The following is a 576,716-nucleotide window of genomic DNA, read 5'->3' on the forward strand; positions in this document are numbered from 1 at the left end:
TTGACCCTTACAAACCAGACTGTATTTTACGATTTGCTGTGAAGGCTTTTCCCATTGTCCCACCAGCCTCACCTTAGATATACAGTGTCAATATGCATACAAGACTAAAGCTCTTTACTGTCATCTTACAGCTATTTTCCATCTCAGGACTATTTTCCCTTACCTGTTTTGCCTACCTCATGTATTTTATTTTGATATATACACCAGTTCTAACTTTAATGAGTTTGTTAACCGCCCATTATGTCCTAGGATTGGACCTCCTAAAGGTTTGTGGATGATTGTTAATTTTTTAATGTTTTATAGTTATGCCCATGGTGGTGCAGTGTGTTAAAGCGTTGAGCTGCTGAACTTGCAGACTGAAAGGTCGCAGGTTCGAATGCGGGGAGTGGAGTGAGCGCCTGCTGTTAGCTCCAGCTTCTGCCAACCTAGCAGTTCAAAAACATGCAAATGTGAATAGATCAATAGGTATCTCTCCACCGGGAAGGTAACGGCACTCCATGCAGTCATGCCGGCCACATGCTCTTGGAAGTGTCTATGGACAACGCCGGCTCTTCGGCTTAGAAATGGAGATGAGCACCAACCCCCAGAGTCGGACACGACTGGACTTAACATCAGGGGAAACCTTTACCTTTATTTTACTATAGTTATGCTATTTTAACTATGATTTGTTTAATCTGTTTTTAGCTTGATGCTTGTGTTTTAATTGTATATTTTATGATGTAAATATGACTGATTGGGCTTGTCCCCGTGTAAGCCACTCCAAATCCCTTCGGGCAGATGGTGGTGGCATACAAAAATAAAGTTGTGGTTGTTGTTGTTGTTGTTGTTGTTACTGATTTACTTCTTGAACCTTCTAATGCACAGAGCTGTCATTATTTATTACCCAATTACAATGATTACATCGTTTCTTTTGAACGCGGTACAAGCACACACTATTGTTTCGTTACTGTTAAAAAATTTATAGTCACTAATTTTGTCAATTTTTCTAGTATTTTAGCTACAATATTGTAGTCTGATCTGGTATGGGATGAGGTCCATAGAGGTGACATAATGAGTTACGACGTTGGGCAACACCAACCCTATTAATCCCACTGTGTCTATAGAAGGTTCATCTCACCTAAATAAAACACTAAATCCTGATAATTGTTGTACTATGTGTATATAGGTTTTAATCCGATTTTATTTTTTTATTGTTTGATCTTGTTTTAACCTTTGTATTCTGTGAAGTTTAACTTGTTGTAAACTGCTTTGAGTCCCCAAGTGTGAAAAGATGAGATAGAAATAATAATAATAATAATAATAATAATAATAATAATAATAATAATAATAGTTTCATTGTCTCATATTCTTGCTTTATTTTATGGCTTATTCCAGCTTTCTAAAAATCAAAACCATAATTTTATGATATCAATTCATATATGTAGTTACTTACAATGTACTGGTTGTTTTAACTTTTTCACATCATATTTTCCATCTCAGTGTCTTGGTTAAATTCAGTATGGTAGAAAATATAGTATCCTATTTTCTCTGCTGTTTAATTTTATTAGTATTCTCCCAAGTATATAATTTAATCCTTTTTTATTTTTTGCAGGCTTACATCAGTGAGAAGCATGAATCAAACAAAGTTATTGCATTTGAGAGGGCAAACCTCTTGTTTATATTCAATTTCCATCCATCTAAAAGTTATGCAGATTATCGAGTAGGTACAGAAAAACCTGGAAAATATCCTTTTCTTTATTGTTTATGCCTACCACTAATGATAGTTTCAGATATGAGCAGAAACCATAATTTGGCAAGGTGAGACTTAAGTTCAACAGGTTCTTCCTTCTTTCACAACTGAAAATGTGAAGTTCTTAATTTGTTTAGCACTAACCACTGCCTGTTCGTTTCCTAGCAAACATCTGCAAATACAGAAAATAAGGATAAGCAAACCAATGGCAGTGTTGCTCCAGAGCCATGGCATCATATATCATTTTGCAACATCTATAGTGCAATTGTTCTGCCTTTCCACCAACCCTCTCATCAAAGCTACTTTTGGTTAACTCATTGTTCTCGTCTATTACACTAAGCCTTTGTTCTGATTTAGAACACTCTTTTTTTGTCTACCATGCTGGCTTTTGCAGTTCATCAGATTTGTATTCAACTGTTATGCTGGCCTTTTCCAATATCAATAGTCAAGATGTTGATGAACATTCCATGAAATCTCTTCCATGTGTTGGGTTGACATATTAGCTGGTGATGCCAATTTAACACCTATTTTGTATTCTTATATGGGGAGAATTCCATAACAATCTAGCATTGTCTGTATTTCAGAAAGCATGAAATCTCCCATTTTTACCATTTATGAATCTGATCAAAAGCAATAGAATTCAGCATGAATTACTTTTCACCATGAATTCTAGCATGCTGCTAAATAATGTACAATTTCAGAGTCAGGTTTTGATAGCTTCCATCTCCCTACTGATTTCTCATTACAACTGGAAGGTCTCAGTATTTTGCAGTAAATTTGGCTCAAGGGACTGAATCAGCATCAGCACTATGGACTGCACACAAATGTAGTGAAAGCAACACTGAATCCTTATCTAAACAAATGTTATTGCAAGGTTTGCATGAAACATGTAACCTAATGGAAGCATTTACTATGGATTCTTATGTACTTTCTACATTCATTTTGGCTCAGTGGAAGTCAGATTAGCATTTAATGTAGTCAAGGCATCAGGCAAGCTCAATACAAATAATTGCTTACAGAAAAAGTCTTTTTTTATCAAAAAGGGGAAAATAGATCTTCTAATGGAGAAACTAATGCATTACACAGATTTGAATGTGAGAATGTGTAGTTTGAGTTTTATTGCTGATATTGCCACAGTTCTTCACATTAGCATATTTTTGATTGACATGGGGTTAAGTCTCCAATATTGTAAACACTATCATAAAAACAGTCAGCAAAACTATGATTCTGTGTGAGAATTTCTTCTGGACACACATGATTGACCAGCTGCTACCAGGGAGTTAAGTGATGACAGGGAATACTTCTTTTGTATCTTACAAACACCAGCATGTAAAGCAGTTGTTATTTCTTTCTAGGCCATGGATCTCACCCATGGAAAGTTATATCTGCATAGTTACCTGCTTTTGGTGAATGTATGTCTAATGTGATGAGCAAGTTTTGAACACTGATAGGTACAAATAATCTGATAAGTACAACAAGTTTTCATTCCTTATGTATAATGAAGACATGAAAAATTCAGTGTAAGATAGAAAGTTGGTCCTGGCTAAGAAATACATGCAGGAATTAAAGATGCCAAGTCTGGTGTCCGTATTTTCCTAATGATCCAGAATAACTTTTGAGTGGTTAACATTTTTAGCCGACAGTCATATCAGTTGCTTGCCCAGAACCATATGACACATCTATTTTTATTTTTATTTTTTTACTATTGATGTATAAATATTATTAGCGCTAGAAAATGTTTAGTCTATGCTATTAGATGCACAGGTTCAGAGAAGATCCAGAAAGCACTTGCCAGGGAGTTAAGTATTTCCTAGCACCCAGACTTGCTCTGCTTTCACAGTTAACATCTGTGGTTTCTCAGAGCTCTATATTATACTGTGGAAGGAAGGTTTTCCATCTCCCTTTTTCCTATTTGTAAAGTCCAGCCCCTGGATTTAATATTGTATTGATGTATACACTCTGCCTCCCATCAACTAGTTGGGAACAAAAGCAATCCAGAAAACAGTAGTAAGAAGCAATAGAATGACTTTGTGCATTGATATAGACTCCTGGAATTGTTATGTAAACAGTTGCTATGTCAGAAGTTGGATAAAAATAGATGGTTTCTACTTTCCCAGTTGGCATAACCACTGAAGAACATCAGACAGGTTTTGTTTTTGTTTTTCATTTTATTACTGTTACAGACAGCTGTGGTAACTAACATTATCAAGGCTCTGGGATTACAAAACATTTTCAGAAATATTCCTTAAGTAGGGCTTGCTAAAGCAAATTAATTTTATATATTCAAGATGACTGAAGTTCTACATGATGACAAAACAATTCTACATCATGGCACTTTGGCAAACTTAGTGCAAGGGCTAGATAATTATTGGAGAAAGATACAAGATGGCTTGATGAATGTTAGCTTGTATGTTTATCTTTATCTAGTTACAGAATCCTTTGCTTGGTGATACATATTAAACTATGTGTAATCAAAAAGAAAGTTCTTAACTATATTATTCATGTATACATGAATAGAGATACAGTATTTTCAAGGATCTTAACACTAGGGAATGATACAGTTTTGTCTGTCCTGAACAATTTAGCCTGTTGCAATATATTGGAAAAGGCTATTTTTTTATTATGAATAATTGCTTAGTAGGGAAGGCAGAGATGGGCAGGCTCAGATCCTTTAAAAACAGATTGTGTATGCAAAATTTATGATTTATTTTAAAGCCCCCATTTCTGAATCAAAGAAGTCTTTTTGTTATCAGGAAATCTAGGATCTTTGCCGAGCCTGTATTCCTTCTGGCTAGATGGAGCTCTCTTTACTATCTTGCCCTTTAGTATATACATTTGGCATTTTTGCAACCTTGAGAACAGTGGAAATCCTAATTAACAAAGTATAGGTGGTCCCTGAATTACAAACATCTACTTACAAATGACTCATTTAAGAATGGGGATAACAGGAAGTGAGAGAAATCTGCCCCTAAGAAGAGAAATTCACTCCTGAAAGAAAAAAGGGAAAAAAAGTGTCTCTACTGAAGCTTTATCACCAATCCTTGTTTCCACAACAAGCCAAATTTTACAAAATGTAGTTATCACATAGATGGGAAGTGAGGTGAAGTCTTTTGAAGAGGGGCACAGACAACTACCAGAAAACACAACAGGGGTGTTAACTCTTCCCTATGCTATCCAATATGTATATACTGTATGTATATATGTATACACATACAGTAGAGTCTCGCTTATCCAACCTTCGCTTATCCAACACAGTCTGCCTCCTGCCTGGATCCATTGCTGTTTCTCTGGGCAGCAAGGATTGAACTTTTTATGGATTTAACTTCCGACAATGTTCTTACTGTGAGTTCATTTTATTTAATTCTATCTTTATTTGTAGTCAATTTATTAGTAGTCAGTGTTTTGGTAGTCAATGTTTTCAATACATTGCGATGTCTTGGTGCTAAATTCGTAAATACAGTAATTGCTACATAACGTTATCATGTATTGAACTGGTTTTTCTGTCAATTTGTTATCAAACATATTTTGGTGCTTAATTTGTAAAATCATAATGTAATTTATATTTAATAGGCTTTTCCTTAATCCCTCATTATCCAGCATTTTCGCTTATCCAACATTCTGCTGGCCTGTTTATGTTGGATAAGTGAGACTCTACTGTGTGTGTGTGTGTATATATGTGTGTGTGTGTGTGTGTGTGTGTGTGTGTGTGTGTGTGGCTGGACTTACACTTTAAAAAATTACCTGTTCCGACTTACAAAAAAAATCAACTTAAGAACAAACCTACAAAACCTATCTTGTTTGTAACATGGGGACTGCCTGTACTTCCAGACTTCCTATATAAGTGATTGCCCTTTGCAATAATGTGATGCTTAATCCTAGTGTACCAAGAAACATCTCAGCAAGCAGCATATCTTCTTTTTATCTACTGAAACTAGAATTCACATTTTAAAGGAGAAAAAAATAACAATCTCTTTGTCTTCACCTCCAGGTTATGTTACTCAAAACATACTTTTTGACCTTCATTGTATGTGATAATGGCATTGCAATTTTTCACTCAGGCCTGAAACATATGTTGACTTTCTTTTTGAAATTATATGAGGATTCTGAGCGAAATGGTTAGTTTTCTTATGAGCCTTCTACCTTTCCACACTACTCAAAGCATCAAATAGCTAGAACAAAAGTATATTATGCAATTTTTTTACCAGGCATAGGTAAATTTATTGTGCTGTCTACATTGTGCTGTAGATAGCGCAATGGAGTAAATAATGCCAAATATGGCCCGAGATCTAGGAAGTATTAGCATTAACATTCAGGTAACCATGCCTTTTAAGGATGTAAATTAAAGCTCCCTGACATTTGCAACCTACACCTAGAGCTTCTAATGAGCAAATAAGGTCATTTGAATGAGTCACTGGAGTGTGATTGCCCAAGGCAAAGATGTTTCTTTGTAGCTGCTTGGTTTGCTCTCTGCTTTGAAGTGCAGTTATGTAACTGTCCCTGGTTATTAGAATTCAAGCTTTATATAAAATGAAGACAAAGAATTTAATTTAGGATCAGCGAAATGCCAAGTTCCATCAAGGTGCTTCATCTGTTAAGGTTAATATCAGTAAATGGAGATGTTTCTTCCTGCTGTTGACATGGGCCTTTTTGTATTGTATTGTATTGTATTGTTTTGTATTGTATTGTATTGTGTTTAGTTGTTTTCTAGTGGAATTCAGATTTCTAGCAATGTGGCTAGCTCTGTGGCATGCAATATAAGGAACTGTTATGGTTTCTTCACTGTCCCACATATGTGATGTGTATACACTAGAATCTTCTTAAGCTACAAGATTTCAGTGCTCATGCTTTCCTCTTCTAGGTTTTGGTTTGGTTTGTTTCTTTAGCAAATCTCATATGCATTGCTCTTCAGAAGATCTGTAATATGTGACTATGGGTTAGTGGGAAAAATTATTTTCAGCAAAAGACGAAATTCAGTGCCAGTATATCAACATTGTTAATGCACTAAAATGATCTAGGACTTTTCTAGTAGCCAAATAGCTTATGACTTTTTCCATCTTAATACAAGCTAAAATGAGTAGTTTTGATTAGCTGTGAGATTAAAATTAGTATAATAATGCTGCTGTTACCATTGTTGAAATATTTTATTCTTTGGATTTAAGGATGAAGACAGATATTTCCTTATCTTGTATATTTGAAAGATAAAGTTAACTAATAATTGATAAATGAAGAAATGAAGATAAAAGCCTCCAATATTCAGACTGATTAAAAATATAATCACAAGGTAAACTACAAATGGCTTTTGTGTGGATTGTTACAGTCGAGTTCTCTCTGTTTCACCAGAATCTTCATGTCTATTCCAATCAATTAATGTCTATTCCAATCTATTTGGAACATTTGGAGATGTATATTAATTGGAACTGACTGGAATAGACATCTTCTGTACTTAAAACCTCTGTACTGAAGTCATGGTCTGAGGGCACATGCTACAGAAGCCATGTTGAAGGAAAAGTCTGTGTGAAGTAGTATCATGAAACTGGAAATCTCATGTAAACGTGAGAGCATCTAGAAAGAAAGAGCTCCACCTATGTTACCACCACTATTTGGGTGGTGGCACAGAGAGGAGGACTTCAGATAAAGATCTCAGAACCAAGATTGGCTCATCACATCTGTTGTCTTAGTGCACTACAACTCTGTCTACATAAAAGCTGGGTAAACTGTTTATCATCTCTCCATCCACCCAGGACTAGATTTCAAAAAGAATGAGCAAGCAACTTAAAGGACAAATTAGGCAGTGAATCCCCACCCACCCCTGCTCTACGCTTCTTTCACACTTGCACATCTGCTATTGATGCATAAGTGTGGCATTACGTAATTTGGGTGGATACTGTGATGGCTCCACAAGCACTGCACTTCTAGGAGACAAGATAGCCAACACTTTTCTTGTGTGTCAACAGGATGCTACATTTTGCATACAGTTAGCCACAAACCCTCCTCTTTATTGCATTTTCATGAACACCCTGTTTCATATATATATTTTATTATGACCTCTTGGTACATAAAATCATCAATCAGGAGATTTTCCAAAGAGAAGCTGAAGCCACTTAATTGTCACTAAGGCATACCTGAGTTCTTACGTTTAATACCAGATAGTAAATGGCTGCCTGTGTCATGATACTTTGGTAATCCGTATCAAAGTTTTTGGATATATCCTTGGGCCAAATATGATTTCACAGTATTGGGAGCAGCTTGACGAGAAAAATCTATCTTATGAAAATACTGCATTTGCTTTAACATGCCATTAAAATAGTTCCCTAGAAGACTCTTTTATCTATAATAGACAAGACTGGGTTCTTTTTTCTTTTTTTAATGACTCTGATGGATGTCTACATAAATGAAACCAGAAGGTATGGAAACTAATAATTCTTCCATGACTTCTTGATAAATACTGGCTTACAGCATTTTTCATCAGTTGGGCATAAATTTTCATCAGGCTCCTCTAAACAAAGGATCCTAATTATGCCATACCATAATCTTCATAAATAACAATTACTATTTCTGCTGTGAGAGAAGTTGATTATAAAATACTAATTTTGCTCTTTCTATCTGGTCTAAATTTACCTAATGATGCTTCATGTGTCATTAAGCCTCCATAAGATTAAAAATGAATGCTTCACTTTAAGAATTTGTTTAAAAACATCATAAAAGCATTGTAATTAAGTAAGTAATAGGGTAGATAATATTAGAATTCCTGTTTTAAGCTCACTCTATTCTGGGATTTATTTGGTCTCTTCCTTAGGAGGTGGCAAATGGTAAAGGATCATTTGGCTTTATTTTCAAGTAGATCACCATTAATATGTCTTGCCATAGGGAGAGCAAAAGATTAAAATAATTATGTTATACGAGTGATTAAAGTACTTAGCTCTCATTTCACGTTTTAATGAGGAAACATTCATAAAAGGAACTTGTCAGGATCTGAGGTATAATCGGAATAGAAACTAATGAAATGGTTCCAGAAGTACTATTAGAAATTAAAGTTAGTGCAGATTTTATGTAATTTGTACATCTGTGTTTATATGTTCGTGTATTAAACAGTTTTAACATATAAATGAAGAATGTAAAACTTGCAACTAGGAAAAAAGTAATTTCCCAAAGACAGACAGGCGTCTGTCTTCAACTCATCACATGGAATTTTTACCCTTTTCATGTAATTCATGTAATTAATGGCAATGCATCACTTTTGATTTGGAAGTATTAAAGACAATTTTTGAGAGGCAACTATGATAATCAGGTGCATTTAGATTCATGAGTGAACCTGATATCAAGTAATAATTCTTACACTTGAACCCACTTCCCTCTAGGTGTTTTCAGTTTTAACTTCTATTCCAGAAAACATAGCAGCAGCCAGGGAAGGTAAGAACTGTACTTTTAAATGTCTGGAGGAATTGAGATTGGTGGAGATAACTTTTATTATTTAGGAAAAATTGAAAGCTTATTTGTGCAAACCTTCAAGCTAGCATATCATCATTGGCTAAGAAGGTATCAACCAGTGTAGTGGCTGATATATCCCAAATTTCTAGATACATATGTATGTACTATGTGCAACTAAAAATAAAATAAAAATGAAACCAATTCTTATGGTTATAAGAATTGTGGAGGGTGTAGGTCCTGCCTAAAGTTTAGGGCTTTTTGTCATTACACAATTTATGGTATGATGATTTCTCTAAAACTGCTATGTCTGCATCCTGTGGAATCCTGGCCTTTGTGGTTTCATATAGCACTAAAGTTCTTTGACTGGGAATTTTAAATGTTCCTCTCTATAAACTGGAAATTTCAGAATTGCATAAAAACCATAGCAGTTAAAGTAGAACCATGGTGCTATAATTGTATAGTGTGAATGGGCCTTTATTTAGAAAAGGTTAGTCTGAACCCTTCCAGGAGAGGCAGTTTTTAGGTGTGAGAATAAGCATGTCCTCAGGGAATGGGGGACTGCAAAAATAGTCCTTGGGTGGCTGCATACAGCTCCATTTCCTGGCAGTTTTAAATACAGTAGAATCTCACTTATCCAAGCCTCGCATATCCAAGCCTCTGGATTATCCAAGCCATTTTTGTAGTCAATGTTTTCAATATATCGTGATATTTTGGTGCTAAATTCATAAATATAGTAATTACAACATAACATTACTACATATTGAACTACTTTTTCTGTCAAATTTGTTGTATAACATGATGTTTTGGTGCTTAATTTGTAAAATCATAACCTAATTTGATGTTTAATAGGCTTTTCCTTAATCCCTCCTTATTATCCAAGATATTCGCTTATCCATGCTTCTGCCGGCCCATTTAGCTTGGATAAGTGAGACTCTACTTTCAAATATGAAAGAAATTGGTCCTGAACTAGACATATTTCTCAGTGGTTTGGGTCTCTTTGAATGGATGAAAGAGAAGTCCTTTTTTTCTTTTCTCAGACTCTGACGTAGTAAATTCATAAAAATTCAATGAATACTTATTAATTTTGGGATCCATTTTTATTTTACATGCAAGACCATTATTAACATTCTTTTTACATTTTTGGTCTAGGATAGGTAATAATTTCTTCTTGTCCTTAAAAACAGTGAGCATGTTCATTTGGTGGTAAATAAATGTAAACCCAGCCATTAAAAATGCCAGAGCATTCAACAACAGTGATAAATGATTAAATCTAACATATACTTTGGATCACAGAAGCTAAACAAGAAATGCCAGTGGGAGACATTATCCCCACATTCATAAACTACAGTGACATTATAGATGCATTTCCTAGTACAAAGTTTTAAAAGGCACCAGAGAGAACAGTTAAACTTGTTCTTTATAGGATTAAGTGAGATGTGACAATAAAACAAAGGGCCATTTAGACATCTCTTTAAAAGCTACAAATGTCCCATGTGTAGACTGTGCAGCATTCTGGTCTTTTGGGCTTTGCTATTAAATCAAATAGATATAGCACTTAAAAACTATTAGTGAAACTGAACTGTCACCTACCAAAGGTATGTATATTATCTTGTTAATGTTAAATCAGGTGCTGGACCCAGAGAGCGTGCAACTCCTCTGCAACAGCACTTGCACTGGCTGCCAATATGTTTCCAAGCCCAGTCCAAGGTGCTGGTTTTGACCTTTAAAGCCCTAAATTGTTCCGGTCCAACTTATTTATCTGACTGCATCTCCTAATATCAACCAGCCCACTCTTTAAGATCTTCAGAAGAGGCTCTACTCTCACTTCCATCACCATCACAAATGCGGCTGATATTGCCAAGGGAGAGGGCATTCTTGGTGGCCACCCTGACCCTGTGGAACACCCTCCCAAAAGAAATTAAAACAACTCCCTCTCTTTCTTCTTTTAAGAACCAATTAAAAAAAACTTTCCTGTTTAGACAGCCTTTAGTGAAGTAAACTAATCTGGAGTGACAAGAAACACCATAATGCTATGGACTGGAGCAAAGTGCAATATAACTCGACATGATGTCACATGAATGTGAATGTCTGTTTATAGTTTTTTTTAATTGTTTATTTTATGTTTTTATATTTATTGATGTATTTGGACTGTTGTTTATATGATTTTAATATGTTGTAAGCCGCTTTGGGTCCCATGAGGGACAAAAGCGGGATATAATATATTATTATTATTATTATTATTATTATTATTATTATTATTATTATTATTATTATTATTACATTATTATTTCTATTGTTGTTATTATTATTATTTCATGCAAAAATAGAGTGGACCCTTGGTATCCATGAGGGTTTGCTCTCAGGACTCCCCACAGATACCAAAATTCATGTACCATTAAAATACAGTAGTGTAGAAAAGTGATGTCCCTTGTATGGACTGGCAAAATCAATGTTTGCTCTTTGGACATTTTTGTTTTTATTTCAGAATATTTTCAAGCTGGAGATAGTTGAACCATGGGCATAAAATCCATGAATTTGGATGAACAACTCACTCTCTCTGTGTGTATATATAGAGAGAGTGGGGGAGTAGGAGTTGGCTATCCACATAGAACATGGACTGCAGTGTGCCTCTTTCAGACTTAAGAGTTCAGTGGCACTTTGGAGACTGGTTGACATACTTTGATACCAGCATAGACAAGAGTCTATCTTGGCAAATACCTAAAAGCGAGTTTGTGTTTAGTATAGATATATGTTCCTCTGGGCAAAGTGCAAGGAGAAAAACAAGTTAACAAGCTAAGAACTAAAGAGAATGTAAAGAGCACATCTTGATTCGTTTGCTGTGAAAGACAAATGAATTATCTAAACATTTCTGTGTTTACCAGAGCATCCATGCATGAATATAACAATTGCTGAAAAACAAAGTTGATATATATATATATTTGGATGAGAGACCTAGCAAAAATCCATATACAAAGCCTATGAAATGGTGTCAAAACAAAACATTCATCTCTAGTAATTGTTATGTAACCAGTTGCTGTCAGTTACAGTCTGGATATAAATGTGTGATATTTTAGCACATAACTCTAAAGCATGCTCGCTGTAGTGCACTTTTGTTCCTGTTAGAAAGTATCAAAAAAGCTGAAGATTCTGTAATCATGCATGTGTCTGTTTTTCATTCTCACAGTGTTTGTATCTATTGGGTTTTTTTGCTTAGTCCGCTTAGACCCAACATTTCTTCCCAGCTCAGGATTCAAAGTGGTTTACAACATTAAAACAAAGAGCAACTAACCCATTGATATTTTTTAAAAGTTAAACAATGGTTCAGATTAAAAACACATATCAAAGGTTGTTTTAAAAGCACATTTAAAATATAATAAAAATATACAGATACCGGCTCAGAGTTCTTCCAGACATACATAAAACCCATGCTGAAATGGGTTAAAGTAACCCACTTCAGCACAGGTTCTAGTCCCCACGTAGGAGCCTCCGGTGGCCTAGGGGATAAAAGCCTCATGACTTGAAGGTTGGGTTGCTGACCTGAAAGCTGCCAGGTTCGAATCCCACCCAGGGAGAGTGTGGATGAGCTCCCTCTATCAGCTCCAGCTCCATGCGGAGACATGAGAGAAGCCTCCCACAAGGATGGTAAAACATCAAAACATCCGGGCGTCCCCTGGGCAACGTCCTTGCAGACGGCCAATTCTCTCCAGAAGCAACTCCGCTTGCTCCTGACACGAAAAAAAAGTCCCCACCTCCTCCCACAACCCCAAGATTTCCCTCTTGATGTGGCTACATGCTATCCCGATTGAAATCGGGATAACATGAAACTACTCCGAAGCCCCTGATTTACCCCCTTAAAACTTACTGCAAAGGGGTCCCTGGCCACCATGGAGCCTCTTCTTGTGTCATCCTGAGGTGAGTTATTTGTCAAACATTCTTGACCTTTTAGCATAGCAGTAAGTGTTTATGGAAAGAGATTCACCCCTATTGTGGGTGTCATTACATGTCACCATAAAGAACAGTGCCCACATTCCCACTTCCCTCTTACCAATAGACCCTTAAACAGGGATATTTCTTGGCATCTTGTTGTCTGCAACTTGGGTGAAGGGGAGAAAATTCTGGTCCTACTTTAAGAAACATGGAAATGGTCTTCAGTGGACATTTTCTTAACATGGATATAACTGTATAGAAGAGTAAAGCTGGAATAAACAGCTGGCCCAGTTCTAGTTAGGCCTATTTCAAAGCAACTCATAAAGGCCAACATGGTATAGGTCCAGGCCATCTGAAAAATTGTATCTCCCTAAATGAACCTGCCAGAATCTTGAGATCCATGACAGGAATTTCTTTTGGTCCCACTACCCTCAGATGCTGATTTGAGATAGACTTTTCAATCAAGCTTCTAACTTGTGGAGTTGGCTTTCACTGGAAGCTAGTCTGCCCTCCTCTCCACACACACAGCTTACACACAAACACATTTTGATTGCAGGCAAAGATTTTTTTTTTTATTTATACAGTTATTTAATGATAACTTGATTGCAGAGAGTTTTTAATGGGCTATGAGTTAGTGTGTTTTATGTGTTATGTTTTTTAAATGATTGTACTCTCCAAAATGTAATTATCTTTTAATATGATTAATTCTTTATTTATATTGTCAGGTTTTAGCTTATCTTCTTTTAGCCTTTTTGTAAACCACTCTGTGTTCCATTCTGGGAGAAGGCTGACATATGTGATAGATAATTATTAGATAGATAGATAGATAGATAGATAGATAGATAGATAGATAGATAGATAGGCTATCTCAAGCTTGGTTGGTGGGAACAAGACAGTGGGTCTTCTCAGTGGCTGCCACTCAACTCTTGAACTCTATACCCAGGAAAGCCAGGATGACTCCTTCCCTGCTGTCCTTCCGAAGGCAGGCCCAAACCTTTTTCATTCAAACAGGCATTAAAAAAGAAGGTTTTTATGATCATGTCAGGAAATGCTGTGGTTTTATATGCTTTTATGGATTTGACTTGAATTGTTTTTAATATTAATAATGTTTAATATTGTGTTTTAATATTTTTATATTGATATATTTTAAGTTGTGTTGTAGTGCTTTGAATTGTGAGCCGCTTTGAGTCTCCGTATGGAGAGAAAAAGTGGGATATAAATAAACATAAATGAATAAATAAATGAATAAGGAGGAAAGACTCAGGCATAGCAGGTCTGATCACAGATGTTCGTCGCAATAGGGAAAGCCATTGGAAGGTGATAATGGAGGACACCGGTGGGGTTTTTTTTTCTTCATTTTTTTGTGCCATCATTTCTGGCTGTTTCTTGGCATAATTTGCCTTGAGGGAGTTTGCTGAGAGAGTATTTATTTATTTACAGTATTTATATTCTGCCCTTCTCACCCCGAAGAGGACTCAGCGCGGATAACAATGTACATATATATGACAAACATTCAATGCCATTAGACAAACAACACAGAGACAGACACAGAGGCTATTTAACTTTTCAGCTTCTGGCTTTGTGAGGGTATGCTCGATTCTGGCCACAGGAGGAACTGCTGCTTCATCATCCACTGTGACAACGAGTTTTTTTAATGGAGTACTTCCTCATCCGGCACACACACTGCTGGATTTTTTTAATGGTGTGATTTGATCAAGGTCGCCCAATGAGTTTCCATGGCCAAGCAGAGATTTGAGCCCTGATCTTTCATTCTGACATTAAAATCACATGGGCGCATAAGCCTTTCTCCATGCTATTGTAGTGGATTTTTTACTACCTTGTAACTTCATTTGAAAAATCTGAGAAGACAACTCCTTTTGCACTTTTCTTTTATATTAAAACCACTTCACTGCACTGGCTCATAGGCCTTTTTCACTTCGTGCTGTTACAATCAGGTGGAAAAAAAGTGAAAAAGGTGATTGTGAGGTATTTGGTCCAGATATTTTTAATAACATTCCAAAGTAATAAAGAGATTACATTATGTTATTAATTGGAATAACAATTTTTAATATATGTGTTCATTCACAAAATGCATTACTTGTGTAATGGAAAAATGAACCCCTATTAATTGAAATGATTTTTTTTTAGTTATAATGCTATGCTATAAATCAGTCCATTCTCAAATCATTATTTAAAATAGGATAGAAATTGTGTAAGCAGCAATCTTACAGTTTAAAATTATATAGTTCAGCACAATTTGTAACTTTCTTAAAATGTCTTTCTTATTTATAATAAACTGCCTGAAAACAGGGATTTTATCACAAAGTAGCAGCAGTGAAAATGATGGCAGAAAAACCTGTTAATTTGATCCAAAAGCCTAGAATTTATATGTACAGTTTGGCATCACTTAAAACCAAATTGAATTAAAGAAATAAGAAAACGTAAGACAAGTATAATTCTTCAAATCAATCACTTGGTATTCTTTAACATTTGGATACAAATTTATGTTTGATTAAACAGCCAAATGTTTGTTTGTAATTTTTTAAAAATTGGCTCTGTTTAAGACTTCTCACTGACAGCTTGATGCATAAATAAAAGCAATTGCAGCTTTTCAATAAAGTTCAGTTTGGCTGAAAAACTATATTGTCAAAAGATATAAATGATAAGAATTCTGTTAGCATCACAATCCTCAAACTTGATCAAAAGAGCGAACAAACATTGGAGCCTTAGAGCCCTTTGAATCATCAAAAGAGCAAGCATGGCTTCATTCTGCTCTAATCCTATTAGCAGAGGTTCTATCAAAAGGTTTTTTCTCTGGTTCAAAATTAAGGTTCTGGAACATTGTTCTTAACATGTTACTGTTCTGTCTCAGACATAAGTTTTTTGGTTTTTTTCCCCCACTGTTTCCTTCTGTCAGTAAAACATTTTAAAAACAAGGTCAGTTCCCTGGTTAGCTTTAAATTGCTCTTGACTTTTAGGCTGAAAAGTCTCCCTTAAATTTTGTCAATGCTATATTTCATTAGGTTTTTAGAACTATCTAAGATGATAGTGTTGTTTGATATTTTTGAAAAAAACGTTCAGTGTGAGATTGTTAGCACTTATTAACTTCACAGAACAAAGAAAACAGATTGTTTTTCTGCACAATCATGAAAGAAATATTGATCAGCAAAAATGTGATACCTGCTCATTAATACTTGAGGCTAAATCCAGTTTTAATTCCAAATGCAGCAGGCCCACTGAAGACTTGAGTCTATGCTCCAATAAGTCGTGTTCATTTTAATGAGTCGACTTTAATTGGAACTAAAATTGGATTTAGCCTTCGTGTCAGGGTGGGAATTATGCAGGCTTCCAGCTGTTGTTGGACTACAGGTCCCAAGTTCACAAGTATTGACAGTCGCCCCAGTGGTCATTCACAAAGGCAATGATAGGTGAATGGGCTGTATTCCACTTGGGTTTCTGAGGCCTTATAACAGTGCTTACACCTTGCAGCTTGTATTCACTGGCAGAAAACACTAATAATTTTTGGTGCCAATTTTCAAAATACTTCTTCACAGGATAGCTTGAGGGCCCACAAACAAGAGATAGGGGGACATACACAGTCTACAAGCTACAAGCATTATAAGAGAAAGTATTACAACAGAAAAAGAAGGTGCCTTAAAGCAACATAAATGTTTCAAACTTCTGCAAATTCATGTGTTTGGAAGAATCCAGGAAATGACCCTTGATATTTTTGTACAGATATTTTTTTTTGTCTTATTGGTTGGATCCAGATGAAACCATGTTGTAGATCATTGAAATCAATGGATTACATTAGTCTCATTGATTCTAGGGAGACTTAGGCATGGTTGAATTAATATGGATCCAAGCCTGTGTAATCTTACATCACTGTGTTACGTAATTCTACTTTGTACTGGTAGTGTTGTGATAGTTTACTGACAGCATAACCCTTACCTACACTGAAGCAGTCATCATTGATTATAGGGTACAGAGTTAAATGGGCATATACTGAAGTAAACAAATAGATCATATATTTTACAGTAATTGAGCATTTAGCTATACAAGTACAGCTAATAGTGCCTTCTCTATGCAGCTTGGGAACTCGTATTAGAAGTATGGTGAATATAGTAGGAGTTGCTACATTTTAAATTACATGAAAAAATCCCTGTTATAATCTTGCTTCAATTCCATTTATTGGTATAAACATCCTTAACGGTTGCCTTAAGTTTAAAATTGTACTGGATTCTGATGCTCCAGAATATGGAGGGCATAACAGACTGGACCATAACACAGAATTCTTCACTCAAAATTACTCACATAACAATAGACCTAATTCTCTTCTGGTAAGTACATTTTTCCTACTCAATTTTTCAGTTATTATGAACATTCTATTCTCTGCATTTTGCTACTTCTGGCTCCCAATTTATGGTAACTGGTATTTGCATGGATATTTAAGAATAAGCTAAAGGTCTTTAGTGAATGTCCTATAACTCAAATAAAGCAATTGTGATAATATATTTCTAAATATCTGTAGATTTTAACCATATATTACTGATCTGCATATAATAACAAATCATGACATTATTTTAATTGCAGTTTTGTTGTCATTGTGTTTCATTTCATGTTTTATTTTCATTCTTCACTAACTTGCATGCCTACCAGGTTTATTTGACATATCAGCATGCACATCCTAACCTCTACATAGGTGACTTAGGGGTTCTCCTAGAGCCATAAGGACCAGTTTGACAATCGCAGGACAATAGATGGACATCCCCCCGCCGCCTTTGTACTTAGAAATCCTTACTCTCTTTAGCTCATATTGTCCATTGCCTAAACCAAGCTTTTTCTTCCTGACAATTTTAAATGTTATATTTCAGGTAGAATTATTTTCCTTGCATTATTTCTGTGGTAATATGTTATACTTGTAATCATATCCCAATGCCCTTGTATTCTTTTATTCAGGTAAGACACCTTGGTGCACAAAACATTCTACTTGATACATTTTCATGCTACAATCTAAATATATGAAGACACATTTTAAAATCTTATTTTTCTGTTAATATTAGGAGAGTGTCTACAAGATCCCTACCGGTATGCTCACATTGGATCTTGAGTATTCTGAATTTAAAGCTGTTTTATATTTATTAGTGACTTAATTAACAGTTTCAAAGACCAGATCAAACATATTAACATAATACGGTTGAGCAGAACCATTCTAGACTTAAACAGGCTCACAGTGAAAGGATTATTTATAGCAGTGGTTCTCAACCTGTGGGTCCCCAGGTGTTTTGGCCTACAACTTCCAGAAATCCCAGTCAGTTTACCAACTTTGAGGATTTCTGGGAGTTGAAGGCCATAACATCTGGGGACCCACAGGTTGAGAACCACTGATTTATAGCATTCCAATCTGTGATCATCTTAATTTTACTAAGTTGTCACAAACACTACTAAACAAAAAAATGGGGAAATTGCATATGTGTGGAGTGAGCTGTACAAACTGCACATCCAATTCCATTCCAAACCAGCTCAGAGCCATTCAGACCTTGATATGCCAGAAAGGCTATAGTGTTTAGTCATCCTAATATATTTCTGTGGTATTGCATATATTGCAGCGGAGCAGAAATCAAACAGTGATGTTAGAGTAGGTAGGATTAGTCACTTCATGGGCTTCTAAGGTTGTTGTTGTGATATGGCTTCAACTCAACTCTGACTTCTAATAACTATCCCTTTAACAGAGCCATAGTCCAGCACTCACACCATTATACCATGCTGAGTCTCCTCATTCAGTCTGAAGGATCATGGAATTCCAGACTACTTACTGCTACATGTTTGTGACATTTGTTTTAATGGCAAGGAAAGTTCCTCTCTTTTGCCATATCCCTATTGAAGTGAATGGGACAGTGTATGCTTAATTTTATGTAATTGTTTTAACAAGTGTTTTAACAAGTGGGTGAACACTATTAGTTTTAATGGAATTTCAGTAGGTAGGGACATTTTCATTTCATAAAATGATTTTAAAATAAATTACCATGTTAGTTGCAATTTCTTGTATGAGTTTATTGTATAATCTTTTCATCATTAAAATCTCCAATTTATTTCTAGCCTAGTCCCCCCCCCTTTCCTTTGATAAAATAGATAGTTTGTTTGGCAAACATTTTGTACTATTCCACTATTTAGTCTATCCATATGTTTCACTTTCAATGAGAGGCAAGTATCTACTTTCTACATACAGTAAATCCTAACCAACCAAATAGTTTGTCATGATTAAACAGGAAACTAAATTCCAGTATACATGGCACTACAACTCTAGAATCCCATTTCTCATGTTTCCCTTCACTACGCTATTGGGGAATATTAACATGCCATTAATAGATTAAGATAATTATTTGATGTCTTATTAATCATAGCATATTACCAGCATGACATAGTTGCCATTGCACACTAGGAAAAAATGTCCATAAGTTGAAACAATGGCTTTGAAAGACGTTGAAAAGTGCATGTGAAAGCATGAAAAAGCAAAGTAGTTGAGTGACTAATATATTTCTGAAACAGCTACAAACTGTGGCATGGTGACTGCATTACAATAATAGTTATTAGAACCCAAGAATGTGGGTCACACTTCTCCTTTATATCCCTCAGCAACCCAGATCACTGAATGAAAGTGATGGCCAACCCCGAGGACAGCTGCATACATACTTCCTGGAGGTAATGTTGCAGAAAAAAATGTATGCCAGGCAAAACAATAAGAGGCAAATAAGAGTCTAGTTCTCTTTTGCTGGAAGCCCATTCAAGTCTAAACCACCAATGTAATGACCGTATGCTATACAGATGAATGTACAAAAAAGGATTTCTGTATGTTACAATTAGGCATCTGACTTTTTTCTCCCATATCTGCAAGATGTATGATTAGCCCATAGAGCAATTCAAAAGATCTCATTGCACCATCTGGAGATACCTACCAAAATGAAAAGGAGGTCTCAATTTCCTACTTATTTTTCTCATCCACCTGAACTGCCTGTGTAATATTCAGGAAAATCCCCCCAGTTGGGAAAAAAAAATCCTGAAGGATGATTGCTAATGGAAGTAGCTGTGGTGTTAAGGACCCTCAAAATATAAGCAAAGTTCTTCTGGATCTCTGGAAGGTGCACATTCACTTCCTCTCTGTAAGATAGAGAGAGTAGAGCAGCAACTAAAAGAGGGCACATAACATTTTGAGACTATATGAAACCTCTTTGAAATCACTTAGAATGATAGAACTTATGATCTCAAATTGTTTTCAATTACTAGAATACCACATAAGTGAAGGTTGTTGCTAGCTCTCACTGAAAATCAGTCTGGTCTAAAATATGTTGCACCAGTAAAGATTAAAATTCAGGCAGTAAGATACCAAAAGAACAAAGAGCTCCTGACTTGAAACACAAAAGGAACCCAAAATACATACTGCTTTTGCAGAGCCATGGTCTAACCCATGGTGGCAGGAATTCATTTTGAAGATAGCAGAAATGGCATCATCTACGGAGCAAAAGCCATCAACCGCCTCCATTATAAAGATATTTACTGGAAATAATTCCTATTGTTATCATGTTCTTGTCTTCTCAAGAACTGCTCATGATGCCCTGGCAGGTGAAAGAATACTCAAATTATCCTTCAAAAAATATCTGCCTTAGCTAAAATAATTTTAAAATAGCCACACGCCTATGCACTTTAGTGAAATCCAATCCATTTGAAGCATTTTTATATTCTCAAACAACAGAACTGAAGCAAAATCAGCAAGTCCATTTAAAATTTTATCTCGAATTCACAAGTCTGTAGATATCTGTGATCCAGATAAGATATACCGGAAAACAATTGAAGAAAAAAAGGAAAAGAAAGGAAAAAGTTGGAAAAGTTTGTGAAATATTATGTGAGAAAGGAGAGTGATAAATTGAAGTTGTAAGGTCCATTACTCTGAGAAGTTGCTTACTGCCATTATGATAATGGCCAAATATATTCTGTTATTCAGGAACAGGTTTTTAAGGCTCTTAAAATCAAACAAAGCAAGCTAGAATCCAGATACCATATTAATTATCCAAACACCTCATTTCTCCACCCACCACTAATTTGAATAATATTTTTAACATTAGTTTTGTTTTCTTCCTGGCTCATCTATTTCAAGGTGACTCAAAATTACTTCAGTGCTTACTACCAAATGGTACTCATTTGCTAACTGTTTTTAATTAATGTAAACAAACCTTAAGCTTAGATTGTTCCTATTTGCTGGTTCTTTGATAACAGATAAATTTTATTTTTTAATCCATGTTTGATACCAATATAAATGGATGATAATTTTGGTGTGGTATTTTTTGTGTTCCAACTTCCATTGCAGTACTAAGAGTTTCTGCAAAGCTCTTTTCTGGCTTTAGGGTGCCATGTTCATAAAACTATTAACAAGGAGGGTCCTTTCCTCAGAAGCAAATAGTGTTCTTCCAGTAAAAGTTATTTGTCTTTGGATCCAATCCATCTCAAATTAGTAACTTTATCAACTACAGCAAGTCAGCAAATCGTGGCAAAGTCAGAGGTCCCCCTGGTCAGTCGCTGGGCTGATCGCAATATACTTGTGCTCGATGGGGGGTTACACTCCCCTGAGGACACAGGTCTGCAGGTTGGGGGTCCTCCTGGACTCAGCGTTGATGCTTGATACTCAGGTGTCAGTGGTGGCCGGGACGGCCTTTGCACAGTTAAAACTTGTAAAGGTCCGCAGCCAGGTTGTTAACATGAACTAGCTACAGGGAGTGCACAACGCCTTTCCTGCAGCATCTCCACTGGCTGCCTATAATTTTCCAGTCCCAATTCAAGGTGCAGGTTATGAACTACAAAGCCCTTAATGGTTCGGGTCCTGCTTGTCTTCGCAACATATCTCTCCCTATGAACCAGCATGGGCTCTTAGATTTGCCAGGGAGGGCCTTCTCTCAATCTCACCTCCGTCACAAACACAGTTGGTGGGGACGAGGGAGAGGGCCTTCTCGGCGATGGCCCCCCAGCTCTAGAACTCCAACTCTAGAGATCAGATTAGCCCCCACCCTGTCCACATTCCATAAAATCTTGAAGACATGGATGTTTCATTGTGCCTTTGAACAATAGGTCAGCTCGTAATTTATCACTGCCCAGTCCTAATTGTTTATTGTTCTGATTTCTAGAACTTTACCCTCACTCCTGATGCCCTGTCCCTACATTGCAAATTTTAATAGTCCCACTTTTCAGTTTTGGTGCTCGTTGATGTATTTTATGATGTTTTATTATTTTGTTTCATTGTTTTGATTATATTGTGTTTAATTTTTATATCTCTTACTTGATTTTCTGGGCTTGGTCCCCATGTAAGCCGCCCCGAGTCCCTTCATGGAGATGGAGGCGGGTTATAAGAATAAAGTTGTTGTTATTATTATTATTATTATTATTATTATTATTATTATTATTATTATTATCATTATTAATCTTGAGAAAGATTTCACAACCCATGCAGAAGAGCAAAGTAAGAAAGTCCCTGCACAGTAACATACATACATGCACTTTATTGAAAAAACATACTGTTATTTCATTCTACAAACACTTCATTCTGGAATTTGTATTGAATTGGATATAATACAAGTTGACATATTTGGGAACTATTAGTGGAAAGAGATAAAGCAGCTTGGCATCTCCAAACCCTATGAATCCTGGGACTATCATCAATCATTCTAGAGCCAATCCACGTTATATTATATGGATTAAAAATGTTAATAAGTATGCTCAGAATCTTATCACAGAATCTTTCATTGGCTCTGGATCATTACAAATTAGAGACTACATTTTTCAACATTACCTAATGAACATTGTGAGTAAAGGGTCTGTTGTGAGAAAAAATAATGTTCTGTTTGAACTATAAATTCTTAAATTCCATTGCTCTGCCAATGTTTTCTGTGCACATGTCAATCAACTGGCTGCAATAAAAGAGTCTGTTTCATGCCACAATTACAGTGCTATGGTTCCATTTTAACTGTCATGACTACGTTCCTTGGAATCCTGTAATCTGTAGTTTTCTGAAATACTGGAATTCTCTGGTTGAGAATTCTCAGTGTGAATCCTTACATAGAAAATCACATGTTTTCATAGGAGAAAACCCTGGCATTTAAAATGGAGTCATAGTGATATAATTGCACAATGTGAAACGGCCCAATGGACAAGCAGAAGCACTGGTGCTAGCAAAATGGGAATTGAGACAAATCTTCTGCCAACAAATATATGTAAGGAATTAATTCCTCTTTCATTTGACGTTGTATCAGCCTCTCAGGAGTTGTGCTGGGGTGAGGGGTTAATGTGATAGACATTTCTGAACACTTTGTTATTTATTTATTTATTTATTTTACGTTTTGGTTCTAGGTTAGTTGCCTCAAATCATCATCATCATTTTATATTTAATGCATACATCACAGCTTTTTATTATTAGTGATATATATGGTAGCACATTTCTTTGCAGGAAATAAACATGACTTATTGTCATCAACCTGCCCAAGGGAAAGAAGATCCTCTAAATATATTGTATGCCTCATCCTGATACATGCTCGTAATTTTCAAAACCCATCTCACCTTCAAAGTTCTACAGACCTTTACACATATATTTATGCGTTTAAAAAATAATAATCAAATTCTTCTGTGCACATGTTTAACTCTTAACTTTTCTTCATGGTTCTTGTGTTATAGAGCTAGGACTTGGCATGAAAACCATTACCATAAAGTTGCTTTGTATCTTGAGTGCGCAATGGTGCAGTGTCACTCCACCTCTTGCTGTGTTTTTTCCCCCTGCTGGAACTAGCTAGCATTAGTCTCTGTCATGTCTGTTCTCCCACTTAATTGGCTAGCCATGTAATAGGTAGGAAATTGCTTTTGAGGTATGTAACTTGTTCTGAGCTGTTTGGAGAAAGAGGCAGTTATAAAAAGGAGCCTGTTGTGTAGAATTGGTCTGCCTCTCTCTCTCTTCCTCTCTCTCTCTCTCTCTTCCTCTCTCTTCCTCTGATGCACACAGTGAACAAGAGAACAAGAGCTCATGCTGATGATTTCATATAACCATTTTCCCATGGATTATGGCAAGCATTGATTGTGTTTCTCTCTGCACAGTGTGACATGGCAGACTGGCATACTCTCAATTAGCTGTCATTTTATTGGCTATTATGCTGCAGTATTTGACATTTGTCTACAAAATATGTGTTACAGTTCTGACATGAATTAATGTGGACATTTAGGCATGTTGAGATTCAAATTACAGCATTTGTAGAATAAATGCAGGCAGATTTAGTTATTTTGACATTCCATTACATCCCCCATGGAAGGAACATTCCAATAAGTAGACATGGCAAGTTATACACCGGATCTGCTCTTATCAGCTGGAAATGCCTTCTCTCCAAGGGGATCACTGGCCAAGCTGGCTTGGCCAGCATCCTTTCTGGTGGATCTAATATGATGGCCCACCCTTACAGCTTAATGGAATCTTAGATTACTTGATTGACAGAAGAGCTACATGGGGTCAAAGGTCTTATCTATCTTTATTTACACACCACCTTATTCCTAGACTGGGACTCAAGGTAATTTATGAAATTTAGAAAATAACAATAAAGGGGTTGTAAATTAACAACATATAAAAGTTGTGCAGGGATTCTCAGTCTTTGATTTTTCAGATATCTTGATTTCAGACCCAGGAAGCTCCAGACAACCTGAGCAGTCATAGTGGAAGGTGAAGTCCTAATAACTGGAAAGCCAAAGGTTGAACACCATTAGTCTAGCTTCATTGTAAAATGCTCAGCTGACTCATCTGGATGATAACGTCCCTATATGTTCTGTTCCCAAGTGCATACCTTCTTGGCTGTATGGCCTACCACATGTTTAGAAGCAGGGCTAGAGCTTAGGAAGCAAACTGCCAGCAAATACAGTTAAATTTGAGTAAGAAGAATTTTGAAGCCTACAGCATTGCAGAGGCAGCATTGTCCTCTGACATTATATCCTGTGGTAGAACTGCGTAAATATCTTTTTACCAGGTGTGAATTAATCATATATGGCTGTATATTCACATTGATATCAATTTAGGAGAATTTTCATATTATTTTTATTTCTATTCTGCTTTTATCTCAAAAAGACCCAATGTGGCTAACAATATATACTTTTAAACTTAAAGAACATACAAATATTAAAATACAATTAAACATTATTAAAATAAACAGGTAAAACCAATTAACAACTTTGGAAGGCTTTGTAATTCATGATACGAAAATGAGTCTCTTCTGTAAAACTTCTTAACATTAAGTAACTGAGCTACATAAAGCTTCTATAGAAAGAAAGACAGAGTTTGGGTCAATATTTGGGCTTCACAAACATGGAGAATTTATAAAATTATGTGAGAAGTTCTTTAGAATCAATCTGTTATTTTTCTGACAAAGATTTTTTGTATTCACTTCGTGGTTTCTGATGTAATTTTAAATGGTTCATTTTTAAATCTAGATTTGCATGGGGAAAAACTTGTCTCTAAAAAATGTCTGATAAGGCAACAGACTGACAAAAGGATTACAGCCAAATACTTAACACACAGTTGTATTCTCCATTATTATAACTGTGATACTTCTCACAATTTTTTTCTCAATAGTTTGTCCCTAGAGGACTTCATTGCCCAGAAATTGGCAGGGAGAACAGAAGAAACTAAAAGTGGAAGAGATCAAATAAACAGATTTAAAAAAATAATATTTAAACCTTACTTATAGTGTTGACCTTACCAGAGACAAAAACGATTATTAGGGTAGTAACCTGTGAGGTACTTTTATTGGATCCTTCTATTTTGCCAAAATTGGTGATCCTGCTCTCCTTCCTTCAGCCTCCTGGACACCTTATAACCTGTTCCAGGATGCTGAGCAACCTGAAGTTGGGGTATTAACGCTTCTGTCACTGTAGAGAGTACTCGTATTTGGGAAGTCAAAATTCTTCTAGCACTAAATGCAGAAGTAAACCATTGGATTTTACCTATATGCTTTATTAAAACTTGCCATGCTAATGGCGGATGATGAAGGTTGTAGTCAAATCCTTCTGCACACCATCTTTGTATGTTTTCTGCTGACTTTATTTGGAACTTCATTAATGCAGAAGTCCAATTTCCCGTCTCCCAATATGCTATCCAGTAAAGCAGATGAATGAGCAACCAGTGAAAAGGAATGCCATTCCTTCAAGAGGAATATCATAGAAGTTTTGATTTCTACTTGTACAGTGAATGTAGACGAAATGCCAACAAATATCAATGTGATTGATAGAGGAAACCATATTAGAAAAGTAAATGGCAAGTGACACAAGGCAGTTAATCAGATTCTGTAAGAAGACAGGTGGTGCAGAAAACAGCAACTGTAAAAAAGACAGTTAAAGCTTTGGTACCTGACACTGCCATTTACAACCTTTCCATTAACAACTTAAAATAATAATAATAATAATAATAATAATAATAATAATAATAATAATAATAATATGCACAGTGTAGACAGGCATGTTTACAGTATTCTGTAGAAGTTGAAGATACAAATTAATAGAGTGATTGCACTGATTTGAAATATTTTACAGTTAGAATAATAGAAGAATAGAGTTGGAAGAGACTGGTTCAACCCCCTGCCATTCAGGAAAGCTGAAAGTATCCCATGAGAGGATTTAATACCTTAGCTTGATTCTTATGAACTCCTTAACTATGTTTTTTTTTTCATAATTCTGAGAGGCAAATTAAATTTATTAAATATATCTTTGCATTTGTAAAAGTGGATATAGATTAGGTTTATATCATAATTATCAGGAGAGCGGTAAGCTGAGACAATACATGTAATCTTTCCTTTCCTGTTGCAGAATTGATAACAATGTTACTCCTGGATGCATTAGGAGGATATCCTATTGAGGAGCAGAAGTAAAAAAAACAGTTCTATTGAACAAGCTTTTTTTTTGTATAAGCAGTTTTTTGAGTCTTGATCTAACTGGATAGGACTTTCCAAAAGAAGAGGCAGGCAGTAATTGTTTAGAATGATGTTTCTCCCTAAGTTGGAAATTAAGTCTCTCTGCTGGTAAAGTCATAAATATGTGCAGTCTGCCATAGTATCAATACAGGACCCATGGAGTCATAATTGTCTTGCTTGACCACCGGAGACAGCGGTTTTCCTTTTTAGCTGAGATGGTTACATAGCAAAGCAAGTTTTAATGTTTGCATTTTGGTTTAATTTACATGTTTTTAAAAAGAATATTTCAAAAAATTATATTACACAATCTCATATATATATATATATATATATATATATATATATATATATATACACACACACACACACACACACACACACACACACACACACACATACACGCCGTGTTTTCCTGAAAATAAGACAATGTCTTATATTACTTTTTGGTCCTAAAGACACGCTAGGTCTTACTTTCGGGGGATGTCTTATTTCGCTCTCTTCTCCTCCACCAAGGAAGACGCCTGCGGCGTGAAGAAAGAGCGAAAGGCGCACACTTTTCCCTTTTCTCTGTCTTTCTTGGTGAAAGAGAGAGCCGTCGCTGCCAGGAAAGGTGAAGGAGGGCTCCTCCTTTTCCTTCCGGGCGGCAAAGGGGGCCGCCGCCGCCAGGGAAGGCGAAGGAGTGCTCCTCCTTCCCGGGTGGGAAATGGGGCCGTCGCCGCTGGGGAAGGCGAAGGAGGGCTCCTCCTTTGCCTTCCCATCGCTGCTGGGGAAGGTGCGCCTCCCCTTCTATTTCGCCTTCTTCGGCTCCCTAGGTCTTACTTTTGGGGGGTGTCTTATATTAAGCAATTCTCCCAAATCTCTACTAGGTCTTATTTTATGGGGATGTCTTATTTTCAGGGAAACACGGTGTGTGTGTGTGTGTATTCATTTTGACTTATGAATTATTACTGTGTGGAGTGTCTTTAGATTAAAATTGTGTGAATTTAGACCAAGTATCCTTAAACTTTGTAAACTGAGTCCCTCAGACTATTGTGGGGCCAGACTATAGTTTGGAAAAAAAAGAATGAATTCCTATGCACACTGCACCTATCTTATTTGTAGTCCAAAAAAATCAAAGAATAATGTAATATTTAAAATGAAGAACAATTTTAACAAACGTAAACTTACCAGTATTTTAATGGGAAGTGTGAGCATGCTTTTGACGGATGAGATAGTTGAGTTAATTAGGATTGTTGTTGTGTGCTTTCAAGTCATTTAAACTTAGTGTGATCCTAAAGCTAAAGTTTAGGATGGGGGCAGGTAAATTATCTTGGAGGGCTGCAGGCCTTAGTTTGGGGCCCTCTGATTTAAATCAAGACAAGCTCTAATCATGATAAGTGCACACAATTCATGTGGGTGCAAAATATCATTCCCCTTTATAATAGAGGGTGTGTGTATTTTTTGTAAAAGTATTACCTGGAGTTACTGGGGGAAGGAATTCCTCTTCAGAAGAGCCTTTGGCCCTAAGGAGGGCTTGGTTTGAGCCATCCTTTTTGTGACCATTTGACTACTATTCAGTCTTCTAAATTTGTCTGGCTTGGAAAGACAGCTTTCAGTAGAGCTACATTGTACTAATTTGTGTTTGTTTGTTTGAAACTGCCAGCTACATAAAACAGCTTATATATTTAAAAAATGGGAACAAATCCTTCAGCATTTAAATCCATGGCAGTAAATAAGTATAAAGCCCCCACCCCTACAACTATCATTATTTTTCTTGATTCGTAAATTTGGAGGCGCATGATTCTAACCCAAGTGTGTGTCATATATCCTTTCCTGCTGAGCAGATTTGTTGGAGTTATTTATCACAGAAACCTTAGGGGGGAAACACTGTGTTCACTGATGAGAGCCTAGATGCATTGGACATGCTACAGTCTGGTTCGATGAAGATCAGCTGTTCTTTTCCCTTTTTTCCTAAAGCTGTTTGCTTTACACCTTTCATTCCGGTTGCCGACTATAAAAGCTTTTCATGCCGTCAGTCAGGCTCTGGTTCGGAGATAACATGGCTGAAAATAGCATTATATTAGGAATGCCAGGAGAAGGAGGGGAGTCTTAAAACACTGGCATTGTCAAAAAGGAAGCCTGCAATCTTCACTCATCTGCTGACTCTTTTCTAATTGCATTGTTATTGAGTTCAGTTTATGTGATCAATTGTATTCAGCAGTCTTTAAACTACCACATATCAAGGTAATTGGTAAACAGAATGTATCTGTCATGTTTTGAGTTGTGAGTCTAATCTGTACTTGGAAGAAGTATTGTGTTGAGAGAATGCCGTCGCTAGTTTCTTTTTGCCTTGTTCAGAAAAAAGAAAACTTTTGAAGAACAAAACAAAAGAGTTCAACCAGATAAACAGTTTGCAGATAAGATTAAAAGTATTAGTGGAAGAACTTAATCACAATTTGATAAGGCAAATGAATTTTTGGTTCAAGGTCAAGCTTATATTACTATTGTATGGACCTGTTGATCCTCAAATGCCTTGCTGTGCCATACTTTGTATTTACCTGTATAAAATGACATCACAGACCTGGGGCAGCTTTAATTCAGAATGCACTAGAGCTGAGGTACAGCAGTAAGCGTTTGTCATTTATCACTGTAGAGTGTATCGACCTGGATGTCCTCAAGTGTCTAAAATTGGCGATTGTAAATCACATGGAGCCCTCTAGTGGCAACTGCATTGAAACCTATCAGCAGATCTAGCTTTAGGAAGTGTCAAAGGTAAAGGGAAAAGCATCATTTTTATTACCCCATAGGCCTCAGGACAGAATGCCCAATTCCATTATTCTATTATACATTTAATGAATATTGATGGTACTCTTCATAAATATGAGTTGCTAATTGCTTATTTCATGCTCAAATGGTAAGTAGCTTATTTTACTCATTTAGATTTATTGCCTTCCTTAGTCTAAAGGCTTATTATGAAGAAATTGTTATCCTTTTTTTAGGTGTACATTCCCAGCAGAGTGGCCTTGGTGTTCCAAAATATGGATATCCAGAACTGAAAAATCCTCCTAGAACTAGATCCATGACTGCAAAGATCAAGCAGGGTTTTGATCTAATGGTACTGCTGTATTTACCAGTTTGGAAACATTTCAATATGAAGAGATGTTAATACTGTTTGAAACATATAGTAATTATTTATTTATAATTGCAAAGGTTTTCCATTGGGAAATGCACATTCAAAGCAAACATGTAAAAGGAGAAGAAAGAAAATAGCATTGTTAACAGCTGGATGTTCTGGAATTTGGTGCCAGGGCAGCTGCTATCCTCAAAGTAATGCTCGCAGTATTTTATCAGGAAATGCATGTTAGTTTCCAAAAAAATTCTACAATATCATTTATAATTTGCTGTTCAGAATGGTTTTTTAGACTACTTTTTGTATTAGAACAAGGAAAATTTGAAGATTATTTTGTTATCAATTTCTCTTAACACATACATAATTATATAACTCTAGATTCCAAAGTAGTGGGTTGTTCTGTGTTTTCTTATATTAACCCGTTTTAAAAGGCTTGTAAAGCTTCATTAAAATGTATGCAAAAATGATTTGTAGCAATCATAAGAGTGAAGATATTCTATTTGTAGAATGACACCAACCATCATTCTTGTAATAGCCCCATTGACAATACAGCATTGGTGGATTTAGTGCTTTCAAAATGTATGGAAGTGGCTCAGTTTTGAAATGAATGATTAAATATGTTTCGCTTCTTTTAAATGGTTGAAAAACTAAATGTTCAAATCAAACTTTTCTGGCTATAATGTTGAGAATCCTGTGATCTAAGGTAAAATTTAATAGGTAAATGAGACAATATCTGGATAAAAGTATTGTGAGGATTGTGTTTTCTGAATTTTGCAAACAAAGGCGGGAACCTTTGGCTTTCCTGAAGTTTTGGCCTACACTTCTCTTAGGGCACTTCCAGACAGTCCAGAAATCTGCACCAAAGTGGGTTTTAAAAACCCTCTTTGGTGTGAATTTCTGTCCCCACTCCCACCCAAAAACCTAGTCTTTCCTGGGGGGTTGGCTACATGCCATTCTGATTACAATCAGGATGGCATGCAGCCACCCCAAAGGCCTCCAAATTTCCACCTAAAAAGTAAAAAAACAAAACCAAAAACATTACCTTGCTGTTATAACATTCCTCCTCATGCCATGAGGGTGTGAGGAAATGCTGTGCCAGGAGATTTGGGGGAGGGGGGGGGGAGAGATTGAGAGATTGAGAGACCTCCCCCGGGTCTCCTGGCACAAGGAGGAACTTTATAGCAGCCAGGTAAGATTTTTTTTAACTTTTTAGGGGGAATGGGGGTGGGTTCCATTCCAGTCCTTTAAGCTCCAGGATAGCAAATGGAGACTCACCCCCAGGTATTCCTAGGACTACCAAGAAGGCCCAATATTCCATTAGACACAGGCCTTTCAGGAAGGTCCAGATCTAGCAGGGTTTCTAATTAATTCAGAATAATTTAGATTATTCCACATTCATTCAGTTTTGCTAGAGGCATTGTTTGGATACCTCCAGTTAAACCAAGACAGGTCCCGAGTTTTGGGCCAGTCTAGATGGGCCCTTATTGTTGTCCATCCTGGAAGTGCTTTTTGAGAGTTACAATGTCAAGAGCTACATATTCCCCTAATCTAGAAAGTTACAAAGGTTCCTCAACTTTGCTAATAAAAGTCACATCATTTTCAAGCATATTTAAAATGAAATTAATGCATAAATTCTTTACTTTTTAATGTTTCCTTTGTGTTAAATCAGGTTATAGCCATTAGCACGAACCTTACCCCTTGTGTCCAACTTTATTACATTGCTTCACATTTCAAATCCAACTGTTCTGTTCTCCATGAATGAAGATACAGAGGAAATTATTATTTCAATCCAGCCGGGTAATACATTTGAAATGACAGCTGGAAACATCTGATCCTTCTAAAAAAAGAACCATGTCATAGGTGTGGAAGATGTATTTTGAATTATTTAAAAATAAATATCACATCATAAAAAATCAGAAGGTAAAATGTTTACAGAAGAATTCTTGTGGACATGTATTTGACCAGCTCTTGTCTCACTTTGCAATATACAAAGCACTTGTGCCAGTATTCATTGTGCCTTCTTAACACTTCACAAAAGCAAGCATTCCGGATCAAAGTAGTCAGTGTCATTATGGTCCACTTGTTGTACATCTACAGTGTAGTTTACATGCTATAGAAGCAGAATGAATCGTGTGGATCATTCCCACGTTTACAAAAAATGTCTAGTAAACCAGGCCTATCAACACCTATATATAGCTATAGCTAGATATGTAGACCTGACAACACAAACCTTACCCCTCTGCCTACAAACAGAGGAATTTGTAAACAGTCACACCTACTGTAGTTAGTTAAATATGTTCGCAAATAATCTATATTGCTGCGCTGATTAATATCCCATTGGCCAAAGCAATATAATTGTCAATTGTTAAAAAATGAGTAAGTTCCTGTTCGAACAGTTAAAAACCACAGTCATTCTATAATTCTTTTGCATATGTTAAATCTGAAGGGGAAATAAATAACTCTATGAATATATGATATACTTTTGTTAAATTGATTTATTAATATATAATGAAGTTTTTTCTAGCCCTGTGTATGGAAATGTAAAGGATATTGTTTATGTCAAACTTATGCAAGAAAAGCAATAAATATGTAATGTGTTTAGAAACTAAAAATTACTTGTGATACTGCTTGTGGTTTTTTATTGTAATTTAACTCATGAAATTACTGATGAACATCTGAAGTTTTCAGCAAGAAGAAATATTGGTATTAACAGAAGAAATGTACAGGATGAATCTATATATCTTATCTATTCAGAATCACACCAGAAGTGAAATAGAACAGAGTGCTTCAATCTGATTCAGAAGCTTGCCAAATTACAGTCTTGGCTGTACTTAATGTCAAGTTGCTATATTGCTATAAGATTTTTTAAGTATATTTGTGTGTGTCTGTTTGTACACAAATACTTGAAAAGCATCTGATATTACTGTAAAAAATCAGAGCAGGGAATTGCAAGAAGAGCTAGATTGGTGTCCTAAATACATATTTCATGTCCAAATGTGCATTTTGCTGTAGGTAGTGTAAATTAAGACTGAAATTTGGAGTATAGTGAGTACTATTAAGACTGGCATATTGGGTCCCAGCTACAGAACTGACATTGTGAGTAAAGAGACAAATTTTAGAACATCCTTAGAGTCTGATAGTAAATTTTGCATTAGTTTCTACTTAAGTATCAACCTACCCTGGCAGAAACTTGGAATCATCAACAGGGTTTCAAGTGCCCCTTTAGAATCCTCTGTCCTTTTTTAAAAGCAGGAATGCTTGTTATGAGATTTCTTTCATGGAGAAAAGTGATGTCTCTCAAAATGCATAGCTATTACTACATTTTTGCTTATCTGCAGGCATAATTTATTCAGGAGCGGGACCTAGTTTTCTGAGCAGTCAAGTCATGGATAACGAATCCAGATCCTTTTTTTATCTAAATTCCTTATATTCACATGACTACACTCTTTGTTGGAACAGTTCTATAATTCTGTCCTGTAATAGGGCAGTTTTATGTGTAACCTATACATCATGACCAAACAAAGCGTAGTCCTGGAGTGAAATCCAGCCCTTCAGGCTATTTTTATGGCTCTCAGACTCCCTGGACTGCCTTTTTTGCCCCTGAAAAATGATTGGGGTTTTTTTTTTTGAAAGCATACAGATAGGCAATTTATTTTTTAAAAAGGTTGCAGTGATGCTTCCCTTCATCAGATTAGCCTTTTTCAGTCCTCTCCTTCTTTGACCATATGTGAGCCCCTAGAGAGGCCCAGAATAAAAAAGGTATTCCTGGACCCACTAAAATTTCTGATCCCTCCTAGTGATGCTTAGTATTTCATACTCCAAATTTCACAAAAGAGAAACACATATAGACATTCTAGGAATACTAGGTCAGGAAAATAAGTTTATCAGCTATTTAATGAAGTAGAAATTTGAAACTATATCCAAACTTAGCATGGTATCCAGCTGGCACAACTTCTTGTCAAGTTAATACGTTAAGTTAGACATAGCAAGGTGAGACACATGTAGAAGAGAGGTGAAGTATGATTTCAAGTTTTCACTCTAATTCTCACAAAATATAAGGGAACTCTGATGTACATCTTTTTGACAGTGCGGAATGCTAAGATGATCTACCTGAACTGCTAGTTACAGATATTTACAGGACGAGGGCTGGAGGCAAGAACCCAGTTTTTTTTTGGTGAGGAAATTGCGGGGTATATTACAGGCCAGCAGCCAGAAATTGGTGCATGGAGAAGCAGCAAAAGTAAGATTCCTTTCCAACAGTAAAATCACAGTCAATTTTATGTAATGCAGGTAGTCGGAAAACTCCATCCTCCAAATGAGAATGATTATACTTGTTAAGATAAGGCTGGGCTATGACCAAAATCTTCACACTGTGTTGCATGACACTATCACATTCAGGATGGATTGCTGCTGCAGTCTGTAACCTGTGCTTCATTTGGAATTAATTCAAAGTTGTGGCAGCCTATTTGCTTCAGGCCTTTCACCCAAGAAATGTATTAAACTCTTTGGCATGCAATATAAAATGTGACCAGATTTTTTTAAAAAAACTCCCTTTTTATGTTTTCTTCCCAGATTATGTCTCAAGAATTAGTGGCAGGGGAGAAATTAATAGATCTCACAGGTTTGGTAATCTTAGCCCTATAATTGATTTATAGTATTTATATTCTTTTAAGAATCAAATATATGTAAACACACTAAAATCAGGGGAAAATATAGTGTACAGCCCCAAGTTATCTAGAAGTCCTCAGTTCCGGGACCTTTTACTCTGAATGAAAAAAAATAGTAATGTTTAAGAATTACAGCACCAGAACGTAGACAACATACTCCAATCTTGTCAAATGAATACTATGGAATCCAACATGTGTTGAGTAAGAAAAAAATCATAGGTAGAAGGCAAAGCTGCAACCTATTACTTAAACGAATCTGGACTACCTAATTTGTCATTGCATTCATTCCAACAATGAATATTTACAAACGCTGTAGGGATTTTTTTTTCATTGCCTCCACAAGTCTTTCCAAATATAGAAGAGATTCCAAAGCACTCAAAGCTTTAAGGCCATATCTAGACACCAACATACATCATAATTGCCTTTCTGCAGAAATTGGCAGATCGTATCTCATCTGTAATCCTGTGAATGGGAGAAACATCATCGGAAGCAGTCACTAGATTCAGAATAAGAATGGCTCTATCAACCCAATCCTTTCATATAAAAGTCATCTTCTCAATTTTCAAATCTGGATTACCCCATAAAGTCAACTCAGCATGAGAAATAGGTCAAAGCACTGCTGTCTTGACACTGTACACCAAGGTTCCCTACTGCAGAGAAGGCAGGCAAGGCAAAACCCATTCTAAGTTCATCATCACTATCCTACACAATGAAGCCTCTAAAGCTTGATGAAGTGCCATATTTTCCTTTGGTGTTTCTAAGACCTGCCTGTTCTCAACCAGAGGATAGCCATGACAAAGGATAGCCATGTTCATCTATCCTTTTGTCAATGGTAGAATGAAGATAATGAACATCAATTCTCAGTCCCACACTTTTTGACAATTCACTTTTGGTTGGTCCAGTCTTTCAACCATTCTAAAGTATACCCTGATCAATATTTTGACTCCTTATCTGCTCTTCCAGCCATGTGCTATTTTTCCCTCTCTTAGAAAAATCCCCCCCCCCCTCACTTGGCTTGGTGTGCTGTTTAATTTTTCTCTTCAGTTGACTCAGTGCCATCTGGTCTTCAGCCTTGCATTTGCAAGATAAAAAAACGATTTCCATATGTTGGCAGTGCTGTAGTCCATAACCCATCAAATAAGTGATGAATACATGTATAGGAATACGCAAACTTTAAGATTAAGAACCCAATCCACTACCTTGAATTCAGATTGGAAATGGATGAGGACCTAGTACATAACTGACATGTTACTGCTTTTATATAGTATTCAAGACAACAATTTTTGCTATATTTTACATTTACTTTAATTTCCAGAGCCTTTTTCCAGAGCAGCCCCACTCAGCATACATTGCAATAGTCTTATCAATAAGGTACCCATGCATAGATTACTATGGCTAAATTATCCATATCTAAGAAATGTCATAGCTGTCATCCCAGTCGAAAGTGGCATGAGACAATTTGACTCACAGGGTCTACCATGCCCTAAAATGAGAGAGCAGGATCAAGGTATGCAGCTGTTTTCTTGGAGGAAGGGGATGCAACCCTATCCAGAGCAATGTCTCCAGGCCCAGGAAATACCAGCAATAAAAAACCTAATTTTTTTAAGATTCAGGTTCTGCTATTGTCCTCTTTCCAACTCATTGTAGCATCTAGGCAATACTCTGGCACTCACAGAGCCTCAGTGAAAACTGAAGACAAGAAGCAGAACCAAGTGTCATGAATATACTGATTCTCATTCCAATAGCTCCTTCACCTGAGCGAAGGACAATTTATAGGCCAGAATGGTAATATCAAGTGATGAAATTAATTTGCACCACATCAATTGAGTATCCTTTCCACCTGTCATGCAGCGAAATCTCTCTCTTCGGAGCAAATTTGTTGTTGCAATCCAGACTCTTATGATAGTAAATAATCCACATCTTCTCTAGTATTAAAGAGGTTTTTAAGGCATTAAAACTTCATTAATTTCAAAACAAACATGTGATATGAATGCATAAAGGCTCTGAGAAAGAGGAGGAAAGTGGCTATCAGAAATGACTGACCCTGCTGTCAGATACAGACAGTGCACTAGAGCAGTGGTTTGCAATCTTTGGTTCTCCAGGTGTTTTGAACTTCAGCTCCAACAATTCCTAACAGTTGGTAAGTTGACTGGGATTTCTGGGAGTTGAAGTCCAAAACACCTGGAGGATCAAAGGTTGGGAACCACTACAGTAAAGCATTTTACAAGGCCAGAACTCCAAAGGCATTTCCAAATTCAAATCTCTGCTGAACTAATGTTGGTGTGTCTGTATCCTTTATGAAACAAGAGTCAGTGTGTCTTATTTGTTGAGTATTGACCTAAGATATAGGAAAACCATGGTTCAAAGCCCAACTCGGTTACAGAAGGCCACTGGGTAACCTTGGGCAAATCCTATTCTCTCTATCTCAGAGAAATGCAAAAACAAACTCTTCTGAACAAATCCTGTGAAGGAAATCCAGTGCTTGGGTCACCATAAGTTGGAAATGGCTTGAATCCACACAACAACTGCATCTTTTAATTATAATTTAATGTGTTGTAAACCTGTTTTGATGTTTCTAAATAATATTGTTGTTTAATTGTCAATAGTTGTCTGATTATACTTTGTTAGAACTTCTTGCAAGCCACTTTGAATGCACAAGAGTGTTTAGAGAAAGTAGGGTTATAAATTAAATATAGCATAACATAACATAAATTTGGTCCACTCATGACTTACCCGAAGGATTCTTGTAAGAATTGCATTCAACATTGTAACAATATTTTCAACTGTTTGGAATTTCTCACATATATTACCAAGCTGACCAGAACAACATTGTCTGGTATCAGCTTGATTTTGCACCATAACTCAGATGCAGCAAATTAGTTCAAGAAAAAAATGCTTCTTAAGACCACCTAGTGAATACCCGGAAGAGGCAAAATTCAAACTAAAGACTTGCTGATTTGCAGCTTACCCTCTTAGCTATTATTTCACCTTCCTCAAGCCATTGCCCATCAGATGTTTCATTTTGATTCAATCCCAGTCTAGATTCTATCAGTCCTAGTCAGGATGTATAATGGTTAAGAATGCTAAGAATTGTAGCCCAAAGCATTGGGGGGGGGGGGGGGGGTGATGAGCAGGCTATATGACAGAACTATATGCATTAACCATAGACTCAGTGCAGGAAATTATATAATAATTGAATTAAAATACCCACCCACTCCCTTGAGTCAAGCCCTGTTTGGCATTCTCTAGTGCAGTGGTTCTCAACCTGAGGTTTCCAGATGTTTTTATCCTACAACTCCCAGAAATCCTGGCCAGTTTACCAGCTGTTAGGATTTCTGGGAGTTGAGGGCCCAAAACATCTGGGGACCCCAGGTTGAGAACCATTGCTCTAGTGTGTAGACTTAATAATAATAATAATAATAATAATAATAATAATAATAATAATAATAATACTTTATTTTTCTATCCCGCCTCCATCTCTCTGAAGGGATTCGTAGCGGCTAACACAGGGCCAAGCCCAAAAACAGGAACAAGGTATAACAAGTTAAAAACAAGTATAAACAACTAAATAAAGAGTAGCAACACAACAATAAAATAAAATAAACAGAATAAAACACAGTAGTACAATCAAATGTGTGTAAAAGAGGGTAACAATGGACCCCATAATGCTACATAATTACAGCAATATGATTTTTGTTTACTTCTTATGGGTACATCAGTTGTGATCCCTAGGTTTTTAATTTGGGGAAGCACAATAATTTTCTCCTTGAGAAATCCCTACCTTAACTTCAGCTTCCAGGATTCTATAGCATATTATCATAGCAGTAAAAGTGCACTGCAAAAAGTCCAGTGACTCACTATTAGTGTTATACTAATGTTGCACTGCCTATAATTATTTCTGAATTCATGGGCACAGAATTTGTGGATGTAGATGAAGGGGTTCTGGTGATAAAGATTTTAATCCTTCTATGTGTGTGTATGGGAAAACAGTGCTGGATGTTGGCATGGAGATCATGTCAGAATCATAGAATTGGGATAAACCACATGGGCTATCTAGTCCAACCCCCTGCCATGCAGAAAAAGCACAATCAAAGTATTTCTGACGGATGGCCATCCAGCCTGTGTTTAAAAGCTCCCAAGGAAGGAACTTCCACCACACTCCAAAGCAGAGAGTTCCACTGTTGAATAGGTCATACAGTCAGGAAGTTCTTCCTAATGTTCAGGTCGAATCTCTTTTCCTATAATTTGAACCAATTGCTCTGAGGCCTACTTTCCAGGGCAGCAGAAAACAAGCCTGCTCCCTCTTCCTTATGACACCCTTTCACATATTGATACATGGCTATCATGTCTCCTCTCAACCTTCTCTTCTGCAAACAAAACATACTCAGCTCTTTAAGACTCTCCTCATTGGGCATGGTCTCCAAACCTTTGATCATTTTAGTTGCCCTCCTCTGGACACCTTCCAGCTTGTGAGTATCTGTTTTAAACTGTGGGGCCCAGAATTAGACACGATATTCCAGGTGAGGTCTAACTAACACAGGATAGAGAGGCACAATGACTTCCCTCAATCTAAACACTGCACTCCTTTTGATGCATTCCAAAATCCCATTGACTTTTTAGCTGCTGTATCATTGGTTCATGTTCAACTTCTTGTCCACAAAGACTCCAATATCTTTTTCACATGGACTGTTGTCGAGCCAAGCATCACCCATTCTTTATCTTTGCATTTCATTTTTTCTACCTAAGTGTAGTATCTTACATTTCTCCTTGTTGAAATTCATTTGTCAGCAGCCTGATTTCTCTATTCATACTATATATTTATGTTCTGCATGTTGAATTTGTTATTATGTGTCTTCAAATTGATTCCAACTTCTGGTGACCTTTTCATTTTGTTTTCTTAGCAAAGCATCTTGGCCAATCACTTGCCAAAGCTCATCCAGTGCCTTTCCATGATTGAATGGGGTTTCAAACCTGGGTCTCCTAGAACACCTTAATAATACTAAAATTCTAGGTGCACATGAGCCAGGAGTGAAGCAACTAGACAGACAGAACAAACATATGACACAGACCTGCCACTGTGGTTATATCAATAAGATTAAACTCCGAGCCGCAAAGAAAAGAAAGAAAGAAAGAAAGAAAATAATTCTCATGAAATTTTGGGTTGCAAAAAACTTTCAGTGGCACTATACCAATCGAGATATCATCAACAAATTAAAGAAAGGGCAAGGGATAGATGGAGTTAAGAGTACAACTGTATGCAAAAGGAATTAGTCATATCAGAAGTTATTCTGTCCTTTTTAGGTTTGCAGTGCATTTTTTGTTTCTGAAGTACATTATCCCCAGCTGTGGGGAAAAAAACCCCAACAGGTAATTCAAGCCTATTTTCTCTGCCTTCATCCCCCCCCCCAAGCTTTTGTGAATTAAAGTGTTTGTCATGTTTTGCTATGACTTACTAAAATGTTTTTCAGCCTAGCAGATTGCCAAGTTAATTACAGAGCTCGTTTCTTTTGGATATGAGCCTGGGTTTGGTGCAACCTGGTTTACTTTAAAGCATTATGCAGAGGCCGTTATTTCTGCCAACCACAGTCAAAAGAGTGAGAGCAGACTCCTTCACAGCACTCCTGAAGTGCTGTGTTCCCCATGCTTTTTATTCATGCTTACACACATAACTTCGGATTCCTGTGGCTGTTTTAGACAATAGCCCTGATTTGGCCGTGTAAAAATATTGACAGCAGACAGTTAGTGAAATATAGTGACAGCAGGTCAAAATGGACGCTATGCTAAAACACAGTATGTATTGTGCATCTCTGTGGGTGCCCTTCCTTTTACCTGAACATAAATACATAGACACTAAGGCCAGAAACATATCAATGTGCTCCAGTGGTGTAACTACACCAATATAGGTAATGTCAGCAGAAGGAAAAATGTCATGAATGCAGTAGCCATGGAGGATACTGGAAAAATTGATTGTTTAGAGCCAGCAGATTTGTCTCTGGTGCAACATTGGAAAAAATGCAACATTATAATAGTGCCTCAACAGGATTCCACCTCTGACCAGAAACAGCGACTGTGAAAGCCCTCACAGAGTATTTAAATAGGATTTTGGGATCAAGTAGGTAGGTGGAGTTGGCAGTGGGATTACAGTGTCCCCAGAGCTAGCTGGGAATTAGTAATGCCCCCTCACTGCCCATCAGTTTCCATTTTAGCTTGTGAAGAAATGTAGCTTCAGCCAAGGATGCCACAAGTGGTCTGGAGAATGGATAAGCAGTGGCACAAGGAAATATCAGAAGCTTCCTGGATTAGAGTTTGAAAATTTACAGTACATCACTAAGTACAGCTAGTGTGCTGCTGCTGTTGGATTCTGGCTCCAAACTGAATCAGAACCATAGAAAGTGGAGAGGCAAAAAGTAATTCTCTCCTCCATGTAACCCCATGCGTCAATTATAGTTAGAAAAAAAGTTCCACTGCTGCCAGCAAAACATTTTTTCCTAATAAGGCTGAAGAGGGCTTTTTCTCAGGATTGCAAAAGTTAAAGAAATGAACACTTCACTGAAGATTCTACCACCTTTAGAAACGTGCACAGGGAGAGCTTCTTGTCACATATTTATGTAGCATACTTTTCTTCTGAAAGAATGGATTTGGCTTTAAGAAGTCCCTATAGACTCAATAACAGATACGGAATAGATTTCAGTGCTGATGATTGCATTTATGACTATGTCTGTAATCCTGTTGGTGAATTATGATGGCCTAAGCCAAGCATACACCATTGCAACTTGTATTTGTGTCACTGTACTCATCTTTAAGCGATAAAAATGCTGGGGTTTCCTGCTGATGCCATTCATATCTATATCCAGTCACAGGAAAATATCTGCAAGCATCTCTGCTGATTCTCCATTCTTCAACAATATGGCCTACATGGCAATTTTTGGAAGATAGCACCAGAAGATATTGTTATAGAAACACAGAATCATAAAGTTGGAAGAGACCACAAGGAGCATCCAATTCAACACACTGCCACGGAAGAACACAAAATCAAAGCACTCCCAGCAGATTGCCATCCAGCCCATTCTTAAAAACCTCATAGAAGGAGACTCCACCATGTTTTGAGGCAACATATTCCACTTCTAAGCAGTTCTTACCGAATTGGGTGGCCTGATACAGGATTCCAGCCAGCATTTTTCTCACTGCTTTAACAAGAGGTCTATAGATAGGTCAAGGTTTCAATACCATTTCAACTCCCCACATTCATCCTACACCAGACCACAATACTGTAACTAATGTACTAGAAAAATGTGACAAAATCTGGGCCACACCAAAAACCAACAGCAACAAAAACAACATTGTATGCTTGCAGTATGACTGGAAGTAGGAAACCATGCAAGTCAGATCATCATTCTCATGGAATCCTAATAACAGTTCTGGCTGGTGCACATGCTCATTAGAAAATTCAAAAGATAAATTAGCAGAGAATTTTGGCCTATATTGATACAGTACATATAAACTGGGCTCATGAAAAACATGCTTGTGGTAATATCTAACACGCTAATGATCTGAATTCAATGTGCTGGGGTTCCTCTTTAAATGGCATTGGGATGCTGGAGCAGCTCTCGCTGCTTTACAGTGATTTTACTTACATGCCACTGAAGATTGTATAATACAAGATAGAATATAAATATTTCAATGAATTTGCAGATAACAAGAGAAACGTTTCTTCTTCCAGTACAAGAAATACAGTCAAGGTGGAGAGGGATTTAGAATTTGTGGGAATTGAATGCCAAGCATAAAGAAAGAATTCAGCATAGGTATGACTGTATAAAAAAGATACATACATAAATGTATAGAAATGACTTGCATGAATTTAAAAAATGACTTAAATCCTAACATGGGAAGGAGCCCCATTGATTCCACTGCAAGAAAATGGTTCCATAAGAACATTTTGATGAAAGAGGCAACAGAGAATTTATTTGCTTCATTTCCACTACTCCTGTAAGCACAAGTATACTCCAGAGACAACCCTATACATTGTAGAGCAATCGTATCTTATTGGTCATGTTTAGAAACGCATATGCCAGAAAGTGTCTGCTTCATAAATAATATATCAAGTATTTCTTAAGCATAAACCAATGATTACAGGTAAGGACATCCAAGTTTCTCAAGGATCAGAAAGGATATTGAGCTGTTTGAGTAAAGTGTGGACTGTGAGGCTCAGATATGAATGATGTAATCTCCCAGTTAGCGTCTTCTTAAATATGCAAGGAAGAGTATGGAGTTTTATCTGTATGGACTCCCATTAATTTTAATTAGACTGGCACAGTTTAACTCCTTTGTAATTCTTTGGTAGTCTTTACAAATAAATACTCTCTACTGAGTGCAATTTTATCATTAAAAATTAATTTTCTGCTAACAGTTCTAAAACTGAGTGTACACACTAATTTACCCCAAAATCCTCTAGGACTTCTTAAAATTCTGCAATGAATTGATGAGAGTGGTAATGTACAGCGACCCTTTGAACTAATCAACATGTAAGACTCGGCTTCTGTTGTTTAATAATCCCAGAGGAATCATTTGTTAGTATAAATTAGGGGCTTTTAAACAAGTTAAGCATGCTGTGCCCATTTGGGAAGGGCTGGTGAGTTGTGATAACAAAGCATCAGATAATGCATGTTGGATTTTCTACAGTTTTGAAGCAGATATAGAAGCAGTGAGCTAACTCTGAAACTTCGTACAACTTTGTACGAAGTATATGCCAAACTATGGCCAAACACACACATATACAAAATACACACAGAAAGACTGAACAGAAGTAAATGACAAGCAAGAGACAATGCTGTGCGGCAATAATGTGCTAAAACAATCATTGTCAATGACAAAATGGCTATGGAAGTTCTAATTGTGTTAAATTAGTTCTAATAACATGAAACTTTTTATTTTTTTGGCGGCTTGGGGAGATTCATTACTTAACCAGGCGTTAATCCTGACAAGGATTTTCAGAAACGATGCTTATAACATCTCATGCGTTACTTAAAAAAAAACGGTCCAGAAATCAGTGATCTACTGTTCCATAAGAACTGTTCCAAAACCATTTTACAGAGCTTAGGACAGTGGCCATGCTGGTTGGGAGAGTTGTAGTCTACACATGTAAGTTATGTTTTAAACATGTTTTCACAATGTTTTTTTAAAAAATAATACTGTTATTTAATTTTTTAACATTTGTAAGTTAATTATTTGCAGTTTATTTTAGTCCATTGTAAGCTGCTTTGGATCTCCACACAGAAGAAAGGTATAGACTGTATATCCATTTTTTTAAAAAAAAATGATGTTATTTAATTCTTTTTAAAACTTTTGCAAATTAATTATTTTTAGTTTATTTTTTATCACTGTAAGACACTTGGATCTCCACACAGGAGAAAGGTAGAGTGTAAATCTAATAAACAAACAATAAATTTTAAAAATTGATTGAAGCTAGGCATTTATGGTTATAACTATATTCAGTTAATGGTTGACATCAGATATAAAAAAACAGGAAGCTGTCGTATTTCACAGCAGACCACTTGTCGATTTACTGTAATACGTTTACTGGCAACAACACAATGATTTCAGACAGCAAGAGACTTTACCCATCACTTTCTACATGAGCTTTTTATATTGAAGAGCCCAGTTACAGATGAAAAGACTTCTGTCATTGAGTTCAGAGTCTTTCTATATCATCCAAGAAAGGTTGGCTATGGATAAGTCCTGATTTGACCTAGTATGCCATGCCATCATACTGTAGTCCCTTGACAATTCCTTGTGAATGTCAGGTTATTTAAATATGGTGCATGTACTGAGGAAGCTGTGGGATGGCTGATTTCCAACTGTTTTTTATCCAAAAATACATTACACAGATGTTGCTTCTTTGCACAGAATTTTGTGTGTTCAGGCTGTATTTGGACATACCACTCTGATAAGATGAGCCAGGAATGGAAATGGATGGGCAGCAAAGTTGCTGGTCTTTGTATCTTAGAAGAAATTATCTGGACTTGGAAAAATTTGAGTTTTTCTCACATGCATTCTGTTACAGTAGACTCTCAATTAACTGGGTTTGTAGATGCCGGATAAATGTAGTCTCTGGTTGCTTGAGAATTACTAATAAAAACAAACTTTAATAATTTTATACCCCATATGTAAAGGACTGTTCACTAACAGGCAGGGGGGAAATCTTTTTTACCCACCGCTGCCACCATTTTATATGCAGCGAGGGAGCAATTAGGGAACTATTAAGAAACTTCTCACAAAAGCAAGGGGCGATCCTTATTTCAGGATCCCAACCACTGCCAACAATAAACAGATGAGTGTGTGCGTGTGCATATATGAGGCGATGTGGTACTGAGGGGAGAGTGAGGGACGAATCCTCACAGACTGTGTAGTGCCATTCACAACTCGAAGACACTATCTCTATTGAAAACAAAGAAATGTTTATTTATAAGTTCTTTGGCACATAAAGCGTATCTTGTTACAAAGGTTCTTTTTCTGCAGTTCCACTTGGTTGCTATAACATATATTGTCTTGCACTCCCTTGGTTACACAAAGCTGTTGATATATAACTTTCCAAACACTTAAACTTAGTCTTTTTGAGGCACTATCTTTCCTTTCAGAAATCTATATTTCTCCACAGCCTTTCCAACTGGGAACTTAAAACTCAAAGTTACTCTTCACTATAGTCAAACTGACTGAAACCTAGTCTTAACAGACTCCTTATTCCTCTCAGTTCTACCTAACTGAAACCAGACTTAAATTAGTCTCTTATTACTTCACTATAACATTGGAAGCCACAACCTGAACACACATATCTTCCTTCTAGCTCACCACATAGAAACTTAAATACAGACGTCTTCCTTCTAGCTCCTTAGCTAGAACCTCAACTGAGATAACTACTAAAATGTTCCCTCCTTTTTCCTTTCAGCTAGCTCCGCCCCTTTCTTGCTAGCCTCTCCAAATAGTTACATTTCTACAGCAGTAGCTACATTACCATGGCGACGCACGGCCAATCAGAAGTAGCTAACTCTTGCCTACCTTTACTATTAAACCAACATTAAATAACACAGACAAAAATCCCCATTAAAATAAGGTTTTCCATTACACCATGTTATAACCACACCATAAACTCTGTATTGACTTCATATTAATATTGAAATACAGTAATTATACCAAATTAGGACAAATAATAGGAGCTTAACTTAATGTAGCATAGTTTTCTTGTTTTATTATATAAAGGCAACTTATTTATTTATTTATTTTTGCCAGTTTCTTGAGTTCCATTTAACTGGGAATTTATTGTGTATCCTTTCAGATCCAGTTCAGAAACTCTAGGTTATAGTCACCTTGAAATTGACTTTTTCACTGATGGCTCACAGGGCTGCAGTATGATTTTATGCTGAAGTTCTGCTGGAGGACTCCTGATGTTGGACCACTGCAGACTGTTAGACAAATAGTTCCATTTAATCTCAGGATGCTATCTTATGCATATATACATGCAATACGGTTAAACAGTGTGACATATGAAGGTTTTCATTTTTTCAAAATAGAGTCACAACATGTAGAAATAAAATATGGAATTGTCCAAGATAAAAGTAGGAGAGATGCATGTCAATACATTTCCCTGCAAGTACCTGCCATATACTGTTGTTATCACCTGGAGTCCTCATCTTGAGGAAAAGATAGGATATAAATTAATATTCATTGGGACTTTATTTGTTCATTGCTGCATTGCTGCTCCAGTTACTTCTGACAGCACCAGGACTATATATAAAAAAGATTCAAAATTTTTCTGCCCTTCCTGCCTTGATAAGCCCAAATGTAATAGCCACAAAATCTGTCCCTAGGTCTCTCCTCTTGCTGCTGGCATTTTGATGCATCAATATTACACAATCACAACACATACACATACTAATCCAGAGGTGGGTGTCCAGGTGTCATAACCACCTCACATCCAGATTAGTCTACCAGCCTGGAGAATCACCGCCATTCTCCGAGGCATCAACCATCCCGTGAGATCTGAAAACCCTATGTGGACAATGTAAGAGCAGAGAAAGAAGGTTCCACCACACAAGCAGAGATCTTACAAACTATGGGATGGAACTCCACCTGTACAGAGTATTGATTTGGAGTAAAGGACTTCACTACACTTGCTGATTTAACACAGTACTTTGTAAATCAGAATTAATTAGTTTTCAATTTAAAATATATATACTCTTATCCTCAAAAGAAACGGGCTATATGTGTATCTTCATATGACTCTGTGTGTGTGTTTGTGTGTGTGAGAGAGAGAGAGGGAGGGAGAGAGAGATACACTAAGCAAGGATAAACCTGTTAATAAAAGGACCATAGGAATATTGACAGGGAAAAAATACATGCACACACATACACAAAGACCTCGCTCTGTGACAACCTGCATCTTGCCAGCAGTGGCGAAATGAATTCAGTACCAAAGCTGAATTCGCCATGCAATAGTTGCTGAAATTTTGTATCCCCCTTTGCATGTACTGCTAGCATTTGCATCACATAGTCAATCCTGATAACACACTGACGACTGATGGATAGGAACATAAAGGGAGAAGTCTTGAGCACTCAAGCCGTGCCTGTCAGAGCAGGAGATCTTGGTGTATTTTGCTTTCATACCCCTCTCTGGAAAGCCTGGTTTTGTAACAAGGCAGCATTTGAAATCCTTAACATATGCTCCCTGCATACAAAATCAGTCTGCCATTAGTATCAACATGTGTTCTACAGACACCCCCATGTGGCAGTTCCATGAACAGTGTTACCAGCACTATTATGATCTGAAGGTTTCTAGAAAATTAATCCAATATCTTGAATGACACTATTTTAGAAAAACAATACAAAAATATGTAAAGCTTGCTAGTGTCTTTAAGGTCTCCCTTATTCAGAAAGTACGTATTCAAGATTGTTCAGGTTGGATGTCTGCCTCTTAAATCAGATAGGGATAATCAATGAAGTCTAATTATTTAGGCTGAAGTCCTCATTCTCAGTTAAGTCTCACTTAATTGGGAATAAGACCCATTTAATTCAAGGAGGCTAATGTTTGCTTAACCACATACAGGCAGTCCCCGAGTTACAAACATCCAACTTACAAATGACATATAGTTAAGAACGGAGGGTGTGTGTGTGTGTGAAACAACAGGAAGTGAGAGAAAGCTGATCCTAGGAAGGGAAATTCAGTCCTGGAAGAGCTTTCATGAGGAAAAGGTGTCCCCACTGAAGCTTTATTGCAAATCCTTGTTTCCACAACAAGCCAATTTTTTTCAAAATCCAATTTTCATAGGGACAGAAAGTGAGGTGAAATTTTCTGAATAGGGGCAAAGACAGGAAAACAAACATGATAGGGATGTTAACCTTTCTCTATATGCTATTAAAAACTTAAAGATTTATATTTTTTGCCTGAGGTTACCCTGAGTGTACCTTTCCAACTTACATTACAAATTCAACTTGAAAATAAACCTACAGAACCTATCTTGTTCGTAACATGGGGACTGCCTATCCTGTAATGTCTAAAAAGAGTGTGCTTTGTACTTCCCTGGAGATGATACCCTTTGGCAGGCAAGCTCTGTACAATACATTGCCCTTACCTAAAGGGGATATATTTCTGAATTTACCATGAAAACACGAAGTTGTTGATACCAATGAACCCCTTTGAAATTTACTGCCACCAGAAGTTACCATAGAGTAGTAGAATCCCTTGGGCAAAAAAGGGTTGTGTGTAGAAAAGTTTAAGAAGCCCTATTCTAGACTTAATGAATTCACTGAAAATTAGGGACAGAGTCAGTGATCAGCCCTGAATACACATAGAATCATAGATCTGGAAGAGACCTCGTGGGCCATCCAGTCCAACCCCCTGCCAAGAAGCAGGAAAATCACATTCAAAGCACCCCCGAAAGATGACCATCCAGCCTCTGCTTAAAAGCTTCCAAAGAAAGAGCCTCCACCACACTCCGGGGCAGAGAGTGCCACTGCTGAACAGTTTTCACAGGAAGTTTTTCCTAATATTCAGGTGGAATCTCCTTTCCTGTAGTTTGAAGTCATTTTTCTATGTCCTAAGTTTCCAGGGCAGCAGAAAACAAGCTTGCTCCCTCCTCCCTATGACATCCCCTCACATATTTATGTGTGGCCATCATGTCTCCTTTCAGCCCTCTTTTCTGCAGGCTAAACATGTGCAGCTGTTTAAGCCACTCCAGATCTTTAAGCCACACACACACGCACACACACACACACACATGCCAAAACTCCTGCTCCAGGGCTCCTGTGCATGTCTAAATCCTAATAATTATTATTACTAGTTTTCTCAGTCATGTGTCACCCAAACGGCAACTAGAAAGCAATACTGAGTCATTTCTATTTACCATTTCGGCTGAGGAGGGTTCTGGGCATGGTTGTAGCCTGGAAGGGGGGGGGGGGCTTAAAAGTTCAAAAAACTCCTGAAATGTGTCAGGTTAAAGAAAACCTGGTTTACTCATAAATTGGTTAACCAGTTAAAATTCATGAGTAAACCAAGTTTTTTTAACCTGACACATTTGGGGGGGGGGGGGATGAACCCTTAACACACCCCCAGCTATGGCACTGGTTCTGGGGGTGGTGTTTTCCTCCCATTTTGTAGCATTTTGGTATTGATTTTAGGGGAAAATAATCCTAAAGCCAAGGGGAAAAAAATAAAAGATTTGAGAAGTTTCAGGGCCCCCAAAAGTAGACTTCAGGAGTTGCTTCCAGCCTGTGGGTTATGCTTTTCTGGACCCCATATGTATATAATAATGTGTTTGTGTATAACATTTTTTAAAAACTAGGTTGTTTGGGGAAATTTTTACTGGAAACTGGAAAAGCATTTACAATTAAGAGCTGCATCGGCTGTGTTGCATATGTTTATATTGGTGATCACAAGATAGTTAAAAGCAGTAAATAAAGACATTGCTATTATTTAACCCGAGACATCTCTCTAGGAAATTTTAGGTCTTCCAGGAAGACTTTGTGGTCAGCTTCTGCTGGAAGCTAACCATAGAATCACATTAAAGGACCTAGAGATTCCTAGAGATGTGTTCTCTCTAGATATCTCTAGGTCCTCCAGCATTAATGGAGGAAGTTGATCATAGGGTCACACTGCAAGACTTACAGATTCCTAGAGATAATATTTAAAATCAAAACTGTGAATGTGCAAAAGGCAAAACCACATATGTGGAGGGAGAACTGTATATCATTGTTTCACTATGCCCTGGTATTGTTGTTGTACTTCACCTTCAGTTCTAATGCAAACAAGCATGCAAGCAATCAAGCAAAAGCTAATAAATGGATACAGGATACAGAATTTAGTTTTGCTATAAAACCAACTTGGCTTGGTTTCACTTGTCTTCCTTGATTTAATCAGCATTCTCAACTATTGTCTTTTTCTCAGAGCTATGACATTGAAACTTGAGCTAAATCCATTGCAATGATGCTTAAAATGCTTATGTAAACTTGATGTGAATCTACAATGATTTTTGCAGTTTTGTTAATGACATTCTTTTTTAATAGTGGTGCTTACTCACTGCTCTTCTGCTTGCTAAGGCAAATAATGTGCTTATCTAATGTGATCAAAATTGCAGGCAGAGACAAAATCTATAATATCTAATTTGCTAACTCTAATTTTGCACTTTTTCACATTTTCATAACTCCAAGGCATAGATGGCATCAATTGCCCTAAGGTTTTGGTTGGGAACTAAGGATTCATATGCAAAATCCCATCTGCATTCTAATATAAATGAAAATGTGCACCTTCATCCATAACATGTAATGTAAATAAAGGGTTTCTGGTGTGAGTAGAACAGAGTGCTCAGAGCTAAAGTAAAGTATCACAAAGGATCACATAGAATTGTTTTCAATTGGATATCTTCCCAACAAACATATAAAGCACAACAGTCTTTATTTATTTATTTATTTATTTATTGGATGCATTTCTATACCACTTTTCTCACCCCTGGGGGGACTCAAAGCAGTTTACAACATAATAAATGGCAATATTCAATTCAATTCATATATATATATATATATATATATATATATATATATATATATATATATATATATCACATACCTAAATAAAAAACATATAACTGTTGATTAAACCATTAAAACTATAAAAACATCAAACATAGACATAAGCATGAAACATGTTATTGCAGCAATTAACGTAGTCCCCTTCTCCCCCCCCCCCACCACTTCCCATCTCCCTCTCTATAGAGTTTCAACCCTTCTTTGTATACCATTCCTGCTCCCCCAGCCCACAAGACACAAAAATCTTTAGGTACAGATTGAGTCCATAATGGGGAAGGTAAAAACATCCTGGGCCTTCTTGGGGGGGGGGGGGGGGAATGGTAAATGTAATATGTGGTTCTTGGGGAGGGCGGTGGGACAGTCTTATCTGATGATGGCAGTAGGTTACTTTTTATTATTTTTTATTATTTTAGAAATTATAACAGACATTCATGAAAGTGAAAAACAAGAAGTAAAATAAAATATGCACATATAAAAAAATAAAAAAATACAGAAAAATATAAAGATTTGCACTAGTGTACAGCCAGCGCTTGTTAAACTAATGGATATTCACAGAGTGGCTGTCCCGTTGTTATACCTTAACTTATCCTTGTCCCCCTAACCCCTCACCCGTGAACCCAACCCCCTAGACCTCCGACACCCCTCAGTAAGTATCACGTAACTAACCATCAACTACCCATGTATCTTCTTTCACTAAATCCCCTTTATGGCAGTCATCAAATCTACCTTTGTCTTCTTTTCCAGATACCCAAGTGCCAGCCTCCATTTGTTTACAAAATCCTCATTATTTCCTCCTCTGTTACTATTTGCCAGCTTAGCCATTTGGATATATTCCCCCAGTTTATCTCTCCAGTCTTTAATACCTAGCTCTTCTTCCCCCTTCCATGTTTTAGCTATTATTAGTCTTGCTGCAACAAAACAATATTGGCAAATTTCTTCGTCTCCTGCACAAATACACCTTCTAAATAAACCTAATAAGCACATTTCTGGGTTTTTCTTGTCCTTTTTGGTAATCATATTGTTCGTTTCTTTGACCACTTTTATCCAGAATTCTTGAACTGTATTACAGGTCCACCATATGTGGAAAAAGGTTCCTTTCGCTTTCTTGCATCTCCAACAGGCCCCTATTTCTGTTTTCTCTATTTTCGCCAGAAGCTCTGGAGTTATGTATGTTCTATAAAACATTTTAGACATATTTTCTCTAATTGAGCTGGTCAGAGAGAATTTAAACCCCTTTTTCCAAAGATGTTCCCACTCTTCCAGATCTACGTTTCTACCAAAGTCTTTGGCCCAAGAAATCATAACAGTTTGTATTTGATTGTCTGCTAAGTTGTAGTCTAAAATAAATTTATAGAGCCTTGAGAGTAAACCTTTGTTATCTCTGTCAAAGATACATTCTAACTCAGATTTTTTGGATGCAAATCCTACCACCACATCCTTTCTAAATCTATCATGCAGTTGGTAGAAACTGAACCAATCTTCTATCCCTAATTCTTCTCTGCCCTTAAGTGTCCATTGCCCTCTTTCTTTAACTAAATATTCCTCATATGTTCCAACTTCAGTGCATGTAGCTGGTCTCAAGACTGCTTCCAATGGGTGCAACCACAGAGGGGTTTTGGAAGTAGGTTACTGATCAGTTTGATAAAAGTCCAGAGGAACATAAATTCTATCAGTTGTGGTTTGTGGAAGTGGAAGAGCCAATGGCCCAAATCAGTTGTGAGCTTTATGGGCAGGCCAAGGTCACTGCCCAAGGACCAACCAGCGTGGGTGGGGCTGCCACCCATGGACAGTTGGTCTGCAGGCTGTACCTTCCACTCTGGAAAAGCCAAAGTCTCCTTCCCTCCTTTTCACCTCCTCGCAAGCCGTTGGTGGGGGGGGGGGGGGGGGCAGGGTGTGTGGCTGCCACCGAGGACAGTTGGTCTGCAGGCTGCACCTTCCACTCTGGAGAAGCCGAAGTCTCCTTCCCTCCTTTTCGCCTCCTCCTCGCAGGCTGTTGGTTGTGTGTGTGTGGGGGGGGGGGGTGCAAAAGCTTTATTTCTGAAAAACACAGCTCAGCTTCATGCCAAAGTTTTTATTCCTGCAAAACTAAGCTTGGTTCTATGAATGATATTTACATAAGTGTAAATGTCATTTAATTTTTTTATTGCTAATTGGAGATCAGCAGAAGATGCTGAATGAAAGGGTAACTTACTCCCTAGGCCACATCTGTCTATAAACCAGAGATGTCTCATGCCTGCTATAGTGGATCACTCACATCTAAATGTGTATAGTATTACAGATGTAGAAAAGGTATATGTTTGTAGCAACTCTATATATGCTGAATCTGAGAACTTGTCATTTGTGAAAAGTTGGAACAATCTATCCTCCTACACATTCTCATTTTCCCCTTTGGCCCTTGAAATTACTGTGGTCAGCATTTCCACTTTCCACCCTTTCCTTATTTCAGTAGGAGCTGACCTGTGAATGACACAGATTTACTGATCTACTTTTGGCATTTTGTGTACACATACCTGGGATTTTTCCTCATATCCAATGCACTGTAGGAATTTACTTCATTATTAAAGACACATGACACCTGCTGTACAGATTTTCCCTTGGGCAAAAGAGCTAATAAAAGAATAGCAGAAATTGTTTGTATAAATTAAAATCCATAATGATTTTTAAGGACTGGAAAGACTGCAGAAATAAATTACTATTTTTGTTGCTTTTGGGGAAGATAAATTTAATAGTGGAAACTGAACTCAACACCACCTGCCTAACATGTAACCATCAGCGACATTAATAAATCCCTTCTGGTGTTTCTATAAAATATTTGTCCAGTAATTTTAGGATGGTGTGTTTGGGGGTGCAGGGAACTTCCTTCTCAGAGCAATGTTGAAGAGACACCTTGCATGTTGAGAATGAGGACTTGATGGTGCATTCCTAATATCTGTTTATTTACAGATATTATTATTATTAAATTCATATGCCACTTCACTATAGGAAGTGTTTACCGAAACCAAATTACAATAGACAAATAAAAAGAGCAAAAATAGTAAAATATTTAAATAGCAATTTCCAATTTTATGGACAGAACCATTATCAACGTAATGTTAAACTACATTAGATGGGATTCTCTACACCAGTGCTTCTCAACCTGGGGTCCCCAGATGTTTTTGACCTACAATTCCCAGAAATCCCAACCAGTTTACCAGCTGTTAGGATTACTGGGAGTTGAAGGCCAAAAACACCTGGGGACCCCAGGTTGAGAATCATTGCTCTATACTCTACATTGCTACATAACCAGAGTAGCTAGCTACCCAATGGATCATGACAGGACCACCACATTCCCCACTTATGAGCCAGGAAGTATTGCAATTGACAGTGGTCTATTTTTCTGTCATTTGGGAAATGTCTTTAACATTCCCATATCATTGAGACAGGGAGAAACAGGGTTCCTATCACAATACTTCCTTGCAAAGGAGATTGCTTTTATGTGGAGGGAGGAGGCATCAGTCAGTTGCTTCCTGAACAACAGGGGAACAGCTCCCCATCAGTTGCAGTGGTTGCTGACTGATAAATGAGGATGGAGGGTCTTTCATGGTCCCTATATACCTCCTCAATGAGGATATATGTGGGGATCGTGAATATGAAGCATAACTCTTTATTGCAGATTTGTAATTACCCAATAGGATTCCAGTCATGATGATGGTGATTATGATGATTGCTACTATTATCATGGCCAGCAGGCCTTCACATCATTTGTACAAACAGTTTTACTAGGTTATACAGGGTGAATCCCCGGTGGTGCAATGAGTTAAATCACTGAGCTGCTGAACTTGCGGGCTGGAAGGTTGGCGGTTCGAATCTGGGGAGCAGGATGAGCTCCCACTGTTAACCCCAGATTCTGCCAACCTAGCAGTTCAAAAACATGTAAATGTGAGTAGATCAATAGTTACCACTCTGGCAGGAAGGTAACGGCACTCCATGCAGCCATGCCGGCCGCATGACCTAGGAGGCGTCTACAGACAACGCCGGCTCTTTGGCTTAGAAATGGAAATGAGCATCAACCCCCAGAGTTGGACATGACTAGACTTAATGTCAAGGGGAAACCTTTACCTTTACAATACAGGTTGAACATCTCTTATCCGGAATTCTAAAATCTTAAATAGTGACACCTGACATCTTTGCTTTCTGATAATTTGGTGTACATGAACATTGTTTCTTGCACAATGTTATTAAAATATTCTGTATCAGATTACCATCAGGATATGCATATAAATTCTATATGAAATGTGAGTACTGATGTGTTTAGACTTGGGTGCCCTCTCTAGGATATCTCATTATGTACATATATGCAAATACAGTTACTTCAAAATCTAATGAAATCCAAAACACTTTTCTTTCCAAGCATTTTGGTTAAGGGATACTCAACTTGCATAAGGAGACTTCCTTATACAAGCATTCTTCCAGGTGATTACAACAATCTGAGGCAAGCCCAGAATGACAGACAGGCACTGCTCCACTCCTTGTGTCAGTTCCCATGAGAATCTTACCACGTTACACTGGCACCAGTTATACTGGCTCTTAAAAGACGTTTTCTCATTCTTTCTTGTTCATTTTAAAGGCTTTTATAACAATTTTATGGCATCTATTCTGGGGACTAGACTACACTTCATTAGATGCACCAGGAAGCCTATGTATAATAAATTGATAGTCTTATGAAAATGCAACTAGAGTCTTAATAGATTTCCAGTTTTATGAATAACTTGGAAGTGAATAGGGCAACATCAGTTTAACTTTCAAACCATCTTCCAGCTATTTCCTACATTTTTCAAAAAAATATTTTTCTCAGGAAAAATGCAAACTGACTAGTATCTTGTCACAAACAGGAAATTATCATATGTTTTTTGACTCACCATGAGAATCCAAGTTGGGAATCCTTTATCAGAAAGCCTGGGGCCTGAAATGTTTTGGCTTTTGTTTTCATTTTTTACTTTGGAATGCCTGTATTTGCCTATTCTGTATGATCATACATAATGTTATCTTGGAGATGAAGCCCCACCATAGATGCATGTATGTTTTTTATACATAATATTTGTAATAATTTTGTTCATGAAACAGTGTTTGTGTACACTGAACCATCAGAAAAGAAAGCTGTCACTGTCTCAGCCACCCGTGTGGATATTGTCAGATTTTTGAAAATTTTGGATTTCAGATTTCTGGATAACAGAACAGATGCTCAAACTGTAGCAAGCCTAGCTTCATCAGACCAAGGGTCCATTCTGTTGTGGTCATGGTTATGAAGATGCCTTCTAACAGTACAAAAGCAGGTGAAGAAATCTTCCTTCTACAATCAAGTAGGTGACAAAGCCATGCAATGTACTCTGCCCTACTCTGTATAACTCTCTCAGTACATGTACACACAATACAGAAGTCTGCACAAATGAGGCCTATTCTAGTATAGGTATACAGAGTTTGCACTCCATACAGTTTAGAAGTATGTGTCACAGGGTTAAAAACTGCATGGAGACTTATACTCGCCCACTATCACCTTTGCCATTTTCCATACTGGATAATGATAGTGCTGTTATTCCCATTTGATATGGAGGGAAAACAAACTGATCTGATGGTTTTGTTCTCTACTGATGGCAGCAATTTCCTCTTCTGTTTGTTTGTTGGCTCTGCTGACATGTTTATTGCAAAAAGAGCATTTAACAACAAAAATGACTGCTGAGCAAGGTTTTTGTAAGTGTGTCATAGGAATTCAGTATTTTTGGTGCTTCTCAACTGTTCCTCAGATAACCAGTCATGGGGAGACTTGGCGAAGATATCACCACAGGGGGGAAACGTATTTAGCATGTTGTACTTCTAGCTGCTGAGAACATGCTGTGCCTATGAGTGTACACTTTGCCCAGCTGTCAGTTCTGTTACTGAGGAAGACTGAGAAAATTTCATCTAACAGACAGCCTTTTCTCTCTAGAGATCTGCCATGCAACTGTGCAAGAGGTACTCCTTCTATGGTGCATTCTTTCCATAAATAGGATTGTCAGATGTCCATACTTGACTGGATATTTGTAGGTATTTCATTCTTTGCCCATACTAGCTATTGTAGGATCCAGAAAACGTCCAGCACAAGATGGCAAATTCAGGCAACTGCTGAGCATCTAAAGTCTCCTCCTTACTATTTAGCCCTTCTTTCTTACCCAGACTTGAACAGCTTCCTCCATCTTCATGGAAACTTTAAAAAAAGTCTTCATCTTTTATTAACCTCCCCTTGCTGTGTTCAAGAAGGTCCTGCCCACAGAACCCAGAGGTGGGAAAACAAGAAAGAAGATTATTGGATTCTCATGTATTATATGATTGTTTCCTGTTGCATTTCTCCCTTATCCTGTTTCCTAAGTTGCTATTTGATTTCACCTCAGAATGCTACCTACAGCTGAGCCCTGTCCAGATTTTAGCTGTAATTCTGTACTCGTTTCTTTAGGAATGCTTTCCACGGGATTCCACAGGATTTACATAATGCATAGGGTTGTAGTGAATGTCATTGAAACACCTGGAAAAATGTTGGGATATATCGAACCTTTTATGGTAGGACAAATAAGCTTCTAGTATCTGGAAACAGCAATTTGTTTGTGTTTGCTTCTTCACAGGATAATACAATGACTTTGTAAAGCTGCTTTTAATGTTTGTTTGCCTTCTTCTTCAGACTACAATTGTTTGCTTTCTCTATGCAAGCAAGTGCATACAAAAGAGGTAGCATGTTTGCAAAATAAGCTTTAAAAAGCTGCATATAAACTTTCTTTAAGGAAAAGGGGGGTTTGAAATTCATATAATTTTGAGATCTCTATCCTGGGGGCTTTAAATTGCTGCTAGGTCTATTATGGTTACCAACAAAATTGACTGCACTAGTAATAGGTTGTCATCCCTGTACATCTACTTATTTTAAGGCTTTAATATAACCTTTTACAATTATTCTCAAACATAAATGTGTGTGACTGCATTTGCTCACATCTATCCGTTTCTATCCTTTTGTCTCTCACCTTCTGGTTTCTCATCCACCCTAGAACTATATAAAACATGCATTAAAAAAATCATAAAATACTGTAAGGCTGATATACATGGTGGGCCAAAAGTCATGTTTTAATAACTTTTTGAAAATGTCTTTTGAATTTTTTTTACATGCAATGTAATGTAATGTAATTAAATTTCCTATATATACTGTACTGTATATGATGCTATGATATTGACAATTTTTAAAAAAAAATGAAATATTGAAACCCCTTTGTGACTTTTGGTCCACCCTGTACATGGACGGTTAAGTATAAATCCTTAACATGACAATAAATTATTATGATATATTTTTATAAGAAAAGGCACATCGTTTACGTCATTAAACCCCAATAAAGTTGTCAGAAAAACTTCTCAAGAAGATGGAGAAAGTGGTTGTCCTTAGGCAGCAGCGCATAAGATGGATTGATAACTCAGCAAAGAGACAATCTCCTTAGAGATTGTCTACCATTCTATAACAGCAGTCTCTATATCCGTTTTCTCTGGATTGCCTCCAACTCTCATCATTGGGCATTAGCATGGATAAAAGTAAATGATAACTGTATGGACACTTTATGGACACTGTAGGGATAACTGGATGGACACTGAATGGACACTTCTCATATAGCACATGACTAACAGAATTCATTGCCACAAGATTTAATGAAAGCTTGAAACGGGAATTGGACAAAATAATAGATAACAAGTAAGCCAGTGCCAGACTCCAAGAGACTATGGATCAAATCACTGCTCAGCCATGGAAACCCATTGAGTGACCAAATAATAATCGCACAAGAAGACAATGGCAGATCTCCTCTGGAAAAATATTGCCACCATAAGTTGGACCTGCAGGTCTGTAAAAGCAAAAACAACATTGCAAGAAGGCAATCAACAGCTACTGATCATGTTTCCTTTATGTCACTTCCAGAATCTGAGTCACTAAGCTGACTGATACTATTGGGATGGTGCTACAGGGTACTATTTATTTATTAATTATTATTACAACATTTATATCCCGCCCTTCTCACCCGAGAGGGGACTCAGGGCGGCTTACAATAAACACACATATAAAAATTATACAATACTCTATAAATCAGATTAAAAATTATTAACTTACATCAAAATTCATAAAAACATTCTAAAATACAAATAGATATGTTCAAATGGACTACTTCACACAGGTCGTGTTTGAAGGGTTCCCATACACCACAAGGCAACCAATACGGGTGCAAAAATGCTGGACTACATAATATTGTGTTCTGATGCAGATTGGCGCTTTTTGTATTCTTATGACTGAAACTGGGAAAGGACTGGTGAACACTAACTGGGAACACATATTCAGAATTCATTAACTGGTAGTTCCACAGAACAAACCTGGGACCTTTTTGGCAAATGCATCTGACCTACAACTGATTTCATGACTGAAAAAAAATGTAGAAATAAAACAACCTAGTCAAATAAAACATATGTATACAATTCTTGTAAAAGATATTTTAATCATTTGCTTGCATTCTATGCTCAATTTATCTCAATGGCTCATATTATTTGTTATATACTGTATACTTAATTTCTTCTTCCTCCTGAGGTTTTCTGGCCTTTGTGATAGACATAACACAGAGAGATCTGATGAACTGCATATTTTAATCCTTCTGACCTAAGAGAGTAAGAACTTAAATACTTGAGCCATCAAGCCAGTCATCTCCCCCTTGACAAATTGGGATTCCAACTTTCTAGCAATTTTGATCACATCCTCCAAGTTAGAAATTGATTTATTAGTTCACTTGCTCTGTGGCAATGGCATGGCAGGATTGTCCCCAGAGAGCATTTTCCAGTGCTTTGCTTTATATATTTTTAAAGGGGATCAAATGCTAAGCTTCAATCACAGCACTGTACCACAATCCCTAAGGAAGTATGACATGAATATTAAGTACCCACCTTTCCTTTCTCTCTTAAAATACGACCATTTCTGCCAGCCTGTGCACAGTGTTTCTTGCCTCTTGTTACACAAACTAAAAGATGATTCATACATGGAACTTCCCTGCTCAAAGGACTGTTCAATTGAGTTCTTAAATAGTTCAGCTGGCAAAAAAAATCCTCCCCTGGCTGGAGGAGGATGGATCTTCATTTCTGTTGGAATAAAGGAATCATTGTAGTTAGTTATTTATGCACCCTCAAAAAATTAGAAATGGGGACATAGCTTACATTGACAATTTTATATTGTCTATGCTGTATACACACAAGTGTGTGTGTGTTTGTGTGCGTTAGATACAAATATGTAAATGATGACTGCAATTATAATGGATGGAATTCACTGTTGCAGTTATGGACAATTAATTTCAAGTTACATAGTTGTAACTCATTTGTATGCACTGTTTCTACATATTTACAACTGTGGCACAATTATAAAAGTGTTCAATCCAATTTTACAAGACTGTAGCCATTGAAAGCACTGTTCCCCTATTATTTGAGGATCATCATAATAACACCTTCAATCCCCCCCCCCCCCCCGGCACTTGTTATAGCCTGGTCAGATTCTAAGTGTTCAGATGAGGAGGAATGGGATGCTGGGAGAAATTCATAAGAGAGAGAAATGTTTTGGAATCTCATGGCAGTTCCCAAGAGAACTGTGAAGGCGATATCTGTTCCCATGGGATCCCTCAAAAGTTAATTTTCAAAGCCGCAATTGTATTGGTAACCAACAACTTATTAGAGCCTTGAAATGATAACTGTAACCAATTACTTTTAAAAGTAGCCTTCCACATTCTGACAATTACTTCCAATAGTTTTCTTTTTAAAAGAATCAGCATTAATTCCAGACATTGTTTTTGTTGTTGTTGTTGTCATTCACAGAAGAGTCCAAACAGTACCATAATATTACCTCTAAAAAGATATTACTGCAGAATTTAAACAGTAGTCGCCTTTATCTTCATGGTGTGGCTTGAAGTTCATCTCATGCTTTTGAATGCCAACACTGACCATGTTCAGAAACATTTTGTCAAAAAGCTATTTTCATGTTCCATTCTTGCTCACCTAATTCTAGCTCAGTGGGTCATTCTTTTGAAACTCCTTCATGCAACTTATCCCCCCAAACATTTACAAAATGTTAATGTCAGTTCACGTGCATTATCCCTCCATTACAGTCTCCAATACTGATTCATCTGAATAATACCAACTCCTTTTTTTGTTTCTTTTAACCTTTGTGTAAACTATTTTTATTTTCCCTTCAAATATCCCCCAGTCTCTCTGTGTGTATAACAAAACATGGAAATCTGAATAGGACAAAGCACTTTTGCAAGAAGTGCAAAGGAGTATATTTCACATAAATACATAAACAAGAGGAGGAAGAAAAACATTCAGCATTTGAATTCCAGCATCAAGAGTTCAAAACCTGGAGGAAAGGATGCATTTTAAAGTCTGCTATGGTGACTTTCACATTTTACCAGTCTCAGACACAAAGAAGGGACAGTAAAACCCAAAGGTTCAGGGCTATTCATGGAGAACACACTGCCAAAAATTCATTCTTTGCTAAAGTGAGTTGTTTTTGCTTGAGTGACTCCACTGATTGCACAGGGGACAAAGGTGGTCTCTCGGATATGCAGGTCAGACCACTAAGGGCTGTGTGCTCAGGTCATCCTCACACCTTTCTTTTTCAATTGGAAGCCTATTGAGTTTTGCTGTCTTACTCTTAAGCAGTAAAGTTTCATTCATCAAGGGAGCTACACTGTTTACCTCAGCTGAATGTTTTTGAGGATGCTAATTTGGAACGGCACAAGACCATAACTAAAAAACACAGAACTATTTCCCCTACTTAGTCAAATTGAAGTCTCAAAAACAGAAAGTTGTCTATTCTTCTGATTACTTCAAATTAACAGTGTAATAATTCAGCTCAATCCACCACATCAGCAATTCTCTGGCAATAAAATCTTTGATTTGTCTGATTCCTTTTCTTTTCCATTCTGCTGCTGCTACTCTTGTTGTTGCCTTTCCCACAGTTTAGAACTCCATGCAGTGTCAGGAGAGAATGCTTCTGGAACATGGCCATATGGCCTGGAAAATTCACAGCAACCCAGAAAAAACATAGCTAAAATTGCACAAATTATAAAAGATGAAAAATTTAATTACACAATCACAAAATTAAAACCTATAAAAATATAAACCATCAAAAGGAAAACAGAAAATAGAAAACCAGGTACATTTCCTCTTGTAAAATGAGTTTTCCAGTTCCTGTAAAATCAACTAAAAAGGTATATTTGCCTGCATAAAGAGAAGTACTTTGCCAGTCTAACCTCACTGGAAAGGGAAGTTCAGAGTCTGTGAGCAGTGACTAAGACCTCTCCTCTTTCTGCCAGATGTATCTATGGTGGGGCAGAGAGAAGGGTGTCTCCGTAAGAGCTCAAAACATAGACAATATTATATTGGAGAATATGAATAGGCAGGCATGCAGTAACTTCTCTTACTGTTTATTGTACAATACCATCTGAGAAATTTTGGGAAATTCAAATTTTGGGAAATTCAAAGAAATAAGATTTCTCTCTTTCAGTTTTACATGTGTGCACACACACAGAGGAAAATATCAGGAACAATCAGTGGCACATTTTTTTGAAAAGATGTTTACGTGATGGAATGAGCTGAATATCTTAATGGATGATGAATATGTGTACCTTCAAGTGAATTTATGGTGATCCCATAAATTCCATAGGGTTTTTTTTAGACAAGGATTACCCAGAGCTGGTTTTGCCAATTTCTTTCTCTGAAATATACCCTACTACGTTGGTCTTTTTTAGTGGTCTCCCATTGAAGTTCTAACCAGAGGTTGACCTCACTTGGCCTATAATATAGGATGGGTTTTGGTGTCCTTAAGGCATGTTAGATTGAATTGAATTCAAAATGAGTCAGTGAGAGAGAAGAAAGCCAGTCCTTTATTTGTGTAGAGTTTGTTCTGGTTAAATAGGAGAAATGCTTCTTGCAATGGCAGTATGTGCAGGTTTGGGAAATTCACATTTTTATAAACGTTAATATAAATTTTGTACTTATTGTTCCTAGTGACCAATCATATTAGTACGTTTACTAGCATCTACCCTATCCATATGGCAGAACTGTGCTTCACATTGCAGCATTTTTCAAAGTTATACCTCTAATGATTTAAATTTAGAGAGCTGAAGTAGAGGTAAAAAAAGATCAAGACTAGTCCACTCAAATGATATCATGCCCTGAGTCCCCTCAGGGAGATAGGGTTGAATATAAATAAGGCATCATCATCATCATCATCATCATCATCATCATCATCATCATCATCATCATCTTGAAACTAGAGCATGAAATATACAACTATCTTGTAGGCCATCTGTGTACTTTCATTGCGTTGGAACCAAAACAAATAAAAGTTTTAAGTAAGCACCATGTGTAATAGGAATTAGGAAAAATATCTGTATTGGCTCCATTAGTTTTCACACTTCATAAAGGCATGCAGAGTTAGATATACACTGGGTGTCTGCTGTGATTTAATGTTAGGATCCCCTGTGGATACCAGCATCTAGGGATGCTCAAATGCTTACACATCAACATAGTGCTCAGCACAAGAAAAATCAAGGTTTGCTTCTTAATATTTTTTGGGAAGGGATATGTTTCTGAGCTGTGGTAGGTGCAGAACCCATGGATATGAAGTTTTGACAGTATTGTATCATTTTTCATTAGCATTGTTATTGGAATGTCCTTTAAGGATGCAATCCTATTCAAGTGTCCCTGAAAACACCCACTGGGATTTAAGTCTGAGAAGACAAGTATAGGATTTCACTATTAATCTTTAAACTGGACACCAAGAACAAAATTTTCAATAGAGAAACATTAACAATGAACTCTTAAGTATCTTAAATATTATTGAGTAGTTCACTTGACAACACTGCAGAACCATAATGTGTATGTTTCTTTGGTTCTGGGATTTTATAGGAGGATTTGTATCACTTTCATATACCGCTCAAATTACTTATTTAAAAATGGTTTATCTGGGTGGAAGACAAAACTTTTCATAAGAGCTGAATGAGCCATTTTGTATTTGCATTGTGAAATTGAATACTGTATAATTTTCAGTGAAACCTCTTACTCACCTTTGTCTTTCCTAAATATTTCTTTGGCAAGCTCTGTTCTGGGATTCTTCCCTTGTCTATCAACTTACACACATACAGGTACACACACATCATTACAAAACTCCATCTTATAGACTCATACTTACTTACTTAAGCAATCCCTTGTAGGCCGAGGATGATGGTCCTCCAGTTATAGGGTGTTGGGGGTGTGTCCGCAGGTGACTGAAGAAACCTATTCTTGATCTGCATGTTCTCCCGCAATGAGGACATCGGTTTCCAGGTGGAAGGCGGTCTTGGTCAGGGTTGGCTTGACGCTCCTTCTTCTTGGCACGTTTCTCCTTTAAGCCCTCTGTAAAGAGGTTATGAGTTAAACAGAGATTATTGATATGATTTTATTTGTTTGTTAAAGAAAAAAAAGGAAGTTATATATTAGCAAGGAAAAGCCTAACATGGAAATAGTGTTAGTAGGTTGCCATGGTAACGCAGCTTCCCTTGGGAGAAGAAAGGGGCGTGGCTAAGTTGACAGTTGGAGCATATTCCCTTTTAAAAAATTCAGTTGCTGATAGGGTTTTGAGAGGATCAGTTTCTGTTAGGTTTTGAAAAGATTAGGAGCTGTGGGAATCAGCTAAGGACGGCAGCTTATTGTTCACTCAGGGGAAAGGCTGGTGATATAAGTTGACTGGGTGTTTTATTTACTGTTCGAAGAGAAGTTATTAAAGATATATCCATTCATGAAAGACTACATTGTAACTTAAGATCTGGAACGTTTACTGATTGAAACCACACGCTTATGTACAAAATAAACTTGAATTTTATTGTTCATAAAGATCAGTCTCCTTGCCTCTCTGTAAGCCTGAAGGAAGACCATTACCTCATGTTGGTGGCAGTTACCGTACCTATCTATATAAGTTACCGTACTTTTCTATATAAGTTACCATCTTTACTCATTTAAACCCATCAGTTCTGTTATCCTTCCTTATCCACTAAATCCTCCCTGTCATACATTCACACATCCTGTATCCCTCCCTCTCACACGCGCGCACATCTCCTCAATTGGAGGCAGCGGTGGGATTGAAAAAGGATTTCCCCTGCCTGAGTTGAGTTTCACAAATTGGGTCTCTCTTCACCCTCCATTCGTGCCTCTTCGAACTCCGCAGCACTGCTGGTTACAGCTGACCTCCTATTAGAGCGCTCAAGGGCCGGGGCTTCCCAGTTCTCAGTGTCTATGACACAGTTTTAAAGGTTGGCTTTAAGCCCATCTTTAAATCTCTTTTCCTGCCCACCAACATTCTGTTTCCCGTTCTTGAGTTCAGAGTAGAGTAGCTGCTTTGGGAGACGGTGATCAGGCATTCGGACAACATGGCCAGTCCAGCGGAGCTGATGGTGTAGGAGCATTGCTTCAATGCTGGTGGTCTTTGCTTCTTCCAGCACGCTGACATTTGTCCGCCTGTCTTCCCAAGAGATTTCCAGGATTTTCCTGAGGCGACGCTGATGGAAACGCTCCAGGAGTTTGGTGTGACGTCTGTAGACAGTCCACGTTTTGCAGGCGTAGAGCAGGGTTGGGAGGACAATGGCTTTGTAAACAAGCACCTTGGTCTCTCTACGGATGTCCCGGTCATCAAACACTCTCTGCTTCATTCGGGAAAATACTGCACTCGCAGAGCTCAGGCGGTGTTGTATTTCAGTGTCAATGTTGACTTTTGTGTAGAGGTGGCTGCCAAGGTAGCGGAAATGGTCAACGTTTTCTAATGTTACACCATTAAGCTGTATTCCTGGCATTGCAGAGGGATTAGCTGGTGCCTGTTGAAAGAGCACTTTGGTTTTCTTAATGTTCAATGAGAGGCCGAGCTTCTCGTATGCTTCTGCGAATATGTTTAGAGTAGCTTGTAGGTCTTCTTCTGAGTACGCACAGACTACGTTGTCATTGGCATACTGGAGTTCTATAACAGATGTTGTGGTGACCTTGGTTTTGGCTTGCAGTCTGCTGAGGTTAAATAGCTTGCCATCTGTCCGATAGATGATTTCCACACCGGTGGGAAGCTTCCCATCAACAAGGTGAAGTATCATAGTGATGAAGATGGAAAATAAGGTGGGGGCAATAACACATCCCTGCTTGACACCTGATTCCACCTTAAATGGGTCACTTTGGGAGCCGTTACTGTCCAAGATTGTTGCCATCATGTCATCATGGAGGAACCGCAGGATGTTCACAAATTAGTCAGGGCACCCAATTTTTTGGACGATGGTCCAGAGAGCGCTGCGATTCACTGTGTCGAATGCCTTTGCAAGGTCAATGAATGCCATGTACAGAGGTTGGTTTTGTTCCCTGCTTTTTTCTTGGAGCTGTCGTGCAGTGAAGATCATGTCCACTGTTCCTCTGGAGGGACGGAAGCCATTCTGGGATTCTGGGAGGGTGTCTTCTGAGACAGGGAGAAGGCGGTTTGCAAGGATTCTTGAGAGGATTTTCCCAGCGGAGGTTAGAAGGGAGATACCGCGATAGTTCCTGCAGTCTGTTCTGTCCCCTTTCTTGAAAAGGGTGATGATGGTGGCATCCTTGAAGTCTGCTGGGATTTTCTCGGTCACCCATACCTTTTCAATGAGCTGGTGGAGTTGTTGTATCAGCTCAGGTCCACCCGTTTTGAAGATTTCAGCAGGGATCCCATCAGGTCCGCTGGCTTTGTTGTTTTTTTGTTGGCTAATGGCATTGCTAACTTCTTCCAAACTAGGCAGTGCTGCAAGCTCATCCCTGGTTTGTTGTTGCGGGATTTGTGAGAGGGTCTCTTCGGCCACATTGGAGCTGCGATTCAGCAGGTTCTGGTAGTGCTTTTTCCAACATAGTGCAATTGATGTTTTGTCCTTCAGAAGTTTGGTTCCATCTGATGAGCGTAGGGGCTGTAGCCATGGTTTCTTGGTCCGTAAATGATCTTTGTGGCTTTGAAAAATCCCTGAGCATCATGGGTATCTGCAAAGTGTTGGATTTATTCAGCTTTCTTTGTCCACCAGATGTTCTTGAGTTCTCTGGTCCTTCTTTGGACCTCAGCTTTTGCACTGGCATAGATCTTTTTCTTGGCAGCACAGTTGGTGTCTCTCTGCCATGTTTGGAAGGCTTTCCTTTTGTTATCAATTAGCTGTTGGATCTCTTTGTCGTTGTCATCAAACCAGTCTTGATGTTTCTTAGTTTGGTATCCAATGGTTTCTTCGCAGGCTGTGATGATGGAGGTCTTCAGTTTGTTCCAATGTTCCTCAACATTTTCGGGGTGTTCTGTGGGTAGATGATCTTTGAATGTAGTTTGGAGAAGGGCTTGTTTGGAGGGCTCCTGAAGGGCTTGGGTGTTCATTTTGTGCCTTGTTTTTCTTCCTTGGAGTCTGCGTTTGGGGACGATCTTGATAGCCATCGTGGATCGGATTAACCTGTGGTCTGTCCAGCAGTCATCAGCACCTGTCATGGCTCTTGTGAGAAGCACATCGCGGCGGTCTCTGGCATGTGTAATTACATAGTCCAAGAGGTGCCAATGCTTTGACCGAGGGTGCTTCCATGATGTCTTGAGCTTTTTTTCTGGCAGAAGAGCATGTTGGTGATGACAAGGTTGTGCTCTCCGCATTTGGTGAGAAGCAAGATGCCATTCGAATTGCTGTTTCCGACCCCGTCTTTTCCTATGATCCCTGGCCACAGGTCGGAGTCCCGTCCAACTCTGGCATTAAAGTCCCCCAGGAGGATGATTTTGTCCTCCTTAGGTATCTCCGATATGATGGTGTCCAGCGGACAATAAAAAATTTTTCCTTGATGTCTTCGTCAGCATCTAGAGTTGGTGCATAGGCGCATATGATAGTTGCCTGTTGGTTTTTGGCAAGGTTAATTCAGAGGGTTGAGAGTCGTTCGTTGATGCCAGTGAGTGCTTCAGTCAGGTGCTTCACCAGGTCGTTTCTAATAGCAAAGCCAACTCTGTGTATAGCCTCATAGAATCATAGAGTTGGAAGAGACCTCATGGACCATCCAGTCCAACCCCCTGCCAAGAAGCAGGAAATCGCATTCAAAGCACCCCCGACAGATGGCCATTCAGCCTCTGCTTACAAGCCTCAAAAGAAGGAGCCTCCACTACACTCCAGGGCAGAGAGTTCCACTGCTGAACAGCTCTCACAGTGAGGAAGTTCTTCCTGATGTTCAGGTGAAATCTCCTTTCCTGTAGTTTAAAGCCATTGTTCCGCGTCCTAGCCTCCAGGGTAGCAGAAAACAAGCTTGCTCCCTCCTCCCTATGACTTCCCCTCACATAGTTATACATGGCTATCATGTCTCCTCTCAATCTTCTCTTCTGCAGGCTAAACATGCCCAGCTCTTTAAGCCGCTCCTCATAGGATTTGTTCTCCAGACCCTTAATCATTTTAGTTGCCCTCCTCTGGACACATTCCACTTGTCAACATCTCCCTTAAATTGCGGTGCCCACAACTGGACACAGTATTCCAGGTGTGGTATGACCAAGGCAGAATTAGAGGGGTAGCATGACTTCTCTGGATCTAGACGCTATGCTCCTATTGATGCATGCCAAAATCCCATTGGCTTTTTTAGCAGCTGCATCACATTGTTGGCTCATGTTTAACTTGTTGACCACTAGGACTCCAAGGTCTTTTTCACATGTACTGCTGTCGAGCCAGACATCCTCCATTCTGTTTCTCTGCATTCCATTTTTTCTGCCTACGTGGGTTATCTTGTTTTTGTCCCTGTTGAACTTAATTTGGTTAGTTTTAGCCCATCTCGCTAGTATGTTAAGATCATTTTGAATGCTGCTCCTGTCTTCTGGAGTATTAGCTATCCCTCCCAGTTTGGTGTTGTCTGTAAACTTGATGATCATGCCTTCTAACCCTTCGTCTAAGTTGTTAATAAACATGTTGAACAGAACCGGGCCTAGGATGGAACTCTGCGGCACTCCACTTGTCACTTCTTTCCAGGATGAAGAAGACGCATTGGTGAGCACCCTTTGGGTTCGTTCGCATAGCCAATTACAGATCCACCTAACTGTAGTTTTGTCTAGCCCACATTTAACTAGTTTCTTTGCCAGAAGATCATGGGGGATCTTGTTGATGGCCTTACTGAAATTCAGGTACGCTACATCCATGGCATTCCCTGTATCGACACAGCTTATAACTCTATCGAAAAAGAGATCATATTAGTCTGGCATGACTTGTTTTTGATCAATCCATGACCACATTTATTTCTAAGTGTTTGCAGACCACTTCCTTAATTATCTTTTCCAGAATCTTGCCTGGTATCAACGTGAGGCTGACCGGACGGTAATTGTTTGGGTCGTCCTTTTTTCCCTTCTTGAAGATAGGGACCACATTTGCCCTCCTCCAATCTAAAAGATGATTGCCAGTAGTTCTGACATTTTATTTATTTACAGTATTTATATTCCGCCCTTCTCACCCCGAAGGGGACTCAGGGCGGATTACAATGAACACATATATGGCAAACATTCAATGCCAACAGACAAACAACATATATAGACAGACACAGAGGCATTTAACATTTTTTTCCAGCTTCACGATTCCGGCCACAGGGGGAGCTGTTGCTTCACTGTCCACTAGTGGCTGTACCTCCTCATTCCTTTCCTCGTGTTTTGCTGGCAGTTTTATGATGTTGTAAATTAGTTAAATTAGCCTCCCGCATAAAGCGTACCTAAATTTCCCTACTTGACAGATGCAACTGTCTTTCGGGGCTGCATAGGTCAACAGCAAGCCGGGCTATTTAATGGTCGGGGGCTTAACCCGACCCGGGCTTTGAACTCATGACCTCTCGGTCAGTAGTGATTTATTGCAGCTGGTTACTAGCCAGCTGCGCCACAGCCCGGCCCATTTCATTTCTGCTAGTTCCTTGAAATGAATAGACTTTACATATCTGTTTACAAGTATGAGGATATAAAACCTCTGGAAAAGGGAGATATTAAAAGTCAACAAGAATAAAAATCTAATCCAGGGGTTCTCAAACTGTGCTCCGTGAAGCCCTTAGTGGGCTCTGCAGTTCCATGCTGCTTCCTGCCTTCTCTTTCCTCCTCTCCCTCCTCTCCCCTCTTCCTCCTGAGAAATGCAGAGAGCATGGAGCTGCCAAAACAGCAGCAGCATCCTCCTGGAGCCCAGACCCTCGCTGCCTGGACTATTTTTCTCACTGCCCAGACCCTTTCTCTCCCCCACCTTCTTTGCTTCCAGATTTTCTCCCACCACTCAGAGGATGCTTTGTACTTTTTCTGCATACCAGAAGGGAATTGAACTGGATGGTCCCTGAGGTTTCTGCTATTGTTGTTGTTGTTACAAAGGTTGGGTGGCCATCTGTTGGGGGTGCTTTGATTGTGTTTGTTGCACCCCTCGGCTACGTAGGTACCTCAAAACCACACTGGAGCCCAGAATATAAGCAAGCAAGCTGTTTATTGAAGGTTATATGCAAATAATAGCAAAATCAAAGTTCAGAGTCAGAGTTTTCTTTAGATTAATATTTAACTACAACTTGTCCCCAATTCATATCAGCACCCATCCTAGAGACAAGATACATGTATGTGTGTGTGTGAGAGAGAGGGGGGGGATGGGGAGAGTGAGCGCAAGCACTGCAGGGATAATTTCTATATAAAATAATGAGAAGGTAAAGAGTTAACTGGCCCCTTTTCTCCAACACTGGCTTTATCAATTGAATTTTAGATTCAGTGGTTGCAGTGTATGTGTGTGTCCCCCAAACTGAACAGGTAATTCTGTACAAGAGTGGATTTGCAAGGTGGTACACAGTCTGTAAAAAGTTACATTCTTGCTTTAGGCATATAATTTGTAACAGGATAAAGGTAAGACAATCTTCTTAGAAAAGGAGAGGTTAATGGACAAGGGAATGTAAATGCTTTTATGCATGCTCTGATACCTTTTCACCTACTTCTGTTTATCTGCTTCTCGTATTCATTATGAACTTTGGCTGATGATACTTGAAATGCTATATGAGAAAGTTAACTGGCAAAGGGGTCATTTATCTGAGAATTATGCTGCAATCTTAGTGAGCTTAATAAATTGTTTCCCAATGTGCATACTCAACACTCAATTAAGCCAAGCAATTAGAAGCTGTTGCACAGAGTTTTGACATACAAGTAAGCTACCTATGGTGCCATTTCTTCCTCTCCTAATGACAAAACTCCAGAAACATCTAAAAGGGATATAGTGCCCAAAAATAGCAAACTAACAAGAATTTCCATGAAATGCTCTCAGAAGTGAAATGTGCATTCTAAGACAAGTGGTGCTGTCTCACAGCACGAGAGCAGAGGACTTATTAAAAATAAGCAGTAGGAAGAAAGCCTCATAGCATTGTGGATAACTCTAACTGAGAGCTCTTCAGAACAGGAAAATAGGGACAAGACATTGTTTGCTTTTGTAGGGTTTTTTAAGGGACCTGTGAGGTGTGGCTCATCAGATATTGGTGACCCACATTTCTCCTCACCTCTTGGTAGTTTAATGAATGGTGAGGAATGCTGGTACTTCTACAACATATAGAGGCCACATTTTGCTCAGCCCTGTTTCTACCATCTGAAAATTTGACATTTTTTTACACTCAGTATGACAACTGGTGACTTCATTTTCATTAGCCTGAATCTGTTGTAATGCTTAGTCCAAAATTATCCACATCATTAGTCATCCTTATATATCCCTCAAATAAGTTCAAAACCTAGGATACCTCTTTTAAAACTCAGATTAAAACTGAGGGTGTATTCAGTTTCGAGTTACTATTGCTTGAATAGTAACCATTTTAAATGATTGAGAGGGTCAGTTGTACAAATATTTTTCCATACATTAAATCAACCTGTTTATTTATTTATTTTATTTATTTCAATTATTTATACCCCGCCCTTCTCACCCAAGGGGACTCAGGGCGGCTTACAAGTGGCAATTGATGCCATTACACGGATATACAATAAACTAAAATGATTAAAACAGTTAAAACAATCATAAAATAGTCATAAAATAGTCATAAAATACAATATACAAAGTTTAAAACAATGCAAAGTGCTTATGCCATTCATCCACCTGACGTTATACAAGAGCCGTAATTCAGACCGAGTCGAAGCCAACACATGCTTATTCTTCAAATGCCTGCATACATAGCCAGGTCTTCAGTTTTTTCTGAACCCCAAAAGGGATGGGGGCTGCCGAATGTCACTGGGGAGGGAGTTCCACAGCCGGGGAGCCACCACCGAGAAGGCCCTGTCTCTCGTCCCCACCCGCCGTGCCTGTGAGGTGGGTGAGACCGAGAGCAGGGCCTCTCCAGTAGATCTTAAGGTTCTTGTGGGCTCATAGGGGAAGATATGTTCGGACAGGTAAATTGGACCAGAACCGTTTAGGGCTGTTGCCAAAGGGAAAAACCTAAATATTTCCATAGAAAATTAATCTACACACCTTCTCTTTCATAGGCTAGTTTTACATCTGCAAGTATTTCTGGTGCATCATAAAAGGTCAACACACCTCACTGTATTGATCATATTCTCTAAGTGCTAATAGTCCCCAGAGAAATCAGATGTAGATTCTCTTTCAGTCCATTATGATGCAACACTAAGAACAAGGCAAGATACTGCATTTGTCAGTCCGAAAGCATATATGTGGAGGGCTTCAACTCACAATGCTCACAGGTGTGTTAAACCAGTTTTTTCCTAATCCAAGAAAACACCACCTCTATGTCCCCTCTACAAATAAATATTCAGAGTCCTAGTAATGTCATAACCTGACTAGTATTATTTGGCTAATATGTTAGAATGGAAAAATTGCTCATTTCTTAGGTTACAAAAATATGGGGGGAAACTGCTGAAACAACAAATTTGAACAGGGAATTTACTATTAGAATGACGTTAGCAAAGGTAGTAGTTCAGGGAGATATCTGTTCCATCTTGGAGCGCCAGAGGACAAAGGTAAAACTCACAATGTATTTGCAAAACTTGGTATGAGGAGGATAATACTCACCTAGCTTGGTCTAGAATGTCAGTACAAAGCATGTGATCCTCAAGTTGTTTTTGGACTATGGTTCCCATCAGTCCTTGTCAGCATACCAGTGGAGGAAACTGTGAGTTGCAATGTAACAGCATGTGGCAGGATAAATATTCCTGATCTTTGGTTTAGAGTCTACATTTTGTTTCTTCTGGGATTTACTATCTCAGTTAAAACTTTATAGGACGCAAGCATTAAACATTATTATTATCAAGCAGAAATTGATTTAAAACGAGAAGTTGCAACATTTAGGAATTTTCAATGTTTCTATCCCACTCACCAAGACTCCTTTTCCTTGTGTTCTGTCGCTTCCCATTTCTTTCTAGGTTTCCAGAAAAGGGTTCTTAAAGAGTACTTCAGATTTAATTGCAAGTCATCAATAAACGGGCTTCTCCTTGCTTTGGAGTCGGGGTGTATTTATGGCAAATAAATATTTCTAATAATGTTAAGTTTCTGATTAATAATTATTCTGTCTCATCATTTTAAATAGTTATTCCAATAGTTCACAACTTCCTCTTAATGACCATGAGGCTGGCAATAATTAACATTAAAATGATAGAAAACAAATTGCATTCTACATCATAGAAAAACTTGTGCTGTAAAACAAATATATATCTTCTATTGTGATTAAGAGCAAAGTCAAGCAGTTAAAATTAGGAAGAACAACAATTCCCAATGAAGACTATCAGAAGAATAGTTTAATTAATGCAGTACCATTTTTTTCACCCTCTAGCTCTTCTAAGAGGAGGCTTTACTTAACATTTGCTTCAGTATTAACCATTTGATTCCCCAGGTGGTGAGGATGTTCTTGAATTTTGCTCTAAACTATTAAAGTTTTATATTTCTTTGGGGAGTATAATTTCTCCTGGACACCCTGCATCAGTGTCAACTTAGTAAATTATAAAGAAACACAGTTTTGGTCATGGACTCTCTACGTTCGTACTTAGAATTATTAAGTCCAGGAAGTTATAGGACTTCCCAGATCTTTAGGAAGGTAAGATCAAGGACCTCTTCACATGCCATGCTGTTTTGCCAGCAGTTGCTGGCAAAACGTCAAGCATGCTTATAGCATCCTGCACACCCTCCCTCCTTCCCTCATCATATGGTGGTAATGGAACAAGATGTGTTGGCGCTTTGTCCCTGTCCCCATCAGATGGGCGAAAGGAGAGGAAAATGAGGGTAACTCCATTGGAGCTATCCAAAAAACACTTTCCTCTCCATCATGGCAGAGGAAGTATTTTGCAACACTTCCCCTCTACTTTGGGAGGAATGAGGTGTGGCCAAGCCAGTTTGTAAAACTACATCTCCCAAGATTCCATAGTATCGAGTTATAGCAGCTAGAGTGGTGTCAATTGATCCTACCCCTTAAACAAGCACAAAAGTGGGCACTTTGCTTGCAGTTGAAAGAATGGAGAATAAGGTATTTATTTGAGGTGAAGGTGATGACCTATGAAGCCCTAAACTGTTCGGGCCCTGCCTATCTTCATGATAGCATCTCCCCTTACGAACTGGTGCAGGCTGTAAAGTCTGTCAGGAAGGCCCTCCTCTCACTTCTGCCACCATCACAAGTGCAGTTGGTGGGGATGAGGGAGAGGGCCTTCTCGGTGGTGGCCCTTTGACTCTGGAACACCTTCCCTAGACAGATCAGGCAAGCCCCTACACAGTTCTCCCTCTATAAGGACCTGAAAACCTGGTGGTTCCTGCAGGTTTTTGAGCATGTTTAGTCCCTAGCTCCCCCACCTTCCAGTTGCCAACTAGAACCCTGCTCTGCACTTTATCCACTTCCTTGGCCCTATGATACTCTGTCGCACTAGCCTTTGCCTAGCCCTTCATAGTTGGCCATGACCATTCTGCAACTCTGGCCATTGGTGTTTTAAACCCGTCTGATGGAGCAGACTGAAACTGGATTTTAATTTTTGTGTTGTTTTAGCAAGATTGCATGCTTTTGTTTTATGATATTTAATTTTGTTGTATGGTTTCCTTTTGGCAATTGAATGTTTTGCCTTATGTTGGAAACCGCCCTGAGTCCACTTGGGGAGATAGGGCAGTATATAAATAAAGTTTTATTATTATTCATTATTTTATTATTATTTATGTGGGATGCCATGGGGGAAAATGCATGCCTCATTATTTCCCTGGAACACTGCCTCTGGTCAATAAAGTTCTGCAGGACTGTAAATCACCTATTAAATGAAATTTGGTTTTATCCTGTGTCGGAACCCTCCATTATGTCAAAAAGTCTCTTATCACATTGATCTTTGAACAATCTGTGTAGATTATACCAACACAACACTAAACAATCACAATTAACAGCACAACCAAATATATGATTTACATTATGAATAAAAGAGGTCCCGTGAGTTCAGTTGGACTCCCCCCCCCCCCCCCCGGCATTTATGTTTGTATATGATTGCAACCCAACTGTTTATATATTATGCTCAAAATAATCCCAAACTCAAAATAGTCTGTTTGTAGCTAAATCATATTTGTACAAATGACATCATTTGCTGCTAAAAATGATGCAAGAAGACTGAATATATAGTTCTCCTTTGAGCCTTTCTTTTTCTGCCACGCTGTGACATGTTGTCCCGAATTTCAGTTGTCTTGCCAACCATTTGTCACAATTAAATTCACAAATCTTTTAACCCTTTAAATTTGATCCTTATGATGGCTCCCAAGAGGTGGCCTCTGGAAACGAGAACAAAATCTGCTGGTTCTTAGTGCTAAGTACTCGGTGTTGCCCCCCCTAGACTCCCATAATCCTTTTAAATGGTTCATGTTCTTCACTAATTAGTTTTCCTGAGCCATTCTATATCCCAAGAGGTTTGAATCCTCGTCGCTTTAGGAATTGATTTCTCTTTTCTTTTCTTCTTTTTGGTAGACTGTGGTATTTAATCCAACTGTGGTAGGTAATAAGCGTAGACATTCTAGTCTAATTTATTCTGGATAAAAATGGCTACTTTTTACTGTACAGGGCATGGTGAAATCATTTGTAAAAAGATGTCAGAATGCTTAGATTTGAATTTAAAGGACTTTCTTTCAACTAGAACAATTTTCAGTGCCAAAATATAATCTTGGAACAGGTAGAGAACTCAAGGAAAGTGCTTTGAAGCAAAATCAACAAGATGTTTTCCCCCAGTGACAGCTGGGCTTGGCCTGAATCAAAAAAGTGAAGAATATAAAAACAAAACTCATCAACCCACCAACCTAAGAAGATGGAAATGTGCCTAGACAGTAGGAGGTGTATTTAGGATCAGCCTATGGCCTTATAGTACTTTGAAACTGAAAAGGTGGGACACAGAAAGCTATTTAAATCTAGCCCGTTCTTATGTTGATCCCTGAATTTCTGTTAATGAATTATCCTGGCAGGTAGATGATCTGTGAGACTAGCTAGGCTTATTATTTGAGTTATATGGACAGTGTGTTGCTGTCTAGCCACACTGTGCCATTGGTTTATCTGCAATATTTAAGGCTTGTGAGTTGTTCTGGGAACTGTCAGTAAACTGTGTGAGGAATTCAGGATCCAATAAGAACCTGGAGCTGGATCACTTGTCTTGGCAGCTCATTCTTTAATGTGATATATGCCATTCACTGTCAACAATGCCACTTTCTCTACATTTGGCAAACAGGGTAGTCTCTATGCCAGAAAAAAAAATGGGCATGAATTAGACATCACAAATGGAAACACACAAACACCAGTTGCAGAACATTCCAATCTTTCTGGACATTCCATCTCTGACAGCAGAACAGCTGTCCTTGAACAACAATAACAACAACAAAAACTACAAAGAACAATTGGAAAATGAAACTGTGTAATTGGAATATATCCACAAACTGCAGTCCATTGATAGTGAATTGAACAAAGATAATGCTTTACTGGCACACTATACAAATTAGAACACTAGTTAATACTCCCTAGGTCAGATTTTCATATTTCCTTTCTGGTTTCTAGCCAGCATCACACTAAATTCCAATAACTCCTTCCACTATTCATATACTTACTGATCATACCTTTAGGCTAAACCTTCCCTCCTGCCTTCGGCAGGCCTTCGGTGAGACAGTCATTAACTACTCAGCCCCAGATGTTTTTTTTAATAATCTATCCTGTATTTATTATGTCCACACCATTTATGTATTTTAAATGCAATTTTTATCCTTGTATTGTTGTTTCAATTGACTGGTTTTAACTGTTATAATACTCTTGTTTCATATTGTATTACTGTTTTATCTTTTTTATATTGTGATTTATATTATGTTGTCATTTATCTTGTCCTTATGTTGTTTGGTCTCTGCCCCATGTAAGCTGCCATGAGTTCCTGCAGGGAGATGGTGGTGGGGTATAAATAAATTATTATTATTATTTTATTATGACACAGCAAACAAGATAGATATGCTGGATTTCGTATCACAAAATCACAAGTTGAACACTTCCCAAGTGTCTAGGACTGTGATGTATTTTCGGATGATGCGTGCAGATCCCAGCAGGGTGGCCTTTTGCAGTTGACAGATTGTAATTTTGTCAATGTCTATTGTTTCCAAATGCCGGCTGAGATCTTTTGGCATGGCCCCCAGTGTGCCCATCACCATCAGGACCACCTGCACTGGTTTCTGCCAGAGTCTTTGAAGTTCAATCTTGAGGTTCTGATAGCGGAGTTTTTCCTGTTGTTTTTCGTCAATGCGACTGTCACCTGGGATGGCAACATCAATGATCCAAACCTTTTTCTTTTCCACAACTGTGATGTCTGGTGTGTTGTGTTCCAGAACATTGTCAATCTGGATTCGGAAGTCCCACAGTATCTTTGCGTGCTCATTTTCCAATACTTTTGCAGGTTTGTGATCCCACCAGTTCTTTGCTGCTGGGAGGTGGTACTTGAGGCATAAATTATTATTATTATTTAATAATAAATAATATTGGGACCGGGCTGTGGCGCAGGGTGTTGAGCAGCTGCAATAAATCACTCTAACCATGAGGTCATGAGTTCGAGGCCAGCCCCTGCTCGTTGCTGACCTAGCAACCCGAAAGATAGTTGCATCTATCAAGTAGGAAATAAGGTACCACCTATAAAGTGGGGAGGCAAGTTTAACTAATTTACGACTTGGAATGAGGAAGTGCCATCAGAGTGGATGATGAAGCAGCTGTAAATAAATTATTATTATTATTATTATTATTATTATTATTATTATTATTATTATTATTTGTTCCCCAAAAACAACTTGTCACTCCATCACCATACTCCCTAGTTTTGCATTTGCAATATGGCTATTATCTCACCCATAGTCTACTTATAAAAGTTGAGGAAATTACAAAAAGGCTGCATAGCTGTGGAGAAATTCTCAGGAATAAATATATTTGCCTACCTGATTCAGTGACAGCATATTGCTGATGCCAGTGTCTAGATCTAGCATTCAGTATGCAACAGACAAGACCCTGAAATAGAGGCGTCATCTGTGCTTAAAAAAACATTTCATTTAGAATTCTTAGATGTAATTGAATGCACAACCTGATTGTGAAATCAAATGTAGACTAAGAAATGGCTATAACTATGAGAAAGATTTCAAGGGAAACTGATAACATAGTTAAACCTATATTAATCTACATCTTGGATTCATCTCTGTGTTAACATCTGTCTCTGAATATATCTCAAAAACTAGTACAGATACATCATGAAGTACCAGGGCCGGCCCAAGGTAATTTTCAAGTGTAAGCGAACAGAATTTTGGCGCCCCCCCAAAACAATCGGATATCGAATTGTTGGCAGTTGTGAGGCTACCCTGAGTCCTCTTCAGGGTGAGAAGGGCGGGACACAAGTATGGGAAATAAATAAATAAATAAATAAAACCAGGACAGTAAAAAAAGAACACTCAAAAACAGGGGAATTCCAGACATGAAACAATCAGGGCCAGCTAACACCACCCAACAAAGATTCCCTCAGGCAGGAAGCAGCCAGCTATGAATATGTGAGGGACATTCAATGCTAATCAAGGTGGCCAACTGCAACATTCACACTTGCCTCAACCTCACAACCTCTGAGGATGCCTGCCATAGATGTGGGTGAAATGTCAGGAGAGAATGCTTCTGGAGCATGGCCAGACAGCCCAGAAAATGCACAGCAACTCAATAATGATAATGATAATTTTATTTCTTACCCGCTCAAGACGGTTGACAACATTGCTAGAACACATAATAATTTAAAAACACTCCGTAAAATATACATATGGAAACATATTTCCATAAAATACACAAAACAAAAAGGAGCCCCGGTAGCGAAGTGTGTTAAAGCACTGAGCTGCTGAACTTGCAGACCGAAAGGTCCCAGGTTCAAATCCCGGGAGCGAAATGAGCGCCCGCTGTTAGCGCCAGCTTTTGCCAACCTAGTAGTTCGAAAACATGCCAATGTGAGTAGATCAATAGGTACCACTTCCGGCGGGAAGGTAACGGTGCTCCATGCAGTCATGCTGGCCACATGACCTTGGAGGTGTCTACGGACAACACTGGCTCTTTGGCTTAGAAATGGAGATGAGCACCAACCCCCAGAGTCAGACATGACTGGACTTAACGTCAGGGGAAACCTTTACCTTTACCTTACACAAAACAAAAATTAGACATAGAGTGGAAGTTTAAACAATATCATGAAAAGGGCGAGAAATCTGCCCCTCTCCATATGGTATGAATCAGGGGTCCCCCGGATGCGGCCCATCGAAGCCATTTATCCAGCCCCACGGCACAAGGGCAGAAGGGGGTTGGGCTAAGTAACCCAAGGGGTCTCTTCTTCTCTTACAACCATTATTATTATTATTATTATTATTATTATTATTATTATTATTATTATTATTAATATTGAGGCTGGGTGGCCATCTATCAGGGATGCTTTGCTTGTGCTTTTGGTGCACAGAAACAGAAGGTAGTTGGACTAAATGGCCCAAGGGGTCTCTTCCAATCCTATTATTATTATTATTATTATTATTATTATTATTAAGGCTGGGTGGCCATCTATCAGGGATGCTTTGCTTGTGCTTTTGGTGCACACAGGCAGAAGGGGGTTGAACTAAATGGCCCAAGGGGTCTCTTCCAATCCTATTATTATTATTATTATTATTATTATTATTATTATTATTATTAAGGCTGGGTGGCCATCTATCAGGGATGCTTTGCTTGTGCTTTTGGTGCACACAGGCAGAAGGGGGTTGGACTAAATGGCCCAAGGGGTCTCTTCCAAACCTCTTTCTTCTTCTTCTTCTTCTTCTTCTTCTTCTTCTTCTTCTTCTTCTTCTTCACATTGACGCTGGGTGGTCATCTGTCAGGGGTGCTTTGTTTGTGCTTTCGATGCACAAAGCAGAAGGGGATTGGACTCAATGGCCCAAAGGGTGTCTTCCAACCCTCTTTTTTATTGTTATTGTTATTATTTATTTATTTATTTAGATATTTATTTATTATTGCTCGGTGGCCAACTATAGTCTGGCCCTCCAACGGTCCGAAGGATCGTGAACTGGCCTCCTGTTTAAAAAGTTTGGGGACCCCTGGTATGAATAAAGAAATCCACTGGACTTAACTGGCACTTGTATCTTTATTTCTCCATTGGAAGAAGTGAGGCACCGTGGAATTAACATAGTTTGACTCCACTTTCACTGCCACGGCTCAATGCTATGGAATCCTGGGAGTTATAGTTCGGTGAGGCATCTAAACTATTTGGCAGAGAAGGTTTAAAGACCTTATAAAACTACAATTCCCAGGGTTTCATAGCATTGAGCCATGGCAATGAAATTGGAGTCAAACTGCATTAATTCCAAAGTGCAGCTGCCCTTTGGTGAGATATATGCATCCCTCTGAAGTACACCACTACAATATACACTACAATATACCCTTGGGCCCTTTCTGTATTGCCATATAAAATGCAGGTTATCTGCTTTGAACTGGATTATATGGGAGTGTAGACTCAGATAACCCAGTTCAAGGCAGATAATGTGGATTATCTGCGTTGATAATCTGAATTATATGGTTATGTAGAAGAACCCATACCCTGCCATATAAGATCCAGACTATCTGCTCTGAACTGGATTATATGGCTGTGTAGATGCATATAATCCTGTTCAGTACATATGACCTGGATTATCTGCCTTCATAATCTCAATTATATGGTTATGTAGAAGAACCCATACCCTGCCATATAAAATCCAGACTATCTGCTCTGAACTGGATTATATGGCTGTATGGATGCATGTAATCCGGTTCAGTGCATATGACCTGGATTATCTGCCTTCATAATCTCAATTATATGGTTATGTAGAAGAACCCATACCCTGCCATATAAAATCCAGACTATCTGCTCTGAACTGGATTATATGGCTGTGTGGATGCATATAATCTGGTTCAAAGCAGAAAATGTGGATTATCTGCCTTGATAATCTGTCTTCTATGGCTGTGAAGAAGGGGCCTTAGGAAACTATAAATCCTAGGAGTAGGCCCACATGTTCCAGCTTCTGGAACATGGCCAGGCAGCTGAAAAACCTGCAGCAACCCAGCCTCAGGCCCCTCCATTTCCCCCCTCAGTTGCCAAGTTGGCCCAGGCCTGCCCTGGAGACATGCCTGGCGAAATTCTGGGAACAGGGACGGGTTCCTACCTGCCCCGTCTTCATGGCTGAGAGGGTCCCCAAGGAGGTGCATGGCAGGGGCACAGGCCTGCTCGACCTGCCAGAGCTCCTTCCAGCCTCGGAGGGCTGCCGAGCGTTGCGGGAGGAATCCAGGAAGGGTGCAGGTGGAGCAGCAGGCCCAGAGGCCTGGCCTCAGGTCTTGTTCAGGGGCAAGAGGGCTGCAAGGGCGAGAGGGCCGAGTGCGAGAGAGGCGTGAGTGGGCCGAGTGCGAGAGGGGCGTGAGTGGGCCGAGTGCGAGAGAGGCGTGAGTGGGCCGAGTGCGAGAGGGGCGTGAGTGGGCCGAGTGAGAGAGATGCGTGAGTGGGCCGAGTGCGAGAGGGGCGTGAGTGGGCCGAGTGAGAGAGATGCGTGAGTGGGCCGAGTGCAAGAGGGGTGTGAGTGGGCCGAGTGAGAGAGAGGCGCGAGTGGGCCGAGTGAGAGAGAGGTGCGAGTGGGCCGAGTGCAAGAGAGGCGTGAGTGGGCCGAGTGCGAGAGGGGCGTGAGTGGGCCGAGTGAGAGAGAGGCGCGAGTGGGCCGAGTGCGAGAGAGGCGCAAGTGGGCCAAGTGCGAGAGGGGCGTGAGTGGTCCGAGTGAGAGAGATGCGTGAATGGGCCGAGTGCGAGAGGGGCGTGAGTGGGCCGAGTGCGAGAGAGGCGTGAGTGGGCCGAGTGCGAGAGGGGCGTGAGTGGGCCGAGTGAGAGAGATGCATGAGTGGGCCGAGTGCGAGAGGGGAGTGAGTGGGCCGAGTGAGAGAGAGGCGCGAGTGGGCCAAGTGCGAGAGAGGCGTGAGTGGGCCGAGTGCGAGAGGGGCATGAGTGGGACGAGTGAGAGAGAGGCGTGAGTGGGCCGAGTGCAAGAGGGGTGTGAGTGGGCCGAGTGAGAGAGAGGCGCGAGTGGGCCGAGTGAGAGAGAGGTGCGAGTGGGCCGAGTGCGAGAGAGGCGTGAGTGGGCCAAGTGCGAGAGGGGCGTGAGTGGGCCGAGTGAGAGAGATGCGTGAGTGGGCCAAGTGCGAGAGGGGCGCAAGTGGGCCGAGTGAGAGAGATGCGTGAGTGGGCCGAGTGTGAGAGAGGCGTGAGTGGGCCGAGTGCGAGAGGGGCGCGATTGAGCAGAGTGCGAGAGGGCCGCGAGTGGGACGAGTGCGAGAGATGCGCGAGTGGGCCGAGGAGTGCGAGAGGGAGCCTCAACAGCGCCCCCCTTGACGTGCGCCCGAAGCGGCCGCTTAAACGGCCTCCATTGTTGGACCGGCCCTGTGAAGTACCTATAGCTCTTGCTTAATTAGAAAGTCAAAATTATTCCTAAACTGCCAAATTTATCCCATATGCATTATATAAATCTTGACAGTGTTAGATTGTGGAAGAACCTTAGAAATGTTGGAACAGTCAAATGTTGGAACTTTCTGGCAGGCCACCGAAAAGTGTACAATACATGTAAAAAGCTAATTTATTTTTAGATTTTTTTCTACAGTCATAGTTACATTCAGTTGCAGATCTAATTAACAGACCTGGGTACAGACATAAGATGAGGTTGCTCAGCAACTAATTAGAGTCTTCATATTTTTCGGCTGTTTTGAGCTCTGATATAAAGATTTAGTAACTCACTTTCTTCAATGCTGCATAGTTGTGTCTCTCTGGATTGAGCGCCAAGCAGGTTAGACCTGTTGAATCAATGCAATGTACCGAAACACTTGTGTTACTAAGTTCCCATTGATTCAGTGGTCAGATTTAAGCAGGACAACAAATGGATTTAGGCCTTTGTTAGTTATATCAGTCAAGTTCTGTTTGGACTCAACCAAAGAGAAGCTTTTTCTAGCAAGGAAGTCTAGCCCAGGAGACACCATATTGCTTGCAGAATAGAATCAGAGAATAATACAGTTGGAAGAGATTGCATGGGCCATCTCATCCAATCACCTGTCACGCAGGAAAACACAATCAAAGCACCTGTGACTGATGGCCATCCAAGCATAAGCTTGTGAACACTGATAACTTTATTTTATTTATTTCGTGTCAAAAGCATTGCTGATAGTCATGCAGTGGATGGCTTTCACAATGTTCAACCTTATTTCTCTCACCGTTAGCAGCAACTTCCCATCGCACGTCAGGAGGGGCAATGCCAGATAACTTGTAGAGTTTATCAACAGGTGTAGGTTTAAGGCATCCTGTGATGATTCTGCATGTTTTGTTCAGTGCTATGTCCACCTGCTTCGCATATGCAGACTTGTGATAACACTGATAACGTTGGTAATCTTTTAAAGAAGTGATACTTGTATGCTGTGCACAAAGTACAGGTATTTTAACCCTTACAAATGTTTCTCAGAGGCTCTGTCTCTTTTGCCAGTTCTAGTACTGTCTTGGGGCATCCTGTGGTTGGATTATCCATTCATTTCTACTTACTTTTGCTTGCCTCAGCTACATTTCCCCAAGAACAAGATAAGGGCAATGGTAATATTAGAACAGCTTTTTAAAGCAAGTTGATCTAGCTACGTTTTGCAGCAAGCAGCTTGCATTTAATTATCACCATCCTCTCTTCAGGGGGCATGATCTAAATTCAATGGGATTAATTCCAGACTGTTGGGGACAGGAAAAATAATTTGTGCACATAAAAGGGGGAAAATATATTTCATTAACATTTTGGCTAAACACACTTGCCTGGCAATCATTCTCAAATAACGTATTTGTTGAATTACTTACTCTTTCCTTCCTCCCCACATCCCAACCACATAATCGTAAGGAGAGAATGTTTATGTATTTAGGTATTTGTGACTTTGGAAATGCCATATTTGTGGCTATCATGGACTATTACACTTCTCAATGGCTAAATATATGGTTTCTCCAACATTAGAAGATGTTCATTAGATGTAGAAATATTGCTGTATGATATCTGATAGCAATGACTGTGCGATACTAAGCAACAGTGACAATAACAAAATTATTAAGATACAGTTATTAAGAACGCCTTAGAATTTTCTGTTTTGTGCTATAACCTAAGTTGTAGCTGATGGCTTCCATGACAATGAGATGGAAGAGCAACACGAAGTTCTGGTCCAGCTCTTAAAAGCAAAAGTGCCTCCAGTGTCTTGCAATGGTTAGAGATTTTCACCAGGAGTCTGGAAAGAACAAAATGTTAACTTTCTCTTCTTTTGTATTATGGTTGCACTGAGAATGAGGGAAGTATGCACACCATCTACTAATAAATAGTTCTCATGGGGCATTATGACCCATATTTGCTGAGAAATCCAGCCCAGCTGCCGGAGTCTTTCCATGGGGACTTGGCTTAGAATAGACAAAAAGGAGGATGATAATGAGACTCCATAAATATGTATGCAAAAAGGTCAACATGCCTATGCATAGAAATGCTGTAACTTTCTCAACTTTTGTTGTTTATTCATTCAGTCGCATCCGACTCTTCGTGACCTCATGAACCAGCCCACGCCAGAGTTCCCTGCCGGCTCTCGCTACCCCCAGCTCCTTCAAGGACAAGCCAGTCACTTCAAGGATGCCATCCATCCATCTTGCCCTTGGTTGGCCCCTCTTCCTTTTTCCTTCCATTTTCCCCAGCATTATTATCTTCTCCAAGCTTTCCTGTCTTATGTGACCAAAGTACTTAATCTTTGTCTCTAATATCCTTTTGTCCAGTGAGCAGTCAAGCTTTATTTCCTGGAGTATGGACCAGTTTTGATCTTTTTGAGGTCCAAGGCACTCTCAGAATTTCCCTCTAACACCACAGTTCAAAAGCATCTATCACACTTCGCTCAACCTTGCTTATGGTCCAGCCTTTGTATCCATAGGTTATTACGGGGAATACCATTGCTTTAACTATGTGGACCTTCGTTGCCAGTGTGATGTCTCTACTCTTCACTATTTTATCAAGATTGGTCATTTCTCTTCTCCCAAGAAGTAGACATCTTTTGATTTCCTGGCTTCAGTCTGTGTCTGCAGTAATCTTTGCGCCTAGAAATACAAATTCTGTCACTGCCTCCACATTTTCTCCTTCTATTTGCCTATTATTAGTCAGTTGCCATAATCGTGGTTTTCTTGATGTTAAACTGCAACCTAGCATTTGCACTTTCTTCTTTCACCTTGGTTAAAAGGCTCCTCAGCTCTTCCTTGCTTTCATCCATCAACGTTGTATCATCTGCATATTTAAGGTTGTTAATGTTTCTTCCAGCAATTTTAACTCCAGTCTTAGATTCATCAAGCCTCACACATCGCATGATGTCTTCTGCATACAAGTTGAATAGATAGGGTGAGAGTATACAGCCCTGCCATACTCCTTTCCCAATCTTGAACCAGTCTGTTATTCCGTTGTCTGTTCTTACTGTTGGTACTTGGTTGTTATACAGATTCCTCAGGAGACAGACATGTTGACTTGGTATCCCCATACCACCAAGAACTTGCCACAATTTATTATGACCCACACGGTCAAAGACTGAATAGTCAAAAAAACAAAAATAGATGTTTTTCTGAAACTCCCTACCTTCCTCCATTATCCAGCAGATATTGGCAATTTGGTCTCTTATTCCTCTACCTTTTTGAAACCCAGCTTGTACATCTGGCAAATCTCTTTGCATGTATTGCTGGAGTCTACCTTACAGGATTTTGAGCATTACCTTACTGACATGTGAAATAAGTGCCACTGTATGAAAGTTTGAGCATTCTTTAGCATTTCCCTTTTTTGGTATGGAGATACAAGTAGATTTTTTCCAACCTGATGGCCATTCTTGTGTTTTCCATATTTGCTGGCATATGGCATGTGCAACGCACAAGACACACTCCACAATCAGGAGGCAGGGGGAGTTTTGTTATCCCAATTCTGCCCCCAATAAATATGTAACAAAGAATCCCACTAAGGCAGGGGGTGATCTTTATTTCAAGATCCTAGCCACTACCAACTATAAACACATATGCGTGTACGTGTGTGTGTGTGAGGCAATGAGGTTTGAGGGATGAGTGATGGAATAATCCTAGCAGACTCTGTGCAGTGCAATACACAACTCGAAGACACTATCTTTGTTGAAACAAAGAAATGTTTATTCATGAATTCCTTGGCAAATAAGCGTATCTTGTTACAACGTTCATTATTTCAGTTCCACTTATATATAATTTCACTCTTTCACTCTTTAACATCAATAACCTGACTGAAACTTTGTCTCAAAAGATTCTCTCAGCTTTACTCAACTGAGAACTTAAAGTAATAATAGTCTCTTTTTACTTCAATACAACATTGGGAGTTACACCCTTAAATACATATCATCTTCCGTCTAGTTTACCAAACTAGAGACTCAAAAACAGACGTCTTCCTTCTAGCTCACTGGCTAGAAACAGAGCTTACTTTTAAAACATTCCCTCCTTTTTCTTCCAGCTAGCTCCACCCCTTTTTCCTAGCTTCTCAGAATAGATACATTTCTACAGCAGTAGCCATGTTACCATGGTGACACAATAACCAATCCGAAGTAGCTAACTCATAACAACATAAACAACTTTAAATAACATAGACAAAATTCCCTATTAAAATAAGGTTTTCAGTTACAGCATGCATCGCCTTGACAGCATCTTTCAAGATTTTAAACTCAGCTGGGATCCCGTCGGCTCCTGCTGCCTTGTTATATTAGCAATGCTTCTTAAGACCCATTCAACCTCACTCCTCAGGATATCTGGTTCTAATTCACTCACCATACCGTCAAAGCTATCCTCAATATTATTATCTTTCCTATACAGATCTTCTGTATAGTCTCTCCACCTTCTCTTGATCTCTTCAGGTTCTGTTTAAAAAGATAAAGGTTTTCCCCTGATGTTAAGTCCAGTCATGTCTGACTCTGGGGGTTGGTGCTCATCTCCAAGCCGTAGAGGTCATGTGGCGAGCCTGACTGCATGGAGCTTCTGTTAGGTCATTGCTATCTTTGTTTTGGATCATGCCCATTTTTGCCTGAAATTTACCTCCAATGTTTCTAATATTCTGGAAGAGATCTCATGTCCTTCCTTTTCTAATGTCCTCTTCCACTTCCATGCCTTGCTTGTTTAAAAATAGTTCCTTATCTCTTCTGGCTAACCCCTGGAATTGTACATTTAATTGGGCATATCTTCCCCTATCACTATTTCCTTTTGCTTTCCTTCTTTCTTGAGCTACTTCCAGTATCTCAAGCAAACAACCATTTTGCCTTCTTGGCTTTCTTTTTCTTTGGGATATACTTTGTTGCCACCTCCTGATGAATGTTGCAAACTTCTGTCCATAGTTCTTCTGGGACTCTATTTATTAAATCTAGTCTCTTAAATCTATTCCTCACCTCCATTGCATATTCACTAGGAATATTAGTGAGATCATATCTATCCCGTCTGTGTGTTTTCCCTAAACTTTTTAATCTGATTCTAAGTTGGCAAACAAACTAGTAAAATGTGGGCTAGACAAAACTACGGTTAGGTGGATCTGTAATTGGCTAAGCGAACGAACCCAAAGGGTGCTCACCAATGCGTCGTCTTCATCATGGAAAGAAGTGACAAGTGGAGTGCCGCAGGGCTCCGTCCTGGGCCCGGTTCTGTTCAACATCTTTATTAACGACTTAGACGAAGGGTTAGAAGGCACGATCATCAAGTTTGCAGACGACACAAAACTGGGAGGGATAGCTAACACTCCAGAAGACAGGAGCAGAATTCAAAACGATCTTGACAGACTAGAGAGATGGGCCAAAACTAACAAAATGAAGTTCAACAGGGACAAATGCAAGATACTTCACTTCGGCAGAAAAAATGGAAATCAAAGATACAGAATGGGGGACGCCTGGCTTGACAGCAGTGTGTGCGAAAAAGACCTTGGAGTCCTTGTGGACAACAAGTTAAACATGAGCCAACAATGTGATGCGGCTGCTAAAAAAGCCAATGGGATTCTGGCCTGCATCAATAGGGGAATAGCGTCTAGATCCAGGGAAGTTATGCTCCCCCTCTATTCTGCCTTGGTCAGACCACACCTGGAATACTGTGTCCAATTTTGGGCACCACAGTTGAAGGGAGATGTTGACAAGCTGGAAAGCGTCCAGAGGAGGGCGACTAAAATGATTAAGGGTCTGGAGAACAAGCCCTATGAGGAGCGGCTTAAAGAGCTGGGCATGTTTAGCCTGCAGAAGAGAAGGCTGAGAGGAGACATGATAGCCATGTACAAATATGTGAAGGGAACTCATAGGGAAGAGGGAGCAAGCTTGTTTTCTGCTGCCCTGCAGACTAGGACACGGAACAATGGCTTCAAAATACAGGAAAGGAGATTCCACCTGAACATCAGGAAGAACTTCCTCACTGTGAGAGCTGTTCGACAGTGGAACTCTCTCCCCGGGGCTGTGGTGGAGGCTCCTTCCTTGGAGGCTTTTAAGCAGAGGCTGGATGGCCATCTGTCGGGGGTGCTTTGAATGAGATTTCCTGCTTCTTAGCAGGGGGTTGGACTAGATGGCCCATGTGGTCTCTTCCAACTCTACTATTCTATGATTCTATGATTCTATGATTCTATGATTCTATGTGCAATAAGAAGTTTGTGATCTGAACTTTAGTGAGCTCCAGGTTTTGTTTTCTCCAACTGGATGGATGTTTGCCACCTTTGGCTGCAAAGGATGTACTCAATCTGATTTTGGTGTTAACCATCTGGTGAAGTCCATGTATAAAACCATCTTTTAGGTTTTTGGAAGAGAATGTTTGTTATACACAGTGAGGTTTCCTGGCAAAATTCTAGCAGCCTATATCCTGCTTCATTTTGTTGTCCCAAACCATGCTTGCCTGTGATCCCAGTTGTCATTTGACTACCCACCTTAGCATTCCAGTGCACTGTAATGAAAATAACGTCTCTTTTTGTTGTATTATCCAGTAGGTGCTACAAATCCTCATAGAACTGATCTACTTCTGCTTCTTCAGCAGCTGTGGTAAAGGCTTACCTTGAACTTGAATTGAGATCATTCTATCATTTTTTGGATTGTATACAAGCACTGCTTTAGTGACTTTATTATTGTTACACCCCAAGGCAGCGAGAGCACTGAAAACCAACACAGAGGCCAATAACAATATAATATATTTATTAAAGCAAATAAAGTTCTAAATGGAAATAAGCAGCAAAGTTGAATAAGCAGTTGACCTTTCAGAGAAGATCAAAATTAGTCCAATAAATGAAAGTCTTATGTCCACTATTAAAGTCCAAAGTCCAGAAACCGAAACACACTCAAACTCGGTTTGAATATTGAGTGGGGAAAAAGGATCAAGAGGCAATAAGAGTTCTCTGGAGTAAATGTCCAAAAGCAGGATTTAAAAGCAAGGCAGGAACTAGATGAACAGGAGCTGAAACGCAGTCCAAACTTGGGCAAGGAGGTAGACCGGCGCCCAGTCTACTCAAGAGTAGCGCACCTTCAGGCCGCTTGGATTCCAAGAACTAGAGACGATGATGCTTCCCAGTCAGAAGTAAAGTTGACACCGCAAAGGAAAGTTCTCAGTGCCATACTTTTATTGAAGTTCATAAGCTCCGCCAAAGCAGGTGCCTGACTCCCTAAAACTTCCCAAGAGAACTGAGCTGGTCACAGTCCCCGCGCCAGGTGTCTAACTCCCAAATTCTTCCCAAGAGAACAGGGCTTAGCCATAGTCACCATGCTCCGCTAATCTGGCGCTTCTCCACAAGCTTTGTCTTTGCAATCTCTCTGTTTGGACAAATGCCCTATGATCAAACACTAAACCTTCCGGAGAATCTGGGAGAGCCAGCACAGTTTCAAGCGCATCCTTAATTGGCTCTGGCTCGGAGATGTCAACATGAGGCATCTGGAAAGAAGTTGAATCTTGCTGACATGGGAGAAAACCAAAGTCTTCTTCATCCTGGACAGTAATGGCCACAGGGTCAGGGGCCAAAGGTGGTCTAGGCATCACAATTATTAATTATGAAGACTACTCCATTCTGTCAGTGTTCCTCTTGTCCATAGTAGTAGATCCAGTGGTCATCTGTTGTGAAGTGGTCCATTTCAGTCCATTTCAGTTCACTGACCCCCAAAATGTCTATCTTTAATCTTGACATCTCACTAATAACCACATCCAATTTGCCCTGGCTCATAGAGCTTACATTCCAGGTTCCTACAGTGTTTTGATCTTTAGAACATTGGATTCATCATTCACCTCCAACACCGTCAGCCGTTAGTCTTCCTTTCAGCTTTGAGCTAACTGCATCATCACATCTGGGGCTAGTTGAACTTATCCTCATTTCCTCCCCAGTAGCATTTTGACCAGGGATCGTATTTAGTCTGACCTCTCTGCTATGACCTTCTCATTTTGGGTGTCCCTTCACACTTGAAGCACTCAAGCTCCAGCAGCACAACAAGGTAATAATCCTTTGCAGGAGCTAAACATTTATCTCAAAACTACACAAATTCTCTTCCCACCTTTGAAAAAGATAAAGGTCCTGTGAAAGAAGTCAGACCTAATTCAGCATAACTATTACCTGATACCTAAAGTTCTAGAGGCAAACATCTATGATAAATCCTATTGAATCCTGAATCCTGCTGGTGGATCCAACCAGGGAAAAATAATTAAATCAAAGGGATCAGTGTTAGTGCTGATTCTCCATTCCACAATTGATTCTGTGGTTTACTCTAGTTAGGATTAAGCAATAAGATTAGGCCATGAAATGCCTTGGTTTTTTTTTAAAGCATCACTTTGTCCTGTAGCCTACTAAAGTGACTCGAATATTGCCAGTGGCAATAAATAACAGTGAAACATGACGAACATCGTAAAACAACAGTACTAAATAATGCATTGCTAAATATTGTAAAATCAATTTGTGTGGTTCATTTAGCAGTTCCTGTCTTCCAGGCAAAATTCCCTTGTGAATCCACAAAGTGATGAACTCTACCAGTCCCTGTGAACAGGTAGTGAATATAAAGCTGGGCAAATGCATAAGATATATATATTTGACATGGAAGTAACAAACATGCCAGAATAAGAAGTTAGACATTAGCAGTAGATGCTTCTCTGTGGTATAGGTGCACGAAGGGGAAACTTGGCAATTGTATAGGGAGAAACATGGCCTTGATATCCAGTAGCAGCTTTCCATATGGGGTGGAGGTAGTGGAGGCATGCTATTTTGCTTTGAAGTCCTTTTTCTGCTGCCCTAGCAATCCAATGTGTTAGAAGTGGTGCACTGTTCCATTGACATTCAACCTGCTTTTATTTTATGAAACGTTTTAATAAAGCTAGAGGATAATAAGGAGTAATTATAGCTATGTAGCAGCAGCTCCATAATTAAGGCTACATGGAGATTTGGTCTTAAATGGAACACATAAAGCTCCCCTGCTGTCTGATATCAATACCCTCCCCCATTTGGAATACTCTAACTATTAAAGCTGCATAAAAATCCTGTATAAAATCAGATCAACTGAATAAAAGGAACACAAATTGATTTGTTGTTGCAGGAAAATATACTTCTTATATGACAATGCCTACATCCATATGGCTCGTAGGTTCAAAAGTGCTTTTTCTGAAACCACTTAATTAGCATTGCAGTCTGCATCACCCACAGACCCCTTTTGTCAAATTGTAATATAACTGTGTACAATGAAGTGCCAAAGAAACATATATAATTTGGGCTTTGCTTTCCAAGCACAACAACACAGTGTGACAGAGAAGTCAAGAGCTGCCTTCCAGATGCTGCTATTCAATAATAGTCCCAGCACTGAAAACCCTAAGCCCCACCCTGACCTACTTCTCATATTACAGACATTTTGATAGGGATAGCAGAATCCATACCACAATTAAAAATCGTTTAACAGTCACATCCTCAGAATTGGCCATAGAGAAAGCAGCCATGTACCAATCCCAATCCAAAACTGATCTTAGAGGGAAAATGTGTACAGTGTGCCCTCACTTTTTGCGGGGGTTAGGTTCCAGGCCTGCCTGCAAAAAGTGAAAAACCGCAAAGTAGTGGCACTCTATTTATTTCAATAAATATAACCCCCCCTCCCTCCTTCCCTCTCTCTTTTCCTCTTTTAACGTACTGTACTGTATTTCTTGTTGTTCCTGAGGCGATGAGGTGCAGGCAGGGCCTACTGGCGCTGCCTGCAGACTGCTGAGGAAGAAGCGCGGGCCGGGTCCCATGCCTCAAACTGAGTCCTTTTGTGCCTGTGAGGGGAGGGTGGGCCGGATGGGAAAATCTGCAAAACAGCAAATCCACAGAACCCGAACTGCAAATTAGCGAGGGAGCACTGTACCTACCTACCTATCCCCTTGCCATAACATTTTTTAAAAAACACTGTAAAGGTGCTGGTTTCAAACAGCATCTTTGGCTGTCTGATTATCAGGAAGAGAATGGACTGGTTTTTTTAAAACAAAATTGAAGTGATATAGCCTGTTTTAAGTATGACAGCTGAAATGTGTGGCATGTATCATAGAGAACAGGAAGTGATGGAAAGAGATTGACCAGCTACTAACATATGTTCTGATACTAAATGTAGCACTAGACAATCTGACAGGCCAGTGGAGAGTAATCATATGCATGAAATTCATTTATCCCATTTAATTTGTTCTTTCATTTCTTTTGTTTCGGACTGGAGCACGAAATGGGAACCCCCCCCCCCCCCCCAAATGAAAATTAGCTCAAAATAAAAGAAAGCAGGAGCAGGTACTGTTTTCTTGCCTGCTTTTCATGAGCACAGTTTGAACTTTTTTATTACTCCCCCAGCAAATGAAAAGTAAACTCTCATTTACTCTCCTCTTCCAGGTGGTCATCACTCTTTTTTAACTGGAAGTGAGAAGCCTCCTTAAAATGCCCTGGAGAGTGCATGAGTGGCTCCTTCTCCCTGGCTCTTGGAGCTGTCGCCTTGGGTTCATTGATGCTGATGCTGCTACCTCCGTCTGTCATCCAAGGAAGGTGGCATCTCCAGTCCTCTCCTCTTTCTACTTCATGCCTCTTACTCTAATGTAAACCAGGCAGCAGCAGCAACGACTCAAGCTGGCTGTGGCAGCTCCAAGAGCCGACAAGGGAAGAGGAGAGGGTAAGAGGCATGAAGGAAGAAGAAGAGAGTTGCTGGAGGAGTTGTCTTCCTTGCATGAGAGATGGAGGAGGAAGGTACCCAGCACAGCAGCAGCAGTAGCAAGCAAGGTCCCGAGGTGGCTGCTCCAAGACAAACCAAACCATGCCATTGCACTGGACTGGACATCATTTGGCAGGAACAGATGGTGCCCTGTTTGCCTCCCTCCTGCTGCTGCTTCTGGGGAAGTTAGAGGGTTGGGCCAGTGAAGGGAAAGAGGGAATGTTATTAAGGAGATTCTATATATAGAAAGAAAAAGTCACGAGATCACAATGTACACATACATGGCAAACATTCAATGCCATATGAACATAGAGACAGAGACAGACACAGAGGCAATCTAACCTTCTCCAGCTTCCAGCTTCCTGAGGGTATGCTCGATTCCGGCCACAGGGGGAGCAGCTGCTTCATCATCCACTGTGACACCGACTTCCTCATTCCAAATGGCAGCTGGACTATTTTTATGGTGTCAGAAATTAGTTAAATTAGCCTCCCCACATATAAGTGGTACCTAAATTTCCTACTTGAAAGATGCAACTATCTTTTAGGTTGCTTAGGTCAACAACAAGCAGAGCTATTTTTTATTTTAATGCTCGGGTCCTCACTCCACCACGGGCTGGCCTCGAACTCATGACCTATTGGTCATAGTGATTTATTGCAGCTGGCTACTAACCAGCCTGTGCCACAGCCCGGCCCCCGTCAGCCACTGGAGAGCAGGCATCTGCATGGAAAGATGGGAACGCTCTCTGATTGTCTGGCAGAGGCCGTCGCCCGTGCACATAGAGCAACCCTCCTAACTGTTTGTAACGTCAAGGCCAGCTCTGTCAATCAGTGCGAAGCCGGCCCTTGCTATGCAGGCATGCAAAAAACAAAAGGCTGTACTGTATAAAAATGTGTTTTATGCTTGCAAAACATGTCAGCTTCCTTAAGTGGCTTACTGCTGGCTGTCATTCTTTCTGGTTGGATTGAATAAATTCCTCAGTGTCTTCTTCTTCAACTGGTGAGATTTCTTTGATTGGGGGAACATTGGGTTTTAGCTTCCAGTCTCACCAGGCATGGATTCTCAGCAGTTCACTATCAGATCTTGTTATCAGTGTATCAGGTCTTGCTATCTGTGGTCCGGATCTCACTATCTGCAAACCGTTCTAAATTGCTCGATTTCACATCTATTTTTGAATATTTGTAATCATTGCTGGCTTTAATTCATCCCTTAGAGAGAATTTTAATGCTGATTTTTTTCTTGTAATTTAATTGTTGTACACCACATTGAAATTTTGTTAATTAAGGGAAGTGTTTGGATCCATAGACTAGTAAGATCCAAAAAAGGGATTTCTACAGTTGTAATAATTATATAAATCATGGGATTATTTCACACAATTATTAAAGGTGTTGCAGCTGCCTTACTTGGTTTCTGGCCATCCTGTTTGTCCCTAACATTCTCAGTGTTAATCTTTGATAATTATTTTTGTAATCCTTTTCGCAGTTCATCTAAGTTTTCATCACTGGTCATTCCAAGTCTGCAATTTTCTCCAGGAAACATTGTGTTACTTGCATATTTTAAATTGTTGATATTCCTTCCTCAAATTTGCATACCGGCTTCCTCTAAATCTAATTCTGCTTTCTATATGATATGTTCTGCATTCAAATTGGTTAGGGTGATAAAATGCAGTCTTATCTGACCCTCTTGCCACAGGGCCATAGCTGTGATCTAATTTCATCACCCCTTCACAGTATCTTTCAAGTTAAGAAAAACATGTTGATCACTCACATGATGTTCCATTTTCATGTTTACTTATTAGGCGCTTTTCCAGCACAAAGTCTTCCATTTTGAAAATACCTTCCAGAAAACTGCATTACATTTACTTAACATAGCTTTATGTATACTTTCCTAAGTAGTAGAGATACTATACTACAAAATCTGATTCATGAATTGAGTATATATTTGTACACTGACAAGAGCACCCAATGTGTATCAAGACTGATGTACATCAGGGCACAACTTATATTAGAGCACAATACACATCAGCTTGGAATGCACACTGGTGCAAAATGCACTCTGGGCACTTGGCCTGCTCTGCTACATAGCAATGTAAGATAAGCCCACTATATGAATGTTGCAGAATATCAATTCTAATTCCTGCATACATAAGTCAAATTATGAAGGCTAACTCCCATACAGGTTTCCAAACATTGTTTATTTTTTCACCAAGACATCTGGAATGCAATTAACAGATTGAAAATCTATTTCATTCCAGAAAGACTTCTCATAAACACTATATTTTTACTTTATTTCTTTTACACTGCATGCCATAAAGGTATAAAGATCATTTAATAACTCATTAAACCTGCAGTCATTATTGCTGGTGATTTTTAGAAAAGCTAGAAGAAGATTAATTCCAAAATGCAATCCTATTTCTGAAGAGTTTACTACAAGTGTGCCATCTACAGGTCTCAGGATATTTTAGAAATAACTTTTCCATTCAAGGCAAGGACTCTAGTGTACTAGCACACTATATAAATTACATCTGCTTGTGTTTTTTAAAAAATAGCTGGAACAGGGACTGTTGAAGAAAAAGCGGGGAAGGGGAGATTGAGAGAGAGAGAGAAGGTTATGCTCATTTCTTAATCTAGGAAAGCTGCTTCATATTGAACTGTTGTCTTTTATCTTAGAATTTAATCTTCAATTTAAGACCCAGCTTTCAGTTTCTCTTTGCCTAATCTTTTTGGCACAACACATAAGGGGACACTTCAGGTACAGCATATAATACATTTCTATGCTATCTTTGTGGTGGTGAAATTAAATGACTCCAGAGTCATAGGTAAACATTTTCAGCCGCATACAGGTGATTAAAATTGGCCAAAGAGTAAAGTATGAAATACTTGATGGTGATTTGTATTCCCAGTATCTCTTGTGTTTCACTTGAGAGGATGCAAAGTTGAACATGCTAAATAAACTAAAAATCCGCTTTGAAAATAGGTGCTAAAATAGTCTGTGAACCAAGAATACTGTGTCCAGTTCTGGGCACCACAGTTTAAAAGAGATACTGTATTGAGAAGCTGGAAGGTGTCCAGAGGAGGGCAACTAAAATGATCAAAGGTTTGGAGACCATGCCCTATGAGGAGTAACTAAAGAACTAGGTATGTTCAGCCTGCAGAAGAGAAGGCTGAGAGATGACATGATACCTATGTAGAAATATGTGAAAAGATGTCTTAAGGATGAGGGAGCAGGCTAGTTTTCTGCTGCCCTGGAAACTAGGACTCAGAGCAATGGGTTCAAATTACAGGAAAGGAGATTCCACTTGAACATTAGGAAGAACTTCCTGACTGTGTGAGCTGTTCAACAGTGGAACTTTCTGGCTCAGAGTGTGGTGGAAGCTTCTCCCTTGGACACTTTTAAGTAGAGGCTGGATGCCATGTGTCAGGGATACTTCGATTGTGCTTTCCTGCATGGCAGGGGGTTAAACTAGATAGCCCATGTGGTCCAGGCATGTAGCAAGGTTTTTTTTTTTTTAGGGGTTCAACCCCCCCCCCCCCCCCGAAATTTTTCAGGTTATAAAAAAAACTGGTTTACTCATGAATTTTAACTGGCTAACCAAATCCCCATGCTATGTCTATGAGATGCAAAACATTAAGAGTCCCTCCAGGCACTATGTCAAGCAGATATTGACAGGTTTGTAGCAGGGGGTGTGGGTGCTAGGGGTTCAGCTCCCCCCCCCCCCCCAAAATTTTCAAAACCCCTCCCGAATTTTTTTTCTGGCTACGGCCCTGATGTGGTCTCTTCCAACTCTATTATTCTATGATTCTATGAAGATTAACTAGGCCTAGATACTGCTCTGGGTTTTAAAAAGTGATGTTCAAAGCTAACTTTTTAATACATCTTGGATGTGGGTATGACTATGGATGATTTTTATGCTGTTCTTAATACTTTTGTTGGTATTGTGGCATTTTAAAAAAATGTCTGTTCATTTGTCCATTGCAAATTTCAGTGTTTAAATAACAACGGTATTAAGCATAATTGTTCTACTTTTCACACCCTTAGCTTTTGACCATGAAGATCCATCTTTGCCCTTATTTTCTACCTGTTAGTGAATATATGCTTTCTTAACACTGCTATCTTCAGAAATGATGATTGATACTTAAACAATCCTTCTTAACCTCTCCCTGACAAATCTGGGAGGTCACATCTGTCTCCCTTCTACACCTTCATTAACCGTTTGGGGAATAGGGCTCCCAAAATGTTCTCATACATCTTGCTGTTGGTTTTAATCACACAGTTTCAATTTATTGGCCCCCATCCAGTCCGACACAGCGGCCAGACACTGGTTCAGGACCTGGACAGCCTCCTTAGTGACAGGTGGGAAGGAGTGACAGAGCTGGACATCATCTGCGTACAGATGACACCGGACCCCGAAACTCCGGATGATCTCTCCCAGCGGCTTCATGTAGATGTTAAACAACATGGGGGACAATATCGACCCCTGCGGGACCCCACAGGACAATGGCTGTGGAGCCGAGCAGGTGTCCCCCAGTGACACCATCTGGGATCGTCCCTCCAGGAAGGACCGGAGCCACTGCAGAACAGTGCCTCCAATACCCAACCCGGCAAGTCGTCCCAGAAGGATACCGTGGTCAATGGTATCGAAGGCCGCTGAGAGGTCCAGCAGAACCAGCAAGGACACACTCCCCTTGTCCAGTTCCCGGCGAAGATCATCGACTAAGGCGACCAAGGCTGTCTCGGTACCATGCCCCGGCCTGAAGCCAGGCTGTGCCAGATCTAGAATATCAGCATCTACCAAGAATGCCTGGAGTTGCGCTGCCACCACCCGTTCCACGACCTTGCCCAAAAAGGGGAGATTGGAAATCGGCCGATAGTTATCCAATTGAGTGGGGTCCAGTGATGGCTTTTTCAACAGCGGTTTTATCACAGCCAATTTGAAGCTCGCTGGAACAATGCCGTCCCTAAGGGAGGCATTCACCACCACCTTCACCCACTCGGCCAATCCCCCTCTGGCTTCTCTCACCAGCCAGGATGGGCAGGGGTCTAGGATGCAGGTAGTGGCCCTCGCCTCTCCAAGCACCTTGTCCTCATCCTCGAGCTCAATTAATTGAAATGAATCCATCAAAATAGGACAAGAAGGTGCTCGTGTTACATCCCCGGAGACTGCCGTTAATATGGCGTCGAAGCCAGAGCGGATTAGAGCGACTTTATCCGCGAAGAACCGAGCAAATGCTTCACAGCAAGCTGCCGAGCTGTCAGGGATCCCATCTTGAGTGGTGGAATTTAATAAACCTCTGACAACTCGAAACAGCTCCGCCGGACGGTTCTTCGCGGACGCAATATTAGCTGCAAAGAAGGCATTCTTTGCAGCATCTATTGTTGCGGCATACGCCTTCAGAAAGAGGTGCAGCCATGTTCGGTCTGATTCGTTCCACTTCGAGCGCCACACGCGCTCTAGACCCCTCTTCTTTCGTTTCATCGCTGCCAACTCCTCAGTGAACCAAGGAGATGGTTGAGCTCCGCTACTCGAGAGGGGGCGTTCTGGAGCGATCGTGTCAATTGCCCTGGTTAACTCCCTATTCCAGAGAGAAACCAAGGCATCGGCAGAATCGCCAGCCGAAGTGGCGGGAAACTCCCCGAGAGCCGTCAGGATTCCATCAGGATCCATAAACTTCCTGGGGCGGACCATTTTAGTAGGTCCTCCACCCCTGCAGAGGTTGGGAGTGCAGCCAGTCTAAACCTGAGCAGGAGATGGTCGGTCCATGGCAAGGGAGCGATGGTCAGCTCCTCCACACCTCCATCATTTTCCCATCCCTGACAGAAAACCAAGTCCAAAGTATGTCCTGCACTGTGTGTGGGGCCAGATACCACTTGGGACAGCCCCATGGCTGCCATGGTGGCCATGAAGTCCTGAGCCGCTCCTGAAAGGGTGGCCTCCGCATGGACATTGAAGTCACCCAGCACCAAAAGGCGCTGGGACTCCAACGCCAGGCCCGAGACCACCCCCGCTACTCAGGCAGGGAGACTGTAGTGCAACTAACAGAATCCCTAACCTGTCCCGGTCACCCACTCTCAGGTAGAGACATTCGAACGAGGTTGACTGTGGGATAGGGCACCTGGTCAGGGGGATGTAATCCTTATAGACCACTGCGACCCCGCCTCCCCGTCCTCCAGATCTTGGCTGGTGCTGCACGGAGTACCCGGGAGGACAGAGCTGGGTGAGATCAACACCCACTGTTTCGTCCAACCAGGTCTCCGTTATGCACGCCAGGTCTACTTTTTCATCCAGGATCAAATCCTGGATAATAGCTGATTTTCCGTTGATAGACCTGGCGTTCAGCAGCACCACCCTTAATCCAGAGGATCCGCCGACTTGGGCATCCAACTTTATCGTATCAGGAGACTGTTTTAATTCTACCAAAAATCTTGCTTTAGGCCGAATTAGTTCCCTAGTCCGAATTTGTTTTGGTCTCCCTTTCCTGTATCTCCCCCGCCCCAGAATTACTTCAATGGGGGCTCCTCAGCTGGACAACTCCCCCCCATCAGTCTGAACACCCTCCCTTCTAACCGACATCCGACTTAGGCTGGTCACCATAGCACTGGCTTCCTGTAGCAAGGTAGCCTTCCTCCACCTCCACGACTAGAATAACATAAATTTTAAATGGGATAGGAGGAAAACAAAAATGGAAAAAAGCCAAGTGGCAACAGCACCAAATAGTCTAATAAGGGACAGTTTTTTAGTCAAGAACAACAGTCTCCATAAACAAAGTCAACAAGAGTTTCCAATGGAGAACATCTGGTCGGACGAGGGTTTTCCAAATAGACCTTGTGGGTGGGAAAGGTGATAGCTCCAGTGGAAGCTGTCTCCTGGTCCGGCGGGGTGGCCACCAAAGGCAGCGGTTGCCCAGTTCAGTGAAGCTGTCGATGGCAAGGAGGATGGTAAAGGAGGCCGCCCAGTTCGACAAAAAAGCGACTTTAAATCGCTGAGAGAGCCGCAGGCCTCCTCTTCCACCCTCTTCCTTCCCTCCTTAAAGCAGCAGCAGGAGCAGGGCTGAGGATGGGCTGCAAACTCACTTCTTGTATGCTGGCAAGCAGCAGATGGAACAACAAGAAGCGTCCAGCAGATGTTATAAGGCCTCCTCTTCCACCCTCTTCCTTCCCTCCTTAAAGCAGCAGCAGGAGCAGGGCTGAGGATGGGCTGCAACTCACTTCTTGTATGCTGGCAAGCAGCAGATGGAACAACAAGAAGCGTCCAGCAGATGTTATAAGGCCTCCTCTTCCACCCTCTTCCTTCCCTCCTTAAAGCAGCAGCAGGAGCAGGGCTGAGGATGGGCTGCAAACTCACTTCTTGTATGCTGGCAAGCAGCAGATGGATTTGGGCTGGGAATCTCTGCACAGCTATATAACTGTGATGGTGGTTACAAATTTGTCATTGCCCAATAAGATCCTGTTCATTAAAAAAAAATTCAAGTGTTTTCTTCATGCTGGAGCTTTCATTCATTTCTCTTTTTTATTTTTTATTAGCATCTGGGGATATAATTTTTGCAAACATTCTCTTGCACTTCCTTTTTGCAAAAAGTGCAAAATCAAGGTTTTCCCAAAGAGGCGTTATAGTTTGCACAAAATACACTGCATTCGACTGAAAATCTTTATTTCTACTAACATAAAAAATTGGCTAAGTTTTTTCCCCCCAGATAAAGTTTTCTCAAAAAGATTCCAACAGAAAAATCTTGCACTATCTTAGCATGTCAAGACTTTCTTTCCCATTGAGGATAAGAAAATTGCAGGAGTGGTTAGAGGTATCTCGTACCACTAGCAAAGCATATGTATCCAAGTGAAAGCAAGAATGTTCTTTGCCATGTTCCCAGACATTTTTATATTCTAGCAGCACACTTCTATTTTCTTTCAAGGTTTTGGTCTCTCACTATAAGTCTGTTCTGTCCTCTTTTGATCTGTTTCTATTAGAACTTAATAAGTAACTAAGGAATGGGGACAGAGCTAGGGTTGAGAACTTGCCATTTCCTTCTATTATAACATAGACAAGTTAACTCACTAACAATCCACAGATAGCCTTTTCTGCTGGAGTGATCTGGAGTTAATGGAGAATATATTGCCCCTGTAGTGTACCCAAGCAAAGCCATGTCCACAGGCTTTCCTAGTGAAGTCACTCATTAGCACATCATTAACACACACCATGACCTAGCAGCAGATCCAGGGGGATTCTACTATTGTGCTGCACCTTCACAGTGACTTTGCAGTTACTGCTGAGTAGCTTATGCATTAATAAGGTACTAATGAGGCATTTTGCCTGGAGTTCAGGAAACTGCCCATTGCTCCTCCTCCCAGGAAAAAAACAGCACGTAAAAGCCATTACTACAGCAGGAGGGAATAATTTGAGTTGTCATTTTATTTAATTTATTGACTTAAAAGAGAGATAATAAATCCTTCTCAAATGTATAGTATTTTTAAACTTGATGTGATGTAATATCTTATGTCATGAATATTCAATAGTTCACAAATAGTAGTGCACCCCCGCCATGTTTAGAGCAGACATGGGCAAACTTCTGCCTTTCAGGTATTTTGGGCTTCAACTCCCAGAAATCCCAGCCAGCTTACCAGCTGTTGGGAATTGTGAGAGGGTCGAAGTTTGCCCATGCCTGTTTCAAAGGGTAACGTTAGATATTAAACACTTGAAAAATTTACTTCTGAAAATCAAATGAGCTCATGAGGATGGTAGACTAAAGAAGTATCATGAAAAATAAACTGATGTGCAATGTGGTAAAGAATGTCATGGCCTAGGTGCCATAGCTAATTAAACAGGGTAATCCAGAAGCACAGTACTCTTTACAGATCCACATCTATGATACATTCTCTGAACTACAATTCTAGGCCAAGACATGTAATAATCTTGGCATCCTTGTCTCCAAGCCAACATACCAAAAGCTAACATGCCAAAAGAAGTAAGATTTTTCTCTCAAGCACCTTTTCCCCATTTTGGTAATTAATGAATAATTTCTAATTTGTAGCTCCCTTCATTTGTGGTGAATGCCTTATTGGGTATAATGGGAAAGGGTCCCTCCTCTGTATGGAAAATTCTCTCTTGCCTGTTTCTAGGCACCAGGACATCAGGTAAATATCTCACTAGGCAGATACCCTTTATAAAAATGTTTAGCTTTAAATATATCTTAGGCTGCTTCTACACAGCCATGTAATTCAGGTCAGAATGTGGATTAAAGAGATCTGGTTTTCTTTGGAGTAACTACACAGGTAGCTTATGAAACAGCTGGAAGTTGTTTAATATAAAAACAGCTATAAAGCTCCCCTGATTATGGATCAATCTGATTCAAGGATTTTTTTTCCCTCTCCTCCAGCAAGATACACTGATAAAAATAGCTTCCCAATGCTTCACTGCAGCAAGGCAAAGCAAGAGATGACAATTGAAAATGCTGTAGGTTTTTTTTCCAAATAGAAGGTATTTGTTTACCTTCTGACTAAGCTGTGTACCTGGGTTTTTTGTCCAATTGCTGTAATATTAGTCCTGTCTACATACTACTAAGTGCATTCAATTTGGCATTCAGCCAAATGTAGTGCAATGTTTATATAAAGATCAGCTTCAGCAGATTTTATCACTTGATCCAGGATTTCCAGTAAGTTTTTTAAATGTGCTGTTTTCATCTGCATTTGTGTCATAGCTCACATTGGGGGTGTACATTTTGAGGCCTCAACCTTGAGCCAGCTTCAAGTTGGATTTGTAGTGTAGTGTCTGTGTAGTAAGGTCCATAGTGATCAAAGGTAATCTAAACCAAGATTGTAATGATTCCTAGCAATTAGCCAGATTATTATTTCTTTTTTCTTAAATGTAAAATTGGAAAAATTTCAAAATGTTTTCATTGCTAGGTGAAATTACAATACTTTCTGCACATTTTTGAGAAATTCAAATTTAAAGTATGTATTTTCCCCAAAAGCTGGGTTTTGCACATGTGAGGAACCGGAGTGTTTGTGTGAATATTTGGAAAGTAAAGAAGAAAACAGGCCTGGAAAGAAGAAAAAATGGAGTTCACACAATGCATTAATGAAGAAGGACTTGGCAGCCGAGACAAGGAAATCAGAGAAATGCAAATGTGGCAAAACGCATCCTTGAACAACAGGTTGTCCACTGAGTTATCTAGCCTGGCAAGTTTCAAGGTTACAGGACAACATGTTCATCAAACAAAGATAATGGGCAATAAGAAACCAGGGATTTACATCATTGCTTCACATCTCCTGAACCATGGCAACTGGAGCATCTGAGTCTCCTCAAAGACTGATCAACTTTAGAGGGCGGACCTGTTTGTGAGAATAGATGATTGAATATGTGTGTGGATGAGAGCTCTTAGGTATAGAAATAAATGTAAATGTTTTGTAAACTCAAATATTACATGAATAGTGTCTAAAGCCAAATTTGGTCTCTCTTTTCTCTTTGCTCATATCAGGAGGGAATTTCCTCCTTTTTCTCACTCATAGAATCATAGAATAGTAGAGTTGGAAGAGACCTCATGGGCCATCCAGTCCAACCCCCCGCTAAGAAGCAGGAAATTGTATTCAAAGCACCCCCGACAGATGGCCATCCAGCCTCTGCTTAAAAGCCTCCAAAGAAGGAGCCTCCACCACAGCCCGGGGAGAGAGTTCCACTGTCGAACAGCTCTCACAATGAGGAAGTTCTTCCTGATGTTCAGGTGGAATCTCCTTTCCTGGATCAAAAAGAACACCAGGTTTGTAAAACACAAACATATATTTTATAGAGAAGTCAGACAAGATTTCTGTGTAACATAATTTTTCACACACACAAAAGTTCTCAAATATTGCTTGACAGCTGATGACCTCAAAAGTTTGTTTTTATGTTTTGAGGGTATCAGATGCTTCCTCACTGCTAAAGAGAAGGAAAAAGAGCAGAATACTATAGGAACTGATTTTTATCAAGGTCATGAAAACTGGTAAGTAGTTATCTGATTCTTACTTTGAATGAAGTGTCACCAATATTCTGGTAACCCTCATTCTGTTGTTTTTTCGACTCTTGTCACCTAAAATCAAAGAAGTAATTGATAACCTTGAACACTATTTGAGTTCAATAATATGTTTTATGGAAATGCCCAAGGTAAATTAACCCCGATTTGACAAAGGTGCTATTAGAGTGTAGGCCCAAACCAGGAGACTAGGATTGAACTCATCCTGGGAGGATTGTATTCTCTCTTGGATTAGTTTATAGTCTAGGAAAACTCCTTGATTGTGGCTGTTCCTGAATTTCCAAGTGGCAACAGTGGTGAGTACTTCTTATGAAGTGATTTCAGCTAGGACTATGGTTAAAGGCTCCATGCCTGGTGAGTGTACGCTAAACCAGATCAGCCAGGACACAGAAACAAACTCACCAGGTTGAAGACAAGCCACAGAGGTTTATTATGAATCAGCCAAAAAGGATTCAAGTACAATCAATTCATTTCAAAAGGTACAAGCAGAAAAATATAGAGAAATGCAAGAATCTTACAGGTGGGGATTTCCCATGGTGGGACAGATAGTGGCTGGGGATTGGTCTATGTAAGAAGCCAATCAGCTGTAGTGTTGCCACTGGTAGGGTGCAACCCAAAAAGAAACAATGGTACAGATATGCTGATGAGTTTTTGATTAACTCAAACATCCAGTTCCATGTGAAACAAAGGTATAGAGCTCAAAAGACAAAGATGCTGATTTTAGACAATCAAGGACATGGCTGTAAATACAGAAAGTTAATGAATGCATATATACTAAGCTCCCTCTCCCGCAGGAGTGGCAGATTCTCAGTCTCAGGTCAAGTGGGAAAAAAAATCCTAAACCTACCTTGGTGACAAATAGGATAATCTATCTGCAGAGCTGGCCCTAGGTAATTTTCAACTGTAGGTGAACAGAATTTTGGCACACCCCCCCCCCCCAACCAATCACTGAAAAATAAAAGCGTTGGATAAGTGAAAATGTTGGATAATAAGGAGGGATTAAGGAAATGCCTATTAAACATCAAATTACATTATGAGTTTACAAATCAAGTACCAAAACATTATTTTTTACAACAAATCAACAGCAAAAGCAGTTCAATACATGGTAATGTTATGTAGGAATTACTATATTTGCAAATTTAGCACCAAACATTGAACTGGGATATAGGGCCATGTGGACTCAGATAACCCAGTTCAAAGCAGATATTGTGGGTTATTCTGCCTTGATATTCTGGGTTATATAGCTGTGTGGAAGAGCCCTGAGGGTCCTTCCACACAGCCATATAACCCAGAATATCAAGGCAGATAATCCACAAGTATTTTTCAGTCTACTTGGAATGCATGAAGCATGTTTAAGAACCGGTCCAAGAATCCAGAAGAGCCTTGACTCCCCATATGACCATCATCCCACTTTCTTTGCTAGTTAACTTGAACTCAGTATGCTTTATTATGCCAATTGTTTGCCTTAGATCAGGCATGAGGCAAACTTTGGCCCTCCGGGTGTTTTGGACTCCAACTTTCACAATTCCTTACAGCCTACCAGCTGTTAGGAATTGTGGGAGTTGCAGTCCAAACACTCGGGGGCCGAAGTTTGCCCCAAGCCTGCCATAGATAGTTGAGCAAATAGTTTTCATGGTTGCCCCTCGCTGTTAGGAATTGTGGGAGTTGGAGTCCAAAACAACCAGAGGGCAGACGTTTGCCTATGCCTGCTGTAAAGTAAACAAATGCAACTTGGCAGCACTTTTAACTGCCATGACTCAATGCTATAAAATCCTGGGAGTTTCAGAAAGTCTTCGGGCTGGTGACTCCCTCCCTCAAGCCCAGGTATCTGAAGCAACCAATCAGGAGGCAGATAATAATAATATTATTTGCAGATAATAATAATAATAATAATAATAATAATAATAATTGGATATAATAATATTTGCAAATAATAATATGAATAATAATATTTGTAGATAATAATAATATTATTTGCAGATAATAATATTTGCAGATAATAATAATATTAAAGATAAAAGGTAAAGGTTTCCCCCTGATGTTAAGTCCAGTCATGTCTGACTCTGGGGATTGGTGCTCATCTCCATTTCTAAGCCGAAGAGCCGGCGTTGTCCGTAGACACCTCCAAGGTCATGTGGCCAGCAAGACTGCATGGAGTGCTGTTACCTTCCTGCCAGAGCAGTACCTATTGATCTACTCACATTGGCATGTTTTCGAACTGCTAGGTTGGCAGAAGCTGGGGCTAACAGCAGGCGCTCACTCAGCTCCCGGGATTTGAACCTGCAACCTTTCGGTCTGCAAGTTCAGCAGCTCAGTGCTTTAACACACTTTGCCACCAGGGCTCCAAATAATAATAATATTTGCAGAGAATAACCCTAACCTCAGCCCTCCCTGGGAGCGCTCAGAGAGCTCCATCAACCCCCTCCCAAACCCCCTACCCACCCAGAATCCCGGCTTACGGCACTGAGGAGTTGGGCGAGGACTTGGGGCTGCTGCAGGAAGCACCACAGGTCAGAGGGGCTGCCCACCTTGGCCGCTCCATAGGCCCCCCCGTCGCCCTGGCCCCCGCTTTCCACCCCGCCGCCCTCCATTCCTCACTAGTGCTGGGAGCAAGCTGCGGCTGCCACACCCAAACTTGAGTGGCCTCCTCCTCAGGCCACGCCCCCAGGTGGGGACTTCAACTCCCAACAGCCTCACTGCTTTGGCTGATGCTCGGGGTTGGTGGGAACTGGAGTCGAAAACACCTGGGTCACCACCAAAGCTTGGGAAGCACTTGAAGGAAGTGACTCTGTGCCTCTGCTTTAAAATGAAGGCACCTCGGCACCACTTTTAACTGCCATGGTGGCTCGGCTGCTGCGGAGGCCAGGTCAGGCTGTGGAAGCAGGAAGGCCACACCTGGGCGGAGGTGCCTCAATGGTGCCCCCCAGGGGATGGAGTCTACAGCAACCACCTACTTCGCCTAATGATTGAACCACCTCTGTCTATCTGTATATGCACACAATGGTTCTGATAGTTATTTGGCTTGGGAAATAGCTGAAGGGATCTCCCCTTTCCTGGAAGATTATGCAGACAGGGGCATGAAGCGGTGTCTGTCTCCAAGTAATTTTTTGTGACATATAAGAAACAGTTTATATACTACATATAAGAAATTGATACAGTACACAGTAAGAAAGATACAAGTTATACAGAAATCATCAAATTGATGCAATATATTAAAGAGTTAGACAAAATAGTGTCTGAGGGATACAGCTGCTGCTAAGTCTATTCCTGATCCTCTAAATCTTCAGAATTTCGCAACTTTGGACCTCCAGAAAAGGTTTTTAATAAAAAGAAAAAAAACACATATTTCTTTGCAGTCTCTTAATGAGCTATAAATATTTCAGGGGGTGGGTTACCGTAGCTTGATAACACTTTTGTAAATCTTATTTTGGTATGGCAGATGTTCTTTCGTAAGTCAACTTGTCTTGGAAATCCATATTTTAATGACAGTATGTCAAGATTGGTTAAATACACTCTATAAAATGTTAGCCTTGAAGATCATTGGAAAACTAAACTAAAATCTCTAAACTAAACTAAAATCCAGCAGTAGGCTGCTACTGGTGCATAGTATCAAGATCATATTACCTTGGTGCTGGAAAACCAACACCAATTTCCATTTGTTGTTTAAGTCCAATTCAAATGCTGAATAATCAGCAAATTGTGTGTAAATGGTGTATAGACTGTGGAGATTTGTAAAAGGCACCATGATGTAATGGGTTAACTGGAAAGACATGCGTCAGCAGCTGATTGGCTAAGCATGCCAGGAGCCAACATTCTGATTGGCTACTGCCTCTGGCTTGCTGCTGAGAGAAATGGTTTGATCTGGCATTTTAATTCAGAGAGCGAAGAGGTAACAGCTAGGGGACTAATGGCTGCCGATTCTCTGAAGCCTGGTCATTTATAAGGCAATATTTTACATAGTTTGGTTTTTTGAACTGTTGGATTATTGTGACAATTTTCAATAATATTATTGTTTTAATTGTTTTAGTGATGTTCAGAGCCGGCCCTAGGTATTTTTCAAGTGTAGGCGAACAGAATTTTGGCACCCCCCCCCCCCAACCAATCACTGAAAAATAAAAGCGTTGGATAAGCGAAAATGTTTGATAATAAGGAGGGATTAAGGAAACGCCTATTAAACATCAAATTACATTAAGATTTTACAAATTAAGCACTAAAACATCATGTTTTACAACAAATCAACAGAAAAAGCAGTTCAATACCTTGTGGAGGTAGGCCGCAGGAGACAGGAGTTGCCTCGATGGCACCTCCAACAAGATGGCGCCACAGGCAACTGCCTAGTTGGCCTGGTGGTTGAACCGCCTCTGGTGATGTTTTCCCTGGATTTTTTTTTCAAATAAAAAGGCAGTCTGAAAATTTATGAAGGAAGGAAAGAAGGAAGGTGGAAACATGCAGTTACTTGCTTTTCATCCCTACTACTGCTCTATTAACATCCAAATTTTTAGGGGGGAAATAAGTATTATTGACAGAGCTCAGCTTTCAGGGATTAAGCAAAAGAAGGGGGGTAACAATAACCCAAATACTCTAATCTTTCAGTATTTTCTTCACAACCTGCATTTTTTCTCTTAGGTATTTCCAGTTTTACGATTTGTCCAATTTTTTATTTTATTTTCCTGTATCATTCCATCAGAGGCATCCATAGGTATTTTGCCTTAGTAGGCAAAATGAATTTTGGCTCCCCCCCCCCCCGCGCTGCGAAAGGCGTGACAATGCGATGCCTGACCCCGCCTCCCATGCTGTGCACCCTGGTCCCGCCTCCCGCGTCATGCGGCCATGCCTCCTGGTGGGGCCGGGGCGCATGGGCCGGGGGGGAGGTCCAGCCAGGCCCAAAGGAGAAGGAGGCGGGGGGTGGCGCCATCTTCCCGGGGGCTCAACTGCGTCCCTGGGAGGATGGCGCCACAGGCAAATGCCTCCCTCGCCTGGTGGTTGGACTGCCTCTGCATTCCATTTATTTTCACCCTGCTGGTCTTCCAGATCCAGGATTGTGTGCACTGATTTTCCCCTCTTGCAACATCCCACACTGAGTCTGTTTCTTTCCCTTGAGCACTTCCATTTCTCTCCTTCATAGCTCCCTCTCCCAAACCCCACTTGGGATTTTCAATTATCACTTCCTAGCAGCAGTCTCTGAACTTTACTACTCTCACAATGCTGTTACCTGCCACAGTAAGAGAAATATATTACCCAACTCATTTTAGAAATGATTTTACAGTACGTCAAGATAAAACAGGCCTGGGGATACAAACAAACTCTGAAATGCTCTAATATCAGGTAGGCATAATTAGAACACAGAATGTTGATTAGATTGTTTCATTTTGCAGTAATGTGAGTTTAATCATGTTAGAAATAGGTTGTATGACTTCTTATGGAGTTTGTTACTTCTATTAATTTTTTAATTTTTAGAATAAAACTTTTCACAGACTAATGCTAACTTTAGCTTTCCTTTCGTTTTCCCCCCAGTTTTTAATTTAAATTATTGAAAATTTTTGAATTTTACATATTCAGTACTAAAAACTTATACATTCTTTAACATATTTGCAATACAGAGTTATGTATATCATAGCTCCTATGGTATTTTCACTCTCTATATTACATACTCATATTATTTACCTTTTATTACCCTTCACCTAGTGCTATCCCTTCACCCCAGACCAGCCAATTACAATATTTATTTCCAAAATTCCATTGTTTCTTTTACAGGCTTCCCCCCCTTTCCTTCTACATATACAAACTCTATAAATTTTCCCCATATCTTCCCCAAATCATCCTTTTTTAATAACCCTCTTTTAATTTTAATATTACATGTCAATTTATCATTTATCGCAATATCCCAAACCTCCTTATACCATTCTTCCAATTGGCACTCCTCCCTTCCTTTCCATTTTTTGGCTATTAACAATCTTGCTGCTGTTACCAAGTTGGCGATTAGTTCCTTTAACTCTTTTGATATTTGAATATTATCCATAAATGACAACAGTGCTATTTCAGGTGTTCCTATTATTTCTGTTTTGGTGATTCCCTTTATTTCTTTAAAAACGTTCTCCCAAAAATTTTGAACATATTTACAGGACCACCACATATGCATATATGTACTGATTTCCTGATAGCCCCTCCAGCACTGCTTAGAGTATTTCTTATCAATTTGATTTAATCTAACTGGTGTGAGGTACCATCTCCAAACCACTTTATAATAATTCTCTTTTATTCTTATAGATATGTTTTTTAATATACGCTTATTCCACATTTCTTTCCAGATTTGAGGGTGTATTTCCTTATTGCAATCTAACTCTCAAATTTCTTTAAGGTGATCCTGCTCCTGCTCTTTATCTATTAGCAATTTGTAAATATCACTTGTTAGCTTTCCTTTCAAATAACAATAAGGATATTATTTTTTACTGAAATCAAACAAATATATTTTTAATTATTTTATGTGCAAGTTAATTTTTTTTGACAACTGTAGAAGGCTAGAGAGGCATATTAGCCTCTAAAGAGATTTGGAGAGCCACATTTCCTCCTATAAAGTAATAAAAATGCCTCCAAATGCTTCCAGTATGAAAGGGGCATTTTCACCATGTTTTCAATTGCAAAAAAAAAAAAAGTTTCTTCTGTGCCTAAACTGGCTCAAAGGATCCACAAAATGTAATGGAAATTCCTTTAAAACCATATTGTGTTGTTCTGGCACTTCTGTGTTTAAAGAAAGAAAACTGCTCCTATACCATATATTCATTTTAGTAGCCAGGCATTATCTAATGCAATATATGTTCTGGCATGTTTTGCTTGCTACATGTTGATGATAACTTTTCAATTTATTTTTAATTCTAGAGTTTACAAACTATGAGCAATACCTTTACTCAGCAGTGGGTAGGAATTTGCATGTCACCCAAGATGGGCAAGGAAGCATCAAAAACAGCACACCACAGGCTCACTGTTCTTAGTCATCTCTCTGCACCTTGTTTTAGGTCCCAATTTCCAATTTAAAAGTGCCCAAAACCTGAAAAAAGTTTATATTTGATGTTGTGTGGTTTCTGGGCTGTATGGCCATACTTTAGCAGCATTTTCCCCTGATGTTTCACATGAATCTGTGATTTGCATCGTCAAAGGATCCTCTGAAGATGCCAGGCACAGATGGAGGTGAAACATCAGGAGAAAATGTTGCTAGAACACAACCATGCAGCCCAGAAACCACACAACACTCCAATGATTCTGGCTATGAAATCCTTTGACAACTTATCCTTATTTCTAGGCCTAAATTAATTGCTAGTCATGTAAAAGTGGGTCTGCTGAATCAGTGGATTTTATGTAAATTTTGGCTCAATCATTCAGCAGTTGATTTCATAATTCTGTTCTATTTGGAACTACCAACTGCATTTAGCCATTTATTTTTGTTTCATCAAAACTAGACCTATGCTACCATAAGAGGTAGTAGACCCTCCATAGTCTGCCATGGTTTTAAAAGGGGTAGAAAAGGCTATTTGCTCCTTCTTGAGGAAGGATAGCTCAGTTGGATGGCGGAGAATTGAAGCCTGATCACACTCTAGAATAACAGAATGACAGACTATCCCTGTGCAACTGACACTTTAGCTGATGGTCAGACACACCTTCAAAAAGTTCATCGTGTGTGTGTATTCCCTGTGCAGTGAAACAGTTTGGAAAGGCCCCTTATCTGAAACTCTAAATCTCTTTTATCACAGTTTTTGGGAATAAAATAATCCAATTTGTACAAGCCTACCATTTTGCTTGCTTGCACCGACTAGACTTCACTGGCATTTTGAGACAGTGTGAAGCACAGATTTGTACGCAGTAGGTGCTATATCACCATTCATTTTTTACTTCTGAGGTATATATGCCAATGAGTAAATCCTCATATAACATATTACCTCAATCACTGTCTAACAAGCTCTCAATTTATCTCTTGATCTTCAAGTCATCACTGCTTAAAGCTTTTCCATTTCCTCACCTATTTCATAAGCCTTTTCTAAGCCCATTATGACTAAAGCAAATTTGATCTCTAGCCACCTACCAGACAGGCAAGGAAAAATGAATTTGCTTAACCCTAGGTATTGTGTTGTTGTTTTTTTAAATGTCAATAACTTTCATCACGGATCAACAGCAAATTGCCTAAAGACAAAGCCATGACTTTATGAAAATAAAATTTAGCTCATATAGGAAATAATATGATACGATCTGAGTACGTTAACACCTTTGGCAACAGCCCAGGCAGAACTGTATGAATGTTTTGTGCAGGAAAAGAAATGACAAGAGGATCCCTGTCTATTCATTTTACTGTTTTTATAGGAACACACCACTGTGTCAACAGAAATTGTGAAAGCAGGAGCACAAATGATCACTGAACTGACTCTAAACTGATGCGTACAAAAGCGAAGAACCATTACTTTTTTGGATTCAGGCCCCAGAATCCTCAACCATGACTTGGGTCACAGATCCAAAAAGCATTTTTTAAAAGTTGGGGCTATACAGAGGTATCTTGGGACATATAGGAATTCATCTGCAACCTCAGATAGCAGTTGCTTTAAGGATTGCAGTGAAAGCTTCCCAGGCATTCTCTCCCCTGGATTCCCTTTTCCTCTTGAGTTTGTGCCCCAACAAAAGTGATTCTGCTTGTCACTGCTTGACTGTTTTCCCACCAGCTTATCTTTTTCCAGGTTGTCATGAACAGCACTCTTGAAAAAGACCTACGAAGAAGCTAGCAAATAACCAGGGAGGCACAGAAATGACCTTGAACTTCAGAAGGAATTTAGCATGCACTTGTACTATTATTGTTACTGGTCAGATTATGGTGTACTGAAAGATTTCATAAGATATGAATCAACTACAAAGTTTAGGACTTTATCACACTAGCCTTTTGTCTTGATGCAAATGGAAACCTTTTAGAACATTCATTCTCACACTTCTCTGCATTAGCCCAACGGTGCTGCTTTGGCAATCTATGTTCCCTCATTTTGTCTCTTGCTCAGCCTCCATAATCCCACCTTCCTTCCCTATGCCCTATCTAGCATGCCTTTCAGGGGGTTTTTTAAACCGCAATTTCACAATTATATCAGTATGTTAAAAAGGAAGAAATGGAAAGAAATAGAAAAAAGGGAAAGATAGCTTACTCAGGAAAAGCAGGGGGCAGAGGAAGAAAATCACACCCACTGATGCCATGTGACTGCTAGCGTATTGGAAATGCAGTAGAAGTCAATAACAGGAAAGCAGTGATATTGAAAGTCATTGGTGGGTTTAGTCATCAATTAAAAGGTGTGCTACAGAACTGAATAAAAATATAGAACACCAAGAATTTGATGAATTGTTAATACTGGGAGACTTTAATGGAGTAGTGGATGATAGAATAGACAAAGCCAATAGTAATGGAAAGCATAAAAAAGTGTGTACTAAATCTAGTCAATTACCAAAATTTTTTTTAAAGCATCTGGAAGAATTAAACTTGATAGATATATGGAGACATCACAATGAAAAACAGAGAGATTACACATTTTATTCAGGGAGACACGAAATGTGGTCTCGAATCGATATGGCCTGGACGACAAACATACTAATAAGGAAAATAATAAAAATTAAAATACTACCCAGAATTCACTCTGATCATTGCGCTCTAGAGAAATAAATGATTTAACAGGGAAACTAAAAGAAAAAGAGGAGACCCTAAAAAGAAAACCCACAAACAAGAAAGTAGCAATGGATCTAGAAATACTAAGAAAACAGTTACAAATACTACAAACAGAAAAAATAGAGAAACAAAGTTTATAAAACAATATCAGTATGAGCATGCAAATAAAATAAGTAAATGGCTAGCAAAGAAAATAAAGGATAAAAGGCAAAAACAATTCATAACAAAAATCCATAAAGAAGGCAACATTTACGTAGAGGAAAAGAAGATAGCCGAGCAATTCATAAAGTTTTATAGGGAATTATATAGAAAAGAAGAAATATCTAAGGAACAAATAACGACATATTTATGTAATTTGAATCTACCAAAACTATCTGAAAGACAAAGAGAACTATTGAATGGCCCAATTACGGCCGCTGAAATCAATATGGCAATTGGCAAACTAAAAAATAACAAGGCACCGGGACCAGATGGGTTCACGGCTATCTTCTATAAGACATATAAACAAGAAGTAGGCCCATTATTGAAAGATATTATGAACAATATATTGGGAAAAAAAGAGATCCCGGCTTCATGGGAGGACGCTAATATATCTTTAATTCATAAAGAGAATACAGACTCAACGGAAATTAAAAACTACCGCCCCATATTGCTATTAAATCATGATTATAAGATTTTCTCAATAATTATGGCAGAGAGGCTTAAAAATTTCATGAAGGATTGGATATCTGAAGAACAAGCAGGCTTTCTGCCAAATAGACAAATAAAAGATAACATCAGAATTCTGATTAACACAATAGAATACTATGAGAAACATAATGAAAAGAAACTAGCGTTATTATTCATCGATGCGGAAAAGGCCTTCGATAAAGTTAACTGGGATTATCTAAAATTATTACTAAAAGAATTAGATATGGGTTTCAAATTTAAAAATGCGGTAGAAGCCATTTATACAAACCAAAAAGCGACACTAATAATAAATGGACAAGAAAATAAGAGACACATTCAAATTAACCGAGGAACGAGACAAGGGTGCCCTTTATCACCACTCTTATTTACCCTGATCATGGAAACATTGGTGAGAAGTATAAATAAAGATAAGTCACTGGAAGGACTAAAAATCAGGAATCAAAATTACAAAATGCGAGTGTATGCAGATGATGTAGTCTGCATAATTGAAAACCCAGTAAAAAGTACAATCAGATGGTTAGAGAAAATTGATTTGGGAAATTGGCAGGGTTTACTCTAAATAAACAAAAAACTAAGATTCTAACTAAAAATTTAGACGGGAAAGAAAAGGAAAGTTTACAACTAAATTCAGATATAAAAATAGAGAAAAAAGTGAAATATTTAGGAGTGATAATAACATCCAGCAACGCCAAGCTAGTGAAAAATAATTATGAAAACGTCGGGCCAATATTAAACAAGATATGGAGAAATGGAAATATCAAAATATCTCATTACTAGGCCGCATTGCAATTATAAAAATGTCCATTCTACCTAAATTATTGTTTCTCTTCCAAACATTGCCTATAATTAGAAATGATCATCTGTTCAAAAAGTGGAACAGTGACATAACAAAATTTATCTGGAAAAATAAAAAACCAAGAATAAAGTTAAGAACATTAATGGATGATAAGAAGAGAGGAGTTTTAGGGCTGCCAGATATCAAGATTTATTATGAGGCATGCAACCTGGCCTGGGTAAAGGAATGGGCCACTCTGAAAAATATTAAACTGTTAATACTAGAGGGACATGATCTACGGTCAGGGTGGCATGATTATCTCTGGTACAATAAAAGAAAATCAGAAAGGAACTTCGGTAATCATTACATCAGGGCAGCTTTAATTAGGACCTGGGAGAAATACAAAGTCAGATTTTGTGAAAAAAAACCCCTGTGGATATCACCAGTTGAAGCGAAGCACAAAAGGGAATTAGGCACAGAAAATTGGCTCACCTATCAACAAATTTTAAAAAAAATAAACCAAAATGAAATGATAATAAAGACACAAGAGGAGATCAAACAGGATCACCCAAAGACATCGTGGTTCCAATATTATCAAATAGCACAATGTTATAAAGAAGACGTTAAAGTAGGTTTTAAACAAACAGTAGGACCTTGGGAATTAATTATGCAAAGCGGAAAAAGAATTATTAAGATATTATATCAAATTTTGCTGCAATGGGCAACAGAGGAGGAACAGGTTAAGAATTGTCAAGTGAAGTGGGTCAGAGATTTAGGACACAGCATAAACTCAAACCAGTGGGAAGAGATATGGTGTAAAAAACTGAAATTCATCATAGCCTCCGAGATAAAGGAGAATTGGTATAAAATGTTTTTTAGGTGGTATTACACGCCAGATAAAATTGCAAAATTTAGCAACCAGGCCTGCAACAAATGCTGGAAATGCGGTCAAGAAACGGGGACTTTCTTCCATCAATGGTGGAGGTGTAAAAAAGCAAAAAAATACTGGAACGGGATACATGTTACAACTCAAAAAATATTACAAGCAAAATTTCCATTAAAACCTGAAACGTACCTTTTAGGACTTACAAATAGGAAAATGAATAAAAATCAGGAGAGAATGCTGTTTCTAATGGGTACTGCTGCAAGGATAGTCTTCGCGAAAGTGTGGAAACAAAATAAGATACCCTCTATAAATGAATGGATCCTGAAACTACTGGATTTGATACAAATGGACATTCTAACACAGAAACTGAGAGATGTAAAGACAAGAACAGACTGGACAAGCTTCAAAGAATTTATTAGTAAGAATGGAAATACTTTCACAATTGACTTAGACGAAGTGTGAAAGGTTTTTTTTTTCCTTGCGATAGGGTCATCTGGTCATCGAAATGGAGGAAAATAATGAAAAGATAGCTTCTCTGGAGGACTTTTTGGAAGTCTGACTTCTTTTTTGTGTGTGTGTGTGTGTTATGTCTTTTTTTATGATTGTGTCACCCTTTTTTCTCTATCTTTTTCTCCCCCCTATCGCTTCCTAACCTTACCCCCCCCCCCCCACGGAATTGTTTTCTTACTTTAGCTGTAAAATAACACTTGAAAAGCAATAAAAATAAATAAATAAAAAAAGGTGTGCTACACTAATGGAAAAAATACAAAGCAGCAGCAGGACAAGCATGGTGTTGTGTGATAGTGTGACCAAATATGCTATTATCCTGTTGAAATTTTGCTCTGTCAGCCTTGTATGATAAAGTCCTTAGTCTGATTATTAAAGGAACTATCCAACGTGCTGAACTTATTTGGGTAAGATCACTGTCTTCCTATTACTTTGGGATATCTCCACTGAAGTGTGCATTACAGCCTCAGCAGATTCACAGAATAGCACCTCCAGAGTTGCTGTGGTTCGCTACTACAGTAGAGTCTCACTTATCCAACACTCACTTATCCAACGTTCTGGATTATCCAACGCATTTTTGTAGTCAATGTTTTCAATACATCGTGATATTTTGGTGCTAAATTCGTAAATACAGTAATTACTACATAGCATTAATGTGTAATGAACTACTTTTTCTGTCAAATTTGTTGTATAACATGATGTTTTGGTGCTTAATTTGTAAAATCATAACCTATTTTGATGTTTAATAGGCTTTTTCTTAATCTGTCCTTATTATCCAACATATTCACTTATCCAACATTCTGCCGGCCAGTTTAGCTTGGATAAGTGAGACTCTACTGTACTTTGAAATATTGATTAAAATCTGGACAGATTCATAGACATTTACACACAGTGTGAGCAGACTCACACAGTAATATGGTGGCAAATATAAGAATTAAAGATTCAGTTGCATGCTGATCTGTTTTAGTGAGTCTGACAAGCTTCAACTTGACAATAGTTGACATCTCCACATGGTCTGTATTGCTTGCTGTGCTCTGTCACTTATGTGACAGAGATAGAAATGCTGCACCTGTGAATATGATGTGCCCTGGGCCAACAACCAGAAGTTATGGTTAAATACAGTGCCACACCCTGAGAACATCTTACCTCTTAAACAAGCTCTAGCTAGGTGCTGTGCTGGTCACATAGACTTCAGATAAGGATTACCACATGTGTATTAGAATTTGCTCATGCACATTTTGTCTTTCTTTGTGTAACTCTGAAATAAAATACTGATGCTTGAACTAATTTTACCTGTCTTGACCAGTGCTGTGATTAGGTTGGACTAAAAGCAAGAGTGAGCCCAGATGGATCCTTTGGCCAAAGTTATTGTTTGTTTGCCTTCTTGTTCAGTTTCAGGGCTCCCCCCCCCCCCCACAGATCCGAGTTTCACTTAGGGGATATAATTGGGCTAATATTTCAGCCCTACCCAACAGCACCATCCATGTTGCTGTATACAACTTGTTTGAGCAGGCAGCAAACTGGCATTTGGTGGAATTATGAGCAAGAGGTAACAAAATTGTGAAGCCAGGTGTACCGGTGCACAGGCAATCTAAAGCCCTCTAAATGGCTTTAGATTGTCTGCGTGTTACACACGCAGACAATGCCCTCGTGTATGATGGAGGGCAGCAAACAGTCCTATTACCGAATCTCCTGTCAGCCTGAATGGCTTCTTTAAATACACTTTTGGCAGCAAAATGTCTGAAGATGTTCCTTAGGGGACTATCCCTCTTGTCTAAACTAGCCCAGGATCTTCTGGGCCAGTTAGGAGTTGAAAAGAAGAATTCTTGACAGAATCCTTTAATTTTCTACATATGCATTTTTCAAAAAGAATGATCGAATCCAACACATGCTGTTCACAGAATTTGGAAATAACATCTTTTAAGAAATATTATCAGCAATACATTATTTTTGGATTTACAAGGGCACAATGATGTTACTTTTAAAAAAGATAGTATCATTATAAAATACTGTAATTAAAATTACAACAATAATGTGACAAAATAGTAACACAATGTCTTTATTTAAAGATTTTAAAAAGAAAAATATTGATTTATTTTAAAGAGAAATTTTGGCAAAAAGGCATTAAAATACACCACAGTTTAAATGACATCAATAAGTAATATCAGTAAAACAACAAGCAGGTTTTTTTTTTACTTTGACCATTCAAATATATAAGAAGGAATAGTTCTGCAACCTCTTCCAATGAATTTTAGGCAACAAGATGCCTTTTTTAAAATGTTTTATCAGCATGTGCATTTGTACCAGTAAAGCACAGAAAGAAATGATCCAGAATAACAGGGGGAAATGAAAGCTTTGTCAAGACATACATACGTAGCACACTGTAAGATTCCTAATGGAAGAATTCCACTTGAGGAATGTCTGCATTAGGAATTCTGCATCTTTTAATTCATTTTAAGTGTAAAATGGTAACATGAGATGCACTTGTGGAATGATTGTATAAGATCGGATCAATCCACTTTGGAGGGATTGGGTAATTTAGGATTTCAGTGCATGAAAATAAATTTAGGATAAAGAGAACTTCAGATTTTAATTCTAATTGCATTGTGAACTGGAACTGAAAACATCCGCATTAAGATGAAAGCAAAGCCATCTGAACCAGCCTTTCCCAAGACTAGGTTGCTAGATTGACATGGGTCTACATTTCATAACATCTTTAATCAGAGAGGATAGTGGTCTGGGGCAGCACTGATAGGAGGTAGAACCAACAATGTAAACTTTTTGTTTACTTTTTTAAACAATTACTCTTACAAAAACTAAGGCCCCACCACACTGCCCAGTATAGACTTGTATAATGCAGTTCAGTTATGTTAAACTGCATTATATGACAGTGTAGATGTTCCTATGTTTTGCTAAGGTCTAGCACAACTCGAATACACAATTCGAGTTGTGTAAAATCTACCTGCTGTATATATTTATTTATTGAGAACAGAAGGAAAATGTATTTTCCTCAAGCTTTCAGTAGGTTTTAGGGGAAAAAATCTTAAAGGTAATAACCTTTCTGGATGCTAGAAGCCTCCACAGGCATTTCAGCTCTAGGCAGGATTACCTGGGCAGTATTATATATCCTCCATCTCATTTTCAGCTCTAATGCACCAGTTATGCAGTCTGGTGGCTTATACAGGCTTATGTGAAGTTCCAGCTGGATGGAAAGAAGTAGTTTATTTTTTTTTCATTGATAAGAAGAGTCACTAATTACCAAATCTATAAACTGCTTAGTATCTTCTTTAACTTGATTTGAGGGTTACATTAAGTTATTCTAGGAATCAGCATTGAAAGAAGAAAACTGCTTGATCAGATAATATTCTGTAATTGTTTGAATAAAAAAAATGGAAAGATCTATAGGGAGAGGCTTAAGTTCTCCAGTATGAACTTTCCTTTTCAAAGTCTGCATTGCTTTCTTTCTGCAAAATTGATTAAAAAGACCCGAGTCCTACAACAATTTCACCAGTGTAATCAAATGTCTGCCTTAATCTGATAAACAACAAAATACTGTTCAAGTTGTTACAAATGTTTACAGGCAATATAAGAAGGTAGAGGATAAATAATTAAAAGAAGCTAAAGAATAGACTGTAGAATCAAAAAGCCCTGTTGTTTACACTCCTACCCCAACTTCCACATCTTTTGTTTCAATCATGAGAACATACACTTGAATCAGCCCCTCAAAATTTATACATGTTACCATGTCTGAAACTTTCATTTTAAAGTGAAAATTAGTATTGTTTAAATTATTTTATGGAGCAACAACCATGTGTAGTCGTTTGATGTTGAAGTATGATTCCAGAGAGAAGGGTTCAAATGCCTGTTTGGCCATGGAAACCACAGGGTGATCTTGGGCAAGTTGTGCTCTTTCAGTCTCAGAGAAAGGAAAATGCAACATTCCTCTGAATAGATCTTGAGAGGAAAACCCATGATAGTTTTGCTATAAGTAAGAAACATCTTGAAGGCACACAACTGAAAAAAAAAGTTCCAGAACTGACAGATCTCAAATAAGACAGGAAGGCCTTGCCTCATCCTTCAGCTGGCCACATAGGAATTTCCTCAGCAACAATATCACTAATGTGAACAGAGATATAGGATGATAGGTAGTGTAGTTTGAATCCCTCAAGGGTATCTTCCAAAGATTTCCTAGTCCTCAACTACATCCACAATCTAGGGAGGAGAGTTTTATGACAGTAAGCTTCCACTCTACTTTTGCATGGCTGAGAGATAAAGGAAGAGCAAATACCAGTTCCCTAGTCACTGCTTTGTATAAAACGGGTACAGCTTAATAATTCTTGCAAAAACAAAGGTATTAGGTTTTGGAACAGCGGTATTTATTTACTTGTAGTAGTGTGCTGTGATGAGGCACTGCTGTCTTTCTTGTGATAAGGGTTAGGTATCCCTTATCTGAAATGCTTTGGACCAAAAGTACTTTGGGTTTGAGGTTTGTTTTATTTTGGAATATATGTGTTTGCATATATTTTCACAACACCCTTCTTCACAGAGGTGATCTTCATGGTTTCACTTACCCACACTCACAAAAATATTCTCCCTGGAAGTGTTTGTGGGCCTCTTTAGATTCCCCAGTGTGATTCTATGGTGTGCTTCCAATCCAGGTGTAGCCGAAATATAGGATTTACTCTTCCCCATGGTTTTAGGTATCCATGGAGATCTTGGAATATATCTTCCAAAGGTATTACATGCATAGTGAAATACCTTGGACATGGGACCCAAGTTTAAACACAGTATTTATTTATGTTTCATACACAGAGCCATATGGTAGTTTTATAAACAATATTTTCAAAAAAATGTTTGTTTACATAGAATAAGGAGAAAGCAAAGGTGTCACTATTGCAGCACTCATGTGACCAATTTTAGATTTTCAAGTATTTTGGAATCTCAGATTAAAGATGCTAAATTTATATTGTGACACCAGTGGGGTTGTCATCAATTCCATTCCATCATAGCTGCTCTGAGGCATATGTAAAAAGTTTTGTGGAGACAGCCAGCAGTCCATTTGTGGCAAATATGGAGGCTTCAACTCATGTAAACAAGCCCCCTATTTCAGCTGATCCTTTATACTTTTTTTTCCCTGTCAGTGATGTCTGGTTTTGAAAAACAAAACAAAGAAAGACATCCCCAGGGCTTCAATCACAAGAAAATCCCCCCCCCCCCATCATTGGTTATTTTATTTCCCAAGGTATCCAGAGTACAATAGGCATCTTTTCCCTGTTTTTTCTTTTTCTTTTTCTTAACCCAGAGTTAGGAAATCATGGTGGGATGCGCCTCCAGATCTGGGAAGGTTGTCCACTGCTGCTGACAGCCTTTCTTCTGACATGAGCCAAGCACAGAATTGCTCCGTTAGTGACACTGTGATAAACACACACAAATAAATCTGACATTCTATAATTATAGACTCTCATTTGTTTGCTTTCCACATTACATATAAAATTATGACTCTAATGACTCTAATCTATGACACTTCTGATCTTATCTCTTACAGGTATCCTCTGTCTAGATCACTTGGGAGCTTGACAGTTATTTTAGCAGACTAATGTTATTGAAAAAGACAGAATGAAGCAAAGCTTATTAGAATTTTTCACACCTCTGTTTAATAATTTAATATTTCTTAATTTAAAAAAAAATGTAAATGAGATAATTTATTGGAATTCATAATCAGTAGATTTTTCAGCACTAATTCCCCTGCTTTCTTGCCAATTTACTGCAATAATGTAATTGTATCGTTTGCATTGTGGTGGGTGAAGAAGATTAAGAATTTAGCAGTCTATTGTTTTTGAGAGCTTGATGTACTGTAGCTTAAAACGCACAGAGCTTTCCATTCTAATTTTCCCCTGCTCATTAAAACTAAAACTTTTAAGAAAGGAAGAGAAACAGACTTTGGCTTCGGTGATTAGTCTCCTTGGTGGCCTTTAAAGAAGAGCAAGAATCAGGTGTTTACAAGTGGAGCAGATCTCTTTTCCAAGTTTAAATTGAATGTAATAAAATATAACAAATATTAAAATTCCATTGCCAAACCAGCTTAATATCAGCAGCCAAAAACCTATTTGTGCAGAAAGGTCTTATGGCACTACCAAGGTTTCAGAAAACACATATGCAAATGCAGTGGTTGCAACTGAAGTATATTATTTATATGTCAAAAATTATTTGAATAGATTCTGTTATGTATGTACACCATATGGTTTGGACCTTTAGTATAGATACTGAATGTGTAGTAGTGAGGTAAGGTACAGCCTTTTTGTTTGGAAGTGAATTTCTGCCAACCCAGCCACTGAATAAAATAAAGTTGGTCAACTTCTCTGCTCTCAGAACTCTGTTGGGACTGCACAGACTGCCAAAAATGCCCCACCTAAAAGGAAAATATAAACCACCAATAAGCTCCTCACTGTTGTGAGAGTAGTTGTCTCCATGTACTGCAAGGATTCATATAGCACAAATAATTTTGAATAAGGAAAACACAGACGAAAGATAAAAATATGGTAATTTTAAATCAGTGTTTAGTACATTCTGGGATTCAGGTGTCATGAAACTGATTAAGCAGAAAACTAATCATTTGGCTATGAATATTTTTGTTGTAGTTAATATTACCAAGTCAACTTTTACCTATTGTAATCCTATGAATGAGAGGCCTCCAAGTCTACAAACCTGTTCAGGGTTTGCAAACTCAGGGCTGTGACTTCCTTGAGTCTATCCACCTGTGACACTGTTCTCCTCTTTTTCCTACTGCCTTCTACTTTGCCAAGCATTATTGTCTTTATGAATGAATCATATTGCTTCATGATATGTCTAAACAACAATAGCCTCATGTTAATCATTATTACTACTACACATTCCTGACTTGTTTTATTGATCCATTAACTGAAACATTATGTTTTAAACTGATTATGGATCTTAACATGAAATACAGTAAATACAATTCTGTACTGAAATTGTGGCCTAACATGCAAAGACCAAAAGTGTAAAAACAGTCACAATTGATTAGGGAGGTGTGAACTGTAATGCAGAGGAATTGAAACAAGTTCCAGAGTGAAAGATAAATATTTCAATGAGTGAAAGTGATTGTTCTCAGTAAAAATTTAACACTAATGGGATGCTAGCCAAGCCAATGTTTTAGTTTTAATAGGACAAACTGTTGACTCCATGAGCATTACTCCAGATACAATTAATATCTGACTTTTAAAATCAAACATGGCATCTCCAGATAGTCTCAGATTACACAGTAGCTGTCGGATTTACTAAGTCAGAGGGAATCTCTTTTCTCACATATTTTATCAATACAGGACTGCAAGGCTGATGACTCACTGGCAAATTTTACGATTATACATTGATAGGAAAGCATTACAAACCTCTAACAGTGTAGGATTATAAGAATGACAATATATCATTGCTTTTGGAAAAATACAATTTAAAAAAACCAAACTTATTTACCAATGAATTCTCAGCACTAGAGAATTAAAAGAGACATTTGGAATAATGAAATAAAGCATGTGGGTTACAACAGAGCAGAAATGGTTGATTATTGAATGTTTGCCATATATATGTTGTGCTCTGCCCTGAGTTCCCTTTGGGGTGAGAAGGGTGGAATGTAAATGCTTCAAATAAATAAATAAATAAATAAATAAATAAATAAATAATAACTGTGCAGCCAAAGGTTAACTCAATATTAGGAGATAGAACAATATACCCGCAATATGTAGGAAGCTAAGGAGTGAACTTATATAAATTCGAACTTTTCTATTTCTTGTTCAGATTTGTATACTTCTTCAACAGCACTGCTAAAAGTGAGCCAGTGAAGCTACCCTAAGTTGTGGGGTGACAGCCAGTGGTATTCTATCATAAAGAACACCCCGGTGGCAGTACTATTCACTCTGCTGTCTTGGGTTTATGCTTAAAAAGACCCCAACAGCCTCCAGGTAATCATAGAATCATAGAGTTGGAAGAGACCTCATGGGTCATCCAGTCCAACCCCCTGCCATGGACCTCATGGGCAATCCAGTCCAACTCCCTTTTCCTAATTTATTAATTTGCCAGAAGGGCAGTGATTAAGGTTTATCTTTTTAAAAGCATGCAGACAATATTCTATATAAACTGTTGTGGACATCGTTGTTATTCAAATTCCTCTCTGACACTACCATGTGTTCTAGTTTTCTACCACATGATATAAGATGGTCCCCAGGGCCAGATCAGCTACATCCAAGAGTATTGAAGGAACTAGCGGAAGTTATTTCAGAACCACTGGCAATTATCTTCGAGAGTTCTTGGAGAACAGGAGACGTCCCAGCAGATTGGAGGAGGGCGCATGTGGTCCCTATCTTCAAGAAGGGAAAAAAGAACGACCCAAACAATTACCGTCCAGTCAGCCTCACATCAATACCAGGCAAGATTCTGGAAAAGATCATTAAGGAAGTGGTCTGCAAACACTTAGAAACAAATGCAGTCATTGCTAATAGTCAACACAGATTTACCAAAAACAAGTCATGTCAGACTAATCTGATCTCTTTTTTCGATAGAGTTACGAGTTGGGTCGATACAGGGAATGCTGTGGATGTAGCGTACCTGGATTTCAGTAAGGTCTTCGACAAAGTCCCCCACGACCTTCTGGCAAACAAACTAGTAAAATGTGGGCTAGACAAAACTACTGTTAGGTGGATCTGTAATTGGCTAAGCAAACGAACCCAAAGGGTGCTCACCAATGCATCGTCTTCATCATGGAAAGAAGTGACAAGTGGAGTGCCGCAGGGCTCCGTCCTGGGCCCGGTTCTGTTCAACATCTTTATTAACGACTTAGACGAAGGGTTAGAAGGCACGTTCATCAAGTTTGCAGACGACACAAAACTGGGAGGGATAGCTAACACCCCAGAAGACAGGAGCAGAATTCAAAACGATCTTGACAGACTAGAGAGATGGGCCGAAACTAACAAAATGAAGTTCAACAGGGACAAATGCAAGATACTTCACTTCGGCAGAAAAAATGGAATTCAAAGATACAGAATGGGGGACGCCTGGCTTGACAGCAGTGTGTGCGAAAAAGACCTTGGAGTCCTCGTGGACAACAAGTTAAACATGAGCCTACAATGTGATGCGGCAGCTAAAAAAGCCAATGGGATTTTGGCCTGCATCAATAGGGGAATAGCGTCTAGATCCAGGGAAGTCATGCTCCCCCTCTATTCTGCCTTGGTCAGACCACACCTGGAATACTGTGTCCAATTTTGGGCACCACAGTTGAAGGGAGATGTTGACAAGCTGGAAAGCATCCAGAGGAGGGCGACTAAAATGATTAAGGGTCTGGAGAACAAGCCCTATGAAGAGAGGCTTAAAGAGCTGGGCATGTTTAGCCTGCAGAAGAGAAGGCTGAGAGGAGACATGATAGCCATGTACAAATACGTGAGGGGAAGTCATAGGGAGGAGGGAGCAAGCTTATTTTCTGCTGCCCTGCAGACTAGGACACAGAACAATGGCTTCAAACTACAGGAAAGGAGATTCCACCTGAACATCACGAAGAACTTCCTCACTGTGAGGGCTGTTCGGCAGTGGAACTCACTCCCCCAGATTGTGGTGGAGGCTCCTTCTTTGGAAGCTTTTAAGCAGAGGCTGGATGGCCATCTGTTGGGGCTGCTTTGAATGCGATTTCCTGCTTCTTAGCGGGGGGTTGGACTAGATGGCCCATGAGGTCTCTTCCAACTCTACTATTCTATGATTCTATGATACATTGGAAAGTGATGGAATAATAATGGGAGGGGGAAGACTTACTTTCTTCCATGGTTTCACATCTTTAGCCTCTGTGTCGACAAGGGAAATCTAGATTCACCAGGATGTTAATTGTATTCCTTCCTTCCTTTCCTCTCTGATTTTTTTCTATACTTGTAACAGAAACTGTTAGGCACATTTGAGCATCACTGCACAAGACACACAGCATAAGAACCTTTATAAAATGTTTCACAGAAAGGGGGGAGGGAGAGAAGAAAAGGATGGGAAATCACATCTACCCATTTTCTTTCAGTTCACAAATAAATGATGTAGCAGGGAGCAAACAAATCAGGACAGCATATAGGAGAGTAAAGCTAAAGAGTAAAGCAGACAAAGCAAGGTGGGAGGAGAATATTTAACTAAGCAGTTCAAGTCTTTGATCCCATCTACACTGTTATATAATGCAGCATTGTATTACATAGCAGTGTAGATGGAGCCAGAGATTCCTCACATCTTTGCATGGAAATACCCACTTCAAAATGTTGTAGGTTTACTTTCACCTATGGGAACATCAAGTTCAGAATGGATGTTTTACTTTCTAGTAACAAAACCATTGTGAATTGTTGAATGTGATAGAGTGAACATGATTCAAAGGAAAACATCAGGATTCTTCAGGAGAAGAACCATAGCTAGGACACTTTCAGTCTCAGGTGACATATTATTGATTTTATTAAACTCTTTTAAAGGCCAGGATTAAAGTTGTCTCGTGTTACATCAAGCTGGGTAACTGAGGAAGCAAGTCAGCTAACAAAATCTCTCTCTCATACCAAATTTTTACAACAGTTATTTCTTTTGTGTCTAAATTGCTCACAAAAAACGGAAGACTAGCGCTGGTATTCTGTGGAATCAGAGGACAGCAAACAGAGTTTGATAACCAACATACTTTGGCAGAGAGGGTTAACGATTATGTACATCTAAAATTCCAAGGATTCCATAGCAGCTAAATTGGTGTCAAGTTGCATTAATTATACTGTGCAGGTGTACCTGTAGTCTCTGAAAGGTTATGATACCAAGTTCATTCTTTCAGTTAGGGCTTGTCTACACTGGCCAGTGAACAGAAATGCTCCTGACTGGCCTGAAGACCTCAGAAGTGTTTACACACACTGTTCCTAACCCATAGCCATTGTGGGGCAGAGTCTTCATGAATTGATTAGGCCCAGCTGGACTGTTTCCTTACTTTCCTTGTTGCAACATTCTGCCTGCTGCAGAATGCTGCAAGATTTCCATATCTTTGTGGGCACCTGGTACTGATATCAGCAGAAGGGCCTGTGTGACCCGGGAGAAGGAGTGGAATATTGCCCCCTCCTTCTCCTGGTCATGCTGGCTATCCCAGAGTTTTGCAGCCATCTGCAGTGGTGATAGCAACATGGACCTGACGAGCACAGGGAAAAGGTGGTGGTGGTGCCAGCTTATGTGGTCAACAGCCAGACTGCTATCCACATTCTGCCCAAAGTGCAGGGCTACTCAAGTGTCTTGATGAAACGTCAAAGCATTCCACAGCCTTCCTTACTGAGGAATAGAATAATTCAACCTGGTTTACTAATCATGTTAAGGACCAGAGGTCCCTGGATGTCATGAAGACAGACAGGAGCAACTTCTGGACTGCTTTGGGTTTTATGAGTGGTGTAGACAGTAGACATTTACAATCTACTGGGGAGGACATTCTCTCTGTCCCACCACCCACTCAAGTGTGTTGATGGGAACATGGGAGAGGGCCTTTTTGTTGGCTGCTTCCAGACTATGGAACTCCCTCCCAAGAGACTAGGATGGCCTTCCGCAGGCAGGTTAAGACCTTCTTCTGCAAGCAGGCATTTGGGGAAGAATAAAGGGCAGCCTTTGGGGAAGTTGTTGGTGGGATTGGGGGGGAATGAGTTTTAAAGGCCATTTTAGTATATTTACTGTATTTTAATTCAGTTTTTATCTCACAGTTATTTCATTGCTTTTCAACTTTATATTGCACCTTTTAAACTTGTTTAGTGTGGAGTGTTAGCTGCCTTGCATCCCCACGGGGAGAAAGGCAGGGTATAAATAAAGTTAATAGTAATAATATTAATAATAATAGACAGGCCATAAGGTACCAGTATGCAAAGGACCCTTTTGCATACTGAGTGAATGCATTGCTAGTTTGGTAGTAGCTGCTGGGAAGGGGACTGAGCCTCCTTCTGGAGTGTGGGATGGGGGTTGAACATTGTGGTGCCTTCAAGATTTTCCTTCCTAGATATAGCTGCATTGAGGCTTCTTATTACCCTCCACAATACATATGATCAATGCACATATTGCACTTACTTTTTGCTTTCTATATGATAGTGACCTGAACTAACCAATCACAATAGGCTAAGAAACAGAAATAAACATCTGAGAATGACCCCAGGATGGTTTACACCTGTGATTCTCAACCTGTGGATCCCCAGGTGTTTTGGCCTACAACTCACATAAATCCCAGCCAGTTTACCATCTGTTAGAATTTCTGGGAGTTGAAGGGCAAAACGTCTGGGGACTGACTGGTTAAGAACCACTGGTTTACACAATTGAAAAATCTTAACCTGTGAGAACTTATATTTTATCTTCATTCCACTGTGGCTTTACCTCAAGAAAAGCACAGATGCTATTTTCACAGATGACTATCAGATATTAGGCTACACAGCTACAAAGGTTCTAGGAAAAGAGCCCTGAAGTCATTACAAAAGGAAAATACCATAAAATCAATATCCAGATGTATTTTATGTTAGTTAACTCCAGCCAATTTACAGCTGGATCTAAAGTGCCATATAATGCAATTTGGAACTGTATTATATGGTCAGCGCACAATTATATAATGCAGTTCAACTGCACTGAACTACACTATACAAGTCTACATTAAGCAGGTGATGTAATTTCAAATTGTATTGCATGGCAGTGTAGACAGGGCCCTAGTGGTTCATTCAGTAGTATGCATGTTTCACATTTTCTCTTCTGTGTTCCAAAAGAAAGATCTATATACTTATTTTATTTTCTTCAAGAAAAATTAAACATCTTCAGGGTGATTAAAATACTTACCTTACATGTTCTATAGCCATAAACCAAGGTGTCACCATCTTCCACAGTCCTATCACCCTCAGAAAGGTCCAGTGCTATCCCCAATGAGACATAGTTATATGGGACTTACATTTTGAGAATAAATGAACTTTATAGCTAGACTGTGAGCTATCTTTTAATTTTAGAAAGTATAGGCACCTGTTCTCAAAAGGATATATCTGGAACAGGCATTTGCAATTTGAGAATGAACTGACTTCTTTTCCTTTAAACCAATTCTGAATTTGATGGTGTCAAACTCAGTAGTCTCAGCTTCATCACACACACACACACACACACACACACACACACACACACACACACACACACATATTCTTCCCCTCTTCACTGCCTTTTGCCAGCTTTGCTTCTGCATTCCCCAGCAACTTTAATTAAGATTTCCTTAGGCTTGTGACCTTGGCTAACTTTTAAAAATAAAGTGAGCTGCCATGCAAGGTGATTGTTTCCCAATTTCACATAGCCCTGCTAGAAATGTATTATGTCTGCTTTCCCCTTCCCATATAGTCTATTTGAGATCATTCTGAGTAGAATGTGCATTGAGTATCAATGAGACCAAGCAAGGCTATCAGCTTTCTTTACGCCCCCACATTTAACTTAGTATTTCATTCCTCGCAGAGCATACTTTGACATTCTTCTCCCGTAAAACAGGCCCAACAACTGTTGTATAAAAAAAACAGGCAGGATAAAAATCCCTATGATAGGGGAAAGAAGAGAGATGAAAGATTTAAGAATATCCCCTGGAGTGAATCTCACAACATTTTTGATCATCCTTAATATTTTCCCCAGTCATCATCATATAGCCAGATTGACTGGCAGAACTAGTAGATGCTTCCCAGTTCAGTTTATAATTGCATTGTGGGAACTTTTTTTTGTATGTCAGGGTTTAGCATCTCATTCTGGTTTCCAATACTATGGAATCTACATATAAATTGCTGCATATTACATTGTTTGGTATGGTCAAGTATATTACCAAAAGTTAATTTTATAGAGATTAAAAGGAACAAACAATATACAAAAGAATCAAGTAATGTATTTGCATTACCTAAAACTGTATAGGTTTAATTTATGTGGATTTATTTCTAGGATTTGGTTGGGTTATTTATTTGTCTTTGTTGGTTTATTACATGTTGTGAATGCACCTTCGGAGACTGTGAATGATAGTGGTGGGATCAGGAGAGGAACGAAAAACCCTTGCGAGGAGGGCTCGTTGGAGGATTTGTTTAGGAAAAGGGTCAGGGAGACTGATGGGGAGTCTTCTGAGGAGGATTCATGTGGGGATCCTGAGGTGGAAATGGATGCTGGGGAACAGGTGTTAATGGAGGAATTGGGCACGGACTGGGCATGGGCACCAGAGATGCTTGGGGAAGAATCAGGGCCCATGGATACTGCTGATGCTGGGGAAGCTTGGGTGTCTTCAGAAGCAGATCCCACTTGGTTTGCTTGGAGGAGTGAGAGGGGGTCCACAGGTGTGGATAGAGTTGGGCATGGGCAGGATGATTGGGACTCTGATGAGGAATTAGGAACGCCTGACCCAAGGGCATTGGCTGTGTGGAGTTCTGATTCAGATTAAGAAGTTGAGACACCTGCTCTTTGGGCGTGGATAGTTTGGAAGCCCAGGGAGACCTGGATATATTGGGGTTGTTTGGCCATTATACCTTGCGTGTGGCAAGGTGTTGCTGGGCGCCATTGGGTTTCCTGTGTGTGTTACTGAAGACTGGACTGGGACTTTGTAATGGATGTAAGTTTAATCTGGGTTATTCTGCAATGGAGGGCTGGAATTGTGTGGGTTTTCCTGGACTGCACTGTTATTACTATTTTGTATTAGTTGCTGTTCGCCCTTGTTGCTTTGGCTCTCTGTGCCATTCCGTGTTGTGACCTTCTTGGATGACTTCAACCTCTCGGACCTTGGACTGGAACTTGACTCGGCTTTGCTCTTTGCTCTCAAACCGTGGTTTGGCATCGTTCTCTACTCTGTGGCTGGCTGACTGCTCATCCCGACTCCGGACCAGTTTGACGATGCTTTCTCGCTCTGCCCCTTTAACTCCTGGCTTGGCGTTTGCTTCTACAATGGCTTGGTGCTGCTGGCTTATCCCGACTTCAGACCAACTTGACGACGCTTTCCTGCTCCACTCCTTTAACTCCTGGTTTGGTGTGTGTTCCTGCAGCGGTTGCTGTGGGCTTGCCAGCGTCTCGCTGTTCCGCTGGCTTGTTTGCTCTTAACTGAGAGTCCTTTAGGCCAGTTTGGGCGTTTGTTTGGTTTTGAACTCCTTTTGAACGTTTAAGTTTTGGGAAGGGTTTGTGGGCTTCAATACTGCTTGTCTTAGTTTTTTCCCTCGTTTTTCAGCCCATTGTGCACTCTTGAGTCAAGTTCTAGGACTCTAAATTTAATCCGGATTATAACTCTGATTAATCCGGATTATTTGCCAGTTTTTGTTTTTGGGGTTTTTTCTTGCTCATTCATTAACTGAAAGTTAAGTGTTTAAAGCCTTTTTGTGTTTGTTGAGCTATTTTTGTACATTTGCTTTAATAAACTCTGTTTTTGCTCTCTTATTGGCCTCTGACTTTTGACATTACAACTTTGGATGTTTGCCATTCTTTTTTTGGAAACTGCCCTGAGTCCCCTCAAGGAGATAGATGCAAGATATATATAAATTACTACTACTACTACTACTACTATTATTAATTTTACAGCCCCTCCCATTCATAAGCTTCTTCTATTCATGTCATATGGATCTACGGAGCCCCTGGTGGCGCAATGGATTAAACCAGTAGTAAAGTTTTGATTCTCTTGCTAAGTATGGTATCAGGTGATTTTAATGAACAAGAAGAAACACTAGCATTTTTCATATTGATCTTTTTTTTAAGATAATTGTAGCAAATACTAGTAATATTCATTCAATTTTATTGATCCATTTTTCTAAGGCATATTATACATATACTGTGTCCCACTTTAAAAGTAGTTGGGATTTTTTTGTAGACTACTCAATTTTTGTGAAATTCCGATAACTTTAATATAGCAGTGCATGGGTCTGACATAGCCTATTTACTATTCTGAATCATGTATCTGATGAGCTTAAAAATAGATCAGTGTAGTATAGGTTGTGGTTACTAAAAATCACATTTATGCTCCCAGTAAAGCATTTGGCATGTGAAAGTCAGCATTGTTCATTTTTAGAAACCTGATATCCCTGTGTAAAACTAGGTTCAAGAAAAATAATTCTAATGTGCTTAGGTAAAGGTAAAGGTTTTCCCCTGATGTTAAGTCTAGTCGTGTCCAACTCTGAAGGTTGGTGCTCATCTCCATTTCTAAGACGAAGAGCCAGCATTGTCCATAGACATCTCCAATGTCATGTGGCTGGCATGACTGCATGGAGCACCGTTATCTTCTTACTGGAGTGGTACCTAATGATCTACTCACATTTGCATGTTTTCAAATTGCTAGGTTGGCAGAAGCTGGGGCTAACAGCAGAAGCTCACCCCACTCCCCGGATTTGAATTGCCAGACTTTCTGTCAGCAAATTCAGCAACTCAGCAGTTTAATTTGCTGCACTACTGGAGGCTCCATGTGGTTAAAAACCATAATAATAGAGATCACATTATTTCCATGCCATATTTAAGATGCTGAAACGCTAATTATGCACATTTCTTGGAAGTGATGCAGATGTTATGCATGTTCCATCACTAACCCCCTTCCATTTATGTTGAGGAAAACTCTGGGAGATTGATGTCCTCTGTGAAGCAGACAGATTCTGTAAATGAAAGTGTTGGAAAACATAACATGCTGTCTTTTTTCTAGTAACTATGCTTCCTAGGCACATGAAGTAATGTGAGAGTATGACACTGCACCCATGGGAAGGGTATGTTGTGTATTTCAGGTTTTCTTTCCCCTTTGTATTGTTTTCTTGTTGTGCTCAAACTCTCTGATTCATAAGCTGGCACAGGGGAGAAAATGCTTCAGACACAAAGGGATAAAAGTCTATTTTCAACATTTGGAATAAGTAGTTCTTAGTTACTTTTAAAATCCATCTGAATAAACTGGCTGCATTTATCAATGGCTTCCAGCCATGAGCCTCTCTGTCAGGTTCCTCCATCAAGGATTACCATGTTTAGAACAGTCTTGGCTATCCAAATCATATTATACTGGGGGGAAGAGTGGGACAGGTGCTGTAGAATAAACTCTGTATGAAATTCAGGTGTTTGGAATAAGAATTGCATTGAAACCTCAACAGCTACACTTGAAGTGGATGTGCTTGATATTGCCTTGTTCTGTTCTATCAGAGGGAAAAAATGTGATTCTATTGCCGCTAGGTCTTAGTGTGCTGGCAGCTGTTGCTCACTAGATCCAACAAAGCTAGGCACACAGCTCCCAAGAAACAAAGCTGTGTCCTTCATCAAGCCTGTATTAATTCACAGTCATTGTTCTCAGATTAGCAGCCAGGGATATCTGTTCCCTTTGCAAAAGATGAACATTTCCCTAAGCTTCCCAGATGATGAATAGCTAGGCCCGATGAATTTCTAAACTCAGATCAGTGTTTTATTTTATAAAACCATGAGATAAGGCTGGAGAAAATATTCCTCATAACTTCAGTCAGAGTTTAGAAAAGATACTTTTTTGTTTACAGCTGTCCAAATCTGCTAGTATGGTCTGTTATTTTCACAAACTTGTAAGTAGCTATCTCATGGCATCTGTTCAATTCAATATCTTTTAAAGAATAAACACAAAACCTGTGGTTGATATCATTTTTAAGTGGACTTGCAAGAGGACATTTCACATGATTCATTTCCAGTTTAATCAATACCACATATACACTGCTTGCCTTGTATTAAACACATAGGCTCACAGTACTATAGAAAATCTATATAAAAGCTAAAATATCCATGAAATCAAAGAAAAATAATTCAGATATTACCACCACCTGGATCAATCTTACATTTTAATACAGCCAAGTATAAGACACCCATTTAGACTACATAATTAGAGGACAATTATTTCATTATAAGACCCTTTGCTCATGTTCTGTGGAATTCTATATTTTTCTAAAAGCCTAGAATTTTCTGATTGAGTATTCTAAATACCTCTCCATAAACTGTAAATTCCAGCATTCAATTTCTAAGCCGAAGAGCCGGCATTGTCTGTAGACACTTCCAAGGTCATGTGGCTGGCATGACAGTATGGAGCACGGTTACCTTTCTGCTGGAACAGTAATAATAACTTTAATAACTTTATTTTTATACCCCGCCTCCATCTCCCGAAGGGGACTCGGGGCGGCTTACATGGGGCCAAGCCCAGGTAATTACAATAATCAGAACAACAAAAACACATCACAAAAATACAATTATGCACATTAAACATTAAAAAAGGTAATATTAACTTAACATAATCTAAAAAACTGAGCGAAGATTATAAAAACGAACTGGGCCAAAGTGCACGGAGTGTGTAATGTATACAAGAGAATGAAGTAGGAAGCCAAAGTGCTGCAATTGATAGGAAACTTGGGATGAGGTAGACGTTAAAATTGTTTCTAACTGTTGAGATAAAATAAAGTGTATCAAATATAGTAATGGTCACTGGAACAGTAACCTGACATGGGGAGAGTATTCACTCTCCAAAAGCCTGCTGGAAAAGCCAGGTTTTTAAGCTTTTCATAAAGACTAAGAGGGTGGGTGTTTGCCTAATCTCCCTGGGGAGCGAGTTCCACAGCCGGGGGGCCACCACGGAGAAGGCCTTCTCGTCCCCACAAGCCGCGCTTGAGGCGGAGGCTGAAGTAGGGTCTCCCCCAAAGATCAAAGAGGTCAGTACCTATTAATCTACTCACATCTGCATGTTTTCAAACTGCTAGGTTGGCAGAAGCTGAGGCTAACAGTGGGAGCTCACCCCACTCTCTGGATTTGAACCACCAACCTTTCAGTCAGCAAGTTCAGCAGCTCAGCTGCACCCCTGGGGGCTCCTTTCTCACCTTTACCTGAGGATTTTTGCATATCCCATACTGTTTGTAAAGGACTTAAACAATTGGCTATGAATGTGTCTGTAAATAGGATTTCACTAGTGAAAGGAAACATGAGAGTTTTGGTGTACACCTTGACACTTGCTTGGTAAAGGGTATGACTCTGGAATTTCCTGTTTAAATCATTGGATCTGAGTGATGGGAAAAGAGCCTGCACTTGAGGCTGACCCATCAAGAAATGCAGATTTCTGGAAAACCAACTTTAGAGGGTGTGAATTGTCTAGAGTTGGATTGATAATGGTGGTACTGAAGCTGACTGACTGTGAAAGGTACCTACTTCCTAACAGGAAGTGGCATACACAGAAGATGAATTGCCATCATTCACTGTGACGAGAAATTTTATCTTTTCCAGAGGTTATTAAGTTGGAGATGCTGAGCAATTTAGTCACCTGTCTTTGGAGATAGCAGGTCATAGAATCTCCCAGCCACTCTTGGATAATGGTGAAAGATGTTTGACTGTTTAATATGCTGCCCTGGAGTGCAATGTAATCTCCTTCTCCCAATGGTTTTTAAGCAGAGATTGAATGCCCATCTTTTAAGAGTGTTTTGATGGACTTTTTGATGGCAAGGGATTGGACTGGATGGACTTTGTCATCTCTTCCAACTCTATAATTATATGATAGGATGGGGAGGGTTTTCTCTGGAATCTGGAGGGAGGGGAGTGACCTGAGTTTGCCTTCCAGAAGATGGCTGGCAAGGGAGCAGTTCTTGAGGTTCAAATGTTTTGCCCAAGAGATGGCTGAAGAGGTAAGCAACTGTGACACCTAACCCCAGCTAAATGTGCATCAGGTTTCTCCCTGCTCTTGCTCCACTCCAGGTTCATCTCAGATTAAATAAATTCTAGTTCAATAAAGTGTCCTCCCTTTTAATCCAATCCTGTGTTTTATCTTGTTATTCTCTACTATCCCAAAACACGGGAAGAGCCAAATCCTGAAGCAGGATTCAGACTTTCCCCCTGTGTTTTCTTTAATCTAGAGTCCAGTCGTATTAAGCATCTTACTACAGGTTAAATCACATTAGCCTGTGTCCATTCTGTAGATGTATGCAGGTTAGTGCCCCTACACTGCATTATTTGACAGTGTAGAAAACACCTTCAGTTGGGTGAAGGGCAGAAAACCTAGAATGCTCACTGGTCATTATGTAGACACTTATTGTTGGGTTCAATGTGAGTCCATATGTTTTTATCTGTGTAGATAAGCCCAGTTTAATTAAGCATACTGTGAGGGAAGGATTATTCTAAAACAGTTAGCAGGATAACTACAGTCTCCCTACCTGAGCTAGCTGGGGTGGCCTCGGGCATGGTATTGGAGTCCCAATGGCTCATTGTGCTGGGGGACTTCAATGTCCATGCGGAGGCCAACCTTTTAGGCACAGCTCAGGACTTCATGGCTTCCATGGCAACCATGGGGCTGTCCAAACTAGGAACAGGCCCCACCCACAGAGCTGGACACACACTGGATTTGGTTTTCTGCCAAGGATGGGCGGAAGGTGGCGGTGTGGGGGAGCTGACCATCGCTCCGTTGCCATGGACCAATCACCACCTGATCAGGTTTAGTCTCACTGCACCCCCTAACCTCTCTGGGGTGAAGGACCTATTAAAATGGTCTGCCCCAGGAGACATGGATCCTGAAGGATTCCTGATGGCTCTTGGGGAGTTTCCCGCCTCCTTGGTAGGTGATCCTGTCAATACTCTGGTCTCTTTCTGGAAAGGGGAGATGACTAGGGCAATAGACATGATTGCTCTGGAATGTCCCCTCTCGAGTAACCGAGTTAAACCAGCTCCTTGGTTCACTGAGGAGCTGGCAGCGATGAAGCGAAAGAAGAGGGGACTAGAGTGTGTGTGGCATTCGAAGCCGAGCGAGCAAAACCGAACACAGCTGTGTTCCTATCTTAGGGTATATGCCACAGCAATAGATGCTGCAAAGAATATTTTCCTTGCAGCTAATATTGCGCCCACAAAGAACCATCTGGCGGAGCTGTTCTGAGTTGTCAGAGATTTGTTATATCCCGTCCCTCAAGACGGGATCCCTGACAACTTAACAGCCCATTGTGAAGCATTTGCTCAGTTCTTTGCGGACAAATTTGCTCTAGCCCGCTTTGATTTTGATGCCATGTTAACGGCAGTCTCTGAGGATGTAGCACGAACATCTGCTTGTTCAGTTTTGATGGATTCATTTCATCAAAACTGGAGCTCGAGGATGTGGACAAGATCCTTGGAGAAGTGAGACCACCCACATGCATCCTAGACCCCTGCCCATCCTGGCTGGTGAGAGAAGCCAGAGAGGGTTTGGCTGAGTGGGTGAAGGTGGTAGTGAATGCCTCCCTTTGGGATGGCAAGTTTCCAGCGAGCCTAAAGACAGCTGTGATCAAACCACTGTTGAAAAAGCCATCACTGGACCCCACTCAATTCAGAAACTTTTGGCCCATTTCCAATCTTCCCTACTTGGGCAAGGTCATGGAGCATGTGGTTGCCTCACAACTCCAGAGATTCTTGGATGATACAGATTTTCTAGATCCAGCATAGTCTGGCTTCAGGCCAAGGCATGGTATCGAGACAGCCTTGGTCGCCTTAGTGGATGATCTATGCCGGGAACTGGACAGGGGGAGTGTGTCCCTACTGGTTCTGCTGGACCTCACAGTGGCCTTCGATACCGTTGACCACGGTATCCTTCTGGGATGCCTCGCGGGGATGGGGTTGGGAGGTACTGTTTTACAGTGGCTCCACTCATATCTGAAGGATCGGTCCCAGATGATGTCACTAGGGGACACCTGCTCAGCCCCACAACCATTGTTTTGTGGGGTCCTGCAGGGGTCTGCACTGTCCCCCTTGTTGTTTAACATCTACATGAAGCCACTGGGAGAGATCATCCAGAGTTTCGGGGTGAGGTGTCATCTGTACGCAGATGATGTCAAGCTCTGTCACTCCCTTCCACCTTTCACTAAGGAGGCTGTCCAGGTCCTGAACCGGTGCTTGGCCGCTGTGTCAGACTGGATGAGGGCCAACAAATTGAAACTGAATCCAGACAAGACAGAGGTCCTCCTGGTCAGTCGGAAGGCTGAACAGGGTATAGGGTTACAGCCTGTGCTGGACAGGGTCACACTCCTGAAGGTGCAGGTGCGCAGTCTGGGGGTGATCCTAGACTCATCGTTGAGCCTGGAACCCCAGGTCTCAGCAGTGGCTAGGGGAGTCTTCACACAATTAAAACTTATGTGCCAGCTGTGACCGTACCTTGGGAAGCCAGACTTGGCCATGGTGGCCCACGCTTTTGTTACATTCCGATTAGATTACTGCAATGCACTATACGTGGGGCTGCCTTTGAAGACTGTTCGGAAGCTTCAGCTAGTCCAACGGGAGGTAGCCAGGTTGATAACTGGAGCAACGTACAGAGAGTGTACTACCCTTCTGCTACGTCAGTTCCACTGGCTGCCGATTAGCTACCGAGCACCATTCAAAGTGCTGGCATTTGCCTGTAAAGTGCTAAATGGTTCCGGCCCAGCTTACCTGTCCGAACGTGTCTCCCTCTATGACCCATGGTGTAATCAAGGATCTTCTGGGGAGGCCCTGCTCTCGGTCCCGCCAGCCTCACAAGCACGACTGGTGGGGACGAGAGACAGGGCCTTTTCGGTGGTGGCCCCCCACCTATGGAACACTCTCCCTATTGAAATTAGACAGGCTCCCTCCCTCTTGTCTTTATGAAAAAGAACAAAAACGTGGTTATGGGACCAGGCTTTTGGGCAAGAGTAGCAGCAGAAATGAGATATGACAACTGTATGACTCAATGACAGACCCCATTTGGACTTGAAATGCGCCGTGAATGTATATTTATATGTATAATTATGCAAGTTTTTAATGTAGGTTCTTAATTGTAATGTAATCTTTTAATTTTCTAAATGCGATATAAACTGTTTTTATGTATGTTTTTATATTGTAAGCCGGTCTGAGTCCCCTGATGGGTGAGAAGGGCGGGGTAGAAGTGATGTAATAAATAAATAAATAAATAAGTTACAATTAGCACAGTATATATGATTGCAGTCACATACTTCCTTACAAGATGGCTGTCAAATATAGCTAAGGCAATTCAACAGATGATAAGCTGAAGAACACGCCAATGCATTAACGGCGAAGAAAACAGTATAATTTATATCATCATATCAGTGTGTACCTGTTGTAATTACAAGCAATTATCTGACAATAAATAACACAACCAGTTGGAGGTGGCAACTGAATACTACTTGTTAACAACTGGATAAATAATATGAGTCAAAGTCAGATCTGGTTGTGGAAGTATTTGGATTTCCACTTGTATGAAGAGTTTTACTTCTGCCTGACATTTTACTTATACATATTTCTAGTGAATAATCTGTATGCTTTGGCTTAAAGGATAACATCTTCAAGCCAAAGACTTCTCTAAATTCATTTTACATTTATCACTTGACTAAAGAGTAATTTAAGAAGCAGCATTTTTATTTTTCGCTATCAGGAGAATTCTTTCTTGGTACTTTGAAAAAAACAAACCCTCACATCAACAATGTATTTTCTTTTTTGCTTTTATCTTTAGAATTCTTCTTTCTTATCGATGTGTCTGTGGCTTGGGTTTAGATTCAAGCAATGCATAGTAAAGCTGAAATGTTTTAAATGGCCAGTACTGGAAGATAAAACCTACTATCCATGAGAAGTGAAGATTGTATTCAATCTTGTTTAATCAACTCTGTTTGACATGTACTGTGTCTATTTCAGGCTGGGGGCTCAGGGTGGACTGACGCATCCATCTCTACACAGTTCAGGGTTTTACAAATTGGTGCAGAACTTAGGCAAGACACAATAGAATGAAGTGTAAGTGTGTGAATACATATTTGATCCAGCAAATAATACTATGAATTTAAACATATACATGTAGCAAGTACACTGTCTTTAGTGTATGCCCTTTATTTCAGTTTTCTGTCCTTCAAAATCCCTATATTTCATCCCCTGTATCGTAGTACAATCATAATTGGAGATGTGGACATCCCATAATCCATGAATAACAATAGCATGACTGCCAGTGCAAATAGTAATGGGATGAGGAGGAGGAAAAATAATTGTCTATGAATCTCCCCATTAACTGTGAATATCACCTGAAATACTATCCCAGGTACACTCAAGCTGTGGATGGTTGACTCCATGATGCAGAATCCTTGGACACAGATGGCTGATTATATGTCCTTAGCTGGCCTGACCCCTCTCCAGTCAAGCCTAACAGTCAATCACTGCATTGGATGAGGAACTGCCAAAACGAATGCAAGGAGGAAGATGTTTCCTGTCCCCTTTATGTGCAAGGTGACAGTCCTTCTAGCTGGTGGATGAGAGTTGGAAACATCCCCTTCCTTGGGTCCTGATCAACAACTGAACAGACCTCCGTGATGCAGTTGCTGACTCTTAAGTTGAGCAAGGAAGTACAATTGCATTCGTTTAAGAGAACTAAGGATCCTTCTAGACAGTCTCTATATCCCAGGATCTGATTCCAGGTTTTCTGCTTATCCCAAATTATCGGGCAGTGTGGAATTATATAATTCAGTTTGAAGCAGAAAATTAAGGCTCAGATCCAGGGATATAGGGCCTGTCTAGAAGGGTCCATAGTCTCGCAGTAAGACTACAAAGTCTTATTGAATAGGGAACAGTTACGGAAATGAAACTGTAGGGAATAGTGATTGAAATGAAACTGTAGGTTGCAAATCCATCAATGTAATACAGAATTCCTGTTGATAAGTCTTTTCTTAATTCTAAGTATAGCTTACAGTAGGAATGAAGCAGCAAATGTCTTTTGAGAAGCATGCAGTCTCTACATTCATCTCAGTATCCTGTATCAAAACACAAAATAACTAATTTGTCTTGATTTACTAACGTGTTCCTCAGTGGGCAATGCTTCTCACAGTATGCAATATCAAATACTTTTCAGATTTTTTTGTATTTAGCTCATGACATTATTGAGATAAATTTAATTTGCTTAATACAAAGTAATATTTTACATGGCTCAGAGTGGGTGGGATTTATTTGAGAAATAATGAACTTGTCTGATTTGATTAACAGTCTAACAATATCTGTTGCAGTAATCTCACAATTCACCACTTTCAGACAAACAAGGCAAATTAAGTGCTTCGGTAGCATAACAAAGCCAATAGTCACACAGAAAAACCCATGACAACGTGGATAATTATTACCATAATACATTGAAAGCAATCAGGTTATGCAAGAATCCCATCTGCCTACAAATGGTAAAAAATTATATTCATTTCCAATTAAAAGAACTACTGTAGTGACTTTTTTCTCCCTAATCCCATGTTTATTTTTATTAGTAAATACTAGGCTTGAGCAAATTTTTCGTTATTTCGTTAAATTCATTAAAAATTCATTTTGTAAGCACTTTTGAATTGATATTGAACCATCTGCTCACTGCCCTTACAAATATTACGAATTTGAATAATAAAAGTACCTTTTTTCGTTTGTTTCTGATGTCTTCGGATGAAGCTGTAGCCCCTCTGAGAGGAGAAGCCATGTTGGCATGCCTCTCAGCCAATCAGAGCGGAAGAGGGAGGGAGGGAGAGGCATGGCCATCGATCTGCTAGCATTTTTTAAAAAAAATGTTGCTTCAAAAATCCCCAAAAATCAGTGGATGGGTCAAACATTATGAAACTTGATAGGCAAAGAGTACTTAATTTTTGCTTCCATTCTGGCAAATTTCATCATAATAGCTTTCATAATGCAGGAGAACGAAGCCTCTGAATATTGACCATTAATGAAGCAATTCGCCATAACGAGAGAAAAAACTCCATTTCCCAGAAGCCTTAGCAAGCCAATCAAAGTGGAAGGAAGAAGGACAGGGAGGCGTGGCCATCGATCTGCTAACATTTTAAAAAAATGTTGCTTCAGAAATCCCCAAAAATCAGTGGATGGGTCAAACATTATGAAACTTGATAGGCTAAGAGTACTTAATTTTTGCTTCCATTCTGGCAAATTTCATCATAATAGCTTTCATAATGCAGGAGAACGAAGCCTCTGAATATTGACCATTAATGAAGCAATTCGCCATAACGAGAGAAAAAACTCCATTTCCCAGAAGCCTTAGCAAGCCAATCAAAGTGGAAGGAAGAAGGACAGGGAGGCATGGCTATCGATCTGCTAACATTTTAAAAAAATGTTGCTTCAGAAATCCCCAAAAATCAGTGGATGGGTCAAACATTATGAAACTTGATAGGCTAAGAGTACTTAATTTTTGCTTCCATTCTGGCAAATTTCATCGTAATAGCTTTCATAATGCAGGAGAACGAAGCCTCTGAATATTGACCATTCTTTTAAGTGGAAATGAAGCAATTCGCCATAACGAGAGAAAAAACTCCATTTCCCAGAAGCCTTAGCAAGCCAATCAAAGTGGAAGGAAGAAGGACAGGGAGGCTTGGCCATCGATCTGCTAACATTTTAAAAAAATGTTGCTTCAGAAATCCCCAAAAATCAGTGGATGGGTCAAACATTATGAAACTTGATAGGCTAAGAGTACTTAATTTTTGCTTCCATTCTGGCAAATTTCATCATAATAGCTTTCAAAATGCAGGAGAACGAAGCCTCTGAATATTGACCATTTATAAAAGCATTGGGCTGAAGCAAACGTTTCTCCAATAGTACTATGCCCACTTGCAAACTACAATTCCCAGGTGTTCCAGGCCCTCTCTCCTCTTAACATTCCCCACCCCCTTTTGTCCTCACTTAGAATCATAGCGTCATTGAACAGTAGAGTTGGAAGAGACCTCGTGGGCCATCCAGCCCAACCCCTTCTGCCAGGCAGGAAGACACCATCCAATCCCTCCCAACAGATGGCCATCCAGCCTCTGCTTAAAAGCCTCCAAAGAAGAAACCTCCACCACAGCCCGGGGAGAGAGTTCCACAGCTGAACAGCTCACAGTGAGAAAGTTCTTCCTAATGTTCAGGTGAAATCTCCTTTCCTGTAGTTTAAAGCCATTGTTCAGTGTCCTAGTCTGCAGGGCAACAGAAAACAAGCTTGCTCCCTCCTCTCTATGACTTCCCCTCACATATTATACATCATGTCTCCTCTCAGCCTTCTTTTCTGCAGGCTAAACATGCCCAGTTCTTCAAGCCACTCCTCATAGGGCTTGTTCTCCAGACCCTAGATCATTTTAGTTGCCCTCCTCTGACCATCCTGACCAAACTTTCATACAGTATGTGAATTCTTGGAAGGTATGAGAAGTTTAGAGAGAAGGAGGGAGGAAGAGGTTTGAATTTTGGACTCCAATTGTGGCTTGATTCCCCACTCTGCCACCCACTTGGGCAAGTCACACACTCTCAGCCCAGAAAAGCCAATGAAACAGGAAATAGCACTTTCAAACCAGGAACTAATTTCCTTATTCAGAGGCTGATGGCCATCTGTCAGGAAGGATTTGATGGTGTACTATGATTTCTGTTCCTGGGTGATAAATGTCATTTCCTAATTGGTTCTGTCATAGAAACATGGCAAAATCTATGACACTGCCTGAACTTTGTGCAAGCGACATGGATGGAACATATTATGGTTTGGTCCACCAATTTAACAAAGTTTCAGCCACAAAAACAAAGTTTCTGAAGTAGAACAATGACTTTCACAGTAAAGACAACCCAATGAAACAGGAAATAAGACTTTCAAACCAGGAACAGATTTCTGCAATTATTAAAAAATGGTTTATTATAAAAGCTATGAAAATTCGCCAAAAATCAGAGGATAAGGGAAACGTTCCAAATTTTGGTGAGCTATCAGTGTTAAATGTGTTCTACCACTGTACCAAGCTTGAAGAAGATCACTCAAAAAATGAGGGCGGGAGAGTCCTGTAAAATCTCCCCTTGTGCTGTATTTTTTGGCCACTGCGCATGCGCGTCCGCCATTAACGAATTAATTTAGAAAATAACGAATTTTCGTTAATTTCGAATTTTTGGGGGGGCAAAATTCGGAAATGACATCAGAAACGAAACGCTGGCGCCCCCTACTTTTGAAACGAGTTTAGAATCAATTTTTTCATGGATCGCTCAAGCCTAGTAAATACAATTGACGTAGCTCTGGAGTTCACAAAATCTGTCATAGGAAATCTCCATAATCAAAGTAAAAGCTGCTGAATTAAAGCTCTTCCCAAAGTAAGAAAGCATGTTTCAACTGATTCTTCTTTTATCCACAGAAAGGAAATAAATCATTTCAAAAGAAAATATGAACAAAGATTAATGGGCCTGAAAAAACAGACTTTTAAAAACTATATTTTGACCCTTGTTATTGAACAAATTTGATCAAGGAGTAAAGACAGGTATGTTGCAGTGGTTGATGGAATTAAATGTTTTATTGTCATCTGTTAATAATATAAACAAATAGAAAAAGGAACATGTAAGCCTCTCTTGCTAATGGCAAGTTAACTAGATTTACAGAACGTATTTATTTTATCAGTTATACGAAGGTAGGACAGCAAGGGTAGCAACTTTGCTTTTGTTAAGGCATTTCAGGCTTGATTTTCAGTTTTAACCTGATTGCATCACATTGCTTAGTATGACCCCTTGCTGTTTCTTGTGTCTGCAGAATTTGCTTATCCCTGCTTTTGTGACTGGTTTTTGTGAGTTTGGATTTTAGTCTTCAGTTGTAATAGTACTTTGAGAGCCATTTGGTTTTATTTTCATGTAATGCGGAGCAGGGCATAATATAAACAAACAAGAAAATACATTAAATGTGGATGTTGTCCATGTAACAGAAGCAGGAAGAAAAAATTGAATATATTTACTAACTCAAGGTAAACACATACCCACACCCAACTACTCACTTTATCTATCTGTTTGAGCCAGATGTATTTACTCAAGTATAATGCACCACTGATTGTAATGTGCATCTCAATTTTGAAGGTGCAGATTGATATATATATAGTTGTCAAACGTAATGCACAGCTTCCCCTTACCTGTTGGAAGTTCTGCTATCTGCTTTGGAACAGCTAACAGGCAAGGGGAAACCATCCCCTTCCTTCAGGCTAAGGCTGGGGAAAGTAAGGGGGAGATTTTGAAGGTCTTGTGAATAACACCAGTTGGGAAGCTATGCCCCTCTGTCAGACTGAGGCTGACTAGTTCATCAGCCTTGACCTGATGGAGGGATGGAGGCAGGTTACGTGCACGATTCTAATGTACCATTGAATCTAATGCATACCTCGCTGGCCAAAAAAGTTGAGCATTAGGTTTGAGTAAATATGGTATATGGCAGGAAATCAACTGATATTTGTGATATTATTTTGTTTGATTTTAAAAAATAATCTGTGTGTATCTACTTTTTTACTTAGACAGTAGGCTTGCTCAAATAATTCGATTTCCCTGTTACCCGTTATTAATTCATTACTTTCGTTACTTTTGAAGCAATATACAACCTTGATTGTCCACACGTCTGGATATCGCGGTTTCGAACCGCGACAGGCCGTTTTTTCTTATGTCGTCGTTTTTTTTCGTTGGGAAAAAAAGCTTTTGCAAATCACCCAAACTTGTTTAAGTGCACTGGGGCAACCTAGCGTGTTGTTTGCACCTTGTGGCCAATCAGAGAGCACGTTTAACCCGGGGGAGGGGCTGGTAGTACGTCCTGAATGAAAAGACGGTGCACGGGAGCCTCGTGGCTCATTTCGGGATCTGCAGAGAGAGGGTGGGTTGGGAGCGAGATTCCAGGCACAGGCAGGCAAGATTGCTGCGTCACAGCTTACTTGGCTGAGCTAGAGCTAGGCTACAGATTAGAAGACAGGGAGAAAAGGTTGGGTGGGTGAGGTGGGGTGGGGTGGGGTTTGAAACTGTTGTTTTTTTTTTTCCAAAGGGCCTGTGGGTTTTTTTCCTCACAAGATTGGCGTTTGCCATTTTCCCACCCGGCCTGCAATTTTTCTGCTGCGCCATTTTGCCTGTTGCGGGCGGGGTGGGCTTTCGTTTAGATTAGGATACTTTTCTTTTTTCAACGCTAATAGCAAAGTCTGGCAAAAGGGTTTTGTGAAATAAGGGAGCCTGATTTTGCCTCCTTTCCTGCTAGGCTGCTCAAGCAGGGCTTTTTGTCTATGCCAGGGCCGCTGTGAATCAAAAGCCAAGTTTGGCAAAAGGGTTGCACGTCCCATAGTCCTTTGTAGAACTACACCTCCTTTTTGGGAAATAAGGGAGCCTGATTTTGCCTCCTTTCCTTCTAGGCTGCTCAAGCAGGGCTTTTTGTCTGTGCCAGGGCCGCTGTGAATCCAAAGCCAAGTTTGGCAAAAGGGTTGCACGTCCCATAGTCTTTGTAGAACAACACCTCCTTTTTGGGAAATAAGGGAGCCTGATTTTGCCTCCTTTCCTTCTAGGCTGCTCAAGCAGGGCTTTTTGTCTGTGCCAGGACCGCTGTGAATCAAAAGCCAAGTTTGGCAAAAGGGTTGCACGTCCCATCGTGCTTTGTAGAACTACACCTCCTTTTTGGAAAATAAGGGAGCCTGATTTTGCCTCCTTTCCTTCTTGGCTGCTCAAGCAGGGGTTTTTGTCTGTGCCAGGGCCGCTGTGAATCCAAAGCCAAGTTTGGCAAAAGGGTTGCACGTCCCATAGTCCTTTGTAGAACAACACCTCCTTTTTAGGAAATAAGGGAGCCTGATTTTGCCTCCTTTCCTTCTAGGCTGCTCAAGCAGGGCTTTTTGTCTGTGCCAGGGCCGCAGTGAATCCAAAGCTAAGTTTTCCAAAAGGGTTGCACATCCCATAGTCCTTTGTAGAACAACACCTCCTTTTTGGGAAATAAGGGAGCCTGATTTTGCCTCCTTTCCTTCTTGGCTGCTCAAGCAGGGCTTTTTGTCTGTGCCAGGGCCGCTTTGAATCAAAAGCCAAGTTTGGCAACAGGGTTGCACGTCCCATAGTCCTTTGTAGAACTACACCTCCTTTTTGGGAAATAAGGGAGCCTGATTTTGCCTCCTTTCCTTCTAGGCTGCTCAAGCAGGGCTTTTTGTCTGTGCCAGGGCCGCTGTGAATCAAAAGCCAAGTTTGGCAAAAGGGTTGCACGTCCCATAGTCCTTTGTAGAACTACACCTCCTTTTTGGGAAATAAGGGAGCCTGATTTTGCCTCCTTTCCTTCTTGGCTGCTCAAGCAGGGCGTTTTGTCTGTGCCAGGGCCGCTTTGAATCAAAAGCCAAGTTTGGCAAAAGGGTTGCACGTCCCATCGTCCTTTGTAGAACTACACCTCCTTTTTGGGAAATAAGGGAGCCTGATTTTGCTTCCCCCTCTTTCCTTTCCTTCTCGGCTGCTCAAGCAGGGCTGTTTGTCTGTGCTAGGGCCGCTGTGAATCAAAAGCCAAGTTTGGCAAAAGGGTTGCACGTCCCATAGTCCTTTGTAGAACTACACCTCCTTTTTGGGAAATAAGGGAGCCTGATTTTGCCTCCTTTCCTTCTAGGCTGCTCAAGCAGGGCTTTTTGTCTGTGCCAGGGCCGCTGTGAATCCAAAGCCAAGTTTGGCAAAAGGGTTGCACGTCCCATAGTCCTTTGTAGAACGACACTTCCTTTTTCGGAAATAAGGGAGCCTGATTTTGCCTCCTTTCCTTCTAGGCTGCTCAAGCAGGGCTTTTTTCTGTGCCAGGGCTGCTGAGAATCAAAAGCCAAGTTTGGCAAAAGGGTTGCACATCCCATCGTGCTTTGTAGAACTACACCTCCTTTTTGCGAAATAAGGGAGCCTGATTTTGCCTCCTTTCCTTCTTGGCTGCTCAAGCAGGGCTTTTTGTCTGTGCCAGGGCCGCTGTGAATCAAAAGCAAAGTTTCGCAAAAGGGTTGCACGTCCCATCGTCCTTTGTAGAACTACACCTCCTTTTTGGGAAATAAGGGAGCCTGATTTTGCCTCCTTTCCTTCTAGGCTGCTCAAGCAGGGCTTTTTTCTGTGCCAGGGCTGCTGAGAATCAAAAGCCAAGTTTGGCAAAAGGGTTGCACATCCCATCGTGCTTTGTAGAACTACACCTCCTTTTTGCGAAATAAGGGAGCCTGATTTTGCCTCCTTTCCTTCTCGGCTGCTCAAGCAGGGCTTTTTGTCTGTGCCAGGGCCGCTGTGAATCAAAAGCCAAGTTTCGCAAAAGGGTTGCACGTCCCATCGTCCTTTGTAGAACTACACCTCCTTTTTGGGAAATAAGGGAGCCTGATTTTGCCTCCTTTCCTTCTAGGCTGCTCAAGCAGGGCTTTTTGTCTGTGCCAGGGCCGCTGTGAATCCAATGCCAAGTTTGGCAAAAGGGTTGCACGTCCCATAGTCCTTTGTAGAACTACACCTCCTTTTTGGGAAATAAGGGAGCCTGATTTTGCCTCCTTTCCTTCTAGGCTGCTCAAGCAGGGCTTTTTGTCTGTGCCAGGGCCGCTGTGAATCCAATGCCAAGTTTGGCAAAAGGGTTGCACGTCCCATAGTCCTTTGTAGAACTACACCTCCTTTTTGGAAAATAAGGGAGCCTGATTTTGCCTCCTTTCCTTCAAGGCTGCTCAAGCAGGGCTTTTTGTCTGTGCCAGGGCCGCTTTGAATCCAAAGCCAAGTTTGGCAAAAGGGTTGCACGTCCCATAGTCCTTTGTAGAACGACACTTCCTTTTTCGGAAATAAGGGAGCCTGATTTTGCCTCCTTTCCTTCTAGGCTGCTCAAGCAGGGCTTTTTTCTGTGCCAGGGCTGCTGAGAATCAAAAGCCAAGCTTGGCAAAAGGGTTGCACGTCCCATCGTCCTTTGTAGAACTACACCTCCTTTTTGGGAAATAAGGGAGCCTGATTTTGCCTCCTTTCCTTCTACGCTGCTCAAGCAGGGCTTTTTTCTGTGCCAGGGCTGCTGAGAATCAAAAGCCAAGTTTGGCAAAAGGGTTGCACATCCCATCGTGCTTTGTAGAACTACACCTCCTTTTTGCGAAATAAGGGAGCCTGATTTTGCCTCCTTTCCTTCTCGGCTGCTCAAGCAGGGCTTTTTGTCTGTGCCAGGGCCGCTGTGAATCAAAAGCCAAGTTTCGCAAAAGGGTTGCACGTCCCATCGTCCTTTGTAGAACTACACCTCCTTTTTGGGAAATAAGGGAGCCTGATTTTGCCTCCTTTCCTTCTAGGCTGCTAAAGCAGGGCTTTTTGTCTGTGCCAGGGCCGCTGTGAATCCAATGCCAAGTTTGGCAAAAGGGTTGCACGTCCCATAGTCCTTTGTAGAACAACACCTCCTTTTTGGGAAATAAGGGAGCCTGATTTTGCCTCCTTTCCTTCTAGGCTGCTCAAGCAGGGCTTTTTGTCTGTGCCAGGGCCGCTGTGAATCCAATGCCAAGTTTGGCAAAAGGGTTGCACGTCCCATCGTCCTTTGTAGAACTACACCTCCTTTTTGGGAAATAAGGGAGCCTGATTTTGCCTCCTTTCCTTCAAGGCTGCTCAAGCAGGGCTTTTTGTCTGTGCCAGGGCCGCTGTGAATCCAATGCCAAGTTTGGCAAAAGGGTTGCACGTCCCATAGTCCTTTGTAGAACTACACCTCCTTTTTGGGAAATAAGGGAGCCTGATTTTGCCTCCTTTCCTTCTAGGCTGCTCAAGCAGGGCTTTTCGTCTGTGCTAGGGCCGCTGTGAATCCAAAGCCAAGTTTCGCAAAAGGGTTGCACGTCCCATCGTCCTTTGTAGAACTACACCTCCTTTTTGGGAAATAAGGGAGCCTGATTTTGCCTCCTTTCCTTCTTGGCTGCTCAAGCAGGGCTTTTTGTCTGTGCCAGGGCCGCTGAGAATCAAAAGCCAAGTTTGGGAAAAGGGTTGCATGTCCCATAGTCCTTTGTAGAACTACACCTCCTTTTTGGGAAATAAGGGAGCCTGATTTTGCCTCCTTTCCTTCTAGGCTGCTAAAGCAGGGCTTTTTGTCTGTGCCAGGGCCGCTGTGAATCCAATGCCAAGTTTGGCAAAAGGGTTGCACGTCCCATAGTCCTTTGTAGAACTACACCTCCTTTTTGGGAAATAAGGGAGCCTGATTTTGCCTCCTTTCCTTCTAGGCTGCTCAAGCAGGGCTTTTTGTCTGTGCCAGGGCCGCTGTGAATCCAATGCCAAGTTTGGCAAAAGGGTTGCACGTCCCATAGTCCTTTGTAGAACTACACCTCCTTTTTGGGAAATAAGGGAGCCTGATTTTGCTTCCCCCTCTTTCCTTTCCTTCTCGGCTGCTCAAGCAGGGCTGTTTGTCTGTGCCAGGGCCGCTGTGAATCAAAAGCCAAGTTTGGCAAAAGGGTTGCACGTCCCATAGTCCTTTGTAGAACTACACCTCCTTTTTGGAAAATAAGGGAGCCTGATTTTGCCTCCTTTCCTTCAAGGCTGCTCAAGCAGGGCTTTTTGTCTGTGCCAGGGCCGCTTTGAATCCAAAGCCAAGTTTGGCAAAAGGGTTGCACGTCCCATAGTCCTTTGTAGAACTACACCTCCTTTTTGGGAAATAAGGGAGCCTGATTTTGCCTCCTTTCCTTCTAGGCTGCTCAAGCAGGGCTTTTTGTCTGTGCCAGGGCCGCTGAGAATCAAAAGCCAAGTTTGGCAAAAGGGTTGCACGTCCCATAGTCCTTTGTAGAACAACACCTCCTTTTTGGGAAATAAGGGAGCCTGATTTTGCCTCCTTTCCTTCTTGGCTGCTCAAGCAGGGCTTTTTGTCTGTGCCAGGGCCGCTGTGAATCCAATGCCAAGTTTGGCAAAAGGGTTGCACGTCCCATAGTCCTTTGTAGAACTACACCTCCTTTTTGGGAAATAAGGGAGCCTGATTTTGCCTCCTTTCCTTCTAGGCTGCTCAAGCAGGGCTTTTTGTCTGTGCCAGGGCCGCTGAGAATCAAAAGCCAAGTTTGGCAAAAGGGTTGCACGTCCCATCGTGCTTTGTAGAACTACACCTCCTTTTTGGGAAATAAGGGAGCCTGATATTGCCTCCTTTCCTTCTTGGCTGCTCAAGCAGGGCTTTTTGTCTGTGCTAGGGCCGCTGTGAATCCAAAGCCAAGTTTCGCAAAAGGGTTGCACGTCCCATCGTCCTTTGTAGAACTACACCTCCTTTTTGGGAAATAAGGGAGCCTGATATTGCCTCCTTTCCTTCTTGGCTGCTCAAGCAGGGCTTTTTGTCTGTGCTAGGGCCGCTGTGAATCCAAAGCCAAGTTTCGCAAAAGGGTTGCACGTCCCATTGTCCTTTGTAGAACTACACCTCTTTTTTGGGAAATAAGGGAGCCTGATTTTGCCTCCTTTCCTTCAAGGCTGCTCAAGCAGGGCTTTTTGTCTGTGCCAGGGCCGCTGAGAATCAAAAGCCAAGTTTGGCAAAAGGATTGCATGTCCCATAGTCCTTTGTAGAACTACACCTCCTTTTTGGGAAATAAGGGAGCCTGATTTTGCCTCCTTTCCTTCTAGGCTGCTCAAGCAGGGCTTTTCGTCTGTGCTAGGGCCGCTGTGAATCCAAAGCCAAGTTTCGCAAAAGGGTTGCACGTCCCATCGTCCTTTGTAAAACTACACCTCCTTTTTGGGAAATAAGGGAGCCTGATTTTGCCTCCTTTCCTTCTTGGCTGCTCAAGCAGGGCTTTTTGTCTGTGCCAGGGCCGCTGAGAATCAAAAGCCAAGTTTGGGAAAAGGGTTGCATGTCCCATAGTCCTTTGTAGAACTACACCTCCTTTTTGGGAAATAAGGGAGCCTGATTTTGCCTCCTTTCCTTCTAGGCTGCTAAAGCAGGGCTTTTTGTCTGTGCCAGGGCCGCTGTGAATCCAATGCCAAGTTTGGCAAAAGGGTTGCACGTCCCATAGTCCTTTGTAGAACTACACCTCCTTTTTGGGAAATAAGGGAGCCTGATTTTGCCTCCTTTCCTTCTAGGCTGCTAAAGCAGGGCTTTTTGTCTGTGCCAGGGCCGCTGTGAATCCAATGCCAAGTTTGGCAAAAGGGTTGCACGTCCCATAGTCCTTTGTAGAACTACACCTCCTTTTTGGGAAATAAGGGAGCCTGATTTTGCCTCCTTTCCTTCTAGGCTGCTAAAGCAGGGCTTTTTGTCTGTGCCAGGGCCGCTGTGAATCCAATGCCAAGTTTGGCAAAAGGGTTGCACGTCCCATAGTCCTTTGTAGAACTACACCTCCTTTTTGGGAAATAAGGGAGCCTGATTTTGCTTCCCCCTCTTTCCTTTCCTTCTCGGCTGCTCAAGCAGGGCTGTTTGTCTGTGCTAGGGCCGCTGTGAATCAAAAGCCAAGTTTGGCAAAAGGGTTGCACGTCCCATAGTCCTTTGTAGAACTACACCTCCTTTTTGGAAAATAAGGGAGCCTGATTTTGCCTCCTTTCCTTCAAGGCTGCTCAAGCAGGGCTTTTTGTCTGTGCCAGGGCCGCTGAGAATCAAAAGCCAAGTTTGGCAAAAGGGTTGCACGTCCCATAGTCCTTTGTAGAACTACACCTCCTTTTTGGGAAATAAGGGAGCCTGATTTTGCCTCCTTTCCTTCTAGGCTGCTCAAGCAGGGCTTTTTGTCTGTGCCAGGGCCGCTGTGAATCCAAAGCCAAGTTTGGCAAAAGGGTTGCACGTCCCATAGTCCTTTGTAGAACAACACCTCCTTTTTGGGAAATAAGGGAGCCTGATTTTGCCTCCTTTCCTTCTAGGCTGCTCAAGCAGGGCTTTTTGTCTGTGCCAGGGCCGCTGTGAATCCAAAGCCAAGTTTGGCAAAAGGGTTGCACGTCCCATAGTCCTTTGTAGAACGACACTTCCTTTTTCGGAAATAAGGGAGCCTGATTTTGCCTCCTTTCCTTCTAGGCTGCTCAAGCAGGGCTTTTTTCTGTGCCAGGGCTGCTGAGAATCAAAAGCCAAGTTTGGCAAAAGGGTTGCACATCCCATCGTGCTTTGTAGAACTACACCTCCTTTTTGCGAAATAAGGGAGCCTGATTTTGCCTCCTTTCCTTCTTGGCTGCTCAAGCAGGGCTTTTTGTCTGTGCCAGGGCCGCTGTGAATCCAATGCCAAGTTTGGCAAAAGGGTTGCACGTCCCATAGTCCTTTGTAGAACTACACCTCCTTTTTGGGAAATAAGGGAGCCTGATTTTGCCTCCTTTCCTTCTTGGCTGCTCAAGCAGGGCTTTTTGTCTGTGCCAGGGCCGCTGAGAATCAAAAGCCAAGTTTGGGAAAAGGGTTGCATGTCCCATAGTCCTTTGTAGAACTACACCTCCTTTTTGGGAAATAAGGGAGCCTGATTTTGCCTCCTTTCCTTCTAGGCTGCTCAAGCAGGGCTTTTCGTCTGTGCTAGGGCCGCTGTGAATCCAAAGCCAAGTTTCGCAAAAGGGTTGCACGTCCCATCGTCCTTTGTAAAACTACACCTCCTTTTTGGGAAATAAGGGAGCCTGATTTTGCCTCCTTTCCTTCTTGGCTGCTCAAGCAGGGCTTTTTGTCTGTGCCAGGGCCGCTGAGAATCAAAAGCCAAGTTTGGGAAAAGGGTTGCATGTCCCATAGTCCTTTGTAGAACTACACCTCCTTTTTGGGAAATAAGGGAGCCTGATTTTGCCTCCTTTCCTTCTAGGCTGCTAAAGCAGGGCTTTTTGTCTGTGCCAGGGCCGCTGTGAATCCAATGCCAAGTTTGGCAAAAGGGTTGCACGTCCCATAGTCCTTTGTAGAACTACACCTCCTTTTTGGGAAATAAGGGAGCCTGATTTTGCCTCCTTTCCTTCTAGGCTGCTAAAGCAGGGCTTTTTGTCTGTGCCAGGGCCGCTGTGAATCCAATGCCAAGTTTGGCAAAAGGGTTGCACGTCCCATAGTCCTTTGTAGAACTACACCTCCTTTTTGGGAAATAAGGGAGCCTGATTTTGCCTCCTTTCCTTCTAGGCTGCTAAAGCAGGGCTTTTTGTCTGTGCCAGGGCCGCTGTGAATCCAATGCCAAGTTTGGCAAAAGGGTTGCACGTCCCATAGTCCTTTGTAGAACTACACCTCCTTTTTGGGAAATAAGGGAGCCTGATTTTGCTTCCCCCTCTTTCCTTTCCTTCTCGGCTGCTCAAGCAGGGCTGTTTGTCTGTGCTAGGGCCGCTGTGAATCAAAAGCCAAGTTTGGCAAAAGGGTTGCACGTCCCATAGTCCTTTGTAGAACTACACCTCCTTTTTGGAAAATAAGGGAGCCTGATTTTGCCTCCTTTCCTTCAAGGCTGCTCAAGCAGGGCTTTTTGTCTGTGCCAGGGCCGCTGAGAATCAAAAGCCAAGTTTGGCAAAAGGGTTGCACGTCCCATAGTCCTTTGTAGAACTACACCTCCTTTTTGGGAAATAAGGGAGCCTGATTTTGCCTCCTTTCCTTCTAGGCTGCTCAAGCAGGGCTTTTTGTCTGTGCCAGGGCCGCTGTGAATCCAAAGCCAAGTTTGGCAAAAGGGTTGCACGTCCCATAGTCCTTTGTAGAACAACACCTCCTTTTTGGGAAATAAGGGAGCCTGATTTTGCCTCCTTTCCTTCTAGGCTGCTCAAGCAGGGCTTTTTGTCTGTGCCAGGGCCGCTGAGAATCAAAAGCCAAGTTTGGCAAAAGGGTTGCACGTCCCATAGTCCTTTGTAGAACAACACCTCCTTTTTGGGAAATAAGGGAGCCTGATTTTGCCTCCTTTCCTTCAAGGCTGCTCAAGCAGGGCTTTTTGTCTGTGCCAGGGCCGCTGTGAATCCAAAGCCAAGTTTGGCAAAAGGGTTGCACGTCCCATAGTCCTTTGTAGAACGACACTTCCTTTTTCGGAAATAAGGGAGCCTGATTTTGCCTCCTTTCCTTCTAGGCTGCTCAAGCAGGGCTTTTTTCTGTGCCAGGGCTGCTGAGAATCAAAAGCCAAGTTTGGCAAAAGGGTTGCACATCCCATCGTGCTTTGTAGAACTACACCTCCTTTTTGCGAAATAAGGGAGCCTGATTTTGCCTCCTTTCCTTCTTGGCTGCTCAAGCAGGGCTTTTTGTCTGTGCCAGGGCCGCTGTGAATCCAATGCCAAGTTTGGCAAAAGGGTTGCACGTCCCATAGTCCTTTGTAGAACTACACCTCCTTTTTGGGAAATAAGGGAGCCTGATTTTGCCTCCTTTCCTTCTAGGCTGCTCAAGCAGGGCTTTTTGTCTGTGCCAGGGCCGCTGTGAATCCAAAGCCAAGTTTGGCAAAAGGGTTGCACGTCCCATAGTCCTTTGTAGAACGACACTTCCTTTTTGGGAAATAAGGGAGCCTGATTTTGCCTCCTTTCCTTCTTGGCTGCTCAAGCAGGGCTTTTTGTCTGTGCTAGGGCCGCTGTGAATCCAAAGCCAAGTTTCGCAAAAGGGTTGCACGTCCCATCGTCCTTTGTAGAACTACACCTCTTTTTTGGGAAATAAGGGAGCCTGATTTTGCCTCCTTTCCTTCTTGGCTGCTCAAGCAGGGCTTTTTGTCTGTGCCAGGGCCGCTGAGAATCAAAAGCCAAGTTTGGCAAAAGGGTTGCACGTCCCATCGTGCTTTGTAGAACTACACCTCCTTTTTGGGAAATAAGGGAGCCTGATTTTGCCTCCTTTCCTTCTTGGCTGCTCAAGCAGGGCTTTTTGTCTGTGCTAGGGCCGCTGTGAATCCAAAGCCAAGTTTCGCAAAAGGGTTGCACGTCCCATCGTCCTTTGTAGAACTACACCTCCTTTTTGGGAAATAAGGGAGCCTGATTTTGCCTCCTTTCCTTCTAGGCTGCTCAAGCAGGGCTTTTTGTCTGTGCCAGGGCCGCTGTGAATCCAAAGCCAAGTTTCGCAAAAGGGTTGCACGTCCCATCGTCCTTTGTAGAACTACACCTCCTTTTTGGGAAATAAGGGAGCCTGATTTTGCCTCCTTTCCTTCAAGGCTGCTCAAGCAGGGCTTTTTGTCTGTGCCAGGGCCGCTGAGAATCAAAAGCCAAGTTTGGCAAAAGGGTTGCATGTCCCATAGTCCTTTGTAGAACTACACCTCCTTTTTGGGAAATAAGGGAGCCTGATTTTGCCTCCTTTCCTTCTAGGCTGCTCAAGCAGGGCTTTTCGTCTGTGCCAGGGCCGCTGTGAATCCAAAGCCAAGTTTCGCAAAAGGGTTGCACGTCCCATCGTCCTTTGTAAAACTACACCTCCTTTTTGGGAAATAAGGGAGCCTGATTTTGCCTCCTTTCCTTCTTGGCTGCTCAAGCAGGGCTTTTTGTCTGTGCCAGGGCCGCTGAGAATCAAAAGCCAAGTTTGGGAAAAGGGTTGCATGTCCCATAGTCCTTTGTAGAACTACACCTCCTTTTTGGGAAATAAGGGAGCCTGATTTTGCCTCCTTTCCTTCTAGGCTGCTAAAGCAGGGCTTTTTGTCTGTGCCAGGGCCGCTGTGAATCCAATGCCAAGTTTGGCAAAAGGGTTGCACGTCCCATAGTCCTTTGTAGAACTACACCTCCTTTTTGGGAAATAAGGGAGCCTGATTTTGCCTCCTTTCCTTCTAGGCTGCTCAAGCAGGGCTTTTTGTCTGTGCCAGGGCCGCTGTGAATCCAATGCCAAGTTTGGCAAAAGGGTTGCACGTCCCATAGTCCTTTGTAGAACTACACCTCCTTTTTGGGAAATAAGGGAGCCTGATTTTGCTTCCCCCTCTTTCCTTTCCTTCTCGGCTGCTCAAGCAGGGCTGTTTGTCTGTGCCAGGGCCGCTGTGAATCCAAAGCCAAGTTTCGCAAAAGGGTTGCACGTCCCATCGTCCTTTGTAGAACTACACCTCCTTTTTGGGAAATAAGGGAGCCTGATTTTGCCTCCTTTCCTTCAAGGCTGCTCAAGCAGGGCTTTTTGTCTGTGCCAGGGCCGCTGAGAATCAAAAGCCAAGTTTGGCAAAAGGGTTGCATGTCCCATAGTCCTTTGTAGAACTACACCTCCTTTTTGGGAAATAAGGGAGCCTGATTTTGCCTCCTTTCCTTCTAGGCTGCTAAAGCAGGGCTTTTTGTCTGTGCCAGGGCCGCTGTGAATCCAATGCCAAGTTTGGCAAAAGGGTTGCACGTCCCATAGTCCTTTGTAGAACTACACCTCCTTTTTGGGAAATAAGGGAGCCTGATTTTGCTTCCCCCTCTTTCCTTTCCTTCTCGGCTGCTCAAGCAGGGCTGTCTGTCTGTGCCAGGGCCGCTGTGAATCAAAAGCCAAGTTTGGCAAAAGGGTTGCACGTCCCATAGTCCTTTGTAGAACTACACCTCCTTTTTGGAAAATAAGGGAGCCTGATTTTGCCTCCTTTCCTTCTAGGCTGCTCAAGCAGGGCTTTTTGTCTGTGCCAGGGCCGCTGTGAATCCAAAGCCAAGTTTGGCAAAAGGGTTGCACGTCCCATAGTCCTTTGTAGAACGACACTTCCTTTTTCGGAAATAAAGGAGCCTGATTTTGCCTCCTTTCCTTCTAGGCTGCTCAAGCAGGGCTTTTTTCTGTGCCAGGGCTGCTGAGAATCAAAAGCCAAGTTTGGCAAAAGGGTTGCACATCCCATCGTGCTTTGTAGAACTACACCTCCTTTTTGCGAAATAAGGGAGCCTGATTTTGCCTCCTTTCCTTCTTGGCTGCTCAAGCAGGGCTTTTTGTCTGTGCCAGGGCCGCTGTGAATCCAAAGCCAAGTTTCGCAAAAGGGTTGCACGTCCCATCGTCCCTTGTAGAACTACACCTCCTTTTTGGGAAATAAGGGAGCCTGATTTTGCCTCCTTTCCTTCTTGGCTGCTCAAGCAGGGCTTTTTGTCTGTGCTAGGGCCGCTGTGAATCCAAAGCCAAGTTTCGCAAAAGGGTTGCACGTCCCATCGTCCTTTGTAGAACTACACCTCCTTTTTGGGAAATAAGGGAGCCTGATTTTGCCTCCTTTCCTTCTTGGCTGCTCAAGCAGGGCTTTTTGTCTGTGCCAGGGCCGCTGAGAATCAAAAGCCAAGTTTGGGAAAAGGGTTGCATGTCCCATAGTCCTTTGTAGAACTACACCTCCTTTTTGGGAAATAAGGGAGCCTGATTTTGCCTCCTTTCCTTCTAGGCTGCTAAAGCAGGGCTTTTTGTCTGTGCCAGGGCCGCTGAGAATCAAAAGCCAAGTTTCGCAAAAGGGTTGCACGTCCCATCGTCCTTTGTAGAACTACACCTCCTTTTTGGGAAATAAGGGAGCCTGATTTTGCCTCCTTTCCTTCTTGGCTGCTCAAGCAGGGCTTTTTGTCTGTGCCAGGGCCGCTGAGAATCAAAAGCCAAGTTTGGGAAAAGGGTTGCATGTCCCATAGTCCTTTGTAGAACTACACCTCCTTTTTGGGAAATAAGGGAGCCTGATTTTGCCTCCTTTCCTTCTTGGCTGCTCAAGCAGGGCTTTTTGTCTGTGCTAGGGCCGCTGTGAATCCAAAGCCAAGTTTCGCAAAAGGGTTGCACGTCCCATCGTCCTTTGTAGAACTACACCTCCTTTTTGGGAAATAAGGGAGCCTGATTTTGCCTCCTTTCCTTCTAGGCTGCTCAAGCAGGGCTTTTTGTCTGTGCCAGGGCCGCTGAGAATCAAAAGCCAAGTTTGGCAAAAGGGTTGCACGTCCCATAGTCCTTTGTAGAACAACACCTCCTTTTTGGGAAATAAGGGAGCCTGATTTTGCCTCCTTTCCTTCTAGGCTGCTCAAGCAGGGCTTTTTATCTGTGCCAGGGCCGCTTTGAATCAAAAGCCAAGTTTGGCAAAAGGGTTGCACGTCCCATCATGCTTTGTAGAACTACACCTCCTTTTTGGGAAATAAGGGAGCCTGATTTTGCCTCCTTTCCTTCTTGGCTGCTCAAGCAGGGCTTTTTGTCTGTGCCAGGGCCGCTGTGAATCCAAAGCTAAGTTTTGCAAAAGGGTTGCACATCCCATAGTCCTTTGTAGAACAACACCTCCTTTTTGGGAAATAAGGGAGCCTGATTTTGCCTCCTTTCCTTCTTGGCTGCTCAAGCAGGGCTTTTTGTCTGTGCCAGGGCCGCTGTGAATCCAAAGCCAAGTTTGGCAAAAGGGTTGCACGTCCCATCGTCCTTTGTAGAACTACACCTCCTTTTTGGGAAATAAGGGAGCCTGATTTTACCTCCTTTCCTTCTAGGCTGCTCAAGCAGGGCTTTTTGTCTGTGCCAGGGCCGCTGTGAATCCAAAGCCAAGTTTGGCGAAAGGGTTGCACATCCCATCGTGCTTTGTAGAACTACACCTCCTTTTTGCGAAATAAGGGAGCCTGATTTTGCCTCCTTTCCTTCTTGGCTGCTCAAGCAGGGCTTTTTGTCTGTGCCAGGGCCGCTGTGAATCAAAAGCAAAGTTTCGCAAAAGGGTTGCACGTCCCATCGTCCTTTGTAGAACTACACCTCCTTTTTGGGAAATAAGGGAGCCTGATTTTGCCTCCTTTCCTTCTTGGCTGCTCAAGCAGGGCTTTTTGTCTGTGCCAGGGCCGCTGAGAATCAAAAGCCAAGTTTGGGAAAAGGGTTGCATGTCCCATAGTCCTTTGTAGAACTACACCTCCTTTTTGGGAAATAAGGGAGCCTGATTTTGCCTCCTTTCCTTCTTGGCTGCTCAAGCAGGGCTTTTTGTCTGTGCTAGGGCCGCTGTGAATCCAAAGCCAAGTTTCGCAAAAGGGTTGCACGTCCCATCGTCCTTTGTAGAACTACACCTCCTTTTTGGGAAATAAGGGAGCCTGATTTTGCCTCCTTTCCTTCTAGGCTGCTCAAGCAGGGCTTTTTGTCTGTGCCAGGGCCGCTGAGAATCAAAAGCCAAGTTTGGCAAAAGGGTTGCACGTCCCATAGTCCTTTGTAGAACAACACCTCCTTTTTGGGAAATAAGGGAGCCTGATTTTGCCTCCTTTCCTTCTAGGCTGCTCAAGCAGGGCTTTTTATCTGTGCCAGGGCCGCTTTGAATCAAAAGCCAAGTTTGGCAAAAGGGTTGCACGTCCCATCATGCTTTGTAGAACTACACCTCCTTTTTGGGAAATAAGGGAGCCTGATTTTGCCTCCTTTCCTTCTTGGCTGCTCAAGCAGGGCTTTTTGTCTGTGCCAGGGCCGCTGTGAATCCAAAGCTAAGTTTTGCAAAAGGGTTGCACATCCCATAGTCCTTTGTAGAACAACACCTCCTTTTTGGGAAATAAGGGAGCCTGATTTTGCCTCCTTTCCTTCTTGGCTGCTCAAGCAGGGCTTTTTGTCTGTGCCAGGGCCGCTGTGAATCCAAAGCCAAGTTTGGCAAAAGGGTTGCATGTCCCATCGTCCTTTGTAGAACTACACCTCCTTTTTGGGAAATAAGGGAGCCTGATTTTGCCTCCTTTCCTTCTAGGCTGCTCAAGCAGGGCTTTTTGTCTATGCCAGGGCCGCTGTGAATCCAAAGCCAAGTTTGGCAAAAGGGTTGCACGTCCCATCGTCCTTTGTAGAACTACACCTCCTTTTTGGGAAATAAGGGAGCCTGATTTTACCTCCTTTCCTTCTAGGCTGCTCAAGCAGGGCTTTTTGTCTGTGCCAGGGCCGCTGTGAATCCAAAGCCAAGTTTGGCGAAAGGGTTGCACGTCCCATAGTCCTTTGTAGAACAACACCTCCTTTTTAGGAAATAAGGGAGCCTGATTTTGCCTCCTTTCCTTCTTGGCTGCTCAAGCAGGGCTTTTTGTCTGTGCCAGGGCCGCTGAGAATCAAAAGCCAAGTTTGGCAAAAGGGTTGCACGTCCCATCGTCCTTTGTAGAACTACACCTCCTTTTTGGGAAATAAGGGAGCCTGATTTTGCCTCCTTTCCTTCTAGGCTGCTCAAGCAGGGCTTTTTGTCTGTGCCAGGGCCGCTTTGAATCAAAAGCCAAGTTTGGCAAAAGGGTTGCACGTCCCATAGTCCTTTGTAGAACTACACCTCCTTTTTGGGAAATAAGGGAGCCTGATTTTGCCTCCTTTCCTTCTTGGCTGCTCAAGCAGGGCTTTTTGTCTGTGCCAGGGCCGCTTTGAATCAAAAGCCAAGTTTGGCAAAAGGGTTGCACGTCCCATCGTCCTTTGTAGAACTACACCTCCTTTTTGGGAAATAAGGGAGCCTGATTTTGCCTCCTTTCCTTCTAGGCTGCTCAAGCAGGGCTTTTTGTCTGTGCCAGGGCCGCTGTGAATCAAAAGCCAAGTTTGGCAAAAGGGTTGCACGTCCCATAGTCCTTTGTAGAACTACACCTCCTTTTTGGGAAATAAGGGAGCCTGATTTTGCTTCCCCCTCTTTCCTTTCCTTCTCGGCTGCTCAAGCAGGGCTGTTTGTCTGTGCTAGGGCCGCTGTGAATCAAAAGCCAAGTTTGGCAAAAGGGTTGCACGTCCCATAGTCCTTTGTAGAACTACACCTCCTTTTTGGAAAATAAGGGAGCCTGATTTTGCCTCCTTTCCTTCAAGGCTGCTCAAGCAGGGCTTTTTGTCTGTGCCAGGGCCGCTTTGAATCCAAAGCCAAGTTTGGCAAAAGGGTTGCACGTCCCATAGTCCTTTGTAGAACTACACCTCCTTTTTGGAAAATAAGGGAGCCTGATTTTGCCTCCTTTCCTTCAAGGCTGCTCAAGCAGGGCTTTTTGTCTGTGCCAGGGCCGCTGTGAATCCAATGCCAAGTTTGGCAAAAGGGTTGCACGTCCCATAGTCCTTTGTAGAACTACACCTCCTTTTTGGGAAATAAGGGAGCCTGATTTTGCTTCCCCCTCTTTCCTTTCCTTCTCGGCTGCTCAAGCAGGGCTGTTTGTCTGTGCTAGGGCCGCTGTGAATCAAAAGCCAAGTTTGGCAAAAGGGTTGCACGTCCCATAGTCCTTTGTAGAACTACACCTCCTTTTTGGAAAATAAGGGAGCCTGATTTTGCCTCCTTTCCTTCAAGGCTGCTCAAGCAGGGCTTTTTGTCTGTGCCAGGGCCGCTTTGAATCCAAAGCCAAGTTTGGCAAAAGGGTTGCACGTCCCATAGTCCTTTGTAGAACTACACCTCCTTTTTGGGAAATAAGGGAGCCTGATTTTGCCTCCTTTCCTTCTAGGCTGCTCAAGCAGGGCTTTTTGTCTGTGCCAGGGCCGCTGTGAATCCAAAGCCAAGTTTGGCAAAAGGGTTGCACGTCCCATAGTCCTTTGTAGAACGACACTTCCTTTTTCGGAAATAAGGGAGCCTGATTTTGCCTCCTTTCCTTCTAGGCTGCTCAAGCAGGGCTTTTTTCTGTGCCAGGGCTGCTGAGAATCAAAAGCCAAGTTTGGCAAAAGGGTTGCACATCCCATCGTGCTTTGTAGAACTACACCTCCTTTTTGGGAAATAAGGGAGCCTGATTTTGCCTCCTTTCCTTCTTGGCTGCTCAAGCAGGGCTTTTTGTCTGTGCCAGGGCCGCTGTGAATCCAATGCCAAGTTTGGCAAAAGGGTTGCACGTCCCATAGTCCTTTGTAGAACTACACCTCCTTTTTGGGAAATAAGGGAGCCTGATTTTGCCTCCTTTCCTTCTTGGCTGCTCAAGCAGGGCTTTTTGTCTGTGCCAGGGCCGCTGAGAATCAAAAGCCAAGTTTGGCAAAAGGGTTGCACGTCCCATAGTCCTTTGTAGAACTACACCTCCTTTTTGGGAAATAAGGGAGCCTGATATTGCCTCCTTTCCTTCTTGGCTGCTCAAGCAGGGCTTTTTGTCTGTGCCAGGGCCGCTGAGAATCAAAAGCCAAGTTTGGCAAAAGGGTTGCATGTCCCATAGTCCTTTGTAGAACTACACCTCCTTTTTGGGAAATAAGGGAGCCTGATTTTGCCTCCTTTCCTTCTAGCCTGCTAAAGCAGGGCTTTTTGTCTGTGCCAGGGCCGCTGTGAATCCAATGCCAAGTTTGGCAAAAGGGTTGCACGTCCCATAGTCCTTTGTAGAACTACACCTCCTTTTTGGGAAATAAGGGAGCCTGATTTTGCCTCCTTTCCTTCTAGGCTGCTCAAGCAGGGCTTTTCGTCTGTGCTAGGGCCGCTGTGAATCCAAAGTCAAGTTTCGCAAAAGGGTTGCACGTCCCATCGTCCTTTGTAGAACTACACCTCCTTTTTGGGAAATAAGGGAGCCTGATTTTGCCTCCTTTCCTTCTTGGCTGCTCAAGCAGGGCTTTTTGTCTGTGCCAGGGCCGCTGAGAATCAAAAGCCAAGTTTGGGAAAAGGGTTGCACGTCCCATAGTCCTTTGTAGAACTACACCTCCTTTTTGGGAAATAAGGGAGCCTGATTTTGCTTCCCCCTCTTTCCTTTCCTTCTCGGCTGCTCAAGCAGGGCTGTTTGTCTGTGCTAGGGCCGCTGTGAATCAAAAGCCAAGTTTGGCAAAAGGGTTGCACGTCCCATAGTCCTTTGTAGAACTACACCTCCTTTTTGGAAAATAAGGGAGCCTGATTTTGCCTCCTTTCCTTCAAGGCTGCTCAAGCAGGGCTTTTTGTCTGTGCCAGGGCCGCTTTGAATCCAAAGCCAAGTTTGGCAAAAGGGTTGCACGTCCCATAGTCCTTTGTAGAACTACACCTCCTTTTTGGGAAATAAGGGAGCCTGATTTTGCCTCCTTTCCTTCTAGGCTGCTCAAGCAGGGCTTTTTGTCTGTGCCAGGGCCGCTGAGAATCAAAAGCCAAGTTTGGCAAAAGGGTTGCACGTCCCATAGTCCTTTGTAGAACAACACCTCCTTTTTGGGAAATAAGGGAGCCTGATTTTGCCTCCTTTCCTTCTAGGCTGCTCAAGCAGGGCTTTTTGTCTGTGCCAGGGCCGCTGTGAATCCAAAGCCAAGTTTGGCAAAAGGGTTGCACGTCCCATAGTCCTTTGTAGAACGACACTTCCTTTTTCGGAAATAAGGGAGCCTGATTTTGCCTCCTTTCCTTCTAGGCTGCTCAAGCAGGGCTTTTTTCTGTACCAGGGCTGCTGAGAATCAAAAGCCAAGTTTGGCAAAAGGGTTGCACATCCCATCGTGCTTTGTAGAACTACACCTCCTTTTTGCGAAATAAGGGAGCCTGATTTTGCCTCCTTTCCTTCTTGGCTGCTCAAGCAGGGCTTTTTGTCTGTGCCAGGGCCGCTGTGAATCCAATGCCAAGTTTGGCAAAAGGGTTGCACGTCCCATAGTCCTTTGTAGAACTACACCTCCTTTTTGGGAAATAAGGGAGCCTGATTTTGCCTCCTTTCCTTCTAGGCTGCTCAAGCTGGGCTTTTTGTCTGTGCCAGGGCCGCTGAGAATCAAAAGCCAAGTTTGGGAAAAGGGTTGCATGTCCCATAGTCCTTTGTAGAACTACACCTCCTTTTTGGGAAATAAGGGAGCCTGATTTTGCCTCCTTTCCTTCTAGGCTGCTAAAGCAGGGCTTTTTGTCTGTGCCAGGGCCGCTGTGAATCCAATGCCAAGTTTGGCAAAAGGGTTGCACGTCCCATAGTCCTTTGTAGAACTACACCTCCTTTTTGGGAAATAAGGGAGCCTGATTTTGCCTCCTTTCCTTCTTGGCTGCTCAAGCTGGGCTTTTTGTCTGTGCCAGGGCCGCTGAGAATCAAAAGCCAAGTTTGGCAAAAGGGTCGCACGTCCCATAGTCCTTTGTAGAACAACACCTCCTTTTTGGGAAATAAGGGAGCCTGATTTTGCCTCCTTTCCTTCTAGGCTGCTCAAGTAGGGCTTTTTATCTGTGCCAGGGCCGCTTTGAATCAAAAGCCAAGTTTTGCAAAAGGGTTGCATGTCCCATCATGCTTTGTAGAACTACACCTCCTTTTTGGGAAATAAGGGAGCCTGATTTTGCCTCCTTTCCTTCTAGGCTGCTCAAGCAGGGCTTTTTGTCTGTGCCAGGGCCGCTGTGAATCCAAAGCCAAGTTTGGCAAAAGGGTTGCATGTCCCATCGTCCTTTGTAGAACTACACCTCCTTTTTGGGAAATAAGGGAGCCTGATTTTGCCTCCTTTCCTTCTAGGCTGCTCAAGCAGGGCTTTTTGTCTGTGCCAGGGCCGCTGAGAATCCAAAGCCAAGTTTGGCAAAAGGGTTGCATGCCCCATAGTCCTTTGTAGAACTACACCTCCTTTTTGGGAAATAAGGGAGCCTGATTTTACCTCCTTTCCTTCTAGGCTGCTCAAGCAGGGCTTTTTGTCTATGCCAGGGCCGCTGTGAATCCAAAGCCAAGTTTGGCAAAAGGGTTGCACGTCCCATAGTCCTTTGTAGAACAACACCTCCTTTTTGGGAAATAAGGGAGCCTGATTTTGCCTCCTTTCCTTCTCGGCTGCTCAAGCAGGGCTTTTTGTCTGTGCCAGGGCCGCTGAGAATCAAAAGCCAAGTTTGGCAAAAGGGTTGCATGTCCCATAGTCCTTTGTAGAACTACACCTCCTTTTTGGGAAATAAGGGAGCCTGATTTTGCCTCCTTTCCTTCTAGGCTGCTAAAGCAGGGCTTTTTGTCTGTGCCAGGGCCGCTGTGAATCCAATGCCAAGTTTGGCAAATGGGTTGCACGTCCCATAGTCCTTTGTAGAACTACACCTCCTTTTTGGGAAATAAGGGAGCCTGATTTTGCCTCCTTTCCTTCTTGGCTGCTCAAGCAGGGCTTTTTGTCTGTGCCAGGGCCGCTGAGAATCAAAAGCCAAGTTTGGCAAAAGGGTTGCACGTCCCATAGTCCTTTGTAGAACAACACCTCCTTTTTGGGAAATAAGGGAGCCTGATTTTGCCTCCTTTCCTTCTAGGCTGCTCAAGCAGGGCTTTTTATCTGTGCCAGGGCCGCTTTGAATCAAAAGCCAAGTTTGGCAAAAGGGTTGCACGTCCCATCATGCTTTGTAGAACTACACCTCCTTTTTGGGAAATAGGGGAGCCTGATTTTGCCTCCTTTCCTTCTAGGCTGCTCAAGCAGGGCTTTTTGTCTGTGCCAGGGCCGCTGAGAATCAAAAGCCAAGTTTGGCAAAAGGGTTGCACGTCCCATAGTCCTTTGTAAAACAACACCTCCTTTTTGGGAAATAAGGGAGCCTGATTTTGCCTCCTTACCTTCTAGGCTGCTCAAGCAGGGCTTTCTTTTCTGTGCCAGGGCCGCTGTGAATCAAAAGCCAAGTTTGGCAAAAGGGTTTGCCGAAGTAGGGCTTGCATAAAATCTTTTTCTCCTATATTAACCCTATCAAGGTCTGGAAAATACAGGTATCCCCTTTGTAACGTATAACAATAAGAACAACAGTAATAGAAGGGTTTGCGGCAGTTAATAGACCCTGAACACATTGCCAATCAAGAAACAACACATCTTTCCCCCCAGTAACACAATACCTTCCTCCCTTCTGTTACCTGAAAACACTCCCGTTATCATGAAGCGTTCAGCTGAACGCGGGTCTGGTGGAGCAAGTCCTGCTAGTGGTCAAGCAACAGCCCGGACAATGTGGGGGGCCAAAAAAGTTAGGGTGGGTCCCATCCGTCTGGAACGCGGAACGATGGGAGTGGGTGGACTTGATGAAAAAGCTGGCTGTTCGACTGCTGAAAGTTCACAGCCCTCCACCCGGAGCCATTTGTCGGTTGGAGCCGAGACAACTGGACGATCAATGGAACATACAGGTGTTGCTGTCCTGGAACTACTGGTGGTGGATAGTGAGGATCTAGATAACCCCACCCCTCCACCCGCTACTGACAGTGAGGAGGAGGTAGAGGAGGTAGTACCATCAAATCATAGACTATCTCATGCTGCTGAAAGGGTGCCCACGACTCCTATCTCCGTGGGCGTCGGAACAGTGGCTGTGGGGAGGCCAAGGTCATATATTTGGGACCATTTCCATGTCCACACTCAGCGTGCCACTTTGGCAGTTTGTAGACACTGTGGGGCAAATATCAGCAGAGGCAGAGACCTGAGACATCTTGCAACCTCCATATCGGTAGGAGGGGGAGCTGCAAGCCCTTCCAGTGGCAGCATTAGCACACAAAGTTCTCCTGGTGAAGATGGTGGAAGGCAGACACAGTCCACCTTGGAGGATTGGGCCATTCCTTTAGCCAGAAAGAGAACGGGGGATACATTACCCACACCCCAGCAGATAACCCAAAGTGTGGGAGAGATGATTGCCCTTGATCACCATCCCTTCCGCCTGGTTGAACAAGAAGGCTTTGTACGCCTTATGAAACGCCTGTGCCCCCGCTACAAAATCCCCTCCCGTCACACCTTTTCCAGAAAAGTTATTCCCGGATTGTACGAGGGCTGCGAGGAACGCATTATCCAGATGTTGCGTAGCGCCATGGGAGGACAGATCCATTTTACCTCTGACATTTGGTCAAGCTTGGGAGGAGGCCATTCCTACCTCTCTCTCACGGCACATTGGTGGGAGAAGGAAGGCAGTATGGATACATCCCATCGTTGGGCACTCCTCACTTTGGAGGTAGTTGATCGTGATCACAAGGCAGAGACCATCTGCAGCTATCTGGAAAACAAGATGGGGGAGTGGATGCGGTGCAGGCCGGAAGAAATGAGGAGGGGCTTCATGGTGACTGACACTGGTAAAATTATGATCAAAGCGGTTGAAAGTGCAGGGTTTTTGAATGTCACCTGCATGGCCCACTTGCTTCACAATACCGTCAAGGAAGGTTTAAAGAGCCCGGAAGAGCAGCCGGCCAGCACCGCAAACATCTCCCTGCTGATCGAGCGCTGTAGAAAGATCGCGGGCTACTTCCACAGGAGCATCAAGGCAGCCCGGCAGCTGAGAGACAGACAGAGCCTTGAAGGCCTCCCGCAGCACAAGCTGCTCCAGGACGTCTCTACCCGGTGGAATTCGACCTATAAGATGCTCGAACGCATGGTCGAGCAGCAGAAGGCGGTACACGGCATCTCCCTTACATTGGTTGCGCCTGTTAGCAAGCTTGTTCCAAATAAGCAAGAGTGGGACACCATCTCCCAGCTGGTAGACGTACTAAAGCCATTCAAACATGCCACAGAGACCCTTTCGGAATCAAAAGCCCTTCTTAGCCAGGCAATGCCCATGGTCTTGAGGCTAAGGAGGCACCTAGAAAGGCTTGGGGCCAGTCGAACACTGGACTCCCTGGCTGGACCGCTGACACCGCCGGCCCAGGAGGTTGTGAGGAGGTTGTCCTTTGCTGTACGGAAACGCCTAGAGCCACTTCTTTCCAGCAAGGTCCATATGCTGGCGGCCTTGTGTGATCCACGGCTAAAGTACAACATCTGCCCAAAAGACTTTACCGTATGGAAGGCCCAACTAGTGAACCTTGTCTTTGCTGCCAGGGTGGAGGAAACGGGCACAGCGGCCCCTCTACCGGAAATGCCTGCCACCCCCAGCACTAGCGCTAGTGGCGAGACTGATAGTCCTGGGGAGCCGGAAGGGGGTTGCCGTAGGGATACGGATTTCAGCCGCGACCAGGAAACGCTTTCTTTGCAGAGACGGTGGCCATACTTGCCTGCTCGGAAGAATCCTCTTTGCTGGCTTCTGCTCAAAAGGTAGACTTGGCCGAATGCTCGGTCAACAGGTACTTTGAGGAGCCTCCTGAGATAATTTCTTGTGATCCATTGGCCTATTGGGCTTCACGTGATCACACGTGGCCGGATCTGTCGCACGTAGCGCGCCAGTTCCTCAACTGTCCTCCCACCAGCGTGCAGAGCGAAAGGGTCTTCAGCCTAGCGGGAGATGTAGTCACGCCCCACCGCAGCTTGCTGGACCCTCAAACTGTTGAGAAACTGGTCTTCCTGAAGGCCAACCTTCCCGTGTTGAATTTCCCCGATTTGGATTTTGACACCGACGCCTCCTAGAACAACAGTTCTCCTCCTTTAAGCAGCTCTGCTTCTGATTAACTTTGGCTATTTCTGTTGGGGGGGGGTTGCCCCTTTGGCCTCTGTCCAACAACTCTCTCCTCTATCCTCCCATGCTTTCCTTCCTCTCTTCCCTTCCTTTCTCGTCTTTATCATCACACACCGTTGCCCACTGTCGTTTTTGGGTAAATCAATCTCTAGGGGCCGTTCCCTGAGGTTCCAATAGGTTTTTTCTCCTGTAATAATGATCCTGGATAGGTAGAAGGATATTCTGGGGGAACTTAGTCCATAAAAGCCAAGGTAGGAAATGCTTCCGCTTTGGGTTCAGAACGGATTACATTCAAATCTCTATCCTTTTTTTGTCCAAATATATTTCGGGAATGAGCCATGACTGTTAGGTCTTCTCCAGATCCTCGCAGTTCCTGTACAGAAAGAACATTGTTATAATTGATGTGGATCCTTCGGTAAGACATATTTGGTGAAGGAATACGGCACAGTCTCACTTTACAGAGATAACGGTCCATCTGAACCTTTGAGGATGTGTCTTGCCGCATGAATTAGTACACCTCGTCCTTGGCCACCACTTCTCTAAATTTTCATCTTTCACTGTCCCATCGGCTTGAGCGGGTGTGGTCGACGCAGTGGCCGCGGGACGGCTGAATAATGGTCCCCGTGCCCTCTGTCCGCGCACGCGGACGGTGCCGTTTGCCCGTCAGGGCGTGTGCCTTTGCGGCTGCTTTTGATGTGTGGGCGCAGGTTACATGGCGTGGGAACTGCTTTTTGCTGGCTTGTTGGTATAACGATAGAAGAGGGTGGAATCACCAAAGACAGTGGGACACCTCCGCCTTTGCCAGCATTTCTCAAAATGGTTGTCTAGTGTCCCATCACCTTGAAAGGCTGTGGTTGACGCTGTGGCCGCGGAACGGCCGCCTTTGGGTCCCCTCGCCCTCTGGCCGTGCACGCGGACGGTGCCATTTGCCCGTCAGGGCGTGTGCCTTTGCGGCTGCTTTTGATGTGTGGGCGCAGGTTCCGTGGCGTGGGAACTGCTTTTTGCTGGCTTGTTGGTATAACGATAGAAGAGGGTGGAATCACCAAAGAAAGTGGGACACCTCGGCCTTCGCCACTTCTCAAAATTGTCTTCTTTCACTGTCCCATCGCCTTGAGCGGGTGTGGTCGACAGTATGTAATGCTAATCTTCCGCAGACTCATAAGTAGAGAAACAATCCACTCAGAAACTCTGTATTGCTATTAAAAACAATTAGTTATGTCTTCATGGTTCCTTTTGACTCAACATTTGTGCTATGTTTCTTCTTTGGATTCATTACTACTCCATTAAACACAATATCTTTCATAATTTTACTTCCTCAACTTTACTGAAACTGTATACCAACAGAAGTCATTTCCCTCTTTCCAGCTCATCTGCTAGAGAACTTTAATAACACCAGACACACACAAGTCTTCCCTCTAGTTCAACTCCATGGAAACATGAACCTAACATCAGAGCCTTAAAACCTTCCTCTTCCAAAAAGCCTTCGAGGACTATGTGGTGGATTGTTGCCTATTGAAGAATTGGTTGCCAGGCCAAGAGTATTTCGCACTTTATTGATTTTTAACTGTCAAACTACCTCATCTCTGTGAAGTATTCAGCCCTCGGACCAGAGCCGTGTTTTTACGCCACTGTTTTTTAAGCTGGTAATGCTGTATGCTGACTGTGACTTCAGTTTTATTTTATGTCTTATTGATGCAACATTTTCTGGAATACAGAAGAGTCTCACTGATCCAAGCTGAACGGGCCAACAAAAGCTTGAATAAGCGAATATTTTGGATTGTAAGGACTGGTCGAGGAAAAGCGTATTAAACATCAATTTAGGTCATGATTTTACAAATTAAGCACCAAAACTTCATGTTATACAACCAATTTGACAGAAAAAGTAGTTCAATATGCAGTAATGTTATGTTGTAATTGCTGAATTTATGAATTTAGCTCCAAAATATCACGATATATTGGAATCATTGACTACAAAAATGGCTTGAATTATCCAGAGGCTTGACGGTTTGCTGTCAGGGAGTGTGCCTTTGTGGCATGGGTTGTGTGGTGTGGCCGGGGGGCCGGCCAACGGTGGCCGGCCCCCCTGGTCTGAGGGGCTTGGGCCCACATTTCAAAAGCAGACGTAAAGATAACATGCCCTTCCCCATGGGTTGTGGGGTGTGGGCGTGGGGCCGGCCAACGGTGGCCGGCCCCCCTAGTCTGAGGGGCTTGGGCCCACATTTCAAAAGCAGACGTAAAGAAAACATGCCCTTCCACATGGGTTGTGGGGTGTGGGCGTGGGGCCGGCCAACGGTGGCCGGCCCCCCTGGTCTGAGGGGCTTGGGCCCACATTTCAAAAGCAGACGTAAAGAAAACATGCCCTTCCACATGGGTTGTGGGGTGTGGGCGTGGGGCCGGCCAACGGTGGCCGGCCCCCCTGGTCCGAGGGGCTTGGGCCCACATTTCAATAGCAGACGTTAAGAAAACACGCCCTTCCCCTTGGGTGGTGGGGTGTTGGCGTGGGTAGAGGCTAAGGTCGCAAAAGCAGAAAACTTTGTGGAGGGACGGGCCGATCTCTCAGGGATGCATGCCGGCCAACTGTGGCTGGCCCGGCTCAACGTGTGGGCTTTGTTGCCGGCGGCTTTTTTCTTTCTTTTGTTTTGTTTTCTTTTCTTTTTGCTGCCTCTCGGCCTACGTGGTCGAGTTTCCCTCGATGCACCGCATCTCTCTTTTCTCTCGGCTGTCCTTCCGTTCATATTTGGGCAATTATTCCCAGATCCTTCCTTTGGGGCGGGGTCCTCTGTTTTTTTTTTTTTCTCTCTCTCTAGGGGAGGCATGCCGGCCAACTGTGGCCGGCCCGGCTTAATGTGTGGGCCTTGCTGCCGCCGGCTTTTTTCTTTCTTTTCTTTTCTTTTGTTTCTGCTGCCTCTCGGCCTACGTGGTCGAGTTTCCCTCGATACACCGCATCTCTCTTCTCTCGCGGCTGTCCTTCCGTCCATATTTGGGCAATTATTCCCAGATCCTTCCTTTGGGGCGGGGTCCTCTGTTTTTCTCTCTCTCTCTCTCTCTGGGGGATGCATGCCGGCCAAATGTGGGCCTTGCTGCCGCCGGCTTTTTTCTTTCTTTTCTTTTCTTTTGTTTCTGCTGCCTCTCGGCCTACGTGGTCGAGTTTCCCTCGATGCACCGCATCTCTCTTCTCTCTCGGCTGTCCTTCCGTTCATATTTGGGCAATTATTCCCAGATCCTTCCTTTGGGGCGGGGTCCTCTGTTTTTTTCTCTCTCTCTCTCTAGGGGAGGCATGCCGGCCAACTGTGGCCGGCCCGGCTTAATGTGTGGGCCTTGCTGCCGCTGGCATTTTTCTTTCTTTTCTTTTCGTTTGTTTCTGCTGCCTCTCAGCCTACGTGGTCGAGTTTCCCTCGATGCACCGCATCTCTCTTCTCTCTCGGCTGTCCTTCCGTTCATATTTGGGCAATTATTCCCAGATCCTTCCTTTGGGGCGGGGTCCTCTGTTTTTTTTTCTCTCTCTCTCTAGGGGAGGCATGCCGGCCAACTGTGGCCGGCCCGGCTTAATGTATGGGCCTTGCTGCCGCCGGCTTTTTTCTTTCTTTTCTTTTCTTTTGTTTCTGCTGCCTCTTGGCCTACGTGGTCGAGTTTCCCTCGATACACCGCATCTCTCTTCTCTCGCGGCTGTCCTTCCGTCCATATTTGGGCAATTATTCCGAGATCCTTCCTTTGGGGCGGGGTCCTCTGTTTTTTTTTCTCTCTCTCTCTCTGGGGGATGCATGCCGGCCAACTGTGGCCGGCCCGGCTTAATGTGTGGGCCTTGCTGCCGCCGGTTTTTTTCTTTCTTTTCTTTTCTTTTGTTTCTGCTGCCTCTCGGCCTACGTGGTCGAGTTTCCCTCAATGCACCGCATCTCTCTTCTCTCTCGGCTGTCCTTCCGTTCATATTTGGGCAATTATTCCCAGATCCTTCCTTTGGGGCGGGGTCCTCTGTTTTTTTTCTCTCTCTCTCTAGGGGAGGCATTCCGGCCAACTGTGGCCGGCCCGGCTTAATGTGTGGGCCTTGCTGCCGCCGGCTTTTTTCTTTCTTTTCATTTCTTTTGTTTCTGCTGCCTCTCGGCCTACGTGGTCGAGTTTCCCTCGATGCACCGCATCTCTCTTCTCTCGCGGCTGTCCTTCCGTCCATATTTGGGCAATTATTCCCAGATCATTCCTTTGGGGCGGGGTCCTCTTTTTTTTTTCTCTCTCTCTCTCTCTGGGGGATGCATGCCGGCCAACTGTGGCCGGCCCGGCTTAATGTGTGGGCCTTCCTGCCGCCGGCTTTTTTCTTTATTTTCTTTTCTTTTGTTTCTGCTGCCTCTCGGCCTACGTGGTCGAGTTTCCCTCGATGCACCGCATCTCTCTTCTCTCTCGGCTGTCCTTCCGTTCATATTTGGGCAATTCTTCCCAGATCCTTCCTTTGGGGCGGGGTCCTCTGTTTTTTTCTCTCTCTCTCTCTCTAGGGGAGGCATGCCGGCCAACTGTGGCCGGCCCGGCTTAATGTGTGGGCCTTGCTGCCGCCGGCTTTTTTCTTTCTTTTCTTTTCTTTTGTTTCTGCTGCCTCTCGGCCTACGTGTTCGAGTTTCCCTCGATGCACCGCATCTCTCTTCTCTCGCGGCTGTCCTTCCGTCCATATTTGGGCAATTATTCCCAGATTCTTCCTTTGGGGCGGGGTCCTCTGTTTTTTTCTCTCTCTCTCTCTCTGGGGGATGCATGCCGGCCAACTGTGGCCGGCCCGGCTTAATGTGTGGGCCTTGCTGCCGCCGGCTTTTTTCTTTCTTTTCTTTTCTTTTGTTTCTGCTGCCTCTCGGCCTACGTGGTCGAGTTTCCCTCGATGCACCGCATCTCTCTTCTCTCGCGGCTGTCCTTCCGTCCATATTTGGGCAATTATTCCCAGATCCTTCCTTTGGGACGGGGTCCTCTGTTTTTTTTTTCTCTCTCTCTCTGGGGGAGGCATGCCGGCCAACTGTGGCCGGCCCGGCTTAATGTGTGGGCCTTGCTGCCGCCGGCTTTTTTCTTTCTTTTCTTTTCTTTTGTTTCTGCTGCCTCTCGGCCTACGTGTTCGAGTTTCCCTCGATGCACCGCATCTCTCTTCTCTCGCGGCTGTCCTTCCGTCCATATTTGGGCAATTATTCCCAGATTCTTCCTTTGGGGCGGGGTCCTCTGTTTTTTTCTCTCTCTCTCTCTCTGGGGGATGCATGCCGGCCAACTGTGGCCGGCCCGGCTTAATGTGTGGGCCTTGCTGCCGCCGGCTTTTTTCTTTCTTTTCTTTTCTTTTGTTTCTGCTGCCTCTCGGCCTACGTGGTCGAGTTTCCCTCGATGCACCGCATCTCTCTTCTCTCGCGGCTGTCCTTCCGTCCATATTTGGGCAATTATTCCCAGATCCTTCCTTTGGGACGGGGTCCTCTGTTTTTTTTTTCTCTCTCTCTCTGGGGGATGCATGCCGGCCAACTGTGGCCGGCCCGGCTTAATGTGTGGGCCTTGCTGCCGCTGGCTTTTTTCTTTCTTTTCTTTTCTTTTGTTTCTGCTGCCTCTCGGCCTACGTGGTCGAGTTTCCCTCGATGCACCGCATCTCTCTTCTCTCTCGGCTGTCCTTCCGTTCATATTTGGGCAATTATTCCAAGATGCTTCCTTTGGGGCGGGGTCCTCTGTTTTTTTCTTTCTCTCTCTCTAGGGGAGGCATGCCGGCCAACTGTGGCCGGCCCGGCTTAATGTGTGGGCTTGGCTGCCTGTGGCTTTTTTCTTTCTTTTCTTTTCTTTTGTTTCTGCTGCCTCTCAGCCTACGTGGTAGAGTTTCCCTCGATGCACCGCATCTCTCTTCTCTCTCGGCTGTCCTTCCGTTCATATTTGGGCAATTATTCCAAGATGCTTCCTTTGGGGCGGGGTCCTCTATTTTTTTCTTTCTCTCTCTCTAGGGGAGGCATGCCGGCCAACTGTGGCCGGCCCGGCTTAATGTGTGGGCTTGGCTGCCTGTGGCTTTTTTCTTTCTTTTCTTTTCTTTTTGCTGCCTCTCGTCCTACGTGGTCGAGTTTGCCACGATGCACCGCAGCTCTCTTCTCTCGCGGCTGTCCTTCCGTTCATATTTAGGCAATTCTTCCAAGATACTTCCTTTGGGACGGGGTCCTCTGTTTTTTTTTTCTCTCTCTCTCTCTAGGGGATGCATGCCGGCCAACTGTGGCCGGCCCAGCTTAATGTGTGGGCTTGGCTGCCTGTGGCTTTTTTCTTTCTTTTCTTTTTGCTGCCTCTCGGCCTACGTGGTCGAGTTTCCCACGACGCACTGCATCTCTCATCTCTCTCGGCTGTCCTTCTGTTCATATTTAGGCAATTCTTCCAAGATGCTTCCTTTGGGGCGGGGTCCTCTGTTTTTCTCTCTCTCTCTCTCTAGGGGATGCATGCCGGCCAACTGTGGCCGGCCCGGCTTAATGTGTGGGCTTTGCTGCCTGTGGCATTTTCCTTTCTTTTCTGTTCTTTTTGCTGCCTCTCGGCCTACGTGGTCGAGTTTCCCACGATGCACCGCATTTCTCATCTCTCTCGGCTGTCCTTCCTTCCGTTCATATTTGGGCAATTTTTCCTAGATCCTTCCTTTGGGGTGGGGTCCTCTGTTTTTTTCTATCTCTCTCTCTAGGGGATGCATGCCGGCCAACTGTGGACGGCGCAGGGTGGGGTCTTTGCTGCTGAGATAGACATTGGGGTTCGGATCCCCACGGGGATTTTTCTTTCTGCTTTTTTCTCCATCTTGGACATTGCAGTTCGGATCACCACGTTGATTTTTTCTTTGTTTTTGCTCCAATTTTTCCCACTCCCCCTGCCAGTGCTTTTAATGGATCCAAACCCTCATGTGTATCTCTGCAGCTAAGCCCCTGCCCTACTGCTTTAGGGAAAGGGTCAGGGGTGTGGGATCCATGCCCCCATGTCTATTTCCGCAGTTTAAGCCCACGCCCTGCTGCTTTGGGGAAAGGGGCGGGGGTGGGAGACGGCCCACGGTGGCCGGCTCCCCAGGGGAGTGGGATCCAAGCCCCCATTTTGCCATCAGGCAATAAATCAAACCAACGTCGCACAAATCTTACATTTCTTGGGAGGGGGAGGGGCTTGACCACTGTGGTATAATGGCCTCCAATATGGATGCCTGGGGAAAGTCATTGCGCATTGTGGCAGGCAGCAAAATGTGTCTCTTGGCCAATGGCCCCCAATGCCCTAACATTTTGACAGATTTACAGGCACTGAAACAATGTTACACAAGTAGAAGAACTACTTTCACAGTGAAGGAACCCCTATTGAACAGGAAATAACAATTCAAAAGCAGGAACAGATTTTTTGCAATTGGTAAATAAAGTTTTTTTATATGAACTATAAAATTGCGCAATAAATCTTAGGAAAGGGCAAACGCTCTGCAATTTAGCGAACAAGCAGGGTGGATTGTGTTCTCCCACTGTACCAAATTTGATCATTATAGCTGAAAAAATGAGTGCAGGAGAGCCCCCTAACTCCCCCCCTGGGCGGTTTTTGGGCCACTGCGCATGCGCGTCCGCCATTAACGAATTAATTTTGAAAATAACGAATTTTCGTTAATTTTGAAAAAATTTTGGGGCAAAATTCGGGAATGACTTCAGAAACGAATCGCCACCCCCTCTACTTTTGAAACGAGTTTAGAATCAAATTTTTCGTGGATCGCTCAAGCCTATTAGACAGGTGTGAGACAATACAAAACTCCTACTGAACTACAGCTAACATCTTTACAAGGCTCTCTTTTATATTTTACTGCATTCCTCAATGAACAAAAAACCCAAACATTTTTTTTTATTCTTTGGACATGTCACACACAAAAAAGTAGCAAATCTTTCTGTCTATCCAGATCTCTGAAGCAAGAGTAACAAGGGTGATTATTTGCATCACAGTTGGGCTGCCAGAACTGTTCAAGTAGAAAATTGTTGTATAGCATTTAAAAAGCCATATATAGGAAAGGGAATGAAAGAGAGAGTGAACTGTGGAAGATGCCAAACATGATAGCAATTGTGTTGCTTTGTGAAACAATAAGTGGTACTAGAAATCTTATAAATTAACTCTTTTAAAGGGATCAAAAGTATATAAAGGAATAAAAACAATGATTCAGTGGTAGGATTTATGGTCTTCCTTTAAGCCAATAAAATGAATTATGAATTCTAGGCTTGTGCATTTTGTCTGAACCTTAATCTGTTTCTGCTGGCCGAATTCTGGGAGACCTGTAAATCTGTTTTCATGTGCTGTAACGGAAAAGCTAATTATAATGGGGATTTTGTCTAAGTTTGGTAATGTTGATATTATGGCAAGGGAAGGCAGTAGTTGGCTACATCTGATTGGTCGATGCATCACCATGGTTACGCAGCCTTTGCAGTAGAAATTTATCCAGGGGCTAGAAAGAAAAAGGGGTGGAGCTAGCTCGCATTAAATAGAGGGAACAGTTTGAAATTAGCCAGTCTCTAGCCAGGGAGCTAGAGTGAAGAGGTTCTTTGTTTAAGATCGAGGCTTCAGTTGTAGTACTGAAGGAATAAAAGACTAATTTGAGTCTACATCTACAGCTATGTGAAGCTGAGAGAGTGTCCTATGGGACTAAGTTTTCATTCAGACTATCAATGGAAAAGAGAGACTATAAGATATAAGTTACTCAGCCGGAGTGCTGAGGAGAAATATACATTAGAAAGAGAAGAAAGTTACATAACCAAATTGAAATAAGTTAAACTGTCCTGAAAGTTATATAATAACAGTTTTATGTATCCAAAAAAGTGAAAGACATTAGCAATAATACCAAGTGGAACTGAAGTGAAGTACTTTGTAACAAATACGCTTTATGTACAAAAGATTTCATAAATAAATATTACTTTACTTTCAACTTATATATTAAATCCTCGTGTCAAGTTACACAACTGAAGTTACATATCTGAAAGTTGGCCGGAGATTATATTGATGTACCCTGTGAGGAGAAATTGGAAGCTACATATTGATTCCAGGATTAAGTTACTCATCAAAGAGATATATACAAACATATAAAAGTTGAATCCTGCAACAAACATATAAAATTAAAGGTGGCACAGAGACAGTGATTGAGTATTCAGGCATGAACTGTAAGCCCCAGAGTTTATGAGAATTCCCCCCTCTCCCTCTTTATCAGTCGCATCATGTTCCTTTACATATAATAGAATGGTGGCGGTGGGATATCAAAATAAAAATCCCCCCTGCCTAAAAGTTTCCTTCCTTCCTTCACGTTTACACGTGCCTCTTGAAAACAGGCAGATAGCTGAATAACCGTTTTCTGTCTGCAGCCGGAAAATACGGCTAGATCTGGCACATTTGTAGCAATGGGAGGGCTTCCTGGGCTCCCTTCCCAACATTTTTAGGGCTATTGGGATGAAAATGACCACACTTGGAGAACATGCCAGATGTCAAAGACGGAATTCAACATCACACTGCCCAGTGCCCTGCTATTACACTTTATTCTTTACTAATTAAAAAATAACAGCAAGCAATTTCTTCCAAAGCTTTTGCATTTTTTGTTCTCAAAAAACAATGATGCGTTCTGGCAAGGTTTCTCCACAGATTGAAGCCCAAAACTAAGTTTTTGTAGTTGTTCTTAGTACTAGTGGCAAGCAACAGCCAATACTATTTCTTCTTATTATTATTACTTGAAATTCAGAAGGCAAAGAGCACAAAGAGAAATATAAACAGAGAGAACTTGTTTGCAAAGGAATTGAATTATAGGTATTAGGCTTGCTCAAATAATTCGATTTTCCCGTTACCCGTTATTAATTCGTTATTTTCGTTTGTTTTGAAGCAATATAGAACCTTGGTTGTCCACACGTCTGGATATCGCGGTTTCGAATCGCGAGAGGCCGTTTTTTCTTATTTCTTCGTTTTTTTCGTTAAGAAAAAAAAGCTTTTGCAAATCACCCAAACTCCTTTCCTTTTGCCCCTCAGCCAATGGGAGGCTCAGCCAATGGGAGGGGGCGAGGGGGAAGGAGGCCGAGGAGGAGGAGGAAGACGGAGGGGGGAAATGGCCGCCGCCGCCGCCTCGCCTCAGCTCAGGCCTGGAGAGACCGAGAGGGGCCCGGCGGTGAGGAGGAAGAGGCCCGGGATGCGAGGGGGTGTGGGCCAGGCCCGTCCTCGGCTGCTCCCAGGGGCCCAGATTCGTACCCTCCCTCCCCCCAATACAGGTCTCCAGTCCATACCACGCTACATGAACTTGAATGGATACTGTGGTTGTGTTGTCGAAAGCTTTCATGGCCGGGATCACACTGTTGTGGTATGTATTCCGGGCTCTATGGCCATGTGCCAGAAGCATTCTCTCCTGACGTTTCACCCACATCTGTGGCAGACATAGAGGTTTTGACGTCTGTGCGAAGCTAGGCAAGTGGGGTTTATATATCTGTGGAAGGTCCAGGGTGGGAGAAAGAACTCTTGTCTGTGGGAGGCAAGTGTGAATGTTGCAATTGGTCACCTTGATTAGCATTGAATAGCCTTGCAGCTTCAAAGCCTGGCTGCTTCCTACCTGGGGGAATCCTTTGTTGGGAGGTATTAGCTGGCCCTGATTGTTTCCTGTCTGGAATTCCCATTTTCTGGGTGTTTCTGGGAAGGTAATGGCACTCCATGTAGTCATGCCGGCCACATGACCTTGGAGGTGTCTATGGACAACACTGGCTCTTGGGCTTAGAAATGGAGATGAGCACCAACCCCCAGAGTCAGACATGACTGAACTTAATGTCAAGGGATACCTTTACCTATACACACACACACACACACACACACACACACACACACACACACACACATAAGCAGGGACTATACACAGTATATATCACACACACACCAATTTAACAAAGTTTCAGCCACAAAAACAAAGTTTCTGAAGTAGAACAATGACTTTCACAGTAAAGACAACCCAATTTAACAGGAAATAAGACTTTCAAACCAGGAACAGATTTCTGCAATTATTAAAAAATGGTTTATTATAAAAGCTATGAAAATTTGCCAAAAATCAGAGGATAAGGGAAACGTTCCACATTTTGGTGAGCTATCAGTGTTAAATGTGTTCTACCACTGTACCAAGTTTGAAGAAGATCACTCAAAAAATGAGGGCGGGAGAGCCCCCTAAGTCCCCCCCCTTCGGGCTGTTTTTGGGCCACCGCGCATGCGCGTCCGCCATTAACGAATTAATTTAGAAAATAACGAATTTTCGTTAATTTCGAAAAATTTTGGGGGCCAAATTCGTTATTAGCAACAAAAACGAAAAACTGCCCCCTCTAGTTTTGAAACGAGTTTAGAATCAAATTTTTCATGGATCGATCAAGCCTAATAGGTATGTAGGTAACTGGTAGTAGTATTCTGAGAATAAGGATTTTCTTTTAGTTTTCTGGAATTATTATTATTGTTGTTGTTGTTATTATTATTATTATTATTATTATTATTATTATTATTATTATTATTATTATTATTATTATGAAAGTATTTTCCGAAGGAGAGGAGGGGAGATGATGGGTTCTGGCAAAGTTTCTCTACAGATTGAAGCCCAGCACTTGGTGGGTGGGGTGCATGCATGCTCCTTGTCCCTGTCTCCATCTTTGTCCTTATCTTTACTTTATCCTTACCTTATCCTTATCTTTACCTTGTCCTTGTCTTTTACCTTCAGCTTTTCTGTTTAATAAGCTGAAGACATAAATATATTTCCCTTTGCATATACGTATGTTCCTTACTTAGTGTGATAGAATAATGGGAGTTCCCCCCCCCCCCCAATAGTATGCAAAGGAGGTCAAGAAATATGGGATGTGTGTAAGAAGCACTTCACAGTCAGGTAGGGGGAAATCTCTGTTTCAAGATCCCAGCCATTGCCAACAGTAAACACGTATGCGTGTGTGCGCATGCGTATGAGGCAAAAGAGGCGCTGAGGGGAGAGCGATGGTAGAAACCTCACAAACTCTGTAGTAGTGCAGTTCACGACTTGAAGACACTATCTTTATTGAAACAAAGAAATGTTTATTTATGATTTTTTGGTACATATGCGTATCTTGTTACAAAGGTTCTCTTCTTTAGTTCCACTTGGTAATACAGAATCTTTTCTTTTAACTATATATATCTCTCCACAGCCTTTTTGATTGGGCACCTAAAACTCAAAGTTACTCTTCACTATAGTCAACCTGACCGAATCTTAGTCTCAAAAGGTTCTCTGTTTCTCTCAACTTTACTCAACTGAGGACTCAGACTTCAATCAGTCACTTTTTACCTCAATATACATTGGAAGCTACTAACATGAATACATACATTTTCCATCTAGCTCACCGGCTAGAAACTGAGCCACTTTTTAAAATGTTCCCCTTTTTCTTCTAGCTAGCTCCGCCCCTTTCTAACTAGGCACTCTCATATTGTTACATTTCTATGCAGTGGCTATGTTACCATGGTGATGAACAACCAATCAGAAGTAGCCATCTCCTGCCTACCTTTGCCATTAAACCAACATTAATAACATAAACAAAAATCCCCATTATAATTAGGTTTTCCATTACAGATGGCAACTTATTCAGTATTTGTAAAGTTGTAAGCTGACTATTTATAAGATTGTAAGTTACTCATCTCAATGTGCCCCATGATTAGAAATTTAGAGCAGTCATCATTCTCCAGTGTTCTGATCTGCAGTGCCTTGGAAATCCTTCAGTTATGTTACTGCCTGGATGAAGAGACAACATTGTAAGGGATGTGTTATGGGTAGAAGATGATACAGGATCTTAGCAGTTGCTATTTTGTTTCCTTCACTGCCACAAAATTTGTATCATGAATGCTATCTCATTTCGTTTAGCCATATTCATGAGAATATGTGTTGTATAACATTCATTTCCAACAGCTGCCAATAAATCAAATGGCAACCTAGATTCAACAGTTCTAAAGAAGACTTCAATAGATAGGGGGGGGGGGGTGACAAAACCTCTTTTAGTTGATATGATTGCTTCTCCTGTCCTACTGTCTAGGTTCCTCACTTACTGCAGATTTCTTCACTTATACAGTGTTAGCCTCTGTATCCCCTGCTGGACCAAAGGACCAAAGAGACAAGGTGTGAAAATTGTCTTAGGCAGATGTAATTATTGTGTCTACCCTACTGAAGAGTAAGTTTATTGAAGATTGATATAATGCATTGTATGTGTGTGTATTTAGAGTGTTGAATTAGATTAAAATGTGCAGTCAATTTCTAATATATTTTCCTCAATTATGCCTAGTACCTGAAAAGATTATTGGTGATGAGAAGCAAGACTAACTAATTTGAAATATATTTTCAGCATACAAGTGATGGTGAATTTGCTGAAGTAAAAATTATGCCCTTCTTTAATAATAGTGAGTAGTGAGGATTTGCTTTGCCTTCCTCTCAAAATCTGTTCGTTTGGCTTGTGGTTTAATATTTCTTTAACTAGCTGTGATCAGAGCCGGCCCTAGGTATTTTTCAAGGGTAGGAGAACAGAATTTTAGAGCCCCCCCCCAAACCAATCACTGAAAAATAAAAGCGTTGAATAAGCGAAAATGTGTGATAATAAGGAGGGATTAAGGAAAAGCCTGTTAAACATCAAATTACATTAAGATTTTACAAATTAAGCACTAAAACATCATGTTTTGCAACAAATCAATAGAAAAAGCAGTTCAGTACCTTGCGGAGGCAGGCTGCAAGAGACAGCCTGCTTGCCTCGATGGTGCCCCCAACAAGATGGTGCCACAGGCAACTGCCTAGTTGGCCTGGTGGTTGAACCGCCTCTGGCTGTGATTAAACGTTTTGAAGTATAATTACACCTTTTTTCATTTTCCCCTCAATCTTTGTCTTTTGCGCCCATTATATCCCACAAAAACAGAACCTTTTGTGCACAATGCACACTTATGGAGTGGCTTATCCATATAAATAAACAGATAACATCTTTTCAATTTAACATTGTGAGTATTAGTACTAAAGTTTGAGAATTGGTGTTGGAACGATGATTTTGTGGAAGGCTGAATGGCATGGTCATAGAATTGCCATTTGCTTTTTTTAAAAATGGATAAGATGACCAAGAGAGAAAACTGAGGTGCTACAAGGTATTAGGAAATGTTTCTGCTTTCCTCGATATCTACATGAGTTGCAAATGATGTAAAATCACAACTGAGAGTATTTTTTTCTTTACCATTTAGATCAAATTCTATTCTGGCCTTCTCGTTCTTAGAAACAAACAAATCAAAAACATGATTTCACAATGTCTTCTTATCTATTCAAAACCAACTTCAGGGACCCATACTAAATAGGACAAGACAGAACAGTAAAATAGAACAAGCCCCTTAGGCAAAAGAGAAAAAAGCCTACAGGTGTATTGCATGCCCAAGTGACCCAGTTACCTCTTGGTCAAACTCAATTATTCTGACACCTGGGAAGAAAAAAATGACAGGATTATTAGATTAGTTCAGACAAGATCAAAATGACTCAAAAATTATTTGAATGGTTTTATAGCTAGCTATGGCCTAGAGCAGAGATGACCCAGTTAACAATGATGTCCCAGCTATCTGTATTAGCACTCTGTATCGACTCCAGGAAAACATGCAGTTCCCATTTACTAATGATATTAAATTGTTGACAGACACTGCAGTACCTCCAGGATTTTTCAACTTTTCAGCAAAGCCAATGGGGATGCATGCAGGAACTCCCAGAAATGTCTGATACTGTATGAATTTGGCTTTCATGTGACATTTCAAATATAAGGTATACTTTTCTAACAATTTTCTCTTTCAACTTGCTCTTGACTTGTTCCTGCCTTTTCCCAATGCCTGTCCTCTGTTTTTGAGCATCTACGCCAGTAACTGATATATCTGTCAATGCTGGAAAATGTGCTTTGCAAAGCATTAGCTTATTTGGGTCACATACTGTATAATGTCAAATAAGATTTTCAGATGAGAAATTAGGTAACAAGCTACAATAACATGTGCTGACTTTTGGAAAAAGAACATTGTCTAAGAATAGTTAAATTAATTTCTTGGAAATGTAAATTACACTCAGGCCTGACTTCTGTTTGTAGAAAACACTGGGATATTAGCATTTGAGGGCATCAGAAAAAGAGATTGAAATTCTGACATAACTACAGAGAGGAAATGTGTTTTTCTTTTAGTACAATGCTGGTTTTTCTGGAAAAAAGGAAGATACAAGTAGAAAAATGTTATAAAAAGAGCTATATCTAGTGTGAACTGGATATAGTGTGAATAGGGAAAACATACTAATGTAACAATAATAGAAGTTTAGTCAAAATGACTCACTGAGAAAGGTGTTAATTCTTGGTGAAGTAGAAATCAGTCAAAAAAGAGAGTAAGACCACATTTACAGGTGGATTGTTCCAATAAAGGGGATTGTAGCCTTACATTTTCAGAACCCGTGAACTGCTGTTAATGATTAAGGCACTTGAAGGCTTCTTATTCATTGAATTGCCATAAAGTAAAGCTGACTTGATGGTAAATCACATGAACAATGGTCAAAAAGTTGGTGTATTTGGACAGGCACTCATACATAGTAAAAATATTGCTTTAAGGATTATGTTTAAAGCCTACAAGCATATGGTTCTTTAAAAAACAGTTGGACTTCATGCGATGCAATATGTAAAGCATTGGGAATCATAGGTTTTCCCTTAAGCTTCACAACAGCCTACTAGGAAATTAAACAAATGATTTTTCTATCCCCCATCTCATGTTTTTTTTGTTCAACTTTCTTTTAAAATTATCAATTTGCCTTCCCATCACACAGGAGACATTCCCAATGTCTCCTCCCGATTTTTCTTTACTTGAAAAAAATCATGTGTTTGTTCTTGCAGATGTACTTTTTAACACGAGATCATTAAACGGGATTCTTCTATTCTAGATTATTTTATATCATGACTTATAAATGCATATACCTTTCAATTCAAAAGGTAACTCTACTGAATTTACATTGTTTAAAAAGATATAAATTACTGTTCCTTCCTCCTTGGCTCTAAAGATTATGATGGAATAAAGGATTCTGCCCATCTCAGCTCCTCCCTCCAGAACAACATCACATGTTAAATTTCACATTTTTATATGTCTCTATATGGAGAATTAAAAGGAAGTAAATTGCTAATTGACTTAGGAAGCATAGGGAAAAACACACTTTAGAAACAGCGAAATACCTGGAACCCATGATATGAGCTTGCATCATGTAATGGGCTCCAGAGGTAGCCCTTTTTTAAATGTGTAGAAACACTTATTTTATTGCATGTAATGAAGTCCTTAGTGTCATATTGACTCTGCTTATCTTTGTACTGAATATCAAGTATCTTCTCAATACAAAAAATTGTTTCAGATTAATTGATCATCTCAAATAGCAGTGTCCAGAATTTTGGCTTCCATAGTTTTTTCCAAGGCTTGATGCTACCAGGGCTCTTTGAACCTATTAAGCCGAGGGTTGATTAATGATTCTTGAAACTGTTGGGATGCCAGACTATAGTTAGAAAAAAAATGAATGAATTCCTATGAACACTGCACATATTTTACGTGTAGTGCAAAAATATGAAAGAAAATATAATACTTAAAATGAAGAACAATTTTAACCAATAGATACTTACCAGTAATTCAATGGGAAGTGTGGGCCAACTTTGGGCTGAAGAGATAGTCAAGTTAGTTAGGATTGTTGATATGTGCTTTCAAGTCATTTCAGACTTAGGGTGACCCTAAGTCTAAAGTTTAGGGCAGGGGTTGGGTAAATGACTTTGGAGGGCTTCCTCTGGCCTGCAGGCCTTAGTTTGGGGACCCCTGCTGCACACTCATGAGGAGCAATAGGCCAATGTAAATCTTTAGCTTCCACATTTTGCTTTTCATTGTGTTTCTCTATTTCTGTACCCAGAATACATGCTTCATTTGTCTGTTCATGGACTACTGGATATGGTAAAAATACCTTCTGTGACCAGCAGCACAAATCACAGCTTGGAACATTATGTCTGAACATGGATCTAATACTGATAAACCTTAGGAAATGGAAAATGAATTTATTATCACCAACTCCAATAACTGAATTCATTTAATTAGTTCAGCTATCATAAATTAATTCACATTTTAAAAAGTTAATCTCCAAGTTTCACCAGGGGATTTGCAGAGAATGGCAAGGAGGTTGTCATTATTGATCCTAGGAGCATACTGTGTTCCTGGCATAATCAGAAATACCCCTTTTAAAGCTGCCTTTTCCCAACTGGGACTTTATAAATACAATTGTTGCCTTGGGATGATGATACCTTTCCACTTCTGGAAAATGTGAAGTTTAGAAAGCTAGTCCTGAACAATGGCATCTCATCTTAAAACCTGCTGAGTTTATTTATTTATTTATTTACTCTATTTCTATCCTGCTCTTCTCACTGTGAAGGGGACTCAGAGTAGCTTACATAATTAGGCACAATTCAAGTTAGATTCTTCTTCTTCTTCTTCTTCTTCTTCTTCTTTTTCTATCCCACTTTTCTCCCAAGATGGGACTCCAAGTGGCATACAGCATGTCAAATCAAGACAATTACAAACAAAAAATATGGACATGAATGAGAAATTAACAACTTAAGATATTAAAACATCATGTACTTTATTATCACTGACCTGAATCTCATCTCTTTCTTTTTTCCACTTCCCGCACTCACTGAATCAAAGATCAAGAATTCTTAATCAAAAATGTCTGTAGTTCCTTTGAGTAATTATTTTTCTGCACAAATGAACCATTGCATACTCTCTGACTCTACACTGCTGATTAATAAGTGTGGTATGTAAAGACCAGTGCCAGATAACATATTTTGCAGATTTAGTTCAATGGGACATTTCTGTCAGGGATGAGACGGTGTGAATTTCGCTTGCTGTGTTATTTGCCTTCAAATTCCATCCATAGAAAATCATGTGGTATTCACTGAAAAAAAAATAATTGAGGATTGATGCCCTGACAGATTTGTGAACATCCTGCAGCTTCTCCATGATGACATGATGGCAATGTTCTTAGACAGCAATGGCTCCCAAAGTGACCCATTTAAGGTGGAATCAGGTCTTCATCTCTATGATACTGCATTTTGTTGATAAGAAGCTTCCCACCAGTGTGAACATCATCTGTCCTACAGATGGGAAGCTATTTAACCTCATGAAAGCCAAAACCAAGGTGACAACAACTTTATAGTTGTTATAAAACTCCAATATGCTGATGATAATGCTGTGCTCATTAAGAAGAAGACCTACAAGCCCCTCTAAACACCTTTATAGAAGCATGCGAAAACCTTGGCCTTTCACTGAACATCAAGAAAACCAAAGAGCTCTTTCAGCAGGCACCAGCCAATACCTCTGCAATGCCAGAAATAAAGCTTAATGGTGTGACACTAGAAAACATTGACCATTTCCGCTACCTTGGCAGCCACCTCTATACAAAAGTCAACATCCGGGGGCCGGGCTGTGGCGCAAGGCTGTTGAGCAGCTGCAATAAATCACTCTGACCATGAGGTCATGAGTTCGAGGCCAGCCCATGGTGGGGTGAGCACCCGTCAATTTTTAAAAAAAATAGCCCCTGCTTGTTGCTGACCTAGCAACCCGAAAGATAGTTGCTTCTATCAAGTAGGAAATAAGGTACCACTTATATAAAAAAGTGGGGAGGCAAGGTTAACTAATTTACGACCTGGAATGAGGAAGTGCCGCCAGAGTGGATGATGAAGCAGCTGCTCCCCTTTGTGGCCAGAATCGAACATCCCCTCAGAAGAAGGTTAACTTGCCTCTGCGTCTGTCTATCTTGGTCTCTGTTTGATGTGTTTATGGGCACTGAATGTTTGCCCTATATGTGTATAATGTGATCCGCCCTGAGTCCCCTTCGGGGTGAGAAGGGCGGAATATAAATACTGTAAATAAAATAAATAAATAAAAACATCAGCACTGAAATACAAGACCATTTGGGCTTTGCAAGTGCAGCATTTTTTTTGAATTAAGCAGAAAGTGTTTGAGGATTTGGACAGTTGTAGAGAAACCAAGATATTTGTTTATAAAGCTATTGTTCTCCCAACCCTGTTATATGCCTGAAAAATATGGACTGTCTACAGACATCACACTTAACTTCTGAAATGATTCCATCAGCGTTTCTTCCGAAAAATCCTGCAAATCTCTTGGGAAGACAGGCAGACAAATGTCAGCATGCTGGAAGGAGCAAAGAGCACCAGCATTGAAGCGATAAACCTCTGTCATCAACTCTGCTGGACTGGCCACATTGTCTGAATGCCCGATCACACTCTCAGCCCCATCGTTTTGGTGTACCATGCTTTGGGTCTAGAATGAATAGTAGCAGATCCATTCTAGATACTTCAAAGGGCACTCATTATTCAGTTCCAGTACATATCATTTAGTTTTTTGCACTATGCAGCTTTCACAACCAAACACAGAAATTGTAAAGATGATGACAAGGACAATCCTAACTTTAGTATTCAGTGACATATTTTTACAGGCCAGGATCATGTCTTATTCGTTCATAGTTCATAGGATGACCTCCGCAGGGAGCTGGACAGGGGGAGTGTGACCCTGCTGGTTCTCTTGGACATCTCAGCGGCTTTCGATACCATCGACCATGGTATCCTTCTGGGGAGGCTCTCTGGGATGGGGCTCGGTGGCACGGTTCTGCTGTGGCTCCAGTCCTTCCTGGAGGGTCGTTCCCAGATGGTGAAGCTGGGGGACACCTGCTCGGACCCCTGGCCATTGACCTGTGGGGTCCCCTATCCTATCCCCCATGCTATTCAACATCTACATGAAACCACTGGGAGAGGTCATCCGGAGTTTTGGAGGGCGTTGCCATCTCTACGCAGATGACACGCAAATCCACTACTCGTTTCCATCTGAATCCAAGGAAGCCCCTCGGATGCTGAATCAGTGCCTGGCCGCTGTGGCGGACTGGATGAGGAGGAACAAACTGAGGATCAATCCTGACAAGACAGAGGCCCTCCTGGTCAGTCGCTCGTCGGATCGGAGTACTGGGTGGCAACCTGTGCTGGACGGGGTTGCACTCCCCCTGAAATCACAGGTCCGCAGTTTGGGGGTCCTCCTGGACTCAGCGCTGACGCTTGAGGCACAGGTATCGGCGGTGGCCGGGAGGGCCTTCGCACAACTCAAGCTTGTGCGCCAACTGCGACCATACCTCGTGAAGTCTGACTTGACCACGGTGGTGCATGCCTTAGTTACCTCTAGACTGGACTACTGTCATGCGCTCTATGTGGGGCTTCCCTTGAAGACGGCCCGGAAACTATAATTGGTCCAGCGCTCGGCTGCCAGGGGCGAGTTACAGGGAGAGATCTACTCCCCTGTTCAAGGAGCTCCACTGGCTGCCATTTATTTTCCGGTCCCAATTCAAGGTTTATACCATCACATATAAAGCCCTAAACGGTTTGGGACCCTCCTACCTTCGTGACCGTATCTCCTATCACAAGCCTACACGTTCCCTCCGTTCATCAGAGGAAGCTTTCCTGCCCCCACTCCCGATATCCCAGACCCGCCTTGTGGGAACAAGGGAGAGGGCCTTTTCTGCTGTGGCCCCCCGATTGTGGAATTCTCTGCCCACTGAGATTAGGCAAGCCCCCACACTAGCAGCCTTCAAGAAAGACTTGAAAACATGGCTCTTTCGCTGTGCTTTTGGAGAGTAACCATTTTATATTTCTTTTCCGTTGCTCCCTCTAATATCTATCCTCCAGAATACCCCACTCCCTTATGACCCTGTTCGCTATGGTTTTTATTTTTATGTCTCTCTCACCCCGAGTTTTAACTTAATGTTCATGTGGTCTGCCCTTGTTTTTATTGTCTCCTTGTTTTATTTTGTAATGGATATTATTTATTGTATTGCTTATTGTATTGTGATGTGCTGTTCTTTTATATGCTGTTTACATTGTATTGTTTTGGGCATGGCCCCATGTAAGCCGCCCCGAGTCCCCGTTGGGGAGATGGTGGCGGGGTATAAATAAAGTTTTATTATTATTATTATTATTATTATTATTATTATTATTATTATTATTATTATTATTATAGCTGCCTTTCCAAGTTTTAGGCTTCTTTTGATTTCTTGACTGCACTCTCAATTCTGGTGAATATATGAATGAAGATATAGAAAATCTTGAACTATATCAATGTCTTTATAATTAGCTTTGCAGTTATGTAAATCATGTATAGTCATATTTTTTTGCTTTCTTAATGTTCAACTGTAAACCTGCCTTCACACTTTCTTCTTTGACCTAAATAGTCATTCCAAGTCATTGCTATTTTCTGGTAGTAGCATAGTGTCACCTGCATATCTTGAATTGTTGATATTTTGCTTTTCATCTGTCCTTAACTGCTTGATATCTTTGAAAAGCAAATAGCAATCCATGTAGGGATTATTGGTGATATACACTGGCCAGTTCTCACCATTGACAGTCTTGAGATACTGAAAAGGGAATATTATGCTGATGTCTAAAAAACACTTCCAGTGGTTCTGGTGACAACTCAAATTAGCTAGAGAGAATATTTTCTGGCCTACATTTTCAAAGAAGCCATTCAATTTCCAGTTTTCAGATTACTCTAAATATTATATCACAGTTATCTTTTTCTTTTTTTATATAACACAGTTCTTGGATGAAATGTGTACAAAATGTATACAAAATTGTTACATTTAAATTTTTGTGTTTTGGGGGGGGGGGGAATTATCTGAAATGTGCACCAAATGAGTAATATGGAATGTGTATATAACATAAATATGAACTTCCATGCAGGTTTCTTTTTTAAAAAAGTAGAATGATGGAGCAAACTTTAAATTAAATAAATGTAAAATTGAAGAGAACTGAGTATAGACTGATTTATACTTTGCTAGTGGCATGCCCTCTATACACGTTACTATTTTGGGTTCAAGCAGAGCATCTGAACAGAGCACTGGTTTTGTTATTGAGTGAGCACCCTTGTATGCTAGAGCTCAGATATAGTATTATTGTCTTATTCGGCGATTTGCTGCAGATTGAGCATTCTGATACATTCCCAACTCTTTCAATAATGCTTCATGATTCTCTTTTACAACTTTATGTTGTAGCAATTCAAGTGAAAACACCTTCAAGCATTTTCACAAACAGTCTAAAGGTTCAGTTGTAAATGGAAAATGGTGTGGTTTAAATTCAAAACGACACATAACAGCAAAGGGAATGTCATTTTCTAGGTCTCTTAGGTCATCTGATTGCCTTGAAATGACAGATCACACATACTTTCTTATTTCTATTCTGCTGATTTTATTCAACCACAGGTATAAACTACTTACTGCATAGATCCTCCGGCTTTTAGTTAGAAATGTGTATTTTCCATAATGGCTGTGATGTGTCAAGTTTATTAATTTGAAATGGAGGGTGAGGCATCATTGCTCTGCAAAACATTCCACTTCTCCTTCTATACTGTTCTTTCACCACTTTCTGAATTACGTCCTAGGGTTATAACATTTAGAGCTTAATGGAGGATCATAATTTATTTTCAAATGTAATATCCATCAATCCAAATTATATCTTCCCAGCAGAATACCCTCGTAGATGTCACATAAGGACATTAATGTATGGGCTTTTATGATCTTTATAAAATACTACTTTTCATTATGAAATATTTTTTTATTAATTCTTTTTTGGGTAGGTATATGAGTGTAGGTCTATATGTGTTCTTGAAGCTCTCATAGTTTCTCTAGCTACTGAGTCAATATCTTATTATATAACAAGAAGTTCAGAGCTGGCTTTGTAGGCAGAGTGGGGCAACAGTTATCAGATGTCATGAGAAAGCAAAAAACCTTTATAATCTAATTTGTTATCATTGCATTTATACTTCTAGAAAGCAGGATGTTGCAAGCTGGATTTTCTGTTTCATGAGCAATAATAACTTTACATATACGGTGATATTTTGACATCACCATATATGGACCCTTTTTGATCTGCCATTTCAGGTAGTAAAATATCTTGGAAAGGTACTGGAGAAGTTCATGAAGCACTATACAGTGGACCCTTCGTATCCACTGGGGTCTGATTCCAGATCCATAGATCCTCATGTCCCATTATATACAATGGTGTGGTAAAATGGTGCCCCTCTCATAAAATGTCAAAATGAAGATTCATTTTTTTGGATGTTGGGTTTATTGGAATATTTTTCAGCCATAAATTGTTGAATTCATGGATTCAGAATCATTGGATATGGATTGCACACACTATGCAGAACACATGTACAGCAGAGACCTCTAAGCTTCAGGGGTTCTGCTGTTCTAAACTTGCCTTGAAGGATACAAATTGGTTGTATATCTCAAAGGTATGTTAAAAACAAAAGGTCTCAAATATATTTAGAACCTGCAAATAATGGGTTAGTTTTGCAGTTTTGCAGCCCTACAGATATTGTTGGTCATAAATGCCCATAATCTCTAGATGGCATCATTATAAGTCAAGTATGGGTACATTTCAACAACATCTGGCAGACCAGACATTGTAACTAGGGTTGTGCATTTGGAGTAAACGTTGACCTGTTTCACGTCCGAGCTTTTGAACTGTTTTTTTTTTGGTGCCTTGCGAAATCAGGAGGGCAGATCCATTTTCTATCAGACCATTATGGGGGGGGGGCTTCCCAGGCTCCCCTTCCCCCACACTTTAAGAAGGCTTCTTCTGACCTGCTATTTCTTTCTACTCTAGAGGAGGTGCTCGATTGCAGGCACTGGCAGGTGCACATGCTTTCTGGGCCTGCATACCACACATGCACTCTCTTTCCAAGGCAAGAAGGTAATTCTGTTTCTTATTCTAGAGGAGGCACTCAGCTGCAGGCAATGGCAGGCCCATGTGCTTTCTAGGCTTTCGCGCCACACAAATGCACTCTCTTTCCAAGGAGTGTGTGTGTGTGTGTGTGGCGTGTGGGCCCAGAAAGCACATATCTGCCAGTGCCTGCAGCTGAGCACTTCCCTCCTCTAGAGTAATAATTTCTTACTCTAGAGGAGACACTCAGCTGCAGGCACTGGCAGGTGCACACTTTCTGGGCCTGTACGCCACACACACACACACTCTTTCCAAAGCAAGGAGGCAAGCTCTGGGAGGCAGGCTTTCTCTCTCAGGCTACACCATGCCAGCCAGCCATGCACTCTTTCTTTTTTTTAAAAAATAAAATAAAAAATAATAATTTTATTTTTTAGTGATGCAAAAGTACAAACTTAAAAACAGGGGAAGATTACATAGGGGAAACAGTGAGGGTAACTTTGGGATCGGAAAGAGGAGGGGGAAGGAATAGGGATTAGGAGAGGAGGGGGAAGGGGATAGGGGTAAGTTTATACAAACAATTCTTCCTCTAAATAAATTGATTTAAGAAATTACTGTTGATGTCCCGGTCCTTCTTTTATTTTAGTTTCTTCTTTTATTTTAAAATACATGTCCACTTTTTCCCAATTAGTCTTCTTAACGGGTTTACCTCTTGATTCTTTCATATAAAAAGTTAGTTGATCCATGTCTCTGATTTCTTTCACCTTCTCTAACCAAAGTTCTAAATTAGGAATCTGTTCAAGTTTCCATTTTTAGCCAGCACTATTCTGACAGCTGTTGTTGTATATGTAAATAATTTATCATCATTTAAATCCCAATTTAATGAAGGGTCTAGGATACCTAATAAATAGGATTCTGGTTTCATAAGGAATTTTATATTTAATATTTTTTGAGTTTCTTCATGGATATTTTTCCAGAATTTCTGTATTCTCGGACACGACCACCAGAGATGGTAAAAAGATCCCTTCTGAGACTTGCATTTCCAGCAATTATTTGAGTAATTTTTATACATAGCTCCCAATTTTTTTGGAGTCATATACCATCTGTGGAAGATTTTTAACCAGTTTTCTTTTAGGTCCCAAGCATAGGTATAGTTGATTTTTTTTCTTCCAAACTAATTCCCATTCTGAAAAATTAATAGTTCGACCAATATTTCTAGCCCAGCTGGTCATGCATTGTTTCACTGTCTCCTCTTCTGTTGACCATCCCAATAATATATTATAGATTTTTGAAATCTCTTTTTTGTTAGATATTAATAATTTGTCCCATAGGCCTTCTAAATCACTAAAGCCAATTTTTGTGTCTCTTTTAAATTTTTCTTTTATTTGTACATATTGTAACCATGAAAATTTTTAAAAAGTGTCTTTTATCTCTTCTTGGGATTTTAAATAATAAGAGCCATTAGATTTCTTCAAAATATCTTTATATCTTGGCCATTTTTTCCAGTTTAAGATATGTCTTACGTCTGCTTCCAAGGGTGAAATCCATAATGGTGTCTTAGTATAAAAGAAGGTTTATATTTCTCCCATGTTTTAATTAGAGCCGCTCTTACAAAATGATTCCCAAATTTTTTTTCTACTAATCTTTTTCCATACCAGAGGTAGGCATGCCAGCCTCTGCGAAGGTCGAAACTTTCCAGCATTAATATATTTTCATCTGTGAGAGATGACCACTCCTTTACCCATTTCAGGGCACAAGCATCATAGTAAAGTCTCAAATTTGGAAGGCCAAATCCACCCCTTTCTTTTACATCTGTTAGTATTATATATTTTATTCTTGTTTTTTTGGATTTCCTATAAATTTAGAAAGTTCTTTATTCCAATTCCTGAACATTTTTTGATTTCTGATAATTGGTAGATTCTGGAATAAAAATAACAATTTAGGTAGGATTGATATTTTTTAAAAGATATTCGCCCCAGTAAAGATATATTTAAATGTTGCCATTGCTTTAAATCCTCTTGAATTTCCTTCCATTTTTTTATATAATTGTTCTCTAATAATTGCGAATTTCTTGCTGTTAGCCAGATCCCTAAATATTTTAATTTTTGGGTCACTTTTAGTCCAGATATTTCCTGTAAACTTATTTGGTTCTTTTTGGTAATATTTTTAGTAAGCATCTCTGTTTTTTCTTTATTCAGTTAAAAACCTGCCAATTTGCCAAATTGCACTATTTTTGTAATCCAGTTATTTATTTGTTGTCTCGGTTCCTCTATAATGCAAATGATGTCATCGGTGAATGCACGAATTTTGAATTCTTGTCCTTTTATTCTGGTCCCTCTTAAGTTTTTATCATTTCTAATACTCTTGATTAGAATTTCCATAGCAAAGATAAAGATGAGGGGTAAGAGAGGGCAGCCTTGTCTTACTCCTTTTTCAATGGGAAATTCCTTAGAATAATGACCGTTAATTATTAACTTTGCACTTTGATTGCTATAAATTGAATCTATAGCATTAAAAAATTTAAATCCAATATCTACCTCCCTTAATAATAGTTTGAAAAATGGCCAATTCAAATTATCAAAAGCCCTCTCCGCATCAACCACGAGTAAGGCTACTTCTTTTTCATGATGATGCTCATAATATTCTATGATATCCACCATACATCTAATATTCTCATTCGAACTTCTGCCTGGTAGAAAGCCTTTTTGCTCAAGTCCGATCCAATTTTTCAAAAATTCTTTAAATCTGTTTGATAAGATTGTTGTAAAAATCTTATAATCCAGATTCAATAGGGATATTGGTCTGAAATTTCTAATATCTGTATTGTCACCTTTACCTTTTGGGATCGTAATTATTTCTGCTTGTATCCATGATTCAGGATTTTTTTTCACACAATACCTCATTCATTACTTTCTGTAAATATTGTAAAGTTTCATCTTGAAATATTTTATAAAAGGCTATTGAGTAACCATCGGGGCCCGGTGCTTTATTTGTTTTCATCATATTTAATGCTTTTTTAATTTCCTCTATTGTTATTTCTTTATTCAATAGTTCTCTTTGTTGGTCCGATATTTTTTGTAATTGAAATTCCCCTAAATAAAGGGATATTTTGTCCATTTCAATTTCTTCTTTCTTATACAACTTAATATAGAATTCTCTGAAGACCTCTAGAATTGTTTCATCTTTTACATGTGGCTTTCTGTCTTTTACTATTTTTGTAATATATTGTTGTTGTTTCCTTTTCCTTATTTTCCTTGATAGCCATTGTCCTGGCTTGTTTGCATTTTCAAAATTATATTGCTTTATATATTTTAATTGTTTTGCCGTCTCTTCTAACTCCAGCTGATTTTTCTTCCTGTTCCATTTTTTCAGTTGTAGGGTAGCTTCAATATTTCGGGGATTTAATTTAAGACTGGTTTCTAACATCTCTATTTCTTTTTTAATTTGGTTCATTTCTTTATACCTTCTTTTATTCTTTTCCGCTTTTTGTTGTATTAAGTATCCTCTTGTGACAGCCTTAAAGGTGTCCCATAAAGTTTGCACTGTGATTTCTGCAGTATTATTTATCTCAACGAATTATTTAACCAATTTTTTTATTTTTCTTGATATCTTCTAATTTTAGCAAATTATTGTCCAATCTCCATTTAGAAAAAATTCTTTTTTTTATTCAAATTCATAGTAAGAGGGCAATTGCCTGATTTGTCGCAGGAGTGAATTTTAATTTATTGACTTTTAGTAATTAATGAACTTGAAATCCAGAACATATCAATTCTAGCCCAAGAATTGTGTCTCACACTGTAATATGTATAATCATGAAAATTTGGGTTATTACTCCGCCATGCATCATGAAGATCAAATTCTTTTTTAAAATTAAAAAATTCACTGGAAGCACTCTTGAGCTTGCATATTTTTTTTATTCTTTGTGATTTTACTAGAGTCTAGATTTGCATCTAACACCCCGTTAAAGTCCCCTACCAGTATTAAATGATTGAAATTTGAGCTTAAATTTTTTTCTTTTAATTCCTTTACAAATTGTCTTTTTGGTCCATTGGGAGCATACAAATTACAAATAAGAATATTTTGGCAGTCCATCTCCATCATCACTGCAATGTATCTACCTTTTAAATCTTTTAAGGAGGCATCCCACTTCCAGGCAAGGAAGATTGATGACCTCCTGGAAGAGGAGAATAGTTTTCAGGGAATGAAGGTTTACTTTTTGTTTGCTGGGAGGAGGGTACAGGGAGGAAGATTCTCATTATGTGCTCCCAAAATATCGAAAGAAATGAAAGAAATGAAGGAAATGGGAGAAACTAATTCCACACTCAACTCTAATTGTAACCCTGCTGTGCTAAATTTATAAAGGTTTCAGGATAGTAGAACTCTAAAATGGAATGAGAGGGAAGTTTTGGAGAAACTGTAAGAGATGGAAGAAGTAGAACAAACAGGGGAACGATGGCCCTTTCTTTCTATCTGCAACCTCTCCTGTTGTTTCATTAGAACTTTCTCATCTCTTCTACTTACTGCCCCAAGTGTGTGTGTTGTACTGTACAGACAGATTTGGGCTGGGTAATACCTCAACAGAGCAGGGGTGGACAATTACAAAGAGTTTGGAGTCCACACTGACTCCATTTTCTCTATCCCCGATCTTATTAAGACTTTTGGGGGTCACATGTAACCCTTGGTCAATTCCTGTACATCTGAAAAAGATGATAAAGAACACCTTGAGAGGAGCATCAACTAGACTATTGAAAATCAAATTCACTGGCCATCGCAGACTGGTCAACTGCTGTTCTTTGGATATACAGTGTTCCCTCGCTACTTCGTGGTTCACTTTTCACTCCCTCGCTCTTTTGCGGGTTTTTAATAAACACTAAAATATTAGTATAAATCATAAAATAATATTATAAATCCCTTATAAATCCCTCTTTTTACATCCTTCCTAAGGAGAAGCCTAAGGAAGGGAAAGAAAAGGAGGTTGAAGCAGCTTTATTTTCGCCTCACAAGGCGGCAGCAGCGGCGGGTGTGTGTATGTGCGTGCTTGAGAGATGAGGAGGGGACAGAGACTCTACTTGCAAACAACACAAATATAGCATCCCTACTTCGTGGATTTTCACTTTTCAGGAGTGGTCCTGGAACGTAATCCCCGTGATAAATGAGGCAACACTGTATCTGGATGTCTCATTATCTCTCACTATTGCCTATGTAGGATGTGTGTTTGTAGATCAAATTAAGGGAAACCTCATGAGTGGCAGGCACAGTTGCCTACCTTCCAGCAAAACACTATCTTCTGCAAACAAATTGTATTTTCTAATTCTATAACTGTTTTATTAGAACATCCATCTATTATAAAACCAAAGCATATTTAGTGCTAGGAAAGAGGATAATTATCCTGAGCAATAACAAAAAGGAAAAAACCTTGCATGCCACAAAGCGATTTGCACTTCGCAGAGACAATGAGATTAATCTTAATGGACTTAAGCATATACCCTTGTTAATAAAGATTGGAACCTTACAACCATTTAACAGGTGCAATCAAATAGTGGGTGGTATACAATTAAGCTTTGTTTTTACAGTGAAATTTAGTTCCGTCTCCTGAATTTCCTTACTGCAGAAAATAAAGACACATGAAAGCAAATATCGCCTAGGAGGCATCTTCAGGAAATAAACAGGAGTCACTTGTTTAGTCAGCATCTACATGTTTAATAAACAATATAAATTAATATGTTGTTACCAAAGTTGCTTTTAGCTTGATTAGTAAAATGCACTTTCTAAAGAGTTTCATTGAACTTTGGAGCAATAAAATATAATAGAATCTGCACTCGGAAGGGTTTCCAGATACTGTATAATTACAAGTCTTGTCATAGCAATTCTTTCGAAAGGCAGAATTCAAAGTATGTCACTTCAGGGTTTCTTTTTTATTTCCTTTTCCCTTTTTTGCTTTCTTTCTTCTTCTCTTTCTATTTTAAAGTGCTGGCATTTGAAACTGTATAATTTCCTTGACTGTTCGTGCAAGGTAGTAGACTTTTAAAGCATATATTGCTGTTTAAAAATGTAGTCCCACACTAATGAGCTGTGAATGGTAGCTGAAAATTATTATTCAGAAGTCATGTCTGTCAGGGAACATTGCTATCTCAATTGAAGGCTTTGCTTTTAGACAGAAAAGGGTCATTCTATATCCTCTTCCCCCAACCTCTGTCTTGGAAGGTAAAAGCATGAAAAGATGCATAGCCTGCTAATGGATCTTATATAGATAATGTTGTTTCTGGGTATTGTGTTGACAAGGCTGTCCTATGAATCAGTGGATGTATGTGTGGAGAAGGGAGCTTGGAGCAACAGTGAGGGACCAAGGATTTCTTATAGTCAAAAGAACGTCTTAGAGCACCTGGCTTACTTCTCTCTCTCTCTCCTTACAACGATAATTAGAAATCATACACATACTGATGAGATGGGGGAAATGCTACTTTACATTCTGCTTACCTTCCCTGCTCAAATCTTTCCACTGGGATTCAGCCTTTCCTATCTCTCCTGAACAATTGATACATGCAAATATTTAAACCACACAAAGCTAGTCTCTCTTAGCTTTAAAACACATCAATTTTTAAGGTAAGAACCAATCTTTATTGAATACTACAAAGTTTAGTAAGATTTTTTTCTTTGTAAATAGAAAACGATGAAAAGAAATGGCTTCTAGTAGTGTTAGCTAGGCTTGAGCAAATTTTTCGTTAGTTCGTTAAATTCATTAAAAATTTGTTTCGTAAGTACTTTTGAATTGACATTTGAACCATCTGTTCACTGCCTTACAAATATTACGAATTTGAATAATAAAAGTACCTTTTTTCGTTTGTTTCTGATGTCTTCGGATGTAGCTGTAGCCCCTCTGAGAGGAGAAGCCATGTTGGCATGCCTCTCAGCCAATCAGAGCGGAAGAGGGAGGGAGGGAGAGGCATGGCCATCGATCTGCTAGCATTTTTAAAATGCCATTGAGACGCCCCCCCTCCCCCCCCCCCCCCCCGCGGGGACCACCGGCTCATTAGAAGCCTTCCGCATTGCTCTCTCTTCCCTTCTCTCTCTCCCCTCCCTGCTTCTCTCTCTCTCTGAGAGGTCGCAGAGAGAGGGGGAAGCAGGGAGGGAGGGAAGAGAAGAGAGAAGCGAAGAGAGAAGAGAAGAAAGAGCCATGCCTTGGAGCCTTCTCGTTTGGTTTTGCTTCTTTAAGGCAGTTGGCTTAAAGGGGAAACCCCAGAGCCTGTGGAGCCAGCCTTCCTAAAGAGCCAGAGGATATCCCTTTAAGAGATATCTCCAGGAGGAGACGCCAAACCCAAAACAGCTCCTGCTCCCAGAAAGGAATCTGGCACCAGCTCACTTGTAACAGATTCAGTGCCATGTAATCATGTGAGTTGTAGTTTTACAAAGTCCCTACCTAGCCTTCCCTGCAGAAGAGAGCCAGTGCCATGCCAAACTACAGCTCCCAGTTTTTTGTCAGATTGTTTTGAATTTCAACTCCCACAATTCCTAACACCAGACATGGGCAAAGTTTGCCCTTGCCTGGTATAGAAGCGTTCTATTCTTCTTCTCCAGACATGCCAACAGTATTAAGTGATAAAATCTTGGGCATTTTTTCCTTTAATGCTAAAAGTTCATAGGTTGTTCAGCAACAGCCTACTGGCTGGGTTGCTATGAGTTTTCCGGGCTCTATGGCCATGTGCCAGAAGCATTCTCTCCTGACGTTTCACCCACATCTGTGGCAGACATACTCAGAGGTTTTGACGTCTGTGCGAAGTTAGGCAAGTGGGGTTTATATATCTGTGGAAGGTCCAGGGTGGGAGAAAGAACTCTTGTCTGTGGGAGGCAAGTGTGAATGTTGCAATTGGTCACCTTGATTAGCATTGAATAGCCTTGCAGCTTCAAAGCCTGGCTGCTTCCTACCTGGGGGAATCCTTTGTTGGGAGGTATTAGCTGGCCCTGATTGTTTCCTGTCTGGAATTCCCATTTTCTGGGTGTTGTTCTTTTACTGTCCTGATTTTAGCTTTTCTGTTGAAATTGTCCATGTGCTTCTTGTGGATTTCAGTGGCTTCTCTGTGTAGTCTGACACGGTGGTTTTTAGAGTGGTCCAGCATTTCTGTGTTCTCAAATACTGGCTGTTAGGAATTGTGGGAGTTGAAGTCCAAAACATCTGGAGGGCCAAGGTTTGCCCATGCCTGATTTAGATCCATCTCAAAAAAGGGTATATTTGCCAAGCCCTTTGAGTACGACCTTGGAAATATCTGGCTAATGGCTATAGTGCAAAATGTTCTCAAGTGTTGGGTTTTGGAAGCTGCACAAGATGGCTTTAAGGCCATTTCTGACCCTCAGACAAAACATATGCAGCCAACTTCAGTAAGCTGGAAATAATGTCTTGATCATGTATCCAGCTCAAAAGCAGATTGTGATGGGAAAGTTCTGGAAAGTGCAGTATAGAGCAGGCATGGGCAAACTTTAGTCCTCCAGATATTTAATAATAATAATAATAATAATAATAATTGTTATTAATCTATTTCTAACCTGCCCTCTCTCCACAAAAGGACTCAGGGCAGCTTCCAAATGCAAAGGCAAATATTCAATGCTTTATACAATAATAAAAACACAACACAATAAAATAGCAAATAAATTATAGCTAAAAATGCATATAAAATTGATTCTATAGGGAGGATAAATGATTGGATTTCAACTCCTACAGCTTAGCTTTCTCTGCCAATAATGGTACCATACCAAACTAAAGCTCCCAAGATTCTGTAGCAGTGAGCCATCTTGGATATTGTAAGGGATTTTTTATTATTATTATTATTATTATTATTATTATTATTATTATTATTATATTGTATGATACAGCAAACAAGATAGTCATGCTGGATTTCATATCACAAAATCACAAGTTGAACACTTCCCAAGTGTGATGTATTTTCGGATGATGCGTGCAGATCCCAGCAGGGTGGCCTTTTGCAGTTGGCAAAAGTGATTTTGTCAACGTCTATTGTTTCCAAATGCTGGCTGAGACCTTTTGGCACGGCACCCAGTGTGCCCATCACCACCGGGACCACCTGCACTGGTTTCTGCCAGAGTCTTTGCTGTTCAGTCTTGAGGTCCTGAGAGCGGCTGAGTTTTTCCTGTTGTTTTTCGTCAATGCGACTGTCACCTGGGATGGCAACATCAATTATCCAAACCTTGTTCTTTTCCACAACTGTGATGTCTGGTGTGTTGTGTTCCAGAACTTTGTCAGTCTGCATTCAGAAGTCCCACAGTATCTTTGCGTGTTCATTTTCCACGACCTTTGCTGGTTTGTGATCCCACCAGTTCTTTGCTGCTGGCAGGTGGTACTTGAGGCATAAGTTCCAAGGTGCCACCTTGACGTGGTGGGGGGGGGGGGCTTAACTGCTCCAATGATGACTGAGGGCTGTCCTGGCGGTAGTGTAACTACCGGCAGGTCCAACCAAGCCAGAGAGGCCTCAGCTGAGGAGCAGAACTAAGAGCACCTAACCCATTAGCATTATGGAGAATCAAACCCAAACGAAGTCTATTCTGGCTCGGTCGTCGCCCAGGATAAAAAGGACCGCGGTGGATGCCGCTGATTCTGGACATCCATCGACAAGTGGGCTACGGAATCATCAAAACCCAAATGAACAGTCACAGAAGCGGCAGAAATATACAATGCCAGAAAACCGCACTATTATTATTATTATTATTATTATTTTGCTCCCAGGAAGGTGCCTTCGCTGTGGCTCCCAACTTATCTACCTTTCCACATATTCTCCACATTGTGTGTATGTGTATGTATATTATATATACATGAGCCCCGGTGGCGAAGTGTGTTAAAGCACTGAGCTGCTGAACTTGCAGACTGAAAGGTCCCAGGTTCAAATCCCGGGAGCAGAGTGAGTGCCCGCTGTTAGCTCCAGCTTCTGCCAACCTAGCAGCTTGAAAACATGCCAATGTGAGTAGATCAATAGGTACCGCTCTGGCGGGAAGGTAATGGCACTCCATGTAGTCATGCCGGCCACATGACCTTGGAGGTGTCTATGGACAACACTGGCTCTTGGGCTTAGAAATGGAGATGAGCACCAACCCCCAGAGTCAGACATGACTGAACTTAACGTCAAGGGATACCTTTACCTTTACCTATACACACACACACACACACACACACACACACACACACACACACACATATGCAGGGACTATATATATATATATATATATATATATATATATATATATATATATAGTATATATCACACACACACATTTGTTAAATTGGTGGACCAAACCATAATATGTTATGTTATACAGTATATATCACACACACACCAATTTAACAAAGTTTCAGCCACAAAAACAAAGTTTCTGAAGTAGAACAATGACTTTCACAGTAAAGACAACCCAATGAAACAGGAAATAAGACTTTCAAACTAGGAACAGATTTCTGCAATTATTAAAAAATGGTTTATTATAAAAGCTATGAAAATTCGCCAAAAATCAGAGGATAAGGAAACGTTCCACATTTTGGTGAGCTATCAGTGTTAAATGTGTTCTACCACTGTACCAAGTTTGAAGAAGATCACTCAAAAAATGAGGGCGGGAGAGTCCTGTAAAATCTCCCCTCGTGCTGTTTTTTTTTGGCCACTGCGCATGCGCGTCCGCCATTAACGAATTACTTTTGAAACTAATGAATTTTCGTTAAATTTCGAAAAATTTTGAGGGCAAAATTCGGAAATGACATCAGAAACGAAACGCTGGCGCCCCCTACTTTTGAAACGAGTTTAGAATCAATTTTTTCATGGATCGCTCAAGCCTATTAGCCACTACTAGATCAATGAAATAAATGCTGATTGTTGAATTTTAACTAGAGTTGCATCAAATATTTTTCAGTCTTAACGTTGCTCCAAGTAACCTTGGTAGCTTTCATGTCAGCAGGTGGTGTATCTGAATTATATAGAGCTGGCCAAGGTACTGAAACCTATTCTCAAAATGCATTTATCACTTTGGATAGCTCCTTTAATGTTCAAGCTCAAGCTAGATGTATAACATGGAAGTCGTGGCCCATTCTAGGTAGAAAAAGAGCCATCTTTTCCAATGCAATCCACTTACATTGGATGACTATTAACTTTTCCTAGTTGTTTCCTCTAATAGTACAGATTCTTAATCTTATCTGGCTGTTGATTATTCCATCCAAGTACAGGGGATCCCAATATTTTCTTAAGTCCAGCACAATTCATCTCAGACAGTAACCCCCATCCCCCGTCACAGAGAATTTGAAAAAAAAAGAAGAGAAGGCTGGCTTAGGAAGGGAAAAGCAAAGAAAATAATTTCCCTCAACCTCTTTGTACAGGGCTATCTATCTATCATCTATATATCCATTATCTAGCTATCAGTCTTTATCCCAACATCCAAGGTAGTTAACACAAATTGTTACAATGACTGGTATACTGTTAGTCAGAACGTCATTAGGACATTGTTACCACCTTGTATTCTCATTTGTGATTGAAGCGCAATTGAAGTGAGACCCACCTTAAAAACCACTCAGCCATCCCAAGCAATAGAGATCTGTTTCTAAGCAGGTCTCTGCAGAATGGCATGACCACCTACCTCCCCCCAAGAAGTGACACTATGATGAAGAGTTGTGGCAATATCCCACAATGGTGTCTGTTGCATGTTATCACCCTGAAGCAACCTGCTCACAGGCAGCAGAAGCCTTCATTGCCCAACATGTCTGAGCAGCTTTTAAAGTTTGGGTTTGAGGTTGGATGGGGAGATGCGCAATAGCCACAACATTGTGGCTACATGTTTGATGCAGGTTCTCAGTCAATCAAATAAACATGTTATTAAAAGTACAAAGAAAGGATAAAATGATAGCACTTTCATGAAAAGACTCCTCTGCCACATAATAAAAAATGTTTATTTGTGGAAGCAGAGAACTGGCTCAGAGGGGACATTTTGAATTGCATTGCATTTTTTAAAGGTTGTGAGACATTTTGAGTCTCATTTAAAAGAGGGAAGTGGAGATGATGATGATGATGATGATGATGATGACATCTTGAAGAAACCATGGGGGGAAATGTAGCCATTGCCCAAGTATATACCACATTCCAAGACCCCTAAGAACATGTCTGTTCTTTAAGCTGGACACTAGAAAATGGTTTATGGCTATGGCTAAGTTGCCTCCTCATTTTGAATATTATTGTGCACTCTCTGCCCTCTTCCTATTTTTTCGCTGAATGTCTGTAGAAATAATGATGTATAGGTTATGTCTTTAATGTTAGTAAGTCAGAATTCTTGAAACATCATCCAAATCATTCATGAGTATTCTATGGTGGATATACACTGTAGAATTAATGCAATTAATGCTGTTTAAATGCTATGGCTCATTGATAAGGAATCACAGGAATTGTAGTTTTACATGACCTTCTTTGCTAAAGAGTAAAGCTGTCTCACAAAACTATAATTCCCCGGATTCCATAGCATCGAGCAAAGGCAGTTAAATGGTGTCAAACTGCATTAATTATACAATGTAGGTGCAACTGTAGTTTTTCAAACTGATATATCTTTCCTAAAAGACCAGACTAAATGGCTGACTAATGAAATTCACTATAGTACATTTTACATTTTTGTTTAGCTTTTGCTTCCTGGTAATAAACATTAGGAAAGTAAAGGGGTTGAGAAGTTGAAGATTTGAGCCAAACTAATTGTAGACCAAATGTGTTCCAAAGAGTTAAACTGTGTATTCTAGATCTCAATTCCAAACACCATCTCTGCCATGAAAGAATAATAGTAAAACCCTTGCACATCTCCTACTTTTTTCTTGTTATAGTTCTGCAGATTATGAATGTGCCCAACTTAAATTCTCACTTTTGTTGTTTGAAGTAATTTCAAAATATATAGGAAATTTTTGTTTAACTATGTTGAGTAGAGATGTTTCTTAGTACTTTCTTGTCTCCATGTTCTTGTGTTTTGGATTTTATATTTGCTTCTCAGGAAGTTATCTGGCTGAACCCCAACCCCCTGCACAAATCCCAGGTCCACTAAACTTGAATGAGCCAAGAGCTTCAGTCTGTGCTTCTTTAGGGACTTTACAAATCCCTGCATTGCATATCAAATTCCATCTTACTTTTTAAAAGGCCAAGAGGTCTTTTGACAAAATCTCTGAATTGTTTCATCTATTTAAGCTATCCTCTTTGAAGCAAACAGTTTTGATGCTCCTAGTGCCAGTATTTATAGTTAGTCCCCATGGACTCCAATTTCTTTGAACTGAGGGATCAATGGTATTACCTGGGTGGTTTATTTAAGGACAATTTGTTTGTTGCTCTGTAACCTCCATTCAGTGACACTCTCATTCTTCACTTCTTTCAGTGTGAATTTATGTTTGCTTTATACCTTCATATTTTACAAACCTTTTCGTTATATACAATTTTGAAGCTATTTCTTTTTAATGAAAATTCCAAGTATCTTTTCAGTGAGATAATTAGAGATGGTTAAAGACATCCCATTCTACTTCTCTACCTAGTTTTTAAAGGGATATTTGATTAATTCATTTGAGAGGCATGTATATCCAATAATAATTGAACTCACACAGCTCACAGTGTCCTATATTTGTGTAGAATTTTGCCATTGATTAAGTTAGGAACCCCTTTGGGTCCCCCTAGGAATGAAAAAAGCAGTATGCAAGTGCAATAAATAAATAACAAGAACTCAGTGAATTCAATTATTATTGGATATAGGTGTATGTGTGTATCACATGGTAATGTGATTTCTCTTATTTTATTTTATTTATATATTGTCTTTCTCTCAGAATGAAACTCAAGCTGTCTTTGAAAATCAACATAGTTAAAAAAATTACCACACAATCTAAAACATCTAGAACATCTGGGGAGTGCACATATTATACATATTCCCGCCCCCACCTCCTGGTGTGTCATTGGTATGCTCCAGGAGACCTCCAAAGAGGCCTAATGGTGACCTGGTAAGTTTTTATTTATTTTTAATGTCTTGGGTGGGAAGGGGATGCTCTCCTTGGTTCTCTGGTTTTTTGGAAGCCTGAAGAACTGAGGTGGGATGTGGGGACAGATCCCTGGGTAGTCCCAGGACTACTCGGGAGGGAATCCTCACAGGGCCTATTTCCCATTAGAACCAGGCCTTTCAGGAAGGCCTGGAGATAATGAGGTATCTAAATAACTTGGAACAAAGCAGAACCTGCTTAGTCTCAAATTATTTCACTTTTACCTGAGGCGTCATGTGGATGCCTCAGGTAAAAATCCGACAGGGCTCGGGATTTGGGCCCTGTCTGGAAGGGCGCTAAAAGAGTTAAACACAACTGAAGGCAGGTCTATCCAGTCAATTTTGAACAGTAAATTTTGAATTTGCATTCTATTGATATCATGTTTTAATTTTTGTAATATGTAATTTGGTATATGTTTTTTGGCTGTGTTGTACCCTGCCTTGAACCATGAAGAGAAGTGGGAAATAATAATAATAATAATAATAATAATAATAATAATAATAATAATAATAATAACAACAACAACAACAACAACCAAAAGCAAAATACATTTTAAAATCACTTAAAACATATCAAAGTTAAAAGATGTATAAAATATATTACCCTGCTATTACAATAAAAGCTTTCATAAATTAAAAGCATTTATTGTATAAGCCAATCTAGCTTTCTGCAGAAAGGTGTTCCAGAGGATGAGAGCAGCCACTAACAAGACTTTCAGCAGCCACATAACAAGGCATGCCTGTTATGATGGGAGTACCAAGAAGAAGCCTCACCCTGTAGATCTCACCTACACCCAGAATGCTATGAACCCAAACAATGATGGGTCTGGACCAAACTTGCCATGCATACCTGATATGCCCAGATTTGAATACTGGTGTGTTTGTAGGGGAATTGCCCTGGACATTTCGGAGTAGTAGGTACTGGGATTTATAATTCACCTACAATGAATGAGCACTTCAAACCCCACTGATGATGGACCAGGACCAAACTTGGCACACAGAGCCCCCATAACCAATACAACATATTGTACAAGTTGGGGGGAAAAGGGAGTTATAGTTCACCTGCATCCAGAAAAACAGTGACCCCCACCAACAATGGACCAGGACCATACTTCGCACAGAGAAGCCTCATGACCAACTGAACATACTGCACGTGTTTGTGGGAAGGGGCCTTGATTTTGGGAGTTGTAGTTCACCTGCATCCAAAGACCACTGAACCCAGCCAATGATGGATCTGGACCAAACTTGGCACACAAACTGAATATTGCCTGCTGTGGATACTGACAGATGTTTCAGGGCAATTGCCCCGGGACTCTGGGAGTTGTAGTCGTTCACCCCCACCAAGAGAGTACTGCAGCCAGCCGATGACCAGCCAACGACATATCTGAACCACACTTGGTACACAGGCCCAAAATGGCCAACTTTTCATACAGGCAGGGTTTGGGGAGGATTGAGCCATGATTCTGGGAATTGTAGTTCACCCACTCCAAACAGAATACATAACATTGAAAGACAAATACAGTAGAGTCTCGCTTATCCAACATTCTGGATTATCCAACGCATTTTTGTAGTCAATGTTTTCAATACATCATGATATTTTGGTGCCAAGTTTGTAAATACAGTAATTCCTACATAGCATTACTGTGTATTGAACTACTTTTCCTGCCAAATTTGTTGTATAACATGATGTTTCAGTAAGGCCTTCGACAAAGTCCCCCACGACCTTCTGGCAAACAAACTAGTAAAATGTGGGCTAGACAAAACTACGGTTAGGTGGATCTGTAATTGGCTAAGCGAGCGAACCCAAAGGGTGCTCACCAATGCGTCGTCTTCATCATGGAAAGAAGTGACAAGTGGAGTGCCGCAGGGCTCCGTCCTGGGCCCGGTTCTGTTCAACATCTTTATTAATGACTTAGAAGAAGGGTTAGAAGGCACGATCATCAAGTTTGCAGATGACACAAAACTGGGAGGGATAGCTAACACTCCAGAAGACAGGAGCAGAATTCAAAACGATCTTGACAGACTAGAGAGATGGGCCAAAACTAACAAAATGAAGTTCAACAGGGACAAATGCAAGATACTTCACTTCGGCAGAAAAAATGGAAATCAAAGATACAGAATGGGGAACGCCTGGCTTGACAGCAGTGTGTGCGAAAAAGACCTTGGAGTCCTCGTGGACAACAAGTTAAACATGAGCCAACAATGTGATGCGGCTGCTAAAAAAGCCAATGGGATTCTGGCCTGCATCAATAGGGGAATAGTGTCTAGATCCAGGGAAGTTATGCTCCCCCTCTATTCTGCCTTGGTCAGACCACACCTGGAATACTGTGTCCAATTTTGGGCACCACAGTTGAAGGGAGATGTTGACAAGCTGGAAAGCGTCCAGAGGAGGGCGACTAAAATGATTAAGGGTCTGGAGAACAAGCCCTATGAGGAGCGGCTTAAAGAGCTGGGCATGTTTAGCCTGCAGAAGAGAAGGCTGAGAGGAGACATGATAGCCATGTACAAATATGTGAAGGGAAGTCATAGGGAAGAGGGAGCAAGCTTGTTTTCTGCTGCCCTGCAGACTAGGACACGGAACAATGGCTTCAAACTACAGGAAAGGAGATTCCACTTGAACATCAGGAAGAACTTCCTCACTGTGAGAGCTATTCGACAGTGGAACTCTCTCCCCGGGGCCGTGGTGGAGGCTCCTTCCTTGGAGGCTTTTAAGCAGAGGCTGGATGGCCATCTGTCGGGGGTGCTTTGAATGCGATTTCCTGCTTCTTAGCAGGGGGTTGGACTAGATGGCCCATGTGGTCTCTTCCAACTCTACTATTCTATGATTCTATGATTCTATGATTCTATGTTTTGGTGCTTAATTTGTAAAAGCATAACCTAATTTGATGTTTAATAGGCTTTTCCTTAATCCCTCCTTATTATCCAACATATTCACTTATCCAACGTTCTGCCGGCCCGTTTATGTTGGATAAGTGAGACTCTACTGTAATACCATTCTCAAATGACCCGGGCATCGCCAGGTCCCCAAGCTAGTAAAGAAAGAAAGAAAGAAAGAAAGAAAGAAAGAAAGAAAGAAAGAAAGAAAGAAAGAAAGAAAGAAAGAAAGAGAGAAAGGTCTTTCAGATAATCTGGACCAGTACATAACGTAATGATCTATATGATGTGTACAAGATCCTGGGAGAGTTGCTCTGGCTCCCAGTTCATTTCCAGCTCTTCCAATATCTTGACTCCATCATATAGACCAGTAGGTTTCAGCCTTTGATCCTTCGAGTGTTTCTTACTTCAGCTTCCAAAATTCTTGATCATTTGCTAAGCTTGCTGAGCTTTTGGGGAATTGAAGTCTAAAACTCCTGGAGTGCCACTGATGTGAACCATTTAGTTATCATTCATATTTAAAGCTTAAGTGAAAAGGTATTTATGGAAGCTTTTGCTTTTCTCATCCTGAGATCAGACCAATATGGTGTTTCTACACACTGCGAGTTTATAATACTGCAATGGAAACACACACCTATTCTATTGCCTGGAGAATTGTCAACTACACTACATGTGTCCCTAGCAGAAAGGAAAGAAACCTTGTACAGTAGAGAACTGCTTATCCAACATAAATGGGTGGGCAGAATGTTGGATAATAAAGATAATAAAATGTTGGATAATAAGGAGGGATTAAGGAAAAGCCTATTAAACATCAAATTATGTTATGATTTTCCAAAATAATTACCAAAACATCATCTTTTAAAACAAATCGACAGAAAAAGCAGTTCAATATATGGTAGCATTATGTAGTAATTACTGTATTTATGAATTTAGCATCAAAACATTGTAATGTATTGAAAACATTGACTACAAAAAACATTGACTAGTAAAAATTGACTACAAATAAAGACAGAATTGCATAAGATGAACTTATAGTAACAACATTGTTGGAAGTTAAATCCATAATAAATTCAGTCCTTGCTGCCTAGAGAAACAGCTGTGGATCTGGGTGGGAGACAGACTAAGTTGGATAATCCAGAATGTTGGATAAGTGAATGTCGGATAAGTTACATGTTTACTCTAATTCTGTAGAAAAAGCCATAACCATGGTATACTATTGGAACAACAGCTCCCCCAACTCTTGTGTAGCCTACCAAGCTAGTGGAAAGAACAAAGTTTTCACCTCCTCCACTTCTACTGAAAGCAGTATTCAGGAAGATTTCAGGCATAGGATGGCTGTGCTCTTTGGAGAGAAACCGAAGGCCTAAGAGGTGACAGCCAAATCCTTTTCCAATTTCATACTCTTTCATCCGTTTATGGTGCTTTGCAAAGGCCTTCAGCATAAGGTGCTTTCGTTGGCCGATATTAAAAGTTGGATCGAGCATGGATTTACATCATTCAACTGCTTCTATGGTGCAGGGCCGCATAGTTTCTATGAGGCCATGGTAATAGGGTCTGGTTGTAGCAGTTTCATAGCAGCAACCTGGGTGTCCATGATGTCAGTAATAAGCCATGAAGAGCAAGCTGAACGAATATATCAGGATAAAGCGTCTGTTTCTTGATCAGAGCTTTGTCAAAGAAAGTAAAAGCATAATTCACCAATTCTACATCAGGTGTCTTCTTTTCATACTGCTCCTTAGCATGAGCAATGTCTTTTAGCACTTTCTGATCCAAACTGAACAAAAGCTCCTCTGGCCAAGGGATATCCCGCACTCTTTCTGATCCCTTCCATTTTCCCTCTAATTCGATGATTTTGGAGTCAATAAAAGAACAGAAGACAACCAAAACCATGGCATCAAAAGGAGAGTGATCACAATTTGAGCCAAATAATCCATTCAAAAACATAATCTTGTTATAGGATTTGTCTCCCGAACTTAATGTTGGATCGCCTGTTGGTGACAACTTGGTGACCTCTGAATAATCTTCAGAAGTGGCTTGGGGACTTGCTTCATCTAAGGAGATCACAAATAAGCTGTTCTGTATTTTTTCCAAATGGAGCAAATTCTTTGTATCTAGGTTGATAAGATATTCACGTGTCTTTGCCCATGGGGTTCTTTACTCAGAGGTTAATGCAGCCAGTCCAGGTCCCTTAGGTTCATTGTGACATATCTCTTGGATGTAGTAAAGCTGCCTACAAATCTCTGGTGGGGTTAATATATGGCCATCATGTACCCCATCAAATGCAAAAATTCGACCTCGGCACAGCACTACCAAATGAGATGGGCATTCACCTTCACTCTCTGTCCTGAAATAATTGGCAATTGAATCTTGCACAGTTCCTGGAATCATGCAAGTGCAAAACAGCATTCGGAACTGATTCATATCCAGAGGCATATTATTTGATTTGTGGACACGCAACTTTTCTGTTCTCAGTAGTTCCCAGAATTTCAAAGAAATCCATATAGTTATGGAGCCTCTTTCTATCTGAGTCCCTTCTTTCATTGGCCAGAAGTGTTCAAGGTAAGGACCTGGGCCTCCAAAATTATAATAGATTTGTGTTGATAAGTGGGCTTCGAGATAGGCTACATTGAGCCACCATTCCTCAAGCCAATTCCACTTCACTTTTGCTCTTTCAAATAATTTTTGATGCAGTTCCTTTCCAATTCCATTTTCAAATCTTTCTACTATGTCCTGAGTTTGCTGAAATTCTTCCTCCTTTAGGAAAGGTCTCACTGAATCGAGGTATTTCTGTAATGATTCATCAAGAGCAGGAACTGGCAATGAAGGAAGAGAACTCTGGTATTGAAATGTGCACTCTTCAGAATGGTCAGCCATAATGGTGATCTCATAGCCCGCCTGGGCCTGGCTTCTTCCTTCCTTCCTTCCTTCCTTCCTTGGGCCTGCAAACTCCAGTCACAATAACCACAATGGCAAGCAAAGATGGGAAAACAAGCAGGGAAGTCGGAGGCTGTTCTTCCTTCTTCTACATGTTTACTGAGGGTCCTTATGATTACTACTCCCTCAGGAATTGATAAGTTTGAAACTACAGTAGAGTCTCACTTATCCAACACTCGCTTATCCAACGTTCTGGATTATCCAACGCATTTTTGTAGTCAGTGTTTTCAATACATCGTGATATTTTGGTGCTAAATTCGTAAATACAGTAATTACTACATAGCATTACTGCGTATTGAACTACTTTTTCTGTCAAATTTGTTGTATAACATGATGTTTTGGTGCTTAATTTGTAAAATCATAACCTAATTTGATGTTTAATAGGCTTTTCTTTAATCTCTCCTTATTATCCAACATATTCGCTTATCCAACGTTCTGACGGCCCGTTTATGTTGGATAAGCGAGACTCTACTGTATGTAAATGAGGAGAAATCATACAAGAATGGCAGTTATTAGGAGGTGGCAGTGGGACTTGAAATATATGAGCTAATTAAATGCTTGAAAATCCTTAGTTGCACAAAGTGCTGTACTAGGTCCTTTCAGAAAGATCTAGGTCTAAATACTTTAAATACCTGGATAGGAAATTATCAACAAATTCTAAATGCTGTAGGATATATTTCAGAGGAAGGTACTGGCAAAACCACCTTTGAGGATTCATTGCCTAAGAAAACCCTGTTAATTTGTGTGGTGCCATAAATTCACAGGCAATTGAAAGGCACACACATCCATCTATGTAGTGCATGCAAAGTTCTGTCCTTGGTCCTGAATAGTCCTAGTGCTCTGCTTTAGTGAGTCCTTTGAGGGGCTAACTTTCACAGAAAAGCTCTATTTCTATGTATTATTTCATTAAATCAGACATATTACTTCAACAAAATGTGACACAATTTTTCCAGAATTGCTATGAATTTAAGGACTTGGCACTCCCTTGGCGTCGCTGCAAAATAGAGTTGTGTGCCTCCATAAGGAGAATACCCTAAAGGAATTTCTCCACTTTGGGAAATTCTGTCATTCAGTGGAACAGCACATGTTTCATATCTGTATTATCTCCCTGAAATATCCTTCCAGGTAGGAAATGACTTATGTATAAATATGTTTTGGAGACAATGTTTTTCATTGCTTCCTTGATTTGTATTGTAATGGATATTATTATTTATTGTATTGCTCTCTGTGTTGTGATGTGTTGTTCTTTTATATGCTGTTTATATTGTATTGTTTTGGGCATGGCCCCATGTAAGCCGCCCCGAGTCCCCGTTGGGGAGATGGTGGCGGGGTATAAATAAAGTATTATTATTATTATTATTATTATTATTATTATTATTATTATTATTATGGCAGTCTATGAAATTAATGTTGAACTGGATGGAATGGTCTGTGTCAAGACAGCTTCCTATGTTTCATATAATTGGGCTAGATTTGTATCTTGGGGAATATTCACAAAACTCCAACTATGCTGTAAAAAAGTATTTTATTCCCTACCATGCAAAGAATGTATATGAGAAGCATGTTACCATAGCAGCACAAACTGCTTTTTGCTGATGCAGCATTCAATAAATGCTATACCATAGAGATGTGCAGTATCTTGCTTTGTATGTGTGTCTATCTGAGGTATGCAGTGAGAAAAATAAAGCAGTTATGGTGATGAAACACACACAGACTTTAGTCTCTTAGGTCTGTATCTTTTGCAATTTTTTAAGTTCGTCAGCATATTTTTACCCAAACATTTTGAATCCATCAACAGAGCATTTTTAAAGCTGAGATGCAGATAAAGATCAAGAATGTCATCATATGTTGATTATTCTGTAGATGTATTCTCGTATCCGATTTGCCATCATACCTGGATCTGTCATGTGAATCCATATTTTAAGACTCCATTCAAAAGCAGAGCATTTTGGACTAATGGGTTATGTCAGAAATTCTGAGTAGATACAGAGGAGCATGTCAATGAATGTAAACACACTTTTAAATCCATAGATTATTCATTTGTCATGTGTGTGCACTAAGCCTCCCAGATCAAAATCCCCATGAAACTTTTAGTGAAAAGTTTGCTGCATTCCATACATTTTTCTAAAGCAGAAGAATTTACTCATCCATTTCCCTCTTCAAACACAAGAAAATCTGTCAAGGCTTCAAGCCTATTGTCAAAACAAGAATCCTCTTATGCAGTTGTGGAATTGGCATCACAATATACTCTGACTGATAGAATAAAGATTAGATGTATTACTTTTAATTACCTTAAATTGTTTTAAATTATTATGACATGTATTATTATGATTAGATATAATTGGCTTATGGTGCAGAGTCCAATACTGGTGCATGTTTCAAAAAGGAGTGAGCTCAGCACATGAAATCAACAGAAATAATAAAATAATATTAGACAGGAATTGCCTAGCTTATGTTGCCACATAGCTTTCTCCATATAGTGGATGGAAATCCTATTGTGAGATCTTACTCTTCTTATTGTGCTTCCCATTCAAAATTTAAATTAAATTATATCTACACTTTGATAATTTTACACATTTTAGCGAATCACAAAGAAGAATTCCATAACATAAAATAATTGAAATTATATTATTCATTTTATATTTTATATAGACTTAATTAAATCATATTTCTATTTTAGTTACAAAGATTCAAGTCTTAAAAGCCGTGAAAATGACTCTTAATTGGTAATTGGTAATTTAGGGGTTACCAATATCACTAATAGATAGGGTTCACCTTGTACGCAGAACACATCATGCAATGTGCGGGACTTGACGAATCCAAGGCTGGAGTTAAAATCGCTGGAAGAAACATTAACCACCTTAGATATGCAGATGATACCACTCTGATGGCTGAAAGTGAGGAGGAGCTGAGCAGCCTTATCACCAATTTGAAAGAAGAAAGTGCAAAAGCTGGGTTGCAGTTAAACATCAAGAAAACCAAGATCATGGCAACCAGATAGATTGATAACTGGCAAATAGTGTGGGCTGGTCCATGAGATCACAAAGAGTCAGAAGCAACTGAACGAATAAAGAAGAAGAAGACCACTAAAAGAATACCACAACACCCATTGAAAACATTTGAAAACTGTGTCAAGCCAGGCTCCATTGAAAAACTTTGTTGGACGCCCAAGAGTGCAAGTCCAGTTAGTCTTTCTTGTCCCATTGTGCTTCTTTTGTATGTTTTCAAACATTTCGGAGTTGAAAACAACCTTTCATTTGTAGCTGTTGACACTGGCAATGTTGCAGAAATCTGAAGAAATTTCTTTAAATTCAGAAAAAAAACCCTGTCTATTACAGACAAGATATGCTTCCAGTGCATTTTATGATTTTTCCGCAGGTGCAATCTTTTTCCATTTTCTACATCATAGGTCAAATTCTTCCATCAGTGTGTCAGCATCTTTAAGGCATTCATTGTAAAGTTCTGTGCACTTGTTCAAGTTGGATTTTAAATGGTCACAATTAATAGGGAGGGACATTTGTAGTTACTGAACTACTTCCCTGTGCCTTGTAAACCTTTCTTGAAGCTGACTGCAGAAAAAGTCCAGAAATGGAATGTGCACATTTAGCCTATAATATTCAATTGGTGAAGTTGTCTGGATGTTTTTTTTTACAAGTCTGCCTGTAAGGGGTGATTTGGGCGTCCCCCAGACATTTATACATTACCCGAGTTCGCCAAGCCGCTATGAGACCATTCAAGAGCCCAAAATAGTTGAGGACAAAACACCTTTATTAGGTAGCTACCGACAGACAGGGCAACACGGGCTGTTGCTGATCCAAACTGTCTGTCCAGAGCTAATCAGCCCCGGACAATATATACCCTACTTGTTTACTACATTTCTAGTTCCCCTTTCTGGACTAGATTTACTGGAAATCCCCCAGTTCAGTTTGTGGTTAGCTAGAACATCCTGCCTTGTCAACAACTCCAGGATGTGCTAACCACAAGCTTTATCGAAACTGATTCTTGCTAAACTTAGAACACACGCTGCAAAACAGCAAGTTGCAAACTTTTATCTTTAATTTAAAGGGGAGACTGATCCTCTAAGTTCAAAGCAGACAGGCAATTCTAAAATGGAGCATTTCTAAAATGGAGTCACTCTGGCTCAGTGACCCCTTCATTCCCCCGTTTTTTCATGTAACCAAGAAAGACAATTTCTTGGTTGCACAGGTGTCCAATTACAGTGGGGTATTCCAAGGTATTCAGCTGTATGTAACATGTTGAACTTTTCTGTGCTGAGTGAAAGTAGCAGAGATCAGTTTCGCCATCATGTTTCTCAAGCACGACATAATACATGGCAAAAGAAACAGAGCAAGAATCATGATTTGTAACATGGCAAATAATATTTTGATGAGGTCTCTCAGCCACCCAATCCACAAGGTAATCAGCGAACCTGTTCTAAATCCTTCTCCCTCAGTTAGATATCAGGATCATAGCCACGTTTTTCATCATAAGCTCTTTTAGGCCTGTTTCACCGGTCTGTTGCCCAATGCCTGCAGGAGCTGCTCTCACAGGTGTATTTCACTATTAGTGGGGGCTAGGGTACCAATGGTGCAAGTACCAACCCACAGCGGAGGCAAAACTTTACCTCTCCACTTCCCACATATCCAGAAATACCCCGGAGGCAATCCTCCCATGGCATGGTTATCAAGCAAAATACCGGGCCTTGGCCTACCAGGAATTTGATATTCCATTGGGAAGCTTCCTTGTGTCCGGACCAGATCTTGTCGTTGGTGGAGGCTTGCCTCCCGCCGCAGGTGGCTGAGTTGCTGCACGAGGCAGCTCCGACCCGGGCTTAACCACATACATCTTAGGGGGCGTATTTGCTTTCCCATTACGTGCCGGACGAGAGGGTGGTTTCTTGTCATCACCCTCTGGCGAGGAAGCTTGCCTTCTCAGTCTTTGTGGTTGTGGCTGTTCAACTCTATGGTGTATGTTGTCATAATATACACAGAGGGAGAGATTACAATGAGGATAATCTCCTACTTCTATGAGGGTGGCTTGGGGAGAGTTCTTATGATCAATTCCTGAGATCCCATCTTTGGATCTTGCCAAACAAGCTGATGCAGTTGGTGCAGAATCATCATGGGCCAACATAAATTGAGCCGAATCAGTCAACCCCTCTTGGTCAGCATATGTCCAAGGGGTGAACAATTTCCATCCAGATACATCCAGCAGTGGCCCTGCTTTCATGACCCAACCCTCATATTGAGAGTGAGGGCTATGGGCACAAATCCAGCAGTCTTTAACCTCTGCTTCTTTACTATATCTTTAATTAGTTGTTGGAACGTGTTTCTGTCCCAACCCATATGTGCCCGCACCAACGGCATCATGATCAATATTAAAAAGCATAATTGTGTCCTCATTTTCACACTTGTGTTTGTCCTCAATATTACAGCACAGAGCACAAAAACAGAATACAATACAACCCACGAATCCCCACACCCAAAACCCAGTGTCCATTCAGTCTTTTGGGACACTCTCGGAAGTGTACCCTCCTTCCTTCTTCAAGGCGGTTCTAGGTAACCTGACCTCTGGGGCTAGCTCTAGGTAGCTTCGGGCCCCTCCTCTTCAGGGCAGCTCTTGGTAGCTTGACCCTTAGGGTGTGTGAATTTGAGTGGATTGTCCTTATGCAGGTTTACCTTCCAGATGTCAGGGTCTTTGGTGGTGTAGTCCTTTTTGGTGCAAGTGTAATGTACCCCCGGCTTCACATCTCTTAACTTCACAGTAGTAAGAGCTATTTGGACCACCTCCAGTGGTCGAACACCTCCAGTGGTTCCTTCCACCTTGGTCGAGGGGATCATACTTCCAATCTTTCAAGCAAACCTAGTCTCCTGGTGAGAAAAACATGTAGCGCAGTAACAGGGAAAGGGATAACGCAGCATTTCAGTATGTTTATACAGTTTGTTTAACACCATATTCAGAATTTGGACCTCTTTTATCAATTCCTGTTTTCCCAATTCATGTATGTCTCATTGCAGAGGTCTAATTCTCAGAGGGGGTCTTCCATACAACAATTCATAAGGTTGGCAAAAACCTGGTACTTTCATACATGTTGGTTAACAACCTGTCCAAAGATTGGACTTTTTTTTTTCCAGAGCCCTGTTCATTCTTTTACCCGAAGATTAGGGTCAATTACAATGCAATTTCCAAGCGGTGCCTCCCACCTGGGCTAGGCACCCAAGGACCTGGTGAACAAAGGCCGCGGGCCTCTGCCACCTGGTGACCAAATGACTGAGCCATTGTCACCCCAATGTGTAGAGCATCCCGTGCCCAGGGATTGCATCCCTTGACAAGGCACGCCTGACCTCTATAACTCTTTCAGCGGTGGTTGGAATCCACCCTGAATACTCCAGACCCTTGGCATCTTCGGCGAAATCAACTACTAAGGACTCAAAAGATTTAAAGGGTGTTGTTTACAAATTTCACATCCTGGGGCAGCAGCTCCGGCCAAGGCCTGCAAGCCATCCACCCAGAGCTGCCCCTCCAAGAGTGAAGCTATTCCAATTGCACCTAAATGGGTTTATCTACGAATTTCTTTAATAATTTCCATCCCAAAGCTTTTGGGACATAAATTTTCTCATTGGGTAAGATAAAAACCTTACCCTTCCATTTTTCCCCTTCTGCTAGGGCCCACTCCTTCTCTTGTGCGGAGTAAGTCATGGACTCTACTACGGGCGTAACATCCAATTGTAAAATTGCTTCTTCTGATGTGCTTTCATCTGCCGCTTTCCTAGCTTGTTGGTCTGCCAGGCGATTCCCGTGTTACCTGATCCTCACCATACTGATGTCCTTTGCAATGCATGACTGCTATCTCTTTTTGGCTCCCATACTGCATTTAAAAGTTGCAAAATTTCTGTTGCATTTTTGATCTGCTGTCCTGCAGAGGTCAGCAGTCCCCTTTCCTTATAAATGGCACCGTGGGCATGCAAAGTGGTGAAGGCATATTTTGAGTCAGTATAAATGTTGACTCTTTTTCCTTTAGTCAATTGGGGGGGCTCTTATCAGAGCAATCTACTCGGCCCGCTGTGCGGAAGTCCCCGGAGGCAACCCCTTTGCCTCTAGGGTCTCCCCATTGCTATTCACCACTGCATACCCCGCTCTCCTTTCGGAACCAATCACACGACTTGACCCATCTGTGAAAAGCACCCATTCCGGAGTTTGTAGTGGCAGATCTTTGAGATCTGGCCTACTTGAATACACTTCATCCATCACTTCTAAACAATCATGCTGCATCAATTCTCCTTCTTCCACTGGCATCAAGGTAGCTGGGTTCAAAGTGGCACACACTGACAATTTAACCTGTGGATTGTCTACCAACATGCTCTCATACTTAAGCATTCGGCTATTGGTGAGCCAATGGTGTCCCCTTTGTTCCATTAAAGTCACTACCGCATGGGGACATTTTAAAATCACAGGCTGCCCTAACCGGGCGGAAACACCATACTTCTTCCACAAGAACCGCAGCAGCCGCTACAGCTCTCAAGCATGAAGGCCATCCACAGGCCACATTGTCTAATTGCTTAAACAAATAAGCCACCGGCTGAGTCAACACTCCTACAGCCACTCCTTTGCGTTCTCCTACATACATACATACATACATACATACAATGCTGGGGCAAACATCAAAGCTTTCTTCAATTGCTCAAACGCATCTTGCTGTTCAGTTCCCCACGCCAAGGGGTCTCCTGACTTCCCTTTGGTAGCCTCGTGGAGGGGTTTGGCATATAGTCCGAAGTTCGGAATCCATATACGACAAAACCCTGCCTCTCCCAGGAATTCTCTAACCTGTTTCCTAGTCCGGGGGTAGGGATGGAGCAAATGGCTTCTTTGCATTCCACCTCTAACCTCCGGAGACCTTTTTTTTTTTTTCAAACGAAATCCCATGCACTTACACTGGCTGAGCCTTTTTCCCAAAACCTTGTAACCTTTATCACAAAACAAAGCTATAACAAAGCCTTAGTTCCTCTCAAACATTCTTCTCTACTATCTGTTCAAAGAACACGCAACAAACAAAGCATCTTAGGTTATAATGACACAAAACCACACTGGTCCCACAAAACTCACAAAACACACCTTGAGTCTGGATAGGGGAGGTCTTGCCTTCCCCTTTTCCTTTCCATTAGGATGCCAATTTCCATTTGGGAACCACCTGTAACTATAACTCTATTCCTTCCAGTCATCTCATTGTTTTCTGCCATACACTAACATTCTTCCACCCATTCTGGATCCTTTCGCACAACCTCACACAGATACACAAACTCTTAAACTCTTAAAGTGTAAACAGGATCAAGTGAACCTTCGGAAAGTCACTGGGGAGTGAAGGGGAATGAGGGCCACTCTATCTCACGCGACACACGCAACTTGCATGCCTTTATTCCTTTCTATTATCCGCCTGCAAAGCTTCCAATAAGCTATAGTGTCATGCACTTTATGTTCTTCTCATACACACACAAATAACAGCCATATACATTTTCATACAATCATGCATTTTCACTCTTGTAGGACACAATGCCTCAGCTCCCATTTCTGTTCATTTTATATAGATATTCCTGGAAACTCAAATTCATCATCTTCTCTCAGAAAAACCAGCCCATGCTTCATCCAATGCAGGATCAACCAATCCAATTGCAACCGGACCCCTACTGGGCTGGTTAACAGCTCCACGGTTCTGTCTCCTTCCTTTCCAACTTCCACTTCCATTTTGCACTTTCCTATTCTGTCCTCCTCCAAGATCCACCTTACAATCCGCCGCCCAGTGCCTTTGCTTGTGGCACCGTGCGCATTTATTCTTTCCAAGCTCATGCCCTAACACAGCGGCTATAACCTTGGCCCTACAAGACACCGCTGCCTCTTCCCGTTTGGCTTGCACGGCCTCCCGGGACAAATAAACCTGATTTGCTATTTCCATTATCCTCTCCAAAGTCAAATGAGTCAATCTAGCATCCTTTTGTAACCTTCTCCGTATATCCGGCCAACATTGGCTGGCAAAAACACTCTTCAGCACTATCCTTCCTTCAGCTCGATCACTAGGATCATCCATATCATAAGGAGAAAACTCCTCAAATGCTTCCCTGAGCCTTTCTAGAAATGCTACTGGACTTTCATTCTGCTCCTGCTCCATCTGGTAGATCTTTTTCAAGTTTGGAACTCTTGGAGTCCCTTTTTCCAGGGCACAAACATTCAGGTTCTGATACAGCCTCAATGAGTTTCTACCATTTGCTGTACTCAGATCCCCTTGAGGGTCTACTCTCACTGGGAACACTTTCTCTTGGTATACATCCACAACATCCAAACTTCCAAACAGTGCACTGAGCACAAACACAAACCAAATACAGCATCCAAACCACCAAACACAAATCCAAACCAAACACAGCATCCAAACCTCCAAACAAGGCACCATTCCTGCCTCGGCTGTGTACTCCTTCAATTGCTCAAAGTTATTCAACATACATCGGAGGGGGGTCATTGGCCCTCCTGTCCCTTTCGATTCTTTCCCACCCATTGGGGTACGCGGATTTGACCCTGGCCCGCACAGCCGGAAGATCAACGGTCTTCCTCCGCTTTCCCACTGGACGTGAAAGATTATTTTCCTAGTGGAGTATGTCCCCAGACCGTGGTCGGACCATCCTTGCACGTCTTGCTACTAGGGCCTGCCTCCGGACCTGGTCGGATTCCCCTTGCAGGTCTTTCCCAGAGCTCTCTTCCCTTTGGGGTTCTCTTGGTTCCCAAGGGATTCCTACGGGACCCAGAACTGCTTCTACAATTTAAAACTCTCCCTCCCCGCAATGCTAAACAACAAGCGGTTTTTAAGAGGTATACTTGCCTAATTTTCGTTCCGTCCCGCGGCGGCCGGCCGACTTTCCCAGCGGTGGTTGTCTCACAACTTCTGTTTTGGAGGAGAGCACGCCTTTCCTTCGCTCGGGTGCCGCGAAGGGAACCACCGGTCTTTACCTCTATTGAGAGGCCGTGCGCACGTCTCGGCGCGGACCGTACGCAGCACCCCGGAAGGGGGAAACGGACACGCCTTGCTCCCAAGAGCAGCTCCGAGTGGGCTACAACGGAACCTTGGCAACTAAAAAACACTACAAAGCCCAAAATTTCATCACTACAAAGCCCATAATTTCATCCCGGACGAGCCCCCAGAAATGTAAGGGGTGATTTGGGCGTCCCCCAGACATTTATACATTACCCGAGTTCGCCAAGCCGCTATGAGACCATTCAAGAGCCCAAAATAGTTGAGGACAAAACACCTTTATTAGGTAGCTACCGACAGACAGGGCAACACGGGCTGTTGCTGATCCAAACTGTCTGTCCAGAGCTAATCAGCCCCGGACAATATATACCCTACTTGTTTACTACATTTCTAGTTCCCCTTTCTGGACTAGATTTACTGGAAATCCCCCAGTTCAGTTTGTGGTTAGCTAGAACATCCTGCCTTGTCAACAACTCCAGGATGTGCTAACCACAAGCTTTATCGAAACTGATTCTTGCTAAACTTAGAACACACGCTGCAAAACAGCAAGTTGCAAACTTTTATCTTTAATTTAAAGGGGAGACTGATCCTCTAAGTTCAAAGCAGACAGGCAATTCTAAAATGGAGCATTTCTAAAATGGAGTCACTCTGGCTCAGTGACCCCTTCATGCCTTGAACAGAAGCCTAACTTCTCCACCCATAGACTCCACCACTGGTCTTGCTGTGTCAAAGATCTCCTGAAATTCTTTCACAGATTCAGTGCATATCTCCCTGGTTTTTTTTTTTAAGACTATCAACATATTGCAGACTACTGAAAATATCCATGTCTACTCTTTGTTTTTTGCTAAGCTGAAGGGAAGATGACAGAAGTTTTCTTAGAATATGTATAGTTACTACAAATTCAGCATTCAGAACAGCTAAAAGAAGGTATCCACTAGCTTGGGAAGAAGTCTCAGTATAGGAAACTCTGTTTTAGTTCTTCAAGTGTTCTCACCACCACACTGTACAGTTCAACAAAATGTAAAACTGCATCATGTCACTCAACCCAGCAGGTTTCACAAAGTGGCAACAGGCAGTTTACTCTTGACTTTGCCTGTCAATTATAGGTGGGCTGACTTGATTGCTATCACTATATTGGCTATTGCGGCTATTGCAGGATATATTGGTGGAAAGGTAGGTAATGACAGTGTGAATAAATTGTCAAAATTTGATTGAGATAGAGCTTGCAGTTCTGGAGGGACTTTTAATTTTTGCTTCTCATGGACTTAGCATGGGGATTTTGTTAACTATTTAAAATTCACGAGTAAACCAGTTTGGTTTTTTTTTTAAAAAAAATGAAAATAATTATGGAGGGTTTAACCTCTAACCCCCCCCCCCCCCACACACACACACCCTTGGCTACAGGCCTGGAAGCCAATGGAGTGACATTAGGATAGGTGTAATGTGCTCTCTCCTAGATGTTCCTGTAACCAATCTGGTGGCCATATTTTGAATCAGCTGGAGTTTCTGAACTTGGTACAAAGGTAGCCCAATGTAAAGTGCATTGCAGAAGTCCAACCTTGAGTTTACCAGTGTGTGCACTACCCTCTTCAGGTCCTCCAAATCTAGGAAGGGGCACAGCATTCCTGACTGTTGCATTTACGTGGGTTGTCATTTGGAAAGGCATATCCAGGAGCACTCCCAAGCTGTGAACACAGTCTTTCAGGGGGAGTGTAACTCCATCCAGAACTGGTAGGACCCTTGATAGAGAGCATCTCTGTTTTGTCTTGATTCAGTTTCAATTTATCTTTCCTCATCAAATCCATTACCTCCTCTAGGCATTTCGTCAAAAGAGACATGTTATCCTTAACTGAAGCTGTTTTTTTAATAATAATAATAATAAACTTTATTTATACCCCGCCACCATCTCCCCAATGGGGACTCGGGGCAGCTTACATAGGGCCATGCCCAGAACAATACAATTTGACAGAATATAAAAAGAGCAACAAATCATAACACATTGAACAATACAATAAATGATAATATACATTACAACTCAAAATCAGAAGAACAATAAAAACAAGGGTGGGCTACATGAACACTAAGTTAAAACTCGGGGTGAGAAAAGGAATAAGAATAAAAACCACAAAGAACAGGATCATAAAATAGTGGTGCAATCTGGAGGATAGATATTGGAGGAGAGCAACAGGGAAGATGTATGTTGTAATTACTCTCCAAAAGCACAACGGAAGAGCCATGTTTTCAGGTCTTTCTTAAAGGCTACTAATGTGGGGGCCTGCCTAATCTCAACGGGCAGTGAGTTCCACAATCGGGGGGCAGGTTTTTTAAGGCAAGGATAAATATATTTGGGTGTCATCAGAATACTGATAGCACCCTGCCCCATACCTATGATCGATCTCTCCTCCTAGCATCTTCATGTAAATGTTAAAATTCCATTGGAAATAGAATAGCACCTTGTGGGATACCACATAACAGCTCCTTTATTGAGGAGCAGCTATCCCCAAGAACCACCATCTGAAACCTGCATGAAAGGTACGACTGGACCCATTGCAGCACAGTGCCTCTGATTCCTAGCCCCTCTAGGCATTCCAGAAGAAATGGAGATAATCCACTAAGCTGACCATAGCAATCTCAACTCTGTATCCTGCTCTGAAGTCAGTTTGAAATGGGTCAAGGAAGTATGTATCATCCTGAGTTGGAGGGCAACTGCCTTCTCAATCACCTTGCCCAAAAAAGGGAGGTTAAACACTGGTCTGGGAGGTTAAGGTCCAGAGGATCCAGGGAGGGCTTTTTCAGCAGTGGTCTAACTGCTGCTTCTTTTAAACTATGTGGAAAATTCCTCCCTGAGAGATGCGTTAATAATTTGTTGTATTTGAGAACAAATTGCATCTCCTCCCTGGACAACTAGCCAAGAGGGACAGAGATCAAGAAAGCAGGTTTTCTTCCTTACTTGCCTCAGCAGCTTGTCCACATCAACAGTACTCCTTGATTGAAACTGATCCAGTGTAATCCCACTCACAGAGTTGCTGGACACCTCATTGTTGATTTCTGCTCCATTTACAGTATCTAAGTCAGCTCTTATATGTGAGATTTTATCCGCAAAATAGTTGTTAAAAGCATCACAGTGAGCTACTGATGGTTCTAACAATAGGTTCAGAGGGGACGGCACCTGAATTAATCCTCTCACTACTCTGAACAACCAGATGTCAATCTGCAGATGCAATCCTTGCAGAGAGAAAAGCTTTCTTTGCTGCAAGTATTGCCACCTTATTGGAGCAAAGGTGCCCTCTATACCGTGTCTTGTTGCATAAAAGTCAAATTTTCTGCCATCTGCGCTCTAGTTGTCATCCTTCCCATTTCATTTCATATACATTTCCCTGAGGGTCTCTGTATACCAAGGGGCCTGTTTTGTCATGGGTTGGAGAGGACTTTCAACAGGATCGTTGGTGATGCCAACCATAGAAGTCTCTAGGTCTCCTGGAATCTCAAAGAATCCTTTAGCTTTTGAGGGAGGACCATTTTAATAGGTCCTCCACCCCTACAGGGGTATGTTGTAGCTGTGATACTATCCCTGACCAGAAAGTGGTATGTCCATGACAACTATTGATTACCTCCACCCAGAGATCCATATGTTCCGAACTGAATATCGCTTCAAAAGTGTGACCTGCCGAATGCATTGGTCCTTAAACCAATCGGATAGACCTATGCTTGTCACTGATACCATGAACTCCCAAGCTGCGCCTGACAAACTGGCATTCGGTGGTATGTTGAAGTCATGCAGAAGCAAAAGTCTGGGTGACTCCAACAACAATTCTGAGACCAGTTCTGTGAGGGAGTCAGGGAGTCTGTTAGGCAGCGAGGTGGACGATACACTAACAGAATACCTAATCGATCCTTGGATTTCAGACTCAATGTGATTCAGCTTCCTAATAGGTTTTCTGGTCAATCTAAAGTGGTCTTTATAGACTACAGCTACCCCCCCCCCCCCAGCCCACCTCCCCTCACTGCTCACAAACACCGTACCCGGCTGGGAGGGCCTGAGCCCAGGTTGGAGCGCTATCATCTCCCAGCCAAGTTTCAGTGAAGCATGCCAGGTCAGCTCCCTCATCCCTGAGGAGATGAGAGATGATATGTGTCTTATTCTTGACTGACCTGGCATTACTTAAGAGCAAGGTGAGGTTTTGTGGGTGGTCTGGCTCACTCTCCAAGTTCCCTAGGCTGGCAGGGTGACTGGAAGGTGGAATAGGTATTGAACACCTTTCTCTCCTCTATGATGATGTGTGACCCTGCCATCGCCATATCTCCTCTGCCCTGCAGAACTTCAATTGCCGCCCCAGTTTCCAATATACAAATATTTGTATATTTGAAAACATTCATATGTATGGTACAGCATACTAGTTTTACAGAGATTTGTATTGTACAGTGTATTACATTTTGCAATAGCTAAAGGTAAAACATATCCTCACATCTGTTGAACTATCTAGTATAAGATTTTTTTTATATATATAAATGCTTTTACTTCCTGCTGAGTGTGGCTATGGTTACTGGTAATGAGGACTGCAACAGTTCTTCATACACAACAGTAGCTGGGAGGAGGTCAAAAAAGGTGAAAGCTCAGAGGGAAGTGTGGCTACCATGGTGCTGCCTTTGAACTCACACTCAGAGAGCAAACAGCCATTCAGTCTCAATGGCTTTGCTTTATTTTTTTTAAAAACTGAGATCAACAAAACAAGGGGGAACAAACATGAAGTCTCTGAGAGATATCACAGTGTAACTCCCCGCATGTTAGAAATAAATTCTTAAGAACAAAATGGTGGAAAAATCCATCACAAAGAAAGATTGAGTCAACATATAAATGGGTTGCAAGACATAAATCACAATTGCAAAATGATAATTCCCATGAAAAGGGATTTACAAAAGGTTAGGACCCAAGGGGAATCAGTAGGAGTGTTTCATGGAATGGAGGACAAAAGTTGTATGTGTGTGTGTTTAAAAAAATCCCTTTGAATCAAGCTTCAAAGGCTTTCAATTATACAGGCTTGCACTGAAAACTATTTTTCAAGATTGTAGCTTGTTTTTAATACATTTTTGAGTGCTAAATTTAAAAAACACAATAAGAGTATTGTACCACACACAATTCTTTCACAAAATCAATATTTTTTTATCAATTCAGTTGTTATTCATTTTGATTAAGTGAGAACACAAATGTTCCACTGTGATTGCTTTTAGTGCTCTTGAATGGATTTTCGTGTTTTATAACAGTGAATTCAAGTGTTTTGAAAGTCTATTAGAAGACTTTAATCTCTTTCTTACTGTTTAGTCTTTTCCCCCCTATATGCGATGCAACAAATCTAAGGACATTTTTGGATTTAGAACACCAAATTTGTATAAAACCAGCATACATTTGAAAAGCCTGTGTTATTAATTCACTATGTTATTAATGCATGTTTTGCCTTTAGTGCAGGTTTAAAAGAATCATTCCTTTTCTTAGTCATAATCCTAAGGAATATTTTTGTGGAAAACTGTTTCCAGCAATGACGGCAAGAGTGATTTAGGCCACTTTGTTAAGCATGCACAAGCAGTTCAACATCTCAAATTCAAAAAAGTGAATGTATAATCCCTTTAAAAAAACAAAACAAAAACCTAAAATAGCCAAATCAACCAAAATAGCTATTGCTTTGCTGAAATAAAGGAAATTCATTGTTTCATGAGCAGAATCACCAGACATGTCTATTCCCACAAAATAGAAAGACAAGTTGACCCAAGGCCAATTACAGCATTTTGCTCCTTCGGTTACATATATGCTGTGTCCAGATAGACATCTTTCTTCAACACTATCCATGGGACAATGTTCTGTCTCATACCTGAAAATAGTAGGCATGCTTGGAGTTGTAGAACAGGCCAGTTGTGACACATATCTCTTATTTAAAACTTTGCTGCCACTTCCAAGCATGTGGTCTACATGTGGTGAGAGTCAGACCTAGATCTTCCCCCCTTTTCCATGAATTCCCTACCTACATTTAGATTGAGTATTTGCATTCTTTGTTTTTAGTTTCCAACATTTAAAAAAATCACTACTGCATTGCATTCTGGGAAATATTGATAAAATTGATGAAGCATTTGGATATATATGAGAAAAAGAGAAGGAAATAATAATAATAATAATAATAATAATAATAATAATAATAATAATAATAGAAGTTCACTTTAAAAGAATCTTTACCAGAATGTACAGCTTCATCTTTACTTTCATAGGAAAACTGTCTGTTTACTTTTCTCGGTCGAGGTTCCTGTTCGTTTTCAAAGTCGGCAGTAGCATCGATTTTTTCTGCAAGTTCCTTTGCATCTTTAATGATGCTATTTAGACCTTCTTCAGATCTCATCCTTTCTAGAAAAGTTTTTACACTCTTAATAAGATCCATAGAACTTTGAAGATCAATTGTCACTTTTTGCAACTGTTTACTAACCATATTTATCTTGTGCAGGATCTCATGCCATGTCACTATACTGCACAGAAATGTGAAGCTTTGCAGTCTTTTAAGAAGAGCTACAGCATGGCTCCTACAAAGTGCATCAAATTTCTGATCATGAGAAGCTTCATATAAGGCATCATATACTTCTTCAATATGGAACCTCAAAGGCAACAATGCTTCGATTCTACTTTCCCACCTAGTATTGCTAAGTGGTTTGAGTGTGAGAGTTGAAACATGCTTCAACAAAATACCCCATCTTACTGTGGAACCTGAAAAAATGTTATAGAGGTCTTGGACGGTGGCGAAACAGTCTGCTGCAATCTTGCAAGACATAGCTGCATCATTTACGACCAAGTTCAGGGAGTGGTTTCCACATGGTACATAAAAGGCTCTAGGATTTAAATCAAGGATCCTCCTCTGGACTCCAACATGTTTTCCCTTCATTGCAGAACCATTATCATATCCCTGGCCTCTCATGTTTTTTAACGGAATACGTCGTGCTTCCAACTCTTCGAGTAATATTTCTGTCATACCTTCACCTGAAGGATTGGCAACAGGAACAAAGCACATGTGCACAGACAGCTCAGATCGCCCAAATCGGCCTAAGTTGCTGGACACATGCGCAGATTGGCCAGCTGATCTGCGCGTGCATCCAGCAACTTAGGGCGACATGGCCGATCTGAGCTGTCTGTGCATGCGCACAGCTCAGATCGGCCATGTCACCCAAAATTGCTGGGTGCACACGCAGATCGGCCAGCCGATCTGCGCGTGCGCCCAGCAACTTAGGCCGATTTGGGCGATCTGAGCTGTCTGTGCGCATGCGCACAGCTCAGATCGCCCAAATCGGCCTAAGTTGCTGGACGCAGGTGCAGATCGGCCAGCCGATCTGCGCCTGCGTCCAGCAACTTCAGCGCTTTGAGTTTGGCGTGGAGCGGCGGCGCGGCGGCAGCGGCGGCGCTACGGGGCGCTGTCGAGGTGTTGACAGCGCCCCTAGCGGCGTGCGCCCGAGGCGGCCGCTTAACCGGCCTCTTAGGTTAAACTGGCCCTGCCTGTGAGGCAGGTAAGACCGAGAGCAGGGCCTCTCCAGATGATCTTAGTGATCTTACTGGTTCATAGGAGGAGATACGTTCGGACAAGTAGAAACAAGCAGTCAAAGAAGTAAAACAAACAGTCAAAGAAGAAGAACATGCCCTGGCAGAATATGTAAAGCAAAATGAAGAACCTGCTTTGATTGAAGTCAAAAATCAGAAACTCCTCAAAGCACAGCAGACAAAAAATCAGTACGGGAAAACCACACTACAAACTAGAGCTGACAGCTGGCACAACAAAACATTGCATGGAAAGTTCCTTGACAAAATTGAAGGAAAAACTGATAAGGAGAAGGCCTGGCTCTGGCTCACAAATGGGACACTGAAGGAGACAGAAGGCTTGATCCTTGCAGCCCGGGAGCAAGCCATCAGAACAAATTAAGGCCAAGATCAAAAAATCAGCTGATGACCCAAAATGCAGACTGTGCAAGGAAGCTGACGAAACCATTGATCATATCCTCAGCTGCTGTAAGAAAATCGCACAGACAGACTACAAACAGAGGCACAACCATGTGGCCCAAATGATTCATTGGAACTTATGCCTCAAGTACCACTTGCCAGCAGTAAAGAACTGGTGGGATCACAAACCTGCAAAAGTATTGGAAAATGAGCACGCAAAGATACTGTGGGACTTCCGAATCCAGACTGACAAAGTTCTGGAACACAACACACCAGACATCACAGTTGTGGAAAAGAAAAAGGTTTGGATCATTGATGTTGCCATCCCAGGTGACAGTTGCATTGATGAAAAACAACAGGAAAAACTCAGCCGCTATCAGGACCTCAAGATTGAACTTCAAAGACTTTGGCAGAAACCAGTGCAGGTGGTCCCGGTGGTGATCGGCACATTGGGTGCCATGCCAAAAGATCTCAGCTGGCATTTGAAAACAATAGACATTGACAAAATTACAATCTGCCAACTGCAAAAGGCCACCCTACTGGGATCTGCGCACATCATCCGAAAATACATCACACAGTCCTAGACACTTGGGAAGTGTTTGACTTGTGATTTTGTGATACGAAACCCAGCATATCAATCTTGCTTGCTGTGTTATACAATAAAATAATAATAATAACTTTATTTTTATATCCCGCTCCCATCTCCCTGAAGGGACTTGGGGCGGCTAACATGGGGACAAGCCCAGTATCAACATACATTTAAAAGACAGTCCATAATTAAAACAATATAAACAATAAAACAGCATAAAACAGCATTAAAACATAGAATATAATAGTCCTTTAGAACCTGGGCATGGTAAGGGGTGTGTAGGGTGAACTTGAACAGGACTCTGAGTGGGCTCGAGGATAATATAGGGGTGATCAGGGAAAGGCGAGGGACATCTCATTAAAATATTAACAGTCATCAACGATGAGGGACATTGATAAAGTGCAGTGAAAGTACAAATTGAGTATCTAACTGGTCTATTCATTCAAAGGTGCATTGAAATAGCCATGTTTTAAGGTCCTTACGAAAAGTGGACAGGGAGGGTGCCAGTCTGATCTCCTGATCTCATATGATGTTTTTAACCAATGCAATATAGTAACAATATAGTAGTATTCTACACTTACTTTAGATTTTGTATAAATCTATTTTGCATAAATACATGAAGTATATGAAACTGGTCAAACTAGATGTCAGAGTCTTGGTTGTTTTGTTATGAAATGTTCTTCTTATAAAAGAAAATGCCTCTTGTTCTCTCTTTCCCAACTTCTGATAAAGAATTTCCTAGGCCAACAGAAAGTTTCCATAGTTAAAAAACTACTGCCATAGTCAGTTGACCACATGGCTCTGGCTGTTACAGGGACTCACATGCTGATAAAATACAAAGAAGGAGCTGTTTCTTCTATTATAATCAAATCTTTAGTTTCTGTGAGACTGTGGTTTGAATAAGAAGATCTGGGATCAAAACAGGCAGTGGTGAGATCAAAAGACTTATCACACAGTATTTGCACAGAACATGCCAGCAACAAAATTGCCTTTAAATAAACCACCTAGGTAACATCATTGATTTCCCAGTTCAAAGAAATTCTGATCCTGAGAGACCAGGAGTGTTAGATATATAAGTGGTGATGTTCAGACCCTCAGAAGTGCTTGCTTCAGAGGAGGACAGCTTAAGCAGATGAAACTGAATTGTGAGTCCTTGACAGAAGACCTTTTGGCCTGTTATGAACCAGGATGGCATTTCACATGCAACACAGTGATGTGTAAAGGATCTGCCTTGCAGTAAAAGTGATAGGAGCTTTTAGCTGCCTTTCCTTTCTCACAGATCTTGCTCTTATGTGAAATCTTAGATCAGGAAATAGCTGGAAAGAAAAAAAATGTGACAAAATCCAGCATATCTGGAAACAATTCATATTCTATCTTCCCTAGTATTTACTGATATATACGAGTAGATGCATTGTAGACAGTCACTTAACTCCTGTTAAACATCCAAACAGACAAGTCTTGGTACATGATATCTTGTGGAAAACCAACACAATTCTCACAATGTGGAACATATCCTTTTCTGGAGGAGGTGAAGTGACAATTGTCTGCAAGAGGATCCTCACTGATCTAAAATTGTATTTCTATCCTATCCCCCTCCTGAGTAGATCTGGGAAGAAACGACATAGAGAACTGCAGCTCCCCCTACACATATTACTTTTTAGAATATTGTGTGTTGTAGAAGAGATGGGAGTGTTATTTCTTTTACTTCTCTTCTAATTCCAGTTTTGATCAGTCTATTGCTTTAGTCTAAACATTTCACTTGCAGCAGCAGCATACAAATATGGGTTCATGGGTGAACCTGTAAAAGATGCAGCATGCTTTCCTGTATAAGCTTCTTCCTACTAAGAAATATGGTCATCATGGGTGTTTGTGATAGATAAATCCAATTAGATTTGAGATTGTTTAATTTTTATTTTAAAAATTCAAATCATCATTATCATTATCAACAGCATTATCTTCATCAGTCTCATAGTCCACCTGATGTCAGTGACTGGAGTTCTGGCCCATTAATGATTCCAAAAATTTAGGAAGCCATGCAGTATTGCTGGATGATTATGAAGAAGGAAGAGGAGCTTGTTTTAAAGTCGAGTAACCATTAATCAACAAATGCTGAAATTTGTTTTGACTGATTGTTGGCCCTTTCTGAGCCAGAGGTTGAACTCAAGTGGCAGTCGGTTCACACAGAAGTGAGGAGGCAAGAAGTCAGCTTTGCTCCTTGCTTTAGGTAAGCCCTGTCTAAGACTGCATTAAAAAGCTGAGTTTGTGCTTGACTCTTTTCTTAGATTGCATTAGGAAGTGGTGTGCTTGACTCTTTTCTGAGACTGCATTAGGAAGCTGAGTGTGGGCTTGCCTCCTGTAATTAAGGCTAGCTGCTCTGCTATTGTTTTGAAAGTGCTATTGTTTTGACTGATTATTGGCTTCCTGTTGAAGCTTTCTCAGCCAGCGTCACGCATGCCTAAAGGCATGTGTGGAACCACCCCTACACTAAACCACATTGTTACAGTACATACAATAAACAAAACAATATTAAAACACACATATACAGAGGTGAATAGCGGTCTGCCCAAAAATGCACACTATAAGGCTCCTGCTTGGCAACTTCATTCACCAAGAGATGGAGCAAAAGCAAAAAACTTGCCATCGCATGCACAACATCTGCTTCTTTGCACAACAACTACTCAACAACATCTGCACCAAGTATAAACAGATGACTCTGATGGAGCAAAGGATCCAACAACTCGAGGACCATATTAAGACCCTTAAGGACATTGAGGAACTCAAGCTCTTCTTGAACACTGCACAACACGCTGTTCCAACACTACCATGATCAGGAACTTTATGGAGAGATCAACTCAAATGTAAACAACCCTCAGGCTTTGAAGGAGGTCACCCATAGAAAGAGACATAGGACCAGGGAGCCTCTGCAGAATTCTTCTGCTCAGCTTGACTTACACAAAAGATTCCAAATTCTTACACCACTAACATCTGATCAGGAAACACATACTGTGGAGGACCACAGTTACTTAGATACCATTCAGTGGGCCATACTTGATCAATGTGTTGGGGATAGCCCTGATGGGGACAATGCATCACCACATTCACACTTACACAATCATGTAGATGTTCTATCCCCAATCATAGACCAGGTGCAACAAGAACACCCTTGGGAGAGTGATGGGCTCTTGGACATATCTCAATGGATTGTCACTGATGAATGCACTGGGGATGTCGAGGAGGAGAACAACACTTTACACCTACATAAGTCACTTCAACAGCAACACTTTTCAGGGGACCTACACACTATCTTGCACAAAAGAGACCCTGTCAATCCTCAAAGGAAACAGGTCTTGGTAGTAGGCGACTCCCTCCTTAGAGGAATGAAAGCCATCATTTCCAGACAGGATGGGGTGGCTCGAGAAATATGCTGCCTCCCGGGGGCAAAAATACACCATGTCACTCAGAGGCTCACCAGGCTCCTAAAGCCCCATCACCCTCCCCCCCCTCATGTTGATGCATGTAGGAACCAATGATATGGCTAGGCATACCTTTCAAAAGATCACAGATGATTTTCGAGTTCTTGGAACAAAGCTAAAACAAAGTAATGTACATGTGGTCTTTTCATCCCTCCTCCCCGTTGTAGGACTCGGCTCTACAAGGGCCAGAAAAATAGTACAGGTCAATAATTGGATCAGAAAATGGTGTCAGGAGGAACACTCTGGCTTCCTTGACCATGGCCTGCTTTTCGAGGAGGAAGGGCTACTGGCAAGAGATGGGGTGCATCTCACACAAGTAGGAAAACACCTTTTTGCTCACAAACTAGCAAACTTCATCAGGCACACTTTAAACTAGGTCAGCCGGGGGAGGGGGACAATAGCCTTGCTATTGTCTTGCCCACGACCACAGGGAATTGCCATAAGGCTAAATGGAGGGTTGTACAAACACAACAAGGACCAATTACCAAGAACACAATAATCCCAAAGGAACAGCTCAGGGGAAGGTCCCAGGGGCTTACACGTCTTTACACTAATACATAGAGCATGGGGAATAAACAAGACGAACTCCAACATTTAGCAAAACACCACACTTACGATGTCATAGGCATCACTTAAATGTGTTGGGATGACTCCCATCACTGGAATGTACCCATTGAAAGCTATAACCTCTTTCACAGAAACAGTACAAAGGGGAGAGGATGGGGAGTAGCCCTATATGTGAAAAACATTTACGTTGCAGAAGAGATGCAAGACTGCAATCCGGGAAACCAGCTTGAAAGCATCTGGATAAGAATCAAGGGAAATGGGACTCAAAAAGATCTTGTTGTGGGTGTCTACTACAGACCTCCAAACCAGGAGGAAGAACTTGATGAAGCCTTCTGTCAGCAGCTGACCAAACAGGCACAAAGAAGAGATATAGTAGTCATGGGCGATTTCAACTATCCTGATATCTGCTGGAAAACAAACTCGGCCAAGAGTACAAAGTCCAACAAATTCCTCGCTTGCCTTGCAGACAATTTTATGGTCCAGAAGGTAGAAGAGGCAACAAGAGGATCGGCTACTCTTGATCTCATCCTAACAAAGGCAGAGGACCAGATCAATGCAGTTGAAGTGATCAGATCCTTACGGGCAAACGACCAGGTGCTCCTGCAGTTTGTGATACAAAGGAAGGCCAAAACGAAGACAAGTCAAACCCGCATTCTGGACTTTAGGAGAGCTGACTTCTAAAAAATGAAGGAAATACTGAGCGGCATTCCATGGATGCCAATAATAAAAGACAAGGGAGTTAAGGATGGATGGGAGTTTTTCAAAAGTGAAATACTCAAGGCACAAATGCAAACAGTGCCAACAAAGAATAAAAACAAGACAAATGCAAAGAAGCCAGAATGGATGTCCAAAGAACTTCTAACTGGTCCAAGACTCAAATAAGATATGCACAAGAAGTGGAAAAAGGGAGAAATCACCAAGGAAGAATTCAAATGACTAGCCAACTCCTGTAGGAAAAGGTGGATGAAGTGGATGAAGGATTAGGGGAAATCCAACCCCAAATAGAGAAACAAGTTGTCCAGGAACACCTGGCCACTCTAAATGAATTCAAGTCCCAGGGCCAGATCAACTACATCCAAGAGTGTTGAAGGAACTAGCAGAAGTTATTTCGGAATCCCTAGCAATCATTTTTTAGAATTCTTGGAGAACGGGAGAAATTCCAGCAGATTGGAGGAGGGTGAATGTGGTCCCTATCTTTAAGGGGGAAAAGGACAATCCAAACAATTACCGTCCGGTCAGCCTCACGTCGATACCAGGCAAGATTCTGGAAAAGATAATTAAGGAAGTGGTCTGCAAACACTTAGAAACAAATGTGGTCATTGCTAATAGTCAACACGGATTTACCAAAAACAAATCATGCCAGGCTAATCTGATCTCTTTTTTCGATAGAGTTACAAACTGGGTAGATGCGGGGAATACCGTGGATGTAGTCTATCTGGATTTCAGTAAGGCCTTCGACAAGATCCCACACCACCTTCTGACAAACAAGCTAGTCAAATGTGGGCTAGGCAAAGCTACAGTTAGGTGGATCTGTAATTGGTTAAGCGAACGAACCCAAAAGATGCTCACCAATGCTTCTTCTTCATCTTGGAAAGAAGTCATGAATGGAGTGCCACAGGGTTCCGTCCTGGGCCCAGTTCTGTTCAACATCTTTATTAACGACTTAGATGAAGAGTTAGAAGACATGATCATCAAGTTTGCAAACAACACCAAACTGGGAGGGATAGCTAATACTCCAGAAGACAGGAGCAGAATTCAAAACGATCTTAACAGATTAGAGAGATAGGCTGAAACTAACAAAATGAAGTTCAACAGGGACAGATGCAAGATACTTCACTTCGTCAGAAAAAATGAAATGCAAAGATACAGAATGGGTGACGCCTGGCTCGACAGCAGTACGTGTGAAAAAGGTCTTTGTGTCCTCGTGGACAACAAGTTACACATGAGCCTACAATGTGATGCAGTTGCGAAAAAAGCCAATGGGATTTTGGCCTGCATAAATAGGGGTATAGCGTCTAGATTCAGGGAAGTCATGCTATCCCTCTATTCTGCCTTGGTCAGTCCACACCTGGAATACTGTGTCCAATTCTGGGCACCGCAGTTATGAGGAGCAGCTTAAAGAGCTGAGTATGTTTAGCCTGCAAAAGAGAAGGCTGAGAGGAGACATGATAGCCATGTACAAATATGTGTGGGGAAGTCATAGGGAGGAGGGAGCAAGCTTGTTTGCTGCTGCCCTGCAGACTAGGATGCGGAACAATGGCTTCAAACTACAGGAAAGGGGATTATACCTGAACATTAGGAAGAACTTCCTCACTGTGAGAGCTGTTTGGCAGTGGAACTCTCTGCCCCAGAATGTGGTGGAGGCTCCTTCTTTTGAGGCTTTTAAGCAAGGCTGGATGGCCATCTGTCTGGGGTGCTTTGATTGAGATTTTCCTGCTTCTTGCAGGGGGTTGGACTGGATGGACCGTGAGGTCTCTCCAAAATCTACAATTCTACGATTCTATGATTCTATGAAATGCAATGCAATGTAGTGTCCTACATGAAAATTAAAACTTATGAAAGTTTCCCAGGCCCTTAAATAAAACAAACTGAAAAATCTATTGGCCAAGTACAAAGAATTCAATATTTCTCAAGCTCTTTAATGTGTACTTTCACCCTTTTCCAATGGATCTCTTATTCTTTTTAAATATACTTCAAAATTCATTTGTTTTTGTGTGTGTTTGTGTATGCTAAGATAGTTTCAAAGAACTCAGCTTTCTTTAAAATGGCATTATTGTAACCTCTGAAATTTTTGAGAAAATGCATACTTTGTCTCCTCCATTTGCATGTTTGTGAGACCGATATGGACTTGGACTTTCAGGTTTATTGCAGAAGACTTGCTGAGACACTACGGAGTATACAAGGCAGATATCTTCTCTCAAACTAGTGGTAGCTTTACCAGAGGCCTGTATATCAGTTTTCAGGCCTCCACAATTGTGACCTAACAGAAGGTTGGATTGTACTTTCAAGCATAGGGTGGGACAGGACAGGTCAGCTATTCAGACATATGAATGAGTAAAACTCTAGTCAGCTCTACCTGAAAAGGTTAAAAACATATTCTCTGGTTGGTGTCATATTTGGCCTCTTGCTCCCTTCCTTCTCTCTCTCTCTCTCTCTCTCTCTCTCTCTCTCTCTCTCTCTCTCTCTCTCTCTCTCTCCCCCCCCCCCCCCCCGGGTCATAATTCTTTCATGGTTTGATCTGTTTCATCCTTCATTTGTTTTGTTTCCGCTCCAATGTTGCTCCAATTCTGCATTTCAGTCTGAACCCTGCTACCAAATAAAGTTTACCTTGGAAAACTCCTTCAAAGTTTGGAATAAAACTCAGAATGTTTTTGTCAATCCACTGGATGGCTGTTTGTGTCACCAATCTCCTGTGAAATAGTTAGGTTTTGAAATATTTGATCAATATGTTTCCCAAATGGATTTGCAATATTTGACCAGACCCTTCCTTGAGGACCACCAACTCTTTATACAAATGCATGCACATCTTCTGTTCATCATATGTGTAGCCCTGTTACTGAATTTTCTAGCTAAGGACCTCATCAAACTAAGGTCCTGAAGCTGGGCGACAGCTGGGAGATTCGCCATGCAGGGTAGCAAATCCATGGGGGAAACTGTTGCTCTGCACCCCACATTGTCCACTGTGCCACTTTTACCAATTTTCAATGAGAACACAAGAAGTCTCCTGTGTCCTCTGAGCTTTATGACACTTTCTTCTCTTTTTTGAGCCCTTTGTTGCTTCTTTCCACTAGCTCACAATGGGCAAGGAGACAATAACGATAAAGAAAGATACCATGGAAAGACTCTATTATGCTATTATCAAATTTCATACACAACCCAGGGACAATATAGGCCCCATTACCCCCCCCCCCAAGCACTTAAGAATATTGGTAAGGATAATTACATTTCCCATAATGGAAGCCTTGGAGTTGCAGCAGTCCCCATATCCTCCTTAAACTTAAACTGTATAGTGAAAATACGGGCTAGGAGTGGCAATCAGCCCATTATGAACCAGTCTATAACATCAGTATAGTATTTCCCTTGAACCAGTGACTTCAGACTGGAGGAGTTTGTTTCCAATATCAGAAATTTGCTGCTATCATGAATTAGAACTCCATTTTGAATGTTAATGTGGACATTGTAGATAAAGCAGGAATAGAGGACTGATTACATAAAGGATTAATTTGTTATTCTCATTTCATATTCTTTGTTTTTTTAACCGAAAGAGGGCTTAAAACTGTTACCATGTTCAAAGAACACAAAAAGAAGCCGTCAAAATCTGCTTTAGTGGTTCACCCTATAAGCTGAATATAATTTATTTTCTCAAATCCTATGATCTAATTATTTAGTAAAATAATATCCCAGTGAAGCCATTGTTCATTTTCGACACATGGTCAGTATGGCAAACAAGCTGGTTTAATTTGCTTTAGATGACTGTTATAAGAGAACACGGAAGGAAATGGAAGCTGAAAAGAACTCTCACATTTGTGAATTTATTAAGCCTGGTTTCCTCAAGGGATCCTTGGCCTGTTAGATTAAAATTCAAGAGACCTTGTACTGTAGCAGTTCTGACAGTTATCCCCTTCGTGAAGTTTGCTGTTGTGATAATTACATTTCACCATCCAGTCTGGTTTACTAAATAAATAGTTTTTATAATTCTTTTAACCTTGACCAATTTTTGCATGCTAATTATCTGTGGCAACAATAATAAAAATCACAAATTGAATATGGGGTTCTTTTCACCTTTCCTAATTATTTTACATCTTCTTGTCCTCCACACATTTATTGTTACCAATTACACTGCTTTTTTAATTTTTCTTGCATCTATAAGAATATTTATCTTGGGTTATAAAAAATTACAAGTAAACTGCAGGATCAGAATTCTTTGATTTATTTTTGAAGAAAGTAATTTCCCAATAAGCAAAGGCTTTGTATTTTATGGGAATGTATGGTATACAAGGCATCCAGTACTTTGATAACCAATGCATTACCTGTTGATAACCTGTTGTAACATATGCATGGGAAATCTTGTTTGTACATTGTGTTCCCTTACAGTTTTTATTTTTACTTGGTCTTAACAAAATGATACATGATTGCTAGGTGGCTAATATACCATTGGATAGATCTCAATTGTGTTTCCTTCACAGTTAATTCAAGAAGTTCTTATAAACAAACAGGTCAGGAAATTGCCCTTTAGAACCATTTTCCTGTGTCTAGTCTCTTTATTTCATAGTGGGAATTCAATGAACTTTTAAGGAGTTAGGCAAGGTTTTCAACCATATTCCCAACTAGGTTCTGTACATTATATGACTTTTTAAAATTTGAGATTGAAAATCACAGTGGCTTCATTGCTCCAATGATATTGAATCACTAGCTACTTTATATTTGCTTAAAACCATTATAACATTATTGTTGTGCTCACATATTTACCTGAAAAAGCTTACAGACCCAGAATTTAGAATAAATTCATTAATTAGTGAAATTGATGTGAGCCTCCATCACTACTTCTTTAATCTGATGAATTGAATTTTTGTTAGCCAAGCTTTATCTGGTTGGAGATCATTGTCATCATCTTTGGTTAGCTCCCAATTTGTGATCCATGGTATAGTCCAAATAGATAGATATAACATCAATACCATATTAAATCACTCTTAAGTAATAGAACTTCAGCATAATTAACATGGAGGAAGGAGCAATAGTTTAGTATCGTTTATTCTATTTTATTAATGGAAAGAAAGTAGTACACAGTCAACACACCTTGAAGAAGATAGATTTCTATGTTTAGGATAATAACTTATTAACATTACTTGTAAGGCATGATAAATCTTATTTTTCATTTGGAGATATCACTAAGAGACACTTATAGAATTACATTTATAAATAATCAAATGTCTTAGTTCTATAACATAATATTCTGCTCAGGAATTCCACATCTCGAAACAGACATCCAAAAAAAAAAAACAACAAACCAAAAAAACAACTACGATACGTTATACCTTGATAACTGACAAATAATGCATGTGATAACAGGAAATATAATATTTAGAAAGGAAGTTATGTCTCCCTCTCGCTTATTAGCATTTTAAGAGCATTTACCAACCAGGAACTGTGTTGGCAGCAAAAGGCCATCTGGTGTGACCCTGTTGGTGACTATCATAAAAACGTAACTTCTGTATCTTGTGAGATAGATTTTGTATCAAACTGGACTCCACTAGTTGTCAACTAAGATTTCCCTATAAAATTGGAAATCCAATAATCTTATTGGCCATTTTAATTGGCTAACAATGTTCTGGATACCAATCATTTGATTATCTCATCATGTATAATAAAGAAGGCATCTAACCTGTGGAATACAGTTTGACACAATTTTAACTGTTATGGCTTCATGCTCTGAAATCATGGGAGTTGTATTTTGGTGAGGCATTCATTGGCAAAAAGCCTAAAGATCTTGAAAAACCACAACTCCGCCCTGAACTCTTAGGTACTTTGGGGGGTGGTTACTCCAACCAGCCAGAATCCGAATGGTGACTGTCACCCAGAGGATCTTTTCATCAGCCACCTAATTTACAGTAGCTTTGACAGCTAAATGAGCTGTCAGAATTTTAAAACCATTGAAAGACCTATCTCTTCTGGCAGGCCTACACAGACAGTTTTCAAACATGAATTTTAAACATGTGCTTTGTTTAATCTCTGTTGTGTGTATTTTAATATGTATATTATAGAAATACATTTTAATATGTGTATTTGGTTTTTTTTTTACAATGTTTATGTGTTTTAATTATTCTGTAACCTGTCTCAAGGCACAAGGATAGTCGGGTAAGAAAGAAAAGTATTATTATTACTACTTATAATCTGCTGTTATATTCTATGCAATTTTGTTGTCTATGGTATGTTTAAAATATTTTAATGTAAAAACCCTTTAAAACCTAATTATTAATGGTATTAACAATTCCATTTTGATTGCTCCATTTTCTATGGAAATATTTATTCATGTTGTATAGTTCAAGGTTATAGATGAACTGTATTGTCCATGTGATGGTTCTGCTATATTGTTTCCAAGGGGAAAAACTTAAAGTCCTGAACCCTAAGGAAAAGGCATGTTTCTATATCTCCATGTGTGCATTCAAGTTGCGTGTTGACTTATGCCAGTCTCTGAAACAGAGCCTACAGCACCTGGTATTCATTTGCAGTCTTCCACATAAATACCAGCCTAACCTGACCCTGCTTAGATTCCAGGATCAAATAGGATATGTTGCCTTGCTCATCTATATATATAAATGAGTGATGGCATCATAGCGACCAACAAAACAACAAAACTACAGGCCCCCCAACCTCGAAATTTGACAACACGACCCATCATCCATGCCTCTAGGTTGATACAACAAAAAGAAAAGAAAAATAAAGTCCTAATTAGAGGGAAAGGAATAATTGTTTTTATCCAATTGCTGCCAGTTAGAGGACTAATCTCTGCCCACTTGGTCTCCTAACAACCAACTCTGCCCAGGGGACAGGCAGACTTAGGCCTCAGGCCTCTTCCACAGATTATCTAATTTGCACTGGATTATATGGCAGTGTAGACTCAAAGCCCTTCCACACAGCTATATAACCCATTTATAATCTTCTATTATCTGCTTTGCACTGGATTATCTTGACTCCACACTACCATATAATCCACTTCAGTGTGCATTTTATACAGCTGTGAAGAAGGGGCCTCATATAATCCAGTTCTAAGCAGATAATATAAGATTATCAATATACAGTAGAGTCTCACTTATCCAACATAAACAGGCCAGCAGTATAAGTGAATATGTTGGATAATAAGAAGAGATTCAGGAAAAGCCGATTAAACATCAAATTAGGTAATCGTTATACAAATTAAGCACCAAAACATCATATTATACAACAAATTTGACAGAAAAAGTAGTTCCATGCGCAGTAATGCTATGTAGTAATTACAGTAGAGTCTCACTTATCCAACACTCGCTTAGCCAACGTTCTGGAATATCCAACGCATTTTTGTAGTCAATGTTTTCAATATATCGTGATATTTTGGTGCTAAATTCATAAATACAGTAATTACTACATAGCATTACTGCTTATTGAACTATTTTTTCTGCCAAATTTATTGTCTAACATGATGTTTTGGTGCTTCATTTGTAAAATCATAACCTAATTTGATGTTTAATAGGCTTTTCCTTAATGCCTCCTTATTATCCAACATATTCACTCATCCAACATTCTGCCGGCCCGTTTATGTTGGATAAGTGAGACTCTACTGTACTGTATTTACAAATTTACCACTAAAATATCACAATGAATTCAAAACACTGACTACAAAAACATTGCTTATGAAAAGGCAGACTGCCTTGGATAATCCAGAACATTGTATAAGCGAATGTTGGATAAGTGAGAATCTTTAATATGAAATAATTACTGGGATAGAATAATGCAGAACAATATAATCTCTAAAACCAGGACAGTAAATAAAGAGCAACACTCTGAAAGCAGGGAAATTGGAAATTCCACAAAGGAAACAATCAGGGCCAGCTAACACCTCCCAAGAAAGGATTCTTCCAGAAAGGAAGCTGAGAAGGCAGTGAAGCACTGTGTATTAGCAAAGTCATTATTATTACTATTATTATTATTATTATTATTATTATTATTATTATTATTATTATTGTGTTACGGTCAACCGTGAAAATGAATACAATCTGGCTCCAAGTATTCAAAAACACTAAAATCAGAATACATAAAAATTAATGTGGTATAATAAAACAGAACAATACAATCTCTAAAATCAGAACACTAAATAAAGAACAACACTCTGAAAACAGGGGAATTCCACACAGGAAACAATCAGGGCCAGCTAACACCTCCCAACAAAGTATTCCCATCATCAAAGTCTGGCAAATCCTCTGTTTTCTGAGGGCCACAGACAGTAGAAGCACATAAAATATCGCAAAGAACACCACTCTGAAAATAAGGGAATTCCAGACAGGAAACAATCAGGGCCAGCTAACACCTCCCAACAAAAAATTCACTCAGGGAGAAAACAGCCAGGCTTTAAAGCTGCAAGGCCATTACATCCTAATCATTTTCCGTAATTGCAGCATTCATACTTGCCTCCAAAAGACAAAAAAACCAATCAGAAATATTGTATATTCACAACTTTAGGAAATAATATCTCCTGATGGCGCAGCGTGTTAAAGCGCTGAGCTGCTGAACTTCTGGACCGAAAGGCTGCAGGTTTGAATTGGGGGACCAGAGTGAGCCTCACTGTTAGCCCCAGCTTCTGCCAACTCAGAAGTTTGAAAACATGCAAATGTGAGTGCATCAATAGGTACTGCTCTGGCGGGAAGGTAACGCCGCTCCATGCAGTCATCCCACATGACCTTGGAGGAGTCTACGGACAATGCCGGCTCTTTGGCTTAGAAATGGAGATGAGCACCAACCCCCAGAGTCAGACATGACTGGACTTAATGTCAGGGGAAAACGTTTACCCTTTACTTTAACTACCACCAATTCCTCAATACTTTATTTCCCATACCACCATACTTCGCCACAGCAACGCGTGGCCGGGCACAGCTAGTATTGTTATATTTGACTACAGGGAAGAAAGATGATGGTGTTGTGCAAATGCCTTAGTTACACAGAGGGTTGATATTAATTTATATGTCTCTTGTCTGCATTGGAGTACGTTGCTATCTGCAAAGATAATTCAGGTTAAGATTTACAGAGCCAGTTTAGGAAATCCTTGGGAATAATTGATGCTTTACCAGATAAACACCTTGTAGTTATTTTCCCCCTGCCATCATTGAAGCATCATCCCCTAAGTTCACTTGGGTGATTCAACTAGTATAACTGTGCCATCTAGGAATAATTTGAGGGGAGGGAGAAATAAACTTCAACAGTGATGAGGAAACTACATATGTAAGACTAAACTTTTATGTAAATTTTATACCAGGTTTGCCTTTTATGTTTAAAAGTAAGAGAACAATGGATCCAAAATTTAGGGGAGCTATTCCATCTATTTAACTAGAAACTATGCATATTGACCAAGATATGAAAAAAACACCCATTAAAATTGAATATAAAATCAACTTTCATTTTAGATCATTAGCCTAACTTAAATTGTGCACATCCATTTGAATTTTTTCTTCCCATCTTAATTTTTTTTGTAAACAGGCTAATAGAGTCTTGCTGCAATACACACTGACTTTGATGGAAAGTGTTGAACTCTTTTGGGCCTTTCATGGTTAATATGGCAAAAGGGAGAGAGAGGAAATGTAATGTAAAGTGTTTTAATCTGCCCCTAATGGAGTTCATGGTGATTTTCTTTCTATTTGCTCTACTTGTTTTTTTCTCCCCTTAATCACCTCTAGGCAGCTAAATTTGCGTCTCCTAATTGTTTTTACTTTTAAAAGTTTAGATTCACAGCTTGACATTGAAGTTCATAGTTTGGAAGAGTTTTGTTTCATTTTTGAAATTACAGGAACATGGTCTCATTCGGATTGTGGCTCAACAAACATGCACATAATGCATTTAAGACTCATTGCATAAAGATAACAAGTAGACTTGCAAACACATATTTGAAAGAAATAAAACTAATTGTTAAGGCTACAGGTTGTTTCTGGTTGTGTCTCTGAAATGATGGAAGGCTTTTGATACATGACATGCTTTGCAAATTCCCTGAAGTCCCCTGAACTTCCTGTACTGCTCCAACCATTTGCTCCAGAGGCTGGAGGAGGAAAGATATTAGTTGAAATTGCTTACCCCTGTTCTACTCATGGAAACCTTCTGGACTGAGGAACTTTCTGTCAACAGTTTAGGGAATGAGAAGGAACATTCATATATTCCTTCTGGGAATTATGTGAAACTGAGATGTCAGAGTGGAAATACTGTTCTGGAGATATTACATATTCCCTGTAGTCCAGGCCAGCATAACTTGGCAATAGTGAGAGGTCAAAATTAAATACCGTGTTTCCTCGAAAATAAGACAGTGTCTCATATTAATTTTTGCTCCCAAAGATGTACTAGGTCTTATTTTCAGGGGATGTCTTAGTTTTCCATGAAGAAGAATTCACATTTATTGTTGAACAAAAAAATGAACATTTATTATATACTGTACAGTAGTTGTCATCACAAACCAGCATAACCAGACAAACTGTGAATCCTATCAAGAATTTCTTGTTACTACCATTATTTCCATGTACAACACTCTATGATACGTACATTTACCAATCCTGCATGCTCTGGTGTTCTTACAAACAAAAACTTTGTTTACATTTACCAATCCTGCATGCGCAGGCACACTTACAAACAAAAACTTTGCTAGGTCTTACTTTCGGGGGAAGCCTTTTATTTAGCAATTCAGCAAAACCTCTACTAGGTATTATTTTCTGGGGATGTCTTATTTTAAGGGAAACAGGGTAGATTAAGCAACTTCAGTCTGCAGATATGTTTTTAATGCCTCACTCTGGGCTTGCGAGATAGCATCTTTTCCCCAGAGCAAGCAGCAAAGCAGAATAGTCTCAGTTTTCCTGCCTCCCCTCACCATGGTGGCAGGCTGTAGTCCTTTTCTGAGGGAAAGAAGAAGTGTCTCAACTCTTGCCTCCACTGTGCTTCCTGTCTCTTTGCTTCTGGGTTGCCTCTGTCATCTCCTTCTTCTACAGAGATAAAAACTGCCAACTCTGTGCCATTCATTTCCTTCATTTGTGAGGGAGAAACCTAGGCCCCTTCTACACTGCCATATAAAACCCAGATTATCTTCTTATGACTCTACACTTCAGGTAATCTGGATTTTATATGGCAGGTTAGATGGGGCCTTAGCTTCACTATGAACAACTACTCCATGGTGGGTGCTTTGAATGTGCTTCATGTCTAGGAGTTGGACTAAGGACCTCATCAAATGGGGCAATTTTAGCATCCTAGGATACTTCCACCCTGTTTTGAGAATGGAGCCCCATGACATTTTGTACTTCCAGTGGAGGCCCTGCCCCCAACCAGGGTAGAAGTGTCCTTGGATGTTTCTCTCTCAATACGCGAGCCTTCCTGTGCTGTGCTGGTTCCAGTGGAGCCAGCATGGGTCCTTGCTGGGAGGACGATGCTTCCTACATGTGATGGGAAAAGTGTCACCATGAGAATCACCCCGCTCCTTCCTTCCAACTCTATTATTCTTTGATTCTAAGAAAAGTGCCCAACAGAGTATCACGCAATGTGTTCTATATTCCAGATTAAATATATTTGTAATCTCCTCTCATTATATATCCATCCTTTCACCGATATCTATATCTCATCTGAAACCTATGCTTCACCTATAATAATAATAATAATAATAATAATAATAATAATAATAATAATAATAAAACTTTATTTATATACCGCCCTATCTCCCGGATGGGTCTCAGGGCAGTTTACAGTCATAAAAGCAAACAGAAATATTACATAACAACATAATACACATTATTAAACAAAGTAAAACAATACAATTATAACAATAAATCACACTTACATGACCAGATCAAGGGGACGGGAACCATAAAACCAATATATTAAAATGTATCATTTTAGGCTAGGGAAATCTTGTGCAATATATTCACCTATAGCAATACCTCACCAATATCTTTTTCATTTTCAAATTCCAGTTATTCCTTTTAAAAAACAACAACTGCCAGGCTGCCAAGTTAATTACGGGGGCGAGTTACAGGGAGAGATCTACTCCCCTGTTCAAGGAGCTCCACTGGCTGCCTTTTATTTTCCGGTCCCAATTCAAGGTGTATACCATCACATATAAAGCCCTAAACGGTTTGGGACCCACCTACCTTCGTGACCGTATCTCCTACCACAAGCCTACACGATCCCTTCGCTCATCAGGGGAGGTTTTCCTGTCCCCACTCCCGATATCCCAGACCCGCCTTGTGGGAACAAGGGAGAGGGCCTTTTCTGCTGTGGCCCCCCGATTGTGGAATTCTCTGCCTGCGGAGATTAGGCAAGCCCCCACACTAGCAGCCTTCCAGAAAGACTTGAAAACATGGCTCTTTCGCTGTGCTTTTGGAGAGTAACCATTTTATATTTCTTTTCCGTTGCTCCCCCTAATATCTATCCTCCAGAATACCCCACTCCCTTATGACCCTGTTCGCTGTGGTTTTTATTTTTATGTCTTTCTCACCCCAAGTTTTAACTTAATGTTCATGTGGTCTGCCCTTGTTTTTATTGTCTCTTTGTTTTATTTTGTAATGGATATTATTTACTGTATTGTTTATTGTATTGTGTTGTGCTGTTCTTTTATATGCTGTTTACATTGTATTGTTCTGGGCGTGGCCCCATGTAAGCCGCCCCGAGTCCCCATTGGGGAGATGGTGGCGGGGTATAAATAAAGTTTTATTATTATTATTATTATTATTAACAACAACTGCCACTATTCTCCCCTCTCAATGGCATGGTTAGTCTTGACTAGAGAAAAAAAGGTTCTATTAAAATAGTCTCATTTTCACACTGTTTAAAATAAGCATTGCAAGTGGAACAGACCAACGTGTCAATCTTTTTCTTTGTCTGTTAGTGACATTTCAGTGAGCCCATTTGTTTCCATTAGCATTCTTTCTGTGTGTTTGTTTAAACAAATGTTCTCTAAACACTCATAAATGCTTCTGACTAAAAACTGAGCAACATCTTCTTCTTAAAGATTATCTGTAGCTTGAGGATACTTTCCTTAATCCAAACATTGCTGGCATATAGGAAGGTGCAATCACTCTTTAAGTTCCACAGCAGGTAGGCAGTTTAGCCAAATGAATGCAGAAACGTGTCATGACAATTTAGGAAGCTCTTCCTTGTTCTGTTGAAGTCTAGACTAAAGACAGTAGGAAGCTAAATTTTTATGGCTGGGCTGAAATAGGAAAGCTGTCTTGTAAAATATTTGTATTCTTCCAACACTCTAATGGCTAAAGATTTTTTCAGACGTTTATTTGACTGTTGGCTGATTTGTTTGACTCATAGGCTCATATATTTATCCAGTTCTGTTGCTCGGTTATTTTTCTTTGTTCTTGCAAAGATACTAGGACTTACTTATTATACCAGGTGTGAACTTTTTCACCCAGCCCCCGTCCCCTACAGCAGGTCTGTTCTGTAGCCTCAAATGTCTCCATTTTACTCTATACATGTTCTCACAATGGCAACAGGAGATGGGGGTAGTATAAGGTTGTGGGGAGCGTATTGGGAATAAACACACATATATGCATTTGGTGGGCTTTTGTGTGGTTTCAAAGCAAAAAATAGTCTGAAAACTACACTGAATTTTTTTAAAAAATATTTGGGGGGAAGTTGAGGTGCTTCGGGGGCCAGAAAGGTGGAGTCTGCATTTGCTGGAAGGCCCAGCAAAGTATTACAAGGATTGTGAAAGTGTGTCCTTAAATACATCGACATCCCACATTATCCTACATCATTGCTTATATTTGCTAGGTCTAATGTAGCAACATCTAAGGGGGGGGGGGGTTTGATTTCCTTCCTCATAGCTTCCCTTCTCTCATTTATCACTGCAGTTTGCAGGATGCAATAGGTGGAATAAAGTTAGAATATTGTTAAGCATGTTGTAAAACAAATTGAATTAAGAATTTAATAAAGCACATTGGTTGTGTTGATAAAATGATGATGACAATAGCCGGCATCCTGTTGGGAGGTTCCATCATTGTAAAAAGACTTATGATGGTGTGAAGTTGAATTGCACTCTTGTGCAACCTTAATATCCCCAGGAGTGGTCTGAAGTTGCAGCTATGCTATCATTACCATTGAACAAGGGAGATCACAGCATAGACATTGTGAAATAGATCCCTATGAGTTCAATTATACTGTGTGTTCCATCACACAGCTGGCCCCCTCAACAACACCTTGCTTGGTGTGCCAATGTACATCATCGTAATTGACTAGAGAGATTGCATATCATGTCAGAAACACAGCTACACCATTGTAAAGGTATGCATCATAGCATCTGATGCAGGATATAGACTAATAATAATAGCAACAACAATATTAAGCACATATATTTAACAGTCACTCTAAACCCACACAAATAAGAGCTGTTGATATTGGTGAAAGGACAACAACAAAATACCCAGTTTCTTGAAAGAGAATTATTAAATGTGTGTTTGTGTGTGGTGAGAATATGAAAAGGACTTTTTTTTTTTTTTTTGCAAATCTCAAAGTCAAGACACACCTTTATGGAAGAATATGTTCTTTTAGTTAGCCCGGTCAAATTCCAAATGCTGGCTGAGATCTTTTGGCATGGCACCCAATGTGCCGATCACCACTGGGACCACCTGCACTGGTTTCTGCCAAAGTCTTTGAAGTTCAATCTTGAGGTCCTGATAGCGGCCGAGTTTTTCCTGTTGTTTTTCGTCAATGCGACTGTCACCTGGGATGGCAACATCAATGATCCAAACTTTTTTCTTTTCCACAACTGTGATGTCTGGTGTGTTGTGTTCCAGAACTTTGTCAGTCTGGATTCGGAAGTCCCACAGTATCTTTGCGTGCTCATTTTCCAGTACTTTTGCAGGTTTGTGATTCCACCAGTTCTTTACTGCTGGCAGGTGGTACTTAAGGCATAAGTTCCAATGAATCATTTGGGCCACATGGTTGTGCCTCTGTTTGTAGTCTGTCTGTGTGATTTTCTTACAGCAGCTGAGGATATGATCAATGGTTTCGTCAGCTTCCTTGCACAGTCTGCATTTTGGGTCATCAGTTGATTTTTCAATCTTGGTCTTAATTGCATTTGTTCTGATGGCTTGCTCCTGGGCTGCAAGGATCAGGCCTTCTGTCTCCTTCTTCAGGGTCCCATTCGTGAGCCATAGCCAAGTATTCTCCTTGTCAGCTTTTCCTTCAATTTTGTCAAGGAACTTTCCATGCAATGTTTTGTTGTGCCAGCTGTCAGCTCTAATTTGTAGTGCAGTTTTCTTGTACTGGTTTTTTTGTCTGCTGTGCTTTTAGGAGATTTTTATTTTTGACTTCAATCAAAGCAGGTTCTTCACTTTGCTTTACATATTCTGCCAGGGTATGTTCTTCTTCTTTGACTGCTTGTTTTACTTGAAAGATTCCTCTGCCCCCTGAACTTCTAGGCAGATATATCCGGTCAACATCACTGCGAGGGTGCAGTGAATGATGAATGGTCATGAGTTTTCTTGTTTTTCTGTCCAAATTGTCTAGTTCCACCTGTGTCTAATTTATAATGCCAGCAGTATATCTTATGACAGGTATGAGCTTGCTTTTGAGAATTTTTCTGCAGCAGTGATAGTAACAGAAGAGCTTGGGCTCCTACAACCAAGGCAGCCCCAAAGAAAATCAACTGGAAAACCAAAGTGGAAGGTCAGGCTAGAGTTGCAAATCAAGAAACTTAGATCAGATGCAAGTAACCTGAAAAATATGAAAGAGAAGAAACTGAAGAATGACAAAATCAAGCAATACCTGATCAGAAAGTACTGGCTGAACACCAGAAAAATGGAACAAGCTTTGGAGATCGTAAAAGAACAAATTACAGCAACAGCCAGAAAAAATGAAAGATATGAAGCCAGACTCATCCAGTACGGACAAAATCAACTGTTTCAATCAGACCAAAGACGGTTCTACCAGAGTCTGAACCAAACAACAGACACAGTAACCATAAAGCCAGAGAAAACTGCAACAACGAAGTTCTGGAAAGAACTTTGGGAAAATAATAAGAACTACAACAAAAACGCTGGGTGGATAAAGGAGTTTGAAGGAAAATTCTCACAGAACAAAATGGAACAGATGGAAATAACAACTGAAATGATCAGCAAACGAGTGCAAAAAGTCAAGGACATCGCCTGGTAGTGATCAACTTCATGGATTTTGGCTCAAACATCTGATTAGTTTACATGGAAAAATGGCCCAACAATTTAATGAGATGCTGCAGAAAGGAAGTATCAATGAATGGCTAACAACTGGAAGTACATACCTGATACAAAAGGATCCCGCAAAAGGATCACCACCACAACTACAGGCCAATAACGTGTCTGCCCACTATGTTTAAACTACTGACTGGTGTCATAGCTGACAGATTTCAAGACTAACTTGAAGATAAAACATCTTGCCAGATGAACAGAAAGGCAACAAATGGAAAAGCAGGGGCACAAAAGACTAGTTATTGACAAAATGATTCTGGAGAACTGTAAAAGCCGAAAAGCTAATCTTCGCATGACGTGGATTGACTACAAAAATGCTTTTGACTCACTCCCACACAGCTGGATCATCAAGTGCCTGGAGGCCATCAGGATCTGTAGAAACCTTGGCACCTTAGAATCATAGAATCATAGAATAGTAGAGTTGGAAGAGACCTCATGGGCCATCTAGTCCAACCCCCCGCTAAGAAGCAGGAAATCGTATTCAAAGCACCCCCGACAGATGGCCATCCAGCCTTTGCTTAAAAGCCTCCAAAGAAGGAGCCTCCACCACAGTCCGGGGGAGAGAGTTCCACTGTCGAACAGCCCTCACAGTGAGGAAGTTCTTCCTGATGTTCAGGTGGAATCTCCTTTCCTGCAGTTTGAAGCCATTGTTCCGTGTCCTAGTCTGCAGGGCAGCAGAAAATAAGCTTGCTCCCTCCTCCCTATGACTTCCCTTCACGTATTTGTACATGGCTATCATGTCTCCTCTCAGCCTTCTCTTCTGCAGGCTAAACATGCCCAGCTCTTTAAGCCGCTCCTCATAGGGCTTGTTCTCCAGACCCTTAATCATTTTAGTCGCCCTCCTCTGGACGCTTTCCAGCTTGTCAACATCTCCCTTCAACTGCGGTGCCCAAAATTGGACACAGTATTCCAGGTGTGGTCTGACCAAGGCAGAATAGAGGGGGAGCAGGATTTCCCTGGATCTTGACGCTATACCCCTATTGATGCAGGCCAGAATCCCATTGGCTTTTTTAGCTGCCGCATCACATTGTTGGCTCATGAAAATATGAAAACATGATGGAGCACTGGAAAACTGAACTGTTTGTTGGAAATGAAAGCTATGGACTTGTCAACATCAGAAGAGGAATTTTTCAGGGAGATTCATTGTCCCCTCTGCTTTTTATTATTGCCATGATCCCTCTGTCAACAATCTTACAAAAAACAAACCTCGGCTATCAAACATCTAAAAAATCTCACAAAATTTCGCATCTGATGTACATGGATGACCTGAAGCTATATGGGAAAACACAAACTGAAATCCAGACTCTGACTAACACTGTCCGAATTTTTAGCACTGATATCAGCATGGATTTTGGTTTGGACAAATGTTCAACAGTGGCATTGAAGAAATGAAAAATCATTGAAAGTGAGGGCATAAATATGCCTAATGGCCAAAAAATAAAGTGTCACCAGCCAGAGGCCTATAAATATCTGGGCATATTACAGCTGACAACATCAAGCATGAACATGTGAAAACTGTGGTCAGCAAAGAATACACTCAAAGGGTCAGAAAAATGTATTATTATTATTGTTAGACCTCACAGATTCAGGCTGTGACTTTCTTGATTGAGTCTAGTAATTTGTAAAGCGACCATCCTCTTTTCCTACTGCCTACTCTCTTACCAACAATTATCTTTATTTGTGAGCCATCTCTTTTCATGCAATTTCCAATGTACAACAGTCTCAATTTAGTCTTATTTCCTAGGCTTGATTTGCTCTAGGACCCATTGGTTTGTCTTTGTCTGTGGTATCTGTAGAGCTCTTCTTTAATGCCACATTTCAAATGGATTTATTTTCTTCTTATCTGTTTCCTTTAATATTGAGTTTTCACAATCATACATAGAAACAGATGCACATAGTATCTGTAAATGTTTACATAGGACCATAGTGCAGATTCTATGATTTTGTATTGTGCACATCAGGTAACTCTTTTCTGATGAATAAAAATAACATATTGCCAAATCTATTTGTTGAGCTGTTCAAAACAAATGGCTTTGAATGTGAATATAATCACACAGGAAGTGATTTTAAAGCAGATTAATGTAACAGCCATATAACTCCAGCTCTTTGTCCTAGTTAATACATTCTAATCTGAGATATGTTGTTCTCAACAATGAATCAATTACAGCATTTTTTTTTTAAAAAAAAACCCCACAGGAGACTGTGTTTGTCAATTTGTCTCAGAATATACTTTTTTACCTTGGTACTAAAGCTCATGAGTTCAACATCTTCCAGTTACCAAACTTCCTCGTTGAGAGGTTCAACATAGTTAAAATACATGGCATCTCTTATCATCCTCGTTACCTCTAAGCCATACTCCTTTGCTTTTTAGGAATAACCGCAACTATAGTGGCAACAAAATAGAGAAAAACTGTTCTTCGCACCTTCTCTTCTCTCTAAGCACCTTCATCATTATCAGAAATACTGAATACATTGGAGAAGAGTTTGTTAGACAAATTACTCGAGCTGAAAGTGTGATGCATTAAAGTCAATGCTAATTTTCCAGTTGTAAATTAAGCAAGACACACTTAAAGACTTCAAAGAGCAATATCTAAACAATTTTAGTAGTGCTATGGGAAATCTTAAACTTATCTTAATTAAAGGCTTGAACTCTCAGTGGATGGTGTAATTTTTGAATTCACTGCTGCTTGCAATAGAAATAAGATGGGAGTATTAGTACTGGTGTAGTATGAGTGAAGGAGTTTGCATACAGGTAGCACTTGTGTCAACTGAAGTATTCAATTAGATAGGGGGACATTTTTGCCCTCAGGCAAACCTGTCATAGATTTTCATGTGACCATTATTCAGAAAGTTTTGCATTTTCCTTTGAGGATGCGAGAGTGAAAGTGTCATCTTTAGGATTTCTATTGATAAACAGGATTTCAGACCCTGGCATCCCTGAGTCAAAGTTCAATACTCAAACAACACCATGCTCTCTAGGAAGCCCTTCCTTCTTCTTTCACAGCTGGAAATGTAAACTAGGTTTGCATCTCTCATTTATGTAGTTATGAATAGTATAAATCTCAGCAGATTTTAGCTAAATTCTTAATTCAGGAAGTGAATTTTAGTCATGCTTAGAATTTACTCATGCACTTATTGCTTATCCATTGATGCTTCTGGTTTTTTTTTAATCAGTGGACCTTCTCTTTCTATTAAGAAATCTAAGCTAGAACTGTCTTGTTGCTTTTACATTGCCCATAAGATAACATTTCAAATTTGTCCACATCTTGAATACTATATAAATATTTTCTAATGTTCTTAATCTAATTCATTTTAAACAACAAACTGTACATTTCTAGGTTTAATGATAAATTGGTTGTTCTAAATTAAAAATCACTCTTTAAATGACACTAGTTCAAGCAACCAACCAAATGAGAGGAGAAAACACTGCTATTGACAAATAGATTCTGCTGTGTTCCACCTGCTGTTTAAATGTTATGGAATGCTCTACTCTGATATTAACCTTGGGCCTCAAACTGCAGTTGGTCTGCCAAAGGGTAGACACTTCTCTATTATGTCCTGGAAGCAGCTCACACAGCACTTAAAAGTAGGTTTCGATTGTGGGTTATCCCAACAAAAATGGATTGAGGAAAAATAAAACAGTGGTTTGGTTTCATTTCTTCCCTAGTTCCAGCACAAGATATTTTGTTGGCTGATAGGGCATGATCTCAATCCCATATAAAAAGGTATAGCAAAGCCATCTATAAAATTATTAAACCCAGTTTAAAAAAATATTGATAAATTGCAAAATGGTATGATCTTGCTCATGCATTAAAAACAACATCTACAGTTGTGCTACATTTACAAGCAACAGCCCAAATGCCTCAACAATGAGCAAGCTTTTTCAGTTTTCAAGAATTCTTGATCAGACTAGGTTAGATCACCTATCTAATCCTAATAAATCTGAGAAGTAATTGTGTTCTGACTCAAGAGAAATTGTTCATACAGCATGTATCCAGAAGATAACCCAGAAGATCAGGGGAATCTATTTCATGCTAGGTCACACTATTTGTCCATCGTGTATTTTCTATTCTACAGATCTCAGGATCTCAAACTGAGATCTTTCATATTGTGTGTTCTCAGAAATATATGTAGCTCAACATAGTGCAGACTGATCCTGGTATTATATTGTACTGCTATGTATACCTCAAGTTATCACACCTGACCATATCAGTTAGATTGCCGGCAAATCTCTTTACCTCCTAGAAGTTGCAACTAACTGTATTTGAAAACTGCCAAAGAAAGCATCAGCATTCCACTAGCAACTCATGTTTCACCTGAAGATCAAGATAATAGATGGCACATTGGTGACAATCTTGCCAGCCATCATTGTCAGTTCGTACAGACTGAAGACATAGCTTTGAAGAGACATTGAATACCGCAGGGTCAAATGTTTAGATCAGACAACAGGGAAAACTCCTTGGCCAGTATGAGAACCTCAAGGCACTGAAGGTTATTTTAACATAACATTTTACACAAATGCTTTGCACAAATCATGTAGCTTATTTGATAAACTGGATCCAGTATATTACCTTTAACTCACAAAATCAAAGTTAGCAAGTTACGTGCACACTTCATTTTGACATAAAAAGTTCATTTTATTGGTACAGATTATTCCAGAAGTAGTCCTGTGGAAGTGAAAGATTGCATCAGAACTCAGTTGGAAATAGCCTGACTGCACCAAGGAAAGGGTCTTTATGTTATATATTACATTTTTTAAATGAAATGATATTTCTCACCTTTTTTTACAATAGCAACTTTCATTACATTGGCTATATAGCGAAAATAATAATATTTTTATAGTAGTCAAGCCTCCAGCATATGTCAGCAGTGGATCAAATATTAAAAGCAAATTTTAATAAGTGTGAATCAAAGAAGGATTTAAAAAGCTCAGAGGATTTAGAGATGAGAGTTCAGTTCAGGGAATTCCACAGCTCAGGGGCATAACAGGTGAATGCTCTGTTGCTCATGGATGAGAGACCTGACAAGGGGGTTGATGAATTTGAGATTTATTATTAGAAAGTAAGAACTGAGGGCATATATAAATGGAGACCAATTCTGATAGGTGTGAAAGGGAAGTTTCAGATAGGTAATGAAAAACTCTGAGTCAAATTTAAAAGTCAATGAAATGACTGATAGGAAGCCAGTGTAAATCTGCCAGAGCTGGAGTAATGTGATTGAATTTATTGCCGTGAGTAAATGCATGGGATGCAACCTGCTGAACAATGGGGTCATTTATGAATATTATTCTCTAAAGTGTTTTCCGATCAGCGTAATCTGGAAGCAATAAAGATACACATTAAGGCAGGTTGAGTAGCATAAATAGTGGCAATATCACCCCCTTAACATTGGGGAAATCTGAAAACATGTCACCTGAATTGACTGTGTTTGGGGAAAGGCTTTTAAAAGGTTAACAAGAAATAAATTTAGAAAGCAAAGAAGAATGCAGAGTTTAAAGTTTTGAAGCATCTGTCAGATCTATGCAACTGCCACAAGATGGGCAAACAGAGGTTATGACAAATGGGAGGTAAGCAGATAAAAAAAGGTAGGGAGGAATTTGGGGATTTCAGTTCATAGAAGGCTCCTGTGTATCTGTCAGAGATAATGCCTTACAGCTGTTTGCAGGATAAGGGTTTTCTTAAAGCACTGCCCCCCAGTTCATTGCAGTTAGCTTACAATCTACAGAAAATATCAGACCAGTGAATTACAATAGAATTGCTTATATGATGAAAACTACTCTCAGTTTGGATAACCCTGCTCAACATTTCTCCAAGATCAGAGTGAGAAACATTTAGATGTTGACAGATTATAAATCCAGAGGTCTTAGCCAAAACAGCCAATGACAAGGAATATTACAATTCTACTTGGAAAGCCAGAAAGAGCCCACGTCTACTCTCAGATGAATGGCAACATAGTCCGTCCTAATCTCTGATAGATTTTCTAGTGGTTCCTTTGGACAGGCAAAATTGACTTGGTCTTCTTATCATCATCATCATCATCATCATCATCATCATTTAATTACTTATTAATCGCCCTCCATCCACGATGCTCTAGGCCAGGGGTCCCCAAACTAAGGCCCGGGGGCCGGATGTGGCCCTCCGAGGTCATTTACCTGGCCCCTGCCCTCAGTTTTATAATATAATATATTGTATATAAATATAATATTGATAATAATATTATAATGTAATACAATATAACACTAATAATAATGCCATATAATAATATTAATTATATATTCTATATTACATATAATATTACTAATAATATTATAGTATAGTGGTATAGTTCAATAAAGTAATATATAATGCTGATATTGTGCTATGCTAATAATATAATATATTGTATGTACATATAATTTGTAAGCCACTCTGAGTCCCCTTTGGGGTGAGAAGGGTGTGATGCAAATGTAGTAAATAAATGCATTAAATAAATAAATACATACATTTTAGACTTAGGCTCGCCCAAAGTCTGAAATGACTTGAAGGCACACAACAACAACAACAACAACCCTAATTAACTTGACTATCTCATTGCCCAGAAGCAGAAGCACACCTCCCATTGAAATCCTGATAAATGTATGTTGGTGTCACGACCCAGGCTGCAGAGCACCAATAACCATACACAGAGGCCAGAATCTATCTAATATCTTTATTGTAGGAATATATAAAGTTAATAAAAACAAGTGTAGAAAATAGTCCAGAATTAGACCTTTCAGGAAAGGTCAGAATTAGTCCAAAAAAGCAATGTCCAATAAGAAATATTAAGGTCCAAAGTTGTAATCCAATAACCGAAACACTCACTTTGCCAAGCAAAGTGAGGGGAGATGACAAGGTCCTTTAGTCCATGAAACTTGAGCGAGGCTAGGAAATAACTTGATACTTGAAACAAGGCTTGAACGTGGAACAAGGTAACTAAGAACAAGAACAAGGTCCGTGGAATAACTTGATAAATCCGTGGAACAAGGCAAGGATTGATCCTGGGAAACAAGGCAAAGTCCGTAGATAAACAAAGGCTGGGAAGCAAGGCGAAGGCTGGATAGCAAGGCAAGGCTTGAGCAGGAGCGAGGCTTGAACCGGAGCGCGCTGTCCAGACACAACTCGCTCCGTAGGCTGACGAATTGACTCCGCGAAGTTACTACGCGGGTAAAACACCTAAATAGAGTCTAGCTTCCCGCCGAAGCAGTTCTCTGGGAATCAGAACCGAAAGCTAACTCTGAGACCAGATGTGAGACTCCCCAAAGATTCTCACGAGAAGCAGTCTTAATTGGCCACATTCTTAGCTGCAATCCTCGCACTCCTGCGCGAAGCTGAATCTAAACTTCTCTGTTGTTTACAAAACTCCCGGCGCAAGAATACGGGAGAAGTAGGCTCTGGGCTTGTTTGACATACTTCTGGGAGACAACTTTCTTGCAGGTGCAAGGTTCCCAGATCTGCCTGGGAAAGATCTGGCTGAGAGGAATCCAGTTCAGACTGGGAAGGTAAAAAACCCAAGTTTTCATCTTCATCAGGAATTACAATGTCCTGAGCAGGACTACAAGGCCCATGAGTCATCACACTATCCCCCTCCTCAAGGCCCCTCCCAAACTGGGGCCCTCTCCCCGAGGCGCGAGGTCGCGGCTTGGCGGGATAGGTCTGATGAAAGCGACGGGTTAGATCAGGAGCATGGACTGTGGAGGCGTCTTCCTAAGAGCGTTCCTCAGGGCCAAAACCCACCCAGTCAATGAGATATTGTAGGCGGCGGCGGTGAAAGCGAGAATCCAAAATGTCCTCAACCTCGAACTCCTCCTCCCCATTCATCAAAACAGGAGGGGGGGCCGGTTGGTCTGTATCAGGACGCACACCATCCGCCGGAAGGAGCAGGGAGCGGTGAAACACTGGGTGAATGCGCATTGAACGCGGAAGTTGGAGTTTGAAAGTCACGGGGTTTAATTGCGCCACCACTGGATAGGGGCCAATGAAACGGGCATCTAACTTCCGGCAAGGGCGGTGGGAGGGCAGAAAGCGAGTGGACAGGAAAACCCGATCTCCTACCTTGATTTCGGGACCCGGCTGGCGATGTTTGTCAGCGTGGCGTTTATAGTCCTCCTTGGCTTGGTCCAGTTGCTGGAGCAAAAGTTGTTGCACCGCTGTGAGTTCCTGCAGCCAATCCTCTGCTGCGGGAACCTCTGAAGTTTCAATGACAGGGGGAAAGAAACGTGGATGGAAGCCGTAGTTTGCAAAGAACGGCGTTTCTTTTGTAGAAGCTTGAACTCCATTGTTGTAGGCAAACTCAGACAGTGGTAACAGAGAAGCCCAATTGTCCTGTTGATAGTTTACATAACAGCGAAGATACTGCTCCAAAGTGGCATTGGTGCGCTCCGTTTGCCCATCTGTTTGGGGATGATGAGCTGAAGATAAGCGAGAGTCTATGCCCAATAGTTTTTGTAGTGCCTTCCAAAAACGAGAGGTGAATTGAGATCCACGGTCTGTGACTAAACTCTTGGGCAATCCATGTAGTCTGAAGACATGTTGAAGAAATAAATCCGCAGTTTCCTTGGCCGTGGGGAGGCCTTCGCAGGGAATGAAATGGGCTAACTTGGTGAATAGGTCCACCACCACTAAGATCGTGGTGAACCCACAGGAAGGTGGTAGGTCAGTGATGAAATCCGCGGAAATTATTTCCCATGGGCGAGATGGGGTAGGAAGGGGGTGTAAAAGCCCTGAGGGCTTCTCCCTTCGTATCTTGGAGCGCTGGCATACTGGGCAGGTGTTGACATATTTTTCCACATCCTTGCGGATCTTGGGCCACCAAAAATCCCTTAGGATCAGATGCATAGTTTTAAATAGTCCGAAGTGCCCTGCTGGTTTGCAGTCATGACACAGACGAAGCGCCTTTTCCCTGCCCGGTCCGGGTGGGATATAGACATGATTTCTATAGCAGAGCAGCCCATCTTTAAGCGAAAAGGGGAAATGCAGACCTTGGCGAAGTTGGTCCTGCGCCCAGGCATCTGCTTGCTGACTAGCCCTGATTTCTTGAGCACAGATGGGTCCTGGAGTAGGGGAAGTTGAACCAATGGGAATGGATTTGGTGTTCCCCACCGTGAGCGTGGCAAAGTTCTCAGGTTGTAGCAGTTGGGATTCAAAGGTCTCCTTGCGTCCTGCAGCGTATTCCGGTTTACGTGACAGGGCGTCTGCTTGCTTGGTTTGGGCTGGGGTCACATAATGGATCTGGAAGTTGAAACGTTCAAAGAATAAAGCCCAACGTTGCTGCCTCTGATTTAGTTTGCGGGCAGTTCTTAGATGTTCTAGATTACGATGATCAGTGTGGACTTCAATGGGAAATTTGGCCCCTTCTAGCCAATGTCTCCAAGTTTCAAAGGCTGCCTTTATGGCCAGTAGTTCTTTTTCCCAAATGGTGTAATTCCTCTCTGGTGTGGTTAGTTGACGAGAATAAAAGGCACAGGGGTGGAGGTGATCTCCCACCGGTTGTAAGAGTACAGCCCCAATTGCCACATCAGAGGCGTCCGCTTGCACCACAAAAGGGGTTCCAGGATTTGGGTGCTGTAGAATTGGCTGGGAGGTGAATAGTTTCTTTAGTTGCTGGAACCCTTTCTCTGCTTGATCAGTCCAGCGGAAAGGCTGCTTTCCACGGATGCAGCTAGTGATGGGGTCGGACCAGCGGGCAAAATCTGGAATGAACTTGCGGTAGTAGTTCGCGAACCCCAAGAAACGCTGCACCTCTTTCTTGTTAGTTGGCGCCCGCCATTCCAATACTGCTGAAACTTTGGCTGGATCCATGGAAAGCCCTAGAGGCGAGATGCGGTAACCAAGGAAATCTACCTCTTGTAGATCAAAAGCGCATTTTTCCAGCTTGGCATAAAGTCCATGATCCCGCAATCGTTGTAACACCATTTTGACGTGGTTCTCATGTTCTGATTGTGATCTGGAAAACACCAAAAAATCGTCCAGGTAGATTATCAAGAACCTGTCTAGATAGTCCTGAAAAATGTCATTGACAAAATGCTGGAACGTTGCGGGGGCTCCGCATAAACCGAAATTTATAACTCGGGACTCAAATAATCCGAATTTGGTCTGGAAGGCGGTCTTCCACTCGTCCCCTTCCCTGATGCGAATTAAGTTGTAAGCCCCCCGAAGATCCAGCTTGGTGTAAACCTTGGCTCCTCGAAGCCGATCCAGTAGATCCGAGATTAAAGGCAGGGGATAGCTGTTCCGCTTGGTGATATTGTTCAATGCTCTGTAGTCCACCACCAAGCGTAGTTCCCCTGACTTCTTCTTCACAAACATCACTGGGGAGGCGGCTGGGGATTGAGAGGGTCTGATGAATCCCTTGCGAAGGTTTGTCTCTAGGAATTCCCTGAGAGCTTCTTGCTCTGGTTCAGTCAGGGAGTAGAGATGCCCTCGCGGGATCGGGGCCCCCTCCACCAAGTCAATGGCACAGTCATAAGGTCTATGTGGGGGTAATTTTTCGGCTTCTTTCTCATTGAATACATCCCAATACTCGGAGTACTTCTTTGGCAAGGTGATGATGGGCTCGGTGTCTGTGGCATGGCATACCTTGGCTACGAGGCAATGGTTTTGGCAGTACGGTGAAGCAAACTGCAGTTCTCTGTTGGACCAGGAGATGTTAGGGTCGTGGAGAGTCAGCCATGGAATTCCCAAAATCACAGGGAAATGGGGAACCTCGGTAACAAAGAAGGAAATCTCTTCCATATGTTCCCTTATCCACATCCTGGTGGGTTCCGACCACTGACTTACGGGGCCCGTCTTGAGGGGACGGCCGTCTATGGCTTGCACCACACGGGCATTCTTGAAATCATGATATTGTAATCCCAGAGAGTCGGCATACTCTCTATCGATGAAATTGTTGGTAGCTCCAGAGTCTATCATGGCGTGGATCATGACGGGTCCCCTTTTTGCTGACCATAATGTGACCACGAGAAGGAACAGGACCCCGGTTGGCGGCTCTTGGATGGATTTTTTGACCGGGTTGGCGAGCCCCTCTACACCCGGTCGTTGGCTTCCCCCGCCGGCTGTGTGCCAGTCGGCTCAGACGCCTTCGTCTCCGTGGAGGACGCCGCCGCAAGACGGGCGGCAGGCTTCCCTTTGGCTGGGCACTCTCTGGCGAAGTGGCCCCCGTTCCCGCAGTACCAGCAGAGGTTTAAGCGTTGTCGACGGGCCTTCTCGGCGGCATCTAGTCTGGGACGCACATTGCCCAACTGCATCGGCACCTCCTCGCCTCCTCTGGGGTATGGGGTTGGCGGTGGGGGTCTCCACACCGGACGTGGCTGAACGCTGGCGGGAGCGGGGGGTTTTGCCCCGGCTCTACTGCCCTGGCCTCGAACCCACTGTTTCCTGTTGGCAATCATGACTTCAGCCCGTAAACATTGATCAATGAGTGCCTCGAGGGTCTGGGGAGGATCCACCTTGGAGATTTCTTCCAGCATTTCAATGTTGAGACCCTCCCGGAATTGTCCCCTGAGGGCTACATCGTTCCAGCCGGTGTTGTGGGCCAGCACTCGGAACTCGGCTATATACTGAGACATAGGTCTGTCTCCTTGGAAAAGGCGACGGAGTTTGTGACCGGCTGCCTCCAAATTGTCCTCGATTCCCCAAGTCTCCTTGAGGTGGTCCAAGAAGTGTTGCGCTGATCTTAGGTGTGGAGAGGCTTGGTCGAACAGTGCCGTCGCCCAGCTGGCCGCTGGCCCGTCTAGAAGACTGTAAACCCATGCCACTTTGATGTCTTCTTGGGGAAACTCGGCAGCACGGGCCTCCAGATAAGCTTGACATTGGCGACGGAAGACATGAACCTTAGAAGCTTCTCCAGTAAACTTGGTTGGCAACGCCATGGCCGGAAGACGAACTCCGCGTTCCTTCAAACCCCTTATTTCTCCATCCTGTGCATTGAGCTTATCACGGATTCGGTCCACCTCTTCCTTGTCGATGGTGTAGGTAATCGGCTGGCCGCTCGGCCCAGGTACGGTTCCGGTAGACATTCTGGCCGAGGTTAATTGGTGCTTAGGGTGGCGGAGTCAAACTGTCACGACCCAGGCTGCAGAGCACCAATAACCATACACAGAGGCCAGAATCTATCTAATATCTTTATTGTAGGAATATATAAAGTTAATAAAAACAAGTGTAGAAAATAGTCCAGAATTAGACCTTTCAGGAAAGGTCAGAATTAGTCCAAAAAAGCAATGTCCAATAAGAAATATTAAGGTCCAAAGTTGTAATCCAATAACCGAAACACTCACTTTGCCAAGCAAAGTGAGGGGAGATGACAAGGTCCTTTAGTCCATGAAACTTGAGCGAGGCTAGGAAATAACTTGATACTTGAAACAAGGCTTGAACGTGGAACAAGGTAACTAAGAACAAGAACAAGGTCCGTGGAATAACTTGATAAATCCGTGGAACAAGGCAAGGATTGATCCTGGGAAACAAGGCAAAGTCCGTAGATAAACAAAGGCTGGGAAGCAAGGCGAAGGCTGGATAGCAAGGCAAGGCTTGAGCAGGAGCGAGGCTTGAACCGGAGCGCGCTGTCCAGACACAACTCGCTCCGTAGGCTGACGAATTGACTCCGCGAAGTTACTACGCGGGTAAAACACCTAAATAGAGTCTAGCTTCCCGCCGAAGCAGTTCTCTGGGAATCAGAACCGAAAGCTAACTCTGAGACCAGATGTGAGACTCCCCAAAGATTCTCACGAGAAGCAGTCTTAATTGGCCACATTCTTAGCTGCAATCCTCGCACTCCTGCGCGAAGCTGAATCTAAACTTCTCTGTTGTTTACAAAACTCCCGGCGCAAGAATACGGGAGAAGTAGGCTCTGGGCTTGTTTGACATACTTCTGGGAGACAACTTTCTTGCAGGTGCAAGGTTCCCAGATCTGCCTGGGAAAGATCTGGCTGAGAGGAATCCAGTTCAGACTGGGAAGGTAAAAAACCCAAGTTTTCATCTTCATCAGGAATTACAATGTCCTGAGCAGGACTACAAGGCCCATGAGTCATCACACTATCCCCCTCCTCAAGGCCCCTCCCAAACTGGGGCCCTCTCCCCGAGGCGCGAGGTCGCGGCTTGGCGGGATAGGTCTGATGAAAGCGACGGGTTAGATCAGGAGCATGGACTGTGGAGGCGTCTTCCTAAGAGCGTTCCTCAGGGCCAAAACCCACCCAGTCAATGAGATATTGTAGGCGGCGGCGGTGAAAGCGAGAATCCAAAATGTCCTCAACCTCGAACTCCTCCTCCCCATTCATCAAAACAGGAGGGGGGGCCGGTTGGTCTGTATCAGGACGCACACCATCCGCCGGAAGGAGCAGGGAGCGGTGAAACACTGGGTGAATGCGCATTGAACGCGGAAGTTGGAGTTTGAAAGTCACGGGGTTTAATTGCGCCACCACTGGATAGGGGCCAATGAAACGGGCATCTAACTTCCGGCAAGGGCGGTGGGAGGGCAGAAAGCGAGTGGACAGGAAAACCCGATCTCCTACCTTGATTTCGGGACCCGGCTGGCGATGTTTGTCAGCGTGGCGTTTATAGTCCTCCTTGGCTTGGTCCAGTTGCTGGAGCAAAAGTTGTTGCACCGCTGTGAGTTCCTGCAGCCAATCCTCTGCTGCGGGAACCTCTGAAGTTTCAATGACAGGGGGAAAGAAACGTGGATGGAAGCCGTAGTTTGCAAAGAACGGCGTTTCTTTTGTAGAAGCTTGAACTCCATTGTTGTAGGCAAACTCAGACAGTGGTAACAGAGAAGCCCAATTGTCCTGTTGATAGTTTACATAACAGCGAAGATACTGCTCCAAAGTGGCATTGGTGCGCTCCGTTTGCCCATCTGTTTGGGGATGATGAGCTGAAGATAAGCGAGAGTCTATGCCCAATAGTTTTTGTAGTGCCTTCCAAAAACGAGAGGTGAATTGAGATCCACGGTCTGTGACTAAACTCTTGGGCAATCCATGTAGTCTGAAGACATGTTGAAGAAATAAATCCGCAGTTTCCTTGGCCGTGGGGAGGCCTTCGCAGGGAATGAAATGGGCTAACTTGGTGAATAGGTCCACCACCACTAAGATCGTGGTGAACCCACAGGAAGGTGGTAGGTCAGTGATGAAATCCGCGGAAATTATTTCCCATGGGCGAGATGGGGTAGGAAGGGGGTGTAAAAGCCCTGAGGGCTTCTCCCTTCGTATCTTGGAGCGCTGGCATACTGGGCAGGTGTTGACATATTTTTCCACATCCTTGCGGATCTTGGGCCACCAAAAATCCCTTAGGATCAGATGCATAGTTTTAAATAGTCCGAAGTGCCCTGCTGGTTTGCAGTCATGACACAGACGAAGCGCCTTTTCCCTGCCCGGTCCGGGTGGGATATAGACATGATTTCTATAGCAGAGCAGCCCATCTTTAAGCGAAAAGGGGAAATGCAGACCTTGGCGAAGTTGGTCCTGCGCCCAGGCATCTGCTTGCTGACTAGCCCTGATTTCTTGAGCACAGATGGGTCCTGGAGTAGGGGAAGTTGAACCAATGGGAATGGATTTGGTGTTCCCCACCGTGAGCGTGGCAAAGTTCTCAGGTTGTAGCAGTTGGGATTCAAAGGTCTCCTTGCGTCCTGCAGCGTATTCCGGTTTACGTGACAGGGCGTCTGCTTGCTTGGTTTGGGCTGGGGTCACATAATGGATCTGGAAGTTGAAACGTTCAAAGAATAAAGCCCAACGTTGCTGCCTCTGATTTAGTTTGCGGGCAGTTCTTAGATGTTCTAGATTACGATGATCAGTGTGGACTTCAATGGGAAATTTGGCCCCTTCTAGCCAATGTCTCCAAGTTTCAAAGGCTGCCTTTATGGCCAGTAGTTCTTTTTCCCAAATGGTGTAATTCCTCTCTGGTGTGGTTAGTTGACGAGAATAAAAGGCACAGGGGTGGAGGTGATCTCCCACCGGTTGTAAGAGTACAGCCCCAATTGCCACATCAGAGGCGTCCGCTTGCACCACAAAAGGGGTTCCAGGATTTGGGTGCTGTAGAATTGGCTGGGAGGTGAATAGTTTCTTTAGTTGCTGGAACCCTTTCTCTGCTTGATCAGTCCAGCGGAAAGGCTGCTTTCCACGGATGCAGCTAGTGATGGGGTCGGACCAGCGGGCAAAATCTGGAATGAACTTGCGGTAGTAGTTCGCGAACCCCAAGAAACGCTGCACCTCTTTCTTGTTAGTTGGCGCCCGCCATTCCAATACTGCTGAAACTTTGGCTGGATCCATGGAAAGCCCTAGAGGCGAGATGCGGTAACCAAGGAAATCTACCTCTTGTAGATCAAAAGCGCATTTTTCCAGCTTGGCATAAAGTCCATGATCCCGCAATCGTTGTAACACCATTTTGACGTGGTTCTCATGTTCTGATTGTGATCTGGAAAACACCAAAAAATCGTCCAGGTAGATTATCAAGAACCTGTCTAGATAGTCCTGAAAAATGTCATTGACAAAATGCTGGAACGTTGCGGGGGCTCCGCATAAACCGAAATTTATAACTCGGGACTCAAATAATCCGAATTTGGTCTGGAAGGCGGTCTTCCACTCGTCCCCTTCCCTGATGCGAATTAAGTTGTAAGCCCCCCGAAGATCCAGCTTGGTGTAAACCTTGGCTCCTCGAAGCCGATCCAGTAGATCCGAGATTAAAGGCAGGGGATAGCTGTTCCGCTTGGTGATATTGTTCAATGCTCTGTAGTCCACCACCAAGCGTAGTTCCCCTGACTTCTTCTTCACAAACATCACTGGGGAGGCGGCTGGGGATTGAGAGGGTCTGATGAATCCCTTGCGAAGGTTTGTCTCTAGGAATTCCCTGAGAGCTTCTTGCTCTGGTTCAGTCAGGGAGTAGAGATGCCCTCGCGGGATCGGGGCCCCCTCCACCAAGTCAATGGCACAGTCATAAGGTCTATGTGGGGGTAATTTTTCGGCTTCTTTCTCATTGAATACATCCCAATACTCGGAGTACTTCTTTGGCAAGGTGATGATGGGCTCGGTGTCTGTGGCATGGCATACCTTGGCTACGAGGCAATGGTTTTGGCAGTACGGTGAAGCAAACTGCAGTTCTCTGTTGGACCAGGAGATGTTAGGGTCGTGGAGAGTCAGCCATGGAATTCCCAAAATCACAGGGAAATGGGGAACCTCGGTAACAAAGAAGGAAATCTCTTCCATATGTTCCCTTATCCACATCCTGGTGGGTTCCGACCACTGACTTACGGGGCCCGTCTTGAGGGGACGGCCGTCTATGGCTTGCACCACACGGGCATTCTTGAAATCATGATATTGTAATCCCAGAGAGTCGGCATACTCTCTATCGATGAAATTGTTGGTAGCTCCAGAGTCTATCATGGCGTGGATCATGACGGGTCCCCTTTTTGCTGACCATAATGTGACCACGAGAAGGAACAGGACCCCGGTTGGTGGCTCTTGGATGGATTTTTTGACCGGGTTGGCGAGCCCCTCTACACCCGGTCGTTGGCTTCCCCCGCCGGCTGTGTGCCAGTCGGCTCAGACGCCTTCGTCTCCGTGGAGGACGCCGCCGCAAGACGGGCGGCAGGCTTCCCTTTGGCTGGGCACTCTCTGGCGAAGTGGCCCCCGTTCCCGCAGTACCAGCAGAGGTTTAAGCGTTGTCGACGGGCCTTCTCGGCGGCATCTAGTCTGGGACGCACATTGCCCAACTGCATCGGCACCTCCTCGCCTCCTCTGGGGTATGGGGTTGGCGGTGGGGGTCTCCACACCGGACGTGGCTGAACGCTGGCGGGAGCGGGGGGTTTTGCCCCGGCTCTACTGCCCTGGCCTCGAACCCACTGTTTCCTGTTGGCAATCATGACTTCAGCCCGTAAACATTGATCAATGAGTGCCTCGAGGGTCTGGGGAGGATCCACCTTGGAGATTTCTTCCAGCATTTCAATGTTGAGACCCTCCCGGAATTGTCCCCTGAGGGCTACATCGTTCCAGCCGGTGTTGTGGGCCAGCACTCGGAACTCGGCTATATACTGAGACATAGGTCTGTCTCCTTGGAAAAGGCGACGGAGTTTGTGACCGGCTGCCTCCAAATTGTCCTCGATTCCCCAAGTCTCCTTGAGGTGGTCCAAGAAGTGTTGCGCTGATCTTAGGTGTGGAGAGGCTTGGTCGAACAGTGCCGTCGCCCAGCTGGCCGCTGGCCCGTCTAGAAGACTGTAAACCCATGCCACTTTGATGTCTTCTTGGGGAAACTCGGCAGCACGGGCCTCCAGATAAGCTTGACATTGGCGACGGAAGACATGAACCTTAGAAGCTTCTCCAGTAAACTTGGTTGGCAACGCCATGGCCGGAAGACGAACTCCGCGTTCCTTCAAACCCCTTATTTCTCCATCCTGTGCATTGAGCTTATCACGGATTCGGTCCACCTCTTCCTTGTCGATGGTGTAGGTAATCGGCTGGCCGCTCGGCCCAGGTACGGTTCCGGTAGACATTCTGGCCGAGGTTAATTGGTGCTTAGGGTGGCGGAGTCAAACTGTCACGACCCAGGCTGCAGAGCACCAATAACCATACACAGAGGCCAGAATCTATCTAATATCTTTATTGTAGGAATATATAAAGTTAATAAAAACAAGTGTAGAAAATAGTCCAGAATTAGACCTTTCAGGAAAGGTCAGAATTAGTCCAAAAAAGCAATGTCCAATAAGAAATATTAAGGTCCAAAGTTGTAATCCAATAACCGAAACACTCACTTTGCCAAGCAAAGTGAGGGGAGATGACAAGGTCCTTTAGTCCATGAAACTTGAGCGAGGCTAGGAAATAACTTGATACTTGAAACAAGGCTTGAACGTGGAACAAGGTAACTAAGAACAAGAACAAGGTCCGTGGAATAACTTGATAAATCCGTGGAACAAGGCAAGGATTGATCCTGGGAAACAAGGCAAAGTCCGTAGATAAACAAAGGCTGGGAAGCAAGGCGAAGGCTGGATAGCAAGGCAAGGCTTGAGCAGGAGCGAGGCTTGAACCGGAGCGCGCTGTCCAGACACAACTCGCTCCGTAGGCTGACGAATTGACTCCGCGAAGTTACTACGCGGGTAAAACACCTAAATAGAGTCTAGCTTCCCGCCGAAGCAGTTCTCTGGGAATCAGAACCGAAAGCTAACTCTGAGACCAGATGTGAGACTCCCCAAAGATTCTCACGAGAAGCAGTCTTAATTGGCCACATTCTTAGCTGCAATCCTCGCACTCCTGCGCGAAGCTGAATCTAAACTTCTCTGTTGTTTACAAAACTCCCGGCGCAAGAATACGGGAGAAGTAGGCTCTGGGCTTGTTTGACATACTTCTGGGAGACAACTTTCTTGCAGGTGCAAGGTTCCCAGATCTGCCTGGGAAAGATCTGGCTGAGAGGAATCCAGTTCAGACTGGGAAGGTAAAAAACCCAAGTTTTCATCTTCATCAGGAATTACAATGTCCTGAGCAGGACTACAAGGCCCATGAGTCATCACAGTTGGTTAAAATTATTTTTATTTTAAAATATTGTATTGTTCTTTCATTGTTGCTGTTGTTGTTGTTGTTGTTGTTATTGTTGTTTTTGCACTACAAATAAGACAGGTGCAGTGTGCATCAGAATTTGTTTTTTTTTTTTTTCAAATGATAATCCGGCCCCTCAACAGTCTGAAGGATTGTGGACCGGCCCTCGGATTAAAAAGTTTGAGGACCCCTGCTCTAGGTGATTTACAAGATAAAATTGTAAAGGATAAAAATACATACATACAAATATTGATTAAATTAACATAGATTAAAAGCTCTAGTAAAGAGCCAGGTCTTGAGTGCTAGGGTAAAAGGCCCTAACTCACGCATGGCTCTCATATAGGGCGGCAAGGCATTCCATAAGGCAGGGGCAGAAATAGAAAAAGCTCTGCATCTGGTCCTTTCCAAGTACACTTCTCTAGGACCCGTTACATAAAGTAAGTCTCGTTGGGATGGTCGTTGCGACCTCCAATGATGGGAGAAGGAGAGACGGTCCCTAAGGTACGATGGGCCCTGGCTGTAAAGAGTTTTAAAGGTCAGAACTAGCATCTTATATAGACCACGGTAATCAGTTGGAAGCCAATGCAGATGCTGCAGCACTGGTGTTATATGGCATTTCATGGGTGTTCTTGTGAGTAGCCTGGCTGCCGCATTCTGAACAATACGGAGCTTTCGGGTCGTGGACATCAGAAGGCCAACATACAGGGCGTTGCAATAGTACAGCCTAGACGTGACCGTGGCATGGATGACTGTTGCCAGAGCCTCATCAGATAGATAGGGTGCCAGTTGCCTCGCTTGTTTTAGGTGGAAAAAGGCCTGTTTGCTGGCAGCAGCGACTTAATGATTTGTTTAAGTATTATGCCCATTAACATTATATAGATTGTTAAAACAGATTAACAAACTGTATCTTCCTATTCACTAAAGTGAACTTGCATAGAAATGAAAGCTGGCAGAGTTATTTGGGCACAAGTAAAAGATAATATTTGACAGGGGAAAGGCAATAATAGTAAACAATTAAAAATTGCTTAGCTTTCATGACACCCAAAACCTGTGGCTTGAGGTAGCCACTTTACTATACACATCATTATAGAGCTAGTCCTGATCCTTGTGACTATTTTTAATATAAAGCAGTATGATAGAGGGAGCTTTTAGTCCATTTAGTTAAGGCATGCCACCCCACGCCAGCTCACAGTTTTTGAAAAAAAATTTCAATTCAGAACTCAAATACATTCTCTGCTATAGATTACACTTCTGTACCATCATTTACCACAAAGAAAGCTTATCACAGTAAAGTATGTCAATTTTCAGGACTAAAGTCTTGGAAGATGTGGAGTTCCAACCAGTTCCAGCAATGTACTGTAGCATCTAACTGGGACAAACTGAATACATACAATTATTTGAATTAATGATTAAAAAAAAGATTTCCCAAGTGTCAGGACACCCCAATGAAGAGAAGTCCTGAGATAACAAGATTGGGATTTTATCTACTTGGAATTCCTCACATTTTTGATGCAGAGAAACAGGTTGAGTTTTGTTTTGTTTTGTTTTTTCCCCACTAGAAACTAACTTTGCATAAAGAATGGGCTAGGAGGTGCTGCTTTGTTTTAACTGAACCATATTAAGGGCAGTTTATCTTTTCAATTACATTTTAACTTTAACTGTGAATTGTTTTTATGAATAGTTTAATGTTACTGCAATGTTCACTTTTTTGTATGTTTTTAATGATGTTGTTCTTATAAATTGTAAGCCACTTTAAGTCCCAAATTTTGGGGAAAATGGAATATAAGTGTATGAACAACAACAATTTTTCTCTAGCACCTGGGATGTGCAGTGCAGTGCAAAAGAAAAGGGGGTGGAAGAGGAAAATATTAATTGGTTGCAAAGGGTTCTTTTTCCATTGTGCATTATCTTTATTACAAGTACTCATACTATTTCATGATTTGTATCAACTGCTCTCTACCCATGCGCTGTATCAATATGAACTTGGTAGAGCAAAACATATGTACATTCCATTGAGTCAATGGTTTTACTCTGACTAGGAATATCAATAGATTTTATGTCTACATCTTTAGGGTAATAGATGCTATGGGAAGATGATAGAATTAATCTGCTCAAAGACTAGAATACTAATAAAATAACATATAGTATCATATTTGGGTGATATTTATTATTCCTTGTAATGACTGAACAAATACAACTAAGGAAAATGTAAAGTCAAGGTAGAAGGACAGCATGTTTAGTTGTTTGAACATTGGACTATCACTCTGGTGACTAGGGTTAGAATTCCTATTCAAACATAGAACAGACTGATCTTGGGAAAGTTGTGCTCTCTCAGCCTTAGAAGGGGGCAATAGAAAACCAATTCTGAACAAGTCTTGTCAAGAAAACTTCATGATAGGGTTTTTATTTTGCATCGCCATAAGTTGAAAATGACTTGAAGTCACAGAAAAACAACAAGGATAAAAGAAAATGATATTATTATCATTAGACTCATACATTTATTTTTATTGAATTGCAAGGGAACTCTCAGTCCTGTGCTTCTTTTGCTCAATGAAAATGTCAAGCTGTTGTTGGTTTGATTAAAGAAAATGTAGAAATGGCTTCAAAATCACATATGCCCTTAATATTTTATCTTATTTCTGGTGTACATGCAAGTGGAAATAAGTGGAAAGTCACTGCTTGTAGTTTTTGTCTCTAAAATGTCGTTGGGCTTTCCCTTTGAATTTTATCATGTTTTCTATAGGTTTCTTTTCTGATTTTATTCCCTGGACACCCAGTCTTTTCTTGTATCACTTGACTTTATCTTGTAATAAACCAAGACATCACTTGCTGAATAACCCTTGTTGCTGTACCAAAATAAACTTCCTTATGTTTGCCTTTGTGATTGTGCTGGGTGACTAAATGATTTACCCAATGGTGATCAATGTTCATGAAAGTGTGAGAACATTTCTATCAGCACTGTGATCTGACTCACCAAGGATTCTGTTTTGTTTTTTGTTTTTTTTGTTTTTTTACATTAGGACAATATTTTTTCATAACAAAGAACTACATTTGGTCTGGATGTAGCTTGTAATACTAGTGGTTTTGCAGATTCCTAAAATTGCACACACACACACACACACACACAATTTTTGCTTCTGTATAATAGCCTCAAAATTATCTACATACATTATAATACAAACATTTGATTAACTCCTTAATATTTGTGATTACTAGTGAGATTTACTGCTATATAAATATTACTTGTCCTAGATATATGCTTGTTGACTTTGATACTAATTTTCTTGTGTTTGAACAGCAAGTGATCATGTCTAGTCTTTATTACACCACATGTGCTATCCCTTTATTTTTCTGTCTTACCAAATTAGAAAACTGTGCTCATCATAGAAGCACTATATACTCTTTTATCTGTTTCCATAGAATAATAAATTTGAAATTGGATCAGATTTAGTTGCACTTAGAGCAAATCAACTGAAATCAATGGGACCACCCATTACAGCTAACACAAATCTTATTGATTTTACTACTTTATCACATGGGGCAGCCCTCCCCCAATGCCGTTTCACCAACAGGCATGGCGAAACTGCAGATACAAGGGGTGACTCTGTCGCCTCACAGCTGCCCAACATGGTGGCGCTTTCCCCATAATTCATACTTTCCTTTTTAATTAAAAATTTATGTCACGTTTTGTGTGTGCTATTAAAGTGGAAGTTCTGCAATTGTATCATTTGAACCAATTATCTTCCAGTTAGTAGGTATGCATTCAGAGTGTGCAGAATTGAATCTGTAGTCTGGGGTCACAGAAATAAAAATGTTGGCAGAGGGATTAATGATGGCTGATGATTTGAAACAAGAAATTTTCATGTCAAACAGCAAGCCAAAATGAACAAGACTCAATATGTAAGCTAAGGATTCTATGGTTTACTTTGCACAACTGATATCTTGAAAATGTGTATCAGAAGAACGTTCTGAAATACAACATGATTAATGCATGGAGATCATGAAGAAAGCTAACTGAAAGTGCTGATAATTTCCAGTGCTGCCATATATTCCAGTCCAAAGCAGATAATGTGGGATTTTATTCAGCTGTGTAGAAGGGGCCTCGGTTCTCCATTTTTTCTCTTCCTCATCACAAATACCTGTCTGTCAGTCTTTCCTGTCACTGGGGCTTCTTCCACGCAGCTGAATAAAATCCCACATTGTCTACTTTGATCTGTAGCATATTTATTTATTCACAGTATGGCAGTGTTGACTCAGATAACCCAGTTCAAAGCCCATACTGTGGGATTTTCTGTTTGATATTCTGGGTTATATGGCTGTGTGGAAGGGCTCTGGGTATGGCAACTCAATCCCCATTATCCAAGATGGTAATATGTAAAGCTAATGTTGTTTGGCATGCTCCTCTATGGGATCTTGAACTTTGCAGACATATGTCACTTGAGCTTACTGGGTCTAAAGAGTGCTGAGTATCTTATTGTTACTATCATTCTTTAAGAATCCCAGAATAAATATGGAAACCTTCCACTTAATTCTTAGTACATTCTGCTTGTCCAGAATGATTTTTCTCAGTAACTTCCTAGTTACTAGTGCTACTAAATCACTGCAGTCAGCAAGGCCGTGTGTATAATTTGTAAGTATGTAATTTCTTTTTGTTCTATTTCCATTGTTTCTTGCATCTGGAAAGATTGAAGTCATTCATTTTCTGCAGCTTGTGAGAGTAACTTTCTTTGGGGGTAATTTTTATCACCTTGTATACATCATTCATATTAATTAAGTATCAGGGTGCAAAGGGATGCAGCTGGGACATTTCATTTCAGCTGCATTGTAACCAGCATTTATTGAACGTAGTGATCAGTAAGGACATCTTCTTGGTCCAGTATATGAATAAGTTGCCATTTTCCAGATGTTGGTATAATTCTGTAATCAGCTGAAGGCTGGGCATGCCAATAAGGTTAGCCATCAAGCTCACATGAGGAAAAGATAACAGGAATTCTTGGTTCTGTATCCTATGTGCTGCTTGTAGAATGTTGCTGCCATCTTGAGGACAGTATCTGCACTATCAGCCTTCAAATGGCTACATTGATTGATTATATAGAGATATGGGATTAGAGATGGGAATGATAAGGAACAGTAACAAGGGCAGATAAAGAAATGGAAAAATCCTGCCTGAATTCACTTGAACTGAAATACACCAACATGGTAGATTGTCAGAATGCAAGAATAAATATGATTTTACTAAAAAAAAAATCAGTAAATTTCATATTTTCTTACTAGTTCCAATTTCAGTTTCTACATGTTTTGATTGATACACTGAATCATTTTTCTATGTAACATGAAATAGATCTAGAATAGTAGATACCCCATAAACATGTATCATATTCTCATGTAATTCCTTCCATAATATTATGTAATAATCCTATGATGAGTGCCAGAATGGTGTAGTTTGATAATTGTACTCTACACCATTGATCATTGATGTAGTTGGATCATTGGAGATCAGAGTTTGGAACCCCATTCTTCATGGAATCCCACTGAATGGCCCTATGGAAATTACAAGTTTTCAGGGAAAGAGAAAGACAGTCCTCCTCTGAACAAATCTAGCCAAGAAAAGCCCAAGATAGGATTACCTTAGGGTTACCATAAGTCAAAAATGACTTGGAGACACACAACAATTATTGTTGATCTTATCAATAACAAAATGTACTATTGGGCCATTACAATTAAGTTGTCTGAATAAATCAATTACATTCCATGGTTGTAGTTTTTTTTCTTTGGTTAATGCCATAAATCATTCTGCAAAAAAAAAAAGGCAAAGCAAAGTATCTTATAATCTTACTTTAAAGTGCTATAATATAAAAGGCTTTTATCTGTCGGATTTGGAGGACTGCTGCAGCCTACTTCATCAACTGCTTGCAGTGCAGCATCAATTTGCAAAAACGTATACACATGCTGGGGAGATGGAAATACAGAAAAATAGAAATGCAAAAGGTACCAGCAGGTGGTACTCTTGAGAGCAGGCCTTTAAAAATCATTGAAATGGGTATCTTGGTATAGATAAATGAATTAACATGTGTATGGCGATGAATAGGTTTTGTTCAATCAATGTAAAAGAGATTATTCAAAGACCCAGTATGACCGGAAGGATTAGAATACAAAATATACAATTAGGGGGAAAACTGACTAAGCAATTATTAAAATCAAAACATAACAAGATTGTGATGACAATACAATTGAACAAGCAAAGGTGAGCTGGTTATCACTTATAAAGCTATAAAACCATACTCCCTATTCAGGACACAACTGACATAGTTGAACCTCTCAATGAATGATTCTGTATCTTAAGATGTTGTGTTAATGAATTGTAATTTTAAGGTCAAACATGGAATGTATTCACAGAGAGTGAAGTGTTCCCCCACTAGCTTCTGAATATTCTGGTGACACATTTCTGTTAATTCGTCTCTTTAGAAACCTGGCTATTTGGTCCTCTTTAAAATGCAGTAGCACCCTGTTGGCAGATGATGGCTCATATTGGAAAGTATGCTCTCAGAGTGCATGTATGAATGATTGCAAGGTTTTAAGGGGTCATTTTACTTTGGTATTAGTATACTGTAGAGTCTTGAACCAATTACCCACATCCAACTTTCTAATGGAGATGTTTACTGAATGCATTGGGGAATATTCTGGAATAATTCATAAATGGCAAACACTAAATGGATAGCGAAAGTAAGAAGTCAATGGCGCATTCTTAAATAATTCAGATTATCAAACTGAGAAAACAAATAAAAAAACTAAAGTATCAACTCAAATAAGCAAGCTAACAAGGCAGAGAGTTTTAAGGCAGTACCACAGAATGCTGATGATGGATTTCAGAAAGGGATTTTATTTATTTATTTACAGTATTTATATTCAGACCTTCTCACTTCGAAGGGGACTCAGGGCGGATCACAATATACACATAATTGGCAAACATTCAATGCCATATACACATAGAACAGAGACAGAAACAGACATAGAGGCAATTTAAACTTCTCCAGCTTCCAGATTCCAGAGGGTATGCTCAATTCCAGCCACAGGGGGAGCAGCTGCTTCATCATCCACTGTGATGGCAACTTCCTCATTCCACACGCTTGCTGGATGATTTTTTAGGGTGTCATAGTTAAATTAGCCTCCCCACATATAAGTGGTACCTAAATTTCCTACTTGATAGATGCAACTATCTTTCAGGTTGCTTAGGTCAGCAATGAGCAGGGGCTATTTATTTTATTTTAATGGTCGGGTGCTCATTCCGCCACGGGCTGGCCTCAAACTCAGGACCTCTTAGTCCGAGTGATTTATTGTAGCTGGCTACTAACCAGCCTGCACCACAGAACAGCCCCATTTTAGGTTAAACAACTTGGCTTTAGATGATACTAAGAGGAGAAGGGGAAAAAGAGGCATATTGAGGTTCAAAACTTAGACTACTACATTGGAAAAGCTCTAAATAAATCCACAAACCATATATATATATATATATATATATATATATATATATATATATATATTAGATTAATAACAATTTTAGGTAAAACTTTATGTATCTTCTCTTTTCCCACCTCCAATCATCTAAATCTTCCTCCCTCATAACATTTATTGAATCAGTGAGAACTCAATAATTCAACATTTACAGTACAACCCCAATATCAGTGGGGGAGATGTTCCAGGATTTTGTGTAGCTACATGAAGCTGAAGTTAAAGCAGACCTCTATTTTTTTAATGGACAAAAGTACCGAAAAGAGAGCCTAATTTGTACAGTATCCCTAAGTGAATAAATGGAACTGTGGATGAGTGAAACTGTGTTCTGCAGCAGTGGGGGTTGTACTGACTATAAGTTCTGTTGATTTCATGTATCTACTCTAGTTAAGACTTGTATGTGCTAGTTCCATTCAGGTTTTTTTAATGCAGAAAAACTGCATGTTTTTTGCATGTTTTCTAAAAATGATGCATTAAATGATACGTGTCCAATTGACTAAAGACTACATAGGTTTCTAAATTTTGCAGCTATGTCTTAGTGACTAAAATATTTTTATCCATAGATGCAGTTGTTCATATTACAGTTGTGTGCACATTTTCATACGTGTTTTGTTTTTCTTGCATAGAATGTACTACAGTAGGCCTGCCATTTCCCCAAGTATTAAAGGCTGTCTTCCTACTTCAGTCCTTGCAGCCTGATCAAACTTCATTTTCCTTTTTTCTCTCTTAAAGACTACTTACCCTTCTTAAATCCTCATTATTATTCTCTCAACTTTATCTTCTAATAAGCAAAGTTAGAAAGAGAAATGTAAGAGTGCAGGCAGATCATTGCTCCAACAGTCTGATTTTTAGGCCATCAGAGGCAGATTCCAATTACTGTTCCATGTTTTTCATATGAGTTCCCTCTTTAAATAAGCTTTAGTTCTCCGGAGGCATAAACCTTTCTACCCCTTTCCTATTAGGCTTCCACTATAATGTATTCTAGCATATTATATTAATCAGTTTGGTAGAAAAAGAAGTTACTAAGAAATCTTCCATTATTTCAGGAGTAATGGGAAATTCATTCCTACAGATGTCATTCCAGCATGACTTCATTTTGTGATAGTATGTGCACATATGATATCTTTACACATATAATTTACACTCATATAAATGCTGCCTTCATAATATTTTTAACATGCACATAATTGCATGGCAAGTCTAAATTAAAATTTAATCTATATTCTGCCATGTATGCAATTATTAGATGAATAAAAATAATCTATTCCGGGGGTGAGAGCCATGTAGACTTCCATGGCTGCACTTTCCAGCAGTCATACCAGTATAGACAAGAATGGGGAATGCTGGGAAATGTTGTCCACTTGTATCTTCAGGGTTGTAGAATATGGTTCTTACCCTTTATCTTTACATTCCATTTTGTTCCTAAATATTCTTTCATTGCCCCAAATATATAGAAACCACACCAAGAGAAATGTTGAGATATTTGTGGACATCCATGAACTTTAGGTAGAATGGCACAATTTGAAATATGGATACAGTGCTCAGGGTAGGCAGGGACTTTACGACCTAGAGAAACTAGTGAGAGACAAATAAATGAAAAGAACTTTCCTTATCCTGATAAAAGGACAGAAGCGTCCCATCAAAGAGGGAAGATTTGAAATGATTTAGATGTCCATACCAGGTAAAGGTGTTCATCTGTGAATCCAGCATGAAGGGAACAACAAAGCCCTTACCAGTCTTTTTATGCTAATATTTATAATCTCTAGATGTACCAAACTTTATATTTATAATCTCTAGATGTACCAATACATATACATTTTAAAAATATGTATTTTCCAGGTTTTCCCACACAATTGTATGGCAAACATTACATTTTTAGATTGGATAAAATACATTCCAGTAACACCAATGTTTTCATCCCTCCCCTTTCCCCCTCAGCCGTTCCCATTGACTTCTCATTCCTTGGGTAGGAGACCTTTCTACTCTAGACATATACAGTGTATATCTTCCAAGATTATATCTCCAGCTGAGACTGTCTAGTTAACTGTTGTAACTATACACATTTGAAATGAGATTTCTTCCTATTTTAAATTTACTAAAAACTCTCAGTCCACAGCCTAAAGTTGTTTTTCTCTCAGTTTCAGGATCATACTAATTGAACTCCCAAATCATGTGAAAATATGGGAACATTGCCTGGCCAGTTGTATAAACAAATGCAGAATTTTTGGGGAACAGGCACAGATGGGGAGTTGGGATTGTCAATCTTGATTTCCCAACAGGAGTCAGAACAGATCAAAAGGAAATACAGTCTGCCAATTCACATGGCTGTGCCAAAGATATAAATATTTCTTAGCTGATTGCCCACCCATAGATTGGGGTTAAGGATAATTTAAATTCACTATAGTCTGATTGAAATGCCAATGCATAGACAAAGGTAGAGATGTTCTCTGAAACATTGATTTTAACTATGCAGAATAAATACACTATATTGAAAATGCAGAAATTCTGCCATGTGTAAGCATGTGCATGCTCTACAAACAATGTGTCTAGACTGAAAATATCTATGTGATATGATGTACCCCCTAGAATAAATATAAAGATACCTAAACTAATTATCTTCTTTATACATGTGCTTGTGTTTGTGTACACTCTACATATAATATAAGGTAAAGGTAAAGGTTTCCCTGATGTTAAGTCCAGTCGTTGGTGCTCATCTCCATTTCTAAGCTGAAGAGCCAGCATTGTCCAAGGTCATGTGGCCAGCATGACTGCATGGAGCACTGTTACCTTCCCACCGGAGCGGTACCTATTGATCTACTCACATTTGCATGCTTTTGAACTGCTAGGTTGGCAGAAGCTGAAGCTGACAGCGGGAGCTCACTCCGCTCCCCCGATTTGAACCTGCAACCTTTCAATCTGCAAGTTCAGCAGCTCAGTGCTTTAGCACACTGTGCCACCAGGGGCTCCCCACATATAATATACATTTCATGAAAATGTTGTTTTTTAAATATGTTTTTATTGTAAACACGGGTAGAATAATAACAAAATCCATCACCATTTCAATATACATATCACATGATATATATTTTAGTAACATTATCCTTTCTAATTCCACCTTTATCTCTCACTCGTGTCTATCGGTTTGTTGTTGCTTTTGTTGTTGTTATATAGCTCAGTATGAAATATTTATATATAAGGGATGCTTTCTAAGAACAGAATGCTTAGAGTATTGTTAATACACATTTCCCCCCTCCTTTATTACCTTTGGAAGGGAAGGATCAGGAAAATAGCACACTTTAACTATCTTTCTGATTGACATGTGCCTGGTCTTAACTGGAATCTCCAATAGTTCCTATCCAAATACCTTGGGGAGAGAAAGGGGAGGTGACGGAGAGAGAGAGGATAGGAAATAAAATGATCCATTTCATTGTCTACATTTTTAAAAAGCCAAAAATGCAATTACATATCAAAAAGATAGAAGTACAGACATCTATTTCTCTTCTTATTTTTTCCTAATTTGGTCCTGGCGATGAAAACAAAATACGCTGTTTTCCATGATGGCTATTAAAGTACAGGATTATGCTACATGGTGACTAGTTTTTCAGTTCATCTCACTATGACTGGACTCCATCATGATGATTAAAATATTACTCATACAATTCTTTTTTCTGGGTTTAAATTAATATGCCATAATGTTTGAATATGAATTTAGAACTATGCTGGTTGGTTGAGAGATGTATATGGTCAAAATGATTAATCTTTTAGAGGAGTGTCATTTAGATAGATTGTGGAAAACCCACTACAAATGACCACATAGCCATATAGTTTTTTAGTAACTCACTCTCTGCCAGCCTCATCTTAGCTTAGATGTTTTGTGAAAATAAAAATGATCAGGGAGCCATGTATAGTATATGTACGAGAGTATGATAACAAGGCCCTTCTATTTGAACTTGGGTAGAGATGTACCTGTACCCGAACGCTACAGTGACCTTAATGGGTAACAATAAACCATGAGTGCATGGCTTGATCCTGGATCCATAGCTATCAACAGATGCACTGATATGCTATGTGTCTTAAAGTGCCCAGAGCCATTTTTGACTGATCTGGCAGCTTTGGTCTTTCCTGGACATGGATAACCTAGCCATAGTAGTTCAGTCAAAGCTGCAATTAATTCTATTTGAAACTGCTCTTGATGTCAACACAGAATTTTGAGTAGAAAGATAGCTGATTGGAACCTTGTATAGAAACCACATTGCATTTGTTTTGAAGGACAGGCTGACAATACACTTTAGGACTCAATTCAAGGCAGGCCTAAATGTTTTGTGGCCTCAATATGTGTATATATGAGTGTTCCTCAATATATATACCTGCCTAAATATTGAGGTCTGCTGGATGATCCCTCTTCTCTGTCCTTCCAATGAGAATAATACACTGAGGAGTATGATTGCCATTTATTTCCAAAAGGATATTTGCGCAGGTACTGGGTGCAGTTATTTATAATAGAACTTGAACATTAGAGGAAAATTCACTTGAAATAGAAGTATAATCTTGCTTATGTCTACTCAAAAGAAGGCTCCATTGCATTACTTACTCCCAGGTATGTGGAAACACAGCTTAAGTGACTACTAATAATTTCTATTTTCTCTTTTCATTTTGATGGTTTATGTTTTTAAAAGGTTATTATTTTTTCTGTTTTAATTACATTTTTAAAATTCTATACTTGCCTGATTTTTTTAGCTGTATTTGTTTTTATTGTTCTAATTCACCTTGAACCCTGAAGTAGGAAAAAGGTAGGCTAACAACAAAGTTTCTGTAAATAAATGAATTCAGTTCCAGTTCCATTCTCTTTCCAATCACATGCATAAGTAATACTTCATGGCGTCTTCTTTGAATTAAAAGCATGTAATATATAAAGCACATCTCACCATAGACGATGACCATAGTGAAAATTTCCTTTGGCTTAGAAGAAAATCCATAATGAAAAAATGCACTGGAGAATGGAACCCTAGTTGAAAAAACTCCCAAAGTATTCAACGAGATAATCCCTGTGATACTTCATGGTTGAACAAGATACTGCTCCTATGTCTGAACAAAAGCCATGGTTGAAGGGGTTTTCCATTCATTTGATTTCTGTTTCAAAAGCCAATCCCTATGATTTTTCTTCTTCATCCTTAATGCCTATAAAACTGCTAAGGAAACAGGATTTCTGCAGCACTATGGATTTTATGGAATTTTTGTACAGCATCTTATAAAATACATAGCAACTATAAGTTTGAATTTTTAACAAAGGAATTTATCTATTCACGATTCTCATGTAAACCATTTTTAGATTCAGGACTACTTTTGTATAATATGTTTTTCTATGTTATGTCTCTAGCATACTGTGTGTAGTAATAAAGCAACATAGCACAATTTATTGCAGCTGTATTGGTGAATATATTTTTTAAACTAGAAACATGATGTGTTTTGGATTGAACTGCTCTGTCCTTAATCTTCCCCTTGACCTTTTCTGATTTTATCTGCACTTGCTGGAACACAAAATTATTTGATACTCAACAGGTTGATCCAGATGCACAAATGGATGATATTTGAATGGTGGTTCTGTTGCATGAATGTTTGCTAGCATAAACAAGAACTAGCAGGATTTCAGGTAATGCAGATATAAGTCAAGTATGCGTGCTGAGAAATTGTAGAAAACTATGAAATAAGCTCACTGCTATATTTAACTACTTATTTCTTGCACAAATTAAAGTACTTGCTGCACAAACCAAATTCATCAAGATGCCATGTTACAATGCCTGTTAATAACACATAACAGATGCCTCTGAGGAAAGACATTGTTATGCCAACAAATGATAGTGTCTAAGATGAACTGTCCCTCCTTTCTTAAGTCTTTATGGAAAATTTGATAAAAGCCTACCTAGACAAACATGCTTATATTGTTGCATTTTTCCTCTCAATGGGCAGTGTATTAGTAAGATACACAATAGAAAGGTTAATCTTAATAAATGCTGAAAATACATATAACAATTATTATTACTTTTGTTTGTATCTTCTAGTGAACTAGGGATAGCCTCATAAGAAGGAACCTGCAAATCCCTCATATAAAGAAACAGGGGTGAAGAATCACATTTCAAAAAAGCACCCATTATGACTTTCGGATTCTGGGTTAGTCATCCAAAAAATAATGTGTTCAGTCTCTGGTAGATATAGATATATCTCTAAGTATACTATTTTGTTTTTAAAACCAATTTTTAACTAGGCAAGAACATAACTTCACTGAAATCTATAGAATGTCTAATTTTTGCCATAAATTGCTAAGAAAGAGCATTTCAATCACTATCATATGTCAATCAATATATTACCGCTTTTTGTTATTCTGCCTAAGTATGGTTTCTCCATTGAAAAAAATAGTTTCACTTTTTTTGGAAGAAGTGAATCAAAGTGAAACTGTATCTTCTTATTGTACAACTTGTTGAGTCCTAAGACTGTGATCCAAAATAATAGCAACACTTCATGTTTAACAGGATAATGACTTGTTTATTTCTAGGGGTTGAAGTCTATAGTTCATGGAAGATTTTATGCATCCACTATTTTTCCATTTCCAATTGCCTTGCACACGAGTTTGGCAACTGTGGATATCTATGCAGGTACTGATGACATCTATTGGGATAGCCATGTACTGCTTCTTAAACTGTAGGTCCCAACCTCAGTTGGGATCCCCTTAGCTCAATGCTGGGATCATGAAAAATTTTACAACAATAAAAGATTTCTGAATCACACCCATTAACACAAATGTAGTAGGAACAATGTGCAGTGTCTACAGAGGACTTTGCAGAAAATTCTTCATTTATATTCCACAAAAAAGTAAAATTTGCCTATTTAGCAAGCCATGCAAATGTTGTTTTCAGTAATTGTTTGATTTTTATACATATTTTATATACCTATATAGCTCGGGTCATATAAAAATTTATTTGGCAGAAAGGGGTTGTGAGTATAAAAAGTATAAAAAGTCTTACTCTAGAGCAGGGGTCCTCAAACTTTTAAGCAAAGGGCTGGTCCACAATCCTTCAGACTGTTGAGGGGCCGAATTATCATTTTTTGAAAATACAAACAAATTCCTTTGCACACGGCACATGTCTTATTTGTAGTGCAAAAAAAAAAGAACAACAACAATGAAATAACAATACAATCTTTAATGATAAAAACAATTTTAATCAAAATAAACCTATCAGATTTCAATGGGAAGTGTGGGTCTTCTTCTGGCCAATGAGATAGTCAAGTTAATTAGGATTGTTGTTGTTGTGTGCCTTCAAGTCATTTCAGACTTTGGGCATGCCTAAATCTAAAACTGAGGGTGGGGGCCAGGTAAATGACCTTGGAGGGCCGCATCCACCCCCTGGGCCTTAGTTTGGGGACCCCTGCTCTAAAGGGCTGCAATGCATCATCATAATTACTATTTTGGAAGACAAGAATTGATTATGCCATTTTTCCAGATGGTAGAGAGATAGACAAAATATCCTGGGAGAGTGGTTTCCCAGATATTGTTTTGGCTTCTGTCCTCTAGCCAAAAAAACCAATTGTGATCAATGCTGGAAGCTGCATTGGGAGAACAACCTTTTGTCTAACTCTTGAGTGGGATTCAGATATATAGAGGGTTAATATAATAGCCAGGTCAGTGAATAACAATATAGAATTTGTAGAAGTGGAACGTGTCAAAATACTACAAAATTTCTGTCCTAGATGCTTTTGTATTTCCTTGTAGGAAAAGCGTTTGAATAACATCATGAACTTTGGCCCCAAAGTCATCATAAGCAGTAACTCTTGAGTAGACATCCGATTATGCAGTTTGAGGTCATTTTATTTTTCTTCTAGATCTATGCAGGAGTAATGGCTGCATTTTTCAAGATGATAGTCCCCTCTTCAAATAAGTCTGATTTCAGTTTGAATAACATCCTTCTTGCTCAAAATGCATGAAATGAAATTATCCCTTCCACCTAATTTTGAAACTGTAGTTCAGTCAGTACACTCCAGATGGCACACAGTGATGATGAAATTATGTTCTTTTGAAGGATTGGCTATGCAAATAAAAGAGCCTTGTTTTCTAACACTTTAGAATTTAGAATAGAATTTTTCTATTACTTGTAAATATTTAAGAAAAATGCATGCTGATTTTGATTAAGTGAAACATCTGGTATACTATTGTAAATATGATCATAAGGGGCAATACAAGAAATGGAAATGGTCATATGAGCTGTATATTTCTCCGTGTAAAATCCAAAGCAAAGGTTCTATTGTGCTATGTATTCATTAATTTAGAAACATTATTATACATTTCAGTATAAGAAGAATGCCAATAGATGACACAGACAAAATACAATAAAACATCCAGCAAACAAATTACTCTATAATAAAACAATAAAAAACATAAAATATCACACACAATTAAGGAGCAAAACACAATTTGAACCAAAAGCTTGAGTGAAGGCATGAGTCTCCAGTCAACACTGACAGCTTATCAGATTCATCACCAATCAATCCTATTTGAGGTGAAAGAGAGAGGAGAAAGAGATATGAGAGAAGCCTCCACGCAGGATCGTGACACATCCAGGCATCCCCTGGGCAACGTCTTTGTAGATGGAAGATTGTCTCACAACCAGAAGCGACATGCAACTTGCAACATGCAAGCAAACAAACAAACCAACCAATTGACCTTTTCAAGACCAACTATGACAATAATCTCAATCAAAATCGAAGGCATGTCAGCTGCCAAAGAACAGCTGCTTTATGAACTATGCCGAGATAAGAAATGTGACGTGTTGTGTGTCCAAGAAACACACAGGAAAAACAACAGAAACAACCAAAAGTTCCAGGAATGAATTTAGTGGCAGAAAGACCACATGTGCAGTATAGAAGCGCTGTCTTTGTCAAACCAAGCCTCCAAGTCAGCAGTGTCCACAACACCGAAGAAAACAATATAGAGTTTATAACATTAGAGCTTAATAACATCACAATTACCTCTGTCTACAAACCCCCAAATGAAGAGTTTTGTTTCTCCTCTCCAGTGAACTTTGATAGTTACCAAAGGACTGTAGTAATTAGTGACTTTAACAGCCATAGCCACGTATGAGGCTATGCTCAAGAGGATAAAAATGGAAAGGCTGTGCTTTCTTGGGCTGAACTGCGTAAACTATCACTTATTCACGGTAGTAAGCTCCCACCATCCTACAACAGTGAGAGATGGCACTGAGGATATAACCCAGACCTCCTATTTGTGAACGGCAGCATTGTGCAGCAATGCTCTAAATCAGTGGGACCACCAATACCAAACACATAGCATCAGCCAATAGTATGCCAATTATTCCCAACCATAAGGCCTCTGGAAGTTCGATTCAAATGGAGATTCGACTTCAGAAAGGCAAATTGGTCCAAATTCTCAGACATGCTAGATGACAAGATCATATCGGTCACCCCAATCCCTGAGGAATACGAGCACTTTATCAAAATAGTAAAAACTTGCTCGTGGGCATCTATACTGAGAGGCTGCAGAACACACTACCTTAAGGGCATTACTCCTGATACAGCTGCCTTGCTGGAAGACTACTACAGACTCCACAATGAAGACCCATTTAGTGAGCAAACTCTCCAGATAGCACAGAGCATTCTGTTCTCCATCTCTGAAGCCATGAAAGAACAGTGGACAAAGCTGATAACAGAAGTCGACATGGGCAGGAGCAGTCAGAAGACATGGAGGCTGTTAAGACAGCTGAGCAATGATCCCTCACAAACTAACACCCATGCCAACATAAAGAATGGGACTCTCCACAAAAGTAGGAAGGAAACCAATAGTCAGACAACCAGATAATGAGAACAAACACCTTCAGGAACCTTTTACATCTACTGAATTGGACATGACCCTCAATAAATGTAAAAATGGCAAAAAGCTGGCCTCGATGATCTACTGATGGAACAAATTAAGAACTTTGGCTGAAAAGCAAGGTGATGGCTGCTGAAGATGAACAACTACATTGCATCCTGTCAGATTCCCAAAATCTGGAGGAAAGCAAGAGTCATAGCCATCTTGAAACCAGGTAAAGACCGTAATTACTCAAAAAGCTATAGACCAATCTCCTTGTGTCATTTTTACAAAGTTCTGGAGAGACTTATTTTGAATAGAATTGTGGAAAAAATAGACCCATGTCTGATTCTGTAGTGTCCTGTTTTGCCTTTCAAGAAAAGCCTTAAAACAACAGCCTCATTCCAACTCAAGTCTTAGGTCAGCAGGCAAAAAGCAGAGTTTTAAAGAGCCCCGGTGGCGAAGTGCGTTAAAGCACTGAGCTGGAGACCGAAAGGTCCCAGGTTCAAACCCCAGGAGCAACCAAATTTGATGACCAGAAGTTATGCTATTATACCCGCCTGAACTGGAACTTTGATTCTCAGTGCTATGCTGAGAGAGAAGGCAGAGCTCCAACAAAGGGAAGTGTCCACATTTTTGTCTTTATCCTATTTTTGCACAAGAAAGGAAAACCTTTCTTGTGCAAAAGCAAAGATGAAAACAATAATTTCCTTCTCTCTGTCCAATGAAACTTGGCTTGATTCAGAAAAATCCAAAGAATCAACAGTGATTGATTACCCTTTTCATATGCAAGCAGTTTTTTTGGTGTCAGGATTGACTTGAGAAACTGCAAGTCGCTTCTGGTGTAAAAGAATTGGCTGTCTGCAAGGATGTTGTCCAGAGATCGCCTGGATGTTTGATGCTTTACCATTCCCGTGGAAGGCTTCTCTCATGTCCCTGCATTGAGCTGGAGCTGAAAGAGGGAGCTCATCTGCACTCTCCCTGGATTTGAACTGTCAACCTTCACGTCAGCAACCCAAACTTAAGTCAGCAGTCCTGACGGCACAAGGGTTTAACCCATTTCACCACCAGGGGCTCCTGCAAGCAATTAATAATAACTCTTTTCATGTTTCTGTGATTCCCTGTTTGAGAGTGGACAAATTCTATCTGAGAAAGGGAGAGTAGTTGTCTTTGTTGAATGGGGCTTCTTCCCCTGGACAAAGAGAGGGTCAAGACAAATATGCCAATTTCTTTTTCATCCCTTTTATGGAATGTTGACATTTCTTTCAGCATAGCAATGAGAATCAAACAGCTCATCAAATCTGTTACTTGATGCTGTGCCCAGAGAAGTCATTGAAGTCATTTTCATTTAAAAGCATAATCTTTTATTTGCTCTCTCTCCATGTGTGTGTGCATGTGTTGTAGTCTTTGTTACCTAAATGAGATCTTAACATTAATTAACAGTAGCAATTTTTTGTGGGAGATTCACCTTTCCAGAGTTTGGGAGGGGATACTGTGGCCCCCTAATGGCAGTTCCCCATCCTGATTTAGGTTATATAAGATTAACTATCTCAGATGATTTGAAAACCTCCATTAAATATCCACCTGAAGGATAATGTTGGGAGGAGAAGGAGCTTACCTTTGGGGCAGACACGGGGGTTGGATCACTCTTTTTGTGTTCAGTGGCTTGCAGAGGGAGGGGAGAATTCTCCAGGTCTGTTCATAAAATAAGACAGTCTGTGGTGAGCAATACAAAAATAATGGATTTCCCCTGGGGGTGTTTTGCCCAAGGAGAGACTTGTCATGCCCCACAGTTGATGGTGGTTGGTATAGTGGCATGCCTAGCCTTTGGTGGTGATAAGTATATATAATGCCTGGTGATGTTTAAAACAGGATCATGCTTAGCAGGTTGGTGATGCTGAGAAAGGTATGGAAGGGGTTAATCTCACTCCTGATTCTAAAGGTCAGGATGGTCTGTCTGTAAGAACTCACAGGCAGGCATGATCAGGGAAGAGGCCTGTGGAGATAGACTGCAGATGTTATCAGCTGCATATAAAGAGTCTAGCTAGAGACTGCTCTTTGGGAGAAAAATGTCTGTCATGCTTGGCCCTGATTGCTGATGGCTTTCCCCCCAGGTTGTGTTGATTGTAGTATCCAGACCTGTATCCTCAGCTCTTCTGATGCACCTTGCTGAACCTTGAACTGTGGCGATAATCTTGTTGTGTACTCTGTTGCTCTTGTATTTTGTTATGGACCTTGATGTACTTTGTATCCTTGGACTGACTTTTGACTGTTGGATTTTTGATTTGCCAATAGGCTTGTCCGATCGATGGAAAAAATGTTTCAATTCTCGTTTCTAAAGTAGGGGGTGCCGGCTCTTCGATATAGAAATTATTTCTTAATGTTTCACCCAAAATTTTCAGATATTTCCAAAAATTCGTAATGTTTCTAAAATGTTTCTAAAATGTCGGACGCGCATGCGCAATCGCCAAAAACCAGGAAACCGGGGGGACTTTTCTGGGGGTCTCCCGCCCTCATTTCTTGAGCTATTCTCATCAAATTTGGTACAGTGGGAGAACACATTCCACACTCTTTGCTCAACAAATTGCAGAATGTTTCCTGTCTCCTATGATTTTTGGCAAATTTTCATACCTTTTTTATTTTAATACTTTTTATTGAGAAGTTTCTTAACAAACATGTCGATTAAGACAAGGGAGGGGGGGATAGGCTTGGAAAGGAAAGGGCAAATATAGGGAAGGGTAGTGTGAGGGGGGTAGGTTAGAGGGGGGTGGAAAGGAGACTTTTAGGGCAAGGAGGTTAGGTAGTGTTGGACAAAAGGGCCGGGGGGGGGGGGGTAGAGTTGACTTCCGGATAGCTTCATCATAGTTCTTCTTATAGCCTTTAATTCTCATTTTCCTTTCTTCAAGTAATCCTCGAAACATGACCAGTCTGTTGCTTTTGACGCTTTTCCATTGCTTCTTCTAATCAGAAAGGTTAAATAATCCATGTCTTTTATTTCCAACACCTTATCTATCCAGGATTCTTTAGTAGGAGCTTTTTCGGATTTCCAATGTTTCGCTAACACCATTCTTGCTGCCATGATAAAAAAAAGTAAACAGTTTGTCTGTATTATTATTAATTTTAATTTGAGGGTCATAAAGCCCTAGCAGGAGAAGCTCAGGTTTAAATTCAAAATTAGTTTTTAGAATTTTATTACATTCCTCTAAAATATTTGCCCAATATTTTTGTACTTTCCTACAGCTCCACCACATATGGTGGTAAGAGCCTGTTTGATCTCTGCATCTCCAACATTTGTTATTGACGTTTCTGTACATAAAACCTAGCTTTTTGGGGGTCAGATACCATTTGTGTATAACTTTTTATAATACACTATTTTTCAATATTTGAAGAAACCTGTTCCTGGTTTGAAAGTCTTATTTCCTGTTCAATTGGGTTCTTATCACTGTAAAAGTCCCTCTTCTACTTGTGTAGACTTTGGATTAGAAATGCAGCACACGCCAAGCAATGCCTTGACAGGATTGGCAATGTCCTTTGGAAACTATAAATTGCTGTGGACCCTCTATTGAATCAAATCAATGTCTGACTTTGTGATTGCAGAAATAAAACTCAGCCCAAGGTTTGGGAATAGAAATGGAACGTGAGGGAAGCAATGCCTTGGCGGGTGCCCCACGTCCTTTGGAAACTATTTCTTCCAATGTACCCTTTAGGTTTGAAAACAATGTGTGTCTTTGTGATTGCTGCAATAACACTCAGCCCGAGGGCTTGGGATTACAAATGGAGCGGGAGGGAAGCAATGCACTTGCAGGAACGCAGATGTCCTTTGGAAAAAAAAAGTTCCCTAAAGCCAGCCACAGCAAGGACTCTGCCCCAAGCCCCCAGCCAATTCCCCCCCCCAAAAAAACACAATATCGAACCAGCAACAACAGAAACACTCTACCCCCAGTTAGCCCTCTCTCCCCCAAACAAGCAAGCAGCAGCTTCCCAGCGTGCGCCAAACACCCTCTCTCCTCAGTATCCCAACCCAGAATGGCTTGGGTCGGCTGCGGTTGGGGATTTTCATAGAGATCCTCCACGTGGACATGGAGGACGCTAGCCCCCACCTTTGGCAGCCATCGTGGAAGACTCTGATTGGCCAGGGAGCGGCCAAGTTAGGCTGCGCTAGGCTCCCATTCATGTTAGGTTGCAGAAACAAAAAAATAAATAAAAAATAATTTTTAAAAAATATTTAAAAAAAAATTTGGAAGGAAAAAAATTAACAAAAATTTTAAGAAACAATTAGAGAATGGGCCAATGATGGTTTGAATTACATTGCCAGTTGCACCCAGGGAAAATGTTTCAATACTCGTTTCAAAAAACGAGAACAATCCGAAATAATTACGAAACGAGAAACATAACGAATATTTGGACAACCCTATTTGCCAAATGTTTAAATTATTTGCTGTAAGTAAAACAGTTTTGACACAAGCCTGATATTTTGGTTAACCTCTGCCTGCATACCAGCAAAGTCCTGGTTCCTGACAAGACTGGGGAAATTTTGTCTCAAGTAGACACCTGCCTGAGTTCCCAACCATGTTGTGCCTTCTCTCTAACAAGTTTTCCCACTTTAAATCTTTAATTGTTAATAGATCAAAGAAAGTGGTACTTATTTAATCCAATCTCATGTATTTTGCTCTAGTTATTTCAAGGCTGGTAATCAAAAGATATTAGCTTAAACTGTATTGTTAGTTCTTAAAACAATAGACTCATTGGCTCATTGGCCTTGCAGCGTTTTAATTTTTATATACTTTTTATCACGTTTTTATCATGTTTTTATCATGTTTTAAATGTTTTGTTTTATAGTATATTTGTCGCTGGCCCTCGTGGCAGAATGTAAGCCGCTCTGAGTCCCCTCGGGGAGAAGGGCGGGGTATAAATGCATGTAATAAATAAATAAATAATAAATAAACTATTAAACCATTAAGATTAACCAACTGAATTCAAACCAATATGTCTTTAGTCATAGTGGCAACAACATCAAGTAAAATTCTCAAATACATGTGACATTCTCCAACACATACCCTCCTTTAAATCTTGGCTGCAAGCAATTCTTGCAGTGCCTAATAATCTTTTTACTTCTGTGTCACAAAGAAAACTACCTTTGAATGTTGAGGAATTTCCAATATAATTTGCAATTTAAAGATGTTAAGGTTGCATGCTAATTGTTGTATATGTTTAAAATATTCCTCTAAAATAGAACAGAAAGTAGATGTCTAAAACAAGACAAAATCATATAATACTTAAAAAACACACAGAAGATCTAAGATGCACCTTCCTTTAAAAAGTTAAAAAGATCACTTTCTATAAAACCTATTCTGTTAAGTAGTGTGTGTGGTAATATTTTCAGAATATCTGCATGCAGATTTACAAATGTGTGAGTGTATATGTATTTTCATGCACAAACATAACCACATCGTAACTCCAATCTGATTTAGATTTAAATGACAGAAGTCCAATCAGCATCTGTGGAACTTACTTTGAAATAAGTGCATTTAGGACTTAGGCAGTCATGCAAAATGCTGAGAGCATTTTTCCCGGTCTTCAGAGCCACCGGATTATACTGTGTCATCCAAATGAAATGTTGAAGTGTGGGAAGATGAGTGTCAGAGTTGGTTTCATGGTGAATAATGTTACTAGAACATGAAACAAAATATCTTTGGGGTGTCTTCAATAGTAAAATCATTATTGCTGATGCAGTTCTGTTATGAAGATGCCTTTAAAGAATGACAAATTAATGTCTCTGCTAACAAAAAGATTACCTCCTGTCCCCATGGCAACAACTCCGTCAAAGTATAGAAGCCTCAAGACAAATGGAGGTCCATTTAGTCACAGGAAAAAACACATGCCCCAAATGGAGCTAGCAGGGGTTCTTAGCCTATGACAGCCATCACACTCCACTATATTTATTTTAGGCGGTTAGCTTTCTCGACTCAGGGATTTTTCTGAACTGTTCTTTTGTAAATGTAGGAGTCTAGTTAAAGAATTGTATTGTGTGAAAAGGAAAAAGGTTTACTTTCTTGTAGTTTCACACATTGATTCTGATGAACATTTCATGCAAAAAAGAGTGTCTGAAATAGAGCATTTTGGAATTCATGAATAGTAATTGAGCCCTTTAGTGCTGCACTAAACTTAAATCCATTATTCTCCATTTAAAGCAGACACATCATGTTGCTCTACAGAACACTGCTCTGTCACTTCAGCGCTTCATTTTTATCCTTCCTTTGGTGAGCTGGGTTAGAATATTAAGCATTCTTTGCTCTCAGTATTCTTGCTGTGCTTGGCGTGTTTGGATTCTATTTGAAATAGGCAAATAGCAATTGTGTTGTTCATAAAGAATGGCTTGTGTGTGTGCATATACCTTGCTTCTGGAGGTAAGGGCACACTATGTGTCACCTCTCAAATCACTGGGAAACAGCTTGCTTTAGCTCTATCCTGGATGTGTGCATTAAAATGTAAAACATAATAAAACTCACTGTCAGATTTCTGCATTCCCTACCAAATAAATGGGCTTGCTTCAGTGTCTGGGGCATATGGAATCTATCTGTCAGAAGGTAATTTAAAATGCCATGTAAAAACAAAGCCTAAAAGGAAGATTAACATTTTTAAAGGACGCATTTAATATTTATCATTGGGCTTTAGCATTTGATTAAATGTAGCTATTACAGCCCTTCAGTCAGTGCAGATGGCTGCAACCACACTGACATTCTAGCAAGGGTGCAATTCATAGACCATGGTGGCTGCTTTCTAATTCTTGTTCTCAAGATGCTCGTGATTAAATCATGAAAATTTTTCTTTTTTACTTTTCCACACTTCGAAGGTTTTATGCTCATCTTGACCAACAAATCATAGTTTCCTAAGTGAATTATCAGGTTTTGAAAAGCACTCTGAACAACTAAGTGTAATGTATAACAACAGTCTGGAAATTCCAAAGTCCATTGTTTCTTTGTTAGTAACTGTCTCTTTATATTTCAAAATATGTTTTCCTAATGGACAGCAGGAGGAATCAAAGTAGACAGTCTTTTAAAAGCTCATATTCTTGGATCTTTTATTCTTCTTTGCAAATCTATATTTTTTCACTGTGGATCTATTTTGAAATGCTACACAATCAGCAAAGGTTGTAAACATTTCAGAAGATGTTTCAGAAGAATTATAAATTACAGCAGGAATTAAGTAGGAATTAAGAGGTACCCAACAAATGAATAAAGGAATTAATTTTGTGAGCAGATCAAGTCCCAGGACAAATACAAGTGTGGAGTGTTGTCATACAATACACAGAAGGACAACATACCATCAAGGAGAAGGTGACATAAAACATGTGGCTCCCCCTGATGGCAGTAATATTTTTCATCATCCCAAATTGTATTGTAGTTTTATCATACTAGTACAATATCAAATTAAATCAAGACATTGGTCATTTATGGGCAGACAGTTTTCCAATGAAGCCCAACATCAGTACTCTTTCTGGCCCTGTGTGTGAAGGTCATGCATTTAACACCATTTCCAAAAGCTGGAACATGTATTTTTATTAAGACAAAGAGATACTGGGAATCAGGTGACAAGGCTCTGAGGAAAGAGGGAGAGGAGGAAGCAACCTCCTCTCCCCCTTCCTTCCCAGTGCTTCCTGTCACCCTGGCCAAAATTATGGCAAGAGATAACGAACAGGTAGAACCTGTGTCACAGCAGCTGGAGACCTCTGTGACATGTGTGATGAGAGGGAGAAGGTGATTGCCATCTCATGTCCGGGTGGCTGCTCAAGCTAAGAAAACGCAAGATCACAGTGGGAACAGTTGCAGCAATTTCCATTTGGAAACTGGTCCAACTATCCCCACAGGACTTAAGTTGGGAAAAATTCAGACTTAACCTTGACGTTGGGTAATCTGGAGGAGTTATTGCAAATCAACCTCATGTGTCATTAAGCTGCTGAAGTCTGATCATCATCGACACCAACCTAAGAGGTCAGTGTGGATGTGGCCTAGGTTATTAATCCCACATCTCTCAAATCAAGAAATACAAAATCTAATTATGCTATTTGGAAATCATAGATAGATAAAACTTGGAAAATGAAACATAATAATTGATAAGTTCGAGGCCCACTCGGAGCTATGTTTGTTGTTTGTCTTTGTCCTATGTTAAAAAGGCATTGAATGTTTGCCTGATGTGTGTAATGTGATCCGCCCTGAGTCCCCTTCGGGGTGAGAAGGGCGGAATATAAATGCTGTAAATAAATAAATAAGAAAACTAATTGTAATTTTCAGTCAACTTCTAAACAAACAATATATAAAGCAACAGTTCGAATTAAAATAAATGCCAAATGATTGGCTCACAGAATTTAAGACACTACATTTTCAAATAATGTATAAATAAACTCTTAACCGTAACATCAAGATTTGGAAGCATTTTTGTATGTTTCAGAAAGCTGAATCAGAACATTATAGTCTGGATTTTGTTCCCTGCAGAGGTCAAATCAAGGCTTGCTTGTAAAATTCATGATTCAAAAAAAGGGTAATTTTTAATGAATATTTATGAGATTTCTTTTCTTATCAGAGCTATGCAAGTTTCCTAAAGCTTGACACAAAGGTGGGCTTCTTAGTTTTTTTAAAAAAAAATACAGCAAAACGCATACAAAGCACTGTGCTCATTTTAGTCCACCTTGGCCCTATTGCCTCACAATGGTAATTAACTACATGGCTACAGGATTGACTTTGGAATTGTACCCATTCAATTACTGAATTTTAAAGAAGGCTGTCTGAATTAAAGCCTCGGGCTTATATTGCACTCCAAATGGATCTTCAAGGAAAGCTGGAATCTTCTCCCATCCCATGACCATCCCTATGACCTGTCAATTGCTTACAGTGCCCTGCACCAGTGTTTCTCACATTCTCCATCTCCAGGTGTTTTGGACTTCAGTTCCTAAAATTTCTAACAGCTGGTAAACTGGCTAGGATTTCTGGGAGCTGAAATTCAAAACACCTGAAGGAGTAGAGTTTGAGAAAGATTGCCCTAGACAAAGAAGAGAGCTAAATGCATATTGGGGATATAATGCAATGGCCATAATGACCAAGCAAGCCAGTGAATCAGTGAGAATGGTAATAAGTTTCATATCTTAAATGACCCAACACTAGAGTCTGCCTGGGATAGGCCTAGCTGAGCCACCTATTTCTTGGATATAAAAAAAGAGATAATAATTCATGTGGCACGATTGATTACCCTTTGAAATGGTTACTTGATTGTTTATTATAAAACACCAGTGTGGAGCATACGGCAGCTCATATTAGAGATTTTAAAAGAATAAATCTAAACTTATTCTTAAAGCACTTAAAACACAAGTAACATAGCACCCATCTACATTAAAGATTCTTCTGCAACAACCAACGGATACTTCAAAAGTCTCTCTAAGTGAAAAGGTATTTCCTTGCCAGAAGTAAAAGATCGGAGAGGGCAGAAGTCTAGCTTTTTGTGGAGAGGAATTCATAGCTTCGCAGCAGTCACCATAAAACTCCCTCTCACAACCTCACAAAATATGCTTATAACTGTGATGGGAACCAGAAAAAAAGATTCCTCTAAATCTTACTACCTCATCAAATAGCCCTTTGTAAAGCGGGGACAGCAGGGGAAATCATGGGGCAGCGCAGGGAACCATCATGCAGTATTACCTACTGACAGAGTCCGTGGTATCCTTTCCCATGACATTTCCCTGTTGCCCCCCACTTCCTCAGTGTTTTTACTATGAGGAGTCAGATGTACACCCGACTCCTCTGGGGTCCAATTCTCTATGCTATCACAATGCTGCCAGCATGGAGCCCCACAGAGTCCTGCCAAAAGTAACTGCATCTTGTGATGGACTCCATGCAGGCAGCATAGAGAAGTGGGGAGAAGATGCTTCTCTTCCTTCATCTGAGGAGGTCGTCTGACTATTTAAACTCAGGCAGGCTTTTATAGGAAGAATATGGTGGTTCAGCCTTAAATAGGCACTAGATCAACCCCTTAGCATGTGACAGGGGACTTCAACCACTCTCTCTCTCTCCCCCCCCCCCCTCCCCGTGTTTCATGGGTTTGCCCTTTGGCTGAGGATATGCCTTAAGCAGGCTTTTATAGGAAGGTGAAGGTTTTTCAGATAATCCTGATTTAAGCTGTATAGGACTTATACAAACATAATTTTTCCTTGTTATCTAACCATGATGGCTAAACATGGGCAACATTCAGCTTGTCGATGCTGTAGCTTTATGAAAGTCAGGATATGCCTTTTTTATGGATATGCCTGTTTTCAAATCATTTTTTTCTCCATTACATGTGTATTTCAGATATAGATCAGCTCAGTTAGTAAATTGACCTTTCACACCAAATGTAATCCACAAATCTCTATCATTTTTATTTTGTAAGCCAGGAATAAGCAATTCCAGAGATTTGGATATCCAAGATCTTCCAGAGGGCAAAAATGAAACAAGAAATGACTTTATGTTCCACCAAACATGTGAGGATATATGAAGTTATGATTTGCATTATGGACAAATAGAAAATAAATAAAGTTTTACCTCCATATCTTGTGGTTCATGGTTATTAATGGTTACCCTTTTTAAAAAAGAAGTTAAAATATACTTTTATTTTAGTTGCTGAGCACTCATTTCAAACTAAAATTTGAAGCAAATAGGAGCACATATATACTGTACAATTAATTCAGTGTGATACTACTTTACCAGGAATGGCTCAATATTATCTGTTGATGAGAGGTGTAGGTTTACAGGTTTTTAGTTTTCTCCAATAAAGTGTGCTCATGTCTCTATAGCACTGAACCATGACCAAGAGGTGTCCAACTGCATTAATTCTGAACCACGTTATCGATTTACATATGATGTGAATTAGAACTACATCTGCAGATACTTTAAAAAAAAACACACACACACACCCCTCTGCAGAATTAATGGAAGCCAGAACTTTTCCAACATGTCAATAAAGGGAAAAGGACAGGAAAGCATTCCATTCTCATGCAATGAATCTTTGTTTTATTACAAATTAGACCTAACAAGAATCCTTTAGGATTTCATTCATAACAAATATAAATTCCTTTCTATTTTAATTGAAAGTGAGACTGACTAGTCTTATTTAGGAAATGATTGCTCGAATGATGAAGCAAAGGCCCCAGTGTGCATGAGTTTCCATTTCTTCTGTGTTGTGTGAAGTGCAGTGGAAGTATTATTCGCATTCTGTAGTGAAGCTTATGCTGATAGGGCAATCCAAATTGAAAGCACTCTGTAGGTTCAATAAAAACTTTTTTATTTTTTTAAATTTACATATGTTAACAACTTACAGTGAAACAGAACACAAAACAATTATCTTTTTGCAAACACATAACCCCACCACCAAGGCCTGAACAAGTATCATTTCCTTTACCATAAAATTTATGTCAACCATTAAACAAATGTCATATCCAAATTCCTGACCAACAAGGATGTATTGTTTTCCTTTTTCACTCTCTAGAACGTATTTCCCCATACCATGCTTCCAGTGTGAGATTGGTTACTATCTTCCAATTCCTTGCAATTATAAGACTTGCCACTGTGAGTAAAATAATCACCAATTATTTCTTTTCCAGTTCTAAATTCAACTTTGTGGCATCCATTAATAATGCTAACCTAGCATCTGGGGTGATGTTTAATCCTATAATGTTATTGATTTCTATAAATACGTTGTTCCAAAAACTCTTCAACTGGGGGCATTCTCACCCGTTCAATAAAAATTTAACTAAGTTTAGGTCATTTTCACTAAGACTGAAAATAATTTCATGATAAAGATTTAGACATTTGAGGATAGGTTTGATTTAGTTTGGATAAACAGAATTTCATGGTTATTATTGGGCTATTTTCTTCTTTTTAAATTTTTACACACCCTTGCATCGATTTACTATGAAGTAAACCCCACTGAATTCAGAAGAATTTGCTATTAAATGGATACATAGATAACTGCATTGTGAAGTGGTGACTATACAAGAATGAATATATTTACTTCAGTATTTTTCTGTCACTTCATGTACTTCCAGTTTATTTGCAGACATAAGTCAAGCACTTTTTTTTAAACTTATTAGGGTCCAAAGATATTTCAGAAGTCTAAAGTTATTTATCTTTTCCATTTAATTTAGTTTAGGTTTCTTTTTCTATGGGAAGCTAGGTTGGTTTTCCACTTTCAGTTTTCCTTCTTATTGTTTAAAGAACTTTTGAAAAAAATGCATATGCAATATGCAGTAAGCCCTCTTCTGTAAGCCAATGGCAACACCATGAATCAGGGAAAACAAGTAAAGCATGCAAAGTAAAACAAGAAACGGAACCTGGAAACATTGCAATTCTTGGGCTGAGCAAACAAAAGTGAACAGGAATAAGACACATAGAGTCAGATAATTACACTTTGAGTCAAATAATTAATTTAATCAGAAAAACACATTCAGGATATATTGCAAAGTCTGACCAAATGATGTCAGTAGGACTTTAGGAAAAAACCGTCAGTACAATAGGAAACAGATCAAGACTAGAAACCATAGGAAAAACTAGCCTGGGATCAAGAAATGAAGAAGGAAACCTACTGATTGAATTTTGCAGATTAACAGTTTGTTCATTGCAAACCCATTCTTCAAGCAACCCAAAAAGCAATTGTATATAGGAATATAACCTGATGATCAATACTGAAATCAAATAGACTACATATTGGAAGTAGAAAATGAGAATATTTGTCCTCTCTGCAAAAACTAGACCAGGAGCAGACAATGAACTACTAATATTAAAAATTAAAGCAAAGAAAAAAACACTAAACCAATCATAAGTTTGTTTCATTGATTAGCATATCAATCATATCAAAACACCTGAAAAACACACTTGACACATACTCATACAGCATACAACCCACATTACATTCAAAGTTAAAATAAACAAGCTGTCAAAATCCAAATCCAGGTCAAATATCTGCATCACCCTTACAATTTACCCCAGTTCACTCCAAATATTCAATTCTCAGTTGAGTTGCTATATATATATATATATATATATATATATATATATATATATATACACACACACACACACACACACACACACACACACACACACACACTGTGTGTGTGTGTGTGTGTGTGTGTGTGTGTGTGTGTGTGTATGTATGTGGTCATTTTGTATGTTATTTTAGCATTCTGGTCGGCCAATGAAAATGTACTTTTAATCTAAGGATCCCAGTGTGTCTTTTGTATAATGTCTGATCCGAGGTATTGGTTTCTTTTTTCTTATATAAGTTACAGCTAAACAATCATCATCTTTATTTGTATCCCACCCCATGTCCCTATGGGGGCTCAATGCAGTTTCCAACAGAACAGCCAAATATTATGTGATGTTGTGTTTCCAACACAACAGGCAATACATGTGTGATGTCTTCTACCTCTGACACTCCACAGATACTAAACCCAATCATCATGACCAGGCATGTAGTTGGGGGCGGGGGGGGGGCTTGAGGGGCTTCACCCCCCCCCCCCAATTCTCAGGGTAGTCCGTGAGAAGGCCTCATATTTATTATTTAAACTGTTATGTTTATTCATATCATGATCTGATCACCATGCTCAATATATCCCATATGCATGGGGGTATTGAGATAACAATACAAAAGATTTGCTAGTGTAGATCCTCTCTCACCCAGACTCAGCCCCCCCCCCCCCCCGAATCAAAATCCTTGCTATGGGCCTGATCATGACAGAATACAATCTGAAGTACATCTCTGTAGAATTTAAAGATAATTTCAATAACAGAATATCACTATTAACCCCACTCAATCACCAATCAATCAAAACTTTATTTGCATCCTGCCCATCTTCCTGTGGTGATTCAGGGCAGCTAACAACATTAAATAATAAACAAAGCAAATAGACATTATAAAAAAATCAATCACAAAATAAATATCATAAAAAGTCAATAAAACAATCACACACACAACATTAAAACAATAAAAAAGTTAAAAGCCATGTCCAAAGTTAAAAGCCACATCCAGAATTAAAAGCCATATCTGGTAAAAGCTACTCCTCACCCAGTTGATGCCATGGTCTACACTGGCATTTGGTATTCTCCCCCAAAACCCCGAGGTCAATTTCCCAGTGACCCAGAAACAGTGCAGGATAGGCAAAATAAAATTTAAAAAACCTCAAAGAGGGGAAACAATTCCTATCTGGCTCCAGTAGGCAACCAGACAAACTTGTACTGCATTGAGGATGGGAAAGTGGATTGTGCAAATTCATAGAAGGCCCATGTGAGCCCTGTCATAGTTTAAATAGCCTCTGGCCCTGCCCTCCACTCCACATGTGCCCAGCCCCATCATGCTAGTAATGGACTGTGTCTGAAAATCCTGGTTACCAGGAGACAAAGAGGGCTCACCCACTGTGATGTCTCATGGGCCTTGTAGTCCCGCTCCTAGTGTCACTGTGGCAGATGAGGATGAAAACATGGGGTTTTCTCCGGATCAACAACAGCCGGAATCTTTCCAGATGCCTGATGTTGATGTTCTCGCCCCAGAACCAATTAAGACAGACCTTGAGCAGCTCTCACCTCCCTTCGCTAGGAGACAGTCCTTTGCTGCAGACAGGGGAGTGAAAGAGCGGGTTCGCAGGAGCTTGAGAATTGCAGCCAAACAAGACACTGATTAGCCATGTTTCCCCTGGGAAAATCCAGGGAGTCTCACATCTGGAGAAAGCTGGGTTTCGTTTCCCGTTCTCTAGGGAAAGAGAACGCTGGACACCTGCTTGGCGGGAAAACGAGACCCAGATATAGGTGCCTGGCACGGTTGGTCCGGTGCGGAGTCAACAGAGCAGCTTCAGGAGTGAAATCGTGTTCCAGCCTTGTGTGGACTTCGCAAAGTCCGCAAATCCAGTTTCCTGGCCTTGCTCATTCAAGTATTTCAAGAATTGCCTTGCCTCGTTCTTAGTCACGGACCTTGTTCCTAGAATCAAGTTTTTATTCCAGCTTGTTGTGAATCATACCTTGGACCTTGAAAGACCCTGGACAATTCCCCACACTATTGCTTGGCAATAGTGTGTGTTTCGGTTTATTGGATTTTATCTTTGGACTCTAATATCATTTATTGGACAAACTATTTCTGGACTATATTTGACCTCATTTGAAAGGTCTGCCTCTGGACTATATTTCCTACTTGCTTTTATTATTCTTATATATTTCCTTAATAAAGATATTAGATAGTTTATTGGCCTCCGTGTATGGTTCTTGGTGCTCCGCTGCCTTGAGTGTGACACCCACAAAACATCCAAACCTATATAATGTATGTGTCAGCCAGATCAGAATTTTTTTCAGAGTTATTTTTTATATTCTTAAATATAAACTAACCTCAAAATTGTTTAAAAATTAAAATAGCAATACAATGTACATTTTAGTTGCATACAGTAATAATATAGTAGTATTTTCCAGCTACTCAAATGCCATTAATATTTCTAACATGTTTAAAGGGGCTCACTTGCCATTGGGCAAGCTGACACTCTGGCCAGTCTGCCACTATTGTGTGCTGAGTCAATTTTAATCTGCCTGTATCCAGAGAAGCCATCAAAATCATCCCTTGCCTTCAGTACCCATGGCTTCATGTTCTTGGGTTCAAAAAAAGCAAAGAAAGAGAAGCCTTGGTAGATGACAGGTGCAATAAGAACAGACAAAAAGCAGCAGTAAAAGGTGATAAAAATATATTCAGAACCCTGAATGCAACTGTTCAATAGCTGCATCTGAAGGTCTGATGGTCTACTTGTTCAAAAACATTTCTTGCCCCCAAAAGTCTCTTTAGGAGATGAGAAGACCAATCTAGACATCAGAGAATGTCTTTTTTGAAACAGTTATTTCCAATCACTTCCAATTTAAAAAAAAACTTCTCCTGAGCATAAAATAACACAAGAATCCTTTGAAGATTATGATAATGCTCCCCCCCCCCATACTCCTTAGAATTTGGTAGAAAAAAGCCTTTTATATTTTTCCTTTCTGAAGGGGGGTGCAATTTGGGGTCCAGGGTGAAAGTTCTCCTGGGGGATCCATTAATCTCCCTTAGTCTTCCATAATTCCTAGTTTAAATTATTTTTATGATATATTCTAAACAAAAAAGTATTGAGTACATTTATCCTTAAATTTCGGGCTTTGGGCAGGCTGTATTTTTTATAGAACAACAGTGACAACTGGTGGCCAATTTTTCTCATAGTTAATGACTTTTTCTCAATTGAAAAGATCTCTTGATTCATTTTCACAGAAAGAAATAGTATCCAATGAAGATGATATTGCTCGAGTTCTTCCATTTCTGTGGCCATATACCATTTGCAGAGCTTAGAAATATTAACATTAGTACTAACATGTTGCCATTAAATGATAAAAAAGTCTAATATTAATAGTTCAATGGAAAAATACAGGTGCTAATAGTTGTTTAAGTGGAAGTTATAAAGTTAATTCATTACAGTAATTTTAGTAAATCATTCATGTCACTTTTCATTTTTAAAAATCATAGGAAATGACACCAAATTGCCAATTTCCACCAGAATTATTCCCCTAAAGCAATTAATTAAAATAATTTGAATCATTGGACTAATGGTTTTAAAGATCTTGTAAATATTTAATTCAGGATAATTTCAATGTTAACAAACTTATATTATTAATCGTTTTCATTTGTACAGCTTCATTACTTACATTAAGGAGCTACACAATATATTAGGACCTTTGTACCATTTGTACAACTGCTGTAGGGAACTTGATACCTGAACATACCAGAAATATTAATTATTGTCTTCAATTACAAGTCAAAGTAGAGTTTACTAAGAAAAATTTCCACTGAATCTAATGAAGACTGTTTCTGAAAAAACCTGCTTGAGCCTAGCTAATGTATGTAGGTTAAAGGAAAGGGTAGCTGTTGATCATACTATGGTATATGTAGAAATGAGTGACTTTACTTCCCTGGCTGTGATCATATTTATCCCTTCTCCATACATTGCAATAATCTTCAGAACTGTATACCAGGCTGTTTCTAAGACTGCATTTACACTGTTGAATTAATGTGGTTTGACATCTTTTTAATGCCTAGGGCTCAATGCCATGGGATCCTGTGATTCGTAATTTGGTAAGGAATCAGCACTTTTTGTAAAACTACAACTACCATGATTCCATAGCACTGAGACATAGTAGTGTCATAGAAGTAGTGTCAAATTACATTAATTCTACAGTATAGATGCTCCCTTGGGCCCCCACTACACTGCCATATACAGTAGAGTCTCGCTTATCCAACCTCTGCTTAACCGACACTCATCATCATCATCATTTAATTACTTATTAATTTCCCTCCATCCAAGATGCTCTAGGCGATTTACAAGCTAAATTGTAAAGGATAAAAAATACATACATACAAATACAGTAGAGTCGCACTTATCCAACATAAACGGGCCGGCAGAATGTTGGATAAGAGAATATGTTGGATAATAAGGAGGCATTAAGGAAAAGCCTATTAAACATCAAATTAGGTTATGATTTTACAAATGAAGCACCAAAACATCATGTTAGACAACAAATTTGGAAGAAAAAGTAGTTCAATACGCAGTAATGCTATGTAGTAATTACTGTATTTATGAATTTAGCACCAAAATATCACGATATATTGAAAACATTGACTACAAAAATGCGTTGGATAATCCAGAACGTTGGATAAGCAAGTGTTGGATAAGTGAGACTCTACTGTATTGATAAAATTAACATAGATCAAAAGCTCTAGTAAAAAGCCAGGTCTTAAGTGCTAGGGTAAAAGGCCCTAACTCACGCATGGCTCTCATATAGGGTGGCAAGGAATTCCATAAGGCAGGGGCAGAAATAGAAAAAGCTCTGTGTCTGGTCCTTTCCAAGTGCACTTCTCTAGGACCCGGTACATAAAGTAAGTCACACTGGGATGGTCGTTGTGACCTCCAATGATGGGAGAAGGAGAGACGATCCCTAAGATACGATGGGCCCTGGTCATAAAGAATTTTAAAGGTCAGAACTAGCATCTTATACAAACCACGGTAATCAGTTGGAAGCCAATGCAAATGCTGCAGGACTGGTGTTATGTGGCATTTCATGGGTGTTCTTGTGAGTAGCCTGGCTGCCGCATTCTGAACAATATGGAGCTTTTGGGTCGTAGACATCGGAAAGCCAACATACAGGGCGTTGCAATAGTCCAGCCTAGACGTGACCATGGCATGGATGACTGTTGCCAGACACTCCGTATTATCCATCTTATGGCGGATTGAAACATTGCACTCTTTGACAGGTGTGCCTTCATTCAATGCAGGGGGAGAGTGGGTGGCTCTCTTTCCTATGCGAAAAAACAGGGAGGAAGAGGAAAGCACATCTCTGGAGGTAAGGGAGGTGAATCGTCCCATTGGGGGAAAAGGAAACATGATGGTTCTCCTCTCTCTTTCTGCTCTTGGTGCATGCAGAGCCTGTGTCTCTTGCTTTGGAGACGTCTCTCCAACCCAGCCTAGTTTCCAAATCAGTGTGGGAAAAGGGCTCATGATTGGAGGGAAGAGAAGCTAAGGTAGCGAGCTGGGCTTGGGAAAGGGAGCCGAGGTTGGTGAGTGGAGAGGGGGGCTGGCTGCCTTCTGTCATCTCCTGACCTGGCCAGGTGGGCAGAGGACCCCCCCTTTCTTCCTGAACACTCACACATTGCTCCAGATTCTCTCTCTCTCTTCCTTCTCCTTTCCTTTTTCACCCCCACGCACTCTCTCCTCCTCCCCCCCCCCACCCCCGCTTTTACCTCTGACAGCCTTGCAACTTGCACTTCTGGCCTTTTTCTTCTCCTCCTTCTCTTCTAACCCAAGCAAGGATAATTAGAGACTCCCTCCCTTAAGAGGCTATCCAGTCCAGCCTCATTCTGCTAGGCTGGAAGGCACAAGTCAAGCCTTCCCAACACAGACCATCCAGTTCCAGGTGAAATTCTGGAGACAGTTGACCAATATCAGTGTTTAGCAAACTTTGATTTTCCAGTGTTGCCATTCCTCTATGCTCAATATGGGATTCTACAGTATATCAGTAGAATCTTCAGTATATTAGTGTGTTCCCAACTCTGATCTTCTAGGTGTTTTGGATTTCAAAAATGATGTTTTGGTGCTTACATTTGTAAAACCATAATGTAATTTGACGTTCAATAGGTTTTTCCTTAATCCTTCATTATCCAACATTTTCACTTATCCAATGTTCTGCCGGCCCGTTTATGTTGGATAAGTGAGACTCTACTGTAATTCAGACCATCAAAGCAGATAATCCACATCTGCTTTGAAATGGATTATATGAATCTACACTGCCATATAATTCAGTTCAAAACAGATAATCTGGATTTTATATGGCAATGTGGAGTGTGGAGTGCCACAGGGTTCCGTCCCTGACCCAGTTCTCTTTAACATCTTTATTAACGACTTAGACAAAGGGTTAGAAGGCACGATCATCAAGTTTGCAGATGACACCAAACTGGGAGGGATAGCCAACACTCCAGAAGACAGGAGCAGAATTCAAAACGATCTTGACAGACTAGAGAGATGGGCCAAAACTAACAAAATGAAGTTCAACAGGGATAAATGCAAGATACTTCATTTCGGCAGAAAAATGGAATGCAAAGATACAGAATGGGGAACGCCTGGCTAAACAGCAGTACATGTGAAAAAGATCTTGGAGTCCTTGTGGACAACAAGTTAAACATGAGCCAGCAATGTGATGCGGCTGCTAAGAAAGCCAATGGGATTCTGGCCTGCATCAATAGGGATATAGCATCTAGATCCAGGGAAGTCATGCTACCCCTCTATTCTGCCTTGGTCAGACCACACCTGGAATACTGTGTCCAATTCTGGGCACCGCAGTTGAAGGGAGATGTTGACAAGCTGGAATGTGTCCAGAGGAGGGCAACTAAAATGATCAAAGGTCTGGACAACAAGCCCTATGAGGAGAGGTTTAAAGAATTGGGCATGTTTAGCCTGCAGAAGAGAAGGCTAAGAGGAGACATGATAGCCATGTACAAATATGTGAGGGGAAGTCATAGGGAGGAGGGAGAAAGCTTGTTTTCTGCTGCCCTGCAGACTAGGACGCGGAACAATGGCTTCAAACTACAGGAAAGGAGATTCCACCTGAACATCAGGAAGAACTTCCTCACTGCGAGAGCTGTTTGGCAGTGGAAATCTCTCCCCCACACTGTGGTGGAGGCTCCTTCTTTGGAAGCTTTTAAACAGAGGCTGGATGGCCATCTGTCGGGGGTGGTTTGAATGCGATTTCCTGCTTCTTGGCAGGGGGTTGGACTGGATGGCCCATGAGGTCTCTTCCAACTCTACTATTCTATGATTCTATGATTCTATGATTCTATGTGGAAGGAGCTTGTCATTTGCTACATATATATCAAGCATTCTCCAATTAAAATACTGTGTTTTTGCATTATTTTATTAATACCACTGGCTTTTGTGTAACCACACCATTTTGGCACATTCTGATATTTCTCCTCCACATGTATCCTGGTTTTCCTCTGTGAAATTTTGCATGGTATATGCAGTCTGGTCTGGGATAATGAAAATCCAGGATAGGATGGCTGCCAGGAATATGATGAGTGTGAAAGAAGCTTTCCTGAGACTATCCCTGATCATTCAATGCCATTGATCCAAGATAGCCCTACCAAAAGGCTTTGCCCTCCAACCCCCCGAAATAATGAGACAAGACAAGTAAACTTGGGTTTAAAACTGGGCAACTTTATTGATAGTTACCTATTTAACTTTTAATTTGGAACTAGGGCCAAAAATTCCTTAGCCATCTATGAATTTGGTATGGCATAAGCCAATATCAGTGGTCATACCCGACCATCCATTAAGACTTAATTTAGGGCGAAACACCAGGTCCCCAGCATATCTAAACCTGGATGACCTGAAGGGGAATGTGGTGGAGAGTTTTGCCTCCGAAACAAATGAGGTCAAAGTCTCCCATTCCAAGGCCATAATCATTCACCCTCGCCGGGGCTGTACAAACCCTAAGCGAGGATTCATGCCTCTGGCCAACACCAAAACAGAGGTGCCTTCTGGTGCACACCAAAATAAGAGATTCCCCTAAGCATTCCGCTGACCACCTATTTAAATGACCACCTCCCAATTTACCACTCCACACAGTATAGGGTAGGCGAAAAACCCTCCCAGAACATAGGAGGGGAAAAATTCCTACCTGGCCCATCTAAGCGACCACACTTCTGCTATACTGTTAGCGGTGGGCGGGTGGATCGAAGCTCAGAAAGTGAGTGATCCAAGAGCCGGGCAGCTTCCTAGAAGCCCCGCCCCCTTCAAGAACTCTCTCCTTTGGTGGGAGGGGGCAAAGCCACTTCCCTCCCCCAGCTGCGCGGGGGAGGGGGGAAGTTTATTCTCCCTGCTGTTGAACTACTGGGGGGAAATATCAAAGAAGATACTGGAGTCATATCTGCACAACACCCATGCAAACTTTGGTTACACAAACATAAACCATAAAAGGATTCTAACCAAAGTCAGCTAGACCTGAGTTCTGAAAGTATATTTCAAAATGTCTGGCTGTGAAAACATGCTAGGGATTCACATGTACTTGCTTTGTTGATTGATACTGTTGTTGCCTTTAGTTCTAAGTGTGTCTTGATTCTTAGCAACAGATAAATGATTCAAAGCAAACTGAAGACTCCATTCTCTCAAGCATCACATGACATTCCTCCCTAATATATCATTCGGAGCTATTTAGTAAGGATTTGTTTTAGTGATTCTTCAGACCTTTATTTCCTCTTCACTGGCAGTGCCTTAAGAGTGCTTATGGCAATTTTGCTTCTGTAATCATACCTTGAACCCATCTGGGGACAAGACTGGCTGCTAGCTTAGTGTTTCTACTTAACATATTCATGATTAGCATACACAGAAGGAACAGAATTACGATGAATGTTTTTGGAACAGTGGAGATAAATCCTCATGAATGTAGTACAACAGCTCTGGAGATGCACAGTGCTCAAATGTAATGAAGCTGAACTCTGCAGAGAGTGTGGTATTCTCCATACCAGGCCTCTCCTAATGAACTCATTTAGATTAGAAAATGGATTTAATATGTTATTGGAATTAACCTGAACCAGAAAAGCGGATTACAATTTCTTCCTAGAAATATAGTGATATTAGAGGGGGAAGCAGCGTGTCACATGAATATTAAACACTTTTTAATGTATATTTACCATGAAATCTGAGAGACTAGAAGATAATTATGTTTAATATAATGATGGTGGGGTCTGAATATTTGAATCTGAAAACAATAAAGATATATTTTACAATGTGTAAATTATACATAGGTGGCATTTTTTTCAAGCTTCTAAACAAAATTCTGAAATAGTTTCTAGGAAGCTATTTTTAATAATTAAGTGTTAAAAGTTCAATGTCAGAAAAAGTCTTTAAAACATTTTGGTGTTTTTTTTAAAGGTACAGCCTTCTGAAGTCTTTAGGATAAATCAGAAAGGGAACTTCAGATCCATTATCAGCAGGATGGGTTGTTAAGCTCTCATTTAAAAACCCATTTCCACCAGTGAGACGAGGCTCAACGCTTCTATACTGCCATTTTTTCCTGCCAAAAATTCTTCTCAAACTTCCATTTATTCCTAAAAGGTCCTGTAGTTGTGATGGGACCTTTGGTAACAAATTGGTGATTGCTTGATTTTAATAGGAAATTATCACAAGGAAAAGGATCAGTTTGCTTCTCTTGCATACTATGGGTTTAGTGCCTTTTCATTTCCTGAATACAAGTTTGGAATAGATATCATGTTATCAAAAGTATCATCCATTCTTTTTTCATGTGGGGCAAAAGGTCTGTTACCTTGTGATAAAAGAAAGTACTATTTATATGAGGCCACTGCCCACTGCGATGTGTATCTGCTGACTAACCCAAGGAAAAAAGAGACCAGACACAAGAAACTGAATAAAATGAGGATAACTGTATTAAATGTTACCTATTTGTGTGGTTTTTTGGTGATAAGCAAATCTAAATTTGGGGGGGGGGATCGGTGTGGGAGCAGCTGAAATGGCCATTCTCATTCACAACTCCCCTGGGTAAAGACCCCATAATCCCTGAGAGCAATCCATGAAACTCAGGGTTTCTCCCATGCCCAGTTAATAAATTGAAGGGTTGGCCAGAGCATGTAAGCCCCCAAGCCATTTGGCGCCTGACTAGAGCAAAATATCCAGAGACCAATCTCAAGGACAGGATTTTTTTCCCCAACTCCTAGATTGCTTCATACACCAGGGCAGTTCCAAATTCCCAACCAACCAAATGTGTATCATTGGTATGTATCTCCTCAAAGTTCTCAGAACTCGGATAGGCTAACATGTTAAGATACACATAATCAAGGTCTGAACCACATAGGGCTTTATAGCTCAAAGCCAGCATTTGGATTATGCCCAGAAATAGATCGGTAAGCTGTTACAAGTGCTCCCTGTAACCAGCAACCATTAGTAATCTGGCTGCAGCAATTTGGAACAATTGGTTTTTTCAAACACTGTTCAAAGGCAGTTAAGTGCATTACAGCCAGAGGCGGTCCAACCATAAGGCGAAATAGGCATTTGCCTGTGGCGCCATCGTCCCGGGGGCACCATCGTCCTGGGAGGAGGGCACCACTCTCCACCTCCTTCTCTTTCGGGCCTTCCAGCGGCCGCGCTGGGCCTTCCGGCCAGCGCAGACCCACCTTCGCACCACGCAAGCCCACCTTTGGGGCCTTCAGAGATTGTGAGGTCTGTAGGAACTTGGAAGCTAGGTATGTGGGGTTTATATATCTGTAGAAGGTCCAGGGTGGGAGAAAGAACTTTTCTTTGAAGCAGGTGTGAATGTTGTAATTAATCACCTTGATTAGCATTTAATGGCCCTGTGGCTTCAAGGCCTGGCTTCTTCTTGCCTGGGAGAATCTTTTTTTGGGAGGAGTTAGCTGTCCCTGATTGTTTACTGTCTGGATTTCTTCTGTTTTCAGAGTGTTGTTCTTTATTTATTGTCCTGATTTTAGAGGGGGTTTTTTTAATACTGAGGGCTATCTGGGTTATCTAAGTCCACACTGCCCTATATCCCTGTTCAATGTTTAGTGCTAAATTTGCAAATATAGTAATCCCTACATAACATTACCATGTATTGAACTGCTTTTTCTATTTATTTGTTGTAAAACATGATGTTTTGGTGCTTAATTTTTAAAATCATAATGTAATTTGATGTTTTATAGGCTTTTCCTTTATACTTCCTTATTATCCAACATTTTCGCTTATCCAACGCTTTTATTTTTCAGTGATTGGTTTGGGGGGGGGGGGCGCCAAAATTCTGTTCGCCTACACTTGAAAAATACCTAGGGCTGGCTCTGATTACAGCAGTCCAATGAAGACATCACAAAGACATATGTGGCCAAGTCAGACCTCCCAAGGAAAGTTGGAACCTAGCTAGTGGACTATCTTAAACCCATTAGAAGGATAATTTTTTAAAAATATATATATTCAAAAATGATTAAAAAAATTTAGTACGAGTATTGAGAATCTTTGATGTCAAGATTCTGCATAAAGCTCTTATGTGGTTATATTTTGTGCAGTAAACAACACTTTCTGAATCTACTCTGAAGAATTAATGAAATTTGACAACTTTTAAATTGCAATGGCATCAAACTGCATCAATTCTACAGCATAGAGGTACCCTGTTTCAACCACCCAAAGTTCCTTAAAGATATAAGAGACAAATAAAATCATAGTTAAAATAGACTCACTAAAATCAGTGAGATCTAGGGTACGTTTGCATTGAACAATTAATGCATTTCAGATTCACTTTAACTACCATGGCTCAATGCGATTTTATGTTTTCAACTTCTATTTTTATTTGTTTTGTTCTTAGCTACCTTGAGTTCAGTTTCTGGAAGAAAAGTATAAATCAAACAAGCAAAGAAGCAAAACATACAAACAAGCAAATTCTACTAGTCATTCTAAGAACTGTCTGTAAGAAGGCCTTGAGAAACCAGTGTGGGAAAATATTTCTATTAAATGGTTATATTAATAAATTTAAAGACAAATTAACATTTGCCCCAAATATGTGAAATGAAGTTTGATTTTGGGAATAAAAGACAGAACACAGATATGTTAAAGGATCAATCTGTATGATGTAAAATATACCTCTCACATTGTTTCACCACAATTTTTAATATTGAAAACTCACAAAATTGTAACAAAAACTTCCTTAAACATCTGTTTGGGTTTAATTAAATGCTATTTTTTATTTTAAAAAATTGTTACAGTATACTAGTTTCATTTACGTGTGTAGGGCTGGCAGCTTCTCACATCATTGTTTGCAAAGGAAAAGGCAAAATGTTTTAAAAGGTTTTTCCATTGCCCTGGGAAAACAGTTCTGCTAATAGTATTACAAATACTGCTATAAGAATATATTAAACTACAGTCATCTTCCTATTATCAAATGGATTTTCCATCTTGTGCTTTCTTTTTTCACATAATTCGAAAATTTCATCTTCATAATTAATTAAAATGGCAAAGTTCTATAACCAGTGATTGGATTATACAATATTACCTGCCTAAGGTGCTAAAAGTTAATCAAAATAATGGGCAAAAGTTTTGCTGTTTTTAATATAACAGATTTAATTCCTGAGGTCTTGATCAAATTAAATTGGGCATCAAAATTAACCAGTGATTAAACTGAGTAAAAGGCATTATGTAGGTTCAAAATCTTTTTTAATTTGATTAAATGATAACCAAACTTTTTAGAATTGCTTTATTATTCAGCATGCATTGAAATTAAAATGTGCTTGCAGATTAAATAAAAATGCAATTTTATTAAATGTAACATGTATTTACTTGCCTTGAACTTCACTATGAAGATTATCATAGAAAGACACAGAATATGATTTGTATTTCAGAAGTGTTACAATATCTAATTCTGGGAACAGATGATAAATTTCTTTCCATTTGTTTTAATCATGATGAAAAAATAGTGAAAGTAAAACAATTCAAATGAAGGAGAAACCAAAAATATTTGCTCATCCAGGCTGAGGACAAATACTTAAATATTAATTTTGTAACCATATTAACAACTATTTTCTGATTAGTGCCATTTTAATGCTGAATGTTAGCATTGAAATAACTAGTGAAGTATGATCTACAAGGACCTGTAGAAGTGCTGGATAAAATTTTAATAAATGGAAAATATGCAAATATATTTGCTGTTATTCTACTCCACATTTTCTTCTGATTAATATAGTGTTTTAATGTTGAAGGCTAGTGATGTGGAGCACATTTGTTTTCTATCATTTTTTATCTTAGAAGCTGACCTATAGAAATTATTGTCTGTTCAGTGAAAACCCATTTCTATTCTCCACTGTGTCTGTATTTTACTTTAAGTACTCAACTTATTAAAATCAACCCTTTTAAAATTCTATTCCCTCCTTCTCGCTCTCTTTGTTGATGGACAAAATCAAAATTCCTCAGCTTCCTTGTCTATGTTATGTTCTTTACATGGCATCTAGAGGCCAAAATTGATGTGAGCTGTAATTAATCTTTCTGTGAGGCAATACAGACCCCTTGGTAGAGCAGAGATTAGAATCACATTGTCTGCATATTTAAAATTACTGAACAGCCCACTAGCTATCTGCATTCAGAAACTGTCATACTCAGCTGCTATAAAAGATGGAGTTGTATGAAAAAAAAAAGCTCCTAAGCTGTCTTAGGAGAAAAACAGTCTGTGCAAAGTCTTGGCTTAGTTTTAAAATGGACTCCAACTGTGGTCCACTTCATATCCATGTAGAAAAAGTTCTGATGTGTCACAATCAGCAGGCATGGTCCAATATAAAATGAAGCTAGGTATCAGGTTGTGTGCCTTGGACCGTAAGAAGATTCAAACAGTCCATACTCCAGGAAATAAAACCTAACTGCTCACTAGAGGGAAGGATATTAGAGGTAAAGATGAAGTACTTTGGCCACATAATGAGAAGTCAGGAAAGCCTGGAGAAGATAATGATGCTGGGGAAAATAGAAGGAAAATTAAGTGGGGCTGACTAAGGGCAAGATGGATGAATGGTATCCTTGAAGTGACAGGCTTGACCTTGAAGAAGCTGGGGGTGGTGACAGCCGACAGGGAGCTCTGGTGTGGGCTGGTCCATGAGGTCAAAAAGAGTCAGAAGTGACTGAACGAATAAACAACAACAATCAGGCTGTGTAAGCTAAACCAGGAAGTTTCAAATCAGGAACGCTCCTGAGCAACTTGCAGTCACTGGCAATTGGCATAAAACTGATAATATTATCCATTTTTAAAGCTGATGTAGGAAACAGCAGCCTATCCATTGTGCTTATATCATATTCTATATCTACTGAATTTCTACCTGTCTTGTACATATGACAGAATTGGGAAAACAGAAAATCAAGATAGTCAAACTGTACCTGAAAGGAAGTGCTGTTCAATCCCCAAAACGTTTCTAAGATTAGACCAATTTTTCACAGACAGAGGCATCTTATGATCCAAAGGGGACAGTGAAGCCAGAGTGAATAAGGAACACAAGAGTTAAGAATACAACTTTGGTTGATAGTTCTGAGTCTGACAAGATTTGTCTCTTGTCAGACTCAGTCAGAGGGATGGGTAAACAAAGACCGTGGGTGGAAGGGGTTGACTGAAAGCCTTACAAGTGGATTTGGAAGCATAAAAACCCTACTAAGTATAAGAAGCTAAACTACTCTACAATGTGCTGAAACTAATTAATTTTTATAAGCTTCCTTGGGAGGACTTGGCCCTGAATGGCAGCAGAGAACACTAGAAGCACATCAATTAATAAAATACTCTGATTAATGGCAGCAGGCAGATATCTCAGGCAGTATTCATTTCTGCCCTCCCCACCAGGTGTGCCCAAATCCCCAGGGTTGTACCTTGGCCTATGGCTACAGTAGCCTAATTAGAATTCTTTCTGCTTTTGTCTTTATGGCATTCTATTTTGGTCCAGCCCACCCCCAATCCTTTCTATTAGGGGCTGTTCTCCATAATCCGCTAGAACATCCAATTTCTCCCAAAGTTCATTCCATTGATTAGCAATCAAATTTACTTGTTTCAAGTCAAAACACACAGGAATGTACATCTGATGCTTATTCTGAGCACGTTTATGTGTAAATTATTTCTACTCATGTGCTTCAATCAATATAGCTCACAGTCAATATTGGGGTGAGCAAGTGAAGTCATTTTCTGGTACTTCCAAAGCATTTACACTCATACATTGCAGATTATTTTAATTATCCATGATATTCTACATTTTCTTGCATATGGCTTTGATATTGTTATCTACCTTTTTAAAGAAGTTGCAGCATTTAAAATAAACAACAAACAAAACCACTTAATCAGCACAGGGTGTTTCAAAATGATTGGCCTTAATTTTGTGAAGTGTTTGATGGTACTTCGTTTTTTTTTGGCTTTTGAATGGTGTCAAATATGCATTAAGCAACCATCAAAGTAGAAAATGTGCCTTCTACTCATTAAAAAAAACCTAAAATGTAAAAACAGCCTAATTTGGCTTCTCAGAGATACATAGCCATTTTGTGGGATTTTAAAGTTTTTCTGAAAGAACAAAGCAGAATACTTTAATGTCTTCAGCCTTCATACTGTTCAAGTGCTATCAATAAGCAGGGCATTGAGAAGAAGGAAAGAAAACCTGTGAGACAAGGAGGGAATACAAAATTAAACAAGCAAATAATTGCTTTTTTTTAAAGGACTCTCAAATGGTGCATGGTCCCTTTTCTGATAACATGCCATGGATAATTTGCAAATTCCTATTTGTGCAGGCCAATGTGCAGTGAGGTCACTGTCATTCTTGTGCCCCCTTAACTTGCCCATCCGAAGCCCCATCAACCACATCTAAGTCTGAAAAGAGAGAAAACATACAAGAATAAGCAGAAGATATAATTCTTAACATACTTGCAATTTATATTATGTAAATTCACAATTGAAATATTTATGAGGAAAGTATTCCCAAGCAGCAGAGCAAACTTAGCATTCCTCTTTTTTCAACTTTTCTTCGATAGCTTAATTCAGGATGAGGGTCAATTTGCATGTGTCTGTATGTACTATACTTTTCCATATCCTAATTATATAGCTATACAGATAATCTGGATGATCAGCAATTTTGGAAGTCTCTCAACAAAAAAGGAGTGATCATTTACTTCCTGCCCTTTGGAAAGTCCAACATATTGACTCCTTCAGTGTCCAATATAAAATGACCTTGCTATTTTTGTCTGAAGTAAAGTAAGGTAAAGGTTTCCCCTGACATTAAGTCCAGTCATGTCTGACTCTGGGGGTTGGTGCTCATCTCCATTTCTAAGCCAAAGAGCCAGTGTTGTCCGTAGACACCTCCAAGGTCATGTGGCCGGCATGACTGCATGGAGCGCCGTTATCTTTCCGCCAGAGTGGAACATTGGCATGTTTTCAAACTGCTAGGTTGGCAGAAGCTGGAGCAACAGCGGGCCGCTTACTCCACTCCTGGGATTTGAACCTGGGACTTTTCGGTCTGCAAGTTCAGCAGCTCAGTGCTTTAACACACTTCGCCACTGGGGCTCCTGTCTGAAGTACTGTCTCTTTTCAAAATAAATGAGGCACTTTAACAGCGGTCATCTTTGAAGTTACTGGTCTGTTCTTCAGCTTTCTCTCCTCACCACCAAATTACTGCAGATTCTAGAACCATTTAGAGTTCATTCATTTGTTTTCTGAAAAATTTTGTTTCCATTTAAATGTCTTATTAGGGCCCACCCAGACTGGCCTGAAAACTGGGAGCTATCTTGGTTTTAACGAAGGTGTAATTCATTCTGAATTGAATAAATGTCCCATTTGATCCAGGCCATCCTAAAAGGCCTGGATCTAATGGGGTATTGGGCCTGTGGGGACTCATTCCACAGCCCAAAAGGTGTGAGATGGCACCCAGCCCCTCCCCTCAAGCCCAAAAATGATGTACTAGGAGATAGGGGGAGGAGGGATTTTTCTCCCCCCCCCCCCCAACGCCTCCTGGTGCATCATTTCCTTGCACCAGAAGGGTGCAAGGAGGAATGTTATGGTGGCCAGGTAAGTTTTATTTTATTTGTAGGGGTAAATTTGGGTGGCTTCAGGGTGGCTGCATGCCATCCTGATTGTAATCGGCATGACATGTAGCCACTGCCACCCTCCAGGAAAGTCCATTGGGGGTGTGTGGATGGTAATCTGAACCAAAGCAGGTTTTAACCTGCTTTAGCATAGATTTTGGCATTGTCTGGAAGTGCCCTTAGTTTATATTATACTTAACAACAAAAATATCATACAATTAGAAGCTATGTATGCATGGTAAGTCTGTATTTATGTGTCTATTTTTAGTGTTAATGAATGCGGTGTTTTTTTAAGCAGAAGCAAAGACTATATCAGGTAACTAATTTATTTTCATTTCTTTAAGTGTTACTTGCTACACAAGTAATGGTGGACCTCAAACTGAAACAGACATTTTTAAAAAGAAATTTTGGCGCTGTAGTTGAGGAAACTACTGGCACAGCATTTAACAGGTTTTCCTTCCATCTCAATTACTGAGTGGATTCACAGAACATAATTTCCTTCCTTTCCCTTATAGCCTAATTTCATAAATTAGTTGACAGCGGGAAAGGAGGGAGGCAAAAAATCATTAAACAGATCTGAATTCAGCACAAAAAACTATCAGAATGACCAAAAAGTATATCTGATAAAAATACATTTTGGCTTGTGTAATTTGAACCCATTGCTCTGAGTCCTAGTCTCCAGGGCAGCAGAAACAAGCCTGCTTCCTCTTCTTTATGACATCCTCTTAAATATGTAAATATGGTGATTATGTCTTCTCTCTATCTTCTCTTCTGCAGGCTAAACAGACCTTGCTCTTTAAACTGCTCCTCATAGGGCATGGTGGCATCCAGTTACCCAAAGCCCCCAAAATAAGCCCTTAATACATTTTTAAAAACTTAAGGTGGTCCTTCAGACCTCCTGGTATGTAGAAATGATGTTCCAGGAGCCAGGGGGAGGAAGAAACTTGCCCCCCTGTCTCCTGGCACATCATTTCTATGTGCCAGGAGGTCTCAAAAAACCACCTTAATGGTGTCCCAGTATGTTTTTTTAAGTTTTAAGGGCTTATTTTGGGGTTTTAGGGGAGCTGGACCATAAGGAAGGCTGAGCGAAGGAAGATAGACGCTTTTGAACTCTGGTGCTGGAGGAAAATCCTGAGAGTGCCTTGGACCGCAAGAAGATCCAACCAGTCCATCCTCCAGGAAATAATGCTCGGCTGCTCACTGGAGGGAAGGATATTAGAGGCAAAGCTGAAGTATTTTGGCCACATCATGAAGAGACAGGAAAGCTTGGAAAAGATCACAATGCTGGGGAAAATGGAAGGGAAAAGGAAGAGAGGCTGACCAAGGGCAAGATGGATGGACGGTATCCTTGAAGTGACTGACTTGACCTTGAAGGAACTGGGGGCGATGACAGCCGACAGGGAGCTCTGGCGTGGACTGGTCCATGAGGTCACGAAGAGTTGGAGACGACTAAACGACTGAGCAGCAGCAGGGGGAGGGGTGGATATGGGGAATGCTTCTGCATTGTGCAGGAGGTATAAGTGCCTAGTCAGCAATATTATCTCCTTTACAGAGGTACAATTCCAAGACAATAGAGCATGGGAAAGGCTTTGCCATGTGCCATAAGCAATTACTGCAATCCTCCATCAACCCTAGAAAGAACGTGAGGAGTCCTTCCAGCATTGGGCTGGAGTTATAAGTGCCTGGTCGGCAAGTTCCCCCCAGTTACAGTGGTGCAGGGATGGCAATCCCAAGACAACCGAGCATGGTGAATGCTTTGCAATCTGCCCTAAGAAATCATTGAAAGACTTCATCAACCACAGAGAGAATTGGGATGGAAGTCCTTCCAGCATTGGACTGCAGTTATAATGCTTGGTTGGCAATATTACCCCGTCTACAGTGGTTCAGTGATAGCAATCCCAAGATGACAGAGCACGGGTAATGCTTTGCCATCTGCCATAAGCAATTATTGCAAGCTTCCACCAATCCCAGAGAGAACATGGTGAGCACTTCCAGCATTGGGCTGGAGTTATGCATGCCTGGATGGCAATATTATCCCATTTACAGAGGTGCAGTGAAAGCAATCCCAAGATGACAAAGCAAAGGAAATACTTTGCCATCTGCCATAAGTAATCATTGTGAGCCTCTGCCAAACCCAGACAGAATGTGGGGAGTGCTTCCAACATTGGGCTGGAGTTATAAGTGCCTGGTTGGCAATATTACCCTGTTTAAAGTGGTTCAATGATGAAGATCCCAAGAGAATGGAGCATGGGAGGTGCTTTGCCTTCTGCCATAGGCAAACTTTGAGGGCCTCCATCAACCCCAGAGAGGTTGATGGGAGTGAGGCTGGTGTTATACTTGTTCATTTAATTGCAGATCCAGTATGGCTTGATGTCAAGCCTTCATCTGTGGCTGCAGTTTGATCTTTGGGCAGAGAGGCAGGCCCATGGAGGTAACCTTGAGACAAAAATGGGTTTGAGTGTCCTGGTTATAATTAAAGGAGGCAATGATCTGGGCCTATTAAAGGGGAAAGAACTGATTGTGCAAGTCCTTAAGGATTTAAGTTAAATCAGGCACAATTGGCCTGGAATTCAGATTGCCTAGTTGAGGTGGCCGGGGGATTGTTATTCCAAAAAACTTGATTTGGCCCAAAAGTGAATGGGGAATTGTTATCCCCAAAAGCTCAATTTGACCAGACAGAAGGTCAACTGGGAGCTGAGAATTGCCATGTGGCAAACTTGGGGCTGGATGGTCCTCATATGGAGATTGTGCTCAAATGGCCAGAGTTATATAGGGCCAATGGAGTACACCTCTCAGAGAAAGGGAATGTTCTATTTGTGAATGATTACAAAGAATGTATAAACTATATTGTGGCAAGCCTAGTGGGAAAAGGGCTCTAGGTGGATTGCTCTCTCTTTTGGTGGCATGATAAATGTGAAATGGTCCTGGTAGGCAGTGTGGCACACCCCCTCCCCTTAGAGGGTGAAGGGTTAGGATTCTCATAGCAATTGCTATATGTTTTGGGGGTTGGGCCTGAAGAATGAGTTGGAATGAGAGTTCTCTTTAAAAAAAAAACCCCGCTGAAGTTTGGTAGGCAAAGCCCTCAGAATGGCCTTCCTATTATAATCAGCTGAGAGTTTCAGCCAAAGACTTTTAGATGGACTTCAAGATCTTTGGTGCCCATATGCCCTTGACACCTGGCCCAGGGACAGTTCTCACTAGGTTGCTAATACACCATATGTTCAATCTTAGAGTTTCAATCCTCTTAACAGTGTTTTTTCCTTCACGGGTTATTCCAGAAGTTCTTATAAATAAATAGGTCAAGAAATGGCCCTTTAGATCCATTTTCTTATGTCTGGTCTCTTTATTTTATGGTGGGAATTCAAGTACAAATGTCAAAATGATAGGATGTCTGTGAACATTGCATTCTGGTGTCATTCTGGGGCTGGGCTGTGGTGCAGCTGGTTAAGTAGCCAGCTGCAATAAATCACTCTGACCAAGAGGTTGTGAGTTCGAGGCCAGCCCGTGCAGGGGTGAGCACCCGACAATTAAAATAAAATATATCCCCTGCTCATTGTTGACCTAAGCAACCGAAAGATAGTTGCATCTATCAAGTAGGAATTCAGGTACCGCTCTGTGGGGAGGCAAATTTAACTAATTTATGACATCATAAAAAAGCTCTTCCAGCTCCCGTTTGAAATGAGGAAGTATCCATCAAGATGTCACAGTGGATGGTTTTTTTTTCTTCGTGTCAGGAGCAACCCGAGTTGCTTCTGGTGGATGATGAAGCAGCTGTTCCCCCCTGTGGCCGGAATCGAGCATATCCTCAGAAAGCTGGAATCTGGAGAATGTTAAATTGCCTCTGTGTCTCTGTCTCTGTCTCTATGTTTATATGGCATTGAATGTTTGCCATTATATGTGCACATTGTGATCCACCCTGAGTCCCCTTCGGGGTGAGAAGGGCGGAATATAAATAATGTAAATAAATAAATAAATAAATTCATTAACAACTTAAGATGTATTGTATATATAAAATTAATTTATATAACACTTTTTCATGATATAGAATTCAGATATGCATAATCTTCAGCTAGAATGAACAGATTCCAGAATTTCTCAGGCAGTAACGATAGCTGCCAGATTCTAGGAGTTTTGCATCAAAAGCGGAAACTTTTCAAGCATAGTTTGTAGTTTTGAAAGTTCATTTCAAACTCCTTATACACTGATTTTTGACATATGTAAATTGAAATAACTCGCCTAAATTTCTCTTGTTGAATTGTACAGTTCATATCTAGGAGTGGAAGATATAGATGACAGTGAGATTGACTTCAAGCAACTAAACTAGCGAGTTGGCAAGGGCACTTGACACGATCGCTCCCGAATGTCCCCTTTCGCTGCGTAGAGTCACGTCGACTCCTTGGTTCACTGAGGAGCTGGCTGTGATGAAGCGTGCGAGGAGGGGACTAGAGTGCATCTGGAGGAAATCTCAGGATGTGTCTGACCAAGCACGGGCTAAAGCCGCTATTAAGGCTTACTCCGTGGCTCTGCGAGCAGCCAGGAAAGTTTTCACGACTGCCCGCATAGCGTCTGCAGCCAACAGGCCATCGGAGTTGTTCCGAGTTGTTGGGGAGCTCCTGCGGCCTCCTGAGACCCAGGGGCTTCCTGATGACTTGGCAACTCGGTGCAGCGATTTCGCGCACCATTTTGCAGGCAAAGTTGCTCAGATACGTCATGAGTTGGACCCCAGCTTAACTGTAGTTCCAGCGGAGGTAACCGAGGTACCTGTCTGTTCGATCTTATGGGATTCTTTCCGGCTTGTTCTTCCTGATGACGTGGAGGGGATTCTTGGGTCTGTGAGGGCAACCACTTGCGCTCTGGATCCTTGCCCATCTTGGCTGGTTAAGCTAGCCAAAGATGGGTTGTTGGGTTGGTTTATGGCTATTATAAATGCCTCCCTGGTCCAGGGGTCAGTTCCATCCTGCTTTAAGCAGGCGGTGGTAAAACCGCTATTAAAAAAGACCTCCTTAGACCCATCTGTATGTAGCAGCTACAGACCAATTTCCAACCTCCCATTTTTGGGCAAGGTTCTGGAGCGCGTGGTTGCCACGCAGCTCCAGGAGTTCCTCGATGACACTGATTTTCTGGACCGCTCACAGTCTGGTTTCAGGCCTGGGCATAGTACTGAGATGGCTTTGGTCGCCTTGGTGGATGACCTCCGCAGGGAGCTGGACAGGGGGAGTGTGACCCTGCTGGTTCTCCTGGACATCTCTGCGGCTTTTGATACCATCGACCATGGTATCCTTCTGGGGAGGCTCTCTGGGATGGGGCTCGGTGGCACGGTTCTGCAGTGGCTCCGGTCCTTCCTGGAGGGCTATTCCCAGATGGTGAAGCTGGGGGATACCTGCTCGGACCCCTGGCCATTGACCTGTGGGGTCCCGCAAGGGTCTATCCTATCCCCCATGCTATTTAACATCTACATGAAACCGCTGGGAGAGGTCATCCGGAGTTTTGGAGGGCGTTGCCATCTCTACGCAGATGACACGCAAATCCACTACTCGTTTCCATCTGAATCCAAGGAAGCCCCTCGGATGCTGAACCAGTGCCTGGCTGCTGTGGCGGACTGGATGAGGAGGAACAAGCTGAGGATCAATCCTAACAAGACAGAGGCTCTCCTGGTCAGTCGCTCGTCTGATCGGGGTATTGGGTGGCAATCTGTGCTGGACGGGGTTGCACTCCCCCTGAAATCACAGGTCCGCAGTTTGGGGGTCCTCCTGGATTCAGCGGTGACGCTTGAGGCTCAGGTGTCGGCGGTGGCCGGGAGGGCTTTCGCACAACTCAAACTTGTGCGCCAACTGCGACCATACCTCGTGAAGTCTGATTTGACCACGGTGGTGCATGCCTTAGTTACCTCTAGACTGGACTACTGTAATGCGCTCTACGTGGGGCTTCCCTTGAAGACGGCTCGGAAATTACAACTGGTCCAACGCTCGGCTGCCAGATTAATAATGGGGGCGAGTTACAGGGAGAGATCTACTCCCCTGTTTAAGGAGCTCCACTGGCTGCCGTTCACTTTCCGATCCCAATTCAAGGTGCAGACCTGTGATGACCCATGGGCCTTGTAGTCCTGCTCAGGACATTGTAATTCCTGATGAAGATGAAAACTTGGGTTTTTTACCTTCCCAGTCAGAACTGGATTCCTCTCAGCCAGATCTTTCCCAGGCAGATCTGGGAACCTTGCACCTGCAAGAAAGTTGTCTCCCAGAAGTATGTCAAACAAGCCCAGAGCCTACTTCTCCCGTGTTCTTGCGCCGGGAGTTTTGTAAACAACAGAGAAGTTTGGAATCAGCTTCGCGCAGGAGTGCGAGAATTGCAGCTAAGAATGTAACCAATTAAGACTGCTTCTCGTGAGAATCTTTAAGGAGTTTAACATCTGGTCTCAGAGTTTAGCTTTCGTTTCTGATTCCCAGAGAACTGCTTCGGTGGGAAAGTTAGACTCTATATAGGTGTTTTACCCGCGTAGTAACTTCGCGGAGTCAATTCGTCAGCCTACGGAGCGAGTTGTGTCTGGACAGCGCGCTCCGATTCAAGCCTCGCTCCTGCTCAAGCCTTGCCCTGCTTTCCAGCCTTCGCCTTGCTTCCCAGCCTTGTTTACCTACGGACTTTGCCTTGTTGCCCAGGACCAATCCTTGCCTTGTTCCACGGATTTTACCAAGTTATTCCACGGACCTTGTTCTTGTTCCTTGTTACCTTGTTCCACGTTTTAAGCCTTGCTTCAAGTATCAAGTTATTTCCTAGCCTTGCTCAAGTTTATGGACTAAAGGACCTTGTCATCTCCCCTCACTTTGCCTGGCAAAGTGAGTGTTTCGGTTATTGGATTACAACTTTGGAACATAATATTTCATATTGGACATTGCTTTTTTGGACTAATTTTGACCTTTCCTGAAAGGTCTGCTTCTGAACTAACTTTTACATTTATTTTTATTAATCTTATATATTTCCTTAATAAAGATATTAGATAGAATCTGGCCTCTGCGTATGGTTATTGGTGCTCTGTAGCCTGGGTCGTGACAAGTCCATCATTTATAAAGCCCTAAACGGTTTGGGACCCACCTACCTTCGTGACCGTATCTCCTACCATAAACCTGCCCAATCTCTTCGATCATCAGGGGAGGCCCTCCTGTCGCCAATGCCTGTATCCCAGACCCGCCTGGTGGGAACAAGGGAGAGGGCCTTTTCTGCTGTGGCCCCCCGTTTATGGAACTCACTGCCCATCGAAATTAGGCAAGCCCCCACTCTTTTAGCCTTCAGGAAAGATTTAAAAACCTGGCTTTTCCGATGTGCTTTCGGAGAGTAACTATTACACACTTCTTTTGTTACTCCCCCATCATCTACCCCCTAGATTGTTTTTATCTTATGTCCCTGGTCTCCGTGATTGTATTCTTATCCTTTTCTCACCCCAAGTTTTAATTAAGTGTCTCATGCGGCCCGCCCTGAGATATATATATATATATATATATATATATATATATATATATAGTGTCTGCAGTGTATATGATTATTTATTGTATTGTTTAATTGTATTGTGATATGTTGTTTTATATTTTGCTATATTGTACTGTTCTGGGCATGGCCCCATGTAAGCCGCCCCGAGTCCCCGTTGGGGAGATGGTGGCGGGGTATAAATAAAGTTTTATTATTATTATTATTATTTGGTTGCAAATATTGATTGCTATAAAATGCTTATATCACTTTAGAAATACATGCTACTTTGTTATTAAAAATGCAGATTTCTCTTTCAGAAAATCATATCTTTTCCCCCATTGCCCCAGTCCAGGTTACCAGATTTCAGATGCTACTAAGCTTTTATGACATGGTTAATAATATACTTCAAAGAGGCAAACTGAGTCTGAAAGATTTGTAAATGATTTTTTTTCACAACAGTGCAGTCTGGGTCATCTCAGAAGCAGTCAAGGGAATATATGTGTATTGCCAGTGGCTATGTATTTGTGGAATGTCCTTTAGTTTGTTTCGGTGAATGAGTGAATGGATATTGACATTGCTATCCATCTGTTTTTATAGCAATGTTTGCTCATAATATATGCTATACCACAGGCTTAGTTTTTAGATATGATTTTCTCTAAAATCCCCTTTTCCATATTTAGCAGCAATTCATATTTTTTTTTTCCTCTAGTACTCCTGTCCTTGGTTTAGTCCCTGTCTTTCAAAAATGAAATAATAGCGTATTGTGCTAATGGTTTGACTCCTATAAAATGTTTTTGCTAACTCTTTCTTGATGGATTTAAAGTGTTGTCCTTCCATCATGAGACTTGCTTATATGAACCTATTAGTCAAAGGAGTTTTCCTAAGGGATATTACATTTGGTACAAATCAGATAGGTAGAATTTGAACTCTGAGTTCTGGTATAAATGTAAATTTTGTTTTCCAAACTGAATTGTTTCCTGCAGAATCCAACTTAATGCAGCAAAATAATGCTATGGCATACCCTATTAATCATACTCTTCAAACATTCATAAATAGGGTTGCCAGGTCATGAGAATTCAGTACCAAAATCTGGGACCTAGAAATGACCCTTGTGATATCACACTTGTTTTGTAGGCACCATGTTATATACTCGAAGATGAACATCAAGATTTATAGTTCAGCATAGCACAACATATACCATTTAGTTATCCACTACCACCATTTCACTAAGACATTTGGTGATCTTGGCTGGAACAATGGAGAATTTCATGATATGTCCCCATAATTCCTCCTGCTCATATCCTCGATGTCACCTGACTAAGCCTCTTGTGAAACGAAAATTGCCACAACCAGGGATTCTGCACTGTTTTTTTTTTTACTGTGTCCCCATTGCCAAAATACTGGGCCTTTTCCTCAACAAGACCACTTGGTGCCCCTTCTGCAAGTGTTAGAAGAGGCTGAAGATGTGGAGTGCCCTGGCATTTTATGTTAGCTCTATAAAGAAGCTAACTGCAAACTTACTGTCTGGTTTTATCCAACAGTAATCACAAATATTCTTCCTTTTTCTCTCATGATTCATAACTCTGCCATGGCAATGAATCTTAGAATCATAGAATCATAGAATAGTAGAGCTGGAAGAGACCTCATCGTCCATCCAGTCCAACCCCCTGCCAAGAAGCAGGAAATCGCATTCAAAGCACCCCCGACAGATGGCCATCCAGCCTCTGCTTAAAAGCCTCCAAAGAAGGAGCCTCTACCACAGTCCGGGGCAGAGAGTTCCACTGCCGAACAGCTCTCACAAGTTCTTCCTGATGTTCAGGTGGAATCTTCTTTCCTGTATTTTAAGGCTATTGTTCCGTGTCCTAGTCAGCAGGGCAGCAGAAAACAAGCTTGATCCCTTCTCCCTATGACTTCCCCTCACAGATTTATATATGGCTATCATGTCTCTTCTCAGCCTTCTGTTCTTCAGGCTAAACATGCCCAGCTCTTTCAGCTGCTCCTCATAGGGCTTGTTCTCCAGACCCTTGATCGGTTTAGTCATCCTCCTCTGGACACTTTCCAGCTTGTCGACATCTCCCTTCAAATGCTATTGTTACTACTCCTGCCTGCCTGATCTAGTGGTTCAAGGGGACCTCTCCTGACATTGGAAAAAGGTTTGTTCCTGCTACCATCATCTAGGCCCTGAGAAATCAGGGTAATTCAATTGGAGATTCAGCCTATTTGATTGTGAAGGCCTAATCTTAGTTATCTTTATGCTTTTGATGCTTTGACGGCCTAATAAAATTACAGATACTAACTATTGCTTTGGGACTTACAATAGTAATGTTTTTCTTTATCAAAGCAGTTTTTATAGGTTTTGCTCATTTCATTTTAACATCTCTAACTCCACATGTGAGTCTGGAAGATATTTAACTGGAAACTACTCAGTCTGACTTAGGTGCAGCTAATTGTAAAGGCTCAATGCTATGGAACCATGGGGGTTTCAGTTTTACAAGTTCTTTAGCATTCTTAGCCAACCATGTTGGTGCTTCACCAGACTACAAGTAACAGGATTCCTTGGTATTGAGAATTTAATGTTGTGCCAAACTGATTTTGAAGCAGGATACCTAGGAAATTCAAGAACCAAAAAGATCAATCTGTGTGGGAATGTTTAGGAGATAGACATGAGTGGCTGAGATTTCTTTTCCAGAGGGAAGCCTGTATCAGCAAAAGAGATTTTTTCAAATAGAGTCTTAAATATTAACTTATCTATTATGACATAGGTTTTATTATAAGATGCAAAAATTGAGTTTTTATTACTACATGTTTACATTCAAAATTTCTGTTCAGGAAACTTAGAACTGACATGCTGGAAAGTGATGATGGGATTAGTGATGTGTGCAAAAATTGTTTCTCCCATTTCTTTCATTCCTTCTGAAGCACAGAATAGGAAGGCCCCTCCCGGTGTTAAAATAAAGTTGAGATGAAAGCAGGTGGGAGCGGGTACTGGCTCCAAGCCTGTTTTTTGGCATCATAGTAAGAAGTGCTCGTTACTCAGCACTTGGCTGCAGGCCCGCATGCTTTGGTCCTACACAGCACACATGGCACTCGGCTGCAGGCCCTGGCAGGCCCATTCGCTTTGGGCTTACATGCCACATATGCACTCTCTTTGCTCCTTACTTGGCACTCGGCTGCAGGCCCTGGCAGGACCACGCGCTTAGGGCATATACGCCACACATGTGTTCTCCTTGGAAAGAGAGTGTGTGTGTGGCATGTAGGTCCAAAGTGTGTGGCCTGCCAAGGCATTTCTGGGCCTGCACAGTTGATTAGCAAGGCCACCAGCAAACGTAATGGAGGGCAAGCCCCAGCAAACCACCAGCACTGCGCCAAGGATCCCACCATGAGTTTGCCCCTAGCTCTGATGAAGAGATTTCACCAGCAGTGGCACAAGGTAGGTTTCCCAACTGACCAGGGAGATTGCAACAGCCCTAAAACTGAAGGGAAGGGGAGCATGGGAAACCTGCCCATTGCCACCCATGAGACAAAAATATTCATTCTTTTTTCAGAAGTGGATGAAAAAACTCATTTGGAAAGGTGCCTGTTTTCAGAAGCTGCGCTTGAAAATGAAAACGGGGCCATACGAATGAAACAAACAAACTAACGGATAGCAATCCTATACAAATCCACGAGACTAGTTGGGCTACCTAGTCTGGCACAAGAGAGGCTCAAGAAACTAGGGAAGTTGATCTAATCATTTTTTGTATTAGTTTTGCCATAAGCAATTATCATAGTCATTATTCATTATCCTGCTTTATGATGGGTGATTTTTAGCCTTATTTTTCTGTCACTTTTAAATAGAACATTTTTAGGGAAGAAAAGAATGGTATAAAACTGCTAAAAATTCAAAACACTTCTTGATTTCTACAGTATACTTCCTTGCTGCCTGTATAGCATGTGAATGAAGACAAGATCAGTGGGTGTGAATAAAGCCTCAGGGCTCTTTGGATTCCCACTGAGATGCCCGAGGCTTTATGACTGCATCCTGAAATTCAGAGATTTTATTCAGTGAGATTAGAAATAGCAGTATATTTGGAAGTGGAGGAAGGATATCAGCTACTGTTTCAGTTGCCATTTCATCTTATTCTGAACTGACTGTTCTCTCTGCTACTGCTTAAGTATTCCAGCTGCATTGGAAAACAAGCCAAGGATATTTAAGATGGCTTAACACATCTGTTTTTATGTTAAAGTTTATAAATGATAATCAATGTACTGAATGCACACACACATGCTGAATACAGTATTTTTATTAACTCATTATCTATACTGACAATAATATGTTGGAAAGTATATATTTTGGAAGGATTATTTCAGAAATTATTATTATGTTTATTTATACCCTGCTTTTTTCTTCACAAGGAGACTGGCTACAATTGTCAAGTTACATTTTTACATTTACATTTTTCTATATATGTAAACAAATGCCACCATTCTTTCTAATATCTCTCAAATGGATTGTTGAGCTCAATTGCAATTAGGTTTCAGGGCTGGATATTGGACAAAGATAGCTCGGGTTGCCTATGTTCAGCATGACAGTAGTATGTTCTTATTGGTTCTGTTGGAGCTCTTGGCACCTTTTGATATTCAACCTCATCACATTGACGTTTTCTCTGCCACCATGGGGAGGAAACTGTATTTTGGGTAGCTCCGACAGAGCTATCCACATTTTGTTGTCCTTTCCTCCATCTGATAGGGAAAAGGGCAATGCAACAACGCTCATTTCCACCCTTTCACCCATATGATGGGGACAAGGACAAGACGCCAATGTGCCTTGTCCCATTCTCACCATGTGATGGGTGCCGGTGAAATAGCACGGCCTCAGAGGCCATGCAAAGAGGTCTATTATCAACCATTGTTTATTGGGGGGTCAGTTTGCTGGGATGGGTCTCAGTAGAATGTTTTACAGTGGCTCCATTCCTTCCTGGAGGAACAAACCAAGATTCCTTAGGGTTCAGTTTTGTCAGCCAGGGTATTTAATATACAAATGAAATTGCTGGGAGAAGTTATTTGGAGTTGTAGCATCCAATAGCATTAGTATGTGGATAACACTCAGCTTTACTAGTGCTTTGCACGTCAATCCAAAGAAGCTAAATTGGCTCTGGTGCCTGTCAGGATGGACAAACTGAAACTTAATCCAGACTATACCCTACTCTTAAATGTTTCTGGTCAGTCAAAAGGAAGATTTAAGAGCAGTGCATCAGCCTATGCTGGATGATGGTTATAATCCTCTACAAATGCATTAGCAGCTTGTCTGCTCCATATGGCATGCTTTTTTATGGCATGGCTCCAGGTGGAAGAGAGTTAGCAATGCATTCTGAAACAGTCAACCCATGTGATGAAGCCGACTCCCATCCCATAGAGCAGGTCCCTCAACTTTGAGGTGAATTCCAGGAAGTATTTCTGATTGTGGAAATTGTACCATAAAAATTAATTCATACTATATATCAATAGCAAGCAGTTACAGATCTGTAACTCTAGGTTACAAATTGTAAGTGCTTGCAGAATGTGAGCCAACAACAATAACACTAACTTCCCACAAGTAAGCCAAACTCAGTTGTTTATAAACATTAATGTGTGCTATATTAATAAATACATAATTTTAAATTTTTGAAATGTCTCAAGATGAACAAGAAAAATAGCACAAATTTAACATTTGGACAATTCAAAAACTTTATAGTAGGGACCAAAAAGTGTGTCTGTGTCAATTTAATTCTTTCTTTTTCTTCTAAATTAAACCTCAACATTATTAAAACACTGTTTCTGTGACATATATAGTTGAATAACTTCATCAAAACCAGAATATGAAACCAAGATGTGGTTTGTATATAAGATTGAACATGACGTTATAAAATGTGTTTTTAGATCAACAAGCCATGCTTTATTTAGCAGTAATCACAGTATTTGAACTATGTATCAGTTTCTGTTGAGGCTGTAGAACGGGGAAGTGAAAATGCAGCCCACACCCCATAGGCATGTCCTAGTGTCATTTCGTAATCCCCTGTCTCCATTTTTAAAGTCTAGAATAACTTTTCTGAACTAAACACATGAATAAAAATGAATAAGGTGTCACTGAACTTCATACAGAGAATAGATAAGGTTTTCTCAAATGATCTGGGTAAAACTGCTATCTTTGAAATCATTTGGTACAGCTGAGCCTTTATTAGCAGACTGATTCAAAGAATTAACAAATTATCTGCAGTTCAAGCAGATGTCAGAAACACATTAGCCTAGTCAGATAACAAGTCCAACAGAGTGATCACAACAAGGACATAGGCAAGAGGCCAGACCATCATGGATGGCATCAGTAATTCTTGTTAAAATCTCAGGATCATAGGGATTAAACAGAAGAGGGTTCATTCAATCAAGCAAATTGGAGGAAATGAACACAGTAATTTAATCTTCTGTTTCATATTCTTTTAAAAGACTCAGTGTTGAAACCCAAAAATATCACCCAAAGTAAAATATAGGGTTATGTTTTCTGAAAATATGTTACATGACAGGAGATAGAAAGAAATTACAGAAAAGCGTAAAAGAATTTTCTGAGTCCATCCAAAGCATGTAGTTCATGGAACAGTTTTTTGGTAGGATTTTCCCAAGTTCCCACCAAATCACATTTGATAATTGAGTGTCTTCACAATGAAACAGGTAAATGCTACTCCCATAATCCCCAACCTTATTTTCTATCTTCGTCACTATGATACTTCATCTTGCTGATGGGAAGCTTCCCACCGGAGTGGAAATCATCTATCAGACAGATGGCAAGCTTTTTAATCTCAGCAGACTGAAAGGCAGAACCAAGGTCACAACAACATCTGTTAAAGAACTCCAATATGCCAATGATAACATTGTTTGTGTGCATTCAGAAGATCTACAAGACACTCTAAACACCTTTGCAGAAGCATACAAGAAGCTCGGCCTCTCATTGAACATTGAGAAAACCAAAGTGCTATTCCAGCAGCCACCAGCCAATCCCTCTGTAATGCCAGAAATACAGCTTAATAGTAAAATGTTAGAAAAAGTTGACCATTTCCCCTACCTTGGCAGCAGGGCCGGCCCAACACGGAGGCCACGTGAGGCTGCCGCCTCGGGCGCAGGCCCAGGGGGGGCGCCGTCAGGCGCCCTGGCCCCGCCTCCCACGCTGCGTGAGAGGCGGGGTCAGGGTGAGCTGCACGGGAGGCTCCCGCGCAGCTCAGCCTCGCCGGCCTGGCCTTTTCCAGGGGGCCAGACTGCAGCAAAGGTCCTTGCAGGCCGCGATCGCAGCCTGCAAGGACCTTTGCTGCAGTCTGGCCCCCTGGAAAAGGCCAGAGCGCGCTGGAAGGGAGGCAAGGCCCCCGGCCTCCGCGCCCTGGCCCCGCCTCTCACGTTGCGTGAGAGGCGGGGCCAGGATGAGCTGCGAGGGAGGTGCGGCCAGGGTTGGCCCCGCCTTCCTCACAGCTCAGCCTCGCCGGCCTGGCCTTTTCCAGGGGGCCAGACTGCAGCAAAGGCCCTTGCAGGCCGCAATCGCGGCCTGCAAGGACCTTTGCTGCAGTCTGGCCCCCTGGAAAAGGCCAGAGTGCGCTGGAAGGAAGGCAAGGCCCCGTCTGGGCGGAGCCTCACCTCCCGGCCTGAGCGCCCTGGCCCCGCCTCTCACGCTGCGTGAGAGGCGGGGCCAGGATGAGCTGCGTGGGGGGTGGGGCCAGGGTAGGCCTCGCCTCCCGCGCAGCTCAGCTTGCCAGTCTGGCCTTTTCCAGGGGGCCAGACTGCAGCAAAGGTCCTTGCAGGCCGCGATCGTGGCCTGCAAGGACCTTTGCTGCAGTCTGGCCCCCTGGAAAAGGCCAGACTGGCAAGCTGAGCTGCGTGGGAGGCGGGGCCAACCCTGGCCCCGCCCCCCACGCCCTGGCCCCGCCTCTCACGCAGCGTGAGAGGCGGGGCCAGGGCGCGGGAGGTGGGGCCCGCCGGCGGGGCGCAGGAGGCGGGGGGGGGCGCAATTTCCCCTACCTTGGCAGCAGGGCCGGCCCAACACGGAGGCCACGTGAGGCTGCCGCCTCGGGCGCAGGCCCAGGGGGGGCGCCGTCAGGCGCCCTGGCCCCGCCTCCCACGCTGCGTGAGAGGCGGGGTCAGGGTGAGCTGCACGGGAGGCTCCCGCGCAGCTCAGCCTCGCCGGCCTGGCCTTTTCCAGGGGGCCAGACTGCAGCAAAGGTCCTTGCAGGCCGCGATCGCAGCCTGCAAGGACCTTTGCTGCAGTCTGGCCCCCTGGAAAAGGCCAGAGCGCGCTGGAAGGGAGGCAAGGCCCCGTCTGGGCGGAGCCTCGCCTCCCGGCCTCCGCGCCCTGGCCCCGCCTCTCACGTTGCGTGAGAGGCGGGGCCAGGATGAGCTGCGAGGGAGGTGCGGCCAGGGTTGGCCCCACCTTCCTCACAGCTCAGCCTCGCCGGCCTGGCCTTTTCCAGGGGGCCAGACTGCAGCAAAGGCCCTTGCAGGCCGCAATCGCGGCCTGCAAGGACCTTTGCTGCAGTCTGGCCCCCTGGAAAAGGCCAGAGTGCGCTGGAAGGAAGGCAAGGCCCCGTCTGGGCGGAGCCTCACCTCCCGGCCTGAGCGCCCTGGCCCCGCCTCTCACGCTGCGTGAGAGGCGGGGCCAGGATGAGCTGCGTGGGGGGCGGGGCCAGGGTAGGCCTCGCCTCCCGCGCAGCTCAGCTTGCCAGTCTGGCCTTTTCCAGGGGGCCAGACTGCAGCAAAGGTCCTTGCAGGCCGCGATCGTGGCCTGCAAGGACCTTTGCTGCAGTCTGGCCCCCTGGAAAAGGCCAGACTGGCAAGCTGAGCTGCGCGGGAGGTGGGGCCAACCCTGGCCCCGCCCCCCACGCCCTGGCCCCGCCTCTCACGCAGCGTGAGAGGCGGGGCCAGGGCGCGGGAGGCGGGGCCCGCCGGCGGGGCGCAGGAGGCGGGGGGGCGCAATTTCCCCTCCCCGCTTTATATAAAAAAATATGTCCGGCCGGCCCTGCTTGGCAGCCACCTCTCCACAAGTCAAGATTGATACTGAAATACAACACCACCTGAGCTCTGTGAGTGCAATATTTTTCGAAATGAAGCAGAGAGTGTTTGATGATCGGGTCATCCGTAGGGATACCAAGGTGCTCATTTATAAAGCCATTGTCCTCCAAACCCTGCTATACACCTGCAAAACTGTCTACAGATGTCACATTCAACTTCTGGAGCGTTTTCATCAGCGTTGCCTCAGAAAAATCCTGAAAATCTCTTGGGAAGACAGGTGGACAAATGGCAGTGTGCTGGAAGAAGCAAAGGCCACTAGCATTGAAGCAATGCAGCTACGCCATCAACTCCACTGGACTGGCCACATTGTCCAAATGTCAAATCTTCCAAAGCAGTTACTATACTATACTATACTATACTATACTATACTATACTATACTATACAGGCTTTTGAATAATGATTGGCAGCGTTAATTATTATCATGTACGCTGAACTCAATCGACAGACCCAGTTTTTTTTTTTGAACTGAACACGCCTACCTGTATTTTATAATGTGTTTTATGAATACTGATGTAAGTTAATAATTTTTTAACTGATTTATATTGCACTGTATAATTTTTATATATGCATTTTATTGTAAGCTGCCCTGAGTCCCCTGTTGGGTGAGAAGGGCGGGATATAAATATTGTAATAAATAAATACTCCCAACTCAAGAATGGAAAATGGAATGCTGGTAGACAGGAAAAGGTATTTAAAGATGGGCTTAAAGCTAACCTTAAAAATTGTGGCATAGACACCGAGAACTGGGAAGCCCTGGCTGTTGAGCCCTGGCTGGAGGTCAGCTGTGACCAGCAGTGCTGTGTAATTTGAAGAGGCATGAATGGAAGGCTAAAGGGAGAAATGTGCCAAGAGGAAGGTGCATCAAGCCAACCCTGACCGGGACCTGGAAACCGATGTCCTCACTGTGGAAGAACATGTGAGTCAAGAATAAGGCTCTACAGCAGTGGTTCTCAACCTGGGGTCCCCAGAAGTTATTGGCCTACAATTCCCAGAAATCCCAGCCAGTGGTTAGGATTTCTGGGAGCTGAAGGCAAAAAATATGTGGGGATTCCAGATTGAGAACCACTGCTCTATAGTCACCGACGTACCCACTGCCAAGACACTACACTTGGAAGGCCACCATACTCTAACGACGAGGGATCACCTAAGTAAGTAGAAGTATATGCTCCTAGAATCCTCTGGGACTAACATATGATGTTTAGTTCTTCCAGTCCCTAAAAGCTGGCTGAAAAAACCTGAAGTAACAGTTGGAAGTACCTTCTGGTTGTAATTTCTACCTGGTTGTAATTTCCACCTGGTTTTCAGCCTAAAAAAAACCAACTGTGAGGATAAATACATGCTCTCACAACCACCATGGCTGCCTACTCCATGTACTAGGTTTATCTAGTACATAATATTTATAGCCAGGTATCAGAATGGCAAACAATTTTAACATTCTATGCGTAGCAGCCAAGAACTAAGTAACAGAGGCAATTTACTTCTGAACATGTAACATGTCATGTTGTGCCTTTTCTGCTTTCCTGTGACATATATTAAATTGCCACATTTCAGACAATCTTTTAGAGCAGAAAAATGAATCGTGAAGGCCTACCGCAGGGAATTAATAGCAAAGAATTATGTTATTATGGCTTGTTTTATGTCCAGATAGTCTAAAATGTTAACTAGTGCATGTATTTTCTGAGGAAATTCCATCACTTCTTAATCAGCTGAGAGCACCTCAGTTAATTGAATGCCCATGGGCAAAAATTAGGAGATCCAAGTTCCCATTCGTGCATGAGATTCAAATAATTCCTCTGCATACTTGTGGGGAAAAAAATAATGCGTTGAAAAGCAGCATTATTGTAGAATGAGTTACTGTTAGCAGTGTTCAAAATCTCTGAGCCTTTTCTTCCTAGTCTCCTTTATTTAGCTAAATGACAGCATTAAAAAGCATAGAAAGCCAGATCCCCGGACCCCTTTATCCAAAGTGAAGGAATATTCATATGCACTGCAACAGGGGGAACAATAATTTCTATTTTTAAAACTATTTGCATTATGCAGTCAAGCATACATGCACATGAAAGAAATATGTGGAATAGGTGGCACTTTTTCCAGTACAGATAACCTACATCTAATGCTTCATTAAACCAATGTTTTTCAGTGGCTTCTCCTGCTATCACTGGCTTTCTCAAAACATTTGTGAACAAAATATCATAGTCAAGGAGATTAGCTTCTTAAGAGATCATTTCTTTCAGTAGCATATGAGCACATCAAAATGATTGAATGTACATATTTATCTTTTATAGGTGTGTTTGTATATGTGTATCTCCATATGTGCTTTCAAGTTATATCTCAATGCATTGGATTTTGCATTCAAAACCTTTATGAATTTCCAGCTCACCAAAAAACTCTAGGTGAAAAATCATTAATAGTCTCCTCTTGGTAGAAAAAAGTTCTACAATTGTACATTTCCAACTATAATAATGAAATAAGTGAAAATCTATGTGCCTACTAAAAAGAGTTACGAGAAAGGGATAAATATTGGGTTGTGTTGGGTGTGGAAAGTGCCTCAGAGGAGTCTATTGGGGAATAATGATGGAGGTAATTGGTATTTTATCCTAGTCAGCATTGAACTAATAGTTCAAAATAATGTTAGCTTGACCAGTTAGAAATAAGAATGACTTATTAGCATAAGTTCAGTGGAAAAATGCTGCCATTTTCATATACTTTCCATTACCATTAAAAAGCTTTAAAATGTTTGCTACTCAGAAAATTATAAACTTAAAACTAAGAACATGATTCCTAAATGGTACTTAGTAAAGGCTTTTGAAAAGTGCACATTCACACTGCACATCATTCTCTCAAAGTTAAAATAGTTAAATTATTCACTTTTATGTATTGCTTGTTATGAGGGAGAATAGGAATCAATGGCAAAATTTATAAGAAGACTTTTTAAAAAATACATTACAATGTCAATAAAAAATATTCTGGAGATATTAAGGCAGTAATCAAATAAAATAATGCATACAATATAAGTGTGATTAAAGTAAACAGTTATTTGTCCAAATATTTTTAGGAGGAGAATATCAACAAATATTGAAAAAATCCTGTAATGGTTTATTCTTAGGAACATGTTTTCCTAGTTTCAAATGGTACACGAAATATATGATATGAGATTTACTTGGATGCCTAAACACCAGATGTCATGAATGAATCATTTAGCTTATATTTAGTAGAATTTCAATTTTTTTTAAGTCCTGGTTTATTTTTCTATGATGAAGCCGAATAACTGTATGTTTTAGTGAGATATTACATACATGGATAATTTTTAAGCTGATTGACATTCTGTATATTGGTAACTTGTTTCTATTTTTAAAAAACAGAGTAATAAATTAAGAAGTAACAAATGGACAAGAGATTCTTTGAAGCTTTTTTCCTCAATGTATCTTTTGAAGTATATATTATTAGTCTCTCCTAATGCAAAACTAGTGATGGAAACTAATCTCACTAATGAGGTTCATTTGTTCTTTGACAAAGCAATAAATAGTTTCCTTGAGAAAAATTTAACTAATAGTGTAGCTGCAGACTTATAATTAATTTTCTTCCCCAATCCCAGCTTGCATGAAAACAAACAGCAAATTTTTCATTTGTTCATCTCTTTACAACAACTGTTTAACACAGATATGTTTGATTAATGGATTTAATTTGTCCTTTTCTTCTGTAGTCAGTTTTCATATTACATCCGTTATCAGAAGAGAGGACAATAATGTGGGCACTCTCATTGTACTGTATTCCATCAGTGTCATTGCAGCCTACTTTGCTCTGGGCCTGCTTCTTTAACCTTTGCAGGTCTGCCGAATCTTTCATCAATCTGTGTTACAGTCACCTTGGGAAGAAAAGGCAGAAGCACTCAGTCAGCACTTAGAGGTACTAAAGTGTGTCATTATTTCTGAGAAAATGCCAGGAGTGGGACACCTTTCATTATCAACAGAAATATAATTTGGAAGATCAGCAACTGAACTGTTTAAAAAGGAGAAAAACATGAACAAATTGTACCACTCTTACTGGATAGTCAGAAGGATTGTATACATGTACATAAAGCACAATATCATGGAGATTACCTTTAAAGTTTTGATCCAACAAAACAATTAATACTTCTTAATGCAAAATGAAATTTGAAAATTCAACTACATACCAGATGGAATAATCAGAAATGATGTTAAGAATTCATTTTCAACTCTTATTCATTCTACTGTGTTAGAATTTTATCTGATTATTTTTGAAAATTAAAATAGAGGCCTATCCTTTTCAGTTACCATTATTAAAATCTTATCTACTACAGGATTTAATACTCTTAGCTCTTACTGATGACAAATTTTGGGGCTTTAGAACCTTAATCATGGTTGATCCCCATAAATGTGGCATGATCTTTGTCTACAAACATGTAGCATAAATACTAGCCCTCAATTTATTTACATACCAGTGTAACTGATCTGTTGACTATGGAGAGACCTGAAATTTAAAATGTTTAATAGTTTGAACCCCACATAAAACCTAGATCACCACCCTCTTGGTTAAGCAGGAATAATAGCTTTTATATGGTTCATCTAAAAAGTGGCATTCTATTTGACTACTCGTTTTTAGGGTGGTAACTTTTAAAACTCCTAAACTGAAATAGTACATTTAATATGTAGTATGTACAAGAATGAATTTCCCCAGCAAATAAAGTAACAGTTTCTTGACTCCGTCTGAGTGTTACAGAATGTTGGGAAACTTCTATTGATCAAGATAAGTGAGAACTTTGATTTAATCCACTTATAGTATTCCATTGGCTTTTAAGATTGTGAGTTGATTTATAGTATGATTTAATCCTGCAAAAAGAACAATGACATTTAGTACATATGTCCAAGGCACACCTCTATATTTCAAGTTCCCATTCTGGTGCTATCCTATCTGTTTTTTTAAGAAAAGAAGTAAAGTGGCAAAGAGAACATTAAAATCCTGTTAGTGACATATGTGCATGATATTGGATTACGTGATTTTAATAATTTTAATTTTGAAATGTTTTTAATGTTTTTAGTGGTTGTTTTAATGTATAAGTTTTATTTGCTGGGGACTTCTGGGTGAGCGCACTATGGCAACAGACACGGTTCGTCAGTGCTCCCGATGAACCGCCCGTCGCTGGGTCTGGTCGAGCTGAGTGCTCGTCTCCCTACCGTGGATCGATACGGGGGGAGTTGCAAAGTCCGAGGGAGTCTCCCGATGGCCCCAGAGACCGTCCACCCCCCAAGGGTGAAGGGTTGAGTGGGCCCGGGAGCTTCAGGACGTGGCAAGACCCGGCACGAGAAGCGGGGGCTTCACCCTCCACACAAGCTGTCTGCCGCGCTCGCCACAAAGAAAGAAAGAAAATTGAATGAAAGAAAACTTTCTGGAGCTGGGGGGCCCGGAAACCAGGAAACGTAAGTTTTCAACTGAGATTATTTTGGCTCTCTGTCTCCCTATAGAGAAATGGGCTGTCTACTTTATTTATGAAATTATCTACCCCACTTTCTCTGACCACCCGAGAGAAAGCTAAATAATAATAAATAATTGGGCGTGTTCGCTACCGAACTACAAGTAAATGTACAAATAAAATAGCAAGAGGCTTATAAAAAGCAAGTGCCAGAATTCAGATCCTAGGATATAGCCAAATAGAGGTAAGGAAAGGAGCAAGGGCTCGCACCCCTTTTCCAAAGCCTCTGCCTTTTTTTTAAAAAAAAGCGCTGCTCACAGTCTGCAGAGCCGAGGGAGCTGCTGAACGGGAGTCGCCGCCATTGGGGAGAGACGCCAGGTGGTGGAGGAATTCATTGACCTTGGCGAGTCAGGTTGTTGTGTCTAGAGAAAGCTCCTGATAAGAAGGCTAGCCCCGCAAGAGCTGTGGAGTAGTCCGCAGCGCGAGCGGGGTTTTGCAATAAAACCGGAAGGAAACCCGAGGGAGTGGTAAAAAAGAGACACATACGCCAACAAGAGCGACACCCAGGGAAACAAGAGGACAGCCCCTTAGGTTCCGTGGCGCGCACAAGAAAACTGAAAGGAGGACGGAAAGTAAGAAGTAAGACTCAAGGACTACTAAAGCAACTACTGAACAAAGGTAGAACAAAAAATGGACTACTCTTTTAAAAGCCTAATGCTCAGAAATGCAGTTGATAATCTTTGGTTAAAGAACTAAGGAACAAACAGACAAGGGATTCTGGGAGATAGCTACCATAGTATAAATTAAGTATCTGGAAAAGGGAAGCAAATTATATTTAGATATATAGAAACTATATAACAAAAGGACTTTATAAACTGTATATATATTTTGGGAACATACCGTAAAAATATTTGATTTTGATGAATCTTACTGTCTTTGGTTAAGTATAAAGGGAGCGACCAGTGGGGAAATGAAATAATCAATACAATGACTTCATTGAAAGGAAGAACAGATAAAGACTGGAGAGACCTGAAAGTCCCAGCAAGGAGAAATTCAGTCTCCGCGATGGAAGAAGTTAATCTTCGAGACCTTCTCAGAGAGATCCAGAGTATCTCTGGGAAACAAGACATAATCCAAAAAGAAGTTCAGGCAATCGCAACTAAGCAGGATATTCAACACAAACAAATCCAGGAGGAAATGGCTGAACTTAAAAGGGAATTGAGAGAGGAACTGGGTTCCTTGAAAGAGGAAATCCAAAAAAATGCAGATGAGATTCAAGAATTAAAAATAGAAAGCGCAAAGGCTGAGAAAATAAACAACAAACTGCAGAGGAAAGTGGATTCGATAGAGGCGAGAAGCAGCAGGTTGGAAAAAATGCAAGAAAGGATAGAAATAAATGAGTCAGAATACCAACTTAGACACCGCAATATCCATGAAGAACCAAAAGAAAATATTAAAATTATAACATCACAATTGATTGCAAGGCTAATGGATTGCCAGGAGAAAGAAGCAGATCTGCAAATTGATAAAGTCTATCGCATAAACACTAACTTTGCAAGAAAGAATAAAGTACCGAGAGATGTAATAGTACACTTTGCCAGAAAGAGTTTTAGAAACGAAGTCCTGCAAAACAATAGAACCAAGACTATGACATACAACGACAAAAAGGTGGTTATCGTCAGAGAATTCCCTTTAGCAGTCCTGAACAGGCGTAGGAAATACTTTTTTCTCACGGACGAGCTGAAACGATTGCAGATAAGATTTCGATGGGAGAAATATGAGGGCATTATGTTAACATATAATGGCGAAAGGACCTGGATTACATCAGAAGAGAAAGCGGATGAGTTTTATAGAAAGCTAAAGAAAGACCTAGCTCAGAAACAAACACCACAATCAGCTGGAAAAGAGAAAAACCCTAAGAGTTCAAAAAAAAGGAGATTCGATTCACCAAAAGAAGATTATATCCCTTCGACGTCGACTCGGATATCTAAAGAAGATGAAGCGAACAGACTATCGGACAAAGAGGAGGAGGAAGACGAAGAACCTTTGAATGAGTGATTTTAAACAACCAATAAAACTTTTTTCAAACAATATTAACGGTTTGAATGTCCCCAAAAAAGAAAGAGAGTGTTTAATTATTTAACAAACAATAAATTTAATATTATCGGCCTGCAAGAAGTTCACATTTCCCAAAAACACTATAAATATCTAATAAATAAAAAAATAGGAAAAGAATACTTCTCCCTGGACAAGAAAAAAAAAGAGGAGTAGTTATATACGTAGATGAAAAAATCAAATCAGAATTGGCATTTAAAGATCAGGAAGGAAGAATAATAGCGACAAAGATTAATACAGGTTCAGAAACAATTTTATTATGCAATATTTATGTACCAAATGGTCCCAAAAGGAAGTTCGTGAAATCGCTTAGACAGTATGTTAACCAGAGTAATTTTGACCATATGATCTTAATGGGAGATTTCAATGGTATAATAGATAAGAATCTGGACAAATCAAATGTACAAAAGAGAAAAGAAAACAATCCACTCCCACAAAATTTTATGGCATTTAAAAAAGAATATGATTTGCAGGATGTATGGAGAATTAGAAACCCAAATCAGAAGGACTATACCCATTTTTCAAACAGGCACAAATCCTGGTCTAGGATTGATATGATCTGGGTATCAAGAATATTGGCTACGAAAATTAATGATTTAAAGATTATGTCTAGAGATTTGTCAGACCATAGCCCACTAATTATGGACATAAATGACAGAAATATTACTAAAAAATGGAGATTAAATGATAATATGATTAAAAAGGAACAAGATATCAATAAACTTAAAGAAATGACTAAAGAATACTTTAAGATTAATGATAAACCGGAAACAACACCTAAAATTATATGGGATTCCTATAAGGCGGTGGCCAGAGGATTTTTCATCCAACAAAAAGCAATAAAAAATAAAAATAAATATCAAAGATTAAAAGAACTACAAACAGAGATCGATGGAAAAGAGAAGGAATTAAAAATTAACCCAGGAAATGAGAAAATTTTAAAACAATTAGGTGTGTTAAAAAACCAAAAGAAAAATTGGGAATTAGATAAAATAGCAAATCAGATAAAATGGATAAAACAGTATGGTTACGAAAATGCCAACAAGCCGGGAAAATGGCTATCAAGATTAATTAGAAAAAAAAGGGACGCGCAACAAATATTACAAATCAAATCAAAAGATAGAGAGGTAAATACAGACAAGGAGATAAGAGAAGAATTTAAAAAATTCTACAAAGAACAATATGAAAAAGACCAAATTAGCCAAGACGAAATAGTACAATATCTATGCCAACAAAAGCTACAGAAGATTACAGACGAACAGAGGTTAAATTTAAATAAGGAAATAGATATTGATGAAATCAAAAAGGCAATAAAGGACCTAGATGCAAATAAAGCGCCAGGCCCTGATGGGTTTATTGCAGGCTTCTATAAAATTGAACAGGATGTGGTCCTTCAACACTTTACAAAAATTATGAATTTGGCTCTAATCGAAAAGACCATACCAGATACTTGGAAGGAAGCTGAAATTATAATGATATATAAGGAGGGGAAGGACCCGAGTGATGTAAGAAATTACCACCCAATCTCCCTGTTAAACACAGATTACCAAATCTTTACGAAAATATTAGCGAATAGATTAACAGAATTTTTACAGACATGGATTGAAGAAGACCAGACGGGGTTTTTACCAAATCACAGTACAAAAGATAACGTTAGAATTATTGTAGATGCCATTGAATATTATGACCAGAATTGCCAAAAAGAGGTTGGCTTTCTGTCGCTTGACGCGGAGAAAGCCTTTGACAAACTCAACTGGGATTTCGTAAAACTGTTATTAAAAGAATTAGATTTCGGTATGCAATTTATAAATGGAATACAGTCGATTTATACCCAACAAAAAGCAAAATTAAGGATCAATAGCGAAACAACAGAGGAATTTGAAATAAAAAAGGGCACCAGACAAGGCTGCCCGTTATCCCCTCTGATATTCATTTTGGCGATAGAGGTACTCCTAAGATCAATTAGGAAGGATGCAAACCTAATAGGTATTAAAATTGACAAACAAGAAATTAAAATACGGGCGTTTGCGGACGATTTAATTTGTATAGTAGAGAACCCAAAATCTAAAATAAAAGATTGGCTAGAAAAAATCGAAAAATTTGGCAAACTAGCGGGAGTCAGTATAAATAAAGATAAGACGGTGATCCTGACAAAGAACATCTCTTTAAAAGATCAAGAAGAAATAAAGAGGATATCCGGTTTAGAAATAGTAAAAAAAAATAGGTACCTGGGAATCTGGATTGGAGTCAAAAATAACCAACTGTTGGAACTAAATTATAGCACAAAATGGAAAGAAATTAAAAAAGATCTAGAAAACTGGAAGGGTTTAAATCTGTCTTTATTAGGAAGAATTGCGACTGTCAAAACAAACATTCTACCCAAATTACTTTATCTATTTCGGAATATACCTATTATTAGAAATATGAAGTTAATCAATGGCTGGAATAAGGAAATAAGTAGATTCATATGGAAAAACAAAAAGCCCAGAATCAAATTAGCAATACTGATTACCCCAAAATCAAAAGGTGGATTTGGCCTCCCAGACTTTAAATTATATCATGAAGCATGTACGCTAGACTGGATTATGGATTGGGTAAAATTAGAAAAAATTAAAATCTTAACATTGGAAGGTTACGACCTAAGAAAAGGCTGGCATGGCTATTTATGGTGCGACCAATTTAAAATTGAAAAAAACTTTGGAAATCATTTTATTAGATCATCCTTAATCAAAACATGGACAAAATATAAGAGATACTTTTATGGAAAAACCCCACTCTGGTTTTCACCTTTAGAAGCACACCAGAGAAGACTTCTTGGCTAGAACAACTGGCCGACATATAGGGAAATTCTAAAGAAACCCCTTAGTACTGAAGGAATACCCCAAATTGAGGAATTAAGGGTGATTCAAAAAGGATATAATAATGTTTCTTGGTATCAGTATTTACAGATAAAGGAGAGTTTTTAAAAAAGATAAAGAAGTGGGGTTTAATATGTGTAATGGATTCTGGGATAACTTGCTTTTAAGGAAAAAAAATCATAACCATACTATACAACAAATTACTGGATTGGGCAACAGAACCTGAAGTAGTCAAAGAATCAATGCTAAAATGGTCAAGGGATGTTGGTCGACCAATCTTAATGAATGAATGGGAAATAATTTGGAATAAGAAAATTAAATACTGCCTAGCAACCGATCTTAAAGAAAATTGGCTAAAAACAATACATAGGTGGTATTTAACACCAAAAATAGGTTATATGTTCAAGAATATAGACAATAGATGCTGGAGATGTAAAGAACAAGTCGGCTCATACCACCATATGTGGTGGGGCTGTAAGAACATTAAAAAATATTGGAAAGTAATTAGAGATGAATGTGAAAAAATCTTAAAAGCCAAATTTGAATGCAAGTCAGAAATTTTTTTATTAGGACTATTCCCTACATCAGATAGCAAGATGAAGGATACAATGGAAAATAGGAATAATGCTGAGAAAATCTTTACATTTTTAGTAACAGCAGCTAGACTTGTAATAGCGAGATATTGGAAAGGAACAACTATCCCAACTAAGGAAATGTGGCTGGAAAAAGTAACAGAGATTAACAATATGGATAAATTGACCTATATGGTTAAAAAAAATACCGGACGCGCCATGAAGGAAACGGACTGGTCAGACTTTGAAAAGTATCTACAAGAAGAACTAAGAAGATGATGGATAAACAGATTGAACAGGAAGACAGAAGAGTGGAAGTCTACCCCCCTCCCCCCCGATAGACAACTTTTCCCAGTTCCTTTCCCTTCCCCTCCTTCCTGATAATTCCTCCACCCATTCTATACCCCCCGATGAGAGCCCCCTAACCCTTTCCCACCTTAACTCATTTCATCCCACCCACTTACTTCCCTACCCATATCTACCCTACTTTTTCCCTTTAGTCCCCAATGGATTGTATCAAATTTCAATAAAAATCATTTATATTAAAAAAAAAAGTTTTATTTGCTGGAATATGTGTTATATGGCATCAAATTGTTCCTTTATGTGTGCCGTTCTGAGTCCCTTTCGGGTTGAGAAGGGCGGGATATAAATATGGAAAATAAATTAGTTAGAATCATAGAATAGCAGAGTTGGAAGAGACCTCACGGGCCAGCCAGTCCAACCCCCTGCCAAGAAGCAGGAAATCGCATTCAAAGCATCCCCGACAGATAGCCATCCAGCCTCTGCTTAAAAGCCTCCAAAGAAGGAGCCTCCACCACAGTCTGGGGCAGAGAGTTCCACTGCTGAACAGCTCTCACAGTAAGGAAGTTCTTCCTGATGTTCAGGTGGAATCTCCTTTCCTATAGTTTAAAGCCATTGTTCCACGTCCTAGTCTGCAGGGCAGCAGAAAACAAGTTTGCTCCCTCCTCCCCATGACTTCCCCTCACATATTTATACATGGCTATCATGTCTCCTCTCAGCCTTCTCTTCTGCAGGCTAAACATGCCCAGCTCATTAAGCCGCTCCTCATAGGGCTTGTTCTCCAGACCCTTGATCATTTTAGTCGCCCTCCTCTGGACGCTTTCCAGCTTGTCAACATCTCCCTTCAACTGCGGTGCCCAGAAGTGGACACAGTATTCCAGGTGTGGCCTGACCAAGGCAGAATAGAGGGCTAGCATGACTTCCCTGGATCTAGATGCTATACTCCCATTAGCTTTTTTAGCTGCCACATCACATTGTTGGCTCCTGTTTAACTTGTTATAACGAGGACTCCAAGGTCTTTTTCACACATACTGCTGTCGAGCCAGGCATCCCCCATTCTGTATCTTTGCATTCCATTTTTTGGCCAAAGTTAAGTACCTTGCATTTGTCCCTGAACTTCATTTTGTTAGTTTTGGCCCATCTCTCTAGTCTGTTAAGATTGTTTTGAATTCTGCTCATCTTCTGGAGTGTTAGCTATCCCTCCCAGTTTGGTGTCGTCTGCAAACTTGATGATTGTGCCTTCTAACCCTTCGTCTAAGTCATTAATAAAGATGTTGAACAGAACCAGGCCCAGGATGGAACCCTGTGGCACTCCACTTGTCACTTCTTTCCAAGATGAAGACGATGCATTGGTGAGCACACTTTGGGTTCGTTCACTTAGCTAATTACAGATCCACCTAACCGTAGTTTTGTCTAGCCCACATTTGACTAGTTTGTTTGCCAGAAGGTCGTGGGGGACTTTGCCAAAGGCCTTACTGAAATCTAGGTATGCTACATCCACGGTGTTCCCTGCATCGATCAGCTTTTAACTCTATCAAAAAAAAAGAGAGATCAGATTAGTCTGGCATGACTTGTTTTTGGTAAATCCTTGTTGACTATTAGCAATGACCGCATTTGTTTCTAAGTGTTCACAGATCACTTTCTTAATTATCTTTTCCAGAATCTTGCCTGGTGTCGATGTGAGGCTGACTGGACAGTAATTGATTGGGTCGTTCCTTTTTCCCTTCTTGAAGATAGCGACCACATTCGCCCTCCTCCAATCTTCTGTGACTTCTCCCATTCTCCAAGATAATTGCTAGTGGTTCTGAAATAACTTCAGCTAGTTCCTTCAATACTCTTTGATGTAGTTGATCTGGCCCTGGGGACTTGAATTCATTTAGAGCAGCCAGGTGTTCTTGGACAACTTGTTTCCCTATTTGGAAGTCAGCTCTCTTAAAGTCCAGAATGCGTGTTTGACTTGTCTTAATTTCAGCCTTAATTAAGGCATGTGTGTCTTTACTGACCAACCATAGAATAACAAGACCAGACACAAATAATTGAGTTGAAAATGGTAACTAATTTAACCTAGAACATATATAAACTTTGTTGAACCTGTAAAGGTGAAGGAGCAACCTATTGTGAGATCAACATAGACCAGGTGTCACTCTATCTCTTTCTCCTTGACCTTCCCTTGGGTGAATCATTTAAGTCCCATCTGTTCATCTACTAAAAGACAGGCCAAAGGAACCCATCCCTCAAATTTCAGGACTCAAGGGCAATCCCCTTCTTGACCAGCCCAAGAGTAATCTCCTTCCCCAACAGGTCTCAGGAACTAAAGAGGCAGTTCCAGAGTCCTCCGCATTACCAAAAGACTGCCAAGATGTTCACCAATTTTGGCCAGGCTACCAGCTATTTAAGGAACTCTCCCCAAGTCGATTGTCACAATTCCCCAGATATAATATGGGCTAGGCAAAAAAGCAAAGCAAAAAACAAAACAAAAAGAAGTGAAATAAGCAAAATTTCCTGCCTAGCCCTGAAAGCTTTGCATTGCACTGGAGGCATGGGGATGAGAATCAAAGCATTATCCAAAAGGAAGTGGAGAAGGGCAGACAGAGCTAATAAAAGCCCTAGTTCCACCACCAAACACCTGTCATCATCAATGTTGGTCTCTCCCATATCGAAGGCCAGCAAAAACAAATGCTCTCTCACAGTGACTTGAGCAGTATTGTCAGGATCAGATTTCTGCTGCTTGGGAAAACACCATAAATTCTCCCATTGACAGTTCAAGACCAGAAGGAGGTGCTGGTGGAAGGCAGAACTGGCACCTGGATTGCTGGAACTATTTCTCATGCAAAAACTTTGGTAAGAGATTTGGAGGGAGGAATGGACTGTGCTACATGGACATGAAGGTGGGATGTGTGGTAGTGAGTAGAAAACTGGAATTTTCACATGTAAACTTCACTAACACCTTTTTTGTATACTGTAGAAACCTAGGTAATAAATCTATTTCCAATGAATTGAATTGTAAGTGGATTGCATTGCTGGTGATATTCTGCAGTGGCTGACATAAAGTTGCTAATCTTTAAATTACTGCTTATCCTGAACAACATCCGTGAGAGTTTCCAGAATTATATCTGAAATAAAGGAGTTTCAAGATAGTGGGGAAGAGCCTTGATAGGGAGCTGCAGCCTCTGAGGAAGGAGAGAAGTGGCAGTTTTACCCATTCAATGGAACAGGGGCTATAGATGAGGGGAAATTACCCTGGACATCTATGAAATATCCAGACATGCCAGGAGTAGCTGTCTGGAAAAAAGGAAATCCCCCCAGAAAGTGAGTAAACTCTTCAGTGACACATTTTAGAAGTGAAAGTCAACTTTATAGAAACAATGCTACAGCACATCTCTTTCCAGTGAAGAGGAGAGCCGAAGCCAGGGACCCTTGCTTCAGGTGTCTCCAAAGCTTGCTTTGGGCAAGGACTGGTGAGAGGAGAACTGAAAGTAAAATTTAAAGGGGACCCGCAGGAGTTGTCTTGCTTCATCACTAATGTGGAGAACTATATGCAGAATTATGGTAATTCATTCTCCTCAGTGGCAGCAAAAGTACTGATGGTGTGGCTTGTGTGGCTCCACGCAGCACAAGCACCAGAGCTGAATCTCCTGGGAACCTTCTTGGAAGCTTTGCAAGCCAGATTCCAAGATCCATTGGAAAAGCTAAATCTTGACTCAAGCAATTGAGGAAGCACACACAGTAACTGAATATGCACAGGACTTTGAGTCCCTGGCAGAGAAAATACGTGAGCATGGAGAAGGATCAACATCCCATTACAACATTAACAGAGGTAGATTTTCTAGTAGTAGATTTCTTCTCATTTCCTGTTGTCTCACCCCCATTTTTAACTAGGTGTGGTATGTAAGTCAGATGTTTACAACTCGAGAATTGCTTATTGCTCAACATTGTTCAATGTAAATCTTTACTGCCATACCCTAAAATAGGTTTAAAGATTACAAGCTAGCTTTTCAGGTAAATTCAAATTTAATTTACTTCAGGGTTGTTGCGTGTTTTCCAGGCTGTATGGCCATGTTCCAGAAGGATTCTCTCCTGACGTTTCGCCCACATCTATGGCAGACATCCTCAGAGGTTGTAAGGTATATTAATTTAATTCATTAGCATTGATAAAGGATCACATTTACATAAGTTAGTTTGCGACACTTGTGAATGGATAAAAGGAAGAGAGGAGCACTCATAGGCAGAATGTATGGCAGCTCTTGGATTCAGTCAGTTTAAGGTATAATTCTAGCTTTTTATTGGGAAGTATTGATGTTTTCCACAATTATGGTTAACACATAAAAATTAATATTCTTCTGGCATATAGCATAATTTTGATTCATTGTTCATATGAAAGAAAAAGTGTCAGAATCATTTACTGGATTGGGTTATGGTCCTTACCATGGTTTGTCAGCCTGCGGCTTACTGCCAAACTGTAAAAAGAGGAGAATTATATGTTGGAATCATATGAAGTTAATTATATATGATTTAGCCAACAGCTTTGTTTTTCTACACTAAAGTCAAACAACATCCAAAGTCACTTGAAAGATGCTCTCAATCTAATTTCCTGTGTTTCCATGCATCAAAAGTAGATTACAGTTTTGAGATGTATGTTACAATTACTCACTGTGCTTATCTGTAAATGAAATTCAGAAACATGACATGAACATAAAGTCCTGCCAGGGAAACCTGAGATGAAGCTAATCTTCTTCATATCACACTTTATGTCAATGCTTCCATTCATAAAAGAAGGATTACATGCCCTGAAGATTTATTATGATTATTTGGTTCACATTGAAGCCAATGGCAAAAACAGCAATACTTATGTTTAGAGGCATGAAGGCCTAGGAAAAAATAGAAGAACTTGGAAAAAAATGATTTCCCGCATTTTTCCTCCAAAGCCTCCTTTTGCTGGGAGGGGATTTTTTTTTAAATGACAATGGAACATTTTCTTTTAGAATTTATTCATATATTTATTCCCTATATAAAATATTCATCAAATAGATGTTTATGTTATATACACAAATATGGTTGAGGTCCCTAGAACATCAGAAAAAACTTGTCAATTCCCCCACTTCAGAATACCTGAGAAGTACTGTTATTGGGTATCAGATCATTATAATTCTTGAATTCTTTTTCTTGTTTTTTTATAGAAATAAATACTTTTTGTTGGCATGGAGAACTAAAGGAAACAAAACATTTTTCTTTGTTTTATCAGTGTTTATGCATACCCCTGTTCTTATTTTTGCAGATCAGATGTTCCTAATACTTCAGCATTTAGTAGCTCCATTTATAATGAAAAACACAACTTTAAAAACGTAACTTTAAAAAAGTAAAATAATTGGTAATTATTTTCTGAATGCAGTGTACCTTTAATATATGAAACATGGTAATTTTATACTAAACCATGTTCTACATGTCACATTGCATTTTCCTAAAGTAATAAATTTCAATCTGTAATCCTGCTAATACTTTTGGAGTGTTCAAGTGCATTGTCCAAATTTATATACTTTCAGTCACATATTTTCAAATGTATACATGGTTTTGACCATCTTCCCCCATCCAAAATGTGCTGGAAGTCATATTTCTAAAAGAAGTTGTGTTCCATTATTTTGGCAATATCATGAAGTTCAAATTAGTATTTCTGGAATCCTGTCAAGGACTTGCGCCTTCATAAGTGGACTTATGTATGCAGGAATTCAAATGGCACAGCTGTGTAGTGTCTATATCTAGTAGAATGCTATATTACATAGTTTGCAAATTCCCTGGTGGATAATAGGACTTGTATAATGGGACCGATATGTATTGGTTCCAGTGTGATTCACTTCGGGCCCAATGATGATTACATCAGTCCTGATGTGCATTGGTATATTGAGTGCTTTTGCTGGTATCCTATTATGCATCTTCACGTTTAGTAAAGGAATTTCATATTGCTCCTGCTATGTAGCTAGATTTATATAAAAGTTACGTAATAGAAGAAGTCATCATGTTTAGCATACTTAAAGGGAAGAGCCTGATCAAACAATGTTTCTCACATGGTACTGTTATTATCTGGTGTTTTCTTGTATGGAATTATAAATGTCAATAGTTCATACATATAGAAAGCCGGAGTAGTAAAAAGGTTAGGTTTTAAATTAGTTTTCTGCTAGACTTTTTATGTGAAGAAATGATGTGAATATTGAGTACATAAACATATTCAGCTAAAGAAAAATCTACAATTATTAGATTTTTTAGTAAAATCCAGTGTTTGAATTTTATCTAAATCACCTTTTTAAAAAAACTATATGAAACTATAGAGGTGTGTGAAACGTTTCAGATTTTGTTTCAAAATTTTGATGCCCCCTGTTTAATTTCAGAAATATTTGGAGAGAGCCAGAGGGAGAGGGTTCAATTCATAATCTGAATTCTAAAGTTTTGTTATTGTTTCAGTAAGGTTCATTCCATTAGTGGCAATGGGAAAACTTTTCAGACTCATTTCACTGTTGTTTTTATGGCTATCAGGACCAAACTTGCCACACTTGTAGGCCACATTTATGACTGTAAGCCTACCAAGTTTCAAAAGGTTTCAGTTTTTAAGGAAATTTTAAAAGTTTTTACTTTTAAAAAACAAAAACAAAACAAAAACAAAATAAAAGAGGTATCCCCTTGAATTTCTGCATAAGAAAACATCTTGTCAAGTTTCAGAATGTTTTGATCATCCACTGATTTTTAGGAACTTTTTTCAATTGAAGCGCACATGACTGAGGACTGGTTTTTAAGCAGAGGCTGGATGGCCATCTGCCAGGAGGGCTTGGATGATATCCCTGTGCCTGTTGAGTAGAGTTGTACTGGATGGCCTTTGGGGTCCCTTTAAATTCCCAGCATTCTATAAGTAGAGTCTGGATGGCCATCTGTCAGGAAAGATTTAATGGGGGTCTTCCTTTTGGGTATAAAGGGGTCAGAGTAGATGGCCCTTGAGGTCCCATCTAACTGTATGAGTCCAATAATAATAATGATAACAATAATCTTAGTCTGCTTTTGAAAACAATAAACATTGACAAAATTACGATCTGTCAACTGCAAAAGGCCACCTTACTGGGATCTGCGCACATCATCCGAAAATACATCACACAGTCTTAAATGCTTGGGAAGTGTTTGACTCGTGATTTTGTGATACGAAATCCAGCATATATACTGGATCCTTTCCAATCCGGCTTCTGTTTGGGGCATGGGACAGAGACTGTATTGGTTTCCATCACCGATCATCTTCGATGCCAGCTTGACCAGGGCCAGTCGGTGCTGCTTGTGTTATTGGATCTCACAGCAGCATTTGACACAGTTGATCACAATCTTCTGACCCACCGCCTTGCCGTTGCTGGAGTCAGGAGGAAAGCTTTAAATTGGCTATGTGCCGTCCGCCGGACAATAAAAAACTATAAAACTGAAACGTGCTGTCCTTTATCCGGGCGAACTGCAAATCCCTATAAGCTGTCCTATAGATATTGAACGACTGAGTCTGGATAACTTCAAAAAAGGATGTTTATTCATACAAGGTTGTAAACCTGGCACAGATCTTAAAGTTGCAGAAAATGAAACAAATTTCCATAGGTTTTAGTTGCAGAATTATCCCTGGTTCCAGAAGGCAAAAGTGATTATAAAACCACTATACCCTAATCACGCTGCCTATATTAGAAGGAGAAACTCTTTCCTTCCCTATCTTTACAGCAAAGATTAGTTCTAGAAGCGATGGAATAACTCTGCTCCTCTAACTAGATTTCCTATTCCAGATCAATATAATTCAATACTTATCTAATTTGGATAGGCTTAGATTGGCCTGGTTTTGAGGATGATTTGTCCCAGTTAGCTTTGCACAGCTCCAGCACGTTGGAAGACTATAGCCAGAATGAAGCTCCAAAATGGAGACTAGACCCTGGTAAAAAGGGCGGTCCTAAGATGTTGCACTCTTTGACCAATCACTGCAAAGAAAACTGTAGCCAGCTCTTGCAGATTCCAAGCCACTTTTCCTAGGCTTTTGCAGCCAGAGGCTCAAACAAAATGTAAAGGAGGGAAAACAAACAAACGACCAATAGGTAAGGCAAACCATCGTCCTGGGGGACGGAACACTCCCCGCTAAATTCCCAGGATGTGGGAATTTACCAATCAAAAACATACAAACACCTTTGTATACACAACAATACAAACACTAGAACTTTAAACATCTCCAATAAGCAACACGAGATTGCTGGTTGGTCTGTCCAGGACAGACATTTTGTCCTTACTATGAGTCTTTACTTGAACTTTTCTAACCTTACAGTCAGGGCAAGGAAAGGTCTTTAGTGTAATGCCCATAGGCCAGGCATAGCGGGGCAAGTCTTTGTCCTTTAGCAACACAAGGTTTCCCACCTTGAAATTGTCCTCTGGGGTTTGCCAGAGTCTTCTGGTTGGAAGCTGGCTTAAGTATTCGGCCTTCCACCTCTTCCAGAAGTGGTTGGCTAAGGTCTGCACATGCAAAATTGGTGCCACAGTCCGATCGAATTGACTTAATTGGCCCTCTGAGGGCTATGAACCTTTTCAATGCATTTAAAAATGATGAAGTGTCCATCCCTTCTATGACTTCTATATGGACAGCTCGTATTACTAAACAAGTAAACAAAACTGCCCACCTCTTGTTATTTACAACACCACCCCTGGTTTTCCTAGTGACAACCTCCCAAGGACCAAACACATCGATTCCCACATGGGAAAAGGGTGGGTCTGTCAAAGTCCTGTCCTGAAGTAACTCAGCCATCAGCTGACTCTGACAGTTACGTCTGAGTCGCCGACATTTGACACACTTAAAAATAACACTGCTGACCAAACTTTTAGCATTTACCACCCACAGGCCTTCATTTCTAAGGGTCACCCCAGTCAGAGTTCTACCTTGATGATGGATTTTCTCATGGTAGTGACGAACCAACAGCAAAGCAATATGGCTATTGGGGGGTACAATGATGGGGTTCTTTATACACACTTTGAGTTTAGCTTTGGCTAACCTTCCTCCAACTCTCAAAATACCCTCCTTGTCTAGAAATGGGTTTAACTCATTTAGAAGACTTTGATTAGGGATGTTGAGCCCTTGCTCTAGCCTAGCTATTTCCTGCTTGAAAGCAGATCTCTGTACTGACTTGAATATGACGCTCTTAGCCTTTATCATATCCTGGACCTGTAAAGGCTCACTATCTTTGCAAGCTAAACGATGTATAAGCCTAGCTACTGCTCTAAGAAGACTGTGCCACTCCGAAAAACGTTCAAAACGGTGTGGTTCCAGGCAAGATCTTTGGCCCATCTTGATTTCTGTGGTCATCTTGCAAACTTTCACCTCTGCACTTCGTGAGACTTGAGCATTCATAATGTCCGAAAACCTTTGCTCATCTTTCGAGAGCGCTGTGGTTTCGTCTCTCTTAGAGACTTTGAAGATGGAGGAATACTCTGGAGTTATTGCTTGGCAGTAGACTGAGATGTGACTTAGGCAACTGCGCACAAGTGTAGGACGTCCACCTTTAAGCACCTGTGCTTGCTTGGAGTCCAACGACGATGGTGGGTGCATCTTGTTTATGCACACTGGGCCTATGACTGTCCAGCCTAATGGCAATTGTTGCGCGATAGGTGCACCTGGAGGTCCTTTAACTTGGTCGTTCACACAGAACAAGCTCGGGCAGTCCGAGCCAAGCAAAAGGGCAATGTCCACATCTGGCCGAAAGGCTGGTATAGCATTCTTTAACCGTCGCAAATGTGGATGAGCCTCCACAACTTCTCTAGTTACAATTTGTTTTTTGTTCCGAGGGATGGAGGAACACTCAATCAGGTCTGGCAACCTGAACTGTCTCTTCTGGTCGCAAGAGGAGACAACAAAGCCAGATGCTATGCGACCCTGCAACTTCTTTTTTCCTGCACATGTAGTCATGGTGTAATCGACCATCTTGGTTTTAAGGTCAAACATGCGGAAGAACTCTGGAGTAGCCAGGGAGGCGTCGCTCTGTGAATCCAGGGCCACATAGAGTCTCTTTCTAAGCCAAGGGCTCTTGGCTGGATATACATCCGCTAGGCAGATAGGATGACAAACTCTGTACTGGTGCACGTCAGAGCATAGTTCAGTACAGGCGACCGATGGAGCATCCTCCTGCATCCGTGACGCGGCCTGCATGTTGGTGGCTTCAGTAGATGACCCTTCTTTGGAAGACGTGTCCCCTTTGGCGCGGGAGACAGCGTCAGAGTTGTGCATCGCGGTGCAATGCTTAAGGCTGTTACACCTTGCGCATTTGACGTCCTCTTTGCAGTTGGATGCAAAGTGAAGAGTTGCTCCACAGCACCTAAAACATATGCCCAGCTTCTGTACAATCTGTTGTCTTTCTTTATAAGGCTTCTTGCCAAATTCCCGGCAGTTGGCCAAACTGTGAGGCTTTTGGTGAATGGGGCAGAGCACCTCCTTCACCTCTGACTTGGATTCGTTGGCCCTGTGCTGAGTTTCAACAGCCTTAACACTAACCGGTCTTTTGGCCTCTCTGGATGGTTTTTTCTCCACTTTAGGTGCCTTCTCTGGCTGGGTCCCTTGGTATAAGGTGGGGAGGCCCGTCTGCGGATCATTCCTTTCTCTGGCCGCCCTGGTGATGAACTGGACCAAATGAGAAAATGGAGGGTATGCCTGGGAGTGGGCCTCCTTGTAGTTGAAGACCTCCTGTCCCCAGCGTTCTTGCAAAGTGAAGGGCAGCTTGGTCAAGATCTGCCTCTGGGACAGGTGCTGATCGAGGCACTTCAAACCGGGCAGTTCTGGATTCTCCTTGGCCGACTCTAATTCCGCAAGGAGATCGCTGAGGTCCCACAAGAGTTTGAAGTCTTTGAGTTTTAAAGCTGGGAACCTTTGGAGCTTGTCCATAAGAGATGCTTCAATCTCTGTGCTGGCCCCATACCTCTGCTGCAACCTGGCCCAGGCCTTTTCCAGGGCTTTGTCGGGATCGGCTACGTGGGCTGCATAGATCTTCTTAACTTGTGAGGATGAGGCTGGGCCCAACCATGCAGCCAGAAGAGTCAGTTCTTCCTCAGGCAATAACTTTAAGTCTCTGATTGCTCTCTGGAAGGTGGCCTTCCAGAGAAGAAATTCCTCAGGCTTGTCCGAAAACTTTTCGACACCCTTGTCCTTAAGATCTCTTCTGGGGCTTCTGATGATGGAGACAAGCTGGGACTCTGGCGTCGAAGGGAACAATTGAGGAGTTTGCTGTTGTGGAGTGGACTCCCACCGTGTACCTTGCGTCAACCTTTGGCCTCTTGGAGGGATGACATCGACCACTGACGAATCGATGGTTCCCTGTGCAGCTGTCTGTAGGGGCCAACTAGCACTCGGCCTTGAGGCCCTGATTGACTGACCTAGGGTTTTAGCAGGAGGCACAGGTAGCTCGAGCAAGGGTGAGCTCCCCGCTATGACGCTCTGCTCTGCAGGAAATTCAAAAGTGACTTTGGGGCCCTGCTCTGGGTAAGGAGAGAAGTCTCCCTGTTCCTCATCCGAAAACTGGCTGTTCATGCTGCCAAGGTGCGCAAACACTTTGGCAGAAGGATCCTGTATTGGTAACTGGCTTACATTTTCTTCTGTGAGTGGCTCAATTAGGGCCTTGGCCAAAGTCTCAGCCCTTACCCTTTTGGCTGCGGCATCCATCTTTATTCTAAGCATCTCTATACGAGCCTGTTCTATTTGCATTTCGCTTTGTCTACGGGCCTGTTCTATTTGCATTTCGCTTTGTCTACGGGCCTGTTCCATTTGCATTTCGCTTTGTCTACGGGCCTGTTCTATTTGCAGTCGTTGCTCTTCTTCTTTAAAGGGAAGGGTGAGATCAGCTGCCTTAGCATCAGCCTCCGCCCCCGCTACCTTGCTCTTTAGCTCCAGACGTGCAGCCTCCTTGATGCGAAGGGCAGCTAGGGAGGAGATGGCACTTCCAGCAGCGGAAGACCTGTTGGAACGGCTGCAGTCGAACAAAGCGCGCTCCCTCAAATTAGATGCCTGGCTAGAGCGGTTGGACTTAAGACTAAGTGCCACAGCAGGTGATTTTAAAAGATTGGTCTCATGGCTGCATAAGGAAGACTGATTTCCTTTTGGCTCAGACCTTAGATTAACAGGTGGAGAACTAAATTCCAAGGCATCTAGAATTGCCCTCACCTTATTTTCTTTCTCATTAGTGTCAGCTAAGACACTCACTATTTCTAACTCTGAATCCTTGGCGTTAATGCGCTCGAGGACCTGGACTATCTTAGACACCAAACCCCTCCAGAGACCGAAGGTCTCTTCAAGGTCTGTCTGTAATATGGATGGCACCCTTGTAATACCCAAGCTCTCAATTCTGTCCATCAATGTTACAATTCGCTCCCATGCCGAACCTAACCTCACATGGAGGAGCTCCTTTTCATCTATTAGATGGGCTAGCATCTTGGCTGAAGGGTGCTTTATCCTTTGGGGCCTTTCATTCCTACTTTCAGCCTCAGAAGGAGGTATACCATCTGTATCGTCTTGAAATTGCATAGACATTATGTATTCTTAATAGCAAGTAAATTTACAACAAAAGCAAATACAACATATAATACAATGCACAACACTTAACCATAGCAATATATATCACTAAGTAACTATACTTTGCAAAGATTGTGACTTTTGGCGCCAGATTTTAGTGGGCAAGCTGCAAAATGCCAACTGACAGCAACTTGCCACTTGATACCTCCCTTGCCCGAGTGACGTAAACTGCCAAAATGGCGACTTCGCCAAATTTTCAAGCACCTCGTGCTCTGCGGCTCGAGGCCTGCCGCCGAAGGAGCACCGAGGCTGGCTTTGGAAAGGAGGAGAGAAGAGACGCCTCCTCCCCGCTGTGAAGGGAGGTCACCACCGCAGGTCAATGAAGCAGGTCACCACCGCAGGACGATGAGGCAGGTCACCACCGCAGGACGATGAGGCAGGTCACCACCGCAGGACGATGAGGAAGGTCACCACCGCAGGACGATGAGGCAGGTCACCACCGCAGGACGATGAGGCAGGTCACCGCCGCAGGTCAATGAGGCAGGTCACCACCGCCGGACCATGAGGCAGGTCAAAGCCGGCCGAGTGCTCCGGCCGAACTCCTGATGAAGAGGCTGTCAAAGCCGGTTGAGTGCTCCGGCCGAACTCGCAGCAGCGTTGCCAGGCCTGTCCAGGTTCTAGCCTGGTTCTGGTGGGCTCCACGCCTCAGAGCCAGCCAAAGAACTGTCGCTGGTGCTCCGCGGCTCGAGGTCTACCGCCGAGGGAGCCCTGGACGTTGCTGGGAACTGCACAGCCTGTGCAAACCCAGAAAGCCACTGGGCCACGTGCGCACACGCGAGCCAAATAGCAAGGAAATAGAGCCCCACTATTTGACTCCTTCGGGTCTGAGAGCGGGCTCCACTGCCTCAGACGCTGGTAGAGTCTTTAGGTATGCAGACTGAGCTCAGGCGGAAAAGCCGCAGCCTATACTAAAACTTCCTAAACTATAAAAAACTATAAAGCCGTGCAAGCTAGCTGAAGCGGAAAAACCGCTGATCGACCTCAAAACTGTGCCGTCCGCCGGACAATAAAAAACTATAAAACTGAAACGTGCTGTCCTTTATCCGGGCGAACTGCAAATCCCTATAAGCTGTCCTATAGATATTGAACGACTGAGTCTGGATAACTTCAAAAAAGGATGTTTATTCATACAAGGTTGTAAACCTGGCACAGATCTTAAAGTTGCAGAAAATGAAACAAATTTCCATAGGTTTTAGTTGCAGAATTATCCCTGGTTCCAGAAGGCAAAAGTGATTATAAAACCACTATACCCTAATCACGCTGCCTATATTAGAAGGAGAAACTCTTTCCTTCCCTATCTTTACAGCAAAGATTAGTTCTAGAAGCGATGGAATAACTCTGCTCCTCTAACTAGATTTCCTATTCCAGATCAATATAATTCAATACTTATCTAATTTGGATAGGCTTAGATTGGCCTGGTTTTGAGGATGATTTGTCCCAGTTAGCTTTGCACAGCTCCAGCACGTTGGAAGACTATAGCCAGAATGAAGCTCCAAAATGGAGACTAGACCCTGGTAAAAAGGGCGGTCCTAAGATGTTGCACTCTTTGACCAATCACTGCAAAGAAAACTGCAGCCAGCTCTTGCAGATTCCAAGCCACTTTTCCTAGGCTTTTGCAGCCAGAGGCTCAAACAAAATGTAAAGGAGGGAAAACAAACAAACGACCAATAGGTAAGGCAAACCATCGTCCTGGGGGACGGAACAGGCTAGCCTCCTTTCTTCACAACCATGGACAGCGAGTAAGAGAGGGGAGGCCTGGTCTCCAAAAGTTCCCCTCCACTTTGTGGGGTTCCTCAGGGGACCATTCTCTCCCCTCTGTTGTTTAACATCTATATGCGACCACTTGCCCAGCTGGTCCGAGATTTCGGACTTGAGTGTTATCAATACGCTGACGACACTCAGCTTGTGTTAAAGATGGAAGGCCGACCGGATTCTGTACCTGACAATTTTCATCAGTGCCTCGAGGCCGTTACTGGATGGTTGCGTTCCAGCAGGTTGAGGGTGAATCCAGCAAAGAGATCCTATGGCTGGGTCGACCGAGCAACTGAGATATCCAGTTTCCAACCCTGGGTGGCGAAGCGCTACGTCCGTCTTCACTGGTAAAGAGTCTGGGAGTCCTCTTGGACCCTTTACTGACGATGGAGGCCCAGGTCTCCGCCATTAGCAAAACCACCTTTTTTCATCTTCGGCAGGCTAGACGTCTAGCCCCCTATCTGTCTAGGGATGACCTAGCTACGGTGATCCAGGCTATGGTCATCTCAAGACTGGACTACTGTAACGCCCTTTACATTGGCCTTCCTGTGTCGGTGATCCGGAAGCTCGGATTGGTGCAAAATGCAGCTGCCCGCCTCTTTGCGGGAATCCCAATGAGATGTCACATAACACCAATCTTACTGCAGCTGCACTGGTTACCAATTGAGTACCAGATCACTTTCAAAGTGATGGTGCTTACCTTTAAAGCTTTACATGGTCTAGGGCCGATGTACCTAAGGGACCGCCTCACCCCCTACAAACCCCAGAGATCCCTCCGTTCTGAGGACCAAGACCTATTGGAAATCTCCAGTTTTAAGACCTTGCGTCTAACAACAACTAGACGCAGAGCCTTTTCAGCAGTGGTGCCATCTCTCTGGAACACTCTGCCACCTGAGGTTCGTACCTTACGGGACTTACCAGCCTTCCGCAGGGCATGTAAGACACATCTGTTTCGGCAGGCTTTTGAGTTCTGTTATTGATGTTTTTAAAAGGTGCTTTTAGGATGTTTTTAAGATTTTTTAAAGATGTTTTTAAGATGTGTTTAAATTGTTAGATTTTAGCCTTTCTTGTAAGCCGCCCTGAGCCCTAGGGGAGTGGCGGCATATAAGTTTGAATAATAAATAAATAAAAATGTATATCTTGTTTGTTGTTTCATACTCTGACTTTGTTATATTAATAGATAATAATAATATAATGGTGATTTCATCTTCCTGCATGGCAGAATGGGATGGAATTAAGTGGCCCTTAGGGTTCCTTCCACCTGTATGAGTAATAATAATAAATAGAATAGTATTATTTATTAATTTATATTCCACTTTTCTGCCCCATCAGGGATTCAAAGCAGCAAACAACAAGGTATAAAACATACAAGGTACATTGGGATAAAAAGTAGACATAATTAAAAAATAACAATTGAAACATAATAAAGCAGTTAGACCATAATAGAGCACAATTAAAATACATTCAACATAGGTATTATAGTTATATGACTATATGACTTTATAGGCTAGATTATTAATGAACATAAAATTATTTTCTTCTCTCTCTTTTCCCCCACCTCATCATTTTTGGGAAGTCCCACAGGTTTCTAATCCGAGAGTTTATATCAATAGTTTACCTGCTCTTTCATCAAGTTAAATTCATATTAGATTTCCCTGCACATAACTAACTTGGTGCTCATGTTGGATTCTAGAAGACAAGGTATGATTTTTCCCATCGTCATTTAAGATTTCTGTTTTATTGCTTTTGTTTGCTTGACTTGAAAGTGGGAAATCTTAAAGTATCCAAGGGATTCAAGCAGTAACTAATCATACTTAAGAAGATTTCACTTTTTAAATTCTTTAGGTGTATTTCAGAATTTCTACATTATGTGGAATCCTTAATAGATTTTAAAGCTTAACTGAATTGTAGCAGTATTCCCTTCTTTCTCTCTATCCCCCTTTCTCTCCTTTTTCTTTATCTCTCCTACTTTCTTCATACACAGAGAGAGAGACAGACAGACAGACAGAGAGCCAGAGACAGAAAGATTGGATTATCCAAGATATTTTGGACCAAATTGATTTAGGATTCCCCCCCCCCCCCCAGATTTTGGAATATCTGTATTTTAATATACATATATCTTGAGGATGGGATCAAAGTCTAAACATGAAATTTATGAATTTAATTTATACCTCATACACATAGCATGAAGGTAATATTATACAATATTTTTAATAATTTAGTGCATGAAATATTTGTGTAAACTGAATCCTTGTGTAAGCTGGAGCCCTCGGTGACACAATGGGTTAAACCCTTATGCCGACAGACTGTTGACTTGAAGGTTGGGTGCTGACCTGAAGGTTCGAATCCAACACAGGGATAATGTGGATGAGCTTCCTTTGTCAGCTCCAGCTCCATGCAGGGACATGAAAGAAGCCTCCCACATGGATGGTAAAACATCAAACATCCGGGCGTCCCCTGGGCAACACCCTTGCAGATGGCCAATTCTCCCACACCAGAAGCAACTTGCGGTTTTTCAAGTCACCCCTGACAACACAACAAATCAGAAAGCAAAGCTGTTGCTATCTCAGCCAGCCATGTCGATAGTTTTGGATGTTGGAGTATTTCAGATTTCGGAATTCTGAATTGGGGATGGTCAAACTCTACAAATATTAGGATGTCCATACCTTCTCAGTTTCCCTTCACTCCCTGTCTGTTTAGCTCCCCAAGTTTCATTTCTTTATTCCTCAGTCTCAGAATGGGAAAATGAAGATGGTGGACCACTGGAACCTCATGAAACCTGCTATCACTTAGTGGGCTTGCAACAGTTTGGTGAAATCGGGTTGAAGAAAGTGGGATAGCATGCCCAGACTGAAGGAGAAGAAATATCTATGATGGAAGAAGGGACGTTAGAATGATATATATATTTTTTTCAAAAAAAAATGTCAACAAAGAAAGACACCTTATAAGAAATAACTGCTCCACCCCCTCAGCTTTCAATAAGTTGTATTTTAATCTTTGAAAGGTGAATGCATGCATCTTTGCTTGCTCTCCCGTTCTCTCATTTTTATTAGCAATCATTTGAAAATGATGTTAACGATACTGAAAGAAATATCTTCCTTATCAAATGAGGAGCATAAAATATGAGAAATTATTAAATTAGTGTTTCAAACTGCACTATACTATTTCGCTAATATGGGTTGCTCTTCCATTCACAAAAATGATCAAGACAAAGAAGTACATTTATTCCTTAATAGTTAAGAAGTGTCAGACATATTAATTTGCCATGCCGTATTTGCAAGCTAGTACCCTTGTAATGTAGAAACATTCTGAAATAAAATTGAATAATAGGCCAAATGTGCTAGTAACCATCAGTGCACTAAATGAGCACATTATTGATTTCCTTGCCTTGGTCCTTTTTAAAAATACGTGATGATACAAGATGATCCTGACTTAATTTCAGCAATACTTTTTACAGGGTTTATTTGCCAAGCTTGTCTACTTACCTGACATTTTAATATTCCTAGTATATTCTAGTCTGCTTATTGCTATATCTCTTTATACTGGCCCCTAAGTACTCTTAGCTTCATTGTATGCTTTAGCATCTGGATGGTATACATTCATATCAATAGTGACCTGTACCATGAGATTTTCTGAGGCTGGAGTGTGCAGTGGTTTATAACAGAAGGAATTTAAAATGTTTGCAACAGTGTGAAAGAAAGGAGCCTGATGTGTCCAATAGAAATGTTTAAATCTATATATATAATAAAAGTGAATGTTTGTATGTATGTTTGTGGCAGCATTTTGATTGGTCGGGCGGTGTATGTGCCAGCGTTTTGATTGGCCGGCCGGAATATGGGCCAGCTTTCTGATTGGCCGCCCGGAATATGGGCCAGCTTTCTGATTGGCCGCCACTATCACAGGCCACTGGGACCCCTGAGGCAAAAACTACTACCAGCAGGCTTCGGCCTACCCAATCTTCTCAGAACGACGCTAGCTTTGGTACACTTAATAGCCTTCGGCCTACACTTTTGTAATCAAAAATACCACTGGGACCATCAGGAAGGCCGGACCTGGACCAAACTTGACACACATAACCCCTAGGACCCATGAACCCACTGACAATGGATCTGGACCAAATAGACCCAACATGGCCAACTGTGCATACTAATAATAAAAAAACTTTGGGTGCTAGGAATTACAGTTCACTCACACATTCACAGCATTCGGAAAATGATGGAAAATAATTATGTTTTAATCCTCAACATTGCTCCAAAGAAGGCAGCTTCTGCCTGGGTCATTGCCAGAACTGTCCTTCTACAAGATAAGATGGTACTTTCCACAACAGATTGAAGAGGAAAAAAATGGCTATCTTTTTAATCTTTCATTTTAAGGATGGTTTTGGATGTCTTTATGAAAACTTTTATTCCCCCCTCCTTACCCACCCACCACTGGGCCCCTTTGGCCCCTCTGCTGACAAGTTTAAGGCCTTCCAGGCTGGCCCCATGCTGCTAGGCCCAAAAGGAGGACGCCATCATGCCTCCTCAAGTTTGCTCTAAAGAAGGTAGCTTCTGCCTGGGTCATTGCCAGAACTGTCCTTCTACAAGATAAGACAGTACTTTCCACAACAGACTGAAGAGAAAAAATCATTATCTTTTAAATCTTTGCTGTCCTTATGAAAATTTTTATTCTCCCCCCCCCCCCCACCTTACCCACCCACCACTGGGCCCCTTAGGTCCCTCTGCTGACAAGGCCTTCCAGGCTGGTCCCATGCTGCTAGGCCTAAAAGAGGACGCCATCTTGCCTCCTCAGCATTGTTCCAAAGAAGGCAGTTTTCAACTTCTTTGTAAGGCCCTACTTTCCTTAAAAGACAGCAGATAATCACTATTATCTTTTTAACGATGCCTTTTCATGCTTATGAACACTTCTAACCTCCAAAGCCCCAATCCCAGCCTCCTTTGATCATTTTGCTAACACGTTTCAGGCCTTACAGGCTGGCTCCATTCTGATGGCCACAAAAGAGGGGGCCATCTTCCCTGTTCAAGATGGTTCCAAACAGGGCAGCTTTTGCCTGGGTCTTTGAGATACAGCACTCTCCTTCAACAAGGTAAGGCAGCAAGTATGTAAATAGGTTGATCTTGGGCTGATGGAAGTAGCACCACATAAAGTAGGAAACAAGGTACCACTTATAAAGTGGGGAGGCATATTTAACTAATTTATGACATTGGAATGAGGAAGTGCCGTCACAGTGGATGATGAAGCAGCTGCTCCCCCCTGTGGCCAGAATCAAACATCCCCTCAGGAGAGGGTTAAATTGCCTCTGTGTCTGTCTTTGTCTTGGTTCTGTGTGTATATGGGCATTGAATGTTTGCCCTATATGTATATAATGTGATCTGTTTATAGTTCTGTATATATGGTTATATGCACTTTCTAATAGCTTTATTCTTAAAATCCAAAACCCAACAATGCCTATTTCTAATATATATCCTTACCAAATGAACCCAGGCAACATCAGGTACTTAGGCAACATCATTATTTATTTATTTATTTGCAGTATTTATATTCCACCCTTCTTTCTGACCCCAAAGGGGACTCAGGGCGGATCATATTATATACATATAGGGCAAACATTCAATGCCCACATACACATAGAACCGAGACAGAGACAGACGCAGAGGCAATTTAAGCTTCTCCTGAGGCAATGTTTGATTCTGGCCACAGGGAGGAGCAGCTGCTTCATCATCCACTGTGACGGAACTTCCTCATTCCAACATCATAAATTAGTTAAATTTGCCTCCCCACTTTATAAGTGGTACCTTATTTCCTACTTGATAGAGGCAACTATCTTTCAGGTTGCTAGGTCAGCAATGAGCAGGGGCTATTTTTTTAATTGACGGGTACTCACCCTGCCATGGGCTGGCCTCGAACTCATGACCTCATGGTCAGACTGATTTATTGCAGCAGGCTGCTCACCAGCCTGTGCCACAGGATGTTGTGGATGTTGTCCATCTACAACCTTATGCATTTTATTAATGGGATCGTTCATTTAAAAAAAATTAAAATCCCCTTTGAAATAACCCGGGCATTGCCAGGTACCCAACCAGGTATATAGTAATAAAGGTCAGTATTTGTGGGTATGTATGTGTGTATGTATGTATGTATGTATGTGGCGGTGTATACTTCCGCCCTGGGCTCTGACTACCACAGACCACTGCAACCACCCACAAAAGATGCATCTGGAGCAGTTTGGACAAGGATGGACCACGGACGAAGGAATTTGCAGCACCATCACCTGCTTTACAGACCACACAATCCCCACCAGTGACAGACTAGGACCAAGCTTGGAACACAAACTCCCTATGACTTTCAACCCTGGAGAATTTGGTGAACATGGATGATAGGATCTGAAGTACCTTCACCCACATCCAGAGACTATTCCTAACCCCCTCAGTCATGTATCTGTATCAAAGATGGCACAGACCCCCATGACTCCTCTTATATACTGCTGAGGTTTTTGGGAGGATTGACCACAGATGATGAGATTTCCAGTACCTTCAGCCCCATCCAGAAACTACTGCAAACCCCATCGACCATAGATCTGCATAAATGGGCCCATTCATAATATCCAAAACAACTCAATGTCCACCACTAATAACCCGGGCACCGCCGGGTCCTCAAGCTAGTGTTTCATAAGGATGGATAGAAGATGAAAACCAGGAATTAAGCTCAGGCACACAGTGATAAGCAAAGGATAGGGTTGATGACATGTGATATTGCTTCATATTATTTGTATCATAAATAAGCACAGTTTGATAGGACAGATGTCTCTACAAAGAAAGCAAATTTAAAACATACTCTGTGATCTACTTTTTTGGATGTGTAAGAAATAATTTGCTCCATCTATGTCAAAATGTGAAAATCTCTCGGTTTTAATTTTGTTGAATTTCATTTTCTAACAATTTCACCATTGTTTGATTTCTGTCCATGCTTAAATATACGTTATCTTTTTATATAACATATAGTTTTAGCCTAGAGACAACCCACAGCTTGAAAAAGTTACTGTTCATGTACAAAACGTCCATAATTCCCCAGGAAACATGACTACTGGTACACTGGGATACACTGTCAGGAAGAGTGTGGTTTAGCAAATTTTGATATCAGGGCTGTAGCCGGGGGGGGGGGGGGGTAGGGGTTTACTCCCCCTGAAAATTTTCAGCTTAAAAAAAAAACCTGGTTTACTCATGAATTTTAACAACCAAATCCCCATGCTAAGTCTATGAGAAGCAAAAATTAAACGAGTCCTTTCAGAACTGCAAGTACTATTTCAAGCAAATTTTGAAAATGTATTCACACTGTCATTACTTGCAGTAATAGCTGATATAGTGGAAGCAACCAAGTTGGCCAACCCATAACTGGCAGGAAAAACATAAGATATGGTGGGGGCAGTTGACAAGTGTGGAGCTGCAAGCTATTTGAGGCTGCTCCACCCCCTGCTATGCTCTTTGCTTCAGTGTGAGGTAGGAGGTAGGTTCCTAATGGAGAATTAGGCCTTTCTCTACTTGCTCCCTCCCCTTTTCCAGGGGATAGTAGAATTCCCATTGCTATGCTTTTGCCCAGGAGACACCCTACAATTTGGCCAGTTTCTGCCATTGGCATTTATTGGCAGGGATTTCCCAGCAGACCATAAGGGTTGGGCTGGAGGTTTAGGTACCTGCACTAAGCAGAGTAACCCCTCAAAAGGAAGGCACATTCTGTAGCAGAGGAGGTTTGCCCTCCCTCCCCCTTTTAGAATAAACTCTTAGCAAGTTGTTGCCTGGGTGAGTCACACTCTTTCCTCAAGCTGCAAGTCATGATTGTTAGGGCACAGAGGAAGGTTGCAAACAACTCCTTCCTTTAAAATAATGCTTAATGAATTGTTGTCTGGAGAGAGTCACTCTCTCTCAGCCCCAAGAAGGCACAGGCAATTCCACTCATTAATGGTGTCATCACATACTGAGGCCTACATTTAATTGCATGCCTCATGTTAGGCGTTAAGCTATTGTAATTATATTTGGGGGGCTCTCTTTTGTTTCAGGCCTCATTTTAGACTTTAATCTTGCCATTATATTGGGAGGCATCCATCTTGTTTTAACCCTCATGTTCAGTTTTATAGCATTTTCCAATATATTAGAAATAATTCATTTGGAGATCTCAATTTTGTTCATATTGGGCTTCATGCCTTTGGGCTGTTATTGCCTGAGGCTGGAGAGGACCATGTATTCTTCTCCTGTATCTGAGAGTGTCAAAGGTCAGACGCCAACTGAGAGCAAAATATAGTTTATTTAAGTAATATTTCAAAAACAGTTCAGTAAATTATCAGGGACTTAAAACACTTAATCTTCAGTGTTATTAGGCAGTCAAAACAGAAAAAAAGCCAAAAGCATGAACTGGCATATAATCCGGATTAACCAGAGATATAATCCAGATTTAACATAAAGTGCTTGAACTCAGCCCAAAAGCTCAAAATGGACTTAAAATGGCAAAACAAACAAAGGTAAACAGCTATGAAGCCCCAAAAACTTTCCCAAAACCCAGGAGTACAACAGCGACTCCAAACTGAAGCAAAAACCCAATCCGGGCTAAAAGCTCTTTGCTGTGAGCGGCAAAACAAGCGAAACTGGAAGACACTAAGGAGTTAGTGGCAAGCCGCTGCAGAGACGAAAGCCAAGCCAGGAGTTAAAGGAGCAGAGCGTTGTAGCGTAGTCAAGCCGGTCCGAAGTCAGGATAAGGAAACAGCGTCAGAGTCGGGAACAAAGCCAGTAGTCAGCAACAGAAGACAGCCACGGAGATGAGAACGATGCCAAGCCGAGTTTGGGAGAAAAGAGACAAGCCAAGTCGAGTTCCAGTCCAAGGTCCAAAGGGTGAAGTCATCACAAGAAGGTCCACGTCACGGGATGGCACAAAAAGCCAAGACAACGAAGGTGAACAGCAGCTAATGCAAAATATTAATAACAGTGCAGTTCAGGAAAACCCACACAATTCCAGCCCTCCGTTGAAGAATAACCTGGATCAAGCTTACATCTGTTGCTAAGTCCCAAGCCAGTCTTCAGAATCACGTACAGGAAACCCAATAGCGCCCAGCAACACCTTGCCACACGCAAAGAATAGTGGCCAAACATCCCCAATTTATTTAGGTTTCCTTGGGTGTCCAAACTTACAACGCCCTAGGATCAGGTCCCAAGTTCCTCATCAGAATCTGAGCTCCAAACAGCCAATGCCCTAGGATCAGGCGTCCCAAACTCCTCATCAGAATCAAGCTCATCCTGCCCACACCCAACTCTTTCCACACCTGTGGAACTACCCTCATTCCTCCAGGCAGACCATGTGGGATCTGCTTCTGAAGATACCCAAGCCTCTCCAGCATTTACAGCATCCATGGACCCAGATTCCTCCCCAAGATCCTCCGGAGCCCGTGCCCAATCTATGCCAACTTCTTCCGTCACCACCAGTCCCTCAGCATCCATTTCCATCTCAAGATCCCCTCCCAAGTCCCCACATGAATCCTCCTCGGAAGACTCCTCATCAATCTCTCTGATTCTCTTCCTGTGTAAATCTTCCAGTGAGCCCTCCTTGCGAGGGTTCTTCCTTCCTCTCCTGATCCCACCATTATCACTCACAGCCTCAGAAGACTCATTCACAACAGAGAGGCCCTCCAGGTTCTGCCTGCTCAGGTTCATGGCCTAACTAATAAGATTTGGTCTGTTCTGGAAGCTGTGCAGTCATACTCTCTTGTCCTCAGAGCAAGGTACAAACACACTATTGGAAATATAAATCTTCATTATGTGACCAACTGCCTGGTCTGGGGCAGGATTTTCGCTTCATGCTATGCGCCATACTTATATATTCATAGTTATAAATATATATTTATATAGAGTTTCATATTTATGTATTCATAGTTAATATTTCACTGTATTATTATTTTCATGTCATGTTGGGCCCTTCCTGGAAGAGGCTGTTTGCTGTGCTGATACGGGATGCCATTTTGTACAGTGTTTGAGAGGACTTGGCAGGTCTTACTTGTTAAGGCTCATAGTCTAACCCCCTGAAAGGCACACTTACACTCTTCATTCTAATTCTTATATTGATTATGGTGAATATCCCGGCAGTGTCTTTTAGGGCTGTGCTTTTGTCTTATGCCAAGCCTCATTCATTTGGGGGATTGCAATCGCAAAAAGCTCCATGAGAAAAACTTAAGTTTAAATACACTTTATGATGTTTCCAGGTATATAATACAGAGAAGGGATTCCCCAAAGTACAAAGGCAAGAGGCCACTATAAACAGAAATATAATCTAATAATATAAACTATAAGACAGTTTTACATACATATGCTATAGTCATAGAACATTCAATGTACAGACAAGGATTGTAGAGGTTCATAATATATTAAATGATTCAAAATACACGTCTCTACACCAAAATATTTCTTATGTAAGAAATTCCTAAAGCAGAATCCAACAGAATATAATCAATGTGTTGCAAACACACATACTCATAGAAAGCATAACTCTTATACTCAAGGTTTGTGAGTCCAATGACATCCAGAGTTCATGTTCCACATGGAGGACTGTGTAAATCAGATTGTAAATCTAAACCTATATGTTCAAGTTTGTAAATCCTTTTGAATCCAAAGTTTTAAACAAATCCAAATCCAATCCTTGATGTACTGGGATGTAAAAAAAAAAACCCATGATGGCACATAAAAGAACACAGAACTTGAGAGACATATTGGTACATTCAGATATTGACCATGATTCTCAAATTATGAGAATTAGACCTAATTTAGTAGGAAATTTTCCTTGTCACCACACTGCCATATGTCCGCAATTTACTTAAACTAAAGTGTTTCAGAATCCTCATACTAAGATTGTTCATCAACTGCAACATTTCGCTACGTGCACCACCAAAGGTGTCATTTATGTCATTACTTGTTCCTTTTCCTTGATGTATGTTGGCCAGACCAGTAGGCAAATTAAACTCCACGTAATAGAACATAAAATCAGGAATCACTGACTCAAGCCTGTATAAACATTTCAATGTCATGAACCATAGACCTGAATCATTTAGGGTCCTAGTCTTAGAGGTAGTTACTTCCTCTTCAAACATAGATTTATGCACTAAACTACGACAACGATAACCCTTCTGGATTTTTACTCTAAACTGTCTCAGTGATTCTATTTCATTTCAATGTTTTCTGTGAGCCTGTGTATGTCTTTTGTTAAATTCAAATAGGTTTTTATTTAAAATGAGAAACTTGTTACAGATGGCTGGGACATAGTCACACCTATATCCATACCGGGCACCTTTAAATTTTCTCTATATACAGTAGGTTTTACCTGCTTCTCCTGGGCTTGCCTTAGGAATCAAACTAGTAGCAGAGCACACTTGTAGGAGAGTTTATGTGAGTATACATGCTCCTTCTTTAATGCTTTTACTATACTTTATCCTGTATAAGTGTTTCTAGCCACTCATATATATTCCCTGTAGGTCCACTCCATTGTTGATACGTATACATTGAATTGATTTACTCGGAGAAATTGCTACATAGGAAAATTAGATATTCTATGTTTTCTGTACTTTCACAAACCACCACCTGAGGAAGATTGTACACCGTCAAAACCGGTTGTGGATAGTTGTAAACTTTGGATTTGTTTAAAACTTTGGATTCAAAAAGAATTTACAAACTTGGACATATAGGTTTGGATTTACAATCTGTGATTTACACAGTCCTCCATGTGGAACATGAACTCTGGATGTCATTGGACTCACAAACCTTGAGTATAAGAGATATGCTTTCTATGAGTATGTGTGTTTGCAACACATTGATTATATTCTGTTGGATTCTGCTTTAGGAATTTCTTGCCTTTCCTATGTAAGAAATATTTTTGTTTAGAGATGTGTATTTTGAATTTTTAATATATTTTGAACCTCTACAATCCTTGTCTGTACAATGAATGTTCTATGACTATAGCATATGTATGCAAAACTGTCTTATAGTTTATATTATTGGATTATATTTCTTTGTTTCCAGGTATATAGCAATTGTGAAAATTGGAGCTAAACTATCAAGTAATTTTTGAATAATTAGGTACCATATTAAATATATTTTGTGTAGTTTCTAAAAGTTTGATCATACTTATGAGTCATTGATCTTGATTTTAGATATGCCAGTTTAAAGTGTTTGTGTATATATGTGTGTGTGTGTAACACTTAAACGTTTCAAAATATACATAAGAAGCACAATGGGGCAAGAAAGACTGACTGGACTTGCACTCTTAAGTTTCCACACTGAAGTTTATCGATAGATCCTGATTTCTGTCAAAGTGTATTGATACAATTTTCAAGTGTTTCCAACAGACATATTCTTTTGTAACTATAAATGACCAATTAACAGTCATTTTTAGTTATTTAAAAACTTTAAACTGAAACTAAAATAGAAATTTGATTTAACTAAGTCTATATAAATTATAGAATGAACAATACCTTTTAAATTATTTTATGCTATGGAACTGCTTGATTCGCTAAAAAAAAGTTTCAACCTCTCCCCCACAACATATTTCTGGCTTTGGCCCTGTTTGATACCATACTGTATTCTGAGAATAGTTCACCATTCTGTGTCTTGATATCACCTGTAAAATGAATCTTCCATTTTATCTATGCCATGAACATTCAAAGCTAACTAAAAGTTAATGAAAATAGAAGATTCATGTGGTGAAATACATATAAATCTTCCCAGATAATAAAAATTATCTGGCATGTCTTTTAAAAAAAATCTTTTCATATCTTTGCCGGCCTAGCAATGTAACAAATCCATAATGACATATTTTATTCTTGCCCACCTATTCAACTTGCAGTCATCTAAATAGTATGATATAGTAGAAGGACATCAAGTTGTGTGAGAAATGGCCCAAATGGAGGACAACTAAAAAAGGCGTACAAACAGATGCTGCATCTCTCTGAATGTGTAAAAACTTGAATCGTGGTGGCTTTTGAAAAGAACACCAAATTGTATGCAAATTATGTTACGATCATCAAGGAATGAACAGATTTCCAAATATTTCCTAAGGATAAAGCCTGGCTTTTATGTTGATGATTAAAAAGCAGCCGATTAATTTTGACCCTAAAAAGGCATCGTATAGATAAATAAAGCATAAGCTTGACTTTTGGCCAATAGATTTACCTATGTTTTAAGCGGTGTTAAGTCTGTGAGCACTATTATTACTAAAATATGGATTCTTAGTAGTGTAGTTCATGCACCAGGCATCGAAATTAGAGCATCCTTTAGATTTGAGAAAGCATTACATAGTAATATGTTAGACATTAAAAGTCATAAAATAAGGGATTTTGGCTTGCTAGTACAAAGTCTATGTGTACACTAAGCAACTAACCAACTAAATTGTTGCTTTAATTTCACAATTTTAGAATGAGTTTATTACATTTAAAATGATTTGTTTTCAATGCTTTATCAACATGGCTGAGAAGTTCTGAAGGTACAGTTTTGTGAATTATACTTCATAGCTCAAAAATTCCTGCCAATTGTGTAATTGTAATTGTATAGCTGTCATTAGATCACCTCTTCCTTTAATCAAGTTCAGACTGATTAGCACATTTCTTGTTATTTTTGGAAGAACTATTGCAGAAAATATTTCTTTTTCTGGCTGAAACAACCTTTCTAGGCCCCATTGGCAGGGAACTGGTTTATATTCAATTAGATTTTAAATTGTTTTTTATAGATTTTTTTTTGCAGGTTATGGTTCCAGAGCTGCAATACTTTCCATGCAGGCATCTATCCATAAGAATCGTTTGAAAGAAAAGTTATCATTACTGCAGCCCTGTTGTCTTCCATAATAAACTGAGAAATTTTATAGGGCTGTGTCCAGGTACTACTCCTGCTGAGTATTACAATCTGTAGACATCAAGATGATTGCAGTATAGTTATGGCTATTTGCAGACAATATGAAAAAAGCAAAAAGGAATGGAATGAAAATTACCTATAAAAATGTTCATAGGGGAACCATGTCATTGGTAGGATTTTTAGTTTTTAATTTAGCAACAGATTTGTAAGCTTACACATTTTATGGATAGGAAACTGCACGTATTTGGATGAGGGTGGGAGATGTACATTTCATATCTTATAAAAAATCTGGAGCACTGAAGAGCAATCTTGTAATCCTTACAGTAAAAAAATACAAAATTCAAGCATATGTCATGTAACAGGGAATAGTTGACAATAAACTCAGGAATAAACGTAATGTTTGATAGATATGCAAGTCAAGAATTCAGAATGAATTATGTATCTGGGTATGCTATAGCAGAAAATTATGTCATTTTGGGCAGAATTAGAAGGCCACAATGTTGCATTATCTTTTATGAACTGATTGATTTCCTGCTGTTTCCAGTAGCCCAAGATCAAGCATCCATAAATGTACATTAAAGCAAGTGCCTAGGCCCATATCCCAGCTAAGTTATTCTACTTTAAGTGATATCACAAGGCTAATTTGAAGCTTTTACAAGGAAGAAAATACAAGGAATTCTGTTGAAAGCAAGAGAAGTTTGAGTTGTCTACTGGGGATAGAATGGCACATTGAGGGATGCCATATAACAGTGAAACCTGCTGATTCCCCAACTCACTGGACATTCCATCAGGATAGCATGGTTGATAGTATCAAAAACAGCAGAGAGATCTGAAAACACCAACAAGACAAACTCTTCTGGTTAGTGTTAAGATGGATATCATCCATTAAGGTGGTCATAGTCTCAGTTCTGCATCCTGCTTTGAAGATGATCTGAAATGAGTCAAAGAAGTATGTGTTATCCAAGACTACCTGGAATTAGAGGGGAACTGCCTTCTTGATCACCTTGCTCAAAAAAAGTGGTCAAAATGGAGGACACCTAAGTTAGAGCTCTCAGTTGGATGTAAATTCATGCAATGCATGTAGGGAAGTAAACGTTCTTTGTTGCCACCTTATAGGAAAGAGATGTCCTTTATATCATGTCTTGTCACATAGACAAAATACAACATTAGTTCTATAGACTACATGATGTTTGTGTTATACAGAGAAGACAGTATAGGTATAGTTCTGATATGGTTGACTATTTTGCTCTGGCAAATTTGGCATGGAGACAGTATCCCCGATTCCTTGACCTTGCACATAGAAGGGCAAATAGCGACGCTTGAGATACCCTGAGTAAGCAATTGGGCTGCTTTCTCCCACATCTTTCCACAGTTTTCAGAGGGTATGACTGGTAGCATTCATTAGCTGGAAGAGGGTAATATGGAGGCATAAGGACTGTGTTGATTGGCCTGGTGGGAAAATAGATTTAGCAGACACTTCTCCCTTGTAGGTAATAGGAAATATTATCTAATATTGATGTTCACCTTGGCAAAGGGCTAGAACAGCCTCTTTAGGTCCTGGTACCCAGGGAGGAAAAAAGAGGCTGATCTGGGACTTAAGTGGGGGGTGCCATGGGATTATCTTCCAAATAACAAATCAGTTGTTGCCTTCAGGGCATAGGTATTCCATGCAAGAAAATGCTAGAAGGTTGTTGAGTATTGACTCCCGGACTCAACTGAACATGCATCAGGTTGCTCCCCATTCTTGCTCTTTTCCAGGTTCAACACAAATTATATAGGTTATAGATCAAATAAAGTGGCCCTCTGTGTTTATTCCATGGTTGGTCATCAAAAGTCAATGTTCTCTGTAATAGGTATCATTTAGTTTCCATCTACACTTACTATTAAATGCAGTTCAAGGCTGGATTCAAACTGCAGTGACTAGATAACAAACACCCATGAAAGTGCATGCAATTATCTCCACAGCAAAACCACTTTCTTCAATAATGATTTGAAATGGACAAGTGGTCAGGGTAGATGTACCCTTAGACTAGAGATGACTATATGCTGCTTTTGCCTTCTTTCTCTTATGCTATCCTTTTGGACAAATTGAAATTATGTGCTTCATTGATTCATGAGAATACACAGTAGCTAAAGTGTCTCTTATCTATCTTTGGAGATGGTTCTACATAATGCACATAATGCAGCTCCAATTGGTGTGAAAAAATACTAGGTTGGAGCTGCATTATGGCTACACAGAGGTGCTGCCAATTGCCTCAGAGGTGGAACCACAGCCATACAGCCCAGCCATGCTGAAACCAGTTTCAACACAGCTGGGAATGAGTCAAGATTCCAACATTTGAAGAACCAAAATGTGAACTGGCCAGTATTAAGCTGTTTCTAGTTGGGTTTTTCTTTTGTTTCAATATTCTATGGGTTCTCCAATTCTTAAGAAGCCTTAACTGGATCCATTTTTTCTCTCAAATTCTCATCATGTTTATCTGCTGTTTTTCCTCTCAAAAATTTTGGAATCTGCTGCTTTTGTTGCCTTCACTTTCTTTCTTATAATTCTGTAATGGATACCTTTCAAACTGGATTTTACCCCTTTCAATCCACAATTATAAAAATCACAAAAGATTTCCTTCACATCAAGTCAAAAGGCCAATATTCAGTCTGCATTCTTCTTGATTTTTCCTTTGACACAGTTTATCACTATTAATAGAGCTCCCATTTGTACTTTGAAGGAATTATGGAACCATGGCTTTATTGTTATTTTCATTCTTGCCTTTTGTTTCTCCCATTGAGGCTGTTGCAAAGCCATGTTGATTTTTTGTTTATAATATCGCCCAAACCAAACTTTTTTTTTTTGGCTTCCTCTAGTAAGACCTTAGTTCATGTTTCAGTTACTTCCCAAATTGATTACTATAATTTTCTTTTGCGTGGTTTTCCATTATCTCACATTGGCCCTATGATTTCCATTCAACATTCTGCTGCTAAGATTATTTTTTTGGTCTATCATTTCGATCATGTTACCTCACTTTTGATAGCTCTTCAATGGTTACCAATTCCTTCTGTGACTCAGTATAAACTTCATGTTTTACGTCCAAAGCACTCCATAACTTAGTTCTCCCCTATCTTTCAGTTCCGATTTCTTTTTTATCAGGCTGCTAGAGATCTGTGTTTTTGGAATTCCAGGTTTCTCATCTCACCCAACCAAGGATTTTCTCTTCCTTGGCTTGGCTTTTCTTGTTCTCACATACTGCACCATAATATTTTATTGTTTCCTGCAGAGAAAATGCTGTGTACATTTTGCACAAAAATTGCTCAAAAGTGGGAATAACTTCTGAGAACTGTGTAGTTTTCAAAGATTTTCTCACAACCAGAAGAACAATTACTGAAACAACTTGTAGTTGACTTCAGGAAGAAACTTAGTGAAGAATTACATCTTTAATAAAGATTTGTGTGAAAAAGCTAGATTTATACTGATACTAAACACATATTTGCCAGTGGCCATGCCTATCCTCAAATTTGGTGAACAATTAACTAACAACTACTTCTTTTAAATCCTTTAGAAATATCAAGGATTTTTTTTACCATTTCTCCCTTTCTTCCTGCATAAAACTGTCTTAAGTATCAGCATCTTCTCATTGGTAATGGCAGAAATTTCAGGAAACGGTTCGTATTTAGACCTCTGGGTTTTATTTAGTTTTAAAATGAGCAATAAACGGGGGGAAATTGTGTGGCTGACAGTACCAAACCTGATATCCTAAAATAATTAGTTCAGCAGAGTTTGGAAAAATGACCTTTGAAGCCTACAACTTTCCAAGCTGAAAATTCTTATTATTCACAATGATTAAATATATAAGACCAGTGTTTTGTCTTTCACCTGGCAACCCTACCAAGCAGAGCACCCTCGTCCAAAGATTAGTTTTTAAAGGTGTCTTTCATGGAGGCAGGCCAGAATAAATAAATGTTTTTGGAGAATCCATGCTGGCAATTTGTGGGTTCTGAGCATAATTATATGTGCATTTTATGAAAGAAGCAATTCAATATTCAGAAATGTGTCAGATTTGCTCTCCATTTCTAACCTTCTGTCATGAGAATCCTCATTAAATGTACTAATGGGTATGGTATTATTTATAACCATACACAAAATATTATCCTTCTAAAAGTGAATATGCAATTGCACTGTTGTGATTAGAAGACATAAGTGATGCATAATTAGCAAGCTTCAATGTTTCTATTTTTTTTTTTTAAAAAAAGATGAGGCTCATCCATCTAAGCAAATTAATTTGTCTTTCCTCACAAGTGGTTGACATATTGCCCTTGTCTTTAAGCACCACAACACGGTTCCATTACATGCTTAAGCTTGCTTTTCTCCTTAAAAATCAAATTATGGGAAATATTTTGCAATATTATTATTTTCCAAGGCTGACAAGGTTGAGTAATCATTGTGTAACATGTTTTGTTTTATTGTTTAATTTAATAGTTTTGCTTCTTCTTTATTCTTTTACAATATAAGCTGTCATAAGAGGTCAAACCAATTGTTTTCAAGATTAATTTCAGACTCTTGGAGAAGTCCTTTATGGGTCTCCCTTTCTCACCACATCTATTGCACCAAGGCTCTAACTGTGAGGAAACAAAACATTTTCTTCTGCTACCACTATCATTATTAAAAATTATTTATGAAACTTATCCCTCTCTCACATCTACATTCTATCTAAAAGAGACTTGTTGACATAAGACTGGATGATTACATTTACATTGATTTTATTGGTCTGCATTAGCAATGAGTAACGTTAGATTTAATTTCTCATGTTTTTCCCCACTTCTATTTTGTCCTCAAAACAACTTTTTGGAGTAGGTTGGGTTTATAAAATGAGTTACAATTTGAATCCTAGTTAATTGGGCATCCTCACTAATAAAGTGGAAAAGATTTCATTTTTTCTACCAAACAGAACATTAGTGTGACCACATTATCCCAGATCCTATTTCAGTCCAGCTTGTATTGCACATATATCACTTGATATTTAATATCAAATGTTTCTAAAAGAATATCAAGATGATTCATCTATATGCCCCATCAATACATCAAAAAAGATAAAATCAACTGAAATAGCAAAGCATGATTTGTGATGCATACTCCCTTGACAAAGTGTAGGAATACAGTGTAGTTCAGGCAATACATTTTCATATGACTATTTATATACACATCTTTTGTTGTATATCTATGGCGGCAATATATCATCTGAATCAGAGCATATTCAAATTAATTCTGTGCCCATCATTTCTAGCATGAGCTGAAATGTCAGAATGCTAAAAATCATTCTGTTCAAGAATGGAATATATACAGGACCGAAACATCAAGAAAAATGACACCATTGCACTCTTGCTACACCTGACTTGTTCTATGTGTTTGTTTTTTAAAGGGAAAAATCCCTTTTCTTGTGTCCTATGTGATGGCCATATTCTTTTGTTCTTTTTTCAATACCTTAAAGTTTTCTTCCATGAAAGCACATAAAAGTAGGATATTGGCATTGCACAAATGAAATCTGGAAATTACTTTTCAAGAAGATGGGGGGGATCTTAAATTTCTTACTACTGTGTTAGATTCAAACATGGAGATACAATATAAAATTGGAAATACATCTTTGGCACATCTATTGGTGTCAGAGTTCAAAAATCATCTCAAAATAAAATAATTGAACACCTTGCCAACTAGTACATATTCCCATTCACTATGAAGGTTGGGGGCAACTAATATAGCTCTCGCTGTGTGCATTAGTTACCTTAAAATATCTTTTGTTAAAGGTGATATAGGGGTTCTTTGATGGCAGTGTGAGAGAAAGCAACATATTTCTGGTCTGCTCTGCATTTTGCTTTTCATTCCTGCCCACTTTTCTATTCATGTCCTTTCATGGTAAGGTCTTTAATGGTGATGGGACCAGCAACTTCCAATAAACAAATTTCTATGAGACTTTGAAAGGAACTTGTCAACTTTCCAAGTAAATACATCTCCTAACCTGCATGTAGAAGTTAATATATCATAAGTATTGCAAAAGGAATGCAAAAAGATGCCAATTGCAGCATTGTGGATAACAGAAATGCTTAAGGTCTGAAAGAGAAGCCTCATGGAACACATAAAAAGCAAACGTACATCAGAACTCTGAATGCAAATGTCAAGTAACATGTGCACAAGGATATAGAGAAATACAATATAATTATCAATGCAGAGAAATAGAAGATGCCAACACAAAATAATAAACTAAAAGACATCTTCCTCAAGATCCAAGTAATCAAAAAGAAATTTAAACTAAAAGCAATACTGCTAGATGACTAACCAGAAAAAATTACATGACCAATTAAAAATAAAAAGATGATAGAAGCAATACACTGAATAATTGTATAAAAGAAATGAAAGAATAACATATACATTCAAGGAAGAGTCATTTGAAGATGAACCTACAATTTTTGAAAGTGAAGTAAAGGTTGCACTCAAAGTTCTTGGGAGAAATAAATAATCAGAAACCAATGGTACAACGGTCGATCCAAACCACCATCAATAAATAACTTCACTGTCAACAAACTTAGTGTATTGGTCTATGATCACACCATTCATTCTTCCCTGTCCCACTGGCCCACCAACCACCAGAGTCATTTCACAGACCCCCTCAAAACTGAAGGGAACTCCAACTTAAAGAGTGATGGCCATTATGCAGACAGGCCCCCTTCCTATATTGATGCACAGAAAGACACACAATTACTGTGCTGAAGTATAAACAGTTTTGTGAAGGTTATTTGATCTAAAACAAGAAAGTTGCTCAGATATTAGGAGAGGTTCAGACACATAATGGTTTCAAAAGATTAACAAGTTGTTTCCTTAAAAGAAAATGGTTCTGATGTGTAATCTGTATTCAGGACTAGAGAATATAGAGAATACAGAGAAACTGAATGGTTTTCAGTTGGTAGCAGGGTCAGGCAAGGCTGCATTTCATCAACCTATGCTGAACATATCATATGTAGAGCAGAATTGGACTCAGGAGGAAAGGTGTGATAATTAGAGAAAGAACATCAACAATTTAAGATATGCAGACAACACTATACTACTAGCAGATATGAAACAATTACTGAACAAAGTCAAGGAAGAAATTGCCAAATCAGATTTAGAGCCGAATTTTTAAAAAGACAAAAATAGTGACAACAGACTTTTTGAAAACTTTAAAGCAGATGTGAAGACATTGAAATAGTTCATGTTTTTTCATACCTTGGTTCAGCCATTGATCAAACTGGACACTGTAGCCAAAGAATCAAAAGACTAGAAATGGCAATTAAGAAGAAACAAGATACGCTCCTGAAGTGTAAGGATATATAATTGAATACTAAAGTTAGAATTGCATATGCCATTCTATTTCCAACTTCTATGGGTTGAAAAATGTGAAAAATGGATTGGAACAAAATCAACTTATTTGAAATGTAATACTGGAGAAAAGTTCTATGAATACCATGGACTGATAAAATGACAAATGAATGTGTATGAGAGCAATTCATGCATGAACTTTACCTAGAAGTTTAGATGATTAAACTGAAGCTCTCATACTTTGTCATAGATCATGAGAAGACTTGTCTCACTATAAGTGACACTAAAGCTTGGTAAGGCTCAAGGGAGTAGAAAAAACAGGATTGTATTATAGATGGATAAACTCAAGGGAACAATGGACCTGAATCTACAAAACTTGATCAGAACTGTTGATAATAGGGTGACTTGAAGGTCTCTCATTCATAGGTTTGTCATAAGTATTAATAGTAGGGCTGTATAAAACATCGTAAGACAGTCATAAGAGTTTTATTAGATCCATACTTACAGCTGGATTGACAGAGACTGTGCAGCACTGCTCCCCCATACAAACAAATGAAATATCCAGTACGCAGTTGTTAAGAACTCCGTAACTGCAGTAAATCCCTGTGAGTCATCATATTGTTTCAACACAATTTTTTTTTGCTGGGCAGCACAGACAAACATGTTAAGTCACATGCTATCCTATCAGGGAGGAGTTGCTCCTGGCATATCACAAGGGCGACTAGCTGAATTTGTCAATTCAGGGTGGATTTTTTTTTGAAAGCAATTCCTTTTAGGATTACCACAGCCAGGCTTAGAATTCTTTTAAACTCATTTTCTTTGTGTGTGGGAGGAGGGAGGTTGTCTAGATTTCATTTTTCCTTTTTAATTGTTGTTTTATTTTATTTTTGTGTTGTTTTATTTGTAACATTTTAAAAAATTCCTAAAAATTGGTGGATGTGTGGATTTTTCTGAAATGTGTGGATTTTTCTGAAAGCAGGAATGATGCACTGCTCCTCTTCTGTCACTGAGGAGAAATTCAAGAGGGCATCTCTTTTGTTTTTGTTTTTTAAAAAAAAATGGCAAAAAATGGGGGGGAAGAATGCCCTGGTTATGTTGTGTCACTATAGCGAAATTTGAAGAGATAGCTCATATCATTTTTTTTTGTAACAACTTCAAAAATATCCTAAAAATCAGTGGATGAATAAAACATTCTGAAATGTGTGCTACAATTGTAGCAAGCTTTATCCCAATAGCCCTAAAACTGAGGGAGGGAGGAGCCCGTTATTATTTGCATTGACACAAATGGACAAATAATTAAAAACTAACAACTGTTTCGAAACTCTGTAATAGATCCGACACAGACCCCTCATGATTTTTTCAAAACACTTTAGAATCAAAATAAGGGTTGAACAAATTTCTTTAATACAAACAAAGCAGTTTTTTTTAGTCGTACACACCCCTAAATAATAGCCCTTTGTTTATTTTGTATGACAAACTGTCCTGAACACCTTTGGAACCTTAAAAATGTTCTTTAATCTATTTTCAGTGGGACATAGTATATCAGATACTTTCCTTGCAGATCTGCTACACAGTAGGGATGTGCACAATGCCCCAAAACAGTACAGTTTTCAGTTCTGTTTTCAGCTCCCCCCCCCCCCCCCCCCCAATTCTGTATTCTGGGAAATTCCCAAAATCAGGAGGGGAGATGCTGTTTTCATTCAAGTAAGATTCAATCCATTGGCATCAATGGGGGGAAGTTTAGAGGCTTGTTTCTCAATCACTTTTAGGCCTATCAGGATGAAACATGTCTCATTTATAGGCCATATTTACAACTGCAAGTCTGTCATGTTTCAAAACGTTTTAGCAATCCATTGATTTTGGGGAAAAAATAAAGTTTTTACCATAATATTTTTTAGAAACACACACAAGAGGGGGTTCTGGGAATTGAAGTCCCAAGTACTGTATGCCACAAGAGGGGAGGAGAGTGGACACAGTCAACTAGGTTTTTGATTGCTTGAGAAAGAAACATGATAAACACACAGAGAGAAACCTCAACTCCCATCATACCCTGGGAGGGAGCACAGAGGCTCCTTCAATGCCTATGCCATGCAAAGTGCTGCTGGGAAAGCAAGTTCCCAACAAGGCCCTCTCTGGAGGAGAGGCCTAGGGACGCCTTTACTGCCTTCTCTCTCTCTCTCTCTCTCTCTCTCTCTCTCTTTCCAGCCTTATTTGCCTCAAGTGGGAGCTCCACTGATGGAGAGGGGCTTCACGAAAGGATGGAGGAGGCTGCTGGAGAAGAAAAAAGAGGAGTTGCTGCAGGTACCCACTCTTGCTTGATTTGCAAAGACACCCACATACTGCTACCTCCGCCTAAGGTAGAGTGCTGCTCAGCCCCATTGCTGCCATTAGCCGAAAGATACAGTTGTTGGTGATCCATTCTGGTTAAGGCTTCGACTGCATCCTGCCTGGTCTGTTTTTGGTAATCCAGCTTCTGGATTGCCAAATGTTCCCAAATCCCAAATCGTGAAATGGAATTCTGCACACCTTTACTACACAGGTCAAAAAAGGAAAAAGGTCTCTTTATGTAGCAATGTTTGATTATCCATTACTTGGTTGTTTAGATAACATCTATCATTCAGCTCAGGTCCTTTCTATACTGCCATATAATCCAAATTGTCAAAGCAGATAATCCACATTATCTGCTTTGAACCAGATTCTGTGCGTCTACACTGCCATATAATCCAGATAATCTGGATTTTATATGGTAGTGTAGATGCGGCCTCAGACTTGCTGGAGCACCATCAATCCTGGAACAGAAAAGTTGCTTAACTTCTTTCTTTTTTTTTCTTTTTTTTTTTTTAAAAAAAACTTTATTGAAGATTTTTTAAAAATACATATAATAAAAAAAAAGAAAAGAGTATATAATGGGTGATAGTGGGAAAAGGAGGGGGGGAGAGAAAAGGGGGAAAGGGGGAGGAAAAGTAGGTGTTCTCTTCCAAGTCAACTCCAGAGGGGATGTTCCTTCATCTAGATTTCTTTTGTTCTTTCTTAGTTCTCTTATTTTCTGTACCTTTCAAATTTTCTCCTTTTTGATAGGGGGGAGGATCTCTTCTGGTTGAGTATCTCTCACTTCTCCAGTCTTCCTCTTTATTTTTCTATTTTTCTTTGTACTATAATAAGTAATTTTCTACCTGTTTCCAGTCAGTCTCTTTTCTTGCTTTTCCGTGTTGTTTGGCAATCAGGTGGGTCAGTCTGTCCATGTTTTTTTATCTCGTCAATTTTAACTAGCTATTCGTCTCTTGAGGGGATTTTGTTTTGTCTCCAATATCTAGCGTATGTAATTCTTGCTGCGGTTGTAAGATATGTTAATATTTTTTCGGTTTGTTCCCGGAGGTATTTTTGAAATGTCCAATAGGTATGTCTCTGGTTTTTTGTTTTTTTAAAAAAATTGAAGATTTTCTGGATATTCTCATGTATCATTTTCCAAAATTCACATGCTTTTTTGCAGGTCCACCATAAATGGTAATAGGATCCTTCTTCCTCCCTGCATTTCCAACATTGTGTGTTCATACTTTCATTTATTATTCCTAATTTCTTCGGTGTTATGTGTCATCTGTAAAGCATCTTCATCCAATTCTCCTTAAGATCATATGCATATGTAAATTTAAGTTTTATATTCCATCAGCCTTCCCATTCCTCCATAGATATTAGTCTCCCTATATTTTTCGTCCATTTAATCATGCAATTTTTGACAAATTCAGTTTTTATATTCCATTCTAATAAAATTTTGTATATCTTTGTAATTAGTTTTCCTTCTGTGAATAATATTTTGCCCCAAAGGTTATCCTTTTCCATAAAGCCATTTATCTTATCTTTATTATAATACTCTTTAATTTGCCCATCTTGAAATCATGAAATGTTTGTGTACAGTTCTTTCATTTCTTGTTGTGTTTTGAGTACATATTCTTGTCCTCGTTTCTGTAATATTTCTCCATAGTTGGGCCAAGTTGTCCAGCCCAATAGTTTTCCTTGTGTTGCCTCTAAGGGGGAGACTCATCTAGGAGTCTTATTATATAACCTTATTTTATATTTATTCCATGTTCTAATTAAAGCAGATCTGATAAAATGATTACAAAAATTTATTTCGATTTTTATTTTTTCATACCAAAAGTATGAATGCCAACCTGTGCGAAGATCAAAGCCCTCTACATTCAAGATTTTTCTATTTTTTAGTTGCACCCAATCTTTTATCCACATTAAATTGCATGCTTCATAATAGGTTTTCAGGTTTGGCATTGCAAAGTCCCCTCTTTTCTTGTCATCTATTAAATTCTTGATTTTTATCCTTGGTTTTTTCCCTTGCCAAATGAACTTACTTAAATCTTTGCTCCACTCTGCAAAACTTATTTGATTCCTTATAATTGGGAGGTTTTTGAAAAGGAAGAGCATCTTCGGGAGGATGGTCATTTTGATTGCTGATATTCTCCCCCATAATGATATTTTTAAATTCTTGCAATTTTCTAAATCTCTTTTTTATTTCCAAATTATTTCATAATTATTTTTAAGTAGTTGGGAGTTCCTTGTTGTAAGAGTTAGCCCTAAATATTTGATTTTCAATGTTATTTGTATTCCTAATTGTTTAGCTATTAAATCTTGTTTTTTCCTTGAAATGTTTTTTTGTGAGAGCTTTAGTCTTGTTAGTGTTTATTTTGAAGCCTGCAAGTTCACTGTATTGTTTTATTACTTCCATCCATTTTTTATCATTATTAGCCGGGTTCTCAATAATGCAGATAACATCATCTGCATAAACTCTCACCTTGTAATTTATCCCCTGAATATTTGCCCCTTGTAACTCTTTATTGTCTCTTATATTATTTAAAAGGATTTCCAGTGTCATTTTGAAGATCAGTGGGCATAAGGGACACCCCTGTCTTGTTCCCTTATTAATTTTTATGGGTTCCTTATCTCAGCCATTTATCATAATTTTTGCTTCCTGTTTCTGATATATAGCCTTTATTATGTTTCTGAAGTGGTAGCCCATGTCAAGTTCTTGTACTATTGATTTAAAGAAATCCCAATTTACCCTATTGAAAGCTTTATCAGCATCGAGTGCTAGAAATAATGCTTCTTTCTGATCATTAGATTCATAATACTCTATTAAGTCTAATATTATTTTTACATTTTCCTTAAGGTGTCTGTCTGGGGTAAGAAGCCCACTTGGTAATCTTTTATCCATTTTTAAAAAAAAGCTTTTAGTCTTTCAGCCAGAATACTCATAAATATCTTATAATTGACATTGAAAAGTTTAACTTCTTTCTTAAGGTAAGATTGTCTTTAACTATATAAACAGGTGTTGTTTACACCAAAAGTTCTCAGGTCAGTTCTCATCAGTTCAGCAGTTTTCTTATTAGCACTTTTCAGGCCAAAGTTAATCAAATTATTCACCTCCTGCAGTTTTCCAAGTTCCATATTTAGAATGTCTTCAGCCTGGCCACAATTCAATTCAATCCATTCATCACAAAACTGTCTAGCCTCTTCCCAGAAAATCTCATAGAATTAAAATACTTTCCAAACTCATCTTAAATTTCCCTGGTGATTTCTGGAATAAATAACTTTCATTATTTAGCTCTTCTCAGTGACAGGTACACCAGGCTTCATATTTATTTGGTCATTTCCATCGAAAAACATCAGAAGTTTCCACCACCTTACTTTTTCAGGGTGGAGAAAATGCCAGATGGTAGTTACTTAGATTCTTTTTGGAGAAAAAAAAATACACATATAAACAATGCATCAGATGAATATGTCACATTTGTGTAAGCTATTTCCTGCCATCATCCTTCCATTTTATACAATGAGTCTTTTGTTCTGAAATAACTTGCATTTCTCACAGTTCCAAAGCTTGCCACAGCGTTTTTGACCCACTGAAATTTTCAGTTTATAAAGGAAATCTCAGAGCACATTACATATAAATAAGATATAATCAAGACATGTGCTACTGTGACCAGATCTATTTCTCAAGGAAAGGGTTCAGCTCGCACACTATTTTTAACTTTGTAACTTTGTTTTAACTTTGGATATAATCTTAGGAGTATGCAAGCTGCAAAAATTAGATTTCAAGGGGATGTGTAACCCCATCCAGCACAGGATGAATCTGCTTTTTGATTGACCAGGAGCTTGTCTAAACTAAGCTTGTTAGTCCTCCTCCAGTCTATTATAAACAGAAGACACTGGTTTAATATTGAAATGGAAATGAGATAGATATGTCTCACTAGGATACTGATTATGCTGAACCCCAAAACTCTAGATGGTCTCTTCTAACAGTTTCATGTGAATATCGAATAGCATTAAGGACAAAACCAATTCTGAGGCTAGGGGTCAGGGTATTAAACCAGCATCTCCCAGCACCACATTCTGAGTGTGCTACTCCAAGGTCAGATTCAATGTAAAACAGTGCTATGGAGCCTCATCACAAAGAAGTGACAGCATGGTATTAAGAGCCACTGAGAGATGTAGCAGAATTAATGGTCATACTCCCTGTGTAGCTAATCTACCAAGGCAACAAAAGCTGTTTCTGTCCTATAATCAGGTCTGACATGAATCTAGATAATCCAGCTCATCCAGAAATTCTTAGAACTGGAAGCTACTGTATTTTCTAGAACCTTGACTTCAAAAGAAATATTGGAGATTGGATATTATCACTATGCCACCCATAACTAAGCATCAAAGAACAGTCTGGGTCCAGCATGAACCAAACTAATGAGCAAGACTATACTGCTATAGTTCTGAATGTATCTGAACAATTACAGTTTAAACACAAAAGATGTGAAGTTAGGTAAAGGTAAAGGTTTCCCCTGACGTTAAGTCCAGTCGTGTCCAACTCAGGGAGTTGGTGCTCATCTCCATTTCTAAGCCGAAGAGCCGGCATTGTCCGTAGACACCTCCAAGGTCATGTGGCCGGCACAACTGCATGGAACGCCGTTACCTTCCCACTGGGGTGGTACCTATTGATCTACTCACATTTGCATGCTTTCGAACTGCTAGGTTGGCAGAAGCTGGAGCTAACAGCAAGTGCTCACTCCACTCCCCGGGTTTGAACCTGGGACCTTTCGGTCTGCAAGTTCAGCAGCTCAGCGTTTTAACACACTGAGCCACTGGAGGTGTGTGAACTTATTCCTCATTAATAGCGTAGTGGAATTATAACTAGATTGCGGGAAAGTTATAATTTAGAATTTCTTTGTGGCTACTTATTTCTATTTGGGTTTAAAACTGGGCAACTTTATTTTTTTCCAATATATTTATTGGGTTTTTTAATTTAATAAAATAAAATAAGATTACATCGAAAGAGTGAGAACATTTTGGTTGTGTAGAGAGTAGGAATATAGGAAGTAGGAAGTTTTGTTGTTTTATATATTTTAATTGTTTTGCCATTTGTTCTGTTTCTAAATAGTCTCTTTGAACTAACCAAAAATTTAAATCTTGTTTTAATTTTTGGTCTGTAGGACTTGCTTTTAATTTAGCTTCTATTTGTGTTATTTGTCGATTTATTTTTTCCATTTTTTTCTTCTTATCTTGTTCTTCTGTGCATTGTGTTGAATGAAATATCCTCGTATGACCACTTTACTGGCGTCCCATACTGTCTGAATTGATACATCCTGTGTCATGTTAAATTGGAAATAATCTCTTAGAATTTCTCTGTATTTCTTTATATCCTCTTCCGATTTTAATAAATTCTCATTAAGTCTCCATTTGAAAGTTCCTTTTGTCTCATTTATTGTAAATTCTATCAGGCAGTGATCCGATAAGCCTCTGGGTAGTATCTTAACCTTTGATATCTTCGTAGAGATGGTATTTGTGGCCCAAACCATGTCTATTCTTGACCAGGACTGGTGTCTATCTGAAAAGAAAGTATAATCTCTTTCATTTCCATGTGTTTTTCTCCAAATATCATTTAAGTCTAACTCATCTTTAAGATTTAAAAACTTTTTAGGAAGTTGGCAGGCTTTGTTACTGGGTTTGTTTCTTTGATTTGGTGACTTATCTATTTTTGGGTCCAGCACTCCATTGAAATCTCCTGCTACTATCAAGTTATCACATTGTTGGGACAGTATCTTTTCTTTTAGATCATTTAAAAAATTAGTTTTGGGCCCATTTGGGGCATATATGTTACAAAATAAAGTATTCTGGTCATTACAATTTATGTTGATGCCAATTATTCTGCCATCTTGATCTTTGAATGCCAAATTAGAATCTATTTTCGGGTTGATATATATAATCACTCCTTTCTTTTTCTCCTTGGAGGAAGAGTAATATTCCTTACCAATCTTATCTTGGGTTAAATTTGAGGCATGTTTTTGGATGACGTGGGTCTCCTGGAGGGCCACTATGTCATATTTCCCCCTTTTTATTTGATTAAATACTTTCTTTCTTTTAATAGGTGAATTTAGCCCATTTACATTATGATTCCAACACTTTAATTGCATCTTTAAATCTTTATTAATGTGCCATCATTTGTTAAGTCCAGATCTGGTTGCGGGATATCTGTAGTAGTCAAATTTGGCGAGAGGAATCTTGCCCTTTTGCTATCTCTTTGATCATCATTATCCGGTGTTTGGTCCCTCTCCTGGTTTCTCTTCAGCCTTTTGTAAAAGTCCTTTGCCTTTTCCTCCGAAGTGATCCATATCCTTTCTTCTTTATAGGTAACCATCATACCTTCTTTCTTCTCCCATCTGAAACGGATATCATTTTTCTGAGTTCGTCTGCCAAGAACATATAGTTTCTTCTCTTGATCAAGGTTCTGGTAGGATGTTCCTTTCAAAATAAATATTTTGGATCCCTTGTAATATTGGGGATTTTTATTATTGTTTCTTAAGATTTCTTCTCTCAAATTCCTTCTTGCGAAATGAACAATGACATCTCTGGGAACTTTGTTTTTCCTTGAATAGTTTGTAGTAATTCTGTATGTTTTCTCTATATTGTCTGACATCTCTTCCTCTGTTCGTTGTGTTATCTCAGCCGTTAGTTTGCAGATGATCTGTCTGATGTTTTCCTTGGCTTCTTCATGTATATTTCTAAACCTAAGTTGAAATTCTGACTCTTTTTGTTCAAGCCTTTCTTGCCTCACTTCTAATTTTGAACTTATGATCTCTAGCTCATTCATTCTTCCTTGTAAAACGTCCTGTGACTTCTCTAATTTTTGTTTATCCTGTTTTATCTCTTTTATTTCTTGTTGAACCTGATCAAAGTTTCTTTTCATATTACTAAATTCTTGTGTAATCTCCTTTTTCATATTTAACATCTGCTCCTGGAATGAATTTTGACTGTCAGATATCCTCATGAATTCCTTCATAATATCTTTCAAGCTTAAATTATCCGGAAGAGAATGTCTTCTCACTGATGTTTTAGCCTCCTCCTTCTCTGGTTTTGTCTTAGAAGTTGCCATTTTCTATTAAATGTTATAAATCACCTTAAAAATTGATAATTTGATAAATTAATACGCCTATCTTTTTATGTGAATATTTAATTAATTCAAATATTGATTCTCTAATAGATTAGTAATAGATTAAACCAAGAGACAATTCGTGATTTCCTGTATCTTCTGCTTATCAACTAATCTAGCTTGTAAGTTGATATCATTTGAATTTCCAGTTAATGCTGTACCTCACCACTCCTTTTATACTTTCTATATTTTTTATAGTTGTATTTCTCTCTCTCTCTCTCTCTCTCTCTCTTTTTTTGGGGGGGGGTTTAGTTCTTTGACAGATGGTGGATTTATTTATTCTTCTCTTCCTCGGTATATCCTTAACTTTCTATATTCATCTTTTTTCCATTACAGTCCTTTGAATCTGCTTCAACTTACTCTATTCATTCATCTATCCCTCCCTGTCAATCGCTAGTTTGCTCGTCCAGTTCTCCCTCGCTGTTTATCTCTCGTCCACAGCTCCTTCACCACTTTCCTCTCAGCTGCTGTTCCCTTGTCCTCTGCCACATCTCCGCTGCTTCTGCTCCCTCGTCTGTTACTCCCTTTCATTCGACTTCCATCACTTCTCGACACTCATCCCCTTCCCTCACCACTCTTCACTCGTCACTCATCCCTCGTCCTTTGCTCCTCGCCCCTCATCGCTCCCTCGCCACTTGTCACTCGTCACTTGTCCACTGCTCTTGCACTCGTCGCTTGTGATGACTCATGGGCCATGTAGTCCCGTCCCTAACACTGTTGAGACAGATGAGGAGGAAAACTTAGGTTTTCCTCCGTTTCAGTCAGAATTGGAACTTTCTCAGCCAGAACTGGAACCCTTGCACCTGCAGGAGATTTGCCTTCCAGAAGTTTGCCAAACAAGCCCTGAGCCAAAATCTCCCCCTTTTTCTCGCCGTGATTATTGTCAACAACAGAGAGGAGCTCAACAGGCTAATCGCAGAAGCCTGAGAATCGCGGCCAAACAAATGGTTGATTAAACCTGTTTCCCATGAGAAACTTTAGGGAGTCATGCATCTGGACCCAGAGAATGGCTTTCGCTTCTGGTTCCCCAGAGAATCTGCTCTTGGCGGGAAACCGAGACCCTACTTAGGTGTTTTGCCCACGAAGGAGTCTTGCGGAGTCAATTCGTCAGCTACGGGAGTAGGTTGTGTGTGGACTACGCTACTCCCGCGGTCGAGTTCTTGCTCCTGTTTCCAGCCCTGTATTGCTTCCCAGGAACTTGCCTTGCTTCACGGACCTTGCCTTGTTTTTGGACCTCGCCATGAATTTACCACGGATCCTGTCCTTGCTCCACGTTCCTTGTTGCCTTGAATCAAGCTTTGTGTATCAAGCTATTTCCTTGCCTTGCCTAAGTTTCATGGACTAAAGGACCTTGTCATCTCCCCTCACTTTGCTTGGCAAAGTGAGTGTTTCGGTTACTGGATTACAACTTTGGACCTTACTATTTCATATTGGACATTGTTTTCCTGGACTATAATTGACCTTTCCTGAAAGGTCATCTTCTGAACTATATTCTACATTTACTTTTATTGACTTTACATATTTCCTTAATAAAGATATTAGATAGATTCTGGCCTCTGTGTATGGTTATTGGTGCTCTGCAGCCTGGGTCGTGACATCGCTCATCTCCTGCTCCCTCGCCACTCGCTGCTCGCCCGCTGCTCCCTCGCCGCACACTCCTCGTCCTCTCCCTCGCCGCTCGCCACCCGTTCGCTGTTCCCTCGCCACTCGCCGCTCGTCCGCTGTTCCCTCGCCTCACGTCCCGTCCGCTCTCTCACCACTCGCCTCTCGTCCACTGCTTCCTCGCCACTCACCGTTCGTCTGCTGCTCCCTCACCACTCGTCGCTCGTCCACTGCTCCCTCGTCGCGCGTCACTTGCTGCTCCTTACTTTGTCTGTTTCCAAATTTAATATAGCTCTGTTTGTCAGAGGTAGACTCGAGCCTTCCTTTGCCCTGTTTGCTGTTTCTATTGCTCTATGGGATGGCTCACTCTTGCCCTTTTTCCTCCTTCTTCCTGTCTCTATCATCTTAATTTCCTCCTCTCAATCTTCCGTTTCCGTCCTCTTTCACTTTGTTTAACGAAGGAGGGCAGTAGACTAAACAAATCTCCGTCAAGGTCAGGTCACTTCAAAATGTCTTCCAAATGTCGCCGCTGCCTGGATTCTCCCACCTCTTCTTTGTTTTTGTTTTTTCCTTTAATTGTTAATTGTAAATTCAATTTGCCTCAACCTTCGAGGTCTAACCTGTGATGACTCATGGGCCTTGTAGTCCTGTTCCTAGTACTATTGTGGCAGATGAAGAGGAAAACATGGGGTTTTCGCCGGTTCAGCAAGAGCCGGAGTCCCTTCACCAGCAGGATGTTGATGTTTGCCCTCAAGAATTCAGCCAAACAGGCCTTGGGCAGAACTCCCCTCCGTTTCCCAGGAAGGAATCTTATTCTAGAGAAAGGGGAGTCAGAGAAGCCCAACGGAGGAGTTTACGCATAGCTGCCAAACATCAAGCTGATTAGGCCTGCTTCCCTGGGAAATTCTAAGGAGTCATACATCTGGACAGAGTTGGGTTTTGTGATGACTTAGCTTCTCGTTCTCTAGGGAAAGAGTTCTGTTGGCGGGAAAACGAGACCCAATATAGGTGCTTGGCGCGAGGGATTCTCTGCGGAGTCCATTGATCACCTTCAGGAGAGAGATCGTGTGTGGACTTCGTACCCCAGTTCCTTTCTTCCCGGATCAAGCTTCAAGCCTTGCCCTGCCTCGCGGTTTTACCACGGACCCTGCTTCATGCTTCATGTTTTGCCTTGTCTCCAGTCACGGACCTAGTCAAGAATCAAGTTTATTTCCAGCCTTGTTGTCAAGCTTCATTGGACTCTAAGACTCTGTTATTTCCCCACACTATTGCTTGGCAAAGTGTGTGTTTCGGTCAAGTGGATTAAAATTTGAACTCTAATATCATTTATTGGACAATACATTTTTGGACTATATTTGACCTCATTTGTAAGGTCTGCTTCTGAACTATATTCTTCACTTGTTTTTATTGATTTTATATATTTCTTTAATAAAGATATTAGATAGAGACTGGCCTCTGTGTAAGGTTATTGGTGCCCAGCAGCCAGGGACCTGACAGTTTGACTCCACCACCCACAGCACCAAACAACCTAAGGCCAGAATGTCTACAGGAACCGGAGCGGACGTCCCAGCTCAACCACCCAGCTACACCATTTCCCAAGATGAATTCAATTGGATCCGGGACACACTCCAAACACAGGAGGGAGAAATACGGGGCTTGAAGGAACGCTCCCTGCCCTAGCGCTACCAACCAAGTTTTCTGGAGAAGCCTCCAAGGTTCATGTTTTCCGTCGCCAGTGCCAGGCGTACTTAGAAGCCCGCCAAGCCGAGTTTCCCCAAGAAGATGTCAAAGTGGCGTGGATCTTCAGTCTCCTAGATGGGCCTGTGGCCACTTGGGCGATGGCGCTATACGATGCGGGTTCCACGCATCTAAACACCGCGCAACAATTCTTGAACCACCTTAGAAAAACCTGGGGGATCGAGGACGACGAGGAGGCGGCCGGCCATAAACTCCAACGCCTCTTCCAAGGGGACAGACCGTTGTCCCGGTATATAGCCGAGTTCCGGGTGCTGGCTCAGAACACCGGCTGGAACGACATAGCCCTCAGAGGACAGTTTCGCGAGGGCCTCAACATCGAGATGCAGGAAGAAATCTCTAAGGTGGACCCCCCAGGGACTCTGGAAAGACTCATCAACCAGTGTTTACGGGCTGAAGTTCTGCTTGCCAACAAAAAACAGTGGCTCCGAGGCCAGAGTGGAAGAGCCGGAGTGAAACCCCCCGCTTCTGCCAGTGTCCAGCCACGTCCAGTATGGAGATCCCCACCGCCAGCCCCTAGCCCCATGGGAAGCGAGGAGGAACCGATGCAGTTGGGCAATGTGCGCCCCAAGCTGGACGTAGCGGAAAAGGCTCGACGCCAACGCTTGAATCTCTGTTGGTACTGTGGTAATGGGGGCCACTTCGCCAGGGAGTGTCCAGCAAAGAAGAAGCCTGCCGCTCGTCTGGCGGCGGCGTCCTCCGCGGAGGCGGGGGTGGTCGAGGCGGCTGGAACCAAACCGGCGGGGGAAGCCAGCGACCGAGCGTAGGAGGGCTCGCCAACCCGGTCAAAAACTCCACTCAAGAGCCGCAAACGGGGGTCCTATTTCTCCTAGTGGTCACACTGTGGTCAGTGAAAAAGGGACCCGTCATGATCCATGCCATGATAGACTCAGGGGCAACAAACAACTTCATCGATAAGGACTATGCTGACTCTCTAGGACTACAATACCATGATTTCAAGAACGCCCGGGTGGTGCAAGCCATAGACGGCCGACCCTTGAAGACAGGTCCAGTAAGCCAATGGACCGAGCCCACCAGAATGTGGATTAGAGAACACATGGAGGAAACCTTAGCAACCCGCTTACCCAGTGAGCTCCTTTTGCCGTGGTCCGTGGCTCGCCTCCCTTGAGGGGGGGTGAGCTCTTGGTCCATCGACAGGGGCTCGGGGGGTTTAGCTGTCTATTAGGTTAAAATTCTGCCTAATAGAGGGAGCTTATAAGCTCTACCCGGTTGCTTTTGGTGGTGGCGTCCCGAGAGCTCTCAGGTCGTCCGTCCTGCCTCCATGGCATCCACCCGGAAGTCCCTCAAAACTGGGCAACTTTATTGATAGTTACCTATTTAAATTTTAATTTGGAACCAGGGCCAAAAATTCCTTAGCCATCTATGAATTTGGTAAGGCATAAGCCAGTATCAGTGGTCATACCTGACCATCCATTAAGACTGAACTTAGGGCGAAACACCAGGTCCCCAGCATATCTAAACCTGGATGACCTGAAGGGGAATGTGATGGAGAGTTTTGCCTCCAAAACAAATGAGGTCAAAGTCTCCCATTCCAAGGCCATAATCGTTCACCCTCGCTAGGGCTGTACAAACCCTAAGCGAGGATTCACGTCTCTGGCCAACACCATAGAATCATAGAATCATAGAATAGTAGAGTTGGAAGAGACCTCACGGGCCATCCAGTCCAACCCCCTGCCAAGAAGCAGGAAATCGCATTCATAGCACCCCCGACAGATGGCCATCCAGCCTCTGTTTAAAAGCTTCCAAAGAAGGAGCTTCCACCACAGTCCGGGGGAGAGAGTTCCACTGCCGAACAGCCCTCACATTGAGGAAGTTCTTCCTGATGTTCAGGTGGAATCTCCTTTCCTGTAGTTTGAAGCCATTGTTCCGTGTCCTAGTCTGCAGGGCAGCAGAAAATTAGCTTGCTCCCTCCTCCCTATGACTTCCCTTCACGTATTTGTACATGGCTATCATGTCTCCTCTCAGCCTTCTCTTCTGCAGGCTAAACATGCCCAGTTCTTTAAGCCTGTCCTCATAGGGCTTGTTCTCCAGACCTTTGACCAAAACAGAGGTGCCTTGTGGTGCACACCAAAATAAGAGATTCCTCTAAGCATTCTGCCACAGTTCAGGAGCAAATGTCTATTTAGCTCCTGACCCCCACCAAATTTGCAAGAATTTCCCTAATTCCTTTCTGCAGATCAGCTAAGAAAATTTTGGTTGCCCAGTTCGGACAGATGGATCCCATCAGCCCGATACAGATTCGAATCATTGAACTTAATGGTGACATGAGGGATATAATAACCTATGCCATTCTCTAAAACTTTTTGAAGGGCCTGATTGATCCATTATCTTGCTTTGTCCAACTTTTGCCATCGGCATGCGGCCAGCGTGGCCTGGGAATGATTGCTGACCATGCTAAGCCAGTTCGAGGCCAAACCTCTCAAAGCTTGTGCATGTCATTCAAAACTTGTACAAACATGGACATGACAAGCGTGTTAGAGGGAACAAACTCCTTTACCTTGAGCATGCCAATCGAACCTGTACAAATAGGGCCATGACAAGCGTGTTTAGGGAACGCACTCCTTCACCTTGTGCATGTCATTCAAAAAACTTTTATAAAACAGGCCCCTGTCCATTGGCAGACCCAAATCATTATCAGCACAAAAAGGCCTCTTCTTCCCCTCCCCTCCACGAATGCCATGGAAGCGAGGCTGAGAAGTTGGCCATAGGGAACTCTGTGCACCTGTCGCTCAGCTCGGTGTACGTAGCTTTGTCCACGAATCAGGATGCGACGTCTATTTGCCAACAGAACAGGTTCTGCAAAGACAAATCAGTGCAACTAACATAGCACATAACTTACGTATGCCCGATAGGCTCCAACCTTCTATTTCCTCAAGGCTTCACTTTACCCACTGATAAATTCATTGCAACAGGGTGTAAGTGGCTCTACTTCTAAAGAAATACGTACAAAATTTCTGGACCGTAATCCCCAAAAATTCTTACCCCTTGAAGCCAAGGTCAAAATTGGCTTATTATCAGCGAAGCAACAGGTCTAAAATTAAGGTGCTTCACGAAATTGATCATCCTTCAAAACTGCTACTAAATCAATAACTCGAAGGGCTCTAAAAAAGGGGTGTGAAAACTGCCGCCTGGACTAACAAATATTTGAATTGGGATTCCCAAACCTGCAGCCAAATTTGTTTTAAAAACCTGTAAAGAATTCAGGGGTCAATAACTGCCACTTATCTCATGGCATAGCTTGCTCTCTGGATAATTCTGGATAAGTCGGAAGCAGACTTGATGTCACACTTTCCTAACTCGGCTGCAGGCCTCCTCGCCCTGACCTTCTTAACTGCCGAATCAAAAGAAGTATAATGGACCGTACAAAAATCATCAGGGATCACGTCATTCACTGACCTTCCCCTGGGATAGGAAAGATGGTGAATGAGTCGAAACTCCCCAGGTGCCTTCTTTGGAACAATCCCTAGAGGTGAAACCCTTAACCTTGGAGTAGGGGGTGAAGTAAATGGGCCAAAAACCCTACCCTCAACGACTTCTTTATTGATTTTTTCCAGGACAATGTCCTCCATGCCAATAATAGACTTCAGGTTCGGTACTCGGAAAGGGGCTCTATGTCCCATTGCAGGAATCCTAAAACCCTCAAAAAAACCAGGGCGCACATAACTAGCTGCACCTCAATTGGGATAACGAGATAACCACAAGTCCAACTGAACTAGATTAATTGGGCTGGGCCCCTTTGGAAAACCCACCTGAGCCGAAACCCCCTTTGGATCGTGGTTACCCTTTCCCCCACCCTTGCTAGGTTTTCCTTTACTGCAATTTTTGGCAGAATGCTGCCCTGAGCAAATGGCACACACGTGCTGGGATTTGCAATCCCTTCCAGGAGCAAATTCCCTGGGAAGAATATTCCCAGCACAGCAAGCGTTGCTGGGGTTGCTGATGCTGTGAATATTGAGGCTGGCGAAAGGAATGCCCAGCTCTGTAATTTTGAATCGTGTGCCCACTATCAGCCTTCTCGCTCGTAATCGAACGTGCCAAAGTTAAAACCTCCAACCAGAGTTGATGATCAATCAAATCCCAATGCAAAGTTGGAGAGTGAGCCGCTCGAAGTCTAAAGCGCTTGTCATACAATAGCCAAGCGCTGCCTGTAAAATTTACATAGGCCGAATTGATAATGTTCATGTATTGAAACAGAGATTGGGCTCTGGAAGGGTAAGCCTTCACTATAGAACCCCTCCATAGATTAAAAAACAAGAGAACCAGTTGCCCCAATTCTGGTCCACTTTGCGTTTTTTCAAATTTCTTTTCTTTCGTCGTCAAAGTCATCTTTTTCTTTTTTATCAAGCTCCCTGAAATACAGGGTAAAAATATCAATATACTCATTTTTTCAAGATTTTATTAATTGTCTTTTGGGCCAAATGAGAGCCTAAAGCCGTTGCACTAAGGCTATCTGGGGCAGGCAAAGGCCAATCAGCCATGCCCCAAAAACCCAATGAGCTCTCCATAGTGGGCGTTGAGTCTAAAGAGGACACCACCAGACTTGGCGCTGCAAACACTGGAGCCACAATAGCTAGTTGACGGGACAGGCTCAGCAGGTGCTTGTGTTGCGATCAAATCTTGAGTATCCACCACTCCCCAGGGGAAAGTGTGTGTGTCCCCTTTACCTAAGACAGTTGTAACCCTTGCAGCCGCCAAAGTAGATGGAACAGCTTCTGCAGCCACCGGCGTTGATGTAACCAAGCTCTCATCGGTAACAGGCACCCCGGTTCGCTTCTCCTCCTCTAAGGCAGAAATACGGGAACACAAGGACTTTATTAGCATGTTGTTACTGCCCCCACCAGCCCTTTGAGCTTCCAAAGCAGCAGCCGCTGCTTTCTCTCTTTCCAGAATCTCAATACGGGCAACCAGCACTTTCAACAGCTGGGCTGAATCTTCTTCATCGTCTGCCGGAGCGCTTGGTGGAGGAGGGCACTTTGCAGGAACCTTTTTAGCAGGGCCCTGCTAAAAAGGTTCCTGCAAAGCGCCCTTCGGCCCCCCAAATGTTCTTCGGTGGCATACTGTAAAATAAAGAAATCAGTAAAACCAAAGAATCCACCAAGGTTGGGAAGAAAATGAAAGAAAAACCGGGGGGGGGGGGGGGGGGAGGCTGAGCCAGTCTCAATACCATTTCTAAACCAAAGAACCGGAGTTGTCCATAGACCCACCAGAGTCAGAGAACAAAACACAAATCGATTTGATTATATATATATATATATATACACACACACACATTCATGTCAATAGAATAATTAATTCATTAAATAAGAACCAAAATATTTGAGGCCCCAAATCATCAATTTATATAATAATAAATATAATTATAAATATTATTCCACATATATACTTATATAAATATATTTAAAATAGATACCCCTTATAATTAATTCATCCATCAATAAACGAATTTATTGCCATATTAATTAATCTAGCTATGCATAGCCCAATGAATTAATGCAGTCAATGAATTCAAACTTAACTATTACAGAAATCAATTAACAACTGATAAATTATGAATGCATTTAATTGTTCTACCTAACTAATCTAATCATTGCCCTCAATTAATATGGCCACCGAGCAAACAAAATGGCTGTTTGCCCAAACTAAACATGAGTTGTTGGGGAGCTCCTCCACCCTTCTCAGGGTGGGGGGGGGGCACCTGACTTCTCGGCAACTCGGTGTAGCGAGTTCGCTCACCATTTTGCAGACAAAGTCGCTCAGATTCGTTCCGACTGGGACGCCAGTCTTGAAGCATTGCCAGGTGAGGTAACCGAGGCATCTGTCTGTTCAATCTTGTGGGATTAGTTTCAGTTTGTGGAACCTGATGATGTGGACAAGATTCTTGGAGCGGTGAGGGCAACTACCTGTGCCCTTGATCCCTGCCCATCTTGGCTTTTAAAACAGGCCAGTGGTGGGTTAGTTGATTGGTTTGTGGCAATAATTAATGCCTCTTTGGGACAGGGCAAATTTCCATCCAGCCTAAAACAAGCCATGGTAAGGCCTATTTTGAAGAAGGCCTCATTGGATCCGACCAATCCTTGTAACTACAGGCCAATCTCTAACCTACCATTCTTGGGCAAGGTCTTGGAGCGGGTGGTTGCCTCTCAGCTCCAGGGATTCTTGGAAGATACGGATTTTCTGGACCAATCACAATCTGGCTTCAGGCCTGGGTTCAGTACCGAGACGGCTTTGGTCGCCTTGGTGGATGACCTCCACAGGGAGCTGGACAGGGGGAGTATGACCCTGCTGGTTCTCTTGGACATCTCAGCGGCTTTCGATACCATCGACCATGGTATCCTTCTGGGGCAGCTCTCTGGGATGGGCCTTGGGGGTACTGCACTGGAGGGTCGTTCCCAGTTGGTGAAGCTGGAGGACACCTGCTCGGGCCCCTGGCCATTGACCTGTGGGGTCCCGCAAGGTTCTATTTTGTCCCCCATGCTTTTTAACATCTACATGAAACTGCTGGGAGAGGTCATCCAGAGTTTGGAGTATGGTGCTATCTCTACGCGGATGACACCCAACTCTATTTATTTATTTATTTATTTATTTACAGTATTTATATTCCGCCCTTCTCACCCCGAAGGGGACTCAGGGCGGATTACAATAAACACATATATGGCAAACATTCAATGCCAACAGACAAACAATATACATTAGACAGACTCAGAGGCATTTTTAACATTTTTCCAGCTTCACGATTCCGGCCACAGGGGGAGCTGTTGCTTCACCGTCCAGTAGTGGCTGTACTTCTGCATTCCTTTCCTCATGTTTTGCTGGCAGTTTTATGGTGTTGTAAATTAGCCTCCCGCATAAAGCGTCCCTAAATTTCCCTAAACTCTACTACTCTTTTCTACCTAAACCCAAGGAAGCCCCTCGGATACTGGACCAGTGTCTGGCCGCTGTGTTGGCCTGGATGAGGGTGAATAAACTGAGACTTAATCCTGACAAGACAGAGGTCCTTCAGGTCAGTCGTATGTCTGATCGGGGTATTGGGTGGCAACCTGTGCTTGATGGGGTCGCACTCCCCCTGAAGGGGCAGGTCCGCAGCTTGGGGGTCCTCCTGGATTCAGGGCTGACGCTTGAGGCTCAGGTGTCGGCCGTGGCCAGGAGGGCCTTTGCACAATTAAAACTTGTGCGCCAGCTGCGCACCTCGAGAAGTCTGATCTGACCATGGTGGTCCATGCCTTAGCTACCTCTAGACTGGACTATTGCAATGCGCTCTACGTGGGGCTGCCTTTGAAGACGGCCCGGAAATTACAACTACCCTGTTTCCCCGAAAATAAGACATCCCTGAAGAATAAGACCTAGTAGAAGTTTTGCTGAATTGCTAAATATAAGACCTCTCCTAAAAGTAAGACCTAGCAACAATTTTGTTTGGAAGCATGCCCAGCGCCTGCGAAACAGAACACCAGAGCAAGCAGAATTGGTAAATGTACATACCAGTTGTACATGGAAATAATGGTAGTAACAAGAAATTCATGATAGGATTCAAGTTTGTCTGGTTATGTTGGTTTGTGATGACAACTACTGTACAGTATATAATAAATGTTCATTTTTTGTTCAGCAATAAATGTGAATTTTTCTTCATGGAAAAATAAGACATCCCCTGAAAATAAGACCTAGCACATCTTTAGGAGCAAAAATTAATATAAGACACTGTCTTATTTTCGAGGAAACATGGTAGTACAGCGATCGGCAGCCAGGCTTCTAACTGGAGTGAATTACAGGGCGCGTTCAACGCCTCTGTTTAAGGAGCTCCACTGGCTGCCATTTACTTTCCAGGCCCAATTCAAGGTGCAGGTTATCACCTACAAAGCCCTAAACGGTTTGGGACCTACCTACCTTAGAGACCGCATCTCCCCCTACGAACCCACACGTTCTCTTCGCTCGTCGGGGGAGGCCCTTCTCTCGCTCCCACCACCCTTGCAGTCACGGTTGGTGGGGACGAGAGAGAGGGCCTTCTCCGTTGTGGCCCCCCGGCTTTGGAACTCTCTTCCTAGAGAGATCAGGCAGGCCCTGTCAAGACCCAGGCTACAGAGCACCAATAACCATACGCAGAGGCCAGATTCTAACTAATATCTTTATTAAGGAAATATATAAGGTTAATAAAAACAAATGTAAAAGTTAGTTCAGAAGCGGACCTTTCAGGAAAGGTCAAAATTAGTCCAAAAAAGCAATGTCCAATAAGAAATATTATGGTCCAAAGTTGTAATCCAATAACCGAAACACTCACTCTGCCAGGCAAAGTGAGGGGAATTGACAAGGTCCTTTAGTCCACAACTTGAGCAAGGCTAGGAAATAACTTGATACTTGTAACAAGGCTTGAACGTGGTACAAGGTAACTAGGAACAAGAACAAGGTCCGTGGAATAACTTGGTAAAAACCGTGGAACAAGGCAAGGATTGGTCCTGGAAACAAGGCAAGGTCCGTAGATAAACAAAGGCTGGGAAGCAAGGCGAAGGCTGGATAGCAAGGCAAGGCTTGAGCAGGAGCGAGGCTTGAATCGGAGCGCGCTGTCCAGACACAACTCGCTCCGTAGGCTGACGAATTGACTCCGCGAAGTTACTACGCGGGTAAAACACCTATATAGAGTCTAACTTTCCCACCGAAGCAGTACTCTGGGAATCAGAAACGAAAGCTAAACTCTGAGACCAGATGTTAAACTCCTTAAAGATTCTCACGAGAAGCAGTCTTAATTGGCTACATTCTTAGCTGCAATTCTTGCACTCCTGCGCGAAGCTGATTCCAAACTTCTCTGTTGTTTACAAAACTCCCGGCGCAAGAACACGGGAGAAGTAGGTTCTGGGCTTGTTTGACATACTTCTGGGAGACAACTTTCTTGCAGGTGCAAGGTTCCCAGATCTGCCTGGGAAAGATCTGGCTGAGAGGAATCCAGTTCAGACTGGGAAGGTAAAAAACCCAAGTTTTCATCTTCATCAGGAATTACAATGTCCTGAGCAGGACTACAAGGCCCATGGGTCATCACACTATCCCCCTCCTCAAGGCCCCTCCCAAACTGGGGCCCTCTCCCCGAGGCGCGAGGTCGCGGCTTGGCGGGATAGGTCTGATGAAAGCGACGGGTTAGCTCAGGAGCATGGACTGTGGAGGCGTCTTCCCAAGAGCATTCCTCAGGGCCAAAACCCACCCAGTCAATGAGATATTGTAGGCGGCGGCGGTGAAAGCGAGAATCCAAAATGTCCTCAACCTCGAACTCCTCCTCCCCATTCATCAAAACAGGAGGGGGGGCCGGTTGGTCTGTATCAGGACGCACACCATCCGCCGGAAGGAGCAGGGAACGGTGAAACACTGGGTGAATGCGCATTGAACGCGGAAGTTGGAGTTTGAAAGTCACGGGGTTTAATTGCGCCACCACTGGATAGGGGCCAATGAAACAGGCATCTAACTTCCGGCAAGGGCGGTGGGTGGGCAGAAAGCGAGTGGACAGAAAAACCCGATCTCCTACCTTGATTTCGGGGCCCGGCTGGCGGTGTTTGTCAGCGTGGCGTTTATAGTCCTCCTTGGCTTGGTCCAGTTGCTGGAGCAAAAGTTGTTGCACCGCTGTGAGTTCCTGCAGCCAATCCTCTGCTGCGGGAACTTCTGAAGTTTCAATGACAGGGGGAAAGAAACGTGGATGGAAGCCGTAGTTTGCAAAGAACGGCGTTTCTTTTGTAGAAGCTTGAACTCCATTGTTGTAGGCAAACTCAGACAGTGGTAACAGAGAAGCCCAATTGTCCTGTTGGTAGTTTACATAACAGCGAAGGTACTGCTCCAAAGTGGCATTGGTGCGCTCCGTTTGCCCATCTGTTTGGGGATGATGAGCTGAAGATAAGCGAGAGTCTATGCCCAATAGTTTTTGTAGTGCCTTCCAAAAACGAGAGGTGAATTGAGATCCACGGTCTGTGACTAAACTCTTGGGCAATCCATGTAGTCTGAAAACATGTTGAAGGAATAGATCCGCAGTCTCTTTGGCCGTGGGGAGGCCTTCGCAGGGAATGAAATGGGCTAACTTGGTGAAAAGGTCCACCACCACTAAGATCGTGGTGAATCCACAGGAAGGTGGTAGGTCAGTGATGAAATCCGCAGAAATTATTTCCCATGGGCGAGATGGGGTAGGAAGGGGGTGTAGAAGCCCTGAGGGCTTCTCCCTTCTTATCTTGGAGCGCTGGCATACTGGGCAGGTGTTGACATATTTTTCCACATCCTTGCGGATCTTGGGCCACCAAAAATCCCTTAGGATCAGATGCATGGTTTTAAATAGTCCGAAGTGTCCTGCTGGTTTGCAGTCATGACACAGACGAAGCGCTTTTTCCCTGCCCGGTCCGGGTGGGATATAAACATGATTTCTATAGCAAAGCAGCCCATCTTTAAGCGAAAAGGGAAAATGCAAACCTTGGCGAAGTTGGTCCTGCGCCCAGGCATCTGCTTGCTGACTAGCCCTGATTTCTTGAGCACAGAGGGGTCCTGGAGTAGAGGAAGCTGAACCAATGGGAATGGATTTGGTGTTCCCCACTGTGAGCGTGGCAAAGTTCCCGGGTTGTAATAGTTGGGATTCAAAGGTCTCCTTGCGTCCTGCAGCGTATTCCGGTTTACGTGACAGGGCGTCTGCTTGCTTGGTCTGGGCTGGGGTCACATAGTGAATCTGGAAGTCGAAACGTTCGAAGAATAAAGCCCAACGTTGCTGCCTCTGATTTAGTTTGCGGGCAGTTCTTAGATGTTCTAGATTACGATGATCAGTGTGGACTTCAATGGGAAATTTGGCCCCTTCTAGCCAATGTCTCCAAGTTTCAAAGGCTGCCTTTATGGCCAGTAGTTCTTTTTCCCAAATGGTGTAATTCCTCTCTGGTGTGGTTAGTTGACGAGAGTAAAAGGCACAGGGATGGAGGTGATCTCCCACCGGTTGTAAGAGTACAGCCCCAATTGCCACATCAGAGGCGTCCGCTTGCACAACAAAAGGGGTTCCAGGATTTGGGTGCTGTAGAATTGGCTGGGAGGTGAATAGTTTCTTTAGTTGCTGGAACCCTTTCTCTGCTTGATCAGTCCAGCGGAAAGGCTGCTTTCCACGGATGCAGCTAGTGATGGGGTCGGACCAGCGGGCAAAATCTGGAATGAACTTGCGGTAATAGTTCGCGAACCCCAAGAAACGCTGCACCTCTTTCTTGTTAGTTGGCGCCCGCCATTCCAATACTGCTGAAACCTTGGCTGGATCCATGGAAAGCCCTAGAGGCGAGATGCGGTAACCAAGGAAATCTACCTCTTGTAGATCAAAGGCGCATTTTTCCAGCTTGGCATAAAGTCCATGATCCCGCAATCGTTGTAGCACCATTTTGACGTGGTTCTCATGTTCTGATTGTGATCTAGAAAACACCAAAAAATCGTCCAGGTAGATTATCAAGAACCTGTCTAGATAGTCCTGAAAAATGTCATTGACAAAATGCTGGAACGTTGCGGGAGCTCCGCATAAACCGAAATTCATAACTCGGGACTCGAATAATCCGAATTTGGTCTGGAAGGCGGTCTTCCACTCGTCCCCTTCCCTGATGCGAACTAAGTTGTAAGCCCCCCGAAGATCCAGCTTGGTGTAAACCTTGGCTCCTCGAAGCCGATCCAGTAGATCCGAGATTAAGGGCAGGGGATAGCTGTTCCGCTTGGTGATATTGTTCAATGCTCTGTAGTCCACCACCAAGCGTAGTTCCCCTGACTTCTTCTTCACAAACATCACTGGGGAGGCGGCTGGGGATTGAGAGGGTCTGATGAATCCCTTGCGAAGGTTTGTCTCTATGAATTCCCTGAGAGCTTCTTGCTCTGGTTCAGTCAGGGAGTAGAGATGCCCTCGCGGGATCGGGGCCCCCTCCACCAAGTCAATGGCACAGTCATAAGGTCTATGTGGGGGTAATTTTTCGGCTTCTTTCTCATTGAATACATCCCAATACTCGGAGTACTTCTTTGGCAAGGTGATGATGGGCTCGGTGTCTGTGGCATGGCAGACCTTGGCTACGAGGCAATGGTTTTGGCAGTACTGTGAAGCAAACTGCAGTTCTCTGTTGGACCAGGAGATGTTAGGGTCGTGGAGAGTCAGCCATGGAATTCCCAAAATCACAGGGAAATGGGGAACCTCGGTAACAAAGAAGGAAATCTCTTCCATATGTTCCCTTATCCACATCCTGGTGGGTTCCGACCACTGACTTACGGGGCCCGTCTTGAGGGGGCGGCCGTCTATGGCTTGCACCACACGGGCATTCTTGAAATCATGATATTGTAATCCCAGAGAGTCGGCATACTCTCTATCAATGAAATTGTTGGTAGCTCCAGAGTCTATCATGGCGTGGATCATGACGGGTCCCCTTTTTGCTGACCATAATGTGACCACGAGAAGGAACAGGACCCCGGTTGGCGGCTCTTGAATGGATTTTTTGACCGGGTTGGCGAGCCTCTCTACACCCGGTCGTTGGCTTCCCCCGCCGGCTGTGTGCCAGTCGGCTCAGACGCCTTCGTCTCCGTGGAGGACGCCGCCGCAAGACGGGCGGCAGGCTTCCCTTTGGCTGGGCACTCTCTGGCGAAGTGGCCCCCGTTCCCGCAGTACCAACAGAGGTTTAAGCGTTGACGACGGGCCTTCTCGGCGGCATCTAGTCTGGGACGCACATTGCCCAACTGCATCGGCACCTCCTCGCCTCCTCTGGGGTATGGGGTTGGCGGTGGGGGTCTCCACACTGGACGTGGTTGAACGCTGGCGGGAGCGGGGGGTTTTGCCCCGGCTCTACTGCCCTGGCCTCGAACCCACTGTTTCCTGTTGGCAATCATGACTTCAGCCCGTAAACATTGATCAATGAGTGCCTCGAGGGTCTGGGGAGGATCCACCTTGGAGATTTCTTCCAGCATTTCAATGTTGAGACCCTCCCGGAATTGTCCTCTGAGGGCTACATCGTTCCAGCCGGTGTTGTGGGCCAGCACTCGGAACTCGGCTATATACTGAGACATAGGTCTGTCTCCTTGGAAAAGGCGACGGAGTTTGTGACCGGCTGCCTCCAAATTGTCCTCGATTCCCCAAGTCTCCTTGAGGTGGTCCAAGAAGTGTTGCGCTGATCTTAGGTGTGGAGAGGCTTGGTCGAACAGTGCCGTCGCCCAATTGGCCGCTGGCCCGTCTAGAAGACTGTAAACCCACGCCACTTTGATGTCTTCTTGGGGAAACTCGGCATCACGGGCCTCTAGATAAGCTTGACATTGGCGACGGAAAACATGAACCTTAGAAGCTTCTCCAGTAAACTTGGTTGGCAACGCCATGGCCGGGAGGCGGATTCCGCGCTCCCGCAAGCCCTTTATTTCTCCATCCTGGGCGTTGAGTCTGTCGCGGATGCGATCCACTTCGTCCTTGCTGATGGTGTAGCTCAGTGGCTGCCCACCGGGCACGGTTCCGGTAGACATTCTGGCCGAGGTTAATTGGTGCTTAGGGAGGCGGAGTCAAACTGTCAAGACCCAGGCTACAGAGCACCAATAACCATACGCAGAGGCCAGATTCTAACTAATATCTTTATTAAGGAAATATATAAGGTTAATAAAAACAAATGTAAAAGTTAGTTCAGAAGCGGACCTTTCAGGAAAGGTCAAAATTAGTCCAAAAAAGCAATGTCCAATAAGAAATATTATGGTCCAAAGTTGTAATCCAATAACCGAAACACTCACTCTGCCAGGCAAAGTGAGGGGAATTGACAAGGTCCTTTAGTCCACAACTTGAGCAAGGCTAGGAAATAACTTGATACTTGTAACAAGGCTTGAACGTGGTACAAGGTAACTAGGAACAAGAACAAGGTCCGTGGAATAACTTGGTAAAAACCGTGGAACAAGGCAAGGATTGGTCCTGGAAACAAGGCAAGGTCCGTAGATAAACAAAGGCTGGGAAGCAAGGCGAAGGCTGGATAGCAAGGCAAGGCTTGAGCAGGAGCGAGGCTTGAATCGGAGCGCGCTGTCCAGACACAACTCGCTCCGTAGGCTGACGAATTGACTCCGCGAAGTTACTACGCGGGTAAAACACCTATATAGAGTCTAACTTTCCCACCGAAGCAGTACTCTGGGAATCAGAAACGAAAGCTAAACTCTGAGACCAGATGTTAAACTCCTTAAAGATTCTCACGAGAAGCAGTCTTAATTGGCTACATTCTTAGCTGCAATTCTTGCACTCCTGCGCGAAGCTGATTCCAAACTTCTCTGTTGTTTACAAAACTCCCGGCGCAAGAACACGGGAGAAGTAGGTTCTGGGCTTGTTTGACATACTTCTGGGAGACAACTTTCTTGCAGGTGCAAGGTTCCCAGATCTGCCTGGGAAAGATCTGGCTGAGAGGAATCCAGTTCAGACTGGGAAGGTAAAAAACCCAAGTTTTCATCTTCATCAGGAATTACAATGTCCTGAGCAGGACTACAAGGCCCATGGGTCATCACAGGCCCCTACCCTCCTCTCCTTTTGTAGGAGCTTAAAAACCTGGCTCTTCCAAAAGGCCTTTGATACCTAATTTCATGTTGGACTGATCCATCTGCCCATTTTATAATAGCCCCCATTTCGAGATGTTGCCAATGCTATTTTGCACTTTATTGTCCATTTCTACCGGCACATTCTGTTCTGGATTTTATGAATTAGTCTCCTGTTTTAATATTGTATGTTTTTCGTATGCTTCTTGCCGATTTTAACAATTGTTTTATTGCTATTGATGTTTTACTGGTATAATTGTTTTATAGTCGTGTTACTGATATTGATTGTTTTATCAGGCTGGGCCCCATGTAAGCCGCCCCGAGTCCCTTCGGGGAGATGGGGCGGGGTATAAAAATAAAGTTATTATTTATTTATTTATTTATTTACAGCATTTATATTCCGCCCTTCTCACCCCGAAGGGGACTCAGGGCGGATCACATTACACATATAGGCAAACATTTAATGCCTTTTAACATAGGACAAAGACAAACAACAACATAGCTCCGAGCGGGCCTCGAACTTCTGACCTCCTGGTCAGTGATTCATTGCAGTTAATTGCACTGGCTTGCTCTCCCATCTGCGCCACAGCAAAGGAGCTATGTTTTTTATTATTATTATTATTATTATTATTATTATTATTATTATTATTATTATTATTATTATTGCCAGCCTCACAATTCCTTAGGAATAATAACACTATAATTGTATAGTGTAAATTGGTCCCCAGACTAAGCTTGAGTCTTTGTTGATCATGATTTCTTCAGAATATTAAAGAAACCTGCCTTTAATAGTTAACTTTATAGAATTAAAATGCCTTTATCTGAATTTCATTTCTCTGTATTCTCTTTGTTCTGTGAGTATCCTGAATATTGTTATGATCACAGTTTGTTTTTGGTTTTTGTTTTCCACTGTGAAGGAATAATACATCAGTCACTAGGGATTCTTTACTAGATCTTTGCTTATGAGAAAGGTTTTTGTGGATATCAAAACCTTTAATGAAACTAGACTCCAGTGGCTATAAAATTAGCAACATTTTGTCTATTTGGAAAACCAATATGAATATATCATAACCCCAATAATACTTTATTGCATTATATGTATTTTCACATACTGTGAACTACACTATAGGTATTTATTATTATATGTTATCAATCCCTTTTTATTTCTAAGTACCTTCAAGCTGCTGAATGTCATTATCTTCCAAGTCCATCTGGTTTTCTTCACAAAAAGATTTATTTCTAATTCCTTAAATTTCTCTCCTTTGCTCTCTAAATTGCCCTGTAATTGATTGTTCCCTATGTATCGCAATATCTTATATTGCCACATTACATTCCTAATAAAACAATAATGAGGAGTCATTGTCAATTAATCAAAAAATTAAAATAAATGGCAAGAACCTGAAAGATTTTATAGGATTTTCAGAATGGGATTTGGGACAAGGGGATTACCTGCAGACAGTGCTTCTCATCAACAAAACTACAAGTAGCATAAATTTTTAATAAGTTCATACTGCTGACATTGTCATTACTGGAATTTAACACTGAAGAGCTCTGATTGATACCAGATGTTCCTTGCAATTATACAGCTGAATGAACAGCACATTGAAGCCAGAGACTAGTTTAATAATAGACATGAAATTAATAGAAACTTGCAAAAAGAAAGAAAATAAAAAAGAGGAGAAAAGGAAAGGCACACATCAGAAAGAAGGTGAGACTAGATGAAAGCTTTTGAAATAGCCATCAATTCATATTCAAATAAATTGCTTTATGTGGATTTATTCAAATAGATTTTTGTAAATGCTCCACTTGGAGCATCAAATGTGTCACTGGCTAGGACACACTGAATTTATTTTACACTGCTCACAGCAGCATCTACTGACAAAGGACTAAGATCCAAGTTTAAATAAACAATTTATGTGTGGCCACTGGCCAGTGTAAAGCGATATAAGGAAATCCATAGATCAAAACATAGGAAATCCCAATACAAATCAAATTCAATGTCATCAGTACCATAATACCTCATTACATAGCAGTAATAGGCACTGGCACTGATTTGGCTTGGACAATGCATCAACTCTGGTTTAGTTCAGTCTTTAACTAGTGGTACCTTGATACCTCCTTTATGAATATTATAAACTTTGTGTGTGAGAACTGATTGTTCTCTGTTATACACTGGCTCCTTTCCTTTTTTTCCTTTTTCCTTTTTTTTTTTTTGCCATGGAGCCCATTAAACAATGTACATCTACTTCTGGCATGGCTCCATGGCAGAAGGTGAGAGGAACTGGCATATGCTGCTGTGGTTTCCCATGTTGCATTTGCAACAATGGGAAAAGCCTGGTTGTGGATGCTGCCCCCATGGGATGGAGCCAAAGGTACGTCAGGCGATGCAGGGCGTGGGATGATGGGTTCTCAAGGTCCCCCACTGGGACCCCACAAATTTGCCCTGATGTGTGGCAAATCCAGATGTTAATGTGATAAGGTCCCTAGTCAAACACTCAAACTATTACATCATGCTTTCTCTGGAGCATATAAACCTTTTGAAAATGTTGATGTGGTAGAGAATACACATTCATTGTAGAAAATATGTGTGTCTTTAGCAATTAATTTGACCTTAAGTGATGTCCCAAAAAACCTGTTATTCAGCAATTACCTCATACTGGCAGATCTGATGGATGTTGCTGATAGGATCGAATATATGGCCTCAGTGCTGACCAAAGAATTTGATGATGGATTTTAGGTTGGATTCTATAATCTGTGAGACAGTGGAAAACAGAGTTTTATGGCAACCTGAGATTTGGCATGAAATAATTTTAGTTTATAATACCATGATATGTTGTAGCTTGGCACATCACTTCCTGAATCCATTTTATTTGTGACTACTTATGATATTCAGAAAGCAAATTTAAAAACTGGAGCTCTAATCTTCTTAGAATTTGGGATTTTTAGTTTGCATGCTAAAATCATTTCTAAATTGTCACTATTTCAAGTTATTAGGTCTTAAGCTCTTTCTCTTAACCCCCTTCATTTTCAAATTTTCAAATTATGAAAGCCATTATGAAAATCTAATTCTTTGTCAGATAATAGTTATGAATACACTTATGAGGAATTGTATCATCATCAAACCAGAATTTTTTTATATTACCTGACAGTGAGCAAGAATGGGGATCAATGTGAGAAAGACTACACAGTAAGAACTTAACAGTTGTACACCAAGGCTACCACAAAAGTAAACTGTTTCTATCCTCTGCTACCATGTAAGTGTCTCAATCAACCCTCACATTAACAAGGGTTGCAGACCCTAAAACGCACCTGCCACACAGTTAAGATAAGGCTAATTAAGTGATGATTAGCTGAAGCCAGGAGTGTGATTGCTTCAACTGGTGAGATGGCCCTAGACTCTAGAGATCAGAGATGCTGCCTGAGATGTGACTGCCATAAATCTGCTCCAGCAATGCTGTGTGTGAGTAGCAGAACAGCTTAAACTCAGGGCTCCAAGGGTCACAGTGCAGCAGTTCCTAGGAGTGGGGTAGATTATAGTATCTCCTAGCAGGCAGAGACAAGGCCTGTGCAGGAAGTCTGAGAACCCTGAGGGCAGTGCATCAGAGGGAATCCTGTATGTCCCAGATGATCTGGACAAAGAGACTGTATAACACAAAGCTGAGTAGGGGTCAGCATGTTAGATGGCACCTTGACTCAACGAAACAGCTTTTTGTGGAGAATGAAGATAGAGGAGTAAATAAGTAAGTAACTTTATTTTTCTATCCCGCCACCATCTCCTGACAGGGACTCGGGGCAGCTAACATGGGACAAAGGCCTGAAAACAACAAGTACAACAAGGCATATTACAATAAATAAAGCACAATAAGATCAACATTATAAAAACAACGTATCACATTAATCATAAAAACACATTAAAAGCATAAAATGAGTAAAAACTGTTGGAATCTATAAGCGGTTAGACTAAAAAAACCCCCTCTTTTGGGGGTGATTCCTTAAAAATACAGCAGAGTGGCAGAACCACGATTCATAAGCAGCAGAAACTTACGCAGCCTTTGTTTCTTAGGATGGCAAAGGATTGCAAAGTCTCCTTGAAAGTTCAAAAAACATTTATTGAGGTAAAAGGAAATCCATTGTGGATAGAAAAGGTTTTGGAGCTAACTAGCTCTCTGAGCTAGCATCTAAGGAAGGTAAGCAGGTAAAAATAACAAATATCTAAATAGCTACATTTTGCCAAGAGAGTGGGCAAAATGTGTCCTTCTTAGATAGAAGACAAAGGAGGAAGAGATATGCCCGACCACATGGTCCGAGCCTTTGGGGCAATCTAGATAGAGAAAGTTGCCTCATCCCTAAAAGGGTTCACATTACTATATCAACAATGTGGGGAGTGGATGTAAACAGGAAGGGAAGAGAGAAACCAGCAAAGGCCTATCTAGGCATGCATGGGATATAGAGAGAGGATTCCCTCATTTTAACCTATCCACTACATAACTAGTTTAGACTTGTGCAGTCAGGGATGATATCCAACAAAAACAAAATAAAATGAAGTAAAATGAACCACCAGGTTGATGGAGGGGGATGGTATGAAGGGGACATATGAACTAAAGTGCAGTATTATAGTTGTAAAGTGCTTTGGGGCAAATGACACGATGGAAACATTCTTAAGAGATTGATGGAGATGGACATCTGATTAATTATGAAGAAGGGATCAGTGTGTAAAAATATATTAATTTAATTTTAGACATGGGGACTAAATTATTCAAATGTGCAGCGAAAAAAAACAGTTTTTAATTGCTTTTTAAAAGATGCAAGGGTGGGAGCCTGCCTAATCTCCCTAGGGAGGAAGTTCCAGATCTGGGGGCCACTACTGAGAAGGCCCTCTCCCTGGTCCCCGCCAACCGAGCTTGCAATGGTGGAAGGAGCGAGAGAAGGGCCTCCCCCAATGAACGCAGAGATCATGTAGGTTCACGAAGGTAGGCGGGTCACAAACCATTTAGGGCTTTATAGGTAAGAACCTGCACCTTGAATTGGGACCAGAAAATAAATGGCAGCCAGTGGAGCTGCTTAAACAGGGGGGTAGACCGCTCTCTGTAATTCGCTCCCATTAGCAACCTGGCTGCCGAACATTGGACTAATTGTAATTTCCAGGCCGTCTTCAAGGGCAACCCCACGTAGAGTGCATTAAAATAGTCCAATCTAGAGGTGACTAAGGCATGGACCACCATGGCCAAGTCAGACTTTACGAGGTAAGGTCGCAGCTGGCACACAAGTTTTAGTTGTGCAACGGTCCTCCCGGCCACCACCGACACCTGAGCATCAAGCGTCAGTGCTGAGTCCAGGAGGACCCCCAAACTGCGGACCTGCGCCTTCAGGGAGAGTGCGACCCTGTCAAGCATAGGTTGCCACCCTATACCCCGGTCAGACATGCAACTGACCTCGAGGACCTCTGTCTTGTCAGGATTAAGCTTCAGCTTGTTCACCCTCATCCAGGCCATCCAGGCACTGGTCCAGTATCCGAGGGGCTTCCTTGGATTTAGGTGGAAATGAGTAGTAGAGTTGGGTGTCATCTGCATAGAGATGGCACCGAACTCCAAAACTCCGGATGACCTCACCCAGTGGTCTCATGTAGATGTTGAAAAGCATGGGGGATAGAATGGAACCTTGCGGGACCCCACAGGTCAATGACCAGGGGTCCGAGCAGGCATTCCCCAGCTTCACCGACTGGGAACGGCCCTCCAAGAAGGACCAGAGCCACTGGAGTGCAGTGTCCCTGATACCCATCCCGGAGAGCCATCCCAGAAGGATACCATGGTCGATGGTATCGAAAGCTGCTGAGATGTCCAAGAGAACCAGAAGGGACACACTCCTCCTATCCAGCTCTCTGCGGAGGTAATCCACCAAGGCGACCAAAGCCGTCTCGGTACTGTGCCCAGGCCTGAAGGAGTGGATTTCTCAGAGGCTCAAAAGGCGTTTAAGTTATCTGATTGCTTCTTTGCCGGTTGCCATCAATCCTGCTGGATATGAGAGTGAGTTTCTCCAGCTGTGTGCTCTGTATATAGCTGTAAATAACTGCAATAAAAGTCAATTACCACCGGTCTCGGCAGACAGCTTATGAGTATACGTGTGCATGTTTGTACTCATGTTATGCAGATCCTAGATGGCCGGACGGAGGGGAGATTTGAAATGGAGAGCTGTAAGTGTCTCAATTAACCCCCTCACACACCGTCATTTCTCTCTACTGAACCCTGTGGAAATTCATATTTCATATTACGAGGTATATTAGAGGGCTTCATGAAGTGAAATATTTTAGAAATACTGGAGGGCTTCATAGAGTGAAATCAAGAAATATCTGCAACATAACAAGATACCATTTTGGATTGGTTAACATATATTTTTATATAGTGTGGCACTGGAAAGGCCTTTAGTTCATGTGCTTTCTCAACTATAGGTAGGGCACAATCCACAAAACTGTAGGATACAGGCAAAAAACAAAAACAAAAAAACAATTCATGATTAGGTTTATGGAAATCATCTATTTCATGTCCCAAAGGATCTTGTATTAACTAGAGCTAAGACATTATGATGTTAACCTCATGCTCACCTTTCTTAATAATCCTGATACCAATTTAATGTGTTTATTAAAATAAAGTGATTAAAAGGAAGAGAAATACATTCAGATGGAGAGGAAATGTATTAATGTAAATGTTAACTAAAATATAATAATAATAATAATAATAATAATAATAATAATAATAATAATAATAATTTTATTTCTTACCTGCCTCTTCTCAGGGCTCGAGGTAGATTACAACATTGCTAAAACACATAATCAAAACACATAATCATTTAAAAACACTCAGTAGAATACACGTTAAACATATTTCCATAAAATTCACAAACCAAAAGGTAGATATACAGTGGAAGTTTAAAATTCATCATTAAAACTGCCTGGGTAGGCCTGTTGAAAGAGTTAGGTGTTCACTTGTATCTTACATTCTGAAAGCTGATCTAGCCGTTGGAGTTCTACTGGCAAGTTGTTCCATAGTCATAGGGCGGCTAATGAAAAGGTCCTCTGGGTGGTGGTTGCCAGTCAGATTCTGGCAGGCTGGACAGATACCCCCCAAAGGACCTAAGTATGTGGGATGGATTGTATGGAAGAAGGCGATCTTGTAGGTAACTTGGACCCAAACCATGTAGGGCTTTAAAGGTCAAAACAAACACCTAGTACTTTGCCCAGAAACTAATTGGCAGCCAGTGGAGTGACTTTAGGATAGGTGTAATATACTCACTAGATGTTCTTGTAACCAATCTGGCTGTCATATTTTGAACCAACTGGAGTTTCCAAACTTGGTACAATGTAAAGTGCATTGCAGAAGTCCAACCTTGAGGTTACAGCATGTGCACTACCATCTTAAGGTTGCATCTACCTGGGCTGACATTAGAAGAGATGGATCCAGGAGTACTCCCCAAGATGTGAACACAGTCTTTCAGGGGGAGTGTAACCCCATCCAGAACTGGTTGACACACCTCCATCCCCATATTAGGAGCCTTGATGTCAAGCACCTCTGTTTTGTCTGGACTCAGTTTCAATTTGTTTTCCCTCATCCAACCCATTACCTCCTCCAGGCAACAGCTCCAGCTAGTCTCTTAGGCAATGAGGTAGATGGTACACTAACAGAATCCTCAGTCTATCCCTGGTTTTCAGAGTCAGGTATAAACATTCAATGTGATTCATCTCCCTAATAGGTAGACTGGTCAGGTTAAGATGGTCTTTATTCACCACAGCTACTCCCCCTCCCCACTTTCTCTCACCTGCTCACTGACACAGTATCCAGTTGGGACATTCTGGGTCCTGCTTGGGGCACTACCATTTCCCAGCCAAATTTCAGTGAAGCATGCAGGTCAAATCCCTCATCTTTGATAATAACATAGATGATACGAGTCTTATTTTTCACGGACCTGACATTACTTAAGAGCATGGTGAGATTTATTAGGTGGTCTGGCTCACTCTCTTAAGTTCCTCAGGCTGGCAGGGTGACTGGAAAGTGAGATACATATTAATCATGTTTCTCTCCTTCCTCTATAGGGATCTGTGACCTGACGTGCCTTAGGGTTCTGTCCTGGGCCCAGTTCTGTTCAACATCTTTATTAACAACTTAGACAAAGGGTTAGAAGGCACGATCATCACATTTGCAGATGACACCAAACCGGGAGGGATAGCTAACACTCCAGAAGGCAGGAGCAGAATTCAAAATGATCTTGACAGATTAGAGAGATGGGTCAAAACTAACAAAATGAAGTTCAACAAGGACAAATGCAAGATACTTCACTTAGGCAGAAAAAATGGAATGCAAAGATACAAAATGGGGGATGCCTGGCTTGACAGCAGTATGTGTGAAAAAGACCTTGGAGTCCTTGTGGACAACAAGTTAAACATGAGCCAAAAATGTGAAGCCGCAGCTTTAAAAGCCAATGGGATTTTGGCCTGCATCAATGGGAGTATAGCGTCTAGATCCAGGGAAGTCATGCTCCCCCTCTATTCTGCCTTGGTCAGACCACACCTGGAATACTGTGTCCAATTCTGGCCACCGCAGTTGAAAAGTGATGTTGACAAGCTGAAAAGTGATGTTGACAAGATGAAAAGTGTCCAGAGGAGGGTGACTAAAATGATCAAGGGTATGGAGAACAAGTCCTATGAGGAGCAGCTGAAAGAGCTGGGCATCTTTAGCCTGCTGAAGATAAGGCTGAGAGGAGACATGATAGCAATGTATATATATGTGAGGGGAAGTCATAGGGAGGAGGGAGCAAGCTTGTTTTCTGCTGCCCTGGAGACTAGGACGCGGAACAATGGCTTTAAACTACAGGAAAGGAGATTCCACCTGAATATCAGGAAGAACTTCCTCACTACGAGAGCAGTTCGGCAGTGGAACTCTCTGCCCCAGACTGTGGTGGAGGCTCCTTCTTTGGAGGCTTTTAAGTAGAGGCTGGATGGCCATCTGTTGAAGGTACTTTGAATGCGATTTCCTACTTCTTGGCAGGGGGTTGGACTGGATGGACCATGACATCTCTTCCAACACTATTATTCTATGATTCTATTATTCTATGACATCGCCATATCTCCCTCTGCCCTGTATGACTTGTATTGCCGCCCCAGATTGTAGTCACTGAAGTAAAAACAAATAAAAAGGGCAAAAAGACATAAAAACACAAAAGACAAATTATGAAACATTAATGCAACAATACTTAACATGTAAAGAGCCATGCTCAATGTGCTGGTAAAGCTGGCTTCAGTCAGAAGTTCTTATAATCCAGAAGGCTAGCAGAAGCTCTTACCAGGATATATTTGGATATATGATGGTATTGGATTACATTGCTTCTGTCAGAATTGGCAGAATCCTATGACTTTCTGGTCTCCTCTGCACATTAAAACCATGCTCCCCAGAAAAAAGTTTTCAAGTACAGAGGGAAACATCAATAATCTTTGAAGCATAATGATCCGGCTTAAATACCTATTTTGATTATGGCCATAATTATTATTTAAAATATAATAACCTTGGAATAGTAGAGATCTATATTTGCAAAATAAATTTAGCTTAACACTGTCCTAGTAAAATATGTTTTTCAAATAATGACATTAAAAAATAAAATTAGCTACAATCCAATGGACATTTTCTTCAAAATAAATCCTGTTGAGCTTAGTGGAAATCACTTTAAAAAAACATGCTCAGAATTAGGCTGTAAGACTTTAGTGGCCATATATTCATTATTTATATCACTAAGTCTTGATAAATCTAATCTAAAGAAAAATGCATTTATTTAATTTCCTACTGAATATAATTCTCTTTAATTTAGTCCTCTATAGAATGAGCATTCTGCTTTTTGCTGCACTAATAACATTACCATATTTGCAAACTTTATTGCTCATAAATTCTTCATTATAATTCTGCTGCATTGGTCGTTTCCTGGATTCATTATAATGACAAAAAAATTTATAGTTGTTATTGTTATTTACACTTTTTATATTAAAAAGTTGGGTCCATGATGCCCGAACAATGTGATTTATTAGATAGGATTACAAATACATTTGATAAAAGACAAATAATGAGGAAGAATCAGTGTGTACCCATCACTCATATCCTTCTTAGAATGACGATATGAGTGATGGGTAAAACTCGGGCCACATTTTATTAAGAAATTTATTGTGAATTAATGTTTTTAACTTTAAAAATTAATTATAGCTTTATTACACCCAAAAGAAACTTGATGACAGACATGATAGCATAAGAGCCGTAACTCCTATGGCAGTAACTTACTGTCAAGATGATGAGTGGCATCACATAGCCACTGGTGGCATACAATTGGGACACCTCGGCTGTACACAGGGTAGCATAAATCTGCACTTCCACTGTGATACTTACCTCCTTTTTATTTTTAATTTTAAGTCACATTGCAGTCCTGGTATCATGATCTGGTCAAGGCTATTGATGGACTTCATTGCAGAGAACTGGCCATGGTGCCATTCAATAAGAACCACAATCAAATGTGACAGTGCTACTACTGTGCCAGTTTGCCACAGTGTGATAAAATAAGTTGTCTGCATGTATCATCGAAGTTAACAGAATTGTAACAACATTAAGTAAAACACTATTTTCAAATTAAAAGTTATCCCAAAATATTATGTTAGGCTATCAGATGATTAAGAAACAAGGTTCCTGTACCTTTAATGGGTTCCCAACCTTTGTTTGGTCCTCCAGTTGTTTTGAACTTCCCTGCCAGCTTACCATGTGTTACGAATTGTGAGAGCTGAAGTCCAAAGCACCTGGAGAACAAAGGTGGGGAGCCACTGCTTTAATGGATTCATGGGAGATTTTGGCAAGTGTTGCTTGTCACACATCAATACAGCTAAAATCCACTCTTCTATGCAAGGACCGAGTGGACAGGAGTCCAGCCCCTTATTTCATCTAACAGTATTGTAGTATTCCTGAGCTGATTCTCATTTAAGATGAGAAAATATAAAAATTTCTGCATCAGCAAATATTTATTATGTCTAATTATGAATAAAACTCCTGTTTTTGTCTTTATCTGGATAAAGGTGATGGTGCTATTAATTAAATATGAACTGTAAACACAAAAACATAGAAAAAAACAAAAGACACCCAGAGCTGGAAGAAAAAAGTGCTGTTTCTTAGAAATTTAGGCTTTATGCTTTCTTGTTGAAGCACACAGTCTAATAATTAATTTGAGAAATATTTAGTCACTACATGAAGGTCACACCATTTATTGAATTGTTCCTTTCTAATTACATAACATACACAATATATTACAGTTGTAAGAAAGAAGGTCCTTTCTCACAGCCATATAATCCAGAATATCAAGGCAGAAAATCCCACAATATCTGCTTTGAACTGGTTTATACTGCCATAGATTCCAGTTCAAAGCAGAAAATGTGGGATTTTGTTTAGCTGTGTGGAAGGGGCTTAAGTCTGTTCTAACAAGTATTGTATACTGATGTTCTGTAAAAGCCCACTGTAGAGGAATGGCATGGAGTCCTCTATTCTTCACTATACACTTGAACTAATGTGCAATATTTCTTTTCATTTGCTTAGCATGGTTTCTTTTACAATTTTAGAAGGTGAATCACAGGAACCAGATAGGCTCGCAGATGGGAGAAGCAGCATGTTAAATTAATACCAAGGTGTAGTGAGGAGGAAGAGGCCTTGCTGATTTCTCTCTTCACGTGAAGTCTGTTTTCATCTAACAAACAAATGAACCAAACCTGTAATATAATATAAGCAATTAAGGGCATGAAGAGCAACAATGGGTTTTTAGAGCACTGCACTGGTGTTTTTTTGTTTTTTTAAAGAATGGATCTGGAGAAGAGCAGTTGGGCAATTAATTACAAATGTATAAATATTTACAAATGTAGGTTGTCTATCTTTTTTCCAGAATTCCATAATCTGAAATACTCCATAATTGTCCACATGGATAGCTGAGAGAGTAACATCTTTGCTTTCTGATGGTTCAATGGACACAAACTTTGTTTCATGCATAAAATTATCAAAAATATCTTCAGGTCTATGTGTGTAAGATGCATATGAAAAACAGGTGTCTTTCTGTTTGGATTTGGATTCAATCTCCAAGACAGCTCATTATTTAAATGCAAAAATCCCCCCAAATTAAAAAAAATCTGAAATACAGAACACTCCAACACACACTTAAATATACATATTGTGTATATTTGAACTATAAAACGAACTGTTTTAGGAATATCCAGCTATTAGTTCAGCCTCAGATTTTTGTAATAAAACTTAAAACAAGAAGTGTGTGTTCTGTATACAGATACAGTGAACTTAATACTATCTAAGAACTTTGGAATGCTCTTGAGAAAATCTTTGCCTCCTGGTACTTGTAGAAAATATTTATTTAAAATGGTTTTTCTAAAGCATGTTTTTGGAGAATGTTTCTTGTTCTCCGTTAAGAAGCTTATATAAAAATATTATTGAAGCATTCTGATATATATATATATATATATATATATATATATATATATATATATATAAAATATTATTAGTCCAATGCTGTTTTCTGGACATTTCATCAAGATAATACATATAATACATCAAGATTTTCTAATTTCGTTGATTTGGTTATAGGTTGTAATGTAGATCATAATTTGTGTTGATGTTAAACTTGGTATTTTGGACATTATTGTCATAGAGGAATAAGTATAATGTATGAAATGCCTGTAATCATTTAGTCTATGACATATTTCTTGCAAGAGTTGCTAAAGCACTTATTGATGTAAGCCAATTTCCCATTACAGTTATTATCCGGGATTTCTACATTTCATCTGTTTTTTAAAACAAGCTTCTGGGGTATTAATGAAAACTCTGAGAAAACAATTTTCTTTTCTGTACTTCTGGCTGCTTTATAATCAATCACTTATATGGTATAGATTTATAGCAGTATCCTACAATTTGCCCCCAGAATAATTTTCCTCCCTTACATTTGCAAAATATTCTTGTATCATGCTGTGCCAAGCCAAGTGTGACTCCTCAGCCACTATTAAATAGGACAGCACATTTAGCACTTGTCCTATGAGTACGAATTATTCAGGACACTGGTCTTTACTGCTCTCATTTTCTCTTTGTATTCAGTTTTTTAATGGCCTGCTGTTTTAAGACATGAATTAAGGCTGTCTCATGTTGACCCATGGCCCACAAAGCCATGGAATTGAAAATCAAGGCTCAATAGATCTCAGTTTCAATTGAAAGATACGTCCCTAAACAAAATTCATGTCTACACAACAAGCACAAATCACATATTGTGTTTGTTTAAAACTTATTAGTCACTCTATTTCTGTTTTGTGATTTCAGTTCAGCTTTGCTTTCCTCTTACCACAGTGGTCCTCTTTGTCTTCCCATGCTTGCTCATGAAACATAGTTATGCAAATCCCTAGGCCCGATCAGCACATCTAATTTCCCATAGTGTGTCACTCACACCTAGGGAAATCTCAACATTTTCAATCCAGGCATAAGCCAAGGTTTGGTTCTTCCTAGAATACAGTACCATAGCCAGGCTGAGACAGCCAATCATATTGCGATCCAAATCAAGTAGACAAAAAGGGAATCTCTTGTGAGTTATTATGGGAAGAACTAACAAAATAAATACAACATCAGTTGACCTGCTCCCATGCCTTTAACTTAAACACTATTCTAAACACTATCACTAGATAACTATTATATAACTTGATAAATTTTACATGGTGGGAGGCTGTCCCCCCCCCAACCAAAACTATCTTGATGAATGTAGATTTCTTTTTTCTCTCTCTCTCTTTTATTATTTTAAGATATACACATACGTTGTGTAAATGTTGTATTTACAATTCCCACCACCACCACAATGATTATTTTCTTTTACATATTAATCCTGTTTGAGACAATCATTCTAGATTTACATACTATATAACATTTGTATCCTATTTCTTATGGCCTGATCTCTAGACTTATTCATAATATAATCCTTGACCCGGTTCCATTTTCCTTCAACTTCTTGCATTCTATTTTCATTACCTTTTGAATCATTTAATTTTACATCCATAATTTCAAATTCCATTTGGTCCACCATATACTGATACAATTTGTTTACTGTCCACTTTGATTTATCTTTCCATCCCAATACTATCACCGCTTGTGTGCACTCAATTATTGCTTCCTTTATTTCCCTGTAGTTTCCCATTCCCTCTCTTTGTACTAAGACTGCCATTTCTTTTGTTATAACCCAATCAGTTCCTAATATTTGGTTTGACACATTTTGTATAGTCTGCCAAAAGTATTGTACCTGTTTGCAATCCCACATCATGTGCATAAAACACCCTTTCTCTTGACATCCATGCCAGCACTGGCTGCTCCACTTTTTATAATAATATGCTAATTGATAGGGTGTAGGTAAAGGTAAAGGTTTTCCCCTGATGTTAAGTCCAGTCGTGACCGACTCTGGGGGTTGATGCTCATCTCTATTTCTAAGCCGAAGAGCCGGTGTTATCCGTAGACACCTCCAAGGTCATGTGGCTGGCATGACTGCATGGAGTGCTGTTACCTTCCCACCGGAGCGGTACCCATTGATCTACTCACATTGGCATGTTTTCAAACTGCTAGGTTGGCAGGAGCTGGGGCTAACAGCGGGCACTCATTCCACTCCCAGGATTTGAACCTGGGACCTTTTGGTCCCCAAGTTCATCAGCTCAGTGTTTTAACACACTGTGCTACCAGGGGCTGCCATTTCTTTTGTTATAACCCGATCAGTTCCTAATATTTGGTTTGACACATTTTGTATAGTCTGCCAGAAGTATTGTACCTGTTTGCAATCCCACATCATGTGATTAAATGCCCTTTCTCTTGACATCCATGCCAGCACTGGCTGCTCCACTTTTTATAATAATATGCTAATTGACAGGGTGTTGTGATGGAGCCTTCGAGTAGAGATACTACTAGTTCTGTTAGAAGAGGCAGGAAGACTGCTCGTGAGCAAGACTCCGATGAGGAGCAACAAAGGAAGAGAATCCGGGAAATACTTATGGAACCCACTGATGATGAATCTTTTAGCTGGCTCAAGCTCAGAGGAGGACTTGTAAATAAAAGTAAGTTTGTTGCTAATATAACCTTGCAATCGGCAAGGTGTTTGTTGGGTGCTTTTGGGATCTCTGTTTCAGAAGACGTGTTTGGAAGACTGCTTTGGGACGTAAGTGTTAACCTGGGTTTTTTAGTGGCAATGGGGGCTGGCATTGTGTGGGTTTGCACTGGATTGTCCTGTTTCAGTAATTTCAGAAGAACTGAGCAGAAAAAGAAAGATGGAGGGAGATGAAAAAGCAAATAGAAGATTTAGATAACATTAAAGTAACAAAAATACATGTTTGTTAAGAACAATCTCTATATGAATTCTACCAACAATTCTAAGACACTGGGAAGATATCTAAAAAAGAAAGAGTGTAATAGAATAGTAAAACTAAAAGATGAAAATGATCAACTAATATTCAAGGATGATGAGTTAAAGGAAATTATGGCAAGATACCACAAAAAGTTATATACCAAAAAGGAAATGGAAAGATAAGTGGGAATTATAACAAAATGTCTGGAACTTCAATAGCAATTACTACTTAAAGTGAAGATAACTACTGAGGAAATCAACAAGGTAATCAAGAATCTTAAACCAAATTCATTTCCAGACCAAATGGTCTTACCAAAAGCTTCTATAAAACTTTTCAAATGGGAATTATCCCAAATTTATTAATCCTTTTCAATGAGATAATGATACACAAAATAATCCCAGAAACAGATTTAGTTTTTAAACCCAGTTTTTTACATCAAAGGGTCCTGATCTGTGACCACAGTATGATCTACTGGGTGAAGTGGCAATCCCGTCGAAGCCCTGTTGGCTCACAATTGAGCTTGGCCGAATTCTGCATGGTTGAATGTTTGGGCAAACACGGTCTACGTTGGAATGCTTTGTTGCCAGTAATTTTTGAAGAATGCAAGGGCCCACCCCCTGTTATCCTCCTTGTTCACTTGGGTGTCAATGATCTGGGTTTATTGATGGAAAAAGCTCTGAGTCTTCAAGCACAGTACGATTTTGCTTATATTGAGAAGAGGTGGCCAGGGTTAGGGTTAGGGTTAGGGTTAGGGTTAGGGCCAGGAATTTATATCATCTGATCAGCTATGTTGCCACACTTGGTGTGAAGGGGCAAAGGTGATCCCAGGGCACTAGAGAGAACTAGATGTAAAGTAAATAGGGAAATGAGAAAGGGCATGGAGAAATTATCGGGTCAGTACCTCCCCCATTCAGATATTGTTTTGTAAAAGTCAGAGCTTTATAGGCTAGATAGGGTGCATTTATCTGTAGATGGGAATAATATATTCTTCGCAGATTTTTAAACGGGTTTAGAGGTTGCTTCAGAGATTTTGATGGATAGAAGACACCAGGCAGATGCCTGAGTCTTTTTGTGGCAGGAAGTGGGGGGGGGGAGAAAATGGATCAGTGTGCATATTAGCATCTCTCTCTTTTGAGGTGAATGGGGATTTTTGAGATGACTTCTATAGGTTCTATGGCTTAAGGGGTCCCCCAAAATATCTTCTTTGGGGCTTACCTGGGGGGCTTACCTCTCTCCTATTGGGTTCTGGGACCTGGGAGGGAGAGCCCTAGGGAGGGCCTTCTAATAATGACCAGCCAGGATAGCAAACCATCACTGTGGAGTGCTCCTGGGGTCATATGCTTCTCCCAGAGGTTGGCTTGACAGGTAGTCAGATATACCTGGCCTCAGGCCATTGCCCATGTCACAGTGCTCCCCGCCCAACTAGTTCCTTAGTTGCATTTTCCAGTTTTTAATAGGTCAATAAATGGCCCTTTATTTCTCCATATACCTTGTGTCTCGTCTCTTTATTTTACAATGGGGATTCAATAGATTTTCTCTTCCTTCTACAAATTTTGCAACCTTTAATAAAATCCAGTCTAAAATGTGTGAAATTTTCATACTTTTCTCGCAATGGCCAAACAAGGATTCAAACCCTTATCTTCAGATATCTCAAATTACACAATATGTTGTCTCTCCAGATATAAATTAACCACAATATATTCAAAGTTTTTATTCTTCTTTGTCACACCTCAGAATAGTTCACCTTGCTATAGACACCCAGTCAGACACAGAAGTCTTTTGAAGTTTTATTGAGCAAAAGCAAATATATAAATCAAAGCGGGCAGTTGAAAGGTTTTTCAAAGTTGCAGTAAAAGAGTCAATAGGAATCCAATTAGTCCATAAACCATAGCAATATATTAATCCATAAGTCAAGGCAGTAGACTGTAGATTTCAAAAACAAAGGCCCAACAGTACAAAGATCCAGGAAACTTCTTTTAGGCATGAAACAAGAGCATCCACACAGATGAAGCGACAATTTGCTTTGATGACGAGCTATCTGCAAACACACACTTTTAAAAGCACCCCAGGAAGGCATTTCTTTTCCCAGAAGTGGCCTCTTTCTTTCCCGCCAGCCTCTCACTCCTACGGACCTGAAATCCTCTCTATAACAACTGGTCAACCCTAGATAATTCAAGGTCTTCATTGTCTTGCACCTGAACCGGGACTTGAGACCTCTCTTGCTCATTATTTCCCATGGGAATGTCATCCTGGCTGTTATCTATGGCTTCTGGGGTCAACAGTTCATTCTGCTCAAACTGCAATTCTCGAGCCTCTGAATCAGCCTGTATTCCCATGCCATCTTCCTGCAGCCCATCTTCTGGCTCAACTGGCTCTTGTATCTGAAACCCAGAATCCCCTTCTTCATCCTCACTCTGGCTATACTGTGGCTGCTGTGGCTGAGTCACAACATTCTTTGACATTCAGTAATAGGTAAATTCCACATGCAGAGAACCTCAATTTATCATGACTGAAATTAGTGTCTTCCCAAAGTCTGACAGCCATTTGTACCTACTTCATAATGGCAAAGTGCCATGTAAGAATGATCAAAAGTGTTCCATCCATGGGACAAATGTTGCTGTGTATGCAATGAGGATAATCAATAGGTTGAATATTGTTGAAGAATAGTGTTTTACAATGAAATGCCAGTTTTTTGAAACAATACATGGTGATGATTCTCTCACTGTTGCAATCAGCTGTGGAAAAATATTTGATACTTCTCTTTATTTATTTATTTATTTATTTATTTACTTATTTTTACTCATACTTCAGATTTTTTAAAGGATTTAATCTCCATCACCCTCAGTCATCATGCCCAAGCAAAGATGCGTACTTCATCTCACAATGAATTTTACTGAGATTGTTAAATTATTTTCCATCCATCCCTGGGGAAATCTATTCAATCATATGTTCCTTGATTTGGGTTTTCAATAAAGTCAAGGGAAATAAAGATGATTCAAAGACCTCATCAAAAACATGAACATTGTGGTAAAACTTTTTTTTTTTTAAAAAAAAGAGAGATCTACAGTCTCAAAAATATTTCCAGGCAGTTTCTGGAAAGAAAGGGGTTACAGCCATGTCACTATATATTTTATATTATATGTTTGGTTTCCCACAAAGTGAACATCTTGAGAAACAGTAGCAGTGTTACATGTTCCTGGTGATTTCAATTAGTTCTTACCACTGCATAACACAGATTGTCAGGAGAGGGATGGCTTTTTTGCTTTTTTTGTCTACTGTCTTTTCTCTTTAGGACATCAGGCAGAGTCTCAGCTTGGCATGTGAAATGGTGTGAAACTGTTGCATCAGTAGTGATGATGTAGCCTTGGAAAAGCAGCTGCTTCCCTTCCACACCGGTGAATCTTATTTCATGTGGTGAGATTTAATGAAAGTATGTTCTGATATCAAATGGGCAGTGGGATGAAAGTGAAGAAGGACAGGGGGAGAGGTATTGATTATAAACATGAAAATGGAGTCATGTATATGCTTGAGACATGCATGAAAAATCAAATTGTTACTGAAGGGTGCTTCATATATTATGTCCTGGTAAATTAGTAGATGAGAGCAAAAAGGTAGCATCTATCAGTCAGGAAAATGGAAGCCAAGTTATGAACCTGAAAAAGATAATTCTACTGAACATGCATTTTAAAGTCTACATCATAAAAAGCGTGTGTATGTTGGTGTCAGAGATAAAGTGATTCTCAGGGAAGGTAAGCCAGATAATGCTTTCAGTTCACCTCTCTGCTTTTTTTCGTTGTCATTCGTAAGGCTTTTGCTTTCTTCTTTCCAGTTGATGTCCAGCTGTGGAGTTCTAACCCCATAAATTGTTGCTAGCGCCATGCCTGACAACCAACTTTCAGATACTCCTGTACTTAACTATAGGTCAACCCTTTTCTCTCTACCACCTTTCCTATTCCAAAATGGATTTCCTGAAACAACATATTGTCTTTCTTTTTTAGGGGAGTATCCCAAGGAATTATGCTTGTAATTAGTATGAGATTATATTGTACTAGCTGTGCTGTACTTTGCTTTATATTAGTAGTACCTATTACCAGAGAAATAATATAATGACATTCAGAAAGTTTCATTCACTCCCATACTTGTCACATGTTCTATGACTGTGCTGGTTGTTCACCATCTAATACTCCCCCCTCAAACACTGATCATATGATTAGAGTAGCTTTTATCCTTTCCAAGCCATTGGCATGCCAGATTGTATCATGATGCTGGCATCGGATTGACTGTGAAGACCAAAATCCACTGCTTGTGGTGATATGAAAATAAACAAGCAAACTCAATTTATATACAAAAGACAGGACTGTCCCAATCGTGTATAAGTAGCAATCAGCAGTTCTCCTCTTGAAGTATAGGACAAGTTTTTCATGTGAGTAAATGTCCTGTTCTTTATTATGTGAGTAGACTCCAGTTTCCATATAACTTGACTCAAACCTGCAACCGGTTTCGACTCACAGGAGTCTTCATCAGGCGGTTGGGGCTACAAATAATACACATCATGAGTCAAGTTATATGGAAACTGGAGTCTACTCATATAATAAAGAACAGGACATTTACTCACATGAAAAACTTGTCCTATACTTCAAGAGAAGAACTGCTGATTGCTACTTATATACGATTGGGACAGTCCTGTTTTTTGTATATACATTGAGTTTGTTTGTTTATTTTCATATCACCACAAGCAGTGGATTTTGGTCTTCATAGTTTAGGGGAACCCATTGTCCTTTTAGGTATCGGATTGACTATGCCAGGCTATTTAGAGTTATTTCTTTACTGTTGCTGCTTCTCTTTATGTAGCATGGGAATTATGGGGGCTGAATAGTAATCTTTTGCTATGCCATGTTTGGCTGTTAATCCAGTTGTTTTGCTTTCTCCATGTTGCATTATGTTGGCTTCAGTGTATTATTTGACTAATTGGTTGAATGCTGATTATATGTCACAGCTATAAATTGTGAGCACTTAGGACTTCATTCCATGGGGAGGGGGGAATCAGAGGAAATAATCTTCTTAGTGTTGCATTTTATATTGCTTCTTCAAAAAAATCCAGAGAGCTTTCTTACTCCTAGCACATGTGTTTTCTGCCCTGTTTCTACAGGAACTATCCATTTGCTTTGCCATCACATGGGAGAGTAGAAGTTATTCCCGTTTTAAGTCTTGTCACTTTTTTAAAAAAGTAAAACTTATCAATAGTGGAAGTACTATATGTCACGACAACCCAGAAATGGGATTGCAAACAGCATTTTTAAAAAAGTATTTACTGTTTGGTCTGCTGTTTATTTATTTATTTACAGCATTTATATTCCGCCCTTCTCACCCCGAAGGGGACTCAGGGCGGATCATATTGCACACATAAAGGCAAACATTCAATGCCAATGCTGTTGTGATAACTAGTTATAACTGAATCTTTGGGGCATTTTTAAGGACTTCCCACAGGATAACACAGAAAGAGCATGGTGTTACAGTTCAGCCTGTAATAGTTTGGTGTCCGTGGGGGTGGGGTTTCTGAGCCTGTGCCTGATAACAATGGGAATGATGGTTTTCCTGATAGGCCTGGCAGATCTGGCTCTGAGAGGCTTGAGGTTTCTCTGGAACAGAGTATGGAGGCTCAAGGCCAAATTCTTGAGAGAGCCCCTCAGCAGTCATTCTCTGAGAATCAGTCTTCTGAGGATGATTGTCAGGTGCAGAATTTAATGAGCTTGAAGATAGCAGACAAGACTTTTATAAACAAAGGCAGAGTTCACAGGTCCATCGAAGGTCAGCCCGTCTCTGGGAGAAAGGGAAAATAAATCTGTATCTAGTTGGAATGTGAAATGGAATGTATTCTTCTCATTGCATGAGACAGGCTTTATAAGAGACAAGGGAGGGCTTTTTATCTCAGTGTGATCAACTCTGGGTTTTCATGACAGTCTTACTTCCAAGTGAATTTCTAGTTTCATGGTTCCTGTTTTGTTAAGTTCCTGTTCTGCATTTTGTGATCTTAAGTGCCTTGTTCGTGTGGAGTTTGCAACCTTTTTCCTTGTGTCTTATTTTTGTTCCTGGAAATTCATGGACTAATTCTTGCATATTGAAGATACTTTTTGGACTATAATGTTTGCATCATTTTTATTGCTTTGCAGTCATATATTCTTCAATAAACTGCTTGCTGTTTATACTCAATTGGTGTAGTAAGGGGTTCCTGCTCTGGGATACAACACACGGGAAAAGAAAGCAATTCCCAACCTACCTAAATTTAAAATATTAAAACAACTATGTGCACAGGGAACCACCTAGAGTCGATTCCCAAGTGACTTTAAAATAATTGCATTTCTACACACTTAAGAAATGGGCTTGAACAGTGAACCGACGAGATGACCTTATGTCATCTGATGGGTTCCATGGAGCTCCATTGGGCCCTGTGTTTTAAGTAGAAGCACTTGGAGAAGTACTGTGGGATGGAGTCCTTTATTTCAAGTGGTTCTCTTTGAATGCTTCAGGTGGCATTGCCAACTAGCATAAGCAGAGACTTGGGGTGCATCCTTGTCCCAAGATCATTTCCTAAAGGAAATGCTTAACCACCCTGGGAAATCTCTTTGTAGGATCAGGCTTGGACAAACCACAGGATCTATACTCTGGTTTTTGAGCTCAAAATTCTCTTTGGTTGGAAGTCCTGACTTAATGAGATTCCAACATTCAGCTTTTCCATACTTTTCTCATTGCCTACAATGTTGCAGATTCCTAAGGTTAATAAGGTTGGAACCTTTTCCCCCCAAACTCACGTATCTACTGTTGTCATTTGCCTGAGAAGGCAGAATACATTAAACATATTATTATGGGGATGGTTAGAAACTGAAAATATCAGTTTCATTTCAATTCCACTGTTCCAAAGTCTATTGTAGTCAATAATGGGATTACATCTTAAAAGATATTAAGGACAGAAAGAGAATGAAAAATCTGCATGCACAATGGTAATTTTTTTACCCTCTTTGCTCCTAAAGTCCTCCTTGATCTACTGTACCATGTTTAGGAATTACAGGGAGGAGAATATTTACCTACATCTGCATTCCACCGATTGGAGTTTAACAAATGGCAAAACATTATTGGCTGTCATGTAAAAATCTTGATGTGCTGAGTTTTAGTCAATGAGTGATTTTGGTATATCAAATCAGACAATGATACTGATTTACTTGAACACTGAATGTAGTGTACATTTCACCCATCTTTCTTTTGAGGCTCAAGGCAGCAACAGTGGTTCTTTCCCCTCTTGACTATATTCTCACAATATCCTTGTTTGGTAGGTTGGACAGAGGATAGGACACCGGTAGGCCAATAAGTTTGTAAACAATTGAAAACCTTATAGGATTCAAGACATGAAATGAAAGTAATTTCTATTCTTTGAAGTGTGACCACTTCCATAAAATCTCACTTTAAATAATAAGCATCTTTTCTGATGTTTGAAAATGTGGATATTGCCACCACTTAATATTTTTGTGTAATTTTCATTGAATCATGTACCCCTGGAAAGCCATGTTGCCTGTGCTCTTATGCATCAACTTAAAAAAAAAACATGATCTTTGATACATAGTGAGTGAAAGAGAGATGGTGAGAAGAACGTGCCATAGAGATATCATGTATGTTATTTTCTTCTTGAGTTTTATGCCTGTATCAAATGTATCTTAATGTAGGATAGGGGAATCTATTTTATCTATCTGTATTAAGAGTAATGGTTTATAAAGTTTTTTAAAAAAAAAATAAATCTGTATGTATTAATTTTTCAAAGGGCATAAGTGAGGAGTTCATTAATTTGAAGCTAATAGGCTTACCCAGGTATAACCAATGCAACGATTTGATCTCCTGTCAAGTTTAAGTGCTACTAATATAACCAGGCAAATATTCCTTCTGTGTGACAAATCAGTGGTAATAATTTTTTCCTCGATCTCATTTTGATCTCATGCTGCTCAAGAGCAGCTAGTAAGAAGCAAATGGCTCCAGTTCTGAATTCCAACCAACTTTATGCTTCTGTGGAAAACCAAATAAGTACACATAATGCTGAATCAACCAGATATGAGCAAAAAAAATAATCTTTGCTGTGAGTTAAATCTTAAACTTGTAAATCATAACACTTTCAAAATATAAAGTCTATGGATGGAGGGAGGGAATTGCCACTCAACTATAATGAATTCATCTCCTCTTTCCCCATCCCAGATAAACTTAAAACCCCATTCTAAGTCAGATAAAAACACAAAGGGATGTTGTAGTACCTTTAAGACTTGGGACCTTATCCCACACTAAATTTTCCATTTCTCACCGTCTTCTCATGCTGGCATAATGGAGTCACCTGGAAGGTGTTCCCATGAAGCACAATCACTTCCAGTGGCTGTGCGTAAAAATCCATCATGCTATCATGAAAAGATGGAGAAAAAAAGTCCATTTTCAGGAGTCGTGTGTTCCCCTGACTCCTGACTGAAGATAGTGGGGAAAAGCAGAGGAAAGTGGAGAAATGTAGTGGGATGGATGGCCATCCCTGAAGACAGATCCTGCTGAGGTATGTCACATCACCGCTATTAAGGACACTTTCCCCCTCTTTCCTCCACTTCCCCCCACTCCTCCCCTTTCCCTTCTGTCCGTGGGATAAGGTATTAACTGAAGATGGCGCTGGGGAGGATGGGCGTTTGCGGGCTCCGTGTGGCTGTTGAAGAACCTGAGCCTCCCCACTGCTGCTATTTACAATTCTCCCCTCCAAAAGCCAAGATTAAGCCATAAGGTGACGGAGTTGCCTGGAGTGGTTTTCTGGCGTGGGAAGTGGGAAGAAAGTGGGGGAGAACGCCCGCCATTAAAATACAGCTTCCAAAGCGATAAACTGTAGGACCCGTCTGAGCGAAGTAAGACTCTCGAATCCCCACTGGCTGCTGGGTTTTTAAGAATTTTGTTGTCCGTTGTCCATATTGTCGCTGTGCCACCTTGGGGGTCGTCAGGACCATCGTACTGGAGCTGGAGCTGTGGGGTCGCTGCTGTAGTGCTGGAGCCGCTTGGCTCTGCCCCCTTATACTGCCCTCCTTCTACTGTTCTTACTCGCTGTGCTTGCTGGTGGCTGAGCAGCTGCCGGAGGAGGCAGATGGTTGCTCTGTGACTAGGCTGTGTGTGCTGGTGAAGCAAGGATCTTGCGTTTGGTGAGATCCTAGTGGGGCAATTCGCCCTTATTTCATGCTGTTGGTGGCGCGGGAGATGACCGCTATTTTGTGGGTGTGGTGTGGCCCTGCTGTTGGGACTCTTCCTGCTGGCCGACCACTCTCCGCGGGTGCCGGGCTGGCCTGGTGACTGGAAGTGGGGGGGGCACTGGACCTCCCCGTGCTCTATTGACATCTTTGTGACTGGACCAGCTCCTATGGTGTAATTCTATCACGGTGGAGGAAGGCAAGGCAAAGTATCAGCTACCAAACTTGCTATGCACCAAGCACTTTACAAAGAGACTTACCACCTACTAACACCTACGTCAAACTGCTATTGTTGTGAAGTTCCTGCCATTGAGCTGCTGCCTGCTGAGCACTTTAAAAACTTTAAAAAACTGGATGCATATCAAGCACTCTAAGTGTCTCACTATTAAATCACTTTCAGAGTATAGAAGCACTTTCCAATGGAATTGAACTACTGCACTTTATGAACTAATTTGAATTGAACCGCCTACCTCTTATATTACATCAAGTATATATTATGATTACATCAAATATTTATAGCTGGATCCCCCTTTTTGGCTTGAATTAAGCACTATTGCACTTTGGCATTGGGGTAGTTACGACTATTGTTAACATCTGTTGTGATCAAAGTGTATTAGGAGCTAGGAGGTTAATTAAGGGGCAGGGAGGGCTAAGAGGAGGGTGGGAAGGGAGGGCAGTGGTTAGAGTCAATCGGGTCAGTGCAATTAACATGGATAAAATCATGGTTAAAAGCACTGGAGCACTTTTATAGGGGTTGGGGTAAAGTAGTCAACATCTTAGCACTTTACGTTAAGTATACTACTGCTCCCAGTTAGAACACCAATATGTCCTCAAAGGAGATAGGAGTAGGAGACAGCGGTATTAAGACCCTCACATGTGAAAGTGAGTCTACCATTATGGTAGACCATGTAGGGAGAGGGTGTGTGTCTAGCCGCTGGGGGGCCCCCATCGAAGTTATCCAGAGGAGGGGGAGATACAGGAAAGAGAGGCATAATTTAATTCAGCCTAGGGTGAGAAACAGAGTGCTTGTAGATTTAAAACAGCCTCCTGACACAGTAAATTTGGGTGCCCAGGTTGGCTGACCCTCCGATCTGAAGGTGGTACTGCTGAACGCCAGGTCTGTCAATGGTAAAGCTGCAATCATCCAGGACCTTATCCTGGATTAGTGGGCAGACCTGGTGGGCATAACAGAGACTTGGCTGGATGAGGCTGGGGGAGCTAACCTCACCCAGCTTTGTCCACCAGGATATTCCATGCAGCACCAACCAAGATCTGGAGGCAGGGGAGGAGGGGTTGCAGTGGTCTATAAGGAGTCCATCCCCCTGACCAGGTGCCCCATCCCGCAGTCTACCTTTTTTTAGTGTGCTCATCTGAGGATAAGTGACCGGGACAGAATAGGGATTCTGTTAGTGTACTGACCACCCCGCTGTACTACAGTCTCCCTGCCTGAGCTAGCAGGAGTGGTCTCGGACCTGGTGTTGGAGTCCCAACAGCTCATTGTGCTGGGGGACTTCAATGTCCATGCTGAGTCCGCTCCTTCCGGTGCGGCTCAGGACTTCATAGCCGCCATGGCAACCATGGGGCTGTCCCAACTAGTATCTGGCCCTACCCACAGAGCGGGGCACACACTTGACTTGGTTTTCTGTCAGAGATGGGAGGAAGGTGTTGGTGTGGAGGAGCTCACCATCGCTCCTTTGCCATGGACCGACCATCACCTGATCAGGTTTAGGCTTACTGTGCCCCCAACCTCCGCAGGGGTGGAGGACCCACTAAAATGGTCCACCCCAGGAGACTTATGGATCCAGAGGATTCCTGATGGCTCTTGGGGAGTTTCCCGCCTCCTCAGCTGGTGATCCTGTTGATGCTTTGGTCACTCTCTGGAATAAGGAGGTGACTAGGGCAATAGACATGATCGCTCCAGAACGTCCCCTCTTGAGTACCTGAGCTAAGCCATCTCCTTGGTTCACTGAGTAGCTGGCAGCGATGAAGCAAAAGAAGAGGGGACCAGAGGGCATGTGGTGTTCGAAGCCAAGTGAGCCAAACCGAACATGGCTATGTCTCTACCTCAGGGCATATGTTTTCTTTGCAGCTAATATTGCGTCCACAAAGAACCGTCCGGCGGAGCTGTTCCGAGTTGTCAGAGGTTTGTTATATCCCGTCCCTCAAGACAGGATCCCTGACAACTCGACAGCCCGCTGTGAAACATTTGCTCGATTCTTTGCTGACAAAGTCGCTTTGATCCGCTCTGGCTTTGACACCATATTAACGGCAGTCTCTGAGGATGTAGCAAGAGCACCCGCTTGTCCCATTTTGATGGATTCGTTTCAATTGGTTCAGTGTGAGGACATGGACAAGGTGCTTGGAGAGGTGAGGGCTACCACATGCATCCTAGACCCCTGCCCATCCTGGCTGGTGAGAGAAGCCAGAGGGGGACTGACCGAGTGGGTGAAGGTGGTGGTGAATGCCTCCCTTCGGGAAGACATTGTTCCAGCGAGCTTTAAATTGGCTGTAACAAACCGCTGTTGAAAAAGCCATCACTGGACCCCACTCAATTGGACAGCTATCGGTCTATTTCCAATCTCCCCTTTTTGGGCAAGGTCGTGGAACATGTGGTGGCCGCACAACTCCAGGCATTTTTGCTAGATACCGATTATCATGGCTTTGTGCTCAGGCTTTTAACGAATAAATGACAAAGACAACCCAGACTGATGTATGGATAAAGCACGAGGATATTGGATGAACGGATTTTGTAATAATGTTTGTTTTAATGATGTGTTGGCATTGAATTGTTGCCAATTGTACACCGCCCTGAGTCCCTTCGGGTGAGAAGGGTGGGATAGAAATATTGGAAATAAATAAATAAATAAATAAGATAAAGAAGTTGGTAGAATAAACTTCTGTTCATGGGTTGATCTACATGCACAAGTTACTTCAGGGCTGGTCAGAGTGGCAGTACTCTAGCCTGGCCCCTGGGGCAGCTACACTACTTACCTCCATCCCATTGTAGTGGTGGGATTGAATTTAGATAACCTTTTTGGCCAGCTACAGTGCTTTAAAAAATACCTGGTCCTCCCTGGCTCTTTTGCCAATTTAGGCTAATGCTCTCATGCAACTTGGAGAAGGGGGGGGGGGGAAGAGGAATGTGGGTAAAGTGGGGTGATGACACTAGCCCATGTAAATAACAAGGCTGACTCTGATTCAGAACCAGCCCGTCTGTTCACATTACCCAAAAGTACAGGGCTGCTCTAGAGCTTTGGAGAAGCTCCTCGGTACTTCTCAGGCAGGTACAAGGACAATCACAGGCTGAACAGGCCCAACCTCAGACTCACCTGACAGCTCAGATGGAGGCTGGAATACAACAGTTCTTTTGGGGAGGCTTCAGGGTGTCTGGGTGCCATTCCAGTAGTCCCCGCCCCAGAAAACCTGGGCTTTGTATGTGTGTGTGTGTGTGTGAGAGAGAACTTAAACCCATGCCAAAGCGGGTTTTCAAAACCTGCTTCAGCGCACATTAAAGTTATGTCTGATAGCTCCCTCTATCTTGCCTAATGAGGGACAAAAGTACATTAAGCAGCTGCGCCATGGGGTGCATCTGTGAAATGACTCCATGTATCATGTAATTATCACATGAATTATTCTTGCATGATTCAGATTTTAGATGTGTCCTATGGTTGTCCAATGTCTTCTTTAGGTCAAGGCTGTCTGGCCAGCTCAATATAACAAGGTAATGTGCTGAGCATTCTCGATATTTTGTTGTATCACCAAATATAATATCAATTTACTATATGTAAGTATAGGTTGAACATCCCTTATACAAAATACTCAGAAATATTTTGTATTTCATATTTGTTTCAGATTTTGGAAAATGTACATATACATAATGAAAAAGCTTGGGATGAAACATATGTCTACACATATGCAGGGAGTTGGACTGGATGGCCCATGAGGTCTCTTCCAACTCTATGATTCTATTATTCTAAAATTCTTTTAGGATCTATAAATATAGATACAGGTAATGCTATACATTATTTCAATAATTGTGGACATGAAACAAGTTTGTGCATATTGAACGAATAGAATGTAAAAGTGTTAGTATCTCAGGCAGTTAAATGAACAATTTTAGATTTTGAATTATTTGGGATTTGGCAATTCTAGATAAGGAATAATCAACATGTAGTGTTAGATAATGAATATTTCCATATGTAGCCATATCCACCCCCCACCCCCCGTCTACAAAAATATAACACAAAATTGAATAAAACTGGCCTCCAAGTACACTCTATAAAAAAAATTGTTCCTTTAGGCAAAGTAAATTGAAGTTTACAAAATAGTTTGAGGCACAATAAGATACGGTAAGTTACAAAATTATGACAAGGCCAAATGCTATGAAGAACACATCTTCTGAGTTAGGAATAGGTCACTATTATAAAGTCCTATTTAGGGTTTGCTTCATTTTGCTTAAACTTTTAGGAGTTCCAAGATCGGTGGACTGACTATAGAATAAAAAAAGAAAAAAGAAAAAAAAAGAGAAAAAGAGGGGCTGGTTGTGAATCTTCCATAACAAGGTTCCATCTTTCTAATTTTTTTATTATTATTATTATTATTATTAACAACTTTATTTATACCCTGCCTTTCTCCCCATGGGGACTCAAGACGGCTAACAATCCCACACTTTAGTCAAGTTTAAAAAGCACAATAAAAATTCTTTAAAAAAAAAAGTACAGTGTGGTAAAAACATATTGAAATATAATAAGTACACTTAAAATAGTCTTTAAAACTCACAGCCCCCCGCATCCCATCCAAAACCTCTTCAAAGCCTGCCCCTTATCCTTCCCCAAAGGCCTGCTGGCAGAAAAATATCTTAACCTTCTTGTGGAAGACCAGCAGGGATGGGGCCATCTTGGTCTCTCTTTGGAGGGAATTCCACAGTCTGGGGGCAGCCAGCGAAAAGGGCCTCTCCCATGTTCCCACCACCTGTACTTGAGCGGGTGTTGGGATAGACAGAAGGCCCTCCCCAGTTGATTGTAGATGTCTACGAAGTTCATAGAAAGAGATATGGCCCTTCGGATAACCTGAACTGGAGCCATATAGGGCCTTGAAGGCTAAATCAGCAATTTGAATTGTGCCTGGAAACATGTTGACAACCAGTGGAGCTGTTGCAACAGAGAAGATGTACACTCCCTGTAGCCAGCCCCAGTTAGCAGTCTGGGTGCTGCTGTTTGGATCTGCATCACCATGGCCAGATCTAACTTCTCCAAGCTGTCTCCCTATTCCCAGATCTATCTTACGACTGTCCAGGAGTACCTCTGTCTTATCTGGATTAAACTTCAGATTGTTTGTCCTCATCCAGTCCTTTACATCTGTCAGGCACTGGATTAGCACAGGAACCGTTTTCTTGGAATTAGGTGGAAAGGAATGGTAGAGTTGGGTGTCATCTGCGCATAGATGGCACCACACTCCAAAACTCTGGATGACTTCTCCCAGCAGTTAATATTTTTAATTGAATATAAGAGGTAAAAGAATTAACTGAGAAGAAAAATGCAATGTTCTGCACAAATGTATATTAAACATTTTAAAGGGAATATTCTTGTTAAAAACAACTGTAGAGCTGACTACTATTTATCTGCATTTCTATTATTTTCCTTCCTGAAATCTTCCTTTCTCCATGTTGAAGTCATTCAAGAGTAAGAACTTTGGATTTAAATAATCAAATAAGCATATAAGAAGTTACTTGTAATAGTGCTAGAATACAATGTGTCTGAAAAATGAAATGGCTTTGGTAGATTTCACAGTTAACATATTGCATTCTGCTGGCATTTTATTTAATAATTTATTTTCCACTTCTCTCCCAGAATGGGACCCAAGGCAGCCCACAGACCAATTGGTTAAAAATCAACAATGTTTTAAATAAAAAAACATTTTATTTAAATCAGTATAAAAATATGTTTAGAAGATCCCAAATTATTACATATTAAAAGCCTTCTTGAACAAAAATGTCTTCGTCTGCAGCAAAAAGAAAGCAAGTCTCCTGCAGAAGGTTTTCTTTCGTGTTCTGACCAAGCAAGCCTGTGATGTGGAAGTACCAATAGCAAGCCTTACCCTAAATATCTTAATGTTCTGGCAGGTTTCTATGGAGAGATTTGGTTGTTCTAATAATCTGGAGACAAGTTGTATGCCTTACACATTGGATCTATACTTAATATACATGCTGCTAAGTGATCCAAGACAGTTATATAGATCTCAGGAAGTCAGGAAGTGACAATTCTAGAGAATTGTTTCTTGCTGTATTATTTCATTGAGTGTATGAAGAATACGAATTATGTCGGAAGTCCATTTCTTTGTTTCCCTTTGCCGAATGTATGCACATGACTGACATTGTATGTATTGCTTGAAAACATTCCCACCCTATCTCAATTAACTAAAGCTGTGCTTCGGATGCATCTGAAAGGTGTGCTATAGCGTGCACATTTCCAATAAACATATTTTGAACATGTTTTTCAAAGGCAGCTATTCTTTAAGATGAGGATTCCAGAACACAAATTGCATCTGCCTTTTTGTTTTTGTTTGTTTGTTTGTTTGGAAAGTATAGCCTAAGATAAGCTTTTTAAAACTTGACTTAATTTGGATTCCTCACACATCCCCATCACATTTACAATGAAACAATGCACTGTGAGATGATCTTCAAGAATTTGTAATAAAGGATTTAGCCTTGGTAAAGCTTATTGTGATTTAGAATAGGTTGAAACGAGATGTTGTTGTTTTGCAAAAAAAAAAAAAATCAAATTCCATCTTGTCCCTTTTAATTTTTTAAAAAAAGCTCTTTGTTATTGAACAATCTATGATGAAATGGCCAGAATAATGGAAACATAAGGCTTAAATAATATCATTTAAATACATTCAGTAATTTTGGTTAACCACGAGTGATTTGATACTCACGTGAATCTTTCAAAATTCTGCTGCAGTGTCTGAAAAAAAAATAGTTCACAGTATTTATGAGGGAAACCATGTTCCTTATGAATCATTGTTTGTCTGTGGAGGTGAAGTACCAAATGCAGTAACTGTTCAAAAGTATATGGATGTAAAAAAAATCCTTAAATTTACAGTCATGAAGGCTTGTAATCACTGACAAGGAGAGTAAATGAAAGGTTACAAGAATTGTCACCCAGCAAGTTAAAACTAGACTATTGTGTACATATATCAAGCATTTGTGTTAAAATAATCTCCTGAAGTATTTGGGAAAAGGAAATATGTATTAAAAACTAGCCACTTTTTGGGCTTTGTCTCCCCCCAGAGGCGCTTTCTGAAGAATTTATTGTGAAGCTGAATATAAGCAAGAAATAACACTGGAATAATTAAAATTCCCAATCAATTTCCCCTACATGTTAAAGAAATCACATTTACAATTCAGTTTAACTAGTTATATGTTGCAGTACAGTTTAATTGTAGTTGATTGTATACCTTTAAAAAAGAAGCAAAATAGTGGTGAATAATTAGAAACCAAATTTTGATAACATGAATATGTTGATAGTATATCCATCAGCTATGAAAGACATGAACTAGGCTGTTATAGAATCTACTCATCTATGTAGGAGAATAAAATGTCTTTATTCATATTTTTCCTTATGCGAGCCATTGGACTTATGGCACTTACCTCAGTAGCAAAGTCTGGGGGAATTAATCTATATCAATTTTTGCGGCTAAGTCTGCAACCCATAAGCCAGCCTTCTGTGAAGAAGGAAGGAATGCTTGAAAATATTTGTAACAGTATCCAGAAATAGGTTTCTTTGGTACCCTGATAAGAAACTTTGCAATTCAGGACATATTATGTGCAAACAGTGCATGCATTTTTGTGCGTGTGTGCATGTGTGTGTCTGTGTGAATTTCAGAACACATACATTTCCTATTTCATTTTCATTTTAAAACTTCTAAATTAATGTTTCCCAAACTTTAAAGTATATAGCTAGAAAGAAAAAGAAGTAAAATCCAAGTAATTTCTTGAGGTTTTATGTACGAGTAATATAAAATCCCAAGTGAATACTTGAATCTAAGACCTGGAAGGACTGTTCAAGCGTCTTCTAATCAATGACCATATACATGAAAGATCCCTAGGGCTTTAAAAATCAATGACTGATGCTCAAAAAGATTTAGTGCCCACTTCTTACACTATGCATCGTATTATTTGTTCTGGTGAAGACAGGTAGATAGGAAAGGCAAGTCTTAAAACAGTTCCTTCTGCCATTCACAAGACCCCCTGGAAATTTGCCATGTAGGTTGAACAAATACTTATTCACCTCTGTCAGTAGGTGTGATAGTTCTGTCACTCATCATCACTCAGAATCAGAAATCCAGTGGGATGAAAAATGTACACAAGCCAGTATGAACAAGGGTCAGCTTGGATATATGACTAAATGACCAATGTGTGATCTATACTACGTTTTGATATTTATGGTGCTACATATAACTTTTAATGTCATTTAGACATCAGAAAAACCAAACATTTGACAAGGGGCGAGTGAGATGCTAGGGCACCATAAAACCTTTATATGCTGTGAATTTTTATATTCCATGTGATGTTGTATTTTTTAATTTCAGTGACAGAACACTAGTGAAATCTTATTTTTTATTTTGCATTCTTTTGGATCAGATACAAACTTGATTTGAATACTGTCAAGTGAACTGTGTTACACAATGGCAAAGTGAATACTAGGTATGCGCGATCCAGAAAAAAATGGTTCTAAACTCTGTTCGAAAGTAGGGGGGGATGGGGCTTCATTTCTAAAGTCATTTCCAAATTTTGAAGGCAAAAAGTTCAAAACTTTCTGAAACTTCTGAATATTCGTATGTAACTCATTAATAGTGGATGTGCATGTGCATGAAGAAAAACATTACTGTCAATGGGGAAACTTGAGGGGCTTCTCTGTCATTTTTTGAGCTATCCTGATGGAACTTGCTACATGGGTAGATCACATTTACCACTGTTAGCTCACAAAATTTCAGAACGTTTGACTTATCCTGAGATTTTTAGTGAATAGAAGTTTTTATAAAAAACATTTTTTTTAATAATAACAGAAATCTGTTCCTGGTTTGAAAGTGTTATTTTCTGTTTCATTGGGTTGTCTTTACTTTGAAATTCCTTGTTCTACTTGAGAAACTTTGTTTTTGTGGCTGAAACTTTGTTAAATTGGTGAAAACTCAACAAACCATAATGTGCTATTTTTATAGGATGATATCCCTTGCGCAAAGACAAAGTTTTGCCATGATTTTATGACAGAACCAATTAGGAAATGTCATTTATCACCCAGGAAGAGAAATCATAGTACACCATCCAATCACTCCCGGCAGATGGCCATCAGCAACTGAATAAGGAAATCTGTTCCTGGTTTGAAAGCGTTATTTCCTGTTTCATTGGGTTTCCTGGGGCTTAGAGTGTGTGACTTGCCCAAGATCGGCCAGTGGGTTTCCATGGCTGAGTGGGGGAATCAAGCCACAATAGTAGTCCAATTCTCAAACCTACCTCCCTCCTCTCTCTCTCTCTCTCTCTCTCTCTCTCTCTCTCTCTCTCTCTCTCTCTCTCTTTCTCTCTCTAAACTTCTCATAGCTTCCAAGAATTTACAGATGAAAACATCCAAGTTTGATCAAGATGGTCAATGTTATTAATAAGGAAAGAGTGAGGACAAAAGTGGGCGGGGAATGTTAGAGGAGAGAGAAACTGGGACATCTAGGAAATGTAGTTTTAATGCAGGCATGTTCCTTCGTTACTATAGGGGAAACTTCAGGGGCTGCTATCTCTCTTATTTTTAAAGTTATTGGGGCGAAACTTGCTACAGTTCACCCATCATGTTTGCCCATCAAGTTTCATAATGTTTCACTTATCCATGGAATTTTAGGGAATTATTAAATCTTTTTAAAACAACTAAAAAGATCCTCTCTGCCCTCCAAGAACGATGCCTCCACCTACCCCTCTGTCAGCCCTGATTGGCTGAGAGGCATGCCAGCATGTTTGACTTCACTTCTCAGCGGGGCTTGGTCACAGCTACATCCGAAGACATCCGAGACATAAAGAACTAAGGCTCCTTTTGATTCAAATGTTTAATATGGCAAGGCAGTGAGCAGGTGGGTCGGAACTTGCTTCAAAAGTGTTTAGATCCTAATTATATCCAAATTTAACAAGCATACGAACAAATCGCACAAGCTTAGCGAATACGGTATGTGTTTAATGGTATGTATAATCAAAGCAATAGTTATTTTATTTATTTATTTATTTATTTATTTATTTACTCTATTTATACCCCACCTTTCTCTACCCTGAAGGGGACTCAAGGTGGCTTACATATGGCAATCATTCAATGCCTTAAAACACATACAAAACATAAGCTAAAATAAATTGAATTAAAAATTAATACATATTACATTCAATATTATTTCAATATTTTTTAAATTCAATATTAAAATTAGGTCATCCAGAAATTATAGTCTAATGTCATTCTGTAGTCATTATAAATATTCCAAATCAATTATTGCACTATTCTATTCTCTGAAGGCCTGATCCCAGAGCCAGGATTTTACTTTCCTTTTGAAGGTTAGGAGCGAAGGGGCTGATCTAATGTCACTAGGAAGGGAGTTCTACAGCCAAGGGGCTACCACTGAGAAGGTTCTGTCTCTCATCCCCACCAGTCACGTTTGCAAAACGGGTGGGACCGAGAACAGGTCCTCCCCAGATGATCTTGATCTTCGAGATGGTTCATAAAGGAAGATATCTTCAGGCAGGTAAGCTGGGCCGGAATTGTTTAGGGCTTTATAGGCTAAAGCCAGCATTTTGAATTGTGCTCGGTAGCAGACTGGCAACCAGTGGAGCTGGCACAATAGAGGAGTTGTGTGCACCCTGTATGCCGTTCTGGTGATCAACCTGGCCACCACCTGTTCGGTCAATTGAAGCTTTCAAACAGTCTTCAAAAACAACCCCACGTAGAGTGCGTTGCAGTAATCTATACGTGATGTAGCAAGAGCGTGGACCACTGTGGCCAAGTCAGACTTCCCAAGGTACAGGTGCAACTAGCACACAAGTTTTAGTTGTGTGAAAGTTCCCCTGGCCACCACTGAGACCGGGGGTTCCAGGCTCAGCGATCATAGAATCATAGAATAAAAGAGTTGGAAGAGACCTCATGGGCCATCCAGTCCAACCCCCTGCCAAGAAGCAGGAAATCGTATTCAAAGCACCCCGACAGATGGCCATCCAGCCTCTGCTTAAAAGCCTCCAAAGAAGGAGCCTCCACCACACTCCGGGGCAGAGAATTCCACTGCCGAACAGCTCTCACAGTTAGGAAGTTCTTCCTGATGTTCAGGTGGAATCTCCTTTCCTGTAGTTTAAAGCCATTGTTCTGTGTCCTAGTCTCCAGAGCTTGCTTGCTCCCTCCTCCCTATGACTTCCCCTCACATATTTATACATGGCTATCATGTCTCCTCTCAGCCTTCTCTTCGGCAGGCTAAACATGCCCAGCTCTTTCAGCCGCTCCTCATAGGGCTTGTTCCCCAGACCCTTGATCATTATAGTCGCCCTCCTCTGGACACATTCCAGCTTGTCAACATCTCCCTTCAACTGCGGTGCCCAGAATTGGACACAGTATTCCAGGTGTGGTCTGACCAAGGCAGAGTAGAGAGGGAGCGTGACTTCCCTGCATCTAGACGCTATACTCCTATTGATGCAGGCCAAAATCCCATTGGCTTTTTTAGCTGCCACATCACATTGTTGGCTCATGTTTAACTTGTTGTCCACGAGGACTCCAAGATCTTTTTCGCACATACTGCTGTCAAGCCAGGCGTCCCCCATTCTGTATTTTTGCATTCCATTTTTTTCTGCCAAAGTGAAGTATCTTGCATTTGTCCCTGTTGAACTTCATTTTGTTAGTTTCGGCCCCTCTCTCTAGTCTGTTAAGATTGTTGTGCATTCTGCTCCGGTTTTCTGGAGTGTTAGCTATCCCTCCCAGTTTGGTGTCATCTGCAAACCTGATGACCCAGCTTGCAACTCTATCGAAAAAAGAGATCAGATTAATCTGGCATGACTTGTTTTTGGTAAATTCGTGTTGACTATTAGCGATGACCGCATTTATTCATTTGTTTACAACATTTATAACCCGCCCTTCTCACCCGAGGGGACTCAGGGCGGCATTTGTTCCTAAGACCACTTCCTTAATGATCTTTTCCAGAATCTTACCTGGAATTGATGTGGGGTAATTGTTTGGGTTGTTCCTTTTTCCCTTCTTGAAGATAGGGACCACATTCGCCCTCCTCCAATCTGCTGGGGCTTCTCCCGTTCTCCAAGAGTTCTGAAAGATGACTGCTAGTGGTTCTGAAATAACTTCTGCTAGTTCCTTCAATACTCTTGGATGTAGTTGATCTGGCCCTGGGGACTTGAATTCATTTAGAGCGGCCAGGTGTTCCTGGACAACTTGTTTCCCTATTTGGGGTTGAATTTCTCCTAATCCTTCGTCCATTCCATGTTACTGAGGTTGAAAATTGCTTTCTTTTTGTGAGAAGACCGAGGCATTAGTAGTTCTGCCTCATCACCCCATCTTTTCCTCGCAGAGGCCTTATCGCCTCCTTGTTCTTACTTTTTCTACCGACGTAAGCAAAAAAGCCTTTTGTTGTTGTTGTTGTTTTTAATGTCCCTGGCAAGCCTGAGCTTATTTTGTGCTTTAGCCTTGTGAACCTTTTCCCTACAGGAGTTGGCTATTCGTTTGAATTCTTTGGGGATTTCTCCCCTTTTCCACTTCTTGTGCATGTCTCTTTTGAGTCTTAGCCTCATTTGTTCTTTGGATATCCATTCTGGCTTCTTCGCACTTGTCTTGTTTGCATTTACGCCTTGAGTATTTCACTTTTGAAAACCCCCCATCCATCCTTAACTCCCTTTTCTTTTAGTATTGGTGTCCATGGAATGCCGCTCAGTATTTCCTTCATTTTTTGGAAGTCAGCTCTCTTAAAGTCCAGAATGCGTATTTGACTTGTCTTAGTTTCAGCCTTCCTTTGTATGGTGAACTGCAGGAGCAGTCTTCCACATTTGTTAAGATGAGATCAAGAGTAGCCGATCCCCTTGTTGCCTCTTCTACCTTCAGGACCATAAAATTGTCTGCGAGGAAAGCCAGGAATTTGTTGGACTTTGTACTCTTTGCCGAGTTTGTTTTCCATCAGATATTGGGATAGTTGAAATCGCCCATGACTACTATAGCTCTTCTTTGTGTCTGTTTGGTCAACTGTTGACAGAAGGCTTCATCAAGTCCTTCATCCTAGTCAGAGGTCTGTAGTTGACACCCACGATGAGATCTTTTTGAGCCCCGTTTCCCTTGATTCTTATCTAGATGCTTTCAAGCTGTTTTCCCGGATTGCAATCTTGCATTTCTTCTGCAATGTAACTGCTTTTGACATATAAAGCTACTCCCCCTCCTCTCCCCTTTGTTCTATTTCTGTGAAAGAAGGGGTTATAGCCTTCAATGGCTACATTTCAGTGATGGGAGTCATCCCACCAGGTTTCAGCGATGCCTATGACATCGTAAGTGTGGTGTTGTGCTAAAAGTTGGAGTTCATCTTGCTTATTCCCCATGATCTGTGCATTAGTGTAAAGACATGTAAGCCCCCGTGACCTTCCCCAGAGCTGTTTATTTGGGATTATTGTGCTCTCGGTAACTGGTCCTTGCTGTGTTTGTGCGCCCTCCACTTAGCCTTTTGGCGGTTGGATATCGTCTGTGTACAGGTGACATCAAACTGAAACTCCAGATGATCTCTCCCAACAGCTTCATGTAGATGTTAAACAACATGGGGGACAGTACTGAACCCTGCGGGACCCCACAAGATAATGGTTGTGGGGCCATGCAGGTGTCCCCCAACAACACCTTCTGGGAACAGCCCTCTAGGAAGGAATGGAGCCACTGCAAAGCAGTACCTCCAAACCCCTTACCTGTGAGACATCCCAGAAGGATACCGTGTTCAATGGTATTGAATGTCACTGAATTGTCCAGCAGAACCAACAGGGACAGAATCCCCCTATCCAGTTACTGGCATAAATCAATTCCATGTTTCAATTCCATGCCCTGGTCTAAAGCCAGACTGCACCAGATCTAGATAATCAGTGTCTACCAAGAACTCCTGGAGTTGAGAGGCCACCACACATTCCATGACTTTGCCCAAATAGGGAAGGTTGGAAACTGGCCAATAGTTGACAAATTGAGTGGGGTCCAGTGATGATTTCTTCAACAGCAGTTTTATAACAGCTTCTTTTAAGCTCACTGGAATCTTGCCCTCTTGTAAGGCTGTATTAACCACCACCTTTAGCCACTCTGCCAAACCCCCTCTGGCCTCCTTTACCAGCCAGGATAGGTAAGGGCTAGGATGCTTGTGGTGGGCCTTGCCTTTCATCTTGTCCACATCCTCGAGCTGTACCAATTGAAATGAATCCATCAAAACTGGAGAAGCAGGTGTTTGTGTTACATTCACAGAGACTGTCATTAACATGGTGTCAAAGTCGGAACGGATCAGAGCGACTTTGTCTGCAAAGAACTGAGCAAATGCTTCACAGCAAGCTGCCGAGTTGTCAGGGATCCTGTCTTGGGATCATAAATGTATAATAAATGTACAAATTGTAATAAATGTATAAATTACATCGAAGAAAGTCACACACTGGATATGGGAGAGGAGGGAAGAAAAAATCAAGAACTTTTGGTGGAAGCCAGGGTGGAAATTGGAGACTGTGGAAGAGAAAGTGGACTTCTGTGGGCCGGAGAAGAACAAGGGAGGGGGTGTTCACGGACAGGGCTCTAAATGCACAAATAGAACCGGAAAATACATCACCCAAGTCAAATACTCAGACATGGGCCGTTACACGTCGACACCAGTTACATCCAAACAAACTGGCACTCGAAATTATTGACTTACTGTTGAATAGAGGCAGATGGGGTTCAGGGAGGGTGGTCTGGAAGTCTCTGTCCCAAATATTACTTAGAACTCAAATGGAAGTCAAAATTGACAACATAAATTGGCTTCACAGAGACTTCCAATCTAGGAACCGTTCCACACGTCTTCTTATTAATTATAGAACTATTAGCACTCAGGCCCTGGCTCAATCTGCGGGGCATACGTGTCACAAAGGTTTGTACGGACCCCCTGCTCCACCCCCCTATAGCCGGACTTGAGTCTACGTTCTCATAGCTCTACATTTGCAAATAAAAATAGGTCACTTAACCCCATAATCAGACTTTCCTCCCCGTTGCCAGGAATTTGTTTAAGCACACCCCAAATTCCATCGACCCTTACCCAACCCAGCCCCCATTCTTGCCCTCGTCTTCAAACCTTACCCCAATATAGCCCACCTTCCACCCCAGGGGTCTCCCTCCTGCTTTTCTCACAGGTGTCATCTGTACATTTTATACAGAACAGGACTTTGGAGGGCTGTCTCTCGTTAGAGAGCTGACTAGTGCCCTTAAATGTGAATTCTACCCAGCTGATCTCCCTGGCTGGAGTGGATTGGAGCCAGGGGAAGCCCATTGAGGTCCTGTGGAGGAGGAGGAAGGGTGGTTCCACTTATCCCAGGGAGAAGTGCAACAAAGTTATTGAGACCCTGGAGAAGGATAGATGTGGTAACCTTCATGACAGGCCCCCCCGGGCTGAAGGTCCTGCTGTTTAATGCCAGATCTGTCAATGGTAAAACATCCATCATCCATGATCTAATCAGGGATGAAAAGGCGGATCTGGCCTGCATCACCGAGACCTGGTTGGATGAGCTGGGGGGGGGGGGTAAACCTCTCCCAGCTGTGTCCTCCAGGTTTCGGGGTGCTCCAGCAGGCCAGGCCAGGAGGGGGGCGGGGAGGAGGGGTTGTGGTGGTCTTTCGGCAGTCCATCTCCCTGGTCAGATGCACTGTTCCACAATCTGCTGGATTTGAGTGCGTTCACTTGAAGTTGGGTACCCGGGACAGCTTGGGGATTCTGCTAGTGTACCGTCCACCCCGCGACACAGCAGTCTCCCTGCCAGAGCTAGCAGAGGTGGTCTCGAGCATGGTATTGGGCTCCCAGAACTTTCTAGTACTGGGAGATTTCAACATTCACGCAGATGCCACCCAAATAGGTGCAGCTCAAGATTTCATGGTTGCCATGATGACCATGAGGCTGTCCCAAATAATATCAGGGCCCACTCATCAGGCAGGGCACACACTCGATCTAGTCTTTGGGGCAGACGGTGGAGTGGTTGGAGTGGAAGTCCAAAACATGCCTCCATTTTCATGGTCCGACCATCTGTTTAAAGTTAACCGCAACCTCTAACCTTTGCAGGGGTGGTGGACCGATTAAGATGGTCTGTCCCAGGAGACTAATGGATCCGGATGGTTTCCTGAGGTCTCTTGGGAATCTTCCTGACACAGAGGCTGATGTTCCTGTCAACGCCCTGGTGGATCACTATAATGGCGAGATGCGAAGGCGTTAGACATGATCGGCCCGAAGCATCCTCTTTCATTGCGTAGAGTTACTTCAGCTCCTTGGTTCTCTGAAGAGCTGGCTGTGATGAAACACACGAGAACAGGACTAGAGTGCCACTGGAGGAAACCTCGTAGCGTCTCTGACCGAGCACGGGTTAGAGCTGCAATTAAGGCCTACTCCACGGCTTTGCGGGTAGCCAGGAAGGCTTTCACGACTACCTGCATAGCATCTGCAACTAATGGATCATCAGAGTTGTTCCAGGTTGTTGGGGAGCTCCTTCACCCCCCTGAGGTGGGGGAGTTCTCTGAGAACTCGGTGCAGTGAGTTTGTGCACCATTTTGCAAACAAAGTCACTCAGATACGTTCCGACTTGGATACCAGTTTAAATGCAATGTCAGAGGAGGTAACCGAGGCATCTGTCTGTCAGGTTTTGTGAGATTTGTTCCATCTTGTTCGTCCTGAAGACATGGATGGGATTCTTGGGGCTGTGAGGGTGACCACTTGTGCTCTGGACCCTTGCCCCTCCTGGCTAGTTAAACTGGCCAGCGGCAAGTTGGTTGATTGGTTTGTGGCTATCATAAACACCTCTTTTGTCCAAGGGAAATTCCCAATAGGCCTTAAACAGGCTATAGTGAGACCGATATTGAAAAAGACCTCCCTTGACCCTTCGGTTTTGGGTAACTACAGATCAATTTCTAGCCTCCGTTTTTGGGCAAGGTGCTAGAGTGGGTGGTAGCCTCGCAGCTCCAGGGGTTCCTAGAGTACACCGACTTCCTTTACCAGTCATAGTCTGGTTTCAGGCCTGGGCACAGTACCGAGACAGCTTTGGTCGCCTTGGTGGATGACCTTTGCAGAGAACTGGACAGGGGGAGTGTGAGCCTGCTGGTTCTCTTGGACAGCTCAGTGGCTTTCGATACCATCAACCATGGTATCCTTCTGGGACAGCTCTCAGGGATGGTCTTGGGGCACTGCTTTGCAGTGGCTCCATTCCTTCCTCGAGGGCTGTTCCCAGTTGCTGAAGCTGGGGGACACCTGCTCAGACCCCTGGCCATTGACTTGTGGGGTCCTGCAAAGTTCTATTCTGTCCCCTACGCTCTTTAATATTTACATGAAACTGCTGGGAGAGATCATCCAGAGTTTTGGAGTTCAGTGCCATCTCTATGCAGATGACACTCTACTACTCCTTTCCACCGAATTCCAAGGAAGCCCCTCGGGTTCTGGATCAGTGCCTGGCTGCTGTGCTGGGCTGGATGAGAATGAACAAGCTGAAGCTTAATCCTGACAAGACAAAGGTCCTCCAGGTCAGTCGCTCAGCCGATCAGGGCATAGGGTGGCAACCTGTGCTCGACGGGGTCACACTCCCCCTGAGGACGCAGGTCCACAGTTTGGGGGTCCTCCTGGATTCATGACTGATGCTTGATGCTCAGGTGCTGGCAGTGGCGGTAGGGCCTTTGCACAACTAAAACTTGTGCGCCAACTGTGACCGTACCACATGAAGTCTGACTTGGCCATGGTGGTCCATGCCTTAGTTACCTCCAAGATGGATTATTGCAATGCACTCTACGTGGGGCTGCCCTTGAAGACAGCCCAGAAACTACAACTAGTCCAACGATTGGCAGCCAGACTGCTAACCGGAGCAACTTACAGGGACTGATCAACCCCCCTGTTTAAGGAGCTCCATTGGTGCTGGTCACTTTCCTGTCCCAATTCAAGGTGCAGGTAATCACCTACATAGCCCTGTATGGTTCAGGACCCATCTACCTTCGTGACCACCTTTCCCCCATGAACCTGCACGATCTCTTAGATCTTCAGTGGAGGCCCTCCTCTCGTTCCCTTCACTATCGCAGGCTCGGTTTGCTGGAACGAGGGAAAGGGCCTTCTCTGTAGTGACCCCCCGGCTCTGGAATTCCCTCCCTAGGGAGATTAGACTGGCTCCAACCCTGACTGTCTTCATCAAACAGCTGAAGTCATGGCTCTTTCAGTGTGCGTTTGATGAAAAACAACAGGAAAAACTCAGCCAACATGATAGACCCCTATCACTGACACATGACTTCCTAGCATTTTATCTTCCTCTTATTTATCCTACCCTGCATTATCCCAGCCAATTCTCTAACACTTGTCCATGCACATTATTAAAAGCCCTTGAAATTGTGTATTTTCTTATGCCCAATCCCTTTTTATCCCTTTTTATGGTTGATGTTTGTATCATTACCTCATTTTGCTTGTCATTATATGTTTTCTTGTATATTATGTTTTAACCAATTATTTTATTTGATTGTTGTTTCATTGCTTTTAGTTATTGATATGTGTTTTAAATTGCTACACTTCGTTTCTGTTTTGAGCTCGGCCCCATGTTAGCCAGCCCGAGTCCCTTCGGGGAGATGGTGGCAGGATAGAAAAATAAATTATTATTATTATTATTATTATTATTATTATTATTATTATTATTATTATGACACAGCAAACAAGATAGACATGCTAGACTTCGTATCACAAAATCACAAGTCAAACACTTCCCAAGTTTCTAGGACTGTGTGATGTATTTTCGGATGATGCGTGCAGATCCCAGTAGGGTGGCCTTTTGCAGTTGGCAGATCATGATTTTGTCAATGTCTATTGTTTCCAAATGCCAGCTGAGATCTTTTGGCACGGCACCCAGTGTGCCCATCACCACCGGGACCACCTGCACTGGTTTCTGCCAGAGTCTTTGAAGTTCAATCTTGAGGTCCTGATAGCGGCTGAGTTTTTCCTGTTGTTTTTCATCTATGTGACTGTCACCTGGGATGGCAACATCAATGATCCAAACCTTTTTCTTTTCCACAACTGTGATGTCTGGTGTGTTGTGTTCTAGAACTTTGTCAGTCTGGATTCGGAAGTCCCACAGTATCTTTGCGTGCTCATTTTCCAATACTTTTGCAGGTTTGTGATCCCACCAGTTCTTTACTGCTGGGAAGTGGTACTTGAGGCATAAGTTCCAATGGATCATTTGGGCCACATGGCTGTGCCTCTGTTTGTAGTCTGTCTGTGCGATTTTCTTACAGCAGCTGAGGATATGATCAATGGTTTTGTCAGTTTCCTTGCACAGTCTGCATTTTGGGTCATCAGTTGATTTTTCGATCTTGGTCTTAATTGCATTTGTTCTGATGGCTTGCTCCTGGGCTGCAAGGATCAGGCCTTCTGTCTCCTTCTTCAGTGTCCCATTTGTGAGCCAGAGCCAGGTCTTCTCCTTATCAGCTTTTCCTTCAATTTTGTCAAGGAACTTTACATGCAATGTTTTGTTGTGCCAGCTGTCAGCTCTAGTTTATAGTGTGGTTTTCTTGTACTGATTTTTTGTCTGCTGTGCTTTGAGGAGTTTCTGATTTTTGACTTCAATCAAACCAGGTTCTTCACTTTGCTTTACATATTCTGCCAGGGCATGTTCTTCTTCTTTGACTGCTTGATCTTCTAGGCAGATATAGCCGATCAACATCACTGCGAGGGTGCAGTGAATGATGAATGGTCATGAGTTTTCTTGTTTTTCTGTCCAAATTGTCCAGGTCCGCCTGTGTCCAATTTATGATGCCAGCAGTATATCTTATGACAGGTATTATTATTATTATTATTATTATTATTATTATTATTATTATTATTATTAAGAACTTCTGGCTACTTTAAACAGCTCGGCCGGACAGTTCCTTGCAGACACAATAGTAGCTGCAAAGAAAGATTTCTTTGTGGCATCTATTGCCATGGAGTATGCCCTTAGGTAGGCACACAGCTGTGTTCAGTCTGACTCGCTACACTCTAAACACAACACATACTCTAGTTCCCTCTTCTTTCGCTTCATTGCTGCCAGCTCCTCATTGAACCAAGGGGCTGGTTTTGTTCAGCTATTCAAGAGGGGATATTTTGGAGCAATCGTGTCAATTGCCCTAGTCATCTTCTTATTCCAGAGAGAGATCAGAGCATCAACAGGATCACCTACCAAGGTGGCGGGAAATTCCCCAAGAGCTGTCAGGAATCCATCTGAATCCATAGGCATCCTGAGGTGGACCATTATAACTGGTCCTCCACCCCTAAAGAGGTTAGGGAGTGCAGTCATTCTAAACCTGATCAGGTGATAGTCAGTCCATGGCAAGGGGTGATGGTCAGCTCCTCCACACCACCACCTTCCTTTGATCCCTGGCAGAAAACCAAGTCCAGCTGTGTGTCCAGCTCTGTGAAAAGGGCCTGATACTTGTTGATATAGCCCCATGATTGCCATTGTGGCCATAAAGTCCTGAGTTGCTCCTGATAGGGTGGTCTCCATGTGGATGTTGAAGTCCCCCAGCACTATGAGCTGTTGGGACTCCAACGCCAGGCCTGTGATCATCCTTACTAGCTCAGGCAGGGAGATTGTAGTGCAGCAGGGTAGATGGTACACTAGCAGAATCCCTATTCTGTCCTGGTCACCTACCCTCATGTGGACACATTCAAAAGTGGTTGACTTCAGGATGGGGCACCTGGTCAGGGAGATAGAATCCCTAAAGACCACTGCGACCCCGCCTCCCCACCCTCCAGATCTGGGCTGGTGCTGCATGGAGTAGCCTGGAGGACAAAGCTGGGAGAGATTAACGTCCCCCCCCCCCCCCAGCTTCATCCAACCAGGTCTCCGTTATGCACACCAGATCTGCACGCTCATCCAGAAGTGTCCTGTCTTGGAAGTTCTGGAAACCAATAACCACACAATGAGGAGAGATGCAAAGAAGTTGCTCTAAGTAAAAAAACTTTTTTCTTTTGGAAGGTAGTGAACATTTTAGGCAGTGATCTACAGTTCCATCATCTAAAATAATTAATTATGCTGACATCTACAAGTATTATAACTACAAGCATTTGACAAAGGCTTCTAAATACAGTTCTTTGAATACTAAAATCAACGAATGCTCAAATCCCATTATATATAATGATGTACTAAAATGTCATCTCTTGTATAAAACAGCAAAATAAAGATTTGCTTTTGGGATTATTTTTCTTCAAATATTCTTCAAATATTTTGAGATTTTGTTGGTTGAATCCATGGATGCAGACTATCTGGATATGGAGAACTGACTGTATATGTCTGTTTCTGATAGTGCAGAGAAAGACAAATGGCTGCATAGAGGAATGATATAGACTGCAGTGTGGGAAACTTCGGTCCTGTGCATGTTCTTACATTTTAGGTTGTATCAATGCTAACCAGTGTAGTCAATGGATAAAACATGACAGAAACTCTACTAAATATAGAGGATGACAAATTGCTCACTCCCAAATGCCCAATCTAGAGTGTCATACGATGAGTCTTCTATAGTTGTTATCTTATTGTTGTTAATATTATTCTGTTTTCCCCCCAGGATTGGAGCACAAAGCAGCTAACAACTTAAAAAACAATAAAGTTAAAATATACATACAAGAGGTAAACATTTAAAATGAATTAAAGTAATTCAATTATTAAACCAATTCCATTCAAATACTGGTATAATACAAATACGAAAGCTGTTAAAAATAACTGGGCAACTCCTAGCCCATTTATGCTTTTAAAGCCAGTCTGAATAAAAAGGTTTTACCCTGCCATCAGAAGGACAACAAAGAGGTGGCAATTTCAGAGCCAAGGGGCAGCCCCATCTATATTGCCATATAATCCAGTTTCTGAATCCAGATTATCTGCTTTGAACTGAATTATATGGCAGTGTAGACTCATATAATCCAGTTCAAAGCAGATAATCTGGATTCAGAAACAGAATTATATGGCAGTGTTCATCCAGCTTCAGAAAGTCCTCTCTCATGCCTCCAACAAATATGCTTGTGATGGTGCTGGGACTGACATAAGACTTTTTCCACCTGATCTCAGCGTTCAGGTCAGCTCATACAGAGAGATAAGAAATTTTAGTTTTTCAAAATCCCTCAAAATTCTATAGTTATATAACTTTATGGTTATTAAGACAAACAAATATCATGGCTTCAAAAATATGCTTCATTTATGGAGTCGGGACCTTATGCCCTGCTGGCATATTGGCACTACCCAAGCATGCCAGCTGATGTTTTCAAACTTTGATGCAAACCTTGATGTCTTTCCTTTTTCTTATTGCAATTGTGTTTAGTGGTCTTAATATTTTTGTGTGTCTTAGCTACAATAGTCCTACAGAAAGAATATGATTGATGTCGATTTTAACTCACCTTTCAACAACCAATGGGATACAGTTGATACCAGTTTAAAATATATAATGATATTTAAGTAGTTATAAAAGTATGAAAAATTATACCAAAATGTTAACTTAGGTACAGACAATGCATTTAAAGCAAAAGTGTTCCAAAAATCCATGATATGCATGATAACACTTATATGAATAAATGTAAAAGGCAGCATAGAATTAAAAAGTAGTGATGAAACAAATTGGTAATGTTACCTGTCAAAATGTGTCTGCTTAGTAGACAAAAGAGCATCTCTCAAGGACGAGTACTCTCATTGTGTGTATTGAACAGAACATATGGTTTAGACTTGGAAGGCAAGAGACACAGATTTAAGCTCAAATATCATCTGGTTCAAACATATGGCGATAAACTTTTGTTTGTAACTCTTGAGCAAACTAAGCCACAGGTGGTAATGAGCCAGTTTGTATTAGAACAAATTGGCATGTCACATTTGAAAATGTGTGAAACAAGCTGTTGACATCTTGAGAAGGGATATTAAGCAGTTGTTGAAGGATTCTACACCCTTTTCCTCTCCTCCAACACCAGATTGCTTGCCAGATAAATTAAAGTTATTTCCCAGTATAGTTTGACAAATTTTATGGGCATGCTTTTGGACAGAGTAGCAGTCCACAGGAATAGTGAGTACAGTATTAACATCTTCCAGACATGGTATCTAAAAGGAAATATTCTGCCACGAAACACACCGATTATTATTATTGTTGGTTGTTGTTGTTGTTGTTACCCCATTTGACCTCACCCAAAGGGGAGTCAAGGCAGCTTGACATAAAAACAGTATACAATTTAAAATATACAAATATACAAATATTAAAACAGAATTAAACACAAACAGAACAAAAAATCATGATTAAAATCTATCACAGCATGTTCAAAGTTAAAAACCACAGTACACCCTGAATTGATGTTAAAAACCTTCATTATAAAAGCCTGTCTGAATAAAAGGTTTTTAGCCTGTTGCCAGAAGGACAACAGGAAGGAGGGAGTTCCAGAGTTGAGGGACGGCCACTGAGAAGGCCCTCTCTCTTGTTCCCACCAACTGAGCTTGAGATGGAGGTGGGACCGAGAGAAGAGTCTCTCCTGAGGATCTCAGGACCTGGGCAGGTTCATACAAGGGGATGTGATCAGTCAAATAGCCTGGACCTGAACTGTCTAGGGCTTTAAAGGTCATAACCAGCACTTTGAATTGTGCCCAGAAACAGACTGACAGCCAGTAGACCTGCTGCAACAGGGGGATTGCCTGCTCCCTGTAGCCAGCCCCAGTGAGCAACCTGGCTGCAGCTCTTTGGACCAGCGGAAGTTTCTGAGCACTCTTCAAAGGCAGTCCCAATTAGAGCCTGTTACAATAATCCATACGGGACATAACTAAGGCATTGTTATCCATACGGGACATAACTAAGGCATTGTCGCCAGATCTGGCTTCTCAAAGAACAGGCGCAGTTGGCAGAAAAGTTTTAATTGTGCAAAGGCCTTCCTCATCACTGCAGATATCTGGACCTCAGGGTTCAGGGTTGAGTCCAGGAGGACCCCCAAACTGCAGATCTGTGTCTTTGGGGAAGGGGGGGAATAACTCCATCCAGCACTGGTTTAATCCCTATATCCTGATCTACTGTCCAACTGACCAGAAGTACCTCTAACTTATTTGGATTACGCTTCAATTTATTTGCTCTCATCCAGCCCATTACATGACAGACACCGGTTTAGGATCAGGACAGTTTCCTTGGCTTTAGTTGGACAGGTGACCAAAGTTGTCTCTGTTCCATAACCAGGCCTGAAACCAGATTAAAATGGATCAATCTGTTCCATTCAGAAATCCCTGTAGTTGGGAGGCCACTACACGCTCCAAGTCCTTGTTCAGAAAAGGCAGGTTAGACACTGGGCAATAATTGCCTATTAGGGAGGGGTTCAGGGATGGCTTTATAAATATAGGTCTCACCACTGCATCCTTTAGGCAAGTTGGCTTGTTCCAAGGAGGCCTTGACCACCACTTTCATCCACTCTGCCAGTCCCCCTCTGGCCTATTTGATTTGTCAGGAAAAGCAAGAATCCAGAATACATGTGGTAGCTCTCATCTCACCAAGGATCCTGTCCATGTACTCAGGTTGCACAAGTTAAAACATGTAGGTGTTGCTGTGCAGATTTGTTGTTGTTTATTCATTCAGTTGCTTCCAACTCTTTGTGACCTCATGGACCATCCCACGCCAGAGCTCCCTGTCAGCCATCGCCACCCCCAGCTCCTTCAAGGTCAAGCCAGTCACAGAATTAGGCATGCAAAATCTGTAAATATTGCAAAACTATGAGAAAATCTCATTTTTTTCATTATGTTGCAAAACAGAAGATAATACTGTGCAAAATCCTGGAAAAATTCATCTAGATGTCTGACTAGTGCATGGAGAGCAAAACAGTACAGAACTTAATGTAGTCCTGACATTCCTCTCTTCCTTAACTTCAAATTTGATAAATTGTTGACTAGGAGAAGGAACAATGTATTTTATGCTCTCCAGCATATGAACAAAATCTACAATTGCACATCTATTCATAAAACTCTATGTAGATGTCTTCCATTTTCTCTAACAACAAAAAACTGCTGAAATTCTTGAGCATCATGGCTGGAATTAGAATATTATAGTCCAAAGGATTCAAAAGGTCTGATTGCCTTACACATTTATCTGTGGCGGCAGTGTTAATAATACTGATTGTTTCAAAAAGTAGATATCACACTGTTATTCATAGTAATTTTGTTTTGTTTTACCTGTTTTTATCTATTTTATTTTATTATGCCATACATTTTATGACAGTGTGATGACCTTGAAGTCATGACCATCAAGAAGGATGAGTAAGACTATAATATAATATATTCAAAAAGAAAGTCTTATCTACTGATTATACTCATATTGAACATTGCCTCCATAAGGCATTCTTCTATATTTTAAGTACACCATAATTTGGATTCAGCAGTGCAAAAATCTATGAGATGAAGTGAATCACACAGATCCACATCCCTATGAAGTCCTGAATAAATGTTATAGTAGCTGTATTGTGAAGCAATATTATGCATTTGCTATATCGTGCAGCAGTTGATCAGCCACTGATAATTTTTCAGAAATTATCTTCCTTTTTCTTCTGTACCAGCAGCTATAGGTGGAAATATGTATGGATCTTTATATAGACAGTGTTTAAATAGATGCAATTTGATTGATTTTGGCTTTATAAAGTTTTAGTTGGCAGTCTCAACCCCATCAATTTTTGTCAATCAAACTTTTTGGGATAAGGTGTTACATTACATTAAAGATGTAGTCACTGAATGAGTAATTATTCTTTTCAAATCAATCTTCATGTGTCGCATTTTAATAAAGGCAAATACGTGATTTCAAAGTGTTGCATTGGTGAGCAAAATTTCGAACATTCGATGCTTTATTGAAATATAACATTATGGCATGGAAATTTCTCCCATACTAGAGTGTAAAAATGGCAAATGCTGCTTTTGATTAACACTTTCCAGGGTTTTTTTTGTTTAGATGATGAAGCATTGCTTCTTTCTAGGTAATACTATACTAGAATTTATATTTCTTTCAATGTTAAATAAACAAAAGAATCATTTCTTTTCAATATGTGTGTGTGTGTGTGTGTGTGTGCGCGCGTGCGCCTTGGTCTTTTACCTTCATCCTTATTGGTTTTTCAATTAAGAATAAGCTCTTTAACACGATTTGTTTGTGGCCTTCCCTTGTACATTACTTTTTTAAAAAGTAAGGATTTATTTTCTCTATGCTTTCTTGCCCTTGGGTCTTGGAATGATGGATATCCCTTTGGCCCCATTTCTTCCAAGTTTGAGTAATAACCCTTTAGCTATTGCTGTGTGCTATAAATGAATACAGTCTGAAGAAGAAAGCAGTTTAACCCATCCTTATCACAGTTTGACAAAATATCATCACTGAATTCCCCTGGGAGATTATAAAAATTGCTTATATCCCTTAGAGGAAAGGGCTTAATGAATGAATCCTCAAATTTTATCTCTAGGACTTTACTGCATGACATAGGGAGCTGTAGAACTTGGTGGGGGGGGGAAAGTCTAGCCAGCTTAGAGGAATGATGTCTCTTACTGAAACAGATAGGAAGGGAAAGCTATTAACTGAGGTGTATAAAAAGGTTACTCTTCTTTATTGCTTTGACCTCCCATGGTTGTGGTACTTTTAACACTGCAGTTTTCAGTTTGTGTCTCCCTGATTAAATTAACAATTTAAGCATGTTTTTAATACATACAAACCTGATATATCACAATTTAAATGAATTATGTATTTCACTATCAATGTAGGATGTTATTGACTTCTACATCATCTGGCAAATGTGTGTATGTGATCCCCACTTGAAACAGACACATATTGTATTTTGGATTTCCATTTGAATAAATAAAAGCACAACTGTGCATAAATTGCGCACAATATGTTTAATATAACTATATAGATTCAGTCCACAATGACATGACTTCAGATTATGTGTATGCAACTCACAAGTCAAACACTATAGCAGAGCTTTACTCAAACACATTCAATTCTACTCTCTCTCATTTTGAAATTTAGTTGTGGTTGGTATTTTTTTTTTCCAAATAGCAATGTTATGGTACTAAAGCCTGAAGTTACATTTCCTTTTCTTTGTGGGATGATAATACATTTGATTTTTGAACCTTCACTTCATGCTCATGAAGGATTGTTTCTAAATTCTGAATCCCTTTATAAGGACAGTAAGTTGTTGTCTCATTTGGAGTGTATGGTGAATACTTTCAGAAGGTCTCAGCTTTCTAGGATGGCATTACATTATGCAAATAAGTTGTTTTCCTTTCATCTCTTACCAATTGTTTAGCATGCTGCTGAATATGTTTGTGCTGCAGCTGTTCTACATTAAGTACAAACATATAGATTATGAAATTAGGTGCTGTGTTATAGCCACATTTGGGGCCCCTGGTGGCACAGTGTGTTAAAGCGCTGAGCTGCTGAACTTGCGGACCAAAAGGTCTCAGGTTCAAATCCCGGGAGTGGAAAGAGCGCCCGCTGTTAGCCCCAGCTCCTGCCAACCTAGCAATTCGAAAACATGCAAATGTGAGTAGATCAATAGGTACCGCTCCAGCGGGAAGGTAATGATGCTCCATGCAGTCATGCCAGCCACATGACCTGGATATGTCTATGGACAACACTGGCTCTTAGGCTTAGAAATGGAGATGAGCACCAACCCCCAGAGTCGGTCATGACTGGACTTAATGTCAGGGGAAACCTTTACCTTTACCTTTTTATAGCCACATTTAGTCATATCTTAAAATGAACCATAGAAAACTCTGAAACTTGAGTTAGTAATTAAAAGTAACTTTTGATTCCAGTGGATTTAGACAACATGTGAATCTAGATCTAAGCCATTACATAAAATATATTTCATTTTTGGTGAAGTGGAAATTGTTATAAACAATTTACTAAAATTTGGTTTCAAAATACAGTATAGGGAAAAATAAATACAGGTTATAGCAGTCCAAAGAGATATTCTAGTAGTAATATAATGTAAATGAATGTTGTGATCAATTATCAAATAAAAGAACTTATCATCAGTTTTTTTTAAAGGTATTAAAACAATCAATCCATACTTTAAAATAGGCATGCTACAAGAGCTTTTGTCTACAGTGTAGATCAGGAATTCTCAAACTTTTTCAGCTGCGGAGCCTTTTTTTCAAGCAAAGGTTTCTTGTGGAGCCACAAGAAATGTTTTTATATTATATTTTATATAATGTATATATATCAGGCATGGGCAAATGTTTTGATCAACATAAACTAACAGTATTTCTGTCAAAAGTCAGACGCCAATTAGAGAGCAAAATAGAGTTTATTAAAGCAACAGACCAAAAAATTGCTCAACAAACTAAAAAGACTTAAAACACTTAACTTTCAGTGTTATTAAGTAGAACAAGCGGGTAAAACCCTAAAAAACAAAAACTGGCAAATAATCCGGATTAGCCAGAGATATAATCCGGGTTAAACTTAAAGTTCTAGAACTTGACCCAAAAGTTCACAATGGGCTGAAAAACGGAGGCATGAACTAAAGCAAGTAGTATTGAAGCCCACAAACCTTTCCCAAAACTCAAAAGTACAAATAGGAGTTCAAAACAAACAAACGCCCAAACTAAGCTAGGGAACTCCCAGTTGAGAGTAGCAAAGCCAGCGAAACAGCGAGACACTGGTGAGTTCACAGCAACCGCTGCTGAACATACACCAAACCAAGAGTTAAAGGAGCAGAGCGGGAAAGCGTCGTCAAACCGGTCCAAAGTCGGGATAAACCAGTAGCACCAAGCTGCTGCAGAAGCAAACGCCAAGCCAGGAGTTAAAGGAGCAGAGCGGGAGAACGTCGTCAAGCCGGTCCAAAGTCAGGATAAGCAGACAGTGTCGCTATCAGGAGTGAAGGTAGTAGTCAGCAACAGCAGACAGCCACGGAATAGAGAACGGCGCCAAGCCACGGATTGAGAGCGAAGAGCAAAGCCGAGTCAAGTTCCAGTCCAAGGTCCAAGGTCCTAGAGGTTGAAGTCATCCAAGAAGGTCACAACACGAAATGGCACAGAGAGCCAAAGCAACAAGGGCGAACAGCAGATCCGTTGCAAAGTCCCAGTCCAGTCTTCAGTAACACACACAGGAAACCCAATGGCGCCCAGCAACACCTTGCCACACGCAAGGTATAATGGCCAAACAACCCCAATATATCCAGGTCTCCCTGGGCTTCCAAACTATCCACGCCCAAAGAGCAGGTGTCTCAACTTCTTACTCTGAATCAGAACTCCACACAGCCAATGCCCTTGGGTCAGATGTTCCAAATTCCTCATCAGAGTCCCAATCATCCTGCCCATGCCCAACTCTATCCACACCTGTGGACCCCCTCTCACTCATCCAAGCAGACCAAATGGGATCTGCTTCTGAAGACACCCAAGCTTCCACAGCATCAGCAGTATCCATGGGCCCCGATTCGTCCCCAAGCATCTCTGGTGCCTGTGCCCAGTCCGTGCCCAATTCCTCCGTTAACACCTGTTCCCCAGCATCCATTTCCACCTCAGGATCCCCACATGAATCCTCCTCAGAAGACTCTCCATCAGTCTCCCTGACCCTTTTCCTAAACAAATCCTCCAATGAGCCCTCCTCGCGAGGGTTTTTCCTTCCTCTCCTGATCCCACCACTATCATTCACAGTCTCCGAAGGCGCATTCACAACAATTTCAGTGGAAGACCCCAGGAGCCATCCAGTCCAACCCCATTCTGCCATGCAGGAAAAGCACAATCAAAGCACCCCCAACAGATGTCCACCCAACCTTTGTAACAACAACAACAGCAACAATAACAATAATAATAGCAGCAACCCCAGGGGCCATCCAGTCCAACCCTCTTCTGGCATGCAAGAAAAGCACAATCAAAGCATTCCCAACAGATGGCTACCCAGTCTTTGTAATGATGATGATAATAATAGCAGCAACCCTAGGAGCCACCCAGTTCAACTCCATTCTGCCATGCAGGAAAAGCAAAATCAAAGCACCCCTGAGCAGTGGGAGGGAAATAGGGTTTTGGAAGCAAGCAAGATCAGGGAAAAAGGATTTGGGCGATGAGGGAGGTGAGGAAAAAAGCTTTTTGAGGGCAAGGGAAAAGGGCTTTTGGAGACAAGGAAAGCGAGTTGAAGGGGCTTTTGGGAAAAGGAAAGCGGGTAAAAAGGGGCTTTGGAGGTAAGGCGGTGTGGGAAAAAGGCTTTTGCTGGCGAGTGAGGTGTGGAAAGAACAGGAAAAAGGAGGGAAAGCTTGAAGGGGGAGGAGGAGAGAGGAGGAGGAAACCACAGAGACCCTCATTGTGCTCTGCAGAGCCCCAAGGGCTCTGTGGAGGACTATTTAAAAACTTCTAGTGTAGAATATATGAAGGTGATTCCATAGTAACCTAGGCACAAACCAGGTAGGGCTTTAAAGGTAAAGCAGCCAATACTTTATAGCTTGTCAGGAATCTAACTGGCAGACAGTGAAATTAAGATTAAGATATTCTGGGGAAGCCCTACTCTCGGTCCCACCAATTTCACAGGCACAGTTGGTGAGGATGAGAACAGAGCATTCTCAGTGGTGGCACCTCAGCTATGGAACTCCCTCCCCAGTGATATTTGATCAGCTGCTTCCTTTTTAGCCTTCAGGAAGAACGTTAAACATTGCTATGTTACCAAACTTTTGGAGAATCACTGTAGTGCAATAAATGGACAAAGAATCTATGCAATTGACATTTGTAATGGCCCTAGACTACGCCATTGGATTATGTGATTTTAATAAATAATGTAACTGTTTTTTTATTCTGTTTTTAATGTAGATGTTTTTACCAATTGTATGTTTTAATGGCATTGAATTGTTGCTGATATGTGAAGCTGCTATGAGTCCCCCATGGGGTTGAGAAGGGCAGGGTACAAATATGATAAGTAAGTAAGTAAGTAAGTAAATTTAATATGGACATAATATGATCACTCTTTGATTCACTAGTAACCAGCCTGGTGGCCATGCTTTGTGCTAAATGAAGTTTCCATACTTGGGACAGAAGCAGTCTAATATATGTTGAAGTAGTCCACCTTGTAGTGTGTGCATTGCATATCGGTGCAGCTCTACGATCAACTTTATTGCAATGACTCATAGCAATTGGACCTATCTGGGCTGTCATTTGGTGTGGTGGATCCAGAAGCACACCTAAGCTGCAAAATACTGGGAATATATTAGTGAGCATCGTGTTGGTGATATTCACTGCCATAACCTCTCAATTATGGCAATACAGTATACTTTTAAGGTCTTTACAGGGAGAAATTTTCCAATATTATCTTGTGAAATGATTCTCCATACAACCACATGGCCAGGGATTAGGGGAATTGTTACGCCCAAGGCAGCTGGAGCACCGAAAACCAACACAAAGACCAATAACAATATAATATCTTTATTAAAGCAAATAAGGTTCCAAAAGGAATTAAGCAGCAAAGTTGAAGAAGCAAATGACCTTTCAGGAAAGATCAGTTTTTGTCCAATAAGTATAAGTCTTATGTCCAGTATTAGAGTTCAAAATCCAGAAATCGAAACACACTCAAACTCCGCCTGAGTTTGAGTGGGGAAAAGAGCAAGTAGCAAGAAGAGTTCTCTTGAATAAATGTCAAAAGACAGGATTTCGAGTCAAGACAAGAACTAGGAGTTCTGGAGCTGAAACACAGTCCAAACTGCAGCTTGGAATCCAGGAGCTGGAAACAATGATGATTCATAGTGAGATGTAAAGTTGTCACCGCAAAGGCAAATTCTTAACACAACACTTTTATTGAAGTTCATAAGCTCCCCCAAACCAGGTGCATAAACTCCCTAAAACTTCCCAAGAAAACTGAGCTTGTTTCAGTTTACACCAGGTGTCTAACTCCCCAATTCTTCCCAAGAGAACTGGGCTTAACCATAGTCACCACGCTCTGCTAATCTGGCGCTTCTCTGGAGGCTCTGTCTGTTTGACCTGTCAGAATACACAAATGCCCTGCGATCAAACGCCAAGTTTTCCAGAGAATCTGGGAGAGCCGACATTGTTTCAAGGGCATCCTTAATTGGCTCTGGCTCGGAAATGTCAACATGAGGCATCTGGAAGGGTTGCAAAACTTGCTGACTTGGGAGAAAATCCAAATCTTCTTCATCTTGGTCAGGAAATGGCACCAAATCCTCACAGGCTTCCTTTGTATTGGAACAAGATGAAGGGTGGACGGGGGACGTCTGCCAGAAGGGTTTTTTTGTTTTGTTTTTTAAAAAATCTCTCCATTATGCACTGGATTGTATATGTGCACATGCAAATATCTTAATATAAATATAAGCAGATTTGCATGTGTGGATATGCGGTTCAACACATAATGGAGTGATTTTTTTAAAAAAAACCTTCAGCCAGATTTCTCTCTTCTCCCAATTGTTTATTCAAGCTCTGCTCTCTATTTGTGCTTTCTTTAAAGCAGCTGTGTGTCCATTTTACAGCCCAATCAGCAATCAGCTCTTTTGGACTTTTTAAAAGTGGATGTATGTTGAAGAAGTCTCCATAGGGAGGAGGGAAGGAAATCACATGTTTTCCTTGATTGCAGGGATAATTATATCGTGATGTGATGCACGTTCTGGCCGGAATCGGGATAAGGTGGACCTTTTTAACACGTATTTTTGGTCTGTAGCATTAAATCAGTGCAGATTTACCATGCTGATTCATGTAGCCACCTACATTTTAGGTGCTGTGTGGAAGAGCCCTAAGACAACACCAAATGAGGTTGCATAAAAGACAGGAAGAAGAAAACTGGCAGACAAATGCATGTGGATATTTACGTATCACTTGTGATCCTAAAGAATCTTATACATTATTTTTCCTCTTGCAGAAAAGCTAGGACTATTTTGTTTGCATATTCATTACATTAAAATGATTACAAGGTGAAGACTTGTGTATATAAATAATTAGTACAATTTCCTCTCCTTTTAATAATGAATAAGTAGTATTATATAGTGCCCATATGATCATCTGATCTATTTAGTTTTTAAAATTGACCAATATCAGTTTAATGGATCAATCTATCTTTATTGACACAATAAAAAGAACATGTGTGTGTGTCTCCCTATTATAAAATTATCTGTACCGTTTTTACTTAATATACTAAGTCTACACAAGTTGTCACAGTAGTCTAGTAACGTATCATGTCTATGTTCTGCTCAGCATGAGTTGTGAAGAGAATGTGAGCAAACTGTTTATGTTCACCTGAAGACACTAAGAAAATAAACAGATGCCATAAATAGAGAATTTCATACATTGTCATTGTGTCTTTTCAGTTGTAGTGATTTATGGCCCACTCTCATTACATATAAGTTTAAGAAGTGTTATTGATATTTTAAAGTACTTATTGCCTGCCCATTTACTTGGAAGAAAGAGATAGGGACACAAATGTGTATGTAAACAAAGAATCTTTACATAAACCCGCTCTACAATATAGTGTATTCTGAGGCAGGGGTGCAACCCAAGGCCCTATAAATACATTTACTTTGTTTCCACTAGTGTTGTGCTTATGTATGGAATTGCTGTTTGTTTTGTGTAGTTTCATTTGTTTCATCTCATTTTCGTATTTGTCCCTGCTAATAAAAATTAAGTGCCTATATGAACAGAATTTTTGTCTGGTATATGAAAAAAAAACCAAAAATTTTCAGACCATTGGCTGCAATGGGAGGGTTTCCAAGGCTCAACCCCCCCCTTAGCTTTTGGGCTAGATGGGTTAAAACTCTTGTGTTTTCCACAAAGTACTATTGTCATTATTGTTGTTGTTGTTGTTGTTAAGACCCATTGGTACACATCAGATGTAATGGGGAGGCATTCCTCTCTCAGACTCAGCTTAGGGTACCAGAGTAACTATCATTATTAATATTAATATTAACACCCATTGGTACACATCAGCTGTAATGGGAAAGCAGCCCTCTGTCAGTGCCTGCTTATTGTTACAGGGCCAAAATAAAAGGAAAATGAAAGCAAGCACAATGCGGCTTTCATTTTCGTGTTGCCTCTCTTTTCCTACAAAAATGTCATTTCTTTTGTGTAGACAAACGGTCAAAACAAAACAATAACACAACGGAAACAACAACAAAAATTGGCGCACATCTCTAGTTTTCACCATCCTATTCCCAGGAAATCTATACCTTTATCTCAAGTCTGAAACAATAAGGTGAAAACCTGTCTCAAACATTGTTTCCTTTCCTACTAAGAAGTTCCAGAACAACAAAAAAAGTCTGAAGAACTCCCGTTACAAAAAGGGCAACCATTCAAAGATCTACTTCTTCCACACAAATCTGCAAAGTGACTGAAAATGTTAATTTTGTCCGATTACATGCCAACTAAACAATTATGAAGAACTTACCAATAAGTTTAATTAAGTCAATAAGCAATTTTATTTGAAGTTCCTCCAAACCCATTTGTCCCATGGTAGCCTGGAGAGTGAGTACAAGGTAGACCAAAGGAAAGGCTAAATTCATATCTAGCCCCCAAAGAGACCTGCCAAAGCCTAAACTAGCCTGTATGGAACTGTATTTTAGCCTGATGATTGGGCAGTAATTCAAGCATTATCTATTAGGCTTGGGCAAAAAATTCAAATCCTTCTTATGTTGTATCCAATTCGTATGTTTTGTCAGTTTTGAACCGTGTTTTGAAGAAGGTTATCCTGTCTTATGTATCCCACGATATCGAACCCTTGATTGCCAATTTTTCGAATGGTGTTGAATGTTTCGGAGGGGGCAAGCATTTGCAAAGGGCTCCTGGACTACTTGACTGCTTATGGGGTGCTTTAAACTGGTTTGCAGAACAAGCGGAGGAAGGTCTGGGCGTCCTGAAGTGCTTGGCTGCTTGCTATGGGGCTCTTAATCTGGTTTGCAAATAAAGCGGAGGGAGGTCTGGGCATCCTGGAGTGCTTGGCTGCTTGCTATGGGGCTCTTAATCTGGTTTGCAGAACAAGCGGAGGGAGGTTTGGGCGTCCTGGAGTGCTTGGCTGCTTGCTATGGGGTGCTTTAAACCTATATCCCAGGATCTAGTTTCAGATTATCTGATTTAAACTGGATTATATGAGTCCACTCTGCAGATAATCTGGGATAAGAAGAAAAGTGATGGATCTGGACCAAGCTTGGCACACACCAGCTGTGAATCCTAGGGGTTTTTTTGGATGGTTGACCCAAGACTTTTGGGAATTGTAGTTCACCCATACATTTTCTCATGGGAGCATTCATTAAAAAAAGAGAGACACCATGGTGTAATGTAGTGCAGGGGTTCACAGTCCCTCAGACTGTTGAGGGGCCAGACTGTGGTGAAATAGTCCAAAATTAGGATTGTTGTTGTGTGCCTTCAAGTCATTTCAGACTTAAGTCAACCCTAAATGTAAAGTTTAGGAAAGGGGCCAGGTCAATGGCATTGGAGGGCCGCATCTGGCCAACGGCCCTTAGTTTGGGGACTCCTGGTGTAGTGGTTTGATAGTTGTCCAATCATTGTGGCTTCATTCCCCAGTCAGCCATGAAAACCCACTGAGTGATCTTGGGCAAGTCACACACTCTCAGCCCCAGAAAACCCAAACACTTTCAAACCAGGAACAGATTTCCTTATTCAGAGGCTGATGGCCATCTGTCAGGAATGATTTGATGGTGTACTATGAATTCTGTTCCTGGGTGATAAATGTCATTTCCTAATTGGTTCTGTCATAGAAACATGGCAAAATCTATGACACTGCCTGAACTTTGTCTTTGTGCAAGGGACATGGAGCACATTATGGTTTCCTGAGTCCACCAATTTAACAAAGTTTCAGCCACAAAAACAAAGTTTCTGAAGTCAAACAATGACTTTCAAAGTAAAGACAACCCAATGAAACAGGAAATAAGACTTCCAAACCAGGAACAGATTTCTGCAATTATTAAAAAAATGTTTATTATAAAAGCTATGAAAATTCGTCAAAAATCAAAGGATAAGGAAAACATTCTGGATTTTGGTGAGCTGTCAGTGTTAAATGTGTTCTACCACTGTACCAAGTTTGAAGAAGATAGCTCAAAGAATGAGGGCGAGAGAGTCCTGTAAAGTCTCCCCCCATGCTGTTTTTTTGGCCACTGCGCATGCACGTCCGCCATTAACGAATTACTTTTGAAATTAATGAATTTTTGTTAAATTTTGAAAATTTTGAAGACAAAATTCGAAAATGACATCAGAAATGAAACGCTAGCGCCCCCTACTTTTGAAGCGAGTTTAGAATCAATTTTTTCATGGATCACTCAAGTCTATTATCTATATTCAACAATATGGATATTGCATTGTGCTGTATACAAAATCACAGTGTGGTTGCAATCATACATAGGTTAGATTTTTATCTGCCAGCCCTACACAGCCCCAGTGCAGAATAGCAGCAATATGCAACAGTGTATGTTAATGGCTGGGTGCCATTGTATACACAAATATAATGCACAATGTGAAATTGCAATGCTCAATATTGCTGTATAAGCCATTCTGTTTCCAGTATCATCTCTAGATTATTCTGCTATGGTGTAAGGTTTACTCTGTATGTGCTGTACAACTTATGTATGTGCATGTAAAGTAATTAAGCAAATGTCAGTGTCTCCACATTCTATTTCTCTCTATAGAATCATGATAGCAAGCAGGGGCGGTTCAACCAGTAGGTGAACTACGTGGTTACGGAAGGCGCAGCTGAGGCGCCTCCAAGTGCTCTAAGGCTAATGAGCAGCTTTTTTTTTTGTTTTGTTTTTTTCCCCTCCCCGCTGGGAAGGGGCATGCCCTCCGGGCGCACCTCACCTTCCCCCTCCCACGGCTGGGAAAGAAGGTGGGAGGGGAGGCCTGCTCATGCACTCGCAGCCAGAGTTTTCCCTCTCACTGCAAGTAAAACTCCGGCCGCGAGTGCGCAAGCAGGCCTACCCCTCCCACCGTCACTCATGAGGCTGCCTCCCTCTGGGTGAAGTGGCTGGCGAGTGTGCTCTCCAGCTGCTTCACCCGGCGGCAGCCTCGCCGGAAGCAGTGGCGTGCACACTCTCAGCTGCTTCACCCGGCAGGAGGCAGCCTCCTACCAGGTGAAGTGGCTGGCGAGTGCACGTGCCACCGCTTCCGGCAAGGCTGCCTCCCGCCAAGTGAAGTGGCTGGAGAGAGGTCTCTTGGAAGCTACGTAAGTGGGGTTTATATATATGTGGAATGTCCTTGAGGAAAGTGTGAGTATTGTAAGTGGCCACCTTGATTAGCATTGAATGGCTTTGCAACTTCAAAGCCTGTCTGCTTCCTGCCTGGGAGGAATCCATTGTTGGGAGGTGTTAGCTGGCCCTGATTGTTTCCTGTCTGGAATTCCTCTGTTTTCTGAGTGGTGTACTTTAATAACTGTCCTAATTTTAGAGTTTTTTTTAATACCGGGAGCCAGATTCCCTTTCAGTGTCCTTTTAATTGTGGATTATCTGCCTTGATATTCTGGGTTATATGGCTGTGTGGAAGGACCCTCAGTGCTCTTCCACACAGCCATATAACCCAGAATATCAAAGCAGAATAACCCACAATATCTGCTTTGAACTGGTTATCTGAGTCCATACTGCACTATATCCCAGTTCAATGTTTGGTGCTAAATTCACAAATATAATAATCCCTACATAACATTACCATGTATTGAACTTGTTAGATCCCAGCGAGCCAGGGCATTAAGGCCTGCAGTGTTTCAGGACTTGCACTTTGACACAGATAATGCTGAGGATTATACTGACATTTCACACCCTCCACGGAAGGGCCTTTACAGCTGCAGGTGCCCGAAGATATTGGCTCTGGAGACTTTCTAATTGGAGAAGATTCCTCCCTCGCAGATAGAGCCAGATGTTCCTGAGACGTCTGGGAATGGGGTTTTTAATCGTAGAGATTTTGTAAATAGAGAAAGAAGTGCAAAACAAGGGATCCGCCGGAGCCAGAGACTGGCAAATAGATGGGATAATGGTTAGCGTTCCCTTGGGAAAATTTGGGAGTTTGTACTCCATAAATTCTGAATAGTCCAGAATCTGTTAAAAGTGTTTTGCTCAGTAGATTTCCTTGCAGTGTCAACGTTGCTTTCTTGTAGAGAGGTTTCTTGTATAGAGGTTTCTCCAGCTCCTATTTCCAAGCCAAGTGAGCCATTTTTAAGTGATGCATTTTTAAAAAAACTGAGACTACATTTTGGGGACTGCTAGAACAGACACATCAATTTTATTACAAAGCTAGTTGTAATGTTTTCGAAAGCCTGAGATAAAAATGTGAGAGTCAAGACAAGACTAAACATATGTATGTTGCTAGTAAGTGAAGTATACATAGTAAAATTTGAGAGTTTTTCCAATATAGCATTTTTCCTTGATAGTTAAATATACTTGTCAATACCATCTACTTTCATTACTTCTGTGATTCTGTTATTCATGAATATTAAGATAAATCAATGTATATCCAAGAACAACTTAAGGAAAGAATACCCCTGCAAATATCTGTATAAAAGTAGAGCAAAAGCATGTCCTAAAAATTCTATTCCATTTTCTCTAATTTTTTTTATTTCAGACAAACCACAGGGTTCCTTTTTCTATTTGGAAATGATCAGCATTTGTTCACCTACACACAAAATAGAAAGGTTACAATGTAGTTTTTTATGAGGCAGACACAATTGTCACTCTTTTCTCAGTTGTTGTTGTTGTTCCGATTATGCATATGCTGTTTACTGTGTGGGGAAATTGTCAGCAGCAAACTGATGTGTTAAAGCCAGCAAGCATATCTCTCTCTGTCTATATAATTTGATTCAATTATTTATTCATAATTTAAAAAGCTAAGTCACCTTCTAACAACCATAAACAGGACATCATACTATCTATGGAAGGACATCTTTATGAATATTTGTAAGATACAAGAACAAGACCAAAACTATACTCTCACTTAGCATCTTATTTCCACCTGGTGGTAACCAAATACATATAGAATGTGCAGAAGCAAAACCTGGTGGTTAGAGAAAAGCTAACAAGAAAAGCTTCACTCCAGAATTTTGTGGCTCTGATGATAGTGATTTCATTTCTATAAGGAATCAATGAATCAATCTATTCCTTACAAGCAAGAATCCTATTACCAGATTTTGGAGATTACCCTGCTTCCTAAAGCTATGCAAAACTTCTAGCAATATCTTTTATAGGATCAGCCTGTGGCACAATAAAGCAAGTATGCTTTTCTGGAATTATTTATTAGGGTTGTTAACATAGGATCTTCTCTATATATTGGAACAATACACAGTATATAGTTATTTATTTATTTCATGTCAAAAGCATTGCATAATAAATAAGTTTAAAAATGATAAAATAAAGGAATCACACAGTATATATGTATGCAGTATATCTAAACAACATATGTTGAGATATTGAGCCAAATGGCAACAGAATGCTGGGATGTTAAGCTATCCTGATGTAAAATGTTTGTTGTTGGGGAGCACAAGCGTTGGCAAGCCTATTAAGTTTTCCTGCTTGAAATTTCTAAAGCCCCTTCTATACTGCCATACAAAATCCAGATTATCTTCTTTGAACTGAATTATATGGCAGTGTAGACTCATATACTGCCTCATCACACTAGAGCATGAATTCACTCCAAATCTGGTTTCTGACTTCTGCAGAATTCTGGGGTTTGTAGTTTGATGGGGTCAGGGACCGGTCTGGCTGAGCTGTTTAAAGCCCCCTCCCTAAAATGGATTTAAAGTGGATTGAAAGTGGATCTAAGCTCCACAATGTGGTTCAATGTGGATTATCTGCTTTGATAGTCTGGATTATATGGCAGTGTAGAAGGGGCCTAAAACAGCAATTACAGTTGGGCTTGTTCCCAAAGAGAACAGGCAACAACAGTCCTCACTGCCATCCCGAGTTCCCTCAGCTTGGATTGGTCAGGGAAATTGATTTCTGTTGAGCCTGACTTGGTGACCAGCATGCAAGATTGGTTCTGAATGATGGGCCAGTGTAAATGGGCCCTATGAAAGCTTATGCTACCAACTTCTTTCATTCGGGGCCCTTCCACACAGCCATATAATCCAGAATATGAAGGCAGAAAATCCCACAATAACTGCTTTGAACTGGGTTATCTGAGTCCACACTGCCATATATTCCAGTTCAAAACAGAAAATGTGGGCTTTTATTCAGCTTTGTGGAAGGGACCTCAGTCAGTCTCTAAAATGCTACAACATTCCTTTGCAAACTGATTCTCAGCATTCAATATCACATAGATACACACACAATATGCCCCTGCTAAACATTTTCAGCTCTCATTTGTACTTCTGAAAATCCTGTCAATATCTCTTGCATAGCTGTTGCTCTTTTGGTTGTATAACAACAGACAGCCTCTCCAGAAGACCAGGAATGTAATATAAGGCTTTACTCCCATCCATAGAAGGAGAATAATTTAAGGTAGATTACTGTAATGCGCTCTATGTAGGGCTGCCTATGAAGAGTGCTCAGAAACTTCAACTGGTCCAAAGAGCTGCAGTCTTTTCATCCTAAGCCTTTTTCCTTGGGTAGGTGCTATCATATATTTTGCAATTTCAATCTGGTCTTTATTCCTACAATTTCCTCCAATTTGTTGAGTAAATAATTGTTTTTTGTTTAGTTCGGGTCTTCTCCCTAGTAATTATTTCATCTCATCCTTAATCTTTTTATAGAAATGTTGTAACTTTTCACAGGAAATGGGATTTTAAAAAATGGTTTGAATATTTATAAGAGTATGTGCTGCAAGACTACATAACTGAAAGGAGAACAGAATATATGAATGGGCATCCAAAGGAAAACTGGGAATTGAAGTGGAAAGAGCTTATAGCCAGAGTGAGAAAGAAAGAAAAATATAAGGAACTGAACCAAAAGAAATCTTCATGATCAAACAAATGATATAAACCACTGAGTAGCATCATTACTGTTCCTAGAGGGAGGGGGGAAGAGGAAGGGGGAAAATGGATATGAATAAGTAATAGACATATAGAATTGTAAAGATGTAATTGTAAAAGTAATCTATATATATAAAAGGGTAATGGAATCATGGCACCGGACAAAACAACTAAACTAAACGTCCCACAACCTCAAAAATTGACAGCACAACCTCTCATCCACGCCTCTATGTTCATACAACAAAAAGAAAAGAAAAATTAAGTCCTAGCCACAGCAACACGTGGCCAGGCATAGCTAGTAGATGTATAGAATTGTAAAATTCTGCTTCATTCTGGAGCAGAATGAAGAAGGCGGGGCCAGGAAGACATCTTTCCACCATGTCTCCTGTATCAATTTAATGATATAATAGTATATAATAATATTATATTATGCTAATATTATAATATATTGTATATACATGTAATATTAATAATAATATTATGATGGAATACAATGTTAATAATAATTATAATTCACTATTATAATTGTATATTTATATACATGCAATATTAATAATATTGCAATATAGTTGTATAATATAATATATTGTATGTATATATACTTGTAAATCGCCCTGAGTTCCCTTTGGGGTGAGAAGGGCGGGATATAAATGTCGCTAATATTAATTAATAATAATAATAATAATAATAATAATAATAATAATAAAGGGATGTAATCAATAGAATGTGCCATATGGGGTAGAAATAATATATCATTGTATGTATGAAATTGTGACAATGTTACTAATTACTTACATCTAACCAAATTTTATATATATATATATATATATATATATATATATATATATATATATACACATACACACATCAAAAACAAAGAGCTGCAGCTAGTTTGTTCACTGGGGCTGGCTACAGGGAATGGACAACCTCGATGTTGAAGCAGCTCCACTGGCTGCCAGTCTGTTTCCAGGCACAATTCAAAGTGCTGGTTATGACCTTTTAATGCCCTACAACAGTGTTTCTCAACCTGGGGATCAGGACCCCTGGGGGGCCATGAGGGGGTTGTCAGAAAAAACATATTTCTGATGGTCTTAGGAACCCCTTTGGCAGAGAAGGCTGAAGTTCTCTCCTCCTGTCCTTCTCTTCAAGGTCTATTTTCACCAAACTCCACCAGTTGTCAAATTTGTGCATATTGAGTATTTGTGCCAAGTTTGGTCCAGATCCATCATTCTTTGAGCCCACTGTGGTCCCTGGATGTAGGTGAATTACAACTCCAAAACTCAAGATCAATGCCCACCAAAACCTTCCAGTATTTTCTGTTGGTCATGCAAGTTCCGTGTGCCAAGATTGGTTCAATTCCATTGTTGGTGGGGTTTAGAATGCTCTTTGGTTATAGGTGAACTATAAATCCCAGAAACTAGAACTCCCAAATGGCAAAATCAATCCCCACCCAACCCACTAGTATTCAAATTTGGGTGTTTGTTCCAAATTTGGTCCAGTGAATGAAAATACATCCAGCATATATGAGATATTGACATTACGATTCATAACAGTAACAACATTACAGTTATGAAGTAGCAACAAAAATAATTTTATGGTTGGGGGTCACCACAACTTGAGAAGCTGTATCAATTTATTATTTACAGTATTTATTTATTTACAGTATGTATATTCTGCCCTTCTCACCCCGAAGGGGACTCAGGGCGGAGCACATTACACATATAAGGCAAACATTCAATGCCTTAACATAGAACAAAGACAAGACAAACGCGGGGCTCCGAGCTGGCCTCAAACTCATGACCTCTTGGTCAGAGTGATTTGTTGCAGCTGGCTGCAGCTGGTTGCTCGACAGCCTGCACCACAGCCCGGACCAATGGGTTGCGGCATTAGAAAGGTTGAGAACTACTACCTTACAAGGTTCAGGTCCAGGCTATTTGGCTTACTGCATCCCTTTGTATGAACCTGCCCAGGCCCTGAGATCCACAGGAGAACCCTTCTTTCAGTCCCACCTCCATCTCAAGCTTGGTTGGTGAGAATGAGAGAGTGAGCCTTGGTGGCTGACCTCAACTCTGGAACTCCCTGCCCAGAGAAGCCAGAATTGCCCCCTCCCTGCTCTCCTTCTGCCAGCAGGCTTAAAACTTTTAATTCAGGCAGAGTTTTAAAGAAGAAGGTCTTTGAGATCTTGTCCGAAGGTACTTTGATTTATATGCTTTTATGGTTTTAACCTAAATTGTTTTTAATATTAATGAGGTTTAATACTATTTTAATATTTGTATATTTGTATATTTTAAGTTGTATTTTAATACTTTTTATTGTGAGCCTCTTTGAGTCTCAGTATGGATAGAAAAAGGGGGATATAAATAAACAGAATAAAATAAAATAGAAATAAATAATTTAAAGTGAGCAAAATATAGTTCTCTCTCATGGTTTTTTTAAAATTTCTGGTAGGGTGTCATTAAAATGACATATTAACTCATATTTACCCTTTCAGTGTATTTCCCATCTCTTTTGATATATGCCAGTTGTAAAGAATGCAGCCATATTCTCAAATGTAAGTTTAGTTTGCTGTCACAGAGGGGAAGTGGTAATTAAAGACAGGGTATGTGGTTATTTCACATCTGATTGAGCTAATGATGTATGGTCTCATTTAATTATATAGAGCTTAACAATCTAGGGAGATAACAGGATTTATATAATAATACAGATTTACTTGTCTCTTTCTCCTAAAACCTATCTGAGGTCTGTTTCAGGAATTGCATTCTCATAACCTATCCCTTGCCCATGACCAGGGGCGGTTCAACCCGTTAGGCCAAGTAGGCGGTTTCCGAAGGCACCATCCTGTGGGGGACGAAGTTGAGGCACCTCTTGAGGCACCTCAAAGTGCCCTTAATGAGCAGCTTCTTTTTGTCTTTTTTTTTCTTTTTTTCCCCGTCTTCTCCTCCCAGGTCTGCGGCACTGAGGAACCATCTCTGGCTTGAGAAACTCCACCAGGGATTATGGCTTTTGCAGTCCAACATCATCTGCTTGGTGTTGCCATGGGTGGTGATGAACCCAGCTATATCCCAGCACCCTGATTCCAAAAGGAGAGGCCAGAAAAGGAAACCCAGAATGAGCATTTCCTCCCCTTTGCTGACAATACTGTCCTGCTTCGGGGAAGAGTGAGTGGGCAGAAGAGACACAGAAGAGGAGCGGTCTTCTTGGCTCCCTTTGGGTTTCGTTTCTTCGGCCCAAACCCGGAGAAACGAAAGAGAAAAGGGGAAACCTATCCAGGGCTCTCCCCCCTTTATGGGTCTTTCCCAGCCTTGGATTCAAGGAGCGCAGCATGTGGTGGGCGGGCGCCCATCCTCCTCCTCCTCCTCCTCTGTTTCTTTTCCCAACCCATGCCGACTCCTTCCCAAAAGATCCCCACCCCAAGGAGATGCGCAGGTCTGCGGCCGGAGACATGGGATTGAACCAAAACAGAAGAGGAGAGAAGCCAGAATGAAGGTGGTCTTGGTGCTCCTGCTGGCCAGCTGCCTCTGCGTGGAAAGAGGTCAGTCAGGCCTTGGATGGCCACTCCATTGTCTGGACTGGCACCTCAATAACTGGGCAGGAGACAAGGCATGTGCAAACTGGGTCCCTCCAGGTGTTTTGGACTTCAACTCCCATCATTCTTAAATGGCCGAGGGGGAAAAGGAAAGGCCTGAGGTTGTGAAGAATGATGGGAGTTGAAGTCTAAAACACCTGGAGGGACCCAGTTTGCCCATTTGCTTGATCTTTGCACCCACCTGATTGCAAAGCTTGCATTGCCACTTGAGATTTTGTTAGGCGCAATCCATCTTCATTGCTAAACTGACTCTAGTTTGGAGATTGGATGGTCCTCTTTGAGTCTATCACTATTTAAGGATGACTAATTGATGGATTGGCAGTTTCTTTCCACATGTTCAATCAGGTTTGGACCTTAAGTTTTGGGGCTAGCTAGGGAAGAAACCTGACAAAGTTAAGATTCTTCATGATGGTCTGCTTTAGAATCACTCTACTCAAACAATAGGCTGTTTGTGTTGTTGATGACAACACCAAAAGGCTATTGGGGTTGCTATGATTGTTTCAGACTGTATGGCCATGTTTCGATAGCAACCCAATTGGCTTTTTGTGTTGTTGAAGGCATCCATGGCCGGAATCACTTGGTTGCTGTGAGTTTTCTGAGCTGTATGGCCATGTTCCAGAGGCAGTCTCTCCTGACGTTTCACCTACATCTGTGGCAGGCATCCTCAAAGTTTGTGACAACATAAAAAGGCCTATTGGGTTGCTGTGATTCTTTCAGGCTGTATGGCCATGTAACAAAAGCAACCCAATAGTGTTTTAGTGTTGTCAAAGGCCTTCATGCTGTGAGTTTTCCAGGCTGTATGGCCATGTTCCAGAAGCATTCTTTCCTGACATTTCCCCCTCATATATGGCATTCATCCTCAGAGGTTGTGAGGTCTGTTGGAATCGAGGTAAGTGGGATTACATATCTGGACCTGAATATACTGTATTGTTTATTGTTGTTGCTGTTGCTGTTGTTATTATTATTATTATTATTATCAACACAACGACGTTGTATGGCACAGAAAACAAGATAGATATGCTGGATTTCGTTTCGCAAAACCACAAGTCGAACACTTCCCAAGTGTCTAGGACTGTGTGATGTATTTTCTGATGATGTGTGCAGATCCCAGTAGGGTGGCCTTTTGCAGTTGGCAGATGGTGATTTTGTCAATGTCTATTGTTTCCAAATGCCGGCTGAGATCTTTTGGCATGGCACCCAGTGTGCCCATCACCACCGGGACCACCTGCACTGGTTTCTGCCAGAGTCTTTGAAGTTCAATCTTGAGGTCCTGATAGCGGCTGAGTTTTTCCTGTTGTTTTTCATCTATGCGACTGTCACCTGGGATGGCAACATCAATGATCCAAACCTTGTTCTTTTCCACAACTGTGATGTCTGGTGTGTTGTGTTCCAGAACTTTGTCAGTCTGCATTCGGAAGTCCCACAGAATCTTTGCGTGCTCATTTTCCAATACTTTTGCAGGTTTGTGATCCCACCAGTTCTTTGCTGCTGGGAGATGGTACTTGAGGCATAAGTTCCAATGAATCATTTGGCCCACATAGTTGTGCCTCTGTTTGTAGTCTGTCTGTGCGATTTTCTTACAGCAGCTGAGGATATGATCAATGGTTTTGTCAGTTTCCTTGCACAGTCTGCATTTTGGGTCATCAGCTGATTTTTCAATCTTGGCCTTAATTGCATTTGTTCTGATGGCTTGCTCCTGGGCTGCAAGGATCAGGCCTTCTGTCTCCTTCTTCAGGGTCCCATTTGTGAGCCAGAGCCAGGTCTTCTCCTTATCAGCTTTTTCTTCAATTTTGTCAAGGAACTTTCCATGCAGTGTTTTGTTGTGCTTATTATTATTATTATTATTATTATTATTATTATTATTATTATTATTGTTATTATTATGTCCAGTGTGGGAGAAAGGAAGAACTCTTGTCTGCTGGAGACAGGTGTGGATTTTGCCATTGGCCACCTTGATTAGCATGCCATGGCCTTGTAGTTTCAAAGCCTGGTTGCTTCCTCCCTGGGGGCATCCTTGGTTGGAAGGTGTTCGCTGGCCTTGATTGTTTCCTGTCTGGATTTCCCCTGTTTTGAGAGTGTTGTTCTTTATTTACTGTCCTGATTTTAGTTTTTTTTTTTTAATACCAGGGGCCAGATTCCCTTTCAGTGGCCTTTTAATTACTATGGATTCCTAAGTACCCTCAGGGCTCTTCCACACAACCATATAACCCAGAATATCAAAGCAGAATAACCCACAATATCTGCTCTGAACTGGGTAATCTGAGTCCACACTGCCCTATATCCCAGTTCAATGTTTGTTGCTAAATTCACAAATATAGTAATTCCTACATAACATTACAATGTATTGAACTGTTTTTTCTATCAATTTGTTATAAAACATGATATTTTGGTGCTTAATTTGTAAAATCATAATGTAATTTGATGTTTAATAGGCTTTTCCTTAATCCCTCCTTATTATCCAACATTTTTGCTTATCCAATGCTTTCAGTGATTGGTTTGGGGAGGGTGGGTGCCAAAATTGTGTTTGCCTACACTTGAAAATTACTTAGGACTGGCCCTGCCAATGGCTTTCTCTTAAATATGGAAATCAAATAGCAAAACGTCTACAATGTTAAATGCCATTTTAGCAGGAAAACCCTCTATAAAGAATTTCCAGAAAGCAGCCTGCTGGTGCCCTCTATTGCCTTTTTGAAAATGTGTACATTTTCCATGAAAAAGCAAAAGGGATTAAACACTGTATTTTATATGTATGGTAGGAAAATAAAGATGCTACAATAGTTTGATATTTAATCAATGATTTTTTTCACCAGCACAGATTAAACATTGGACTTAAAATCTACATTTCTTCTGATGAGTAAACAGAAAATAACAAAAAATGTAGCTTCTTTCTTTCTTTCTTTCGGCCTAATTAGGTATTCTCTTGCAGTAAATTTTCTCTATCAGATCTTTAGAAACATAAGTCAGTATGAGGCTCATATAAACTGGATAAGGTATTTTTGTGTGTGTGCCTTTAAAAGAGACATAAATGACATGAAAATGGGACAATGGTATTAGGCTCAAAAATACAAACTATTGTCATGTGATCTCAGAGCTGAGACAAGACATTAAGCTCTGTGTGGTTTTGAAGAGCATGTTATTTTACATATAAGGGATCTGAAATTGTTAAATGGCTACAACATAAGTAAACACCAGTAAAGGTATACAGTGCCCACATATGCATGGATTTGATCATCCATGACAATAAAATTTTTAAATCCAAAAATAAAATATTGATTTATCAATTTTATTTTACTAAACTATAGTATCAACAGATAGTGTATTCATGGGATTTCTGGAATCAAAACACAGTGGATACCAAGGGCACACTATAATATCAGATTGTGATATAGGGGTTTCACTCTTTGTGCTGAGATTTCTGGGCTCTGAGCCAATGGTTTGCTGTACAAAGTTTCTAATGGTCCACATTTTGAGTCTCTAATGGCCCTGCCACTACTTCCCTTGTTCTATGTGAACAAATAGCAAGCCATAAGTAGAGGCCCCTGGTGGTGGCGCAGTGTGTTAAAGCGCTGTGCTGCTGAACTTGCAGACTGAAAGGTCACAAATTCAAATCCCAGGAGCGGAATGAGCGTCTGCTGTTAGCCCCAGCTCCTGCCAACCTAGCAGTTCGAAAACATGCAATTGTGAGTAGATAAATAGGTACTGCTTCGGCTGGAAGGTAACGGCGCTCTATGCAGTCATGCCGGCCACATGACCTTGGAGGTGTCTACGGACAACGCTTAGAAATGGAGATGAGCACCAACCCCCAGAGTCGGTCACGACTGGACTTAATGTCAGGGGAAAACCTTTACCTTTAGTAGATAAGGTGATATTCTAGTTCTTCTGGCTATGAAGAAGCAACTTCTGAGAAACCCTCCTTTCCTTTTTATGAGATTTTAGGTTGGATCTGAAATTAATCATTTAGAATTTCATCCCTAAAAACAATATGTTTTGGATTGCAGATATAATTCATTGCCAGGTCCCAGAATTAATTGGCTATGCAACTGACGGCACTTACAAACTAAACTTGGAACTCAAGGTGGCTAACAGTCCCACATTTCAGTCAAGTTTAAAAAACACAATACAAAAGTTAAAAAAAAAATAGTACAATGTGGTAAAAACAGATTAAAATATAATAAATACACTTAAAATAGTCTTTAAAACTTCACATCCCCTGCGCCCAATCCCACCTACCACCTTCCCAAAACCTGCTCCTTATCATTCCCTAAATGCCTGCTAACAGAAGGATGTCTTAACCTGCCTGCAGAAGTCCAACAGGGATGGAACCATCCTGATCTTTCTTGGGATGGAGTTCCACAGTCTCAGAGCAGCCACCAAAAAGGCCCCCTCTCATTTTACTACCAAACATGCTTGAGCGGGTGGTGGAACAGAGAGAAGGCCTTCCCCAAATGTTTGTCATGTATAAAATGGAGCAAGCTGATATTCTGCCATATAGTACAGAAACAAGAACATAGAATCATAGAGTTGGAAGAGACCACACAGGCCACCTAGTCCAGCCCTATGCCATGCAGGAAAAGGACAATCAAAGCATCTCCAATAGATTATACCTCAACATTAGGCTTGTGCGATTTGTTCGTATGTTCATTAAATTCGTATCTAATTTGGGTCTAAAGCACCTTTGAAGTGAGTTCTGACCTACCTGCTCACTGCCTTCCCATATTAAGAATTTGAATCAAAAGGAGCCTTCGATTCTTAAGTCTCAGATGTCTTCAGATGTAGCTGTGACCAAGCCCCGCTGAGAGGTGAAGCCAAACTTGTTGGCATGGCTCTCAGCCAATCAGGGCTGATGGAGGAGGAAGCAGGAGGCGGAGGAATTGTTCTTGTGGTCCTTTTTTTTTTTAAAAAAAATGTTGTTTTTAAAAACTTTGAAACTTCCCAAAAAATAGTGGATGAATGAAACATTATGATACTTGATAGGCAAAGAGTGATAAATATGTTCTACTACTGTAGCAAGTTTCACCCAATAACTTTAAAAATGAGGGATAAAGGAGCCTCTGAATTTTCCCATTTATAGTCATTTAATGGGAAGTGAGGAGACCCCACATGCCTTCACTGAACTAAATTTCTGAGAAAGCATTGGGCTGGAGCAGCTATCTGTAGCATTGAGACAGTCTAATTATTAATATATGCAGTCATGGAATCTGCAAAGAGGAGTTAAGGAAATAATAGTATATAAACCTGTTCAAAGTTATGTGGTTGTGTGTCCATACGAGGGAAGCTAAACCTGACTCCGCCTCTCAGCCAATCAAGGCTGACAGAGGAGGGAGGGGAGTGCAGAGAGGATCTTTTAAAAAGTTGTTTAAAAAAGCTTTAATAAGTGAAACATTATGAAACTTGATGGGCAAATCATGGTAAATTTGTCCTACTACTGTAGCAAGTTTCAACCCAATAGCTTTAAAAATAAGGGAGATATCAACCCCTGAAGTTTCCCCAATAGTAAGGGAGGAGCCATATGCCTGCTTTAAAACTACATTTCCCAGATGTCCCAGTTCCTCTCTCCTCTTAATATTCCCCACCCCCTTTTGTCCTCACTTTTCCCTTATTAATAACATTGATTCTCCACTCAGCCATTATTATTTTATTTATTTATTATTATTTATTTGTTCAGTCACTTCCGACTTCCCACACCAAAGCTCCCTGTCGGCCATCACCACCTCCAGCTCCTTCAAGGTCAAGCCAGTCACTTCAAGGATAATATCCATCCATCTTCCCTTTGGCTGGCCCCTCTTCCTTTTTCCTTCCATTTTCCCCAGCATCATTGTCTTCTCCAAGCTTTCCTGTCTTCTCATTATGTGGCCAAAGTACTTAATCTTTGCCTCTAATATCCTTCCCTCCGGTGAGCAGCCAGGCATTATTTCCTGGAGTATGGAGTGGTTGGATCTTTTTGCAGTCCAAGGCACTCTCAGAATTTTCCTCCAACACCACAGTTCAAAAGCATCTATCTTCCTTCGCTAAGACTTCCTTATGGTCCTTATGTCCGCCCTAGCAGTTTGAAAGCTTGCAATATGAGTAAATCAATAGGTACCACCTTGACTCGAAGGTAAAAGAGTGCCCCGTACAGACATGCAGACATGCCGGCAAAACACAATTGGGGATGTCTATGGACATCAGGCTCTTCAGCATGGAAAAATGGAATAAGAGCACCTCCCCATGGCCAGAGTTGAGCATGGCATATGCAAGATTGATCTGGAATGTTACACCCCCTCCCCCAAGCTCCAAAAGATGTGGGAAGGAGTCCTTACCACCCAGTGTTGCCAAACCTAGTCCAGCACTGCCAGATGGCCATTGTGCAATTTGCAAGAATTACTTTTCAAATGACAGTTTCTAGAATTACACAACCAACAGGACAACTTGCCCCCTCCTTTCTCCTTCTTGCAGAAATCTGAGTCCTGCCAGTCAGTTGTTGCCTGATGTGGTATCAGCCAGGGTTACAAGGTGATTGGGGATGGGAGGAGTGATAAGAAATATCGCCTCTTCCTCTCATTTTTCTAATCATCCTGGCATAATGGCACACCCCACTGAAGGCAACAATCGATTGGCAGGACCTATGTCAGGCTTAGACACTATCATGACAAGGAAAATGAGAGGGTATGGTAAGTACCATCCCTAAGTGCAGTGAAAACAGGACGGCCATGGAAATAGTTGTGGCTTGTTCCACCTCAGAATTGCCGCATATGTAAAAATTCTGGGGCATAACTCAGAGCAACCCACAACTTTGTTTAATGTCAGTCAAGGCCATCAGCTTTGCCTCACATTAAATCAGACCTGCTCTTTGTGAGGTTTGGCCACCATGGAACTGATTTGGGTACCACTCTAAGGCTTGGATTTACACTGCCATATAACCCAGTTTTTGAATCCAGATTATCTGCTTTGAACTGGATTATATGAGTCTGCACTGCCACATAATTCAGTTCAAAAGAGATAATCTGGATTCAGAAACTGAATTATATGGCAGTTTAGATGGGGCCTAAGTGATCATGTAGATGTGCTCTAGGAGAATGGTGGATTATCCTCCTTTGGAGGTCTTTAAACAAAGTTTGGATGGCCACATTTCAAAAGTGTTTTCATTGTATATTTCTGCATGGCAGAGGGTTGCACTCTGGTTAAAATGTTAGAATGTTTCTGCTTCTCATTAGAAGAGGTTCATTTACATTTGATTTAGACTTTATAAAGTAAAGTAGATACAAAATAAAGTATATGTATTTTATATTTGCTATTTTTGGTGAGTGTATGCCTCCTGGTGCTTCTGTTTGGTATTTACTGCAACTGACAACACAAAGAATTTCTTTGGTCAAAGGAAGACTTTTATTCTTTTGAAAAACCTCAGTTTCATTTCATTTCATTTCTACAATGTTAGCAGTAATTCACTGGTGAGTAACGAGAACCGACTCACCTGGAATTCAAAGTATGAATTAATGTAGAAGTATAATTATCATAGCGAAACCCCCAAAAAAGATATTAATGAATGTTTTCTCTTTGGTAACATATTTGTTGTGGGTTTCAGCAATTGTAACACCGAAGCATGTAGAATATTTGGATGGCTTTCTATACTAGAGCTCATGAAGCTTTTCCAGCATCACCTATAATCAAAGAAGAAAGAAACCATAAATCAAGATATATTCACACTCTTCAATTGCAGTATTTTGATTCCACTTTAGTTCATATATATGAAGGAAGTATACTATAGGGCTGTCTAGTCTACATGGGCAAGAAAACCCAAACTGACCTTGAACCCTCTACTGACTGTTCCTATGACAAATCCCAATCTTTTATCTTAAATAATGGGTAGTACTTAGAAATGGGATACTAGAATTATAAGGACATAATCCAAGGTTTTGTTGGTTTTTATTTATTGCACAGGAAAATTAAACTAAATATAGATTTTAATAATAATTTTGTGAGATATGCCTTATTGAGAATTTGAAATAGGTATAAACTCAGGTTATGTTAGAAAATGATGTTACCACAAGAAGTACATTAGTTATCTTAAGGAGAACTTGCACAATTTAATGTAATGGTATATGATGCTAAACTGCAGATATTGATTAAAGAATTGACAAAACTTAAAGTTAATATAGCAATAGAAGACTCACCTGTCAAATGATAACAGGAAGGAAGCAGATAGGTATATGAAAAAAGGGGTGGCTCTAGTTTATGTGTCTTGCAATCTGGACATATGAAAGAAGATTGGGTGTTAGATGACGAGAGGACGAGATTTCTCGTAGATTTAAAACGGCCTCCTGATATGGTAAATTTGGATAACCAGGCTAGCGGTTCCTCCATATTAAAGGTGATGCTGCTGAACGCCAGGTCTACAAACAGAAAAACTGCAATCATCCAAGATCTTATCTTGGAGGAGCAAGCAGACCTGGCGTGCATAAAGGAGACCTGGTTGGATGAGGCGGGTGGGGTCAATCTCACCCAACTCTGTCCTCTCGGGTGCTCCGTGCAGCACCAACCAAGATCCAGAGGACGGGGAGGCGGTGTCATAGTGGTCTACAAGGATTCCATCCCCCTGACAAGGTGTCCCATCCCGGAGTCAACCTTGTTGGAATGTGTCCATCTGAGCGTGGGTGACCGGGACAGATTAGGGATTCGGTTAGTGTACCGACCACCCTGCTGCACTACAGTCACCCTGCCTGAGCTAGCGGGGGTGGTCTCGGGCCTGGCATTTGAGTCCCAGAGGCTTTTGGTGCTGGGGGACTTCAATGTCCATGCTGAGACCATCCTGTATGGCACAGCTCAGGACTTCATGGCCACCATGGCAACCATGGGGCTGTAGTAACTCAAAATGCAGATGTCTATAATCTACAGTGAAATGTAAAAAGGAAATTATGGTATGGTACCTATTAAAATGGTCCACCCCAGCAGGCTTATGGATCCAGATGGATTCCTGACAGCTCTTGGGGAGTTTCTCGCTGCCTCGGTTGGTCATCCTGTAGATGCTGTGGTCTCTCTCTGGAATGGGGAGGTGGCCAGGGCAATAGACATGACCGCTCTGGAACGTCCCCTCTCGAGTACCCGAGCTAAACCATCTCCTTGGTTCACCGAGGAGTTGTTAGTGATGAAGCAAAAGAAGAGGGAACTAGAGTGCGTGTGGCATTCGAAGCAGAAAGAATCAGACCAAACACGGCTGTGTTCCTATGTAAGGACATCTGCCGTGGCAATAGACACTGCAAAGAATGCTTTCTTTGCAGCTAATATTGCGTCTGCAAAAAAACATCTGGCGGAGCTGTTTCGAGTTGTCAGAGGTTTGTTAAATCCTATCTCTCAAGATGGGATCCCTGACAACTCAGAAGCCCGCTGTGAAGCATTTGCTTGGTTTTTTGCAGACAAAGTTGCTCTGATCCGCTCTGGCTTTGACACCATATTTACACCATATTTGACACCAGTCTCTAGGGCTGTAACACGAGCACCTGCTTGTCCCATTTTGATGGATTCATTTCAATTGGTTGAGCTTGAGGATGTGGATAAGGTACTTGGAGAGGCGAGGGCTACTACATGCATCCTAGACCCCTGCCCATCCTGGCTGGTGAGAGAAGCCAGAGGGGGATTGGCCGAGTGGGTGAAGGTGGTGGTGAATGCCTCTCTTCGGGATAGCATATTTCCAGCGAGCCTTAAATTGGCTGTGATCAAACCGCTGTTGAAGAAGCCATCACTGGACCCCACTCAGTTATCGGCCTATTTCCAATCTCCCCTTTCTGGGCAAGGTCCTGGAACGTGTGGTGGCCACACAACTCCAGGCATTCTTGGATGACACTGACTTTCTGGATCTGGCACATTCTGGTTTCAGGCCGGGGCATGGTACCGAGACAGCTTTGGTCGCCTTAGTGGATGATCTATGCTGCGGGCTGGACAGGGGGAGTGTGTCCCTGCTGGTTCTGCTGGACCTCTCAGTGGCCTTCGATATCGTCGATCACAGTATCTTTCTGGACCCCACTCAGTTATCGGCCTATTTCCAATCTCCCCTTTCTGGGCAAGGTCCTGGAACGTGTGGTGGCCACACAACTCCAGGCATTCTTGGATGACACTGACTTTCTGGATCTGGCACATTCTGGTTTCAGGCCGGGGCATGGTACCGAGACAGCTTTGGTCGCCTTAGTGGATGATCTATGCTGCGAGCTGGACAGGGGGAGTGTGTCCCTGCTGGTTCTGCTGGACCTCTCAGTGGCCTTCGATATCGTCGATCACAGTATCTTTCTGGGGCGCCTTGCCAGGATGGGGCTCGAAGGTACTGTTCTGCAGTAGCTCTGGTTCTTCCTGGAAGGTTGATCCGAGATGGTGTCATTGGGGGACACCTGCTTGGCCCCACAACCATTGAATTGTGGGGTCCCACAGGGTTCAATACTGTCCCCCATGTTGTTCAACATATGCATGAAGCTGCTAGGAGAGATCATCTGGAGTTTTGGGGTGCAGTGCCATTTGTACGCAGATGATGTCCAACTCTGTCACTCCTTCCCACCTGTCACTAACGAGGATGTTCAGGTCTGGCCACTGTGTCGGACTGGATGAGGGCTAACAAATTGAAATTGAATCCAGACAAGACAGAGGTCCTCCTGGTCAGTCGTAAAGCCAAACAGGGTATAGGGTTACAGCCTGTGTTGGACGAGGTCGCACTCCCTCTGAAGACGCAGGTTCGCAGTCTGGGTGTTCTCCTGGATTCATCGCTGAGCCTGGAACCCCAGGTCTCAGCAGTGGCCAGGGGAACATTTGCACAACTAAGACTTGTGAGCCAGCTGCGCCCGTACCTTGAGAAGTCTGACTTGGCCATGGTGATCCATGCTCTGGTCACATCCCGGCTGGATTACTGCAACGCGCTCTACGTGAGGCTGCCTTTGAAGACGGCCTGGAAGCTCTAATTAGTACAATGGGTGGCAGCCAGATTAATAACTGGGGCAGCATACAGGAAGTGTACTACTCCCTTGTTAAGACAGCTCCACTGGCTGCCGATATGCTACCGAGTACAATTCAAAGTGCTGGTCTTGTCCTACAAAACCCTAAACGGTTCTGGTCCAATTTACCTGTCCGAATGTACCTTCCACTATGAGCCCACAAGAATCTTAAGATCATCTGGAGAGGCCCTGCTCTCGGTCCCATCCGCCTCACAGGCACGGCTGGTGGGGACGAGAGACAGGGCCTTTTTGGTGGTGGCTCCCCAGCTGTGGAACTCCCTCCCCAGTGACATTTGGCAGGCTCCTCCCTTCTGGGGTTCAGAAAAAAAACTGCAGACCTGGCTATGTACGCAGGCGTTTGAAGAATAAGTATGTGTTGGCTTCGACGCGTTCTGAATTAAGGCTCTTGTATAAGGTCTGGTGGATGAATGGCATAAGCATTTTGCATTGTTTTAAACTTTGTATATTGTATTTTATGACTGTTTTAACTGTTTTAACGTTTTAGTTCATTGTATAACGGTGTAACGGCATCAATTGCCACTTGTACGCTGCCCTGAGTCCCCTTGGGTGAGAAGGGTGGGGTATAAATAATTGAAATAAATAAATAAATAAATAAATAAATAAATTAGATGCATAGGTTAACTTGCAGTGCCTCTGAGAGCCTTACCAGCTACCGGCAGTTCTGTAATGGCACATTATCTTCTTTTATTCTTGAATTGATTCCTAATAGAAGATAGCACATAATACCTCTACTGTCCAGTGAACTTGATAAATAAAGTACAAGGTACACAATTAAACCTATTTCTGAATGACTGCTCTAAAAACATTGAGCAAGTGGTATAAATAGCTAACAGGCATAGCTACTGCAGAGCTAAATGGCAGTTAATAACCAGGCATACGGTTAAATAATTTCATTGGGTATTTTAGGTACTGAATATTCAGAGATGATCTTGCTTCCAAACAGAAGGGAAGAAGCCGTGCCCAGTAGCCACGTGGGTCATTTCAGGTGAAAAAAAATGGCAGTTGAGCCCTTGTCATTATGGCCGTCCAGAGAAGCCAAACAAGCCAAAGAAGCTGAGGTAAAACGGCTATAACGGATCATGCACAAGTCTACAATTTGGCAAAAAAAACCATGTCATTTTCAATGTCTGGTTTTTGGCTGCCCCCGTTCTGTTTTTATGGAACATCCCAAATTCAGGAGGGTTTTTGGTTTTTATGCTGAAAAGACTTGGTTCATTAGCATCAATGGGTAAATTTTAGAAGCTCATTTCTCTATCATCCTTAGGCCTATCAGCATGAAACTCACCACATGTATAGGCAACATCTTCTGCTGCAAGCCTTCCAAGTTTCAGGACATTTTACCAATCCACACATGTTTTGGAAAGTTTTAAAGTTTTTAACATAACATTTAAAAAACCCACAAGAGGGGAGGAGAATGGATGGACACAGTCAACCAGGCCTTTGATTGGCTGAGAAAGAAAGTGAAAAACACACACAGAGAAAACCTCAACTCCCATCATGCTCCAAGAGGAAATACAAGGCTCCTTTAATGCTTGTGCCACACAGTGCTGTCAGGAAATCAAGTTCCCATTTGCCACAAGCGGGCGTGGGGAAAAGGGGATTCAGGAAGAAATGGAGGAGCCTGCCAGCCTGGGGAAGAAAGCAAAGGAGGAGGAGAAGCTTTCCTGATTAGGAAGGTTGTCCTGCCCACATGCAGGACAACCTTGCTAATCCATCTCAGGTAGGGTGTCACTCAGTCCCATTGGTCCCCATTATTAGCCCCCATTAGCTAAAAAGATCCAACTACTGCGATCTGTACCAGCTAAAGCTTTGGCTGCCCCACCCCAGGCTCATGCATTTGGCAATCGAATCATTCGAATGCAGTACACAAAAATGAAATCATGCACACCCCTAGTATTTATACCCATTTGTTGTATAATATTGATGAATAAAGAACTTGTATGCTGGGAAGAGGAATTTATTGCCTAATCATGGCCAGCTCGCTGCAGATCAACATTCATAATAGACGCAGGAGCTGAGGGTGTGAAATACGTCTAAAAGTAGCGTGAATAAAGCACTGTGTATTTCTTTCAAATTGGTTATTTAATTATGATAAAATTTCAGTTTCCATTCATTTAAAGGAACATATGTAAGCATCAGCATTCATATGGTTATTCAGTCAAGTTATTAAAATGTATAGAGTGATGAATATTCATATGCATATGTCATAATAACCCATGTCATTTACCCATAGAAATCATTAGTGCCATGCATTAAATGACATTAATTTTATTGGGATGCTAATGCTTTTTTTTCAGTCTGCAATTTTCTATCATTCTCTCTTCCAGCACACACTCTTTGGTGATGGACAATTTGTCAGTTTGGTTCCCTGTGGTGCCACTGATACCAGGCTCCTGATGTTTCTGACTATGATGTGCCTGACAGTTTTGAAGCTGTGAAGACATGAATGAATTGTGAATTTTCTGTACTTTGATTTAGCTTCCTTCATTATTTCTGGAAATGACGGTGGTTCTTGGCATATGGACTTCCATTTTCATGGTGAGTACTTTTATTGTCTCTCTTTCTTTCACATTTTTATCTGGCACTGGAATAATTTTTCAAGTCTCATTTTTAAAGTTTCCCTTCATGGCTGGAATTTCAAAATAACTGCAGTTCAGTGAGAAAATAAGAGAGGTTATGAAGGAAAATAATACACCTACATGGAATGAAGTAAATAGTATTATTGTCTGTTTGACATCCTGGTAATCATGTGAGACTGGGAAAAATATAAAAGCGTCTGAATCAATATAATGAGCAAACCAGTGTGAAGATTTATCTAAAGGTCATTTTTGAATCATTTCCAAAACACTTGAGCTTCACCCAAGTCTCCTTCAATTTTCAGAAGGTCCTCTGTGAAAATTCTAGAGTTTTCAGTAGAAGTACTTGGTATTGGCCTTTTAGAACTGTGAGTATTTAAAAGCTTTTTCATTGTCTCATCAAGGTGGTAGTTGTGCTTTTATACATAATAGCATATGATGGAAAGAACATGTCGGCAGAGTCAGAGGTGGTGAAAGATACAAGTTAAGGCCCTCAATGAGTACCCACTCAATCACTAAATTGTGCACTGTATTAAAAGATGATGACAACGGTAGAGGGTTCCTTCTCCTACTCAAGATCAGTAAATTGGAACAAGCCTTTTGCAATTGGCTACATAAATACGTATATGTCTCCAATAACTAGAACATATTTTTCCCTTCTCACAAGTGATATATGTCATTAATTCATTTCTATTTTCCTCTAATAATAAGATTTAAGCAGCTTTGAAATTCTTAAAATCAGTACAGATTCAAAACAAATTAAAATATCTATCTATCTATTTTAAAAGCATTCAAAATGTTAAATCCATTTAAAATTCATCAAAGGACAGAATATAAAAATAACTAAAACAGCTTACCAATACGATTTCATTACAGCAAATTCCTAAAAACCTGATGAAAACAGTAAAAAAGTCAGTTGCTTGTGGAAGAAGAGCAATTGATGAATATCTAAAAATATTTGGAAAATGACTGAAAAACATGAGATGTTGAGAAATACTGATGAAAAGAATCCTGGAGTCAAGAATATTTGAAATCTGGGATTCATTTATTCAACATTTACATGTGATTGCTTTGTACAGAACATAGCATTTTCTGCACAGGAATTAATGATTTTGCATTACTACTTCTGAGAACAAACGTAGTGAAAAATTACATCCTAAGGTGATAACCATCCAATTCTTCCTTCCAAAATCTTTTAATCCTCTTTCCCCACTGAATGAACCAGGAAGACTAGTGAGACAGAGAAAAGAGGTTTTCTCAAAGATCTTAAACCTTAAATAAGCTCATACAGTTACAACATCATTGAATGAATAGGAATATACTAAACACAGACCACTTTTTTTTACAGCTAGTGGAAGATCTGTGATAGCAGCCACACCAAGGGTAATATGAATATCCACAGACCTAAGCTGAGAAGCACATATGGCAGGATTCTGGAGTGGTGAATGTTAAAGTCATGTGGCGAAACTATCCTGTTCACCACCAAAAATTTCCAGCAAATGTACTTTCAAATATTTATTCTTGGAACAATTAGGTGTCTCTGGAAAATAGTTATTCATCGATGACTTATGATACACATTACTGCAACTGTGCTAACACAACACTTAACATGACACTGCAGCAGATTTGAATATGCTTTTTATATTTCCTTTATTCCAATAAATAATGACTCCATACTAAATAAGATAATTTTGTCTAGTAAATTACCTCATTTACTGGTTACATTGTAGGCAAAATGGTTTCAGCCCTTCCTGTATAGATTGTGATTATGCAGTGTATTAAAGTATTTTTATGAACCTCAAGAAAGCTCATTCTAACTTTATGTTCCTGGCAAATGCACTTGCCTAAGGTTGTTAGAACTGTTGACTCACCTTTCTTTCTTCTCCAGTTCATGAAGGTTGGAAATAACATATAAATGCGCTTGTTTGCGCATTGAACTACATTGCAGAATCATAAATGTGGTGGGATTTTTAAATAAACTTTCATTTGCTCAATATTCTACCTCATGATAAAAGAGCTGGTTCATTATCCCAAATTAAGAGGGAAGATGATACCTCATGGATATTTCACATCTACAACTCCCTCTAGCCCAGTCAAGATGGGAACTGTAAACAAAACCATTTGCAGGGCACAGGATTAGATGAGGCCAGTTATTTAGACCCATTGAATAGGTGGAATCCATAACAAAAGGGATAATCCATGAACTTTTAAAGAACCAATGTTCACAATGGTTAATATTTTACTGGTTGCAACTGAATCTCTATCTAACCATGACTGAGATTCTACATTGCCTGGCATAATGTAAGAATACGGCAGACAGAGCTCACTATGATTTCTTTCTCATAATTCCCAGAATTCATGGTTTTGCTGTGATAGGCTCACTGAATGATTGTTCCACAGCTGGTGGAGCATAGGATGGGGAGGTTGAAGAAGATATACCCAGATTCAGACCAATAACATCTGTTTCACAAATGATACCACCAATCTGCATTCACCTATGGGGTTTGCTAGATACTTCTCTACTCCACATTCTTCATCTTCCACAAAATGACCCTTCAGGGGATACTTTTGTGGAAAGGTGGTGAGTCCTGGGGTGGGATTTGGGTTTTGTAAAGAATGGAAGAAAATGCCAATATCTGCAATAACTAAAACAGCAACAACAAAAAGACATATGTGGATATATATCTCTCTCTATATATAAAAGGGTTATGAAATTTCGGCCTAGAACAAAACAACAAAACTACACATCCCAGAAACACTAAGCTTGGCAGCACAGCCCCTCATCCATGCCTCTATGTTCATACAACAAAAAGGAAAGAAAAATAAAGTCCTAATTAGAGGGAGAGGAATAATTGTTTTTATCCAATTGCTGTCAGTTAGAAGGCTAAGCTCCGCCCACTTGGTCTCCTAGCAACCCACTCAGCCCAGGGGACAGGCCGAGTTAGGCCTCACTTAGGCCTCTTCCCCACTGCCTATAAAATACAGATTATCTGATTTTAACTGGATTATATGGCAGTGTAGACTCAAGGTCCTTCCACACAGCTATATAACCCATTTATAATGGACTTAATGTCAGGGAAAAACCTTTACCCTTTACCTTAACTACCACCAATTCCTCAATACTTTATTTCCCATACCACCATACTTCGCCACAGCTACGCGTGGCCGGGCACAGCTAGTATATATACTAAGCTTGTCCAAAAATTCGTTATGATTCTTATATTGGAATTATTTCGGATTGTTCTCGCTTTTTGAAAAAATTGTTTCTGCAACCTACCTTGAATGGGAGCCTAGCGCAGCCTAAAATGGCTGCCATTCCCAGGCCAATCAGATGCTTCCACGGTGGATGGAAAGGTGGGGGCTAGCGTCTTCTGCGTCCACGTGGAAGATCTCCATAAAAGCCCCCTCCCTAGCCCTGGTGAGCCATTCTGGGGTGGGTTTCCGAGCTGAGAGGGTGGTGCTCTGTGCAAGCAAACAAGCCGCCTGCATTGAGGGAGAGAGGGTGAAGTTCTGGCTGTAGAGAGACAGAAGGGTTTGGGTCTGGTAAGGGTTTGGGCTTTTGTTGCTGGTTCGAGATTATGTATATTTTTTGGGTAATAAATATTACATTGGCTTGGGGCTTGTGGGATCTGGCAAAGAGTCCTTGCTTGAAAAGAGGCATTAGGCAATGTATAGTTTCCAAAGGACGTGGGCACTCCTGCCAAGGCATTGCTTTCCTCAAGCTCTGTTTCTAATCCCAAGCCTTGGGCTGAGTTTTATTTCTGCAATCACAAAGTCAGACATTGATTTGATTCAATAGAGGGTCCAAGGAAATTTTTAGTTTCCAAAGGACGTGGACATTCCTGCCAAGGCATTGCTTGGCATCCGCTCCGTTTCTAATCTCAAGCCTTGGGCTGAGTTTTATTTCTGCAATCACAAGGTCAGACATTGATTTGATTCAATAGAGGGTCCACAGCAATTTATAGTTTCCAAAGGACGTGGCACTCCTGCCAAGGCATTGCTTCCCTCATGCTCCATTTCTATTCCCAAGCCTTGGGCTGAGTTTTATTTCTGCAATCACAAAGTCAGACATTGATTTGATTCAATAGAGCAGGGGTCCCCAAACTAAGGCCCGGGGGCCGGATGCGGCCCTCCAAGGTCATTTACCTGGCCCCTGCCCTCAGTTTTAGACTTAGGCTTGCCCAAAGTCTGAAATGACTTGAAGTCAGACAACAACAACAATCCTACTTAACTTGACTATCTCATTGGGCTGAAGCAGGCCCACACTTCCCATTGAAATCCTGATAGGTTTATATTGGTTAAAATTGTTTTTATTTTTAAATATTGTATTGTTCATTCATTTACTAATATTGTGCTATGGTAATAATATAATATATTGTGTATACATATAATATTGATAATAATGTTATAATGTAATACAATATAATATTTATTTATTACGGTATTTCTACCCCGCCCTTCCCACCCAGTAAGGGACTCAAGGCGGCTAATAATAATAATAATAATACAATGTAATAATATTGTATAATATAATGATATTAATTATATATTATATATTAAATTTAATATTACTAATAATAATATGGTATAGTACAATATAGTAATATATAATGCTAATATTGTGCTATGCTAATAATATAATATATTGTATGTACATACAACTTGTAAGCTGCTCTGAGTCCCCTTTGGGGTGAGAGAGAGTGGAGTATAAATTTAGCAAATAAATAAATAAATAAATGATTGTTGTTGGGGTTTTTTTGTACTACAAATAAGACATGTGCAGTATGCATAGGAATTTGTTCATTTTTTTTTTCAAATGATAATTCGGCCCCTCAACAATCTGAGGGACCATGAACCGGCCCTCCACTTAAAAAGTTTGAGGACCCCTGCAATAGAGGGTCCACAGCAATTTATAGTTTCCAAAGGACGTGGGCACTCCTGCCAAGGCATTGCTTCCCTCATGCTCCATTTCTATTCCCAAGCCTTGGGCTGAGTTTTATTTCTGCAATCACAAAGTCAGACATTGATTTGATTCAAAAGAGGGTCCACAGCAATTTATAGTTTCCAAAGGACATTGCCAATCCTGTCAAGGCATTGCTTGGCGTGTGCTGCATTTCTAATCCAAAGTCTACACAAGTAGAAGAGGGACTTTTACAATGATAAGAACCCAATTGAACAGGAAATAAGACTTTCAAACCAGGAACAGGTTTCTTCAAATATTGAAAAATAGTGTATTATACAAAGTTATGAAAATTCGCCAAAAATCATAGGAGACAGGAAACGTTCTGCAATTTGTTGAGCAAAGAGTGTTGAATGTGATCTCCCACTGTACCAAATTTGATGAGGATAGCTCAAGAAATGAGGGCGGGAGAGCCCTGTAAAAGTCCCCCTGGTTTCCTTTTTTTTGGCGATTGCGCATGTGCGTCTGCCATTTTAGAAACATTAAGAATCATTATGAATTTTTGGAAATATCCGAAATTTTTGGGTGAAAAATTCAGAAATACTTTCTATATCGAAGCACCGGCACCCCTTACTTTAGAAACGAGAATTGAAACATTTTTTCCATCGACCAGACAAGCCATATATATATATATATATATATATATATATATATATATATACTTATGTATGTCACAAACAGAATACCACACCGACTGTTGAAAAAATGCACTTTTATATATTCTGTTCATTGTAGGCAAAATGTTCACAATACAGAACAAATACTGCTATATACTTTCATGTACCGAGAATACAACATTTTGCATTTTTGATTACTGATAATGTTTGAATAGTGAACTTTACATTGGTTGTTTTATGGAAAGCAGGCTTAAAAATTTATCAGGAACATTTCAATGCTACCTTTTGCTGCTAGAACATCAGAATTTGTAAAATAATACAATGAAAAAAGATAATATAATTGATTTGCTATCAGATTTGTTTGTAGAGTTCATCAATTTTTAAAATATACATTACAGATCTGCATTTTGTTAAGTATATATTTCATTAAAACGGGGGGGGGGGGGGTGTAAGTAAAGTTATTTCTCCTGCCCCTATACAGTTTTTCAAAATTGCTAGTTACCATGAATTTAATCATAGTCTTTTGCCCTATATAAACGGTTTGTAAGGAAACAAGATAAGACAAGGTGCAAAAAAATAGATACATAATCTAATAAACTACTTAGATTATGTTCCTGATCCAAACACTAAAATGTTTTCCCATAATAAATTTTTTTTTTACAAATTATCTTATTGTTGATTGAAAACATATTATACATATTCAGATATATTCCTGTTACTCCCTTCTTTCCATCTTTCATTCCATTCCATCACTAATGAAGAAAAGAAGTAGAGAATAAATCATGATTTTAATATTTAATATGGGACTAAAATAAAGTAACACATTCCTGTAATATATTTTCCATTTATTGTTAATCTACATTCCTAATGAATGTTAACCTCAATTTTCTTCTCCCTTAAGATGGTGTAATATGGTGGGTGGTCTCACAGATCATACATTAGTTTTTCTGAACCAATCATGTTACAAAGATACATTTACTCTTCAGTTGCCAAAATTATGATGGAAGATGTATTTAATAATTAGTTTTGAAACTTGGATAAGAAAAATATTGGACTAGCAGCTCATTTCAATAATTTATTATTAGATTGTGCTTTACTGAGAATGCAGTGCTTTATTTTGAGTATTAATGATATGCGAGTTTCCTCAAAGGAAGCCAATGGAGTTCAGTGCAAGTACATCTGTATAGGATTCCAGACTCATGTTTTTAAAATGGTCCTAGTAATTTAGACTATCCTGCTTAACACTAGCTCAGCGTTTTTATTCAGTTTTATGCCATCTTCTAGATCCTTGCCCTTTTTGGCCTGAGGGGAACTACCAGAGTGAGTGTATGTAGTGATCAATGCCTCCTTGGAACAAAGCAAGGTTCCAATTTGCTTATAGGAGACAGTTGTGAGACATATATTTAAAAAGCTATCCCTGAACCCCTCTATAATGGACAACTATTGGCCAGTGTCTAACAGATAAATAGAGGTGCTTGTCCTGGTATATATATAGACCCAGCTTGGCTAAGACATGTCACAGCTTTGGGTTTACTCTACTAAAAAAAATGTAGGTAGGTCTGTTTGTATAATTGTGTTCTCTGTTCCTTTTATTGACTTGTTTTACCTCTGTTTGACAGCTGCTCTTAAACTTTTTAGCTGAGCATCTTTCTTGAAAAGGAGGCAAAGAGCTGCCTCTGCACATGATTTCTTTGCTGTTCCCCATGATTCCTCCTAACAAATGCACTTACAACTATAAAAATGGAAATGCCTGTTTCTTGTAAACTACTGGTGTAGAGTAACCCCCTAGTTTTTTCATCTTTTCTTCTGCTGCTGCTTTCTAGGTTTCCTTTGACAAGCCAGTTTAGAAAGTTAAGCTTTAAAATGTCATTCTTCCCTATTATGTATTATAAAGTTTTTAAATCAGTTAATTGTGTATCTTCATCATGAAGGTAAGAATGTGACATATGCCATGTGACACATATGCCTTTTTTATTACACATACTTTCAGCTACTAAACAAAACCCTTAGGATTGAGAGGATAATGGTATAAAACTAGAACATTTCTGCAAAGCCCTCTCTAAAATGTTTCAAAGAGTAAAGTAACTTGGAAACAAAACACACTGTACTACTAAAGTAACTTTGGTCCAACTTATTACTTTATTCGTTAGATCCCAGCCAGCCAGGGCACCAAGGCCTGCAGTGGTTCAGGACTTGCACTTTGACCCAGATATTACTGAGGATTACACTGACATTTCACCCTCCACGGAGGGGCCTTTACAGCTGCAGGTGCCCAAAGATATTGGCTCTGGAGACTTACTAATTGGAGAAGATTCTTCTATTCCTTCCTCACAGATAGAGCCAGATGTGGCTGAGATACCTGGGAACAAGGTTTTTAATCGTAGAGATTTTGTAAATAGAGAAAGAAGTGTAAAACAAGGAATTTGCTGGAGCCAGAGACTGTCAAATAGATGGGATAATGGGTAGCGTTCCCTTGGGAAAGTTTTGGGAGTTTGTACTCCCTAAATTCTGAACAGCCCAGAATCTGTTAAAAGTGTTTTGTTCAGTAGATTTCCTTGTGGTGTCAATGTTGCTTTATTGGAGAGAGGTTTCTCTGTTTCCAACTCCTGTTTCCAAGCCAAGTATTCCAGTTCCAGTTGGGCCATGCCGTGCTGTGACTCTCAAGTAGACCTTGACTTTACTTCAGTTGTTATTCCTTATTCCTGTTTCAAGTTTGCCTCAGCTTTAACAACTTTGCTGCCTTGATTGCTACGAAGTTTTTCCAGTGGATTGAACTCTGTTTCCTGCCAACCTTATTTCCCTGTTTTAACTCATGGACTTTGATTTATTGGGAGAGCTATTGAGTTCTCATTGTGGATTATAATATCGGACCTTTCCTTTTACCCTTTTGGGACCATAATTGACTTTCTAAAAAGAACTATTCCTTACTCAGACTTTATACCTAATTTTCTTTGAATTTATAATTGCTTTAATAAAGATATAGTGTGTTATATTGGCTCTGGTCTGGTTTCCGAGTGCTCATGCTGCCTTGGAATGCAACATTATTTTTCTTGTGCTGTCATATTCCCTATCCCAAGTAGCTCATTGATTGAAAATCATTATATCAAGGTTCTAAGATGAATTGCTAATATTTCTAGATCACAACAGACTTCAATTTTGAAAGGATAAATTATGTATTTATTTATTTTGTGATAAAAGCATTACATAATAAATAAGTTTAAAACTGATAAAATAAAGGGATCACAAGCAGCTAAACAATTTTAGACCAAAAGCAGGCAACAACAACCACATTGTCTGTAGCTTTAAACAACTCTTCCTCTGTACATGAGGCAGGATCTTGTGGGCAAGCATACAGATGCTGAATTTTTTTGTTCTGCTCCACAGTCACACAAGGTGGAGGATTCCTCAAAGTAGTGTCATCTTGCCAAGTTGTCTTTTGATCTGCCCACTCTGCTTTGAAGTTCAGGGATTTCCAAGCTGTCCATTCTTGGTTTGCTCCTGGGGGCAGACCCTCACTGGGGGGGGGGGGCATCCAGTTGGGATTGCCTGATTTAGCTGCCCAGAGGAATACTCTTGCTGTTTCTGGAGGAACATTAAGAGGAGTGGTGGTTCTCATGAAGCTTTTCCTTGATTTGAGTCAACCAGGAGGAGGCTGATAGCCATGCAGTGGATGGCTTTCATAGTGTTCAACCTTATTTCTCTCACAGTTTGCAGCAACTTCAGGACAGACCCCCCAGCCTTAAGGTCCTGCTTTTGAATGCCAGATCCGTCAACGGTAAAACAGCTGTCATCCAGGATCTGAACCTGGATGAGGGGGCGGATCTAGCATGCATCACCGAGATGTGGTTGGATGAGCTGGGAGGTGTGAATCTCACCCAGCTGTGTCCTCCGGGTTTTGGGGTGCATCAACAGGCCAGGGTTGGGGGGCAGGGAGGAGGAGTTGCGGTGATCTTTCGGCAGTCCATTGCCCTGATCAGATGCGCCGTTCCACAATCTTCGAGGTTCGAGTGTGTCTTCCTGAAGGTGGGAGCCCAAGACAGCTTGGGGATTCTGCTGGTGTACCGTCCACCCCGCAACCCAGCAGTCTCTCTGTCCGAGCTAGCAGAAGTGGTCTCTAATGTGGCCCTTGTCTCCCAACAACTTATAGTTTTGGGGGACTTTAACATTCATGCCGAGACCACATTGACAGGTGCAGCTCAGGATTTCATGGTTGCCATGACGACCATGGGGCTGTCTCAAGTTATATCTGGGCCCACACATCAGGCGGGACACACTTTGGACCTTGTTTTTATTGTGAACGGTGGGACAGTCAGAGTGGAAGAGCAAAATATTCTTCCATTGTCATGGTCTGACCATCATCTGATCTGTTTAAGTTTTGCCGTGTCTTCTAACCTCCGCAGGGGTGGTGGACCCACTAAGATGGTCCGCCCCAGGAGGCTGATGGATCCAGATGGACTCCTGAGGTCTCTTGGGGATCTTCCTGTTCTGGAGACTGGCATTCCTGTTGATGTCCTGGCTGATCACTACAATAGTGAGCTGTCAAGGGCATTGGACACAATCGCTCCCGAACATCCCCTCTCGCTGCGTAGAGTCACGCCGACTCCTTGGTTCACTGAGGAGCTGGCTGTGATGAAGCGTGCGAGGAGGAGGATGGATCTGCCATTTTCTTAGCAATGCAGATTGACATGCTCCAACTATGATCAGTACAGAATCAGCCTCATCCACTTCTGTCCAAATTATTACCTGCAAAGGCTTCAAAAAGTGTGTTTAATCAGCAAATGCATTTACACTGTAGAATTATTGCAGTTTCACACCACTTTAACTGACATGGCTCAACGCTGTGAAATCCTGGTATTTGTAGTTTGCTGAGACACCAACACTCCCTTGGCAAAGAAGAGAAAATGCTTTGTATAACTGTAACCTATGATTCCATAGTATTGAACCATGGCAGTTAATGCAATGTCAAACAGCTATAGTTATAACAAGCATAAAGTGTTCTCAGATGCAAACTGGGAACCAGAGTTGCTGCTGTCTATGGTAGCAGATTCTGTTTCAGATTCAGATTCACCCAAATGTAAATAAAAATCCTACCTACCTATTATTAATGGTGTAGTTAGCTCCTGCATTAAATCATGAACTAGAAAGGTTGCTGGAGCTGTTGGAATCAAAGTTCATTCACTGAGGGAATTATGAAAATTTAGTTCCTGCTCAGCTTGATCTTATCTCTGGAAGACTGGTCATAGGCCTTTGGGCAATTGGTAGTTATGCAAAATATGAAGCAAATAATAACCTGCTTTAGTAAGGTGAAGAGGGACTATCTAGGTATCCCTCACAACAGGCTAATTTTAATTTTAAATAAATAAGAAAACTAAACAATCTTCATATCTTTTCTGAATACTATTTGAAGACACTCAGAACAGCAGTAGATAATATGAAAACAATTTCTGCCTTCAGGGAGATCATAAAATGTTCTATTGCCTGGTCAAATAAGAATATGTAAATTGGTCTGAACAAGAACTTTTTTAAAAAATAGGGTGTCTTTTACATGTTCTATGTGTGTCAAATTCTGAGTCCACTCTTTTCTAATGGAAACAAATGATGAAATGGTGTACTTAAGTCTAAAAGTCAGTAATACTTTTTGTTTCTCTGCATCGTCAAGCTAAATAGGCACACAACATTCTAATATACTTTATATTATCGATAAAGCAAAACCAGTAGCAGTGAGAGACATGTATAAATACAAAAAAGTACCAGCTTTCTTTTAATAGTGGGGGTATCTTGTGGGATTCGATGCCTGGTGATGAAAACAAATAGTGCATTAACAAATGCTGTGCTTTGTAAATGAAAAGACTGGGTGAAATGGTCTGAAAGAATCAATAACAAAAGATCGCTTTGTTTTCATTACTGCTTTTATTGGCTTCGTTCAGCAATGTAACATATTAAGAGGTATGGTATACAGTTTTTATTGGGACATATTTGGACAATATGGTTCAATAGCAAGAAAAAGAGACATAGCCATTTATCTTTTTCTCTTCTTTGAAGTGTAAAGGAAAATGTATTGAAGGGGAAACCAGCATGACTTCAAATGGGCTAAGACCTCCAAAGGTTTGCATCTATTATATTTGTGTATTCAGAGACTTGTGAAACTGTCCCAAAATAACAAGCTGCCCCTGGACATTTTTTACATGAACTCATTATTCTTAGTAGTAGATACATTGCATCTCTCTTCAGGTGTGCAATTGCACCATTTTGCCAATCCGTGGCCCTGACATCATACTTCTGAACACCCTCTTAAGCCCACCTTCCTGCACTACTGCTATTCCTTATTTTTTATTAATATGTTTAATTTTCTTATGTAATTTCAGTATGAAAGGTATACATATGAAAGAAAAGGAAAAGAGCCACTTTGGGAATTGCAAGAGAGATGGAAGAGTAGAGGAGAATCCTCCTCCAGATGTTATGCTGGCATAGAAGTGAAAATGACCATTACACCAAAGTTGGTGATAACAAGATTGTGAAATTGATAGCTATTAAGTAATTTTACTCATTAATGGCTAGGAATGAGAGAATCATGGAGTGGGGCATTAAACTGCTATCAGGATGCACACAGCTAAAATGTTGGTTTGCCTTCTTAATGTGATAAAGTCCACTGTGAAGGATACATAGTATGTTTTTTATGACACCAAGAGATGTTATGTTGCAAGGACCTTACAGGACACTGTACATACTAGTCAACTGATGCATAGAAGTCAAAACTTGTTGAATTCATTAACTTTATGGAGTTTCCCCAAAACAGGTGGTTGGCAACATTGGCAAACAATATTAAAACCAAGGAGCTATGACCCAGAGTTTCCATTCTGTTCAGGTTCTGGTCCCTAGGGTGTAGAACAGAAGTGTATTTTTTCTATTAATAAACAATCTTTGACTCATTAGCATGTCCTGTTAACTCCATTCCAAAGGAAATTAGATTAGCTCCCACCCTGAATTCCTTCCGGAAGAATCTGAAAATGTGGATGTTCACAGGTATCTTCTCGTAACTGATAATTAATTGTCCATGTGCTTTATGTAGGCCTTGGCCAATTCCATGTACTTTAAGGTTTCCATTTCCCCTTAAAATGGCCCATGTCCTATTGTTTCCAAATGCCAGCTGAGATCTTTTGGCACGGCACCCAATGTGCCCATCGCCACCGGGACTTTGTAACCAGTGAATGGCTTGTTATAATACTCAATAGCATTTTATCATGGATAGCTTCTCAGCAATACGTATCTGCCATTTTCTTGTCAATGTAGATTGACATGTTCCAAGTATGATCAGTACAGAATCAGTCTCATCTACTTCTGTCCAAAGTGTCACCTGCAAAGGCTTCAAAAAGTGTGTTTAATGAGCAGATGCATCTACACTATAGAATTAATGCAGTATAATGCAACTTTAATTGACATGGCTCAATGGTATGGGAGCATGGGATTTGCAGTTTTAATCATCTTTGCCAAAGAGTGCTGGTGTCTCACCAAACTACAAGTTCCAGGATTCCATAGCATTGAGTCACGGCAGTTAAAGTGGAGTCAAACTGAATTAATTCAACATGCAAGATACTCCACTTAGGTAGAAAAAATGAAATGCAAAGGTACAGAACGGGGAATGCCTGGCTCAACAGCAGTACGTGTGAAAAAGATCTTGGAGTCCTCGTGGACAACAAGTTAAACATGAGCCAGCAATGTGATGCGGCAGCTAAAAAGGCCAATGGGATTTTGGCCTGCATAAATAGGAGTATAGTGTCTAGATCAGTGATGGGCAACCTGAACATCAGGAAGAACTTCCTCACTGTGAGAGCTGTTCGGCAGTGGAACTTTCTCCCCTGGACAGGGGTGGAGGCTCCTTCTTTGGAGGATTTTAAGTAGAGGCTGGATGGCCACCTGTTGGGGATGCTTTGAATGAGATTTTCCTGCTTCTTGCAGGGGGTTGGACTGGATGGCCCGCGAGGTCTCTTCCAACTCTATGATTCTATGATTCTATGTGTGTCAAAATTCGCCAAAAAACCTAGCATGACTTGGGTAATGTGTCACTTCGAGAGAAAAAACATAATTTCGCAATAGGTATAAATTAAATAACAAAAATGTAGAATTATAATATATAACTGTATTTAATAAACCAAAAACTATTTAACTTACCTGCTTAGTGACTTCTTTATTCATCTGTCAGTCAGTTTCTTTTGTTGGAATTGATATGATTTAACTTGTGTGGGGTGCTGCGAATTAAGATAAGTGAGGGGGAGGCAGAATTATTTAACTAACCTGCCTATGAATGACTTTTTTGTTGCTGAATTTCATTGGCTAAATCTTCAATTGAAGGCTGGTATTTTGTACACTTCAAGCCCAAGCAAGCACTACTAACTTCATCTGTCAATCTGTTTCTTTTGTTGGTTTTGATATTATTTAACACTTAGAATAAGGTCTCACAAATGTACGTAGAGGGAAAAATTGTGAGTAAAGCCATTGCTATATTTTTCAGTGTGCTAAAAGTGTCTGGTAACCGATTCCAGGCACTCCAAATTTCTTGTTTGTAGTGGCACTCCTCTTGATTCTCCAAGCACACCTTTCCAGATTCTCAAGCTTTGGCCTCAAGTCGACAAACACCTGAGCCCAGATGCTATCTTGAAATTACGCAAGTTGCATCTCCAAATCATCAATATGCATCCATTGGAAACAATTTAATTCCAAACTACTGTAGACTACTACATCAGGATACTTAATTATTTTCATGGTCTGTTCTAGACTTCTAAATTGATTAAATCTATCACTGAATTGGTCAAGTAACAAGCCTAAAACATGCTGGTACTTTATATGCAAGGGTTCCATTTCATTTTGTACAACTGCACTGGCCTTCTCAAAATACTTTTTTACTCGAGGAAAATTTAATTTCTACATCTCACTTGAAATTTTTAAGTTTACTTTTAAAAGCTTTTATGTATCCAAGCATAATGTCAATACTTTTGCCAAAACCTTGCAACTTTAAGTTCAATTCATTAATATGAACAGAGAGATCTGTAGAAAACATCAGGGTGTTGACCCCCTTATCATCACTGAGCTGAGGAAAGTTTCCCAGATCCTTATCCTCAAGAAATACCTTAATTTCTTCAAAGCACCCCACAAAGCGCTCAAGAACTTTGCCTTGGCTCAGCCATCTTACGTTATTGTACATCACCAGTCCACGGTAGGTAAAATCAACCTCCAGTAAAAGTGCAGAAAATTCTCGCTTGTGAAAGGGGCGAGCAGCTATTAAATTAACTATTTTTTGTAACAACTGACATTAAGTCGTTTAAGTCGGGTTATTTATTTATTTATTTTGTGTCAAAAGCATTAAAAAATAAATAAATAAACCGACTTAAACGACTTCATGTTTAAGTCGGTGAATCCTGCCTTGGCACATAAAGCCTCCTGATGGATAATACAATGAAAAGGCACATTTGGATGTCCAATAGCTTCCGTAAACGATTTGACAAATCCAACTTTTTTCCCCACCATGTTTGGTGCCCCATCTGTTGTCACTGACACAACTTTAGAGATATCAATGCTTAGGTCACTAAATGTTTGTATAACAATCTTACATATTTCGCTTCCTGATGTACTTCATTGGCACTGATACTAACTTTATCAACTCTTCTCTCATTGTGAGACCATCAGAATGGCCAACTGAGCATGTGATTTGACATCAGTAGTTTCATCAAGAGAGATCGAAAAATATTTACAATTACTTATGTCTCTCTTTAATTGATGTTGTACATTTGTGTTCAGTCTCATTATTCGGACCTTTATGATATTTCCACTGAGTGGTAACTCAGATATTCTCTTAATAATTGCATCTTTATTCTGCATATTGTGGAATAGAACTGGTGCACATCTTAGGAGAGTTTCTTTAATAAATTCTCCCTCATTGAGTGATTTTTCCATGCTGAGCTATGGAGTGAGCAATGCTCAAACTTGCAGATGTTAAATTTGTAGAGCCTTTTACAAATTTAAGAATGGAATTAGATTGGTTCTTATAAAGGTGTAGCTGCCTGGAAATGTATTCCTTCCTTTCAACCTCACTTTTTTTTCAAGAGCTGGGAATGACTAGTGTCAAAATGTCTATTTATATTCCATGTTCTGCTTACTATCGTTTCAGTACATAGAACACAAAATGTTCTGCCATTTTTTTCTATAATGACATACATCTTGGTCCATGTCTCTTGAAAGGGTCGGCTACTGCTACTACCACTTTCTTTACTTAACCTTAGTTTTTTATTTTTTGGGTTCTCTGTGGGGTGGGGGAGGAGGGCAGTGACAGAAAATAGAATTAAAGATAGCCTGTTAGCTCTGCAGGCAATTAGGGGTTAATTAGCCTAACTGGCCACAAGATGGCACATGTAACTGTCTTTTAAGAAAGGGCAGGGTTAATAAGCAGAAATAGGGGTTAATAAGGATACACAACAGCAATAGTGGTGAAATGGAGTCTGCACTATGCTGCAAGATGGCGGTCCTTATGGAAATTAATATGGCTGCCGCTATTTCTAATGGTAGGAAATGGCACCCATAGACAGGCCCTTGCCTGTTCCAGCCTCCTCCTCACTTATCTCAGTAAGGATGGTCAATTAGAAATCCACGACACCCTAGAACAATAGAATGGATTATGGTTGCAGTGGTTATGTGGTTGCTGGTAATGGCAATCACAGGGCCTCCAGAGATAAGTCACTCACACCATTCCACTGCTTCCTGCTTGTTAGGAGGAAGTGAGGTCAAAGATCCCCTAAAGGCCTAACTCAGTGATGGACAACCTTTTGCAGTAATGTCACTCAGTCTTGGGATTCATAGTTCTGCCTTCTCTGCCAGGGAGCCCTAGTGCCAAGCTAATTCTTTGTTGCCCTTTGAAATAGCATTGAATAGCCATGCAGCTTCAAAGCCTGGATGTTTCCTATGTAGGGGAATCCTTAGTTGCCCAACTTGAATAGCACTAAATAGCCTTCCAGCTTCAAAGCCTGTCTGCCTCCTGCCAAGGGGAATTCTTTATTGGCTAACTTGAATAGCACAACACAACCTTCAAGCTTCAAAGCCTGGCTGCCTTCTGCCAAGGGGAATTCTTTGTTGGCTAACTAGAATAGCACATAACAACCTTATAGCTTCAAAGTCTGGCTGCTTTGAGGCTGCAAGGCTATTCACTGCTATTTCACCTGACCAACAAAGAATTCCCATAAGCAGCAGCAATGCAATAAGAATATGTGCTGTCTGGAACATGGCCAGACAGCCCAGAAAACATACAACAACCCTGGAATAAGAAAAGTTTCATGGCATAGGGATAACAATAGGATGAGAATTCCAATGCATCCTGTGCCTTTAAGAAGCAAAAGGGGCAGCGGCGAGTGAGGAGTGCATTCAAGCCCTCCTCCTTCTCTCCCACCTTCCCTGGCCCTGGCAACAGGAGCCAATCAGAAGCCTCTGGGGCGAGGCCAAGGCAGAGCTGTGTCTCCGAGGGAAGACAAGCAGCAAGGGAAGGAGCCGTTCATGGCCGGGAACAAACGGGTGTCAGGGCAGGCGCAGAAAGCAAGTACTATTCCTCCTTCCCTCCTGTGCTGCTGTGTGTCAGCAAAAATGGCTAGGCATGTCAGTGCTGACACACGTGTCATAGGTTCGCCATCACAGGTCTAGATCCAGGGAAGTCATGCTACCCCCTCTATTCTGCCTTGGTCAAATCACACCATGAATACTGTGTCCAGTTCTGGGCACTGCAATTGAAGGGAGATGTTGACAAGCTGGAATGTGTCCAGAGGAGGGGACCTAAAATAATCAAGGGTCTGGAGAACAAGCCCTATGAGCAGCAGCTGAAAGAGTTGGGCATGTTTAGCCTACAGAAGAGAAGGCTGAGAGGAGACATGATAGCCACGTATAAATATGTGAGGTGAAGTCATAGGGAGGAGGGAGCAAGCTTGTTTTCTGCTGCCCTGGAGACTAGGACGCAGAACAATGGCTTTAAACTACAGGAAAGGAGATTTCACCTGAACATCAAGAAAAACTCCCTCACTGTGATAACTGTTCGGCAGTAGAACTCTCTGCCCCGGAGTGTGGTGGAGGCTCCTTCCTTGGAGGCTTTTAAGCAGAGGCTGGATGGCCATCTGTCAGGGGTGCTTTGAATGAGATATCCTGCTTCTTTGCAGGGGGGTGGACTGGATGGCCCATGAGGTCTCTTCCAACTCTATGTAATTTGTACATAAAACAGTTACGTTAGGATCTATGTTCTTCAGTTATCAGTAGAACCCCAACTATATTTCACAAACACTATATTTAAAAAAGAAATAAAATTAAATAGCAATTTGCAAACAAGACAGCAGAGGGCAGTCCCAGCCCACCATGTGGAATAAGTACTATGAATGTAAATTGTAAAAGTAAGTATTCCTTTTTTGGGAGTAATGCTAGAAAACTGCAGTAAAATATCTTTTAAATAAATTTCTTCTTACTAAGTATTTTGAATTGCATGCTTACATACCTTGTATGGAAATTTCTAACATACCATCCCCTCAAATGTATTAACTATACCTTTCTAAAAGGCAATAATAATACTTTATTTTAAAAAATAAAATACAATTATTGCACTGTCAAATTATACTTATGGTACAATATTACTCTCTATAGACAAATATGTGTAGTAACAAAGAAAATCTGTTTATTCCCCAACAGCAATCAGTAAACAAAGTCATACTTAATAGTACAGAAGAAAACCTTCTGTGTTTTCTTGACACAGATTGAAATAAAAATTTGCAACAACAACAACAACAACAATAGCTATATTTATATCCTGCCCCTCTCCCAAAAGGGGCATACAACAATGTGACAGTAAAAACAAAAATAAGCATAAGCAAACTAGGAGACTAGAATGCGGATCAGTGGCTTCAAACTACAGGAAAAGAGATTCCACCTGAACATTAGGAAGAACTTCCTCACTGTGAAAGCTGTTCCGCTCTGGAACTCTCTGCCCCGGAGTGTGGTTGAGGCTCCTTCTTTGGAGGCTTTTAAGCGGAGGCTGGTTGGTCATCTGTCGGGGGTGCTTTGAATGTCATTTTCCTGCTTCTTGGCAGGGGGTTGAACTGGATGGTCCGTGAGGTCTCTTCCAACTCTATGATTCTATGATTCCATGATTCTATATAAACAATATAAATTAAATGAACAACCCATATCAAAAATACATAAAAGTAAAAGTGAAAACATCCACATTAAAAATCACACAAAAGACATTAATCAATAAATGAACAGAAAAACAATGCTTACATCGTATATGGTTGTCATTTACACATTTAGGACAAAATCTAGTAAGTTCTAGCTTGTTACCTCATAGACTGCATTGTCCATGATGGCAGGGAAATTCTGGGAGATGTGTGTGTGTGTGTGTTAAAAATAGCATTCAATGCCTTGCAAGATTCTAGGTCTATGAAATGATTGTAGCGAACTGTGAGACTGTCCTGTTGCTGAGCCTTTACATTTCTCATTATGATAAAAAGTAAGTTTACCATACCCATAATGCATATTTATAGAGAAATCATTGAATCTTCTATGTATAGCAAATAACTGCTTTCATTTATGATTATAGAAGACTGCAAGTAGAGTATGAAGGCAACGTCCTTTGTTTCTTTGCCACCTATGGCAATTTGAAATGAAGAGATAAAGATATGACTGTATTTATTTATTAGGTACTAAATCAGATGTGGAAATCTTGTTCCCACCCAAATGTTGTTAGACTACTACTCCCATAAATTTTAACCTAAATAGCCAGTGTGTATCAATGGAGCAAGATATAGTTAAATAGCATCTTCTAGGAGCCTTGATCCCTGCTCTGCACAAAGCTATGTACAAGGGCCATTTAAGTGCAGAAAATTGAGCAGAATCAGAAACCCCAACATGACCACCACTTTTGTTCACAAAGATAGTGCACCCTTTCTAAATGTGCACCTTTTATGCCAGAGGCTAAACACTAACCTGGCAGTCTTCCTCTGGGAGTCCATTCTATCACATGGACTGCTAAGTCCTGTGGCTTGTGTAAGGTTGGTGAGATCAATGTGTATGGCCAAGTTTGTTGCTAAAGCAGCCCCTCAGTCCACAACCCTAGGTATTAATGAAGGGATTGTAAAAGCTTTTAAAACCCCTATTAACAAGTAAGTAATGTGTGTGATCGACAGGGCTTCATCCCCTGACAATAGAGAAGCAGCCTCCTGATATCACTATCCCTCTCATGTGAGGGGATTGTGACAGGCTACACACCAGAAATCATTCACAGAAATGGGTTGGAACATGAGACAGCCAATAGGAAAATGGGGCTGCTTAGGAGTAAGTGTGGTTTGTGGGGAAGGTCATGCCAGCATCAATCATGCAGCAACCTTGTTACAAAGTGCTATGCAATTGTCATATTAGGTTCTGGCAGACATGTACATTTGTCCAGCTTGAAAGAGTTTTTGGTACCTTTTCCTACTCCATGATATGTTCAGGATTAAAATTACAGAAACCTCATCCTATATCCATTCTGACAACCCTAGTCATGTGATGATGCATTATTGTGTTCTTATCTTTTTGTTGCAGGCGAGCTAAAATGTCTCAACCATACAGTTCTCTTGGCCAAGTGACTTGAAGCAGAAACAAGATCATTTGGTTGTCCTTTACTAAGAGATAATTGAATTCATATGGTTCTGGAACACTTAGCATTATGGCTACCCAACAAGAACATCAATTTATCTGGTCTTTTAAAAAGCAATCTACACAGGCAGCTGTTACCACACTTTATTACTATGAATTCCATAATATAATTATTCATATCTCAGAAATTAGCTAAAATTGTCCACTTTCTATTTCTGTTTTTCACCAACTGCCAGTTCTATTAATTAGATAACCCCAAGTTGTGACACTATGACAGAAGAAGAAAAAATTAACCTCAAAGGAAAGCAAAGGCAAATGCCATCTGAGGCCCCTTCCACACAGCTGTAAAAAATCCACATTGAACTAGATTACATGGCAGTGCGGACTCAGATAATCCAGTTCAAAACAGATATTGTGGATTATCTGCCTTGATGTTCTGGATTATTTGGCTGTTTGAAGAGGGCCCGGACAAATCTTGCTAGGAAACCCCCATGATAGGGTTTGCATAAGTCAGAAATCCCTTGAAAGCACATAACTTGACATTGCTTTTATATATATATATATAACAGGAGTGGATATTATATAGATCACTGTTTCACCCAAAATAAAATCAACAGCACACCACTGCCACTGGTCATATGGATCTTGGGGGACAGTCTCTGAGACTGGGAGATGAAGATGATGAGCACAACTGTGGAATGTATCCCTGCTTACAGGAACACCCATCTTGCTCAGCATTATTGTTGATGTTAACAGTTATTGTTTACAAAGAATATTGTGTATTCTGAGCTTTCAAGACTAGGAAAAACCTGGACACATGATTAGAAGTTCAGTTTCTTTCAATGGGATCAAATAGGATACTATTCCCATTGGATCATATATAAATAGTGTCAGGACCCAGGCTGCAGAACACCAATAACCATGCGCAGAGACCAGTTTCTATCTAATATCTTTATTAAAGAATTATATAAAGTCAATAAAAACAAGTGAAGAATATAGTTCAGAAGCAGACCTTTCAGGAAAGGCCAAATATAGTCCAGGAAAATATTGTCCAATATAAGATATTAGAGTTCAAAGTTATCCATTAACCGAAACACACACTTTGCCAAGCAATAGTGTGGGGAGATGACAAGGTCTTTTAGTCCATTGAAGCTTGACAACAAGGCTGGATCATGAGCTTGATTCTTGGCTGGATCAAAGACTTGAAACGTGGCAACTTGAAGCATGAAACAAGGTCCGTGGCAAACGTGAGACAAGGCAAGACTTGAAACTAGATCCGGGAAGCAGGGAACAAGGAGTACGAAGTCCACACACGAACTCTCTCTCAAGCTGATTAATTGACTCCGCAAGGTTCCCCTTGCGGCAAAACCCCTATATAGGGTCTTGTTTTCCCGCCAACAGAACACTTTCCCTGGAGAACAAGAAGCGAAACCCAACTCTGTCCAGATGCATGACTCCTTAGAATTTTCCAAGGGAAGCAGACTTAATCAGCTAGTTGTTTGGCAGCGATTCTGAGACTCCAGCGATTAGCCTCCCTGACTCCTCTATCTCTATTATAATTGTCCTTTCGGGAAAACGGGGGAGAATTCTGCCCAAAGCTTGTTTGGGTAACTTCCTGAGGACAAACATCCTCCAGGTGGAGAGGCTCCGTTTCAAACTGAACCGGTGGAAATCCCATGTTTTCCTCCTCGTCTGCCACAATAGCACTAGGAACGGGACTACAAGGCCCATGAGACATCACAATAGGCAGTTCCCAAGTTATGAACAAGATACGTTCTTTAGGTTTATTCTAAAATTGAATTTGTCTGCAAGTTGGAACAGGTACATTTTTAAAATGTAACTCCAGCCAAAAATATAGATCTCTTGGCTTTGGATAGCATAGGAAATAGTGAACACCCCTGTGGCATTTATTTTGGCTTATTGTGGAAACAAGGATTAATGATGAAGCTTCAGTTGAGACCTCTTATCCCCATGATAATAACTCTTGCAGGAGTGAATGTCCCTTCCAAGGGGTATATTTCTCTAACTTCCTGTTGTCTCACCCCTGTTTTTAACTATAAGTCATTTGTAAATCAGATATTTATAATTTGGGACTGCCTGCACACCCACCCACCCACCCACCCACACACACACACACACACACACACACGGAGAGAGAGAGAGAGAGAGAGAGAGAGAGAGAGAGAGAGAGAGAGAGAGAGAGAGAAAGCTGTTTACAGGTGTACTATAAATTTACCCAATTGTGTATATCACACAGGGAGAAATAAAGCTGTGGTAACTTCCAAATTAGTATGCCCACTGTTATTTATTCTGTTACAAATGCTGGCTTGTTATAACCCGGCATTTAATTTTGTTAGTGTTATTTATATTGAGTCAATAGAGTATATTGATTGAAGAGCTTTCTTATTTGTTTAGCATACTCATTGCTACAGCTAGCCGGAAATCTAAAAGGAAGCTGTTCAAAAACATCTGATACAATGTGTTGCAAAGCTGGGAAGCTAGAATATATAATTTTATTAATATTTAATGCAAAAATTGTTCTGCTTATTTATTAAACCAAATAACAAAATATATTATCAGTCTATAAATAGCAGGGCTTAATATTCTTTGTTTATAACAGAAGGTCACATGGGAAAATGTATGAATATTTAAGTTGGGTCCGCTATTACCGAGTATGAATTTTAACATATTTTAGTATCTCTCAGCTATTCTGCCTCAATCTTGCTTTCAAATTATAACTATTTGTACCCAATCTCAGGATTTTCCATGCTGACATCTATTTATATTTGTAAAGGAATTTTCAATTTAAGTTTTCTGAAAAAAAGTCTATTGCTCCAAATTGCGTATCTGTCATTCATGCCTCGTTGGTATAAAATGCAAAACAAAGGTACCAATTCTTAATGGATTAACACATGAATTGAATACTCAGCTAAAAGAGGTTTTCATTTAAAGGGCTTCATAAAAACATACAGATTTTAAAGAGCCATAGTAAAAATTGAAATGAGAATTCACATTTTAAAAAGCTAAAAGATTAATGTGTTGTCGAAAGCTTTCATGGCTGGAATCACTGGGTTGTTGTGAGTTTTTCGGGTTGTATGGCCATGTCATGTTGTGATGGAGTCTTTGAGTAATGATACTACTAGGTGCACTAGAAGAAGAAGAAAGACTACTTGTGAGCAAGACTCCGATGAGGAGCAACAAAGGAAGCGGATCCGGGAAATACTTATGGAGCCTACTTATGATGACACATTTGAGGGCTTTGAGGGGGATGATGGGGTTGAGAATCCGGAGGATGGGATGACAAGTTCAGAGGATGAGGTAATGAACTGGACTAAGGTGCAGGAGATCCAGGACATCTGTAGAGAACCCACAAGTACCGACACATTTGAGGGTTGGCACAGTGAGGATCCAGCTGGGTCTTGGAGAATTATGGGTTTGGATAAAAGATGGACTGGGTGGAGGGATCGGCAAGGGGCTTCAGCTGAAAGGAGGTCTGGTGGGGCGTTGTCTGATTCTAGCTCTGAGGAGGAATTGAGGCAACAGGCTGCAGCTGCTAGCAGGGTGTTGAGTGATTCTTGTTCTGAGGATGACTTGTGAATAAGAGTGGGCTTGGGAAATGGATCACTTTTGCAGTCGGCAAAATGTTGTTGGGTGTTTGTGTGTTCATGTGAGCTGTTTGGGAAGACGTGCCTTAGGAAGACTTCTGTGAATGTAAGTTTAATCTGGATTATCCATGGCTGTGGGGGTTGGAACTATGAGGGTTTTGTCTGGACTGCTTTGTGTTGATCTTATGCATTAGTTGCCGTGCTGCATTCTACGTTTTGGCTCTGTGTATGACCTGGACTGGATTTCGTATTGTGGACTTCTCCTTCTCTGACCTGGACTGGATTTCCTATTGCTGACCCAGATCGGACTCAACAACGTCGACATTGTGTTTGGGTGACTTCAACAGACATCTTCGGGCCCCTGCTGGTCATCAATTCCTGCCTGCTGACGTCCTGCTGGGAATTGGAGTGCCTTCTTTATTGTTTTACAAAGTTTGTTTTTAAACTGGATTATTCTCTGGTTTAATCCGGGTTATTTTCCAGGGTTTGGGGTTTTGTGTTGTTTGCTGGGAATTCTGTGTTTCACACTGAAGATTAAGTGCTCTGAGCCTTTTGAGTTTGTTTTTGGGCTCCTTTTGGTTGTGAACTAATAAACTGTATTTTTACTAACATCTGGTCTGGTGCTTTAAGGAGTCTGTGTTGCAACATCATTCATGGCCATACAGCTCCAAAAACTCACAACAACCCACTAAAAGATTAATACTTACTAAGTATAAGTTCTTTTAGTTCTGTTCACTCCAATAATGCATGCACTGCTGTGAACTCTTTAATTCATAGCCATCCTTATTTTATGAACAATAAATTAAATTATGTCATTTGATTTTTTTTCCCACATCCATAGTAGCCATTATAAGCTCTTAAAGAACTCTCCAGGCATCGGAGAGAGGTGGAACTATGTCCTTTGTCTGGTGTGCTCCATCTGTTTATGAATGTTTGTACAGGAACCACTGGTTATCTTGCTCAGGTTCCGCCACTCAATCAGGAATTGTGGGAAACTGAGGCTTCCAAAGGCATGAGAGGCTACACACCTACAATAATATATTGTACCTAAGCATCCTTTCCAGGTTTTCATTAAACATCTGTTAGGTAGGTCTGCAAAGCCAGAAGGCATAGTAATATTAGGAACATGTCCTCTTTATTTGTTCCATTTAAGGTGATTGACACCACTTAATCTGCCATGGCTCAATGTTATGGAATTTTAGGAGATGCAGTTTGGTGAGGCATCAACACTAGCAGAGAAGGCTTAACACCTTGTAAAGCTATAACTCCCTTGTTTTTGTAGCACTGAACCACAGCAGTTAAACTGATGTCAAATTACATTAATTCTACAGCCATAGCCTTGCAATATCCTAATACAGAGCAAAAGGATTTGACTGATGATTGATTAGAATTGCCTATAGTGTCATGAAATCTTATGGATTAATAATGAAATAGCTAATCAATGTCATACAGCAACTTTCATTCTGTCTGGCTCCCTATGGACTTCCAATGAATTGAAGGATCGTGGGATGCAAAAGCAGCACTCTTTGTTGTGAGAATCATTGCTTCTTTTGTGTAGTCTGGAAGAGCTCACTATCAAGCAGTTAAATCACGGGTAAAACTATCTTCTGATCAGTTTTTTTCCAGGAAGGTATCTATGACACATCATTACAGAAGAAACAACACACTTGGGACATCTTAAGGATTTTCATGTTTTATTTGCATACACTTTCATGCTACTGCAACCACTTTGTCATGGTACTTAGTCCTGACAATGTTCAAAGTAAGTCAAAATATTATACTACAGGCTAAGATATTATTTTGTAGACTTCTGTCACATTCATGCTTATTTTTTACAATTTTTCTTTATTGTTGATACATGTGCCATATAATACATTCAAAGTTATTGGAACAATCACAACAATTATCTGCAGAAGTCATAACACCCAGCTCTACTACTCCTTTCCACTTAAAGCCAAGGAAGCTATCTTTATCATAAACCGCTGTCTATCATCGGTAATAGACTGGATGAGGACAAACAAACTGAAACTTAGTTCAAACAAAACAGAGGTACTCCTGGTCAGTCTGAAGGCAGAACAGGGAATAGGGATTCAACCTGTGTTGGATGAGGTTACATTCCCCCTGAAGACACAGGTTCACAGTTTGGGGGTCTTTCTGGACTTGGCACTGAATCTAGAGGCCCAGGTATCTGTGGTGCCAGGAGGACCTTTGCACAATTAAAACACGTGCACAAACTCTTCCTGTTCCTCGAGAAGCCAGTGGTTCCTGCCTTAGTTACATCCCGTCTGGATTACTGTAATGCACTCTATGTGGGTCTGCCTCTGAAGAGTGCTTGGAAACTTCAGCTGGTCCAAAGAGCTGAAGCCAAGTTGCTCACTGGGGCTGGCTACAGGGAGCAGACAACCTACCTGTTGCAGAAGCTCCACTGGCTGCCAGTCTGTTTACGGGCACAATTTAAAGTGTTGGTTATGACCTTTAAAGCCCTAGATGGTTCAGGTCCAAATTATTTGTTGACTGCATCCCCCTGTACGAACCTACCCACACCCTGAGATCTTCAGAAGAGCCCCTACTCTCGTTCCCACCTCCATCTCAAGCTCGGGTGGTGGGAATGTGAGATCAGGCCTTTTCTCTTGGTGGCTGCCCCTTGATTCTGGAACTCCCTGCCCAGGGAAGCCAGAATGAACCCCCTCCCTGCTATTCTTCCGACGGCAGGCTAAAACCTTCTTATGCAGACAGGCTTTTAAAGAAGAAGGTTTTTAAGAGCAAGTCAGGGGGTGCTATGATTTATAGCTTTGAATATTTTTAACAGAGTTTAACTGTGAATTTTTATACTGTTATAATTAATTCTGTTTTAAGGTAAAGGTAAAGGTTTCCCCTGACGTTAAGTCCAGTCATGTCTGACTCTGGGGGTTGGTGCTCATCGCCATTTCTAAGCCGAAGAGCTGGCGTTGTCCGTAGACACCTCCAAGGTCATGTGGCCGGTATGACTGCATGGGGCGCAGTTACCTTCCCGCTAGAGCGGTACCTATTGATCTACTCACATTGGCATGTTTTCAAACTGCTAGGTTGGCAGAAGCTGGAGCAACAGCTGGCACTCATTCCGCTCTGGGAATTTGAACCTGGGACCTTTTGGTCTGCAAGTTCAGTAGCTCAGTGCTTTAACACACTTCGCCACCGGGGCTCCTTAATTCTGTTTTACTATTTGCATATTTGTATATTTTAAAATATGTGGTCATACTTTTGTTTATTAGCCACTTTGAGTCTCCTTTGGGAGAGATAAAGTGGGGTATAAATAAACATGGTGACGACAACAACGAGTGTGATCTCATTCCTAGGTAACAACTTTCTAGTTAATAACAAATTACTCATTTTGTACAGTTCTAAGACTATGTAAGAAAGAATTTAAATACGGTAAAATTACACTACACTATTTGATCATCTTGTCTATTTTTGTCTATTGATCAGAAAGCAAACCTACAGTTTTTGACCACCTCTCCTCCTGCCAGTGTTTAATTAGAAGCTTTCTATATGCAAAATAGGTTCTGCAACTGAGTTTATCTCATTTTCTGAAATTGTAGTTATACACAGAATGTGCAGAGCTCTACAACAGAGCACAGATTAAGAATCCATAATGTTTTTTTGTCTGTATATTCATCTATTAGGGCTGTATTTTTTCTTTACCAAAAAGTATATATAACTCCATTGGATAGTTTTTCTAACAAGGGGATTTTTGTGTGTCAGGATGAATAAATAAACTCAGTGTAGACAGAGCCATGGTAATAACTAAAATCAGACTTCACATTTTAAAAAGCTAAAAGATTCATATTTACTAAGTAAATGTATCTGGTTCCCAAATGTCAAGTTTAAAATAAAGGATTTTTAGACAGGATTTTTTTCACTTGTAATTTGAAAGTATTTGGAACTCAGAACTTTGCAATATTCCATAATTATTTGAAACTCAAATTCTCAAAGACAAACGTTTGATGGAAAGTCATTTACTTTAAAATGAGTCTCAGAGAAATAAGTGGCATTTACTTTCAAGTAAATGTCCTTAATATCAGGATGAAAGTGTACCTTTGATTGTGCCAGTAAAAAGAAAATTGCCCATCTGGTGTGCCTATAAACACAGTTTCTTGCTCTTCACATTAATTTCAATGATGCCTGTCTTTGATAAAAGGAGTATGTGAAGGGGATGGGGTAACAAAATAATTCTACCTAATTAATTTGATGCCACTCAGTCATCTATCTAAGAGCTACATCATGTTGTATATATTTACGTTATTTTGATTTTGTCTCATTTTTAAAAAATCAAAAAGCCACAGCACAGAAAAAGTTAGTGACCCCCATAGCCATGTGTAGCCTACCCAATAAGTATGACAGTGCAATAATAGAAACATAAAGTTGGAAGAGATCACATGGACCATCTAGTCCAGTGGTTCCCCACCTGTGGGTCCCCAGATGTTTTGGCCTTCAACTCCCAGAAATCCTAACAGCTGGTAAACTGGCTGGGATTTATGTGAGTTGTAGGTTAAAACACTTGGGAACCCACAGGTTGAGAACCACTGATTTAGTTCAACTCCCTGCCATGCAGGAAAAGTAAAACCAAAGTACCCCTCACAGATGGCCATCCAGCCTCTGTTTAAAAGCCTCCAAAGAAGGAACTTCCACCACACTACAAGGCAGAGAGTTCCACTGTTGAACAGCTCTTACAGTCAGGAAATTCTTCTTAATGTTCAGCTGGAATCTCCTTTCTGTAATTTGAACTCACTGCTCCAAGTCCTAGTTCCCAGGGAAGTAGAAAACAAACCTGCTCCCTCTTCCTTATGACATCCCTTTAAACATAGTGCTCATGTCTCCTCTCAATTTTCTCTTCCTCTGGTTCTCGCAGAAGCAGAGGAAGCAGGAGGACATTTTTGCTCCCTGGCTTCAGGTAGGATTTGGCTAAGATTTGGCTAAGATTTTAAACTGAGTTTGGGCTTGGCTCCTGTGGTCAAAGTCTAACTGTTGTGTGACTGTTGTGTTGAAAGAGAGCCAGGTACTTAAGTTGATTGACAGCAGGCATTGTCCCCTGTTAATTGAGTTTCTGGGAAAGCTTTATTTGCCAGTGTGAGTTTCTGCCAGAGCCTGATCCCAGAAGGCCAGTTGGTTCTCGCAGAAGCAGAGGCAGCAGGAGGACATTTTTGCTCCCTGGCTTCAGGTAGGATTTGGCTAAGATTTGGCTAAGATTTTAAACTGAGTTTGGGCTTGGCTCCTGTGGTCAAAGTCTAACTGTTGTGTGACTGTTGTGTTGAAAGAGAGCCAGGTACTTAAGTTGATTGACAGCAGGCATTGTCCCCTGTTAATTGAGTTTCTGGGAAAGCTTTATTTGCCAGTGTGAGTTTCTGCCAGAGCCTGATCCCAGAAGGGCAGTTGGTTCTCGCAGAAGCAGAGGAAGCAGGAGGACATTTTTGCTCCCTGGCTTCAGGTAGGATTTGGCTAAGATTTGGCTAAGATTTTAAACTGAGTTTGGGCTTGGCTCCTGTGGTCAAAGTCTAACTGTTGTGTGACTGTTGTGTTGAAAGAGAGCCAGGTACTTAAGTTGATTGACAGCAGGCATTGTCCCCTGTTAATTGAGTTTCTGGGAAAGCTTTATTTGCCAGTGTGAGTTTCTGCCAGAGCCTGATCCCAGAAGGCCAGTTGGTTCTCGCAGAAGCAGAGGCAGCAGGAGGACATTTTTGCTCCCTGGCTTCAGGTAGGATTTGGCTAAGATTTGGCTAAGATTTTAAACTGAGTTTGGGCTTGGCTCCTGTGGTCAAAGTCTAACTGTTGTGTGACTGTTGTGTTGAAAGAGAGCCAGGTACTTAAGTTATTGACAGCAGGCATTGTCCCCTGTTAATTGAGTTTCTGGGAAAGCTTTATTTGCCAGTGTGAGTTTCTAACCTTTACTAACTATCCTTTGCAGTACATACAGGAAACAAAGCAACATAAACAAATACACAAAGACGTGGTTTGTTGCAGTCTGCACATAAAGTGCGTGCATATTACTTAACTGTACAAAGATCCCACTTGGCCACCACGCTCACCAAGAGATGCAACAAAAGCAAAACATTCCCATCACATGCACCAGCTGTGGCATGTTCCGCTTTTTCACAAAAAAACTAGACAACTACATCTGCTCCAAATGCAAACAGATGACTCTGATGGAGCAGAGGATCCAACAGCTCGAGCACCGTATTAAGACCCTTAAGGACATTCAGGCACTCGAGCTCTTCTTGGACACTGCACAACACGCTGCTGTAGATCAGCAGCCTGCATCACACCAACACCACCAAGACCATGATCAGGAACCTTATGGGGAGATCAACTCAAAGGTAGACAACCCTCAGGCTTGGAAGGAGGTCACCCATAGAAGGAGACGCAGGACCAGGCAGCCTCCACAGAACTCCTCTGCTCAGCTGCATTTACACAACAGATTTGAAATTCTTACATCATTAACATACAATCAGGAAACACATCTTGTGGAGGACCACAGTTTCTTAGATACCACTCAGTGGACCATCCTGGATCAATGCGCAGGGGATAGCCCTGACAGGGACAGTGCATCACCACAGTCACACTTATGTAATCATGCAAATGCTCCATCCCCAATCATAGACCAGGAGCAACAGGAACATCCTTGGGAGAGTAATGGGCTCTCGGATGTATCTCAATGGATTGTCATTGATGAATGCACTGGGGATGTTGAGGAGGAGGACAACACTTTACACCTACATGATTCACTTCAACAGGAACACTCTTCAGGGGACATACACACTGTCTTGCACAAAAGGGACCCTGTCAATCCTCAAAGGAAACAGGTCTTGGTAGTAGGTGACTCCCTCCTTAGAGGAACGGAAGCCATCATTTCCAGACCGGATGGGATGGCTCGAGAAACATGCTGCCTCCCGGGGGCAAAAATACACCATATCACTCAGAGGCTCAGCAGGCTCCTAAAGCCCCATCACCCTCCCCACCTTATGTTGATTCATGTAGGTACCAATGACACCGCTAGGCATACTTTTCAAAAGATCACAAATGATTTTCGAGCTCTGGGAACAAAGCTAAAACTGTATAATGTACATGTGATCTTTTCATCCCTCCTCCCCGTTGTAGGACATGGCTCTACAAGGGCCGGAAAAATAGTACAGGTCAATAACTGGCTCAGAAAATGGTGTCAAGAGGAGCATTTTGGCTTCCTTGACCATGGTCTACTCTTCCAAGAGGATGGACTACTGGCAAGCGATGGGGTGCATCTCACACAAGTAGGAAAACATCTTTTTGCACACAGACTCACAAACCTCATCAGGCGCACTTTAAACTAAATCCACTGGGGGAGGGGAACAACAGCCTGGCGAACACTATATTACCCACGACCACAGGGAACCGCCGTAAGGCTAAACGGAGGGCTGCACAAACACAGCAAGGACCAAGTACAGAGAGCACAATAATCCCAAATAAACAGTTTGAGGGGAGGTCACAGGGGCTTACATGTCTTTACACTAATGCTCAGAGCATGGGAAATAAGCAAGACGAACTCCAACTCCTAGCACAGCACCACACATACGATGTCATAGGCATCACTGAAACCTGGTGGGATGACTCCCATCACTGGAATTTAACCATTGAGGGCTATAACCTCTTTCACATAAATAGAACAAAGGGGAGAGGAGGGGGAGTAGCTTTATATGTCAAAAACAGTTACGTTGCAGAAGAAATGCAAGACTGTAATCCGGGAAACCAGCTTGAAAGCATCTGGATAAGAATCAAGGGAACCGGGACTCAAAAAGATCTTGTCGTGGGTGTCTACTACAGACCTCCGAGTCAGGATGAAGGACTTGATGAAGCCTTCTGTCAACAGCTGACCAAACAGGCACAAAGAAGAGATATAGTAGTCATGGGCGATTTCAATTATCCCGATATCTGCTGGAAAACAAACTCAGCCAAGAGTACAAAGTCCAACAAATTCCTCACTTGCCTTGCAGATAATTTTATGGTCCAGAAGGTAGAAGAGGCAACAAGGGGATCAGCAACTCTTGATCTAATCTTAACAAATGTGGAAGACCTGATCAATACAGTTGAAGTGGTTGGATCCTTAGGGGCAAGTGACCATGTGCTCCTGCAGTTTGCAATACAAAGGAATGCTGAAACTAAGACAAGTCAAACACGCATTCTGGACTTTAAGAGAGCTGACTTCCAAAAAATGAAGGAATAACTGAGCGGCATTCCATGGACGCCGATATTAAAAAACAAGGGAGTTAAGGATGGATGGGAGTTTTTCAAAAGTGAAATACTCAAGGCGCAAATGCAAACAGTGCCAACAAAGAAGAAAAATAAGACAAGTGCAAAGAAGCCAGAATGGATGTCCAAAGAACTTCTAACTGAGCTAAAGCTCAAAAGTGACATGCACAAGAAGTGGAAAAGGGGAGAAATCACCAAAGAAGAATTCAAACGTATAGCCAACTCCTGTAGGGAAAAGGTTCGCAAGGCTAAAGCGCAAAATGAGCTCAGGCTTGCCAGGGACATAAAAAACAACAAAAAAGGTTTTTTTGCTTATGTTGGTAGAAAAAGGAAGAAAAAGGAGGCGATAGGGCCACTGCAAGGAGTAGATGGGGTGATGGTGACAGGGGATAGGGAAAAGGCAGAACTGCTTAATGCCTTCTTTGCCTCGGTCTTCTCACAAAAAGAAAGCCATCTTCAACCTCAGCAACATGGAATGGACGAAGGATTGGGGGAAATCCAACCCCAAATAGGGAAACAAGTTGTCCAGGAACACCTGGCCACTCTAAACGAATTCAAGTCCCCAGGGCCAGATCAGCTACATCCAAGAGTATTGAAGGAACTAGCGGAAGTTATTTCAGAACCACTGGCAATCATCTTCGAGAGTTCTTGGAGAACAGGAGAAGTCCCAGCAGATTGGAGGAGGGCGAATGTGGTCCCTATCTTCAAGAAGGGAAAAAAGAACGACCCAAACAATTACCGTCCGGTCAGCCTCACATCAATACCAGGCAAGATTCTGGAAAAGATCATTAAGGAAGTGGTCTGCAAACACTTAGAAACAAATGCGGTCATTGCTAATAGTCAACACGGATTTACCAAAAACAAGTCATGCCAGACTAATCTGATCTCTTTTTTCGATAGAGTTACGAGTTGGGTCGATACAGGGAATGCCGTGGATGTAGCATATCTAGATTTCAGTAAGGCCTTCGACAAAGTCCCCCACGACCTTCTGGCAAACAAACTAGTAAAATGTGGGCTAGACAAAACTACGGTTAGGTGGATCTGTAATTGGCTAAGCGAACGAACCCAAAGGGTGCTCACCAATGCGTCGTCTTCATCATGGAAAGAAGTGACAAGTGGAGTGCCGCAGGGCTCCGTCCTGGGCCCGGTTCTGTTCAACATCTTTATTAACGACTTAGACGAAGGGTTAGAAGGCACGATCATCAAGTTTGCAGATGACACCAAACTCGGAGGGATAGCTAACACTCCAGAAGACAGGAGCAGAATTCAAAACGATCTTGACAGACTAGAGAGATGGGCCGAAACTAACAAAATGAAGTTCAACAGGGACAAATGCAAGATACTTCACTTCGGCAGAAAAAATGGAAATCAAAGATACAGAATGGGGGACGCCTGGCTTGACAGCAGTGTGTGCGAAAAAGATCTTGGAGTCCTCGTGGACAACAAGTTAAACATGAGCCTACAATGTGATGCGGCAGCTAAAAAAGCCAATGGGATTTTGGCCTGCATCAATAGGGGAATAACGTCTAGATCCAGGGAAGTCATGCTCCCCCTCTATTCTGCCTTGGTCAGACCACACCTGGAATACTGTGTCCAGTTTTGGGCACCGCAGATGAAGGGAGATGCTGACAAGCTGGAAAGCGTCCAGAGGAGGGCAACTAAAATGATTAAGGGTCTGGAGAACAAGCCCTATGAGGAGCGGCTTAAAGAGCTGGGCATGTTTAGCCTGCAGAAGAGAAGGCTGAGAGGAGACATGATAGCCATGTACAAATATGTGAGGGGAAGTCATAGGGAGGAGGGAGCAAGCTTATTTTCTGCTGCCCTGCAGACTAGGACACGGAACAATGGCTTCAAACTACAGGAAAGGAGATTCCACCTGAACATCAGGAAGAACTTCCTCACTGTGAGGGCTGTTCGGCAGTGGAACTCTCTCCCCCGGGCCGTGGTGGAGGCTCCTTCTTTGGAGGCTTTTAAGCAGAGGCTGGATGGCCATCTGTCGGGGGTGCTTTGAATGCGATTTCCTGCTTCTTAGCGGGGGGTTGGACTAGATGGCCCTTGAGGTCTCTTCCAACTCTACTATTCTATGATTCTATGATTCTATGATTCTATGAAACATACCCAGCTTTTTAAGCCACTCCTCATAGGACATGGTGTCCAGACCTTTGATCATTTTAGTTGCCCTTCTCTGGACAATTTCCAGCTTGTCAATGTCTCTTTTAAACGGTGGTGCCCAGAATTGGACACAGTATTCCAGGTGTGGTCCAACCAAAGCAGAATAAGAGAGGCTCCAAGTCTTCACTTGATCTAAACACTGCTCTTTTTGATAAAGCCCAAAATCTCATTGACTTTTTTAGATGCTATATCGCACTGTTAGCTCATGTTCAACTTGCTGTCCACTAAGACTCCAAAATCATTTTCACATGGACCCATTATCGAGCCAGCATTCACCCAGTCTTTATCTTTGAATTTGATTTTTCTGCCTAAGTGTAGTATCTTACATTTGTCCTTGTTGAGGTACATTTTGTTAGTTTTGGCCCAACTCTCTAATCTGTTAAGGTAATTTTAAATTTTGATCCTGTCCTCTGGATTATTAGTTATCCCTCCTAATCTGGTGTGATCTGCAAACTTGATAAGCATGCACTGTGTTAGGCGATCCCTTGTAGGCCGAGGATGATGGTCCTCCAGTTATAGGGTCTTGGGGGTGTGTCCGCAGGTGACTGAAGAGACCTATTCTTGATCTGCACGTTCTCCCGCAATGAGGACATCAGTTTCCAGGTGGAAGGCGGTCTCGGTCAGGGTTGGCTTGACGCTCCTTCCTCTTGGCACGTTTCTCCTTTCCCTCCATTCGTGCCTCTACGGTAAACCTTCATCTAAGTCATTAATAAATACGTTGAACAGTACTGGGCCTAGTACCAAACCCTGCAGCACTCCACTAGTCACTTCTTTCCAGGATGAAGAGGAACCAGTGATGAGCACCCTTTGGGTTCAATCACTTAACCAATTAGAGATCCACTTAACAGTACCATTGCCTAGCCCACATTTGATTAGTTTCTTTGCATGAACAATGTAAATGGGGAGATTCTATACCTCAGTGTTTAAATGCAATGCATCTTTTTTCCTCAGCCATGCTTGTAAATAGTATGTATGAAAGACAGCTATGCTCACACCCTGAAAGCAAATATATGCACCATGAATATTAAAAAAATGAAAGAACATCCATCATGCACAAGTTTTCCTTAAGCAAAGTTGTAATTGTATTTCTGGGTCAAAATTACCAAAAAAATTACCAGACTTTGCCTCTGAACCAAAGTAAAACAAAAACTCAAGTCATTACCACCTTTACGAAGAAACAAATGTGCTTTTATACTAAAGTACCTGTCATTAATGGCTACCAAAAGATACTTGGGAGGCTGCTAGGGATTTCAAGATCATAAGGTATGTAGGAACTGGGAGGGTTAAAGAGACAAGTGCCCCAAACTTTTCTAAATTAGCAGAGACTAATGGTTCTCTTTGGAAAAGGGCAGTGGTGTTATCACCCTCAGCTGGAAATAAAGGTGGAGGGAAGTGTGAAGCTTGCTGCTTTCTTCTCTTTCACAGAGATCAAACTCTCCCTTCCATTAGTGGCATTAATTGCCACTCCTGTGTTCTCTTTGATTTGATTTTTTAAAAGGGAGACTTGATTTTTTTTTTATTATTGCACTAGATTTTTTACATCTGTGTAAATCCATCCTGTTATTTTCATTGGGATGTCTTTGTATGTAGGATCATGGTCTTAGACTTTTGAATACTTCTGTGACCTTAAGGATATCTAATTGATGTTAAACTGTTCTGCCAATGCAAAGCCAATTAGTTTCAAAGCGCATGCATGGAGAAAACTTCTATGCTTTTAAATTATTAAGGCATATTTGAAGGCATTGGCATTTTGGGCTTGGAGCTCTAATGCATTCAGTGCTTTCAGATCCCATTCATTTGTTTGAGAATATGAGTGCTTAATATACTGCCTTATAACACACCTGTTAAAATGGACAGCACAGGGTGGTAACTTGACATATTTCAACTGACAGATTCCCAGTCCCCATCAGCCTTAATTCAACTATTTCAAAAACTACAAAAAATGAAGTATGCATGCAGGTGATCTCAATTACATATTTGATATTTTAGCAGTCTCCAAACATGTAGGAAATCTGAAATATCTGAAATGATATTTTAGCTTTTAGCACAGATTAGAGTATCATCCATCTTAATACTTCCACCTGAGAAAACTTTATATCTGTTTAAAACAACACAAAATGAAAGTTAACAGCCACAGCATAATTTGTTCTGGGTTGAAATATGGCCTTGGAAAAATAATATCTATGTTGTCTGGATTACAAGTTTTAAACAGATAATCATTCTTCCTTCCAATAATTACATTTAGATTCATTTTTGAAATCTTGGGCCAAATTAAATTCACAACACAACACAAATTATTTTACTGTGCTTCAATTCCAGTATACAGGTGCTAATAGTAAGATTTGGCTGCCATAGATACTAAAGCTATTTGATTTCTTCATGAGATTAGAAGCTATATAATCTCATCTGAATTACTTACCCTATATACAGGTATATGTCTAGACATTTTAGTTGTAAAAAAAAGCCCAAATAGAATTGAGTCAATGTAAGTAGCCTCCGGTGGCTCAGTGTGTTAAAGCGCTGAGCTGCTGAACTTGTACACTGAAAGGTCCCAGGTTCAAACCCGGGGAGCGGAGTGAGCTCCCGCTGTTAGCTCCAGCTCCTGCCAACCTAGCAGTTCGAAAACATGCAAATGTGAGTAGATCAATAAGTACCGCTCTGGCGGGAAGGTAACGGCGTTCCATGCAGTCATGCTGGCCACATGACCTTGGAGGTGTCTACGGACAATGCCGGCTCTTTGGCTTAGAAATGGAGATGAGCACCAACCCCCAGAGTCGGACACGACTGGACTTAACGTCAGGGGAAACCTTTACCTTTACCTTTTTAAGTAGTATACATTATTTTTTATTTTAAAAAAGGAGTCAACCCCTTCTCTGGTTTGAAGGGCAAAAGGAAAGACCTAAGTCCTTCCCAGGAGAATCTAAAACAACTACTGTCTCCACTGTGATAAGAGGGAAACAAAAGAAATTGCAATTTTTGCAGTGAGTGTAAGTGCCTAAAAATGACTGCTAAAGGGCGCATACGCCTAGAATAGAATCTTAGCAGACCTGTATAACCTTGTGATTTCTTGTTAATCAGGTGATTTTGGGAATACAGAAACTTAGTAAAAAATCTTGTGCTCATGTACTGCAAAATGTTATAAAACTTATTTTCTGACTAAAGGGCGGGGGGGGGGGGGCAGTTTCCTTTTCCAGCATAGCTGAGCTGTTACCTTCGGCCAAAATAAACTGTTTGAAACCGATACTGTGGTCTGTCGCCTCCTTGCTCCAGTGAGCTTTCAGTTTCCACTACAAATTCTTGTGAGCCACCAGGATGCAGTGGGGGTTTTTGAGACCCGCTCTGAACTCACTCAAATGGGACTGGCCAGACAATGCACTAGAGGCAAGTGAGAGGACACCTTTCATAAATTAATTCATATAACTACACAGATTCTAGTCACTGACTGCAGCCATAAAGGAACCAATACAGTACTTCCAACAGTCATAGGTGTACATATAGACTAAGGAAGGAATAATAGAAAATAATATCCCTGTGGAATGGACTGGAGGACCTTTTAAGTTACTCCTCTTATACCCCCCCTTTTTATTATATTTTGTCCCTTCCCCGTGCTTCTGTTTCTCCCACCTATTCCTGTTCCTCTATTTTCTTTTTCCTGTATATGAGTCTTTCTATCGATGACACTCATATATTTTATATATATCTATATGTACCATATATACTCGAAGATAAGCAGAGTTTTTCAGCCCTTTTTATGAGCTAAAAAAGCCTCCCCCGGCTTATAATCAGGTCAAGGTCAAGCCGCAGTGGATCCTGGAGGCAATTCCTTGCAATATATGATATATTTATCTCTCATCTTACCCTCCCTTATCACTGTTTACTTTTCCAAATCCTCCCTTGCTCTTAACCAAGGGAATGTTTTGACAAGGGGAAGAAGCCCTTGCAAGTCAGGAAGAAGAATATATATATATATATATATATATATATATATATATATATATATCCAGTAATCTTATAAAAGAATTTCCCCTGAAATATTTGTTAATGTCTGCTACAGATATATAAGCATTTCCCCCTGCAAGTCTTTGCAATCCCTATGTACCTTTATATTTGTATTCTATCTATCTATCTATCTATCTATCTATCTATCTATCTACATTAATTTTATATATGAATTTCCCCCTCATATGTTTGCAAGTCTTTGCAAATCCTATACAGATATAATTATCTATATACAGAGAGATATCTAGATAGATATATATGAATATAGATATATAGGGCTTGTAAATATTGCAAGGAAAATGCACACACACACACACACACACACACACACACACACACAGATTTCTAGATAGATATAAACATAAATACATAGGGCTTGCAAATATTGCAGGAGGAAAATAAACATATATAGAGAGAGGATTTGCAAACATTTTAGGGGGAAATGCATATGTGAAATTAGTATATATAATTATAGATCTATATCTAGCTCTGCATTGTTTATGTAGGCATTGAATGTTTGCCTGTTACTATGTTGGAAGCTGGCCTGAGTCCCCATGGGGAGTTAGGAGAGGGTACAAATAAAGTTGTTATTATTATTATTATTATTATTATTATTATTATTATTATTACTACTATTATTATTAAATTGTTGTTAATACCATATTGTTTTTGTTGACCCTACTTTTTCCACTTACAGAACTAGTTTACTGTTTTTCTTTGAAATATGGTAAATATTCAAAAACCTTTAACCTACTGATGCCTCAAAATAATTTCATTGGGATCTATTTTCATTTTGAAATTTACCAGTAGCTGCTGCATTTTCCACCCTTGGCTTATACTCGAGTTAATAAGTTTCCCCAATTAGGTGCCTCGGCTTATATTAGGGTCGGCTTATATTCGAGTATATACGGTATATATGCATGTATATTTTGTTCTTTTCTTTCTTTTCTTTTCTTTCCGACATGTACACCTTCTTAAAATATACAATAAAGGCCATTTAAAAAAACAGTCATGGGTGTAACATTGCCAGGAGGATCAACTTGCCTATGGGGATGCCCAACTGGACAGGCAAATATGAAAGGGGACACTTAAGTTTAGTTGCAGATAACTAAGGGTCTAGTATAATGCCAAGTTTTTTTACTTTGTTTGTGTTTTTAAATACATTATAACTGTATCCTCAATTTGCTTCTGACACAATAAAAAAATAAGGGTCCAGGGGAATCCTGATAGAGCGAGTTTCCCCCAAGTAAAGGAAAGTCTCAATAAGTGAGCATTGGGGTGGGATATTGAAAGAGTGAGACCCACACAGAGATTTTGGGAGGGGCTGTACCATGCCCTTTTGTGTTACTATACCACATTACAAGGTATTTGTCATAGGAGGGACATCCAATAAAGAGATGGGAACACAAACTGTAATAGTCTTCAAAAGCTGCACTATTTTGTTTGGTACAGGATGAGGTTTTGACTCAAAAGACATCTGAACAGTTTTAAAGATATCTGAAATTATGAATCTGGACCAATTTCCCTATTCTTCAGCCTGGAAGAGTGAATTTCAGCACCCCAGTGGCAATGAAGTGCCAGAAAGAGGGATGTTCTATTTTTGTTGACCAGAAAAAATGAACCTAAAACCACCACCAAAAAAGCTCAAAATGATAAAAATTGCTCAGATAACTTAGGAGCCTTAAATGTAACCCCCATTGACTTTTTCAGATGCTGAATTAGGGCCATGAGCTGCAAAAGCTCTTTTTAAACAATGCAAAACTACAATAAAAATGACTTGCCCTGTTGGAAAACAATGGAAGGTTAAGCATCTTCTGGATAGACTAATTATCTTGTGGGTCTCAACATTGATTTTTGTGATAGTTTCCTTTTCCAGCATAGCTGGGCTGTCACCTTCAGATGAAATAAACTCATTCAAACCAATACTGTGGTATGTCACCTCCTTACTCCAGTGAGTTTTGATTTCCATTACAGAGGTGCCACCTCTAGCCCTTGGTGAAAAAATGGCAGTGGTGGCGACCAGTAGATAGGCTCCGGGGTAGGACTGGTGCTCCCTCTTCTTTGCAGAATCATCCTTGAATTATCCATGGGTCATAATTCATTCATAATAGTTTCCCCAAAACCTGTCCTTGAGATCAACTTGTACGTGAGTACATATAGTATGCTCTTTCCATAATGCAAGCAGGGGAGAAGATTAAATATGACATATGGAATAGGATTCAACTGGCATTTTCTTGAAGCAATGTACTGTACTTTCAGAGCAATAGGGCAATACAGGTTACTAAATGGATGGGCTGCTGTAAGTCAAGTGGCAACTTTAGGGCACATGCACATACACAATTTCTGTTAAGATAACCCTCCATATTGTAGGTAAAGGACCCTGTTTTTGAATGCTTCCTGAATTATGTGGACATTTCATGTTTGGCAGTCAGGCATGACATGTCCACATAACCAAGCCAAAACTCTATTTTTACTGTATAGGATGCTGATTTTGTGAGAGTGTATTTAAACATGCAAACTGCACTCTCCATTTGAACTTCCTCTTACTTCATTTAGGTATCTGCATTAGGGTGGCCATGATGAAAGCTAGAGAGGGCTTTTGTACCTTTATTGGTTGTGTAGAAGAGAAATTGCAGTAGTTTTTACTTGGTTGTGTGGTTCTTCTACACAGTCCTCAAAAATTTTGGAACCCACTCCAGTTTCCAGTCTAGCAACCCTACACTGTACATATTGTAATCTCCAGGATAATTTTTTCTTAGTTATCCTTATTTAGATGTAGATGTAGGCAGCTATGTTTTTTCTCGATTGTTTTAAGAGGGGATAATAATATGTAAAAGTTCAGTTAGCTTTGACAGTACTGATTATATGGATAATGGGAGGTAAGTGGTAAGGTAAATGAGTACTGATTATGTGAGTAAATGGAAAGTAAGGCAGTGGCATTTTTAAAGGCAACCATCTGTTTGTAAGTTCTGTACAGGTATGCATAAAATCCTCTTCATGAATATTTGATTTTATTGGTTCCACTTTCTAAACATTCTAGCCAATTATTAGGTGCACAACACTTCTAATTAATAAATATTACATTTCTTTACATACAGGCACAAATATATACTTTTCCAAGCACTCACTTTGTATACAGAACCAAAATGAGCTTAAGGAAAGGTTCAAAATGCAACCACCACAGTTTTGATGTGCGCTTAAGGGGTTCCTCCACCCTTTTAGAATCTGTGTAGTTATATGAATTAATTTCTTTGGGGACAGCTGGCCAGACAGTATAGCCTGGTTGGGAATTTAATAGCTCTAGAGGCTGGAATGGGGGAGCTTGTATTATGCTATCAGTGGCAGGTGCTCCCCTTTCTAATTTATACCATTGGGTGTTAAAATATTCATGTTTCAGTGTTAGCATATCTGCATGCTTCTCCCACCATGTTTATTCATAGATATATAATTTCCCAAAGAAGAATAAAGAAGCACAACACTCCTCTAACTTGCTCTCGTTCCGGACCACTGCAGTTTAACTAAATGGTCTTGAATCTAGTTTACTAGGTATACACCTCTAATTCAAAAAGAAACAACAGTCTTATTCTGAAAAACTGGACCAGATTCTGTTCTCATTTGCAGCACTCCTGTTCTGTAAAAGATATCTCTTATGGTTATTATCAAATATTGCCTTCCAAAGAACATATTCATACTAAATTATTTAAAAAGACTTTTAACCTTTCTTTTCAAGTGTTTCACTTTCAGGTTCTTTGAGAATATTCATTAGCTTGATTTAATAAAACCTACTGGCAAAAACCTTCATTGAGCATTAAAAGTGCACAGCAGTCTTTTCAAACACCTATCCCATATTTGACATAAAAACTGGGTTTATTAAGGTCATGAAATAATACTTTGGATGATAAAGTTGAGATAAGTAGGCAAAAACACTGAATGGTACATGACTAATTCAGTAAATATGGGAAATGTAAAATAAACATGAAAAACACAATAAGAACACTAAAGTGCCCTGGTTTTTTTAAATTATGGGTCCTTCTCATGCAGTCCAATGCATTAAACTGCATTATTTGAGAGGCCTTCCAGACAGGTCAAAAACACAGGACCTTGGTTTTACCTGAGACATCCAAATGATACCTTAGGTAAAAGTGAATTAATGTTTCCCAGTTTACTCCAAAATAGTTTGACACCTGGAAAGATCCAAAATAATTTGACACATAGAAAGCTAAGGTCTGACTCTTTCCAGGTTCCAGTAAATCCTGTAGGGATTTACTTTTGGAACTGTGTCAATTCCCACAACCATCCTGGTTCTTTGGGCTCCTGGAGCTTCTGTACCAAATTCAAAAACTCCAATTAGTTTAAAATATGGCAGTCAGATTGGTTACAAGAATATCTAGGGTCCTCTTCACATGGGCCACTGGAAATGTCATGCATCATAGTGAATCTGGCTGTCACTGGCAGGGGAGTGGGGAATCTGTCGCTCCATGCCCTGCATCACCCAACTCGACAGTCGCCACATCCCACACGGGGAAGCATCAGCTGCCTGGTTCCCCCCATTTCCCATGGGAAACAATTTCCCTGGTTTCCAATGCTATGGTTTTATAACAGAGCCCCACCAGAAGTAGTTCAACATTGTCTGATGGAAGCCGGTGGGTTCTGTTGTAGAACTATGGAAGATCCAGCACATGCTGCTGAAACTAAGCTCATCTGATGAGGTTGTTGGAGAGGGCATATCACACCTACACTAAAATCACTCCACTAGTGTTTCCTGGGCAAATTACAAAATTTTGGATATTACTTTTAAAGCTCTACATAGTTTGGATGCAGTAAAATATACCCTGTGTAGGGGGTTCTCTGGTGGACATTTATTTCAACCAGCCAGAACTTAATTGAGATCTGTCACCCAGAGGCTCTTTTTATTGGCTACCCCTAGATTGTGGAATGACCTGCTGGAAAAAAATTCAGTAGCTAATCTAAAACAGATTAATCTAAAACAGATTAAAGATCTATCTCTTCTGGCAGGCCTACTCAGTCAATTTTAAACTATGAATTTAATTTTACATTGTAATAATATAAATAATTGTAATACTTTTAAAATCTTAAATATATGCCCTTTAATATATATGCTTTAATGGTCTTATGTATGTATCTATATAGTTTCACTATTTTGCACTCCATCTTTATCTTTGAGGAGAGGCAAGTAAGGAATACATCATCATCATCATTATGAGAGGCCTGTGTGATCAATAAAAAAAATGTTTCAATACTCTTTACTAAATTAGGGGATGGCAGCCAATAATTTCTAAAGCATTTCTAAAATATAGTAAGGGGTCTGTATCGTAACTGTAACAATATAACAATGTTTTGTTACTTTTTCATTAAGTAATTGTGCCAATGGGAAAACTTCAGGGATTCTTTTCTCCCTCATTGTTAGAGCTATTGGGATGAAACTTACTACACTTGTAGAACACACTTACCACTGTTACCACCCCTCCCCCAGTTTCAGAACATTTCACTCATCCACTGATTTTTGGGGAATTTTAAGTTTTTAAAACAAAACTACAAGAGCTATCTCCTTGATTTTATCTAATGGCACAACCAGGGCATCATTTTCTCCAGGTTTCAGAAATATTTGCACATTTACTGGTTTTTGAGGATTTTTTTAAAGTTTTGACAAAAACTTTTAGAGAAAAGAAAGAAAGCCACAACAGTTATCCCTTTGAAGATCTCTATGCGACACACAACACATAGAACTTCATCTTAGGGATATTCTTCCCAGTCCAGTACAGATTTACTACCAGTCCTCTTTGCAGATTCAATAATTTATTGGAATTCTAAACTCAAACTGTGTTGCTGGCTGCTGTTAAAAAGAGCAATACCTCTCCCCTACCTCATTTGGGGCTTTCTGATGCAAGCAGAATTCTGGGAAATGTACGTTAGGGCAGGGCCTTTTGAATTCTCTGCCACAGGGGTCCTTGCCTTCCCAAACTACATTTCCCAGAATTCTCCGTGTTCCTCGCAGCTTGGTTTTCCTCCCAATGGTTACAGGCAACCTGGCTCTCTTTAATTTAAAAAAGAATTTGGCTTTGCATCACTGGTACAGTTTGTTGCTTGTGCCAAAAATGACTTTGGGAGACTTATGAAATTTACTGAACTTTAACAAAAAGTCATAGGTTATTGTTTTGATACTTAAGTGTTTTGCATTGGTGCTGTCATAGTCTAGGCTTGGGAAACCTTTTCACTCAGCATCGCAGAGTCCAATAGTTACTAACGACAGCATTTTATGTACAAAGCCTGTACAAAAAGGGAAAAAAGGGCATTTCTCAAAAAGCAGTAGAAAAGATGCTATGAAATAGTGGTAATCCATATATATACAAAAGATCAATAGTCCAAGACAGCAAGGTACATGAAATCCATGAAGTCAAGAACATTGGCATAAATCCATAAGCATGAGAAAAGGAACTTTTCCAAAGCAAAAACTCATTCAGGAAAATAGGCAAACACAAGAGACTTGAATCATGAGCAAGAGAGCTGAAACATGAACTTGATTCTATGGCAATGTTTTCTGCTTTGGAGACACAAGTTAAAAGCACTTAATTTAAGCTCAGGCCTGACCAAGAAGCTATGAGGTCATGCCTTTGAAACCTAGGTCTCAATGACTTCTCACATAGTCTTTCCTTAACTCCCTTTATGCAGAGGCCTAATCTGATATCATAGGAAAACTCCCCATCTGCACCTGCAGAAGGCCTCGAAGGCCAATTCCCAAGAGAAACAGACTTTTCCCCAATTGCTAAAGAACAGACATTGTAATCTCAAACATCCCCTGTCTTCTCTACAACTGCCAGCACTTCTCTCTGATCTCAGGCCTGCAAATTATCCTGATCACACACAGACTCATCAATGGAAAACCCATCACCCCCCTCGCCCTCCGAGGAATTTCCAGCATCTTGCTGCTGAACCCCAACAGATGCCCCTCACATTTCTTAATATTGCATTATATGTATGAATCTTGTGAAATTGATACAACAAATGAGGCACAAATGGATATTTGCACAGCTATTATTATTATTATTATTATTATTATTATTATTGCCTAACTCACTGGAAATCTAAAATACTTCTGTACCTTCCACTTGTACCCATTATAGCAGTCCACATTCTGAACTAATACTAGTCACAAGGTAAGAATGTACATTCAGAGAACTTGAACTAATAATAGAATTGCTACCCAGCTTAAATAAAAAGGTTTTTTTTCCATAAAGAATTCTGACGACTTTTATACAGGTGATTTAAAACATAGTTTAGTTTCAGTGCTGTACTTTGCACTAGTTCTGATTCAATGCTAGGGATATAATAATCCATCTTGTGAAGGAAGAAAGCACAGTGGATTTCTTAATTCAGGTGGGATGTTCATTTTAGGACTAGAAAGAAAAATAGAAAGAAAATTGTGGTTCACTGAATTCTAAGGCCTTCCTTCACCTGGTTTTAAACATTGATACACTTTGCTATGTATTACACGAAGTATTTTGTACTTGAATGATGTAGAGGGAATATCTAAAGAAAATGAAATAAAAATAAGATAAAATGCTCTAAAGGGATTTGGGTGTAGGAAAGGGGTGTTGTCATACAGGTCACTTGCAATGTCATAGATACTGTATAATAGGCACCTGTCTGTGATGGTCATAAAATCACAATCCACACAGCAGGAAGAGTCAGAATTGATGTGCTTGACTGGGAGGAAAATTGTATGTTCCCAACAATAAAATAGTGCTTGGAAAATGTGCTGTCAATGAAACGGAAGTACTCTTTGAAATAAGAGCTTAGATTTGCTGCAGAAAATAACTAATAACATTTTTATATTTCTGTCAGTAATACAAAAAGTGTGGTTTTCAAATCTTCCGCTTTGCTGCCTTAGTCTGTACAATAGCAGACTCTTCAGTTCCCATTAAGTACAGTGTTTGTGCTGCCTGAGGACTTTCAACACTAGCAACTGCCACTACTGCACTTTACGTTTTTTCTCTCTGTTACTTTTAAGGAAGATGCAATCTCACTCTAGTGGTCCCTGCTTTTATAACTTGAAGGATCACTGCTTCAAGCTGGTATTGAAGATATCTTGGCTATTGCCATTAGTAGACAATGCTATAAAGGAATGAGATATTATGTAGAAACTGATATAGTGGATGGGGAAATGTTCTGTAATGTTTGGATGTCTCCCAAGGTGAGTTTAATTATCACAATCATTAGGCAACTTTGGTAAAACCAAGGGAACTTTTAAAATCTCCTTCTTTTGGCCACATTTTTGCCAGCGCTGCCAGAAGAGAAGTGGTGGGCATGGCCAATCACAGACATCTTGACTGTAGTATAGGAAGGCCAGGCCCTCAATGGTATAGATCGCAAAAAGCCTTGGATTTCACAGGATGCAAAGCTGCTCAGTAGCGAAATGATGGCTGAAGGACCCAAATACAGTAGAGTCTCACTTATCCAACGTTCTGGATTATCCAACGCATTTTTGTAGTCAATGTTTTCAATACATCGTGATATTTTGGTGCTAAATTCATAAATACAGTAATTACTACATAGCATTACTGCATATTGAACTACTTTTTCTGTCAAATTTGTTGTATAACATGATGTTTTGGAGCTTAATTTGTAAAATCATAACCTATTTTGATGTTTAATAGGCTTTTTCTTAATCTCTCCTTATTATCCAACATATTCGCTTATCCAACGTTCTGCCGACCCGTTTATGTTGGATAAGTGAGACTCTACTGTAGCTGGTTTCGTAATCTCCTTTTATAGTTAGTCTAAATATAAAATAAATAAACTGATTTAATCTGCAAAGAGGTTTAAAGCAAGCATAGCAACTATTGCAAAGACAAGAGAACCTAAACTGCTTAAAGAAACCAATACTTTTACTTTGGCCCAATTACCATGAGGAAGGCACTGTGAGGGGCAGCCAGCCAGCTGTTTAGACTCAGCAATGATAAAATGAAATGACTGAATCTGCAAAGAAAATTAAAAGTAATATCTTAAAATCGGTGCTAAGTTGAAATTATGTGGTAAATTGTGTGTCATATAGAGAGATATTCAAAGGGATTGCTGTTGTTGCTTTTTGGAGGGATAATTGATTTTTCTAAGCCAACCTCTGTGCTAGGCTGTAAAAAAACCTACATCAGGCATGGGCAAACCTTGTCCCTCCAGTTGTTTTGAACTTCAATTTTCACAATTCCTAACAGTCGGCAGGCTATTAGGAATTGTAGGAGTCTAAGTCCAAAACACCTGGAGGGCCAAAGTTTGCCCATGCCTGAACTATATGTATGTGTCTTGAGGGTCCCCTCCAGCTCAATAGGGGAAGCAAATGGGTGTCAGGAGAGTTTGGATGGTGTCTTTTTGCCTGGAAAAAGGGGGGTTAGTCTAGATGTCCCTTGATGATGTCTGTACTATAATTTCTGTTCTCCACCAACTTAACACAGTTTGTGCCACACAAGCAAAGATTCTGGAGTAGAACAACTACTTTCAAAGTAAGGACCACACAATGAAACAGGAAGCAACACTTCCAAACCAGGAACATACTTTATTATTAAAAAATGTTTTGGTGTGCTAACAGTGAGCTATCCTGATGAATCTTACTCCAGGGGCATTCTACCCCTGGAGTAAGATTCATCAGGATAGCTCAAAAAATGAGGGAGAGAGAAGCCCCTCAGGTTTCCCCATTGACAGTAATGTTTTCCTTAATGTGCATGTGCAACCACCATTAACGAGGTACTTACAAAGATTCTGAAGTTTCATAAAGTTCTGAAATTTTTATCCCCAAATTTGGAAAGGACTTTAGAAACAATGCGCCAGTGCCCCCTACGTTTGAACACAGTTTAGAACCATTTTTTGATCGCACATGCCTAATACACATTATTGCTTTGTCTATTAATTTATCATTTCTGTCGTTGCCATAAAACAAGTAAAATATACTTGCTGTTTAAAAAAAGATTTGTTGGCAGTCATATCACAACTTTCATCTAGGGCCAGGCCTGTAGCGAGGGGGGGGGGGGGGGTTAGGGGTTCAACCCCCCCCCCCCCGAAATTTTTCAAGTTATAAAAAAAATCTTGTTTACTCATGAATTTTAACTGGTTAACCAAATCCCCATGCTAAGTCTATGAGATGCAAAACATTAAGAGTCCCTCCAGGCACTATCTCAAGCAGATATTGACAGGTTTGTAGCGGGGAGGGGTATGTGCTAGGGGTTCAACCCCCCCCCCCCCAAAATTTCAAAACCCCTCCCGAAATTTTTTTCTGGCTATGGCCCTGTCTAGGGCTATTAATATTTTTTCGTATGTATCTAGAAAAGACTTATGCCTACAATAATCAGATTTTTAACTATCTGTATCCAGATGGGCATGGATTCTTACTATTTATTTTGATTGTTTCCCCTCAGTCATTATTCATTAAACCTTGACAGTAAGATTAAAAACATGTGAAATGCTTTCTGACTTGGGGAAAATCATCACTTTCTCCATCTTTTTTTATTCTATTCAAAATAAAACTTGGCCTTCTATTGGAGATCAATAACCATCAATATTTAATTTAAGCCTCAATGTTTAATGATTAGCTTAAAATCGAACATCACACTAGTAGATGTCTGGTAGTATTATATGATTTCCTTCCCTTTGTTTCCTATCCAAAGCCTCCTCAAAGCCTACTACTAAGGCCTTCTCAACCAGCTTAAATAGGCTTTCAAAATATCTAGAGCAGGGAAATTTAGGAAAGCTTCTTCTTTCCAGACACAGATGGAAGCTGTGCTGACTCCCATCCACTTATTTTTTTAAAAGAAAATAATAAAATACGATGTAACAAAATAGCCACAAAATGTAACTAAAATGCATTCATTTAGGCTTGAAGAACAATGCAAGGTCTTCTAAAGATATTGACTTAATGTGAGCATACAATGGAATCTAAATCCCTTAGCAACTTTATTATCATTCTATTTTTATGTCTTATGCTTTTTGAGGCTTTAAAATTGCAGTCACATTACTGACTTTTATATATGAATACTGTGAATTCATAGTGACATCTTTTGTGGCACTATTAATTAAATCACTGACTTTGAAATGTAAATAAAGCAACAGGTTGATCCCTAAATAATTCATTATGCATCACCTTCCATCATCCTTAGGAAAAAGACAGCAAGGTGGATTAAAAATCTTATCACATTTTTTATGTTATTTTGTCTGACCCTCTTCTTAATTCTGGCTCCTGGAGAAATGGAAATTGTTATGGCCTGCAGATAATATCTGTATTCATTTACGCAAACCCACTGAATGTCACATATTCCTGACTGTTTTATTAAACAAATATGTAAGGTATCTATTGAGCGTCTGTGAGATAGTGGCAGACAAAAAATGAGGGGAAAAGGAAATCAGGATACAATTATTTGCCTTTCCCCCCTACATATATAAACAAATAATGTCAACATTTTATTCCTGTTGAGTGAGCTTAGAAAAAAAATCCCTTACATCTAGATAAAAAGCTTGGATTTTGCATCAAAAGCAATGTTTTTGTTAAAATCCTAGTGGAAACAAGGACATGTGCCTAATTCAACAAAGCAAACAACCTGATGAAGATACGCAGTACAAAGCAAGGCCTAGTCATAGCCTAGTTTGTCATGCGAGATCTTAGGAGAATTTCCAGCCTACTTTGGGTTTATGCAATGAAGTCTATTGGCCAGACAGTGAGGCTGAGACAGCTTGACTAAGAAGACAGTGTCAAAAGGCTACTACCTAAAATTGTGGTGTTTTACTGGCATCTCATGCATTAGAATTGGGGTATTTCCAAATCTTTCTTATTATACTGGCCAGATACTAGGAGACAGCTGAGTCATACCTTGGGCACATCTACGCTGACCAGCTATCTTGAAGGATGGATGATTCAGCTCTATTGCAGCTTAATAACATGGGATAGTATGGTGCCTAAGTAGTTTAGGTTAACTTGGACCATGGCCACGTTCCTCCACATTCTCTTCAAGAATCCAGACTAAACCATTATTTTTGGCCTGTGTAAGCAGTTGGGCTTGTTCCAAGATGGAACTAGTCACAGCTATCATATTCATCATGCATTCCCTGGGCTTGGGTGGCCCAAGGACAACAGATGGCACTTAGTGTCTTCCCTGTTCTCATCATCATGGAGATCAGCAGGCATAACAGAGCTAATGTTGGTCACTCATTGCTTGGAGCAATGATACCTGGAATGATGAGGTGATCAGAGAGTGATGGAAAGGACTTGGTGAGTCCTTCTTTCATCTCCCCCATTGATCTGGTTCTCTGGCCAACATCTCTCCATGCTACAGGTGATTGACGCTAGCCATGGAAGGGGGGCTGTAAGGGTGGCCCCACTGGGCAGTCAGATTTGACCCATTTGGATACTCAGGACTCCTTTCTGCCTCTGCAGCAGCTGGGGTGCTCCCAGTCAAAATCATCACAGGACCAATCCAGCATTCACTAGTCTTGGCCTTGAGATTAAAGTTCAGTGTAGAGCCATTCCTTACCTTTCTCTGACTGGTCAGCTGCCAATACATAAAATAAAACATCCATCCTGGATTGCATGAAGACTGCAGAGCAAAGTATTGTTAATTCACTTCCACAATCATAGTTTCAGTTAACTTCAGTAACTTGGAGCATAGTTACATAAGAATAAATGAATAAATGCAATAGGTGGCTTTGTCTTTCAAGTAACCTACAGTTTGTCCAAATCCTTCCAGATAAAGGTGCATATAGTATTGGAGTGAAAAATGAATGCATTGTAAGAAAGTTAAAACAATGAAGAAGTTGGGGTTGTTGTATGTCTTTCGGGCTGTGTGGCCATGTTCCAGAAGCATTCTCTCCTGATGTTTCGCCCACATCTATGGCAGGCATCCTCACAACCTCTGAGGATGCCTGCCATAGATGTGGGCGAAACATCAGGAGAGAATGCTTCTGGAACATGGCCACACAGCCCGAAAGACATACAACAACCCTGTGATCCCGGCCATGAAAGCCTTTGACAACACAATGAAGAAGTTTTTGGGCATGTACTTTTTGTGATGTATTTACATGGCTAATTTTCTTTCAGATATGAAAACAAAACAAAAAGAACATGCTGCAAGCACTGGATTTGCCCCACTGGCATTTCCTTTATGTAAATAACCACATACAATCCTGCAGAGATGCATACTAATCATAATTTTCTACCTTACATTGTCTGCACAATATGCTTAAAATGAATTCACAGCTGAGGGGGGAAAATAACAATTTAATGATTAAAAAGCATTTTTGCACTCTAGAGACAGGCTGATCTCAATTTTATCAGTTACTAATTAATCTCAAATTACTTCTGAGATATTCTTTGACAGCTAGCAATTCTTAACATAATAATTGTGTATTTCTTTCTATGGCCAACAAATTAAATGTTAATTGTGCCTTAGCTGGAAGTTGGCAATATATTTCAATAATTTGTGTTGTTGAAGGCTTTTAATAATTTTCAATAATTTGTTTTGGTTCATTTAATATATATTTTATAAATGCATGGTAGCCAACATTACTTATTTATCATGAAATGAATAAATATTTAGATCTTTGTATTGTTATGGATCACTGGTGCAGGATTCATCAGTTATTTTTGCATAGTAATACACTTCATAATTATGATTAGATTCAAAGTCTCATTTCAGTGCTTTTGAAGCAACCTTTTTTCTTATTACTCATACTTTTAATCTGAATATCTTGAAAATTGTATATGATAAGATATAACCATGCTACATTGTGACAGAGTTATGGTACTCAAAACTGAAATAGCAAAATAGAATCACAGAACTGGTACTCTATTGCACATACCAAAAGAGTAATCTGTTTCAGCCACCTGTCACTGCAGGTATTCACAGACTGTTTGCTGCTTTGCTCTATTTTTTCTGTTACCAATATTAAGCTTATGACTTTCTAGTTCCTACAATTCTTTTTCTCTTATTTTTAAAATAATGACATTAGCTTTCCCCAAATCTGAAGGAACTGTAATAGTTTTCCAAATTGCTTCATGATTGTAGAAAGAGGCACTGAATTGATATCTGCAAGTTGCAATAGTACAGACATTCACAGAGATGCCATTCTCACTGACATCACATACTCCAAACCATGGATCTTCTTGCTGGTATTGCTACTTTGCATGTATTGCTACTCCTACCCATCTTCATTGTTTTAAGGCTGTATGGTAATTATATCCTTCAGTTAGTACAATCCAGTCATGAGTCTCATCTGATCAGTTTCAGAAATGCCTGTTAAATCATATTTATCTTCTTGTGGTATGAGTTAAAAGTTCATTTTAGTTTATTTCCCATTCTGCTTCTGTCCCATGATTTGTGATATGTCTAGGTTTGAAATAATTTCTCTGTCTCTTTCCAGTCATCTTTCCATTTTTCCTTTTTTCCTTCTTTCTTTTTTGGAAAACTTGCCAACATTTCCTTCTATATACCAGTAAAGAACCACTAAAGGGCTCTGTTTTACTTTGAAAAGCTGGGCTTCCAAATTTATCTTTGCTTAGCATGAGAACAATTTCTTGAGTGAATGGCAGAGTTCATGTGGTCCTCTGTTTGGCCTAACTGAGGATTATGAGAAAATAACTTCTCCAATAGCTCCCCCCCCCCCCACACACACACACATTTCCACAGTTTCTACAAACACAGATATCATCAACTTATTCCTGTGCAGTAAGGCTTTGACTGTATAGTTCTTAGCTATTTAAGGAATGGACCTATGCCTCACCCTTTCCAAAAGGACCAGCTGAGAAAAATGTATGTTATTAATAACCCGTTTAGATCCTATGCTATGAGATGCCAGATTATTCTCAGCTAAGGACACATTGATGACTCTTTCCATTCTGCATGGCCTCCTGTATCCACTGATTATCAACAGCATACATCTCTCTCAGCTTGATCACCCACATGTGTAGCCTTGATATCGCCCTGGTTTACAATGTATCTCCTAACAAGTTTTTTTTTAATGTTATTAAGAAGCAATAATTTTTATGTTCTATCCATATATGTGTGTTTGCATGCAGCCTGGTGAGGAATTGAATGTGACTTGGCACCTATGGATTCAACTTGCGTGCACTAAGCAGATTATAATGAAGAGTAAGATTGGTTCCTGATGGACAGCTACATGTTTCAAATATCTTTCTCCTCTGGAAGCTATACTTCAAGGAATTGCCATCAGCTCAGCATTTCCTTGGAGGAGAGAAATAAATGTCCTTCAAGTTGTAATGGGAAATCTATAACATTTGAACTGTGTTTCTGATTTGACCTAAAACTAATTGAAAAATATGGTGCTTTTAAAAAAAACTGCTGAAAAATATCTGTAGTTAGCTTTCTAGAGTTTTGAAGAAATGGCAGTGTTAACTTAGTCCTTATTCCCATCATTTCACCTTTTTCTCCTTCTCCACAGCATACTGGGTTATAGTCATATTACATATACACATCTAATGTGTAGCATGTAGCTTCATCTCAATTTTTATATAAAATAATTGCAGACACAGGATAGGTAATCCTTTTTAGAAACACGTCACATAGAGAGATCTTGCATCTTCTCTCAACCACATGACATGAAATATAATTGTCCCCTTAAAAGAAGAGCATTGGACCAACTTTCAGCTACTGATGTGTGCCTTTAGTGCTCAGCCTGCAAAATATGAGTCACGTCTTGAGTGGTACTTGTTTTGGGAGGGTTTATTTACATGGTTTAAACTGGAATATGAAAAGTCCCCCACTCCATGGGCAGTCTTTTTTATTGCTACTAGCTGTGCCCAGCCACACATTGCTGTGGCGAAGTATGGTGGTATGGGAAATAAAGTATTGAGGAATTGGTGGTAGTTAAGGTAAAGGGTAAAGGTTTTCCCCTGAGATTAAGTCCAGTCGTGTCTGACTCTGGGAGTTGGCGCTCATCTCCATTTCTAAGCCAAAGAGCTGGTGTTATCTGTAGACTCCTCCAAGGTCATGTGGCATGACTGCATGGAGTGCCGTTGCCTTCCCGCCGGAGCAGTACCTATTCATCTACTCACATTTGCATGTTTTTGAACTTTAGGGTTGGCAGAAGCTGGAGCTAACAGTGGGGGCTCTCTCCGCTCCCCCAATTCAAACCTGCGACCTTTCGGTCCAGAGGTTCAGCAACTCAGCGCTTTAACACGCTGCACCATCAGGGGATATTATTTCCTAAAGCTTGTGAATATACAATATTTTTGATAGTTTTTTTTGTCTGTTGGAGGCAAGTATGAATGCTGCAATTAGGCAAAATGATTAGCATGTAATGGCCTTGCAGCTTTAAAGCCTGGCTGCTTTCTCCCTGAGTGAATTTTTTTGTTGGGAGGTGTTAGCTGGCCCTGATTGTTTCCTGTCTGGAATTCCCTTGTATTCAGAGTGGTGTTCTTTGCGATATTTTATGTGCTTCTAGTGTCTGTGGCCCTCAGAAAACAGAGGATTTGCCAGACTTTGATGATAGGAATACTTTGTTGGGAGGTGTTAGCTGGCCCTGATTGTTTCCTGAGTGGAATTCCCCTGTATTCAGAGTGTTGTTCTTTATTTAGTGTTCTGATTTTAGAAATTGTATTGTTCTGTTTTATTATACCACAGTAATTTTTATGTATTCTGCTTTTAGTGTTTTTGAATACTTGGAGGCAGATTGTATTCATTTTTACGGTTCACAGCAACACCGTAATAATAATAATAATAATAATAATAATAATAATAATAATAATAGTAATGATACTAATAATAATGACTTTGGTAATACACACTGCTTCACTCCCTTCTCAGCTTCCTTTCTGGAAGAATCCTTTCTTGGGATGTGTTAGCTGGCCCTGATTGTTTCCTTTGTGGCATTCCCAATTTACCTGCTTTCAGAGTGTTGCTCTTTATTTACTGTCCTGGTTTTAGATATTATATTGTTCTGTATTATTCGACCACAGGAATTATTTAATATTACAGTAGAATCTCACTTATCCAACATTCGCCTATCCAATGTTCTGGATTATCCAATGCAGTCTGCCTTTTAGTAGTCAATGTTTTTGTAGTCAGTGTTTTAAATTCATTGTGATACTTTGGTGGTAAATTTGTAAATACAGTAATTACTACATAGCATTACTGCGCATGGAGCTACTTTTTCTGTCAAATTTGTTGTATAACATGATGTGTTGGTGCTTAATTTGTATAATGATTACCTAATTTAATGTTTAATTGGCTTTTCCTGAATCTCTTCTTATTATCCAGCATATTTACTTATCCAATGTTCTGCCGGCCTGTTTATGTTGGATAAGTGAGACTCTACTGTATATTTATAATCTTATATTATCTGCTTCGAACTGGATTATATGAGGCCCCTTCTACACAGCTGTATAAAATGCACACTTAAGTGGATTATATGGCACTGTGGAGTCAAGATAATCCAGTTCAAAGCAGATAATATAAGATTCTAAATGGGTTATATAGCTGTGTGGAAGGGCCTTGAGTCTACACTGCCATATAATCCAGTTCAAATATGATAATCTGGATTTTATAGGCAGTGTGGAAGAGGCCTAAGTGAGGCCTAACTCTGCCTGTCCCCTGGGCTGAGTGGGTTGTTAGGAGACCAAGTGTTAGGAGACCAGTTAGCCTTCTAACTGGCAGCAATTGGATAAAAACAATTATGCCTCCCCCTCTAATTAGGACTTTATTTTTCTTTTCTTTTTGTTGTATCAACGTAGAGGCGTGGATGAGGGGATGTGCTGTCAATTTTCGAGGTTGTGGGGTGTTTAGTTTTGTTGTTTGGTCCGCTGCCATGATTCCATCACTCTTTTAGAATAGAATAGAATAGAATAGAATAGAATAGATGTAACCTCCCCTGCTAATAATTTAATTTGTTCTATAAATTACTTGAAAAATGTTGGAAAATACTTAAATGTTGTATGTATTTCTATGTTATCATTCAAAAGACATTGTCTCTGATACAAGAGCTTATGTAAATTGAGATGCTGAATGTCTGTAATCTATCCTAAACCTCAGGGCACTATAGTGCACTGGACCAATGTTATCAAGGTTACGTTTCTTCTTTTTATAGGTCTTCCTAGATCCTTAGATTTAACATTCTAAGAGGCCCATTACTTTATTGCTTTGAGTGTTTCCTTCATATATAACAGGGTCAAAGGAAGAATTGTACATATTTTTAAAAAGCCAAACCATAAACAGGAATTGGTTCTCACCTAAAGTTCAATTGCAAGAACAGCTAAGGATCATCAGATCAAGTGAATTAAACCAGCAGGTCTAGAGGTATATAAAATATGACAAATTCAAGGCCAAGCTGATTTCTTACAAAAAGTACTTACATGCAATTAAAACAATATAAGATGGGTTTTAGGAACTCCCAGTGGTGCAGTGGGTTAAACTGCTGAGCTGCTGAACTTGCTGACTGATGGTTGGTGGTTCGAATCCAGGGAGCAGGTGAACTCCCGTCGTTAGCCCCAGTTTCTGCCAACCTAACAGTTTGAAAACATGCAAATGTAGGTAGATCAATAGGTACCACTCCAGTGAGATGGTAATGGCTTTCCATGCAGTCATGCCGGCCTCTTGACCTTGGAGGTGTCTATGGACAATGCTGGCTCTTCAGCTTAGAAAAGGAGATGAGCACCAACCCCTATAGTCAGAGACAACTAGACTAAATGTCAGGGGAAAACCTTTACCTTTACCTAAGATGGGTTTTATTTATTTATACTCCACCTGCATTTATTTATATTCCACCTTCATCAGCCATTTCATAAAGGACTGAGATTCTTTGGATTGTGAAAAAAAGTGGAATTTTTCTCTCATTTTGTATTTCACTCTCTTTTTTAAAGAGAGAATATAAAATAAAATATAAGAATTTAGTACAAAAAAAATCTATGAATAGGTGTGACAATTCTACCCCAAAGAATTAAGTATACATTGTCTATATTTTCACATCATAAAAAACTGCAACCTCACATAATTGAGATTAGCTCATTTATTGATGTGTCCTGTTTTAAATTAACTTTATTTTAATTTCCCTACCCCCTTCCCCTCTTTTGCTATCCAACAAGTGTGCATTTAGCTGAAAGGTAAATATTTTTACTCTGAAAAATTTGAATCGTATTATCTGAAATATTAAAACAATTTGTTGATGCTCAAAAATCAATAAAGTACAATCGATGCTAATGAAGTGTTTGTTTTAAGTTTTAAATCAAAACAGTTCAGTTCCTTCCTTGAAGGTCTACCGTCACATTTATAGAATTCATGGGAACAGTTCTAAGCATGCTTAATATTGTCAGGAATAATTATTAATCATAATTAAACTTAATTATGCCTTCGACAAAGTCCCCCACGACCTTCTGGCAAGGAAACTAGTAAAATGTGGGCTAGACGAAACTACGGTTAGGTGGATCAGTAATTGGCTAAGCGAACGAACCCAAAGGGTGCCCACCAATGCGTCGTCTTCATCATGGAAAGAAGTGACAAGTGGAGTGCCGCAGGGCTCCGTCCTGGGCCCGGTTCTGTTCAACATCTTTATTAACGACTTAGACGAAGGGTTAGAAGGCACGATCATCAAGTTTGCAGACGACACAAAACTGGGAGGGATAGCTAACACTCCAGAAGACAGGAGCAGAATTCAAAACGATCTTGACAGACTAGAGAGATGGGCCGAAACTAACAAAATGAAGTTCAACAGGGACAAATGCAAGATACTTCACTTCGGCAGAAAAAATGGAAATCAAAGATACAGAATGGGGGACGCCTGGCTTGACAGCAGTGTGTGCGAAAAAGACCTTGGAGTCCTTGTGGACAACAAGTTAAACATGAGCCAACAATGTGATGCGGCTGCTAAAAAAGCCAATGGGATTCTGGCCTGCATCAATAGGGGAATAGCGTCTAGATCCAGGGAAGTTATGCTCCCCCTCTATTCTGCCTTGGTCAGACCACACCTGGAATACTGTGTCCAATTTTGGGCACCACAGTTGAAGGGAGATGTTGACAAGCTGGAAAGCGTCCAGAGGAGGGCGACTAAAATGATTAAGGGTCTGGAGAACAAGCCCTATGAGGAGCGGCTTAAAGAGCTGGGCATGTTTAGCCTGCAGAAGAGAAGGCTGAGAGGAGACATGATAGCCATGTACAAATACGTGAAGGGAAGTCATAGGGAGGAGGGAGCAAGCTTGTTTTCTGCTGCCCTGCAGACTAGGACACGGAACAATGGCTCCAAACTACAGGAAAGGAGATTCCACCTGAACATCAGGAAGAACTTCCTCACTGTGAGAGCTGTTCGACAGTGGAACTCTCTCCCCGGGGCCGTGGTAGAGGCTCCTTCTTTGGAGGCTTTTAAGCAGAGGCTGGATGGCCATCTGTCGGGGGTGCTTTGAATGCGATTTCCTGCTTCTTAGCAGGGGGTTGGACTGGATGGCCCATGTGGTCTCTTCCAACTCTACTATTCTATGATTCTATGATTCTAATTTTGATAAAATATGGTTAGAATCACTTTAAGTGTTGTCTTACAAACACTTATAGTAGAGAAAGCTTTATTTAATAGAATGAATAAATTAGAGCACAACAGTTTAACTAGTTACAATTTTTTAAGCTAACTATACAGTTTCATCAAGAGCTTTTAATGATTTAACTATTTATTGACCATTCATCTGATGATACTTAAACTTTACCAGAAAAATCAGTTGGATTATATATGTGTTAAATAGCTATTTAATTCAGTACTCAATAGTGACATGGATCAATTGAAAGTCTAATATCATATTTACTTGAATCTAATACTCACCTTTTTTGGGTTAGATGACCTCGCCAAAACTGGGGTGTGCATTAGATTTGCATTATACAGTAACCTTAGTGCTGAGCCAAAGAGGAAGGTGCTTCAGAAGATGCACCTGGAGCTCCTCTTTGAGAGGCATCACCAGTAATTAAATGGCCAGGACTCAATGCTATGCAATCCTGGGATTTGTAGTTTGGACCAGCATTTTTTTGCAGAGAAGGCTCAAAAGCCCCATGACTCCATAGCATTGAACCAAGGAAATTAAAGTGGATTCATACTACAGCATAGATGCACCCCAAGGTTTTCTTTTCCATTGCTGTAAGCTTTGGTGTTCTAACACAATTGTTTATAATGAAAAATTCTAAGCAGGCAGCAACAGTAATGTTCACCTTTTTGGCTAAATTACAAAGAGCACACTGCATTCAGCAGCAAATACTTTTTTTGGCTTTAGGGCTTGGAAAATTGAGGTGCATATTAGATTCGATGGTACATTAGACTCAAGTAAATAAGGGTATAGTGTCCTGTACTTAAAATTCAGAGGAAGACCCACATATCTTTAATTCTGTGATCTATAGTCATTTATTATTTTTAAGGGAAGAAACTTTTATTTAAATACTGATTCCATCATTTTCTTTTTTCTTTTTCTAGCTCTGTACAATTTCTACATTTAAATAAACCCTCTTTAGTTGATTTCTTGGATGAACAATCAATAGTTAAGAATACTGCCATTGAAATCCTGGTCAAATAATGGTTCTTTCAAAAGAATTGCTCTCAATTTGAAAACATTGTTTAAAAAATGAAAATATATGCATGCAATCCAACAACACAATATTTATAGGGATTTTTTAAATAAAAAAGTGAATTAAAACCTATACCAACTTCTTATTCTTACCTCATCAAAGGTAGTGCTATTTCTTCCATTACCCCATCTTGCAGTAATGCCTGTCTATTCATGCATGAATCTGTTCAAGTGGTAATTTTTCATCTATAGCCCTTAAGAGATTTTAGAAGAGTACCCCCCTCTTCATACTTAGAAAATGGAAGTAATGTAGAAGTGATTTATTTATTGTTTTACACAAAATCTATTTGTGAGAATAAACAAGGCATTAGATTTTGCTGCCTTTATACTTTTCCACAACTGAGTACTGACATTGATGCTTCTATTTCTTCTTCTTTGTCAAACAAAAGTCTTCATAGAATTGAACTGGAATAAGATTATGACTTTGGAGTAATAGTAGAGCTGTAAATGATGTGTCTGTTGGATAGACTCCAGTGTAGTAACTGAGGGGTGATTTATCAAGAAATATGTAATTTGCTCTCCCCTTCAGCATGGATTTCCACCTTAATGATTTTCTGTTGAAATAGCCTTATTTCTATGGTGATTCCATTAGAAGGACAGCAGTTTCATTTTTTAAACTCACCTTTGTATTACTTTCAGAGGACGAAATGTTTTAAATTAAACAAGTGAGATGAAAATGACTTCTAGCCATGCTGTTTTCAGGTTATGTAAATTGTTTGATCCTCAAAGCGATTTATCCATTTTATTTGCACTTTGCAAATCCTAACAGTCTGAAATAATTCCTGCTTGTAAAGAAAGCCAAGGTGTTTAATAGAAGGCAAAGTGTCTTAGAAAAGGAGAAATGAAAAAGTGCATATTTGACTATGTATGGTAATTGTATTAAACCAGCAAGGAAAATAATCACTGCAATTCGTTATTACCATCTGCAATTTCAACTGAATGAAAATTGGTATTCTAGACTGCTGTCATCATAAAGGTAAAGGTTTCCCCTGACGTTAAGTCCAGTCATGTCTGACTCTGGGAGTTGGTGCTCATCTCCATTTCTAAGCCGAAGAGCCGACACTGTCCGTAGACACCTCCAAGGTCATGTGGCTAGCATGACTGCATGGAGCGCCGTTACCTTCCCGCCGAAGCGGTACCTATTGATCTACTCACATTGGCATGTTTTCGAACTGCTAAATTGGCAGAAGCTGGAGCTAACAGTGGGCGCTAGGTTGACAGGAGCTTGGGCTAACAGCGGGCACTCATTCCGCTCCCGGGATTTGAACCTGGGACCTTTTGGTCCACAAGTTCAGCAGCTCAGCACTTTAACACACTGGGCAATTACAAATTGTGTAATTCATATCTTATGTAGAAAATCAGGGCAACAAACTTGATTTTTCTAAACATCAAAGTTCTAGTTTGTTTAAATCTGAACTCATATAACCAACATTCAAATCAAGGGTGAGCTTCCTGGAGAAACCATCATTTAGAGTTCATGTGGAAATTAGTAAGCAATTGGCCTCATTTTTTAACACTATAGCACATTCTCTCCTATAGCTCTGCTATCGAACTACCCTAAGTATTCCCTGCCAAGTCTCCACAGGAAAGCACTATACGGCACTAGAACCAGACCGAAAAATTAATGGAAATTAAAGCAATCCTGCAGGTAAAATAATTTAAACATAGGAAATAGGAAAGTCTAAAGACACAATCTAGAGAAAGTTTAATAGGATCACATGAATCTGGGACAACTGAATCATGATAAACTTTCTGTTAATGGTTCATACAGAGATAAGGATCCAACATGTGTTGGAAAATGAGGAACTGAATCAAATGAAAATGAAATTAAAATCTTATTAAAATAAAAATAAATGAATAATAAAATCCAAAAAAGAATTAACATACTACTTTAGAACTGTTTGAAACAGATGCCAGTAACAAAGAAACTAAAAGAAACAATGCTGCACTATAAAGAAAGTGGAATTCTACTACACTGTCTGAGACATATTTTGTTGAATGAAGAATAAAAATTGTATAAGACTATATAAGTTACTATGTAAAGATAAATTGTGTTATGCTAAGTTAGTTGTTGTTGTTATATTTATTTGTACTCTGTTGTTTTCTCTGGACTGAAATCTAAAACTAGAAATGAGTTTTCTTTGGTAAATAATACAATGAGAAGAGAGTCTCTTTAAGCAAAAGACACATTAGGAGATGTGCTCTCTTTCTCCAGGTGTGCTTTTTCCATCCAGTAAACCTACTGCAGAAGCAACAGCAGAAGACCATCATTCCCAACAGTTGACTTTATGAGGTTCTCAGAAGGGAAACTATTATCCTATGCAATAAGAAGTTCGTGATCTGAACTACAGTCAGCTCGAGGTCTTGTTTTCACCAACTGGATGGATGTCCACCACCTTTGGCTGCAAAGGATGTAGTCAATCTGATTTTGGTGTTGACTTTCTGGTGCAGTCCATGTGTAACACGGTCTTTTAGGTTGTTGGAAGAGAGTGCTTGTTATGCACAGTGGGTTTTCCTGGCAAAATTCTATCAGCCTATGTCGTGCTTCATTTTGTTGTCCCAAACCATGCTTGCCTGTGATCCTGGTTGTCATTTGACTGCCCACCTTAGCATTCCAATCTCCTGTAATTAAAATAATGTCTCTTTTTTGGTGTATTATCCAGTAGGTGCTGCAGATCCTCATAGAACTGATCTAATTCTGCTTCTTCAGCAGCTGTGGTTGGGGCATATATTTGGATCACTGTGATGTTAAACGGCTTGCCTTGAACTCAGATTGAGATCATTCTATCATTTTTGGGTTGTATCCAAGCACTGTTTTAGCAACCTTATTATTAATTATGAAGGCTACTCCATTTCTTCGGTGTTCCTCTTGTCCATAGTAGTAGATCTGGTGGTCATCTGTTGTGAAGTGGCCCATTCCAGTCCATTTCAGTTCACTGACTCCCAGAATCTCTATCTTTAATCTTGACATCTCACCAATAACCACATCCAATTTGCACTGGCTCATAGATCTTACATTTCTGGTTCCTGTAGTGTGTTGATCTTTAGAACATAGATTGGTCGTTCACCTCCAGCGCATTCGGCTGTTAGCCTTCCTTTCGGCTTTGATGCCAAAATTTGTGTTTTATAACTGAGTAAAAAAATCCTTGGATCTGATAGCAGGTCAACACACAGACCTGTCAGTTCTGGGATATGATTCCTCACTGTCCTGACAGCCTTCCTCTGTAGTGGATCAAGATGAAGGGCAGACGGAGAACATCCGGCAGAAGGTTTTTTTAAAAAAATCATTCTGTTATCTGCTGGACCATATATGTGCATACATGGATATCTTAATATAAGCACAAGCAGATTTGTATGTGCATATATGAGGTCCAGTACATAACAGAAGGAATTTTTAAAAAACTTCCACCAAGTTTTTCCAACCCTCTCTCTTCCCCCAATTCATAATTCAACCTCTGTTTAAGACTATAAAGCAGGGGTCCCCAAACTAAGGCCCGGGGGCCAGATGCGGCCCTCCAAGGTAATTTACCTGGCCCTCGCCCTCATTTATAATATAATATTTTCATATCAGTTTTAATAATATAATATATTATATATACATATAATATTGATAATAATATTATCATTTTATACAATACAATACTAACAATAATATCATATAATAATATTAATTATATGTTATATATTACATATAATATTACAGTATAGTGGTATAGTTCAATTAAGTATAATGCTAATATTGTGCTATGCTAATAATATAATATATTGTATGTACATACAGCTACTCCGAGTTCCCTTCAGGGTGAGAAGGGTGGGATATAAATGTAGTAAATTAATGTAGTAAATTATTTTGGACTTAAATAAATAATTCTGGACTTAGGCTCGCCCAAAGTCTGAAATGACTTGAAGACACACAACAACAACAACAACAATCCTAATTAACCTGACTATCTCATTGGCCAGAAGCAGGCCCACACTTCCTACTGAAATCCTGAAAGGTTTATGTTGGTTAAAATTATTTTCATTTTTAAATATTGTATTGTTCTTTCATTGTTATTGTTGTTGTTTTGCACTACAAATAAGATATGTGCAGTGTGCATAGGAATTTGTTCAGTTTTTTTCCCCAAATGATAATTCGGCCCCTCAACAGTCCGAAGGATTGTGGACCGGCCCTCTGCTTTAAAAGTTTGGGGACCCCTGCTATAAAGCATAAAATAAAAGAGTTTTAGAGCATTCTAACTGCTTTCCATTTGTGCTTCCTTTGAACCACCCATGTGTCCACTTGACAGCCTGAACTGCTGATATGATGTTTTGGGCTTTTAAAATGTGCATGGGCACTGGGGGGGGGGAGGAGGGGAGAAAAGCACATGTTTTGCATGACTGCAGGGATATACAGTCATGCAAATATGTGCTTTTTCAGGTTGAATCAGGCTTTAAGCACACCTTTTTAACACATGCTTTTTAGCTTTTAACCCAGTCCCTCCTGCACTTTGACTAAACATAATTTAGCCATCCCACCTTCATTTAACCCAGTTACTTCTGAGTTTTACAATATGTGTAGAGGGACCCTGAATAATCTCCATATGTTATGAAGCTTGTTGTTACTGAGATGCTCGTAATTTCTTCTTGGATGAGTGACAACAGATCACACATTTGTTTTGGATTTATGAACATCATTTGTTTTGTGGTGAAAATAATTTATTTACTTATTTATTTACAGTATTTATATTCCGCCCTTCTCACCCCAAAGGGGACTCAGGGTGGATCACATTACACATATAAGGCAAACATTCAATGCCTTAACATAGAACAAAGACAGAAGACAAACACAGGCTCCGAGCTGGCCTCGAACTCATGACCTCTTGGTCAGAGTGATTTGTTGCAGCTGGCTGCAGCTGGCTGCTCAACAGCCTGTACCACAGCAGGCTGATTTATGGTTACTTTCTGTATATACATCGGTTATCTGGAAATAATTTTTCTCACATATTTTCAAACTGTGGGCTTTCCTTAGTAAACCTGAATAAAATGCTAAGTTTGATGTTTTCTAGAGAAGAGCATCATTTGAACACACAAGATACTGAAATCCTCAGAAAGCTAAGCAATTCTGGATCTATTAAGTGTCTGGGTGAAAAGTTTCCTTGAATCTATTGAGTGCCACTATGGTAGAGAGATACAATAAAAATATTTATACAACTCTTTTGAGGTTTATTTCATTTATATATCACCTTTCTTGCTTCCCAAAAGAAAACATAAATGAAGTATTTATTTTAATGAAAATAACACAATCAGTCATTGAAACAGAACAGTGGTTCTCAACCTGTGGGTTCCCAGATGTTTTGGCCTACAACTCCCAGAAATCCCAGCCAGTTTACCAGCTGTTAGGATTTCTGAGAGTTGAAGGCCAAAACATCTGGGGGCCACAGGTTGAGAACCACTGAAATAGAATTACATTAATCACCTATTTAAAAGTCTTTGAAAACATTCTTTTCAATCATATCAGTTGTCCACAGGCAGCAAAGCCCACACATTAAGCCGGGCCGGCCACAGTTGGCCGGCATGCATTCCCTAGAGAGAGAGAAAGAGAAAAAAACAGAGGACCCCGCACCAAAGGAAGGAACTTGGAAAAATTGCCCAAATATGAACGGAAGGACAGCCGCGAGAGAAGAGAGATGCGGTGCATCGTGGGAAACTTGACCACGTAGGCCGAGAGGCAGCAAAAAGAAAAGAAAAGAAAAAAAAGCCACAGGCAGCAAAGCCCACACATTAAGCCGGGCCGGCCACAGTTGGCCGGCATGCATCCCCTAGAGAGAGAGAGAAAAAAAAACAGAGGACCCCACACCAAAGGAAGGATCTTGGAAAAATTACCCAAAAGTGTGCGGAGGGACAGCCGCGAGAGAAGAGAGATGCGGTGCATCGTGGGAAACTCGACCACGTAGGCCGAGAGGCAGCAAAAAGAAAAGAAAGAAAAGAAAAAAGCCACAGGCAGCCAAGCCCACACGTTGAGCCGGGCCGGCCACAGTTGGCCGGCATGCATCCCCTAGAGAGAGAGAGAGAGAAAAAAAAACAGAGGACCCCGCCCCAAAGGAAGCATCTTGGAAAAATTGCCCAAATATGAACGGAAGGACAGCCGCGAGAGAAGAGAGATGCGGTGCATCGTGGGAAACTCGACCACGTAGGCCGAGAGGCAGCAAAAAGAAAAGAACAGAAAGAAAAAAGCCACAGGCAGCAAAGCCCACACATTAAGCCGGGCCGGCCACAGTTGGCCGGCATGCATCCCCTAGAGAGAGAGAGAAAAAAAAACAGAGGACCCCGCACCAAAGGAAGGATCTTGGAAAAATTGCCCAAATATGAACGGAAGGACAGCCGAGAGAGATGAGAGATGCGGTGCATCGTGGGAAACTCGACCACGTAGGCCGAGAGGCAGCAAAAAGAAAAGAAAAAAAAGAAAAAAGCCGCAGGCAGCAAAGCCCACACCCTGAGCCGGGCCGGCCACAGTTGGCCGGCATGCCTCCCCTAGAGAGAGAGAGAAAAAAAAACAGAGGACCCCACCCCAAAGGAAGGATCTGGGAAAAATTGCCCAAAAGTGTGCGGAAGGACAGCCGCGAGAGATGAGAGATGCGGTGCATCGTGGGAAACTCGACCACGTAGGCCGAGAGGCAGCAAAAAGAAAAGAAAAGAAAGAAAAAAGCCGTCGGCAGCAAAGACCACACCCTGAGCAGGCCACAGTTGGCCGGCATGCATCCCTGAGAGATCGGCCCGGCCCTCCACAAAGTTTTCTGCTTTTGCGACCTTAGCCTCTACCCACGCCAACACCCCACCACCCAAGGGGAAGGGCGTGTTTTCTTCACGTCTGCTATTGAAATGTGGGCCCAAGCCCCTCAGACCAGGGGGGCCGGCCACCGTTGGCCGGCCCCACGCCCACACCTCACAACCCATGGGGAAGGGCGTGTTTTCTTTACGTCTGCTATTGAAATGTGGGCCCAAGCCCCTCAGACCAGGGGGGCCGGCCACTGTTGGCCGGCCCCACGCCCACACCCCACAACCCATGGGGAAGGGCGTGTTTTCTTTACGTCTGCTATTGAAATGTGGGCCCAAGCCCCTCAGACCAGGGGGGCCAGCCACCGTTGGCCGGCCCCACGCCCACACCCCACAACCCATGGGGAAGGGCGTGTTTTCTTTACGTCTGCTATTGAAATGTGGGCCCAAGCCCCTCAGACCAGGGGGGCCGGCCACCGTTGGCCGGCCCAACGCCCACACCCCACAACCCATGGGGAAGGGCATGTTTTCTTTACGTCTGCTATTGAAATGTGGGCCCAAGCCCCTCAGACCAGGGGGGCCGGCCACCGTTGGCCGGCCCCACGCCCACACCACACAACCCATGCCACAAAGGCACACTCCCTGACAGTAAACCGTCAAGCCCCTGGATAATTCAAGCCATTTTTGTAGTCAATGATTCCAATATATCGTGGTATTTTGGTGATAAATTCATAAATACAGCAATTACAACATAACATTACTGCATATTGAACTACTTTTTCTGTCAAATTTGTTGTATAACACGTAGTATTGGTGCTTAATTTGTAAAATCATAACCTAATTTGATGTTTAATAGGCTTTTCCTTGACCAGTCCTTATAATCCAAGATATTCGCTTATCCAAGCTTCTGCCGGCCCGTTCAGCTTGGATTAGTGAGACTCTTCTGTATTAAAGAAAATGTTGCATCAATAAGACATAAAATAAAACTGCTGTCACAGTCGGCATACAGCATTACCTGCTTAAAAAACAGTGGTGTAAAAACACGCTCTGGTCCGAGGGCTGAATACTTCACAGAGATGAGGTAGTTTGACAGTTAAAAATCAATAAAGTGCGAAATACTCATGGCCTGGCAACCAATTCTTCAGTAGGCAACGATCCACCACACAGTCCTCGAAGGCTTTTTGGAAGAGGAAGGTTTTAAGGCTCTGATGTTAGGTTCATGTTTCTATGGAGTTGAACTAGAGGGAAGACTTGTGTGTGTCTGGTGTTATTAAAGTTCTCTAGCAGATGAGCTGGAAAGAGGGAAATGACTTCTGTTGGTATACAGTTTCAGTAAAGTTGAGGAAGTAAAATAATGAAAGATATTGTCTTTAATGGAGTAGTAATGAATCCAAAGAACAAACATAGCAAAAATGTGGAGACAAAAGAAACCATGAAGACATAACTCATTGTTTTTAATAGCAATACAGAGTTTCTGAATGGTTTGTTTCTCTACTTATGAGTCTGCGGAAGATTAGCATCACATACTGTCGACCACACCCACTCAAGGCGATGGGACAGTGAAAGAAGACAATTTTGAGAAGTGGCGAAGGCCAAGGTGTCCCGCTTTCTGCGGTGTGATTCCACCCTCATCTATCGTCCTGCCAACAAGCCAGCAAACTGAAGTTCCCACGCCACAGAACCTGTGCCCACACATCAATAGCAGCCGCAAAGGCACACGCCCTGACGGGCAAACGGCACCGTCCGCGTGCGCGGCCAGAGGGCGAGGTGACCATAAGGCGGCCGTCCCGCGGCGACAGCGTCAATCACAGCCTCTCAAGGCGAAGGGACAGTGAAAGAAGACAATTTTTAGAAGTGGCGAAGGCCGAGGTGTCCCACTTTCTGCGTTGATTCCACCCTCTTCTATCGTTCTACCAACAAACCAGCAAAAAACTGTTCCCACGCCACAGAACCGGCGGCCACACATCAATAGCAGCCGCAAAGCCACACGCCCTGACGGGCAAACGGCACCGTCCGCATGCGCGGCCAGAGGGCTAGGGGACCCAAAGGCGGCCGTCACGCGGCCACAACGTCGAGTACACTGCCTTTCAAGGTGATGGGACACTAGACAACCATTTTGACAAATGGTGGCAAAGGCCAAGGTGTCCCACTTTCTGCGGCGATTCCACCCTCTTCTATCGTTCTACCAACAAGCCAGCAAAAAACACTTCAGAAGCCAGGTAACCTGCGCCCACACATCAATAGCAGCCACAAAGGCACACGCCCTGACGGGCAAACGGCACCGTCCGCGTCTGCGGACAGAGGGCGCGGGGACCATTATTCGGCCGTCCCGCGGCCACTGCGTCGACCACACCCGCTCAAGGCGATGGGACAGTGAAAGATGAAAATTTAGAGAAGTCTTGGCCAAGGCCGAGGTGTACTACTTAATGCGGCAAAACACATCCACAAAGGTTCTGATGGACCGTTATCTCTTTAAAGTGAGACTCTGCTGTATTCCTTCACCAAATATGTCTTACCGAAGGATCCACATCAATTATAACAATGTTCTTTCTGTACAGGAACTGCGAGGATCTGGAGAAGACCTAACAGTCATGGCTCATTCCCGAAATATTTTTGGACAAAAAAAGGGTAGAGATTTGAATGTAATCCGTTCTTAACCCAAAGCGGAAGCATTTCCTACCTTGGCTTTTATGGACTAAGTTCCCCCAGAATATCCTTCTTCCCATCCAGAATCATTATTACAGGAGACAAAACCTATAGGAACCTCAGGGAACGGCCCCTAGAGATTGATTTACCCAAAAACGAAAGTGGGCAACGGTGTGTGATGATAAAGACGAGAACGGAAGGGAAGAGAGGAAGGAAAGCATGGTAGGATAGAGGAGAGAGTTGTTGGACATAGGCCAAAGGGGCAACCCCCCGCCCCCCAACAGAAATAGCCAAAGTTAATCAGAAGCAGAGCTGCTTAAAGGAGGAGAACTGTTGTTCTAGGAGCCGTCGGTGTCAAAATCCAAATCGGGGAAATTCAACACGGGAAGGTTGGCCTTCAGGAAGACCAGTTTCTCAACTGTTTGAGGGTCCAGCAAGCTGCGGTGGGGCGTGACTACATCTCCCGCTAGGCTGAAGACCCTTTCGCTCTGCATGCTGGTGGGAGGACAGCTGAGGAACTGGCGGGCTACGTGCGACAGATCCGGCCACATGTGATCACGTGAAGCCCAATAGGCCAATGGATCACAAGAAATTATCTCAGGAGGCTCCTCAAATACCTGTTGACCGAGCATTCGGCCGAGTCTACCTTTTGAGCAGAAGCCAGCAAAGAGGAATCTTCCGAGCAGGCTAGTATGGCCACCGTCTCTGCAAAGAAAGCGTTTCCTGGTCGCGGCTGGAGATCCGTAACCCTACGGCAACCCCCTTCCGGCTCCCCGGGACTATCACTCTCGCCACTAGCGCTAGTGCTGGGGGTGGCAGGCATTTCCGGTAGAGGGGCCGCTGTGCCCGTTTCCCCCACCCTGGAAGCAAAGACCTCCCTCACAAGGTTAACTAGTTGGACCTTCCATACGGTAAAGTCTTTTGGGCAGACGTTGTACTTTAGCCGTGGATCACACAAGGCCGCCAGCATATGGACCTTGCTGGAAAGAAGTGGCTCTAGGCGTTTCCGTACAGCAAAGGACAACCTCCTCACCACCTCCTGGACCGGCGGTGTCAGCGGTCCAGCGAGGGAGTCCAGTGTTCGACCGGCCCCAAGCCTTTCTAGGTGCCTCCTTAGCCTCAAGACCATGGGCACTGCCTGGCTAAGAAGGGCTTTTGATTCCGAAAGGGTCTCTGTGGCATGTTTGAATGGCTTTAGGACGTCTACCAGCTGGGAGATGGTGTCCTACTCTTGCTTAGTTGGAACAAGCTTGCTAACAGGCGCAACCAATGTAAGGGAGATGCCGTGTACCGCCTTCTGCTGCTCGACCATGCGTTCGAGCATCTTATAGGTTGAATTCCACCGGGTAGAGACGTCCTGGAGCAGCTTGTGCTGCGGGAGGCCTTCAAGGCTCTGCCTGTCTCTCAGCTGCCGGGCTGCCTTGATGCTCCTGTGGAAGTAGCCCGCGATCTTTCTACAGCGCTCGATCAGCAGGGCAATGTTTGCGGTGCTGGCCGGCTGCTCTTCCGGGCTCTTTAAACCTTCCTTGACGGTATTGTGAAGCAAGTGGGCCATGCAGGTGACATTCAAAAACCCTGCACTTTCAACCGCTTTGATCATATTTTTGCCAGCGTCAGTCACCATGAAGCCCCTCCTCATTTCTTCCGGCCTGCACCGCATCCACTCCCCCATCATGTTTTCCAGATAGCTGCAGATGGTCTCTGCCTTGTGATCACGATCAACTACCTCCAAAGCGAGGAGTGCCCAACGATGGGATGTATCCATACTGCCTTCCTTCTCCCACCAATGTGCTGTGAGAGAGAGGTATGAATGGCCTCCTCCCAAGCTTGACCAAATGTCAGAGGTAAAATGGATGTGTCCTCCCATGGCGCTCCGCAACATCTGGATAATGCGTTCCTTGCAGCCCTCGTACAATCCGGGAATAACTTTTCTGGAAAAGGTGTGACGGGAGGGGATTTTGTAGCGGGGGCACAGGCGTTTCATAAGGCGGACGAAGCCTTCTTGTTCAACCAGGCGGAAGGGATGGTGATCAAGGGCTATCATCTCTCCCACACTTTGGGTTATCTGCTGGGGTGTGGGTAATGTTTCCCCCGTTCTCTTCCTGGCTAAAGGAATGCCCCAATCCTCCAAGGTGGACTGTGTCTGCCTTCCACCATCTTCACCAGGAGAACTTTGTGTGCTAATGCTGCCACTGGAAGGGCTTGCAGCTCCCCCTCCTACCGATATCGAGGGATGGTGTCGCTTCATGTGAGAGCTCAACCCCGAGGTCGCAAGATGTCTCAGGTCTCTGCCTCTGCTGATATTTGCCCCACAGTGTCTACAAACTGCCAAAGTGGCACGCTGAGTGTGGACATGGAAATGGTCCCAAATATATGACCTTGGCCTCCCCACAGCCACTGTGCCGACGCCCACAGAGATAGGAGTCGTGGGCACCCTTTCAGCAGCATGAGAAAGTCTATGATTTGATGGTACTACCTCCTCTACCTCCTCCTCACTGTCAGTAGCGGGTGGAGGGGTGGGGTTATCTAGATCCTCACTATCCACCACCTATAGTTCCAGGACGGCAACACCTGTATGTTCCATTGATCGTCCAGTTGTCTCAGCTCCAACCGACAACTGGCTCTGGGTGGAGGGCTGTGAACTTTCAGCTGTCGAACAGCCAGCTTCAAGTCCACCCACTCCCATCGTTCCGCGTTCCAGACGGATGGGACCAACCCTAACTTTTTTGGCCCCCCACAGTGTCCGGGCTGTTGCTTGACCACTAGCAGGACTTGCTCCACCAGACCCGCGTTCAGCTGAACGCTTCATGATAACGGGAGTGTTTTCAGGTAACAGAAGGGAGGAAGGTATTGTGTTACTGGGGGGAAAGATGTGTTGTTTCTTGATTGGCAATGTGTTCTGAGTCTAACTGCCGCAAACCCTTCTATTACAGTTGTTCTTACTGTTATACGTTAAAAAGGGGATACCTGTATTTTCCAGACCTTGATAGGGTTAATATAGGAGAAAGAGATTTGCAGCAAGCCATACTTTGGCAAACCCTTTTGCCAAACTTTGCTTTTGAATCACTGCGGCCCTGGCACAGAAAAAAAGCCCTACTTGAGCAGCTGAGAAGGAAAGGAAAGAGGGGGAAGCAAAATCAGGCTCCCTTTTTCCCCAAAAAACAGGTGTTGTTCTACAAAGGACGATGGGACGTGCAAGCCTTTTGCCAAACTTTGCTTTTGAATCACTGCGGCCCTGGCACAGACAAAAAGCCCTGCTTGAGCAGCCGAGAAGGAAAGGAGGCAAAATCAGGCTCCCTTTTTTCCCAAAAAACAGGTGTTGTTCTACAAGGGATGATGGGACGTGCAAGCCTTTTGCCAAACTTTGCTTTTGATTCACTGCGGCCCTGGCACAGACAAAAAGCCCTGCTTGAGCAGCAGAGAAGGAAAGGAGGCAAAATCAGGCTCCCTTTTTTCCCAAAAAACAGGTGTTGTTCTACAAGGGACGATGGGACGTGCAAGCCTTTTGCCAAACTTTGCTTTTGAATCACTGCGGCCCTGGCACAGACAAAAAGCCCTGCTTGAGCAGCCAAGAAGGAAAGGAGGCAAAATCAGGCTACCTTTTTTCCCAAAAAACAGGTGTTGTTCTACAAGGGACGATGGGACGTGCAAGCCTTTTGCCAAACTTTGCTTTTGATTCACTGCGGCCCTGGCACAGACAAAAAGCCCTGCTTGAGCAGCTGAGAAGGAAAGGAGGCAAAATCAGGCTCCCTTTTTCCCCCAAAAAACAGGTGTTGTTCTACAAGGGACGATGGGACGTGCAAGCCTTTTGCCAAACTTTGCTTTTGAATCACTGCGGCCCTGGCACAGACAAAAAGCCCTGCTTGAGCAGCCGAGAAGGAAAGGAGGCAAAATCAGGCTCCCTTTTTCCCCAAAAAACAGGTGTTGTTCTACAAAGGATGATGGGACGTGCAACCCTTTTGCCAAACTTTGCTTTTGATTCACTGCGGCCCTGGCACAGACAAAAAGCCCTGCTTGAGCAGCTGAGAAGGAAAGGAGGCAAAATCAGGCTCCCTTTTCCCCAAAAAAACAGGTGTTGTTCTACAAGGGACGATGGGACGTGCAAGCCTTTTGCCAAACTTTGCTTTTGAATCACTGCGGCCCTGGCACAGACAAAAAGCCCTGCTTGAGCAGCTGAGAAGGAAAGGAGGCAAAATCAGGCTCCCTTTTTCCCCAAAAAACAGGTGTTGTTCTACAAAGGACGATGGGACGTGCAAGCCTTTTGCCAAACTTTGCTTTTGATTCACTGCGGCCCTGGCACAGACAAAAAGCCCTGCTTGAGCAGCCGAGAAGGAAAGGAAAGAGGTGGAAGCAAAAATCAGGCTCCCTTTTTTCCCAAAACCCTTTTGCCAGACTTTGCTACTAGCGTTGAAAAAAGAAAAGTATCCTAATCAAAACGAAAGCCCATCCGCCCACAATAGGCAAAATGGCGCAGCAGAAAAATTGCAGGCCGGGTGGGAAAATGGGAAACGCCAATCTTGTGGGGAAAAAAGCCCACAGGCCCTTTGGAAAAAAAAAACAGAAACACCCAACAGTTTCCAACCCCACCCACCCCACCTCACCCACCCAACCTTTTCTCCCGGTCTTCTAATCTGTAGCCTAGCTCTAGCTCAGCCAAGGAAGCTGTGACGCAGCAATCTTGCCTGCCTGTGCCTGCGGAATCTCGCTCCCAACCCACCCTCTCTCTGCAGATCCCGAAATGAGCCACGAGGCTCCCGTGCACCGTCTTTTCATTCAGGACGTACTACCAGCCCCTCCCCCGGGTTAAACGTGCTCTCTGATTGGCCACAAGGTGGAAACAACACCCTAGGTTTCCCCAGTGCACTTAAACAAGTTTGGGTGATTTGCAAAAGCTTTTTTTCCCAACGAAAAAAAACGACGACATAAGAAAAACGGCCTGTCGCGGTTCGAAACCGCGATATCCAGACGTGTGGACAATCAAGGTCATATATTGCTTCACAAGTAACGAAAGTAACGAATTAGTAACGGGTAACGGGGAAATCGAATTATTTGAGCAAGCCTAGTAGATACCACATGCTACAGTAAACAGCCCAGGTCTCACACTTCATCCCATGGTTTATTTTAGGAGTGAAGCTGTATTTTGTTCAGTCGCCATATCACTCTTTCAGTCGCTGATGAATGCCACTGTTCATTCCCCATTACTGCAAGTATGGAATGAAAGGATACAGTTGGCTTTGGAGATAAACACAGCTGACCACAATGATATTTTATCTTAATTTAAACCTTAATCCATTTAAATAGTATCTCTACTGTAATAGTAGCATTAAATCACAGAAATGCGAACAGTGTTAACAGCAGGACATTATCTTTTATGGAGGGCAAACAGCAGGGTTGCTGTTAATGAGGACATCATCAATTTATCAGTAAAAGGTCATTCTAAAAGAGGTCCTGCCCTCTCCACTTTTTTCGAGATGGGGTTGTTTTGTTTTTTGACCGTACAATAGCTGTCTGCACCCAGAATCATTTTTATCAATCATCTTATACAGAGATAGCAGACATCTTAATTCAATGTTTCCATTAATGTTTTCCAGACGTATAGTGTCTCAGGGACAATTCAGAGCTGATAAATTAAGAAGCATTCCCTCCCTGGTACCTTTAATACTTTTAGAGTTCATAAATTATTTCTAGTTACTGTTTTTATATTAAATGTTACATTTCAGTATAGTTAAAATGCCTACATCTTTTCCATATAGTTGTGGCAGCTTTTAAAAGTTATCAACAAAGATGGAAAGAGTTCCATTTAACACTAAGACATTTTCTATGTTACACACTATATTAGGATAATATATTTTAAATTAAATGTGACTTTGCTTCTTTTGTGGGGATGCTTTTCTTGAGTAATTTTTAACAATTTTATTCCTGCTTGCACAAAACAGGCCTTCTGGATTTGAAGAAGAATGTGAGCATTGCATGCATATGTACTTCTGCATGCACAATGCTATTACATACACAACTCCTCTTCCACATTAAACTACCAGTTCTGTAGGTGCATATGATGCATAATTAAGACATCAAAAAGATTCCAGTCAGTATTTTCTAAAAAGCTGGCATATGCTTAACATTTCTCAATCATGAGTCTCAAATCATCTAACTGTACTAATTCAGTCTTGTAACCTCTTTGACTTTGTGACCTCTAAAACCTGACAAAGATTTTGATATTGTTCCTGACTCATCTCTTTCTATAGTATTATTGTTCTTTATATATCATTGTAAAAGGGCATGATGCTCTATAGAGAGAAATTACGGCAAGGTTTAGGCCATAAGGAGCTTGTGACTTAATTTAATATTCCCCTAAAGTTTAAATCAAGGTTGCTGTTTGGAAATGCTTTAGAATCTAGTGCTGCAGCTACATTATGCGTGTATTAATTAAAGTTCGAATGCTTGCCTTTTTGTGCTCCAGGCTGAGAGTGGTAAGTCAATATTTTGCTATCACCACAGTACAGTCTCAGCAGCAGTGAACTTCTGATTTTAATATTGATTTTCCCATTGTACAGGAATTAACATGTGTCTTGCTTCCTGAAAAACAGATCTTATATCCTGTGCATACCTCAAAGGAGAGGTTTGGAACAGAAATGAATAGTTCATCATTTTAACTGTTTGTAATATTTGGCAGAAGCAAAGTAGAGAATTTGAGCTCTCTAAATATATCATGGAATTATGTTCATTCCTAGTGTAATTAATTTTCTGTGACTGGAATTGGGGAAGTAGAAAATGCTAACAAGTGGTTACAGAATTAATACAGAAATGAAAGATTAAACCATAAAAAAAACTTTGTTCCTAAATCAGGACATCCATTCAGGGTTGAATCTGACAGCTGATGGTATACTGGTATACGTAAATAGCCTTAAGCATGCATTGGCTCATGCTTGCTCGGAATGACAGCATGGAGCATTCTTTCTTTTTTTAAATGATTTTTATTGAAAGTTTCTACAATCAGGTAGCTAAAGGGATAGGGGGGATGGGTAGTGGATATGTGTGGGTGGGAAGGTATAGGAATAGAGGGATAGGGATCTACAGGGATTAGGTAATAGGGTGTGTTCAGATCCTAATTATGGATATGGGGAAGGGAGAGAGTGGGGGAAAGTCTCTGGGGGGAGACATGGGAAGGATAGTGGCCTAGTTTGGGGGAGGGGGTAGACTTCCACTCTTCTGTCTTCCGTTTGTTTTATTTGTTAGTTTATCTTCTTAATTCTTCTTGTAAGTATTCTTCAAAGCTACAACTAATCTTGCAGTCATAACTAAATATGTAAGATTTTTATCATTATTCTCTTTGTTCTTAACTATATTTTCCCCCTCTCTACCTTGCATGTCATATAGTCCTAGTAATTAGTAATCTGGTTTACATTGCAGATCTATTTTTAAGATTTTCTTACATTCAATATGAATTGCTTTCCAATATTTTGTTTATTTCTTTACAACCCCACCACAGATGGAAACAGAGCCTATTTGCTCTTTGCATCTCCAGCATTTGTTGTCCATATTTTTGTACATTAAGCCAATTTTTTAGGTGTTAAATACCACCTATGTATTGTTTTCAACCAATTTTCTTTAAGGTCAGTGGCAAAGGAATACAGTAGAGTCTCACTTATCCAAGCCTCACTTATCTAAGCCTCTGGATAATCCAAGCCATTTTCGTAGTCAATGTTTCCAATATATCGTGATATTTTGGTGCTAAATTCGTAAATACAGTAATTACTAGGCTTGATCGATCCATGAAAAATTTGATTCTAAACTCGTTTCAAAACTAGAGGGGGCAGTTTTTCGTTTTTGTTGCTAATAACGAATTTGGCCCCCAAAATTTTTTGAAATTAACGAAAATTCGTTATTTTCGAAATTAATTCGTTAATGGCGGACGCGCATGCGCGGTGGCCCAAAAACAGCCCGAAGGGGGGGGACTTAGGGGGCTCTCCCGCCCTCATTTTTTGAGTGATCTTCTTCAAACTTGGTACAGTGGTAGAACACATTTAACACTGATAGCTCACCAAAATGTGGAACGTTTCCCTTATCCTCTGATTTTTGGAGAATTTTCATAGCTTTTATAATAAACCATTTTTTAATAATTGCAGAAATCTGTTCCTGGTTTGAAAGTCTTATTTCCTGTTAAATTGGGTTGTCTTTACTGTGAAAGTCATTGTTCTACTTCAGAAACTTTGTTTTTGTGGCTGAAACTTTGTTAAATTGGTGTGTGTGTGATATATATTGTGTGTGTGTGTGTGTATATATATATATATATATATATATATATATATATATATATATATAGTCCCTGCTTGTGTGTGTGTGTGTGTGTGTGTGTGTGTAGGTAAAGGTATCCCTTGACGTTAAGTTCAGTCATGTCTGACTCTGGGGGTTGGTGCTCATCTCCATTTCTAAGCCCAAGAGCCAGTGTTGTCCATAGACACCTCCAAGGTCATGTGGCCGGCATGACTACATGGAGTGCCATTACCTTCCCAGAAACACCCAGAAAATGGGAATTCCAGACAGGAAACAATCAGGGCCAGCTAATACCTCCCAACAAAGGATTCCCCCAGGTAGGAAGCAGCCAGGCTTTGAAGCTGCAAGGCTATTCAATGCTAATCAAGGTGACCAATTGCAACATTCACACTTGCCTCCCACAGACAAGAGTTCTTTCTCCCACCCTGGACCTTCCACAAATATATAAACCCCACTTGCCTAGCTTCGCACAGACGTCAAAACCTCTATGTCTGCCACAGATGTGGGTGAAACGTCAGGAGAGAATGCTTCTGGCACATGGCCATAGAGCCCGGAATACATACCACAACAGTGTGATCCCGGCCATGAAAGCTTTCGACAACACAACCACAGTATCCATTCAAGTTCATGTAGCGTGGTATGGACTGGAGACCTGTATTGGGGGGAGGGAGGGTGCGAATCTGGGCCCCTGGGAGCAGCCGAGGACGGGCCTGGCCCACACCCCCTCGCATCCCGGGCCTCTTCCTCCTCACCGCCGGGCCCCTCTCGGTCTCTCCAGGCCTGAGCTGAGGCGAGGCAGCGGCGGCCATTTCCCCCCTCCGTCTTCCTCCTCCTCCTCGGCCTCCTTCCCCCTCGCCCCCTCCCATTGGCTGAGCCTCCCATTGGCTGAGGGGCAAAAGGAAAGGAGTTTGGGTGATTTGCAAAAGCTTTTTTTTCTTAACGAAAAAAACGAAGAAATAAGAAAAAACGGCCTCTCGCGATTCGAAACCGCGATATCCAGACGTGTGGACAACCAAGGTTCTATATTGCTTCAAAACAAACGAAAATAACGAATTAATAACGGGTAACGGGAAAATCGAATTATTTGAGCAAGCCTAGTAATTACAACATAACATTACTGCGTATTGAATTACTTTTTCTGTACAATTTGTTGTATAACATGAAGTTTTGGTGCTTAATTTGTAAAATCATAACCTAATTTGATGTTTAATAGGTTTTTCCTTAATCCCTCCTTATTATCCAAGATATTCGCTTATCCAAGCTTCTGCCAGCCCGTTTAGCTTGGATAAGTGAGACTCTACTGTATTTGATTTTCTTATTCCAGATGCTTTCCCATTCACTCATATGCATTGGTCTACCCAAGTTTCTAGACCATTTTAATACTGAATCTTTAATTACTTCTGATTCTGTGTCTACTAATTTGTTATATAGTACTGTTATATTTTTTTATTTCTTTGAAGTAAATTATTTATTTATTTCCAACATTTATATCACACACTTTTCACCCGAAGGGATTCAGGGTGGCTTACAACAATGTCAATAATTCGATGCCTACACAAAATCAAAATTACAGAATACATAAAATCAATTAAAACTATTAAATACAATATAAACATTTTAAAACAAATAGTCAGATCTATTCGTCCACAAAAACCTCGTGCTTTAACCATAAGTCAGTCCGTGTCATTTTTGCCATTATTCCTTAAAAGTCTGAACACATAACCATGTTTTTAGGGCACTTCTGAAGCTCAAAAGTGTTGGAGCTTGTCGAATATCCCAGAAACCATTATTTATATTGAATCCCACTTCTTTATCTTTCTTAAAGCTTTCTTTAATTTGAAAGAACTGAAACCAGGAGATGTTTTTATAATCTTTTTGGATTTCCACTAATTCCTTAATTTGGGGTGTATCTTTGTTTACATTTGATCTTTTAAGGATCTCTCTATAGGTTGGCCATTGGGTCCAACCTAATAGTCTCCTCTGATTAGCTTCTAAAGGAGAGAACCAAAGCAGAGTTTTCTCATAAAAATATCTTTTATACTTTTCCCATGTTTTTATTAGGGCTGACCTGGTGAAATGATTGCCAATTTTTTTCTCAACCTTATTTTTCTCACACCATAAATACCCATGCCAGCCTCTCCTCAAATCATACTCTTCTAATGTTAAAATTTTTGCTCTGTCCAATCTTACCCATTCTCTAATCCAGTCTAAAGGGCACGTTTCATGGCATATTTTAAAATCTGAGAGGCCAAATCTCCTTTTTGATTTAGGGGTGATCATCGTCATTAATTTTATTCTGGGTTTTTTTATTTTTCCATATAAATTTTGTTATTTCTTTATTCCAATCTTTGAACACTTTTGTATTTATTATGATGGGAATGTTTTGAAACAAATATAGCAATTTAGGTAGGATGTTCATTGTGATGGTCGCTATCCTTCCCAACAGGGATAAATTTAATTTTTTCCAGTTCTCTAGGTACTTTTTTATTTCTTTCCACTTCGCCCCATAATTTAATTCAAGCAATTGATTATTCTTTGTGGCTATCCAAATGCATAAATATTTAATTTTTTAAAACTGTTTCTCATCCTGAAATCTTCCTGACTTTTCGATGACATATTCTTTGTTAAAATCACAGTTTTCTCTCTATTAATTCTGAAACACGGCAAGTTGCCGAATTCCTTGATCTTTTTTAACCAATCTTTAATTTTTAATTTTGGATTTTCAACTATACCAAAAACGTCATCCGCAAATACGTGGATTTTAATTTCTTGTTTATCTAATTTAATACCTATTAAATTTTCGTCCTTCCTTATAGACTTTAATAGAATTTCCAATGCAAAGATAAAGATTGAAGGGGATAGGGGACACCCTTGTCTAGTTCCCTTTTTTATTTCAAATTCCTCTGTTGTTTGTCCATTCACCCTAATTTTAGCTTTTTGTTGCTCGTAGATAGCATAGATTCCATTTAAAAATTGTGTTCCAATATCTAGTTCTTTTAATAATAATTTTTAAAAATCCTAATTAAGCTTGTCGAAGGCTTTCTTGGCATCTAGCGATAAAAGCCCACTTATTTTTGATTATTCTGATCATAATATCCAATTGCATCGACTATTATTCTGACATTATGGTTTGGTAGAAACCCCGTTTGGCCCTCTGCTATCCATACCTTCAGAAACTCAGTTAATCTATTAGCTAGTATTTTTGTGAAAATTTTATAATCCATATTTAATAACAAAATAGGGGGAAAAATTTAACATCACATGGGTCCATTCCTTCCTTGTGTATCATGATGATTTCCAAGATGATTTCCAAGAGTCTGAGATGATCTTTTCTATTAAGGCCTGATTCATTATTTTCTTTAAGAATCGGAGTGTCTCCTCTTGTTCAATTTTGATTGATTTCCATGATTAATGGGCAATGATCTGAGAAATCTCTCGCCATAATCTTCAATTCATTTATTTTTGTAATTAGTATTTTCGAGGACCAAATCATATCAATCCTTGACAAGGACTTATGCCTATTTGAATAAAATCTTTCTGTTTTGGTTTCCGCACTCTTCAAATGCCCTGTAGGTCATATTCCTCATTAAATAATAAGAATTTTTTGGGAGAGAATTATTTTCCTTTCTTTTTTGTTTGTATCTAGGTTTCTATCTAGCACTCCATTAAAATCTCCTATAATAATAATGTGGTCAAATTCCCTCTGGTTAATGTTTTGCTTTAATAGTTTAACGAATTTTCTCTTTGGCCCATTTGGTGCATAAATATTACAAATTAAAATAGTTTCATGTCCTAATTCTATTTCAACTGCTATAATTCTTCCTTCCTGGTCTCTAAATTCTACTTCTGATTTAATCTTTTTGTCTATATACAGAACAACTCCCCTTTCCCCCCTTACTTCTAGAGAATGGTATTCCTTACCTAAATTGTTGTTTGCTAAACATTTGGAGTGTTTCTGAGCAATATGAGTTTCCTGTAAAGCAATGATGTTAAAATTATTCTTTCTTAAGTACTAGTTATAAACTCATTTTCTTTTACTGGGAGAATTCAGGCCGTTAATATTATTTGAAAAACATTTTATTAATTGTGTAAAATTACTCATTTAGTATGTCCTCCTCCTCCTCTTCCTCCTCCTCATCTGTTAACTTGTCAGGGTCATCTTCGGGAAAGTGGATCAAAGCTACATTATCTTTTCTCAGAGAATAGAATCTTCTTTTTTTAGGGTTTTTGGGGTTCTTCCCTCTACCGATGATTGTGGAGTTTCTTTCTGTGCGATGTCCTTCTTTAATTTTCTGTAAAACTCATCGGCCTTCTGATGGAGCATTCTGATCACATATAGAATTGGACCATCATCTATACCCATTAAGAGTGATGCACTATGCCCTGATGTCTCACTGTAGGCAGGCAGTCAGTTACTCTCCACACTATCTTCTAAACTGTAACAATATATGCCAGGAGTCCCCAAACTACACATGCGGCCCATTGGAACCATTTATCTGCCCCCCTTGGGGGTAGCTCGCTCCTCCTCTGCCAAGGCAGCAGCAGTGCGGGAAAGGAGTGAGCGGGGCGAGCAAGGAAGCATGGAAGATGAGTGCCTTCCCCCCCTCGCTTGCTTCCATGTGCACCATTCTCTTCTCCCTCACCCTGCGCGCTCCCTTCCCGCCACTGCTGCTGCCGAGGAAGATGCGCTCAGGCCAAGCGAGGAGGGAAATGCGCTCACCTTCCTTGCCTTCTCGTTTGCCTTACTCGCTCCTTTGCTGTCGCCACCAGGTAAGGTGCATACGGAGCAAGTGAGGAGGGGAAAGCACTCATTTTCCTCACCTCCTTGCTCGCCTTGCTTCCATGTGCGCCTTTCTCTTCTCCCTCGCCCCGCATGCTCCCTTCCCACCACTGCTGCCGCCGAGAAAGATGCGCTCAGGCTGAGCGAGGAGGGAAATGCATTCACCTTCCTTGCCTCCTCGCTTGCCTTACGCGCTCCTTTGCTGCCGCTGCCAGGTAAGGTGCATAGGGAGCAAGTGAGGAGGGGAAAGCACTCATTTTCCTCACCTCCTTGCTCGCCTTGCGTGCTCCTTTCCTGGCACCACTGCCGCCGAGGAACGCGCACAGGGTGAGTGAGGAGGGGAGGGCACTCACCTTCCACTCCTCCTCGTTCACCCCACACACTTCTTTCCTGCCGCCACCACTGCTGTGAAGCACGTGCACGTGGCGAGCGAGGAGGGGAAGGTACTCACCTTCCATGCCTCCTCGCGCGCCCTGCGTACTCCTTTCCCACCACTGTTGCCACCGCGGAACGCGCGCACTGGGCAAGTAAGGAGGGGAAGGCACTCATCTTCCACACCTCCTCGCTCACCCCACACACTCTTTTCCCATCACTGGGTGAAAATGTTTTAACTGGGCCTAGCTATACTACAGGGATGGTGAATAAGTGCCCCTCCAGTCAATAAACTGGGACTTCCATCATCCTTCAATATTGCCAATGCTCAGTCTCAGCAAAAGGGAAAGGTAAACCTTTCTTGGCTAGAGATCTCTTTGAACCCTGATTATTACAGTATCGTTGTTGGTCAGGGGTGCTTTGATTATGTTTTGGTTCACAAAGGCAGAAGGGGGTTGGACTAGATGGCCCAAGGGGTCTCGTACAACCATGTTTATTACAGTATTATTATTATTATTATTATTATTATTATTATTATTATTATTGACACAAAGGCAGAGTATGGCACAGCAAACGAGATATATATGATGGATTATTATTATTATTATTATTATTATTATTATTATTATTATTATTATTGGGTGGCTGTCTGTCAGGGGTAAACCTTTCTTGGCTAGAGGTCTCTTTGAACCTTGATTACAGTATCGTTGTTGTTGTTGTTGGTCAGGGGTGTTTTGATTATGTTTTGGTTCACAAAAGCAGAAGGGGGTTGGACTAGCTGGCCCAAGGGATCTCTTCCAACCCTCTTTATTATTTTTATGTTGATGATTATGATTATTATTATTATTATTAACATTGAGGCTGTATTTATTCCCTTTTTTATTTCATAATAAGATATGTGCAGTGTGCATATAAATTTGTTCATAGTTTTTTTTTTTTTAAAAAAAATTGTAGTCCGGCCCTCCAACAGTCTGAGGGACCGTGAACTGGCCCCTGATATCGTGTTTCCCTGAAAATAAGACAGTGTCTTATATTAATTTTTGCTCCTAAAGATGCTCTAGATCTTATTTTCATGGGATGTCTTATTTTTCCATGAAAAAGAATTCACATTTATTGTTGAACAAAAAATGAACATTTATTATATACTGTACAGTAGTTGTCATCACAAACCAGCATGACCAGACAAACTGTGAAGAATCAAGAATTTCTTGTTACTACCATTATTTCCATGTAAAACACTATGGTACGTACATTTACCGATCCTGCATGCTCTGGTGTTCTGTTCGGCGGGCATGCTTCCAAACAAAGCCTTTGCTAGGTCTTACTTTCGGGGGAGGCCTTATATTTAGCAATTTAGCAAAACTTCTACTCGATCTTATTTTCTGGGGATGTCTTATTTTAGGGGAAACAGGGTATATGCTATCAAGTTAAATGTAAAACAGGCATTTTTCCCTTTAATGGTTGTGCAGAGCGAGGGATGTTTTCCCACTAGCATTATAGAATGGAGGCTATTGTCTACTAATCATCTGAGTTCCTCCTGCAGAATTTGTGAAATGTAGTTCAGGGGGGAGCCTTTGGAATTCTCATTTAGAAAGGTCCTCAGCTTCCCTAAACTACATTTCCCAGAATTCTGCAGGAATGGATCAAACAAATAACCT

General features: G+C 40.9%; 2 protein-coding genes, 2 long non-coding RNA genes and 1 pseudogene across 10 annotated transcripts in view; 3 read left to right on the plus strand and 2 right to left on the minus strand.

Moving 5' to 3' along the window:
- The window catches only part of gbe1 (1,4-alpha-glucan branching enzyme 1), a 267,486-nt gene extending 234,705 nt beyond the window's left edge, over positions 1-32,781 (plus strand). For 3 of the 6 annotated variants that reach the window (XM_062974981.1, XM_062974984.1, XM_062974982.1), the window contains exons 14-17: positions 1,592-1,720; positions 17,305-17,424; positions 19,721-19,786; positions 30,039-32,781. In XM_062974981.1, the coding sequence (XP_062831051.1) occupies positions 1,592-1,720; positions 17,305-17,424; positions 19,721-19,786; positions 30,039-30,095 (372 nt within the window). In that variant the 3' untranslated portion in view covers positions 30,096-32,781. Of the gene's footprint in view, positions 1-1,591; positions 1,723-17,304; positions 17,425-19,720; positions 19,787-30,038 lie in introns of those variants that run through there. The other 3 variants (XM_062974983.1, XR_010004154.1, XM_062974985.1) reach the window with 3 other exon arrangements.
- LOC134297425 (uncharacterized) lies at positions 1,727-16,712 on the plus strand. The gene is made up of 2 exons (XR_010004158.1): positions 1,727-7,010; positions 9,088-16,712. It is a non-coding gene; the product is annotated as an uncharacterized LOC134297425 (long non-coding RNA).
- A 25,799-nt stretch (positions 32,782-58,580) lies between the features above and the next one.
- On the minus strand, positions 58,581-65,275 carry LOC134297422 (uncharacterized). Of its 2 annotated transcripts, none has more exons than XR_010004152.1 (3): positions 64,170-65,275; positions 59,872-60,063; positions 58,581-58,790 (listed from the first exon to the last, which is right to left on the minus strand). It is a non-coding gene; the product is annotated as an uncharacterized LOC134297422 (long non-coding RNA). The 2 variants fall into 2 exon arrangements; XR_010004153.1 differs by having other exon boundaries at positions 64,166-65,275.
- Positions 65,276-130,048: 64,773 nt separating this feature from the next.
- LOC134297423 (probable serine/threonine-protein kinase DDB_G0267686) lies at positions 130,049-465,443 on the plus strand. Its single transcript, XM_062974979.1, has 2 exons — positions 130,049-131,759; positions 463,512-465,443. Exon 2 carries the CDS (start codon positions 463,517-463,519, stop codon positions 464,426-464,428), a length of 912 nt encoding a protein of 303 aa, XP_062831049.1. The 5' UTR covers positions 130,049-131,759; positions 463,512-463,516; the 3' UTR covers positions 464,429-465,443.
- On the minus strand, positions 211,757-213,151 carry LOC100559454 (peroxisomal carnitine O-octanoyltransferase-like; annotated as a pseudogene).
- Positions 465,444-576,716: the final 111,273 nt, after the last annotated feature.

This window comes from Anolis carolinensis, chromosome 3 (genome assembly GCF_035594765.1).
Source record: "Anolis carolinensis isolate JA03-04 chromosome 3, rAnoCar3.1.pri, whole genome shotgun sequence".
NCBI classification, from domain to species: domain Eukaryota; kingdom Metazoa; phylum Chordata; class Lepidosauria; order Squamata; family Dactyloidae; genus Anolis; species Anolis carolinensis.

Bases quoted from the DNA above. Each gene is read 5' to 3' on its own strand.
- LOC134297423 (XM_062974979.1), top strand. From the start codon at position 463,517: ATGGCCAAACAACCCCAATATATCCAGGTCTCCCTGGGCTTCCAAACT.